Raw genomic sequence first — 576,716 nt, forward strand, 5'->3', positions numbered from 1 at the left:
TGCGTCAGCTGTTATCAAAACTAAACTTGTTTACTTCCTAATGGCTTTCAACAATAGTGTTTTCACAAACAATAAATATAAAACAAAAACCTCTTGTGACGTTAGTCTACTCGAAAAACACAGTCAGAGTGCAGTCTGTGGCAAGCATGATCGTTTCTCATAACTCTCGTATAATAATTGTTGGTTTTATTCTAAGTTTAATTATGTTGATTGGTGATTCAAAACCTATTTCGAAAGATAAAAGGCAATTATTACACATCACACCGAAATGGTTTTCTGACAATGCTTCGGACATTTTGTATGTAAATAAAAGTGTTGTAGACATGGTACCTAGGGAATTAGATGAAGTTATTTACAATATGTCAACGAGACCAGGTGCGTATTTCACTTCATTTCTGACTAGCGCTATTGGAATAAGTTACCTAAATCACTTAAAGTACACGTAAAGTTGAAAGGGATTGTTGAGCTCATTCACGTTTTTATCGAACTGCCAAAGTTTTTAGTTTTTATGCGTATCTTTAACTTCTATATCGTTTCTCTTTTTACGTTTATAAGTATCATACTCATGGTGATGTTTACATAATATTTTCAACCAGTGATTGCTGGTGAAATCCGTGGACTTCCAGATTGAAGTTATAAATTAAAAATAATTGTTTTCTACCATGTTATGTCTTTAATGAATATAGCCCATGTCTAAGTAACTGTCTGTCGGTCAAAAGGTTAAGCACAGGAACAATTCACAGGAAATTATTTAGAATATGTAAAATCTCACTGGTTCATTGAAAAAAAAAATATCTTTTAGCCATAAAACAGCACAGCAGCAAAGCTTATCTATTGTATCAAATACACGCAATGCACGGTCTATCCCCGCCAGTAAATATAATTTTCCGAAGGTTCATAATTGTTTTGGCGATAAAACTTTAAAAAAATGTGTACCATAATGTGCTCAATACTTTACCGGCAGACATCAGACAAGAAAGGAAAATACGACTCTTTAAGTTTATAAAAAAAAATCCTACTTTCCTTCTTATATTATAAATGTGAAAGTTTGTGAAAATGTATGGATGTATGTTTGTTATTCAATGACGCAAAAACGGCTGGACCGATTTGATTGAAATTTGGTATGTAGATAGGTGATACCCTGGATTAACACATAGGCTACTTTTTATCAACACACGACGCGGGCGAAGCCGCTGGCGGAAGCTAGTACCTCTATAAAATGAGCGAATAGTTATAGGTACTGTTAGCATATAAAATGTATGTTTGTAAACAAATGCGGCTCAACACTCACAGTCTAACCGCTATACCGGTTTTGTGGGAAAATGATTATTGCTATATTGAAATTGTGTACACTGTAAATAAATAAGCAACACTTGGCGCGGCCGGTCCGTGGCCATGATGAGTTCACGATAAATTGGTGGGTTTCGGCTGTCATTTGAACAGCTTAGACAGCCGTTACGCGTAGTCAGAAGCCCGAAAGTTTGACTACCATTATAGCTAGTCTTACTAAGGGTAGGATCGCCCGGATAACTGGGTTGAGGAGGTCGGAGAAGAAGTCATCCATGTAAAATGTTCACTGGCACTCAGTTGCGTCTGGTGAGACTGGAAGCCGACGTAGCATAGTTGAAAAAATAACAATGAATTTATATCAATTTAAACGAATAAAGCTATAGAGATAAAACGTTGTATATTCTAGAACGATTTCACTGCTTTAAATGTGATAAGATGTTACAAATAACATTATTTGATTTCAGCCCGATCGCCGGGTCGCGTTCCACCCGCCAACTACCTGAAAGTAGTTGAAAAAATAACTCAAGACAACAGCTACAAAGTTTCAAGAGTGGACATCAACTTTGTAAATGAAGACAACGTTACCGTACATACAATTCAACTGCAACCCAATCGTAAAGTGAAAATGCCCAGGTTACCTGCTTATGTGAAAAAGTTAAATCAATATTTTTAAATTAATAAATAGATTTCGTTATTTTTTTTTATTATTTCGTAGTTTTATTATGTTTGCCATTCTGACGCTATGTGAATTCTTATAACTGTTCATACCTAGATTTTTTGTAACGTAAGCAGAGCTACACAACATGTATTTACATAAAGTTACAACAACACACCACAAACAACTCCCTTGTGTTTAAAACCACACATGACCCGACCCGCGTCCGTATTTTTTCCTCTCCCGAGCCAACATCAAAGCGACTCTCAAACCTTTAATTAAGGAAATCTCGAAGCCATTTTTATTTTAGACCTTCAAAGGGATTATGTTTCTGAAGACGGAATTTTGAAGAATAATGGTGTATCGGAAGCCAGGGCCCCCTTTAAGGAACTAATAAATTTCCGTGTCCCCAATAGCCTGAGGGTAGTTAGAGGCGTCGACTTTGATCTTGAATAGCTACTTGATGTGCACACACTCAAACCTCGTGATTAGATGCCAGTTAGGGAGGGGTGCACACTCCGGAAGGCTTCAGCGAATGAATTTTAAATCACGTTAGATTCTGCTGTGATTTTCCTCTGCTATAACAATGTTTGACGCTTCTGAAGTGTCCCTTTAAACTTTAAGTGGTTTTCGTCCTTATTGTGAAGCCCTGTGAGACAGGAAATTAATTGTTAGAAAATGTATTTCATGTACCTGTATCTTATCTACTGACGCAGTTTTGTGGTATTTTGGAATTAAAAAACTTGATTAGCATCTAGTTGGACCAGTTTGACTAGCACATTTTTTTGTAAGCACCAGATTTTAAAATGATCTTAGATCATTACCGTTAGGTATATCTTAGTAGCTTATGATGTTGTTATCTTATCAAAGAACCGTTACACATAAAGCCATCTTATACATATATCATACTATCGCACAGTTTTAACAAAAATACGTAACTGTCCACTTCAATATTCATTCTTGAAAGAGCTATGCAAATATTCGAGCGGTTGCCGTCGAAAATATTCTGGTCACATGTTATTCACTCAATAACATCCTACACGGGACCACAAATTCCGTTGGCTTGTAAACTGAAAAGCATTCCTGTGTTCACAGAAATAACGGCAGAATATTCTTAACAAGATCTATGAGGGTATATTTTATATTTTTAACTACAATATAGAATGAAGTGTCCCTACTTCAATTGTTCATGCAATTTACCTGTAATTTAAGAGTTACAGTCTACCTCATTGTCGTTAAACGAATGGCCTTAATCATATTTACACATAGTGTCAACGATTTCATATTTCAATTACAAACTAAGAGATCACCATCAAACTCGTCTCATTAAAATAAAAGAAATACATAATTTAAAACAAAAAACATAAACCTGTCAAACTGCATAATAAATTAAAATATAGAACTGTTTTCTTAAATGAGTTCGTATCTGGTATCATTCAGTGCTAGGTAGCCCATTTATCGAGACAGGCTATAAACTTTTTTATAAAGGTGCATGAAGTAGTTCCGGATAAAGTTGCTGGTAGAATTACTAGTAATTAATAAACTCACTCTTCAAATTCCGGCTGCCTCATTAAAGTCTAGATTTGAACCCGGATTTTATTTCCCTGTAAGCATATTATCAGCTAGGTGCCTTTGCTAAGTACTAATTACAGCTCTCGTTTGTAAGTAGGCTTTATTCGAACACATCTCTCTAGTGGGACGTCGGTACAAATAGGGTGCATGGCAGAGTGACAGCCAAGTTCAAAGTGTAAGTTTATTTTTTGTGAGCAGTAAGCAGAATTTTATTTTATAAAAGAGACAAAATGGCTATTCATGTGCGGGTTATTTTTAATGAATTTACTGTCCACGATGTAGGTGCAATAGTTAAACAATCGGTGTGTATTGTATATGACTCATGGGACAGGGAAGTTATTAAATTGTTTATATCATCGCCCAATTGCGATTTTTCTCAATAGATGGTGCTGGCAGTCTAAATGATGTCAAATTACTTTATTCAGGTAAGCAAAATAGTTTTAAAGCAAATGATAAAATATACTATAATTCAAGCTATTTTTGGTTTATTCAATTAACAGTAAATAGGTACAATCAATATTAAGCGAACCAACAGTGACTTTCAACGAGGCTGACATTTTTCAAATTGAAATGTATCCTGTGGACTTGGCCCGATTTTCACATTCAAGTTTATGGGATGGGATGGGATTTTTCGTGCAAAAAGAGTGTCCTTAATGAGCTCACTTGAAAACAAAACTTCAGGTATAGCGAGCATTTTGGTTGACAGACATTGTCTTTGATATTTGAAGCGAAAATACGGACGTTGAATGTTATGGCTTTTCAATTGTCAGTTTTTATTTTATTTTTGTGGCAGGAAATATTCAGTTTTGTAGTTTTTATACAATGATTTTTATTTTGGGAAAGTTTCAAAAAAAGAATCACATGGGTTTACCGATTTAGTAACACTAAGCGTCAGTACAGTATGTACTATAACTCTGAATTATGTTTGTTATGGTTTGGTTAATTATCATTGTAGTTACATGGGTGGAACATATCCTTGCCTACCGCAGTGGATTTATGGATCAATTGCTACAAATTATGGGGGGAATTGCAAGAAAAATTTATGCAAGTCGTGGTGGCCTAGTGGGCAAAGAACCAACCTCTCAAGTATGATGGCGCGGGTTCGATTTCAGGTCAGGCAAGTACCAATGCAACTTTTCTAAGTTTGTATGTACTTTCTAAGTATATCTTAGACACCAATGACTGTTTTTCGGATGGCACGTTAAACTGTAGGTCCCGGCTGTCATTGAACATCCTTGGCAGTCGTTACGGGTAGTCAGAAGCCAGTAAGTCTGACACTAGTCTGACCAAGGGGTATCGGGTTGCCCGGGTAACAGGGTTGAGGAGGTCAGATAGGCAGCACTTCTTGTAAAGCACTGGTACTCAGCTAAATCCGGTTAGACTGGAAGTCGACCCCAACATAGTTGGGAAAAAGGCTCGGAGGATGAATGCAAGAAAAATTTATAAAGGTATGAAGTACTAGTACTAGTAGTACGTTTATCCCAACACAAATTCATGTTAAACGCTATCTCACTCAAGTCAATGACATTAAATGAAAATACAAATATTATAACGACCAAGAACTATTTTTCCAACATACAAATATATCAGCATAGAAAGGATACAGTAACTATTCAGTGCAAACATTTTCCAAGACATTACATTGAAAACCGAGAACGACATCGACAAAATTGCGAATACAATAAAAATACCTCAAAGTGTACAATAATTTTGTACTTTCTGCGCAATAATGGACTTTATGTCTATGGCTTTAAGGGAATCAGTGTCAGTTCAGGGGAATGCAATAGGTTCCTTTTATTTTAGTGTTATTGCGGTATCATTTGAGCTTGAACCACCTGCGCTTGATATAACTTGTAACATACGGTGTAAGGTAGTTGCAAGCTTTTTTGTAACAATGTTTTGGTATAACTTAAAAAAGTATACATACATATGTATATGCAACTTTTTGGTGTTAATTTACTGAAACACCTCAAATGCTATCTGTAAGTAATTTAATGCATTTCTACTATTTTTATAAAACTGAGGACTTTATTAGAGCGTCAAAGGAAAAATTATCACATCAGTGTTACATAGCCCATACAATGACTAAAAGTGATGGTCTAGGCTACTTTTGGTCTTCTGAATTCTGAATTGAATTTTGCTGAAAAGGAATCAGTAAAACTAATGATGTACGAAATCTATCATAGGAACACCATTTATTAGAAATGAGGCTATAGAATAGGTATTATTAATGAATATAATAATACCTTTTGTATTAGTTGTTTGTCAACTTCTTTTATTAGTCATCGATGTACAAATTACAGGCCTTTGTCTTTTCAGAACAAAAGCCGATTCAGATCTTTCTACAGCCTCTATATCACAAACTGGATGTAAACCTTAGGATTCTTGCATCATCTAGTGTAGCTTTGTACTGCTGCACATCAGATAAACTATGTGTTTTTTATCTGTGAGAAGATAATTATAGGCAAGAGGTGTTTTAATTTGGGTTTTCAAATAACAAACTCTTTATCTATCTATTTATTTGGATACATCACACAACAGCATTACATATAAACATTATTTGGTGGTACATTTATACCATTACCATGTGCTCGTAAAAATGTTAAAGAAGTGTGTTGACAATATAATTTACTAGCTGGTGCCCGCGACTTCGTCTGCGCAGGTTTAGTATTTCGAACAATATGTTTACAAATTGTAGCCTATGTGTTATTCTGATGTATAAGCTATATTATTGTAAAGTTTCATTAAAATCCATTCAGTAGTTTTTGCGTGAAAGAGTAACAAACATCCATACATCCATACATACAAACTTTCGCGTTTATAATATTAGTAGGATTATATGCTTGTCCATTACAAGTGCATACTAGAAACAAACACATTAAATAACTAAGTAAAAAAAAAGATTTCTTCGAACATATGCAATTACTTAAACGTAATAACCAAAAGGTCCTTTACGCGTTTGAAACTACTATAAAAATTCTATGACATGCAAATCATAAATGTGACCTTCTAATCCAAAACAAGATGAAAATCCTATAAGGACTTTATGGTTGTGTGCTTAGGACTTTGAAATAAAGCTATTACCATAAAAGAATATTATACCAACTTATAAGTTTGACTAGTACGTAAATATTGAACTCCCGTAGGTAATATTCTGTATTGGAAATTAAAAATCCATTCGGTGTTTTTTTTTTACATTTAATTTTAATACGTGCTTACATTGATTCACACAAAATTCAACCGTGTTACAAAAAGTAGTGCTAAATACAATGAAATTACAAATAATATCATTTTCTATTATATAATCTAAGATTATCCGCATTGAGCGCATGTGGTGATTAACACTCAATCCTTCTCTGTGTGAGAGGAGGCCTGTGCCTTGCAATGGGACAATTGAATGGCTGATGATGATGATCTAAGCGTAGAAGTTCTTTATTTGCAGTACGGCAATTATATTAATGGTGAAGAAAGACAGGCTACTCAGCACACAACGAAGATTGATAAGATTTAATCGTAAAATGGTGTAACGTAGTGGACGGTGTTCAAGTAACTTTAGTAATCTTTCCATTCCAAAACGATCACGTTCATCTACAAAAAATAATAATTCTGAAGCAGTTTTTGATAAGACTCAGTCTCATATGTGATTGTAGCAATCATTTGTTTGATTGTACGCAAAGGCTCCGAAACTACAGGATCGATTTGAAAAAATCATTCACTGTATAAATGCTATGCTATCCTCCGGTGGTAATAGCTAATTCTATTCAGGTACATAAGTAGTGTCCATGGGACGCAAGTGATACACTATAAAATAAGTCATACACAGCTCGAAGAGAAAGATGTCCAGGATAGAGCGAAGTGGAAGAAGAAGATACGGAGAGCAGACCCCGTCACAAGACGGGATAAACGCTAAGAAGAAGAAAAAGATACACAGCGCAACGATCCTATTAAAATTAAAAAATAGTCTTAATAAAAATGAAAATTGTATCAATAGAAGAACTTTCAAACAAAGCAATTTTCAACTCCATTTATGTACAAAGATTAATATTATTATATCACTTAATACTTACTATTACACATCATAATTTTCTGAGCACAAATAACCTGGATATCGGTAATATGGTCAACGGTTAAGTCCATGACCAGTGCCAGAGTTATAAAAAACAATGTTGGTTGTCCAGATATCAACATCCAATTCACATTTATATTGCTTTCATTCTAGAAAAAAAATCCAATACAAATCTAATTATTCATCTTTAGGTATAGACAGGCGATAGAAGATCGTGATTTTATCTCCAAAGAAGCAAGAGAAAAAAACAACTTACATATTGCTTAATACGTAATAACTTTGCAGTCAATTCGTAAATTGTTTTTAATAACGAACAAATCAAACAAGATGTAACCTGAAAACAATAAAATGTCTACAATAACTGTTTTTTTAGTAGGTATATTTACAGACTCAAAATAAATACATACCGCAACTTTGAATGGGTATCCAATATATTTTAAAGTATCAACAAGCGCCTCATACATTTGAATAACTCTATTAACAGCAAATCTGTCTCGAATTGAATCATTAAAATCAATAGGGTTTAATGCAATTTTCATAACTCTTGTTCGACAATAAAGTAATACAAAGCAAAAAAGGGTCATTATTCTTCTCATATCATTAGCAATATTCAAAAATACCAAAACAGCTATATCCAATGTTTCAAAACTGAAGGCAGATACGGGCGGAGCATTTTGATAAAACACAGAAAATGTATAAATTCTAAAAAATACTGAGTAAACGACACATAATCTTGCAAAGAGTTCCATTTTTCTCATGAGTTTCTTGACATTATTTGTAGAAGTATATATACATGTCCAGTATTTATTTAGATATTCGTCTGCCGTAAACAATGATACCAAGAAGTTAACTAAGTATTCGAAGCCCGTTAAATAATTGTTTACTATTGCTAGTTTTTCTGATCGAAAAAATATACGCGGTAATATAAAACCAGCTACAATAATCGGGTATACTTTGGATAGAATACGAGTGCCGGCTGAATACGGGAGGTTTTGACGAAAACCGAAGATGAAACGCAAATATGCAAAAGGTTTTATATTGCATACTGTCTGGCGTTCAAACATTGTTCACTTTTTTAAACTGAAAATATTCCGAATTCAAAAATCTTTTGAGGACGTGGACGTTACTTGCAGTAAAGCAAAGAACCACAAAATGGACACTTTTTCATTCGTGAGTCAATACTATGATACTATTTTTAAGTTTTAAATTATGGCTTTCTCTTTAAATATGGAACACAATGTTAGTCATGCATTTGTTTTAGGTGACCTAATACCTAAGTACTCGTATCTATTCTTTATTTTATTACTAGAGAAACTTCGAAGGATATAATGATTAATTGGCATAAAAAGTCCCTGATATGCGAGTTTTCTATACCATCTAGGTAATAACTAGTTTCTTGATAGTAAAACAGGAACTGATTCCTAAAAAACACTAAAAAGCAAAAAAAAAAAATTTTAGGTGCATTGGCCTAGAAGTCGGTGTCTAATGGATGTCCATGAGTTAATTTTGCCACCGACTTCTAGGCCGATGCACCTAAAATTTTTTTTTTGCTTTTTAGTGTTTTGGGAAGTCGGTTATATTTTTTTTGTAAAAAAGTTTTTTATTTCGAGCTTTTCAGTGAAACGAATAGTCACTATCCACATAACTGGAAAGTTCTCATTGATACGAAGAATATAAGCCCAAACATGAGGTAGTTTTCATTTTCAGTTATCGAGCTCTCTCGACCTTCTCTGGTCTCCATCATCAGGTCAGCTCCAAACCTTCACTTTTGCAAAGGTCTCGTCAATACGAATCATATAAGCCCAAACACGCGGTAGTTTACAGACTCAGTTGTCGAGTTCCCTCGACCTTCTCTGGTCTCCATCATCAGGTCAGCTCCAAACCTTCACTGTTGAATAGTGCTATCAGGCATACATATGAGTGTCAAAGTTGAATCCTATGTATGCTTACAACTTTCGAAAGTTGCCCTCGATTTCTCAGGGTTTCCATCATCAGATCCTGACCTGATGACTATGGGACCAACTGGCAGCTATTCCGCGTCGAACAAAAAAAGAATCACGTAAATCGGTCTATAAACCTCGGAGTAATCGATGTACATACATAGAAAAAAAAAAAAAAACATACCGGCCGAATTGAGAACCTCCTCCTTTTTGGGAAGTCGGTTAAAAATAAGCCCTTACATATAGCTTTAAATCTAATCCAAAATTAATTGGAAAAAAACAAACCTGAAAAAATCGAGTAATAATTATTTACGAAAATTAGGTACTATTTATATGATTGACACGGATACATAAATAGATACATACCGCTACTTTGATTAAAAGTTAGTCCCCACACAAAAAAATATATAGGTACCTATATTTTTATCTTCTAAACGTAAAAGCTTTTGATCTGCATTAAAGCGATTGCATTAATGGCGACAAAAGTCAAGCAGCTCAATACCAGTCGAATACTAATTGGTTTTATTCTCAAAATTGTGAAACGTAGGGGACGATGAGCGAGTAACAGTAGTAATTTTTCCAATCCACATCGGTCCCGTTCATCTAAACGACAAATACATACAAAATGTTAGAAAAAATCAAAGCTTCGATAACATCGTGTCTGAAAGATTGAACTAGAATTTAAAACAATTGAACTTTTGACGCTCGATATCTCGGTCTAATTGTAGTATTGAGATTTTGAGTACTGTGAATTCCATAGAGAATGAAGTCTTACAGAATGACACCACTGGCCATTCTGATGTCAGCATCGCCGGTCACTTTATTCAGAAGTTTAATTTCAATACTTATGATTGTAATATCTGGCAACCACTCTTAAAATATGTCAATATTAAACATGGGTGGCCAGCCTGACAGGCACAAGTATGATTAAAAAAAAACTCGAATCTTTAACCCAAGATGACCGACGACTCTGTTGCGTTTATTAATATACCAGTTAATAAATTGCTAACATTGAAACTATAATTTTTGCCAGGTACTTACTTGTGCATTGCATGGATTTCTCAAAACAAATTATTTGAATGTCCTTTAAGTTATCAGTCATGATATCCAATATGAATGCAATAGCTAGATAAAAGGTTATGGGGTGTCCAGAAATTAACACCATAAATACCGCGTGCTAGAATAATTTAAAAAATTGTTTTAAAAAAACATGCTAGTCATGTATTGTCATCAGAACTCAGAGCGTGTTCAGAATTTCATCCTAATCGAAGACCGACAACTGGGTTAAATTAAGATTCCAAGATTTTCCTACATACATAGTTACAAATGTAGCTAATAAATAAGCGTGTTAATTAAAATAAAACATTTTTAAGATTATGGATCGGCTTACAAGACCGACTGATGATTAAAAAGGTTAGAAAACTCTTTTATCACACAAAGTACAATTTTTGAGGGTACACACATTATGCAATGTGCATCTTACCTGTTCGCTTAAGTTTCTTAATCTCTTACTCAATTCGTAGAACGTTTTGCAGTACGTAAAAAATAAACTCGTCGTCAACTGAAAAAAAGTTACTTTTTCGATGAACTTATTTTTATATATACCATGTCATATCCATTTACCATTATATATATTTCATATCTCATAGGCCAATAGGACTGAGAGTGAAGGAATATAGTGAACGCAATTGTGTCTGCGCAAATGATTGTGCACTATAATATGTCCTGCGCAGCTGGCTGATCTCCATCTATGAGAACAGCCGTCGTGGCCGAAGTCGGACTTAGACCCCATTATTATTATTACACTAATATAGGTAATTCCTACTGATTAATTATTGGTCTTACCGTAAATTTCAACGGCTGAGCAACTATTTCAAATGTGTCAATGATTGTTTCGGACATTTGAATAAGCCTATTTACAGCAAATCTATCTCGAAGGGCATCATTCAATTCAGTAGCCTCTAGTGCCATTTTCATCACTTTTGTTCGAAAATAAAGTAGAGTAAAGCAGAGAAGCGTCGTTATTTTTGACAAATCATTAACGTAATACATAACAGCGAGTTCAATAATATTGGATCTATCAAAACCTTTGAAAAATGCTTCATTATAACGAGAAATCACAATAAAAGCCCAGGATCTGAACGAAGATGCATAAAACACGCTAGCTAATGCAATCTTTTCCAAATTTTTATAGATTTTCTTTGCTCCAGAAATGCTATCGATTGTATGGTAATAGCTAAAGTACATGTTTATGTATTTGTCAGTTGTTACTGGAGACACCACGATATTAAAACTATATTCCAGGCCGATAAAATATTTGTTGTACAACGTTGCAGTATCGTTGAAGATAAACGTATTCACTATAAGAGCAACTACTAAAACAATTGGATATATTTTTGATAAAATACGTGTCCAACGAGAATTTTGAAAGTTTTGACAGAAACCAAGAATGAAACGATAATACATGAGAGGTTTTATATTACACACTGTTTGGGGCTCAAACATTGTTCACGGTGTAAAATTAAGTATTTTTGTCTAGAACACGTTATAAGTAATGAGATTTTGGTACTGTGTAGAAACTTCTAAGGTATTCAAGTCAATATTGTGATGCTATTTAAAATTGTACAATAATAGCTATCTGAAGGTTGATTACAATTATGAGTTAGTGTTCTATTCTATCCAGAATTATTGTTCAGTACGTTTTAATTTGGTGACATAAAGGGCAAAATATAATAAATAACTAGGTACGTAAGATCAATGCAACAGACACAGCAACAGACATATTTTTTGCCTTTTAAACATCTGTTACCAACTTTGTAAACATACGAGGGCTGCCTTTCGTATACCTATCTATACAAAGGCGATGTCACATTTTTAGGGTTCCGTAGCCAAAATGGCAAAAACGGAACCCTTATAGTTTCGTCATGTCCGTCTGTCCGTCTGTCCGTCTGTCCGTCTGTCACAGCCGATTTACTCGGAAACTATAAGTACTACAGTGATGAAATTTGATGGGAATATGTGTTGTATGAACCGCTACAAAAATATGACACTAAATAGTAAAAAAAAGAATTGGGGGTGGGGCCCCCCATACATGTAACTGAGGGATGAAATTTTTTTTTTCGATGTACATACCCGTGTGGGGTATCAATGGAAAGGTCTTTTAAAATGATATAAAGTTTTCTAAAAAACATTTTTCTTAAAGTGAACGGTTTTTGAGATATCAGCTCTCAAAGTCGTAAAAAGTATGTCCCCCCCCCTCTATTTTTATAACTACGGGGTATAAAATTCTAAAAAAAATAGAGGTGATGCATGCTAATTAACTCTTTCAACGATTTTTGGTTTGATCAAAGTATCTCTTATAGTTTTTGAGATAGGTTGATTTAACTGTAATTTACGGAACCCTTCGTGCACGAGTCCGACTCGCACTTGGCCGGTTTTCATTGCAAGGTTTGTTGTAATTTAGAACTGGAATAAACTGTAAGACAATATTTTCTTTTTGGCGAAGAAAGCGTTCTCATGATGGTAATTTAGATACAATACTATCCTCGAATTTACTATTATTCAGTAGCTCAGGACGCCCTCAAGTTACTCCGAAAATCCAACATCGTCTATGGTATTGGTATCTACTATGGTAGGTATTTGGAAACATTTATTACAAAAAAGTGGAGTCCACTCGTGACCACAAGTATGGCAAAAGGCTGGCCAAAGAATATGCATAGCCATCCAGCGTTACAATGTAGCCAGCCTTTTGGGCACGATCCCCGCTGACAGCGATGCGGTTGAATTTTTTGATACATTTTTAATTTTCCCATTCTTTATTTTTGTAAATATGTAAATTTAATTTGTAATGTATTGAATACTTGCATAGTTGTCTGTATAAAAATAGATGAAGATGAATAATAGGCAAAATATTAGGTGATTTAAATTATTTTATTGTTCACTTCAGAAATACATTACAAGGTTTTAACACATAGATTATTCACACGAAAATCATTATCGAGATGTGGTCTAAATGTAAAAAGATTTTATCTGCAACATAGCGATAACATTGGTGCAACAAAACGATGCAAAGCTTAGCAATTGATATACTCCCAAAATATTAATTCCACAAACAGTAAAAGTCATCGGTCGGAATTTCATGAGATCTTGTAGCTTCTGTATTTCATTGCGGCAGCGTTCATCTGTGAAATTATTGTTATTCTTATTAAAAATATACACAGTCCAGTATTAAATCGAAAATTCTGATAAATAAATAAAGTCTGGACACCATTTCACACACGATCGGTTAGCCCCATGGTAAGTTATTAATTAACTTGTGTTATGGGTAACTGCAACTGATAATCTACATATAGCTACAAATATACATATTTATAAATACATATTGTAACACCCAGACCACATCTAACACGCATGCTAAACACACAAATGTCGACTGAACCGGGAATCGAACCCGGGACCTCAGGTTCGGCAGTCCGGCATGTTGACCATTGCGCCATCGAGGTCGCCTGATGTATTCATACTACAGAATATATCAATATGATATGAACAGGACGGATACTACCTAGAAAAATTCAAAACAGTTCATTCACACAAACATGCATGCAACATGAGATTAGTTGATGAGAAACACGATAAGTGGATTTTCCATTCAATTTTCTATATGTATTTATAGCAATCCATTGACAACAGCATTTTCATACTGGCGGATTTTCCGAGCGACATCGCCCTTTTCGTATAGGCAGTAAAAAAAAACGAGCGAAAAATCCACTCTTGTAGAAGCGCTGTAACAGTTCATTTCTAATATTAGATATTATATCTTAATTATTTCTGCTACTCACTAGTGCAAAGTATTTTCTTCTCCACACATATTATTTGGACATCGTTCATAGTTTCGGCGGTTAAATCAATAACAATGGATGCGACAACGAAGAAGAAAGTCGACGGTATGATGATCATACACGATTGGCCCAAATAATCAAGTCGGATCCCCTGAAAACATTACCAAAAATAAAACTATTCTGTGAGCTTAAATTACCGAAAATAGAGTATCTTGCCCATACGAATTCTACACAAAAACTATTGCACTTACATTTTCTTTTATAAATGTCAATTTTTCGCTCAAATCGTAAATGAATCTGATTAAACAAAACAGCTCACCCGTAACAGCCTGAAAAGAGAAATGTGGTTAGTGCCTAAATAAGTTTAGAAATGTATATAATTTGGAAAATTAGTCTGGGAAAATTAGTTGGTGACTCTCCCAAGGTTCACGGGTAACGGGATACGTAGGCAGCGATGATGATTACACGTCAGCGCGGACGGGGTCATCTGTAGTCTGTCAGAGTGTTTGGAGTAACCCTTTCTGCCGTTGCACATAAGTAACTTCCCTCGTACACCCTCGTGAACCATGGTAGTCTCACTAAACAATTTGCCAAGCTATACTTACCAGCAATTTTAATGGCTTTTGAATCTTCCTATACTTATCAGCCAGCAACTCATATATTTGAATAAACTTATAAATAACAGATATATTCCTTGTTGAATTGAAATCAGTTGAGCGCAACATCGTTTTAAAGATTTTTAAACGAAAATACAAAATAATAAAGTAGACAAATGTAGAGGCCCTACCCAAGTCGATAGCAACGGTAATAACTATAAAGAAAAATATTTCCATTCCAGCAAATGTGATGAGTGATATATTGTATAAATACAATAGGATTACTGTAACTGTTATTCTCCAAGCTATAGAGAATGATAGAACAAAAATTATTGAGTTCATCATTTTTCGATACTCTCGATTTGCACCAGGAAAACTATCAAGCGATGGCAAATATTGGTAGAACGACCTCACATCTTCACCTTTAGCTGCCAAAGATATTAAGGAGTATGCAACGTATTCTACCAAGACAACTACTCTATGAAAGTTATCTGTACTTATACTATATTGTATGTAGATGGCCCCGACCACTGTTATAATAATAGCAACGACAATCGAGTATAGCTTCAAAATGAAGTTTTGGAAAGGCGAAAACATAAAGTTTTGATATAATCCGAAAAAAATACGAAAGTATATGAGAAATCTTAACCTATAAAATTGATGGTATCCGATCATTATTCCGTTTTATCGACACCCCTAACGCACGAATAGGACTGCAGTACAACAATGGCATATAAGGCGGTCGGCGATACTACATTTTTTGATGAAGTACTTCTAGAACTGACTCGTTATATAAATAGATTATTCCAAGGTTTTTTCATTTTATATTTTCTGTTCATGGCTAAGTACCAGCCTCATGGATCGATCGCTCACAAGGTTGAGCAACTCTTGGCATGGCCGATCTGTGGTTTGTTAACCAAAATCGAGTATCATCAGGCTGGAAATCGACACTTTTTGAAAAACAAAAAAAAAACAAATACAGACAACAAAACGCCCACCCTTCACCACATCCTATGTGTTATTGCTGTTAAGGAGTGGCGCAACAAAGATCCCAGAACTACATATTTGTATGCTTTGGTTTCATAATTATTATTGTGGGTTCCTTCTATAATTTAAAAATCTTTGGCAGTCGTTACTACCTACGTCTTTTCGAACTCCACTCTTTTTGATGCAAGCAATTGCATTCTATAGGAGCAGACCTCAATGCGACTCAATAATTACTCTTTTATAGTTCCGTAATTTTGCTAATTATGTCCTTAATCACCCAGTTCAAATAACATACTAAAATAGGAATAAATATAGTGATAAAATGCTATCAATATTCAGAACCAACTAAATGATATAAAATCAACATGATTATTTTGCAAATGATTTACTCTTTAACATTCAATCAGCAATAGGCTTAGTATACACAAAGCTATTAATTACTGACTTGTTTGTATTGCCCGATTAGTGTTTATTTCATTTTGTTTTCAATTATTAGGAACTGATTTAAACCGTGTATGTTTGAAAGTCATTTAATAGGCAGTAGTATTTATATTATTTAAATTAATTATTTGGTTTTGGTTTATTTTGATTCCGTTATGTATAAATAGGTACTTTTAACCAAACAAGTAAATACTTATTTTTTCTCGACGTATCGTATTCTTCCCTTACATAATTAAACTTAGATTATATTTCAGCACTATATTTATTTTCACTAACAATAAGTATAATAACTGAAAAAACCTTGGAAAAATCTATTTATATAAATAACGAGTTGGTTCTAGAAGCAATTAATCAAAAATATAGTATCATCGACCACCTCATATGCTATTGTTGTTCTGAAGTCCTATTCGAGCGGTAGTGGTGTCGGTAAACCGAAATAATGACCGGATACCATCAATTTGATAGGTTGAGATTTCTCATGTACTATCGTGTTTGTTTCGGACTATATGAAAACTTTCTGTTTTCGCCTTTCCAAAACCTTATTTTGAAGATATATGCGATTGTCGTTGCTATTTGTGTACTAGCGGTTGCATCCATCTTTGTACGATACTATGGTACATATACCTTTCATAAAGTAGTAGGCTTGTTAGAATACTTCGCATACTCCGTTATATCTTTGGCAGCTAAAGGTGAAGATGTGAGGTCGTTCTACGTATATTTGCCATCACTTGACAGCTTTCCTGGTGCAAATCGAGAGTATCGAAATACAATAAACTCAATAATTCTAGTTCTATCGTTCTCTCTAGCTTGGAGACTAAGTAATATGGTAATCATATATTATTTATACGATATATCACTGACCAGTTTGGATGGGATCGAATTATTTATCATTATATTTATATGTTGCTATTGCTCTTGACTTGGGTAGAGCTTCTACATATACCTTCTTCGGTGTTTTGTATCTTCGTTTAAAAATCTTTAAAACGATGTTGCGCTCAACTGATTTCAATTCAACAAGGAATATATCTGTTGTTTACAAGTTTATTCAAATATATGAGTCCCTGGCTGATCGGTATAGGAACATTCAAAAGCTATTAAAATTGCTGGTAAGTATAGCTTGGCAAATTGTTAAGTGAGACTACCATGGTTCACGAGGGTGTACGAGGGAAGTTACTGTTAACAGCAACGACAGAAAGGGTTGTTCCCGATAATTACAATCACTCTGACAGTCCAGTCGGATGACCCTCTGCCGCGCTGACGTGGTATCATCATCGCTACTTGCGTCCCCCGTTACCCGTGAACCTTGGGGGAGTCACTAACAATTTCTTCAAACTACATACTTTTCTAAAGTTATTTAGGAACTAATCACATTTCCCTTTTTCAGGCTGTTTCTGGTGAGCTGTTATGTTTAACCAGATTAATTTACGATGTAAGCGGAAAATTATCATTTATCAAAGAAAACGTAAGTGCAATAGTTTTGGCGTAGAATTTATAGGTATATAACAGTGTAAGATAAATAAATAATTACATGTTATTTTCAGGGGGTGCAACTTTATAATTTGGGAGAAGCGTGCATGATTATTATACCGTCGACTTTCTTTTTCTTTGTCGCATCTATTGTTATTGATTTAACCGCCGAAACTATGAACGAAATACAAATAATATGTGTGGAGAAGAAAATACTTTGCACAAGTGAGTTGGATAAATGCTTATTTGGAGTGAAGTTTTGAGCTTTTTCCCTCCATAAATGATTGGGAAAATCCACAATAATATTATGCTGTCTTATTTTCCCATCAACTAGTTTTGAACGCATTGGTCTGTCTGTTTTGAATATTTGTAGCTAGGTGCTGTGTAAATTTTTAATTCATACAAAAATAATTTCACAGATGAACGCTGCCGCAATGAAATACAGAAGTTACAAGACCTCATGAAACTCCGACCGATGACTTTTACAGTTTGTGGAATCAATATTTTGGGAGTATATCAAATGCTAAGCTTTGCATCGTTTTGTTGCACCAATATTATCGCTATGTTGCAAATAAAATCTTATTACACCTAGGATGTCATCTCAATAGTAACTTTGAATAATCTGCGTGTAAAATCTTTATTATTTATCTTTAAAATGAGTAATTAAATAATTAATAGTAGGGGAGGAGATGATGGATTTTGAGAGTAACCTGACCGCGTGCTGAGCTGTTAAACTTACCGAATCGTTTTGAATTATCTCCAAAATCGAATAGATCTCCACAACGCTCGATATCCTATCGATCTACCATCATTGCTTCCCTCACTACAAGTGTGTCTTACGTAAATGGATTATTAAGACTATTTTAACTCAAGTTAGTGTTTTTGTTGCCACCTTGCAAGATGAAACATTTATTTTGTAGATAAGTACATACTACTAACAAAGTTTTGAAAACAGACCAAAAGTATATATCTGTTGCATGGGTAGCATAGTAGTTACTTTTAAAGTGAATAATATAGTCGAGTCACGAGCTTGATGACCGGTGCACAGACCCAAAGACGGACAGATGGACCTTAAAAAGTGTCCTTGATGTCACCAAAATTAAACTGTATAGAACTGTAACGTACGCTAGTTATTTTGGTCTCCATGGTTTCACATTAAAAGATTTTTTAAAATTGTTATACTCAAATTCTCGTATTATAGATCTTTGTTCTAGGAACGTGTAGAAACCACTCAAAAACTCATACATGTGTAACACCAGAGTGATAGCTTTAATCAAACCGTTTACAGAACTGTAACAAAAGGTATAGTGTTCTCATACAGAATGCTAAAATAACCTCGATAAAATATTCACATACACACTTGCAAAAGGGACTTGTCGGCCGAATTCCTCGTAGGGGAATGTGGAATTTATTGGGCACCTTCCGTTTCAATTTGCGAACGCGGAGTGGAGATGGTGTCATTTCGGCCCGGTCTCCCCTCGCTTTGGACACTGACGGCTTGCATGCGAGTTATTTCAAATAGTTCACTGTAGATTTTCATAAATATCTCTTCTGTCACATAAGCTCATTGCTTTATTTGCTTTAAAGAAATCAAACTACGAGGAGTAAAAAAAATGAGAGAATAGTGTACAGGAGTTCTCCGTAGGCAGTAGGTTTTAAGGTGACCTTTCCATCACACATTTATAATTCACCAGATATTGTCTTCAAACTTCAGAAAAGCAACTTCAACAAATTACACGGAAAATCGTTTTATAAGTTAATTGAACCCTAAACTTCGATGCATAATTAATTAAATTCTGAATTATATAAAACTAAAAACTGGCTTTAGGAGGTAAATTAGGAAGTTTGTTAACCCTCCAAGCTGCTAAAGTGTTGGCCTCGATTCAGTTATTTAAAATTAATGGATCGCCATCTAACACCAATTAGTTCGGAAAAGGGTGAATACAGAATAAATTAAAGCTATTTGTTTCACAGGAATATAACGATTTACATAGTTATTTAGTAGACAACAAATTACCTACATTTATTAACCAATGAATAGTATCAAGAAGACAATTAACTTTCCAAAATATTGAAAAATTTAATAAAAAAGTTGAACTTTATACTTAAAACTCTTATCACTTTACCCGGTTAGTCTAGTAAATGAGCTCGTAAGAGAGAATAGCGACCGATACGTCAGCTGGATCAACGCGAGTGGACTGAGGCGATACCGACGTAAATAATGACCGTTTTCCACATTGGCCGGCTATAGTGTAACAAAGAATGACGTCATTAGCTCCCGCGCTGAGGAATGGGACGGTTAATCATAGCTGGTGTATAAATGTTGCGATTATGCCCGTGAAGGATTGTGTGTCTCGTTTGTACTTTGTCAGACTTTACGTGAGATGGCCGTTTTGAAAGTGGTGAAAGGGTAATTGTTTTTATTATATTTCTGAATACTTTGTCCTTGTTTCAAAGTCAAAAGTTTTTATTTCAAGTCTTTGCATCTACCTTTGCAGGTTCTAATAGAAAAATCAGACACTGTCTAATGGAAAGTCACAGCGGTTGCATGTTTCAAAAAGGGGATCCAATGTAGTAGAAATAACATATTGTTTATTATTTTTTACATTTCATTTTAATATTGATACCTTACAGTTTTATTTGGTAAATAGAGTACATGGTAGTTTCGGCTACTTCATTTCACGACACAAATATATTTTTTATTACATGACACCTGGTACCTAATACACATTTTATCCTAACAAAACCACATCATCATCTTATAAAAACTACAATAACCAACTTCGCACAATAAAAAATCCACAAAAAAGTGAGTCAAAACGCGTAAACAAACAAAATTCTCATGCCCCGACTAATCATTCGCTTTGCCAGGACACAGAGGAAATGAAACCGCGCGTTCCAGTGCCAAACCTGAGTGTACTTGGAAACTGTTCAAGTGTTGATGTATCGAATGTTAGGGGAGGGTGGGTGTGTTTTGTCATAGATATGACTTTTTGGTAAACATTTTTAGAATTATATGTTAAAGGAAAAATTATAAAGACGATAAGCATTAGGTACATACAGGCTGAACAGAGGCCTCCCCCAAAGTTTGCGACTTTGCTCGATTTTGAGCAACCTGCATCCACTACTTCCTAGCAATCTTGACCAAATCATCCGTATGTAGGTACATATGGTAACCATCAGTATATAGTATGTAGCTACATACCTCTATTTTTTTTTAATAGTTGCGTTAGGGAATTATAATAAGAAAATATGTCGCCTCTTATACAAAAAAAAAATTGACATCAGTTTATCCGTTCGGAAGCTATGATATCATAGATAGACAAATGTCAAACTTGTAACACCGCTGGAAATACATATATAAACTAGAGTAGATTCATTTTATTTTTCACTCTTATTCGGTTATAAGTCTTCACTTCAGTTCGAGTTCTGCCGGAAATAGGTCGTTTGTGACTCAAGTCTATATACAAGTTCAAAGTTTTCAGTATAGGAAAAATATTATTTTCTGAGTTTTTTTGGACTGTTTTCAAGTGTTGGAAGTCAGTATTATTAGGCATAAATTACTTTATTTTCCGCATACAAGCCGGAAAATTACAAAAGAACTCTAATCTAATTAATTTAACGTTTCATAAGATGCATGCCTGCAAAGGCCTATTTGAAATTAAAACAATTTGATTTTGATGATTTTTAAACGGTTTTATTTAGCTTACCCCGTTTGTTTTATTTATTCATTCTTGGGTCAAATTTAGTAATTCAAATTTCACCCTCTTCCTGTCAACCGATTAATCTGAAATTTTGTATACACCTTTAATTCCGATGACAATACAATATAGTAATATCAATAACATTGTAAATCCAATATGGCCGCCGGCACAAAATGGCGGATAACGTAGATTTTATCAATCCCATCAATATGGGTATCAAATGAAAGGGCTCAACAAGCAGAATACAATATACTATAAAAAATTGAAATCCAAGATGGCGGCCGCTACAAAATGGCGGATAACGTAGGTTTTATCAATCCCATCAATATGGTATCAAATGAAAGTTCTCAACCAGTAGAATACAATGTACTATATAAAATTAAAATCCAAGATGGCGGCCTCTACAAAATGGCGGATAACTTAGGTTTTATAAATCCCATCAACATGGGTATCAAATGAAAGGACTCAACAAGTAGAATACAATTTACTATAAAAAATGAAATCCAAGATGGCGGCCGCTACAAAATGGCGGATAACGTAGGTTTTATCAATCCCATCAATATGGGTATCAAATGAAAGTTCTCAACCAGTAGAATACAATGTACTATATAAAATTAAAATCCAAGATGGCGGCCTCTACAAAATGGCGGATAACTTAAGTTTTATAAATCCCATCAACATGGGTATCAAATGAAAGGTCTCAACAAGTAGAATACAATTTACTATGCAAAATTGAAATCTAAGATGGCGGATAACGTAGGTTTTATCAATCCCATCAATATGGGTATCAAATGAAAGGGCTCAACAAACAGAATACAATATACTATAAAAAATTAAATCCAAGATGGCGGCCGCTATAAAATGGCGGATAACGTAGGTTTTATCAATCTCATCAACATGGGTATCAAATGAAAGGTCTCAACAAGTAGAATACAATTTACTATGCAAAATTGAAATCTAAGATGGCCGCCGCTACCAAATGGCTGATAACAATTTTTTATCAATCCCACCAATACGGGTATCAAATGAAAGGGCTTCACAAGTAGAAAACTGTCAGTAACTCCAGTGGGGCCCAACAGGGCCAAGGCCTGCCTGGGCTGCGAGATTGTTCGAAAGAGTTACCGCGGCCCTGGTACATAAAAGGCCTACGACGGAACAAAACGGTTTCTAGTCAAGAGTCTGACACTCCCTCACCGCTGCTGACCCACAGCAGGAGAGGTCATGTGATGATTTTTGGGGTTGTTAAAAAAAAAGTATCTGGAAGGGCTATGTATTGAGGAGAAAATAAAAAAATAGTTACTTACCTGTCAACCTACGTAGGTGGTCCCGGTCATATTAAACTAAAATAAAAACGTGGGGCCCCTGTGAAATCCTACCTATGGCAAAGCATATCTTTATACTTTGGTAGATCATGAGCTCGGCGTTCGCTGGTGAAGCCGCTACGGCTGATTATTGATTGTCAAAATCTCCAGTTACGATTATAGTAAGTCGATGCAATCCACACCTATTATACCTCTAGAAGAAAGTACTACAGCAATAGTTAATGGGCCCCACGTTTTTATTTTAGTTTAATATGACCGGGACCACCTACGTAGGTTGACAGGTAAGTAACTATTTTTTTATTTTCTAGTTTTCAGTGCACATAAGATAAAACCGTTTAACTTAAAGTTGATTATAATTTTAATGAACCTTGAGCTTGATAAATACAAGACCCTGTCTTACTAATATTTATTGTTAAACTAGTTTCTGCCAGCGACTTCGTCCGCGTTAAATTCGGACATTGTGCAAAGAGAGGAAGAAATAATAAACACCAGCTTATCCAATTATTTAAATCTATGCGTACCTACTACTACTTTACCTAAATAGTTCACGCGCGATGGCTTATTACCGTATTTCATAAATAACTTTGGTGTTTCTTTAACGATTTATATTATTCTTTCTTTATTGAATACATAATAATGTTAACTTTTTTACTTAGTGTGAGTGAGAGTATTACAAACGTAAAAGTAGTACCTAGACAAATATAGTCAGAAAGCTCTGAACTGCTAAGCTATCTAGAGTTAAACGTGTTATTGTGAGCTTAACATAAAAGATAGACATATACTGTTACGGTATATATTTTACATAATTTTAAAGAGAACATTTTCGTCATACATGGTTTCTATGTAGCTTTAACCATTAAGACTGCACACGCGACGGAAGCATTAAAACTAGAGTAACTTCTCCCGTTTTCCCAACATTTACCTTCACTGCTCTGCTCTTATTGATTATAGCGTAATGAAAAGTATCCTATAACCTACCCAGGAATATGAAGAATCATTGTTCCAAGTTGCGTTGAAATCCGTCAAGTAGTTTTTGTTTCCATAACGAACATACAGACAGACAGACAGACAGAAAAAAAAATACTTTTTTGTCATCAGTATCGATCATTAATTACCCCCTAATAGTTATTTTGGAAATATATTCAATGTACAGAATTGACCTTTCTACAGATTTATTATAAGTATAGACTCTTACATAAGAGGAGTACATAAGAGAGTACATAAGAGAGCACATAAGAAGACTACATAAGAGGAGTACATGAGAGAGTACATAAGAGAGTATGTACATAAGAGAATATATAAGAGAGCACATAAGAGAGTATATAAGAGAATACATAAGAGAGTACATAAGAGAGCACATAAGAAGACTACATAAGAGGAGTACATAAGAGAGTAAGTACATAAGAGAATATATAAGAAAGCACATAAGAGAGTAAATAAGAGAGCACATAAGAGAGTACATAAGAGGAATACATATGAGAGTACATAAGAGCATACATAAGAGAGTACATAAGAGGAGTACATAAGAGAGTTCATAAGAAAGTACATAAGAGAATACATAAGAGAGCACATAAGAGAGCACATAAGAGAGCACATAAGAGAGTACATTAAGGGAGTACATAAGAGAGTACATAAGAGGAGTACATAAGAGGAGTACATAAGAGAGTACATAAGAGAGCACATAAGAGAGTATATAAGAAGACTACATAAGAGAGTATATAAGAAGACTACATAAGAGAGTACATAAGAAGACTACATAAGAGGAGTACATAAGAAAGTACACGAGAGAGTACATAAGAAGACTACATAAGAGGAGTACATAAGAGAGTTCATCAGAGAGTACATAAGAGAATACATAAGAGAGTACATAAGAGAGACTACATAAGAGGAGTATATAAGAGGAATACATAAGAGAATAGATAAGAGAGCACATAAGAGAGTACATAAGAGAGCAGATAAGAGAGTACATAAGAGAATACATAAGAGAGCACATAAGAGAGCACATAAGAGGGGTACATAAGAGGAGTACATAAGAAAGTACATAAGAGAGTCCATAAGAGATTACATAAGAGAGTTCATAAGAGAGTACATAAGAGAGTACATTAAGGGAGTACATAAGAGAGTACATAAGAGGAGTACATAAGAGAGTATATAAGAGAGTACATAAGTATATACTTTATAAGTTTATGTATAAAATCATATTACAATTGGTTTAAGTTTACGCAATTATTATAACTTCTTTTCTGAACAGTGTTTGAGATCACTGCCATCTATGAGGAAAGTTAAGCACAAGAGGCGGTTTAGGGGTTGCTGCAAGAGCGCTGTCTAAAATTATAGCAACCCAACATGCAATAGTTACACTTGTTTCTGCAAGATGGGGCTAATACTCGAAAGTAAAGCGAGAAAAGTACACAAAAAAATCCATAATTTAATAATGATATTAAAATATAGAAAAATTGGCATTATATTGGTATTTCTGGAAATCTAATATTTTTACACAAGAGTGACATCTGACGTTTAGCACATAAACTATTCTTCATCTGGTTCATCAAAGCCTCCTTTTTCCTGTTTCTGTTTAGTTGTAGTCAGGTTCGCTAGATGTCGCAATTCACATTTATATACAAATAGAAAGTGAACCTTACCGAAAGAAAATGATGGCTTAGGTGATCTTCACACTGCCCCGCATCACGCTGCATCTTGCGTGTCGACGCACCTACGCGCGTTCCTGCGGGAGTGCAGATCTGCATCATCGTGCGGGTTTTTCACGCACTCACGCGCGTAGGTGCGTTTTGTAAATTCACGCACAGCGAGTTCCATTTTCAAATATACACGTCACGCCCATTCAAAATCACGCGCGGCATTGCGGGATTCAGTGTGCCATACCTTGCGTCTCGCCCCGCACCTACGCGCGGGGGTGCGTGTTTCTCCGCATGTATGTGCGTGATCCGCATGAACGCGCGTGGATGCATTTTCAGTGTGTTGGACTATGCGTGTTTTCCATACAAACGGAGATATTTCCATACAACGGAAAAAAACGCATCCACGCACTACGCTGCATCATGCGGGGCAGTGTGATAATCGCCTTATAATATAGATTTTTTTAAAAGTGGGCGAAACAATTTAAGCATTAATATTACAATTTAATTAAGTTAGCATTTTGAAAATACGTATACGCAACAAAAGCTGTAGCTACTGTAGGCACAGTGTTTTGGTAAATCGAATCCAACGTATCAATCATCCAACATTTTTTTCCACTGGCTAATTGGAGTAATTAAAACCACAACTCCTATAACAGGAATCTAGACACACTGCAGTGTGTCCGCCAAGTTCGAGCAATAAAAAGCGACACACCGGCCGTGGGTTATATTACACGAACCATTTCGGGCCAAATTCGACCCATAACTCAAAATCTCTTTTATTTACGCATATCAAATTTCGAGTATCTGTTGAGACCCCCTAACTTATCTAAAATACAAAATTTCATTAATATACCTATTGTAGGTCTTGAGATATTGACGTCAGAAAATCGCTATTTTTACTATACACTCACTGACTGACTGACTGACTCACTCATCAAAAACCTAGACCACTTCCAATGGTAGTATCGACTTGAAATTTGGCATAGAGATAGGTCTTTATGTCAAGGTAAAGGGAAAAATCTGAAAATGGCCAAGTGTGAGTCAGTTTCAAAATAATGAAGGTGTGTACCCGGTGTAAATTTATACCCCTAAGGAACTAAAACGAACTAAATTTATGTATATTTATATAATATATCTTCGAATGGTCGTACCGATCTGAAATTCGTTACAAAGGTTTGTATTTAGTCAAAGTAAAGTAAAAATCTGAAAACGGCCAAGTGAGAGTCACTTTCGAAAATAACGAATGTGTAACTTTGATCCACGAACATAATATATGATAACATGTCATGTCAGTCAGTTGGTAAATCAAGTCCATTTAGTTAATCTAGTTCCATTTCTTTGTAAGAAGCATAGTGCATATTAAAAAATCTGAAAGATAGTATAAATGAGACATTTCCTTAACCAACTTAATCATAAGAAAAAATAAAATAAACAACCTTACAAAAATAAATGAAATCCCACCCAAAACAAAAATGTGAAAGGCTGCCAAGTTCGATAATATGGGAATGCTTCGCCTATAAAAGAAGTGAGATCTGAATAAGTACCAAGTTCCATACACATACCTTTTTTTTTTTTTCCGACGTCAAAAATCATCAAATGACCCCTCCCGCTGTGGGTTAGCAGCGGTGAGGGAGTGTCAGACTCTTACTGACTAAAAACCGTCGTGTTCCGTCATAGGCCTTTTATGTACCAGGGCCGCGGTATCTCTTTCGAACAACCCGCAGCCCCGGTAGGCCTTGGCCCTGCTGGGCCCCGCTGGGGTTGCTGACATCTCTTTGAGGAGCGCGTGGAACAACGCGCGCCGTCGACACGGGTCTGTCATCTAAGTAGACAGAGGGATGATGAGCCACCCGAACTCACCGCCCACAGACCCACGCCTACGGTGGCCGACACCCGGCGCCCATGGTGTCTACCTGGTCCAGCGCGGCGGCCGGGATGAGAGGTGCGAACTCTCTGGCGTTCCGCCTCCTCCTTCTCGAGCATGACCGCTTCGCAGAAGGAGGCGACGGCATCCCATTCCCTCTCGCCCCGGACCATGGCCTGAACCAGGGCCGGACGCGAGAGGTCGCCGCCGCCCAAAGCCTCGACGAGGACCCGGCGGTGCCCTTCCCATGCGGGGCACACCTGGACTGTGTGGTCCACCGTGTCCTCGGGGCTGTCCGCACAATGGTGACACCCGGGCGCCTCCTCACGACCGATGCGGTGCAGGTACCTCCCGAAACAACCGTGTCCGGTGAGAACCTGCGTCATGCGGTACGTGAGGGCGCCGTGACTCCTCCCGAGCCACTCCTCAAAGAGGGGACTTACCGCCACGATGGTGGCGTGCCCTTCCATACACATACCTCAGTTAAAAATAGTTACTTTTTAATGATGTTACTTGGCAAGTTTTAATAGAAAATTATATACTTGATTCATTGCGTTTAGTAGGTTTATAACAAGGTGTGTGAAAACTTGCCAAGTAACATCATTAAAAAGTAACTATTTTTAACTGATGTATGTGTATGGAACTTGGTACTTATTCAGATCTCACTTCTTTTATAGGCGAAGCATTCGAGTATTATCGAACTTGGCAGCCTTTCACATTTTTGTTTTGGGTGGGTTCTATGTACAGCGGAATATTTGCAGAGTTCAAATTTAGTATCAAATATTTTGTACCCAAAGCTCGACCACACATTTCATCCGAAGTTTTCAGTTGAAAGCCGTAAAAAATAAAACATTTTGTTTCCACAATTTAGCGGCACGTCCAACCACCTTGTTGGCAACAATCTCAATTATTCGAAAACCTCTAATTTAATGCTGGTAACTTCTAATTTATTCACCGAAGGGAACTCTGATTGCAAATTGTTTCCGTTTCGGTATTCAACTGTGGTGCCGAATTCACTTTTTTGGTGTGACATCGGACGAAAAACAATTCATTTCCCTTTACTTTATGAAATTTCCTCGCCACCGCTGAAATATCTCAAATAATTGGGAGTTCATTGTTTTTTTTAAATTCTTATTTCTTGAGAATTTTCCTGGAGCTTTGCAAGAGTGTCGGAAGGAACTCAGTCATTGGCTTATAGTCTTTTCACACGCAATGTGCTAGTACTTTTTAAAAGCTATGAATTTATTTTGTGGTTCTACTGATTTTAGACTTTTAAGGTGTAATTAGTCAGGAAGTAGTAGTTCACCGGATCATAGCACTATATTATGCAAAAATATTGCTTCCTAAAACATATTATGGAATTTTGGAATAACTAAATGAAATATGCAAAATCGTTGGTTTGGAAGAATTAACGTAGAAATTATTATTCATAGTTTACTAATTATAATTAAGAGTTATGAGTTACGTACACTATTTCATAGTAATACTACACGTTAATTTTGGAAGTATTATACGATAAATCAATACCATGTAGTATCATTGTTCATTGAAATAACCGTGACAGTAATCAGTTTTCGAAACTTGACAAGTTACCAGTTTACCACGAGTCATGAACTAACCACTTCAATTTATATCTATAGGCAAAACAATTTCTCTGTTTCATTATAAACCCAGTATCGTTAAAATGCCAGTTAAATTAACATTTGTTTCCTGTGATGTTTGGATTCATTTGGTTAATTATGCGTATTGCAACACTACTTTCCGGTTCTGATTTGAATATTATAGATTTAATTGCCAATTTCACATTATTTTGATGTGACATAATAGTCATTTATTGTTTTGATAACGAAATATTAATTCATTTTATGCTTGCATCAGCTTTGTGAATGGAACTCTTTGAAATGTACTTTTATCAGCAACTACATACATATAATAGGTACATAGTTGTTTTATTTTTGTATTCATGTTACCTTGCCATTGTACTTAAAAATAATACTATGAACACTTAAGTCTTCCTTCTCTTAACAAATAACGTTGAAGCATAAAGTACCAGGCAATTATAATATCAAGGCATTAAAAACAGGAAACTTTTATAGCTCCGTCCAAATTATTCCAACGTCCGGAGGAACTTTACAAGAACTTTGTTCGGACCTGCAAAGCGATCGATACTAATATTCAATTCGATATTTCGATACCATTGTAGCCAGCCCTGATTTTATCGATAATCTTCATAACCAATACTGATTTTGGGGTACCTCCTGACCGTATCTTTAGGGTCAGCAAGGGTCAATATGAATAGATGAGACTCAATATAAAAGGCTGGTAGCAGAGATTGAAAAAGGTCCAAAGATTGTCACATAAATTTTGTTCTCAAGTACACTCTGGATAAGTAGAGTTTATTTCCGAAGATTTGGGCAGAAGTTCCGTACGTACTAAACGGGTGAGATACATAGGTGCCATTAGTAGTGTGAGACAATTGTCGACATTTTTTCATACTGTATCGATATCCAACGTGGCTGTTAAGCAATATCGATAATATTTCAAGTTAAATTTTCTTTGCGCAGAAACATATCATAGCAACGCTGTCTATATTCTTTTTTTCTTAGTTACTCTTGACTGCTTCGGACTGTCCCATTGGTCTTATAGGCGTAAAGGAGATGCTATGTACGATTCTTAAGAACGATTTCTTGTTTGTTTTGAAAATTTCATACAGGAGTCGTCTGGTAGCAGTCGCTTCAAAAATATAAGTAAGAGGAGCTTCGATGAAACTATGACACTGGGGTTTTTTTATATAATTTAAACCTACAGCCTACACGATAAGACTCTTCTTCATGACCTACAGTATCGAAATCACATCTAATCTAATTATATTCAGTTCCGACAATACGCTTAAGATAATACCAGCCTCAATAAAATCCACGAACACTTAATCCTACAGTGTCGATATCGAGTAAAACATTATCCCAGCACTAAGTCTTCACAAGATAAGTTCGACAAGTTACCGTCTTCCACTAAAATATGTAGCGAAACGGTATTGAAAAGTTCTACTTTGCAGAACGGCTTCTCTTTTATTTAGCGAATTATCTATACTAAATAATTATCTATATATATTAATATTATAAAGCTGAAGAGTTTGTTTGTCTGTTTGTTTGAACGCGCTAATCTCAGGAACTACTGGTCCGATTTTAACAATTCTTTCGGTGTTAGATAGCCCATTTATCGAGGAAGGCTATAGGCTACTTTTTATCCGGGTTCGTGCAGAGGTTCCCACGGGATGCGGGTGAAACCGCTGGCAGAAGCTAGTCATATAGTTCAGTAAGTGCTTGTCTAGTAAGTGGTACGGTAGTTTGTTTTGACACTAGATAAAGTAGTGGGTTTATTTATCGATGTTGGTAGTAAAATTGAGAATTTGTTGTGCTCTTCGATGGAAAAGAACACAATTTGCTCTTTTGTTAAAGTTTTAAAAGACTGGAGAAATTATTTTTTAATTTTATATGCATGAATGAAAGAAAAATAACTAAATATCACTCAAGCGTAACCTCGAAGGAAACTTGGTATTCAGAAAATGAAAAATAATACATATATCAAAAAATTGCACAGCGAGCGGCCTTTAATAAAAATGATTCTTTCTCTAACTGCTCGCTTCAAACTGCTAGATAGTGGAAAAAGCGAAAAATTGCAACCGAGAACCGGATCTAACCAGTTTCATGCAGATATTACGGACGCCATCTTGTTTCAACCAGACAAAACACGTATAAATCAAGTCCATTTCAGTTTTATTAAAAAGAACTGCAACTGCATGACGCTGTGGTCTGAAATATATCTGATATTCTACTGTTATTTTAAAATAATGTTCATATTGTGAAATGTTTTATAATTTCAGACTTTTCAGTAATTACTTGGGTTATACACATGTATACTTACGCTTTTGTTAAGAAGTGTTTCATTTTATCTTAATGATGTTTGCAGAATATCTGAAATATATTCCGGAACATTTCTTTTGATAACTGTTTCCTCGCTTGTTTATTTTACTTTAAACTTACTGCATTTATACACAATTACAACAAAACATCTCATGCAGTACCTATCACTTCGACCCGCTAGAAAGATCCGCCGATCATATAAAATGTACTCAGTACAGGAATTCAATCCTACACAGTTGAGTATCAAATCGTTCAACCACAGTCGTGCTAAATGTCTAATACATTACGTATCATACTGAAATGCTAGTCCAATAATTATAGCTATTGTGTGCATGAACAATCGGAACTGTTCTCTATTGATAAAGTCTGACATATTATAATCCTTGTTACGGCTTTAGCGACATTCATATCTCTAATATTATAAGGGTTAATTTATTGACTGTTATGGGGTTGATTAATTTAGTTACTTGAAGATCTTAAGTCCCTTGATTATCGGGATTTGTGTGTCCATTATCATTCACGTCTTGTTTTAAAACGTGTATGTTCGAAGATAGTTTTTCTACTAGCCTCTGAACGCGGTTTCACCCGCGTCAACGATTGGTGACAAATACTATTCTATGTCCTTCTCCGGGGTCTAAGCTATCACCCCTCTAATTTTCAATTTAAACGGTTTAGCCATTCTTGAGTTATAAAATGTGTAACTAACACGACTTTCTTTCATACCTCAGATACCATCCAGAATTAATTATAAGTTCAGATTTCTTTCTTCTTTTCGGAGTAGATTTTCGTTGTTATAAGTTCCAGATTTACAAAATGCGTTTCAGGGATTTTTTATTAGGTTAGTTTGTTATAAGTACACTATTTAAATCGTTAGATTTTTTTCACTGTGTTAAACTTCAAGTAGGTACCAAATAAAGGTTACTTAACTATTGTCAGTAAAGATGAATCAAGTAAATTGAGCGATTGAGAGATTATGGTGTACAGCAACCAACAGTTTAGTACCAGTAATGTTTATACAGCAATCATACTAAAGGATGTGCAGATTAGCATAAATGTGGACAAGTTTGTGGTTCCTGTTTACGAACGTTATATTGACTTATGTTCCCAGATGTCTCCTGCACTGCTTCTGTAGATAAGCAGCTTGAGTATATATTTAGGTCTCGTATTCACAAGACTTTGCTATAATATTTTAAGTAATAATTAGGGAGGTATTTCAACTTTTTCATATATTTTTTTCATCAAAAATTGTTTCCAAATTGATAAAAGAAACAGTTTCTTGTTAGCGCTCCTGATAAAATTTGACGAATAAAGATTTTCCTAAAGTTTCCGTCTCTCAAATGAGTGGGAGACCAAAACCAATCAGGTCGACACATTCTAGGAAAGGAACGAACGAGCAAATCGGGAGCCCGCATTCGATACCCCTTGAAATATTGATGACGGATCTGCCCAAGGGAACGATTATTCGAATCGAATCGTGTCTCCGTGTATCGAGAACATTTGTTTCTGACGATATCCAGACTGACAATTTTACAAGTTTTTATTGCTTGTTCCAAATGACGCGTCATCCGTATTGGTAGCTCTAGTCGCGATTATTTTATGTCATTGCAATAGAGTTGAGTTTCGTATCACGTTTCGATTTTAAATATGCGGAAGGTGAGCACGTATTGTACGATTTTCGACTATGTAAACGAGTATTCTCAGCGTTTTTATGAGCCGTGACAGATTGGAATAAATGTGTCGAAGCGAAAGGTAGCATTTTTACAACGGCTATAAAGAAGAGCCAGAATTTGTTAGGAAAATAGAAAATCATGTTATTGGTTTCATCTACCTGGTCACTTCAAAATTAGTGATAACTTCTAAAAAATACTCTCAATTAAAACTAAAAGGTTTTAATAATACTTTGCTATGTCGGAAGTAAAGTGCCACTGCCACTTTTTGGCTTTACCGGTCTAAGCTTCAAGCAATTGGGTTGGCTAAATAAGTCGAGGTATTTTCTCGAGACAGTTTTCCGGCCAAATAATTCCCTAAATTGGGAGCGTGCTGGAAGGAACTTCTCATCGATTCGGTTTCTACTTTTGACGGGCTTACTAGGAGTGCAACGAAATACTTGGGCTAATTGGCGCCGGCCCAGATTTCAGACGCGGGAATAATTTATAGTGCCATTGCTTCTTGCCGCGAATTCGCGAGGATACGATGTAATTATAAATAAGAAAGTTATGCCGCTTTATCTTAGGTAATTTTCAAGGGTATAATTTCAAGATTCTGTTTAATAGGCTAACTTTTTGAAGGTTAAGGATTAGGGTGTTGAAATTAACGTAGAATAACGTTAATGATTTTGGAGAAAAACCCCTCTGTTTGTTAATGATTTTCTGTTATACATAATTTATTGAATATTATATTTTAAATGTTTTTATAAAGTAATAAATATAACTATAAATATATATAAAATCATACCTATAGCAACAATAAGTACATTAATTGTAAGAGATAAACGGCATGTCTTTAAATCATTTACCATAATGAAATAGTCCCTTCTCAGTAACACCTAACTTGGCAAATAGTTTTGTTTAATACGACGGAAATAGTTTCCTATTTGCGTAGGCTACTAATTTAATATGTTCATGAGTTAGACGGATCCTACAAGTTTCAAGTTTCATATAACTAATCATCTTCGTTAAATAACTAACCAAGTGATAATTTATAGTTAGAAAGTTATTTAACTTAGTTCAGGGCTTCAGTTTAGTCAGCGTTTAAATTCTTTAAAGCATGATTATTAATTACGTTTTATTTATTTCTGTAGTATTAAACTGAATCCGTTCAGCCGTTCCTTATAAATAACTATGATCAAATTCGGACAATATTTCCGATATCTTCTAAGTCAGAAATAAAAAAATCTTAATGTAGGAATCGATTAAGACCCATAACCAGAACAAAACCAGGTTTCAAAGCCAAGTCGACAGTAGATAATCCCTTACATTCATCTAACAGACTTACTCTAATATTTATCACAGGATTCAACAAAGGAAAAATCCTCCGTTTCACACACTACCGTAGCTTTCATAATGAAGAGTAATTATTATATGGAGGAAGTCGTACCGTAGATGATAATGCGGGGAAAAATTCCACCTAGATTTATTTTAGCTTCGGATAATAACATTTCGTGGCTGGTTGGACGGCCGAACAATTTTGTTGCGTCTTATTTCAATTTCGCGGTGTTTTTGACTTTCATTTTAAGAGATTGTTTTCTTGTTTTTTTTTTTTTTGCGAAATACTCGGAAATTTTGTTGGTGTTGAAAATTGTGAAGCGTGTTTTGCGAAGCTTTTATAATGAAAAAAATATACAATTCGTGATACATTTTTAAATATCGACGGGTAAAAGGCAAAAGGGGTCAAGCACCACAGATCATATTGTTCAGGAGAGTAAAAAGAAAGTTTTAAAAAATAATATCTCTTTATTGCTTTACTGAATCACATCACAATCTTCAGAAAAGTTTACTAAAATACAATGTTCTTTAATAATTTTACATCAAAATAAGACTGAGATCAATAGTTTCAAAGATAGATGTCGCTTGACCCCAGGTTTTAACCATGTTTATCGCTTTCGCGAGGGGTCAAGCACCAATATTTAATGTTGGAATATTTAGATTTTGGCCTAAGCTCCAGGCGCTGGCGCGCGCTGAGTGGATCAAATGCAACGTAATGAAAATAAAATTATTTAAGAAAGGGGCCAAGCGCCAATTATGTTTAGTTGACAATTTTTACTATTGGTGTAAGCGACGTTATAGTTATTAACCAAATAAAAGAAAAATGGATACAAACGACATATTTACTTCTAATATTGTTTTTAAAATTATGCCAAATGACAAGGCGATACAAAAACGTAATACACAAAATGGTCCTTCAACCAAGCAAGGTAAAGTTGGTGTCGCTTGAGCACTTTTGGCAAGTATCGATTTGGCACTTCAGTACAAATAATTCTTTGGTGCAAGTGACTTTTTTTCATGCTAGGAAAACGATATTACGACCATTCGAAAGAGAAAAAATAGTGGAGTTGGGGTCAATAAAAAAGTTAAAATCGCAAAATGTGGCGCTTGACCCCTTTTGCCTTTTTATCGTCGATATTCAATACCCTCCTACATTGAGGAAGGCTACAGGCTGCTTTTTATCCGGGTACGCGGAGTAATTCTAACAGGACGCGGGTGAAATCGCTGGGGGAAGCTAGTATTTGATAAAATCAATCAGCATGTATTTATTCCCAAGAGATATATCGTGTCTCTCCCCGTAAGTAATTTAAATTTTATTATTTTTTGCAAATATATCTAACACAGAATAAGAAACATATTTTCGAGTTTGACCAGCAGTTTTTAAAACGGGCAAACTTTCCAGCTAAATAATATTGATATAGATTTTATTTGTTATTTTTAAAAGGAAGAGAAACAACATTTACACCCAAAGCATTTTATAATACACATGCATATTACACAAAGTGGGTGGAAAACTAGGCTAGTGTTACGTTACAGTTTGGAGTTTCCTCTAAACTGCTGGAGTTTGTAATCGATACAGGCTAACTATGAGATTCAATTTTAGCCTCTCCCTAAATATGAGGGGAAACTAATAATATAAGGAAGATAGCATAACCAGTTCTTCGTGAGGAAAAATATTTACCTATCATGTTTTTTGTGATAGTCATAGTCTGTACTTAACACAAAAGTTGTGTTCCATACGTGACATAAATACTTTGTGAGACAACCTACTTACTAACAGCCAGTTTCTTCATCAAAAGCAAAAGTAACGGTCAAATTCGTTTTTTCAAGGCTAAAGTAACAGCAAAACTAATAAATAAAATCGTGAAAATACGAATTTGACCGTTACTTTTACTTTATGACATTACTTTGGCTTTTACTTTTGATAAAGAAACTGGATGTTAGATAGCTATTCAAAAAGTTACCTAAATCAATACAGTTCACGAGTTTATCGCGAATAAAGAGACAGTTGCGACTTCGTTTTATAATACATAGTGATTGCTTGCACAATTTGCAGTACAAAAATAAACACAAAAAGAAAAAACAATCAAAATTCACAACACAGCCCAACTGACCTACCTTTATTTACACGATTACTCTTTCGCAAGTCTTCCATCACTTGCCTTTCAATATATTTTCGCCGGAAAAATTCGACATTGAAATTAAACCCGCCCGGGCGTTCATTGAAGCGTAAAATTCTTCATATTGGAAAAAGAGGCGTATAATAATAGATGTGCCGTGGGCTTTTACAATAAATTGCGTCCAAACTGGTTGGGATAATTGGCAGGTGACCGGCACGATTATTCAATCTGGGCATTGATAAATGAAACGGGAACGCGTGCGTTTACGTAATGTCTCCCTATTGTGGCACGGTGTAAAATTACTGTAACTATTTTGTGTGTGAGATTGATGTTGAGACTTGCGTGGTTTGTTATGGTCAGTTTCTGAGATGCTGTTTTGTACTTCTTCACAGGTTTTTTTTTTAATGTTTTGTTAGAAAATAGTTACTATTGCTTATAAAATGTACAATCAACCAGCGAAAATAATCTTATTTACTGTTTCAGATCATTAGATACGTTTAGAACTACATTTTTATAATTTTTCATGAATTTGGCTTTCTAATGTTGTCAGCCATTCTTTAATATGGTCAAGACTGGCTTTTGATTTCATATAACAGAATTTCCAAAATTCAATTTATTCATGCAAATCATTTTCGAAAAACTACAAAGAATATTTTTTCATACCTATATTATTTTTCCAGAATCAAATTTATTTTAATAGAAATGAGGCTCCATCGCTTTTGATAAGTTCCATTTGAAACTTTTTCTTCTGAGATTGAATAATATCATTTCTTAGACGCCCAAGATCTGATATTGGAAAACTGGATGATAGGATCTCTGGTACTTAACTTATTCAATATTTAAGTTTAATCTGCGAGCGTTCAGTCTTTTTTTAGAAATCTCATCTAGTTTAGAGGCAATCGTTGAATTGTTATTCTCGATGAGAAAATTGTGCATAACTGTAATATCATCTTTCGTATAGACGAATAAATGTTTGAAATGGTTACCTATTGATTTGTTTGTGAGAATGGCTATAGCGTCAAACTTTAATAGAAGATCTGTCATAAAAAGGTTATGCCAGTATGCAGATGAGCATACCACATACCATAATAGAACAATGATAGAATAAAAAAGGTTTTTTTGCAATGATGATGATTTCACGAAAAGTTTGATTAATAGTATTTTTTTTTCAATTTTTCAAGTAAGCTCACTAAAAACACCCTTTAAAAACCAGTGAAAAATAAATCCAAGATTCATTAGCGTTTAAAACATCAGTCCACCGCAGCAAGACGTGTAATCCTAAAAGGGTAATATTTTATGTGAGAATAGCCTCCCTGCTAGAGTGCACTCAAGTGTTTACCTCAGCCATTAACCCCATTAACTCGCTAGTGTTTTGACCACAAAGCTAAATAAAATCTTTACTCTGACAGCTGTTTTTAGTATTGTTTTTAAAAGTTTTTATATAGGTATAATAAAGTTAAAAAATCTTTGGAACTCGCTCCGACTAGTCACAAAGAAGCAAGAAACACTGATAAATTAGCCTTACCAAGGGATATCTATCCTATCAAGTCAATTATTTCATTTATTTATGGACGAAAAGTATAGTAAGTAAGTATAAAACATTCTGAATCAAAAAACGATAAGCCACAATATTATAGTTACTGTATTTAACACTTAATAATACTAATTACCTTAATTTCCTTACAAAAGAAAGCATTCATCACAGCACTATCAATAAAACGCATGCTAACTCGATACCACGTTGCGACGATACGATTATTAATACTTTATGTCTGTGTGCGTGGAGGCCCGGGCATGCGCGAAAACCGGCCCCGCTCTACCGTGCAGAATATGCCTCAGACGGCTCCAGACTAAGGCCGCTACGGACGTGCCTTGGTTTGGAATCGCCTAAGATAAATACCTTGTGTTAAATTTTTTTTTTGAAAATGATTGTGTCGTTTTAATTAAATATTTATTAGTTTTATTGTTGTGTAATATAATTATGATCGGAAAATTGAAATTTTAAAAATTGTTAAGTGAAATTTATTGAGCGTAGACATGGTGTAAAATCAGATATCGCTTTGTGTCTTTATGGCAGACTCCCTAATCAAGATGGCGATGAATAGTGTGATTATTACCAAATAACAACTACGTATAATTGTTCAATAAAAATGACAACTGTTCATAGAAAAAGTGTCTGGATTGTCGTTACAATCGAAATTTATTCACTACAAGAAGAAAACCTTAATTTTTGAACAAAATAACCATTTATCACTGCACTACCAATAAAACATATTATACTAACTCGATCTCACATTGCGACGATACGATTATTAATACTTTACGTCTGTGTGCGTGAAGACCCGTGCATGCGCGAAACACGGCCTCGCTGTAGCGTACAGAATATGCCTCAGACGGCTCCAGACTAAGGCCGCTACGGACGTGCCTTGGTTTGGAATCGCCTATGGTAAATACCTTGTGTTAAATATTTTTTTTGAAATTTGAGTGTGTCGTTTTAATGAAATATTTATTTGTTTTATTGTTGTGTAATATAATTATGATTGGAAAATTTAAATTAAAAAAATTGTTAAGTGAAATTTATTGAGTGTAGACATGGTGTAAAATAAGATATCGCTTTGTGACTTTATGGCAGACTCCCTAATTAAGATGGCGGTGAATAGTTGTGATTATTACCAAATAAAAACTACGTATAGTTGTTCAATAAAATTAACAACTGTTCATAGAAAAAGTGTCTGGACTGCCGTTGCCGTATAAATTTATTCGCTACAAGAATCCTTAATTTTTGTACAAAAGAAACCATTCATCACTGAAACGAACACCAATAAAACGAATGCTAACTCGATACCACATTGCGACGATACGATTATTAATACTCTACGTCTGTGTGCGTGGAGACCACCGCGCATGCGCGAAACACGGCCTCACTGTACCGTGCAGAATATGCCTCAGACGGCTCCAGACTAAGGCCGCTACGGACGTGCCTTGGTTTGGAATCGCCTATGATAAATACCTTGTGTTGAATAAATGTTAAAAATAAGGGAGTGTGTTTTTATTGAAATACCTGTTTGGTTTATTGTTGTGTAATATAATTATGATTGGAATTTATGATTTATTTTATTTAGTGTTGAAATAGTGTTAAATAGTATATCGCGTTGTGTCGTGTTGGCAGACGCCCTAATATAAGATGGGGATGAATGGTGTAATTTTTAGTGATTTATAAAAAAGTGTCTGGACTGCCGTTACAGTCTGAATTTATCCACCCCAAGAATAAAACCTTAATTTTTAAACAAAAAAAAACATTTATCACTCAACTGCACTACCAATAAAACATACGCTAACTCGATCCCTCACATTGCGACGATACGATTATTTACTCTATGTCTGTGTGCGTGAAGACCCGCGCATGCGCGAAACGCGGCCTGGCTGTACCGTGTAGAATATACGTCGGACGGCTCCAGACTAAGGCCGCTACAGACGTGCCTTGGTCTGCAGTCGTCCACGAACCAAATACCTTGTGTTTAAATATAATATTAACATGCTTATAATATACATATGTATAAGCTTCACTTGTAACTATATGTGTAAGAAAATCTTGGAATCTTAATATGACCCACTTTTCGGTCTTGGATTAAGATGAAATTTTGCACACACTCTAAGTTCTGATGCCAGTACATGACTGGCTAAGAAACTGTTTCAATTTCATTAATCTTTTGGGATTCAGGTAAGCGAGTGATTAGCCCACTGGTATGAGCGCGAAGCTCAAGACCGAACGCGATGGCGGAGCACTGTGGATGCCCTCTGCCCCATCTGGGGGACATAGGACTCTAAGTAAGAAACGTCATAATAAATCCAATATGGCGGCCTCCCCAAGATGACGGATAGGCTATTTGAAATGTACCCCATGATATGAGTATTAAATGAAAGGGTTTGCTGAATGGGATTCGAAAAATATAATCAGGATGACCTTTTGCTGTGTGAAATGGCGGATTGGCTATTTGAAATGCCTATGATTTAGGTACAACAAAAAATGCAATTTTTAGTGCATTTTAGTGATGAGGACATTTTTCCTAATATGCTTCCACTTTTATGCATTTGTCATAGTCCGTGTCACATTTCCCAATTATGTTGAAGTTGGCTTAAAGTCTAACCCGATGCAGCTGAGTACCAGTGTTTTACATGGATGCGACTACTTATCTGACCTCCTCAACACGGTTATCCGGGAAACCCTTGGTAAGACTTCCATTATAGTCAAATCAAACCTTTCAAAAACCGTAAATACTTCACAAGCTAAAATTATATGTCAAGCAGGATTATAGCAAAGATATACGACCAGCACGCAACTAGATGATATCGTCAACAAAGTTGCAAGTTGCTAAGCAATAGGCCATCCAACTTGGTGTTTGCGAACATAATTACGGCCTCAGCCATTGGACAAACTCCGTGTGAAATTGGTACACGCTACTTGAGAAGTTTGAGTAAGATATCTTTGGACATAAGCCAATTATCTTCATAGAGTTTGAGATATAAATCTTAATGATGAGCATTCTTTGGTGAAATTGTAACTAAAATTATGTATGGGAAAGTATGTTTGTTTGTCTCCAAGATTACCTAATTGGTTTAACCGATTAAGCTGAAATTAGATATGGAGGCAGTTATAGGCTCTTTAACAGACTGCAAAATCACTCTCAATTACTGAATTATGATATTCAATAGTAATGATTATTGACTTATGGATTAAACAAAATATATAGATACCTAAGGGTAGTTAACAGTGTGAGAACTTAAAGGATACCTGAGTTTCAAAGGAAATATTCTAAATAAATATCAACTTATATTTCACCTTTAGCCATAGTTTACCTTTGCGTGTGATCATCTACTGATAACTTTTCCTACATACTAAGATATATTATCATCATATCTTTTTGATTTAGCCGAAAATTCAAGCCTTATTTCATCTAAAAATCTTGGCAAAATTCATGAACTGACTATCCTGTTTTTTTTTTCATTTTATATAGCCTTCAAAATACGTATATAAAACTTCAGGAAACCGCTAACAGACCGATATATTATCAATCCGGTCGCCATAAAGGCCTCTTCACATACATGGGCACATTGAGAACTTAATCTAGATGATTTATAACGGGCCCAGTGACCTGTCTTTCATTCACAGCAGTGGGCAAAGAGAATGAAGCGAGATCGAAGCACTGAGATGTGTGAAAATAACAAATGGCGGTATGGCCTGGGGTGTAGACATAATGCGGCCAGTTACACCTTTTTTGTCGTCGAAAATATTTTTTGAATTTGTACTTACTGTTCTATTCTAGAACGAGATTCAAACATAAAATTTAAATTAATTAAGTTGACGAGCTTTATACGATATGATCCTACGAAAATAAAACTTATTGTAGTGCATCATGTAATTTTTATCGAACCAAATTGAGGTTACGAAAATATCTTCTTCTAAATAAAATAAAACACTGTCATATAGGCACAAATAACTTTATTGCACAATAAAAGTCACACAGAGCAATTTTTATCATTCGTTAAACGTAGTGAACAAAATAATTATAACAATTAATCAAACCACAAACAATCTCTAATTGGCATTTATATACTAAATGATCCGTAAAGTTAATGAGCGTCAATCTATTTAAATGTAAATAAATAGACTTTGGAAAATGGATTACAGAAATAAATAACATTGACAAAAGTTGCAAGCTGGAGTTGAATGCGTCAAGCTATGGACCGAGAATATAATAGGTATCCTCAAAAAAGGTTGATTATGATTATGATATAAGCGATGTTACAAAGAAATAATTGACAAAGACGTTTTAAAGCCACACTTAACACTTTTAAGACACTATTTAGCTAAACACACGTTACCGCATAAATATTTTATATGACGATACTATTTTTTTTATATTAGAGAATACATTTTAAGTCTACCCTAATTATGTTTAAGTATTAAGATATCGTAAAACTCTGTGATCAAAACCACACGAATAAAGTTAAGTAACGCTACACGCATTTTTAGGTAGGTACATTAAGTGGGTAATGCAGATCTCCTTTTGGTCTTTGTGATGTTAATAAGCGAATTGTAGTAAAGCAATCATGTAACAAGTGATCATGCTCATGAAACCTAGAACTAAGTTTATATTCAATGGGAACTGGTTCCATAAATTCAGTTCCATTGTTTGTACGTCGATATATTCCAATGCTTCTTCTACGGCTGTTTTCAAGTTATAATCTGAAAATAAATACACAAGTATGTATCATGAATCATCATCATCTTTCGAGCTTTTTTAGCAGTTATGTTGGGGTCGGCTTCCAGTCTAACTGGATGCAGCTGAGTACCAGTGTTTTACAAGGAGCGAATGCCTATCTGACCTCCTCAGCCAAGTTACTCAGGCAACCCAATATCCATTAGTAAGGCTGGTTACCAGATTTACTTAGGTTGGCTTCTGACTACCCGTACAATGCCAATGATATTCAATGACAGCTAAACTTTTAGTTCGATTTTGAAAAAAAAAAGGTACTAAATAGATCGTTTATCGAGGCTTTAAGCTTTTTATCCGTGAAGTAATTCCCACGGGACGCAGGTGAAATCGCTTATCAAATCGGCCTATTACTTTCTGTGATTAGCGCGTTCAAACAAATAAACAAACTCTTCAACTTTTTTAGGTTAGTAAGTGAAGACATCTGTTATATAGGAGAATCAAAAATACCTTCATAAGTTAGCAATTCTCCTGCTAAAGTTATTTTGATCTCATCCAAATCATTTGCTGCCCATTCTAAAATCAATAGTGGTGCACACAAATATATTATGTGGCTGATGATTTCTGCAGCCCATATTGACAAAAATATATTCTGAAACGGTGAATGTCGCAATTTTAAACTGATTGTTCCTATTAATATAAAATTTTTCATAAACTATTTTAACATTAATTTGTAAAAAGATACTTGCGACTTCAAAGTAAGTGCAATGATGGATAGCATTGAGGACTTTCAAAAAGTCCAATATGAACCAGAAAATCATCTGAAAGAAAAATCGTGAAAGTAGTAACTTGCTTTTTCAGCAGTGAATACAACATTACTTTCATGCTTTTTAAGGGATTTCGATTTTATAGTTATCAACGTACATTATGCAGGCAAAAACAATGATGACGGATTTTTGTGTAAAAATATATACCTTATATATATAGGTAATTATTTTTTACTCACCATTGGTTTTATAATCTTAAGGGCCGAATCAAGATATTCGGACAATTTCATAAATGAATGTGTAAATTCTTTTATAAAAGAAATTTTTTGATTGTCCCTCAAATTATTGGAACCGAATATTTTGTTTATTTCTTTTCGCATAATACCCACTATATTTCGATACCCTTCCGTTATGTAAATTACAGATAGGCGACTAAAGAAACATGAGAACTGTTTATTGTTATAAACAAAACACGTTAGAATATCTGCTTGCGAAACGAATATTATATTATTAATCACTTGTAAAGTTAATATAATCAAAGTTAGATAAAACGTAACGTAGTATTTATGAGAATTTTGAAGAAACTGAAAATCGAGGTCCAGTTTTTTGAAAAAGTCAACGGTGTGTCTTTCTCCTTCCACTAAAGAGAATAGGGTGTTAGCAGTCAATTCTAACATCGAAATAAAGTGACTTGCATAAAAAGAGAATGCATAAGGCAAGAATGAAAATGCTCTAGTGGCCGCAACAAAAATTAATACGCAATGGCCAATACAGAACAAGTGTAAAATGATGTACTCAATTTACAATACTGGCCAAATATTATCTTTAACCACATAAGAACTTTCAGGGACACTTGGTGATTTAATTTCATTTTGTTTTTTTTTTTATGTACTCTTTAGTGTATCACGTCAGTATGGAAACAGAAAGCAATTCTAAGTAAGAAATGTGGACAGTGTTACCTGTTCGCGCTATGGTATATTGATTATTCTTTTAATAAAATGGCTTTTACTTTGAGTAATTGAAAGTATTTTTGGTACGGTTATTAAATATTAATACTAAAAACTACAAAAAATATTTTTATATATCATGACGAGTAAGATAACCAATGAAACTACATAGTTTTCCCTGCAGTTTTACCCAAGCCGCGAGGGCATTTTTTTCGCATCTGCTATGATAATGACCTACGTTTTTTTAGAAACTACGTTACTGTAGTTTAATCTAAGTCATTCAATAGTTTTTGCGTTTAAAAATCGCCATCTCATCCATACAAAGTATCATATTTACAATACTAGGTTTTGTCTCAGACTTCGACCCCATTGTCTTAGGATATTGCACTTCCCTGTAACTTTTCCATAGTTTTTATAATACTTATACCATTTTTATGGGAAACAGAGACAGCTCATATATCATCATCCTCCGAGCCTTTTTCCCAATCATGTTGGGGTCGGCTTCCAGTCTAACCGGATTCAGCTGAGTACCAGTGCTTTACAAGAAGCGACTGCCTATCTGACCTCCTCAACCCAGTTACCCGGGCAACCCGATACCCCTTGGTTAGACTGGTGTCAGACTTACTGGCTTCTGACTACCCGTAACGACTGCCAAGGATGTTCAATGACAGCCGGGACCTACAGTTTAACGTGCCATCCGAAACACAGCCAATGGTGTCTAAGATATACTTAGAAAGTACATACAGACTTAGAAAAGTTGCATTGGTACTTGCCTGACCTGGGATCGAACCCGCGCCCTCATACTTGAGAGATTGGTCCTTTACCCACTAGGCCACCACGACTTTTTTTTTTTTTTTTTTTTTTTTTTAGACAGCTCATATATCAAAAACATAAAAATTGGTCCAACTGTTCTCAAGAAAACAAGGAAAAAAATCAAGGGAATAAATCAAAGAACATATATTTATAAACTTATTTATATACTAGCTGTTGCCCGCAACTTCGTCTGCGTGGGCAATATAGAATCGCCAAAATACTACTTATCCCGTAGGTGCATTCTTTCACGTGACAATATAATTAGGATTAGCACTTAGCAGTCGCATAGATTCATTGATCAAGGTCGTGTTGTGGATGTGACCATTTATCTAAACAAAAGAAGTAAAGTTTGTGACGTTGTTCAGCCAATTTGGAAAATTATTACGTATGGTGCGTAAGTAATTTTCACAGGAAACAGCTATAATCTATGTCTACATGCTTTGAGTCTGACAAAGCTGTCATTTGTACATTTTCTGCAGCTGCTGCGACTAATCAGAATCCAGAAAGTCTGTCAGACTTACCATGGATATCGTCTTGTGTAGTTGACTGGATTGTAGATAGGTAGTCGCTCCAAGCAAAATATTGGTACTCAAACAGATTCGGTGACTGGAAGCCAACACCAACATAGTTGGGGAATAGCTGGATGGATGATACAATGAGTCATCATCATCAGTAGGCGCATAGGGTAGGATAGTTTCACTTACTCACTATGGTAAGGCTGACCCCACATTAGGCGTGCGCGATCCTCGGGCGTGTGAGTAGCGCGGGCGTCGCGAGCGCGCTGCGTGAACGTCGCGTTTTGCTGCCCTGCGGCATGTGTGAAGAGTGCAAGCGACGCGCTCGCGGCGAGCACGCGGCGCTCGAGTTGCGTTCTTACCCCTTCGCCCGCTATCCCCGCCGCCCGCTAAACGCCTTAGCAGTTAAACGTCAAGGAGAGCGGCGCGTGCGCGCCGCCACTCCACCGAAATGTTTGCATTAGTTCACGAATAGGCAAAATGTACGTATCTGTGAGAGTCCACTTCATGTGTTCGTACTTGAAACCTGCAGTTTTGCCAAGATTTTCAGAATGTACGCTCGCAATTTGTCATTTCTTGGTGGAGCCAGCAAATCAAAAGAAACATAAGTGTTGTATACTGTGCGTCACTACCGCACACCGGGAAAATTTCGCTCTTGCGGACGACGTTTATATACCATATTTTGTGTCAAACGTAAACAGGACGACAGTAAGTATCCACCGAAACACTTTCAAAGATCTGATGAACGAACAAATCAGACCTGACTTGGTCACCTGGGGCCAATCAGAGCTCTATGAAGCGATCATACGCTTTGGCTCCTACTGTTATTGTGGTTTCTGAAAATGTATTCACCTCATTCAACAATGAATGTAATTCTGATGGTACTATTAAGAACACTTGCTTAGCGCAGAAGCTGACGTTGGCAGGTCAACTCTTTTGACTTCTCGAATAGGATACCATTGGTTTTTGTGCAATGCACACCTGCAATGCATTCTGGATTAGGATAGGATATAGGTGGATAGGATTTGCAACAGAGAACAATTCTGTCTTTGTGATTAAATGACATCAAACGTAGTTTTATATAAAAGGTGTTTTTTTAGACTTGGCTCGGGTCTTACTGAGACTGTTCGTAATCGTGAACAGTGTATTTGCGATCAGAAGTTGAAAGTAAGCATGTCTCTGGTATGCGGCGCGTAACTTGTACGTTTTCAGACGCATAAAGCATTTTACGTGTGTATGGTATTAAATAGAGAGAGCTCCCATTTCTTATCTGCACTTTGTATCTGGGCTTGTTTTTAAAGCTACAGAATCCTACATTACCTACCTCACGCTTAGCAGCGCTTGCGAGAGATAGATCCTCATTTCTTGTAGGATTAAGTTTACATATTTTGCATCAGAAAAAATAATTAAGGTCTACTTAATACTACTCACTCGAAGTAATTTGTTTTAAGGCCACCACATTAGTGGAAGATAAGCTAAACTATGTTTATGAAAAAATCCTGATATGAACTCCATCTGTAACTTTATAATGATAATTAATTGTTCCACTAAAGTCATCATTTTTGACATAATGTTCAAAAAATAATTTAGATGGCACCGTTTTAAATTTGGCTGAGAACTATTAATTTTCTTTTCATCAAGGTAATAATTATAGTTGGATTTTGATGTGGCACGGCAAACTGACAAACACTATTGAAATGTCTATCGAAAAATTACACTACGTGTTAAAATATGGTGAATTACGGAAAATACACAACTCCATCTGTTGAAATAATAATCCTCTATAAAGAATGTATGGTAATATTGTCATTTACCACCTCGCTCCTTTGACTTTGATGTATTTTATTTACCACAGATACTTTTACAGTTACTTTAACCTTGGCTAAACAAAAGTTTCATTTTTTTTTTTTTCCGAAGTTACTTATAAAGGTGTGATTTTCTGTGTAAAGATAATAGGCCGATCAACTAATATAAGTACAACATTCAAATGTACAGTTTTGACAAATAGATTGCGTGTCGTAATATTTTACATCTTGAATTCACAAAATTAATCATATCTTTTGATAGAGTGAATCGATTTCGATGAAACAAAAATTAAGTAATACCCCAAGTTACGTAGAATGTTTGTATATAAGCATTGTCTGCATTTAATTTGTAGATTTTACGTGAATCGCGAACAAACAAACAGATAAACAGACAAACAGACAAAAATGATGGAAATGGGTTCTGTTAATTATCCTTTAACATGCTGGCTATTTTTTTTTGTCAATTTCTTCAATGTACAAAAATTACTTTTCTACAAATTTATTATATGTATAGATGACGCATGGCCTATGTTAAACAAAAATGCCTATGTTTTGTGTTAAAATTAATTTCCTAAGCTGTGTAAATATAGCCTTTCATATGACAAAAAAAAGAAACATTTTAACAACAGCTATCTGCTTATTAAAAAAAAAGATAGACAGATGGATTTAAACAAGTTTTATTCAGAAAAAAAATGTACATAACACGAAAGATAAGAAAAAAGTGCGTACAAACATTTTTTTGTGGCTTAGGTTATAATGACAATATTAAATTATAACTTTATATGACATCTTACTAGTCTACAATATTTAAACAAATCAGTTTTCTTTTCCGTCGTTGTGATCAATATGAGAATTGTAGCAGAGCGATCACATATGAAGTGATCAAGCCAATGAACGCCAAAACCATGTCCTTATTCATTGGGTATTGATTCCATACATTCAGTCCCATTATGTAATCATCGATAAATTCCATGGATTCGTATATAGCAGATCTCAAGTTATAATCTGTTGAAAAAAAGGAAACGTCGAACATCACTTAGAAAGTTTTTTTAAGTTTAAATAACTCCACATGTAATGCAAAATTTTTGATTCGTTTCATTCATCATTAATTATTCAATTAAGGTGAGTTGTACATTTTTAACTATAAAGATAACCAAACCATTTCAGTTGTTAAATCACCGATCTGACTAATGGGTGGCAAGTACACTCCTGCTTATTGTTTGTTTTCTTTATAATTAAATAGTGCAACACTTAAATATGCGTATCGATGCGATCTGCTATCAAAAATGTAAATGAAACAACATAATACCTAGATGGCTGACATTGACTAAAAAAATATATTACTTTTACCTTCATATGTTAATAGTTCCTTTGCAATAATCTTCTTGATCTCATCTAAATCGTTTGCTGCCCATTCTAATATAAGCATTGGGCAACATAAAGATAACATTTCGATGATAACTTCGAAGCACCATGATAGTATGAACCTACTCTGGAATTGAATTTTTATTTGAAAATCAACAATCTATTGTGTACCTAGTAGTACGTAATAAATATACATAAAAATCGAGCTGCCTCGAATGAATGCGATCATTTTGCCCGCTAAAGAAGAAGCGTGTAATGTGTAAAGTCAAAGTCGAAGTCAAAGCCGATGGCGAAGTCGAAACCGAAGACAAAGTCAAAAGTCATGTGACCGACACGTGGGCTCACATTGAGCTATTAGTTCTAATCTAGAAAACTTTAAACATGTTAGGAAATAAATTATGACTATACAATTACATGGGTACTTACAAGATCAAAGAAACAAACATGGTAGATTATATTGAGAATTTTGCAAAAGTCGATAATGAATCTAAATATTGTCTGAAATAAAAAAAAATGTGAGTATTACAAAATTGATAAAAGACAAAAAATCTAATTTACTTACATACCTATACAATAGATTATAATTAACATAATCAAAACATTTTTATAGCTTCAACTTTTGAATATATGAAAGGGGATTAAAGCTTGATATTATTAGGTAACATTAAAATTAGGAAGTTAATTATCTTGATATTATGAACACCATACTGTTACTACCTAATTTTAGCTTCGTAATATAGACACAGGTATTGTAGTACTTAACACTTACCAATGGTTTAATAATTTTCATAGCCGAATCTAAATCCTCTGTTAACTTCATAAATGAACGAGTGAACTCTTTAATGAAAACCGTTTTTTGGGCTTCAGTAACGTTCCTCGTATCTAATTGAGTCTTGAGCTGTTTTCTTAATATAGATACAGTGTTACAATATCCTTCCATGACGTAAATTACGGATATACGGCAAAAGTAACACGCTACATGTTTATTGAAAAACATGCAAGCTTGTAAAATGTTTCCTTCTCCAATATCAATTATGAAGAATATTGAAATTTCGATTAACATTATCAACGACAGATAAATCGTAACATAATGTTTGTAGGATTTTTGTAATGCAGGAAAATCTTTTTCCAATATTTTCATAAATCTACGAACATATTCTTCGCCATGTATTAACGAGAATATGGTGTCTACATTCAGTTCTATATTGGCTGTAACATAATTAATACATGATGAAGCTGAATATTGACCGTAATAAAACGTTAACATTGAGCCATAAATCAGGATAAATAAATAATTGCTTATACAATACAGCTTTGCGAAGAAAGAAACGTAGACTGAAGAACTCCAATTACAGAACTGAAAACATATAATTTTGAGCCACATAAATTGTTTGAGCGACACATTGTGATCGAATTTCATTTTGTTATGTTTTTGAATTCCTTTTTAAGTGCGTCCACACTGCTAGATAGATCGAGTACGACTGTTTTAAAAAAATCATCAGTAGGTACATTGTTTTATAAGTTTATTGATTAGGTATGTAATTCCAAAACTAAAATTATAACTGTACTATGGCGCGCAGTGATGTTAAAACCACTTTAATAATACTCTTTAAATGTGAATGTTTCTACTTCATAATCTTAGCAAGAATTATTATAAGTACTGGTTAAGGTCTCTGCACACAGCGGGCGCGGCGCGGCGGGACGGGACGGCGACGCGACACAATGTGCTAGATCGTCGCTTCGCGTCGCGTCGAGCGGGACGGCTCAGTGTGACGTCGTCCATATTATCTAGAGACCTTAAGGTCTCTGCACACAGCGGGCGCGGCGCGGCGGGACGGGACGGCGGCGCGAGACTGATCAGTTATAATGTACTAGATATTACGGAGGCCACCACACAGAGCCGTCCCGCTTGACGCGACGCGGCGCGACGATTTATTGTGTCACTGGATGTGTGGATATTGTGGATATTTATGTGTGGATATTTCCAGCGGTCAAAAACAAATTCCCTTGATAAAAATACTGTAAAAAAATAAATCTATGTAGGATGAGTTACAAATTACCAATTTCAAATTATGACTAATTACAAATTAGATAGTAGCAACAGTTTTGGCACGTGAATCAGCTTTATTCTCTCAAAAATAGTTGAAGGTAAATCTACAAGGCAACATTGTTGAAATATTCATATTCCGATGTATTGCATTCGATCGAATGTCACAGCATATTGATGCTATGATCAAACGGGAAATTGGACGACACAAACCAGACAAGTATTTCGCGGTATTCTGAATGTTTGTTTGTGTACGTTTGTTCTGAGTAGCATTGAGCTTCTGTTACATAGTAAATACTAGCTAGTTACTGCAGTTTCACCTGTGGAAACTATCTGTAGATAGATAAAAGGTAGTTCTTAGGCTTTCGGATGGCACGTCAAACTATATGTCTTGGCTGTCATTGAACATCCTTGGCAGTCGTTACGGGTAGTCAGAAGCAAGTAAGTCTGAGACTTGTCTAACCATAGGGTATTGGGATGCCCGGGTAACTGGGTTAAGGAGGTCAGATGGGCAGACGCTCCTTGTAAAGCACTGGTCCTGTTCGACTGGAAACCGACCCCGACACAGTTGAGAAAAGGCTCGGGAGATGATGATGTCCTTTCTTAGGCTTTAAATTAGTTTATATACAAAAATAGGTTAAAAAAACAAAAATAGAAATATTCGAACGACCACTAAAACACCACTGAACCGGACAATTTCGTAAATCATAAGCCCGTAACGGCCTTGTTCTCGGCCTATCTATTCAAAGCTGGCGAATAAATATTTGTATCCAAAGTAATATGTAGCTGGTACAGCTGTTACGATAGTTGTGAACTCGCAATATCGCAAGTACCACGGGTAATTCTGAGACGAAGTTCGACTGGGCCTTTATTGCTATCCACAATATTACGTGGAGAACAAAATAACTAGCGGAGGGGCCATAACGGAAAATCTCCTTAGAAAATAGCGCGCCAAAATTCGAGTGTGGGACGAATAACGCCACTGTTGGGTTGAAACTGACAGCTGTCAACTGGTCAATATTCGATAGGTACTCCTCAACGTACAACTTTATATCTGCTTTACACATGATGTTATAAATTAATTATGAAAACGAAAAATTACTACTGTGGTCAAACCACTGAATGGATTAGGTTATTTTTAGGGTTCCGTACCCAAAGGGTAAAACGGGACCCTATTGTTTTCGCTCCTCTATCCGTCCGTGTGTCCGTCCGTCCGTCCGTCTGTCACTAGGCTGTATCTCATGAACCGTGATAGTTAGAGAGTTGAAATTTTCACAGATGATGTATTTCTGTTGCCGCTTTAACAACAAATACTGAAAACTGAAGTGGCAGTGGGCTGGCCATATAAGCCGAAGAACCGATAACCGTTGGAGTGAACGAGTTCTAGAGTGGAGACCACGCCTCGGCAAACGTAGTGTAGGACGTCCTCAGGCACGGTGGAGTGATGACTTGCGCAAGAAAATCGATCTCAGTGGCGTGCACTTGGAGAGGCTTATGTCCAGCAGTGGACTGCGATAGGCTGATGATGATGATGATGACTGAAAACTAGAATAAAATAAATCTTTCGGGGGGCTCCCATACAAAAAACGTGATTTTTTGCTCAATTTTGCTCGATATCTATAAATATGTATATATAGAATATTAGTTTGGATGGTACGGAACCCTACGTGCGCGAGTCCGACTCGCACTTGGCCGGTTTTTTTACAATTCGCGCTAGAATATCATAAAGTATTTGTGATAGGATTTACTGTGATTCACTCCCGATTTACGCCTTCTTTAGACCCAATCATTTTTTTATACCAAAAACGGTAAACAGATGTTTCAAAGCACTTGAAAGCCTCGTTAGTTCACTCGCAACTGATCGTTGTAGTCATGCCCACCGCAGGTACCTATTTGACGCCTGCGGATTGTTCGAAAGAGATACCGCGGCCCTGGTACATAAAAGGCCTACGACGGAACACGACGGTTTTTAGTCAGTAAGAGTCGGACACTCCCTCACCGGTGCTAACCCACAGCGGGAGGGGTCATTTGATGATTTTTGGCGTCGTTAAAAAAAAAGGTACCTATTTGACGCAGAAGAAGGCGTCAGACCTACCTGCATTACGGCTTCTCCGCTCATCTTTCCTTACTCCATGAATAACGCCTTCTATCTCGTTGCTATTGTCTGGTACTGTTGGGAAAATATTTGGCTGTGGTGTTCTGCTGATTTTGTGTTAAGTGATTATGTTGGATGGGTGTCCTTTCTTTGCGGATAATTTCTTTTGTTGGGTATATTTTGGTATACTTTTATTAATATTTACGATAATTTGTTTTGGCATAATTTTAGTTCGCACACTATATGCATGACTCTTCGCCTAAATATGGATGTAATTTGTTATAATTAATAGAACTTATGTACCAGTATACATTCTCGATCACGTGCTTTGTGGGACAATTTGAGTGAACCTTAAAATTTTATATTACTTCATATCTTTATCATAACGCTTTCTATCGAGATTTCTCACAAAATATGTGAAGCATTCAGCCTAGATACTAGGTTATCAAATTTAAACAATAGCTGTCAAAAGCTTGGTTTCCTGAAAGTCTGTCTACCTGTCTTACCTGCCTGATGTTATAAGCCTTGTAGGGCAGTCGGAAATTCTAAGCTTGTCTGAGTTTTCAAACGTATGGTAGTTTGGTCAGATTTTTATCTGTAAAGGAATTGATATCAGTCTATGTATTCAATTCTCCTGGGGCGTTATGGCAAATATTTATTTTAAAAAACATTTAACGTGCTGTCTTAGCTTTGTAACTATAATATACATAGATTAAAATCCACTTTCTTGTTTAGTTCATGTGTATATTTTAATGTTAAGTAATGTATATTATCTCCTTCTTACCTATAAACGTACGAGTTATTTATAAAACATTTCCCTGAAGTTCTTAACAGCCAAACCATTTAATTTGAACACACGAAAAATGTTTCCAAATACCCCAAAAATTCTTCAGAAAACACAATTGTTTTCCCCTTTTAATAATAAATTGTTTCGTTCATAATTAACTATATTTGCATACAAATAAGCGTTTCCCAAATTGAGTCGCTGAAATTACACTGCATTCGTTTTCATAATTATAATAAACACCGTTTGCACCATACTCGAGTTCTCGAGAAAAGCTCTTCAACTCATTAAAAGTAACAAAATTACAAAACATTTCTTAGTCCCCAATTATTGATATTTTTTTTTATTTTTAAAACGACTGTACGAAATATATTTTACCAAATTATGACAAAATAATATGATATTTTAAAATACGATTGTATATTGGTCAAAGTTTTCATCCAAGTAGTACATATGTTTTTCATTTTGAAAATGTCTGTATTTATATGCATTTATCAAATTATGCACATTGTGGTTCTTCAGTATGTCTTGGTGTCCTAGTGGGCAAAGAACCAACCTCTCGAGTATGAGGGCGCGGGTTCGATTCCAGGTCAGGCAAATACCAATGCAACTTTTCTAAGTTTGTATGTACTTTCTAAGTATATCTTAGACACCAATGATTGTGTTTCGGATGGCACGTAAAACTGTAGGTCCCGGCTGTCATTGAACATCCTTGGCAGTCGTTACGGGTAGTCAGAAGCCAGTAAGTCTGGCACCAGTCTAACCAAGGGGTATCGGGTTGCCCAGGTAACTGGGTTGAGGAGGTCAAATAGGCAGTCGCTTCTTAAAAAGCACTGGTACTCAGCTGAATCCGGTTAGACTGGAAGCTGACCCCAACATAGTTTGGGAAAGGGCTCGGATGATGATGATGTTGTTCTTCAGTATATATTTATTTTGCGATAAAAACCCAAACTTAAAAATTAATTTCTAAATTTTTTGTGTAATTGGACTCGAGTCTTATTATTTAAGATCAAGTTTTATTAGAAAGGCAGTGTTTTTAGGACAGCCAAGGATTAAATTCGATACAAAAACAATTTTCAAGTTATTCAAACTCAGAGATTTTAATTATATTGCTTTGACATGACCACGGTAAACCGCAACATTACTGAAATGCCTGTAACAAAGCTTACATCAACTTAACATGTACTGACTGACCAAATCACTGACATCGTCATGAATTTCAGCATGTTATTTAGTCATGACATCATTTCAATTTCAATATTCAAATTTGTACATGCACGTAGGGCTACGTCTGTAACGGATTGCTACGATTGCGAAGCCGTAGTAAATTCTCTACGATTGCTACGACTGACAACACGATTACGCGGTAACTGAGGTTTGCGTGTTACCGATTACGGTCAGAAAAAAAAATCATTAGATTTAGCAACATTCATTACTATGCATATTGCATAGTAAAAAAATGTTCAATAAACAAATCACCTTGCAAATTGTGGTTATGTAACCAGCAATTTGTACTAGAATGCTATTTATGTTTCTTTTTTTTTTCATTTATAAACTTTTTATTTATTATTATTTATATTTACCTGCAGCAGTATATGTAGATGGTGGTTTACTTACAGTCAAAAATGTAAACTTTTGAAGGTATATTGATGATATTTTTAATGTTGTTATGTAGGCAATATTCTTTGTTCCTAGCATCTAATTTTACATTTACATACGTATGGGTATAATAAAACACTTCTTTTTTTTACTTTTACAAGGTCCTTCGAAGTCCCATTTAAGATAGTTCAAAAATATCCTATTCACGATTATAACAAAACCCATCCCATCCTGACACTAAGATTAAACACCGTTTTAACGTTTGATTAATCGACGATAGAAACGCTTAGAATTGATCGACGACTCGCCCAGTCAATGGTTGCAAGATAAATAGCCAGGCACGGCGCGCATTGAATGCGTAACAAATGGTTATATCGGCTCGGCTGATGCGGGACAACCGTTTTGTGCCACAGACCTGCATCACGGACACAAAGCCTTAGATAGACCTTTCTTTACGCGTATAATACTCTATTTTATTGATGAGTTTCTTTAGATTATAATTTTAGAATATTGTTATCGGAGCTTTTTTGCAAGTTGTGCTTATACAATGCCTTCTTTTGTCCTACATTTGCGTGAATGTTGCCTGGAAAAATGTTTGTAACGGCAGATTTTTTGTTGTGTTCTCGCTTTATTCGATTTTAGGGTACAGTACCTATTAGAAACATTCCAACAAGATCCGTATACTTAGTGATCCTCGGTGAATAAACATTGGCACGAAAAAACCAATATTGTCCTTTATGTCCACACGTTATTTTATTCTTAAATCCCTTATTAGCTATGTTAGAAAAGAATACTGTATACTAACTTATACGATCATCATTCTCCGAGCCTTTTTCCCAATCATTTTATAAATTACTAGCTTTCCGCCCGCGGCTTCGCCCGCGTGGAATTCGGTTATATTGCGGTATAAATCACAACTATAAGAAAACTTCTCATTCCCACGGAAAAATCTAAGAAGCGCGATGTAACGCTGGATACGATGAGCTACAGGTTAAAGCGCGAGATATCATTGCACTTCTTACGTATCTTAAAAAAAACAACGTCACCACGTTTTAAAAAGCTATCATTCCACTTACGTATTTAAAAACACATCGTTACCACGTTTTAAAAACACCCAGCGCCATCTATCGCATACCTCAAGAACTAAATAACTTAACTAATACTTATACCAATTAGTAATTCGTTGAATTATAGTTATTTCAGGATAAGTAGATGTAAAAAAAACAGTTAAGACGATAAAACAAATTGTACGTCATCCCTCGGGAATTCCTCATTTTCGAGGATTCATTATCGTATCATTTAGCTTCTAAATTTATATGTTCATATTCGTTTGCAATATATAAGTAGATGTAAAAAAAAACAGTTTAGACGATTAAACAAATTGTACATCATCCCTCGGGAATTCCTCATTTTCGGGGATTCATTATCGTATCATTTAGCTTCTAAATTTACATGTTTATATTCGTTTGCAATATATTACCTTGTTTTAAACGACACACAGCGCCATCTACAATCCATCCATCAAGCAAACAATATTTTTGTTTTCCCTCGGGAATATCTATTTTTTTCGGGATAAAAAGTACCCTATTATTTAATCCGGACTTCTAACTTTACGTCTGCAAAATTTCAAAGCAATCGGTTCAGTAGTTACGGCATGAAAGTGGAACAAACAAACAAACAAACAAACTCACTTTCCGATTTATAATATTAGTAAGGATTCACACTTCATTAGCATCAGTTTTATTTACCTAATCTCAAACTAGATGGCGTTGTTCCAATCACTTTACAGTCACATCGAAACCGTTCAGTTGTTTCACAAAGTCATTCATGTTTACAATTATTTCACTCAATTAAACACCAGATGGCATTGTGTGAAGCGGTCTGATCACAGGGCCGAGTCCCATACGAAATACGCATTAATCAATTACCTGTAATGAGGGCGGAATTTATAAAAGGTATGTAAATCTTGGTCAATTTGGTGTACATTTTAATGTGGTGTTTTTTGGTTGGTTGACATGCAATCATAGTGGTAAGCCACTTTTATGTTTACCTCGATTGATTGATAAATTTATAATTAAAAAAACACAATATAAATTTTCGTCATTTTATTGAGTCACATGTATTAAAAAACTGCTCTTCCCACACTGATTTGTTTTAGATATTCGACAACTTAACATACATATTTCGTGCTGTTACATTAAATTCATTATATTCCTTAGAATGAGCAAATTTTTATTGTTGGTTTTTTTACATAATTTATGTACAACCAGTCCATAAAATAAATTAAAAGTTGATATCATTTTGACATGTTATATTCCATAAAATATACAAGGTGTAAAATTATTGACAAGACTTTCTTTTCATGATTTCCATTCCGAATTAAACTTATATACTATTCCTATTTATATTTTTACACCTATTTACAAAACTAGGAAATATACATATGCAATTTCGATATGATTTGCTGCACAATGAACCACAGGGTTTATCTTCACTTTTAACTTTACTGAATTTAACTGGATGGTTGTAAAACTGATCAGTAAAGTTCAGTTCAATACAGCCTTTTTTTGGCATTTTTCTGATACCAATTATATTTATTGCATATGATATTTTTAATGTCACTAAAAACAATAATTTTTCACCTTGTATTACAAAACAGAGAATAGATTTCAATTTTTTTGCCAAATGTAGCATACCAATGTACAATAAAAAATTTCCCATCAGCGGGGAATATGTTGAAAAAGTTATGTATCTGAATTTTTTCCCATACCGTCAAACTGCAGTTAAAATTATAGTAGCATTTATTGCTATAATCAACATATACATATTATGTCATATACGATTGATTATTATTACAAAATATTAATTGACAAACAATTTACTCAATTTGCAACAAAATAAATAAAAATAAAATTCTTTTGTTATGAATAAAATTAAATTGAACTGGTTTAATTAATGTAGGTTTAACATTTAATGAATTATTTGATTGACACTTACGACGATAACTTTTTACATTTAACTGTAATAATTACATTTAAATCGTCTATTAGTGCATTGCGAAATGAAATTCCGTATGTGAATCTTGAAACACAATTTCAATAGTTATTTTTATATTTACAGTTCCTCCTTAATTTTCTAAAATTTATATTAGAATAGCTTAGAGCCTTCCGTCATTTCTCTTAAAGAGTATCTAACTAACATTATAATTAGAACAAGTTATTTCAATTTTCTAATAATTGTTCATCAGTCATTGCCTTAATTTTATAACTGCTAGAACTCATTACTGTTCGCGATAAAAACATTAATAAAAAAATGAAATTTTATTTTTTAACAATGAACATTTTTAAAAGTCGATAACGAATTACTTATTTTCACTTTTTTAAAGTAGAATGGTATAAAATAATATGGGTAAGATTCATACGCAGCTTTCTTGATGGGCTGCGAGCAATGGCGTCCTAGTGGTGACTATCTCTCGATGTGATCTCATAGCTCCGTTGATCATACTCCGCCCGGTATCATTCTGTGAAAGAATTGCGTGGATAAGCATTATGAATAATTTCATCAACGTACAAATACAAATATTAACTTTGGCATACACTTTATTTAGTAGTGGGCCGATTTTTATTCCAAATTATGTGGAATGGTCGACAAAAAATAATTTTAAATAAATAAATATTTCATTACTAATGTAGGAATGAGCCTGTGTTTAATTACTTATTAACCTTAATTAACCTACATACAATAAAAAACACTAGATATAAAATAAACTCCGAAAATATTGCTATGTTTTGAAAGAGAATGAAATAAACAAAAAATAAAATAAAGCTCGGTTTCGGTATAAAATATTTCAACCGCTAACTATGCCAAATATTCCAATACTGACAATAGTTTATTCGTACACTCCTATTAAACAACTTTTCAAATAAAGACTTAATCGTAATGATGAAGACCCTTCACAAAATTATAAATTACATACAAAGAGATGACAAAAATCAGAAATAGAATAAAATCGCTATTATTTCGCCCAAATTCAATCATTTTAAATCTTTATAGTTTGGTAAATTCATATTCATTTTAAATATAGTTTGGCAATACCACTGACAGTCCTGTCAGATGACCCCGTCCCACGCAAACATGGAATCATTCTCGCTGCCTACGTGCCCCGCACATCAGCGTAGGCCATGCTAGTGTCACTAACGGATTTGCCAAGCTATAAGTAAGTTTAAATTTCAAATTTCTTGGTAGGTAGGTACCTACCTACCAAGAACCCCAAGATGATTCCTAAAAATCTACCTTAAGCCATGCAATATAAAGTTCAAAACAGTTAGTACGCAAACCTGCATATCAGTATAGTGAGCGTGCGACGATATGGGCGTCACTGGCGTTTGTGTGCGTTGCAAACTGTGAGCGCTGTTTGAGTTCTTTGGTTGGGCTATGGCGGAGTACAGCGGTGGGTCTGGTGGGCCTTCTGTCACTCCTGTGTAAGAAATATGCTGTTAGTTACATGCTTTCGTAGGGTTAGAACAAGTGGGGTTAGATTGCAAAATTGTAAAGACGAATTGTCACGACAAAGTTGGTGAATAGTTGTAAAGAATTAAAACATATAAATATTGTCCCTGTATCAATAGGTTTTTGGAACATTGGAACTTTAGGAATCACTCTTAACTGTGGCCATAATACAAATTAAAATGTTATTTCACACCCGTAGATATTATTGATTTCCTAAAATTGGGTGGATATTTCATCATCATCATCAAATGCAATTGACATGAAATTGCAGTTACAAAGTAATTCATAAAATAAAATGTTTAATAAATATATTTTGGTTATTGTGAGTGATATTATGATTTCTACGATTTCACACACTATTTGTGTCTGATTTTCATTTTAAAAGCTATTTTGTGTCTGATTTTCCTAGAAAATATCTCGGTAAATATCCTTACGAATAGTCATATTCACGCATACGTGGAAATTTGTTTTGGTCGGATTATAGGTATACCTACTGAATACAGCATGTATGAAGTAAATACTTTGCATTATAAAACTCTTTACTGTTACAAAGTTAACAGTACAGCCAATATTTACTTATTTATTAAAAATGATGAAGATTTTAAAGTAAAAGTATGTATTTGTGAAAAGAAATACAATAAAATTCACTGTCATAGCAGTTTGCCGGAGCTTGGGATTTTCCTTGGCTTTAATAATTTCTTGTATTTCCGTATCATCAATCATTATATTTGACTATGAAAAAACTACTTAAAAATAAAGACAATAACATATGGCTTAATTTGTGCCTCCTCGACGCCGCAAGGCTCGCCCCCAAAACATAACTTTCAAAATTAAAGGCGTGACCACACTGTTAACCCCACGGGAAAAACAAGCGTGATATTATGTCACTACCAAATTAGGTCATCCACAATTAAATTTGAACACGTAAAATAACTTAGTAATACATTTACGTGTGTGCCACTATCAATAAAACACATCAGATTAAACCTAAAATTATGGTTACGTGCAATTTGAATTCAATTCCGACCGGAACGTTATCGTTGACATTATCTTAATCATTGGTCATAAATGATGATGATACGGTTAAAAGCTTACCTACGATTATTTTTCGAAATTCGCATGCGGTTAATTTTGAGGTTTTATTCAAGTTATGTGTAATTCCAAAGCCGCGGGATAATGTGGCCGGATATACGCAACGTACACAGGAGATGATATGAACATAATGGTTATATTTTCCTTAGTAATTTTATCTGTAAATGTGAGAGTAATTCTGCCTGTGTTTGCTGTTTTTATAGTAGAAAAACAATTTGGGAGAATTTTTATCAGCTTTAACCGAGTCTTAAGTGGTCATGCTTCTGAAGACAGCGACGAGAAATGTGGGTTCTTATTAGTTTAGGTAATTCACGGTTCTAGGTTCTGTATTCGTACCGACTAACTTAGCTGACAAAATACATAGAAACCCTTATAACTTTAAGATCAGGTAACAATACATCATCAAAAGTACGTCGATATTCAAAATCGAGAACAAAACAAATCGATTACTATCGATATATTTTAGTACAAATTCCGTATTTGTTTAGAACAATTTGCAAGATAAATAAACCGCAGAGCGATTGCGGTGACAATACGGGGAACGAGTGACAAGTTATTAACTCAAACTGACGTACAGTAATGTGTATTGTTTTAGTTTTAGTTTGTTTTGGAAATACCAGTAGATACACAGAGATAATATTACTATAATAACTTGAGGACGATGTATTAAAATTGTATCTGTAATGTAATGATACGTACAAGGTACAGCTACATCAAGCAAATTAAAGAGAAGGTGAATGTTGTGACATATAAGTTCAGGAGTTGGCGCTAGACAGGCGTAAATGGAAGGAGCTGCACCGACAAGAGCTGGGCTCTTACATTGAAGGAGAGAATATAATGAATTGTTATCATAAGTTTAAAAATATTTTCTAGACTTAACCACTTCACTGTTCACGATGTAGACACAATAGTTAAACAATCGGTGTGTATCACATATGACTAATGGGATAGGGAAGTTATTAAAGTACTGTTTTATTAAAATTAGTATTATGTACTTTTTCAGTGAAATCATACTGCACGAGTTCCAATATTTAACAGAATATAGGTACAACATTGAGTTTCAATTTCAATTTAGTCTGCATTTGGTCATGCAAAATTTTAATATAGATACAAGTTAAAAATAAAATATCCCATATCTCGTAAAATTATTTTCAGAGTTAAATGTTTTATAAATAAGAATAATTAATAACCATTCTGAGTATTGACATATTCGTAAATATAATGAAAGAAAATTCCAGGTACAAGGCCTTACCAATAAATGTGATATGACCATATTTTCAACCGACTTCCCAAAAAGGAGGAGGTTCTAAATTCAGATGATTTTTTGTAACCAATATCTGCATGGTCTGACCGTTTCTTCTTCTTCCGAGCCTTTTTATCAACTAAGTTGGGGACAGCTTCCAGTTTGACCGGGTGCAGCTGAGTACCAGTGTTCTACGAGGAGCGACTGCCTATCTGACCTCCTCAACCCAGTTACCCGGGTAACCCAATAACCCTTGGTCTGCCTGGTGACTTACTGGCTTCTGACTACCCGAAACACCAAGGATGTTCAAGTTCAATGGTCTGACCGTTTATTGGTGCAATTTTGGTGCAAAGACTTAACAACTGTCAGACAGCAAAAAAAATGGAATTTTCTCTTAAAAATTGTATGTAAAATGAAAGAATGAATACAGTAATATTTAAATGGATGTCATCCGTTAATACGGTTAGTGTCACATTAAATTATTAAGCGTATTAAGTATTGTGGTAATTAACAATTATTTACACGACAGAACGTGGTCATGGTCGAGTTGAATCGCTTGTTCGGTTATGTAGTCAGTTTTAATTATAATTGGATTAATGTAGGTTAGATCTCGTGTTAATTTTGTTATTAAAAAGATGATTATTTTCGCTTTGTGCTTTACATGCGTAAAACCGCCTTGAAGATGACGTCCTCCTAGCCGATTATCGGCTACGGTGGCTGTTCTCATGCAAGAAGATCTATTTTAAAGCCAACTGCGCAGGACATATTATAGTGCACAAGCATTTGCGCAGACACAGGAGCACTCACTATTCCTTCACTCTCATAGCCCGATGGGACGCCAATCCGACACGATCGGAGAGAGATCGAGAGAGCCACAGAACCGACATTTACGTGCTCTCCGATGCACGGGGAACCGCCTTAGTAATACTCAAAATAAAGTAAATGGAATAATCGTTTAAGGAAATTATTTTTCCGCTGATTCATTTCAAAAATAACTAATTGTCTAGGTTTTTTTTGTAATGGTAATCGTAAGCATAATTAAAAATCTTATTGCTTGGCTTCATGTCTTTTGTGAATATATGAAATCCGTCTTTAAATATTTTCAAGTCACATTTTGACGAACAAAATTACTGACGTACTGGAAAACCCTTTCACAAATTGAACCAAACCACGACTTCTACAAAGATAAGATAAGATAGAACAAACCAAAAACAAATAACAAAAGAAAATGAAATCGTGTTTCTCCAGATTTGTCAGGACATACTTGCATAATACATTTTGCAAGATGCATTGGCGGGAAGATAGTGTCATTAAATTATCTTGTAACAACGAATTTGCACTGTGGACACATTTGTAGCAACAACATTGCAGATTCTTGGCAAAAATAGATGCTGTTTTTGTGTAATAGGTACTTTTGGGAGATTTGTTTTTTAATTCCATTTTTAACACGCTTATATTACCTTCACTTGTAACTAACTATGTATGTAAGAAAACCTTGGAATCTTAATTTGACCCACTTCCCGGTCTTCGATTAGTAAGTATTAAATGCACACGCTCTGAGTTCTAATGACAACAATGACTAACGTGTTTTTTAGTTTTTAAAACTATTAATTTTAATGCACATTACAGATAGGCGTGGGTATAAATTATTGTGATGCTTACAGTATTACATCTATATCTTTATGATAGATTTTTACAATGTAACGACTTATTTATGATTCAAGTTTGTGAAAATATGATCGTTTTGTATAGATACCTATATGCCGTTCAAGTCTTATTTAGTAAACAAAAAAAAAAGGGAACTCCATCCTGTACTATAATCAAAAAAACAACACACTTTCACTTTACGGTACGGTAGCATGAGAAAGAACAAGCATAAATATATTTTCACATTTATAACGCATTTCAAAGAATAACGTACGTGAATTCAAATTTAAAAACTACCAGAACATAATTGTACAGAAGCATGGCAACAAAAACTAAAAAAAAAACGCACACAAATCGTAAAGGCACTCTTCAACAAAATCCAACTCTGTCGAAGTAACGTTTTTTTAAAAAATAAATAGAAAAAAAAAAACATGTTATGCTTGGAACTCCGCTAATACTCTTAGCTCGGAAATGAAAAAACGGATAGTTTGTTCGGCTAATAAGTGAAGTTAGGAGTGGAATGCGGATAGTAACGAAACTGTACGCCGTGTTTCAGTTTTAAGTTTCCCCTGAATTTTGTTACACGCTTGCATTTCGCTACAAAGTCTATGATGACCTTTGCAGTCTATAAAATAAAATTTAAAGAAAAACCTATAGAGGTACACTAAGTTTATTTTTAACGCTATTGTTATAAAATATGTGATCATATTCTGATGAAACAAAGGAATTTAGTTACTATGGAGACAATTACGGACTGGCTAATCTTTATCCAGCTTTAGAAAGTACATAGTATGAATCTCCGCTGATTGCCTTTGTTACTCAAAATTAATTAAGCACACATCTTTATGCAATGTGTAGAATAGTGCATTCACATAATACTTATTTATTTATGAAGTCAAAACCTAACAAACACTATGAAACATTAACGACTTTGCTTAACATTATTCTTACATACTAATATTTCCTCACAACAGAACAGTAAATAATGGGCACGTACGGAAACGTACTGATATATAACGTGTTAACTATTACGTGCGAGCCTGATGATAAATATTCTAGGAATTAATTGGTAACACAACGGAAAGAATAAATTAGCTACATTACTGCGCATAAGTCCATAGTTCTAGATTTACTAGTCAGCTAGAATATATGAGTGCACTTTATGTTCTTTGCTAGAGTTTTTAGTTAAAATTTTAATATTTCTTTTTTAGATTTTTAACTTGAAAGTGCTTTTATAGTCATGTTTCGGTCGTTGATGGAGAAAGTGAAACGCCTTTGAATGTCAAACAATATTTTTGAGAAACATATTTTACCATTTATTTTTTCTGCTATAGAAATGGCTAGAACATTAATATTTTTCAAAATAATGACAATTCAGTACAAAAATGCAAATAATAAAATATTTCTCACTCGTTAAAAAAGTAGTCGTATAATAATAATTTGTCCAACGAAGCCAATATAAATCTTTGTCACAATATCACCACGGTTTCAAAGTAGAACCAGGTTACATGGAAAATTTAATTCTGGCATATATTTTTTGTGACAAACCTCCGTAATGAAATACCATTCATTCTGATTTTACAACGCGCATATTTACCGGAATATTATATTTCCTTTATACTGGTAATTAAATAATGTGTGGTTTGTAAAACTGCATGTCAGAGTATCAAAAATAAATAAAAAAAAGTTTTATTTTGATTTGATTTTTAATTTTAAATGACTAAAAATACAAGCGTGCGACTATTCGAACTTCTTAATCCAAACATGTCATTGACCTCATGCTGAACATTAACGTTTGATATTTCCTAAGAAGGCTCTTAAAGGCGTCACTGGTTTGGGTAGTCTTAGCTAATGCTGCCTTTGGCATCACATCAGCGTGTGGGTAAACACTAATACTTGAGACTTTTACCCACTAGGCCACCACGACTTCATACTCATAGTTTACCTTTCACCTTTACCTACATTCAATTAAAAGAACGAGGTAGGTTCCTAAGAAAGTAGTTACTTATAAAAAAATACTTTCCTTGAAAAACACGTTCTGCTACTTCTAACAACTAGATCAGAAGTGGTCATTATTTTAATTCGAACACCATTTCCGAATATCGATTATCGATATAAAAACGCGAACCGATCTACAACATAGAGCTAACGTGTTCGACTCACTTTAATTATATAGTGTTCAATTTTAAGAGTCAGTAACATCAAACTTTTAGTCGGCCGATAGTTTGTTTGGGCTCCTAAATCAATGAATGAAGGTACGCACATTCGTATAAATGGCGTCCACGGCCGATTTCGGCCACGGCGGCTGTTCTCATTTAAGGAGATCAGCCAGCTGCGCAGGACATATTATAGTGCACGAGCATTTGCGCAGACACAGGTGCACTCCCTATTCCTTCACTCTCATAACCCGATGGGACGGCAATCCGACACGACCGGAAAGACATCAGGCGCAGGACCGACATTTACGTGCTCTCCGATGCACGGGTGAATCAATCACCAACTTCCAGACTTCGGGCTGCTTTGTGAAAGTTTAAGAAAACCCACAAAGCGATTTCGGCCCAACCCGGGAATCGAACCCGAGACCTCGAGCACAGCAGCCGCGCTTGCAACCACTAGACCAACGAGGCAGTCATTCGTACATTAAGCCGACATCAAACCGATTGAATACCTTTGATTGGAATCAAGATTTTTAAAATCTTTTGGCTTTCATGGGGCCAACTGTCGGGCGACTGTTTAGTCTCCAGTCTGAGGGTATTTTAAGTGTTTTGCAACATTTCATCGAAAAGGTGTTTCGTGTTCGCCTTTCCAATTAGTTCAAGTAACGTGTATGTTGTGTGAACATCTGGCTTTGCAGTTAATGTGAAATTGCTTTATTGCTGAAGCCTGCTTGTAGCTTTTGGTTATATTTATACACTTTGAGGGTTGGTTTATCTGTTTCCTTGGGATAGAGGTTGCAAATAATTTTAAATTGTTGTAGAACGACAATATACCTTTTAAAGGTTTGCCTAGTGTTGTAATGTTTGTTTTATGATTTACATACACAGAATATAGTACATACACAGAAAAAATCATGACGAAAAATTAAATCTGGTATTGCAAAGTCGCTTCAAGCTGTCATGAATTCCAATGCTTATTTGTGAAGACAGAAAGTTCTAATACGTAATAATTTAATATTTTACCTAGCTATAAAACCAAGTTAGATGCTGTGTTGAACTATTAGTTGGTAAATGCTACTATTATTGATCAGGAGAACCAAATTCCTGATTCGGCAATGTGTATACAGTTTAAGTTCTACGAACTGCTTTCTAGTAGTTTCGATCAGCATCCGTTCGTGGTAAATAATAGGTGCATCGTTAATACCTATAATATGTATGTAGAATTTTGGTTTATTTAACTTACCTTTGCTTAATGGTATGAGGTCAGGGTTTTTGTCATCAGCTTGTGGTGAATTCCTCTTTTGCACGATGACTTTTTGGTTTTTTATCGATGGCAGCGTAACTGCAAACAAAAACTAAGTAAACGAGATATTCTTTGTAAAGCATTCAGCATTCAGCATTTATACGCGATGGATATCACAATTTACAACAAAATTTGCTATTGCTATTAGAGACAGAAAAGTCATCGAAGACTTTCAAGTAAGTTAGGAGCAGAACGCCAGAACGAATCAACAAATGTCATTTTAGAACAAAAACTGAGGAAAAAAACCTTTGAAATCGAGAAAATCAATCTAAATTGAAGACTTGTTACAAAAAAATAAGTATGACATTGCCTACACAGAGATATTACAACAAACTCTATATATTTTCTCGATAGCACAATCCATTTAAAAATGTTATTAAACCCTTTTCACGCTTTGATGAACGGTTTTACCATCTGTAAAAGCAATCTTTTGAAATTTCCCGTGCAAGTTAACACAAAACCTATTTACTTTTTTAAACAAATTAAAGCTCGTCTTATTATATTATATTTTCATTCTAGAACCATGGTATTTGAGTTATTCTGGGTGTCCCATAAGTCCTTTGAAATCTAAATTTCGAATAAAATTTAAATGGCGCGCGGGAATGGCATGCGGGGTGCGGGGATGGCATCAACGGTCTTTCGGAATTCATTCGCCATTGAAAGTTTTACCGGAGTGGACCGTGGTTTTTGTGTGCTTGATTTTTATCACATCAATGATTCGGCCACCATTGATACCGGTCCGCTCCGGTAAAACTTTCAATGGCGAATGAATTCCCAAAGACCGTTGATGCTATCCCCGCACCCCGCATGCCATTCCCGCGGGCCATTTAAATTTTATTCGAAATTTAGACTTCAAAGGACTTATGGGACACCCAGTATTTCTAAATAATGAAGTTTCCTTTAGCAATTAGTAAGGACAACTTGTGAAAATATCATAGAAGGCATGTAAAATATTTAGTATTGATTCACGAATTCCACCGATATTCTATTTCGAATCTTCATTAGGCTGTTTATAGAGCAATTACATAAATCATGAATACACATTTATGTACTGTGACACGTTATTGAAATCATTAAGCGCCTAATGGCTACCATGACTCTATAATATTTATATGCGGCTACTCACCTACAATTTCGTATGATTAATGATTTAATTATTCATGTAGGTATAAATATATTTTTATGACCACCCTTTTAAATCACATGTGAATATGTCACGAATAATCGGGGTTTCAATGTAAAGTTCAGACAATTGTGATTTCAAATAGTAGATAACATATTTTTAAGTAATCACACAATACCTATGTTATCTGTGAGGAGTATTTAATATATCTAGTATTTTTAGGAGAGAGGAGAACGAACGAGTATTTTAGATTCAATGTAAAATTCTACTAACAAAACCTGCCCCCGACACCATGTGGGGCAGGAAAGAGAGAGAGAAAATTCTATGAACACATTACAATAGTTTTTATTTATAAAATAATTTGTCAGCACACTTACCTTCATAATCTCTAGACCTGTGTCGTATCCTCGAAGCAATGAGGGCGAGACACAAAACAAATGCTATCGTCAGCGCTGCGCCCAGGAACACCCCCAAAGCCCAGTTCACTTCCCAGGCTTCTTGTGGTTCTACAACAAATAATAACAAGAATAAGTACATTATTTGGGTGTAATAGTATTTCACACTAGAGGATTTTGTTACGCGTATAGGTACGCTCGGTATTTACGAGTATAAGCGTGTAACATTTCGCGCGGTAAAAAGCCTATCGCGTTGTTTGAGTTGTCATCGTTCAAAGGTTGTTAATGGTTTATTGTTGCTAGTATGCTACCCGTATAAATCGAGATTTGTTTTAAAAAAAAATAATAAATCTTAATACCTTCTCGTCTAATCATGTCAATCAAGTAAATATATCATAAACCTACAGTGAATTCTACTACATAACTTAATATTAAGATAGCATTTTTTGCATGCAACGAAAAATTCTGCTTTCGTAAGGTTCTTAGCTTGCCAAAAAGTTCCTACGTTTGATAATAATGTACTCGACTTTGAACATCCCCTTTCCTTCGTCGTTTAAAATATAAAGATTATGCGAATTTTAAACATCAAAGTATGCATCAAACGAACCGTAATCGTAAAACTTGCTTGAATTTTAATGTAACCGACGATAAGCCTTTTAATTAATATTCATAATCTGCATAATCTTTATACGTTAAGAGGAAAAAGGAGTGACAAAGTAACTTATACTCGTTCACTTGATCTCATTATACGCTTAACATCACATCACAGAATATTATTTATGTATGTATTTATACGAGTGAATGAGCAAAGGTTGTGAAACATAATAAGTAATGGTCACACTAGGGGATTTTCCACGCAGATCATACGGCCGTTGTTACATAACAATTGACAACTACCCATCTACTACAACTGACAATTGACACGTAAGACCAAGACAGATTTTTTGCCACGCAGAATGTGTCGCGCGTATATAATAAAACCGAGCGGGTTATCCGCTAGTGTAAATGTGCTGTCACAGACCATGAATATTGATAAGTAAAAAAGTAAGTCTTTCACAAGCTTCAAGTGAATTAATCCGATCTTGTATTAATTAATCGCAGTACTATAGATTCGATTAAAAACTAACCTGTTCTAGGCGCCAATCTCACAGCAGTTTCAACAGTAAACGTAACATGTTCTGATCTTCCTCTCGCGTTCGCTGCGTACACTATTAGCCTCAGCTGTCTATTTGACCCCAGTCTTCTCAAGTTCCACAACGCCCCACCGTTACTGGCATTCACTACCAGACCCTCAGCTGCCCAAACTTCCACTACGTACACACATTGGAGACCACCTTCGTAACCTGGAAAGAAAACTGCTATTAATGTTTGTCCTTGACTTACAATCTGCTGCAATTTTTCAATAAAATTGGGCCATAACAGAACGCTGAACGCTCGCTCATAAAATGTGAAGTATCGAATGTGAAATGTCCTCCGATAATATGTATACACATTCAAACGATGAAGTTACAAAATACACACATAAATGAAGAAAGATGGGGAAAAGTGCATGGCGTTTTCCAAAAAACCTAGTCTTGTCATTTGCCATCACGGAACGGCTCGATAAATTGGTCTTACCGGGACAGTACACTAATTGATTAATAGTATACATACCTGCTTATGTATACATGTAGCAAAAAGTAGTTACAAAATCTCACCTCTACAATTTAACTTGCACCCAAAAAACAATCATGGCATAAAAACTAAAACTAAACGAAGTACCAGGAACACAGAACATGGCAAGCGCTGACTAGACTACAATATGTAGCAATAACATGTGCGGTTCAAAGTTCACAGCAGTAACTGGTGTCAGCTTGCCAGTCCAGCAACGCGCATCCAATTTCTGTTAGCCATAGAGAACAAAATGACAGTGGAGGTGCCATAACAGGGCTGCAGGATTGTTCGAAAGAGTTACCGCAGCCCTGGTACGTAAAAAGCCTACGAAGGAATGCGATGGAATTTAGTCAGTAAAAGTCTGACACTCTCTCACCACTGCTAACCCACAGCGGGAGGGGTTTTGATGATTTAATGATTTTACCACCCAAAAATAGGTGCCTTAATAAAAATCTCCTAAGAAGGAAGCGCGCAAAAATGCGAGTGTGTGGGCGACGAGAAACGTTATTTTCTTCGGCCTTATACGCCTTCTTTGGACCCGATTTTGGAATACCAGAAATCGTTAACAGGATGTCTCAAAGAACCTTCGTTAGTTCACTCGTCACTGATCTTTTTGTTCATGTCCACTGTACCTATGTATTTGACCTAAAGAAGGCCTGACCTACCTGCATTATACTATCTCCGCTCATCTTTCCTTACTCCATGCTGTTAGCCAACTTTTACGACAAGGCAAAATATGCAACGGAATTTGTTTCAACGTTGAGTAGCTCCATTTTGAGCTTATGTTACTTTAATGGTGGCGTCGCTTTTATTAAATAGTGTTTCATGATGAGACAAGACTTTTCGCTTACAAGTTGGGTCTTATTTCGTGGTTTGCATTGTAATTTTGAATGGATTAAAAATAATATTGCACTGGCATTTGAATTTTATTATTGCATAGGGTTAGGATCATAAGTTTCGTATTAGTCAGGATAGTTGGCGTTCCTTGCGGGAGATCTACGTTCAGCAGTGAACGGAAATAGGCTGATATGATGTTGATAATAATGATGATGATGGGATAGATATGATAGTTTTGCTTGCAATATGTAGTTTGAGTAAACGATGTACAAAGAAAGATGTTTCTTTTTGTTATTTTAACATTATCAGTTTAAATACATTTAATAATTTATTGTGTAAGAATCATTATTTGAATTACCTACCAAAAAATATTTATAGGTAGCAAAAGCTTCCAAAGAATAACAAATTCTTCCATCGACCTACTTTCAGAACAAGTCTAAGATTATATCTTATAAAATACAAAAATACAATGTTTTGCAACAGCGTGTTATTTAATACTACTACGTTTATTTAGCTCGTGGGAAGACTAGCAAGATTTATATTCTAGACATGTCCTCTGCCGCGAGATATTGTTAAGTATAATTATTATGAAGCAACTTTCTTTAAATTAATTATGTCTTGAAAAATATCGAGTTAAAAGCTGTATCTTGATTTTCCACGGAGTTTAACAAAAAATATCACCATTTTCAATTTTGCATTTATTTCAAACTGAAGATGAAATTGAACCTATTTTAGGCAAAATATTATTGAATCATAATCAACACTTTTTATAATCACGTAATATATTCAATTTTAATTCTCAAAAAACCTTTAAACATAAACAATAAATCAATCCCAAAAACCGAATAGAATTCAAAAGCATTTCTGAAAGCTAAACTCGTATTGCCGTAATCCATTGGAGCTGAACCTTAAATTAATGAATCAACTGTTAATACCGTAGCTATAGAATATTGATATACTAAGGCAATCACAATTAGTTAGTTCCCGGCTCGTTAGGTTAATGGTTTAACTGCCTAACTAGAGTCGGTCAAGTGAGCACAGCATTTTAGAAGATTACCTGTAATTATATAATAGTTTTAACTGTAATTGTTATTAATTTTACTAACATGCTTGAATGAGTGGTTTTTCAGTTATTAAAAGGAATCGATTTCGAATGTCTATCTCTACATTCAGTTGCAGCTGGAAGTAATTGGACCTTAGAAATATTCTTTCAAATTGGACGAGTCGTTTCTGAGACAAGTGCGTTTAACCCAACAATCTCGTCAGATTTATCATATTCGTTTGATATAAATGTGAAACTTAAACAGACTTACGAGGCAGATAAAAGGATGTTGCATAATGACAATAATGTCGGTAATTAATTGACTTGCCTTTTAGAACCGCCAAAAGTCATAAAGTTACATAGAATCCTCATTATTTTGAACAGTTGCTAGTTATTTTATCAATTCAGCAAGTTCGAGATTCTTATAATCGTACAATCATCGTAAGATAGTCTATTCAGGACCAATTTTGTCAAAATATTTTCGTCTAAAACATGTAATTTCAAATATTTTTCTAAGTATCGTATCTCGGATTGTTATCATAATAATTTGAAATCTTATTACTTACACAGCCATCTTTGAAGATAACTAATTAAAATTAATAACAACCAATTTATTTTATCAATAGAGATAGGTTCGTCAATTTCTATGAAATTATTATTACTATTTAAATTGCGGGTAAAATGCTAGTTTACAATTCAGTATGACTTAATTTGTTTAAGAAGATATTCAATTACAAGTAAGGACAAACCCAGATTAGAGCGAAATTAAATTTCGTCGTCATTTATTTGAATTTTGATGAATTTCTAAGAAATGTTCAGAAGTAAATCCATGCCTTTATAGAAACATAATCCTTTTACGGTTAGTTGTTTTTGTTATTAGTTATTATACTTACTGAATGATCTATACTAATACATACTATAGAGCTGAAGAGTTTGTTGTACCGATTTGAGGAGTTCTACTACTTCTGCCGGGGCTGCGGGTTGTTCGAAAGAGATACCGCGGCCCTGGCACATAAAAGGCCTATGACGGAACACAACGGTTTTTAGTCAGTAAGAGTCTGACACTCCCTCACCGCTGCTAACCCACAGCGGGAGGGGTCATTTGATGAATTTTGACGTCGTTAAAAAAAAAAAAGGAGTTCTACTACTTTTTATATGGGAGCGTGTAGTAGTTCCCTTGGGACGTGGCTGAAGCCCAAGGTTAAACCTAGTTTTAAATAATCCACTCTTATACCATAAAAGGTACGTGCAATCAAAACCTTATTACAAAATCGTTTAACAAAGATTACCTTCAAATCACATAACTTAGCAGTTTAATTGCTGTGGCCATATTACGAATTAATCACATGAAATTACTTAAAGGATTACGTTTATTGAAGAGACACATACATCAGAGCTTATGTATGTACCAGTGAAGCATCCCCATTGTTCCAATTTCAACCATTTACCTCCAGTAATACGGTTGAGATTAATTAACTCTAGCAAGAAGATTCGATTGATGAAGGTACGAAACATTATTGAGAGAAATGTATCCGTAATCGGTTATAATCGTTCATATTACAATCTGTAATCGATTCCTCTCGGGATCACAGTGAAGTGAATTAGAAAGCTCTACTTCTAAGCAAACTAAACCAAAGTGAAGCTGAATTACTGATTTATAGGGACACTTGAAAAAAAGCATGCCTAACCATCATTAACCAAATAAATGCTGAACTTATAATTTTCAATATAACCGACATAATACCAGCCAAAGTACGAAGGACGATGAACGTTGAAATTCTCTTTTTTACTATTACATCTACCTTCATAAGATCGATGTCATGGCCAGTTCTAGATTTGTAAAATATGCAGCCAGTTCAGTTCTACATTTAGGTCCAAATAATATCCCCGGAGATTAAGGTTAAATGAGACAGGTGTCTGACATTCATAACGAAACAAAACCAGTAGATTTGGTATTCGCTTTTCTGTAAGTACACTACATGACAAGCAACAGCAACCAATTTCGGTCAAGAAAGGCTTCTTGCTAATAATTTTACGAATAAATGCACAAGAAGTCAAATAGGTAACTTCAGACTTATTTAGCGTAAACTACAGATCTATATCGATTTGTTTCTGGAACTAAGAAACACTTAATAAATAAATAAATGCAAGTACAAAGTGATCATATTGTAAAGCTTCTCATGGTATTCCACCAAGACGTCTTTGCGAAGCTTAAGGCTGGAGTAATCTTCATCATGTCAAATATGCTTCTACTCGCTTAAGTAGACGACATTATGCTTAGCCTAAGTGCTTAGTATGTCGCCAGTAATACATGCAGTTTACAGTACAGTATAGAATCCTACTATTCTACTAAATATTATGAAAGTTTGTGAGAATATATAGATGTATGTTTGTGATTCTTTCACGCAAAAAGCGGGACGTCCCCAAGATGTAGGCAGCGCCTAGTCTGGAGACCAAAGAATCTATGAAAATGTCTCTCTTAGAGTAGTTTCAGCGTTGTACTTATTTTCCTTAAAAAGAGATTTATTGATGTAACTGTGGATTAGTAAACTTTTTTTTATTTCTTTATCTTGGGCACAAAATGTGAAAATCTTAATAGTAAAAAAAAGACCAGAGACATATCCAATTGGAAATACTTTTTTAGGCACAAAGTGTATGTTAAATCTTGTCATAAAATGATAGTGAATTTAACCCGAAGACTAAATAGAGTTCCACAAATATTTTAATAGAAAATGCAAATATTCAATTTGAACAGTCAGAATGGAGTTACAATAGTCCGGTTGTCATTTGTCAGTGGCAACCCCGCCTTATTTGTGTTTGAAGATCGTGAGGTAATCGAAAATGTTGCCACAGTGTTCGCTATTGAAATTAAAATTGCTTTTATATGACTTTTTTTGCATATTTTTTTTGCATAATTTTTTGCACAATCTTATCTTTGGCATAGTAACAAAAATTAAGATTTATAAGTACTACGTTTCTATCAGTCCAGTAATTTGAGGTAGATGAATAATTTCAATATTCATAAATAGACATTTCAAGTATGTTAAAAAGTTCAATTAATTTCGCAAAGAGCAGAAACGTAATACGTACCTGTCTATTTTATAAGAAGTATAAATACACCACATAATATTTTCAATCAATGTATTCATGTCGACTTCAAGTGATCTTAGATAAAGTTGCGATCAGACTTGAAAAAACTTAATAAGAATTAGAATTATCTTCAGATAAAAAAAGGAAGGAAAGAATTTAAGAGACGAGTTTCTGAAAAAAAACGGCTATTAAAATCTTGTTACCGCAAATGCGATATGAATCGTTTTTTTATAAAAAATCCGTCTAATGGCTCAGCAAAGAAAGTTTTATTTGGAAAAGTCGCTTCCAGATCCTCAATGAAGGTGGAAGTTATGTAAACAAACCCCTTTTGTTTAAGGACTTTTTAGCAGATCTGTTGGATCTCAAGTAAAACATCTTAAGGTTTTTTCCTGCTTGTTAGAAAATGTGAAATTAATTTCTTTTATTTATAAAAGTGAGCATCTTGAGTGGTAAAGAACCGGGCTTATTTACTCAGAGTCTTTGTTAATTATGACGTAGAAATTAATCTTAGTATTTTACTGGATGCTTGTAAAATTTTATGAGAGCTAGTCATTCCTCGTTTAAGGGTTTCCTAGTATTATGTTATAACAAAGTAATTTAGAGAGCCTGGCGTAGAAATGCAATTAAAACATTGCAATTTTTTTTGAAGACTGATAATATAAATTAAATTAAATATATCTCTCAATAAATTCATCTTTCTTATTTTGTAATACCCTTTCTTACCGTAAACCCCAATCGGCAATAGAATGGAAGAACATGCAATATTAATAAAATACATATTCATAAAGGAAGATACTGTAAAAATCCGATCGGCACATCGTATCCGATATCGTTTGATTTTTCTATTTCTCCCGAGGGGGTGAGAGGAAGATAAAGGGTGCCTACATTATGATGCTGTATATTATATGTACCTCTACCTATGTGTAATATGATATAACTGAAAAAATCTCAGTTACCCCCAGATATAGGTAGATACTTGTAACTTAAGTATAAAAAGTTTTAGGTATGTTTCTCTTAGATATTTCTAGATTTTATGGTTTTGGTTCTAGGCGTAGAGAATGAATTTATATTGTCAACTTCACATTTAAAACACAGAAAAATATCAGTGACAAAATTAAACTGTTTTTAATAAATTAATTCAAATGAGAGCCATTTTAAGATTTTCATCGCGTCTGTAGAAAAATAAAAGCTTTTCTAGTCATTATCTCGAATTATTGCAAATCACACTTTTACAATAACATATACACTTAATCAAATGTCAGCCTTCGTCATGCATGATTTATGCCTCGTGTACTGTATTAATATGTAGTCGCCAAGTTGTAAAGCAGATCTAGCAATCTCAAGTTAGCGTTAAGTTACCTATTCGCTTAACATTGTAGTAATATTAATACACTGGGTATGACATTCTCTATTAAATTAGATTAGCTGGCTGCAGAGAAATTGTTAAATCTGCAGAGCTGGTTTTTATAAAGGCTTATTTACTAAGTTGATTAGAAGACCCGCATTTTGCGTTAGGTACACTTTTTATGACGAAAACAGTCCGTTACACAGTATTTTGTCGCGTCCAAATTAAACTAAGCTTTACAACAAAATACTGAATCTATTCTTGAATGCAGCTGTAAGTAAACAGGCCTGATAAAACATAATATTCGAGAAAAATTATCATATTATTTACGACATTGCAAAACAATTGCAAACCTATAGTAACTCGGAGATAAGCCCAAAATAAACGAAATAACACTAAACATGAATTTACAATACCTGGCAAACAAATCAGGTCCAGCGAGTCATCAGTGAGATTGTACACGGTACAATTGGTTGGCGGATCCGGCCTCGTTGCCGGCAACAGAGTGTAGACACACGGGGCAACTTGCTGCCCCGCTAGGTTGGTTGCGCGGCACGATAGTGTACCGTAGTCCACGTCTGATACTGGGGTGTATGTGAGCAATGATTTGCCTTCCTTCGCTTCTATTGTGAAACGATCCTGTGGACGAATGTAATATTGCTTATTTATTTTAAAACAAAAATAGAACAATCAAGTTCAAAAGCACTGCTTATTGCCGAAAAAATCTCTTCCACCAGGCCCTTTATGGGAGTTAGAATAAAAAAGAGACGCAGATAGACCGTGTAAAATGAAAGATGATATAAACAATATCATCAGTATCACCACTATCATCAATCAGTATCAATATTACTATTTAATGTCATGAATAGTCAAGGCTGACATGACAGTCTATGCGAATTCAATGCCGAATACCTTTTAATGTTTATTCTAAATAGGTTATAACTTAGGACTGATTTATCCGTATGAAATATTTTTGTTTGATCACATCTGAAGACTGTGAGACTGATCAATTACCTCAATATTGGATTTACTCTATTCCTGTGAGAACTCAAATAATATCAGTCATAGACATAATAACCAAAGGACATGAGAAGACAAAAAAATGATCTCCAAATCGTGGAATTTTTGTGGGTCGTCTCCTAGGGGAACGGTTTATGTATCTCTCTGATCTCGTTAGAAAGAATACTTTATGAGATCAGAAATATACGAGGATAGCATGGAGCTTTCAGTGTTATTGAGTATATTGTTGTCGTGAGAGTATCAGCTTTCTTTGATCAAGGATTTCTATTCTAGGATTTATATCTGCGATTAATAGTACTAAATTGTTGGAAACTTGACTAGTACACTATTGTGCTATATATAACTCCATGGGGAAAAAGCTGAGATGATGATAACTTAATTTTCAATTTGAATGTTGCATTGAGAGCAATTTCGAATCCTATTTACAAGATTTCAAAGATATTTTTCAAAAGAAACAACCTAAAAAATAAAAATTGAAAACAAATTATATTTTTTTGGAAAAAGAAACCTAAAATGTTTCTCTTAAAAAATCGATGAAATAAATGTAGCTCTCTTCGTGCCGGGGATCGATGACTTTGAAATAAAATCCCGTTTTAAACACTTATTACAACTTTTATTTCAACAACTTTGGCTCGTTCGTTACACTCAGTACCGCGTGGTTGCCTCTAACACCGTTCATTCAGTCCCTCTCTCTCACTCCTTCGCTCACTCGCTCACGCCTCCCTCATATTCTGTCACGTTCCATTCCACTCGACATTCATTCCCACATTCGGCCGTCCTGCACTCATGTCTGTCCTCAGACATACACCAAATCTTATGTACTAACTAGACTAAAACATCATAATAACCACTACATAATTGAGTTAAATAAAATAAACTGGAACCATACTCTACAACAACCTAATACACATAACTACTTCCTACAAGACAATCTTGTTTCTGAATTTAAAACATACAACTCTACATTGGCAAAAACATTTAAATGTTACTTCGAACTTAATACAATTTATAGGTTTAGAAAACAAAATGTTTAGTTTTACATAGAAAAATAACATAGTAAATACTCTGGTACAGATAGCCCTACGCCATGGCACTGTGATAATGAACGAAAGTTAACCCCTCCTGAAATAAGAACTGCAATAATAACCTGCGGAGTAAGGTGACTGCTACTCCTCCAGCATCTCGGCGTCACCGTGTTGAGGCCATCTCTTCATTTGGTCAGCTGAACTGGATGAACGCTGGGGACCCTCTACAGAACTATCAAGTTTCTCTACGTCATAGCGATCCTTACGCTTGCATTTCACCACTCTATAAGGGCCTAGGTATTTAGGTTTCAGCTTCAACCCTGGACCGAACTGTGTTCTTTTAATCGCCACTAAATCACCTTCCTTATACTTTGAACTTTCCTTTCTCTTTCTATCATATTGTTTTTTATTTTCCTCTTGTATCTTTAGAATCTGTTCTTTGGCTTGCTGCCTTATCTTCTCTCTATTTTCATCATATTGTAGTGTATTTTCTTCCTGTAATAGTTGTAGAATTTCCAAATCTTCCTTACCCTTCATTTTTACTCCCATCAGTAGTTCAAATGGTGTTGTGTTTATGCTTCTCTGGAAAGTAGAGTTGAGTGCCCTCTGCACTTTGCTTACATGCTTGTACCATACTGCAGGATTCTCCAAACATAGTTTTGTTAAAACTGGAATAAGTATTCGATGTACTCTCTCCACTTGGCCATTACCACGTGGCACACCAGTAGTAATCTTTACATGAGATATCTTTTCTTCTTCACAATAACTCTTAAACTCATTACTTGTAAATGCCGTTCCCCGGTCTGTTATGAACCGCCGGGGGTTCCCAAATATTTGCTGATGAATCTGAATTTTCCTTAATGTCTCTGATGATGAAGTAGTTTTCGTGGGAAACAGCCATACGAACTTCGTAAACCCATCTATCACCGTGAGTATGTAGTTGTATTGCTTTCTTGTCTCTGTAAGTGGACCAATATGGTCTAAATGCAGGGTATCAAATGGAACACCTTCTTTCTCTATCGGATTCAAGAATCCTTCCTGTTTTCCTTCCTTCCTTGTTGCTAGTAGGCAAGGAATGCAACTCAATAAAAAATCCTGCATCTTCTTGTCCACATCTCTAATGTAATATTCCTTATTCAGTAACTCTTTCATCTTAGACTTTCCAAAGTGACCTTTGCTGTGTACTCTGTTAATAATTTCTTTCTCCAAACTTCTTGGCACTACAAACAGCTTCTGCTCAGTCTTATACAACACACCATTTTCTAACCAATAATCGTCGTATGGACTTCCTCCTCTCAAAATTTCCTTTATGGCTTTTATGCCATCATCTTGATCTTGTGCTTGGCGTAAACTCTCCTGCAGAGTAGTAACCACTGCCACTGTTGGTATGCGGCTCAAAGCATCTGCATGCTGCATCCTGGAGCCCGCTCTGTGCTCCACTTCGAAATCATATTCACTGAGCATGAGGACCCACCTGGCTACCTTGGCTGACAAGTCTTTCTTCTTAAGTGTTAATTCAAAAGCCTTACAGTCTGTGACTATTTTAAATGGAATACCATAAAGGTAGTGCCTGAACTTCCTGATACCTTCTATGATGGCTAGTGCTTCCAATTCGTAGCTTGAGTACCGGCTCTGAATGTCAGTTGTCTTCTTACTCATGTAATGTACTGGGTGTAAGCCTGACCCTGGATGGTGTTGCATGAGTATTGCAGCCAATGCTACACCTGAGGCATCGGTGTGCAATTCAGTCTTCAACTTCGGATTGAAAATCTTCAGAACAGGTCCGCTAGCTAATTTATTCTTCAGTGTCTCAAAAGCTTTTCTTTCCTTATCCTCAAATATGAACTCTGTATTCTTCTTTAATAAATCAGTCAATGGCTTCGCCACAGAAGCATAATTTTCAATGTACTTCCTGAAATAGCTTGTCAATCCAACAAAACTGTGCAAGTGCTTGAGGGTTCTTGGCTCAGGGTACCTTATGACTGCATCCACCTTATCTGTACTCGGCCGTACTTCTCCATCCTTCACCCTGTGGCCCAAGTACTCAACTTCACGCTGCAGTAGGTTCGCCTTTTTCCAATTAATCTCCAAGCCATAATGTGCTGCGACTTCTAGCACTTGCTTCAACCTCGATACAGCCTGAACTTCATCCAAGGCTGGAATTATAATGTCATCGATAAATATGATTAACACTCCTTGGGAAATCAAATTTCTAAAGATTATACTCACAAATCTCATAAAAGTTTTGGGACAGGTGGACAAACCAAACGGGGCACGGAGAAATTCAAACTGCCCGTGGTGAGTGACAAATGATGTGTACTTAATAGACTCCTCGCTGACCTTCAAATGAAAGAACCCACTTTTCAAATCAAGTACACTGAATACCTTAGCTTCCTGCAATTTGTCAATCAGATCATGGATTACGGGAAGTGGAAATTCATCCTTAACTATTTTCTTGTTGACCTGCCTATAGTCCACACAGACCCTAGTCGAACCATCTTTCTTCTTTACTAGCACTAAAGGACTGGAGTAATCTGAGAAACTCACCCTCACGATGCCTTTATCAAGCCATTCCTCGATTTGATCTTCCACTACCTGTTGCTCCATAAGTGACAGTCGTCTGGGTCGCTGTCGCACTGGGATGTCATCCTTCAATACAATTTGAAGTTGGATCGGGGCCTCTTCCTTATACAATGGCTTATACTCCTCAACACATTGCATAACCTCACTCCTTACTGCTGGATCTTGAATGTGATCAACATTGACTGCTACACATCCTGGAAAACAATCAATTTGACCAACCCATTCACAACAACCAATGGGGAAAAACCTAATACCCCCTTCATTCATTACCACAGTAACACGACCCAGGAACTCTTGACCTATTATTACGTCGTAGGGCATCACCTCTGGTGGAACTAAATGAAAAACTACACCATTAAAACACTGATTATCAATCTCAAGTCCAACAGAGACGCTGCCCCTTGATTGTATTTCACTACGGCCTAATCCAGACATCGTTAACGTTTCACTCGCCACTTCGGCGTTCAACATAGGTAAATACAACAAAGATAATAGGTTCACATCACTACCTGAATCTACGAGAGCATTTAAAACTGTATTATTAATTTTAATGTCTTTTACCGGCTTCCGAACACATTTGTTTACATGCGTGATGTTAACGTTTCGATCTTCGTAACTCGTAGCTGTCACATTTACAGTGTTGACATCTGTCAATGTCAGTGACGTTTCATTGTCTATGACCGCGCGGACAGCCTCGTTTCCGCTTACTTCGTTCACCGTTCCGAACATAGCCGCGGGTCGCTTGGGTCCCAACTTTCCGGCCTCCCCGGAACCGGAAGCCCCGCCTCCTCGGCCGCCGTGAGCGCCGCTGCCGCCTGCGCCCGCCATCTTGGCGCCTGAATGACCCGATGCCGATGCTGTAGCCGTAGATCTCATCGGATTTACGGGACACTGGTTACGAATGTGACCGAACTGATTACACCCAAAACACTTCAATCCGTTTTTACACACACCCGCTTCATGTCCCATGTCACCACAGCTATAGCACCGCCTCGCCGATCCCGATGCTGCCGAGGACGCCTCCGCCGACCTCGCATGACCTTTTAACCTCTCGGTTCTCTTTTCTCGCTCCCTGGTTTTGGACTTCATTTTCTCATAGAAAGCCAGCTTTTCCTTCAATGCTGGAAACGTGGTCACGCCGTACAGAATCACCTTATTGCTCTCGTAATCGTCGATGCCATCCACGATGTACTGTATCGCGATGTAGTCGGGAAATTTCGCACGCCGCGCTAGCTCTTTCATATGCAACATGTACTGATAATACGTCTCGCCTTTTAATTTCTTGCGTGCCGCCATTAGCTCGTGCATTTCCTTGACGTTCGCGGTGTCTGGAAATTCCTTCACAAGCGCAGCCTTGAGATCGCCGTAGGTTTTGAATGCCTTCTCGGATTTTAACCATAGCTCAGCCGTCCCGGTGAGTGACCGGCGAGCTACGATCAAAGTTTGTTGCGGCGTCCACTGAAATATCTCAGCGTTATCCTCGATGTCTTGAGCCCACTTACTCGACGAGTAAGATTTGTCGTCTCCGCTGAACTTCTCGATGAGCCCCTCTGTGAGCCCGAACGCCACCGGCGCCGCTGCAGTCGTAATCGTCGTTGATTTCGATTCCATCGTGCTCCGTAACTTCGTAATTCAAATTTAATGGCCGCCGCGTCGCGCCGGCCGGTGCGTCGTAGAAAACTTCGTGGAAATTCGTCGTTGATCGATCCCGGACGAGCCCCCAAAATCTGTAGCTCTCTTCGTGCCGGGGATCGATGACTTTGAAATAAAATCCCGTTTTAAACACTTATTACAACTTTTATTTCAACAACTTTGGCTCGTTCGTTACACTCAGTACCGCGTGGTTGCCTCTAACACCGTTCATTCAGTCCCTCTCTCTCACTCCTTCGCTCACTCGCTCACGCCTCCCTCATATTCTGTCACGTTCCATTCCACTCGACATTCATTCCCACATAAATGAGCCCATAAAATGTTGAATAATACAAAACTCGCAGGTATGCCAAGAAAACCTTTTTATATATCGCTAACGACACTACGTTTACAGTAATTTCTCGGGAGACCCCTGAATTCCCCAGGCTCTTATGTCGTACAAAATTTTCTGGCGGACTTGCACGTTTTATTTTTTTACTTCGTTCTACGTGCCTAGATCTAGCAATGCTTCTGGCCGAGAGACATTTTTTTCTTTTGGAAAAAGTCTCCAAATCAATAGAAAAAGAACAACATTTTGACATGTTCAGAAACTGGAGAAATTGCCTGAGAGTCATCTGCCTAGCCTTTTGCCAACTAATTAGGGATCGACTTCAAGTCTAACCGGATACAGCTAAGTACCATTGTTTTAGAAGGAGTGACTGCCTAACTGACCTCTGCAATCTAGTTACCCGGACAACAACCTCTTGGTAAAGCTAGTTTTCAGAAAGTCAGTAAAGATAAGAAATTCCAACAGACCATTGTTCATATTCAAATGCGGAAAATAAGGAATATATTATGTTATGGCACCACTATCCATGTATTTAGTTTCAACGATCTGCACATTCCATCACCAACTAGAATTTCAATCGACCACTATATGTTCCTAGTAACTAAGCTCCCTTATAATGCTTGAGTTAGGACCTACACGCCAATAGTGCAATGGTTTGAGATCGATCCACTTGCTGGCTTTAGGCGGCCACTGCCGGCCATTGGTAATTGGTCACTAATGGAATACTGCTACCACCAATTAATCAATTGCTGAGATCTCGGTTGCTGGAGCGATGCTCTTGAACTTGTGGATCAATTGGTTACATTATTTTGTCTTGGTAGTGCATTAGACACTATGTAGAATGAGTTGTAAATCGGGAACATGGCAAGTTACAAAAAAAAAGAATTATTTTTTATCGATTTTAGGCTATTTCAACTGTACTGTGTTTCGGATGGCACGTTAAACTGTAGGTCCCGGCTGTCATTGAACATCCTTGGCAGTCGTTACGGGTAGTCAGAATCCAGTAAGTCTGACACCAGTCTAACCAAGGGGTATCGGGTTCTCAAAGAGATGTCAGCAACCCCAGCGGGGCCCAGCAGGGCCAAGGCCTGCCGGGGCTGCGGGTTGTTCGAAAGAGATACCGCGGCCCTGGTACATAAAAGGCCTATGACGGAACACGACGGTTTTTAGTCAGTAAGAGTCTGACACTCCCTCACCGCTGCTAACCCACAGCGGGAGGGGTCATTTGATGATTTTTGAGGTCGGAAAAAAAAAAAAAAAAGGGGTATCGGGTTGCCCGGGTAACTGGGTTGAGGAGGTCAGATAGGCAGTCGCTTCTTGCAAAGCACTGGTAGTCAGCTGCATCCGGTTAGACTGGAAGCCGACCCCAACATGATTGGGAAAAGGCTCGGAGGATGATGATGAGGCTATTTCAACTGTGATTGTTGACATTGATCAGCCAGTCAGTCAGATAGACAGTTTCTTTTTACAAAATTTTATTTTAAGTTCCATATTATAAAATAAATAAAATAAAATAAAATAAAATAAAATTTGTATAATTATCCTCCCCACTCAGAGACATTTAATGGTTACTTAAGCCATTCCTTAGTGAAGGATTTGTATGACATTCCGTCACTAAAGAGTGCCTTAAGTAATCATTAAATGTCTCTGAGTGGGGAGGTATGTCTTTAAAAAATGCTATGTAAGTGGTAGTCAGTTCATTAAACATTACATGAAAAAATTAGGGTCAATTGTTGCAGTGTTAAATATCTGATCTTTAAAGGAAAATTGCGACCATTCCTACATACTAGTACGTACAAAATGAAACAAAATTTGAGACGAAACAAATTCGTGCAACTAGTCCAATCGACTCGACCAAACACACTCGAAGTGACAACCTACTTGCTGCGATTAAGTTTCATGCGCAACAACTTGTAAATAAGTTTCGTGCAGACCAGATTAGAACGAGTTCTCGCTGTTTGACCGAGAGTTTAAAGTTTTATTTGGTTTGAAAAGTAAGTTTAAGGGGATTACACCACTGTTTATTTAAAAATGAAATTGTTAATCATGGAATACTTAGGTACAAAAAATGAAAAATCATATCTTAGTATATATTTTTTTTCTTCCTGACCTGTCTCCAATTAATTTTTTATAAAAGAAATTTAAAAAATTATAAAAGCATGTATTGAAACTGTCAATATAAATTTTACTATTTTTCCCTACGAAAATATATATTTTAAGCAATCAAATCTAGAGATTAATTTCTGCATTCAAATATTACTCCTCACTCCCACAATCACTCAAACTAAAGCCTAAATTCCTCTATCAATATGAATTTCTAACCTCTGATAAACCGTGATCAAAGGGCCTACACAATAGCCCCCGAGTTACCCCGTCACCTGTCATTTGACCCCTATCTTACGTCAAGTATTCACATTCAGAACTACCGAATTTAATTACAAGCCAAGTACTGGACTATTAATTAGTGGTGGACTCAAAAGAGCTTAAGTACGTGCGTAATGATAGTTCCTTATTTAATTGGAATTGTTAGAATTTTGGTTCTGTTAAATGTTTTGTAGTGGTAGTTGGTGTTGTTAAATGATAATGCCCGGTTCCTATTAAAAAAGATAATTCATTTGGCCACGGTCGGTGACTTTTTGTCAATTATTCATTGAGGTTTACAATGTCACAGCGCGCTATCTATAAGCAAAATTAATCTTTTTTATAGGGATCTGCTTTTAAATTATTAATTTGATGTTGAGCTTATTTGCTAATTCGGTAGTGATGTTTTTAATGTAAAAGAATTAATCTTGTATTACTTTCTGTCTTGTTTTTCTTGACCAGTATTCCTAACTCACCTTTATTCCAAAAGTTTCAGGATTCTTATAACTACACTGAGTTATAAGAATCCTGAAACTTTTGGCTACTAACATTGCTCCCAGAAGTAACACAAAAGAAAAGCAATATGACACCAATAATAGGAAACAGTCACGGAAAATAACACTAGAACACATTCAATTTTAATGTCGTCCGGTTACACCCCTAACCCCTACTTAATGGAGGTTAACCCCTAGAAACTCTTGTGTGGCCAAATGTATGGGGACATAAATCATAGTACAAGAGCTATCATTATGTTTTATTATAACGTATTAAATGCTTCCCATGTCATGGAGGGCAAAATGAATAGCGGAGGTGCCATAACGGAAAATCTCCTTAGAAAATAGCGCGCCAAAATGCGGGTGTGCAGAGGACGACGAACGTTACTGTCTTCGCTCTTATACGCCTCCTTTGGACCTAACCATTTTTGTAATATCCAAAATCGTTGACAGATGTCTCAAAGAACCCGAATGCCTCGTTAGTACACTAGTAAATGATCGTTTTAGTCATTCCCACCGTATAGTTATCGGCACGAATCTTGAGCTCTGACTTTCACCTGCGCAGAAGTAATTTATTAGGTCCCTTTTTTGGTATGAAGCGAGGCGTGGGGCGGGCTAAAGTGGTGATTGGCCCGCAGTGCATCGCGTCATAGCCGTCACTCGGGATTGGTTCTTTGCTAATAAATCACTTCTGCGCAGATGTAGGTCAGAGCTCAAGATTCGTGCCGATAACTATACGTATTGGACCTAGGAGGAGGCGCGAGACCTACCTGTATTATGGCATCTCCGCTAGTTATTTTTTCGTCCGTGTTCCCATGTCATGGCTATGGTTGTAAATACACCATGGAAGGACTTCCGTGTGAGGACAAGAGGCAGTTGAGGGGTGAGCAAGTGAGATAGGCTGTATCGTGCAGATAAGCACTTTAGTTTGCTAAGATATGGGGAAATATTTTTGCTTGGGTTTTTGAAGGAAGATAGAAATATAACAAACTGGCGTAGAATAATAAGCATATTGTATCTAGCCACGGAAATGTGAAAATAAGTAAATAATTACACCGTACTACATCAATTTACTGGAACATTATGTTAGTACTGTATGTTTGAGATTATATCTAAAATGATTATCCGTGTCTAAAATTAAGAGCTCTTTTTAATATCACCCAAATTATAAGCCAATGCTCGCTACTAGTTTATGAAAATCAATGAATAAATAATTGTGTTTTACTTACAGGATCAACCTTGATGGAGCCTGCTGAGTTGTTCAGGGTCCACTCGAAGGTATCCGGAGGTGGAAAGGCGTCTACTTCACATGTCACCGTCGTCGGCTCCTGTAGAGCTGCTCCGATGATCTTCATCTCTTTCCTTTGGCAGAGTGGTCTATCTGTAGGAAATAATGGGCTGTTAATTAATATTAAATACACAACAATAATGTATTGTTTTTTTCTTTTCTGTCGAGGAATACCGGGTAGATCTGACATTATTTTAAGGATACTTAGACTACGTCCTAAGTTTCAATTCATCAAACAATTGTTTCAAAATTTTAATAAAACCTTTTTGATAGACATCGTACTGAGCAAATATGATCTAATGAAACACTGACAATGACGGCTAAAAGACAAAAATCGATGAGAAAAAATATACTGAAACCGGATTGACTTTACCTAAATAGTCACGAAGATTTGATTTTTGCTAAGTCCTGAGTGCACCTTTCCAAAATAATACCTCCATATCATATAGAATTTCAAACTGTTCTGCGACTTTCCGACTGAGTGACTGGCATAAACAAAAACAAAAGATAACAATGACCTCAATCTGTCCGATTCAAAAGTCAAAGAAAAATAAAATAATATATGGGACGTAAATATACCTGTTGATAATTTAATAGCAGTTCATTGTATTGTGATAAGAACGAAAAATTTCCTTTATCCAAATTGACAAGGCCTTTGTTTTCACATTCTACTGAATTATTTCACTGATACGAAAATGTAACATTTTAAGTTCGTATTTAAATATTTTGATGTCAATGCGTATTAAGGCGCAATGATAAATTGTTTTTAAATACTGTGACAGTTTTATAAGCTTCGTGTTATGACATAAAAAGCCGTTATTTAAATTGTTTATTCGTTGTTTAAATATCTTTCAGTTTACATGAAATAAGGAAGCAGTGTATTGTATTCAATAACCCTCAGATTTTATTAACGGTAACAAAATTAATGTTATCTTTAAACAAACCTTTTTGCAACAGACATGTGCAAAACACCTTAAGGGAAAACTAACACAAGCACACAAATTCCTCTCACGTTCGCATTTTATTAATAAAACCAACACTTTCACGGCGCATTCTTTCCATAGAACTTACCAACACAATGACAGAACTATCCACACAGCTATAACAGGTATACCTACTTTAAACAATAGAGGATCGAATGATGCGAGTCGTAACGATAAAAGGTTTTACGTTTTCCCCAGTGAGAAACAGAAATAAAAGAAATGAAAATAAAGTAAACAAGCTTCTGAAATGGCTGGAAAGAGACTCGGAAGGACTATTGCGTGCGATGGGAATGACTGCGTAGAACGAAACGTAAAGTTGACGGGTTACGGGTAGAAATGATGATGCTATAGTGGAAGAATGTGTTATTGTTTTTTACGAGTTGAATGACTATAGTTAGCTTTAACATGTGTTCACAAAAATTGTATTCCCGTTTATTATGAACGACAGCAATAAGTACCTATGTTATATTTTTCACCATTAGGAATTCAACACCTACACTGATTTTATTTTTATTACAGAATAAGTTTGCCAGCTTGTCTAAAAATAAGGCCTTAATATAAAAAATCACTAATACCAAAGTTACTTTAATGATTGTAGTAAAATGAGTTTTTAATTTACAAAGGGTTCTCTGATTGGTCAAAAACTCCCACACATAGTAGTCACTGCGGGGGCGTTAATAAATGCTAGTTTCTGATTGTTAAGGATATAAATAGAATTTAATTCACTAAAATATAAAGCGTATAATCTATTACTAAAAATAAATACCTACTATTACGAGTATTTCTGGAAAAAAAAATGTGAACGAAGGATAATATTTTTAAAGGAATATTAACAAGCTTCTAAAAATACCTACCAATTATAAATTACCTACGATAAAAGACCACGCTTTTATCAAAGCAATGCTGAATTAACCACCGATGTCTACAAGCACAGGCTAAATGGTATAACGATTACAAATTAAAAACCACAGTGCAGTGTTGCCCATCGCTTTGAAATACCGCCCACCCATTTTACCCGGGTTTTTATATCTTTGTATTCCCTAACGAGGTTGTAATAAAATATACTTCACCTAGTTTCTTCGACGCCCCTTCAAGACTAATATTTACAGTATAAATAGTAGCACTTGGCGAGACTAATCTAAATCTAGTTAGGAACAAATTATCCTGAAATAGTATTGTTTTTATTATACCTGGGTATAATAAAAACAAGGAGGATAGTCAGTTATCAAAAAAAGATATTATAGAATGCGTTAGTCTTGTTCTACATTTAAGTGAAATAAATAAATGTAAATTCATAATAGGTGCCTTACCTTACTCTTACAGTTTGACTGAGGAACAAAATAGGCACATTTTCGACCTAAATATGTTAATGTACAATAGGATTAATCGTCTTGAATCTATTTCAGTTTTTGATGTTAATCAATTCGACAATAGATTTAAACTAACTGAACATTCTATGTATTTGCCACCTAGCTGTAAACGACATATTGCTAATCTTTTAGCATATAATATACACACTGACACAGGTACTTGTCATGTATCTTCGGATATTGTTAGTAATACTACTAACATTACTATTGATACGCCTACTAGTTTAAACTATTAGGCACGACAACAGGTGAGTCAAATGTTTTGAATGTTGTACATCAAAACATGCAGGGCTTATCTGGCAAGGAGTTAGAGTTAAGTTTATTTATGGAGACCCATAATGTTCATGTTTTGTGTTTAACCGAACATTGGTTAAAAGAGCATGAATTACTGTTTATTAATGATAACTATTACACAATACAAAGTGCGTTTGTAAGAAGTAAGGCTATTCGAGGCGGTTCCTTGATTCTAGTTTCAAATAATTTAAAATGTAAACAACGCCCGGATATAGTTAAACTTTCTATCGAGCGCACTATAGAGTTGTCCTGTGTGGAACTTGAGCGTTATATTATAATCTGCGTTTACCGCCCCCCTCAGGGAGATTTCAGTATATTTGAATCGGTAATTGAAGATTCACTTAATAAATTAAAATCAAGTCAGAAATGTAAAATTATATGTGGTGATTTCAATGTTAATATCTTGGAGGCTTCTCCATTAACTACTAGAATTTTGAACTTATTTAAGTCTTTCAATTTAGTGAATTTATTTTATGAACCAACGAGAATAACGGAGTCTTCTTCTACTTGCCTCGATAATGTATTTACCGATTCTGTTGAATCAAATAATACTTTAGTCTTTAACGACCTCACGTCCGACCACTGTGGCCAAAAAGTGAGTTTTCCTATGGTAATTCATACGAGTCCACTTAAAATTGAATGCAGGCCCCATTCAGCTAGTCGTTGTAACAGATTTAAATGTAATATAGTTAAAAAAATTAAACCCAACATTATTAACAACGAGGATCCTAATGCCATCTATGGATCACTTTTCGGTATTGTTCAGAAAGAATTTGATTCCACATTTAAAACCAAAACTTTGGAAATTAAAAGTACCTCGGCCAACTTTAATCAATGGGCCACCACAGGTATTTATAAAAGTAGAGCGAGGCTGTATGAGCTGTATGAAATAAAAACGTATCAATTTGATGATGCATTTGTTAGTTATGTTAAACAATATTCTAAATTATTTAAAAAGGTTTGTAATATCGCAAAATCTAAATTCTTAAGCAATACAATTAAAAAGTCAAATAACAAAATTAAAACTACATGGAAAATAATAAATAACGAAACTGGTAAATCGGTCAGGCATGAAAAGAAGTTGGAGATCTTAATCGATAACAAACTTGTTAGTCATGCGGACGACGTAGCAAAAGCCTTTAACGAGTTCTTTGCCGATATACCCATAGCTACAACTCGCTCCTTAAATTCTTCTTCGACTGATGCTGAGAAGCTTTTGCGTAGTTGTGTACCCAAGTGTGACTTCTTATTCAAGTTTGAGCATGTAACGCCGCAAGACGTCATCAATGTCTTCAAAACTCTCAAGGCAAAAAACACCGGTGATTACTGGGGTATTTCCATTAAACTTTTAAGTCATATAATTGACATTGTTGCCCCTTATCTAGCTGTCACATTCAATAAATGCGTTGATGCTGGTGTATTTCCCGACCTCATGAAACAAAGTAAAGTCGTTCCCTTGTTTAAATCAGGAACCAAGTCGGATATTGGTAATTTTAGACCAATTTCAATTCTACCTGCGTTTAGTAAAATATTTGAAAAGTTAATACTCAAGCAGTTGCTCAGTTATTTTAATGTAAATTGCCTCCTCCATAGTGAACAATATGGCTTTACTCGAGGTCGTTCGACCACTGATGCTGGTGTTGCTCTTTTAAAACATATTTTTAATGCATGGGAAAACTCTCAAAACGCAATAGGAGTCTTTTGCGACCTCTCCAAAGCTTTTGATTGCGTTCAACATGACACACTTTTACGCAAGTTACGTTATTACGGCGTTCAAAACGGAGCTTTGAACGTCATAGAATCATATTTAAATAATAGATTGCAATGCGTAGACATCAACGGTGTCAAATCTTCAGGCCTACCAGTTCAATTAGGCGTGCCGCAGGGTTCTATTTTAGGTCCTTTCTTATTCTTAGTATATATAAATGATTTACCGTTCCATTTGAAAAATATATGTGATATAGTATTATTTGCAGACGATACATCTCTCATTTTCAAAGTTGATAGGAATAGAGAGCAATTTGATGAAGTGAATAGTGCACTCTCCTTAGTTACGCACTGGTTCACAACAAATAATTTAGTTCTTAATGCTAAAAAAACTAAATGTGTTAAGTTCACCTTGCCTAATGTGAAACACTTAGGACCTAATATTATCCTAAATAATGAAGTTCTTGAAACTGTGAAGTCAACAGTGTTTCTGGGAATAACAGTTGATGCAAAGCTACAGTGGGGCTCGCATATATCTAGCCTCGCGGGAAGGCTTAGTTCTGCTGCCTACGCCGTCAGAAAAGTAAGACAATTCACTGACGTAGACACAGCTCGACTAGTCTATTTTAGTTACTTTCATTGCGTTATGTCCTATGGTATTCTACTGTGGGGCAAAGCTGCAGATATCGAAAACATTTTCGTACTACAGAAACGAGCCGTTCGTGCAATATATCAGTTAGGTAGCAAGCATTCCTTAAGGGAGCTTTTCAAAGAAATAGGTATCCTTACTGTGGCATCTCAATTCATCCTTGCTAACATACTATATATTAGGCAGAATATTCATCTCTACACTAAGAAAAGTAATGTCCACAGTATCAACACTAGGAACAAGCATAAACTGTGCGTACCCATTCACAGGCTTCACAAGGTGCATGGAACATTTAAGGGGCTAGGTATACGATTTTATAATAAACTTCCTCAGTCGTTACTAGAATTGCCATTTGATAAATTTAAAGTCCAAGTCAAATCTATTCTGTCGAAGAAAGCCTACTATACTGTAAATGATTACCTAAACGATAAGAGTAGTTGGTCCTCATGTTAAACACCGGACAGCTTCAAGAGTTATCATTGATAGTTGATGTGATTTACTTTTATTTTATACGTGACATTTTCCATTTTGTATGTATACAGACAGATTATCACCATCGTACTGTTTTCACGATGAGTTGTTTCGCAATTTTGTAAATGGTTTACTAGCGACTGTAAAACTATTAGTATTAACTGTTTTCTTGTTATGTGGTTGCAAGTCGTCATGCTCCCTTAGACGGTATTGCTTGCGGTAGCGTCGGTGGTCGGGTTGCCTCCCTCCCTCAAAAATGTGCGAGGGGGGCGATGGCTGATCCTCGCGTTATGCTCGTGAACGGGTGCTGCTTGTGGTACCAGGTCGTCTTGCTGACTACATATTTTCTTGACTCGTAATATAATGTGTATGACTTTTGATTTGAACAGTAGTCCTAGTTCACCGTTTTCACTGTTTATGTTGTAAATTTGTTTTTTTTTTTTTTATATATTATATATATAAAAACACGTCGTGTTTCGCATGTCGCTGAGTACGCCCTAAAACTATACCTATTTTCACTGAATGGAGGCATTATGTTCTTTTTTTTTTTTTCCGACATTTTTTTTTTTTTGTAGCTGCTTGAGTAATAGGTATGGGAAAGGTGTGTACTAGCTAACATGATTACATGTTTACTTGTTTTTTTTTTTTTTATACAAATTTATGTGTATAATTTTGAGTGATATTTTTATTTATTTTTTTGTATACGGTTCTTCAAACCATACAGACAGAATTGTGTTGCTGGGGAGTTTGTTCCACCACTTCTTCTTCCCAGCAAAAACACATAGGAAGTGGTGAAGGGCGGGCGTTTTGGGGGCTGTCTTTTGTAGATTTGACGTTCAAAAAGTGCTGATTTTCAGCCTACTTTGAATAAATGACTTTTGATTTTGATTTTGATTTTGATAGGAGGTATACAATATGAGGTCAGTTTTTTTAAGCTAGGCTAGAAAGTTTCAATAAGCTAGCAAACTAGTTCTAGCTTAACTAGCGTTGTGTATCTCGGACATTAAGGAATTTTGGAATAGATTATGTATATAACAGGAATATATTTAGATGAAAAAAAAAACCGGCCAAGTGCGAGTCGGACTCGTGCACGAAGGGTTCCGTAAATTACAGTTAAATCAACCTATCTCAAAAACTATAAGAGATACTTTGATCAAACCAAAAATCGTTGAAAGAGTTAATTAGCATGCATCACCTCTATTTTTTTTAGAATTTTATACCCGTAGTTATAAAAATAGAGGGGGGGGGACATACTTTTTACGACTTTGAGAGCTGATATCTCAAAAACCGTTCACTTTAAGAAAAATGTTTTTTAGAAAACTTTATATCATTTTAAAAGACCTTTCCATTGATACCCCACACGGGTATGTACATCGAAAAAAAAAATTTCATCCCTCAGTTACATGTATGGGGGGCCCCACCCCCAATTCTTTTTTTTACTATTTAGTGTCATATTTTTGTAGCGGTTCATACAACACATATTCCCATCAAATTTCATCACTGTAGTACTTATAGTTTCCGAGTAAATCGGCTGTGACAGACGGACAGACGGACAGACGGACAGACGGACATGACGAAACTATAAGGGTTCCGTTTTTGCCATTTTGGCTACGGAACCCTAAAAAACAACACTCGTATCTCCAGTTCGTATTGTACAAAAGGATGTATGAAATTGTTTTTATATCTTACAATTTTCTGATTGTGAAAGGTATATTGGGTTTTTATATCTGACAGAAAATATAATTCCTCTAAAGAAGAAAATTCATTGAGAGAAGGAATTTTAACCTATTTATTAACAGTGATCTAAAACATCGGAAATTAAAAATAACATGCCAAATACACCTCACATATTCAAGTTACCAATCTCATATAGAGATCTCAATTTAGAAACAATATCCTGATAAACACATTGTTCTGTAATACTGAGAATTCAAATTGGCTACTCAAAGCAGAGTACCAAGCTACTGAGAAGCATCTAACAAGCTAGATTCAGACCAAACATACTGAAAATCTCGTGTACCAATCAATTGTGATGATGGAAACTGAAGTGGGTCAGTGGTATTCTAATCTTGCTGTACCAAGTTGCTGTGTTTTGGAATTAAAGTTGGTTGTGTTTAAAACAAACGACCAAATATGAAACATGTCCCATCTTCGCTTGACTCTAACATTATCAAATCGTTGTCATATTTATGTAAATTGGTGTGTGAGAAAGGCTTTTAAATGGGACTTAAAATGTTAAGCAACATTTCAGTATTATGGGGTGAGACTTCAAAAAATCACACGACATCCGGTAAACAATACAGTTTTTTTTTTCAGTTTCGACATCAAATAACCTCAGCATGCAACCTACTTTTCAATTTATCAACTCGTTCTTCAAAAATTATAAGACCTACTTAAGACACTAAACAGTTTAAAAACAACCTTTGTCCACGTAAAACATAAATCTACATACCTCCAAATATAAACAAAACACATTACTCCAAAAAGCGGACTTATCTAACTAATTATACGATATACAGGCGGTTTATACAAGATTTTACTTACAGACAACTTGCATATGTAAATGCGGCGACTTGCCATCCCCCTCGACGTTCGAAGCCGTGCACGTGTAGAGGCCAGCTTGTAGTCTGGACACGTTTCTTAATGCTAGGTTAGTGTTCCCAGTCACTATAACACCGTTCGCTGGATTGTGTTGTAGGAGGACGCCCTGTGGATAAATTATGAGGTTTGACAAGGTTTCTGTTAGGGATGATATATATTTTTTTTGGGTGATATTGATATTGAGGCCTGCTATATTGGTGTTGTGTTCCATCACAGGTGACTTAGTTTACTGGTAGGTACGTAACGGTTCCATTTATTTCGGATTACTTTAGATGACAAGTTAGACCCTTCCAAGGTGTCGTCTGATGGAACATAGATTACATCCATGTGGCGCACACGCTTCATATCAAGATTTTTACCTATTTATATGTTTATAAATAAACAAAAATTTTGACCATATTTTAGGAACAGAAAAAAGAAAATTCTAGAAAAATAGCATAGTGTTAAATTCATAGAAGCTTTTGTTCAACACAAAAATCAAATATAGCAAACAACTTCTAACAAAAGATCATTATAACAGACAGCTTTTGTTATTAGCACCAAAAACTGAAAAATATGCAGCCATTGCCGCGGGATAGAGTAATACACCAGATTTCCAATCAGTATAAAACATGGATATTACATAAGTTCGAAACACGTTTTTTGGCCGTCGTTTCACGGTTCAATGCATTATTTTCTGTCTAGTAATTGATGCAGTCATCAAATAAATTCGTATTGCAATATTTACTAGTGGTAACTGTTTGGGGAGACCGTTTTTGCCGAATTGATACTTGATTTAATTGAACTGTCAAATATATTGCAACTATCTTTTTAAATTAACTGGATTAACTCAGTTTCAGTTTTGAGGCAATTTGAAACTTTTTCTGTTAATAACGAGCCTTTTAAGTTGTGTCGTTTGAAATAAGTATAGATAATCCAATAGGTTATTACCGTTTATTATTTTTTTAAGAATACTTAGCGATATTTAATGCACTTTTGCATGCATTCAAATCAGTTTTTAAATATTTATTCCATTCCAAAGTGGGGGTAGTCAAAACGGCCGATTTGTATACGTCAACAGCTTCTTCAGGTGTGCTGAAAGGTAGTCCACGAAGAATTTTCTTAATTTTGGTTAATGTATTAAAATCATTAGTGCTTAAGTTACAGCTGTAAGGTGGATGATCCAATATTACAACATTTTGGGAACTCAAAAACATCGGTGTTTGGCGGGCGGTGCGCGAACTTGCATTGTCATGGTGCAGTATCATTCGAAGTCTTGGATAGTTTTTTCTAAATTCGGTGATGACTTTTGGCAAACAAACAATGGTATACGAGTCAGCGGTAACCATGTCGCGATATTTTAGTACAATAGTGGCGACACGATCACCCTTTGCCAAAAACGAGACAACCATTTTTTTTTTAAGTGCTTTGCGAGCGTACGACTTTGGTCGGTTTTGGCTCGTCTTGGAAGACCTAGACAGCTGACTGCTGCTTAGAATCCGGATCATAAGCGTATATCCAGGACTTGTTATCACTAACTATATCATAGACCTGCTTTGACTCTCCTCGGTCGAATCGCTGCAGAGTTTGACGTCACCAACTTACTAGGGCTGTTTCTTGGTCGTCGCTAAGAAAATGTGGTATCCATGGAGAGATCATCTATCTTACGCCAAGTTCTTCGTGTAGGATATTTTTGACTGTGGTCCCTGAAATGCCCACGGATGCCTCTATTTCACCATATGCTACATGTCCGTCTGCGAGGATTAGCTGCCGCACAGCCTCGATATAAACTTGCATCATGGCGGTTTTTGGACGACCTTCACGAGGCTTGTCACTGAAGCTAGAGTGCCCAGGTTGAAATTCTAAATATCAGCGTTCTGCGGTCCTAAGGAATGGTGCTACATCACTAAATACAGAATTAATCTCTTTCTAGTACTGAAGTCGCGACAATCCCCTTTTAAAGTTGTAGAAAATTATCGCACTCAAATTTTCCTTACACATTTCCATTTTTGCAACCGACCTGTCACCTTTGAATGGACGATACAATAAAACTATTCGACCTATTTAAAAACATTCTTTTGTTTTCGAATTCTAAATTCAAAAAGATTCAAATAGCATATATATATATTTTTAAAAATCGCGGGAGGTTACCAAACGACAGAACTTAAAAGGCAGCCTTACGTATAGCAATTAATTTTCATTTTAATTTTGTTTTAAAACTGTGTGTGTGAAAAATAACTGGGGTTAGGAAATATAAAATAAAACAAATGAAAAACGTTTTTCATACGTTGTGGTTTACATAAATCATTTACATTTTGTTCGCATTGTAGCGCTAGTAAAAATAGCGTGTTATGAATAATTCTAAAATACCGAAAAAGCCGATTAAAACATTTTCTTATTGAGCGATCAATGTTTAAAAATAATTAAAAAAATATAACCGTGTTAAACTATTATACGAAACAGTATAAAATAACAAAAAAAATATATAGTTCTTGCATTGTTGGTGTTTTCATTTTTGAACTGAAATCGATTAATATAGCGATTTTTAAGCTATTGCATAGCTTCTATCGCAGGCCTTGAGCGCGGGGACCAAATCCAGAAATTCCATAACGAAAAAACTTCACGCTCCGGAGGTGTGGCTTGAAGGCCGTGCATCGTCTAACGTCGTGTCAGTTCGGCAGTCTTCGACACGGAGCTGTGTGTCGTGCGATTAGGTGATCTTCACACTGCCCCGCATCACGCTGCATCTTGCGTGTCGACGCACCTACGCGCGTTCCTGCGGGAGTGCAGATCTGCATCATCGTGCGGGTTTTTCACGCACTCACGCGCGTAGGTGCGTTTTGTAAATTCACGCACAGCGAGTTCCGTTTTCAAATATACACGTCACGCCCATTCAAAATCACGCGCGGCATTGCGGGATTCAGTGTGCCATACCTTGCGTCTCGCCCCGCACCTACGCGCGGGGGTGCGTGTGTCTCCGCATGTATGTGCGTGATCCGCATGAACGCGCGTGGATGCATTTTCAGTGTGTTGGACTATGCGTGTTTTCCATACAAACGGAGATATTTCCATACAACGGAAAAAAACGCATCCACGCACTACGCTGCATCATGCGGGGCAGTGTGATAATCGCCTTAGACGTATTGTACTTGACTTGACGTGACTTTACGGAACTCGCCCGAATCGAGACGAGCTGCTCCGAAATCGGACGAATACATAATCAGCTGTTTGTGAGAAAGATAATAAAACCCACATGTATTGTAAAATAATAAAAAATATTTTAAACAATATTAACTTTTTATTTATTTAATAAAAAAAAGAAAAATTTGTTTTCCACGCTCAAAAAGTGTAACTTGAATTAATATCAAAGAAAAAGAAATACTGTATGAATAAAATAAAAAATAAAAATAAATAATTATAATTGCATAAGTTGATACAGAATGCTATGCAATAGCTTTATAGCGGCAGTCCCCGAGTGCCACACGTATTTTTTTTTTTTTAATCGTACCAATATTCAAGCACTTTCTTGTACCTAGTAATTGATTATTTTATCATTTTCATGAAAGATTATAAAAAAAAAACAAATCCTGAATGATAATCAAATTATAATCTGTTCTTTTCGAAAACTTTTTCTAAAGAGACCTAAAATTTTGTTTTTTTTGATGACGTAAATTCACCAACTCATATCTTTGATACCAGCTTTTTTATGATTAACCTATGTATGGGCGTAATATTTACTCAATGGAATCATGGTATCATCAAAAAGCAATTCCAAACCCAAATGCATAACGTTCCATATTCAGAATTCCTATTCACAAGCCATATGGCCCACACAAATCATTCGTGTCGTAAATAAACAAATGATTCGATTACCTTTATCGATTCGACCGAATATTACACCGACACGATCATTAAGCACGTTAGATATGTATGACATTATCATGACGTTAATCCTGGTTGCTATGCGGGATGTAAATTGATACGATTTGTGAACGTATTCAATTATTTGGTGCCTTTTGATGATTTTGTTTGTCTGTCCTCCCCACTCAGAGACATTTAATGATTACTTAAGTCACTCCTTAGTGACGGAATGTCATACAAATCCTTCACTAATTAATGGCTTAAGTAATCATTAAAAGTCTCCAAAAAAAAAGGTATTTTTGTTTTCAAAAAAGAAAAAGAAAGTATTTTTGAAGTCGAAAAAAGGTATTTTTTTTAAGCTTTTTGTAGACTTTAAGTAGTTAAGTAAGCTGTGTAGCCTATGCTGACTGCATACTAAATTCTTAGCCAACTGTCTTCGTATCAATGGGCGTTCGTTTCTTCGTATCGTGAATTCTATCGAACTTTTTGGTTGGCTAATACCTAAACATTGTAACGCACGTACTAGAATACAATCTCTGTATTGGTAAAAACCCGACTAAACCTTAGGGAAAATAAAAGTTTGCACTTTGATTAGGGGCTTTGCAACTTTTGATTATGAATATTATCCGTGTTAAAATGTATTTTACCTAACCTAAAATGAAGTTGACATATTTCTTGCGCAAACATTGGCCTGTTTTAGTTTTTAGACTGTTTAATTGAATTTCCGAGTAATTGAATTATTTGCTGAAACGTATTTGCGTAGCTACATTAGTGCAATTCAAAACGCTTTTGAAAATTGGGGCTGTTTAATTTGCTTTCAAACATGCTACGTTCGGTAGCAGTCCCTTATTTTCTGGTGTATTTCTGTATCAAATCAAATGTAAATTGAAAACCTTTGCTTAAACATTCTTTAGTGTTATTATTTGGGACTCTAAAGCAAAGCTATTCTACTCCATTATACCGTGACATAGTTATTTTCATATAGTGCTCATCTTACTTTGTGCCAACACGAAATAAGTTTTCATATCAAATATACTCGAAAATGTAATTTACAACATCAATAAAATAAACTCGAGCATATTCATACATAAATTGAAAACGAAAATAAATATCAAAGATTGATTACTTACATTATGTTCCCAAACAACTTTGTAGGCTGGCGGATTGGCATCAACTTTACAGCCAAAATATACGTCATCACCCTCTTCAATGTCATTCGGATTCATCTTGGCTCCAAGGTGGATTGTTGCTTCTGGCATATCTACACAAAAAAAAATTACAACATATCAACACCACATTAAGATTCATTTTCGTATACACGTCATCCTAATATGGATGCTTTGATGAACAAAACAAAAGTAAACATGGAATAAACTTGTGGAAATGGCCACGAAATTTAGGTTCGACTGTTTCAATGGGTAAAGAGTTGTTCATTTTGTATTGGTTGTTTAATAAGTTAATCCTGTTGTAATCTTGGTTTTTCGAGATGTTGGGATCGAGTAAAAAGTTATTAAGTGTTATTTAGATCAACACGGGAATTATGTACTTTTGTTCTGTTTTTTGACATTTCGTGCTCAACAGAATTTTTAACGAACCGATTTTTAAGCCATAGGCATTCTTTCCACTGCCAATTTCATGTCACTTTTTTTTAAATTTATATGTTACAGTTTTAATATTCAATACCGAATATAAAAAGAATATTGGCATTTAAACGATCAATAGCAGCCTGATGTTTTTTTATCTCAAATAACGATCATATTGGAATTATGACTAGAATAATTTGAGCCTGCCTTACTAAAATATTTCATAATTTTCATCTTCTGATCCAATTAGTCTGACAATAAAGGCAGAACACCACTGTACGCGAGCGATATAAGCCTGTGAATTCTATAGCTCTTTTAAAAGATATTTAGAATTCTGGCTGATCTTCGTATATTGATATAGGTACTATTAATGTTAAAATATTTGTATTATTTCTGGAACCAAACGTTTTCTATGTAGGTGTTTTAGTATTGCAATAAGCCATTTCGTTCACCGACTGTCAACACTTAACTAATTCAAGCTACATCAACCATCCACATAGTGAAATATTTTCTGCAGCAAAACTCGTGTCGATTCATCAATAATAAATCGTAATCTATCTCTACGCTTTTAGTGTACAACAACTTTAATTTTCAGTAGCTTTTACACTCGCTTCATCAAAATATCAAATTGAAAACAAAGGCCCGAAGGATAGAATAATTTCAAGTATTACATTTCTAAGAGTATCTGTATTATTTTTAAATATTGAAACATTTTGGTAATTTACAACTAAATTGGCTACGAAGTTTGTTAAAAGGAAAAATAATTAAATTATAAAAGTAATTGCTAGTTGAAGTCGAAAAACATTATTAAAACTGAAAATTGAAATACACATACATTAAAATGGCATCCAGAGACAAAGTTTTTAGATGTAATGACGTGTTAACAATTTATTTATTTTTTTATTTTGTGTACCATTTCAACATTCCTATATTGTACTTTTAATAACCCAGAACAAACCGAAACAAGTCTTAAAATATACATAATAACCTTTACGTACATACAAAAAGCTACAGTAACTACCTACAACATACATTTTAATTTGCAAAGTAAAAAAACTACCTACGGTCGATCATAAAAGCTTATATGATGAAAAATGGCGACTACTCGCACGCTATGTGCGCAAATTTTCACTTTAGTTCAGAAAAAATATTTACAACGCGGCCATGTAGGCAATAAAATACGTTAATGTATTAAATGAACTGTTGACATCGACGGAGGATCGTAAAACTAATATGAGCTGTTTCTTGGTGAACAAAATAAGTCGGTTAAAATCTGATTTCTTTTGTATGAGTAATTCTACATAACATTCCTATTTATATTATAATGTTCAGTAATAGTCCTGACTAGCGGATCATACGCAATTATTATTATGACAACTAAATGGTTCAAACGATGACACGTGAAGCCGCATGACAGATTTTTATCGCGCGGAAAAAAGTCGAGTGGAAAATCCGTTGGTGTAAAAATTTTGCTTAGATGTTACTTACGTCCCTAGAAACCTTTAGTGAAAGTTTTTATTTCAGACAGTTACATAATAGATTTCTTTTTATATAAGTACCAATCAAACAACAGTAAATGTAATAAATACCGAGTTCTAAGTAATCTTGAAGTTATAACTTGAAACTCTTTTTAATTGCCAACAGTAATGTTATGGCAATTAGAGTTATAGTATTGCATGGCGTATTATGCAAAATATCACTAGCATAATTGGTTTTGTGTGGAGTGTCTCGCGAAATGGACGATATTGCGTGCTAATATTGTGGCCATATTTTTATACTTATGCTGTTTAAAGTACCTACTTTAATTTATCAAGAGCAAATGATTTTGTGTCTTTTTTATGGAGTTCGTTCCAATATTTCTTCTTCCCAGCAAGAACACATAGGATGTGGTGAAGGGCGGGCGTTTTTGAATACTGTCTTTTGTAAACTTGACCTTTAAAATGTGGTGATTTTCAGCATACTTAGAATTAATACTTTTTATATTTATCTGAGGACGTAATAGTCTTTTGGGCATAACATAACACCTACTTATGTTCAAGCACTAATTACTAACCAAAATCACCAACTATTAAAACCAACCCTCACCTAAAATAAGCTAGTATTTTTGTACGTTACATTATTTGTAAAACGTTAATTGAAACTAAACAGAACGATAGGCAGTTTGGTGTTTACACTAGAACTGCAATGCAGCTATTTACGGCAAACAACTCGGTGCTTCGACGAAAAACTTCGCTAAAACTAAATGTTGATTCTGTTAGACTTTATTAAATCACTGTTGGTACAAATAGTTGTTTGGTTTCTTGATGTTTGTGCTCATGCAATATTATTAATGGCCCATCTACCTTTAGAGCTAAATATTTGAGTTGATGTTGTACAAATCGTGTCTTATTTTTTTTTCAATATTTTTAGCCGACTAAGAAAAAGAGGAGAAGCAAAACGGATCCCAGAGACAGTCAGTCGGGACTATTATATTTTGATTTGTATCTCCATCGGTTTCTTCACTGTTTATTGATTAGAATGTTATTATTATTTTCAACTGTGCAGAACGTAATTACCTGCCTGGATAGTCAATATTACCGTTTCCAAGGAAAAAAGGGAGATTATCCTACGAGAAAAAATATAACTTAAAACTGGACTCTATCAAACTATTTTTTTTTTTCTACTTTTTCAAAGTCTACATAGTAGCTCGGTTACGAGCAACAATTGGCAAAAACTGGCCTCGATCAAACTGAAAAAATAGTACTACTTTTTTCAAAGTCTACATAGTGCCTGCTTTACCTTTTGAAATTTCCAAATCGATAACCATACGCATAAATCTAATTATATAGGTACAAGATTAACCAGTTCCCCAATACAAAATTCTCTCTACAACTATTTCCAAACAAATTTTCTCTAAAGAAAGCTCTCACATTCAAAATAAGTTCGTACTTACAATACACATTGAGGGGCAGTTTGCTTTCTATACTGGAATGGTTGAAGTTGGTATGTTCCGCTCTGCAGGTTAAGACCTGGCCGTTATGTTCTTTTGATGGCATCCATTGCAGTAGAGATTCTGTCTCGTTCGCGTCTTGTATACCCTGGTAAATAAAGATTATTGGCATTTAGTTTTTAGAGTATAATGTTGTTGGAGGTCTTGCGAATGTTAAGATTTTGTGACTTTGATTATGATAAAGCTGAAATTAAGAAAATAAGTAGGTAAATAAAACCTTATTTTCTGGCTCTGTTCCCTAAAAACAATACTTGAAACCTTCATCAGAAGTCGAGATTTTGATATGAGCACCTTTTTAAAAGCATGACTCAGTATTACAGTAAAACTATGCTTTAGGTTCCATTATTCTTTCATTCATCTTCTAAGAAGATCTATCTTTAGTTGCTAAAAATAACTAATTGGATCACATACTACCACGCACGGAATCACGTGCTTAACACAACATATGTCATGTAAACACAAAACTAATCTAGACACACGGCAGTGTGTCCGCCAAGTTCGAGCAAAAAAAGCGACACACCGGCCGTGGGTTATATTACACGAACCATTTCGGGCCAAATTCGACCCCCCTGTAACTCAAAATCTATTTTATTTACGCATATCAAATTTCTAGTATCTATTGAGACCCCCTCACTTATCTAAAATACAAAATTTCATTAAGAGGACGAATTGGTATTTTTGGCGCCAAGGATCTCAATTTTTCTCAGTAAATACAAAACGGATCAAAATACAACTTGGTTACCTGAAAGTTCATGACATAAACCTTATTTTGTTAGACGTAGAAACATGATTAGGTAACTTTTATAACAGAGAAAAATATATCAAACATACCTCTTTTTAAAAAGAGATTCACATATTATGGGCAAACGGGACCGATTTAAGCCTCTTAACTTTTTTAGTAGTTGAGTATATACATACTCTTTAAAATTGTAGAAGGATTTTTTATTAAATTATCATTTCTAAATAATAAAATTACAAAACCATTTTGTCGCTTACGACTTTTAGTTATAAGCTAGCGCGCGTATTGTTATCCTCGCCCCGCTCAGACGCTCCGACCCCTTTTGGCGCCTTAGATGCGCGTGCCGGTTATGGAATTATTGTTGACCAATTCGTCGCCTTAATATACCTATTGTAGGTCTTGAGATATTGACGTCAGAAAATCGCTATTTTTACTATACACTCACTGACTGACTGATTCACTGACTCACTCATCAAAAACCTAGACCACTTCCAATGGTCGTATTGACTTGAAATTTGGCATGGAGGTAGGTCTTTATCTCAAGGTAAAGGGAAAAATCTGAAAATGGCCAAGTGTGAGTCGGTTTCAAAATAATGAAGGTGTTTTATACCCGGTGTAAATTTATACCCCTAAGGAACTAAAACGAACTAAATTTATCTATATTTATATAATATATCTTCGAATGGTTTGTATTTAGTTTAGTTAGAAGTAAAATAGTGTAGTTAGAAGTAAAATAAAAATCTGAAAACGGCCAAGTGTGAATCACTTTCGAAAATAACGAATGTGTAACTTTGATCCACGAACTTAATATATGATAACATGTCATGTCAGTCAGTTGGTAAATCTAGTCCATTTAGTTAATCTAGTTCATTTCTTTGTAAGAAACATAGTGCATATTAAAAAATCTAAAAGATAGTATAAATGAGACATTCCTTTAACTAACTTCATCATAAGAAAAAAATAAAATAAACAACCTTACAAAAATAAATGAAATCCCACCCAAAACAAAAATGTGAAAGACTGCCAAGTTCGATAATATGGGAATGCTTCGCCTATAAAAGAAGTGAGATCTGAATAAGTACCAAGTTCCATACACATACCTCAGTTAAAAATAGTTACTTTTTAATGATGTTACTTGGCAAGTTTTAATAGAAAATTAAATACTTGATTCATTGCGTTTAGTAGGTTTATAACAAGGTGTATGAAAACTTTCCAAGTAACATCATTAAAAAGTAACTATTTTTAACTGAGGTATGTGTATGGAACTTGGTACTTATTCAGATCTCACTTCTTTTATAGGCGAAGCATTCCCATATTATCGAACTTGGCAGTCTTTCACATTTTTGTTTTGGGTGGGATTACTCTTACGGACACAAAAAAGTACCCACTACAAAGTTCATTTAAAATAAGCATTTTTTATATAATATTAAAGTTTTCCTTTACCGATTCTTTAGTAATGGCGTCTATCTTCTTGCCTCCAAGCCACCAAGTAATGGTAGCCGGAGGCCGCGCCCCCGTCGTTTTGCACCACAATTCTGATTTTCTACCGACTGACAGCGGTTGTTCTCTTGAAATTATTTCTACAGCTAGCGGTTTTACTGGAACAAATTTTTTTTTATGTTAATTCTTGAACTTTTATCGGTTGAATTAAATTTCAAAATAGGCTTCATTCATTTCAATTTGGCTTTTGAAAGACTAAAGGAAAATCGTGGTCTGATTCTTCAAGCCTCCCATTATTATTAAATGATTTATTATTATTATCAAAGAAAGCAATAGAGAGAGAATCTTTTTAAAGCTTAGGCAAATGCTGATGTGGTTAACAAGTGTATTAGCCTTGTGCTGTCCACATTCCTATAAAATTGATATTTCCAACGATGTTTACCTCAACAGAGCTAAACGAAACAAACGAGCCCACATTCACCCCATTAAAAATGTTTACCATCTTTCTAGAAAACAAGATTTAAGTCCAAATACAGCCTACATAAATTCACAACAAAGTGACAGCAGTGAAAAACCAGCTACCCACCATTAAAACCTTAAAGAACAAAGGTTAATGTGCTCAGGTAATAAACATTTAAATAGCTCGAAAGAAAAAAAACAAGGCATTTGTATTTCACAAATGAGTTCGTGTCGTTATAATTTCGATAACATCTTTCACGACAAGGTAACTTTAACTACTAATCAAAAGTTTACCAGTAACTGAGGTTTATTTGGAGCTTTTTACTTAGTACCTAGTTACCGTCGCTGTACGTTTGATTTATAAATACTCAGTAATTTTATGACTGAAAAATAACTCTGTCTTGTTATGCCGTCGCGGTGAGACAGTAAAAAGAAAATACAATTTATTTTTAGTCTGTTTTATTTCACGTCAAATAATTGTGCCCTTCTGAAATTAGCTACTGCACACGCGCAAGGTATGAAAGGGCATATTTAGGAAGGTCAGTACTAAGGAGGTCAAAATTGTTTGACTTGGAGTGTACATAGAACTCATTTATGGGCTAAAATTAAATATTTGATGAAAGCACAATAATTACCACTTACTGACCAAATTACATTTTGAATCATGGCATGACTGAAACCCCATTACACAGTTATAGGTATAAAATCTCATTATCCATTAATTTCATTTCCATATTTGACGTTTATTAACTATGCCATTTGTATCAATAACCGACGATATACGATTACTATTGAAATCTAATGTCAAATTGAAGTTGATTAATGATTTATAAATGACAATTTATATTCATTGCATATTATTATAACGAACATTCATTAGTAACCCTATTAGTAGGTAAATGATATAGACTACAGAAAACACACATTAGGAAGTCTTTTGTATAGTGCCTTATTTTCTTAAGTCATTGTGCTGGTAAATAATCTCTTAGGTAATGAAAAAATGTGGTTTTAGAATTAGAAGCTTCTTAAAATGATTTATTGAACAGCGAAATCAATCCCCCATTAATGTTATGTCCAAGTTTTTAAACCATGTAGTGCGTATAGTGCAGTTCACTGAACTTCGAGTTGCCACAAAATATTTTCTATCGCCGCATTCAAGTCACATAAAATTGCGCCCAGAAAATAACTAAAACATTTTGACTTAAACTATTAACAATTGAATCACAAATCCATTACTTAACTAACATCTCTGAAACACCTTGTTCCCATTATTCCGACCGCTTTCCCGATCGGACGCCGGACACAAACGCTGCGTCCGACTACGTCCAAACTTCCGACAGAATTTCCTACAACTCCTATAGAATTGTTTACATTTAGACGAGCCAGGTTTTTCTTCCGGCTACGTCTAAATGTAGACATTTGTGTCCGGACACTAACCAAACAACGGTCCGAAGAAATAAGAACTAGGCAAAAATTCAAGTGGAAGTTTCCAGTCTTTGAAACTGCAAAATTTTCTTCGAAGAAGTCGAATTTTTCTCGACTATGCTCAGCTATAAACGGGTGAGCGTAAATTATTCGCATTCAACTGTTTTATTGACTAGCTACAATAAAAATGTAGGTACCGTATGTAACAGAACTACATACGTAGAACTATAAAAAGAAGCCTCAAATATTTACACAAGAAAATATAGTCATAAACGAGTATGTAAATAGACAAAATATACAATGAAGCTCACAGCGAGAAGTGGGGAAGAAACAATATGAATAATGCGTTGTTTTTATTCTAAATAAGGCCGTTTCCCTATATTGTTACCGAAATAAGCAATACATAGTCCTTGCTTCGAGGTATAATGCAAGAATGATGTAGTCACACTTTAGTGAGAACTTTTACGTCAGGAAGATACATCGAAAAGCTATTGGTGAGAATAGATAGCTAACTTGACAAGTAAACCAATAAACGTAATTTGACACCTGCTCTTAGAAGGTATTTGCAAGTGTAATGAAATAAGGAAGTTGTATATTTTTCTCGCCTACCGTACATTCAGAAACAAAAGTAGAATAAAAAGGATATTGGTTTAGGCTCAGTCCGTTGTTCGCCCAAATATTGGTGTTAATGACCGTTAATAACTGTCCGTTATTGAGGGAAAGAATATTGCGAACCCTGTTTGTTTGGATTCCTCGATATTTTTCGATATTCGAGGCAATCTGAAAAGCGAGAATCGTGTTTTGCTTAAAGGAGTTCGGATTTTTGCAAAAATGATTGTATCTGGGGACTTTTTTAATCTACGACAGCATGTGGTGACCTTTTTAAAATTTTATATTAAAAAACAAGAGCATGTAGCACAAATCCCTAGGGAATTAAATGTATAATTTTGTGAACGTAAAATTTAAAATTAAATGTAATAAAATTTATGTGGTTGGGAATTGATAAGGCTCATCTTTCCTCTCGTAAAACATTTGGGCTTTTCATTTTAACATTTATATTTTACAGAGCAAAGTTTTGCGTACCGGATAGTTGGGTACATATCCTAATTAAAATAGTAACTAATGTGATTACAACTTAGTTTATGCTACCTAATAATAATTAAAATACTCTATATTAACACGTAAAACAGTATACAAAAAACTAAAAAATACTTACAAAACAAATCAACTTTGACTGTTGTTTTCTGAGGCGATGCCAACAGCGTGTTATCTGCCGTGCAAGTGTATAACGCGCCTAAATGCGCTCTCGTTGCATTTCTGATCACTAGAGTTAATGACCGCGTTGGTGCACTATGCTCCCCTGCGCTTAGTGTGGCCAACACGCTGTCTCCTTGAAGCCATTGGATTCTTGGAGTAGGGTATCCTGAAACAAGACGATGAGCATTAAACAAACATATTTTTTTTTTGTTGGTTCTTCCCAGTTCACTACGGTTGTTGTCAAAAAACTTTGCTCGCATTGGATATCTGTCATATTTTGTTAATACATTTTTGAATATTGCGTAGGTAAGTCACTAGTAGCGAACTGTGGAGCGGTAATAGGCCGTTGGATAGTTCTCATTAAGTGTGGTGTAAACCAATGGGTGAAAATAGTTCAATTCAAAGACACATACTATACTTGCGTTTTTTTTGTGCCACAAAAACAAATGAAGAAGAGAATGAGTGCATTAGGTTTGTCCTTTTAATAAACGTTGAAGTATATAGAGTGTTCATGTTTAGACCAGTGTGAATATTGAAAACGATTTTGAATTACAAACACTATAACAAACAATGGTTCGTTTCTCAAATAACATTAAATTCCCCAGTTAGATTGTTATGTACTATTTGCTACACAATTGTTCCATTTTATGAATACAAAAATGTTTACAAAGAATATAGAGCAATTTGAATACTGGTGTATCAGATTTTTTTTTTTTAAAGAAGCAAAAGGTTGACTTCAAAGAATTTAGCTCGAAGATAGAATGTCCAGGAGGGTGAAAATAAACGATACATTCAATCAATTTCGTTTGAGTGGATGCGATTCTGGTGACTGTTGAAGTGATCGTTTGTTTCTCGTTCCTTCATTTTCTTTGTTTACATTACATTTGTGCTTTTTACTATTCAGAAAGGGAAGATTTATTTGTATTTTTATTTATACGACATGACCGGTTTTTGTTTTTTTTTTTTTTATAAGTATTTTACTGTTTAGATTCAGATTTAGAAATTGACCTGAGTGGTTGAGAATAGTGTGATGCGACTTCGAAAAATATCAAAATTTGCAAACATAATATAAATGGCTATATATTTTCTATTACTTCAACAAAAATACCCAAAATATCTCACTTATATTCCGTAGTTTAAGAACCATTTGGAGTTCCCATCGCTTTTGAACTTTTGAATTCATTTCCCAGGTGAGTCGAAATGTAGATCGAGTTTTCTGCTACAAAATTAACATTTATAGCCCCAGAGTACAAATTATTCCCGATAAAATGGAGATGGAATCGTTTCTAACAAATTAATACGGTCATTAGTGACTTGCATTTGCATAAAAAACACATATTTTTCAAGACGCCAATAAATTCACCAATTAAAGGCATATTTTAACGATTTAGCGATAAGACACTTAAATAAAATATAAGACAACTTTGATACAAAACTGATTCCGACACATAGCAAAGTCATTTGACTTATGAATAGCTCAATATTATAAAGTACTAACCGCCTTTCACGGAACATATTAATTTGAACTCTCCCCCTTCGTGATAAGGGCCAGCTGTGTTTGATAACTCCTTCCCATACTCGTCGAAGATAACTGGCTTGCTTGGAAGTTCTGTAACAAGGAAAATTCGATTATAGGATTACTCATACATAACTTATGTACCTGTAATTTTGTTATTTATTTAAGACTTAAAGTCCCAGTTATATTTAGAGTCCTGTTGTTGTAATTTTAGTCGAAACTTTTAAAGTCGATTTTTTTATTTTATCTGATTGGAGTTCTCGTCTTGAATCAACGCGCATTGAAATCAGTCCATCAGTTTAGAAGCTGCGACTCTACATACAAACATACGTTATTGGAGTCCCTAAACGTTAGTGAAGAAACCTTCTATTTTTATAAGAGGGTTTAAAATGAGACTGCAGTATCGCAAGTGTGACTAAAATCAATAGTAGCTATTTCGTTAGGTTAAGAACCAGAGCTAACTTTGCCGCAGAAACTTTTACTGGCCGGCCGGATTTTTTTTATACCTAGCTTCTGTTGTAAAGGGTTATTACGTACTTATATTGTGAGATTGCACCTACAACAGTAAGTGGTTTTTAGTAGTACAAATTATTTTATACACGGCATATTACTTAGTTTATTTTCTTGAACCTTTTCAGCAGTTCTTACTGAAAATGAATATGACAGCTGATTTTTCTATTATACTATTCTTCTTACATTTAATTTACAGAACATATTGTTTTATAACGTTTTTTTCCATCATTATTCTATTATTCATATATTAAAAGTAATAGCACACCCTATATCGAAATGCAATTATGCCATTACGCCATTAGCCGTGATTTTCATTAGAAATCAAACAACTACAGTGTGTATCTAACAATTATATCGATCGGCATCAACTTAGTTGCTTCACTAAAATAGACTATATATCACAATCAATTGAATGCAGTCAATTCAAATTACTGCGTGAAAACAATAGAACTTGCCTATGTTCCCGCTGAAAATTTATTCACAAAATGAAATCAGTACGCGGCGAATCGCAAAAGGCACTCAACGACCTCGGAATATCCTCAAATTGCGGATAAACAAACTACGAGCGCTCGAACGTGGCCGAGGAAATGAAAATATTTTTGTTGAGTCAAAACAAAAGCGATACCCGTATTCAGAGGAGGTTGCCGGCAATCATGCGAGGCTTTCATATCCATACCGTTGCACGGTATCGCTTACTAAAATGAACATCTGCCACCCCCTTCATTGTTTTGTACGTAACACATAAGTGCGGACTGAAATGAGAATTTGCCCAGCATTCGGGCACAAGAATGGCGGTATCTGCCGATGATGGCATATCCGCATATTTTTCGTTCTTCCGAATCGATGCTGACAGAATCGAGTGATTCGGTAGAGCATTGGGAAATTCTTCTGTGTCATGAAGAGCGTGGCGTATTGAAGTTCAATACTTTAATATAAGTAGCAGTTACTGGAACCCACTTATATTTGGAACAGTCTGAAAGATCAATTTGTTAATGTATGTAATTAAATTAGCAAGCAAGTAAATTGTGTCAAAATGTATGTAGGTAATGTAAATATTCGTAAAATGTAACGACTGTTTTGATCTTAATTTTGTTTTCGCCATACTCAATAAAGTAAAATAAAACCTTAGTAATGAAAAATTCAGGTTATGGATTCCAGGAATTACTCCGTGGTTTGATATTACATAGAGACATAAAATTTAGTTCTAGAAAACATTGGCTTCTTTTTAATATAAGCTTTGGTTATTTCACAACATTTATTTTATTTATTTACTTACTTTCACGATATTTATTTTTCCGAACCAAAACCAAATTACATCAATGTTCGACTGAATGATTCAGAATGTTTTCCAAGAACTATAAATACTGATGGAAGTGGAAAAATATTTTTCAATTCATCTCTCGTACTAACAATCGGTTACTAAATTCTTAGTACTTAATAGTTCTTTGGTATTTTTTTAAGTTATGTGGCTTCATAGAATTCATGTAAATAAATCATATAGGTAACATTGTTTTGGCCCAGCCAATGCAAAATATTATTCCTTAAAACCAAACTTTCTTCGTCTCCCCTCACAGAAAACCCGAATAAAAATGCAAATCATACATTCCGACACTCACAAAGATCGCATCAAGCTCATAAAAATCCACCGACAACCGAAGCAAAAGGCAGCGAAAGGTGTTTCTTTATTCCGACCAATAAAAAAGTTTTTTTTCGACCAAAAACTCCGCGCGTCTAAACTTTTTCGTGTCGATCCAGACGTAGATAGACGAAAACGGGTCAGAACGAGTTCCATCTGATATCAAGAAGCCCCATTATAGCAAACGTACTTACGTATAATACGCAGAGATTTCCCTTAATGGAATCTATTAGCTGAACAAAGAAACGTAATCTTACGTAATTAATTAAACATTTTCATGTTCGTGTATTTAGTGTGATCGTATTAATGATGTTTGTTTTGAAATAGGTACCTACATGAATGTATGGAGAAAGGAAAGATGATCGCTATTGAACATTGTTTTCCTGTTCTTTTGTTAGCTACCTGGGAACATAATTAAACTAATAACAACATGTAACGGTTTGTCATCAGCACACGTTGGTTGTGTTTTGTTTTACTTTGCTAATATGAGTCACTTTGATCTTTAAGTAAATGTATTGTATCAATATGATGACGCAATTATTTTTTTCACGTAGGTATAGTAATTAAACTGTAGTGTTGACACATACCTGTAGATTTCAATTTCATTTAAATAGAATACATGGAAATGATTGGACTACTTCCAAATTAATAAAAATTACTCTTCGAAATAACATCGACACCAAATTGTCGATTAAGTAATTGAATGAAAAGTTGAAAACCAATAACCTTCTTCAGAAACGGATATGAAGTGAATGACATACAATTCGTTTTATTGCCTTTGTAAACAATAATGAGTCGGCAGAAAGTTTCAATGGAAATGCTAATTTCAGTATTTATTTTTGGACGTCGTGTTGTTTAGTAAATTCAATGAAAGGGTTGTTTATTCTGTAGCAATGGCATAGAAATTGGTGGTTACTAGGTGTTCATTACCAGTATTTTTTGGAACTACCTAGGTATATTTTTAGGTATGAACTTAAGTTTTGTACAATCTTGAAGCCAATTTTGTAAGGGTCTATACTCCATTTAAAATAACATTAGAAATTTAAGTAAACCTTTTTTACTGTTTGTTCAACCGATTTTGACTTCTATTGCGTTAGTAGTATGATTAATGGCGGCTGCAGTAAATACTTGGTATTGTAACCACTATTTTGCTTTCAATTCCGTTCTTTTGTCTACGGAATAGAAGTCAAAATCGGTTGGTTTACTTAAATTTCTAATGTTATTTTAAATGGAGTATAGAAAACCTTCAAATTAAAATCTTAATTTAAAATGATTCTGAAATTTTCTTTGAAAAATTGTCTACCATTATCTAGATGTGGCCTAAAGTATTTTACTCGTCGTTTCATCTTTACGATACAGAAGGCATAATTAAACGCTTAAGGAAAATTCTCCCTCTTAGCGGCCTAGCCCCCTAATTAACAGGCACTTATCTGCTGTAAAGACCTCATTAATTTTGTTATTTTATTAAAACTCGTATTTTTTCGTGGTTTGTAAGTGACAAGCATCCGTCTGTATTAAAGAGAAATAAAAATAATAGGTGTAATTTGTATTCGTAAATGATTATCATCTTCCTCACCATGTCTAATTTTGGACGTTTAAAATCAATATCCTTATTCACATCCAATAGGTTTTAAGTTGATGCTACAAAAGTCCAAATCGTACTATAAAATTACAAAAGCTTTTCAGTGAAATTTCGGCTATCTTGTAAAATTACCCATACTTTGCACGCAAACTTCAGACTAAAATCTAGGTACAGTACTTACCAGCTTTACGTAATATCAAATTCTCTTATAAAGACAGGTATCCTTAAACTCAATGTAAGTTTTATGCAAAGACGCCAAGACTTGCCGGCTTTGAGTCACAACCTTTACAAGATTTTATCTTCATTCCTAATACTACGGCATTCAACCTTCAATACTGATATTTCAGTATTACCCTAATTCCGAATAGACATGAAAATGAAGATTTCAGCCCTCAAAGAAAAGCATATCTAAATAGCAAAGGTTGAAAGTAGTAACAATAATTTGACTTCCACCAAAAGGCCTTTAGTTTGTCCTTTGAGAGATAAAACGTTGAGATAAATGCAATATAAAACAGGTACAGCTTTAGATGTACAATAAAAGATAATGGAAAGCCGTGGATCTTGTTTTATAACGTGATAAATGTTTATGTGGAAAGTGGCCTGAGTTTTCATCACCTCTTCAATCCTGAAGTGCTGTGATAGCACATTCCTATCAACATCTGTCCCTAAAAACAGCATTGAGAAATAGACAAAATATTCCTAAATGAAACCATAAATATACATTTTAATTTCGAGGATATTATCAAGCTTGTCAAAACTTAATAAAAATACCGCATGAAATTGAGCATCTGTTTTATTATTTAATCCCCACTTCAGCCCTTAATCCGTCATTCATAAAACAAAATGTTGCCTTAAAAAATATCGTAAAAATGTAAGGAGCTCGCAACATAAGCAGGTAATCTATTTTACCGCCGTCTCCCCATCTCGATACACGTTCCGAATCTGGTAAGTCCTCATAAAATTTTAATTTCTACTGACCCGCATTTTTACTGTCAGCGAAGGAACGTAAATCATCCCAGGGCGTGTTTGGACTTCCCTTAAACTTTTCGTGTTGATTCGACCAGGATAACGTAGGGTCAAGTTTACGATCGTACTAGTTTTTATCGAGATTGCCCCACGGTACGGCTCATAGCTTTTGTTGGGCCGTTTCAAGGTGAATTATTTTATTAAAACACAAAAAGGGGAGAGCAGATACGGACGCGAGATTATGTGAGAATTTAAGAGTTTCGCCCATCTGTGAGCCGATCTCATTGAGATAGGCTAGATAGTTTTGGAGTACAGGTTTAATTTATATCGTGAATTATGCTTTGGATTATCGCGGAGATACTCTTCTTTATTTATCGCTTAATGGACGCGGAGTGTTTTAATTTGGTCGAGTCCTTATGTAATGAGTTTGGACTATTCGTTGCGAGCTTTTAGTAACATTTGCCAACTTTTACTGCTAACTTTTGCACTAGTGCAATAAATCTATTCAGACTAAGTGAATTGTTTAATAAATAATTATTAATCTTAAGCAATTTACATGTTTTTCGATAATTTTACGTTGGATGAAAAGTGTATTAACCCCAAACAAACGTAATTGAGACCACCATCACCAAAGTAAAGCCATCAAAATAGCTACTGTCGGAAATTACCACACAATGTTCTAGCAACTAAACTTCAATAAATTATTAAAGTGATCAGCGAACTGAATAATTTTAGATGTCACCCCTCTCCCATATTAATTTGGAATTGAAATTAACTGGAAGGAACTTAATTCCCCGCAAGTTATAAGATGGGGGGGTACTGAAAGGGGGGGGGGGAGATTACTAAGGTCGTAACCCCCTGCAACCTGTTAGACTATTGTTAGAATTAATATGTTACTCATGTTTGTGGTAGGTATGTCTTTGTTTCCAATACATCTGAAATAGCGTTCTAATTTCAATAATTTATTCAGGCTAATTCTGTTCGGTTACAATTACTACGAGTATAATTGTACCAAACTAAAACAAATGAAATGTCAAACGTTTTTGCTGATAAGGAAAATTTTATTCTATTTCTTTTCTGGCAATTTGAATTATCTACCGTTCCATTCTAAGTTGGTCTTAAAATACCACCAAACGTACATTTTACCTAAAATAACCAAACCTTAGTAATACCTATTCATTCACAGAGCATTGAAGCTTTATCTCGGAGGAAGTAAAATCTAATTAAGTAAGACATGTCCGAAAGCTTTCAACTTATGTAAACATGAGCTTTTCTTAGAAATTACTCAGTATTTTCTAGTATTCTGAGAGAATTACGTACATATTTTCGTAAGGAATTACTTTCATATTTTTGAAGGAAATTGTGGTGTAATGAAATAAACCTTGGTTCTCGATTTTTTGTTTCTTTTTGGGACAGAAATTAGGGAGATTTGTTTGCCTTTTGGTAAGTCTACTTAGGTATAGGTATATCTTTAAAATCATTGAATTTGTTTTTTCGGTTTTGAAACTAGGTACCTTTTAATACGCGAAAATAAAAAAATAATCTATAAATATCCGGATTGAAAATCCTTTTGGTAAGTCTGTTGAAAATCAAAATAAATATTTTTTATTTATTTTCTCTAGGCAATTGTCAACTCATTAATACAAAATGTACCTAAAGATACAAATTCATGGTATCTATTTCTCAATTGTTTCTCGGTTTGACTAACCTAAATTACAAAATACCAACTGTGCTAAATTGTTCAACAAAACCGCTCATTAATATAGGCGTCGTTTCCATCAACTGTAGGCCAAAAATAGACCAAGATAGAGTAATAAGATAATATACACGTTCGTTTAGACATTTGAGATATACCCACTAATTGTAATTAAAACTAACAGTGCGTGATAACTAAGTGTTAATTCGCGAATTAAGTGTTCAAAGTCAGACGTGTGACCTCCGGGTCGCAATGTCAGAACCATGACTCACTTTGTAATTTTTGAAGATATTTACAACAAACATTGTTTTTTACCCGGTTGCAAAGAAGGATTATGTTAAGAGTACATCCGATATTTAATGCTGTCTAACAATAAAGGAAAAGTGAATCCTGGGTGAATAATCCATTTAAGTCATTTCTTTGGGTATGTCAGAAGTCAGAAAGAGAACACTGAGTAATATAAAATGAATACGGCTTCCCATACACAGATTATATTAGCAAAATATGATATTCTTTTCATAATAATAAGACGCTAGACTTGTGTGTGTTGACTTGTAAATATTCTGACTGACCGCCGATAAGATACAATACAGAAATTAATATTTGTTCTATCGGTCATACTGCGTCGCACTATTTCTTATTGTGTTTGTCAATTCTAACCTATTTAGAAGCTTTTTTTTTGTGGCAACATTTCTGGATGAGACTTCGTTTTGAATCCCAGATGGATTAACTAAGAAACACTCATTACCTACATACCTACCACCTACTACACACCTATCATAAGTAAAATATATTAAGGGAATTAGATACTGTCACAAAGCTTCTCATTTCAGGCTTAAAGATTACACAACCTTTTGCCATTTGGAAACCCACGCAAAAAATATCAAGTTACTTATCGGACCATATAAAAGCATCTTAGGGCACAAAGGGTAATATTGTATGTAAAGGTCAAGAAATAAGTACAACTATAATCGATGAGAAGGACCCAGTAACTGTGAAAGAAGTGGACACAATAACCATGATAATATGAATTTCTAAATATCTTCTCATTTATTGCTTATTAAAAATACTGGGAGAAATAAATAAGTAAAATGTGCTTATCATTTTGTAATCATTATAAAATATGTCACGAAAAATACTAGTAGGTAAAAGGTTTTTGATTGCTGTTGATAAGCCACAATATAAAATCTCACGCTTGCTCATTTAAAATTTCGTACGCAATTTATTTTATACCACATTATTATAGTGGATTCTGATCGAGCAGAAATTTCATCGATTTTGTATTACTTATTTCATTTAATTGACCTATTATTTACTTGATAGCGGTTGTACACTCATATTTGCAGTCACTGATAATTTAAATTGATTGAGTGATTATAACCGATAAAGTATTATTAAGTTCAAATAAATTATTTATGTTCAATCTGCTGGCAAAGTGAAGTACATTAACCTTTTAAAATTAATTTTAGGTACAGTTTATACACCTACTTACCACCAAATAAATTAATAATACAAAATTAAATAAAATATGTATGTACGGTTTAATACTCACCGATGACATCGAGTGCTATTTTATAATTCCTAGTAGGCGACACATGGAAGTCGACGCGACATCTGTATATCGCGCGATCTCTTGATTTGATCTCGTGCATGCGTAGCCCAGCAGTGGGCGTGCTGTGCCAGTGCGCACGCCCATTGTAGGCCTCGTCGACCCAGTGCGCTGAAGGCCCTGGTACTCTTGTGTCGTAACTGTTGAAGAGAATTTTTGAATAAATAAATAAATACCTGATATGTTTAAGTCTATTCTTACAGCTGAAGTATTTTTGTATGTTAACATGAACAAAATTGTTTTATCTACTTATCAATAAGATTTATTGTAAAGCTACTTTCAATGCCGGCAAAGTTTATACCATGAAATATAGCAGTATTACACTTAAAAACCTTTTTGAATAACTAATTCATCCAATACATAACTAAATCCTGTTCCTTAAAAATCAAAACTAAAAGAAAACGGTTTTTCAAACTAAGGAAAAATATAATTAATATTATACCCTGAGATTAAAAATACAGAAATAAAATAGTCAAGTGTATAATAGGCCTTTTAAAAAACATAAATTATGCCATAAACATTTAGCCGTAAATAACTTACCTAACGTTACTAAAAAAACCAAATGGTTAATAAAATCTTACCCATTAGCATTTTATAAGCATTAAAAGGTTTTTTACCATTATTTTTAATTAAGTAATATTTCATAATTTACAAGTAAAATACAGGAGGTTTAGAGGAGATTTAAATACTGTTTCCTTTTTACGGTAAAAGTTTATAAGAGTTTTTGAATATGTATGTGAAAATGCGCTGTGAATATTTAAATAGCTTTTCAAATGTAATCGCGATATCTCAGGCATATACCTCTAATATCCTTTAGCCGTAGTTGGTCTACAATTAACATATTCTGTTACAGCCTTTTTATCTTCCCACTGCTGGGCACAGACCTCCTCTCACACGGAGAAGGATTGAGCATTAATCACCACGCTTGCTCATTGCCGGTTGGTGATTTCAGACTTAATAGTCCAGGATTCCTCAAGATGTTTTCCTTCACCTTTATATTAGCCATTGGTGTCTAAGATATACTTAGAAAGTACATACAAACTTAGAAAAGTTGCATTGGTACTTGCCTGACCTGGAATCGAACCCACGCCCTCGTACTCGAGAGGTTGGTTCTTTACCCACTAGGCCACCACGACTTTAATTACCACAATTAACATATTGCACAAATAAAAAACCATACCTACTATGAATAGTTTCCAAGAATTTTTGGAGAAACTTTATCAAGAAATCTGTCAGGTAGTCAATACACAGGTTAACGTTTATCACTGTCCTAAAAAAAAACTATAAAGTTTTCATCTATGTATTTACTTACTATTTCAGTTGTTTCATAGTAAAAACAAAGGTTATTATACCAAAAACTAACTTGTTTCCCGTGAATAACTGTAAACGGAGTTATTGATGATTACCCACTGGCTTCATTGTTTTATAGAACTAATTATAATATTTGATAGTAGAGCTATTATAAATGAGTAGCCAAATAATAAGCTGCAGTATTTGTGTTAATTTCATTGAAACTATTTTAGCTGGAATGTTAATATTGCTGTCTATTATTATAAAACTCGAAATGGCAATTATATCATAATGGCAGTCATTCTAACAACGCAATCAGTCCACTTAATCTTCTTCTAAATAAATACTAAATATTTAAGTGAACACGCTTCAGATACTAGCATATTTTACTTAGTTGAAGAAGTTCAAACGTCAAGAAAACTTCAAAAATAATAAGAATATAAATACCTACTATAAAAAGCTTCCAAGAAAAAACAATGTACGTAGAAAAAAAGGATGTTTAAATGTAAAGTTCGTCGTACAATCAATCGAAAATCAAGCAACAAATTACAGAATCGAGACGAAAACAGTAATTAAATCACATCTAAATATTCTGTTGAACTCGACAAAATGAATTGCTGCACCAGTATTTAACGATGCGATAGTAATCTCTATTTGTGCTGCAGTAAGCAGAATTGTTATCATTTGCAGAATTCTATGCACTACTGTGTGCTGTGTACAAATGTGCTTTTGATAGTACACTTATGAAATTAAACTTCTGTGTGTTAGTGTGACTGATGGTTTCAGTCATTTACGTTTGACTAAACCAGAAATTAGTTTCAATTCTAGCTATTCCAAATTGTCTTTGAGCCAAGTTGTCGTTAATGGTATGAAAATACTTCATTAAATGTCATCATCATCATTAATTTAAGAGCCCAGCTCTTGTCGGTGCAGCTCCTTCCATTTACACCTATCTAGCGCCAACTCCTGAACTTCCTTATACGTCACGACCTTCACCTTTTCTTTAATTTGCTTGATGTAGCTATATCTTGGACGACCCCTTCCTCTCTTTCCTTCGACCTTCCCTTCATTAAATGTACGTAGGAGTAAATAAAAATAAAATTATTTAAAACATAGATAGATAGATAGATAGATAGAATATTTTCCTAAATAATATACCTAGCTGATGAATACTTCAAAATAATAATTCACTACTATAAATAATATTAGATAGAATAGAATAAAACAAACCACTACCCTACATAGTCATTCCACAAATAAAACGCATACTAACCAACCGATTCATTCACAAACTCAATCAATACTTGTTCACTCAAATTCGCAATCACACGCTTTATTTGATCACGACTCGTGCATTGTACCAAGTCTATTGGAGTCCACTGATATAAACTGTCTAGTACTTGAATCAATACGGGTAGCTAAACTGCTGTGCGATTTAGCTTCGGTTAGCTTCGGAACGGACCACAAAGCGGCAACATTCAGTCTCGGTAGGTCCTATTAATTTGAAGTGATTTACATTTGAAGCTGCAGTTCAATAGTTAGAGGGTGACGAACATCTTCGTCGTCTATTCCGATATCTAGGAAGGCTGCACTTATCCTTTATAGCTAGTAAATTCCATATCACGTTCCGTACTATCTCCACTTAATAAATCCAGCACAGTATTAACTAAGGTAGTTAAAAACATTCTCCTGTTTATTATAGCAACAATACCTAATTACAAGGCTATATTTTAATTTAAAACAACCCAAAGGTCAACCATGAAAAGTTACACGCTCCAAGCTCGCATAATAAATCGTTGATATAATTACACGAATGAGTTTCCCAGGAATACCAATCCACGAGCATATTCCAACTTTACACGAGTATTATAATTAATTACTACGCATATAAAGCACTAACACGAGCCATGTTTCGTATTCCAACAAACGACTTCAGCATGTCGATTCTATAAAATATCACAACTCACTTCGACATCACTCTCACTTCGACTTCGATCTAAAGGTAGAATTCCGTGGACGCGACAATAGTCAACCTTTGAAAATGTATGGCACCGTTGTCGAGGCCCGTGACAGTCGCGCGCGGCCGACGAATTTCGTAAGCTGCTCGCGGCATTGTCAAAAATTTAATTCTGGTTTTACTAAAATTCTATAGATGTTATTAAGCGCTAGACCATGTTGAGAAGCGTACGGCCGCGAGCGGCTCACGAAATTCGTCGTCCGCGCGCGACTGTCGCAGCCCTCGGCAGCGGTGCCATACATTTTCATAGGTTGACTTTTGTCGCGCGCGGCTGCGACAATCGCGACCCACGGAATTCTACCTTAAAGTTTCGTGATTGACATTGTCAAACTACACTAGCGCTTCACTATCGAGCGTGTTGACAAGTTGAACTAAATCAAAGTCGAGATTTTGACAGATTTGTCAAAATCTGTCTATCTATAGGGGAGGTAGGGGAGAGATGGGCAGTTGGGAGACATGATCAAATCAGAATAAAAGGGGGGTCCTTTTATTCTGATTTCTGATCATAGTTTTGTTTTTTTTTTAATTGGGTAGTTTACGTTACCGACTGGTAACGGTGTTCATCCATAGACTATCTGTCATTTCTGTGAGTTGTCAAGAACAAACACTCGTAAAAGTACTTAAATATTTTGTTGCGGTTTCGGATCGTTATAAAGAGAAAACTAATGAAAGGTATGTGTATTTTCTATTATTAATTATTGATTGTCAAAATCTCCAGTTACAATTATAGTAAGTCGATGCAATCCACACCTATTATACCTTTAGAAGAGATTAATAAAATAAACACTTCTTTAATTAATATTATTTTTAACTTTATAACAAGAAATATAAAATTACTTCATGATTTTATCACAATTACGGCGAAAACCGGCGAAAACAAACAAGCTTAAACACAATATGAAGACAGAAGATACCCGATATATTACTTTCCTCTATGACAGAAGAGAAGAAAATATTGTCCACAGATTAATAATGGTATTGGCGCTGTCAGTATTTTTTTTCGTAGGGTAAGCATAGATTATATTCACAGCACGAATTTAGAGATTTCTGTTTATTTTATACTTAAAAGCTGCCTCAAATTCCTTACAATAACAAATTATAACTAAAACATCATATTTAGCTAAAATTCTGTGTCAAAACTGATAAAATTAAAAACTGATTAATCTCGGTTGACATTTTGTCGAGTGGGGAAGTCACTAGCACAGCATTGGTCGATGTCGAGCTCACTTCACTTCGCAAGTGATTAGGTGATGTTTACAGAATGCAAAATCAAGGTCGTTCTGAATCGAATGCGAAGTGAGAGTGAATAGCGAAGTGAAATGCGAGTTGTTGTTCGAATTTTATAGAATCGACGTGCAGGCAGGCCTTGGCCCTGTTGCGCCCCGCTGGGGTTGCTGACAGTATTCTACTTGTGTAGCCCTTTCATTTGATACCCATATTGAGGGGGCTGTGCCATTTTGTGCCGGCGGCCATATTGGATTTAATTAAAGGTGTATACAAAATTTCAGACCAATCGGTTGACAGGAAGAGGGTGAAATTTGAATTACTAAATTTGATCCAAGAATAAATAATAAAACAAACGGGGTGAGCTAAATAAAACCGTTTAAATATCTCGTAATGTTGAAACTGATTGTAATTTTTAGGAAAGCTCTTTCATTATATCTAGCCGAATATAAGAAATGGCAATAAAAGTTGATAATGATCTGTAAAATCTGATTTTTTATGCAATAAATTGTGAAAAAGTGCCCATCCCTCCCCTACCTCCCCTAAAGTATGAAATGACATTACGAATCGAAGTGAAATGCGAGTTGTTGATCGAGTTTTATAGAATCCCAGTACAGGTGACACAGTGCGTAATAAGTTCATAACTTGATAATAAAATTTACGCCACTTCTCGACGCTCCGGAACACAGACTTGGGGTGCCAATTATGCAAAGTTCCACTCAAGAACTTCTAGCTTTGTGACTAACTGTCACGATTTGCGCAATCGCTAAGCACGAAATTAATGCCGTTCCTATTCAATTACAATTGTATTTAATTAAATGAAAATTGAAAGTAAATAACGATGAACTATTCAATTAAGTTGAGGCGCATCTTCAAATAGATTGGTACACATAAAATTACCATAAGTGTTTTGACGTAAGCTCTCCGGGTTATAGGGGGAGACGAATTTCTGTTTCGTGATAGTGCGAAAACGTGTCACAATATACGGGGGTAGATAAGTAAAACAACACTCAGAGACGTGACCTTAAAGCGGGGAAAAGATAATATAACGCTGAAACAGTTCACCTTATATAGCAAAGTACTGAACAAGCAGCGAGCTTAGTATCGGTTTATTATGCTGAGATCGAAAAATAACGGTATCAATCTCGACTAGGCGTAAAAATTGAGTCTTCTCAGCTATATTTGGTAGCATATATTGTAACAAAGCATAAATCAGACAAATGTTACAAACTACACTATTATTAGACACTTATTTAGTACTGTCGTAATTTTAGATAATCCAAAAATAGAAGGAAATCGTTTCTCAGTTTTGTCTTTGAAACCTAGACAGGCAAAGGTAAGTGGACATGTTATATTAAAAAGTTGATGATGATGATGATTAAACTGAACGGTCAAGTTTCTAAGCGGTTCAAATCCCGGTGTAAACGCTAAACTAATTAGCTGACAATCAATTAACTAGACATGAGATCGATGCTTGCATTAGCCATGTTCCATGTCGTTTGCTAGTCATGCCCAAGATATAAGGTATTACATTACACTAATCTCTATTGTTTCCATTAAATGATGATTAGGGGAACATTTAGCTGGTAGCATCAAACTGTCTTTATTATAAGTTCTTAGAAGATCAATTGAATATATAATGTTAGTTAGTGATTTTTTTATGTTTGTAATTGTCTATAGATTCTGTATTTGTTTGTGTGTGTTTCTGTTTATATTTAATTAGTCCTAGAAGCCTAATCTATTTCGAACGTACACAAAGCCTTAACATACGTCTCAGAGGCGTACACATATAAAAGCCCCGATTTTAGGTACATTATTTAATTATTATTTTTATTATTGAGCAGAAATTTTAATTTAGAATATAAACTAAAAATAAAACAACACTGTTATTAATTATAACTATAATTACAGTTATTTATTACAACAAAAAAACAATATGCATAAATTGGAACAAAAAAAATTAACTTCTTCAAAATCAGCTAAAACATATATATTTTTTTGAATACCAAATATTTTTTTTTTATGCTAATATCTATTCTTAGAGCAAACATTACAACTAATCAGATTTGAGCTTTAACAGTTGACCAAATATGTCCATTCTGAGTACGATTACGAACACGATAAATCCGCTCCGAGTTGGTAGGTGGTAAAACACGGTCTGCAACAGATGATGGACCAGCTTCTGCAACAAGGGTAGGGTCGGTTTCTTCAGAGGCTCCAGATTCTTGTAAAGACGAAACGTACTCAGACACTTCATTATTTTCGTCCTCGCTTTGAACGTTGTCGATAATCTGGTTATCCTCAACTTGGGAATCGGAATCTTCCTGAGAAGGATTGTCTTCCTCGTTCAAAATTGCAAAAATATCGTCTTCGTCTAATACATTAGACCGTGACATATTTATACCTGAAACAACGCCGAAAAAAGATATAAAATATACGAAAAATAAGCAATAGTAAAATCACTCAATCTCAGTTAAAAGTTACACAAAGCCTAAACATACGTCTCGCAGGCGTGCAACACTTCGATAAATCAAAAATGGCGGGACTTACCTCAACGATACGGGCACCGTCCTCTAGCTCCCGTCGGCCACGGAGGTAACAGAAGAGCACCACGCGCTAGCTTCAACCGTTAGAAAAAAACAAACGATATTCGAATGCGTGTACGTCTCGCAGGCGTAGATTAGGCTTCTAGGGTTAGTTTCTTTTTCTGTTAAATTGTAATTTGGATATGTTTATTGTGTAAATATGGAGTGTAAATTCCGAAATAAAGATTTATTTATTTATTTATTTATAATATTAAATCAAACACGAGAATCTCGTGAAAGCTAAGATACAAAAACAAATGAAGTCTCCTGACTAAGCGCACGAGCTGGTCGACATGGGGAATGTCGTCGAATATTGTTGTGTCGATTATCGTGACGGCTAATGGTCCAATGGAGAAGAAGAGAGTAGCCTCCAGTCTCGATCAACATCTTGGGAGGCTCTCGCTGGGCTATTGGATCAGGGATATCCACCTGTCACTTAAAATATCACTGCTAACCACCAGTAACGTATATTCATACTTGCTACATTTTGTATTATAATAAATAATGAAACCTACTATAAGACCTAATAAGGCCTAATAAGCTCTATATTACAACATCTGTTCCTATACATTCAGTCCTACATTTATCCGCTAAATTAAGAAAACAGTGAGTCATCGCTCTCCAGTGACGTAACCACGCCCATTAACCGATGAGATCAACCTTAATTATAAAGCTTAGATCACATTGATTAGATCGCGCGAGTTTTCATTACAAGATAAAAGCAGCTTTGAACGAAATAATTAAGGCGTCTTTATAGATGACCAGTCAACTGACAGAACAGTTTTGACTTGATTAAAACAAATAAAAAGAAAGTTGACTTCACTGTTATTTTCTGTCAACTATTCCTGGCGAATTTTACTCAAAATAAGTTGAGAACCTCCAAAATTGTACGAAGGCAAAATCCGCAAAAACGTTATATTTTACTATACCAATATCACTACAAAGGTCTGCATGCTTTGCCCTATCTAGAACATTCTAGGATACAAGACAACTTTCCAAAAGCTAGCTCCAAATCGGATCCCATAAACGAAAGTGGAATCAGCCTACCGATATCACTAAACCTTCCCCGGACCGGGTTTTCTCGTACGTTTTTTCTACTATCAGATTCTATCAAGTGTTCGGGGGAAAATCTCACGAGCATGTAAAGCCGGAATACTGTTTCGGATCATCCGGTATTTTTTGGGCACTTTACGAATTGATATCGCGTACCTGCTTACTTGGTTCATACCATGGCGAATAAAATGACTAGCGGAGGTGCCGTAACGGAAATTCTCCTAGGAGGAACGTTACTATCTTTGCCCTCATACGCCTTCTTTGGACCCGACCATATTTTGTAATACTAAAAATCGTCGAATCGTCTAGTCAGTTAACTCGTAACTGGGTCGTTTTGGTTATGCCCACCGTACGTGCTTGACCTAGAAGAAGGCGCCTGACCTACCTGCACTATGGTATCTCCGTTCATTTTCCTTATTCCGTGGTAGATACCATATCGGGAAGTCCTCTTACGGATTGCCGAATAGCAATAGCTGATTTCCTATTCCCTGTACAGAAAATAGGTTGTTTTTTCCATCCAGTGTAGATTAGTATCTTGTTTTCTTTTTTCTGTTACCGTTTTTTTTTTGTGGTTGCTTATTCTGTGGTATGGTTTCGTGTCAAGGTTACAACGCTGAATTATGGTCACGACATTGTAGTCAAAACCGCGGAAGTAATTTTAAATTAGGGGTTTATAATTGTACAATGTAAAAATATCATTTTAATGTTATCTAGATAATATATTTTGTAAATTACTTACCTTGACCTGTTTCAACAATTTATAAATTATTACCCAGGAAATTCTTTCTTCACAAAATATTGAATTCCATATAATATTTATACCGCGAGGGTTCAAGTGAAGACGGATCGGGTTAGCACCTCATTTGTCAAAACCGAATGAAGGGTTGCTGCGAAAATGAGGAACTTCTAAATGTCCCAATGTCTTTCTATTTCATTTGATAAATTGCCTGAACTCGATTCATTGGTATCATCGAAGTTCAAATAATGTTTTGTTCTAAAATAAAATAAACAATTCGCGCTTCGTTATTTTCGATGTCGATATTAAATGCATGAAAACATTTGTATCTATGAAAATATTTTGATACGCAAACTTTTTACGTTTCAATGATCTCTATACTTTTTTTTACGTAGGGGTCCTATGTAGTGTTGCAATATCGTGTATCTTCGTAATAACTAGTGACGTCCTCTCGATGTTCGTATATGTATATTTAGTATTATTTTCTCCACCCCGATTGAATATGTATATTTAGTATTATTTTCTTCACCCTGATTTAAGATGTGCTATAAATACATACAATTTAACTCAATAGAAATTAACTGTAATTTAATTTATTCCAGATATACCTATATCAAAGAAAAAAAATATGGCATATTCTTCGGGATATCTTGTTTAGGCTCCGTGCCAAATTCTATCATAATCGAATCAACGATTTAACCATTAAAGAGAAGGTATAACAGATAATGAAACAGTTATTAATATTAATGAAATAATTTGTGTTAACATTTCATTAGATATAACAATAGCACCTATTAACAGTTCATTCACTCGATTTTGATTTCTAGTGCATTGTGACATGCAGCCGTAGTCAATATTTAGTACGGTAAACTTATTGCTTTCATTGTAACCCTTAACGTCTTTGAAATAAGAGTCAAAATTGACTAAAATAACTGCAAAACGGTCTGTTTCTAATGTTATTTTAACGTAAATCAAATGAGCGAATGTTTATAATTAGGATTGTATATTAGCTCTGATGCTAACTGATCCATACTAAAATCTTGAGTGTTATTATTAACCTATTTCCATTTATTTTCCTCCTTTTCATTACCGCTAAAAATCGGAAATACTGTTCACATAATTAACCATAATAATTAAATAAGAAACTTAGATATATTTTCATTGATGTTAGAGAAATACAAATTAGTAGTCCCAAATATTTAAAAGGAGTGTATCAAGGACATAGGATACCTACCGTTGTCTTCAAAAATTGCTCCGAACCAAGTTTGGGTCGGTGATAAAAAATTATATTCAAAGTTTCCCCCTCTTCTCAATTATAGGAACTTTTATTGGAGTTTGTGAAGATGTCAACACCTTGTGGGAGTTAGGTTTATCCTTTAAATATTAGTATTAGCCTTATTCTTTTACCTATGTTTGAAGGTAAGCTGAATAATGGGATTTTAATGCGCCGTATTGGAGCTAGGTTTTATATTGGTACAGAGATTTTCACATAGTTTAGACCGTACAGCATACTATAAGGCCTGAATTGGATCACACCTTAGACTTCTGTTAATATAAAGAACACCAGAATTCAACCATGATATATTAACAGTTGGTTGGTTACTAAAATAAACGCATGAAAGCTGTCTTACAGCGCCTACCAGTTACCTTTGAAAACCACGTCTTACACATTATGTATTCTGAAGAATATATTACCAAGAAAACGGCTTATAATTTTAGTAGACGTAACAATTTTAATAGCAAGACATTCCCATTCATGTAGCCAAATAATTTCACCACCATTTCCTACCAATTAACTACCATGTATCTTCTTTAAACGTAAATGTGCAGGCACCACTTAAATTCCGCCAAGCAAAGGATCTTATAAAGAATAATTGAAGACAGCAACTTTGCATGAGAATTGGCGTTGAGCCAAAAGCTTGGCACAGTAACCGGTTTATGCAATAAACAATTTTCGTGAAATAAAGTGATGTAGCCATACTTGCAAACGTCACGAGCTTGCATTCAATCTAAAGGGTTTATGGAGGTATTTTGAATTCATCGCTATTTATTTACTTACTGTGGATTTTGTTCTGTATTATTTATAGCAGATTTAACTGTGGAGTAGCTGTATACTAAACAGTTTGGCTCGATTGTTGGTTGTTAGTTCATTCTGAAGATGAAGAGATCGTGAATCTAATCAATTTTTTTTGTCAGACTGATACTGGCTGGATATCTGATCTTTGTAACATTCATCGCCATACTGATGTATAAGCCCAAAAAAGCTATCAGCCGACTAAAATTAGGCCTTGTCTTATATTGGTTTACGGTAATGCAAATAAGAAGATTGTCACTGTGTAGCAAGCCTATTTAACTAATCTGTTTACATAACAGTACACTCTTTTCATTCTTATTGAAAATATATTATGATCGTATTTAAAGTCTTGGAAACACAATTGTTTTTTCTTGACGTGAAGTGATTAATATAAAACTTAACGTCATGACTACGCTTGCGTGAATAAATAATTATGTTGTGTCATTTGACACGGGATTTTTACTGGGCCAGAAATAAATTATAAGACTATGGAAATTTATTTCTCGTTAAAATTAAATTAGTTGGGTACCTAAATATAACCGAATTCGGTTGAGAAAATCATATAGAAAAACCAGCCAAGTGCGAGTCGGACTCGCGCATGGAGGGTTCCGTACCAGAGCAAAATGAGCAAAAAAATCACGTTTGTTGTATGGGAGCCCCCCAAAATATTTATTTTATTCTAGTTTCCAGCATTTGTTGTTATAGCGGCAACAGAAATACATCAACTGTGAAAATTTCAACTCTCTAACTATCACGGTTCATGAGATACAGCCTGGCGACAGACGGACGGACGGACGGACGGACAGAGGAGCGAAAACAATAGGGTCCCGTTTTACCCTTTGGGTACGGAACCCTAAAATCTGGTCCAGGTACATTGGTCACCCATCCACGGACCGACCACGCAACCACGACCGAACATCGCTTAACCTTATGATCAATCGCCCCTACGATTGTTACTAACTACAAGCTGTTAACTAATGACAATGGAACTCCATTTTAGTTCCAAGAATTCAACTGCACAATAAACCACTCTAAGTTCGTCACGTAATCAATCAACGTATTTACAAAATTTCGAAAATTCATTAGCGTAGCCAAACCAAATTACTGAGCTAAACTGACGTATCCGTTGTATCGTTGCAGGCTAAATATCGGAAGCTCACCCTATTATTTGCCGGGATACCCCACAACGTTAAATATGAGCCGAAACTTCCGCCACGGTTAATTTTACTAACTGGAGTAGTAACCGCACTGTTAAACATGGTATGTTGGTAAATAACAATGACTGTTGATTCTGGCCATCATTGTTTAGGCTTGAACGGCGCTGATGGAATCGTGTTATTGACATCATGAGGTTATATGCAATTGATATTCTGTTTAATGCACTTTTGAAAACTGTATTACGTAGATTTATTGTGTTTTAAGAAAATAAATTGCAAATTATAAAAGTATATTGCGGTATAAAAAGAAAAAAAAAAGCTACTGCTCTTACATTGTATGGTGCATTTGATATGATTATTACTTTCTTGATTATGCTTCCAATTTCTCCAGTTCACAGTGCACATATTACTCTTCTTACCATACATTTTAGAGTTACTACATAATGCTATGTTATACACCTAAGCAGAAACTCAATGCCTTCAGAATTCAAACAGAAGCAGGTACAATACTGCACAAAAGTCATAATTCTCCAAATTTAATCATAATTATGATGATCAATATAATAAACGAACAAACGGGCACACTGCCAAACTAACTTAGTAGAACCAAGTCACCCAATTTCAGTTCACTTTTATATAGTCAATCAAGCCTTCTAACCGACGTCGGAGGCACTGAAGCCTGAATAAACACTAATAATGAAATGGAATTAAATTTAGTGGACTGTTTGTTTGTTTCTGTGCCCGCCGTTTGCAAAATTAGGACCTCTGCATATTAAGTTTGGTTTCATGATTCGAAATCCTGAAAAGCCAATTAGGGTTGGGTCGGTATTATGCTGGATTGAAAGGCGATTTCAAAAATTGGAAGTGACAAGGCAAATGTTTGTTGACGGAATTGGTTGATAAAGCGGGTGGGCAATACTTGTGTGTGTAAATGTATGCCTATTGTCTTTGTATGTATGTGTGAGTTCGAAAGCGTTCTGTAGTAGCCAAGTCGTTTTGTCTTGCAAAGATATTGTGCTTGTACATTTGCACAAACAACTAAAGATCACCCGCTTTCGTGAAATAAAACATCTACAGCTGGTTTTTTTTATTGTTAAAAAATAAATCGTAAAATTTATTTTTTCTTAGCATTCTACCACTCCTCTAAAGTAGTAAGTAAAGACTATTTTTAAGTCCACACGTTTATACATTTAATTATTGCGTTTTATTTCAAGGCAACTTTATAAGACGGTTGCATAAAAGATGCTGAAATTTTTGTAATAATATTTTGAGACTGTCATACTCATAGTAATTTCATCTTTATATCCAACTGCGAAGAAAAGTGATATTTAACTATTTGAAATTATTATTCTAAATGCTCAAGTACATTGTATTAAATTTTTCGATGAATTGTTTCTAAAATCTTTTTGATAATCCAGAGATTATCGCCCAAATACAAAATTTTATCCCACGTTATAAAATATTCTAGCAGAACCGTACCTAGTTAGTCTGAAAGCCGACCTTAACCTACTTTGAAATAAGCAAACCGAGAGGATACATAACATGTTTTATAGCTGAAAAGCACTTCTATTTGTTGATGAAACTACAGGGACTTTTCAACTCTCTAACGACTTTAATTCAATAACAGGGCACGCATATGACCTAAAAAGTTTTGCCATTGTAGAGGGCAGATGTTACTTTATATCACAGGTAAGGTTTGTAGTAAAACAGAAACACTGATAATTAAATGTAGAATTGGGAGAAAATTTTGGAGTGTGTGATTCCAATTTTAAATGAGGAATAGTTCTATTTTTAAAATAGCATTCGTTTGGGACACCGCCGTTTACACATTAAAATAGTTTGTCTAAGAACTTCGAAATTCAATAATGTTGAATGAGATTTCTCCATGCATCCGAACTCATTTTTTTTTATTAAAAATTATTAGCCAAAATAATCCAGTAACACAGATTCCTTGTACATACCCAAAAATATTTTAGACATCTCTCAACAGTGACGCCTTCAAACTTTAATTAACAAAAGCGAGTCCTTCATAGAAAACCTTCGCTTAAATACGTAGTCCAAACTTTTGTACACTTAGCGAATAAGTAAGTGATGCAAGGAAATTGCGAACATAACTCTTTTTACAGTAGATTGAGCCAGTTTACGAGTCCTGGCTCCTAGATGGGGAGTCTACCTTATACAACGTTATAGTATAAAGGTCTTAAACACAGAGTGTAAAGTTTGGTTCCAAGAGTTATTGCGGGTCACCCACAGACTCCCTCCTTAGTTGCTGAATTATCTATGAAGTCCGACGTATATTGTTTCAGCGAGATCATGAAGCTCTTAGTTAAAAGGTAAATGTTTTTGTTGGATATAAAAAGGTACTTGTTTTAATAGTTATGAGAGGGGGTGATAAGAAGCTGGGGAAGTAGATATATAAACTTTTCAATTAGGTGTAATAAGTGTAAAGTCTGCAGTACTCAAATCAAGAATGAGACTAACTAATGGGGCACTATTTTTTTTATTTGCAGTGCATTTGATGTTAGAAAATTATACGCAAGATTTTCTAGCTTTGTACTAACGATTCCATTAACCTTCTAAGTTTATAATGAGATGAGATGAATTGCACTTTAAGAGCTCAGGAAAGTGCCTCGACTAATACCACGATGTACGATTATTAAAGGGGTCAATAGCCTTGAGCTAGTTTTAAAAACATTTTTGCATAGATTCTTTACATGCAAACCATACATTCTAATGGAAAGGAAAAGAAAAAAAAATAGTGATAGAAAATACACGAAAAGTGTGGTAGTGCACATCGCTATAAATTATCAAAGCCTTCCCATTCGCGGCAATCTGTCTGCGGACAGAAAAATGTACGTTAGCCTATAAACTGACCGGGAAAAGGTCCATTTCCTGACATTTCCACATGAAAATATAACCCTTGATACCTATTCAAAAACATAAATCGTTATTTCCTTTAATATTTTAGTAGGAACCATTACTTACTCATACTTTATGTAACATTTTGTTCTTAAAATAGTCTGACAGCTTCAATTTCGCAGACGATACCAAGTGAAATATGTAGCAAAATGACTCGAAAATCTCCAAGTTTATTTAGGAATTTCCATGTAGTAGATAAGTTCGAAATTGTTCAAGTTTGCACTTTCGTGCGATGGAAACTTGTGTGTGCGCTCAATTTCGAATGCTCGACGGTGCGGTGTTGTCACAATATTTGCCGGTTGTACCGCTGTGCCGCACTGCGCCGCGTCACACGGAAATTTTTCGAGGTTTTATGTAAAATTTAGATATGCCGCGCATGTGCAAAGTAGGTCAAAGGCGAATGTGAAACATTTTTCGAAAGCGGATTGTGGAAACTGGTACATTGTTGTACAAAAGTTGACTCCAGTTTGTTTGCGATGATGAATGGTAGAAACCCTTTCGCGTTATTCGCATAACTTTGCAGGATGCTTTGCCAGGTTTCAACGTGTGTTTATTATTTGACGCAGTCGTAATCGGGTGGGACACCGTCCCCAAAAAGTTTGCGAAATATGTTTGTTATCCGACGACCTCGATGGCGCAATGGTCATCATGCCGGACCGCCGAACCTGAGGTCCCGGGTTCGATTCCCGGTTCGGTCGACATTTGTGTGATGAGCATGCTTGTTGGCCGTGGTCTGGGTGTTATGATATGTATTTATAAATATGTATATATGTAGCTATATGTAGTTTATCAGTTGTGTTAGCACCCATAACACAAGTTAATAAATAACTTACCATGGGGCTAACCGACCGTGTGTGAAAAAGGTGTCCCGACATTATTATCTATTTACTTTACAACATACTGTTGATGTTTTGCATGCTTTACTGTATTTATATATTTAACTAGAATTTTAATTCTAAGAATTCATTGTAAAAAAAATAAATGAATATCTGCATCATAGTCACTTGACTTCACAGAAATAAAAACGCTACGATTTCAGTGAAATAAAATCTATTTTATGCACTGTACATAAAACACATTTCAAGAGATAAACAATTCTGCAAAAGAGTGCTTTAAAAAAAGTCCTCCCTTTGATTTGTTTTTGTTTAGCAAACTAGGTTCTACATTCAAAAACTTCAAAGCATTCAGCCAGTCTAAATGACCTAACGTGACCAATTCATGCACGCGCAGGGTTAAATGAAACGGCGAACACAAAAGGTATGCCTAACTTTTATTTTTAAAGTCTGAATTCTTTAAAACATTTGAATGATTGAAATTGATATTTTGAATTTGAATGTGGAATGGGCAAACAATGTTCGTTCTTTGTAATTTTGAATGGGAGGACGAATAAATTATTTCAGCGTTTAGACAAAAGAAAGGATTGTTGAATGTAGTATATCATGACAGATATTATATAGGGTGCATACTATTAGAATAATAGAGTTTGATATTAAATTCGTGTTGAATAAAATACCTTCACATCAAGTGACCAAATAAAATAAAAAATAGTAATTTAGTCCCAATATGTTTCTATATAAAAACATCAGCTAACCTAAAGAAAAGAATATACTTGTTATCGACTACAAAGCATTAGCACGCCAGTCGCGTAGCTTCCTAAACTTGCACTATACAAACTTTAACAATTTCCGAAGTCTGAACTTAAACACCCTCGTTTCTGACCATTTGTTGGCAAGAAGGGATGAAAAAGCGGTCTTCGGTCTTTAGCTAAACGCTAGCTCATGATCATTATCTGTTTAGCTTTTTCTACAGTATCTAGGCTTCAAAACAGCAGCTTTTTTATGGTATTTCATCAAATGACCCCTCCTGTGGGTGCAGAGTTAGGGAGAGTCAGACTCTTACTGACTAAAATCCATCATGTTCCCTCTTATGCACCAGGGCCGCGGTAACTCTTTCGAAAAATCCCGCAGCCCTTCTGAACACAGCTAAGTTTTATTACTGAGCCAGTGTTTTACATGAAACAACTGCCTATCTGACGTCTTCTGAATACCCAAAACGGTGTCATAGATTAAATGACAGCCGGAACCCACAGGTTGACGTGGTTTCCGAGATGAGGTGGAACTTGCTATGACTATAGTGGTCATCCCTACATTACTTAAATGAGCTTAAGCAATAGGTTGAATAGGATGGTTGTTATTTAGCCCCAAATTGTAGGTATTCGTATTTCTTAAATTCCATCATTTGCGACGCTGAAATAAAAAATCATCTAGAAGGGTAGTATAGACCACCCAAAACAAAAATGTGAAAGACTGCCAAGTTCGATAATATGGGAATGCTTCGCCTATAAAAGAAGTGAGATCTGAATAAGTACCAAGTTCCATACACATACCTCAGTTAAAAATAGTTACTTTTTTAATGATGTTACTTGGCAAGTTTTCATACACCTTGTTATAAACCTACTAAACGCAATGAATCAAGTATTATTTAATTTTCTATTAAAACTTGCCAAGTAATCATCATTAAAAAGTAACTATTTTTAACTGAGGTATGTGTATGGAACTTGGTACTTATTCAGATCTCACTTCTTTTATAGGCGAAGCATTCCCATATTATCGAACTTGGCAGTCTTTCACATTTTTGTTTTGGGTGGGATTTCATTTATTTTTGTAAGGTTGTTTATTTTATTTTTTTCTTATGATGAAGTTAGTTAAAGAAATGTCTCATTTATACTATTTTTTAGATTTTTTAATATGCACTATGTTTCTTACAAAGAAATGAACTAGATTAACTAAATGGACTAGATTTACCAACTGACTGACATGACATGTTATCATATATTATGTTCGTGGATCAAAGTTACACATTCGTTATTTTCGAAAGTAATTCACACTTGGCCGTTTTCAGATTTTTACTTTACTTTGACTAAATACAAACCTTTGTACCATTCGAAGATATATTATATAAATATAGATAAATTTAGTTCGTTTTAGTTCCTTAGGGGAATAAATTTACACCGGGTATAAAACACCTTCATTATTTTGAAACCGACTCACACTTGGCCATTTTCAGATTTTTCCCTTTAACTTGACATAAAGACCTACCTCCATGCCAAATTTCAAGTCAATACGACCATTGGAAGTGGTCTAGGTTTTTGATGAGTGAGTCAGTGAATAAGTGAATAAGTGTATAGTAAAAATAGCGATTTTCTGACGTCAATATCTCAAGACCTACAATAGGTATATTAATAAAATTTTGTATTTTAGATAAGTGAGGGGGTCTCAACAGATACTAGAAATTTGATATGCGTAAATAAAATAGATTTTGAGTTACAGGGGGGTCGAATTTGGCCCGAAATGGTTCGTGTAATATAACCCACGGCCGGTGTGTCGCTTTTTTGCTCGAACTTGGCGGACACACTGCCGTGTGTCTAGATTGAGTAATTTTAAAATTAGAATTGATTATGCACAAAAATTGAACATTAATTAAGCAATATTCTAAATATCTACTCGTCTCAAAGTTTCAGTTTTCAATTCTAATATCCCTGCTCTCAGTCCGCCTAATTTGAATATAAATGAATTTGTAACCAGTTAAGCATAGCCTTGAAGTAATGTTTAGAATAAAAAGCAGTTGTCGGCCGTTTTACGAGCGTTTTACGCGCGTTTTGATTGATGAAACTCGTGTAATTGGTTGCTATAATATCGATATTGTCGACTTTTATAGTTTTCAATTTTACACTTAATATTGTTAATGGCTCTGGAATTTGAAAGGCAGTGTACTGTTTATGTTCGATATTCAATTTTATTTTTTACGTAAGTTGTTAGGTCTTTTCAATTTTACTAGTTTCATATTATTAATGATACGTTCTCAAATATTGACGTCTTGTCAATGGAAAGTTTCTTGTATATTTTTTTAGTTATAATAAAATATTAAGGCTGAATAATATCGATACTAAAAAGCAAAAATAACTATATAGAATATACATTTTCTAAGTCCACATTGTAGGAAGACACTACAGAAAAAAAAAAATCTTTGATTAAATAAAACATCAATATCGCCTATCCACCTTGAAAAACTTCGTAAATCAATACTCGTGCCTACTGAAGAGGCCTTATCCTTAAAACGCTACAGAAATATCTTGTTATCAATAAGCTGTGTTATAATAGTAAGGAAATTTGCAAAATATGATATCTTAGCCTTATAATAGTAGCTTATTAATTGGTTAATGAAACACAGTTGCAGGGTGCCGATAATAACGTATATATTAAAATATAGCACAAACACAATGTCACAGACATTTGACATCAAAAACAGTAATTCGAACAAGCCAATACATGTGGCAGATTATTATTGTATGTGGCCAGTAAGGGCCACAAGGAGTATCCTTCAACATGTAACGTTGTACGTTAATGTCAACGTTTTAAAATACTTGCCTTTTGTTTTTAATCAAAATATTAATATAAGGTGGGTAGAAAAATAAATAAATAAATGTAATGTCTACCTACGGTTGCGTTTAGAAACGCGTACAATTATTTGTTTCGTTAATTAAGTATTATTTATTTCTTTTACTAAACTGATTAACGTATTTTTAAATTCATATTTATTATAACAACTTGGGTCTAGAAATAAAAAATTGTAACTTAATCAAAACTTAAAAACAAACAGTACGTAGTCATTATCTGTATCGGTGCAACGGCAAGTTAAACCAAATTGGACTTCACGTCATTGTGATATGGTTTCGATTCTTTTACCTGGACTGCTGTACCAATGCAAATCGGATTCGTTCGCTACTCATTCACGGGCGTGTACCGTGAGGTTGGTTAGCTGCTTTAGCGACTCGACCATTTTTTAAATATCATCACGGAAGACACACGTTCACGCGCTCCTTACAAGCACTCACTTTTGCCAGTCCTTAGTGCGTGACGTTAATCGTGGTCTTAACGGTTTTATTTTATAATTTTGAAAACATATTTTTCAAATTTCGTTTAACTTATTCTCTATATTGTAGAATCAGTGCATCTCCCCGTATTGGGTAAGTGTTGAACAATTCGTGTAATTGCTACCACCCACCTATTGGGTGACCGTTGGCAAATGACTTGCAGATTTCATCTTTTCTTGCTTTGCACATTGACGCATCATTTGTAGCCTTTTTCATCATCATAAGCAGTCAGGGTTATTCTTTTCATTTGCTTATCCCTGCATCTTATTTTTTATATGTTTTATACATTTTATATAAAAATTACATTTCAGCTGTTCTCTGTAAACTCCGATTCTGACTGTGAATTTGCACACATTCGCCTTAAGCGCACTGAGCTTCTGCTTCCTGCTTCCGCGGCAAACACGGTCAGAGGAGGACAATCAGAAATGGACATTTATTTGAATGGATGTAAATTCCAGGGTCCAAAGTTCGGGTTCAAAGTTCGGCTTAAACTCCGGGCCACGGCTGATCCGTTGGCCGAACGTCGACAGGCACCGAGAGGCACCGTGCACCGATTACCCTCTACCATACTGCATCACCATCTGCGGGTCGTCCACCCTGAAGCGCCTCCTCGGCTGAGCGTCATCACCGGACATCTCTCCACGTGAAGCCAGGACAGTGCTAGCGCGCTTTACCTCCATATAACAAAATTAATTTTGCTGACGGGCATTCGAATCGCGACCTTGGAAATAAATTTTTATGTTCACAATGTGGGGTTTAATTTAAAATCTAAACCGTCCACACGCTAAACGTGACATTGGCGCCCTTTTCGTGGTTTATATTTATATGGTCAGTAATTTTTTTTTTTGTTCTATGGAGGTAGTAGTGCTTTTTGGTGTTTTGTGTGCGTTCTTTATGTTTTTTAGTTTTGTGAAACGTTTTTTTTTCTTTTGGTTGCATAGTAACTAAGGTGTACGTCACATTTGTTTTGTAATATTTAACATTTTAAATATTAATCAGTGATTGATATTATCAAAGTGCAGTCACAGTCCTAAACTTGACACACACTAGTATAATTTGCCGTTAATTTTGTTTTTTCAAATTTTTTTTTAGCCGTCATTATAGTTATTGTAAATTACCCACTGTTTCTTAAATAAAATTTTGCTTCGTAGAATGTCTTGCATAAGGTACTATCAACGGCATAATTTGGTGGACACTTAATTTTTAATTTTTTTTTTTTTGGTACTACAGTTAATTTTATTACATCTGCAGTACAGTCGACAGTGAAAATTAATACTTCGTTATTGTTTTTTTTTATATAGTTTTTTTTACACATTTTTTTTTTTAAATATAAACGGTACAATCATAAATGTATGTATTGCAAATTACAATTACAGTCGGCAACATTATTTGTCGTTTTTATTAAAAATAAATTTGTTTGTGTATTTAATGTGCGTACACATTAGTTACGAAATTTGCTTTGTTTTTTTATTTTTTGTTGCAATTTTTTTTTTTTGGTTGCAATTTTTTTTTGTTTTGTCACACGCTTATTTTAGTTAACATTCTTCTCCGTGGAAAAACAACCAAGACGTTACTTAGTTAAATTTAAAAATTGTAACAGACGGAGTATTTTTTTTAATTTCTAATTGTTTTTTCACGTTATTGAGTTGTTCAACATTCACCCAATCACTTTTCGCATAATTTTTTTTTTTATTCAATCTTTCTTCGCTATGGCTTATCCAGTTAAGTTTATGTCGCTTCAAAAGGCTGAGCTTGAGTACGAAGTCTCTATTAGGGGTGAATCTCCAGCTACTACAGTGCAGGAGTTGCGCAAACAAATTTCAAAGTGTGGACCATTGTTTCCTTCGGAAGACATCCTCACTAGTCCGTTCGATTCAGCAGTCGACCTTAAAGGAGTTTTGGATGTTCTTGAAAGGGTTAACAATAATTTAGAATCTACTTCAATAGATAAAAACACATTGTTACGGAGTCAAAATTTACTTAACCATGTTTATCACCGTCTTAATCGTATTGCATTTGATGACAAATTAGAGGAGACTTATGACCAATGTGTTGGCCTTTTCAAGAGCACTTCTGCAAAGCTTACTTCGCTTAATGATTCTGCTGTGGACCCTCTAGCTACCACTAGTACGGACTGCTCATCCGTTCTTACTGCGACACCTGTTAATGTTTCCGTCACTTGTGAAGGCAACATTAACAAATTTTCGAAGATAAGATATGATGGCAAGTCTTGCGTACGTGCATTTATTCAACGTTGTGAAGAATTGTGTCAGGCTAAAAATATTTCTTATAATAAAATATTATCTAACGCTACAGAGATATTTATCGGCGAAGCATTGCATTGGTACAGAAGTGTCAGGGATACGATTTCGAGTTGGAACGATCTTACACTGGCGTTGAGACGTGATTTCGATGAGTCTGATTATGACTACAGACTGCTTACAGAGATACGGACTCGTACACAGGGTGAGACTGAAAATATCGTCATTTACTTATCTATTATGTCTGGACTCTTTTCGCGACTTTCAAAGAAGGTGTCAGAGGAAGATAAATTGGAGATAATCCTTCACAATATTCGTCCAATCTACGCGAATATCCTTGCTTCTGTTTCGGAAATAAATTCTATTGACGAATTGCGAACCTTGTGTCGAAATTATGAAAATATCCAATCACGATTTTCTCAATTTAAGGAACCCCCTAAACCGTCCTCGAATACCTTAGCTCCTGAGTTAGCATATTCAGGACAATCTAATAGTAAGCATTATTCTAAATTTAATAATAATAACACATATGGTAAAAATTTTCAAAATAACAATAGGCAAAATAATAATCAAAATATTTATAATAATAACAAAGGTAATAATAATTCTACAGCTAAATATGTTCATGCAGTCGGTACTCCTAATCCTAATTCTAACCCTAATCCTAAACATAATACTAGTTCTAAAATGCGCTACTGCCCACGTTGTCGTAATAACACACATAATCTAAGGCAGTGTACAAGCAAGGATGTGGTAGTATGTTTTTCTTGTGGTCGTGAGGGCGTGAAAGCTCCTGATTGTCCAAACTGCAGCAAGGATGTTAATAAGGAAAAAAACTAATTACAGAGAACCGTGCAAATAATAAATTTGATAACCAAGAGTGGCAGGATTGGTTACAAACAATTAGGTTATTTTTTAAATCGTATAACATCTACACGGTTCTCGAGGATAAAGGAGACTGTGATGATAGGCCTTATGTATCTGTTCTGATTAACGATCTTACCGTCTCGGGTCTTCTAGATTCCGGTTCCGCGGTAACCATTATAGGCAACAGTGCTCATAACATACTTAAAGATTATGGCTTGCCACTTATTGAAAACGATTGCATTACAGTAACGGCAGCAGGAGGTCAAAATTTAAATAGTTTAGGTTATATTAATTTACCAATAAAATTCGAGAATCAATTTCACATTTTGAAGGCACATGTCATTCCCGATATTAAAAGGAACCTGATTTTAGGCATAGATTTTTGGCGTAAATTTAAGATATGTCCAAAATATACTGGTAGCGTTACAATGTTTAATGACATTAATTGCTCATTAGATACTCCTCAACATTCCTTCATACAAGGCTATACTAATCTTGATGAGGCACAAAAGAAACTGGCGGATAGTGTCATCAAACAGTTCGAAGACATTTCTTTTCATCGCAAAGGTTTGGGCGTAACGAGTCTTATCCAGCACCGCATTGAGACGGGTAACGCAGCACCGATTCGTCAACGGTACTACCGACTGTCACCGGAGAAGCAGCGTATTTTGATTGAACAGGTGGATAAAATGCTTTCACTCGACGTAATCGAGCCTTGCGAGAGCGCATGGTCATCTCCTGTTCTGATCGTAAATAAAAAGAACGGCCAGCCTCGGTTTTGCCTTGATAGTCGCAAACTTAATTCGGTGACTAAGCGCGATGCCTATAATCTCCCTTACATATCGGAGATTTTAGACAACTTACGAGACGCGCGCTATTTATCAAGTTTAGACCTATCCAAGGCTTTCTGGCAAATACCTATCGCTGCTGAAGACCGTGAGAAGACAGCGTTTTACGTTCCTGGCAGGGGCACCTTTTGTTTCAAGCGTACTGCTTTTGGCTTGACAAATGCACCGGCTACTCAGCAGAGACTCGTTGACCTTTTGTTTTCCGAGTTTGGCCTAAAAGTCTTCGCTTATTTGGATGACGTCATCATCATTTCTGAAGACTTCAATAGTCACATGACACTACTTTTGCGCGTTTTAGACAAGTTGAAACAGGCTAACTTAACTGTTAACCTCGAAAAGTGCAATTTCTTCAGGTCACAGCTCAAATACCTCGGTTACGTGGTCGATAGCACTGGGCTACGTACAGATCCAGCCAAGGTTGAGGCTATACTCAATTATCCGACGCCTAAAAGTCGGAAGGACCTCAAACGTTTTCTTGGTACTGCCACATGGTACAGACGTTTCGTTCCGAACTTCAGCACTATAGCGGGGCCCTTAAATAAGTTGACTTCCTCCAAAAAGGGCACTCCTCCCTTCAAATGGACTCCAGAAGCTGACTCTGCATTCCAAAAACTTAAGGAGTGTTTAGTTTCTGCCCCCGTACTTTCATGTCCAGATTACTCTAAGCCGTTTGAAGTACATACGGATGCTAGTAGTTACGGTGTCGGCGCAATGCTTACTCAGTCAATAGATGGCAAGGAACATCCAATTGCCTACATGAGTAAGTCATTGACTGCTGCCGAGAAGAACTACAGCATAACCGAGCGCGAAACGTTAGCTGTCATTACCGCTCTTGAGCATTGGCGTTGCTATATTGAAAACGGACAACAGTTTACTGTCTATACCGACCACTGTGCGCTCAAATGGTTCTTGTCATTAAGTAACCCTACTGGTCGACTGGCACGATGGGGCGTACGTTTATCAGCCTTTAACTTTGTTATTAAGCACCGACGTGGTGTAGACAACGTCATTCCCGACGCTTTGTCTAGGAGCGTACCAGTTAGTGCCATTGGTTCTTCCACTTATGTGGACACTAAAGACCCTTGGTACAAAAGTATTTACCACGGTTGCCTAAATGACCCTTCAAAATTTGCAAACTTTATTATTAAAAATAATAAACTGTTCCGGCTTTCTAAAAATAAGCATGAAATGACTTCTGAATTCTCGTGGAAGCAGGTCGTTCCTACTGAATTTCGCGAGCCCATAATTCACGAAAATCATTCCGAGCCTAAAGCAGGACATATGGGCATTTTTAAAACTTACCGCCGTCTTGCGTTACGTTATTACTGGCCAGGGATGTATAAGGACGTTGTTAAATTTGTTAGTACTTGTGATAAGTGCTTAGCCTACAAAGCCCAGAATCATCAGCATTTAGGAGAAATGGGTCGTCCTAAACAATGTTCACGACCATTTCAAATGATCTCTATAGATCTAATGGGACCTCTTCCTACTACAAGAAAGCAGAATAGCTACATATTAGTTATAACTTGTTGTTTTTCAAAATTTTGTTCGATTTTCCCAATTAAAAGAGCAACTGCTGAAATAGTTACAAAAATTTTAGAAGAGTCAGTATTTTTAGTGCACGGCATACCTCAAACTGTATTAATGGATAATGGTACACAGTTTACTGGGAAGGTGACAGATGCCTTATTTAAAAAATATAGAATACCGAACATTTACTTTACACCTAAATACACCCCTCAGGTAAATTTAGTAGGAAGGTATAATAGAACTATTATAACTTGTTTATCCACATACGTAAATGATGACCACAGATCATGGGACTTATTTATTCCCGAAGTACAGTTTGCCATCAACAACTCTGTAAACGAAGCCACAGGTTTTACGCCATCATTTTTAGTTTTCGGCCGTGAACTTGTTTCTTGCGGGTCTCACTATATTGATAATGACCTCGGCAATGAAATACTCTTTTTGCCACGTGATATATACGCAGAAAACCTTGGTTGTTTGGCCAGTACCTTTGATACTGTGCAGTCTAGATTATGGCAAGCCCATGTAAAGAACACTTCACATTATAATTTGAGACGCAAGTTTGCCGAATTTAACGTTGGAGACATAGTCATGAAGCGCGCTTACTTTTTAAGTGATAAGGCAAATCGGTTTTCGAAAAAGTTAGCACCGAAATTTATTAAAGCTAAAATAATTGAAAAGAAGTCTCCCTTAGTTTATGTGCTGCAGGACATGTCAGGTAAAAACTTAGGATCTTGGCACATAAAAGACTTAAAATTATTTGTCGGCAATAGATAATATTTTTTGTTCATCAATTTTAACTATTCAGTATTTTTTTCTTCAAGTTATCTTTTATCTTAATTTATTTATTATTTTAGTTCCCTCTCGCTTACTTTTCCACCTTCACTTGGAACTTCTATTTGTAAAGTGTCAAGTAAATAAGAATACTGGCACTTATAACAGTATGCAATTGTGCGTCAGTTATTTTAATAGATACTAAGAGTAACTTTTAACTGTTTAACTGGTTAACTGCTGCTGGAGTGTGTTTGAGAGATGTATGAATGAGTGTATTTTGGAAGAATAAACAAATAGTTTAGCAACATAGTTCGAGAACATGCGGATTTTGTCATTTTTTTTAGAGAAATAACAAAATCCTTGACTGTGCGCGGGGGTATTGTAACGTTGTACGTTAATGTCAACGTTTTAAAATACTTGCCTTTTGTTTTTAATCAAAATATTAATATAAGGTGGGTAGAAAAATAAATAAATAAATGTAATGTCTACCTACGGTTGCGTTTAGAAACGCGTACAATTATTTGTTTCGTTAATTAAGTATTATTTATTTCTTTTACTAAACTGATTAACGTATTTTTAAATTCATATTTATTATAACAACTTGGGTCTAGAAATAAAAAATTGTAACTTAATCAAAACTTAAAAACAAACAGTACGTAGTCATTATCTGTATCGGTGCAACGGCAAGTTAAACCAAATTGGACTTCACGTCATTGTGATATGGTTTCGATTCTTTTACCTGGACTGCTGTACCAATGCAAATCGGATTCGTTCGCTACTCATTCACGGGCGTGTACCGTGAGGTTGGTTAGCTGCTTTAGCGACTCGACCATTTTTTAAATATCATCACGGAAGACACACGTTCACGCGCTCCTTACAAGCACTCACTTTTGCCAGTCCTTAGTGCGTGACGTTAATCGTGGTCTTAACGGTTTTATTTTATAATTTTGAAAACATATTTTTCAAATTTCGTTTAACTTATTCTCTATATTGTAGAATCAGTGCATCTCCCCGTATTGGGTAAGTGTTGAACAATTCGTGTAATTGCTACCACCCACCTATTGGGTGACCGTTGGCAAATGACTTGCAGATTTCATCTTTTCTTGCTTTGCACATTGACGCATCATTTGTAGCCTTTTTCATCATCATAAGCAGTCAGGGTTATTCTTTTCATTTGCTTATCCCTGCATCTTATTTTTTATATGTTTTATACATTTTATATAAAAATTACATTTCAGCTGTTCTCTGTAAACTCCGATTCTGACTGTGAATTTGCACACATTCGCCTTAAGCGCACTGAGCTTCTGCTTCCTGCTTCCGCGGCAAACACGGTCAGAGGAGGACAATCAGAAATGGACATTTATTTGAATGGATGTAAATTCCAGGGTCCAAAGTTCGGGTTCAAAGTTCGGCTTAAACTCCGGGCCACGGCTGATCCGTTGGCCGAACGTCGACAGGCACCGAGAGGCACCGTGCACCGATTACCCTCTACCATACTGCATCACCATCTGCGGGTCGTCCACCCTGAAGCGCCTCCTCGGCTGAGCGTCATCACCGGACATCTCTCCACGTGAAGCCAGGACAGTGCTAGCGCGCTTTACCTCCATATAACAAAATTAATTTTGCTGACGGGCATTCGAATCGCGACCTTGGAAATAAATTTTTATGTTCACAATGTGGGGTTTAATTTAAAATCTAAACCGTCCACACGCTAAACGTGACAAACATTATTAAACCCACATGAAGTTATTAGATCTAAAAAGTAAGCACTATTAATACTTTCCACGAGTTAGGGTTGTAGCTCACTTGACATCTTAGAAACAGATCGCACACATATCGGCCATAGGTATATCGTCTCAAGGCGAGGCGATTACGTTACGATTCCGGTATTAGTAAGCTTTGCATTTGCAGTAGCAAGTTTTATACAAGGTGTTGATTTGCATTTGTGCCATAGTTCAGGAGGAGGACATACAATACGTAAATAATCGATTGGAATTACAGTAGATGGGAAATAACTAATATGCACAGCTTTTTTTGTCATTGTAATGTCGTAGTATTTCAGAAGTATTCCAATTTTATGAATGAAATTTATGAGTGATCGTAGCGTATGCTTTGTGTTTGCGTTTCTGTAAGGGCGCAACACGGTTTTAAGGCCAGTAACACACGCGCCAAGTTTTAATAAGGCTAGATGACATTTACAGAATTCCGAAAAAAAATTACGTACCAATTTTTTTGTTGATTTGGGTCGAGAATCATTAGCATAATAACCTCCTTGAATATGGCACGGATGCAAATCAACAGCTTGTATACTAAAGACAAGTATATAAAACGGCTTGAATTGAAACGTTGACGATCGCTTTATAATGAATGCTATGAGACCACTGCAAAAGGCCTCCCCTAAGGTTCGCCACTTTGCTCAATCTTTAGGAATCCACATCCACTGCTTCCCGACCTTGGCCCGATAGTGGGGAACACAATCCTTAACTGTGCTTCGGAGAGCACGTTAATGTCGGTCCTGTGCCTGATCTATCTGCAGTCGTGTCGGATATTCCGTCCCATCGGGCTCATCGGCATCACTCTCAGTGAAGGAATAGGGAGTGCACCTGTGTCTGCGCAAATGCTTGTGCCCTATGCGGAGCTGGCTGATCTCCTTCTAAAAGAACAGACTCCGTTGAAATCGGCCGTAAACGCCATTTAAGCCTTTTCCCAAACTATGTTACGGACGGCTAAGCCTCAACTATTAAAACCCAAATACAAGACTTTCCATTTGATCGTATCGGTAACTGAACAAGCTTTACGATCGCGTTTTTCTGCGTGTTTGTTTGTGTGTAAACCTCGTGTAAATAGAAAACAACGGCGCACATTGACACGCAGTTTTATTGACGTTCAGAGGAAGCGTGTGAACTGTGATGGTTTTTATTGAATCGTGATATGAGGTGTGAAGTTACATGTTATAGGTACGTTGATTATCTGATATCACAATCTTTACAAGGTAAAGAGTTAAATAGTTTGTATGTTTGTTGGCTGGAATGTGCTTATCTCAGGAATTACTGTTCTAATATTATATTTCAGTGTTAGATAGCTCATTCATTGAGGGAAGCAAAAGGCTACTGGCAAAGTTTACCATAAAACAAATATTTTAGGGTTTTTACATAATTTTATCCTTTTTACAGAAAATTGTGGTTAACACACCAATTTGAGGCTCTGAAAACTACACTGTAAATGCTATTAAATAAACAAAATGCCTGTATTAAACGAGATAAAAAATATTTTAACGTAACATATAATCCAATCAAAATAATGGCTTCTCACGTCAAAAAGTTTATGAAGGATTTTATGATAAAACTGAGGCAAAAATTACTTTAAAAATCCATTATTTTTTCACAGTTGAAGTGTCAATCAACAGAAAACGTGGCTTGTCAAAAGCCTGAAAGTCTAGTAAACTGGGTAGGAAATGTTAGCCAACACATTATGTGGGAGATAATTAATATTTAATTTTAGTAGCGAAGTTAATTTATTCATAATACATAATTATCATGGGTATTGGACATTTAATTTCAGATTTATGGATCCTCTGATATACATAATATGTTTTTGGTAAAAGAAATAAGATGCGTTACTCATACAGTACATGAAATCAGCAATCGTTAAATGAAATCAGATATTTAATGATTAATTATGATATTACGCATGTTGATGTACATGGGTTATTGACTCGCTCAGCGAAAGTTAATTCTTGTTCACTATTTTTGGTTCAACTCTCTTTGGTGCCTACTCTTTTGGCCTTGGCTTTTGGTAGGTTATTGCCAATTTTTACATAAATGCGTATAAAATAACCGACCATCATATTAGATTAGGTAAATAAATATGTAGCCTACTTATCACAAGCGACAATTTGATACAGCCCACTAAAGAAGACGGAGAAGTGTCTCAACAACCGTCTCACACAAATGAAGCAATGCTTTTACCAAATTGAAACTGTTTGTTACATTGAGTGTGTTACGTAATTAGTCTCCAGAAAATTCTCTCACAACTAAGTTTACGCCGACTTTTAGGCTAAAGTGACTTCTTTGTGTTAAAATATTATTATTTTCGTGCAAAGTGGTAATACAGCGAATTTATGACATCGCACCTTTGGCCTCCTTTTTCAGAATTAAAGGAGCTCAGCCATATTTTCTTCAAGGGCAAGTTTAAAGTAGCTGCGCAGTGGCGTGTATCTAAAAAGTCATTTTGTATTTTTTATGTGTCTCGCTAGAATTTGGCTAAATCCTCACTTATCCGCCACTTAAGACCTAAAAATCTTTAGTTGAAGATTCCAAGTGTTCAAGGTCAAACGTGAGGTACAATGTTCTTGTTCGGTGTCTGCTTGATTTGTATTCATAGTTTTTTGTCTCGAAGCTTAACAAATGTTTGATATTTGGAACTATATTGCTTTGATATTGTACAAACATTTGTTAACACTATTGATATACATCTTGAGCAAGTTTTTAAAATATCACCAAAAACAAATTACCTACGTGTTTTCTTTAACATATGTACCTAGCTACTGGAAAAGTACCTGTTTGAACAGGCCCCAATCACATGAAGTTGTTACGAAGGCCTTTGCTCTCCAGGAAAGCTTGGTAATTTAATGAGCATACATAATACTCGGCCACTTAAGTCGGCAGCAAGCTTTCATGTGTAATTTAAAATTTTCCCAGACTACAGTTTGACACAGCCATTAGGTCATATTTCAATTCACGTTTCCACGAAACGTTTTAACTAAGAAGAGTACTAACTTCGTTTCTTTACAGTTTAAAACTAGTTCCAGCAGTTTGAAAATTTCCTGCATTCTCAGATGTATTTGCATTTAATTGTACTAGACGATTATACCGAAATACCTTCGCCACCTGCAGTTTAATCGTTCATCCGAAAACCTTGGAGTTGGATTAATTAGAATTTTTAATTACGAAATCGCTAGCTTCTGAACGGTGTTGGAACTTTTGTACTGTCGGTGACTTACAGAATTCGTTCCCTGAAATTGGCCGTAACTGTAAAGTTGGTCGGTCGTCCTGCAGTGGCTAATTGTACTTCACTTTTGTTCCACTGTTCTGTTCTATTGCAGGTATTGATTTTGAAACTGTGGGGCGTTGAGAGCAATATATCGTATGGCTTTAATACCAATTATTTTCATCCACACCTACTCCAGACATTTCTTACGGTAAGCCAAATGTTTTCCTAACGATGCCAATATTGTGATTTTACAAATTCCTCTGAAAGAGGTGAGGTACCTCAGATTAATACTTTTAGTGAAGAAGAATAAAAAAGATCATAGAATTTAAAACCCACTCCTGCTTTGAAGTTGGAAGAAATAGAATTGAATATTATTAAATGAAACAACCCTTAATGACATTCAAGACTTGCGTGGGATGATAAAGTATTTATTCATAATGCTATTAGGATGAAATATCAGGATCAATGATTTGGTACTCGGTTTCGGAGACCGATAGAGATAGAATACTGAGAAATTATGAGTATACACAATCTTTGTATTTACTAATATTATAAAGCTGAGGAGTGTGAATGCGCTAATGACTGGGGATCGATTTTAAAATATATTTTAATGTTAGATATCCGAATTGTCGAGAAACGCCAGGCTATATTTTTTCTAACATAAAAGATATAAAAGAAACGATAAATAAATAACTTAATTAATTTCTTCAGATATTACGAATGTGATAAATAACAAAATATTTTATTAATTTGAGTCATCATTTGCGAAGATTTTATCATTGTTGGATGATGCGTGTGTACTAATTAATTAATTGTCACCCTTCAATTTAATTTACAGGTAGATATTAAAAGACAGAACCTATTAGGTATGTTTTAGCTTATAAGCAGTTTAAAAGCTTATTTCTATTTGCTGGTTTGTTAAATTACAGTAATTACATACATATGTACGGTTGATATTTATTGCACACAACCATTCTGCAATTTTCCATAAAAGAGTAACGATATACTCACCACAAACTGTGGCACACAAATACACGATTGAACACAATATAATAACCATTTACACAAACGTAAAAAACATATTTTTTTAAACCAAGAAATGGCACAATAAAAAACAATGTACATAAACACTGGTTTTACGCCCAATATAAATGATTTACGCATAATTACATTCATGGTACGTTATTAAAACGCCAACCACATAACTCCTGTGGTATTTGACAGTATAAATCTTCGACTAAATGAGGATTTGTTGCATTCACAGCATGTAAAGTTGACTGGTGCAGTAAATCAGTGTCATTTAGCTTTGGAAAAATGCTCTGGATTTATCGAGATCGTAATGTGTTTCGTTTTTATGTAGGTCGCGTAAACAGGATCGTTAAAACATAATGTACACGCATTTAACATGATAATGGGATGAGATGAATTTTTATTAGCTGTTGATATAATTATGTATGTGTTTCTTCTGATAAGGTCCTGGTCATTAACCGTTTTAAACAATTACTGAAAATGATCACTGCAGTCGAGCCAGTCGTGTCATAAAATCGTGATTATTTAAGATTTTATTGGTGACTTACTTGTCCAGTTTAAAATTCAGAAGATCAGAATAGAGCTTCTAAAATTTTTATTGGCAGTGTTTGTTAAATTTGGCTCTCGTCATATTCATGATCTTTGCTCAAACGTCATCTCTTAAGAAACATTATTTTCAGCCATATCGTCTTATAGTATTTTGGTAGTCCTCTTCCTCTTTGAAAATTCTCCTCCATTTTTTGGTATTAGATTTGCATAGCCGAATAGGTCAAAATCAAAGTCAACTGACTCAGCTCTCATATATTCTGATTTTAAAATTGTATAGCCTTCGTCCATCTGCATTAAACCCTAACAGATTCAACAGCATGTTAGCCATGAAAGATAATGCTCACGTAGGCACTTCATTTTCTTTGTAAACGCATAAAACCTTTCACGTCATAATGCTGGTTAAGTGCGTTCGCTTTTACGACTGCTTCTCGTGTAAAAGGGCTTAACTCTTGACTGTGCTGAAGTGGTTAGGACTTAAACCGACAGATAATGGAAAATTAAAAGATGTTAATCAAGACGAATTCAATTTGGTGATGTCGCAGATATGAAGCCAGAAGAAGGAGTATTGTTTTTATGTGTTTCGTAGTCAGAAGCCAGTAAGTCTGACAATCACTCTTGCCAAGGTGTATCGGGTCGTCCGGATAACTGGGTTGAGGGGGTCAGATAGGCAGTCGCTCACTGTCAAACACTGGTACTCAGCTGTATCCGGTTTCACTGGAAGCTGACTCCAACGTAGTTGGGAAAAGGATATGCAGATGATGACGTGTTTCGTCATCACTACTGAGACAAAGTCGTGTCCTACAATTGTCCTACACCTTGCTTGATAATTTGTAATCTACACTAGAGATCTTTTCAACCATACAGACCATCGGTTCTATGTCTTTCCTTAAACTAAATAATTGAAAACTACCATTAAAGTTCACCAGACGCAACAAACCATGTCTTCTTAGTGTCACTTTCCAAAACTTCCGAAACTTCACTGCGAAGAGAAACTTCGTTTTATGTTCACATATAGATGTTTTAATTACACCCTCGGTAGCTTCCTTATATCATTATTAGCCTCTATGGAATGGCACTGTAATGTGTTTAGTGTAAATGTTTAAATAACTTTTAGCATTTGTCTCTTAAACGACTCAGGAGGTGTTGTGGGTTATGGTGATAAAATGTTTGTATTTGGATATATGTACTTGTATTTGGGTTGTATTTATGTACTACAGCAATGCCATCAACCCTTATAAGAAGTTCGAAGTTAAGAATCGGTTCAGTGTGTCATGCTTTCGACAGTAAGTTGGGTCGTTATTATCATTCTACGTCAGAGGCCGTCAGTCGGATTTAAGTAAACTCTGACACTAGGGCTTGCTAAGTAATCAAACGTGTAGCTGACTTGATAAGAATAATAGATAAGAAGAAGGCTGTAAGTTGTACTAAAATGTTGGTATGCAACAAAATTTGCCTAAACACTCGTTGCAGCCTTTTTATTGTTCCACTACTGGGCACAGGAGGACTCCTGTGTTCTCACATCGAGAAGGATAACACAATTTGCCTAAACCCATACATTCCATTTATGAATCTATTTGTAAGAATACAGACATAGAAGCACTTATACATCCTAATAACTCAATCACGGTATTAACAAAGACAGTTACTGTATCGTTCAACACATTATTGGTGCTTACAGACATTTCTTAAAGAGTCAATTTATTAGCTACGAGCTTTCTTCGAAGAATTTCAAGCGATTTAGCATGTAATTGATACGTATTAGAGTGAGGCCGGTTCTATTGCGGTGAACGTATAATAGTGTATTTGATGTGGTTATATGCATAGTCAATACAAACGTAGATGGAACAGTATACCTATTTACTTCCTTGTGAAGCTACACATACCTACGTGTTTTCTAATACTTGAAGTAGTTTCTAATAACTTTGAATTAAAGTCAGAAGTCTGTAGGAAGGAATCAAAATGGGAATTGAACTTTTGTTTGGCCTTGATTCAAAAATATTGCATCTAAAAGCATTGGTTTTGCAAATTTACTCTTCGAATGATTCAGTAGTATCTACCTCTACTTACAGTTAGTGGCCAAATAAGTCGTATTTGTGAAGTAAGCTATTTGTTAGTGTCACGACCGCCGTCACAACTCTCTGATCCTCTCGAAATACATATAGAGAGTTGCTACCTAATTGCTACCAGCTACCATTAGTTGCTACCAATTGCTATCCTCGTGGTTTTGAAGATATTCAGCATCCAAAGGTGACAGCCATTCTGATATCAGGATGGCTGTCACTTTTCCCAGTGTGAAGAAACGGCGCAAAAGTATTGAGTTTTTTCTTCACCCAGAGTTGCTACCTAAATGCTACCCTCCAGAATTAAATTGTGGGCCACAACGATTCTCTGGATAGAAAGATATAAAAAAATGAGTTTTTGCGCCTTGCAAAATCATACACATGTTTGATCATCATTGTGAGGTCCATATTGACCAACTCTTAAGTACGCATGAGATGCCAAAGTAAATGGCCAACTTCAGAAACATAATTATTTTGGGTGGACTGTAAGTATACATGACTATAGAAACCAGCTAAATAATTCCAAAACTAACCTGTACACAGGATTATCATCGCGATACCACACGACGAGCAGTAAACTGTCGTTGTGTATCGGCGGCCTGATATCGCAAGGCATGTCTGCTTCACCTCCGACGATGGCCGGCACGCGAGTCACTGTGGCTGCTACTGGCGATGTTACTACTCCTGGAACAAGGAGACGAACATTAGAATTAATTAAGTAGGTGTAAAAAGTATTGGCTTTGCACCTTTAACACTAGCTTATTAAAAAAAAGTGTTATCTGTATGGCTCCTGTTATCTTTAATAAAATTCCTCACCAAATGAAAAACCTGCCATTGATGAAATTTAAAAATGTTTCACAAAGTTTCTTGTAGGTAAATGTTATTATTCTGTTCAAAATTTCCTAGATGATACAATTCAATAACCTATTTGCCTTAAACAATTTTGTACAATAATTATTGCATTTGCATGCCAACAAGACAGAATGTACACGGATCCCATTATGTTATTTACCATCTTATTTGTATGTACCTACATTCTAAGCAAATAAAGACCTATTCTATTCTATTCACCAAAGTCAGGTAAAAACCCTATTGATTGATGAGGCTCTAGATGCTATGCTTAGTGGAAGAGCATGATTACTGCGTGCACCTTATGGTGTTAATCTGCGAAGTTATAGAAGAGTATCTAATGAATGAACAAAATAATTAAAAGCACAAACCGACAGTGTTTCAAATTAAATTCAATTTTATTAGCAATCTTTTTTATCAAAAGTGTAATTACATTATGTCATAATGTGAATGTGTGGCCCGTAGACTGTGTAAACTAATAAAATATTTGCTTAAATATCCACAGGAGCTGTCCTCCTTTTCTATTCATGGTAAAAAATATTTTTTTCAGTTAACCCTCTCCCTAATTTCCTAATAGGAAAACACCGAAACAAAGCTTCAAAAAATTCAAAATAAAAAATGGTTTTATAAACCTGTTGTACCGAGATTTGCGGTTGATGAGAGTATTATCACTAGTCGGAGGGTACCGTAAAAAACGTTTTAGTCAAAAAAAATATCATTTTCGGCGGAACCCCTGCGAATCCCTGTGTTTATCAGCTTAAAGCCATGTATGAAACAGTGTTACGTTGTAAGCGCGCAAAATCCCTTAACATGAGAACCAGGATATGAGGCCTATAGTACAAGCTTCAAGCGGGTGTAAGCCTGAATAAATAACCATGCGTTACATTTACCTAGATTTCCATTTAAACTTTTTTAGGGAAATATCAACGAAAACTGTTATTTTTTTAAAGTACCAGTAAATAAGTTATATTTACACATTATTATTTTTAGGCATCTACTTCCATATATAATTCAAATCCTAACCATTGTGATTAAGATCATCATCATTGAAACTCTCACAACAATTAACAAGATGTCCCTTAACGCATAGCTGTACCTCCCACAACTTGGGCCATTCTACACAAGGTTGAAAAACAAGAAAATGACATTCAACGTCGGGTAGCCGAGCTCAACCGGACAATACGGACACACGCACACCTGCCAACTAAAAACCTTTTTGGTATTCGGCACGGCGTAAAGACGAGGGTGGCTTATAGCCTAACAAAAAACTGGATACTGCCCACACGTTTTCATATTATGTAATAAGATTGTAATGGAGCGCTGTAATATCAGGTGTTACGGAGAATATTTCTTTATCTCTGAAGCAATATATTTTAGGTCAGAAGTGTGAGGTATGAGGTTTTTTAGAAGTACCTTATGCTTATTCCCTAATACGATATGCATTTATGCGCTTGACTCTACATTGTGTCCGGATATTATAAAACTTGCAAAAGGTTTTCAAAAACAACAGACAGTTTCAAATTGGCTGGAAAATAGTCACATCTAGACGTAGTATAATTAATATCCGTACCAGGAATTTCTTAACAGTTTGTACAATTTGTTCAACACTATATACAAGGAATATTCCGGATAAACCAATCGAGTTACGCTTGTATTTGCCGGTTCAAGTCAATACAGGGTGGGTTAGAATTTATGCCTTCGACCTACACCCAGAAACTATTACTGCTTTGTATGCTTTGCTTTCCTTGACGCAGCTAATAGATTTAGTTGCTACTTCTTGTGGCTAGTTTAAGTGGGGTTAAAGCGCTTTTTCTTGCTTCTTCAAGCGCTTTTTTGTAAAGAGATTTTTTTGTGAAGAGCGGGTGTGGTCTTGAGGAAGAAGTTATAAATTGTACGTCGGACAATCTTATATGGTTTTCTAGTAACGTCGTTTTAAGAAGCGGCTACCAAATAAGCTAAAGATTGTTTTGATATCAATTAATTCAAATAGGTCAGTATTTACATCGTAAATTTCACTGTTTAAACAATGCTAATTAATCAACAAATTAATTATTGTTTATCAGCACCTACTCCAATATTGTGTACTCAAGTTTGTATACGTAAAACATTAAGTCAATTAGACTTACTTTTTTGTTTTATATGACGTTTTGAATTCCCTAAATAGCTGTGAAAGTCAATGTACCCATCTACTTCTTCCTTAAGTAACAAATTAAATTGAAGCAAAGAAGTGTTTTTTAACAAAAGAAAGATGATTTCTATACTGTGTTTTTCTAACAATTACAGCTACTGCCTTTTATCGTCCCACTGCTGGGCACAGGACTCCTATCACACGGAGAAAGATTGAGCTTTAATCACCACGCTTGCTCAATGCGACACTGAATAAAACTGACATAATTTAATTGGAATTTAATTTTTAATGTTTTCAAGACTACACGGTTCAACTACCTTCCACTGCATTTCATCATTCAATCCTCAAAGAACAATACCAAGTTCCAATTCACTTCCAAAGAGTTGAGAAACAACAGATCCGACAGTTTTACTGCACGAAACCTCATCAGTTTGGAAAATAACAGTCAAGCGTCCTATTTTTCTGAATATTTGTTTGCCAAAAGAGGTTTTAAATCTGCATTGTCATAACCTTTGTGGTAGTTTAGTGAGTTTCATAAAGTGTATGTACGTGACTGGCTGGATAGTCTTTGGTGGAGCCATAGATATAATATTACTAAACAAGATTGCGCACGCTCAAAATATATATTTACGAAAATGAACTCTATTCTAACGCAATAAGGTACTAAATTGGTTGCATAATACACAGAGGCAAATCCGAGCCGAGAGGGATAGTTCGAACGGAGGCTGTTTGTCTCTTTCTAACACCTTGCCAGCATAAAAAAATGTTGTGATCAAAAGTTTTGTCTTCCCAAAAAACAATTGAATCACTTATATTTTTATCTTATTTTAACAATTGTAAGTCAACAAATTAATAACAATCGCATTAATTTATTCGTATTTATTATTAAAACATAAACAACATAAATTTTTATTTTGCTTTTTTTTATTTTCTAGCGGTAACCCTGAACATTCTTGGCGCGTAATCAGCGTTTAAAATTTTGTTTATATTTTTTTGTATTAAATCAATTTAAACTATTGAAATGGTGAAAAAGTGTTGCTTTTACACTTGTGAAAGTGAATCCTATGGTGGTTGCAATATATCGTTCCACAGGTTAGCTAATAATAACATTTTCGTAAATCAAACAACTAGGGTGCCCATGAATTTTTGTAACGAGTCAAAATATGGGTGATGGATTTTAAAACTGTTGTACCATTGTTATAGCTTCCCAAAAAATGAAGAAAGGCGACATAAACGGCTCATCAGTCAGGCAGTCTATATGTGAAGCAAAAATAAAAAAAAAACAGTCTTCACTTCGAATCTCCCTGCTTTTATACTGCTGTATCCCGCTAATTATTAAAAGCCTATATTAGTATTTTAAGGTCACAAACTGCGTAAGTTAATATTTCAATACCAATCTGTGTTTAATAATCTTAGCAAATTCGGATTTGTCTCACATAGTTTAATCTCATAGTCACCCTATTAGAAAGGGACAGACGGCCTCGGTACTAACTGTTTCACTCGGCTCGTTTTTTGGGTAAAGGTGCGCAGTCCTGTTTACTAATATTATGTCTATGGGTGGAGCAATCTCGTTATGTGAACGAAAATAAGATAAAACATAGAATAAAAATTGCGTGTTTTAAAAGAAGAAATGAAATTGGTTTTGTCAAAATTTTGGTAGTTATTTGTTTGGCCTGGAATCATGGGAAAAAATAAGATGTATCGTTAATTATAAGGACTTAATCTAGGTCAACAGAAATTCATATTCAGCTATTTCAAAAATAGGTTGAATGCTCTCATATTTTATTAAAAACCTCATTTCTTGATACAAAACAATGGAATATACCATTCTCTCCTACACAAGACTCAAAGAGACAATTAAAGCAAAATCTGAACATAAACGAAGTTAATGCCATTGTTAACATACCACAATTACAAAATTATAATATCATTCCCTTATAATTATTATAATTTTGGTGATATTCCGCGATTTTCTCGCACAAAACCCCAAAGTACGTAAGTAGGGACCTACTTAGGCAAACCAGACTGTTCTGGATTAATCCAGATAATATTTATGAGTTCCCAAGAGCTTTTGATTATTATATGAAGGTATATGGAGTTAAAAGTTTTTTGAAGTAAAGTGCCCATTTAGGTTTCACTGTTTTAGGATTTAAATAATTTGTCGCAGTTTCCCACAGTTTAATAGTCAAAGTATACATTTATTCGTTGTTTATCTAAACGCAGCTTTATTGGATGAAATGCTTACATTACACCCATGGGTAAAATAATGTTAAGACAATATGGGACCAAATCTAAACTGGCCTTTCGATAAAATGCCAGGACAGGTTTCAAATGACCCATCGTGACATATTACTCAACCTTCTTGTATAGAAAACGCGTCAAATAAGGCGTGAAAAAAACGCGATTCGGTAGGAACTCAGTTTCTTATTCACACACATGGATAAGTATGTATGAGTAAGAGACACGCACATAGAAAAAGATAATGTCGCTCTGTGGAGCACTGGCCTAGCTATTTTGTAATTAAAACTTTAACAATGATATTAGCACCTCACTTTTGCCTGTTTTTGGAGTAGACCACGATATAATTATTTTACAAACATTGAGTATACAATCATTAATTGTATAAAGGGAACACGTAGCTCTATAATCAACAAATTAAAACCGTCCACATTTTACCTAAAACTGATGATTATACCAAAATCTCATTGAAAATTCTTTGAAGTCTCTATATTAAGGCTTACATTTATCTTTGAAAGCTTCAGGCGTTTACGTACGGAGAAATGGAAAACGTATCTCTAAATTAAACACGGAGTATGGAAAGATTAGTGGAGATGCCATAATGCAGTTAGGTCAGGCACCTTCTTCTACGTCCCAAATACCAGGCATGACCAAAACGATCCATTACGAGTGAATTAACGAGGCGTTTGGGTTCCTTGAGACATCTGACAACGATTTTTGATCTGACGAAAGAAGGCGTATAAGGGTTAGACTAGCGTTCTTCATGTGTTGCTGGGGAGTTTGTTGCGCCACTTCTTCTTCCCAGCAAAAACACATAGGAAGTGGTGAAGGGTGGGTGTTTTGGGGGCTGTCTTTTGTAAATTTCTGACGTTCGAAAAGTGCAGTTTTGCAGCCAAGTTAACAAATTTTGATTTTGATTGATTTCTTTGTCCCCCGAACACTCTTATTTTGGCCTTCTACTTTCTTAGGAGATTTTAAATTACGTCACCTCTGCTAGCTATTTTGTTCTCCATGTGGAAAACGTATCTCTGAATTAAGCGATGCCGCCTATGTTTGTAATTCAAATAACAACTGTCTGTATAAGATGTACGTACTTGTGATTATAGAAACATGCGAGGTTAGTAATTACGTATGCGAAGGATACTAATATTGACATGAGTGTGTATGTCAATCATTAGCTATGAAATATGAGGTTGGTTACTTGTAATAGGTATTCCATTTTTGGGCAATCTCCTTTCAAGCGGTTTGGTTGGTAACTAACAAGACCTAGAGCAGTTAGTTCTCCTATTAAATCATAATGAGGCCATGACAATTAATGCTAAAGCAATTGTCATACAAAAATCCCATTGGCCGTTAGGATCGGAAAATACCATGAAATATTGAAAAAAAAAGACTTCTTATTTCAAGCGACTGCAAAAAGTTAACTTTTTACACAAACAGCAGCATCCATATATTTACAATCTATCTTCAAAGGAAAACTTTCAATGTCAGCTCATATTATCATACCTACCTATGCAAATTTGCCGCCAAAACACAATATCAACTGCGGTAATTTGAGCGTCACCCACGCATTCCGTTCTCGCAATATTACACAATGGGGGAACACAATAAACTTTGTACGTAATATTGTAATAATTGATGGGACCCTAATGTTATGGGTTAAGTAATTAATTAGAACAGTTTTCATAATGGCTCAAGGATTAATCGATCCGCAGCTATTTTTGAAACTTAAGTAGAAGTTCGGTTTGTATCTATCTTTTTTTTTTTGTTGATGGTTTTTAGATTAATAATAAATTAAAGAAGTTTTGTTTGTATTTTTTGTAAAATCGATGGTTTAAATATGCTATTGATTTCCTGTTTTCTTTTCACGGGCGACTGAAAGTGTACTCAAATACATTGCCACTTTGACACAACTCAATCTATCACCGAGTATGTTAATTTAATACAAGTAAAATACCCTATATTTATATTTACCTATGTAAGTACCTATTGGTTTAGGCGACCATATAGACATACTCTTTGTAAATCACTAGCTCTCAGCTACATTTGGTTGGCCTGGAACCCGATCTTAACCGTCTAGATTAATATTTGTTCTATAAATGAATTATATTTTTTTTTTTTTATTTTTTTTTTTAATGTGGATGTTTATTTATTAATTACAATACTAATATTTACAATACATATTTACAATAAAAATCAAAAACTATCCTAGTAAAACAAACAACTAAAAAGCGTCAAAAAATTCGTCCCCATCGCTGTCAACTGGGAGCGTGCCCAAGAGGCTGGCAGCATTACCTCGTTGGATCGCCATGCTGATTCTTTGTCCGAGGTAATAGCCAGCCTTCTGGTCACGAGAAGCGTCAACCAGTCGCCTAGAAAGATCTTTAAATAGAATGTGGGCATTCGGACCCCACGACCCGAGGGTTTCAACCCCAAACGGTTCGAAAATATAGTTTCCGACAAGGCCACTATATTTCCGCCGCTTGAGGTTCTCCGCAGCCGCAGCGGCAGCAGCAGCACAGCACGCAACTGCTTATAATAATTATAATTATTATAAGCAGTTCTTAACCAAGCGTTTAGTCTTGCTTGTAGCACAGATTACATGAACACTACATTAGCACATTCGTGGTGAAGATTAGCCAGTACCAGTTAGTTTAGCCAGCAGTGACAAGCGTGTGTTTACTGAATCCGACATGAACTCATGTCGGATTCAGTAAACACACGCTTGTCAGCAATATATCATTGCTGTCTCGTTAGAAATACATGAGGAGCCTTAATAAGGTATAATCGTATTATATGCCTAAGATAACACCAGGATGTTCTGGTATTAGTAGCCATTTTTTGTATGAAAACTGTGTCAGGAAATATGATCACTACCTAGATAGGTACCTAGACTTCAGTTTTCAGTTCATCCTTGAAGGTTTAACTATGTATGAAAAATATTGTGCTAAGACTTTAATGGGTGATAAAATATTGTGTAATAGTTTTAAAATAAGTACTCACTGAATTTAAATTGTTATGAAAATCTATAGGTAAGTACAGTAAGTACCTATTAAAATTTATATTCAACGCTTAGACTATTTATTTCATAAAAATGAATTGCCCATTTTCAGAACCGGGTATTACGTATAAAAATAAGTAACAGCAATTTTATTATATTTTAATAGTTTTTAAATTATAAGTCTGTAGGTTAATAGTTAAGTCTGTAATTATATAGCCATGTTAATTACAGACAAATAATAATTATTTGATGACTAGCCGTTTTCCCGCGGTATTACCCGCGTCCCGTGGTAACTACTGCCCGTACCGGGATAAAACATAGCCTATGTTACTCGTGGATAATGTAGCTTTCGAATGGTGAAAGAATTTTTAAAAACGGTCCAGTAGTTTTTGAGCCTATTCATTACAACCAAACAAAGTTTTCCTCTTTATAATATTAGTATAGAAGTATATAGGTATACCAAAATTATATTAAACTCCATATGCAACCCACTTATGTACAAGTAGGTATGTGATAATTATAACATTTTGAGAAAATTTTGGAGGCTAGAATCCTAAACAAAAAAAAACCGAAACCATAACTTCTCATACAAATCCTAACAAATATACCACTAAGGGAATATTCCAACATTTCAATATTTCCCACCAGAATCTTATATCGCATGCTACATAGAAATTAATGAGTATTACTTTATACGTAGTCAAAACACACCCCATAGTCCATTTACAAGTATTATTGATGATATTAGGCGGGGCTAAAGCAAATTTCGTTCCTAATATACAAAGAAAATTGTACTATGAAGGCACGTTTATGTTTAGAAGAACTATGTTAGGTTGGGTTATGAAAAAACTGATTGAATCATATATTTAAAGCGTATAGTTCAGTAATGGCAATTTTTTTTTGGTGGTAAATATTAGGATTTTATTTAATCCTGTGTATGAACCTGTTTAAAAATTATGTCTGTTTTAGATTCAACAAAAAAAATTACTTTTGTTTATGAAGAAAGGTTAACACTATACTCGACATTGCATGATACATAACTTATGTAGTACGAGACCTTGACATATACAAGAATAAATGACATGATTATTTCGTGTGACATAATTATATCATGTACACTACCTCTATATATTCATGAAAAGTAGTAGCCACAATGTAGGTAACTCTGAAAGATTTTGATTACTAACTGTGCTGTAGGCTTTTCAAAGCTCTATTGAGCGATTCATGAAAATCTTTACTAATAACCTTACTATCCTAAGATTCAAATTCTAAGAACTAAAAGTGTCAGTTTGTAGTTTATTGGAGCAAATCTATACTCTTTGAGAAATAGAATAGAGAATATCAAAAACTTAAAGGAATAATCTTAGTCATGGTGAAAGACATCTCTTTTTTATTTACGTCTACTATTATATTTACTGGTATAAAATATAAGAACATTATAATAAATAATAAGTTTGGGAAAAAAAAAATATTTCCATCTTCAGAATTTGTACTTTTAACTCAGGGACCAACAGTTTCCTTCACGTCAACCTTATTCGAGGAAATATTCAATATCCTCTGCAAGGGTCTACATACTATTGGTCTCCACAAGGGTCATTCTGTGAAAACTGACCTCAAGCTATTTGCCAGCTGTTATGTGGAAATTCAGACATACAGGGGATCGGTTCTATGAAGTATCAAATGTACTATGGAACGTCTTAGAGCTTTCTAGAAATACTATTAATTGCTGGTTTCCAATGTCCAAGTAATGGTTCAGACATGAACTGAGATAAATAGATTCTGAAGGCAACGAAGGTGAAATTCTTAAATCTAGGCCTAGTCTTGGCCTAATTCTAAGAAATGTGAATGTTTGAACAGCTGAGCTGTTTGAGAATAAATTCAATAGGGAGATTAGGCAAAATCTGGAGACCAAATTTTCATCAGGATGAACCAAAAACTACGAATCGGCTGCGACTATGGCAGATATTGACTAGCTTTTGCCGGTTGTTTCACCTACTTCCCATGAGAACTATTCCATATACCTGGATAAAAACCTATTGCCTGTACACAGATCAAGACGAGGCTATCGAACACAGAAAAACTTATTAAGTCGCTGGACAGATTCGTAAAATTCTTAAACTGGAGTAGTTTCCAAGACTAAAGCGTTGAAACTAAATGACTAAATGTAATAAATAATAAATAATAATAAATAATCTTTATTTCAGAAAGCCAACTACAATTTGTCCGTCTCAAACTAATATAAAAGTACACTGTTGTATATTATTAAGTAGGTACAAAGCATTTTTTTTGAGACAGAGTGAACGACTGTGTCTGTGCTAGTATAAACTGTGTTACAGACACAGGCGCCTTCCTCTTACAAAATAATATATTTCAAGTATTGGGAAGTATAAAAAATAAAATTACAAAATAAAACATTTTACCATAATATTAGTATTAGCAAGGAATGTGTGTGTGTGTGTGTGAGAGTGTGAGTGTGTGTGAGTGTGTGAGGGTGTCTGTGTGTGTGTATGTGTGTGTGATCGGATGAGCGGGTATTGGAGTTTTATAGTTGTACGTTTCGCAAATAGTATGTAACAGCACAGTATCACTAGATGTTAAAGGGCTTTAAGTCTGTTTTTAAATGCGTTCGTGATTTTATTTGCAATGAATTGTTCAGTCACATCGTACGTCAACTTTTTGAGAAAGCTACTTACTACAGTTTTACACTTAGATTTAGTTAGGGCATATACATTGCAGATATCGTTAATTGCATTATAAAGGTGGCTGCTAAGATATGGGTAGCTTCTTCTTGCTAGAGCAGTTTTGGTGGCGACAGATGGACAAATGTGAACACCATGTAGCATTTTAATTGTCATTTTATACTCATTTTGTCTTTGCGATTCTACATACGATCTTCGCATACTGTTACTGTATGTATCAATACATACAAACTGTAATACCATATTATTTTTAAAAAGAGTAACCATTGAGTTTCTTGCCCGTTCTTCTCCAAAGGAAGCTACTTTGGAATGAGCAACTAGAATCAAACTTAGTTATGTTTTTGACTTTCATAAGTGCTTGTAAAGGCCTAAATGAAATAAATGATTTGACTTTGACACAAACACACAAAATCTTCAGCTCTATAATATTAGAAGAGAAATAGTAGCTACACCTACATAAGCATGAAATGAGAATACCTCTTGATCATATAGGTTAATGGTAATACTACCATGTGACCGCATTGAATTTAATTGCCTTACTGATGAGCATTATAATTTGCATTGTTAGTAGCAAAACAATTCCTGTTAAATATTGCGGTCAAAAGCATTTTGAGTGGTGCATTATTATAAAAACAATGGTTTCTAAATAGTGTGAATGCATTAATGTATTCATTTGTTTACTTTAGTATAACAAACACTACATACTGGCCAGTTTCAAAGTATTTGTTGTTCTTTTTTTATTTAAAATTGATTGAATCATATTAATTATAATAACTTTTTTTTTTCAATAAACTGTGCATGACCAACTTCTTTTCCTCTTCTAATATTGCTACTAGTTAGGTACCTATATTGTAACCAACAAATTCGTCGAATATTATCAAGATTTGAAACGGTTGACGGTTCTATACAAAAATAAAATAAACCCTCAGTTGATAAAATATAACAAAGATATTTATTTTAATTCAATGACTAAGAACCAACAATAGGACTGCAATGAAAAGCACTTTTCTCAAGTATTAGCTATAGAACATTTTTATTATTAAACGGTTTTATTTAGCTCACCCCGTTTGTTTTATTTATTCTTGGGTCAAATTTAGTAATTCAAATTTAAGTACCTTCCTGTTGTCAAATTGATCTGAAATTTGGTACACACCTTTAATTCCGATGACAATACAATATAGTAATATCAATAACATTGTAAATCCAATATGGCCGCCGATACAAAATGGCGGATTACATATTTTTCTACAACCCCCTCAATATGGGTATCAAATGAAAGGGCTACTCAAGTAGAATACTGTCAGCAACCCCAGCGGGGCCCAACAGGGCCAAGGCCTGCCTGGGCTGCGGGATTGTCCGAAAGAGTGACCGTGGTCGTGGTACATAAAAGGCCTATGACGAAACACAACGGTTTTTAGTCAGTAAGAGTCTGGCACTCCCTCACCGCTGCTGAACCATATATAGAATGAAGAATATTCGGTAGGCATTATCATTATATACTAAAAACTAGAAAATAAAAAATTGGTAAAAAAACTTTTAAGTTAAACGGTTTTATCTTATGTGCACTGAAAACTAAAAAATAAAAAAAGAGTTACTTACCTGTCAACCTACGTAGGTGGTCCCGGTCATATTAGACTAAAATAAAAACGTGGGACCCTCTGAAATCCTACCTATGACAAAGCATATCTTTATACTTTGGTAGATCATGAGCTCGGCGTTCGCTGGTGAAGCCGCTACGGCTGATTATTGATTGTCAAAATCTCCAGTTACGATTATAGTAAGTCGATGCAATCCACACCTATTATACCTCTAGAAGAAAGTACTACAGCTATAGTTAATGGGCCCCACGTTTTTATTTTAGTCTAATATGACCGGGACCACCTACGTAGGTTGACAGGTAAGTAACTCTTTTTTTATTTTTTAGTTTTCAGTGCACATAAGATAAAACCGTTTATATAACTTAAAAGTTTTTTTACCAATTTTTTTTAATGAACTATTGTTACCTTATTCCTTACTTTATTGTTATTCCTACAATAAACTTAGTAGCGAGATTGTATCTTGGAAATAGTTTTAATACGCCATTCTATTATTCTCCTTCATCCTGTAAAAGCTTAGATGAGAAATAAATAAAATCCTAAGAAAAATCTTGTTCCACTTTAGCTAGATTAACGGCGTGTCCTATGTGAGAGATCTCAAAGCAGCGCAAAGCAAAGCGACGCGATGCGAAGGCAACAAACAGTATATTTCCTTTACGCAAGTCTACGCTACGTGACGCGGTGCGACTTAGTGCAGCGTGCATAGGTATATTTGAACTCTCTTCGGATCGCTTAGCATCGCTTCCGCAGTGTTTTGCTTACGTAGGACACACCCTAACGCGACAAAGTTCTAACAAGAAATAGAAAACTGACCGGGAAGTCCTTGACCCCTTGTCCCACATTGTTCTCGGCCTTCTGGCTATAAACAGAAGTTTTACATAATTTTCAAGAACTTCTTAGAATTTTGTATTCGGCTCGGGTCGTGCGAAGTTACTTCTATTTCCTGGCAAGTGATGTCTGTATTGAGTGCCTTTTCAAAGTTATGGAGCGGTTAATTTATACCATCGTGGCTAGAAAAATATCTAAAAACAAACACCTGCTTCTAAAAATATGTAGGTATAAATACTTGAAACTTGAACCTATTGTACTGTATAGTATAAGCAATTTGTTAATAAACACATAAAAAGTTTTTGAAATAATATTATTTTCAGTAAAAACGAGATCTGCGTTTGAGTACCTATCGATCTACAATATTATTTCTTTTGCAGTATAACATTAACTACAGATTTCAAAAATAAAACTTTTATTTTCGCACAGCTCAACAAACCGCTGAACTTTCATCCAAAAAAGATTATAAATAGCACAATAAAAAACAAAAGAGTCACGAAAAATCTGAGACACAGTCTGGCTGTCACAAAATTAATGAAAACAGTAAAAACTACCCTTTAGTCGAGACCCGAAACTGTTGAAGCGAAAACTTGTCTTTGAACACCTGAGCACACTGAAATTGCACGAGTAAGCAGAAAAAAACTCGAAAAAAAAACGACCACGATTTTATCCCCGTTCAAAGGAGTCGAGAAAACCCGTATTTTTTAACAATAAAAGATCAAAATTGCTGGTGCATTTCTAACCTGAAAAATATATCGAGTAAATCAGTCTCTGTAACTTTTAGTGATTGATGTTTTTTAGGGTTCCGTACCTCGAAAGGAAAAAACGGAACCCTTATAGGATCACTTTGTTGTCCGTCTGTCTGTCTGTCTGTCTGTCTGTCTGTCTGTCAAGACCCTTTATCTTAAGAACGCGTGGACGTATCAAGCTGAAATTCACATGAAATACTCGGGTCTATTGTCCCTTTAGGCTGTGAAAATATCAAGCTTCTAAGCCAAGCCAATCAAAAGATACAACCGATTATGTCGATATTTTCAACAAATTCTCGACACTCGCAAAGGAATCAAAACCTACAGGGTACTTCCCGTAAACTCAGAATCTTGAAATTTGGCATGAAGCATTGTTATACAATGCAAATATAGGAAAAATTGCGAAAATCTCATTTTTTTTTGTTATATAATATAATAAAAATATTTTAATAAAATGAAACTTACTACCTTATTTCTCACGAACGATTAAAGGTACCAAATTGAAATTTATACCAAATACCTATAAGTTCGGCCATTCAGAGAATGCGTTCCTGACACGTCGCGATTGAACTGACGACGTAACTTTGCAATGGCGTTGCAGTTACGATAAAAATATTTTTGCTGGTTGTTTACCGTTTTAACAATTGAGGAGCATTAAAACAACATTATTATATCAATAATCAATGAATGTAGTTACGTCGTCAGTTCAATCGCGACGTGTCAGGAACGCATTCTCTGAATGGCCGAACTATAGGTCTATTGTCCCTTTAAGCAATGAAAAAATCAAACTTCTCAGTTAACGCGATCAAAAGATACAGCAGTTTTACCGACACCTTAGACGAATTTCCGTCACACGCTAGGGAATCAAAACCTACAAGGTACTTCCCGTGAACTCAGAATCTTAAAATTCGGCACGAAGCAACGTTATATAGTACAGATAAAGGAAAAATTGCGAAAATGATAAATTTGAAGTTACATAAAATATTAAAATATTATTTTTGCTTACATGACATAAAATATTTTTTAATAATTATAAACTTACTACCTACCCTTTTTCACATGAACGCGTAGAGATATTAAAGTTTTGAATAAAAAGTGAAATTCATATCAAACACTTCTTAAATATAATGGCCTCTAAACTGTGAAAAATTTTAAATCATTCAAAGGTCGTTGGGCACCTTAGTATGAAAACCATACCCACGGCGGATACGAACGAAATAGTATAATGATAAAGGCTCTGATTTACTATGGCATTAGTCGCATCAATGTGAACCATGGGAATCTAGAGAAAATCAGGTGTAAACATTAGCCGTCTTACCACAAAAACTTTTAAACGTCAGTTTATGCCTTGTCTAAAAAAATGTCAAATTATGACGTTGACATATGGTTCATTTTGCAGCCAAAATTTTATTAGACAAGTGTAAAACAGGGTTTAAAGTTTTTGTAGTAAGGCCCCAAATATTTTCCTCATTTCAATGGGGAATTTAAACGACCAAGTTTGACGGATTTGAGAAATCATTTCTTTGTAGTGAAAGAGTATACTCGCCGTTTACTTCCATTGTCATCAGGTCAGGATCTGATGATGGAAATCCTGAGAAATCGAGGGCAACTATCAGAAATTGTAGGCATGCATAGGATTAAAACTTGATTCTCAGATGTATGTCTGGTGATACTATCAAACAGTGAAGGTTTAGAGCTTATCTGATGATGGAGACGTGAGAAGTCGAGAGAACTTTTAGTTACGTCGTGTTTGGGCTTATATTATTCGTATTGACGAGAACTTTTCACAAAAGTTAAAAATAAAAACTTTTTACAAAAAAAAAAACAACTTCTGAAACAACAAGAAAACTGTTTATATGCATCGGTCTAGATCTCGGTGGTTAAATAAATATAGATGCATCCTCTAGACACCGACTTCTAGACCGATGCACCTAACATCTTTTTAATTTCTTTCTTGCTTTTGTTTTCTTGTTGCTTTTTTATATGTTTGAAGTTGGATTTGTTTGTAAAATGCTACAAAATAAAATAATGCCGACTTTATAAAACAAAGAAAGGGACAGAATTACACTTTTGTCAAGGCTCTAGAAACGTAAAGCCAGCAGCCCCGAATCCTACTCTCTAGAAGTCGTTGTTACAATTCGACAGCTACAAGTCGTCAGGCGGTTTCGAAAAAAACCTGAAACTGGGGCTCTTTAGGTGATTAATCCCTCAAAAATAAAAGATCCCATTCCTGCAATGGCTGCTTTAACCCAAGTTAGTAGTGAATTCTCATCACCTAAAATAAAATAAGCTCCAACACAAGGTTACGTTATAAATTGTAAAGGAGTTCCCATAACTATATCTGATCTTAGCTGTCGATCCCACAATGGCAGTCAAACCTATCTTTGTGGAAAGGCTTCGCCAATACGAATAAAATAAGCCCAAACACGTGGTAGTTGCAACATACCGTTCGGGAGTTCCCTTGACTCTCTGTAGTCTCCATAATCAAATCAGCTCCAAACCTTCACTGTTTACCAGTACCCTCAAAAATACACTCACATGTCTGGTTATGACTCGATGCGTGCCTACAATATTCAAGAGTTGCCCTCGATTTCTCAGGGTTTCCAGATCCTCATCAGATCCTGGTCATCCGGATTGGCACCTTCCTTCTTTATGCAATGTCTTTAACAAAAAAACTAGCATTGCAACCTGTACAATCCTCTGAAACTGCTTGTCTTTTATATTTTTCAAACGATCCTGGACATTCGTCTCCATGGAATTTTAATAAAATATTTATATTCAAAGAAACGTCATACCATTCTCCACGATTTAAAACTACTTTGATTCATGTCCGCCACTTTTTACAAAGCGGGTCAGATATGCCCCATGACCTTTAAGACATAATCTGAGGGCACGGCAGTGCCCCAGCCAAGACTCGAGCAAAGCGGGCACGGCCGTACCATCTTTTCTCGAAGCGTTTCGCGGCTATTTCAGCCCCCTGTATCTTCCATGTGAACAAAGCTAGGAGTTTAGGTTTTCGATGACCAAGAGTAAGTATTAGAACAAGCTCAGTCTCAAGATTACAAGACATTTGAATAAATAGTTTACGAGTTATGAGCGATCAAAGTTACACCATTTTGTCACTGACTCACTGACCGATCATCAAAAGTCTAAGGTACTTCTAGCAAACTTAGAACCTTCAAATTTGGCGCCAAGAGAGGTTATTAGCTACATATAAAGGGAAAATTATAAAAACCTTAAAACTTAATAAAAAAATAGGAAACAAATTTATATTTGCGGTTTTTCAAGAACATTGTGTATGAATTTTGACTGCATTGATAACTTTGTTATTTATTTATGTACAAAATGTTACTATTTGTTTTATTGTTACGTAGTGGTATATTGTTATTATGTATTAAATATACAACATATGAATAAAAAAGCTAGGTTTAAATGAAATGAATAATGATAAAATCTTTCATATTAATGCAGTGCGATAAACACTGCATGCTCGCTCGATAAATGGCGTTGTCCTGGTCTAAATCGCGCTATGGTTTCGTTACATAGCTTAGTATAAGTAGTACTTAAAAAAATCAAATAATTTCATGTGATAGCGTCATCTACCTCTGAAATAAATCTCTTTTATTCTAAAAGATATTCGATTAAAAAATTCGACAATTTCGAATTTTTTTAGGTAAAAAAAAATATTGTTTACGTGCTACTTTAGGTGTACATATTTAGTTTGTTATAGCTACTCACATTACAATAATACTGTCTTGGCCATGAGCACAAGTTAAAAGTCGCTCCTTGTAAGAATGTGTAAATACCATTGAATTGATAAATTCTATATGGACATGATTTTACGATTGGACTGATTATGGACTTGTTGGAATTTGAGATCACCATGCACTAAACATGCGCCATAGTACATGTGCAGTTCATTGATGTTGGATGATACTGACTGTCGGTAATTTAGTAACAATTGAATAAACTAAAAGTATTTAATTCTGTGATATTAAACTTCATGTTTGACTTTCACCTCTCCAAGATATGCTGTATTATATTTGTAGTTTATTGTGCTCATGGCCAAGTCAATATTATTGTAAAGTGAACGAAACTATTGATATAGTCACAAAATATTGATTTATTATTACAAATAAAGTAGAACAGGACTTGGCTTCTATGCGATCTCAAAACTTTTTACGGTGGAGGAATTGCGTAGAGGATTGGCTTTTTTTTACATTTAATGTTTTTGGTGGGATTAGTTATTTTCAATCAGATTTCTGAATGATGACTATAAAATGTTGTATATAAATAACTTCAATAAAATAACTTTTACAAGGTACTGGCCTACTATTTTAGTTATATTATAAAATAAAAAATATTAACTATTTTGACTCTCACGAAATTACCATAACTATGATTGTTCTAAACTGAACGGTTGGCGCGAAACTCACTTTTTATCTATACAGCATTTGTACGGAACCCTCGGTGCGCGAGTCCGACTCGCACTTGGCCGGTTTATTTTTATCAAATCTCAATCTAGGTTCTCCGTTTTAGATTTTTTTTTATCTAGGTTAGTCGGTACCTAATGGATTAACAAGTAAAGAGTTTCCAAGAAATACTGTTCCTTTGAGTTTTAATAAAACACTTTTATTCCTAGATGTCGTTTCTAGATCTATCTTTATCAGATAAAACTTACTAAAGATACACTTTTATGTCGGCAAGTAATTTGAAAAAAAATTGATTTAAGTTTGTAAAGAAAAGATCGTTTTTGAAAAACAGGCTTTAATCTGCACAAATATTTTTTATTTAAAGATCACGCTATTTATTTCACCTTAGCTTTATCTTATTACGAACATTTTTAAATGCCGTTGGTAACAATAAGTAGGTTAGAAGTATAATATTCCCCTTGTATGATGAAGTAACGATATACGCAAGACACAATTGATTTTCTATTGTTTTATAATTAGCGTCATACAAGAGGATAAAAAAGAAATCAAAATTGCATCCCCTACTTATTACGCTAAAAACACACTACCTTCTACCCAATAGGCTTGGTTCAAAAATAGCACCAATAAACCCCTTCTCGCATCGGATTCCATCGACTAGAACTAGGTCGCTGGAATTTCACGTGGAAGGTTCACCAACGCTTGGCAATGCAGCAAAGGTTAGGTCATCCATCAATTCACTTGGTTAAAGACGTACATGTAGGCTGCAAGAAACATGTTACGTAGATACGTGTAAGTAACATGTAATACGTATTGGTAACATGATTTGTTTTGGTAATATTATAGTATTGTGGCGTAAATGAATCGTCAGATGACTTCAGTATGGAGGAGGAAGATATGCTGCACTCCCATATAGAGATTAAAATAGCTTTCTGACGTAATAACGTTGTCTCAGAAGGAACCATTGCTTAATGGCCGGCTAGCAGAGGAAAAAATAGTCTCGTCTAAGTCTAACTGCGAATTTCGACAACCGATGACCGCGTTGTTTTGCGATAAGAGATTGGAATTTGTCGTTAGCTTAATTAAAATTACGTCAAATTTCGATTTCTAAGTCTCTAAATCAGTAGTATCTTCTATAGACCTATATCCAGACTATGTTACATGAATCTTCAGCATGTCTCCACATCAACACATACCACGTATTACAACACCATTAATTAGGCGTATCCATTGACCACTACCAACACAGGGAACGTTGAATTCCGTAACAAAGCTGATGAAACTTTGTAGTGGGCCTTAGCTCGTTAGCGGCCGCACAACAGCCAAGTTTACCTACGAATGTCGTTGTGAATTCTGCGGCCACCACGACACATAGGACGGCCTGTCTATAATACAAATAAGGTTTTGTTGGGTAAGGTAAGAGGTAATCTTTGTGTATGACGTGTTGTTTGTGTTGAAATAGAATGTAGTAATAATAGAGTGTAGATTTTGTTTTGTTTGTAATGTTACTGTAAAGATTGAAGATGTATTGTTTCAAGGCAAAAATGTTTCTAAGTGCACACATTTTCTAGAAGTACAAAAGACACAGATGTTGTATAAGTATGTATGTACCTATATCATGTAGGTTTGTCTATATAATAAGCTCAAGTGTAGGTGTAACTAATTCTGTGAAATTAAAAAGATACGTTGGTGTTAAGTGGGTAATGTTTGAAGGTTGAAATCGATTAGCTATACAACCCAAAGGCGATAGTGTAACAGTAATTAACTTTCTAAAAATCTTTGAAGCAAATCCCCAACTAGCGACCAAAAAGAAAGACTTCTTAGTAGAAATATTAAAGCATAAACTAAATTATAGCTTTAAAACTACGAAGGTTTAATGCAGAAGTGTAGTAAGATCATAAAAATGTAACATCATCATCGCTCGAGCTTACCGCTGGGTCTCTCGGAGTAATTTCGTGACATAAACGGACAACTCGTAAAGAAGTTGTTACGAAATACGCTAAGCGTAATAAAGATGCTGGTCAAAATGTTACACTGCAAGTCGTGGAGAGTTTTTAAAGGAAAAAGAAGGGAGACAAAGTGTTCGGTTTTTATTAGCACAATTTTGCAGCCAATGATAACATAGCATTTGAATTTTCATCATATTATGACGTTGTGCAAGACATATGCAATAATATGCATACACAGAAGATGAAGCAAGAATGAATTCAACAAATATGATCTTGATGTTAAGGTAAAACCTTTCAATATAAAGAAGTCAAAGACTCCATTTTAAAACACACTTCTTTTAAGATTTCTACACATTCACATCATGTTGGAAAGAACCTAGAAAGAACACACAGCAACTGGTCTAGGTTCCCTACAAAAATGGTACCCTAGAATGACTAAGTAATTCACTAAGCTTCATTATTCACGCTGAGCGAGAAATACGTAATTAAACCTAATAGTTTTTTAATTATCAAAGGGATAATAGTCGCTTTCGTCGTTAATTATTTAAAATACAACAGTTGCCACTCTAAAACAACAGTAACTTGATTATAGGAAATTACTTAAGTATTGATTGTAAGCTGTGGCCCTTCCGCGAACAATAATTAATTTACAGTTCGCGACAGTAAATGAACCAATCTTCGCAGTTTCTAACCCTTATCTAAAACGTTTATTTAATAGGAAACTTGTCTAATCAAAATGTGTAACATTTTCATTAAATTGATTAAAACGAAATCGTAAGTCATAATGTCGTCGTTGGTAATTATGTAATCGTAAGTAATATTATAATCGTGAATAAGATCGGCGGTTGGTTTTTTACCTCACTTAATTGCACAAAGGGGCATTTTATAGCTATGCTGTTCGTTAATATTGTTCACAAGCAACAGTATGCCTGCTAAAATATATTGTTGTTGTTACGATAATCGTGCGTAATAAATGTAATGCATATGAAAGTCGTAAACTAAAGTATGAACTTACTAAAGTACTAAAAGTATTGTGTGAGTAACTGTAAATGGGGCATAAGCTATGTGGGGTAATATACCCCCGTGCTGTATAATTTTAGATTCCGACTTTACGGCTCAGTTTTAGAACTTTCTAGACTGTTCTGGTTTATTTAGCAATTTGCTCTGTATATTATTTGAAGCTGGTCTTCTGAGAAACTCATTCAGGGATGTATATTATTCAGCCAGTTATGTTATTATAAGTAGCTATATTTTTCTCTGAAATATGCACATATGTGGAATACATATTACATTAGGTTTCGCATTTGGCATTGAATTTGTTAAATTTTAATTATTTGGAAACAGAAGAGACTCTTCAGTAGAAAAATATTTTAATTAACGACTAGAATATTTTCCAAGCGCATAATTTATTCCGCTTGTCAAATATAGCGTAAGAACAATTGAAACATATAATATTAAGCTAAATCTCGACGTTTAACAGGGTAAATACCTAATTTTCGGTTTTAAAACTATGTTCTAAGCTGGGTAGGTACACAAATCTGTTCTTGATGTTCATAGAATTAATAATAAATATTATCAACATTACATAATAGCTGATACACGATACTGAATTTCTCAGAAACTATATTTTTCGGTACTTAAAAAATTTCATTTTCAACACTACTCTGTTTTGGTAGAACTAGCCTCTATTTAGACCCTATCACCCCTCGCGAGTGTATCGCAAAGTTTCCGTTTCTATCATCGCGCAATTTCCACTGTATGACGGCTATTCCGCTAACATATTGATGTGACACGCGACTTGTCATTGCGAAATTCGTTCAAACTAGGTATAACTATGTACATATATAATTCAGACTCCTACCAGTATCCACACCAGTCCACTAGTCCCACTAGTAGTTGTAAAACTACTGGTAACTACTGGTAGTCCTACTAGTAGTTGTAAAACTACTGATATAACTACTACTTACTGTTAGAGGAGGCCTATGCCCAGCTGAGGGACGATAAAAAAGGCTGTAACGTATTTGTTATCTACCTACACTCTGAAACAGCTGAACTTATTGAGAGGATTGTGATAGATGTAGGCTAACCCATTTATGTAGGTAAGTAAGTATATTAATTATAGGCTTTTATAAGGGAGCGCGATAGTATCCTCAAAAAGCGGAAAAGATAGTATCCTCAAAAAACTAGAAGGTAAATATTTTAAATGCGATACGAGTTTTATAGAATAGTCAAATAAAAAGCTGAAGACGATTATTATAATGTATATTAGGCTTTTTGTCCTAGTAGGCAGTGTCGTTCATTTCCCGGAACGTCAGCAAAACCACAGGAAATACCCTGTACACTAAAGACTACATTTTCGCAACCGGTACACACAGTTTCTATCTAAAATGTTGCGAAATATTTTACAAGCTTTCAGCAAGATTACTCAGCTATTATTTTAACACTTCTGATCCAACATTTTTGCAGGATACTTCGATAAAGAACCTTAGTCTTATTAAATGAAGGTTTAATTTCAATAGTTTTATTTCTATGCAGCATAAATAGGAGTAGACAGAACATTTCAATACATTGGAAATGCTAATCCCGTGATTTCCATTTCTGATTAAGTACGTTTGAATAATTATGAATATTTTCCGTATTTCACAATCCTTCTATGACGACAATTCTTAGTATGAAATGTTTGTAGGATTATGTTTTCCAAGAACTAAGCCTTTTGAAACAAAAAGTATGAGATAACTATGAATAAAACGTGAAACAGAAAAACTGTCAGAGATAAGCCGTGCATATTGGAAATCAAAACATAAAAATGGTTATTGTTTTAAGATCTTCAACTTATAATTTATTCGTGAATCATCAATTTAATTTAAAAGTCAGAAGTTTCCTACATCTTAATGGTCCTAAACTATTCTTAGTTTTAATTGATGACATAGTAACAAGAGTATTTTTAGTAACAATAGCTTAGAAACTGAGGCTCTTAATTGAAATTATAGTCGAAAGCATAATTGACTTTCGCACTTAGACGAGTGTTACTTTCTCATCCCACTTAATTTGCTCAGAATAATAAGACGTAGCTCACTCCATGTTTTTCTTCATTTCTTGATTAACATAAGCCCGGGCGATGAGCTAATATATTGGCAAAATTCTATTTGTCATACTCTCAAACGTCCGGAGCTGCCTCAAACATAGCCAGACCATTTTGAACTATGAGAGAGGTAGCTTAGAGTCGGTTTTTGCTTGGGCTTTCAGCTCCATATGTGAGCTTGGCCGTGCAAACACCTCTTGGTTTTCACGGTAGCGTCAAAATTCATTACCTGTTAAGTGTGGTGAATGACTTTATTACATTTGGTCTATAGCACCTTGGAAGAGGAAATTTAGTTACGTTGTCGTGGAAGATAATGTAAAGCATTTGTTTTGAGGACACTGACTAAACGTGTTACTGGCGCACTTACCACGGTCTTGGTTAATGAAGGTGTTTGTATACTATTTTGATATTAATGGGAGATAAAATAGAGCTGAATATTGCTTAACTTACTAATATTAAATCTTTTAAAGAATAGAGTATTACAATCGTTTTCCATCTATAGCGGATTTTTTTTCGGCACATCTCTCTATATTTGGAATAATAATTCCAGCCAGTTCTTTTCATAAATGTTTTCATTTATTTAATTAGTTTCAACTAAAAATTAATAATTTCAATTTTACAGACAACGTGGGACGTCATTGTCATACCAACATCTCAATATTTTCCACTAGACACTGTTTTGGTGGCAAAAATATTAACAGCCCTCGTAACGTCGAAGATAAAAAGAAATATGAAACTATTCAAATCTCGTCTATTCAGGCGTTTTATTTCTTTCACATACTTGTATAGTTTCTATTTATGTTTACATGGGTATGTACGTACATTATTCGGACCCTCTATGTTTTATGGCGAGGAAAGTTATATTCTGCCTCTATGAAGGCACTTATGTGCGCAGAGAAGGGATGAATAAAAATAGGAGCCTACTTCTAGTCGTAAAAGTATGTAAGTCGGTAGGTATGTTGTTGCTTTTATTTTGAATACAGCGGTTTAGTATGGTTTTGAGATGTTGTAAATTTTGCGGGATTTATGATGTAAATCAGACGGAATTATTAACAGTGTTTTATGAAATAGATAATTTCTAAAAAAATAAAGAAAATATCCTATTAAAAGAAATGTCATAAACACTAACCTCCCCACTCAGAGACATTTAATGATTACTTAAGTCACTCCTTAGTGACGGAATGTCATACAAATCCTTCACTAAGGAATGGCTTAAGTAACCATTAAATGTCTCTGAGTGGGGAGGTAAGTATAACACAAAAAACAAAACAGTCTCTTGAAACAAACAAATTTACAATCAATTTCATCCAACAAAAATATGAAGCCAATTTATTTTTAACCAAAGAAAGGCAGTTAAAATACAAAGATTGTACAACAAGCAGTTACTTTCAAAACTTTTCCGTAATTGAGTATACTGTGTAAATCAAAGCTTCGCAAGTAAAGAAACTCTGAAGTTTTGGGTTGCCTTTTCGCGGTACATTAAGCAATAGATACCTATGTATGTTACTCTTATGGAATAAATCAGTAGGTACCCACATTTTGGGGGCAGGTAATGAGTATTGTGTACCGTTTTGTACTAAAACCTTTTCAGAGTTAACATTACGACCGTCTATATCAGAAATGTAAATTAAATAGCTTTGAATGACACAGTGGTCACGTGACAAACTAAGTAAATAGAAACAAAAATTCACAAAAAGTAATTCTAAATCCCGAACCGAACCCAATTACATGAATTAATTTCTGTCATACTATGTATGCAACTGACCTAAGAACGTATATCTACCTATAGTTGCATGCTATATGTTGAAAGATACTAAGCAAGCAATTCTGCAAAATTAAACACACAAAAGGCTATTTTGCTTTGTAGTCAAAAGATAATTAGGTTAACATATGATAATTGCAAACGTAGATAATTTGAGGATCTACGGTAATTACCCACTTGTACCCTTTTTTAAATACCGTAATAAAGAGGAAAATAATCCGAGATACGTATGTTTATGAATGGTCCTCGCTCAAACATCTGCTAAGACCATAAAAATCACAGTCATATCTCTTTAATTACTCCATAAAACATTATAAAGTTCACCTACTAAGCCACAGTGGACCGAAAATATTTTACGTGGCCAAAATCTTAAGAAGAAACATTACACATAATGAAACAGCGATACAAAACTTTCTTATGGCCGCTTAAGGGTGTTCTAGGCCAATATACATCGTTACACCAGCTAATGGAGATTACAAGCCGAGTTATCGCGAACGTACATGTAACTTGTTTTTCCCAGTTTTTATGGTCGTAGTAATCCTATCGGCTTTTGGCCACGCATTGTCGAATTTAACCACTGTGCGTTTTGTAATTCTATTTTTTGAATATAGAACATGGTGCCATTCGATCCTATTAAATCTTATCTGTGGTTTTATTCGGCTTAGCTTGTGCTATCTGTTCAATTTTGTTTAATTTTAAATAAATATTTGATAGTGATTGTTTTGTCGAAATGGATTTCATAGTGTTTCATTTATATTCTACTTTATAAGTGGCATTAAAACGACTTATTTTCGTTGTTATCTTTTCAAATTGTATGCATGAAATAAAAGGACGACCTTTTTATACAGTACACTCCTTAATAAGCAAAACACTGTTGTAACAAGGCACAATACTCACCATCAACATGATAGAAAAAGATCCTAAAAAAAGTAAACACAAAAAGTAACTGCAACCATCAAGTAAGAACATTCCCGTTTTTATGTTGTTTAAGCGTGTAAACGACAATGTCATTTACGTAACGTTGCCTTACGACCAAGTTTTTGCCATGTCAATTAACCCTTAAACGAAGTAGTATGGAGACTGCGACCGCCCGCGGGACTTTCGCTAATATTGAATTATTTATTTATGAGAAACTAAGGGAAGAATTCCGAGTTAAATTCAAACACATAATTGAATTGCTACAAAGTTTAACCGTTTCAGTTTACTGTGTAGAAAGGCTAAATGGCTGTATCCGATGATAATGCTAGCTGTTTCTAGCGAGTTCTTTCAAAAATATGGTGGCGATAAATTCTTTTGTGAACATTTATATCAATTTACACTGTCCCTGTAATATCAAAATAGTGTTGTGTCCAGTTTTAAAGTGAAAATAGCTCTGTTATTTTGTGACTGTAGCTTTATATTAGGCTTTGTGGCATTACTTTTTTCGCTGAAATAAAAGCAAACGAAAATACTAGGTTCAACGAAAAAAGAGATACAATGAAAATGGTGCAAATGTTTCGATTTTAAAATGCAAAACAGAACATTAATGCGAGTGCAATGGTCCATAATGATATGGACTATCTAGATAGTACTAATAATTTTAAAAATAACCTAGCGATATAAGGATCTACAATCCGAAAATGAAAGTGGAACTTATTGCAGACATTGAGCAGTTGTCAGCCGATGCTGATGGATTGTTTGAAAGATGATATGACCGAGAAGGAAGTGAATGTGGGTTAGACAGCTAACATCGAGGAACAGAGCGAATTGAGATACGCTTCTCTACACTTCTCTCCTTCCAAACAGCAAGATTGGAGAGAGAAGTCTAAGTTCAATAGTGAAGTGTTACTACTCACTATATAGTTCTAGTCAAATAACTTTACTTCTTCAAAATTTGCTTTTTGACACCGCACGCATGGAAGGGCTGTACTCAATTTCGGACAGGATAATCTACTCTAGATCAACTATACACAGGCTGTTGATGATAATTTTAACTCTAAAGAAAGACAAACGCTTGAAAGCAGACAAGCTCAGTATCCGAAAATTAGGTCAACTAATCAAGGTTAAGCTGCGCTTACTGCGATTGGTCCGTGGTTTTATCCATTTCATATTTAAGACCCGTGCCCCTTACAGTAACATTAAGCCGTTGACCGTAGTCTTAAAATGTATCGTGTTACCTCATTCCACAAAGTAGGTTGAGGAGGTCAGATAGAGTGCTCCATTTGAAGCCATAGTATAGAAACACAGATAAATTTGAGACAAGATCAGATAGGACTGCCTTATTGATCAAGTAGAAGATGCAATTCCTGTGAATTGCATCATGTGGGTTTGATTCCTTTTGGGGAAATGCTTGATAAATATTTTCAAACAGTCCAGAATCTTGTAGTGCGTCTAGTCTAGTGCGTGTAGAACTAGCATGTCCGGCTTATCTTGATGACATTCAAAGTTATTACCCGATAGAGATGTCAAGTAGTTAGTAGAAAATCTGCAACGTCTTGCTAAGAAACCAGCCTACATGATACAAAATTGGCAAGCCCATTAAACTAAATACCATCTTAAAGAATATAAAGATAAACACATTTGATCAGCTTATCAAACCCCTTGAGTTATAAGAACGGAAGGAATTGGGTCATTACAGGGGTCGTGTGGATTTAGGCCATTCTTGTTCACTAATGTTATGTGGGATCTCAATACGTTATTGTTGAGGCGTTTCGAACGGTTGGAGGACTTTCGAACACCTCTTGACGGAACCAGCCGAGGAGATACTTGTGTCTATAAGTATAATGTATGAAGGATTTCAGCGTGGGCTCCAAGTTTGAATGGTGGGTTGTGTTGTTTTTGTTGCAGGTTTTTACTGATGGTTTGTGTGCCATGTTGTTATTATTTCACAGTAGATAATAATAATAATGTATTTATGATTAGGTAGGAAAGGGTTTGTTTATTCCGTTCCTTTCTGCAACTATGTGAACATGTTATGAATTCAATTTTATTGAAAACTCAACCAATTTTAAACCTTCCCTTATTCTTAGCCCAGTGTAAAATTAAACCTGACGTAAAGTCATCCACATAAAAATAATACATCTATACATTTTTATGAATGAAACTTTATGATGATAGTAAGTAGACATTATATTTCCATTTAAACCGCATATATATAATCGTATAGATAGTACTCAAACAGGAACCAATCGAGTTTGTTAACGCGGGTACTTTACAATTAGTCTCTTTTACATAGTTGGAAGAGCGCCAAATCGTATAAGTGCATCCGTGTCACGATAAGTTATTTGCTGCAATCGGCAAAATTTTTAGAGCTAGCTTTATTTGAATTTAAAAATATTCGTATAAAATATTTTCACAAAACATTTGAAAGTATAATGTAGAGATATAACTGAAAATGGCAACATTTCTTGAAACTAACCGTGTTTGACAATACTTCAAATAGGTATTTGAATTTACAACAGCATGAATTCTCTTCAGTTTATTTGTGTGCCTCCAAAAGTTTCAACTAAAATATTTCGTTGCAAGCAAGTATATGACTGAGCATACGTGACACGTCAAGAGCAGAAAATAGGTCATAACCGTTTTACGACAAAACCGACTTAACCCATAACCAAGTTACGACAAAACCAGACTCAATCAACGTTCACGAAATAAAACACTTTTAGCAGTAACTCTAACTTCGATTGCTTAATTCGGCGTAATTGCCAGTTTCATATTGAAATTAAAACGTCAAATTGTACATAATAAAATCACAAGCACGCAATATAAATCGTCAATCAAGCAGCCGAATTTGAATTCCTAATTAGATTTTAAAATATAGATAAACCGGCAGCTATAAATTTAATACAGGCTATATTAAAGAAATAAATCAGAGGAGGTTTCGAGTCGCCGCCCGGCCATTGTTTTCACTCTACAACAGATTTATCTGGCCAGTTGAACCAGAAATTATTGGTTAGAAGTCCGTAAATAGGCCACCTAATGTGTTTCTTTTCAGAGATTTTTTTCATGGCGGTTATTGATTTTCGCCGACGAGCGAACGTCCGGCAAACTTTTTTGATTCGTTTTAATTTTATGCTAATGTATTCTGTCCAAACTCATTTCCAGGTGTACAAATATTTCTTTAGACGGGTAATTAATTCATAGGATTCTACAAAACATTTTAAATAAAGAATATTAGGTAGGTATCTTTTGTTTTTCTTCCAACAATTTCCATTCCCAATACCATAAGTACATGAATTACAACAGGTAGACCTCACCTCTAAACTAAAACATACTAAAAAAAGTTAAGGGTCTCCGTTACCCCATAACGATGAAACCACTAACAAGCTTATTTATCACAAATGGACGTCTATGCCACGCACTCCCATAATATCCCAAATATAATCACGTGCACAATGTGCCGAATTCGAAAAAAATCGGGACAAAATTCGTCCGTCACTTAATTCTGCACGGTTCGACGCTGAGGCGGGTTTTCTGCAAGATAGCAGGTCCCGTAGATAGAGATATAAAGTCCCTGCTAAGATTAAGATAAACGTGGTAACGCCTCTGTTATAAATCTTTCACTAGATAGATAAAGGGCCGGTCACGTGGATGGTGTGCCACTGATTATTTAACGGGATATCGGATCCCGACATTTTACCCTTATTTACTCTAGATACACAATGAATTTAAATGGATGTAAATAATCCATTTTATATCAGTAAATATTACAGCATTTTTTTTTGTTTACTGCTGCACTCAATATTTGATAACGGTGGTTTTAAAATTTAAATTGCAGAATAGTAGAAAATACAATTCATATTTTTAATGAATTACTTGAATAGCAACCTCGAGGCAGTAGCTCGTTAAAACTCATAAAGTTAATAGTCTTCGTAATAATGACGCTATGAAACGACATTCAATAGGAGACTTACCGTTGAATAGTGTACCTATTGCGCTCTAAAGAAGTAAAATGATTATTGTACCTAATTGAAATAAAGTTGATATTATGTTCGATAGTGAAATAAAAACTTAATCCACCTAAAGCAAAAAACATTAAGCGAAATAGAGGTATATTTCCAAACGAATACAGTATACCAAAACATTATACAATTTCTGACAACGAAATCTATCAAACGTACAAGATTACTCAATAAAAATATGAGCACACTTCGCTTTCCGAATCACAAAGAAAACCGTAACGTTCACAATCTCATTCGTATTATTCAAAATCCAAATCTGGTTGTTGCCAAAAGATTTTATCCGGGCTCGAGTATTTTTCAAATAAGTAGTTTTTTTTCCATCGGCAACCCGGTACAGCCCACTGTCTGCCGTATCTGACGTGGGCCAAAGATTTATATTCCCATAATGTCTGCTAGACAATACGTTCGGTATATTTTTCTTAGCGCTCTCGCTCGACGCTTTTATAAAAACACAAATTTACTGGCTACGGAAAATAACGTGTTTTTCTTTTCTTTGGTTCTCTCAAAAAATAGTTCGAGGACAGCGTAGTGTATTCTAAATTATCTTTGCTTTGATGAAATTATAATATTTTGCTCCGTCCAATCGAGTTGGTTGTTTATGTTACATTATGGACTTTTTGGGTTTATTTGTTGTTAGAATTTGTACGTTATTCTCTATTGTTTTGTTATAAATTACTTTATGTTTACGTAAAATAGATTGTAAATAAGTGTTGTTATATTTAATAGGTACCTAACATTTTTTTTTTTTTTTTTTTTTTTTTTTAATGTCTGGACACCTTTTCACACACGGTCGGTTAGCCCCATGGTAAGTTATTTATTAACTTGTGTTATGGGTGCTAACACAACTGATAAACTACATATAGCTACATATATACATATTTATGAATACATATTGTAACACCCAGACCACGGCCAACAAGCATGCTCATCACACAAATGTCGACCGAACCGGGAATCGAACCCGGGACCTCAGGTTTGGCAGTCCGGCATGGTGACCATTGCGTCATCGAGGTCGTCAAAAACATATTTCAGCACTCTTAATATAATAACAAACTATAATTATTTTTGTGTCTGCTCAAGTTGAATAAGTATCTTGAAAGTCATTTTATCTTTTTATCTTACACGTTAAATGTATTAAGCACTCGGTTGCTCATCGTAATCATTTTACTGTCATACCGTAACCGAAACAAAACATTTTCGTACACTAGACACAAAAAAATACTGAGGTCACGATCCGATTTATACAATTACCCCAAATTCACATTTTATTTTCCTTGAGCTTTTACATTTCATCCATTGTCCTCAATTATTTGAATCACAAAAGAGAAAAAAAATCACGAATAGGTAATTTACATCAGTATAAAGAATAAAGCTGGGTTCTCACGGAGCGTTCGTCAACGGCGCCGCGCACGCTTCAATTTGCATGAAATACGTCTACACGAGAAGAGATGAATAAAACAGGGATGCATATGAGACGTCTATCGATTCACGCACGTATTCAAACACTTTGAGTTCGTATATTCATTAAACTCAGCATACTATATTATATAGAACGTGAAGCTTGAGTGAATAAATTATGTGTAAGTATGTTTCTGAAATACATGCTGTCTGGCAGTCATAAAACTGGTAGCAGTTGTTTTGTGTGTTCTAAATGATCACTTGCAACCTATTTCTGGTAAATAATTGCACTAGCCAAACGTTACAGTAATTAAATACTAATTTTATTATCAAGATAACGCTGAAGCACAGTCAAAGCAGACAACCTGCTATTACGTAGCGTGCTATTATTTAGCCAGGCACTTGCAAAAGGCTGAAGCAGAAAACGCTGCAATTATCCAGGAAACTAATTAAACGCTAGCCGAGACGCTTTAACGATACAATATCACACCAAACGGTCGAGATTTTAACTTTGTAATACATAACACCCTTCAAAAGATGACAGGTACTTTAATCAAGACTGCAAATATTCGCAACAAAATAGTCTTACATAAGATTAAGTTAATTAAAGCCAACGGAGCATAATATGCATATCCCGAGTACTTCGAGAAGAGTTTCATTAGGAGTACGTAGCGTTGGCATATAAGCAGAAATGGAACGTCAACCGGTAATTGAATATTAATAACGCTACTAAAACGTTATGGCTGAACTCCGCCTTATAAAAAGTTAAAACATGAATCAAGGAAGCAGATTACAAGTGTAGTGGTAAATTCAACTGCAGTCATAGTTAAAGTCTTCGCGGGAGAAGTTTCACAGTTTATTACTGAACCCGCTGTTTGTTATAAAAAACTTAAACTAACTTCTACCATTACGTTATGCGCTGAATTGGCGAAAAATCTTGTGGGAATTCAGAAATTATCGTACCTAGGTTATCCTTGCTTTAGAGCATTCTTTTCTTATTCGCTTCTTTGGGAACAGATACAGATAACTCCAAAAATAGAAGCTTTTAGTGTGTGCTCCTGGTAGTTGAGGAGAACACTACTTCCCGAAACCGTGTAAAAAATCATCTAGGTGTGTTCTTTCAGGCTCTAGATAAACTGTATTCCATTTAAATCCGCTCAATATTTTTGCGCTGAAAGCGACCGACAGACACAGAGTTACTTTCAACTTATAAAATTAGTTAAGACTTTACAATAAAGAATAAAAAAATGCTACACACCTAATACAAATTCTTTATCAAACAACGCCAATCATCCAAAAAGTCGAAAGATCGCTCCGTCCGAGCGAATCTCGTCTCACCAGAGAGAAACCTGCGTAAACACTGTCTAATACACCCGTCGTTTATAAGTATAATGGCTTTATAATAAAAATATCTATAACAACGTTGCTATATATTGTTTGCGAAAGTCTTTTGAATTCTCGATGGAAGTCCGTCCATTGAAAGTCTCGTAAAGATCTTAAGACGTCTTTGGAAGACTTTATTCAGGGGTATTTTGTATTTGCGGCGAATTTAATGAACTCAGTAAAGTTTGTTACATAAACATGTTATAGAAGGATTTAATCATATAAATTATGTTTATTATTGGGTGCGTATGAGAAGGATTTTATTTAATTTTGTATGTGAAAGGAGAAAAGGTATTGAGAGAAGGTTTTCGGAGAAATATTTTTAAGCAAAGAGACCTACCTTTCTTAAGAATTATAGCACATTGTGGAGTTTGTGGCAAAATGGCTAATATGTTGATTGTCGTGACGATTAGTTAGAAGCAATAAAGTTCGACAACTGGTTCTACTTTCCATTGATTATTGTCTAGAAACTGTTTTAGTTTAGACCAGTGAAATAAAATATTTGTAGGCTTTTAACATTAAAGTGAAATGGCAAACTTGTGAAAATGGAGATTTAAAACATTAATAGTGGATGATATGATTAATGAGCAAAGTGAGTCCAAAGGTGAAATAAAACATATGAAAACATAGATCTTAATAAAAATTTCTTTAATCATGTTTGAAAAACTCTCATAAGACATAAAGATAGTGAAATGCAAATGAAATAAGTTGCGATTATGAATATGGAAATAATTTCAAAATGTACGTACATAGTTGTATGAAAAGTGAAAAAGAAAAAACTTGGTAGCTACTCTTTATTTACCAAGCCTTTAATGACTTTTCATGCTCATACATTTCTACTGTGAATAGCAGTATGGTTTAGTTTCTTTTATAGCGAACTATGAATGTTAAATAGAAATTATATAGTGGAAAACTCGCTGGCTTATTATGCCTTCTGGTGCAGTATTAGTTCGATGCTTGAGTCAGACAAAATTGTAAGAGATCTTTTATTCTTCTTATGTGATAATGATTAAAGTCTTAAATTTCATATGCGTTAAATTACTTTATTACCTAAAAATTTTCTACAACATTAGGTATGTATAATATCTATGACAAAAAATGAAATGATTAATGAATATTTTTTCGTCAGTTTCAGATATTTTCTCTCAAAAGGGTGGGTGGGTAACTTAATTTTCCTTTAAGTTTAGCTAAGGGCTTCAATATGCCCGTCATCCCGAATCTACCAAAGGATAGTGTCGAGCCCAACGCGCAAAGAATTCACGAGAAAAAGTAACAAAGTTAAGAACACTTTCAAAAATTATAAAACTTGCGAGATTTTTCTTAGAAGGTAGATATTGTATCTGGCTCGAGGGAAATCTTCAACTACCATTTAAAAAAACTTTCTCCTATAACTGAAAACGTAATGACGAAGTTCAAAACAAAATAATAATTAGTGTTTGCAAAAAAATTCTTTGCATTTTTATCTTTTTATTGGAAATTCTTTAATTCTGTCTTGTTTTAATTAAGTCGGTATCATGTAACATGGAGGTTTTTATAATCATTTTCAGTGAGTGTGGTTCTCTCATTATTTTAATTAATGCCACGTTTGTTTTATGTAGTCACAGTATCATATAGTTCGATCATTATCGTGTTGGGGAACGAATGTTTTGAAGACTCAGCTTGGTAGATTGTCATTACAATAATAATGTTATGAGTGTTGTTAGCAATTGTTCAAGTACATTGTTGATTGTTGTTTATGGAAGTCCTATCGTACCTAATTGTATATATCACAGACATAATTTCGACATTAAGCTAGTATTTGTTTTCTGACTAAAAACGAGGTGTGACGGTCACTCAACGGGTCAGTCAACCTCACCGACCTTTCTCTATCACGAATGTTATATAGTACACTTATACACTTCAGTATCACAACTTTTTTTATAAAACTCGTCACTCAAAAATATCAAGATCTAACAGCATTTTCTACTTTGAACGTCTTCGACCAATCACCGTCCTCTGAGCTTTCCAATTAGTTCGCGTCAAGCCGAACGAATGACACTTTACAAAGTCATGACAACTTCAAATAACTTTACGAATTGTTCACGTAAAATCTGAAATAGTCTGCTATTTCTTATCTGATTCCCAAACGATATTATAGGAGAAAACTTCGAACATTCGATTAAAAATATTAGCTTAACTCTTTCTCAAAATAATAAGGAAATATTTAGGTTCGCCTCCAAAGAATTGCGAATATCAGCAACATGAAAAAAAAACAATTAACTGAGCCAATGCGTTGAAGAGTTTAAACCTTCTGTTTTAATTAAAACTGTGGTATTTTTTCGTTACATTAATTTAAATTTAGGTAACACCATAACTCTTTTGGTGGTAACGTTTTAAGTGAAGAAAACGCAATAACGTGGAAGTGTTAATATGAAACGCTTTGCTTACGAAGGGATTAATGATTATCCTCATTATCAGTATTTTAGAAAAACATATTGACATGACTGCTTCGCTCAAATTCGGTCCGAAATGCTATATTTGATAGGGACAAACATCTTAGAATTATTCTGAGAATATTATTTCTATATCAATATTTTTTTTAATACTCAAATAAAGTATATTAAATTAAATACACAAATAAAACACAATACTTTAATTTTAATAAAATAAGGTCGTGAAGTATAAAGTAATTTTATTAAAAAAATGCTTTTAAGGGGGTGATTTTTAGTCAATAAAATTGTGTTGGAATCTGACAATAAGACTGAAAATCATTCATCATTTATTTTCCCGTAATATTAGTATTAATACTGAGTTACTAACGTAATTTCCTATATCGGACAGAGCTTGCGGTAGTCAGCTAATATGCGGACTAATACCGATATTCTAATAGGATGTATCATGGTGTTATGCGGGCGTTTACAATAATAATAGTCTTTAAGCTCAGCTTACTAGCCATTTGGTAAACTATGTATGTCTGTGTGTGGACACGTGCCGACAGTTTATGACTATCTAGGAGCAAAATTCTAGTGGGATGTGAATATGAAGTTGTTTTGATACACGCTGAGGAAAAAAAATGCAAACATCGGAATTGTACCTCTTACTTTATTGGGAAGTTGGTTAAAAATAGATTGATCAATAATAAATGAGACGAGGAAATATCATTAAAACTGGAGAAGAATTAAGTTAAGGAAACTTGTCACTGATAAGGCATATCAATTAATTCTCTCCAATTATTAGGAGTCAAACAGGAGGTTCCTTTTGCATTAACAGCTGTGAAAATATTATTAAGACATACATACTGAAAGTTTATTAGATCCAATCAATAATGAAACAAATATATATTGAACTATTTTCACGGAATCGCGAGTTTCACAAAATCGCAGTTTCTTCATGAACGCAAAAACACAATGAAAGGTTCATAAAAATAAACATTCTTTAGATTCATACATTTTCTAATTGCAACTGGTGTTTCTAACATTTTGCAAGGCTGAACGTTTTCCTGGTAACTTCAATGGAAATATTCAATACTGAGAATTTTATAATGGAGACTAATTGAAGTATTTATGGGCACAATCGCATACCTTTACTGCTGAGAATTCAACAATTTGTGAAGCCATAAAACTTACCCTTTAACAAATCATTGAAGGAATCACCAAACTGTTGTAAAACCGACTTTAACCCTCACCGTTAAGATTCATTTTACCTTGGTACTCAATCAAATGTTTGATTCATAGTAAATTCAGGTCCATGCGGGTAGGTCAACTAACCTAATGAGTTGAACGGTTGCTATAAAGCATTTTAGTAGACTATAATAAATTCATGTTAGTTGTGACGGGGAGAAATATATCACTCATATACAGTAATCGATATTATCCATGGTGTATGCTGGTAATTATAATGACATCAATATACATTATAAAATAGACTAGTAGTAGGTACTTATAGTGATTATTTGGTCTGTAAAACGATTTGACATTAATTTTCTCGTGACGATTAAGTAATTTAAAAATCGATGCTTGTTATATTTGCATTTTATTAACGACCGTTGACATGTTCAGATGTCATAAATGTGGAAGCTTGTAATTAGCAATTAGTACTATTTACATATTAGTATTATTTCATTGTGTTATTAGTCTGTAAGCTTTCTGTAAAATTAAATAAAACCAAATTTAGACACTAGTGTCCTTACTACAAAAACTGTAACCACTGTTTTACACTTGTCTAAAAAAAATGTGGCTCCAAAGTGAACCATATGTCAACGTCATAATTTGAAATTTTTTTAGACAAGTCTTAAACTGACGTTAAAAAGTTTTTGTGGTAAGACGGTTTCTGTCTGCTTCAATGCTGAATCGGACCTATTTGCTATATGCATTTCCATTTTTCTTTACTTTGTGTCATTTTGAAATAATTAATTCTTTCTCCCTTTTTCAGTGTAAAAGAGTTTGAACACGTAATTAATAAGATTCCGATCGTTATTGTAACTTGAGGTCATAGTTAAGATTGACCTTGATGGTTCATGTGACGTTTCACATGAACTTGTATTACGAAGATATTACATTGTTCATAGTTTTTGTATCGACTTTTTATTTGTTTTGATATTTGAACTTAAATAATATCCATTACACTTATGTAATAAAAAGTCGTGGTGGCCTAGTGGGTAAAGGACCAACCTCTCAAGTATGAGGGCGCGGGTTCGATCCCAGGTCAGGCAAGTACCAATGCAACTTTTCTAAGTTTGTATGTACTTTCTAAGTATATCTTAGACACCACTGACTGTGTTTCGGATGGCACGTTAAACTGTAGGTCCCGGCTGTCATTGAACATCCTTGGCAATCGTTACGGGTAGTCAGAAGCCAGTAAATTTGACACCAGTCTAATCAAGGGGTATCGGGTTGCCCGGGTAACTGGGTTGCGGAGGTCAGATAAGCAGTCGCTTCTTGTAAAGCACTGGTACTCAGCTGAATCCGGTTAGACTGGAAGCCGACCCCAACATGATTGGGAAAAAGGCTCGGAGGATGACACTTATGAAATTATCGGCATACAAAATACGGTACATTTCCACGAAGAAAACTATTTAACAAATATTAAAATAACTCAATAACATAACGAACATGGCTGTTAAAATCAGTAAACTACACAAAATGATTCGAATATTAAACAGTTTTCCTAGAAGCAATCGATTTCAATTTCAATTATGCTGCTACGTAAATTAATAAAGAGCTACAAAATTGGAAAAACGGTTACTTACAAAATAGAGTAACAAACAAAATCCAGCTTTAAAAATATACAAGCAATACTTCGATCAAAATATTTGATTCAGAAAGTTCGCGAACAACAGTGGATATTTTCAAGCCACAACAAAGGATTTCAGTAAAAAGAAATATAGCATCTCGAATAGCCGTGGGCAAGCTCCATTGTAAATCTGTAGAGACACCGAAGATATTTATTTCGTAGTATTTTCGAGTACTCTAGCAAGAAACTGATGTGCTTATGTCCGCCTCGGTTGATAATTTCAAGTTTTTTGTGCCTTTTTGGCACTGCGGAGCCTTTAAAACTGGGGTTTCTTTTGTCGCGGGAGTTAAGAGGGATTGTTTTACAAGTAAGTCCTTTGTGAAGTATGTCACAGTAAGTATAGTATTACAATGACATTGTATAGACTACATTTTAAAATTAACACTTTAGGATAATCTTTTACACGATTGATTTGATAATTCTCATTAGTGGATTTTGTCGCGTGTGATAGATGCTTGCTTTTTCTGCACTCAGCAAAGCACCTGCTTGCGAGTTCAGGTTTCATCGCTTTAACCGGTAGCTGTCAATCGTGATATAACGCTCAATTATATTCGCGCGATATATCCCTTAATCCGGAAAAAAGGAGCAGAAAATCCGCTTAACGCTGTAAGTAAGCACCTAATCGTTTGCGTTCTTTATCTTGACAATTTGAATAATTGAGTACAGAAAAAATCTAGGCCATTCATTCCTTCAGTTACTAGTATGTGTACGAAATTACGATCAAAATCTAGTGGGCATATCATATAATAATTGTACATTCCTTGCCACGCAATGTTAACACGCCATCTACTGTCACGATATAGTTAATGAAACAAAAGAATTGCTACTCGAAAAAGTTTTAAACCTTCCTCCAATTTATTTTTGCCAGTAATGGTATAATGTTTGAACAACCTCTTTGGTATTGTGCACTTTTAGGCTTGGAATTCTGAATTCAAATTGTTTTGTGGCATTGATTCTATTGCTTGAAAATTTTGTGAACTTCTAATCCACTAATCACGTCGTAAACTTTGAATAGCAATATATCTTTGACCTTTTAAAAAATAAATAAAATCATTGCTTTATTCATATTTTGCTAATATGAATAATTGCTCAATGAATTCGATGTCCAAATTAACAAAATTATTGAAATATTTCAAGTAGACAAATAAGAAAACAATAGTAAGTAGCAGAATTAATCAGTCATTAAAAGTAGGTACGTATCTAATGAAATTGGGTTAATGGATTGTTACATGCATACATACATAAAATTACCACTCTAAACCGGGTTGCGATCAACTATGAATTAATGCTGAATTACTGGGTAGGTATTAAAACTTTTTCTGTTTTATAATTTTTATTGTATTTTTACATAATGTTGCCATCGTGTTTTACCTTGGTATAGTTCGGCCATTCAGAGAATGCGTTCCTGACACGTCGCGATTGAACTGACGACGTAACTTTGCAATGGCGTTGCAGTTACGATAAAAATATTTTTGCTGGTTGTTTACCGTTTTAACAATTGAGGAGCATTAAAACAACATTATTATATCAATAATCAATGAATGTAGTTACGTCGTCAGTTCAATCGCGACGTGTCAGGAACGCATTCTCTGAATGGCCGAACTATAGCTACAGAAGCCATCAAGTGTCAGTAATGAGTAAGTCATCATTAATTCCAAAATGAGTTTTGATTCTCATTTCATTCTGTTTCGAAAATGTTCAGTCGGAGTTTTTCCTCACATTTTTAATCAAAGTTTATAGAAGCATGTAGAAACGCAAATACCGGAGCGCTTAACAACATGCTGGTTACGAAGTATGTTTTACAAGCTAGCTACATGCCCCGTTTATACCGAATGAAACTCGTAGACAAACTCCGTTCGCAATGTCTTGTTATTTCGTTCTGAACTATAATAATAGATGCTGCGGACCGAAGAACGTGAGCGTTCGGTTCAATGACCTTTACGATGTTGGCGGATGAAGTGAAATTGTTGATTGTTTAATCACATTTCATAAAAAAATATTACGTACAATCTATATTTATAATAGGTATAAAAATATAATGAAGTGGAAACATTTTTTTTTTGTTTATTTGTGTCCTAAAAACTTTGAAACTGCTGAACCAATTTAAACACTTTCATAGTTGGATACCTACATTCTTTCTAAGAAACATAGGCTTGATTTTATCCCGTTACGGTCAGTAGTTTCGACGTGACGTAGGTGAAGCCGCGGAGAAACGGAAAGTCAATTATAATTATCGGCATGAATCTTGAGCGCTGACCTTCACCTGCGCAGAAGTAATTTATTGGGTCCCTTTTGTGATATGAAGGAAGGCGCGGGGGCGTTGTAAAGCGGTGATTGGCCCGCAGCGCATCGCGTCATAGCCATCACTCGGGATTGGTTCTTTGCTAATAAATCACTTCTGCGCAGATGAAGGTCAGCGCTCAAGATTCGTGCCGATAACTATAATATTTTTTTAAATTAATGTTATTCATGTAAAACTTGATGTATTGTACAATAATGTTAACAATACTTAAAATAATACATACTTAAATATCACTTACCTACGTTTAAATACAGTCAAATAGTCAATCAGAAAATCCAGTTTAATATAAGTATAATGTGAAAATAAACTGTTTGCTTAACGATACTTCATGACCTGATAGATTATCTTTAGTTGCCTAGCGTTTACAGTAATATTTCGATATACAATAGTATCAAGAACAAACTGGAAAATTTTCGGTCACTATTATCTTTCACTTATTTAACAATTGAGGAATAATTTTCGTAAAAATAGAGTAAACAGACATTATAGGACAGACTACAAAAATACCTAAATAAAAAGGGTATATTTGTCAAGAAAAATGGAATAGAAAAGTATATAGAGTCGCCATTAAAGAGTAATATTTCATAGTGTTGAAATAGTATGGTATTCAGTAAGTATTGACATTCGACTTCATTTTTCATTGCTACTTTTATTTCTAGTATAAACTTAAGACTTTTTTTTATAATAATAATAATACAAGCCCCGCAGGGCATCTGAGGCGGATGACGGGGAGTAGCGACCCCGCGGGGCCATATATCCGAGCGCTCCAGGGAGAGTATACTGTCCCCCATCTCCGGCCTACCGGAGTGAAGCTTAACGGGGGATAGGTCTCCCGCCTCTTGGCTTGCCTTCATCGGCCGGTCAGAGTGGAGTCGCTAGAGTAAAGTTAGCAGCCCGCTCGGAGGGTAGGGGCCTCGTGGTAAGTGGCGAGTGGGCCGGTGATGCTGGACCCACAGGGAGCGCGTGATCTGCGTTTAAAGTTCGCCGAGGTATCCTCACCCTTCAGCCGCTCATGTACCTGTTGCCCTCTTGTTGCGATTTAGCGACTGATTCCCGGGGGCCCAGTAAGTGAGTTGGCGAGTCTCCACCTGCCATTTTTACGTGTATTTATTACATTGTTATCGGCAGGTGCCATAGTTCCCGTAGTTTCCCCATTCCTAGTCCATTAGCATCCCATCACAATAGCCCAAGTAGTTTTCATCCATAGTTAGCAATAGTTAGCACAGAACCGGGGATTGTCCTTGGGTACATTTCTATAGTGTATACAGGGATAATCGTCGGTTTTGTGTTACCATTTCATTAAAGTTGTCTCAAAAGGGCTTCAGCGTGTTGGCTTCGGCCCCACGTTCGCCTCCCAAAAATCTGAGACTCTGTAGTCCCGAGGTCTAGAAGAGATAATACAATTAACTAAAGCTAAAATATACCTGTCTACGATTTGACAAAAAGAACAAGTGTTGATAGTAGCGCATTATTAGTGAGAAGATTTTAAATACTATTAAATAGATAATTTTTCCCTTCAAGAACTAAGCAAAAATTCCAAAACTTAAAATACTCTTTGCAATGAACCTTGGCTTCGCGGCTCCAACGCCATAAGCAAGGCTAAAAAGAAATCTAAATTACCCTCGTTTTTTATTGTTCTTTGTAAATATGTAAATGATGTCTAGGGGTCGCTGCTATCTGCTTAAAGATTTATTATTAAAGAATACAGTGAGAGGGTCATGGCTGTCAACGGTAGGATTTTTCGACGAATTAATTCCCAGTCATTAGGGCTCTGTTGACTGATAAAGAAAGGGTAGGTCAATATTATTCTTTTGGGAGTTTTATTTCTGGACATCTTCTGCAGTTTAAGAGTTAAATATACTGTTCCTTTTCAAATAATCGTTTCATATTTTTTCCTATTCACATTCTACTAAAATACACTTTTCACAATTTGCACAAGACTTACGAAAAAAATTCTCCATTCGATACTAATACAAAGATGCAGTGACATACGTTCTGAAATTATATTAAAACTTCAGCAGCATACTAAAATAGTCCAGACAGATATTTTTCAATAAATGTAGGAACGTGAAACTTTGCAATAACTAATGGTCCCGCTATCAAGTTTGACTATTAACTTAGTCGTTTTAGCAAAAGGCTATTTATATAAGGCTACTTTGGATATGCAGTACCTACTTCCAAACTTAAACTACGAACCTACGTTAAACTACGAACTAGTGACGCAAAAAATGCTATCGGGTTTAAAATTATTGGTGTATGTTCGTGACTTCTGTGTTTTAGAGTTTGCGTACCGTTTTCCGAAAATAAGTTTTAGTGCCTTCGTTTTAAAGTTTTGATTCAAACGATTGTGAGTCTAATTAGCGTACGGGCTAATTAGCTCTACTGAATTGATTTTCTGTGAATGGTATTTAGTACACTGATTTTTTAAATGATTGTACATTCATTTACATGTCATTAGCAATGAAATTACGATGAGTTTTATCCTCGATAGTTTCATCGAATTGGTTCAATAGGGAATTTGTTTATTTTTTACACGAGGTGCGTTATATAATAAATTTAAAATTTTGCATTAAGCTTCAGTGTAGTTTAAAAATAAAAGTTTTTGCACCATTCCTTATTATCAGAAACCTGTATGAAATTAGCCTTCTTTTAACGTATGCCTTGTCCTACAGACTCTACTTACTGCAAAAAATACTTCACTATCCTTATATTATTATGCTTTGATAGCAGTCAGTATTCATGAGTGAATCGACTTTTGAAATCTGTTTTATCATTCCTGTAGGTGAAGCATCAAATCATTAAAACGAAGACATTCCATTTTTGAAAAAGCATGTGTGAGTATATCATGTGACCAAAGAGAACGCATGACTAGCGGAGATGTCATAACGCAAAACCTTGTAAGAAAGTCGCGAGCCAAGATGAGAGTATTCAAAGACGAGGAATGTTACTAGCTCCAGCCTATTTTCAAAATAAAATCCATAGGTTGTTGTAAGGCCTGACCTACCTTCTTTATAGCATCTCCGCTATCTCTCCCTTCTCCGTACATGTGACACCAATACACCTTTAGGTATATTATTATCCACGTGAAGCATAAAACTCTCAACAAAGTCCCAAACAGCGACCTTAACGCCCCCTTTACCTAATTACTGAGAGCTGTAAACAGCAAACACATAAAATCGGAAAGTCGATAATGAAAACGACTTTGTTCTTTTTATTTCTATCTCCTTCTTTTTATTGGACATTAAGGGTCGTACATCGAGTTTGGCCCTTATCTGTCTCTCAGAGATTTATTTAGGAACCACCCCCTCCAATTTTACAGGCTTTTTGCCCGAAAAAAGAAAATTACTGTTGAGAGCGGGATTTTTAAAAGTTAATCTTAGCTGTCTTCTGTCCAAAATAATTTGTTTCAAGGCTAAAGGGATTTCGTGGGACATATTTATTTCTGTTTATTTTTACACTGATTTAAAAATATATTGCGCAATCTTATTTGTCTTTAGTGTAGACTTTTTACATGCAACGCCCAACCAGCTGCCATAAAATACAGCAAGTTTATTTCTCAGTTATTTAACCTTCCTTATTCGACACAGAATCATACACTTTATTCTCACTTAAGATAAGAAAGTATCCTGAGAAGAAAAGGCAAACGTATGGTCACTACACTCACTTTTCTTAAACCACCCTCACGGCTAACAAAGCCTGCATTAGAGGTAACACAAGAACCATTTTATGAATAGAAGTAGGGGAATCAAACGTATGGTAACATTAGTCCCTATTGTTCTCCGAGCTAGGCCGACACATCATATTGGACGTTGAGGCCTATGGTTTCCTAAGGACGGCCTTAGGCTTTGCTATAAACCGATTGTGCAAGTTTGCTGTCGAAGTGATATGGAATAGCGCATAAAAGCTGTTTATTCGTGCGAAATTTCAAACCCCATTAGCAGCTGGAATTCGCTTTTGAATTTCGAACTCTATATTAGGGGGTCACCACACAAAATGTCCGAAACCGCAGCTATTACGCCATCTCCTTCGATTTTCATTTACGTTTACAAAAAAGCGACAAAAATGAACGCAGTACCGCAGTGACGCATTACCCTGCGGCTGGTGTGGGCATCCTCTTAGAATTTTTAATCGGGCAGCGAACCGAATTTCGTTTACTTAATGATCTCAGGTTAGCTGACCTAATTTGGGTTTAATATTTCGGAAATACGAGACAGTTTATTTTTAGAACTGTTTGATATCAAAAGGAATTTGTGGTTTTTGATATCTAGAATTCTCTATCTATCTTAAATCGCGTCAATCAAAAGGTTCTTGACACCCTTTAGTTCAAAATACAACGCTACAAAAAACAAATTAGGTATTCTCACTTGTCAAATCCTTCTCCAAAGCAAAGAAAAAATAAAATAAAATATTCTACGTTTTGAAGGACATATTTTTCGCCTCTAATTCCCTATTCCATCATTTCGTGATAGCTATCGGTTCGAATAAAATTCTGTGTTGAATATTTTCGGCGTCCATTTCATCCAAACTTGATCGATTTTGAAGGGCTCTTGGGAAGTCGACAACTCTTTTTATATCATTAAAGAGTTTCAGGTCTGTCTTGGGATACAAGACAGATGTTACGTCCCGGGAAACATTATTTTTTTTGTTTGACCTACATAAATTATTCGTACTAGGTAAAATTGATCGGTGAATAAAACAGTATTTAAGTAAAAGAGTATGATTGCTATAGGAAGTGGTGGGTGATTGTCGAATCCCGTATAAGGAAATACTGCCGGCGTAAGGAAACAGTGAGTTACACAGTTGATGTTGGTAAGAGTAGCTTATGTTCGTTACGAATAAAATAAACAACAAATCATAAATATTAAAATATTTTGAGCCTAAAATCACCAAGATATGTTCTTAGATTCTTGATTTTAGACAGCTGATCTATTTAGTACCACCAGTAAAATGATATTTTCTTGTATCACTAAGAAGGATTTCTTTTTATACTAACACTATTCAACTTATCCAAACATTTGACGAAACCACACCACAAAAACCAGACCTGTACCAGCCACATCTGACCAATACTCCAAAAAATGCCACTGCAGCTTCAACCCGTCATTCCATGTAAACCTAGCCCCATATTAAGGATTAACGAACCACCGGCAGCGTGCTAATGAGCGGGCAACCATTTTCTATTAAGCGGAGCGGACACTGGCAATTAAGATGGAAAAGCGTTTAGATGAGGAAGTCCAAAGTATCAGTTTACCTATCAAGGCAGCTAAGTTTTGTTTTTGGGTTGTAATTAGTGTAGTGTTATTTGTTTTTGTTGTTATTGTTGTTTTGTAAGAGGTAAGTATGTTGGTCGGATTTTTGTTGGAATAAACCGCTAGCTTTGAGTGAGCTCAAAGTAGTACCTATTGATTTAGGAAAACATTCTCAGTCAGTTTCTCATAATCAGTATAACAATTCTGTAAGAAAAATTACATACTGGAATAGGGGCCCAGAATCAAATACCATAAAAATACACAATACACCAGCAAATATTTTTTATCTAATGTTTTAGCTATAAAGTCGAAGAAAAACGTGAGCGAGTACACATACATGCAATAAAAATGGGTCAGCGAATAAATCTGACATAAAAATATTGATAAGGCCTCCCAAAAGTTTCTCGAGTCTTCGCTTTTCTACAATACATAAGAAAAAAGACAGAAAACCCAGTGTATTATATAAACTCAAAATTATTATTTTGTCTCAAAATGATGTAATGTCAGAAAAAACATGCTTTAAAAAGCCATTAAATTATTGGAGAATTGTTTTAGTAGACTTTAAAGAAAACATGTTTTAATGTTGAAATTTTTATGGACGGTTTAACTACGATTTTCTACGTGTTCAGGATTTCAAAAGGAAACAACAAACGATCGTTTAATTGTCGTGAACCGGGTTAATGGTTTCTTAAGTAATAATATTTTTACGAAGAACTAGTAAATTATAACGATTTTATTTCGGTTTTGCAACTCTTATCTGAAACTAATGTCTGAAAAAAAAACTGAAACCTAAACTATCCTGCCTTTACAAAAAAAATCACATTAGTTAATACTTAAATAAAAATTCGAAAGATCTTGATTTATCCTACCGGTCTGATTGTTCGAAAGAGTCACCGTGGCCCTGGTACATAAAGGGCTTAAGAAGGAACATGATGGGGTTAAGTCAGTACGAGTCTGGCACTCCCTCACGCTGCACCCCAGCGGGAGATTTGATGACTTAACATAAAAAAGATCAACATTTACGCTTAGATACTACTTGCTCAAAAAAAGTGCAGTTTACTTCGGTAGTAAAAAACTTAACCTTTTAAAAATAACCTAAAACTAAACCTTCTAGATCTTTCCTTCCCAGTAAAACTGCGTACACAATGTCGTATAAACTTCATTACGATTCCGTCCATGTTCCGCCATGTTCTTTCGGACCGTCACAATGAACCAAATCTTTACTTATTAAGATACTCTGTAATAATTTTTGCGTGCCACGATTTTGGCTTCGTTATGAGCTTATTTAAAATGTATGTAGTACAGGAGTGTCGGAAAATTGTGGTGATTTTTTTGCAGTGTTTTGTAGTGGATATATCAGTGGTATGTTCACTGTATATTTAACTTGTATTAAGTAAGTGTACATAAATTAGGCAATGAGGTAAAAATGGCGTTTATCTTATTGTAGGTACTTACACACATAATCAAAACATAAATAAGTTCTTTACTATCAATTACTATTTTTACCCGTTTTTTGGCATCGGGGGCTTTAAAAGAAAGACCTCCAAATGTGTTGTTCCTCCCTTACGCGGTGTCCTGCGTGAGCGACGAACGCGACGCGACGCGACGCAACACGACGCGACGTAATGCGACGCGATGCTATACGCGACAGATGTCCTACGTGATTTTGGTCATTACTTCTCAAATCATGGAGAAGTTGTGTTACAATTTTGCTTGAAAGTTCATATTTAAAGTACAGACAGCAACAATCTTCCAACTTGTTTGTACTATAGTTCGGCCATTCAGAGAATGCGTTCCTGACACGTCGCGATTGAACTGACGACGTAACTTTGCAATGGCGTTGCAGTTACGATAAAAATATTTTTGCTGGTTGTTTACCGTTTTAACAATTGAGGAGCATTAAAACAACATTATTATATCAATAATCAATGAATGTTATAATTTTGTGCCAAACTGAGTGTCAAATAACTTGGTAAACAATATTTTTCTAAATCTATACTGCGCTATTACAAGGTTATGTCAGCGGTTTATATTTTGTAGTGCTGTGCTAAAAATAACTGGCAAGTATCGTAATCTGTTCTTATACAGTTATAATATAAAATAATACGTTTTGATTTTCTTTTTAAGAATTGGAAAATAATGGACTATAAGACTTAATTATAACTTTTATGAAAAATAAAAATAAAACTATGACCAAACCGCATTTTTATACTTAGATTAAAAATGGTAACCCCAAATGGCGTTATGGGCCGCCATTTTGTGACGCTAAAACAGTCGTCCGTTGTCGTTTCGTGCGCATAGACCACGTTTTTCAAGTGTTTTCGATCTGTTTTTATTTGATTACCCGGCTTTTGTTAGACCGAGATATCAGGATTGATTCTGTTATTGATAATAATATAATTATACATGTAGGCGAAGATGATGATGAAGACACCACCTCCTCAAGCAAATCGGAGTCTGATTAATATTCTGTTCGCACATTCAATTCAATGTACTTGTAACAAAGAATAAATAAAACAATTTTATTATATGAATATTACCTTTTTTTGGTTTCCACTTAAATAACTAAAATATAAAACAAATGATTCCGCCAATTTAAAACGAAAATAATCTTAAAATAATGCGGCGGTTCATTTTGAAGGAACGGTAACGAACTCAGTGTTATGTTGTGCCCATCACTAGTCGTGACTAACTGATAGGTGTCAGGAACGCATTCTCTGAACGGCCGAAGTATAATAAACGATTTCTTTAATATTTATGTTTTTTTTGTCCCACAACAATCAACGCTTCTGAATAGTTCGCGGTGTCGCGTCTGGTCGCCCTCAAAACAAGTACGCGTTACGTCGCGTCTCGCCGCAGACTGTCACATAGGCCGCATGTAGGGAATTCCTTTGAGTTGATCGCGTTCGTCGCGTTCGCAGCGTCGCGTCGCGTCGCGTTCGTCGCTCACGCAGGACACCGCGTTATTAACTTCGTAAGATATCTACGAGAAATCACTACAAACACACCTGAAAACCCATTCAGATTTAGCTCAACAAAATCTGTCGGCAACAGTTGACTTCCAGATTATAGTTATTCAACTCCTATAGACCGTTTATACGGGTTATCATCCTTAATAAGTCTCATTGTCTATTGTACAAATCCAAGGAACTGACGTAATTCATTCTAATCTTCAAAGCTTCCTTTTGTTTGAGCGAAATCTTTTGTTTGACTTTTTCTTGGGCCAAGGATTAAATGACAAAACCTAATGTATGAAGTGACACGGTAAATTGTTTTTGTTCAAGTGTGATACGAGTTTATTTATTACTTCATTCTGGGATAAAGATTCTTAGAATTTGGTGGAATTTGGCTAGATAGGTAGTGTCAATTTTGTATCCTATCGGATCGTTTACAGACTAACTTTTGTTTTTTATTTAGGTGCGATGAAGTTAGTTGCTGTGTCATACATTTATAGAATTCTAAGTGAATGTGTCATTGATCTTGAAATGTTATTTTTTTTTTAATATTACATTATTAAAGATGAAAACGTGTAGTCAACTAAGGCAAGTTATTAGATCCATATCAGTAATAATATTTGTCAAGGTCGTTTCACAAAGACCTTTAGAAATGAGGACCCCATCTTTGTATCAAAATTCCCGTTGTGTATCACAGATTTTGTAGGCTCGAGGAACTTATTGCGCAAAAGTGCCTCTATAAAATAAATGGGTCCGTCTTGGGTGTTCGTGGTATATACCTCTATAATTGTAAACTAACATATCTTGAACCACTGTCCACTAGTGAAAACCGCATGAAAATTCGGTTTTGAGTTTGTGAGTTAATCACTAATAAACAGGCTAACGGATGCGTTAGGTCTTTGCTTTATAATATTAAGTATTTTTTTACGATTCAGGATTACAGTTATCAGTACACAACAGCAAAAAAATCTCAGTTAATGCACATGGAAACAAATAAAAAGTAAACATAACAAGCACAAAAATAAAGTAATTACGACCACCACAAAACATAAAGTAAAGTATAATAAGTATTAGTATAGTAATTACCTGAAATAACAGTGTTCTGCGACGCCGACGGGGCGCTGGTCACGGCAAGCACTAAGAAACAAATCAATGTTCTATATATGCACACTTCTCTGTACATTTTGTTATATTTTCTAGCTAATAATAACACTAACATTAATAATAATTTACATTAGGACTATTGTAAGTTAATTTTACTAATAGACTATCAATTCGTTTAGTTGATTTCGGCGGCGCCGTGATCTGTAACAAGAGAAAAAGTATACGGTTATTATTAAAAGAAAATAACTTAAACTTATGTTTGTACTTATACATAAGAGTTACCATTTTACTTAGAAAAAAAAAATGGTCAATATTATGATTCCCAATGCACTGAGCAGATAATGTTTAATATCAATTTTTTAAACATTGTTAATAGGTATATTCATTCAAACTTTTTTGAAATAAGGAAGCATTACACAAGGTAACTGAATCTATTAAAAAGGTCAAAATGTTATTACTGTCATGTTATTTTTGACATAGGTCCTATCATCGATATCTAACCCGCATCGTTCATAAAACGACAAAAAACGCGTGTCTAAAAATCCCAAAGCACCCAAAGATCCGCAAATAAAAACATTAACGGTTAATGTGAAGAAAATTCCGCTAGATGGCGTGACGTGTCACTTAGTACGTGGCTCCGTGCCCGACTGACACCCCAACTGACACTCGATTAATTATTTCTACGTGTGTTTTTGGTGCGTACATTTTGTATGAGCCGTGAAATTTGATATTCAGCTGTGTGTCTCGTATTAAGACATTGAAGGAAATATAAACGGAAAATGACATATAACCTTGACATGATTATTGTTTTGTGTGTATCGGGTCGATTTTTGACTGTTGTTTATGTAGTCGGAAAGGAGGATATGCACGGAATATTTGTGGTTACTCACTCCTGAATAACGACAGTCCTTGGAGAGATTGACATACCTACAAACTAGACATATTGGATCGAGTGGTACCTTTTGTACCGTAAGATATTCTAACAGAAACCTTGATTGAAATCACCCAAGAGCCGTACAGTATTGTTTTAGAAATACGGGCATACCTATTAAAAGACAAGATCTTAGATACACACGTTTATTTATCAAAATGTACAGTAGGTACAGTGGTTTAGAAAATCAATTGGCTATCAATATATCAACTCCTCAACAATTTAATTCAATACCTTTAAAACAGCATCATAATCGAGAACGACACAGATTTACGAACCTCAATCGTACCAAAGGAACTCGGTGCCACGATCATAAGTTCTGAGCTCTCTCTAATTTATCCGGCAGACGTATTACTGAAATCCGTTCTCGCGTGATTCCCAAACGTTAGGTACACCAATAAAACTAGTTCGAGAACTCACCGAAGCTTTTAGGACCGCATCAGAAACATTAGGGATAAATGGAAATGGGTATTTCAAACGGAGGTTCATATTTTGTTAGAAACATGGAGAACAAAATGACTAGCGGAGGTGCCATAATGAAACTTAAGAAATAAGCGCGCTAAAATGCGGGTGTGCGGGAGACGATGAACTTAAGTGTCATCGCTCTTATACGCTTTTTTTGGAACCGATCATTTTTATTATTAAACGGTTTTATTTAGCTTACCCCGTTTGTTTTATTTATTATTTATTCATTCTTGGGTCAAATTTAGTAATTCAAATTTCACCCTCTTCCTGTCAACCGATTAATCTGAAATTTTGTATACACCTTTAATTCCGATGACAATACAATATAGTAATATCAATAACATTGTAAATCCAATATGGCCGCCGGCACAAAATGGCGGATAACGTAGATTTTATCAATCCCATCAATATGGGTATCAAATGAAAGGGCTCAACAAGCAGAATACAATATACTATAAAAAATTGAAATCCAAGATGGCGGCCGCTACAAAATGGCGGATAACGTAGGTTTCATCAATCCCATCAATATGGGTATCAAATGAAAGTTCCGCGGCCCTGGTACATAAAAGGCCTACGACGGAACAAAACGGTTTCTAGTCAAGAGTCTGACACTCCCTCACCGCTGCTGACCCACAGCAGGAGAGGTCATGTGATGATTTTTGGGGTTGTTAAAAAAAAAAGTATCTGGAAGGGCTATGTATTGAGGAATTAGATTGTAATAAATTGTCAGTTAAGAGACCGTGTAATAATGATACACTAAATGAATTAGATAGAATGAGGAATATTCGGTACGCATTTTCATTAAATACTAAAAACTAGAAAATAAAAAATCGGTAAAAAAACTTTTAAGAAAATAAAAAAATAGTTACTTACCTGTCAACCTACGTAGGTGGTCCCGGTCATATTAAACTAAAATAAAAACGTGGGGCCCCTGTGAAATCCTACCTATGGCAAAGCATATCTTTATACTTTGGTAGATCATGAGCTCGGCGTTCGCTGGTGAAGCCGCTACGGCTGATTATTGATTGTCAAAATCTCCAGTTACGATTATAGTAAGTCGATGCAATCCACACCTATTATACCTCTAGAAGAAAGTACTACAGCAATAGTTAATGGGCCCCACGTTTTTATTTTAGTTTAATATGACCGGGACCACCTACGTAGGTTGACAGGTAAGTAACTTTTTTTTTATTTTCTAGTTTTCAGTGCACATAAGATAAAACCGTTTAACTTAAAAGTTTTTTTACCGATTTTTTTTTTAAATACCAATGTTAAAGAACCCGGAAGCCTCGTTAGTCCACTCGTACATAAGTGATCGTTTTGGTCGTGCTCGCCCTATGTATTTGACCTAGAAGAAGGCTTGACCTACCTGCAACATAGCAACTCCACTCTCTTTCCTTACTCCGTGGCTACAACCGACTCAGGGGTTGATAGTTTCCTAATTGATTCGAAACGTACTATATTTTAAATTTAAATCTGCGGTTTGTTGACCTTGACTTTAAAAGGTTGGGTAAAGGTTGGTTTGTAATTAAATAAATGATAAACCCTTGATGAAGGTCAGTTTATGGTTTTGTGTGTTTTTCTTCTTAATGAATATTATGAAGTTAGATTTATTTTAAAATACGGGGAATAATCATATCGTATTTTGAACGAAAATTATTCTCATCCCATGAAGCCGTTAGTAAAATACTGAAATATTTACTCTTGCGGTTAAAAGAGTTAACTACAGTTAAATTTGGTTTTAAAGAAGTATTTTATTTTATTTTGCTGAGTGAAGTAGTTTATTTGTAAAGAGCTCTAAACTAATAAAAATATAAAAAACTGCGTGTTTGATAAATATGTAAGTATAATAAACTGTTTGCTCTTTAAACACAAAAAGAGTTTAGTTAATTAGAAAGCTATGTTAACAAAATACAAATGTAATATTTTCAAGAACATTTATTTACAGTTTCGTATTATAACTTCGAAATGTTACAGTAATTTAATTTAGCGGCTAACAAGTTATTTTAAGTTCGGCTAAATTATTCAGTATTGTGTGCCAGTTAATGGCATAACATGTGCTAATTTATTAACATATCTCGGATATAATTATTGGGTATATTTTATGCAAATGTGCCAGTGTGATCTCCTTTCAGTTGTTTTGCTTTTGTTGAATATAAAGACCAATTATAATTATATGATTTATTGGTAACAATACATGACTGTGAAATATATCATTATGTGCGAATGATGCAATTATAACAATGTGTTTCTATGTAAAACGGTGGGATTAATTATATTATTATGTATTTTTGTAAATACCTGTATAATAATAATTCGTATAAAAATTATTAAAATATAGTCATTTATTTATTTAGAACATATAATTTACATTTTTAAATATTAAATACTAGCTTCTGCCCGCGACTTCGTACGCGGATCCTGTCCCTTATGCCAGCGACTATGGGGTCAGCAAAATCAAACATCTGAATAGTCGCAATAGACGTGACCATAGGGATAAAAGTAGTGATTCTAATTAGACCGCATTTAAGTTGTGTGTGGCAAAAATATTACACGTAGGTATTATTTCGTAAAAAAACATTAAATAGATGACAAAGTCGTGGTGACTTAGTGGAATTCGTGGTGGTTTAGTGGGTAGAGAACCAATCTCTCAAGTATGAGCGTGCGTCTTTGATTCCAGGTCTGGCAAGTGCCTGCCAATGCAACTTTTCTAAGTTCGTATGTACTTTCTACGTATATTTTGGATACCAATGACCGTTATTTGGAGGGGATGTTAAACTGTAGGTTCCGACTGTCATTGAACATTCTTGGCAGTCGTTATGGGTAGTCAGAAGCCAGTAAGTCTTACCAAGGGGTAACCGGGTTGTGGAGGTCAGATAGGCAGTCGCTCCTTGTAAAACACTGGTACTCAGTTGCATCGTGACTGGAAGTCGACCCTAACATAATTGGGACAAAGGCTCTTGAGATAATAACGACAATAATAATGAGATATATGCACCGCAAGACATCTGAGGCTGATGACGGGGAGTAGCGACCCCGCGGGGCTATATATACTGAGTTCTCCAGGGAGAGTATACTGTCCCCCATCTCCGGCCGGTCGGAGTGAACCATGACGGGGGTAGGTCTCACGCCTCTGGCTTGGCTTGGCCGTCCAGAGTGGAGTCGCTAGAGCAGGATTAGTGGCCCTGCTCGGAGGGTAGGTGCCTCATGGTAAGCACAGGGAGCGCGTAATCCGCGTTTAAAGTCCGCCGAGGTATCCTCACCCTTCAGCCGCTCATGTCCCTATTGCCCTCTTGTTGCTATTCAGTGACTGGTTACAGTAAGTGAGGTGGCGAGTCTCCACCTGCCGTTTTTACATGTACCTAATACATTGTCATCCACTAACATCCCATCAAAATAGCCCAAGTAGTTTTCCTCCATAGTTAGCAATAGTTTAGCACAGAACCGGGGATTGTCTTTTTTTTAACGACGTCCACCGGGGATTGTCCTTGGGTTCATTTCTATAGTGTATAAAGGGATAATCGTCGGTTTTGTGTCACCATTTCATTAAAGTTGTCTCAAAAGGGCTTCAGCGTGTTGGTTTCGACCCCACGTTTGCCTCCCAAAAATTTGGAACTCTGTAGTCCCGAGGTCTGGAAGAGATATACAAAATAATAATGAAGATAAAACGCAACAAAGTTAGAGAGTGGAGGCTCGTGACGCCACGTCTAGGTATGTAAAATTTGTACTAAGCAGTGACTTAACACGAAATTCAAGCGTTGTTGTATCTTCGTTATTATTTGTTTGTGAGAGAGAGAAAAGAAAAATGCGTGTCCATTATTTTAGGGTTATCTAAAAGACGGACTAATTACTTATTTTGATTCACTATACCTATTTCATAACATTCATTTCTATACATTTCAAGTGTAGTATTGCTCTTGAAGTTCCACATCAGGTGTTCCAGATCTTCGATGTTTACACGTCAATAGAGAGTGCTTATCAGATTGAACAACTTTTGCTAAAACGTCATACCTCTATATGCTATAGTCTAGCTGGGCCCCTGGAGTTCCACATCAGGTGTTTTAGATCTTCAATTTGTATAAGTCAATAGAAAGTGCTTATCAAATTAAACAACTTTTGCTAAAACGGCATACCTGTATATGGTACAGAGAAGCTGGGCTCTTGGGGTTCCACATCAGGTGTTCCAGATCTTAAAATTTATAATCTCAGCTGAAAATGCTCATCAAATGAAACAATTTTTGCCACGGCACCATATTTGTATCTCTTATAGTTTTATTGGTCTGTTGGAGTTCTGCATCAGGTCTTCAAGTTTCGAAGATAAATTATAGCCTATATGTTGACCAGGCCTAATACTGATACAACAAAGAAAAAATCATTGAAATCCGTTCAGTAGTTCGGAAGATTAGCGTGTACAAACAAACAGACATACAGACATACAGACATACAGACATACAGACAAACAGACAGAATTTTTTTTTTGGATTTGTGCTCCATTACTGTTTCTAAACCCCACCCAATTATTATTTTTTTAATATATTCAATGTACAGACACAGTTTTTTTACAGATTTATTATATGTATATAGATAAAAATAAAAAACATTTAAAAATATAAAAAATAGGTTGCCACCGATATCGGGCACAGGGTCCAAGGTACCGGTGGTTAGGGTCCCAGAGACAGAAACCTCCTCACAATACGTGCCGTATCAAGGAGTACTGCCTTCTGAATCAGTCCCTTGATCCAGCCGCCCAACGAGAGCCTCCTGAGGTGTTCGTCGAGGCTCTTGGCTATTAAACCATTGGCCGTAACGACAATCGGCACAACAACAGCCGTGTCGACACTCCACATGGCGACAACCTCGTGCGCTAAGTCGAGATATTTTATTTGTTTCTCTTTCTCAGCTTTCACAAGGTTCTCGTCATGCGGAACGGCGACATCGACTATCATCGCGCGGCGCGCTAATCGATCTATCACCACAATATCAGGCTTATTGGCTACAATAGTCCTGTCAGTGATGATAGATCGATCCCAGTACAACGTGATATGGTCCTTTTCGAGAACTGGGTCGGGTGCATACTTGTAGTACGGTACCTCAAGGTCTACAAGGTTGTATTGCAGAGCAAGCTGCTGGTGGATGATCTTGGCCACTTGATTATGTCTGTGCAAATATTCACCATTAGCCAAACGAGAACAACCAGATATAATATGTCTGATAGACTCACCCGGATGGTGACATGCCCGACATATGTCAACCGTCCCGTCTTTCACGATATATCTCCGGTAGTTATTCGTAAGGATAACTTCGTCCATAATTGCACATACAAACCCTTCGGTTTCTCCAAACAAGTCACCGAAGCGTAGCCAAGATACGGACGCTTTGAAGTCTACATCGGGGCCATGAAGAGCCCCGAAGAAGCGTCCGTGTAGCTGTTTGCTCTGCCATACCTCCCTGCGATCGTGGGTAGTTAGTACGACAGGTTTGCGCCAGTTCTCATTTGCCAACGACAGCGGGGTGAGTCCTCTGTCCACTGCCACCATATCACGGTGCATACCCACGTCGCTTTTGAGAAAATATTCTCTGAGACTGCACACCTCGCGGTTGTGGAGCGTCTTTGCATTTAAAAAGCCTCGGCCTCCACATTTCCGTGGGATGTACAGTCTCATCACTGACGATCGTGGGTGATGCATTCGTTCTGCGGTCAGCAGTGTGCGGACTTTCCTATCCAGGGCGTCCAATTCAGTTTGAGTCCATTTGAGTATGCCGAAAGAGTACATCAGGACTGGCATGACCCAACCATTAAAGGCGCGAACCTTGTTGCCTCCCGATAAGGAACTTTTCAGGACCTTATTCAGGCGGCCAAAGAAACGCTCCCGTAATGACTGTTTCATGACAGCCACATTGATGCCTAACCCCTCCGCCATACCCAAGTATTTATATGTATCGTTTGCGGAGAGTGATCTCAGGTTTATAGAATCTGAGAGTTGTACTCCCTCAGATTCCACAATTCCCCCTCGCTTTACATGCATGACTGCACATTTGTCCACACCAAATTCCATCCTGATGCAACTACTGAAAGTTTCAGTGACCTTCAGTAGCTTCATCAGCTGCAATTCTGTGGTGGCAAACAGTTTCAGATCGTCCATGTAAAGCAAATGGGATATATATTAAAATTATTATTAAGTATTCGTCGTATAAAAAAGTCGTGGTGGCCTAGTGGGCAAAAGAACCAACCTCTCGAATATGAGGGCGCGGGTTCGATTCCAGGTCAGGCAAGTACCAATGCAACTTTTCTAAGTTTGTATGTACTTTCTAAGTATATCTTAGACACCAATGACTGTGTTTCGGATGGCACGTTAAACTGTAGGTCCCGGCTCTCATTGAAAATCCTTGGCAGTCGTTACGGGTAGTCAGAAGCCAGTAAGTCTGACACCAGTCTAACCAAGGGGTATCGGGTTGCCCGGGTAACTGGGTTGAGGAGGTCAGATAGGCAGTCGCTTCTTGTAAAGCACTGGTACTCAGCTGAATCCGGTTAGACTGGAAGCCGACCCCAACATAGTTTGGGAAAAGGCTCGGAGGATGGACCTGTATAATAATAATTAATTTAATATCATAATATGGATTTCAAAATAAATAGGTATTTGAAACTACATTTTCATTATCACGTGAATAACATTAAATTCTTTATATAAAACTAAAAAAAAAAAAAACAAATTCGATTGATGCTGAGAATCACTCCTTAAGGTCCCAAATTTTACTAGTTTGTAATATTAGTAGATACAATACATAGTATACAAAAAGTATACACAACAACAAATATCAGACCAAAATAGTTATGGCACTATTCCTCTAATACTCTCACTAGGGAATTATACATACATTGTAACCGACCAACGTCAGACCAAATACATAGTTCAGAACATAAATTATTTTACTACCAATATGGTATCGAAATCACTGCCTAAGGTACTACAAAGTTACACAATATAGCTAATGTTGTAAAGTTTTCAGTTGAATATTGACTCATTAAATTGTTGAGACTGCCCTTAGGGTAACGGACGGGAGTAGTGTTCCAATGTTTAGGGTATGTTCACACGTGTGTGGTTATTGGCGCGCGTTTTTTTCTATTTAATTAGAATAGTTTTGAGATTGTGTGTCTTTGAAGACGCATCGGAAGTGAATAGCTTAGTTATACATAATTGCCAGTCTATGAAAAGAAAAATAAGAACGCCAAGGTGCCGCAGATTATGTGTAAAAAGTTATTAACCTATCAATACACATGTCCATCCACGAATTGTGGTATTTTTTTCAAAGCTACAAAGTACACCAGGTATGTTTAATGAATACAAGGTACAACCGTAGCTGTGGAAATAAATATGTTTACCAGTTAATTCATGTAGTACTTATGAACTGAAAAGGCTTTCCTAATCCGATTAACGCACGATAAACGCATGACGTATGAAAGAGCCTTTACAAAACATGTTTGATAGCCAAAATGTCAATTTTAGTCTCGTAACTTGATAGGTTTGAGAGACGCTTTTCGGCTTTCTCGAAGTTTCTGGTATGTTATTTACTTTGAACTGGCTTTTATATTGGTTCGATAAACTCTTAAGTAAATAAGATGATCGATAACTTTTGTTACGGCTGAGAGTCTTGTTGGTCAAGTGGTATTAAGCGGCTCTGCTTGGTAGAAGGTTTTTAGTTCGATTACTTGGTCGGTGAAGGTTTTGGAATTTTCCATGTGGAAATTTGTAGTCTGAATTATCTTGACAGACCAGCTTTTCTATATTATGAGAGTACTATCTGTTTTTCCGAGGTTTCACCCGCGTCCCTTATGAATTACTGCCCATGGCCTAATAAAATATATATTCTATGTCTCTCTGCAATAGCGAAAATAATTCTGCAAATCAGTTCAGTAGTTTCGGAGCCTAAAGAGGATTTTTTTGTTTGTTTGTACCCACAAAAATACAAAATAATCCTCTTTATTTTATTTGTACAGATTAATATAAAAATCTCTTTACTAATCACTCTTCTACGTACAACACTGAAACGAGCATGATGTTTGTACAATACCGGCAACCGCTACGCCACAGCGCGTAGGCGGCGTAGCGGTTTCGTAATAATTACGTAGCTATTCGTAGCACTACATACTCAATTTGTCGAGATCATTGGATTTAAACGTTTATTTTCTTTATGTACTTAACTATTATTAACTCTGTTGAATTATTGTCTTAGCCAAAACAACCGAAAATAAATATGGGTGAAAATTAACAGCTTATACCACCAAAATAAATGAATGAAATAAAATAAAAGACAGTCGAAGAATATGAAATTCATCAGGTCACTTGGAGTAACAAAATTAAGGCCATCAGTCATCACTGCGGCACTCGATACAAATGACAAGACACATAATAATGCGTACGTAAAGACTTTTGTGGTCCTACTTCGCAATAGTATATACATTGTTATTTTTTGAGTTATATATAGAGAATACATAATAGGTACGAGTGTGCCAAATCAGCTAGTAGTTTAATTCACGGGTCTTTCGTATTGTTGTGGGTCAAAACTCCACCTTAAAATGATCCGTGAGGACCATTTACTAACTCTGAGGATCTAAAAATATGATAAAAACCTGTGCACAAAATTAAATTCAAAGCTGACACTGCTACTAATTAACGCATCCCATGTGAGCAAAATAACATTATTACAAGGAAATCAAAGCTCTCTTTACCCATTACTAAGCCAGCTAACCATTCTTCTTTTATTGGCATCTTAATATAACAAAGACTCTGATAATGTTATCAGAATACTCAAGAGAATATTATCAAGTTCTATAAAGCACATTAACAGGTATTGTTTTGTCGTTCTTTCAGTATTCAGGATACTCACATTAAATCTGAAGCGACTATTTTCAGTATCAGACTGCGTTATCTGAAATTCTTAAAGGCTCCAAATGGTTTTGATAACGAAAGTCAATGTTTGGGTAAGTTGGCTTCGGTGAGATTGAAAATACTGAAATAGGCGTTTTGTATAGTTGAGGCCGAAGATTTTGCATGGGATGAAGTTCCCGTGTTTGAAATACACGCTAAATATTGAAACTATTTGAGCATCTATAAGAGCGCCTTGTAGCTGTTTCATAAGGCATTTATAGTAAAAGGTAAATTAAGGTGTAGACCGTTTCTAAGCATAATTTTTAGGATCGTAATCTGCTCAATATATTGACATCAGACTTTAATAAAGACCTTCTACACCTTTTACATTATTAAGAGAATATAGACCTTATATAGTGTAAAATGGCCAAAGCAAACGAGCTTGATGTTCAATGCTATTCGCAGCAGCACTAAAATAAATATGCTCGAACCTTAATGTAGGTTAAAAACAGTAAAAATTATATTCAAAACACACCGTAATTTTTCAGTCTTACCCTTAAAATTCCGGATGTTCTAATCTTTTTTGAAGCATAGCCGAGGACGTCAACCTGCCGTGGTTATGCAAATTTATCACGGCCAGACTCCTTGACTTGTTTATTTTGATTTCAAAAATATTCATGACAAAAAACGTCGGAGCACGAAACGTTTTTGTTACGCAATTTTCGTCATACGTTTGACGAATGACGTATAGAGAAGGAAAATGTCTTTGGCGAAACGAGGGTTTAAACTGACAGACCGATGAATTATTTATGTAATATTTGAAGGAATGAGTTGCGGTCATAGCAACTGTAACCTTAGTGTCCGTATGTATGATATAATACCTATATCGACAAGTATTGGACAGCTGTAGTACTTTTGTAGGTGCACCAGGTACAAGTTAGAAGTTGTAAATGTGTACCTTTTTACATTTCTTACAAAAACATTTAACAGGTAAGATTGAGTTTTGTGTTTCCAAATTTTTTTTGGTAAGTCTAGGCAAGGTTCAACGATGGCAAAAAGTTTTAAAAGCAATGATTATTATAGAATAATAGGTACTTTTTATAATTCATTCTTTATTTATTTATCACAAAAGTATGTACAGAGCTTTTTACAAAAAATAATATTATAAAAGAAGTGTTTACACTAAAACTAAAAAGCGGCATAATACTCCTCACCCTTTCAGTTTATTTTTAGAATCTTTATTTTTCAAGCCTGTGTTTAAGTTATTTTTATACTAAGACTGTCTAGATTCTACTTCATGTTTATATGAAAATATTCATAGTTATGTTAAGCCACTAATCAAGGTAAGGAAGTAGTTAGTCAGACCACGGAAGCACTCCTTCTTGATGATAAGTTGAGAAACCCTCTGTGTATATAATTATGTTTATTTTTGTCTAACCTTCACTTCTTCAGGGAAAAATATATTTAGTGCTTTAGAATAAAGTGTGTGTGTTATTATTAATATTCCATTTATATCAAAATATATAAATATGACGACTGTGACCGTACGGAATCGGTTTTTAAATAAACATCTTTCGCTATCAATAACTATTCTTTTTTTAATAACTATAAAACTCAACAAAATAAAAATATACGTATCTATAAAACTTATTTAACTATAACTTGACAAAGTTTTTGCACTGAATAAAATTTATTCCTGTATATTGCAACTGGACAAAGTTTTTTTTTTTCGTTTTAAAGTACTTATTTAAGTTGTTCCCTTAATTAAGATACCTCGGTAAACAACTGTTTCGTATTTAGGTCATGTGCCTTTTACCTGTTTTAAATGATAAACTCACGTATAATAATATTGGAAATTAATCACAACATTTAATATGTAATTTATAATCCCGTGCAGAGGTTTATAAGTGCACTTCTGACAGATTGTGAAAATGTATAATTTTAACAAATATTTTAGGCACTGCAATATTTTATTTTGTCAAACGAGGGCATTTACATTTGATTGAAAATATGAATAATGATTGTGTATTGTATAATCTTAGCTATACAAGTGCATATAGTAATAGAATATTTTTAAATCCATAATCAATATTATTGTTAATGGCATTCCTGTTGTAACAAAATAATGTATTATTGGCTGTTTAATATTCAAAAGTGTATACATTAATTATTTAACCATTCTACTCAATATATGGAACATGTTTTTTTTTTAAGTTAAAAAAAAATAACAATACATTCGAAACAAAATCGATTAAAAACCGTTTTATATCGAGAAGCCAACTTTCACGATCGTTAGGAAGTTACAGGAAGAATATTTATCAGGTGAGATCGATGCACTTTTGACATAATGTCTTTGTTGCATCAAACGAAGCGAGAACGTTAACTTAAGGCCCCGACTAAGAATACGGCACTCTCGAGCGTTGTAAAGGAATTCTGCGTGACTATAGATACGTCACGGAGTAAGGAAATACGTGCGGAGATGCCATTATGCAGGTAGGTCAGGGGCCTTCTTGTAGGTCAAATTCGTGCAGTGTGCATGAGCAAAAGGATCAGTTACGACTGAACTGTCGAGCTATTCGGGTGCTTTGAGACATCTGTCAAAAATTTTTGGTATTACAAAAAATGGTCGGGTCCAAAGAAGGCGTATACGAGCGGAGACATTAACGTTCTTCATGCAACGAACACCCGCATCCTGGCGCGATACTTTCTTAGAAGATTTTGCGTTATGACATCTCCGCTAGTCACTTTATTCTCCATGATACGTACCTACACTTGCATGAGCCAGTCGCGTGACTCATAAAATTGTAAGAATATTTCGAGTTTATAAACGAGCTGACAATGTGGTGTTTTTACTATTATAGGTATAATGTATGTGGTGTGTAAGCCGCTTCAAGTGGTGCTGATTTGATGTATGTACTGTTTAAGTTACGTGAGAAATGCTCGTATTGAAATGCAGTCTTTTGAATGTTAGGTACTTAGTGTGGTGTTTATGTGAGGTTTGCATACTACTAGAACTTTATTTTTATTTTCTTTTGATATTGTCACTTTTCAAATAAAAACAACAAAGCTTAATGGAAACTTTATTAAGATTTATTTTTGATTATAAGTCAAATGAGCAGTTTTTTCTACAAATTGTCTTATTTACAATTTTAGCTGTTTGTAACTACTATCTCCGTAAAAACAGCAAAATCGCTACAATCACTTTTGAGGGGAAAAAATAGAGAACAAAACAAATTAAAGATTCTTTTGTCTTCCTTCCCAATTTGTACATAACATAAATCATTCTTATCTAAACGCTACACCGAATGATACATTTAATACCAATAGCAAGCCAAAAGATTACGCCAAAACGACTTGCGACATGCCAAGACTACCCTCTCTTCATAGATTTGGGTTAACGACAAAATGATTTTAAGTTACATTTCCGAGCGTTGCGGCCGATCGCAGCCACGCACGAAAGCCGCATGCGGCCGACGATTGATTATGCGACAAAAGTTACGAGAATGAGAATGTATGGCGCCTTTTCAGAGGTATGCGACACACAGGAGTAGCTGACGTCACTCGACATGCCACACATTCTCTGACTGCTGTCAGCTGCGATCGGAAGCCTGTCACGGAAGTAAACCTTTGCGAATCCCAACCTTCTACAATAATCGAATATTTCAACGGAATAGGCAATTATATCGTCATCTCCAATTCCATTGCGGGATTATGTTGTATGAAATTTGAATAATTTTGCATTGTGATTTGACATTTTGATGAAATAAACAGTTCTCTACGCAGGGAATATGCTGTGAATTTGATTTTCTGACTATTTTCGTACGTTTGATACGGGGTTTGACGTCACTGCAGTGAACCTAGTTCTGTTGTTCTATTTAAGGTATCCTTATATTTTTAGATTTTTCTCATCATTTTAGAAACGATTAGATATAGAGCTGTCAACGTATACAGGGTTACTGGTAAGTAGACCGCATCCTTTCAGGAGGTGATAGTATAGGTCAATACGGACAAATTTGACCCTGGGATACACTGGGCAAAAGTTAACCCGTTTCAAGATAATCGAATTTTAAGATCTTTTCTTTACAAGTCGTCTAGGTACACGTATACATTTTTATTACTAGTTAAAAGTCTCGTTTTTGCGGATTTTTGTGTGTTTTGTGGCTTTTTGGATAGCTAGATAAATGTAGATGTTTTTTAAGTATTCTGCACAAAAAAATGAAGAGTAATATTTTTGAGAAAATATCTACTAAAAAAGTAATTGCTGTTCGCTATAATTTCCTCTGTGATTTGTACAGTTTTATTGTTTGTTATTATGAAATGATTCATCTTCTATCCAAAAACACACAAAAATCCACAAAAACAAGACTTTTGACTAATAATGAAAATTTATACGTGTACCTAGACGACTGATCTTGAAATTCGATTATCTTGAAACGGGTTAACTTTTGCCCAGTGTATCCCAGGGTCAAATTTGTCCGTATTGACCTATACTATCACCTCCTGAAAGGATGCGGTCTACTTACCAGTAACCCTGTATATCTGTGACCTTTTACCCTCGTCAAATCTACGGATACAACTAATTATATTTTTCCTTTTGAAGCTAACCTACGTCGATTTTTCATAGATTCTATTTGAGAAGTATGTTAATTGCTACAGACATTTCAAGTACGAAGAGATTTGTATCAGACATTTCTCAGGACTATGCAGCTATTTGAAACAAGGAATATAATATGTAAGTGTTGTAGTTTAACCGAGCTCAAAGCTCAGACATCGGAGATGTAATATTTGGTGCAATCCAAGTGACTTAACACCCAACTTACTTGCAATTCTGGTTGTATTAAATCTGAAATTCTAAGAGGTGTAAGTTGTATTTAAAGAGGAATATACAATGCAAGAAAGTCATCATCATAGTCATCGTGGCAATCATAGTGGCAAATTTTAATAATATGGTATGGTTTTTATGGCCTTAATTAATCATAGCTTACTTGACCCGATAGATTTTTTGACCGTAATGCGTTACGTCTTTTACAATATTGTGGGAATAATATCAAAAGTCATGCAAAAAGAAATACCAAAACAAGGCTTTAACCGCTTTACAAGACCAGAAGATAGTCCTAACACGCCGTATTACTGTAGCATAACTTCGTACACATAAATCGCAGGTCGTTGGACAATAATGCCTTTAAATGCCAACATCATACGAAATGTTAAGCAATAATAATTATTCATATCTAAAACTAAAATACAACTCCAACATTTTGGTTACATCGCGGTCGGCTAAAGTGTAATATTGCCTAAGTTTTTCATCCCCGAGCGGTCACCGGGACGGCCTATTAAATTTTCCACGCTTTCAGTGAATTTTTAATATTTTGTAATAATTCAGTCCACTAGAAGATTATTATTAGTTCGGCCTTCAAACGGCTGAGGGACTTTCGAGAAATAATTAAAACGTGGCTTAATCTGTAAATCATTGTTTGTTGTTAACTTATATTGGGTATAAATTTTCTGAGTTTTTGATAGGTACCTAATAATATATTCCCGTACAAAATATTTAACATTTTCACCTTTGATATTTTGCTCAAGAATTTTAATATTATAATAATTTGTTTTTCATAATCTAGATGTTAAAATCTAGCCCTATACTGAAAAGCCATACAGATGATCCATATATTTGCAATCATAACAGACATTTTACAAGTTCCCATTCCAACAGAAGCTTTGTCTCTCAACAACATTATCATGAAGCTATAAAAAATTTGAGCACAAAAAAGCACAGAAACACAACCTTTCAACAAACTCTTTACTCCAACATTTAACATAAAATTACATAATTTTACATAGAAACTCGACTATGTCTTAGAATATCGAATAAATCAAAAGCATTTAAATTCAATTCGATGTTTCAGCACTCGATTCATCCACATTGTACTCGATTCTGAAGTTCTCGTTTCGTATCGATGCTGGCATGTGTTTAGAATATATAATTAATCTACAGATTGGCTTTATGTTCATATGCTGCGATAGTTCGGAAATGTTTAAGTTGAACGTGTGAATTATGCTTAAGTTTAAGTTTCGAAATGGTTTAACAGAGCTAGGTTAGGAATTAATTTGTGAAAGAGTTGAAAATAATAAGACGGTCTTTTTTATTATCATCGTTTCCTACTGCCCTAATTTTAATTTCTTATTTCTTATATCCTAATACCATTTCATGTAATGTGTACAACCAAAAATCACAATATTATTTTAATGTAACATTAACCTGGGTATATTATTTATCCGCGTTTTTTGATAACTTAGTCGTCAAGTATATTTGGAAAAAAAAAATGTAATGACTTAGTTTCAATGTGATTCTCAACTTATTTCACAGAACGTGGTAAAACCGATAGATATATAACCAATACCTATCTAAACAACTAAAATTCTAAACTCCAATGTTATCGTGCCCAAAAACATGAAACGCACTATAGTTCGGCCATTCAGAGAATGCGTTCCTGACACGTCGCGATTGAACTGACGACGTAACTTTGCAATGGCGTTGCAGTTACGATAAAAATATTTTTGCTGGTTGTTTACCGTTTTAACAATTGAGGAGCATTAAAACAACATTATTATATCAATAATCAATGAATGTTATAATTTTGTGCCAAACTGAGTGTCAAATAACTTGGTAAACAATATTTTTCTAAATCTATACTGCGCTATTACAAGGTTATGTCAGCGGTTTATATTTTGTAGTGCTGTGCTAAAAATAACAGGCAAGTATCGTAATCTGTTCTTATACAGTTATAATATAAAATAATACGTTTTGATTTTCTTTTTAAGAATTGGAAAATAATGGACTATAAGACTTAATTATAACTTTTATGAAATATAAAAATAAAACTATGACCAAACCGCATTTTTATACTTAGATTAAAAATGGTAACCCCAAATGGCGTTATGGGCCGCCATTTTGTGACGCTAAAACAGTCGTCCGTTGTCGTTTCGTGCGCATAGACCACGTTTTTCAAGTGTTTTCGATCTGTTTTTATTTGATTACCCGGCTTTTGTTAGACCGAGATATCAGGATTGATTCTGTTATTGATAATAATATAATTATACATGTAGGCGAAGATGATGATGAAGACACCACCTCCTCAAGCAAATCGGAGTCTGATTAATATTCTGTTCGCACATTCAATTCAATGTACTTGTAACAAAGAATAAATAAAACAATTTTATTATATGAATATTACCTTTTTTTGGTTTCCACTTAAATAACTAAAATATAAAACAAATGATTCCGCCAATTTAAAACGAAAATAATCTTAAAATAATGCGGCGGTTCATTTTGAAGGAACGGTAACGAACTCAGTGTTATGTTGTGCCCATCACTAGTCGTGACTAACTGATAGGTGTCAGGAACGCATTCTCTGAACGGCCGAAGTATAAATAAAATTATTATAGTTCACGGAATTTTGTAGAAACTTTAGCTCGATACGCACGATATTTGTGAATAAAGTTTTAGTATTTGGGCCACAAAACCCTTTTTTGAATCTTATCTACGAGACTTTAAACTGCTATGACAAGTTCTATCTGATGGTACTAAGGTGTTTTTCTTTAATTAGTTTTAGTTAGTAATAATTATTATACCGTAGTGTATGTAGAAAATCATCGAAGTTTACTATCCACACTAATTCTATAAGCCTTTTATGTCTGAAAAGTATTTTTTTTGGGATGCAGACGAAGCCACCAAATACAGCTAATTTTCGTACCTATTGATTTTGAGTCACCAAAAAACACCAGTAGGTATGTATATACAAAGGACCAGTATGTGTTATGTATACCTAAGTATTTCCTACAGGTTTTATATAGGACATTTAAAGCTTGTGGTACATTATAGCAGCACCGCAACAGCACGGCAGCAGCACGGCGTCGCCTCGAATTAAGACTACGGCTAGCTGCCAGCGCGCCAACCACGCGCTGCCCGCTCGCCGTCAGCGCGCCGTCCGCTCGCCGTCGGCGCGCCAGCCGCGAGGTGTAAGCTTGCTGTCACCGCAAACTCAATATTATTTTAAGACGATTATGATTGATGTTATGATTGAACACGACGTAATGACGTTGTTTCGCTGCCGGCTCGGAGTCGGCGCGCAATTAGCACGCCGTCGGCGCACTGTACGCATGAGGACCGCTCGCTTGCAGCACGCGGGCGGCGAGTCGAGTTGTGTGGAAGCGGCAAGCATGCTGACTGCTCGCCGTTGGCTTTTTCATATTGACATTACGAAATATATTATAATATACACGATTTAATGCTCTAAATTGAATGACAACTTAAATGCTGGTGTGGAGCCGTGCTGTTGCGGTGCTGCTATAATGTGCCACAAGCTTAAATCTAATAGGCCTAGATAAACATCTTAATAAAATATAAAAAAAAATAACATCAAAAATCTAGACGGAATAACTTCAAACAAACAATTTTGAAGAAATCCAAACTGTAACGTTAAAGGGTATTTTTTGCCTTACCCTAGTAACTTGTAAATTACTTTTTAAAACGTGAATAATTCCAACGGTTTTAACAAATTAGGCTTTGTTCGGTTCTGTTAGACACGCAAGCTACAAAGTTAGAACTTGAAATGAAGTCTTCTGACTTGTCAGACAAGCTGTCTTACTCTTGAAGGGTTAGAAACATGATTATGGAGGGTTGATAGACCGGTCAATTTGTAGAAAGTATTAATTTATGAAGTAGGTTAGTATTATAGCTGATTCTAAATGTTAAAGAAATGGCTAAGCGGATACAATCTCTTAGGTGTTTATCTACTTTTTGTATTTTATGCCTACAAAGATTTAGCCTACAAAAAATTTCAGTACCCACACATGCAGGTATAGGAACACCGAAAACGTTTATAAATGAGTACGACCTTAATTAAAATTTAGCGGTGCTTAAAAGGCCGTTGACCTCCGAAAATAATGATGTAGAATTTTCAGACCCTTTTTAGGTTTTTCAATATGTATGAAGTAATATGAATAAATTAATACTTGATCGCTAGGTGCAGTAATGTAGTGAGGATTTTAGAAATATCTACGATATTGAGAAATTGGTAACTTTATATTCAAAAGAATATTGTGTATTCATGTAGTTTTACATAAAACATTCGTTTCTTCAATTCATAGTTGCAGATTTTAAAGTAAAAATATTAGCAAAGAAGGATTAACAATTAAAATGGTATTACACGAGGATCAAACCCTGCAAAACCCACTGAAAAATGTGGAAGCAAGATTTTTCCGATAATTCTTAGTCATACTCGGATTGCCATAGATAACGCAAACTTTGATGAATGCTGCCGATAAATAGGTTTCGTATCGACATTTTGAAAGTAAAAAAACTTTAACATGATGACATACGACGGCTTGGTTTTTAATCAGACTACAGAAAAAACGGTATGTGTTTTCATAGGCGTATAAATAAAAACTCTGTTTACCAGATAAAAACTTTTGATTGAATCAGCGACCTCACATAATCAACTCATCAATTTAATAAAACAAAAGTATGTTTTGTTTTTCAACCCTCGCGTAATTGAGAACACAACACAACCCCATACTCGTAAATAAAGTAATTCTAATAAAAACAAATTGAATAAGCGAACCGGCCAGTCCAAGACTTGTCCATGACACGTTATTTTCTCGAATTCTGTCCTCAAAGTTTGGAGGGTCCAAGGGACCCACATCCTTGTATGACTCTCAACAATTGTGCCCTTCTCAAATAGAAACAGCGGGGAAATGCGGTTGACGTCAAGTTTTTCGGTCGTGTTTTATTTTTCTTGTACATTCGCTGATTTGAATATGAATGGCGAAATTGGACAGATTGTTTTTTATTTTGATTTGCAGATTACATTGCAAATACTTTAGAAGGAGCTTATTTTAATCTGTCTATGAATGATTCCGGTTATGCTTTCTGATTTAGACATAGTAAATAATTTTAGAAAGTAAGAATTACCAAATGTTAAACCCCGGTGGACTATATAGAATTTGTTACTGGTTTCAGGTTTTATTATTGTGAAAGTGTGAATAAAACCAAAAGGTTATTGACAAATCGATATTATCTAAATCAAATGTACCAAAAGGCGAGATAATAGCATAACATTGTATAAACTCTAAAGAAAACAACGTATAGATGTTTTAATCAAATCGTTGACTTTTACAGCATCGTACCGATATCTTACTTTGATTAAGTTGATTGGTACAAATTACTTGCAGTAAAAATAAGACTTCCTTATTGTTTCGAGCGCGAACTTGGTTCTGTTCTCGACTCGTATTCCTTTGTAAGACTTCAGTCTATTTTCAATTATCGGTTTCTTTGACTATCAAGAACAATAGTAATAGAATACTGCTTGGTATTGGTATATTTATTAAATTAACTGTGTGTTATTTTACTGCAGGGTAGAGATATTTTAAAATGCAAGTACTTAATAATAAAAAAGTGGAGCTATGTCTTCCAGATTTTTTAACTGTTTATAGTGTTTTCAGTAAAGATTTGATATAAATTAAGATTTTGATTTTCTTACAAATTTTAAAGTAAATAATTATGAATATTGATTATTCGTTACATTTTGACGTTTAAATTTCTAAGCCACATGAAGAGCCAAGCATGTTTTTTGGCTGAATAGGTTTATTTTTCTAGGTATGCTAAAAAGTTCGTAAAGCACACTGCAGTCTATTAACATTAATGTTGAATATTCTTTGACAAATATTAAGTAGTGATATCAATAAATAACGTTTCATATGAAATATTGATACTTCTACACACATAAGTAGAGAAAAAGCCAGGCGAGTGATAAATTGGATTTTAATTAAACATTTATTTTGTCATCATGCGTCATTATCAATGGTATGGACGTTATAGCGGAAATTCATTTTGGATTACTTCGAAAATTACATTAGATATTTTTTGTAATGTTATTGATTATTTAATTGCTATTATTAATTACTTATATGATATTTAATATTTAACACAATGTGCAGGGTTAACTATATTATGTACTTAAGTTTTAAAGTTCTCAATGTCTGTAAATAGCCTAGCTTCAAACTTTTATTCCATCTAGGTTTATTTTTTCAATCATTTGGTAACGTTTGAGCACCTTTGTGCCAAGTCAGTCTCGTCAGGTCAAATACAATACGACCAAAACATAACCTTATTAAGTTTGAACATACCTCAAATGGCTAAATTATTAATATTGGTAAGTAAATATGAATAATTCGTACCTGTAAGCATAGGAGAGAGAACTAACACATGTGGTCGCTGGTCTAGACAGCGAACAACCTTGAATACTTGGTTTATTTGACAACATACATAATTAGTGTCCATTACTACTTAGTTTGAAGCTAATACCACTATTCTACAAAACATCACTACATATAATAAAACAGTCGCTTTTTCTGTCCCTATGTAGCTTTGTACCCTTAAATCTTCAAAACTACGCAACCGATTTTCATGCGGTTTTTTTTAAGTAAATAAGTTATTCAGTAGAGAACATAGTACTTTCACACTAGCGGATTTGCCGTTCAACTTTATCAAGCCACGGGTATACTCGCATCACTGCCTTCACGATCCAAAGTAAACAATTAACAACTACCGGGTTCAAACGATGACAGGGGAAACCAGTTTTTGCCGCTCCAACTATGTCATTGCGAAAATCCCGCTGGTGTGAAAGCAATGTACCTAACTTACTATAAATACTGTAACTTTGCAATGAACTCAGCCATTTGACTCCTTGAGCACTATTTCATACCTATAGATATTGTTGAGAAGCTTTGCTTGTCCGACTCTGGCTTCACAATAGTAAAAATAAATAACAAAACACACACGGCACAAATAGCTAACTTCAGATTCACAGCTATTTGGTGTGAACTGTAACTAAATATCTACAGCTTAATAAACTGTTTATGCGTATTCATACAGGCCATAAAACGATAGTTTACAAATCGACTTAAAGCAGAACCGGACCGCTACAAATACCACAAAATTCCAGCTCATGAATGCAGAAATAGCGTATTGATGAGTTTAATTACTCCATATATGAGAATATGAGAATTATGATGGACGCACTGCACACTGCACTAATACCCCTATATCATGGAGAACAAAATGAATAGCGGAGGTGACATAACGCAGAATCTCCTAAAATGCGGGAATGTCACGAGGAACGTTATTGTCTTCGCCCTTCATTTTTGTAATACATTGACAGATGTCCCTAAGAACCCGAATTAGTTCTATCATAAATGATAGTCTTGGCGATGCCCACCGTACATATTTGACCTAGAAGAAGGCACCTAACCTACCTGCATTATGGCATCTCCGCTCATGTTTCCTTGCTCCGTGCCTAGTATACACAGGGATACCTGTTTCTGTATACACAGGTATCATTTACGGTACCTGAGAGATGTATTTTGAGTAAGAGGGTATTTGGAAGATGTAATTTTGGGAACTGGAAATTATGTCGTCATATGTACCCAGGTTAAACAGTTTATTTGCACGTATGTAGGTAGATGTATACCCAGTCTACATAGCTAGAATACACGATCCGATGTAAGGTATAAATACCTGTAAGATACATGTTCAGTGGTGTTGTAATTCTCAGATATCCAGGTTATTTTGGTGATGTTTTATCCCAAAAAAAAATGTAGATCACCCCAATTCCTACCACTCAATTCTTTCAATAATTTTCACTCAAGTTTAACTTACCTAAAATTCAGGCTCACTAATCAAAGACCTAACAAAGTGAATATCATTTACATTCAACTTTAAATTACAGCACTAGAAAAAACAACTTCACTCAAATACTCAGACACAGTGACAAAATAAAAACTGTAGACACAGCATGACAGTCAAATCCAAACAAGAAATTCGCATTCAACAAAAAAGGGACCATCCATACATACCACTTGTTATATACATACATACATGGGTATATTTTTACGCGGTCACCGTGACAGATCGCTTGAAACCGGGACTACAGTCACCGTGACAAGCGGTCACACTAAAGGTACCAACAGACTGCAAACTTTTAGTCGGCCGACAGTTTGTTTGGGCTCATAATCAGTATGAAGATGACTGGTAGAACGTACATTACACCATCATTGCTATAGAGTTTGTTACACCTTTTTCTTCTTCCTCCCAGCAAAAACTCATAGAAATTGGTGAAGGGTGGGTGTTTTGAGGGCTGTCTTTTGTAAATTTGACCTTCATAAAGTGCCGATTTTCAGCGTACTTTGAATAAATGACTTTCCATCTTTTTATCTTATCTTTACGATCATACAAATATACTTTGATTGGATTCAAGATTTGCTTTATTTATTTTTTACCAACATTCGGGTCGACTGTCGGCAACTTTTTAGTCTGCCGTCTGCGGATTTGCTAAGCAGGCGAAGGCACGTGATGTGTTTATATCAAGACAGGATTATCCGTAGCCAACTCACTCGGACTTAACTCAATCATACGTAATTGGATGAAGAAAGTAAGCGTTCATTTGTTTATTTGTGGCATTATGAATCTGTGATAGCGTTGGTGTTTTCTCAGTATTTGGAATATTTGGAAATCTGTCGATAATAATGGTAAAAGTATGGTGTTCCCTTAAATATAAAGCCCACAAACACGTTCATCTATTCAGAAGTATTTTAAGTCATTGTCGGTAGCGCAAAAGTAGAGAGAGAAAACAATATTAGATTGTTACATTTATTTTTCCTTTTTAGAATTCCCAGAAAAAAACTCTCCCTAATTCATGTAACCCATGTTTTATGAATTTCACAAGCTGTGGTTTTTTTTTCCTTTAAATATTTACATTAAAGTACTTCCCCACTATTCTCAAATTTACAAACCATCACATTTACACACAATCACTATCAATAAATAAGTCTATATCAAATAATCTCTCATTTTTTACTGTCTACGTATCTAAGAGAAAAACGTGACATATTTATATGAAGCGGAGATAATCCCCTCAAATTGTATGGACTCAACGATGGCCGATCCGTCTAATTACGTCAGACCGAATGGACTCGTATTTACTTTTTTAATTGCAATACAGATATAAAGGGGATTAGAAGGATATGTGCGGTTTTATCGCATGAATGATACGTTTCGTTTGCGGAGCTTTTATTTCGTACCATCAGTTTATTTACCTACCTACCCTATATTTAGACATATATATGGCCGTGTTTAAATAGATAATTACTGAACGACTAGTAGGAAAAACGATAAATTCTGTAAAATTCTGTGTTCACTGAAATGCATTGTGGGATATCTAATCTGTAGCTGCAAACTACATCAAAAACGAACAAATTCGTTTATGTTATGCTAACCCTATAATTAGAACGGCTAGTAACTGCAAAACATCCTAGCAATTTAATTACTAAAATTCCTGTAGAATTTTTCATGTCAAAAATAGTCTGAGTTTTATTTTGGTTTTTAGTTTATATTGAAAACTTCTATAGAATGTCGAAGCTCGGTTGTTCAAATATGTGTTGCGTGTAAACTACGCAAAAATGCTTTGACGCTTCGCCCAATAGAGAGAACGCTGATTCTAGTTTAGACTGCGAAATGCTGGTTCCAAAAGTCATGTATGCGTAAAAAGTAATTGCTTTGAATCATATGCAGTTACAAAAACATATTGAGAGAAAAAAAGAAAGTCAATCATTTGTACTTTACTTTTTCTTTGAGTTGTATTTTACTTGACTGCACTAAAAGGAGAGTTTTTTTTATTGGAAAAATTTGCAAACTATTATAGTAAAAAATACTTTTTATAAATTAAAGATCTGCTGCAAGTTAGACGCATTTCTAACTTTGCAATGATAAATTAAATTATACATTCATGTAACATAACTTCATAATTTGATTTCAAGAGAAATATCTATGTACAAACTAAAACTAATAAACTAAATAAATGTTCGTAAACAATGAGCGACGGCCAGAACCAATATGGTTTTGTCATCACGACCACAAAATCAAATCTCAAACATCCCATAATCACGCATCAGATTCAATGTAAATTTCAACCATAATAAACCATTTTAATTAACCACGTTTCCAATCTAATTTCAGTTGAAAATTTCCAAATTTCCAAATAGGTTTTTCGAAAATTTTCAATTTATCCACAGCAAGGAAACTTGGTGTGTAAACGAGGCTTTTGCCAACATCATTAATTAGATTGTGGAGTTCGAACGCAGCTCCTTAGTCAAAATTTACTTGGTATCAAATAATGTACTACAGTCATTTCACTATGGGTACAGTATTTAATGGTTATAGCTAGAATTTGTATTGATACCGTTTAAATTGAACTAAAACTGAAGTGGTAATAAAACTATTCTGTCTTCGAAGTGTTCAGTCTATTTATTGGATAAATATCTATTGATAAAATACGCAAATTTTATGTAGCTACTTAGTTTTTCCTCACAGTTTATTTTTATAATGTTACTCTGATGTTGATATCGGCTGTAATACTGCCAAGTTTCAGCAGTCAACAGTAATTCAGTAATTGAGCGTGAAAGAGTAGCATTCAAACATCTATACATTCATTCATACCACCATTCACGTTTATAATATTGTGGAATAACTTGCCACTGAAAGTTAACCCCACAATTTATCTTACAATATACCATAACTGCTTCAATAATCTTAATACTCTGCCCTGTAATCAACGCTTACTAATTCATAATACTCAAAGAGCACATTATTAATTAATAATATAATTTTCAGGCTTCCCCGAGCATCAAATTACATAGTTCCCAATTGGTTTTGATTTCATTTGTGTTATTAACTGTCGAATACTCGAGTATTTCGAACAAAGACGGATAGATTAAAGTTTTACTTTACGCTTATTATTTAGTTGTAAGATTTCATGATAATGAAAAATAGGTAAGTAATACTTACTTACTAATTTAAGTCGTAATTTAATGTAAGTCGTGGTGGCATAGTGGGCAAAGAACCAACCTCTCGTGTGTGAGGGCGCGGGTTCGATTCTAGGTCAGGCAAGTACCAATGCAACTTTGCTAAGTTTGTATATACTTTCTAAGTATATCTTAGACACCATTGTCTGTGTTTCGGATGGCACGTTAAACTGTAGGTCCCGGCTGTCATTGAACATCCCTGGCAGTCGTTACGGGTAGTCAGAAGCCAGTAAGTCTGACACCAGTCTAACCAAGGGGTATCGGGTTGCCCGGGTAACTGGGTTGAGGAGGTCAGATAGGCAGTCGATTCTTGTAAATCACTGGTACTCAGCTGAATCCGGTTAGACTGGAAGCCGACCCCAACATAGTTGGGAAAAAGGCTCGGAGGACGATGATGACTAATTTATTTACCTAGTGAAGAGTTTTTGGCTAAGTAATAGGTTTACGGGACGATTGAAAGGTTAAGCAAAGCTTGTTGCGGTCTGTTCGTGGATGGGTGACTAACATGACGTGTTAAGGAATAATAATATGTAATCTTGGATGATTAAAAATAGTCCTTCAAGATTGGAATAAGCCGTAATTATGACACGAAGATATAGGTAGTACCAAGTACCTAGTACTTATAATCGAGTAGTTAATTACTGTCTTTCATTTATTTTATGTTGGCAATATATAATTATGTGTAGATATTTAATTCTAGCGTATTAGGTATCTGTCTTTTTCCATTCAGTTTATTTTTTTCATGATTTACTGTAATTTGTTTTACATCGAAGCTTGCTTCCCCATAGTAATACCTATTCTATTCACCAAACTGCAAACTTTACGTCACCTCAAAACTTACCGCAGTTAAAATGCAAAAATATTACAACTGAAAATAAAATTCCTCTCCACAGTTTATTTTCCCGACGGACTACAACCGACCTTGCTCAGAAAGCGGTCACTACCGTCGTATCATTTGTCAAATATTTTGATAGAATGTCACAAAGAATTTTATGTAACAAGTAAGCGACAATTCTTAGAAAAAATCACGTGAAGTTTTATGTAAATCTAACGTTTTTGAAGTGGTTTTCGAAGTATTGATAGGTATATTTTATGTATTTGTTTTCTTTCATCTCAAAATGCTATAGCTATGTCTTCAGGGTGGCAAAGATGTTTGAACTTAAAGACATATTCTGCAGACTAAACTGTCGACCATGGTCTGATGACGCGATGGTTAGCTGTAATATTATTTTGAATTAGATATCTAATCATACTTTCGAATCGGTCTGATACTGGTCTGATACCTGATCGTCATAATGTGGGCACTACCAATCATGTCCATACCTTAGAGCCCGTTCAAACTATCGGCTGACAAAAAGTTGTCAGTAAGCTTACTATAGATTTAGTACAGACCTACAGTATGAAATGATAAGATAATTTAAACAAAGTCCGAAGTCACGACTTGATTAAGATTAACGGGCTAAGCCCCGAAGACTTCCTAAGACCTGAGTCTGACAGTGTAAGGGATTATTATTAATGGTCTGACTAAACGGCTATCTGACAGGCCTAGTGTTTCTGACACTTGCTATAACTCGTTTGTAGCCGTTTTAAACGGAGCTAAGTCTGACCTTTTTGCTATAAATAATTAAGAGATGAAATGCTGGACTCTGGACGACTACTCGTATTTAACATCTGCAGAATATGTAACTGCGGATTTCTATAACCTATCGCTAAACTGTTTTGCGATTAGAGATTGTACATTTTTAAAGACATAATTCATAAAAAGCTAAGGCCAGAATTCAATCTCTAAACGCAAATTGAATACATATACTTAATTAGGATATATAAGATATAGAAATCCACCGTAAAAGGTTCCGTATCAATCTGTAGTTTGAATGATTTTCTGCGTATTCTAATTAAACACATCATTGATTTTGATTGGCACGTTCATTAGTAGTGCGTGAGTTAACAAGGGCTGGCTCGGGTTTGATATGGGGTAAATGCAGTGAAAATCTACAGCCGTAGTGCTTCACTACATAGTATTAAACAAAGTCGTTTTTTTTGTCCCTATGTCCCTTTGTACGCTTAAATCTTCAAAACTACGCAACCGATTGTCATGCGGTTTTTTTTTAATAGATAGAGTGATTTTTATGTATAATAACATATATTAAATAGTGGGGAAATACTGTTATCCCGTGCGAAGCCGGAGCAGGTCGCTAGTTGGCTAAAAAAATACTTTTTTTCATTTTGACAAAAAAAATACACGCCTTTAAAACTTTTTCCACAATACTTCGGACTAAATTTTTTTTCCTCAATATTTTCGAAGAATTCAAATACATTTCCTAACCCAATTCTAATAGGAACATCCAATGAAATATGAGGCAAAGATAATGAACGCAAACAGACTCGACCCATTTATATGGAAGGGTAACGCTGAATCTTTGATAATGGCGAGATGAGATCTCGATAAATCTCACTTCGTACGTCAGGAGTACGGTTAGAATAGCAAATACTGTATCAAGGCTCTTGATCTTGTATGAAATGCTTGAACACTTGGGTAGTAGCTGACTTGAAAAAATGTGGGTAACAACTTTGATATCTTGGTATATATCTTGTTAGTATTTTTGGTCTTCTAAGCATGTAGGTTTGTAATATTGTTTATTTTTGAAGTACCTAGTTATGTTTTTCAAAAACACTGTGACGTTCTAAAAACGGTTGATAAAACCGAAGTTAGTGTAGTTTAATCGAAAGTTAGTTAACTAGTTCTTCTACAAAGGGTTAACTCCAAAAATTATTATCCAACTTTTCTATGTAGCTCTGTTATTTTGTATTCCATAATGTAATAAAAATATCATAATGCGTCTGAAATATTTCTGAAGCGGCGAAAACTTTCGCTTTTATTAAAAGTACGCATCGTTGGCAAGAGCTTAACTTTGCTGAAAAAGTTTACATTATACCCAATTTACATGATTTCGAGTCATAATGTGAATCCTACCGTCATTATATACTTTGCTTATTCACATAAATTATTTATTCACGATGGTGTTCGTTCGCATTATTTTAGATTATATTACGGGGTGTTGAATACCCGTATTTGATTAACATAATATTGAAGATTGATAACCATTGTCAGTCCATGGCAGTCGGGTAAAAATTGGTCATCACCATCATTATTTCCATTTATCTACGACCGCTTCTAATACGGAATAAGAGTGAGTGTGAATCAACGCGCTCTTTCAGCGGATTGGCGATTTCAAACTTCAAAGTCTAGGTTTCTTCTGGATTTTTTACCTTCCTTATCAGTCACAGGTGCCATAGATAAACGTACTTAGTAAGTATATAATACTCGTATAAGTTACATAGAAAAATACAATGGTACTTGCTCAACCTGGAATTGAATCTACGCACTCGTACTTAATTAAGTAAGAGGCACGAACTACAAGTACTGGGCCATAAAAAACAGACCATAATCATATAAATAAAAATACATAGACCAATAACTAATTCGGTGTATCATCAATAACCATAAGATCATAAAAGCCAGAGCTACTGTTCACACTAAAGGGTCAGATCTATTTCAGAAGGGCTAAAACTATATGTATAAAATTCAGGTCCGATCTATTTCTAATCAAATAAAATGACAGAGTTAGATTCTCTTAATAAAATAATCGATAAAGTCACACGACAGAGATAGTTAGATAAGCACTGAAAACTGAAATTACCACAAATTCTTTTAATATTATTTGTGAGATGACGTCAGAAAGAAAAGTATAGAAGAAGAACATATGCTGCGTCAACTAATGTCAATCGATGACATTAGGAAAAGAGCCGGAGGATGATATACCCATGCCAGACTTAAAGGTGTCCCAATAATCCTAATAATGTTATGAATGCGAAAGTTACCTTCCTGTACAGACGTTTGATTCCCTTTCACACAAAAACTACTGAATACGTTTTCATAAGGCTAGTTTTTATCCGGATGCGGAAAAATATACCCCTCAAAAGCTAGTATAATATGTATTTATGGTCTTCCCTTTCCTCCATATTAAGACTTTCTCACATGTTCCTCAATGCGTAACCTTATACCTACCATACCAGGACATCAGCTTTCCACATAGATTTTCTTTAATGAACCTGTTAATTAGCCTCATACAAACGTAATGTAAGATAAAAAAAATAAAAACCCCTATTGTAAAGGCAGAAAATGTAGCAAAATGTTTCTATAGACATTGTAACCGTTAGTGGTTTTACACCCTGTTTTCACCGCAGCGAATTCGACGGGTAAATGAGGAAGGAAAAAACTTTGCCAGCTACATTTCCCATTTATTGAGTTTTTCTTGCAACAATTTGCAAAATTAAGACGCATTTTCTTTTTTCGAAGTTTATTATCTTGAGGTTTATTTTGTTTGAAAATTTTGTAGCCAAAAAGGCCAGGAATAAAATCGCCAATAATATTTGCTTTTCGGTTTTTGTTCGACAGTAAATCAAATAATTTTCGATACTGTTACAAAAGTGGCCATATAGTCTCCACAACTATATACTTACCAACGGTACACTATTATGTAATAAAGTACGTCACTCCTTTGTAAAAACAAAAGAGAAACAATCGAATGTTTTCAATTAAACAACGAGATAGTTTGTCAATAAACGTTTAAACGCTACAGTAGAAGACATCGGAACGTAATTTTATTCCTACGAATCGTTTGTTTATATTTCAAAAGAATCTCTGTCCTTCAAACGTAACAGAAATCAATTAGAAGGTATCAAATTTCACACAAAAGCTCAGGAATTTCTTTCACAGATTTTCATTAAAATCGCCTCCTTTTGTCTTAAATTTAATCAGGAAATTGGAAAAATTGTTACGCGTAAGTGATAAAGAAAAATGGTTTCAGTCCGTTCTCGTATAAATCCATGTCTTTTTTAATAAAATAAAGGTAGCTTGTGATTTGCTACAGACATTATTTTACCTACAACGTTTTTCTCTGTAATTTTCAGATGGGCAATATATTTACCGTGTACCTACATTAGTGAGTAAATTCAATTAATGTACTTGTTTTTCCATCTTGTACATTTGAGTAAACTACTTTTTAATTATAGCCAAATAAGTGTTAATAACGTTTATAATTTAACACCTTCAAATGGTAGTTAAATACCGGTACGCTACCTTTTACCTATGATCTATATCAAGTTATGAATAAACAATCCTTTGCCACACGTGTAACGCTTTACTTCATTAATATTGTATAACGCATATACTTTTTGTTATAACAAATATCATTACCTTTATCATTATTTTTCGTAGATCAATTAATCTGAACTCATTTCAATTCGTAAAAAAAACGAGTGTTCATCCTTCATTGAAGGTAGTCAATTTCTTACTATAAACAAATACTAGGTAATGGACACGGGCACAATTTTATACAGAATTTCATCTATGACTCTTTTCAAATATAAAAAAAAAACAGCTGTCATATAAAAAAAACCGTGAAATACCGTAAAATACCGTGGATTAATAACGGTTTTTAATCTATAGCTAATTATTGGTAATTTTATCAATAAATATTATAGAGTCAAAATAAAATCAAATGTGACATAATAACAGAATTAGGTCAAAACGTAATAAGCCTGCATTTAGTAAAATTCCGATTGAGTGACGGAAATCTCCAATTTTCCCATAATAGCGTTTATGAATATAGACAACACTTTCAGTATTTAATTAAACTAATAATTCACTATTCAACTGCGTAGTCTGTTGTGCAAAACAGTAATGAATACTAAGCTTCTGTAATATCTTGATTATTCATATTTGGTATATTTTAAATATTATTTGAAATCAAATTACTAGTGGTTCATGTTCATAATGGTATTTACGCAATATTACGCAATATGGCCATACAATATTACTTATACATAAAACCACTTGATTATTAAATACCATACATAACAACAAACCACGTAAAATATTCCAAAACGACATCATAACCCCATAACACTCAATAGTAAACGAAAAAGTTCCCTAACAAAACGATACCATTTACACTATCGAATAAAACTCTAAATGAAGTAATCACGAGTCACTTAAGTTAGTTTTACTCACCGTGATGCGGAAGAAACATCCCACTTTGACAATCAGACACATTGCTCACTACCACAACTATAAACACAACCGCTAAAAGAAAAAACTCTTCGAATTTCCCAACAGTCACCGGGACACTCACAAAGTTACTACGGACCGGGCGACAGCCGCTCATCATTAATTCAAGTTCACAAAAACTTTTGACTCATCAACATTTACGACAGTGGCTACATTTTATTTCGTTTGTAGGTTAATGAAACATCGCGTATCGGAGGCTAGGCTTATGAAAGTCGTGTGCACTCCACGAATGCCGCGCTCACACTACGTAAGGGCGTAACTTGACGTATCTCAGTGCGCTTGCGTAAAACGGAGTGACTCTTCTCCCTGACGGACTTATTCACGAGTTAATTAATATATCAACTTTTCTCCGTCCCCCCTATATTAACTGTCACCTTTAATAAAATATTTTGGCTTAGTGTCTTTTCCCTCTGCTGGGAGGAAGTTTGGCCGTTGAAATTTTGAAATAAAATTAGCACTGCCACTGCAAAGTAACCAATTAAAGGGCTAATAAATTAATCAACAGTGTCCGTTGTCTTGACAGGACACTTCAGACTTCAACGCTAATTACAGTTTCTTAGGTATTTTGTTAATCTGTTCGTTTATTTAAATAAAGTTTTCGCTGGGCGATCCATTACAGTAGCATGATCGATTACATTGATGAAGATAAACAAATTAAAGTCTAGAGCTGTCGGCTGTGCCTATCCGACGAGGGACGTGACTTGAAATTGTAATACAAGTACTCAGCTCTAGGTACTATTTGTAGAATTCGTTTAGCGACTAGATTCTTCTGTCAGCCGTCCTTTACGACATTGAATGTAGAAGTAATATTTCGGTTACACAACTTTATTATTCCTCTAACATCTCTAAATAAATAGCAATGATATGTAACATACTTCGTTGGCATATAAAGTGGATGAAATTCTTACCCATAGGTACAACTTAATTACTTCATAAGTAAAACCGCTAAAAACTAACGAAACCCTTTACTTTAACATCTCAATCGAACCCCAAACATTTTTTCCCCAACATTTTCATATAAAACGTCCAATCAGACACAATGGCTACACTTCTAATTGCATTGATTGCTGTTCAGAAGGCATTGTACAATCCATTAGGCGCTATTAGAAACTTTTTACTGAACTGTGAATGAAAATTCTACACAACACTGGTTATTGTACAGCAATTGTCGTTAAACTAAATTGACCGGCTATTTTTATAGATAGCTAGTAGCCATTTTGTGCTCCAATGCATTCGGTGAAGGCGTATGTCGGTATTCCTATCTGCAAGTGCGATATAATGTTATGGGTGAGCCTTTGTTGTGAAAAAATTGCTCAGATAAAAGTTGAATTTTTCAAACGCTATTGAAATGTTTCTTAGAGTTAACAGTTTACTTAGTTATTATTTCTGGCGTTTGGTTTCTATATTATTACATAAAATTTGCAGAAAACACTTCGTTGAACAACCGAAAATGTTTTTTATAAACAAGTATCATTAATTTGTCAAAAATAATGAATATTACAGAACTACTGTTTTACTCAATCTATCCTAGTGTTTTTCTATTACGTAGTTTGTTTTTGTTTTCCTATCTATAAAGCCGGCTGACTAATTTTCCTCATGGGAAGCGAAGGGCACATGGCTTACTTGGGCCTGGAATGTGATAATAGAAAATAGAGAAAACCTCTTTTCAGGGACAAAGGAATAACTTTGGCGAATCAAAAATTATTTTGTGCAATTTTCTTGGGTTTTTACCTGAAAATATTTGGTAAACTGTTCCCTTTTTTCAAGCTGTCTGTTCGTTTTTCAACCGCCTACAGTGTAGTCAACACCTACATTAGGATCTTTCTTTTTATTTTTAGGGTTCCGTAGCTAAAAAGAAAAACGGGACCGACCCTACTAAGACTTCGCTGTTCGTCTGCCTGTCCGTTAGTCTGTCCGTCAGTCCGTCAGTCTGTCACCAGGTTATATCTCATGAAACATGATAGTTAATTATTTTTTTCACAGATGATGTAGATATTTTTGTAGCCGATATAACAACAGATACTTACTGTAAAATTAGTATTTAACATTAATATTTTTCGAGGCTCCAGTAAAACAATTGTGTTTTTTTTTCTTGCTACTTTTATACACGTTTTATACAAGGTACGGAACGTCGAGTCCGACTCGCACTTGGCTGTTTTTTTCGTTTGTAAGCCGACAGACACTTGTTCCTTTCTTTTACGACATTCCCAGTCTTTGATGCATCAAAATGTGACGCCTTATTCTCAGTTTCTTTACGACATTAAAAGAGTTTTTTGTAGAAAATAATAATGCTTTGTTCCTTTGATTGCTGAATGTATATAGTTTGTGATATTATAGTGGGTAGAATGACAGTTGGGGTCAGTTGAATCATTGTACTTGCTCATCTTAAATTGTGAGACATGACCGCTTTGTGACGTCATCACCGTCTCATTAATTGTTAAATACTGATATTGATTTGATTATATAGTTAAATTCCTGCAACGTTTTTTCTCACAGTTTTAAATGCATGTAGTTTTGAAAAAGTGTAGGATTTATTATGATGATGAATAATGTAATGTAATAAAGGGTTTTTGTTTGTCTACTGACAGGCTCTGAAACAACTCAGAAGCCATACTATCCTCAGATGACACTGGTTAATTTTATCAGGGAAGGGGATGTAGTTCCCACGGGACACGAGTGAAACCATGAGAAACAGCTAGTTTGTAATATATATGCCATTAGATTACGAACCTCAAATGCCAGAAGTTACCTATATATCTAGTTACCGTGACCCTGGTACGTAAGAGGCCTACGACGGAACATGATAGATTTTTTGTCAGTAAAAGTCTAGCACTCCCTCACCGCTGCTAACGCACAGTGGGTCCTTTGATGATTTTTGCCATCAATAAAAAAAGGAGTTACTATATTTCGTCGTCGTCGTTATGTCGTATTTTGACGACCTCGATGGCGCAATGGTCATCATGCCGGACTGCCGTATCTGAGGTTCCGGGTTCGATTCCCGGTTCGGTCGACATTTGTGTGATGAGCATGCTTGTTGGCCGTGGTCTGGGTGTTACAATATGTATTTATAAATATGTATACATGTAGCTATATGTAGTTTATCGGTTGTGTTAGTACCCATAACACGAGTTTAATAACTTACCATGGGGCTAACCGACCGTGTGTGGAAAAGTGTCCCACATTATTATATATATGCACTATAATAGCATGTACACATAGTATGTACACAACTAACATACAAATACACAACATAATTTTAATTCCACAACAATGTTAGCGCATTCGTTTAAAACGATGGATAACAGATAGGTTCTTTATTTTTCCTTCCGCCCAGATAAACGTTCGTCCAGTTTCAGACAATACACATGAACAGTTTATTGTTTTGCCTAGCCTGCATATATTTGCATCACAATCCTCTATGACGGCATCGCGTACTATATTTTTAAGCCTTGCAAAGAGGAATAATTTCAGTTCTGTTAAAGCATTTGCGGATGGATTCAAGGCTAAAATGATGCAAACTGTAAACTTATAGTCGGCCGACGTTTGTTAGCTCATTAATCAGTATGGTAATTAATGGTGCAACCACATAACAACGATCAGGTATTTGACCTTTATAAAGACTCACTGAAAACTTTGATTGAATTCACGATATTCTTAAAAAAAAAAACAACCATTCGGTCAACTGTAGGCCGACTGTTCGATAATTTTTAACTATTGTTACTTGTTTAGTAGGTACTTAAGCTATCGTTTTAAATCAGAATATTTTGATGATACCTAATAATACTCAAGGTCAGTTTGGACGTTTACACGGAATTTAGCATTCTTGAAGGGAGAGGGGATTTCGGTAACTCCCAGGAGACCTACCCACTATTAGTTACAACCTGTTTCCTATAGATATGAGGAATATGTTTATCCTTATTATTATCAAAACTTGCTTTGTATATTATATGTATTAAAACTGATAAAAATGTAAATTTAAATTTTACTAAGAAAGTTTTTAATTACAATACACAAAATGCAGTGCATTTCTTAAAAGCTGACTAAAAACTAACTACACTACAAAATAGCAATTAAAACTCTGAAAGTTAATTATTTAAGAGATCTAGACAGTTAATATGTTCTGAGTCAATTATACTGGCTGCAATAAACTCGTGTAAGAGAAGCATTATCACTTAGCTTAACTAAGTAGATTAATTAAAATTAACACTTAAAAGCCAAGGATAAGCGCTTCTTTAGTCATAATGCAAGCTATTTAATTTAATATCTGCAACTATTAAGTTAAGAGGGGCTCGTGGCTTAGTTTGAGTTACACTAATCGATACAATTAGTACTACAGTTGGACTAAATGGCCATTAAAATATTGCCGAAAAGCTATATTTTTAAGCTGAAGAGTTTGTTTGCTTAAACGCGCTTAGCTCAAGAAGTACTGGACTGAATAAAAAAATATTTGTATGTTAAATAGCCCATTTTTATTGAGGAAGATTAAAACACCAAAAAAAATATCCGCGTAAGCTAGTATAAGTATTAACATTCAATGCCGTATGCGTAGCGAAATATTGGGCCTCCAAAATTTAAGTTGCCATCGACTCGCCAAGAAGAAGAATATTAACATTTAAGTTTTGAAATTCATTTTATTTCAATTTAATTGGCATGCCAAAAACAAATTCAAAACGTTTATTCAATTCTGAAAACAGGACACGGTAATAATTTAAGTATCGAATTCCATTCACCTAACTAATTGACTGGCTCAACAAAATGATATTATTAACAAATATTTGATACATCTAACGTTAGCTCTGCCGAATGAATATTAAATGCTAATTTCATTACTGCCTGATACGGCCACCGGAGTCAGGGTTTAGAGTAGCCGTATACTGCAAACTTTTAGTCGACTGACTGTTTGTTCAAGCTCACGATGTCCTTCTAGCCGATTATCGGCTACGGCGGCTGTTCTCATGTAAGGATCAGCCACCTACGCAGCACATAGTGCACAAGCATTTGCGCAGACACAGGTGCACTCACTATTCCTTCACTCTCATAGCGCGATGAGACGGCCAACTGCCAGGCTCCGGGCTGCTTTATGAAAGTTTTTAATTTCTACAACCTAAAAAGAATTCTACCATACCCCGGAATCGAACCCGAGACTACGACTACGACCTCTAGAGCTAGACCGACGAGGCAGAATGTTAGTGTTAGGCAGAATGTTAGTACATAACAACGATCAGGTATTTGGCCGATATTAGGTGAATAAAAACTTTGTCAACCAAAATTCAGGATTTTTTTTTAATATTGTTTGCCAGCCGTTGGGCCAACTGTCTGCCAACTGCTTAGTTTTCAGTGTACGGGTACTCTTAATTAAATTAATAATGTTTCCCTTAGATAATAGATATTATGGATTACTATAGCTTGGACATGTCATTCAGAAGCCAGTTGGGTTATTATTGTTTCTGATATAATAATTTGTTAATTTGTTGGTAGAATTTATGCGTTTAATGGAACGTTGGAATCATGGATGTCTGCGTTAAAGTTTGTTTGTATACAAAATTGTTGAATGTAGGAAAAAATATAATTTTGAATATACAAAGGTAAAAAGTTATTTTTCTGACAAATTAAAAGTGGTCAAGGGTTTTTTTAATTTTTTGTTCACAATAAAATATAATCACTCATTTAAAACATAAAAAAAAATAAAAATATATGAATAACATAAAAAATAAAACTTTTAATAATAAGGACTGAATTTCTCAAAAAACCAAAACCAAAAACTGAATTTCTCCGTACGTAAATACAAAAAAGAACGTTACAAAATCATAACAATATCTTACGTCTACAATATGAAAGTAAAGAACAGATTTTGATACAAAGCTAACTATAATATTCATGAAATAAGTCTCGAGAGTTAAATAAAACGTATTTATGATGTTATCGAGGCAAAAATGCAAACGGAATCATGCTATAAAGTATACATATAGCAGCCGTTTCGTGACTTTGCTTGCTGAAAAAGGATTCATCATCATCATCATCATGTCAGCCACAGGACGTCCACTACTGAACATAGGCCTCCCCCTTTGATCTCCACAGATACCTGTTGGAAGCGACCTGCATCCAGCGTCTTCCGGCGACCTTTATAAGGTCGTCTGTCCACCTCGTTGGTTGGATTAAAAATATTAATTAAAAAGTTTCTTAGGTATGTTTCTTTTCAGAGTCCACATCTTTTATTACAATGGCAATCGTTTATTACTTTTTCCTATAATTCTATACATGGGTAAATTACTCAATCCTTCTCCGTGTGAAAGGAGGCCTGTGCCCAGCAGTGGGACGATAAAAAGGCTGTAACAGTAACGGGGTAATTTACTCTGCATGTCTGTATCACAATAAAATCGTTTTAAATTAAGAGAATTTGATAAGAAAAAAAACTTTTTTATTTGTGATCAAGTGAAATTACAAAAAACAAAAGATCTATCTAACATAACGAAACAGTCAAACAAAATAACTTCTGCTTTTATAATATTAGACAGTAAGGATATTAACAAAGAAGTCACCGGCCTCAAGGGAGACGGTTGACGGAACACACCCGCATGACTAATAAATTATTAGTAGATACGTTAATTTAACTCGTGTTTGCTCATAAATGGCCACGGACAGTGTTTTTATGAGTAATTTTCGAAATTGGTGATATCCTGTTTAATAGCTCACAATATTTTTGTGTAATCTTTTACTTCATTTAAGCGCAATTTGTTAATGGCTTAAACTGAGTTACGAAACTGTAAGTATTCGCAAAATAATCTTGACTTAAGTAAACAAAAATGCATTATCTCAAAAACGATTAAGCAGTACTTCGCCCTGTGCTCCAGCGTGTGAAAACAATGTTTTTTTAAGTTGCAGATACGGTGATGATATTAACTTTTCGGAGTTCGTTGACTGTGCTAACTTAAATTATACTGAATTCGGACGCCTTAGAAATTATTTAAAATCTTCTATTTCCGCTTGATGCTTCTGATCACAAACACAGTGGTGAATGGTGTCTACAATTCGATAAGTGGAAACTCAAGAAGTTTTTTCTTCTCGTGGATGCTATTTCACTAAGGTCTAGACACTAGCCTAATGAGAATTATTTGAAAAAAATGTGTAAATAATAACTAGTCATTATACTTACCCATTGGAAAAATATGCGTGTAATATTGAATTACCTATATTATTAATTCTGAAAATCAACAATATTAATTAAATAAGTATTTGAATAAATTCCGTGTCAGTAATTAAAATCCATTAGGTATTTCATTTTGTTTTCACTTGTACTCACTGGACTATTGTGAATTCATTGGAAAAACCTTTCTAGGTAATGACTCATTCTGTCGATGTTTTTATGGTCAGTTTTATTAATAGACTACTTTGAAATATGGCCATAACATAGCTCTAATGTGTTTACGTAAAATATGGCGCATAATTTTGAGTGTATTTTCGTTTTATTAATTAATTGCGATAATTTTGTACATGCTTTTGGCTTTATTACAAGTTTCGGCTAAATTATCGGCTGGTTGATTTTTATAAAAGATAAAGATAAAAGATAATGTCGGGACACCTTTTTCACACACTGTCGGTTAGCCCCATGGTAAGTTATTTATTAACTTGTGTTATGGGTGCTAACACAACTGATAAACTACATATAGCTACATATATACATATTTATAAATACATATCATAACACCCAGACCACGGCCAACAAGCATGCTCATCACACAAATGTCGACCGAACCGGGAATCGAACCCGGGACCTCAGGTTCGGCGGTCCGGCATGATGACCATTGCGCCATCGAGGTCGTATTTTATAAATATGAATAAAAGTAATATAAAGTGTTACGTTATTTTTTGCGTAGTATTTTTTTTCTATTATTTATTCTTGTCTGTATTGATGTGTACATAAACTGTTAAATAAATAAATACCGAACTATTTTCACCCCAACTTTTTCCAATACTATTTTTTAATTTATTTACTGGTTTAACTATCCAAAACAATGGTTTCTACCATTAGTTCTATGTAAGGTAACTACGAATATCTATCGGACATTGAAAATCAATATCAGCTACCTAAATTTTTAAGCAACTGGTTATCCATAGCGACTGCCAAATAATAGCTAGGATCGTAACGTATTCCGAGAAATAATTTGCGCAGTTCGAAATCTACACATAACCCGAAATTGCTTGAAAAACAGATTTAAGTGCATCAAGTAAAACAAAAATTCCTTTTTGCGTCAGTTTAACTCTATTATAAAACTGTCTTCTACAACTTAACAAAGTTCCTTTTGTGGAGTCAAAATTTTAAATCATAAACCTAATTTTGTTAAAAGTATCTGCATTTTCTTTGAACACTTAAACCAATGAAAAGTTGGTTCGGTCGGTACTTATCAAATGGTCAGACTCCTTCTAATAGCTCTAAGGGAATAAAGTTACACTCATTTGCATACATTACCTTCTATCTGTAAGAAAGTTAGGACAAGATGTATTCCACTTGGTACCAACTCGAATCGCTCCTGAAATAATAATGCGAATTGTCTAATTGCTGAGCTGAAGAAACTTTATAAGAAAATTATGATGTTAGTGTCGAATAGTGGAGTTGTAAATAGTTTTAGTTTGGTTTCTATATTAGTACAGATGATTTATAACAAAACTCGGTGAAGTCATTATTCTCGTTTATTAAATGTGGGTTTTGCTGTTAATTTCGTTGTTTCTTAGGTAAAATACTCGTATGTTAAATAACTATTAACAACATTTTTTTTCAGTATTTTTCAACCTTTCGCTCAAGCTTTATTTTGGAAAAGCGAACAAATTCTAAATTGTACTTTAACGTCACATTTTTCTCAGTAGATACACTTTTTCTTGCCTCTTTCGAACACGGCACACGTTTCCAAATGGTTGTTTCAAAACTTTCAATTCTCAAGTTCCATTTCACGGGCCACACGAGTTCGTAGTAGTCCTCTAACCACCAAGAACCGAAGAAAGGTGAACGAACATTTTTCATCCCGTGATTGAAAAGTCCTAAAGCATACATCGAACTTTACTTATTTAAAGCTACCCTTTGGGGATAGAACTCAGAACATTCACGCGCCGCCAATGCGACATTTTGTCGCAGTATGGATAATGAATATGTGTGAACTGCCTTGATGGTCTAGTTGTCACATAGTGCGACTGCTGTACACGAGATCTCTGGTTCGATTCCCGGGACGGGCCGAAATTGCATTGTGAGTTTTAGAAGGCAGTTTTCACAAGGCAGCCCGAAGCCTGGAAGAGCCCTCTTATCGGACTATGAGAGTGACCTGTGTCTGCGCAAACGCGTGTACGCTATCTCTTTACGCCACTATGTGTGAAAATGTTACCGAGGTGCGCGACAAACCCACGGCTTTGATGAAAGACGTCAGGCCAAACAATGTCATACTATGTATAACAAATGACGCACGCGGTTGTCGCGAGGCGTGCGTTGCCCGTTTTGGAATCGTACCTTAAGGGAATTTAATTTTGCAATTACTTACATTGATTGATGCGACAGTACTTTGTAATCCCTTTGTGGATTTCTTTGCCTACTCGTTGAACGGAACGAAGACGAACTTTCTCGAAATTTAATTTGAGGACCCTCCCATGATCTTTATGTTTAAGAGATTTTTTTTAATGTACCGTTCTAAAGGGCATCAGCATCATGATTTAATATTTCTTTTGGGAGTTCTATTTATGAGATTTTGGAAATAGGCTTGTCAAGATGACATTAATTTAAATGGATTGCGAATTCATCGAATTGTTTGAACGTGTGTGATCAGCTGATGGCTATTATTTACAAGTCTTTTTGGTTTAGTCGATTATGAATCTATTATGCAGGGTGAATACCATATTGTTAGAGCAGCCAGCACAGCATATGAAATACCTATAAGTATTTTACACACACAGCTAAGTTTAGCAATATTATGAGATTTCACTCAGTGAAGCAACATTAGGTACCTATTAGACAGTAAAAGATGAAAATAATTTCTAATAATATAACAGAAATTATCGGAAGTTAACAAAATTTTTTTCCGTCGACAGAATCTAAAAAAAGATACTAAAAAATCTAAAACTACAACTTACCATTCACAAAACGACAGAGCGACAAAAAAATCCCAAAAATTCACGTTCACTTTTTAAACACACACGACCAGCTATCATTAATGATGACACATGACGACTAAGAATGAGCTTAATATTGCCTACCCTCCCTTTCCACCAATTACATCTAATTGTATTGACCTAAGCTAACCCCGGTGATCTAATTCGGTCGCATGATGCATAGCCCGCCTTATGCCTAATGTATAGGATTAAACTAAACTATGAATTGATTATTTCTTGATTAATCTTGTGTTAAGCGAGAGTGTTTTAATCAATTTGATTGATGTTAACCAGTAGTTAGGTGGGGTTACAGGTTTATTATATTAAACTAATGCTATGCTAATTATACAGGAATGAATTTTATCCAGTGCGCAAACTTTGTCAACTTATAGTTAAATAAGTTTTAAAGATACGTGTATTTTTATTTTGTCGTGTTTTAGTACAAAAAAGAAAAGTTATTGATATCGAAAGATGTTTATTTTGTAACCGATTGTACGGTCACAGTCGTCATAGTAGGCACGACGGCAACGCGAAACCGGTTTACTGACGCGAGCGCTACTCCAAGCGCGTAAGAATTGTTGGTATCCATATTTTGCTGATTTTGAGGCGGACAAAACAATGAAAAAAAAATTTTAACTGATGATGCAGATATGTTCTGTTAATGATTCTGGACCACCAGTTTTTTTTTGTGCACTGCTTAAACTTCATTCCTGTATACACAACTACATTTAAGTTGTTAATACAGTGAAAGATTATGTTTATTACTTTAGCTTAAGCGAACTAATTTTGAGTCTTATATTGCAAAAAAATATATATATTCCAACATTGAAATAACATAGGTAAAATCAGGCACAAGTAGGCACAAGTGTGCTATTTTATGCTAGACATAGTTATGTTGCTTGATTTATATTAAAAAATTACCACCTTTCTCCAACTATATAAGAATACGAGAACATGTGTAACTGGTATCAATCAGTAATGTGTCTTAAAAACAATATAAAACAGTATTTCATTATTTCTACAAAGCGAAGAAAGCGCACAGAAGTAAAAAAAGATAAACAGAAGTCTCATAACACTAAAGGTTACAATTGTCATCTTAGGTTTATCGCGACATCTAAAGGAAAGCTTGCATCTCGCAGTTATTTATGCGAAGTCGGCGTCTTTCATTACGCTCGGCGTTAGCCTTTGAGCGGCGCCGACAAACTAGCGTTGATACTCACTAGAAATGGGACAAGAAAATTGAGCAATGTTTAATTGTTTGTGTTAAGTCGTGTTAGGGATGAACTTAGTTATGTTTAATGTATTTATCTATATTCCTTCCTCATTTTTAGTTTGTCTTAGAATGCCAATTTTTAAGACAGTTCACACATTTTTCTCTGTTACACTAACGTCAATTGCCGCGGCAGAAATAATTTTAAATTCTTGACGACGGTTAATGAAAGCCTTAGAATGGTACCAATAAAAGCGAAAAATATTTCCTCCAAAAGCACAATTTACTAAAGGACTTCAAAGTATCCTTGAAGTAAGGCAGTTGCAAGTCTATTGTATTTTTGGGGCCCCAAACAACTTAAGTTGCCTCAGTCTTCAAGATGATTGGTTTATTTCAAAATTATGAGATACTTGCTTCTGTAAACGAGCTCTGAGGACCTCCCAGCAAACTCAGTTACACTAACTAAAACTTTGTTCAAAAGAACAAAGTTGTAAGTGTATTCCATTTTGTGAATACATCTCTTTCTTTGGAGTTTTAAAAATCGAGAACGACTTCAAACTGTCGAGTGATACCGCAAGTTTGTTTAAACAAGAAGGTTTTATGACTGGTAAAAAAAGGATGTTCTTACTGCCATTTAAAATAATAAAAATTATCATTAGTTTGATTCTCTCGTGCCTCCTCTTCACTGTTCCTTAGTTTAAGAAAAAGCAGCAATGACGCAATAAAAAGAAACAACAGATAAACAACGGTAGTAGGTATCTGTAACACGCATTCAGTTTTATAAATATCTATCAGGATCAACAAGACAATTTCTATGTAGAGTCTGAAATTATGTAATGATTTTACGCCAAACCTAAAATATTACACCAATTTTACATATCCCACGATGGACATTTTATTATTCAAGTTACCAGCCCCAACTCTGACACGCAGACTAAGTCGCTATAAGCTAGTATTCCAATAAATGGCGACAAAAGCAGTCAGTTTGTGTCGCAAACAATGCTCGTCTAACAAGGAAGCCTTGGCTATGTGGGCTTCGCGTACCTGCTATACAAATGTTCTAACATTGTGCAGAATCCCTTTCAATTCTACAGCAAAACTTGAAACATAATCATATAAAATGTTGTTGCTACGAGTGATGTTGTTTTGTAAAGGAAATGTTGTGATAAAGCTCGCCGAGAATTAAACAATCTGCTTTAGAGCAAATCTATGTTATTAGTGATCTTTGGTCTCGTGATTTGAAAAGGAAATGTTTACAAATTAAACTGGCCAAGACTGGTATGGAGGAATTAGTTATATTAGTGGAGGAGAGTTGAGCAGCTATTCCTACCGGCCATTTACAGAATGAAGAACAAAAAACTGAAGCTAACCTTCAAGAATGAAGAGACACCAAAAGAAGAATTGCATCTCTATCTGAACTTAAAAGCAATCAAATGATGGGAAAATACAATGCCACTTCAATTTTCCTGTGCAGCACAATAAAAAAGGAAATCGAAAGTGTTGAAAATCGAAACAACACCTCAACAACACGATCTAAAAGAGCGTGGAATTTAAGTTTCTTCTAATTCGCAACACTATGGGAGGCAAGGGGTATAAATCCCCCGCAATTGGAGTATACGTCACAGTTTGCTACTTTAACGCCGTCTGGGAATTCTCAGTATGTACAGAATGTTTTGTTTGACTATGATGTTTGCAAAGCTTTCTACACATGAGAGGACCGCCTTTTACGTAAAAAAACACACTTTTATTCAGAAGCGTGAACGGTTGATCTTTTTGACGACTTTTTTCGTTTAATTGCTGTTTTTTGATGGGAAATAAATCGATTGCGAAATCAGGGTGCCATGATGATTGGACTGGAGTGACGCATGAAATGGGTTTTTGGAAATGTTTTAATTTTGGAGTATGTTTTTCTGCGATTGGGGAATATTTTACCTGTATCCACTGATTGATCTACTGACTCTAATATATTAAATCAGATTTACTTATGGGTTAACATACTGAAGAGGCAGGCTTGACTTGACGGCAAATTATACAATGGTCTTATTGTCCTTTATGCCTTTCCCCTTCCTAGCTTTTATGTGTTATATTAGTCGCACAGTGTGTGTATATATTTGTAAGTACTGGCTATGCCATACGCCATACGATACTTAGGATTTAGGATATAATATTTCTGTTAGTCGTCCTCTCACGACCTGACCTCATATTCATACTGTAAAAGTCTCCAAAATTGTCCTCCAACCAATTAAAAATTGATTAATCTAGACTAAGAAATTCTCTCAACGAATTTTCTACTCATTTACAATAAATTACCCTTAATAGGTACACATTATATAAAATTACTTTCATTAAAAGGTACAATCTGGGAGTAAATCCTAATCTTCTTGACATTGAGTCGTTATCGGTTCAGATCTGGGCACTATTCTCATTAAGGGAAAATTAGGTAACATATTTACTGTCCAAAGACAATTGCTTTTGTGCCTTTTGATGCATTAGGGCGAGTCTATTTACCCTTATCTTAATATAATAATGATCGTATCTTCTTTGTTAACGGTCTATCAATGAATAGAAAATCACGCTTGGGGTATTAGGTATTTTTTTTTTTCTTTAAACGGAGTAGAAATTTCTTACTGGTCATTAGAATACTGGAGAGTGTTTATGAAATGCTGTATCAAATATGTCAAAGGTTTAGGTCTGACAAGATTCACCAGGTAGATGTGGTATTTTGCCTAGGAAGATGGAGAACTATGAAATCATAATGCGGCATAATTTTAATAGACCTTACCTATTAAAATCGGGACCGTAAAGCATACTGTCAGAATAGGGAACAGACTCAAATAGAAAATTTTCAGTACAAGAGTCATTACCAGCTTAACTTATTTATTTTGTTAAATTTTGTATCCAATTTCCTATCACGAATATACAGCCGAAGTAAAATTTACCAATCCAGTTTCCGCAACATTGGGTAATTTATCATCTGGTGAAATAATTTCCTTTTGAGCTCGAACTTTTATTGAAGAGTTATTTCTGGTTTTTAAAATAAACAAGGAGTAAATAAATGAACCGTTGCCTGCGGTAAGTTGGCCACGTAAGTTAATTGATAGGTTAAACGAGTAAATCGATGAAAGGGTAGAATGTAGCAGATAATGCTGTAGGAAACTATAAAAGCTATTCTAGAGCTGCTTTAAATCTGGCTTCCTTGGTAAAGGTCCTGTTTTATTGCTATAAATATGGTAAACTACTTCACACACACCACATACAATTTTAAACCTTAATACCATTGCCTTAGGGCTTATTCTAGCTTGTTCTTCCTATGGTCGTTTCAGCTTCACCTTGACGAGGTACGTTTAAATAAAGCACGGATGAATTCAGTGGACCGGACAGTCCCGCGGGATCGTGCAGAAGTTGCCTAACTAATTTGCATACATCGCCCGGGATTTTGAGATCATTCCAGCACTGTAATGTTATATTTTTTTTAAGGAAAACATTGTTGTTCGTGTGACGTGACTGGCTTTTGATTCGTTATGATTCTGGGCTTTTTTTGAGACACAATTGTATATTATATTATCATATTTATCCGTATTTGTTTATATTTTGTTTATTCCCTACATTTTTCTGCTTTAATCCATTTGAAATAATTCAGGGTGTTGAAAATATTTGAACTGAATATCGAGTAAAAATGTTCATTGGTCTGGAATAAAAAGAGAGTATTTTTATTGTTTATCAGTTATATACAGATTTCATTCATGAAGCATTCTTTAATTTAAATGATGAGGTGCAGGTACTACATAATGAGCTGGTAAATATTTTGAGTAATTAATAACCCTATAGGGAAATTTTAACATCTTTCCTTATAGACTCATATAGAATTAATTTCCCGGTAATAAGTTCCCGAATTAAGAAAATTTTCCTACACTAAATATCTTAAGTACTATTATTACAAGAAGACAAGTCTCAATCAAAAGTTATTTAAGGATAAATCTGTCTTAAGTAATTAGAGTTTCGTTATAAATAATTTTGTGTGCTAAGTTTCCGTACATAGAGCAAAAATAGAAGTGGGTTAAGAGAAAGGAAGAATGTCTTCTGTAAATAATTAAGCTCTGATTAATTTCCATAAGAAATGTGTGCCTATTATTGACAAACCTAATCAATCGAAACTGATGTTATTATGAATGGCTTTGCCGAAAATAAATACATACCTACATGACAGTACGCCCACTCTTTGCTCGTGAGAAACGGCCTACTCTAATCATGTTCCTAAATGTAGTAAAATATTTGATGTTAATAATATGTTACTTGTAAATAAACGCTTCATATCATGAACATTATCAAAATTAGTTCTATCGTTTATGTTCAGAGGTTTATCTAAATCCTAATAAAAATGCAAAGGTAAGTCTCTGTCTGTCGCGCTTTCACTGAATCGAACACACCAGGGGTGAACAGTGAAAATAAATTATTTAGCTAACTGCATTTTGTCATTCTGTAACTTAGAAGCTACTTGCTTGACTTAATAATTACTTAGGTACCGCAAAGCACCTACTATAGTTTCTCAATGCACTATACGAGATCAATCTGTACATTACTTGTGGTTTTATCTGCTTGAAACAGATATTTAAACCTAACGTACTTATAGCTGACTTAGAAGTAAAGCCCAAAATACATTGCTTGAAAAAAAATATTTTGCTAAGTACTAGGAGTTGCGAACAATTGAATGAAATTTCGTATTTTTGTGGTAATTTTATGGTACTTTATACGGTTCTACGGGTTGTTTGATTTATTTTAAAGCTAACCATAAATTGGCTTAGTCATGTAGGTCATTGTTGGTACCTATAAAAAGCACATATCATTTTTTAAACTCAATGTAGGTATTTCCATTTAAAAATATGTATATGCAGCCCTAAAGACGAGCACGGTGCATGGTAGTTTGTGATCTCACGTAACTTCTATTTCTAGCAAGTGCTTTTACCTAGTTTCAACAATACTTAGGTAGTTCTACATTTGTCGGATATTTCTGCAGTATGTTTACTTCATTTACTTGCTTTGCAAAACAAGTGAATGTTGCTGTTACGTTATAAACTATTGCATTGTCTTTTCTGAATATAAATTTAATTCGACATGGTACATAATACACAGTAATAACACACAGTAATGTAATAACTTAAACATAAGTAGTTGTACCTATGTATTTTTTGGTTTGATGCAATGGTTGATACAATCAAAAGGTTCAAGTACATCATCATCCTCCGAGCCTTTTCCCAACTATATTGGGGTCGGCTTCCAGTCTAACCGGATTCAGCTAAGTACCAGTGCTTTACAAGAAGCGACTGCCTATCTGACCTCCTCACCACCCAGTTACCCAGGCAACCCGATACCCCTTGGTTAGACTGGTGTCAGACTTACTGGCTTCTGACTAACCGTAACGACTGTCAAGGATGTTCAATGACAACCGGGACATTGGTTGAGTCATTGGTGTCTAAAATAAACCGGCCAAGTGCGAGTCGGACTCGCGCACCGAGGGTTCCGTACAAATGCTGTATAGATAAAAAGTGAGTTTCGCGCCAACCGTTCAGTTTAGAACAATCATAGTTATGGTAATTTCGTGAGAGTCAAAATAGTTAATATTTTTTATTTTATAATATAACTAAAATAGTAGGCCAGTACCTTGTAAAAGTTATTTTATTGAAGTTATTTATATACAACATTTTATAGTCATCATTCAGAAATCTGATTGAAAATAACTAATTATGTCTTAAAGGTCATGGGGCATATCTGACCCGCTTTGTAAAAAGTGGCGGACATGAATCAAAGTAGTTTTAAATCGTGGAGAATGGTATGACGTTTCTTTGAATATAAATATTTTATTAAAATTCCATGGAGACGAATGTCCAGGATCGTTTGAAAAATATAAAAGACAAGCAGTTTCAGAGGATTGTACAGGTTGCAATGCTAGTTTTTATTGTTAAAGACATTTCATAAAGAAGGAAGGTGCCAATCCGGATGACCAGGATCTGATGAGGATCTGGAAACCCTGAGAAATCGAGGGCAACTCTTGAATATTGTAGGCACGCATCGAGTCATAACCAGACATGTGAGTGTATTTTTGAGGGTACTGGTAAACAGTGAAGGTTTGGAGCTGATTTGATTATGGAGACTACAGAGAGTCAAGGGAACTCCCGAACGGTATGTTGCAACTACCACGTGTTTGGGCTTATTTTATTCGTATTGGCGAAGACTTTCCACAAAGATAGGTTTGACTGCCATTGTGGGATCGACAGCTAAGATCAGATATAGTTATGGGAACTCCTTTACAAATTATAACGTAACCTTGTGTTGGAGCTTATTTTATTTTAGGTGATGAGAATTCACTACAACTTGGGTTAAAGCAGCCATTGCAGGAATGGGATCTTTTATTTTTGAGGGATTAATCACCTTAAGAGCCCCAGTTTCAGGTTTTTTTCGAAACCGCCTGACGACTTGTAGCTGTCGAATTGTAACAACGACTTCTAGAGAGTAGGATTCGGGGCTGCTGGCTTTACGTTTCTAGAGCCTTGACAAAAGTGTAATTCTGTCCCTTTCTTTGTTTTATAAAGTCGGCATTATTTTATTTTGTAGCATTTTACAAACAAATCCAACTTCAAACATATAAAAAAGCAACAAGAAAACAAAAGCAAGAAAGAAATTAAAAAGATGTTAGGTGCATCGGTCTAGAAGTCGGTGTCTAGAGGATGCATCTATATTTATTTAACCACCGAGATCTAGACCGATGCATATAAACAGTTTTCTTGTTGTTTTAGAAGTTGTTTTTTTTTTTTTGTAAAAAGTTTTTATTTTTAACTTTTGTGAAAAGTTCTCGTCAATACGAATAATGTAAGCCCAAACACGACGTAACTAAAACATACCGAGTTCTCTCGACTTTCTCACGTCTCCATCATCACATAAGCTCTAAACCTTCACTGTTTGATAGTATCACCAGACATACATCTGAGAATCAAGTTTTAATCCTATGCATGCCTACAATTCCTGATAGTTGCCCTCGATTTCTCAGGATTTCCATCATCAGATCCTGACCTGATGACAATGGAAATAAACGGCGAGTATACTCTTTCACTACAAAAAAAATGATTTCTCAAATCCGTCAAACTTGGTCGTTTAAATTCCTCATTGAAATGAGGAAAATATTTGATGTTTACACCTGATTTTCTCTAGATTCCCATGGTTCACATTGATGCGACTAATGCCATAGTAAATCAGAGCCTTTATCATTATACTGTGCTATATTTCGTTCGTATCCGCCGTGGGTATGGTTTTCATACTAAGGTGCCCAATGACCTTTGAATGATTTAAAATTTTTCACAGTTTAGAGGCCATTATATTTAAGAAAGATTATATTTAGTGTTTGATATGTATTTCACTTTTTATTCAAAACTTTAATATCTCTACGCGTTCATGTGAAAAAGGGTAGGTAGTAAGTTTATAATTATTAAAAAAATATTTTATGTCATGTAAGCAAAAATAATATTTTAATATTTTATGTAACTTCAAATTTATCATTTTCGCAATTTTTCCTTTATCTGTACTATATAACGTTGCTTCGTGCCGAATTTTAAGATTCTGAGTTCACGGGAAGTACCTTGTAGGTTTTGATTCCCTAGCGTGTGACGGAAATTCGTCTAAGGTGTTGGTAAAACTGCTGCATCTTTTGATCGCGTTAACTTAGAAGTTTGATTTTTTCATTGCTTAAAGGGACAATAGACCTAGGTATTTGGTATAAATTTCAATTTGGTACCTTTATTCGTTCGTGAGAAATAAGGTAGTAAGTTTCATTTTATTAAAATATTTTTATTATATTATATAACAAAAAAAATGAGATTTTCGTAATTTTTCCTATATTTGCATTATATAACAATGCTTCATGCCAAATTTCAAGATTCTGAGTTTACGGGAAGTACCCTGTAGGTTTTGATTCCTTTGCGAGTGTCGAGAATTTGTTGAAAATATCGACATAATCGGTTGTATCTTTTGATTGGCTTGGCTTAGAAGCTTGATATTTTCACAGCCTAAAGGGACAATAGACCCGAGTATTTCATGTGAATTTCAGCTTGATACATCCACGCGTTCTTAAGATAAAGGGTCTTGACAGACAGACAGACAGACAGACAGACAGACAGACAGACAGACAGACAGACAGACGGACAACAAAGTGATCCTATAAGGGTTCCGTTTTTTCCTTTCGAGGTACGGAACCCTAAAAAGGTTCAAGTACATAATATAATAAAAAAAGAAAAAACATAAATAGATGACAAGTAAAGGTTTTAGAAGTCAAAACAACTGACTTATTAAAACGTCTACCTAAACTAATAGAGCACGGATAAAGATTATCAAAATAAAATTAGTCAGCAAAGCAAAACCTCTCAACGAAATATAATTTTAAAGAAGATGCAAGAGTAAATAAAATTCGTACCTACTTGCAAAAAATTAAAACTAAAATATGCTGTTACGAACAATTTTAAGTGCATCGCCCGCACTATGGTAAGCGCTCTTTGTTCAACTTAAAATTTAAATTAATTACATTCATTCGCATGAAACACTTTTGTTAGTACTAGTCTTATTTTGTCAGACACACTACACAAAACGGCCGCGCACGACGCGAAATATTCATGCATATTGTTATCAAGACAATCTCACAGATTCATTATACGCATTCCCTAAATTTGTCGGAATTTACTTTCACAGTCGACCACGCAGCGTGTTAAACCTATCTGATTAATTCACGGGATTATGGTCTCTATGAGTGAAGATATAATGTCTATACTCGTGTGAAGGTTTTGTGGGTTAAGTCGCAACTCCATTCAGCAGTTGTTTAGCGTAATCCACAATGAAATAGAGCTGTGTGGCTACGTGTAACGGAAATTGAATTTATTAAAGCAGAGTGCTGTAGCCTAGGTTCTGTAAGCCTATGTAATAAGCCTCAAGTGCGTTCTGCTGTTAACTAGATAATCTTGAGCACTTAGTTACGGTAGAAGCAGGTGAGATTATTAGATTTAAATCTTGAACTTTATTGGTTTCGAGGAATTTAAATTTTGTGGTGGTGATAAAGTTCTGATTAAGTTACTAGTTTTGAAGGAGTAGGCTTCCGTATAGATGTCGATTGCTGCCGAAATTTTAATTTCTGTGTTTCTTGCAACTTTCTGATACAGTAAAAAAAATTGTAGCATGTATGTATGTCCGCAGTAGTTTTCAGAGTTTATTAAAAACATGAAAATATAACCTTAGAAATGAAACAAAAAAGTTGGAGGAGCTTGTATTACATACTCAGTACTTACAGTTTCCATTAAAATTTATAAAACACTAGCTTCCACCCGCGGCTTCGCCCGCGTAGATTTCGGTTATATCGCGTTTCCAAGAGAATTCTTCAATAGTCCGGGATAAAAACTCATATATTTATTTATTTATTTATTTATTTATTTATTCTTCAACCTTATCACTAACATTACAGATATACAATCCAATGCGTTAGTGAGGCACTTATATTATTTTTTACAAAATTGAACACATTTGGGTAGTAATAACACAATATACATATTTACACAAAATAAAATTGAAAATTATAACAATAAAAAATAAAATTAAACAATAAAAACAAAAGTACTACAAGCCTAGTCTACATAACATAATATAAATAAAATCATCTTTGCGAGTTCACTGAACTGGCAAGAAAAAATGTCACTACTTTTCTGGATTTCGTTAATAGTACGGATCGCTCGCGTGAGAGGCGTTTTGGCCAGAAGGTTGGTCCTGGTAGTCGGCACTGACAGCAGTGGCGGGCGCCGTCGTCTCTCCACATAGCGGTCCGGCACACAGAGACACAAGCACCGTAGTACGCCGGGATTGTGCTCCTTTCCACGGAGTAATTTTATTAAATAATTTATAAGAGCAAACTCTCGCCTCACCTTCAGCTGGTTGTACCCGACCATACCCAGCACGAACAATGTGGGGTACATAAGCGGGTACAACGGATACACCCCGTACAGCCTCCAGTACAAGTGGCGCGTGAACTTGTTCTGCACGCGCTCCAGCATGACAGAGTACTTGGCCTCGTGTGGAGCCCATATGACACCACCATACTCCAAGTGACTCCTAACTAGTGCGTCGTATAATACCCTTATTGTTGTTATATTCGTAAAGCCCTCCGACTGCCTAAGTACAAAGCCTAGGTTTCTAAACGCCTTCTTACATATGTTAATAATATGCTCGCGAAACGTGAGTTCTGGAGTGAGGTGAACCCCCAGATCAATCATATCAAAAATATCCTATATTCTTTCTCAAGGTTAACTCTATCTCTGTACCAAATTTTATTAAAATCAGTTCAGACGTTAAAGCATAACAGACAGACAGAGTTACTTTCACATTTATAGTAGGAATAGTAGGAATTAAACAAATCGGTATTTTATAACCTCAATGCAATTATGCACCTAAGTATTACACGTATTATCGTGTATTCACGAGCAAGGTTAAACCACAGCTACCGACACTTGTCCTTGTCGGCTCATATGACCGTTACTGAGTTACATGCTCATTCTACCACATAACCTGCCACAGTAAACATTATAGTTACTTGTTTTATGTAAGCACTTATGTGATTGTGTTATTCACTACTAATATAATAAATGCGAAGGGTACTCTGTCTGTCGCTTTCACGTCTAAACCACTGAACTGATTTTAATAAAATTTGGCACAGAAATAGAGACGACCTTGAGAAAGAACATAGTATTAGGATAGTTTTTATCCCGGACTTTTGAAGAATTCTCTTGGAAACGTGATATAACCGAACTCTACGCGGGCGAAGCCGCGGACGTAAGCTAGTGATGAATATTTTCTATACGTCCTAAGGCCGAATACTGAAAGTTCTGCAAACATCATTGTATATCTAGACTAGAGATACATCTCTCTAGATCTCCAAATACTTATGGAGAGTTTCACCATTTAACTATAACGATAACAGAAACATTTTCAGTACCTAAGATTTGACCAATGGGCAGCGAATTTCCCGATTGGCTATGGTTTGGTTATTGCTACAGTTGTATGTATATTGCTATAAATGGTGCAACTCAACCTTAAAGTTAAGTAAAGTTTGAGTATTTTAGAGTTACACTCTTTCCACCCACAGCTTGATATTTCGAATCCTTACAGTAGTATTATGAAATATATCCTGTTTTTGTTGATGTCAAATAAAACACTATATTATAGTACCTTCGTCTATAAGTGAATTCTGTTGATGCATATATTTATAGCTTGGATTAGGTAAATAAGCCTACCTCTACGCGACGCCCAGCCCAGCCCAGCCCAGCGTGTCGTAATATTATGCAATACCATTTTAAGGTTAAAGCTTTACAGGTGAAGTAAAGTTCAATGATAATAACAAAATAAATAAACATTCGAATTGAAAACCTCCTCTTTCTTTAGAAGTCAGTTAATGCTAAGAAAATTATATTTTACAACATTGAATATCCTGACAATTTAAAACCGTGGGCCATTCTTACTTTTCAATTTATCGGAAGAGACTTAAGGCTGCGAACGCACAGGCAGGTGGCTTGCTTAGCGCCTAGTGTCTAGCGCGTCACCTAGCGAGTAGCCCAGTAAAACGAACGTTCTAAAATGAACGCGACCGGCTGCACTGCGCGCTTAGCGCCTAGCTAGTCGAATAGACAGGATGAAAGCCGCTAGGCACTAGGCGCTAAGCAAGCCACCTGCATGTGCGTTCGCGGCCTAAGCCCTTTAACGGATCGATACTTAATCCATTGAAGTTCACATTACAAAACATTACGCAACAATTAATACATTCATCACTCAAGAATTCCTGCAGTACTTTATCCTTATCAAACTCTATTTAAAAAGGCATACCTACACTTTGTATTATTAATACGATCGGTATTTTCAGCCGACCGATCTTGTCTGCGCCTGTCTTCGCGGCAATTCCACAAATTAGTCGGTTAAAAGCATTTGACACTGTAATTGGTGTTAATTCGTAAAGACATAGGTCGAAGCAATAAAAGGCTAACTGTTAGATTATCTTAGTTAATTAAAGCCACCTTGCGTTGGAAAGATCTCTATAATTATAAAAGCTAACGAATCAGTGTTTATTTTTTAATGTCTTTATCAGATAATTCAACAGATATTGTAAGAGAGCGAAAACTTTTCATATTGTAATATTGAATTATTTCACTAAAATTTTTCGTCAAAAATGCGTTATGACATCATATTTTTTTTTAATTAAAAAAAATACATATATTACATCAGTCGTCATTTAGTTTCAGATGATTTTTGTAATTCAATCAATTTTGCTTCTCAAGAACACTCTCAATACGTAACAAAAATTAAAACTAAACCTAATGAAATCGCCAACACAACATCATTCATTGACGCACCAACTTCACACAAAAGGATAACTCAGTACCACCTAAGTAATAGACACTAATGTCCTTAGTTACGACGCCATAAAACCAAGCAACAGCTTGAACACGTCCTAACATGTCAACACACTGTTTCTATTATCTTCAGCTAAATTAATGATTACGTATGCAGTGAACGTACAGTCACCCTGTGGGTATTGATTTTGAAAATTTCAAGATGTTTGGTTATGAAGATGTGGTAACTTGAAAGTTATCTGGTAAGAATGATAAAGTATAATCTTGGTTTAGTCAAAATGTCACTTTGAAGCTCGGAGTTTCATCATCTGCCTAGCCTTTTACTAGGTATGTATTTTTTTGGTATGGCATCTCGCAGTTCAGCCTAGGAGGTCACGCACTGCTTAACCAGACTTTCCCTGTGGATGCCTAGAATTTAAGGCCTCCAGCCAGTTATGTCTATCTGACCTTGTCAAACCAGTTTTACATAAACAACTCTTTGGTAACTGGTTGACAGACTTTCTGGCTTCAGCCTACATCCAAAAGATCAGGAGTTACATTTTGACACGATATCTTTTTATCGTCTTAGACCTGTTATTGCCCGCGGCAGATTTTGAATAATTTCGAGCAACCCTTGTTTTTCTGGACTTCAAAAGACACTAAGTGAAATATTGAAATTCTTCTTTACTTTTTCAATTTTAGGGTAATGCAAAGTTCATATTGTATTCGTCAACACAATATTCAGTACCTACAATATTATTCAACTAACCTCAAATTAATCGGATGCACCGCTCTGCTAGTTAACGCTCCGTGCAAAATAATAGTGTCTACCTTTTCAATAATTAATAACCTACAGAGTTTCCCGTGATACCGCTCATAATGACATATAAAAAATTCAAACCATTTTCGGTAACATTTCCATACAACTAGTTTAGTTAAAAAAGTTTCTCGGGAAATTTCCTAACTGGTTTATGGAACTGTACAAAATATTCTGAAACAAAAATAAATAAAATATCAGATTGGATTCGTTTGACATAAAAATTTGCTGGTATAAAAAAGGTTTGTTGGCTTATCAATTGGGTTATCGCGTCTATAGTGCCTACAGTAATACTAAGCGGCCTGTATGTGTGGGTAGGCATATAAATTCGTGATTCGATGTGATACGGGACGATTTGTGTAACGGGGTTAGCTAAGCATATGTGAGGTTAAGTTTATGGTCGTTTGAAACATGATTAATGATGCATATTGCCGAAAATATTCAAGTGCAGTTGTGTATTTCTATTTCAGAAAGCTTCAAAAGAGAAAAAAGGAGGCTCCTTTTGCAAAATAAGAATTCGCTCAAAACAAATGAAAGGCGCTTAAATTCCATTCTTCATTCAATTTGCGAGAAATTGAAAGAAGAATTTCAATAAAGCAAAAAATAAACCATAGTTTCCCCTGCACACTTTATTACTGCAAGGCAGGCGAACATAATGATCATATCATTGCTTACCTGTTATTTAGAACTCCTGAACTTCCATTAATAAACGGTGCTGTAAAACTTCCGTAATAGTTTACCAACTTTGTTTAAAACACATATAGTTTTCCCTAGCGGATAATGGAATTGTGTTACACCGTTTATATTTATGTCGCACCTACGTTAATTCTAATAACTGCTTAGTTCGCTTTTATGGGAGAATCCGGGCGTAAACCTTGGCTAGCTAGGTATAAATGGAACACCCTACTTTTCCCCATGAGTGTCATAATTAGGGTACAATGTTGATGGTGAGCGTTGGGTTACCTTAAAATCCTGGCTGATGTCGTTTATGATTCTTAGGGGGTTTTATCAGAACAACACAGTATTCTCACAGTTTCAGTTTTAATGAAAACGTCCCAACTAAAAGTCGCAGACTTAATGTGAACGCAAGAGTCATTATGCTAGCCAGATGAATGACGCAGGGTGTTGAATTCCAATTTATCTGAAACCTATTACATGGTAGGTGCGAACGTCGCTCCCTGTTCATTAACAACAGCCATTCAATACTATTGAAAATAATATTCTCATTTCAGTAAAACGCGAGCGTAACTGAAAGACTCAGCGCAATAAGCTAACAGGTTTCAAATTGCTTTAAATACCTATGCAGAATTTCGAACGCTCAAAGATATCCAGCTTCAAAGTTTATTTTAATTAGAAAAGTTGTACAATTAGCTGTTTTGCTACCTCACCCGACCAGCTAGTATCCGAGCCAGATAAATTGGAATTGTTTAATTCCTCTGCATTGTACAGTCGCGTCGTTAATCTTTGTCGTTTGAACGTGCTAATGAATTAGGAGAAAAAACTGCTGCCATTCAAAGCGCTCAAGACGTACAATTAGCAACAAAATTGTTAATGGTCGGGATTTGATGATAGTTGCTGAATGCAAATTTAGTAGGACCTCGTGTAATCGCGTTATCGAAGTAATTTGGACTGCGAACTAACTTTGAGATTGTGCTTGAATTGTGCTCTGTAGACAACTCGGCAAAACATACCAACTGCTTTTCATTATAAATGTTTCGCAATTTCAGATTGTATAGGATATGTATGCAAACGAGATAATTTGCGGCAACTTCACGCGTACCTAGATGGCAAATGCTTTTCATTTCTATTTGTCTTTATCTATATATTTGTTTGTTACTTATAGTGAACAAGTAAATGACACTAGCTCTTATATTATTATCACATTAAAAAGATAGAGATGGTTTTCAACGTTTGACAATCATATAAGTTCTTATAATAACTTAGCAGATATCACAAGAAAAATCCACAGATACACCCATAAAAAACTGACAGATACGAAAAAACGCGAGCGTCGATAAAACAAACTCTATGATTCCTGAAACGTATCAATGACGGTTAAGTTTGCGGTTAATTGGCGTGGGAGGGTAAGCCAGTTGTTTTTACACCCACGATTGGATGGTTACCTACAGTTTTATCCATCTACCCACGTGTTTGCGATCGGAGGCAAATTATAGTGACAGGCTTTATTTAAGAATTTTGGTGGATGTTTTTCTACTTTTTATTCAGATAAGATAAGAGCTCGTAGTTAAGTCAAAGCTTTGCGTATTCATTGATAGTGAGTTTAGGCAATACTAGGTTCGGTTGGTCTGTAGGATGGGTGACTATGACCATCTTGTCATGACGAGTTCTTCCGTGTTTCGGAAGGTACGATAAATCCAAAAAAAACTTTTTGTCTTCTGTCTTCAGAAGCCGAAAAGTTTGACAACCAGTCTTATCTAGGTATATTGGGTTGCCTGGGTAACTGGATTAAGAAGGTCAGATAGGCAGTCGCTCCTTGTAAAATACTGGTACTCAACTGTATGTATTTGTATATTTCGAGACAAAAAACCAGGAACTGATGAAATGGACTCCAAATCATTTCTAACCATGCATGCGATTGTTAGCAACACTCAAATCATTAACTCTGATAACTCTATCAACACCATCAACTAAATTATTAATTGAATTCTCAACTTGTTGCTAACAACAACTGGTTATCGTTGAGTGGAAATTAAAACGGGTTTTGTAGACCTGGAGACCGGAATCGCTAGTCCTTCGTCATAGTGTAAGGGCAGAAAGCGATACTTTCATACAGAAAAAAAGTTAAAGTCTGCATATAGGTTAGTTAATAATTTTTCAACCGTTAATTGAAAGAAGATTTATTATAAGTACCTATGTATGTGTACGAAGGCCCCAAAACTACTAAAAAATGATACACTAACTCGAGAGTGATTTAGGCTATATTTTATCCGGGTACGGTTATTATTTTTATGGGAGGCAGGTGAATTTACTGGCGGAAGCTAGTTAAACATAAAGGATGCATTTGCCAATGCCCCTTGACTGACAAGAGAAATTGTGTAATGTATTTTTGTTTACATCTTCCAAAGCTATCAACGTCAATTAATTACATTTTTTTTTATTACCCTGTGTTGTCCCACTGCTGGGCAAAGGCCTCCCCCATAGCCTTCCATCTGTCCCTATCGGTCGCCATTTGTGACCAGTCCTTGTGGAAGTTGTCTAGGTCCTCTCTCCAGCATGTTTTTGGTCTTCCTCTTGATCGCCTGCCATCATCAATTAATTACATTATAAGATTTATATTATTTCAAAAAAGTCAACAAAATAAATGACATAATTCATATGAACTCGGGCTCTCGTTACGGTAAAGGGTTACCACAATTCACAAGCTTGCGTGATCTCGACAAATGTAGAGGAGTATCTATTAAAGTTGGTTGAGGTCATTAAGTGTTCTAGTTGTTTCCTACCTTCTCTTTTGTTACGCATTGTAAGGTTTATGTGTGTTTGACACGATGTTAGTAATGCGGTTTTGTAACTGAAAGTTTTTTGATTTTACTTGACGTGTAAGCAAATTGGTTGTTAAAGCACAAAGAAATCATGAGTGTTCGACGGTGTAAAATATTGGCTTAAACATTTTAGTTCTCGTCAAATAACTTTTCGTGGTAATGAGCGACTTGACTTCCATATATAAGGTGCTTTAATATTACCTGCCAGGACTTGAATGGGGGGTAGTATTGCGTTTATAGATTACAATTGTGAAGAAATTTCGTTCCCCGGAATTAACATTGGCTCTACTCTGCATAACGTGGTTCACAAATTACGCGCGTAGTGTCGCTTCGTCAATGAAAACAACTGCTGTGGCAACGCGCAACTTTACTGGATGGTTTTAAACTAATAAATAAAGTGAAATTTATACGTATTTTTTTTTTTGTATGAAAAAAAATGTCAAATAATCAATTATTTATCTTTATTATTGTAATCTATAAACGCAATACTACCCCCCATTCAAGTCCTGGCAGGTAATATTAAAGCACCTTATATATACTGTTTTATGTACCTACTCCTTCATATATTCTTCACCTCACCTGTATAGTTAACTGCCTCGTTGGTCTAGCTGTCGCAAGTGCGGCTGCTGAGCACGAGGTCTCGGGTTTGATTCCCGAGTCGGGCCGAAATCGCTTTGTGGGTTTTAGAAGACTTTCACAAAGCAGCCCGGAGCCTGGAAGCTGGTGATTGATACACCCGTGCATCGGAGAGCACGTAAATGTCGGTCCTGCGCCTGATCTCTCTCGGGTCATGTCGGATTACCGTCCCATCGGGCTATGAGAGTTAAGGAATAGTGAGTGCACCTGTGTCTGCGCAAATGCTCGTGCACTATAATATGTCCTGCGCAGCTGGCTGATCTCCTTAAGTGAGAACAGCCGCCGTGGCCGAAATCGGCCGTGGACGCCATTATAGTACTCTCTCATTTAAATGAATTTAATGTATGTGAAAGTGTGTGATTTTATATCGAATACATGTGCCCACAACATTTATATTTTAATTAAATAACAATATCTTTTTTATATGCAACATAAACAATAAAATAACTACCACTATTACACAAGGGTCATCCACCCAATTTGTTCACAAGAGCCTTATAGAAACTGACATTTTAAATGTTAGTGCTAGTTTTCAGTCGACGGGTCGCATTCTGCGGTGTGTCAAGTACGCACGGTTTTACATACGTCGCCATATTGTTGACTGTAGTTTAAATAGCTTGAAAAGTTCAGCCATTTAGAGCATTTAGAGCGCACGAGATAATTGATGAGCGTGTTCAAAGAATTTTATCGTGGTTTTGTTTAGATGCAGTGTAGTTAGTGCGAATTAATAAAAGTAAACAGTAGGTATCACTTTTGTTAAATTTGTATTATATTACTTACTTCAGGTTGAGTTTCGGTTACGACACACAGGGCCTGAAAAAAAATATTGACACCGGGCGGAAAATCGATGCAAGTAATGAAAAAAATAGGTACCTAAGCATAATTATGTCGGCTAATATACTAATAAGCATACGTCGACTAATATACTCTTAATATTTCTAAATCGCTTGGAAACAACACATCTACGGAAATATACAATTAACAAGACAAAACGCTAAGTACGTACATTTTCCACACATAAACATATCTAACACATATACAAACATACTTATTCCCATATTTACATATATGTATAACGTCCGTGTCGTATCATTCTCAGTGACGTCCGATTTCCGATCGGAACGACGTGGCGGTGCGACGCAATCGATTCTGACATTGCTACATGACGTCAGTTTTCATACAGTTAGTTAGTTGTTCAACATTTGTTATAGGAAAAATGTGAAATTGCTGACTGATTTATTTACTAAGAATAGTTGTAGATATGTGCTTTAGGTTTGAGGATGTCTTCGGATTATGTATCATCATCAACTGCCTAGTCTTTTTCCAATTGCTTGGGCTTGGCGCACAGTCTAACCAGATGCAACTAAATACCTGTGCTGTACATAGAGTGACTACCTATTCGACCTTCTCATTTCAGTATCTCGGGAAACCCGATACAATTAGTAAGACACGTAGTCAGATTTCCCAGCTTTTGACTGACTGTAAGAATTTTCAAAGATGCTTAAATCATAGCCGGGACCTAAATATAATGGTGCTTTCGAATAAACAATAGTGATAAAAATCAGTGATCATCGATTTCATGCATAATAACTAACTAAATATTACGTGTATCGTTAAATTTTAGTAAAATTCTCCTAAATTACATACAATTTTGTTAACAAAGTTACTCATAAATACAAAGGTTAACTAAAACGCTAAACTACAATAGTTTAGCTGCTAATTAAACAAGCTAACTTAGTTGTAACAAAGCTTCTAACTTGATCAGCCATTGTAATTATAAGTCATACTTGAATAAGTTATTAGTAATTTTAGCAATTTGAATAGAATATTTTATGTGCATGTGAGTTGAACTTGTTTGGTGTAATGGCGTCCACAGCCGTTTTCGGCCACGGCGGCTGCTCTCACTTAAGGAGATCAGTCAGCTGCGCAGGACATATTATAGTGCACGAGCATTTGCGCAGACACAGACGCACTCACTATTCCTTCACTCTCATAACCCGATGGGACGGTAATCCGACACGACCGGAAAGAGATCAGGCGCAGAACCGACATTTACGTGCTCTCCGATGCACGGGTGAATTAATCACCAACTTCCAGACCACGGGCTGCTTTGTGAAAGTTTAAGAAAACCCACAAAGCGATTTCGGCCCGACCCGGGAATCGAACCCGACACCACGCGCACAGCAGCCGCGCTTGCGACCACTAGACCAACGAGGCAGTCAAAGTTGTTTGGTGTAATAGCGTTGAACTCTGGATTAATTATATTATATCATATATTCTACAATATTTAAGAACAGATGTAAAAGTGCTCTGATGGCTTGTTGTTGGCTCGTATTTCAAAATAATAAAGACAATCCAAAGCAAGAGCTCAATTTTTTTTTATTAAACCCAGGTTTTCTGAAAAAAAAAAAAAAACAAATCATAAAGATTTGTAGATTAAATAAGTGGTGTTTAATATCTACATAGCCTCTAGCCGATCCTCACTAGGTATCTTTTAAAGCCAAAAGTAACTTTGTCTTGTTCATAACGCCTTCGATGTAAAACTACTGAAAAGAACATATAAACTTTTTATTCGGGTGCAAGAAACAGATCCCTAGAAACGTGGGCCACGGCAAACAGTTAAAAAACATAATAAATATCTACTTTTTTCACGTAATGTTATATGTTATGTCAATCACAGCTTCTTACAATCGCTAAACCGACTCCTAATTAACATAAAAACAGAATATTTACCCAACACTTACAATACTTGGGTCAACCAATCGACAGCCTTAAGGTACCGATCAACTTTGAGTTTAAACCCTACCTGTTGAACTGTGATAGTATTGTGAACTTCAACTAACGTAAACATTGTCAGCAACAAAGGGTTTAAAACTTCAAGTTTAGTAGGTTTGATAGAGAAACTGCTAAGTGTGTATTGTGTAAGGCCTTCATTGATATTGGCGAAAATTGTTGTGAAGAAAGGCACGTGCTTTTGTTAGTTTGTTTTACGAAGACAGGTATAGTTTGGTGATATATATATGTATATGTTTACCCGATCTTAATTTAACCTGATCTCTCTAAGTATTTTCCTGTCATGAGCGCATGTTAATGCATATTGAGATTGCTGATCTTTCTGTAATCTGAAATATATCTGGTAGTAAACGTACCTACCTATGATGTTATAGCGAAAAAAGCAATTTTGTACCTACAGTAATTTAACCATTTTTGTCAGCAGCGCCGACAGATCCCCATTCTTCAAACACAGACTTTAATTCTGAATATCAAAGTTTCACTATACACAAAACCAAACTTGTTTTTACTAAAAACAATAAAGAAACAAACAAACAGTATTATTATTTCCCCACAAACTAACCCCGAACTTTTTTCAATGAACCGTCAAAGTTTTTACGATTTTCGTATACCTACCGATTTAGAGTTTTCTTGGTTAATCTTTTAAATCTCACCAAACTACTGCTTTCAACACTCAATTCTTATCATTGAGGTCATCGGCGATAATGTTACGTTTTAACTATAGGTTTGGGTCAAGGACTTTGGTAGAAATAACCGCGATTTTTAACTGTTACACATTTTTCAGTTTGGTCTAGTCATTGTTTTGGATTTGTTTGAGTTACAGTTATTTGAATGAAGCTACTTTAAGAATGAGTACTAATTTGCGTGTCACATTTTAATATTAACAATGACTTAGTTTTTATTTACTCTTTTAGTATTTCAGTTAATGTACTGTATTCATTCAGAATATTGAAGAATGCCTTTTTTGGAAAGGGTGAAGCAAAAACTGTTTTTATTGGCATCTCAGTTGTTTATGTACTGAAATCTAACCACGTCCCTTTTTTTCCTTTGTATTGTAGGGCTGCGATAAGATTTTCGTATTATTCCGCAGCCTCAATCCGGAGTCAAAACATTCGTTTATATTAGAGCTTCAGATTTTACCTACAATATTGTCTTTTGAGAGCCACTTACGAGAACTTACTTACCTACACTCTGAACAAAACATTCAAAATTTTCCAGCCATAATATCATCAATTTCTCAAAACTAGCGTAATATTTCTGTGATTCACGAACATAAATCATACGTTTTACTTTTCCTTCGCTACAATTTTTACGAAATCTACTTTTAAATGGCGTCAATAATCGGCCTTTAATGGCACACGACTTGGTAAATACTCACACGCTTCTTTAGAATTTTAACTCCCCGAACGCGACAATTTGTGGTAAGTAACCACTTTTGAAGGAAAGTTGGTAATCATTTGAATTCGTTTATGGTAACAACTCTTCCCCGGATTTGCCATTTAACGAATTTTGAACCAATTAATTGAAGTTAATCGCTGAGGTGCAAACTTTGGGAACCAGTCAGTTGACAGTTTCCTTGGATTAACTTGATTTGATAAAGAAATAAGTCGATTGGCTTTTACATCTGTCTTCGTTGGTTATTCAGATGCTCAATTTTAATTCAACGATTTTGAAAAAGTTTTTTGGTCTTTTATGATATTTTCCGATATAAAAATTAATTAGAAATCAATAAATATCAGTAAGTATGCGCATACGTTCTTAAACTTCACATAGTTACTTATACAAATATTCTCACTTTTTCCTCCTTTCTGTCTTGCCCGTATTTCTAAGGCCGTCTTCCTTCATTCATCTCTTAACTAACCAGATATAGATACCTACATATACAATATTGAACCATGTTTCAAATTCCTCTATACCAAGTAAGTCTTATTAACTGTCATCCTACAAGCGCCTAAAGAAACATTCAATAGTCCCGGGGACAATTATCTGAAGGGCAAGCAAATATTTACTTAGCCAAGAATAGAAACCAACTGAAAATTACAAATACGCTATGTACTACCGCTTTGACAAACTTTGCTCTAAATTCACATCTTGGAATTCTAATTTTGATAGACTTAGTACTGGTACAATGTTAACAAGTTCGATTACTGACCAAATGTCGCTTTCATTCGAAGGATTTTACTTTCAATTTCATGTGTAGTTTTGAAACAGAGCACAGTATTTTGTTGCTATTTAAATATGCATGCGATTGATAATTAGCCCTCTCTCAAGTATTTCGGGGTCGGCTTCCAGTCTACCGTTTAAAGTGTAGCAGAGTACCAGTGTTTTACAAGGAGCGGCTGCCTATCTGACCTCCTCAACCCAGTTACACGGGCAACCCGATACCCCTAGGTAAGACTGGTTGTCAGACATACTGGTTTATGACTAACCGTAACGACTGCCCAAGATAGTAAATGACAGCCGGGACATACTTACTGTTTATCGCGCCCTCCGAAATACAGTCATTGGTGTCCAAGATATACTCAGAAAGTACATACAAACTTAGAAAAGTTCCAGTGGTACTTGCCTGACCTGGAATCGCAACTTTACCCACTTTTTTACCATGACTTGATAAATATCAGATAAGAGCAATAAGTATTTCATCACTTTTAACCACAATCAAGTATCACACAAACACATTCCCTTACATAAATAGAGACATGTTCTGGAATGATCTACGGAGTCCTCCCTTACTTGATGCCGTTATGTAAATAAAGGCTGACGCTAAATGAATTTATCTTCATTCCGTTGTACGCGGCACGTTGTTTAGTTTTGTCTTTGAAGCTATTTTAGGGGGTGAAGCCAACCCCCGTATAATTCATTATCATTATATTCTCGTTCCATTTCGTGCTGCTTGAAGACAGATCTTGGATGTTTTTGGTCAAATTTTTTGGAGATGTTTTTGGCGTTTAATGGCTTAAGAATTTTGATTAAGAACTCAGGAATGGTAGTTTTTCTATTGTCCTGATTTGAACTCTGGTTAGAGTCAGTTGTATAATTAAATTAGGTAAATGAGTTTGCCCATTAATAATACAGTAACTTTTAGGTATCGTAAATGTCATGGAATATTATGCATATTCAGTAAGTCTAGCGCTAACGACTGTACAAACAGAGATCCTCTTTACCAGTCCATATCATTTCTGTGAACGTAGTTTCGAAATAAATCGTAACCCCGATTATAAAGGTAACTGTGACATTTATCTAACTATGAAAATCATATGCCAATATCTCACAAAAACCCAAAAAAATCAACTGAACCTATGATTCTTGCAGGAAATTCTCGCACGAGCTTTTAAAATCTTAGCGTTCTGCACGAACACCGTTCTTCCTTTGAGCGAAGGTAGTAAGTATATTCATCGTCACGTAAATTTCTCGTCGGTACACTATTCTGAAGACATGTGCCCTCTAATATAGGAACGAAAACACCACCTAATGTTTACCGCACTGCAAAATAAACCGAGCTTATAAATACATTGAGCAACTATGAGATACTATTTGATGTACAAGTGATAGGCAGAAGGTTAATTTCTATACTTACTTTCTTTCTGGTTATTTTCGGATGCAATGTGATAGATATGGAGCTATGTGGTGGAGTCAGAGCCGTTCATTTCTTTCTAGATGTGGATACCTTTTCTACATGTATAACTTGTTTAGCTATTCTCTAGCTATTGCTAGAGTATGTATCTAAATTAAATCCTTACAGATATTGTCGTATACTCTAACTTTGTTTTAGTGCCCTGTGATTGCAAAACAGTTGATATTATTTGTCACTTGTTTTGAAGGTATGTATGTCATAAGGATATGGAAGACTTATTGTTGGGCCTTTGCAATTTTAAATAAAACCGGCCAAGTGCGAGTCGGACTCGCGCAGCGAGGGTTCCGTACAAATCCTGTATAGATAAAAAGTGAGTTTCGCGCCAACCGTTAAGTTTAGAACAATCTTAGTTATGGTAATTTCGTGAGAGTCAAAATAGTTAATATTTTTTATTTTATAATATAACTAAAATAGTAGGCCAGTACCTTGTAAAAGTTATTTTATTAAAGTTATTTATATACAACATTTTATAGTCATCATTCAGAAATTTGATTGAAAATAACTAATTATGTCTTAAAGGTCATTGGGCATATCTGACCCGCTTTGTAAAAAGTGGCGGACATGAATCAAAGTAGTTTTAAATCGTGGAGAATGGTATGACGTTTCTTTGAATATAATATTTTATTAAAATTCCATGGAGACGAATGTCCAGGATCGTTTGAAAAATATAAAAGACAAGCAGTTTCAGAGGATTGTACAGGTTGCAATGCTAGTTTTTATTGTTAAAGAATGTTCATAAAGAAGGAAGATGCCAATTCGGATGACCAGGATCTGATGAGGATCTGGAAACCCTGAGAAATCGAGGGCAACTCTTGAATATTGTAGGCACGCATCGAGTCATAACCAGACATGTGAGTGTATTTTTGAGGGTACTGGTAAACAGTGAAGGTTTGGAGCTGATTTGATTATGGAGACTACAGAGAGTCGAGGGAACTCCTGAACGGTATGTTGCAACTACCACGTGTTTGGGTTTATTTTATTCGTATTGGCGAAGACTTTCCACATAGATAGGTTTGACTGCCATTGTGGGATCGATAGCAAAGATCAGATATAGTTATGGGAACTCCTTTACAATTTATAACGTAACCTTGTGTTGGAGCTTATTTTATTTTAGGTGACGAGAATTCACTACTAACTTGGGTTAAAGCAGCCATTGCAGGAATGGGATCTTTTATTTTTGAGGGATTAATCACCTAACGAGCCCCAGTTTCAGGTTTTTTTCGAAACCGCCTGACGACTTGTAGCTGTCGAATTGTAACAACGACCTCTAGAGAGTTAGATTCGGGGCTGCTGGCTTTACGTTTCTAGAGCCTTGACAAAAGTATTCTGTCCCTTTCTTTGTTTTATAAAGTCGGCTTTATTTTGTAGCATTTTACACAACAACAAATTCAACTTCAAACATATAAAAAAGCAACAAGAAAACAAAAGCAAGAAAGTAATTAAAAAGATGTTAGATGCATCGGTCTAGAAGTCGGTGTCTAGAGGATGCATCTATATTTATTTAACCACCGAGATCTAGACCGATGCATATAAACAGTTTTCTTGTTGTTTTTAGAAGTTGTTTTTTTTTTTTTGTAAAAAGTTTTTATTTTTAACTTTTGTGAAAAGTTCTCGTCAATACGAATAATATAAACACGACGTAACTAAAAACATACCGTTAACGAGTTCTCTCGACTTTCTCACGTCTCCATCATCAGGTAAGCTCTAAACCTTCACTGTTTGATAGTATCACCAGACATACATCTGAGAATCAAGTTTAAATCCTATGCATGCCTACAATTTCTGATAGTTGCCCTCGATTTCTCAGGATTTCCATCATCAGATCCTGACCTGATGACAATGGAAATAAACGGCGAGTATACTCTTTCACTACAAAGAAATGATTTCTCAAATCCGTCAAACGTGGTCGTTTAAATTCCCCATTGAAATGAGGAAAATATTTGATGTTTACACCTGATTTTCTCTAGATTCCCATGGTTCACATTGATGCGACTAATGCCATAGTAAATCAGAGCCTTTATCATTATACTGTGCTATCTTTCGTTCGTATCTGCCGTGGGTATGGTTTCCATACTAAGGTGCCCAATGACCTTCGAATGATTTAAAATTGTTCACAGTTTAGAGGCCATTATATTTAAGAAGTGTTTGATATGAATTTCACTTTTTATCAAAACTTTAATATCTCTACGCGTTCATGTGAAAAAGGGTAAGTAGTAAGTTTATAATTATTAAAAAAATATTTTATGTCATGTAAGCAAAAATAATATTATTTTAATATTCTATGTAACTTCAAATTTATCATTTTCGTAATTTTTCCTTTATCTGTACTATATAACGTTGCTTCGTGCCGAATTTCAAGATTCTGAGTTCACGGGCAGTACCTTGTAGGTTTTGATTCCCTAGCGTGTGACGGAAATTCGTCTAAGGTGTCGGTAAAACTGCTGTATCTTTTGATTGCGTTAACTTAGAAGTTTGATTTTTTCATTGCTTAAAGGGACAATAGACCTAGGTATTTGGTATAAATTTCAATTTGGTACCTTTATTCGTTCGTGAGAAATAAGGTAGTAAGTTTCATTTTATTAAAATATTTTTATTATATTATATAACTAAAAAAATGTGATTTTCGCAATTTTTCCTATATTTGCATTATATGACAATGCTTCATGCCAAATTTCAAGATTCTGAGTTTACGGGAAGTACCCTGTAGGTTTTGATTCCTTTGCGAGTGTCGAAAATTTGTTGAAAATATCGACATAATCGGTTGTATCTTTTGATTGGCTTGGCTTAGAAGTTTGATATTTTCACAGCTTAAAGGGACAATAGACCAGAGTATTTCATGTGAATTTCAGCTTGATACGTTCACGCGTTCTTAAGATAAAGGGTCTTGACAGACAGACAGACAGACAGACAGACAGACAGACGGACAACAAAGTGATCCTATAAGGGTTCCGTTTTTTCCTTTCGAGGTACGGAACCCTAAAAATGGTTTAAATTACTTGTAAATGAATGTCAAATTCGATAAAGAAAGCGACGTAGGTAATGTGTAAGTAGTCCTTCTGTCGTTCACCTTCCAGATGGTTCTATTGAGGGAATTAGAAACGTTTGTCTAGTTTTGTTATAAAATACGGTATGTTTGCTTCCACAGTTTAGTTAACGTGTAGTTACTGTGTCTGTTTTGTATATATGTACTGTACTGAGTTAAACAGGCTATCCTGAATATTTATTAGATTCGATTTTTGGATAAAAATATTTCGCACCAATAGTTTTATTTGCAATTTTATGTGGAATTTGAAAGCGATGTAAACATCAAATAAATGGTGCAAGGCTAAAAATAATAAAGAAAAAAAAATACAAAAAATCGCAACCCAAACACGTATTATAACCATCCAACACCCAATTTCCATAGCTTATGTTCCCCATAACTTGCCTGCCAAAGTACAAACCAATATCCCCTAATGCACATTGCAATGAAAACTTTCACTGTTTAATAAAAAGAGGAGGAAACGGCTTATTATATTCAAACTATACATAAATGGGATGCACGCCATATGCTTAAAGATCCCTTCGAAAAAGAAAAAAGGAAAAACTACCCTCGACGCCATTAGAGCGCAACGAAAGCGCTTTTAACATCGAGAAATATAGGAATATTAGAACTACGCTCCTTTATCTATACTGTAGTAGAGGAATAATATTGTAAAGCTGAAGAGTCAGTTTATTTTAGGAACTACTAGTCTGATCTAAAAATTCTTCAGTATTAGATATCTGCTTTCAGTGCTAGGAAGGCTATTATTAGTCCTTTTCATATATTTTCCCATGGTTGCGCGTGAAACCGCTGGCAGCAATTACATGGATAAAAAAAATCACATCGATACACATGCCTAATTTTGATGTTTGCCTCAGTTTACATGTAATTGTTTGCCTTGCCCATTCTTGTACTTAAAACCGCCACATTGTACCAATACCAACGAAACGTCAAGCTATTCAATACTAAACTCCACACTACTTTATAAACCATACTACAAACGTCCATACAGCTTCATATAAAACGTTTCAACAATTTCGTACACTCTGTATGTAATTGTAATATTCTCCCGCAGTGTCACGCAGTTGCTTGCCTCGCGTATTTGCTCAGCGCAAAATGAATTCATGTTGCAAACATTCGACGCCGCGGCCTTTTATTAGTTCCAGTTGTAAGAATAATATTGTTGCTTTTGTTTTGTAGTTTTAGCTGGGTTATTGGAAATTGGCTGTTTTATATTTTTTTTGAAGGATACTGCATCTATACTGACTCATTTAAAGTGTTTAATCTACATGTGGATTGAAAAATTGCACCGTAGAACGCTTCCACCCACGGTTTCAATCGTGAAAGCTATTTCACACATCCGGATAAATATTAGCCTTTCTCGATAAATTAGCTATCTTAGGTCAGCATGTCAACCAAACAAACTGTTGGGCTTTTTATATGACCTTAATGAAATATTTATCTAAATATCTTATACACTTAATTATTTGAGTATATGCTACCAAACAGAACTGTGCAACTTTTCATCTCGTATCATAAAAATAAAATATTTTTCTAGCTTGCCTCTTACGTATTACAAACGGGTAAACTTTAGTCTAACCCTTGAGAGATAAAATGTATGATATCTTACATTACATGTAAAAGCAGAAAAAAATACTACTAGGCAATTTCTTCAGTATGACTTTGTAACAATATTTTCTTTCATGACAGATTTTAATCTACAAGCCAGTTAAAGCAATTACGGTACTGAATCAAAACAAAAGATTGCTTCTTTAAAACTTAGATGAATAATGTCATGAAGCCTGTTTGTTCTGACTTTGAGAGAATCCGCAGACTGCAAACTTTTAGTCGGCTGATAGTTGGTTTGGGTCCATAAATCAGTTTGAAGATGAACGTAAGTATACATGAAACAGCGATCAAATATTTGTCCGGTATCTTTGTACTGAACACTTGGATTGGACTCAAGGATTTTCTTTAAAAAAAAATTACAACCATCAGGTCAACAGTCGGCCGACAATAGTCTTTTTTTTTTTTGTAAGAAATTCTTGATTCCAATTAAAGTTTTCAGTCGATCTGATGTCGGCTAATTACCCGATAATTGCAAAGTGCGTACTACCATTTATCTTCGTACTGATGTGATGACTCAAAAAAACCATCGGCCCACTAAAAGTTTGTTGTCTGCACTTACTCTAAGTCTGATTAGCTAAGGGTTGAACTGAAAATATTTGAACGATTTTACTCAGAAACTTTTGATGGCGCAGTGGTTTTGGTTTTGTAATTGGGAGCTGCGTTTTTGGTCGAGCGATTGTTGGTTCAAAAACTTGTGAAGAATTAAGTTAAATGCTTTGGTCGAGGTGTTTGTGTTTGTGATATTTTAATGCTGCAAAAATAACAATTCACAATATCAGCTAGAGTATAAACCAAGTGTTAAAACAGAAAGGGTGAGGTTTTTTAATGAAGAGAAACTGAAAACGTTTTTTCAAGATATTTTTTTCACAAACATGACGAAAATTTCCTTCCAAAACAAGATTTTGTCACCAATTAATTAACAATATTAACCTATTAACTTTATCTGTTACAAAGATAAATGAGATAGATTACTTAAACAGATAAAACGGGGTAAAAAAGATTAAGAAAACCAAAAAGATATTCCCCGGAAAACAGTAGGCGAACGACCGTAATTACGGTAAAAAGCCTCCTTAAAAATAATTGTAAGGGGATCTTTTATCATCCCTCAGAAATTAAGACGACTGTAAAATTCATCCAAATTGAATTCTGTAGACGCATTTAATTCTACTATAATAAGTGTAATATGGAAAATTTTCTGCAATACGAATTTGGGATTAAGTCATAATGAATGGTCATAAAATTTATTGGCAAAGTATCTTCTTCGAATTCCGAATGAAATTTTGATGGCGTTGATGGACGATCTAAACGTTTTAATACAAGCCTTACTGAAGCTATGAATAGAGAATGAATAAATTATGCCAGATAATTATGATTGACATGCCATGAGAAAAGTTTTGAGTAGAACCATTAGCCTATAAATATCGAGGAAGATAAAAAGAGTCAGTTTTTATAACTTTCGTGTAATGCATCCATTTTCCGTTTTAAATTATTCTGAATAGGTACGGAGGTGGCTAATCTACTGCTATTTATAAACTGGTATGATGATAGACTAGACCTTAAAATAGATCAGTAGTTACTTAATTTTTTGGCTGTCTATCACGTTTTCACGCCTAAACTTACCTATTTAACTTGGCAGCCTGAGAAAGGACATTATACCTAATACTTTTTACCGGGTTGCTGGGAGTAATTCTCACGGGACGTGAGTGCAATCACGGGGAACTTCACCTAACAAATAAAGGGAGTCAGAGTGAGAAAGGCATGACAACACCTTATCGCATGTCCACTGTGCCCTGAAACTTGCTCGCGGGAGGACTAATGAGCGCATCCGGCCGTGCTCTCGCTGTGGCATATTGGGCATATTGGCATATTGTGACATGGGCATATTGTGGCATATTGGGCTGACAAAGTGTAGTCTCACTATAAGACATGTCATCGACACGAAAGAAGAATGACAAGATGATGTCACTTTTCTTATACATGCGAGTATTTCAACAGCATCAACTAGCTAGCTAATATAACCAAAGAATCTTTTCCAACTAGGTACATATATAAACTAACTTAACTATAATTTTCCTGACTAGAATGTCCACAAGAACGCGAGTGTAAAAGTTCTCGAGAACTGCATTATATGGGAAATGTTAAGAGCGTGCACTATTTATGCGCTTTACGCTTTAAAGCGAGGTTTACACAAACCATTTTGTGCTGCAGCGCTGAATGGGATGTGTGCACGTTTGACTTCTGTTGTTTGTTTGTATGTAATTATTTTACCGTGAATGTTTCACGATGATTTTTGAGCAACTATGGACTGTATTCAAACTGTGTAGCAAATTATATAAAAATCAGTTCAGTGGTTCAGTTGCCTTGGTGTAAAAGGTTGACAGACATAGTACAGACTTTCCAATTTATTTATTATACATAGTAAGGATATAAGATTTTTTATATGATCTTTCAAAGCCTCGAATGACGTAGCCCAAAGACTCAATTTCTATATCAAATACCGTCACTGGACTCCCACATCAAAACCGTTATGCGCCTATGTATGTGTTATGATTTCTCGTTGTTAATAATAGCCAAAACAGTATTAAAACATTACAAACTCGAACGTTTATAAACGGATTTGTTTTTAATGCCCATTAAAAACATTTGTTTTGCCTACATACATAAAATATTCATTTAAACTAAGACAAATAAAAACGGCTGACGGTTTAACATTTTTCTCGGAATTCGTGAACGTACCTAACGTTCGTTTTATATTTTTAGTCTCTTCAATGTACCTAATTTTTGATTTCTGATAATAGGTTTTAGTCTGAACATTTTTATTTTAGTTTCATAATTAACGTTTCTAGGTAAAAATCTATTAACACTAAATAACCACTTATTTATGCAAATAAATACAAAAACAATTTGCAGCTGTTAAAAACATAAAAAAGTTTTTTTATTAAATAATTATAAATATGAAAAAAGTAATTAAATTCTGTTGTTTAAATTTTAATTTATGAAGCAGGCTAGATACTACATTAAAACAATTGTTAGTAAACTAGAACTATTAATTTAAAGTTAATTTAAGCTAAAAACAATTAACGGTTAATTCGCAGCTAGGCTTACAAGACCGACTAGTGCAAAAGTTAAGTAGATTAACCTGAAATAGAAGCTTTATTACGAAACAAAATTAATATCAATTTTCTGAATGAACATAATTTATTAAGTTTAAATCTAATTTCTGTGGCATGTTATTAATAACAAGTAGGTTCAAACTCTAGAGTAGAGTAACTCTAGTAGTTCTAGAGTGGAGACCACGCCTCGGCAAACGTAGTGTAGGACGTCCTCAGGTACGGTGGAGTGATGACTTGCGCAAGACGGCTGGCAGGAGCTGGATGCGAGCAGCCGAAAATCGATCTCAGTGGCGTGCACTTGGAGAGGCCTATGTCCAGCAGTGGACTGCGATAGGCTGATGATGATGATGATGATGAGGTTCAAACTATAATTATTATTTAGTCATAATTCTCGTCTGGGACTGTCAATGATCTTCAGCCTAAATGTCAATCGTGACGTTACATACCTATTAATTTTCATGCAGTTATATTTATTCCCAATCATATTGATAAGCAGTTAATCGAACCTAAGTTCATTCCAGAAGGTGTAATCATCATCATCATCCTCCGAGCCTTTTCTCAACTATGTTGGGGTCGGCTTCCAGTCTAACCGGATTCAGCTGAGTACCAGTGCTTTACAAGAAACGACTGCCTATCTGACCACCTCAACCCAGTTACCCGGGCGACCCAATACAAGGGGTTAGACTGGTGTCAGACTTACTGGCTTCTGACTACCCGTAACGACTGTCAATGGTTTTCAATGATAGCCGGGACCTACTTACAGTTTAACGTGTCATCCGAAACACAGTCATTGGTGTCTAAGATATACTTAGAAAGTACATACAAATTTAGAAAAGTTGCATTACCCACTAGGCCACCACGTCGGTCACCATGTAAATGATCCTTTAAAATTAGCATTTAAATACACAAAAGTGAAGGTGTTTACTTAAGGCCGCCATTTTTATCACACTAATCCGTCACCGCATTAAGTAAACAATCGCTAACTTAACCTATACTCCGCCATTTAAATAAAATCGCAGTTTGACTGTGTATTTTTAAAGCCAGATTATCCGGTGACTCACGACAAACAGCCGACTCGAAAGAAAAAGATAAAGCAAGAAAAAGTTTTTAGTTTACTCTATGGCAAAGCGGCGAACGAAAAGAACTACTGAAGAAGAAACCTGAACAAACAAAAAAGAAGAAAATGCATTTTCAAATGCAGAAGGAAAAAATGTTGCCAGCCTTTTAAAGGCATATTAAAAAGATCTGTGTTATAGTCGTGCAGATGACGTAATCCGAATGTTTTAAGCCCCTGGTTTTTCAGTTTTCATGCGCTCAGCAGATTTGATAAAAGAATACTTTGAGCGTGTTTTGTTCTTATGGTCTTTCTACTGTTTTTAATTTTATAAACGTCAGTTTGGAAGGAAGATATAAATGTTAATAATAAAAAATTATGGTTTGTTTTGAGTTTGACAGAAGTTATTGGCCAGCACAACAACACTCAACAATTAACTTTGCAATGACACGAATTCAAAATGTTCTAAATTCTTATGTGCTAAGATAAAATAATTAAGCACTTATAATAAGACTTTTACTGATAACCCCTAATGTCAGTTTTGTTTTTAAAACGCGAAAGATAAAATACAGATTAGAATAAGTTATTATTCTCCATTAAAGATTCAATAAAATTAAATATTTCGCAGAACTAGTACAATACTTTTTCATCTTAGGTAATACAGTTAGTATTAAATGAGAAGTTTGAATGTAAAGGAACTACTTTCTAGGAATATCAGTCCAGGTTTCGATGTTATTCACCTCGTCATATATTTATTACAGAAAAGGATTTTCGTAGAAAGCAGTTTAATAAGCACAGTTTGCATTATTGTTCGGCTTTTCTTTTACTAGGTATGTATATGTGTGTAGGTCCACAATGCTGAACAATATTTGTGCACTATTGTAGACAATATTTGTATCGGACGTTAGTAAAATTTTAACACGCATTCTAACTTTACAAAATATTATGGCTGTCAGTTTTTATTCAAAAACATAAAATAAACGAGCAATATGTGTTTCAAATAAAAAATGGTGGTTTGTAATTAAAATAACAGTTTTTGATCGGATAGATATTGAACTATTGAACAAATATTTATGAAAGTTACTAACCTCAATGACTGTGAATTAATCCAATCTGACTTAGATAGACTTAGTAACTACTACACGCTAAACAATATTAAAGTAAACACTAAAAAATGTCAAATAATAACCTTTTCTAGGAAAAACAAAAATATAAGTTACAATTATAGAATCAGTAACGACATTATTCCGCGGGCGACACAGGTCAGGGATTTAGGTGTAATTCTAGACTCCAAAATTACCTTCGAGGCACATATTGACCATATCATCAGCAAGGCATACAAATCCCTAGGATTTGTTATGCGTAACAGCCAGCAATTTAATAGCCCACTTTGCTTGAAAACCTTATATTACTGCTATGTAAGAAGCATACTTGAATCAGCAAGTGTGATTTGGAGACCTTTTTATAATAAATATATTAACCTTATTGAATCTATCCAACGTAAATTTGTAAAATATTTAAATTATAAGTCTAAAGCAGATAATCAAAATTACCCGGACTCCTGTCGTTACCACAAAATTAACACTTTGGAAGAGAGACGGCAGATTAATGACATGTTGTTATTATATGACCTACTCAATAATAAATTTGACTGCCCTCAATTACTTCGCAAAATTATATTCAACGTCCCACTCAAACGTACTAGACACACCACTCTGTTAGCGGTTCCTTCGGCCTCCACTAATTACATGAAGATGTCGCCCTTTCTGCGCCTTCCTGCATTATACAACGAAAAGTTCTTAACACTTGACCCCTTTAATTCCACACGAAACCGTTTTAAAAAAAATATCATCACAATACTGACTCAGTCGCACCATTAGAGCCAGACAGCTAGATGAACATCAACATTCACACATCACAACACCTACCTTCATAACACAAATACACACACTCATTCACACAACAAATAATAATAGTGCATTGCCTGTTATCCACCACTCTTTCGACAAATTATCATTATTGTTGTATTAGTGTACTTCATAATTGGCGTAATGTTTTGTATGATGATTTAATGTAATGTACTGTAAGCTGTGAAGTTACCTATCATAAATAAAATAAATAAATAAATAAATAAATAATATTATTGAAGCTTTAGTTTCGGGATTTATTGTTGATCCTATACATTGCGGATTTAGATACAATGTTTTGGGAATTTTCACGCACCAACAAACACATTTTCTAATGCAAATACTCACAGCCTAGGAGTTTTGTATAAACTTACCTCTAGAAAAATTAGAAGCAATCCTTATAGTTTGGCATTTCTACTTTACGTCAACTGTTATACATAGAATGCTCAACACACACCCAGTTACACAGAGCATTATTAAAAATGGCAATCACACATATAGGAGCGAAGCGAGCGAAAAAAGCATGACGGCTTAGCTGTGTATCGGTGACATGGCAGTCTAATCGACAGAACGTTTCCTAATAATATTAATACAAATTGCTACACAATTAAAAGCAGCCTAAGAAACTGTCTGTCCATTGTAAAACGTACATAAATAATATTGTCGTGCAAACGAAGCGTTCCAGGAGTTATTCATTCAAAAATTGTTACTTGGAGAAAGCAGGCGGGCCTTTGTAAAACATTTGTCATTATAATCACCCAAAGCTGCCGTCTGTGGTAATAAAATTATTTCACAGTAAACATTTTGAAAATTAAATTTTAAAGACTTCTCACTTGGAGTAATGGCCCGTTTTAAGTACGGCCGTGATGTAATAAGTTAATGAGCTAAAACTTTGTATAGGTACGGAACCATTTTTATGGGAAGTCGTAAGGTTTTTAACTATGTTTCTGAAGCGGTTATTTTAATTATGTACTTTATCTCATTTTGAAAAAGTGTTCGGAGTAACCGAACACCTTTACGCAAACACGTGAGCCTCGGCCCACAATTTTTAGCTTTTAGTGCATTTTCGGTCGTCATCGTACACGGGCGTGCATTCAACTAACATTTTTGTAACGATTTTCGTAAATAAACAAAGTTAACGATAATCGCGAGTTTCTCATCTCATTCAACATCAACAAACAACGCACATCCCCGAACATTGGTCCTTCGAGTGTTGCTGTGTTTTGGTGTCTACCAGTGTTTTGTGCTATCAAATCGACTGGCCTCCCAGAAGCGGGTCTCACCAGTCGGTTTGAGAGGTGCTTGTATCACAACAGCGAGTACCAGGGCACAGAGGGAATCAGCAATAACAGTATAGGGTGTGTGCGCTAACATTTTAACATTAACAACAACTTAATAACAAACAATAACAATGGAAGATCTTCTAACAAGACAAGCTGAGCTTACAACATTAATCGAGAGGATTTTCACTAACTTCAAGAAGGAGAACATGGAACGCAGGAAGCTAGTGGCTAAGAAGAAAGCAACAGAATTAAAACTTATGTTTCAAGAGTATAAGGAGAATGATGATGTTTTGAAGGAGTGTAAAGATCGTTCTAGTGACTACTTCACAGGAGGTTACTTTATCGAAACAAGAAACTACTATCTGGAAGCATTAAACTTCATAGAACAGTACATAAAACAGGATGCTGGAGAAAACGTAACAACATCTAACAAAACTATAGAGAGTGTTGATCTAACAAAAATTATAAAGCAACAGGAAGAACATGCGGAGACTGTAACCAAGAGTACAGAAGAGAAGTCCGAAACCAACAACACTAACAATAAGCTAACCGAAAAACTGCGAAAACAAACAGCTAATTACAGAGCCTTCCAGCGTACCATATCGAACATCGACGTAGGTATTTTATTAGAACATTGGGAACTTGAAGATGCGATCAAAACATTGGAATCACGCTGGAAAATCATAGACTGTCTTCACTGGGAGATTGAAAGTGAATTGGAAGCCGAAGGTAAAGAAGAGTTGGAACTACTGTACGATAAATACGAAAAGCAATACCTCCGTTTGAAGAAGTCTATTAACTCTAAAATGTGGTCGGAAAAACATAGAGACAAAACAACACCTAACTTAGAAGTACCAACATTCAACGGCAGTTACAACCAATGGGTGTCCTTTAAGGATTTATTTTCGGAAGCTATCCACAACAATCCTTCACTATCTAAGGCGCAAAAAATGCAGTTTCTGAAGAGTAAGATTCGAGGAGAAGCTGAGCGTCTCATCCAACACTTGCCGATTAGTTCGGACAACTACACAGTTTGCTGGGATATCCTTAACCGCCGTTACAACAACAAAAAGCTTATATTTACATCTCACATCAACATGTTACTAGATTTACCAGTTTTAAAACATCAAGCATTAGCGCCAATCAAGAAGATGCATGACGTCACTCAAGAGTGCCTTAATGCAATAACAAACCTGGGTGTGGACATATCCACCTGGGACCCTTTACTTGTACATCTTTTGGATCAAAAGTTAGATGTTGACTCCCATTCCGAGTACATAGACTCGTTGAAAGATCGCCGTGAGTTACCGGTTCTCAAAGATTTTTTAGACTTTTTGGAAAAAAAGTTTACTGCACTAGAGTCATCTCGTCGCAAGAGCGAAACCTTGCCACAGAAATTTGGCAATCAATATTCTCAACAAAATCCATCAACATCATATGGAAAATTACCTTACCATCGAACAAACAATTATTTTAATTACAACAAGGGAAGCGCAGACAAACAAGTTATTACGAAATCAACATGCAACATAACTACAATAAAATGCCCATTATGCAACAACGGCCACGGACTTTATAACTGCAAAAGATTCTTGGAAATGTCCAGTGAACAGAAATTAAAAACAGTGAAGGAATTAAAAGTCTGCATGAATTGTTTATTTAGTCATAATGGCAATCCATGTAAATCACCTCAAACATGTAGAAAATGCTCGAAGAAACATAATACCATTATTCACGATGCCTGCAATATTGGGTACAACACATCGACTACAAATGTAGCAAAACAAAATGAAATTCAAAACCCTCACGTGCGTCAAAGTAATGAAAATGACTTATCAGCCGAGGTTTTGTTGTCAACCGCTATGCTGAAGGTTAAGGGTACTGATGGAACTTATCATGATATGAGAGCGTTAATAGACCAAGGATCGCAAGTTTCCTTAATAACAGAAAGGGCGGCGCAACAGTTAAATCTGAAAAGACAACATTGCAAAGGAACGGTTATTGGCGTTGGAGAAAAGGAAAATAGTGGAAAAGGGTTACTAAACATTCATTGCCGCTCGATCTACAGTGACTACGAGTTTCGAACTGACGTCATTATTATGAACAGCTTGATTGGAAACTTACCCAACAAAACATTCAAAAAGCCAAACTGGAACATTATTGAAAACATATCCCTTGCGGATCCCGATTTCTACATTAGTCGACCCATTGACATTTTGCTTGGAGCAGATGTTTATTCTTTAATTCTTTTAAGTGGCATGATAAAAGGGGACGAATCAACTCAGCCCGTCGTACAACAAACAAAACTTGGTTGGTTGCTATGTGGAACCGCCAAAACATACCAGTGCAACATAGTGCATAACATTGAACAGATACAAAAATTTTGGGAAATAGAAGAGATCAGTGAGCAGTCTCCTTTATCAGTACAAGATCAACAATGCATAACATTTTACAACGAAACTACAACACGAAAAGAAGATGGACGCTATGTCGTCAGGTTACCGTTAAAGGAAGACATAACAAGTAAACTTGGGTCTTCTAAACAAACTGCACTGGCACAATTTCGAACCTTGGAAAACAAATTTAAAAGGCAACCAAAATTGGCTCAGGACTATAAGAACTTCATGAATGAATATAAAACAATGGAACATATGATACCGACAACAATTAGTAACCAGACACCTGAGTATTATTTGCCGCATCATGGAGTTGAGCGTGTCGATTCTTTAACAACACAATACAGGGTGGTATTTAATGGTTCTCATAAAACAAAAACAGGGTACGGTTTGAATGATCTCATGCATACCGGCCCTAATTTACAAATTGATCTACAAACACTTCTTTTAAAATGGAGACAGTATAAATATGCTTTTACGAGTGATATTGAGAAGATGTTTCGTTTTATAGCAGTAGATGAAAGAGATCAAAAGTATCAGAAAATATTTTGGAGAGAGTCTCTAGAACATCCTATTCAAACATTTTGCTTAACAACTGTCACATATGGAACCCGCGCCGCTCCATTTCTGGCAATAATGACTTTAAGAAAACTAGCAGCCGATGAACGTGAAACATACCCAGAAGCCTCAAAAGTTGTCGAATCAGCATTTTATATGGATGACCTTGTACATGGGACAAACACAATTGAAGATGGCAAACAGTTAATCTCGGATTTGAACGCACTAATGAAACTAGGTGGTTTTAACTTAAGGAAGTGGTCGTCGAATGAGAAAAAGCTACTGGATAACATTAAGAAGGACGGAAACAAATCAAACAATGAAGTATTTACATTTAAAACAGAAAACATTTCGAAAACATTGGGCTTATGTTGGAACTCAACAGAAGATAAATTAACATTTCAGTACAACACAAACAAACCTAAAGACAACACCAGAATAACAAAACGAACACTGTTATCGGAGATCTCAAAGGTCTTCGATCCGCTAGGTTGGATGGCACCTTTATCAACCAAACTTAAACTGTTGTTTCAAAGGGTTTGGAAGAAAAACATGAAATGGGACGATGAAGTGCCAATTGAAATTCAGAAGGAGTGGATCAAGATTAAAAGCGAGCTCGGCGCAATTAATCAATATGAGGTACCAAGATGGATACGCAGTCGCAAGGAAGATATCATAGAACTACATGGCTTCTGCGATGCGTCTCTTGTAGCCTTTGCTTGTGTCTTATACGCACGAGTCAACGACGAAACAGAGCCAGTGCTATTGGCCGCAAAAACAAAACTGGTACCTCACAAAAAAGCAGTAACATTACCCAGATTAGAGTTGAGTGGAGCACATTTATTAGCAAAACTTATGAAGAAAACACAGGATGCACTTTCGGAACATAAAACACAAATATATGGTTGGACGGACTCAATGGTCGTGCTTGGATGGATACAGGGCGAACCAACTCGATGGAAAACATTCGTCGCCAACCGAGTGCAACAAATAGTTGAAACAATACCGAGCACATGCTGGCGTTATGTAAAGTCGGGCGAAAACCCAGCCGATGTAGCGAGTCGGGGTTTATACGCACAACAATTAAGAGACAACATTTTATGGTGGCACGGGCCCTCATGGCTCACAACATTCGAAAATCAAGAACAAGAGACCCCAACCTACACAACAGAAGAAGAAGTAAGGTTAAATAAATCATGTACTGTTAAAGAACAAGAAGAAAACATTATTGAAACATTATTGCATAAACACAGCTCATTCAATAAAGTAAACAGAATAATTGCATGGTTGTTACGTGCATTTGCACCTAAGCGAACAGACATGCCATCATATCTCACATTACATGAACTTACTGCAGCAAAATTACTTATAATTAAAAACGTGCAACAAATGGAATTTAGATCGGAAATTGAATGTTTACGCAATAAGCAAAGACTAAGTACAAAAAGTAAAATATTAAATTTAAATCCATTCATTGACTCATCTGGTGTCTTACGCATTGGAGGCAGACTTGAAAACTCAACATTGAACATGGAGATGAAGCATCCAAAGATCATACCACGTGATAGTCGTCTGGCTGAGCTTTTAGTGGACGAAGCTCACAAACTTACCTTTCATGGAGGTCCTCGCCTTACTCTGGCCAATCTGAGGCAGCAGTATTGGATACCTGGAGGGAACAACGCTGTGAAAAAACGTCTGAGAAACTGCGTGATTTGTCGCAAAAACAACCCACAGCAACATCAACAGATAATGGGTGATTTACCCACTGCACGTACGGAGCCAGCCCCGCCCTTTTACCACACCGGAGTGGACTACACCGGTTTCGTTGAAATCAAGAGCAACAAAACAAGGAACGCAAGGTCGATGAAAGGTTACATTGCACTTTTTATTTGTATGGTCACAAAGGCCATACACCTGGAACTTGTAACAGATCTAACAAGTACAGCTTTTTTGGCGGCCCTAAGAAGAATGACGGCCCGACGCGGAGCCCCACGCTATATGTATAGCGACTGTGGAACCAACTTTGTGGGCGCTGATCGTATTTTACAACAAGAACACGAACAAGTGCAACAAACATTTGATAACAACTTCATGGGTATACTTGCTGATATGAACATTGAATGGCATTTTAATGCCCCGTCGTGGCCCAGTGCCGGAGGTTTATGGGAACGCGCGGTTCGCAGCTTAAAACACCACCTGAGAAGAGTGATTGGGTCACAAAAATTAACATTTGAAGAATACTACACAATACTAACACAAATTGAAGCCTGTTTAAATTCAAGACCCTTGTGCGCCCTAACAGAAAACATTGATGATCTTGATTACCTGTCACCAGCCCACTTTCTCACAGGCAGGGCAGGAGTAACAATCATAGAAACACCTGAAGATGGAAGAACAAGATGGTATTTGACTAATCAACTATTTCAACAAATATGGAAGAGGTGGAAGTCGGAATATTTGTCACAACTTAACGCACGAAACAAATGGTTAAAACCTCAGGATAACATTCAAGTAGGGAATTTGGTCATTATTCAAGATGAAAACTTACCAGCCGGGAAGTGGGCGATGGCTCGAGTAGTCGAACTGCACCCTGGGCGCGACGGATATGTACGTGTTGTTTCACTGAAAACTCAACATGGGATCATCAAGCGGCCAATAGTCAAATTGTGTTTATTACCTATTCGACCCGCGCAAGATGAACCTGAAACGAAAACTGATAACAAACAAACTAAACAAACAGGAAAGAAAGGAAACAAGAGGCACTGCATTTCCGCTACATTGTACTCCGTTGTGATGGCACTAACATTCTTTATGACTCTTATTTCAAATGCCTACGGAACAAGTAACATCACCCAACTGAACGAAAATCAAGCAATCTACTTTGATCCCATTGCCAAAATGCAACTCATACGACACCAGTGGACGTTGGTAGCCTACTACGATATGTCACCGTACTGGGAAGGAATAACTGCCTTCAAAAAATATTCAAGCTATCTGGAACAATCCTGCAATCGCATGAACAATACCAACAAATGTAACATGATTGTACCACAACAAAGTCACGAGTACACGGAGTTGCAGTATTATAACCAGCTGTTGCTGACACAACATTTCATAGAGCACTCCAGACGGCGTCGCGGGCTTATCAACGGCATTGGATATCTCGCCAATGGACTGTTCGGCGTATTAGATGAACGCTTCGCAGAACAGTACGCCCAAGACATTGAACTTATAAAACGAAACGAAGCACATTTGAAGAATTTGTGGAGTAATCAAACATCGGTAGTAGAATCTGAATACAACTTAATTAAAAGGATGGAGAAAATGGTTGCCATGCAACATAAAGTCATAAACAAACACCTGAACAGCCTTGATAAAGCTTTGAACACTATCCAAGCGGAAGTAAACGAAATAACAAAACAGCAAGAGTTTATTCTAACAGCAATTGCAGCGAACAGTATGCTTCAAAATCTGAAAAACATTCAAAACATGATGTTGGACACTATTTCTGATGTTTACCAGGGAAGAGTAAATCTGCATTTATTAACACCAAAACAACTACAACATCAATTGAATGTTATTTCTGGCTTATTAACAGGCGACGTTACTCTACCGATTGAAAACATTCACACAGATTTGAAACAAATATACGAACTTATGAAGATAAGAGCCAGAGTTACAGACAAGTATTTTATATTCGAGATAAAAATACCATTAATCAACAGAGAAACTTATGATCTCTATCACCTCATTGCAGTACCGAAGTTGTACAGAAAAAACATGACTCTCGCAATCACTCCAGTTTCAGATTACGTTGCCATTAACTTACAGAAAGACAATTATTCACCTATAACTACAGAAATATTACAGAAATGTATAACCAGAGGAAGCTCAACATACATGTGTGACTCAAACACACCGATATACAAGATGAAGTCAGATGAAGATCTTTGCATACTGGAGAGAAATAATGTATGCAAAACAAGCAGTGACGCGTGCAAAGGCCAGTTCATTTCATTAACAAAAATAAACACATATTTATATGTATGTTGCGAGCAGTGTCAAGTGCGAATCATATGCGGAGATCGGATTACGCCGCACATACTTATGCGCGCTAATGTCATTACTCTTGATAGCGATTGCGTAATGACAACAAACTCTTTTACAATACATGGACACAAACACTATGAGAGTCAATTTAAGGTCAAATATGATACTCAAACAGCAGTCCTGGCACCGATTAACCACATAATCAATCTGACTATTGATCAAGGATACGAGGACAATTTGGACAACCAATCAAATGAAACAGAAACAGTGCACAACAACTTGCTTAGAGAGATAGACTTGAAGTTAAAACAGTTGAAAGAAGAACAGAAATATGAAAGTATCACTTCAATGTCTAACCACGACATACATCACTATGCGGTTATCTACATCGTATTGGGGATAGTGGTTATCTTATGCGCTGTTTTCCTATATCGAAAATTATGTAGAAGCTGGAATACAACCCCGGAAGAGACGATCAACGAAGCTCAACCAATGCCCAGGACTTCTAGGATCAACAAACACCAATCGCAAGCTCAAGAAGAACACGAGATGAAAGAGTTTAGCAAACCCAGACCCGTGTTCCGTAAATTAGTTTTTAATAACGATTCGGAATAATATTTTTCTATTTTTGTTTAACATTGTATAATAATATTTTTTGTATTTTTGTTTATACTTTATACTTTTTTTGTAATGGATGCACACCCCAGCCTCCCTCATCTTTGCTGGTCGGGAATATGTTCGGAGTAACCGAACACCTTTACGCAAACACGTGAGCCTCGGCCCACAATTTTTAGCTTTTAGTGCATTTTCGGTCGTCATCGTACACGGGCGTGCATTCAACTAACATTTTTGTAACGATTTTCGTAAATAAACAAAGTTAACGATAATCGCGAGTTTCTCATCTCATTCAACATCAACAAACAACGCACATCCCCGAACAAAAAGTTTTGCGACAGTTAAAACTTCTTTGGATGAAGTAGTTTTTTTTAATTAGCCTGGTGACTTACCACACCATTAAGTCGCTCATAAATGAAGTTGAATTTTAGGTAAATACTTTTGGCATAAAGTGTTATGCAACAGCCTTTAAAATATTATGACACTTACAATAATTCTAACATCCAAAATACAAAACTTTGTTCAGATATCATAAAACAAATTAAGACCTTAATATAAAACGACTTAGTTTACCACACCCACACAAAAGATAAAATTAAATAAAAAGAAACGCTCCAATATTTTCCAAGAACATTCATTTAATAAACTTATTAAATTAAATGTGTTTACAGCTGGTATTAAGGCAAACTTGTTCAGTAATTCTTAGGAATTAAAATACGCCGTAATTTTCTTAGAATTTTGTTCAAGAATAGTTTACATTACATAAATTAGTTTACAGTACAACAAGTCTTTTGTGATCTTATTTACTAAGAAACACTAATTCCTGCAGCCTTACGACAATGTCTAGTTTTTTTATTTATTTTTCGTATCCGTGGTTACCAAATTGGTAAGTTTCAAACAACAGGAGTTAGGTAATCATGTCATAACTACCTATAAAGATATACATTCACAATGCTCTAATATTTATATGGAATACTGATACTAAGAAGTTTAGTACTTATACCAAAATGTTTATTTTAAGTACAAAAAAAAACATTTATAACAATAAAACCAAAAAAATAATTCAACTTAAATGAAACGCACAAACCAAAATAACACTAAACTAAAAACCGTTAGTAAAAACTAAAACAAAAATAGTTCCTCTAGTTTCCTACTAAAAAACTAAATTAAAATGAAGTACCGAGGCGATTCGTTCCCATCTCTAAACTCGAGTAATAAAATGTTAGGAACACAAAACCTCACTTCATTTTGCTACCCAATCCGTTTTACCTGCTAACGTGAAAATATATTTATGTGTAGGGTTGCCACTGTTTTCTTTCATTAACAATTATGTTATTTTTAGAAGTGAAAGAACATTAAATGATAATTTATGTAATCAAAAAGTTGTGAGGTCTAGTACAAATCTACTATAGTATTTTTTTTTATTTCATCGACATATTTTAACATGTCTCTTACAATTTCCTAAATTATAGTGTTAGCAACAAATGTAGCAAGATGACTATCTATAACAGAAAAATGCAAAAATATTAAGATTGGATTTTACTGTAGGTGCTATGAATAAAATACTTAAATATCGTTAAATAGAATTACATAATCGAATATAATTTTCTCCGAAGTGGCAACCATATGAAGGTAAAGTCAAAGTTCACCTAATACGTTCTTATTTATTACCTGTTTCTATCTATACAGCCAAACCACGTCGAAAATGTAATGATTCAAAGGGGCTTACAAATTGCAATGTAGCAACATTACTTAATACTAGCTTGCTACCCGGTTACGTCTGTGAAAATACAACCCTTACTTGGCATACCTATAGACATAATGATGGATTGTTTTTGTCACGGTTATTATAGAAATTATGTTATTTTGAATCAAAGAACATACTTTAATGTTTTTAATGTACTTAAAAAAAAAAAAAATTCAAACGCCTGTCTATTCATCATCTTCTTTCTGAATCAACATCAGAGAAAGAAAACTCTGAACATCATAGCGTATTTAAAGACTTCCTAACTCTGTATATTCTTTTGTGAAAAACATTTGTGATGTTTTACGAAAATAACAAAAATCTTGAGCAACAGCTGAAATCAAACTTGGTAGTTTTGACACCCCCTAGCTTCTTTTCATAAATTATGAACCCGTGTATAAAGTTATACCTACCTAATTGCTTTATTTATGTTTTGGGTTAGTCATGAAACTACCTATTTCATAATGACCTGTCTATTGAATATTTTTCGTATTCAATGCTTAATGACGCAGTTTTTTTATATGACAATGAAAATTTCGGCTTACATTATGTAAAACATGATAAGTAGGTAATTTTTATGTAAGTAGTTACCTATTATTAATCATCAAACCTTATGAATACATTCTATCCAATACATGTGGGGAAGAACAATTAGCTGAAATATTAACCACGGTAATTTAGCATTTATTGAGCAAGTAATAAGTTGTATTTTGGATTGCACATCTCAGTGTTGTTATCAGTGGTGTGGCAACAAATTATTATGGGGGAAATTATTCGCTGGATGGTCTTCAATTTGTACTGTGATAATTATATTATCCGTAATGTATAGTACCTTTGGTATAATAAGTATCTAATAATGAGATAAGAGTCACACTTTTCTATCTAGATAAAAAGCAGCTCCAGCCGGTTTCGGCCCTACGGGGCCCCAAACAATAAAAGCTTGCTCAAGATTTAGGTATGAACTTATTTTTTCGTAAGCTATCTCATAGTAAAGTTGTATCTCCTTGTTAAATAATAATTTCATAAAATCTCCTAGACAGAAATTAATATAATTTACAACAGTAGGTAATTTGTTTCATAATTTTTGTACATAAACCTTACCGTAATTTAAAGTTGAAATATGATTTCAGTCTAACCAGAATTAGGAAAATATGAGACTGGATCTAAAAAGATTATATTTTGCTGGAAGTGTCCGCCACGTGACCTATGAAATCAATCTAGTTGAGATAGCGTTAACCGTTTATAGGAATTCTGGAATATTCCAGGATGGAAACGAAACATTTTTCTTCGTGTTCCAATATAGAAATATCTTTGTTAACGTAAAGTGACGGAAAGTGTTGGAATGGTTGAAATTGACAAAGGATGAAAAATATGAAATATGTTTTACTAGCCGTTCTCACCCGCTTCCCGAAGGAACATCCCACACTTGGATAAAAAGTACTGTTACTGTTATGGCCTTTTTATCGTCCCACTGCTGGGCTGCGGCCTCCTCTCACACGGAGAAGGATTGAGCATTAATCACCACGCTTGCTCAATGCGGGTTGGTGATTTCAGATTATATAGTCCAGGTTTCCTCAAGAGGATTTTTTCAGCCATTGGTGTCCAAGATATACTTAGAAAGCGTTGCATTGCCTGAACTGAAATTGAAACCACACCCTCATACTCGAGAGATTTGTTCTTTACCCACTAGGCCACAACGACTTCTTTTAACCACGACTTTTTGTCCTGTGACGTTATGTCCTTTTTCAGGCTGTTAACTAGGTACGTATCTCTACCTTAATTTAAATCAGTTCGGCACATATAGTCATTATTGCATTTTTTTTTCATTTCTGGAGGATATAAATCACGTATCCGAATGCAAAGTAAATATTTTCATTTTCACGAAGAACTGTATCATTTGGAGACGCAAAAATCAGTAATCATATTTTAAAGAAAATGTAATTGTATTACTTATACTTTGCAGTTTTCATATATATAAATCTACCCATTAAAATATTCAATGAATCACAAAAATATTTTCGTCTACTATGTGAATAAGTACTTTAAAAATTTTAAGCTCCATTTTGCGTGGAGAGTTCGAATTAATCATTCATAATTAACGTTCCGCAAACACAATTTACTATATAAAATGCAATTTCAATATTAGTCTATAGGTTCATAATGTAGTTAAGTGGTGGTTAACATTTATTTTACTGGTAACAGATAACTACACAGCAGTTGATTAGCTTTTTACCAATTATATGTAGAAGTAAGTCGTGTTAGTTACACTATTTCTAACTCAAGAACGGCTGATCTGATTTGGTTAAAAACCTTGACGCTTAAGCAAGACGGGGTTATTATAATGGTTAGAGAAATTAAGTAGTTCGATCAGGAGCGCGATTATGTGAGTGAATATTCTTAGATATATATAAGCAGGATCACTCATTTTTTAAACCCTGTATTGCCATTGAGAATGAAGTGATTTTCATCCAAAAAATACTCAACATAATTGCTTACAAAACACGAAATCAAGAACCCATTTGAACTCAACAATCCATCAATTTTACCCTGTCATATAAACAAAGCAATCATCAGTGTAAAACGCAATAAAAATACGCTCTGAAAACACGTACCGTTATTAATTCCGTTGTACTAAACGCCATACATTTGTTCACAAAGATATATGATCAAGGAACAAAGGTGGGTTCTGCCATATTAATTCTAAGCCATATTTCATAACAATATGTTTTAGCCAACGTTGACTTTCGAGTGGAGCCATTATTGTCTGGTATTTGAATTTAGAACAAGGGTCAGCTGTCATGTTGGGAAAAATGGTGGCATCACTTTTTTTATGGTGTGGTGATGGCGATCGATTTTTTAAAAACCTTTTTTAGATAGACAAAAAAAAAAATTCGAATGCGATTGGCATAAATTCGATGCGTGGTTCTATGGTTATGTTAAAACCCTGAATTTAGACTCCATATAAATATACTCGCACTTATAACAAAGCCAAAAAAATGTTTTGTGGTTTGAACGCAAAACTCAGGAGCTACGGATTTACTTCTACTTATTTTTTATTCCATATTAAATAGCGTCAGAAACTAGTCATACATAAACATATTTTTAAATCTCAAAATTAACCTTTCTTTGAGACTCACCATAATGGAGCAAAAATCTAGTTACATCAGCAACCTAGACTATTACCCGCCCCGGTTTTTATGTCATTTCATTTATACTTGAACCACATTGTCACTATAATACTCCCTTGGAATTAAGTATAACTATTCACACTAATGAACTGTAATACTAAACATCGTTTTAATGTTACCAACGAATAAAACCACTCAACTTGATAGGACCCTTTATGATTCCAAAACAATACACCTAGACTGTAATAAAAAACATTTTTGAAGCTATAACTTTCATGCGTATTTAATGCTAAGCTTCAGTCACATACATTCTAAAAGTTAGCCAGACTTATAAAGGCGGTTTTAGTCCGCGATTTTATTAAAAATTCCACTGAGTAGTGTAACGGACTCTTTATTTATTCAGAACGAAAATGGATCCTAATGCTTCAAAGTGAAATAAAAATGTCAGCGGCAGCTTCTGTATTTGTACGCTTCGTGATAACCGCAAACTGTTGGTAACTAGTCATAAAAAAATATTAAAAGTTAGTCCTTTGCCTAGGGAATAACAAAAAACTGATGGACACAATGAGCGTCTCCTGGTATCAATGACCTTGAAGAGAAACTATTTATTAGCAGCCAATTTTGAGCAGCTAACTTTGAGCAGCAAACTTTGAGCGACTCATTTTGAGTATCACCGACCTTGAAGAGAAATTATTAGTAGCCGACATTGAGCAGCTAACTTCGAGCAGCAAACTTTGAGCTAGTCATTTTGAGCCGCGCAAATAACGCGTAATCCCTCTTTGAGACTACACACAGCCCGCAGGCGATACCTCATATAATCGCAGTTGATAGGTCACTCAGTTCATTACTCCGAAAGTATAGTAATTAATTGATGATTAAACGAACTTACCTGAAGTGAAGTTCAATCCCAATTACACGAAGGCTCTGTCCGAAGAGATCAAGAACAACTACGTAGTAACGCGCAGGTACTACACTATCCATCCACTGAATTTGAAATAAAAAAATAAAGATTGAAAACCAACAACTGTCAGCGCCCTCTCTTGGTAGGTAGGTCATTTAGTTAAAAGTAGAGAACGGAATTACTTACGATTACATACTTACAACGCATTTGGGTATCAATTGAACACACCTGGTTGTTCAAGTACGGGATCGGGCGGGTGTTGATCTCTTCGGACAGAGCCTTCGTGTAATTGGGATTGAACTTCACTTCAGGTAAGTTCGTTTAATCATCAATTACACTCTGCTCTGTCCTCGAGATCAAGAACAACTACGTAGAACTTGAAAGCATTCAGTTGCGTTGTATGTATGTATGGTTTTGTTATTTTATGACTGAATAAAAGAAAATAAAGAGCATGTAATAGATTATTCATTAATTATATATTTATTTGTTTTACAATACTTAATGATTACTTATGGGAATTACACAAGTAGGTATGCTACATACTTACTAATTTAAATTAGATACTATTGAGAAAAAGGCATTCTTTACATTTACTGTAAAAATAAATTTCTTCTATCGGAATAAAAAGGGGTAATTAAGATTCTAAAACTGATACAGCAAAATCATTGGCATTATCCGTTAGGACTGGTCTTTGATAAAACCTTGCAAATACTGATGAGGATCCACTCCAGCCTGCTGTTTTTCTAATTAAATCTATGGATACGCCTAATCTTAGAGCAGCTGAAGTAGATGCATGTCTAGTTGAATGGGCTTTGAATTTACTGGTATCAACACCACTGTCACATAAAACATTTTTAATCCAGCGGCTCAAAGTCTGTGAATTTACCGAATTATAGGGGCTTTTATAACTTATGAAAAGGTTTTCTTGTGCGCCTCTAATTGTCTGAGTCTTCGAAATATATGCTCTGAGAGCTTCTGCCGGGCATATTTCTGGCTGCTGGCTAAAAAATGGTAAATGAAGACAGGGTTGTGTTGAGCCAATACGCGAAGTTTTAATCAAATCTGGGATCTTAATAGATATGTGGTCTGAATTAACACTGATATTCTTAATATTAATTTTTGAGATGGTCTGAACCCTGTGAGCAGTCACTAATGCGATCAGTGCAACAGTCTTTTTGGTAAGACATTCTAAATCTAACTTATCGTTGGGATAAAATTGAGACAAATGATTTAGTACAATAGACGGATTCCAGGTTTCATTATATCTAGGCAGTGGTGGTCTAAGTTTATAGAAACCTTTAAATAAACGTATGATTCTATCATCAGTTCCGATTCTTGAACCAATAATCAAAGATAAGGCTGACCGATAACTATTCAAAGTTCCGTATTGGGCCCCGTTATTAAATTGCTTCGTAAGAAAATATATGATATTAGGGACAGAAGCTTCATATAAATCAACACTGTGAGATTGGCAAAAAAGGAACCATCTTTTCAAACCTGTATCATACTGCTTCATGGTATTATTGGAAAGTGAAGCGTACATTATATCAATAGAAGCAGTCGGGATGCCTCTTCTTAGAAGTGCCGTCCTGACAATCTGCCTGCAGCCAGGGTAAGCCGTGGAGGTGGAGGTCTGTGGGAACATGACAACAGAACTTGGTCACATGATTCAAACAGAATAATATCTGATACTAATAAACTTTCGAACAGCGGAAACCAGGGTTGAGTAGGCCAGTATGGAACAACGACAATGCCTTCAGCCTCATCCGTGATTATCTTTCTCAAAGATTTTAAAATCACAGAAAAAGGTGGAAAAGCATAATAATTTAGATTGCGCCAATTTAGTGTGAAAGCATTAACGGTGTAAGCGTCAGGGTCTTTCTTCCATGACACATATAAGTCACACTTTCTATTTATTCTAGATGCAAAAAGATCAATAGATGGTGAACCAAACTTGTGAATGATTTTACTGAAGGCACGATTAGTTAGCTCCCATTCTACGTCAGGATGCGTGGCCCTAGATTCAGCATCTGCGATTTCATTATTTTCTGAGCTTATATAAGAAGCAAAAACATAAATATTTCTCTGCTCGCACCATTGCCAGAGCTCCCTAGCAATTTTATTTAAATTAGGAAACCTAATACCACCCATTCGATTAATATACGATATTGCGGTAGTATTATCGATGCGCAAAAGGATCTGACAATTTTTTAGGTGTTTTGCAAATATCTTGAGGCCAAAAAAGGCTGCCATGAGTTCTAGCAAGTTGATATGCAGATCCTTTTCTACATCACTCCACTGTCCGTTAGACGTCTCATCTCTACATGCCACCCCCCACCCTGTTTTGCTTGCATCTGAAAATATTTCAAGCAAATATTTTTCGTCACGAATAGGGTTGACACTATTTTTGACAGCGTTTAACCACCACAGTAAATCCTGACGAATGTGTGAAGGTATATCCATAAAACTTTCATAATCGTTAGACCTAAGCAGAACTAAGTATTTACACCTTTCCAATTCCTTTGTATAAAGCCAACCGTATTGGATAGCTGGACAAGCAGAAACCAGAAGACCCACTAGGCGAGCAAGAATTCTAATTTTGCAGCGGTTAAGGTTCATAAAATTATTCACCTCTTCTATGATGTGCGACTTTTTCTTATCAGTTAACTGTATATGAAATAACTCTGTGTTAATAATGAAACCTAGATATTTACATGAAGTCTGTGGCGTCAATGAACTTTTTTCGATGTTAACAACAAATCCCAAAGATTCTAAAATTAATTTTGTCGTCTGAACATTTTTTAAGCATTCTTCATAAGTCTTTCCAATACAACATATGTCATCTAAATAAATAGTTGAAAAATATCCTAAGCTTCTCAGTAATGCCATCACGGGCTTTAGCAATTTGGTGAAGACATATGGAGCTGTACACAAACCAAATGGAAGGACGTTGAATTCGTAAAGATTATTATCCAAACCCTTAATATATGGTATTTGAAAACGCAAAAATTTACGAAATTCTTTATCAATTGGGATCAAGAAATATGCGTCCTTTAAATCTAACGTGGCTAAATAACAATTTCTAGAAATTAATTTTATTGTTGTTCGTAAATCTTCTAACTTGAAGTGATTTGTATTTATAAATGTATTTATTTTTTTAAGATTTAATATAAAACGCTGTCTTCCATCTGGTTTGGGTACAAGAAAAGTGCTTGAGACATATTGTCCCGGACATGGTACACATGGTGATACGGCACCCATCTTAATTAGATCAGTGACAATCTCTCTATAAGCTTTTAATTCATTTTTATTTAAGATTGGTGCCGATGGGGTATTATTTTGCTGTACGTAAGTATGGAAAGGTATTTTATAACCCCTTATCCAAGATAAAAGTAGCCCATCGCTGGTGATAAGACGCCACCTATCGATGAAGTGTGACAAACGTCCTGTATGACTCACCGGCTCTATCGGCGGTGCGGTGCGTGGGTCTGTGAGCGCCTGTAGGGTGCGCTCGGCTGCGGCCGCGGCGGCGGTGGGGCGCGACGCTGTTGGCGCGGGTACTCCGGTCGGGTCGGAGCAGGCGCTGTCGAACGTCTCGCCGCAACTCCCGTCTGCCTGCTCATGGGTGGAAGTGGGCGCCGCGAGTTTAAATTCTGCGTCTGATTGGTTAATCTTCTTGACGGTCCAGGTATAGGTGCTACAGTCTTCATTTCTGCACCTGTTTTATTAATCGCTTTTGCCGCCTTTAACAAGTCACCCAGTTGGCTACCAAAAAGATGGCTATCAATTTTTGCTTCGTACAAGTGATCTTTTATTTCTTTTTTGATTGAAGAACAGACAAAACTCCTACGAATCATGGATTCTGTATGTTGCAAGTCACAGGCTAGTTTACCGGCGTCAGTTAATGATTTAATAAGCGATATGTTTGTACTATCGGTGGATAAAATCTGTGAAAGGGCATCTCCTACACAAGCGATTATCAATGCGATTTGCTTCTGTTTATTTTCGATAGCTTTATCTTTCTTGCTGAGAACCTCAGACAAAGCTGCTTTTACCTCCTGATTGAGAGCAGGAGCATCGATATTCTTGCAGTTTTGTGGGATAGAATGTTTATCAAGAATCTGTTTTCTAGCTTCCTTAGAGAGACCATTCGTCGCTGTATGCTCCCACCTGATAGCTAGATTTGAATTCAAGGGTGGGCCAAATTTTTTATCGTTTATGGGGGCTTCCCCTAATATTTCTAAAATGTCATCAGGAAGAGAATCCTCAACTGTATCGTTGTCCGCTACTTGCGCGGTCGCCGCTGCAGTATCAGGGACAATAGAGGCTGATAAATCTGGAGGTTGCTCCGATATATTGACCACGTCATTAAGTGGGGCGTCATCCACGACATGGTGGTCTATATTTTGTGCGGCCTCGTTAGGTTGATGAGTTAGCGCGAGAGATGACGAGCGTTCTTCACCAGGGTGGGTTCTGTGAGGTTCGTCTGAAATGGGCATTATTGCCTTTAATTGTAATTGCTCGCATTATTTGTTATTTGACATTTATGCGGAGAACTATGACGGAAGCATTCCATTGTAATGCTCACAATCATCTTATTACAGCATTGGTAACAATCCCTGTGGACTGAACACAGCTTGTTGTTATCAGATGGCGGAAACATTCCATTAAAATGTTCACAACCAACAAAGTATATTTATGTTAGTAGTTTATGAAATAATGTGGGTAGTAATCGTTAGAACTCGACTTAGCTTGTAGGAACATTCCGTTATAATATACTACCACGAAAATAAAATTTCTAAAATTAGGAGGGTAGATTCAACATACCGAAACAAATAAATCTTTCTTATGGAAAAAAACCGTAGTATTCATGAAATCAGCTAATTAATAGGCACTTACCTAAGATTTTTAACGAATCCTGTGAAGATGAGCGAAGACGGTGTGCTCGCCTCTTCCGTAACTTTCTTTCGATCTTCCTTATTTTCCGACCTACGTAGGACTCAATATCTTCATCACTATATCGCTTTTTCGGCATAATTGTAACTTTAAGCTTGATTAACACAGTAATAAACACTTACGAGTACCTATAAGATGGATTTTTTAATGAAAATAATAATTATTTGAGAGGAACGAAAAAACGTGGCGGATAGTGTGAGCACTAAAACGCGAATGACCTACCTACCAAGAGAGGGCGCTGACAGTTGTTGGTTTTCAATCTTTATTTTTTTATTTCAAATTCAGTGGATGGATAGTGTAGTACCTGCGCGTTACTACGTAGTTGTTCTTGATCTCGAGGACAGAGCAGAGTGTAATTTTATATGAGCTCAATATATGTAGTTGGCATATTGTTCTCGCAAGTTTATTCCATTTAATAACTGCTCGTTCGTGAAATTGTGGCGTGTAAAATTTGATGAGCCTTTCATATTTTATGCAATATAGGTAAATGTTTTAATAGTTTCAACTTATGTCGGTAGCTACAAGTTTTGGTGTTAAGTGAATCGTAGTGACCTTTATAGTATTTTGACCTTACTTCAAACGTGTTGAAATATGAAGCCTATTTCATATTAGCTTTTAATGGTTTAATATAGTAAAGTGTTTTTTATGTGCTGTCGGAATGTTGGATTAGTTTTTTATGTGCTTGTAACTAATAAATAAAGTTGAGCTTACTGTTTGATCATAAATTGATGTGTATTAATTTAGATTCGATTTTATATTTTTTATACCTATGTGCGCTCGAGTAAATTGAAACAAACAAACTTTAACATTAATAAAATTAGTAAAATTACTCAGTCCTTCAAAGTTCTTGATGATTTATCTCTTGCGGCCCAAAAGGCTGTATGAAACATAAGTAACTACTCTAAACTTGGAACAAAAATTTTCTAATCTCATTGCACTTACCTCGGTTTATATTTCTGAAGAGTTTACGGCCGTGTCCGTACATTACCGTAAATTCTAATTTATTGAGTCCCACGTGACGGCTATGCCAGGCTATTAGCTCTAGTAAAAGTGAATGTTTGTTTCGAGAAAATGAGTGTGGTCTTAGAATTATTAAAGTTTTTGATGTAGGTAGCCTAATGGTTTTTAATGTGCTTTCGTATTTTTATTTAGGTTGTAATTTGTGGTTGCTTTCATGATAAGCGCATAAAGTCACTGATTATTTTGTAAATCATCTTGCTTGCTGTTAAAGAAGGCGATATTTCATACTCATTCGACTTAACTTCATATTGCATTGTATCCATATGTGGTTATTTAAATCTTTGGCAGATAGATCCTTCTTACCACTTACAAGAAAAATGGATAGTAGGTACTTATTCTTATTCAGTAATGCTAGATTCAAACGAAGATAGCGAAGAAGTAAAGTTCGACGACAGAGCAAATGATTACAAGATTGTAACAAAACTTACCAAAGTAAAGGCAAAGAATTTTGAACAGCGAAGTCAAAGACTTTGAATTTCTTGAACTTTCAAATGACCTTCACAAAGTATAAACAGCAAAACTCCACCACAATATTGCAATAGATACGAAAGAAAATCCAGCGCTTTGCTTCATCAGATACCTAGAGGTGAAGTTTGGATCGAGTTTCCTCCACCAAGGGGTCAAATTTAGAGCATTTAAATGGCCGGACTCGCCATGACCACAAAATCACAATGAGAAAAAGTCTGAAAAAACAAGACGGTGTCAAATTTAAGTTCACTCACGCATTTTTGGAAACATTCTTACGCATGTACATGACAGAATTGACAAACACAAGTATGCACTTAACGCTCTCGTAAGCATGCTAGTATGACCAGTACTCTCGTATATATTTTTGTATAGAGGGGAGGGCAGGGTTATGGCGTGTCCAGTTGGTCAATTGCTCTAAGAGGTCAAAGGAATACTTTCCTTGTAAAATGCAACTGTTACCGCTCGTAAGGTTGCGACTGTTCGTTTTGTACCGATATCGCATTTATTGCGTTTTATTTTATGTGAATTTCTTGTTAGTTTCTTTTTATGGACACGCGTGGTGTGACTTCTTTCGTATCTTATTTTGTGTTTGTGTTTTTACAATTTCAAAACAACACTAACTCAAAACAACGATATATAATAGCTAAACAAAATAAATTAAATTTTTATGATATAAAAAGAATGACGTCAACAATGCTATCCAAAGGGCTCAGGCTTATGATAAAAAACCTAGCTCTCAATTACCGTAATGTGAGTCAGCCGAAAGACGTCCACTGCTGGACTGCTACCTCCCCCAAGGTTCGCCACTTTGCTCGATCTTCAGCAACTCGCATAAACTCTATCTAATCCACTTAATGTGATCGAGACATCCGAATTAATAACCTATGAGGCTACCAACATTTTTGGGCGGTTGACGGCTGCCAGCTTTCAAGGGAAAATATCGTTGTTTGTACCGGACTCACAGCTACACTCAACTGCACCAAAAACCAGTTAGACTACCTTTGATGAAGTCAGTTAAAAAAGAGATAGCCATCTATCATTTAAAGTTACACCTGAAAAGTCTCAAGGTCTATAAAAAGGTGCTAAAGAAAGAATAAGAATTTAATTAGGACTCTGCAACTGTGCAACGATATAATGTAACACAGACATAGAATTTTCTCAAATGTTTCCACCTTCGAGTAAAAAGCTGCTGAAATGTTAGCTCATAAACAATTGCAGAAATGTTACTTGGAAAGCTGAATGTCTTTTTTGCAGGAATATGAAGATGTTTTAGTATATTTGCCTGCTTGATCATATTATGTCAATTTTCAAGTGAGTTTGTCTGTTTGTTACTGTCTTGTGGAAGAATAGGTGAATATATCTGGATGGAATTTGGTGTAGAAAATGGAAAAATAACGTGTGATGGTTTTACAAAAATCGTGATTTTTATGCCAAAACATTTTATTTTTTGGGAGAACATTATTATCTGGCGGTACTAAAAATAATAATAGGTAATTCATTAGTATTCTTTTGAATACTAGGTGACTTGCATATTTCTGTCTACGTTGAGTTTTTAGTTCAACACGTTAAATAAAAATAATTAAATTAAACACACACTCACACATCCCCAGTCACACACACTCACTCACACAAGCACCCGAAAAATTAATAAAAAAGATAGCGAAAGCCAAATTGGTTGTCCGTAAACAGACGTATATGATCGTCACGTGAACACTCTAGTCCCCTGAGGGTGGTAGCTGGAACTGCCAGTTTGTCACTTGTGCAGTACAAGGAAATTGTAGAAGATTAAGTTGTTTAAGTCACTGAAATAGTATTACTTATACATATACTGAAAAGCTCTACTAAAAGGCTAGTTAAGGAAGTTGGTTCCAAAGATGACAAATCGCTGAAATCCACAAAATGCGGACCTAAGATTATTTTATTTATAAGATGTGTTAGTACAGTCAACTTCAGGTCAGTGGTAACAGTTTTATAGGAAAATCGTACTTATTATTATTGAGTTAAGGTGCATGACAGTTATTACTGATGTGTAGTCTACGTACTACGTCGTACGATTTAATCGTCGAAACCATGACTTAATCGCAAGGTACGATACTTTTTATTTACCCGACGTTTCTTTATTCTTCTTAAGAATACGAAACTGCCCGTCCACGACCGTTAATTAATCGGCGACTGTTTTTTTTGTAAGGAATAAAAATAACACACTGATCGCAAATAGTGCAACGCATATCCTACAGAAACTTGGGCAGAAAATCGTAGTCCTACAAAAATCTGTCCAATTATATCTGTCCTACAAAAATTTGAACGTGAGCGGACAGCCAAAAGTAGGTGAACCTTCTGAATACTATTTGCGAGTAACACAGGTAGACTTATGTCATGACCCAAAAACAATTACGTGACGTAACTGTACGGATAGTTTGGTGACACGCGGCGTGTCCTGTGTGTATTGGCGCTAAAAAATTACGTGTTATATTGTGTGTTCAATTTATTTGTAGATAAACTGTTATGAGGGGCTTGGTTGGGGTATAATTAATTTTTGGGGATGCTTTTTTTTTGTTTTGGATTTTAATTTGTTTTTTTGGGATTAAAGTTTCTTAACCCGGCTAACTAGCAGAGTCTTTATACATGGAAAAATTGGTAGGTACATAACATTTTCTCATTGTATGATTGCTAGCAAAGTTGACGAGAAGGCGTGTGCACCACATTGAAAAACCGAAGGAACAAATTCGTATGCAATTTCATCGATATCTATCGATACATTTGAGATCATGTGAAAGCAATCATTTATTCTTCAACCTTTTCTGAAACAATAAATACCAAACAGACCTACACAGCTTTTAAAACGTGCAAACACGATATTACACTACACTACTAAATAACTTTTCCGTTAAATAATTCCGTGAGAGTACATTCCCGTCGTGGCCTCTTCGCCAAATATGCACACGAGTGCAGCTTAAGGCGAAGCGACATAAAGAAAACATAAATTTCGAGCTTAAAGATTGCAACACTGCTGGCACGAAGGAAATGGACCTTTATGGAAATTTACAATAGTAACCCATTTACTTTAGTTGCTTCGAACAACTTGTGGAAAGCTGAGGTGATATTTTTATGGTAGATTTTTAAGATGGAATTTTCGTACGTGCAATTTTTGCGTCGTATTGCTTGGTTGGTTTTGGTAGTTTTATGGTACTGGTTAAGTATGCTATTAACGTATATATACTTTTAAACATTGTGGATTTTAACCTGCTGAGACTGATTCAACAAGCGTTGCAATTAATGCTCAATCCTTCTCCGTGTGAGAGGAGGCCTGTACCCAGCAGTGGGACGATAAAAAGGCTGTAACGGAGAGACCGATAGACAGAAAAACGGATGAAAGGTTACGAGAAGCTATTTTTTTACTTCTTTCAATCGTCAATTGTTTTTCTTTATAATGCTGTATTTTGATAGGTTATATTTCATTGAAGTTAAAAAAAAAACAATATTCATCTTCAGATATTCACAGTGTAATAAATTGTAAGAGGACTTAAAAAATATAATTAAATGAAAAACTTTCATAGTTTAAAGTTTCCCGCTACACTACAGGCACGAAATAAATTAAATTAACAGCAAATATTGACAAAACATTTCGCTAGAACTTTCGCAATAAAAGTCCATTTGTGTCAATTGGAACTGCAGTTCTAACTTTTTAAATGAAAGTGCTAGAACAAGTTAAGGACAATAATTTATTTTATATTAAACTATTTTAGAGACATGTTGTCTCCTTGAAATGTCTAGAATAGCACTATAGATTTTAACTATAATAATACTTTATTTAAAGTTTGTAAAACAATATAAAATATACCATGAAAAACTTAACTTACTTTTAAAGACATCTTGATATACTTACTTGCTGTATACTATACACTCACAAATACCTACAAGTTTTAAAAAGTAAACATGACATAAGAAAGCATAGTATCGTTTCTGTAAAAATCTATATCAGGTGTGTCGTTCACAATCACATTAAATTCTATCGCATATACTTTGGCGAATTGTAAATAAATAACCTAATCCATTCAGTGGTTTAGCCACAGGAGCCATTTTTCGTTTTTATAATTTACAACATCATGTGTAAAGCAGAGATAAAGTTAGGAGTATCGAATGTTTTGATCAGTTGACAGCTGTCAGTTTTCAAGGGAGAATTATAGTTGTTTGTAATGACTGACTTTTATATGGTGTTCTAATTTTCGCACATTTTTATTCTATTTACTTTGTTTGAAAAATTCATTTTTTTATTTTTACGTATTTTTCTTTTTTCTTTGTGTTAATGGACATATATTAACCATTATATTAACGCATTTCATTTAATGTGATTATGAACGACACACCCGATATACCCATACTGCCGTGTGTGACTCTCCTAAGAGTACAGTTACAACCTTCAAAACAAAATGATTAACCCACAAAAAAATGCAGCAATTCGTAATTGATAACCAGTATTTCCAAATATATTCCAATAAACGGAATTTAAAACACTACGAATGTGGGCAGTTTCGGTATCAGCCGAATCCACCTCTTGCAATAAGATACCGTTTAATGGCATCCAGTGAGTTATTGCAAGCCATTGGCAACGAATAACACATACGTTTCTCAGTTTATGTTGGTACTTTTACTTGCACGATACTGTAAATGTTTATTTGAGTTTGCATTATGAGGGTGGTTTATGCAGAGTTCAGTGAAAATGATAAATGTAAACTAAAGTAAAAGGTAAAAATGTAACACACAAGTTCGAGAAAAAACAAATACAGTATTTAGAAATCGTTCTGATGAAGCTTAAACTTGTGCCTACATAAGATCTGATAAAGTAACTAGTATAATTACGTCATTTACAACAATTAACCTAACCAAAGACATAAATCAACTCTTATCGATCTGGGCACTATTCTCTTTCTTCCATAAAAAAACCGTTTAAAAAATGTTCTGCAAGTATATTCTTTCGCCACATTAGCCAATATTATCAAGATTACGCCTTCGTCGATATTAAAACTAAAAAAAACCTATCCAACCCTACATGTAGAATGATACTCTTGACCTCTCAAGCACCCAACTCGAGACAAAACCTCAACTTTATTTTACACTTTAATTGTTCCCCCACACGTTATCAGTCAAATTTCTCCACTAGGATGTTCCCAGTTCTCAGTATCCCAGAATACGCATTAAGTATGGTCTCCGTCGCGTTCTTAGCACGTACTCGCGACACCCTTACGTGACAAAGAGCCCCCTAGCGGATAGCTGTCTGAAATAAAACCCCTTTTTGCGACGGAAATCTCGTATTGCATATATGAAGACATTTCTAATATTGTTTGAAAAGGGTTATTTTAACGCGTTGAGTTTTTTTTTGGGTCGTTTTGTTTTTTTTTTGGGTACATAATGTGGTATTTGCGGGGAATGTGTCTAATAATAGTGATGATTGTGAATGTAAGAACTGATGCGATCTCTGTTTGAAAGTAGTTTTATTTATGCTACTTACTTATTTGTAGTCGTCTTGTGAACTTTTGTATACATGTATACCCGACATGGATCAAACATGAAGGGTTATGATTTTAGTAGCCTTTGTATGCACGTATGTTTGTTTGTTTGTAGATCCACTACTAATCCCTACCGGTTTTACCCTACTTAAAATTCCGTTCCCCAAAACCATATGATCAGAATATACGTGTACAAAATTTTAATTTTCCGTTAAAGCCTCCTTGAATCTTCATGAAAGCCCCACTATAAATTCACGCCTAACCATAGATAACATTTGTAAAGTTTTAAAATAAGACAATTTAAAATTGTTTTCCGTCCACATCCGCGCGTTGGAACGAAACAAAAGGGATTTCTGTTGTACCGTGTTACAGAAATAGAGGTATTTTTCTTTGTTATGTTAAAGAAAACAGTGTTTTGCTACGGAGGTGAGAAATGTGATTACATTGGTACACGATACATGTTTTAGATCTTTAAATGTGGGAACTGACGTTAATTTATATGACACTTGCTTTTACGTTGTATAAAAATGGGGCGCTCGGGGAGTCTTGTTAAGAACGAAGTTAAATGAAGGTTTAAAGTACAAAGGGAGAAAACTGTTTTTTTTTTTAAACATCTCGGTTTTTCTGTTGGGCAAATTCGCCAATGTGAAATGGTGTTAAGAAAAACTTGTCACTAAACAAATGAAAGACGAAGTAACATCATGTTTTCTACTCAACTTTAGGGTAACTAATTGTTTACCAGTAAGATAAAAGCTTATATCGTGCTTTTATCTAGTTGTAATATTTTTTTATACCACAATATAAGGGCAAGCAAAGGATTATTGCTTAAGATATTTTACACCAGTAGAGTTGATTTGCGTAGATCAATATAAAATGTAAGTTTTTTTGTTGTCTAGGAAGACGGATATTACAAAGTCTTACAAAAGTGACTTACAATCTAGAATCTCTTCAGAATCAGTCATAGCTCGTAACGCGTAACTAACGGGCATGTCACTTGCAACTCATTTTGCATTGCTCTGTCACAGTCGTGATATGTACTTACAGTGATATAAGTTATTACTAGATGAGACAACAGCAAGGTAAGATGACCTTGAATAAAAATGTTGGACTTATAAATTAATTATATAAAAAGTTCTGTTGAGGCTAAGATATTTCCTGGCTTAAAAATAAGTCCAAAAATGGTCAGTAAAGTAACAAAGGTATGTTTATCTCCATCCACTAACAACTACTGAATCATAAACTTACAATTCTACTTGCAGGTGAGTTGATCATTATCTGTAAAGAAATGTACTTTTACTCAGCCACATGAAATACATTTTGATAAAGAGACCGCGAGAAACAGCAAGCATGGTATACAAGTAAAACTCAAAACAGAACTAGGTCACAACCACGATATCTCCCTAAGCCTCTACACTACATACCTCGAATCTATCTCACATGACAGTATTAATCCTTCTAATACCGAATCCACTATTTCGCCCGATGATCGATTGTATTGACACCAAACTGTGGACATAATCTATCACCGTCAATATATCTATAAAGAAAAAAAACATCCTGTATACGAAATACGGTTTATTGAAAGAAAACGAATTCTGGAGAAAATTCGAGAATTTTCTACGAACGTACCTTATACTGGTACGATTTGTCAAAACAATGACGGAAGTAAAGGCTGCAAGATATATTATGAGGCAAAATTGGAAGAAAAAGGTTAAGGGAACTAAGTTGCTGTGAAGGTCGAATTTTTTTGTTTCAATGTTTTTATTTCTGAGCTGGAGAGTGGAGAAACATGATTTGATAACTGATAACGGTACTAATTAAAATTTTTGTGAACATTATTTTAATCATAAAATGCTTAGAAGCGTAGGTACTCTGTATCTAATACATTACTCTAACTGAATTTTATTGATTTTTATTATAATGGAGTCCTAAATAGTAAAATTAAGAGTGACAAAAAATTAAAAGTAAGGAGGTAAGCGTGACTGATTGTGAACTCTTGAATCCTTCTTATTCCTATGGCAGTAAATATAACCCAAACAAAAACAAAAGAACCCCAGTCCAATCAACGGCACACTAACACCATTTTCCACAGCAACAAACAAACGGATATCCACTCACTTCCAAGCCCATCTATTAATACCACATCTAGGTAACACGGACGTAAGCACATCCCGTTTCTAACTCTTTTCGAATGCAACACACTACAGCGCACTGAATGTGACGTTTGAGCGGTACGCTCAAAAGGCGATTAAAAGCGCGCTTAGGTATATACACATGACGTTTTCAGTTGGACTTTATGTCGACGGAAATTGAATCGGTTTGTAAAACACACAGGGACCCGTTAATTGCCGTGCGACGTGTTTCGTGTATTTTTTTTGCCAGTCTTTTGATCTGTTCGGGTTTTAGCTTTGAGATTGCGCTTTATCTCGTGTCTTGTGTTTGTTTTGATATTTTGTTTACTGGTGATACGATTTTTCTGATTAGTGGTTACATGCATCTTTTGACTTTAGAAAGTTAAGATTTTTATCAGCGAAAAAACGGTGAAGTTTCTTATTTATGAACGTGATCACTTTGTGTGTGTAAGGTTCTGTCCTTCTGTTGTACTTTTTAATGTTGGTAATATGTAACAAAAACTTTGTGAAGGGCCGTGTAATTATCAAAAGAAACATAATTATCACTATCTATACAAACAAAATTCCAATTCATAAAGGTTAGCGCCGTCCGTTTGTTAATGGAAAATAAAATGGGAAGAAGTTAATTGACGTGAAATTAAAACAGACGGAGTTTAATCTAAAAGCCGTGTTTAACGCCGAGAAAATCTCGTCTCTTCAACAAATTAGTTGAATTTACTTCTTAACTAACGAAAGTTGAATCTCATAAAATGCTCCGAGTATAATAAAATAATGTCTTGAAATAATGCTTTTTCCTGTAATTAGGTTTTAGTTTTATTTTTATTTGCAGTCGGCGAATCTATTAGCGTAGCTTATTCTTGTGCTAATTTAATGAGAAGTACTGTTATTCCGCAAAAATATTTTTGTGTAGTTTGTTTTAATATAATTTTGTTAAGTTTAGTGAATGGCCGCTTTTAGGGGTCAATTCGACTTTTCCGTGTGCATTTGTTCGTACTGAACTTTTCGAGTTTTTATTTTCCCAGAAATGGATTATTGTTTACAAAAAACATTGTCTAAAACTACTTGTATGATTTATGTGTCAAATAGTTTCAGGAACGCAAAGTTATTTGGCCCGCAGGTACCGTACAATTATTAGTAACATTGTGAAATCTTATTTATGAAGCTTTTTAATATCAAAAATAACTATACTTTCACGTTCAAATTGCAGTTATATAATAATATAGAACCCGTATCACTTTCCTAGTCATTCGATTTTCTTTTATTCTTTCAGTGCGCGAATCACAACGCGCGATAGTTCTCCAATCTCGAATTCTCGCTACCACTAGTGTTTTTCTATTTATTTTTTAACAAACAAAATCGCAGCGTGTAAGATTTGTTCAAAATAAACATGGTAAAAGTTAACAAGATTCTTTTTCCCGACGCAAAAAGAAGAAAGTTGTAAGTTTGACCACACAGATATGTATGTTTGCTTTTGCCACCATAGCACCGAAACAGATGAGCTGATAAGAATGCCTTGTTTTATTATGAAAGCAAGTTTTTCATCGGTCGACATATGCTTCATCGAAGCTCAGTTGTACTGAAAAGCTCCTTTAAAACAGAGATTGGGCTAACAAATAAAACACCTTCATAAGTTATTATTGCAATTACGGACGTATAAGACTTCATAAAAAGTGAGACTGAAAGTTATATAAGAAATAACATATGAGCACAAAAATAAACAAGACGTCGTGAAAAATCTGTAAAAGCCACACACAGTAGACGAAATAGCACCACGAAAATCCACTCCGAGCAATCTTAGATCTGACGTCCAAATATTGTGCCTCAGGGAAATGCGAATAAAGCAACAACAGAATTTAAATACAAACATTTACATGCCCTCGACATATTTTGCCCGAAAAGATGGCATAAAATGATACGTAAGAAATAGCAAGGGTTCCGTATCGGTTGATTTCCATAAGCGGTGTTTACAACAACGTAACTTAGGATCAAGGAGTTGAAATCTCTGCCGGGATACCATATCTTAAAGGTCTCGACGTGATCCGATTTCCATAATAGGGGACCAGTCGGCTTTCTTCGATGTAAATGTTGAGTTTTTTTGTAGGAGCCGTATTAAGTGTAAAGGCTGTTGGATGATTGATACGAAACGGATGTTCCCAGATGATTTATGTATGTTTCAGACATGTGCAGAGCTGCGACAATTCCTCGCTGAATGGAGATAGTAGCCCTCTCTGTGTGTTGTTTACGAAACGACCTCTGTAGGCATAAGTTGGAGTTTCAAGTTAAAGCATGTGGTTTGGTTATGTATGGTGTGTCTTATTCAACTGGATTGCGCGATTAGTTTGGTCTGCTGTGAGGAGTTCTTGGAATACAGGTGTAATTTTGGCTAAACTAAGTTACTATACAACTTTTATTTTGAGATCAAAATGTTTAATACAAATAGTCTATAGTTAACTGAATGGGTCAGAAATGAAGTTAACTAAAGCTTGAAAAAAAGTAGACAAAGCCTAAATCTAAAGAAGATGATTTTACTTTCCCAAATCAAGCAAACAAAAAAAAAAAAAGAAAACGAGAATTTAACTAAGTATTAAGTTAAGTATTTATAAATAAATTGTTAAATCAGTTTTTAAACCTAAAATAAAAAATCTATAAAACCTCCACATAAAATATCACTAGATATTCAAAATTTTCAGTTTCCTCAAACTTCACAGATACTAGCGAAAGGAAACCTATGTTCGCAAGCGGGGAAGCAGTCTGATGAATACATAAACCCGAGCCTGATGTATGTGGAGTAAGTAAACTGGTTTTATGTAACCTTAAAATGCAGTGAGCAGTTACTTGGATTTGGGAAAGGCAGTTTTATATTTTGTTGTTCTTTAACTGTTCTGAACAATATTAGTGAAAGACGTAGGTATTATTTTAGATCAAGTCTGATTAAAAGTAAAAATAAATGTTAATCGAGTTATGTAGAAGAGCAGCAATGTAAACATGCCTACAGCTGCTTAGATTTCTTAGAATAATTAATAAAGAAATTTTCAAATTTTAAAGAAGCCTAGAGCAGGAATTGTAATTGAGTAGCCCCTATACGCGTGCGTTACATTGTTACAAGATACCTATATAAGAATTTAATCTACTACCATGAATACTTCAAATGCTCACCCATTTATTACAATGACATCACCCCACAAAAAAAAACAACATCAATGAAAGTAGACATCAATTACTTCCATTTCATTTCTGAGAAGAATATTTTATAATTTGTTTAATAGTTCACCATAAAATAACAACGAAACACGATCGCATCTCGTAATTATGATGAATTAGACCCCAGGAGACTCCCCCCCATCCCCTACCCAGCTAGACCGATAACGTCAAGTAATTAATCAACTTCATTAAACTTCCATTTTCTGTCGGAGTTAAGTTACATTCTGTCTGTGGTATAAAAATGTTGATGTTTTTTTTTCTGCCATCAATATGGCGGAAACGGATAGATGTAGCTGCCGTATAATATCTACCATAGTAGTACCAGTTAGACTGGAAGTCGACCTCAACATAGTTGGGAAAAAGGCTTGGAGGATGATGGGTAGTATCAATTTATTTTTTGGGATAAGTGTAATTAATCCACTTTGTTTTAATAATAATAATAATGCGTTTATTTCATGACTACAATGGTCCAATTGTTAGTAACTTATCAACTATAACTTATCGACTAAGGGTTAGTAATACCTAAAAGCTAAACGTTTGCCTAACAAGCAACTCCATCCAATGTCTAAGCACCGGAGCATCATGCTTGTCGGCCAAGACTTATAGGATGCTATTAGCGCTGGATCTAGATCTGCTTAGCAACGAGGCAGCCTTCTTCCTCATGAGCGCATAAAAATCATCCACCCGTGCTTCAGCGAACATGCCCGACGCACTGCAGTATCTAGGCAGCCCCAACAGGTTTTATCCACCTCTATTTCAAAACATAGAAATCCAAAAAGCTGTCAAACAGTTTTGTGTTACACTATTTACAACCACAAGTAGCACAACTAGCCGTCAAATTACCGCCCATTGGTCAATTCGGCGATTTGACGGCTGTTTATGGTTTGGTTGGCCAAACGTAATAGGTACACAGTATTGAATCAAAATGGCTGTATCAGACAAATCGTAGGAACTTAGGCTTACTTACGATTTTTGATCTTTGGAATCAACCTAATAGTGTAATATTACAATATTTTTGGCTCTTGTTTATCACTGAAAGAGGAAAACTGAAGAACTGCTTAATAATACTACATATCTAAGTAAGTATCTAGTACTTGGAGCCATATCTCCAAAATGTACCTCGAAACTAGCAAGAATGGTATACCTACGGAAATTGAGTGACGCTGTGCAATAAATATTTCTCAGTACGAGTCTGCTATTTAGAAGCTCTGTAGGTACATTGCCACACACACTGGCCACCATCATCGTGGTAAAATGATGAAAGGGTCAAATGATTTTAAAAAATCGTCTTAAGTTGCCAAGAAGGTAAATAACACACCCCAAGGTCCTTCACCGTCAATATTTGAAGTACTAGCTTTCTGTAGAGTATTCTGGCAAATATCTCGTATTGATACAAATAAGGACAAGTGCACTGGCACTTGTATTAAGAATATTGTAGATTTGATGGATGTTAGTATTTGGGTATGGTTCTGAAAAAAACCTGAAAAATCATTTTACTTGTAAATAGGTATGTACGTGTACAGTAACAATAATCAGTATGCGAATAACTACCGGAGATATATCGTGAAAGACGGGACGGTTGACATATGTCGGGCATGTCACCATCCGGGTGAGTCTATCAGACATATTATATCTGGTTGTTCTCGTTTGGCTAATGGTGAATATTTGCACAGACATAACCAAGTGGCCAAGATCATCCACCAGCAGCTTGCTCTGCAATACAACCTTGTAGACCTTGAGGTACCGTACTACAGTATGCGCCCGACCCAGTTCTCGAAAAGGACCATATCACGTTGTACTGGGATCGATCTATCATCACTGACAGGACTATTGTAGCCAATAAGCCTGATATTGTGGTGATAGATCGATTAGCGCGCCGCGCAATGATAGTCGATGTCGCCGTTCCGCATGACGAGAACCTTGTGAAAGCTGAGAAAGAGAAACAAATAAAGTATCTCGACTTAGCGCACGAGGTTGTCGCCATGTGGAGTGTCGACACGGCTGTTGTTGTGCCGATTGTCGTTACGGCCAATGGTTTAATAGCCAAGAGCCTCGACGAACACCTCAGGAGGCTCTCGTTGGGCGGCTGGATCAAGGGACTGATTCAGAAGGCAGTACTCCTTGATACGGCACGTATTGTGAGGAGGTTTCTGTCTCTGGGACCCTAACCACCGGTACCTTGGACCCTGTGCCCGATATCGGTGGCAACCTATTTTTTATATTTTTAAATGTTTTTTATTTTTATATTTAATATTTAAAAATGTAAATTATATGTTCTAAATAAATAAATGAGATATAAGCATCAGTATGCATATGAACTGAAACCTAAGCAATTTAGAAACTACGCCAAGTTAAATATGCAAATGACTAAAAACGCCAACATTATCCACCAGCCACACTACAGCATTTTTCTTCAACCCCAAACAATTTAGGAGCATAATTTTTATAATTTCAAACGTGTGACACGTCTGAACAACAATATTCCGCTTAGTCCGCGGATTTTATACTCAGCTAAATTTATGCCACGTCACAGTATATACTCGTGAATATTCATATTATTCATATCACACTGTTGTACCCGCTGCGTACGCGAGAATTATATATACCTACCTACGTAGGTATTTGTTTATGAAGTCGGATGGAAAGTTTGCTGAAGACTTAACTAGGGGTAATGCATGTACGATACACGCGGTATGTTTAAAGCGAGCGAATTATGTAAGATGCTTCACTGATCTAATAGCGACAAGAATAAGTGTTGGTTAAAGATCTGCTTCTTAAGTAAGAGGATGCGGTATCAGTTTCAGATCTTACCTACCTGTGGAACTTGTCTATGGTGATAAAGTTTGAACCTAGAAAGGCAGAATTCGCAATTCCAAAATAAGCAATCATGGCGATTAATATCGTTCCTTCTCAGCATGGAAAAAGGCTACCCTGCAGTGGAACAATAGAAAGGACGAATGAGAAAAAAGACAGGACTTTTTTTCTATAAACAATAACCAAATAAACACAACCGTTTCAGCTTAGTATAGAAATGTTATTTTGAATTTGTAATCAGTACCACATGTTTAATATTCATGTTATTGATACAATTATGTTCTAGTACAATGGATAAAGAATATTTTATCTCATTTTTTGGATTCCCCTTTTGTAATGTTTACGTTATTGTTTGTTTACTTCAATAGAGTTGATAACAGTTTTGATAAGAGCTGTTCAAATTTCAATTGGGGACGATAGCTACATACCTGTAATTATTAAAATATGTATATGTGTTTGTTGTATCCCTCGCTATTTTACATTGTCAGGTTTCAACTGAACCAAAATAACATAATTTTCAGGGTTTAAGATCATATTTCTAGCCACATCCAGCATTCAACCGATCTTATCGGAAATAAATGGTGGAGGCCTATGCTCAACAGTGGAAGTTCTGACGCTAAGAAGATTTTGATAATCTTAATCATCACATAATTTAGGTACTTATTACCCTCACAAAATGACGGTAATTCTCTAGTCTGCAGAGAAAGCTTTCCATTGCGAGTATATCACAGCCGAAATAGCTCAGTTGGGAGAGCGTTAGACTGAAGATCTAAAGGTCCCCGGTTCAATCCCGGGTTTCGGCAGATCCTTCCATGTTCTTAATCCCTGTCCTACCTAATTCCTTGTTTTTAACCGACTTCCCAAAAAGGAGGAGGTTATCAATTCGGCCGGTATATTATTTTTTTTTTTTTTTTTTCTATGTATGTACATCGATTACTCCGAGGTTTATGGACCGATTTACGTGATTCTTTTTTTGTTCGACTCGGAATAGCTGCCAGTTGGTCCCATAGTCATCAGGTCAGGATCTGATGATGGAAACCCTGAGAAATCGAGGGCAACCTTCGAAAGTTGTAGGCATACATAGGGTAAAAACTTGATACTCAGGTGTACGCTTAAAAGCACTATTCAACAGTGAAGATTTGGAGCTGATCTGATGATGGAAACCAGAGAGGGTCGAGGGAACTCGACAACTGAATATGTAAACTACCTCGTGTTTGGGCTTAAATTATTTGTATTGACAAGACCTTTGCAACAGTGAAGGTTTGAAGCTGACCTGATGATGGAGACCAGAGAAAGTCGAGGGAACTCGACAACTGAATATGTAAAATACCTCGTATTTGGACTTATATTCTTTGTATTGATGAGAACTTCCCACTTGTATGGATAGTGACAACTATACGTATCACTGAAAAGCTTTAAATAAAAAACTTTTTTACAAAAAAATTAAACCGACTTCCCAAAACACTAAAAAGCAAAAAAAAACTATTTTTAGGTGCATCGGCCTAGAAGTCGGTGGCAAAATTAACTTAGTAACATCCATTAGACACCGAATTCTAGGCCGATGCACCTAAAAATAGTTTTTTTTTGCTTTTTAGTGTTTTGGGAAGTCGGTTTAATTTTTTTGTAAAAAAGTTTTTTATTTTTTTATATAGACAGATGTTTTTTTTTTATACACGATTCACTGTATCAATCAGTTTGTTGTCCTAAATACCGTCCTAGCGGGTAATTTTTATCCAGGTAATGGCAGTAATCACTCGGAACATGAGTTTTATGATGACAAATATTAGGTGCAGTAAGTACCTACTTAGTAAAGGTACTGAGATCAGTAAGTTAAAAAAAAAAACAAACTTCTCAGCTTTAAAATATTAGATGATAAAAAGTCTTTGTCAATGTCAGAAAATATCTTGACATATTTTGGCTATAAATCATAGTATGGACCTTGTAATTTAATTAGCGTTGCAATGTAGCAAGCGTAATTAAATATTTATTGGAAACAATATCGAAAGCATCACCACTTGAAGCTGCTAGCATAAAATGAGATACAGCAAAAACGTATCGAATTTTATATTAATTTATTACGTCATTTAAACTCATTATTTTGTCAGACAAGGCAGGTCAACATGAACGATACCAAGTTGAAAATTAATTCGTAAAACCGTAGTGTGCTCAATTTTTATTATGGTGGTGACAAGTTGATCTTTGAAATCGGTGGGTCCCGGTTATCAGTTATCCCGGTCATCTTTGGTAGGCAGAAGCCAGAAATACTGACTAGGTAACATTCTTACCAAAGAGTATCGGGTTGTTTGGGTAACTGCTTTGAGGGTACTGGAAGCCTTTCCAGTCGAGACATGCATCCGATTAGACTGGAAGACCACTCCAATATAATTGTGAAAAGACTAAACTACCAGCTGTGCCATATATCTTAGGGGAATAAGTCATAATAATATTCACAGAAATGCTAACGCAAAGAAATACTATCATTAACTAGTACATAAAAGAATCTTCGGAATCAATATCCGGCGAGCTGAGACGTCTAAAACAAGAAAAATGGACTGCACAGTGGTTTTAATCAAAACTTAAACAATACAAAAAGAGCTCAGTCCGGTTCTAGCTGACACTTTTCGTAAGTAGGCCGTGTATTGCACATGCTGCCAAATTAATATGCACAGCGTTTCTTGTTAGTTTCAGATTAATTTTGGATAGTTATAATGTGGGGTAAGTTTGACAAGATTTCGGAATAACAAGTAGATTAGATTAGATTACTCGGGCTGGTTTCCGCAACTCCACGACAAAGCGCGTATTTTGCGTGTGAAGAATAACAAGTAATGTTTTGACTTTTTTTTGGAGAGAGAATATCTAAATTCCTATACTTTTTCGCATCATAAACCGAGTCGGATATATTCGGGGCCGCTCGGAATCCCATTACACTCGTATTTTAATTGCCACATAAAAACATCAAACACGTTAAAATTAGAAACACATAAAAGTTTTACCTATAGGTAGCGAGATTAAAAGTGTAGGCATGAAACCTTTTTTTTGGCAAATGGGCCATAGCTTTAGCCTTTATACCGAGACATATTTCAACCATACGTAATATCCAACCGTATGTGATAAAAGGGTGCCAAAAATAACTGCCGCGCCTCAGCAATTGTTAAAGTCCTGAACAAACACTGTCCGTTTTGAGCGTACGAACGTGTTCTGACAAAACCGAAGTACATTCACGTCCAGTTATAGAAATGGTCGCATAAATATCGTGTTCACAGAAGCTTTTAATGTGCAATCAAGTGATGCACTGAAACACGTGTGCTGGTTCTAAGAATTTTCCATAGGACAATATTGACTGGTGTAACATTTCTGACAGCGAGTGTACAAAGCCGGGTCCGTTGCATTGGACGCATTATGTACAATACAGAATAGCACGTCTGCTCTGAATGAAAAACAAAAGAAAATCCACTCGGCTTCGCTTTCACTATAGTGTGCAATACAATGCGATTAATATTGCTTTGAGTCCTACTTATCCCAGTGGGGATGTTAGAAGAACGAAATAGCGATCATTGGCTTGGAAAACGTGCTCTAATTCACAGTTTATGTTATGGGTAAATAATGAGCTTCTATGAGTAGTCTAGCTTTACTTATAAACTGAAGATACTGTACTTAAGTATTCTATAAAGCTTAAGAGTTTGTTAGTTGGCTGGAATTACTAACCTAATTTTTAAAAACTGCTAAGTTACATAGTCTATTTATGGAGGCAGGCTATTGACTACTTTTTGTCTGGCTGCACGAAGTAGTTCCTTACTGGCGGAATCTAGTTTTAAAATGACTGAAAAATATATTATTGTTAAGAAATGCAATTAAATTAACAAGGTAAGTAATAATCAAACATCTTACTTTATTAACGAAGAGGAATTTAATATTCTATGTATACAATTAGAAGCTTAGGTGTGAACATATTCATATTAATAATAATTATGTGATATGCCGTATTCGAGTCGTGACCCAATTTAATTCCCCCTTAAATTGGGAGGAAAATTAATGTGTCGTTATGAGTACCTTCTGCGATATGTCATTCTTTCTTTCTCCTGCCCTGTTCCCAAATATTACTTGGGGTCGGCGCAATATGTCATTTTCTTCCATTTTCCCCTGTCACTCGTCATACTGACACTCACTCCCTTCCTATTCATATCATCTTTCAGGCAATCCATCCATCTTTTCTTAGGTCTTCCTCTTCCTCTCCATCCATCTACATTCATACTTAGCACACACTTTGTTGCATGCGTATCATCCCTCCTCATTACATGTCCATACCACGACAATCTTCTACTTCTCATCTTTTCTGTAACTGGCGCTACTTTCAGACTTCCTCTAATGTAATCATTCCTCACTTTATCCATTCTTGTAACACCACACATCCATCTCAGCATTCTCATTTCTGTTACATGCACTCTCTTCTCGTCCCTCTTTTTCAATGCCCAACACTCCGATCCATACAGGACGACAGGTCTAATGACGGATTTGTAAATTTTGCCCTTCAGTTTGAGGGGCATCCGCGGGTCACAAATAGCGCTAGTTACCTGTCGCCACTTCATCCATCCAGTATTGATCCGATGCGTAACGTCCCTGTTCACCTCACCGTCACTTTGGACGAGTGAACCAAGGTACCGGAAGTCGGAGCAAACTGGTAGGGGCATGCCGGCTAGGGTTATGGTCATGGGTCCCGAAATACCGCCAAAAATTCTGCGATATGTCATTAAGAAACATAATTGTTCTTAGGGTAAAATTTGTAGCTGTTATGATTATGTGTTTTGAATCTTACCTAGAATTCCTGACAAGATTAAAAAAAGCTTTAAAAAGAGTTTTTTACAATTGCAGTGTTAAATAAGATGGTTTTATATAAAATGCTATATAGGTAGTTAGTTTCTTTGCTCATAATGTACACAGATAGAACATGATTTTTCTTTTTCACCAAACTTTTTACCTAACCACACCCATACTTACTCCATATATTCCACCATACGTGCATAAGTTATTAAGTAAAATTGTAAACGGATATTCCCACATTACTGGCAGCTATTTTCTCAAGTGACTATTAAAGTAAAGTAACACGGTATGAACGCTATACGTCAAAAATACTTATGAAATTGCCCTTTTGCGCTTAAGCGGTCGGGCTAAAATTAGATAGCAGAAGGGTGAAATATTTTAATGTTAAAAACGGGACTTTATTGAAATTACGTTAAGTTACACATACGTGGGGAATAGTAGAAAAATGTTGAATATTTGATTTGATTGTTGATGGAACTTAAAAAAAATCAAGAAATAAAAAAAAAACGATACGGTTAATATAATCTTTAAGACCAACTTAAAATTATACTGATTTTAATTGAAATGTTAAATGTTTGGAATACTTAGGCCCGGTTGTTCGGAGCTCGGTTACGTCAAGGTTAGGGTTAAATTCTAGTTAAAGTAAAATTAACAGGGCTCAAATTCAAAAAAGCATTTTTGAAGTATCACTTCATTTTACGAACGTTCAAATTTCATAATAAAAACGTCGCCGTGGTCGAAATTGACATCGGTCAAATTTTAACTTTAACTTTACCGTAACGTACGAACAACCGGGCCTTACACAATAACCGTCTTATCAAGTAAGTACACAAAAACATGTAAAAAAAATATCATAAAAATACATTTCATCTAAAGCAAAAAGTACGTCTAATCAATAGTACGAATTGAACATAATAAGGGAAATAAATAAGTCGTTCGGTGGACATCTGGCGAAATACGAGATTATATTGCTTTTTGTCCGGATAAGAGGCCACAAAACCACTGGGGTCCTTTTATTGCTGTTCTCCATAACACTGTATCACGTTTTCAGTTTTGCTGGATTATATTTATTAAGTTACGCCTACAGTTCTTACTTACATGTGGTAAGTTAATGTGGGATACCAGGTTTGAGTGGTGACCAATGTAATTAGGTAAAGGTGATTGTTGTGATGTGATGGGTAATAAAATAATAATTTGTTTTAGTTAATTACCTATACAAAGATTTTTTATTTAATTATTTAGCCTATTGTTTTATAATTTTACATGTTCAGCAGCTGTAAACGTGATTTTAATAATTAAATAGATGTAGAAATCAAACAAATAAAAGGATTTTCACACAAAAAAATACATGAATATTTAACACCAGCGCAACAAAAAATATCAAAACCGATGAATTTGCAAAACAACTGTTTTGTTAATATAATAATGTCCATATTTTTACATAAACATGATGTTTCATTTTTTATTTACAATATCCGAATTCAAAACAACGAACAAAACAAAACAACTGAATAAATCATGTCTATTAAAAAAAGTGTGACACAAAATGTACCTATGTTTTTAGGCCAAATACTATTTATAAAAGAGCGCAGGTTTAACAAGACCTGACATTTAAAAACCAGACGGACAAATAGGCATAATAAAACTAATAAATAGAATGGGTATAAACGTACCTTTAATTTCCATTTTGTAAATGCAAAAGACAAATGTGAACAATAACAAAGGAAATTAGATTACGCAACAGAAGTGGAGTATATTAATGACGCGACATACCAGACATGTTAGCATCATAATTACGTCAGACGCATGATTGATGACAATTAGAACGTATAAACTCCACTATACGTCAGATTGTGACTACAATACCAGTTTCAATGCATCAGTTTAACCATGTCCCCGAACAACGACATTATTCGATTTTTCATTTGGGAACTGTAACCAGGCAAGTCAAAATGTGTGCTGGCTTAAGTCCCGAAAGCCCTGTGCAATTACGTTCACAGACGTTCCACAAAACGTGGGACATCCAATGCTGCCTATCCCAATTTGGGCTCCTCAAACACTACCTTTCAATAACCTTACACACACAGTTCAACTTTGATCCCAATAGTATTCACGAAATATTCCAAAATTCAGACACCAAGTTCGAGATCACAACAGAAAATGTTTATAGGAAAACTTTTGATTACGGTTCCGGCAGTTATGAAAACGAACTGGACCGATATTTTGTCATCTAACACGCCGAGGCGAACCCTAATAATATATAGCGAACCCCTTTTTATTGGAAATCAAAACTTTGCGCTTCGACGCATTTTGATGAGAAAAATTTCGACGATTTTATAAAAATTGTAAACGATATATTTGGTTTGGTTTATTTTCGTTTTACGGGGTTGTTGCTGTTTAAAATTTATGGTATTTTTTTAACACGTTATTTGAATTCGGATTTTTTTAATTTCATAGCATCGTTTTATTCATAGGAAACACTCTGATACTTTTATACACGAGTATTACGCCGTAGTTGCTGGACTGCACTTTCATCAAACATTTTCGATAAAAAAATATCTTCATTTATCTTTATCACAACAAACAACAGCCCTAAAACTCCAATGACTTGGAACAACATACATAATTATAAGAACAATGATTAAAGCCAGCGATTTAGCTTCCGTAACACAACATAGTTGTACGCAACCGAGTTTGTGTTTAATGGATGGAAAATGGATATCGCAAGTAGCTCCGGCTTCATCACGCGACCTCAAAAGTATCGCTAAGCCTTCTCTTACAGTATTAAGAAAATATAGCGCCGATCAAGCTCAGAATACGAAATTGATACTTAAATCTCTGAAGAATTTTAGGGTCCACAAAAACAGGGCTTTTATTATACCTACAGATTTTTAACAGCTTCACTAAAATCTAGAATCCTCATTCGTCTTAATACCTACATGATTTTGTTACAGTTAAACCCGACTGCCAAAAAGGGTTATGTTTTTATTTGCTTGCGTAAATATGAAGCACAGGCAAATGCTTCAATTAGGTATTGTTTAATACAATGTTTGAAACAAAATCGAATTAGAAATACATAATGTACTTAGGTATCTATGAAATGGCAGATGATACCTAAGAACTTTTGAGATATTAACGATTTCCTTGTAAAACTAACTTGATACGGCTTGCAAAAAGCGCTCTAGCTTCCTCAATACTTCGCCTCCCAAGTTGTGAGCGAGGAACGTTCGTTTACACCACATTCGTGATTCAAACACTCAAGGTAGGCACAAGTAGGCTGTAACCCATTTAAATTAAAATTACTAACTTCGTACCTTACGAAGACTCGTGTTTATCCAGGAAACTTTCACAGCGAATTTCGTTTAGCGCTATTTAAGGCGAGAAATTTTAAATTTAATTCAGTTGATGGTTGACTATATTAGAGTCAAAATTGTTATGTTGGTGTGATGGTGAATGAATCAGGTGGTTTTGGTAACCTTAATGTGTGCTTCAAGGGACTTGTGAAATATAAAGTAAGAAGCTATCGGATAGCTACGCACTGACTGAAAGATATGATAATAAGTGAAGATTTTCCTCTTAAAATTACACAAAAAAAAAAAACACTTTTACTGCGAAGATTTTTTCATTGTTGCTACAAAAACAATCTTTGTTTACAAAATCATTTAATGGAGCAGAAAACTTCGTTGATCAAGACGCTATTTAGTTAATTATAATTATATTTACCGACGCCGACGAGAAGGAAATTCCGACGCGAAAACTGTTAACGTTGACTTAAGCAATAATAAATATGGCTTTTATCGGGTAAAGGTTAAATTATGGGCATATTATTCTGATCTCATTACAAAGCATCGCCATATGCCAATATTAGTCAGACAATATGTGAGAATGAAATCCCGCATATTATATTGTAAGGGATCCAATAACGGGCCACAGGAACATCTGCGAAAAAGAAATTTATTATATACAATGAAACGCCCGCGGCATCGCCCACGTGCGCCGTTTAAGAAATATCAGTTTATTTGTGAGCGATTTACATATTGAACATTTGTCAATTATAAAGTGTGGGATGACTGTATTGGAATAGATGAGCAATTTTGTTGGGTTTGGTTAAATATTACTACGTAGAAGCCAGTTTTATCGACCGAATTGTTAGCGAGTTACATTGACCTGATACTTTTATTTCAAGTTCATGGTTCAATTAAAACTTTACTGTAATTTTACTATTGATTCAATTTCTGGAAACTTAAGGGTCAATAACCGGTAATAACTCCTAAACACAATTTATCCTGTCAATTTCGTCTCCTTCGAAATATATTTAACAGGACGAACAAACGTACGTTCGTTCTCGTTTTATTATTAGATACGTACTCAAGACAATGTTTGAAGCAAGCATCTAAGAGCGATTTTAACATTTTTACATAAAAAGTCACTTACGTTAAGTCGAGTTCTAGTGAAATCTTCGCGCGTAAGATTCTGATGGGTACAGCAAAAATTGACGCTGTAGTATCTTTCTTTTAAAGAGTTTTTTTTGTGATTTTACCTACTGAACGTCTTGGCGTCTTTAATAGCTTTTCATTCATGATATAGGTGATCTAATAGTTGAGCAGACCACCTTTCATGATGAGTTCTTGGATGATATCATGAATGAAACCTGATAAGAAAATAAATAAGTCGGAATAACACTAAACTCCTTGTAGCAGCCGTGGTTACTTTTTTCTTCGTCATTTTTATAAAAAGATGGTAATTGTTCAATACCAAGTATAAAGCCAAGTATGGTGATGTCAAAGATACATCAACACCACAACCAATCAAACATCAGTTTGCTAGAACAACGATAAACAGTAATTTGTCATCAACAAACCCACCAAACTCTTCTCAAACGAAATAGAATGAGCAACTCTTACTATGACCGAATTTCCTTGAAATTGAAATAAAATGAGACGTAACATTATTAGAATAAACACAAGCGACAAATTACTAAGACTGATTACACATAGCGGATCAACATAAATTGGATTTCTGTATTGCCCTTTCTAAGAATTTCTTAGGTCTATATTTTTTCTTTCACTCAAAAAGATATAGGTAGATAATGTTAAAACAAATGTGCGTATTAACTTTTTTTAGGAAAAATATGGAGGTGTCACGTGCGGATGAGATCTGTCTAAAAATAGGTTTGTGAATAAGTATGTTGTTTCTAGTTTCGGTATAAAAAGGCAAGTTAGTTTTGTTGTTATGCCTAAGCTTCTGAAATAATGACGCAAAGATAAAGGCGTTCTATATTTATTTTTGGAAGATAAGAGATAACTATGTAACAAGGTGGACAGATGACCTTATAAAGGTCGTCGGGAGACGCTGGATGCAGGTCGCCTTCAACAGGTATCTGTAGAGATCTAAGGGGGAGCCCTATGGCTGAGATGATGATGATGATGAATATCCACTTTTGTTGATGTGCTTACTGATTTTACATGGCTTACCTTATCTTTTGTATTTATCATTTAACTGCAAATACATACTTAATTTGAATTATTTTACTTATAGGTGCATAGTTTTGTGGTGGTTCGTGGTATTTTGCTTTGAGAAAATGATCCGTTGCCCAAAAAAAGTTTTTTTTTAATCCTCCATGGTCAACACTTTTAATTTCTATTTGTTAAAATTAAGACAATGCAACAATATAATAATATGTTAATCCCAACACGGATGTCGCAAAATGCCTTAAAAAGTTAATTTATTACATCCTTCTTATTGTGAAATGTATGGCGAAATTAATTTAGGGATTTTGTTTGAATTCGTTTTCTTTTCGCAAATTTGTACGCTCCAAAAAATACGCTCGGTTCTTATTCATAAATTAATGTAAATGCAATAAAAATACAATTATCTTCAGTACGAATTTTGGTGAGAAATATTTCGTCATAATATATCTATATTGTTTACCTGGTCATTGTAGGAATGCTATTTAAATTAAAATACTTGCAGGAATTTAATATTAGATGGTATTGCATTAAGTATGTGGGTAACTATAGTTATAGGTAATTCCGATTGAATTCCAGCCCAAAACCGCAAGACGATTAAGTTTCTCACTTTTCTTATAATATATCTATTATTTATTAATAGTAGATGGTTTACATAGTCATCTAGGTACACAAATATAACATTGGAGTATCTGTTTGTAGTGTTAAAATAAGCTATTTAGACTAACTCCGTATATATGTATTTATACTATAAGTGAGTATACACCGTACCTAGAAGTACTTAATATCGAAATTACATTTAAAAAATCTCTCTGAACATTTATTCCGTATAATCTCTGAAATAACTGCACCAACTTTTTGCCCTCGTATAATTTAGGTACATGGACTTAAATATTGTAGGTACCTACACCATAACAGTGATCCTACCTATAGAAAGTTGTGTGAGTATGAAATATCCTTTTACCAGAACTTTAAGACACAAGCAACTCAGTACAAAATTACAAGACCTTACACTTCGAGCCACCAAAAACGGGACGATTTTAATTAGCACCAAGCAGCACACATTCCCGGCGCAATCTCTTAAAAGGCTGTTAAAAAGATTAATAGAAGGGTCTATGAGATCATTGGTTCGTATTTAGTGCCCTCAAGGGTTGCATATAGCAAGCCCTTTTGTCTGGCCCCTCGAAGTTAACAGTTTCGCACGATTAGGTACTATATTGCTAATGGGAATCGGTGGAGTCCTTTTAAGATTACAATAAATTAAGGATGGGAGTACTTTTAGAGTTCTTTTTTGTTGTTTAGAGTTAAAAGGCCGCTGTTTCATTGAGGTTATATTTCCAGATTTAATAGCACAAGAAAAAAATTGTAATAGTGCAAATAGGAATGGCTGAACTAATTCTAATGAAAATTATGAAGTTAGAATGACACCGGGGCGTAGATAACAATGCACATGCAGCATGTAATCATTAGGTAAAAACATCAGTTTTTTTGCAATAAATGGACCAGCCTTAAGCTACAAATAGCATTAATCAAAAAACTTACAATTCTGTCACCGCTAAATATCCTTTGACCACCAGTAATTTAACACCAATGATGACTCACAGCACTTCACAACAAGCTAAATTGGCACCAATCACAATTGCATAAGATCGCAAATCATTTGCACACTATAAATTGAACGGAACGCATCAGTTTGTTACTGAATCGCACAGCAGAACTTTTATACACAATTTCTTGATAAAATACACTGTAATATTTAAAGATTATTACACAATATTGTTGGTTATTAAATTAGAAACTTATTTATATGAGGTTTAATATGAAAATCTTCTTCAAAACTGACACAGAACACGTTTTGCGCGGGCCATGCTCGTTAGTACAATTAATTGTTTGAATTGAAGATCCAAAGACGAGACATGGTATATAAACAGATATACATACGGTATGTAATACATGAAAGAATGAAGACTGTATGTTCTAGAAAATTTTGGTAAACCAAACTATGTATGTGTGTAGGTAAAATTTTAAAACCATGTTACAGACACATCTGATTAATTTAAAAAAGACTGCTAATATTTTTCTTTTGTTTTTCAGCTTAAATAAACACGCAGATTAACATTAAATTACTTAGATCAAGAAAAAATGGATAAGCCATTCAATCATGACAGTAACACTCAAGAAAAAGAACTTGGATATTTCTGAAAAACGGTATGATAATTACGTTAAAAAGTAGGCGTATTTAATTTTAAATGAGAATCGCTACGTTAACAGTTCACTCGATTTATTGTAATTAAACACTGCAAATACTTAACGAACTTTTTAACCTTGCCCCAAGTTAACTTACCGACCTCTGTAAGCAGATAAATTATTATCCGTAGACCCATTTTGTTAAATCGTTTTGATAAATCTTATCTAATAAAGCCAACTATGTATTTGAGTTCTAAATGTTTGTTTTGTAGTCTATGTGATGTCAGAGCACAGAATAGTGGTAATTTTCCTACACCACTTGTATTTCTTTGGAATCAAATTAACTAGATTGAGGACATTTTGGTTGTCTAGTCTAAAGTTAAAACTCTGTCTTTGAAACGTCTTTGTGGTAAAATCACTTGGTTAATTTGGATAAAATTTTGAAACGAGGTGAAGACTTGTAGCTTAGGACTGTTTATTGTACGTTAGGATGGTCTTACACAAACCATTTTAAATTAGGTATATTCTGACCTTTTCCCGTATAGGTATTGTGAACATTCAATTATAGATCTTTCTGCTTCTGACTACCCGTAGCAACTGCCACATTAACGTGCCTTTCGAAACGTGGAAGATTATAATAGATAGGTCTATTGAACATTTGAAAAATAAGGATTCCTTTATAAAAATGTAAATGGTTTCCATTACAACCTAAACCTACGTATATTTTGCCTATAGAACCGATCTTTTAAGGTACCCAATCCCATAATAGAGAAACCCAAAAAAGCTTAAAGTAATGACTTTAACGGAGATCTTCCTAAAATACGGTTTTTCCCTTTTACAACTTTTGTCGTATTAACCGTGCTAAGCTACGGATCGTTGAAAGGAACTTTTTAAATGAATTCGTCTGTTTTTTGAATAGTATTAAAATGAGATTTAGTTTGTTTGCCTATTCATATTATCAAAATGGGAATTTCAGATCTTATATCTACTACTCAATTTATTAGGTTTATTATTTCTGTTCCTTTTGTTCCCTAACATGTCACTTTTAGAAACAGTTTAACTTTAAATGGCACATTCATATTTCCCACTACGCCTTACGCGCTTCAACGCGAGACATAGAAAAACCTTATATTTTCCTTATCACGAAAAAAACAGAGGCAATCTACATCACATTGACGCCAATAAACAAAATAAACCTTCCAATATAACGATTACCATCATACAACTTCATCCTTGCCATATCCCGGAATTTCGGCATTAAAAGCTTATACCTTTTACTTCATACGGGAATTAATGGAACCAATCTCGTTCAAAGTCGTCGGAGATTATAACTTGAACCAGAAATGAAAGTTCTTTGCGGATTCCATCTTTTTGTATCGATGGAAATGTAATTTGACTTTTCATGTGAAGTATTGCGAGTTTATTTGAATTTTCTCGTAATATATTGCGTTATATTTAGATTGGGGTTGGCTTAGTTTGTCGGTTGACCAGAGAGGTTGAAAGATTTGCCCATTTATTGGGTCTCTTGATAAGTAAATAGATTGAATGGTTTCGACCTTATAATCTTCTTTCTAGGATGGTACTTCGAATTGTAAGCTTGCTATATGACTGAAAATTATACATTGCGAGAAAATTCAATAAATTCTTACTTCATTATATCGGCAAAATCGTTACCAATCGGACACTCCTGTAAACATAAGCTGTATATCGATATTCTTGGAACACTCTAAGCCACCACATAACCTAAGCAAGTTATTACTCCAAGGAGCTTGTAACTAATAGATGGCAAACGAGTAAAGTTCTATCTGGCAAGGTTTTGACACCAATAGCGGATAATAGCTCTAGCTATACTGTGCTATCTAACTTTTGAGATTAACTAAGCTAAGAGCTTTCTGGCATGGTATTCGGGTAGTGCTAACTAAGACCTGCGAACTTGTGTATTGAGGGATTGTGTTTGTGGGTTGTATCGTTTATCTTAACTAGCTGTTCCCTGTGGTTCCACTCGCGACCCAAAAAAAAACTAAATTTTGCACCATAATATAAACTGGAATAAAAAGTAGTCAATGGCCCTGACCATAACACTCTAGCTAGGCTATTCTATCATATACCTACATGTACACGGATGGATCTTATGTGCAACAATGAATGTTCTTTTCATTCAAACAAAAACAGGAAACTCAATCATTCCTCAAACAAGACATAAAAAATCTTCGAGACACCAAATATGATTACGAGTACAAAATTCTTGCGCGCCACACTTTCCAAGTTGACTCAGTTTCTGACCTCTGCAAATATAGGAGTTTCTCTTTTTTCTCCCGATGTGTATTGACGTGGAAATGGGACAAAAGACCTTCGGTTCAATTCAAAGGATAATCAAATAGTTTACGGTTGGAAAACATTTGCGTTTCGTACTTTTAGGGGAGCAGGTTTATTTATGTTCACAATAGGTTTCGTGGCCGCCTTTCTTTGACAGATCATTTTGTGGTTAATGAAATGGACCGGTTACAAAGAAAGATAAGCATCGCAATTGACTCCTTCAGAAAGTTTCCTAATGAAATTCGCTCCTCGGACGTATGTTTTATTTGTGTTACTTTACCAAGACTTTGTTGGGAGTTAATGATTTCGTTCAGTGATTTTGGAGTTGATGTTACTTAATGATATTATCTGGTTCGTCCCTAAAAGTTTTTATCAGTTTGAATGTTAGTTAATTAGAAATTAGTTGAGTGTTTGCTTGGTTTTTGATCTTTATTTCCGATTTGTATATTTCCTTATTTTGGTTTGAGACCGTAAGATACTTTCGAGTGTCCTTTGCCGAATGGAGTCCGTTAAATGGTTGGGCTTACCCTTCTTTGTTTTTACAGGGAAAATACGCAGCTCTATCATTCAGCCCATTTATAACTACTGCCTTTTTATGCTTTTCTACGAATGTAGATAATTTGCGTTCACAAATATACAATTTAAACTCTCAACGATGACTAAGGAATACTACCATCTTAGGAAGAATAAATCAATACCTCACCACAGTCCATTTACAGTCTCCAAGCATCCATCTAAAGAATAACGCGAACATACCAACACACGCTCATGATTCAATCGCAACAAACGAGTCCATCGGAAACTTGGAGCATCAATTCCAGCCACGGAACTCGAACAAATTCTTTAGATTTTAAACGAAAACATTCCTTTAAAGTCAGAATTTAATCTGAAACAGTAATTACTCGTGTAACGTTGTATGTGCAATCCGGGATAGCATCTGTTGGAGCAATTATCTGTCTAATTACTGAGTCCACGGGTATTGCGGAGTAATTGTACCAGTCCCGGATTTGTTGAGGATCCTAGTGTCTGAATGAGATTGGATGTGGAAAAATCTGGTTTGAACTGGTTTTAACGTGTTGTTTGTTGATAGGTACGTACATGGGTTTATGATGTCATATGTGTTATTAAGGTTAATGAAGATGAAAATCTGTAGCGCATGAATATTAAGGACAAGTTTGTTTGGTCTTAATCGGGTACAGACTTACTCGTAAAGCAAACCTTTAGTAGACTAAGCCAGACTAGAATCAAAACAAAGAACTCTGAATTACGCCGTACACTGGTCTTTCTTTACATAGATATTATAACTACTTATTCAAAAAAACAGGTCAAGTATCCATTCCCGTAATACACGAACTAGTCTTTTCGTAAAATACGTCATGTTTTCACTGCGGTATTTTTATTCAGACTTGCGTATTTTTAGTTTTGCATCGGATGTGTCGTCGCGTGAGAAATTCTGTAGTGCATTGAAGAGCACAAATTCAATCGGATTGTACAATTTTATGGAGCAAAGATCTGGTTCTTGCTCTTTGAGATATTTTGTATTCAGGATCTTATGCATGCTTTTATTGGTATTTAGACTGTATTTGTATGCGACGTCTGTTTTCTGTGGTACCAATAACTAAGTAGTTATTTTACCTGGGTAGGTTGCTGTTTAAAGACAAGCGTAATCGAATAGTGTTGACATCTATTTATATTTAAGTTTGTATTATTGTGTCTTCATCATCTGCCTAGCCGAACCGAAAAGGCTGACATTGTCTTTTTTACACGTGTTATGAAACTTTGTTTACCTGCTTATTTGATGTGAATCACGATGCATATCAGATTTACTAAATCCAGAAGGCAGAGAAGGTTCCATGCGTTCTTATTTCAACATTAGTGAGTGCAATCCAAGACAAACATATAAAGCCCTTCCAACTCTAAATTATTCTATTTCCTATACTAATAAATAATAAAAAACTTTTTTACAAAAAAATATAACCGACTTCCCAAAACACTAAAAAGCAAAAAAAAAATTTTGGTGCATCGGCCTAGTAGTCGGTGTCTAATGGATGTCCCTCAGTTAATTTTGCCACCGACTTCTAGGCCGATGCACCAAAAATTTTATTTTTGCTTTTTAGTGTTTTGGGAAGTCGGTTATATTTTTTTGTAAAAAAGTTTTTTATTTTGAGCTTTTCAGTGAAACGAATAGGTCACTATCCACATAACTGGAAAGTTCTCATTGATACGAAGAATATAAGCCCAAACACGAGGTAGTTTTCATTTTCAGTTATCGAGCTCCCTCGACCTTCTTTGGTCTCCATCATCAGGTCAGCTCCAAACCTTCACTGTTGCAAAGGTCTCGTCAATACGAATAATATAAGCCCAAACACGCGGTAGTTTACAGACTCAGATGTCGAGTTCCCTCGACCTTCTCTGGTCTCCATCATCAGGTCAGCTCCAAACCTTCATTGTTGAATAGTGCTATCAGGCATACATATGAGTGTCAAGGTTGAACCGTATATATGCTTACAAGTTTCGAAAGTTGGCCTTCGATTTCTCAAGGTTTCCATCATCAGATCCTGACCTGATGACTATGGGACCTACTGGCAGCTATTCCGCGTCGAACAAAAAAAGAATCACGTAAATCGGTCCATAAACCTCGGAATAATCGATGTACATACATAGAAAAAAAAAAAAAAAAACCATACCTGCCGAATTGAGAACCTCCTCCTTTTTGGGAAGTTGGTTACAAAAAACACAAACATCTATCGAAAAAAAAACCAACTGGAACCGAACTGAAATGGCAGGTGTGCGATTATTTGCACCGGTGCACATGTGAAGCGGCCTTCACGCGTCGATGCGCGGTTATGTCACTCCATCGTTGTCATTGACTGACCTTGTGTATGCAGGAGTTTGTACATAATGTGTTGGTAGACTAGGCTACGTACATACTGTTTTGGTGTGATGAAAACACATTTATCTAACGAGAGTACTTACATCTTCTTCTCCTGTCTGTCCTGTTTTCGATTTTATTTGGCGTCGTTTCAATATGTTTTAACTGAATAATTTTCCAAGTCTTTTTCAAATACCAAGAAGAATTATATTTTAAAGTAACGAAGTTTATACAAACGGTAATCACAAATCTACTTATTGGGTCTTTTACTTTAGTACCACAAAACTATTACTCGTTTCTCGGCAGATTTCTGGTTTCTGACTGCCAAAGGCCTGATAAAAAACGAGCTGCTTGAGATGAAATTCTCGTAGATGATCAGTTAATATCTACTGATCGATTGAGCTAAACACAGTTAATCTTTTGCCGCACCAATATACACTTATTACATACACAACATTACAACACAACCTACTATATTCCACAACAGCCTCATGTAAGGTTTCCTCCAAGTAACCGAAATGTTTACCCGTTAATACCTGTTCGTGGCTACAGGGACACGTCTAGTGGTCATTCTGACCCGTTCATGCAAATACCTAGTTGTCACTGGCACACCTAAGCCGGGAAATTATGAGCTGAGCATGAACTAGAGTTTGGACTGTATTTGTAGTAATTGTCATATGTTTTGTAGGTACTACTTTTATTTTCAATTCCTAATTATACGAAAAGGAAAAATTAAAATTATGTATCAAAAGTCATCCGCATCGCTGTCAGCGGGGATAGTGCCCAAAATGCTGGCATATTCTTTAGTCACTCCACCCACATTGGGATTTCATTTGATGATTTCCCACAAAAAGAGGAGGCCAGTGCCCAGCCGTGGGACGATAAAATGGCTGATGAAGATACCTTCTTTAGTTTTAAGTCTGATATGTAGCAATTTTATTATTATTTTGCAGGTTGGGAAGCACACAAGATGCTGCAGAAATAAAATTAACCTACATTACATCTATTGTTATTTTCTAGATGAACTTTTAAATATATCTTTTTTAATGTGAATGTGTGTTTGATCGTTATTTTTTCAGTAAAATATTTACCTACCTTCAACTGGTTTGTCGCTAACATCAAGGAATCGGTTCTTCGGATCAAAAAATCCCCATATATTTAAATCTTTTGGTGACGTCAAAAGATCAAGTGCGTCGTGGAGGATGTGTGCTCATCCATGCGTTTCTGAGGATGAAGCGAAGCAAACGAACGGAATGACATGAAGAAGAAGGATTACTTTTTACATATAAATAAAGGCACCTATATGTATTTAGTGGCCAAAATATACCTAAGTAAATAAGAAATAATAACAGCCTTACTTATAAAAATCAACTAATCATCTTCTAATCATTGTTTTAACTAATTACTACTTAAAGCCTTAAGTAGTGATTAAATTATTTTGACCTATAAACGTTGCTTAAGCATGTCTTAAGTAATGAACAGATAATGACATAAAAACATACTAATTTCTCAACACTACCGGAATGTTGGTAGCTTAAAAAAATATTTGTCATGAAAACGTTGTGTAATGGCAACAATGGCATCCGTAAAATATAAAATTTAAAAGTTGAGCTGTCAATAAACCGGAAATGAAAAATCAGCTGGTAAGAATCCAGCCATTTTGCTAATTAGCGGGTTAAACAAGGGTGTGAGGCTACTTGCTGACAGCTCATTTAAGACATTGCTAAGAAAATTATTTAGTTAAGCCACGTCTATAAGTAAGAGTTTTTCTTAAACACCCCTTAAGTATAACTTATTATTTAATTCACGTTTATAAGTAAGACTGGTTGACTTTAAAACTATATAAGCGATGATTTATGATAGCTTTTGGTTGGCTACGAAACCAACGCTACGTAACCAGTTTCGTAAGTAAAAGTTATTATTTTTCTTGCTACGAAACTATGTAGTTTCCTACAAAGATTTCTTTTTTTCATTCTCGGGGAACCAGTAACGCACACCTACGTAGAATTTTGGTTTTTGGTTAATTTTCAGCCGTCAGGTGACCCGTGATAAAATAGGTTATTTCCATCTCGAAAACTTCAACTAAAAAGCATGACAAATGTTTCAATAACTAACTAGAAAACACAAAATATAAAGAATTTAAAAGGGCGTGCCGATACACCCAGAGAAAAGCTTCGAAACTGAATTTTCTTCTAGTTTTATAAGTAACTTACGGATTAACCCAACGGGTTGATTACAAAACTATATGCTTAATAATATATAAAATACCGATAGAAAATTCCCACTCTTTTCTACAAACAAACAAGATTGGACTGTATATAGTATGTACTTATTCCGTTCCCTAGAAAATTGTACACAATTCGTTTACTGAATACAATGTCGCTAGTAAGAAAATACTTTCAACAGTCACGTGGGTTTCTTAGTTTTCCAAGTAACACCGTAATGCATAGTTCAGAAATAACTAGGCAAAAAGGAAAATGTGGGTGTAGACGTAAGAAAGAGGGGTTGATATAATGACTCATTTTCTTTTAATTGGTAGTAGGTAATGCGTCATTTGATCTAAACCTTCCCACAACGCAAGATACTGCAAAGGATGTACGTAGGTTCTTTGTAATTTTTTCTTGTCTAGTATGAGCAGCCAGATGTATTTGGAAATAGAATAAAAAACAAATGACGTTTTTATTTAGTTTTTAAGTTTTAATTCCACCTTTTTTGAATAACGGAATATAGGTCTAGTTGACATTTCTTCTTGTCAAGTGTGAGCCGCCACATATATTTGAAAATGGAATAAAACCAATGATGTTTATCTTTTTGTTTTAAACCTTTTTAAAGCTATCTTTTTGCAGTCTACTCTAGGAGTAGTAACAAAACGCATGCATAGCGCAACAATGGGCCGTAGCTACAAATTGTTTGGGCCAGCATTACCATCTTTATTAGTAGAGACTGTGTAATTTGTCGGGAAGCCGGTGCTCATATTTCCCACACGGGTTTATTTAGGCAGTCGCCATTAGCATAATGCTGCATTACGCTCTCCAGCGGACATTGTACCAGTCCTGTACATTGTACCATGTGCAATTATCCAGATTTTATACGTACGGTAAAAATATCGTAGTTAATATTCTGTAATTAACGCCAGTTGCATGTTGAAGCGATATTGACTAACGAGAATTATTCAAAATGTTAATTTGCTAATGAACTGCAACTTCGTTTCGGAATTGCTTTTCGCTGCATTGTTTCTACTTATAATTACTATTATTGATTGCGAACCGGTAGGTATATCATTATTGTATTGTTTTTAGTTGTAAAATGGGCACTATAAAGTTCATAGATAAAAACACGATTCATGGTTTCATTCAGATTTACAATATTTCTAAGAAGGATTAACAAAATACCTACGTACGATCTAAAACAACATTTACATAGCTCCGAGCCTAAATCAATACAAAGTTAAGCCTCCCAAATTCATTTCTATATAATAATTTCCCAAATCCTTTCAGATTGGAGCTAAACTTTTATGAGATAAGAAAACTAAAAGTTGGGTATGATAAGAACCTTTCATCAGTCCAAATGTCCTTAATCTTTATGTAGACAGATTTATTTACGAAACTTGCGTTTTTACCTGGCTTTACTTGAGTTACTTTGGAACTGATCAGTATTTAAGTAGGTATGTAACTATTCTGAGTGTATTTTGAACACCAATGACTGAGTACAGGTGAAGGCAAAACATATGGACATATGAGTCTGAAATCGCCAATCTCCCTGGAGAAAGTGTGGTTTTTAACGCTTATCTCCCTCTCTCTAAGAAGAGGCCCTACAGCCGGACAGTAAAATCTACGAAGTCTTGTTTCTTAAGAGTGTTACTACACCATAATATAACACAAACCTTCTTAGCAGTTGGAGGAAAAATCTTCCATGGGATCAAAATCATCAACAACAATCACCATTCCATGTTAATCGATTCAAAAAACCTCACCTTCGTATTTTATCATATAATCATAATGATAATATAATCAGAGCTAATGATAATAGGAATTAACTGCCGATCTACCATTCACATTAAATGCAACTTGTTGATCTTGCGGCGGATCTAACCCCAATGTTAACATATATTCTATTCAACAAGTATCTACCTACCTAAATGTCAGTAAAATCACTAAATGTAATCCTAAAATTAGTTTACAATGAACCCGCAAATGGATTGAATAGCGTTGGCAAAAAATTTAAAACGTTATTTTCGCGAAAAGTAAAGTTTTTTTATTGCCATACTGATTTCATATCCCAAACTTGGTTGGCAGGTGATTTTAGAATTAGTCCTAGTGAAGAATTAAGTAGCGTCAAAGTGCAAAAAATACCCCAAGAATCTTCAAAAATGGAAACTAAACCGGATCTGCAAACGACACAGCCTCGTATTAAACAGCCAAAAACAGATTCCCAATTCATAACCCCTTCAATTAAAAACTCGTTAAAAATCCTCACAAACTCTAACAACAAACAATCAACCAGAAACCAGCATCCCACATTACACAAGAACAAGATAAACTCATATAAGCGAAGCCGTATGAAAAACCAATAGCGGTGGGGGTAAATAATCCCCCTAACTTTAGCAATATCGGCTCTTACGGGATTAATTCATATCCTGATACCATAAGTTACATGCTCGCATGAAAGTTTTATCCGTTCTGACGTTAACGAGTCTAGTTCGACCTGATTTGACCTTGGGTAACACGTGTTTTTGATGTTAATTTCATGCGGATAACTTGGTGCTTGAGTCTGAATTTATTGGTTGTTTTTCAGTGTTTGGGAGGTGTTAAGTTTGGCTGTGGAGACTGAAAGTGTTGATCAATCGATTGGTTATACAGTGCTTACAAGAATCTGGCCACCTGGCATGAATGGTAACTAGTATTTTATGTTTTTTTTTGAGCTTTAGAACGTATCTGCCATACATAATTGGTTGATGATCATTCAGATTGTTAATGGTTATTTAAAGTATCAAAGAAGTATCTACCTACACGTACAGTCCATAGACGCAAAGATGTCTCTCAGTATCTCCCAACGACCATGAATTCTTTTCCTACATTGATTGAAAAAAAAAACAACCGAACTGATAAAAAGCAACATCCACACAACACCAATTTCACTTCAAAAGTATCAAAAGTCACCTAAAAATCAAGGCCTATCTAAAATCAAGTACGCACAAACAGCTGTTAGGCAAAAATCCAGCAAATTTCGGGCTTCAATGCTCACGCCTAACGTTTCACATCTCTATTTAGCCGGCGGGCGTAATTACCATAATGCAACATAGCGACGCGACGATTTTGATTACATTGCCGCCTCTCGCCGTGAATGCTAATACACTGCGCATACATGAGCAGCAAGCTATAACGTAACGTCTATGATTGTGCAGTAATGTAAACGTAGTTCTTTTAATGTCTGGATGGAGTCTTTGTCAGTGTTTTAATTGGAGTTGAGATTAGATTGGAGATTTTTAATTTAGTTTGAGTTTTTGCTGATATGGAAGAATAGCTAGTTTTGCTTTTGCTGTTCTTTTGGTCTTTGTACGTGTGTGATATTTCAGCAAATATAAAGACTACAGAAGCGTCTTAGAATCTAAAAATTATATGCTCCTAGCCCTTAGAAATACCTCCATTTCTTTTTTAAAGATTTTTAACACACAAGTGGGTACTTATTAAGAGTTTAACGTAACATAAACGTCTTTAGAAAGAAGAATAGACATGAATCTTGGAAAATTGTCATCATCGCCGACATTTTTCTACGTCATAATTTAGTCATATTCTAAAACCCTAAATTCTAGGAACGCTAACCATGAAAACGTACCTAAGAAACGTAACTCTAAAAAAAAAAACAGAAAACTGAAATGAAAAACCAAGCCAAGTCTTTGTTTATCCAACGTTTACAACTAACTTTGCAGCTCAAATGGAATTGGGAAAGCTTTATTACATTCATCTGAGCAGGTGCTACATTTTGCTATGAAAACGAGTGTGCAAATGAGTGTGCAAATGAGGTCGAAAGTTGTTGGTGACACTGCGTCCACAATGAAGTGAAGCCCTTAACTGTTGCGCCAACAGAAATAAAGAGACTGGAAGTGTTTTGTTTTTTGAATTAAGGAAAAAGAAAATACGTTTATTTTTCTTTTTCTTCGAAGTTTTGGTAGCTTTTTGTATTGGTGTGAATTATTTTGTGTTCTGCTTTAGAAGGAAAAATGTGCTGTTTTCATTGGTGAAAATGAAAATGTGTTCTTAGTCCAGTATGTGTTTGCGGAAGTGTGATTTCTCTGTAAACTATATATAGTTTTTATCATCAGTTAAACAAAATATCCGTCCATAATCAAAATAAAAATACTGTGTCGTGAGGGAATATACTGCCATGTTCAAAGTTCACTGTAATTTGTTGGAAAATAAAAACTTACAATTTAAAATCCTTCGTCAGTTATTATTAAAATTACATACCACACAATACAATTAAACTTTTTTAAATTATTTTGATTCTTAGAATGGAGGTTTTAAGTGTGTTTACATATGTAATATTTAGTTTATTCTTTATTGCACACATAAACACATTTTGACACACATATAACAGAAAGATTATGCACAACGGCGAGCTTAACCCAGTGTTGGTGGCTACAGCCAACCTTAGAGTGAAAAAGTGATTTGATGGGGTTGGGGTTTTAATTGATAAGTTAAATACAATTTTATTAAACAACCATTAATACTAAATTCTTCACATATACATATTTTCAAAAACCGCTTCCATTCATCTAACATCATTGCCACGTCGCCTGTATGTCACAGTACGTAATTAAATGACTCGTGCGGACAACTCGCAGCGCAAGTTTCTACAACATGTAGTGTAAACTGTCACTGTGTACAGTCGGCAAAATAGGTTAGCTAGTGACGGTAGAACTAGTGGGTAAGGTATGTTGAAGAAGCTGTTGTGCCGTGTGTTTTTGTGTACAAAGTTGTGAGATGGAATGATTGTAAAAAGTAACTCATGCCTGTATATTGTATAATACCCATTAATTAAAGTAAGAAATACTCTTCTATTCGAATCTGGTTGATATCGAACAGTAAAAAAATACAGCAAGGTAAATACAGAAAATGTCTGTTGGAGAAATGTCTTACAGATTATTTTTAGGGTTCCGTACCTCAAAAGGAAAAAACGGAACCCTTATAGGATCACTTTGTTGTCCGTCTGTCTGTCTGTCTGTCTGTCTGTCTGTCTGTCTGTCAAGACCCTTTATCTCAAGAACGCGTGGACGTATCAAGCTGAAATTCATATGAAATACTCAGGTCTATTGTCCCTTTAAGCTGTGAAAATATCAAACTTCTAAGCCAAGCCAATCAAAAGATACAGCCGATTATGTCGATATTTTCAACCAATTTTCGACACTCGCAAAGGAATCAAAACCTACAGGATACTTCCCGTAAACTCAGAGTCTTGAAATTTGGCATGAAGCATAGTCATATAATGCAAATATAGGAAAAATTGCGAAAATCTCATTTTTTTAGTTCTATTCTATTCTATTTTTGTATATGGCAATCCGTGTCGATGTCAATTTCGACGATTCTGCCAATGACAAGTGGGATGAGAAGCAAGAAGTGCTTTTAATTAAAATAAATTTAAAAATATATATATATTGATTTAAGATGGTGCTGTGGCCGATCTTGTGTAACTTAATGTGTTAGTAGGACGGCACTGAAACAAACAGAAATATATTTACATATATAAAAACAACAACAAAATGTTAGTAACACATAACATATAATATATACCACAACCATACAAACTGTGGCCTAAATATAGGCCACAATTTATAATTTAATATTGTTTTGATTAATGAACATCAACAGCATCTGGAGCAGTTCTGGACAGGAGTGGGATAGGAGGGAACGGAAGTTAGTCGGGAGAGGAATTTTAAGTTTTTGGAGACGACCATATAAATCAAAGGATGAGTTGATAGGACAGTCAAAAAATATATGGTCCAGGGTACCTTCATCCAGTCCACACTCGCAGAGGGATGAATCCTGCACCCGAATTTTGCGCAGAAAGACCGGTGTACAGCAGTGACCTAACCGAATTCTGCACATAACTGAAATTACCCGTTTAGGGTATCTTTTGAAATTTGAAAACCACGGTTTTGGTTTTACAACCGGTTGAATGGCGAAATAAGAGCTACCCTTCCTTTTGCCTGAGATGTTCCACCATTCCTGCCACGAGGTCTCAAGACTCAATTTAGGGAGGTTTAGCAGGTCATGCCCTTGAAGGGAGAAGTGTGCAAGATCAGCGGACTCAGATGAACACGCATCTTTGGCCAATGCATCGGCACATTCATTGCCCGCTATACCGCAGTGGCTAGGGATCCAGACTAAGTGTACTTCTTTCTCTTGCCTAGTGCAGGAGAAAAGGGACTTTTTAATATCCAGGACAATAGGACAATGGAGTTTAGTTCTAAAGGGATTCTGGGATATGGCTTGGAGACAGCTAAGGGAGTCAGTAAAGATAACTCCACAGCTAATCTCATGGGACTCTATAAAACGACAAGCTTCCAATAGTGCCACACACTCGCCTGTAAATACTGAAGACTCCTTCGGACATCTGAATTTCAAAATTATTTTAGAGTTCTGATAGTAAACCGCGGCTCCAGTACAGCCACCATTTGATTTGGAAGCATCCGTGAAGAACTTTTGAAACCCAATCCATCGTTCACCCAAAACCGCATTAAAGGCCGAATTTGCAGATGGGGAGTTTTTGGATATGCCAATGTTATAGAATATTTTAGGGGTGAAGCAAAGTACTTCATAAGGGTAATTAAATAAAGGAAGTCTGGGATGTGGAGCAATGGGGGATTCTAAATTTTGAAAAAACCGATATGCTTTTAGGAATAGGGGGATTTCTTTGTGTTCCCAATATTTGGAGCTGTGACAAAGAGTGTCAAGCTCTCTGAGTTTTGGGATGAGGGGGTGAGATGACTTGGGAATAACCCTGGATAGGAAACGGGAAGCGAGGTACTGACGTCTCAGGGCTAAAGGAGGTTCAGCGCATTCGACCTGCAAGGCGTTAATAGGCGACGACTTCATGCAACCTGAGATGATTCGAAGGCATTGAGACTGAATCCTATCTAAACCGGCCAAGGCACCTTTGTTGCTTGGAATCACCAAGTGTGACCCATAGTCCAGGATACTGCGGACTAAGGCATTGTAGACCAGTTTCATAGTGAAGGGATGGGCCCCCCACCAGACACCAGCGAGAGCTTTTAGGATGGAGATTGCTCTTTCGCATCTTTTGATCAAATAATTAAAGTGGTGAATCCCGGATAATTTTGAGTCTAAGAAAACGCCTAAAAATTTTGATTTGTTACCTATGGGAATATCTTGTCCTTGAATGTTAACTGAGACCTGAGGGATCAGTCGTTTTCGGGAAAAAATCACTACCGAGCTTTTTGGGGCGGATAACGAGAGACCATGGTCCAAAAGCCATGTGTGCAGAGAGTCCAGGGAGAGACAGAGAGATGAGGCAGCGTCCGTAATAGATGGATTAACTACATACAACACTAGATCGTCAGCGTATTGTAAAAGGTGGCAGTCAGCATTAAGGCAGGAGCCAATGTCTGCTGTATACAGGTTGTATAGTAGGGGGCTTAGAACTGAGCCTTGGGGAAGGCCCTTCCACGTCTGTCTCACCTCAAATACCTCCCCCTGCACTCTGAGCATCAAAGAGCGAGACATGAGGAGTGCGCATATACATTGTACCATCTTACCCGGAATCCTCAGCTGTTGCAATTTTTGCCTGAGAACTGGAAGAAGGACGCTGTCGTATGCGGAAGAGATGTCAAGGAAAGTGGCTACAGCGGATTCATTTTTGGAAAAGGCTGTACGGATATCAGTAACCAAAATTGCCACACTGTCCATGGTGCTAAGCCCCTTTCTAAAGCCAAACTGACTACTCGGCAGTAGATCCCTAGACTCCACCAACCACTCAAGTCTATTTTTAATTAAATGTTCCAATATCTTGGCCAACACTGAGGACAAAGCAATTGGTCTAAGGCCATTCGGATCATCAGCAGTCTTGCCGGGCTTCAAAAGGGGAATTACTATCTGAGCTTTCCACTGTTCAGGAACCCAACCAAATTGATAGCAATAATTTATTATTCCTAAAAAATATTTTTTTGCTTCAAAACCAAAATGAACTGCAAATGAGTACGGTATGCCGTCTATGCCTGGGGCGGAATCCCTAACATGACGTAATACCGTATCAAGTTCCTCTAACGAAAATGGTTCATTCATAGGATCATCCACAATATTTACAGGCGGGAGCAGAAGTTCTGAGGAAGAAGGAACATAGGCTGGAGCTATTTTGTCAAAAAAGGATTCAGCAGTTTCTCTCGAGATAGGGGAAGAGATAGATGGGGAGCAGCCTCGCCTGAAACGATTAATGCTCTTCCAAACTGCTGAAATGGGAGTGGAAGGGGATAGAGAAGTGCAAAACTTAACCCAACCGCGGCGTTTCTTCTTGCGAAGAAGCCGCCGAGATTGAGCTAACACTCGTCTGTACCGTATAAGATTGTCGCTATTCATCGCATCATTGTACTGTTTTTCGGCCTCTTTTCTTTCTTTAATAACCGATGTGCATTCTTGATCCCACCACGGGGGTGACGGGATTTTATTTCTGGCACAGTTGCGCAACGGAAAGGTAGAGTCTGCGCTTGAGGTAATGGCCGAGATAAAGCCATCGTAGCAGCTCTTAGCATGGCAGTGACCAGAAGAATCTTGAAAACTTGAAGTTAAATTTGGAAGCATACTAATTTTCTCCTCCAGTAAAGATGCAAACCTCGACCAATCAGGTTTGGACAAGTTGTACTTCAATAGTGGAGGAGACGTTTTCTCTAAAAAGGTTTTATTAATTAAAGTTACAACAATGGGGTAATGGTCGCTACCATGCGTCAGAGTAGTACATTCCCAATGAATTGATGCCGCCAACTCTACTGAACAGAATGTGAGGTCTACACAACTCTTTTGCTGTCCTGGAAGGGATCTACGAGTAGGGCTACCATCATTTAAGATGCAAAGGTCAAAATCATCCAAGATTTCTACTAAACCTTCCCCAAACGAATCACAACGATTGGAACCCCATCTAAAGTGGTGACAGTTGAAGTCACCCATGACGAGCACAGGTCCCACTATGTTATTCAAAATGTCCCTAATGGTGGTTAAAAACCTACGCTGAGGATGGGAAATATACACGGATAAAACAGTGATACCCTCAATTCTACACGCAACTATATTCATATCACCATCCAGAACCGGAAGAGTCAAGGTGGAGAGGGGGACACGATTATTAACAAGGAGAGCCGACCCTCCATAGCCATCAGATCTGTCACATCTGAGAATATTAAATAGTGGTATATTAAAACTGAGACTCGGGGTGAGCCAAGTCTCAGCTACAGAGCAAGCCAGAGGCTTGAATTTATTGAGGAGGAATATGAGGTCGTGCTTTTTATGCCACACGCTCCTCACATTCCATTGAAGGAATACTTGGCGAGGCGCCATTTCTAATATTTGATAAAAGGTTAGTTAGTTGGTAGGCAACGTTGGACGGTAATTGGGTATTATTGGTGGATAGAATTGTAGAAAGAAGTTTAATAAGTATATCTATTATTGAGGAAACATTACTATCAATGAATGGGTTATTCAGAGCGCAGCCATCAGGCTGTGAAGGTGCAGGGGAGTTAATAATCTGCTGATGGGCAGCTTTATCATAAGAGGGAGATAGAGGGGCATGGGTCTTTGGCTTAAGGAAAACAGTTTTGCGGTATGACTGAGTGGGGACGGGAATAGCTTTTGCAGCATTAGCATAATTGCGAGAAGTAAGTGGGACAGATTTGCTAGCTTCAGCATATGAAAGGGACTTCTCAGCCATAACCGTCTTAATGGCCTTCTGTCTACCCAACTCGGGGCATGATTTGCTATTTGCAAAATGATTCCCCGAGCAGAGCACACAGAATGCCTCCGCCTCAGAAGTGCTGCAACCATCACCAGGGTGATCATGGCCGCACTTACTGCAGCGAGGCTTGGACCGACACACTAGTTCCACATGACCAAACCTGCAGCACTTACGGCACTGGATGGTGGGATAAACATATTGCTGAACCGGAAGGGAGGTGTAACAACAAAATACTCTTTGAGGTAATACTTGGCCATCAAAGGTAAGTACACATGTCTCTGTTGCCTTGAATACAGTCACTCCATCAATAACTACTTTCCTGCTTATGCGACGAACTTTCAGGATTTCACCACAACCTGAAGGGACCTGCAAGTATTTTTGGGCTTCCTCTTCATTTAAATCTGTGGGAACACCAGTCACAACACCCATCCTAGTTATATTAAAAGTGGGGATAGAGGCAACATAGCAGTTCTTATGTAAAATGCTGTTGATAATAAATGAGTTTGCATCCTGAGGGGATTTAAACTCTACAGACACACGGTTCCTACCAACTTTTTTAACACCATCACGGACAACATTGGTAATGTTATGTTTTTGTAGGAATATTCCGAAAGTAACAGGGTGTAGAGAGGTACCGGCGTTAGGCTGGGGCTCCAATCGAGAGACATGAACGATAAAAGGTGCCTTATCAGTAGCAGAGTACCTGCTGCGGCCAACTAGGTTTCTTTGTTGTTTTGATGGCGGGGTTGACACGCCAATGTTGGCATCATCTCCGGAGCGTTTCCTGGTATTCGAGGTTGATAGGGTCTGGGAGTCCGCGATGCTGCAAGCAACATCAGCGAGTTGGGAAAGCGGATAGTTGGGGGAAAGTGGAGCATATGCAGAGATGTCGGGAGGATCGGGATCGGGGGGTTTATTTTGATCCATTATGCTTGTAAAAAACTGGTTAGTTACCGAAATAACAACACACCACTGGTAACAAACAAAAAGACAACACACAAACACAAAACTAAGTCACAAAAGTTCACCAAAACACTTAAAACAGCTGAAAATTCTAGGCACACGTGCTAACCAAAGACACTCTGTGGCGAGAATCCCTTTTTTTAGTTATATAATATAAAAAAAAATATTTTAATAAAATGAAACTTACTACCTTATTTCTTACGAACGAATAAAGGTATCAAATTGAAATTTATACCAAATACCTAGGTCTATTGTCCCTTTAGGCAGTGAAAAAAATCAAACTTCTAAGTTAACGCGATCAAAAGATACAGCAGTTATACCGCCACCTTAGACGAATTTCCGCCACACGCTAGGGAATCAAAACCTACAAGGTACTTCCCGTGAACTCAGAATCTTGAAATTCGGCACGAAGCAACGTTATATAGTACAGATAAAGGAAAAATTACGAAAATGATAAATTTGAAGTTACATAAAATATTAAAATAATATTATTTTTGCTTACATGACATAAAATATTTTTTTAATAATTATAAACTTACTACTTACCCTTTTTCACATGAACGCGTAGAGATATTAAAGTTTTGATAAAAAGTAAGCATTGCCATCCAACGTGGCAATGCTGCCATCCTCTTGGGTACACTCCCGGTGGGCAGCGATGAGGAGGAGTTTTTTGATGCAATTTTTTAAATATTTTTATTTATAGTAAGTGTATAATATTAGGTAATAAGTTAGTTGTATGTTGTATATATATTTATTATTAAGTTATTGTAAAAAGTTATTTGTAAATAAAAATTTGTTGACATTAAAAAAAAAAGAAAAAAAAAAAAAAAAACACTTCTTAAATTATGATTGCCTCTAAACTGTGAAACATTTTAAATCATTCAAAGGTCATTGGGCACCTTAGTATGGAAATCATACCCACGGCGGATACGAACGAAATATAGCACGACCTCGATGGCGCAATGGTCATCATGCCGGACCGCCGAACCTGAGGTCCCGGGTTCGATTCCCGGTTCGGTCGACATTTGTGTGATGAGCATGCTTGTTGGCCGTGGTCTGGGTGTTATGATATGTATTTATAAATATGTATATATGTAGCTATATGTAGTTTATCAGTTGTGTTAGCACCCATAACACAAGTTAATAAATAACTTACCATGGGGCTAACCGACCGTGTGTGAAAAAGGTGTCCCGACATTATTATTATTAATGTGAACCATGGGAATCTAGAGAAAATCAGGTGTAAACATCAAATATTTTCCTCATTTCAATGGGAATTTAAACGACCAAGTTTGACGGATTTGAGAAATCATTTCTTTGTAGTGAAAGAGTATACTCGCCGTTTATTTCCATTGTCATCAGGTCAGGATCTGATGATGGAAATCCTGAGAAATCGAGGGCAACTATCAGAAATTGTAGGCATGCATAGGATTAAAACTTGATTCTCAGATGTGTGTCTGGTGATACTATCAAACAGTGAAGGTTTAGAGCTTACCTGATGATGAAGACGTGAGAAAGTCGAGAGAACTCTATGTATGTTCAAAAAAATAAAAGATCCCATTAGTAGTGAATTCTCATCACCTAAAATAAAATAAGCTCCAACACAAGGTTACGTTATAAATTGTAAACGAGTTCCCATAACTATATCTGATCTTTGCTATCGATCCCACAAAGGCAGTTAAACCTATCTATGTGGAAAGACTTCGCCAATACGAATAAAATAAGCCTAAACACGTGGTAGTTGCAACATACCGTGGAGGAGGAGTTCCCTCGACTCTCTGTAGTCTCCATAATCAAATCAGCTCCAATCCTTCACTGTTTACCAGTACCCTCAAAAATATACTCACATGTCTGGTTTTGACTCGATGCGTGCCTACAATATTCAAGAGTTGCCCTCGATTTCTCAGGGTTTCCAGATCCTCATCAGGTCCTGGTCATCCGAATTGGCATCTTCCTTCTTTATGAAAAGTCTTTAACAATAAAAACTAGCATTGCAACCTGTACAATCCTCTGAAACTGCTTGTCTTTTATTTTATTTTTTTTTTATTTTTTTTTTATTTTTATTCCATGGAATTTTAATAAAATATTTATATTCAAAGAAACGTCATACCATTCTCCACGATTTAAAACTACTTTGATTCATGTCCACCAATTTTACAAAGTGGGTCAGATATGCCCAATGACCTTTAAGACATAATTAGTTATTTTCAATCAGATTTCTGAATGATGATTATAAAATGTTGTATATAAATAACTTTAATAAAATAACTTTTACAAGGTACTGGCCTACTATTTTAGTTATATTATAAAATAAAAAATATTAACTATTTTGACTCTCACGAAATTACCATAACTATGATTGTTCTAAACTGAACGGTCGGCACGAGACTCACTTTTTATCTATACAGGATTTGTACGGAACCCTCGGTGCGCGAGTCCGACTCGCACTTGGCCGGTTTTTTTTTTCATTGCTCCCACCTCTTCAACTCGAATATACAGAATCAATGTCTTAAAGGTTCACGTCACAAAAAATAAATTGATTATTTTTATTCAAGCATTTACACAATATTTTTTTTGTAATATTCACATCATTAAAAAGTGGTAGGCATACAGAGATCAAGTATAACAACCCCAGTCATTACAACCAGAAACCAAAATTACATAATACCTATAGTACGGTACATAAAGCCTATAAATTGAACTACAAAATACGAATTATTTATTCAACACCTGCATAGCAAACTGTTTTGCAGTTAGTACACACACTGTACGAAGTTATACAAATATCTGATTTGCTAATGGATTTCTATGAATGGTTTTATTTGTTGGCTCGTGTTAATGTCTCTAGAGTATGAAACATGGAGAACAAAATCACTAGCAGAGATCGCAAAATCTCCTAAGGGTAACTAGTTAAATGGTGCACCATTTAACTATAACGATAACCAAACTATAAACAGCCGTGTACTAGCCACCCATTGGTCAAATCGGCGATTTGACAACTGAAAATGGTTCGTTTATCGTTATAGTTAAATGGTGTAACTCACTGTAAGAAAGTAGCGCGACAAAATGCTGGTGCTCGGGGGACGAGGAACGTTACCGGCTAAACCTTCTTTGGAACCCCATTTTTTCTTACCAAATCACTCATCAATCTATGTCAATTTTTACAGATGTCTCAACGAAGCCGAACTCCTTCTTTTGTCACTAATACCTGATTACTGTATGTAGTCGACCTACAACAAGGCGCCTGACCTACCTGCCTTATAGCATCTCTGCTCATCATTCCTTCCTCCGTGGTATAAAATGAGCGGTATATTTGTATTGGCCATCAAGGGTATTAGAATAAATATCCGCGGCCTAGTTTATTTCTCACTTCTATATTATTGATAATAATATGTTTCCTGTAATTGAGGATTAATTTATTAATAGTGTTTACCTTTTTTCGTGTGGTAGTAATTTTATGGTGAAATTTTATGTTCTGGAAGTAAATTGATGTGGTGGAGTGGGACTAATGATGGTATTTAAGAAGCTCATATGTCTATAGACCAGTAGGTATATTCAATATAAAAAAATCATTTATAACACTCTAATTTATACACTTTAATCTACCTACATAAAAAACTTTTATGGCCTTACTACAAAAACTTTAACCCCTGTTTTACACTTGTCTAATAAAATTTTGGCTGCAAAATGAACCGTATGTCAACGTCATAATTTGACATTTTTTTAGACAAGGCATAAACTGACGTTTAAAAGTTTTTGTGGTAAGACGGCATGAGTCTAACTCAAGCTTATCATGATTAAAATCGATATAAACTTTTAATGAACGAAAAACCACTAAACCCGAAGATTAACCACACCAGCAAAATTGCGAAAATATAACATAATAATCATATAATATTTCACAACTTATAAATTTCAGATACACAACCATTTATTAACACGCCAACGTGTTTCTTGAAAATTTTCAACTTTCCGTCGTCCTGGGAACGATTTATCGTTTAATATAGCTTGAATATAGCTCGGTATAGCCTCGGTGAGCCACCGTGAGCCACCTAAGAGATACGACTCCACCTGACATTACGTTGAAAACTATATAGAAGTTAATTTCGCTCATATGGCGGAGCGTGATTTAGAAAAGTTCTACCAAGTTTGCGGGTAAAAGAGATTTCATCAGTTTGCTTGTTAGCTCTGAAAGTATTACGTACGGTGGATTAGTGAGGTTTTTGAGTAGATTAATAATAACTTTGTATGTTATTCACAATTTACGGGTTAATTTGTAAAAGTAATAATTTCCAGAGGTATGAATATTAGAGCCACCTAAACCGACTCATTTAATTGGCTATTCGAATTTCCCTTTGGAGAACAATATGACGCAATAATCTTATGCAGCTTAACAAATGCGATCTTCTATCCACCTACCCAAAAGTTCCTAACTATGAATTTTATAACCATATAGATACTTTCCTTTCCGATATTACATAATTTATATGGAGCCAATATCAAAATGCAATCTTTTATCGTATATCTAAGTATAGATAGGTTAATGAAAACCACTATTAACAAATCCAATAGACCAAGACCAATACAGATCTCACTCTCAAACAATCGATGCACACATTAGGTACTTGACCCCTATCAATACAGTCGGCATTCAAAACACAGAAACCTATTCACGGCTCATTAACAGCGAGTTTAAGCCGTTATGCTCCGACTGTACCAATGTGGTACAACGATTAATGAAAACGCTCTATTCTACTAAATTTATAAAGAACCATTTCGGTTTTCTCTACTCGAAGTTATGTTAAAGTGTGTGCATTTATTTTGGTGTTATTTTATTTCGTTTAGAAGTAGATACAACATTCATTTCTCCAAGTAAGCGTTGATACCATACTAAACTTTTGTCGGATGGACTCACATTTTATTGCATGCCTATGTCTAGATAGTGTAATTGGTGAAAACATTACTGACCCATATATTAATGTCAGTGGTCTTTCAAATAACAACCTTTATCACATGATAATGTACTGGAAAAGAAAATTAGGTACATGTTGAATGCTTAAATTAATGTGGAGGACGAGAGTGCAAAATAAATACAAATACCTATTAGCCTATAGCACCATATTTTTTCAAATAGATTGATTATAAATATCTCAGCAGATCTATTTATGTTTTAAAGAGGCGGATGAATGATAGGTACTTTAGCATTTTAATATAACTTTCTTTTACACGCATACACACAACGCCCGGGGAGATGGTGAGGTTATGTGGGGCTTGCACCCGCTAAAACCTCAGCTTTAGTGCCGTCTTCTGAATTTTACAGAGGGCCCACGAGAACCAAAGACGACTTTCGTGACCTCTCGGCAGTGGCTGGTCGCCTCCATCTACTGGCGATTAATATATGTACCTATCCAGCGTCTTCTATGTAGCAGCTAGATACTAAAACTGAAACTATAGTATATATCTACTATGTTCAGCTGCCCCATATATCTCTGTAGACTATTATTCTATTATATAGACGAGACAACGTCGATATTGTACGTTACTTGTCTAGTTAATCTCCTAAATTGATGTCTCGTGCTCAACCTAGCGTCACTGTAAATGGATAGTTACTAAATAAAATGTTGCTAATAGATGGCTAATATTATAATAGTTTAGAAACAAAACGATAAGGTCGAAAACATTACTATTTGTGATGGATATTCAGGGAACTTTGGATGATGAAGACATGCTGCGCTGACCAAAATAAAAATTGCAATACTTAACTTAAAAAAGATGTCAATAATGACAAAGAGTTTTCTCGAAAAATCCTGAGGGCTCTATAATATATATTTGACTATACATACTATATAATATTCAACATTGACCCCAGTTCCGTTTCCCAGTTCCGTCCAATATCCATACTTCCAATCCTCTCCAAAGTCCTTGAGAGTGTTGTCAATAATCAACTGTCTCACTTTCTTTCCTCTAACAGCCTGCTGATTCCATACCAGTCTGGTTTTCGTCCAGGCCATAGCACAGTCTCCGCTCTGGTGAAAATTACGGATGACATCAGACTGGCAATGGAGCACCGGCGCTTAACTGTGTTGGTATTACTGGATTTCAGTAGTGCTTTTAACTCAGTTGATTTTGACATCCTCCTAGGTATCCTCTCCTCTCTTAATATATCTCCGTCTGTAATTGCGTGGTCTAGTTCCTATCTTCGAGGTCGCTCGCAGTCGGTTCGCTCTGACGAGGGTTCCTCTGAGTGGTGTGATCTTGCTGCGGGTGTTCCTCAAGGCGGCGTTCTCTCTCCTCTACTTTTCTCCGTTTTTATTAACGCCATCACAAAGTCACTTACTTCACATTACCATCTCTATGCAGACGATTTGCAGCTTTATCAACATTGTAACCTTGAGGAGCTTCCTAGGACGATTGATGCCATCAATAATGATCTTGACAACATAAGTCAGTGGGCTAAGAGCTTTGGACTTTTAGTCAACCCTTCTAAATCTCAAGCTATCATTGTTGGTGGCAGATATTTTCTAAATAGGTTACAATCTCCTCCGCCGCTCTTGTACGATAATGTTACTATAATTTACTCTTCGCACGTCGAAAACCTGGGTGTGCTAATGGACAGTCACTTGTCTTGGGGTAAACACATTGCGGAAGTAAGCAGGGGAGTATTTTGCACGTTTCAGTCTCTCAAACGGCTCCAAAAGTTCCTGCCTTTTTCAACAAAAATTACTCTCGCTCAGTCGCTTCTTCTCCCACTTTTAGATTATGCTGATGTCTGTTTCCTTGATGCGACTGAGGAACTTCTAGATAAGCTCGAACGTCTGCAGAATCTGTGCATCCGCTTCATTTTCGGGCTCAGGAAGTACGACCACGTGTCGGAATTTCGAGGTCGGTTGAAGTGGTTGCCTATTCGGCGGCGTCGAGATGCTCACATTCTTTCTTTTCTTTTCTCTCTTCTCTACAATCCTCGCTCACCAAGATATCTTCGGGAACGTTTTGAGTTTCTTGTTCCGAGAGGCAAACCTTGTCGCACTTCCTCATCTCTCCTTCTTCGTGTCCCTTCCCACACTACGAGCCGCTATGATGGATCGTTCACTGTTCGTGCTGTGAGACTGTGGAATTCCCTTCCACATTCGATACGCGAAAGCCCATCGTTGGGTGCATTCAAGCGACGAGTAAAGGAATACTATTTATCGACATGAATGATATTTATATTCGTATGTATATATATATATATTATATGTATTATGTTTATGTATTGTGTAGTTTTACTACATATATATGTTTAGTATATTGTTATTTGATATTTTTGTTTAGTTTTCAATGTTTGTTGTGCACTTTTTAATCTACCCTACCACTATCAAATCTCTCCATGGCTTTAAGGTTGGCTGTAAGAGAACCCAATTCTGGGTTAAGCTCGCCATTGTACATAAACTGTCTTTTTTTTTTATTATGTATTGTTAAGTGTGCAATAAAGAATAGTAACTAAATTGACATAAATACGATAATAATATAATACAATTTCATTATAAATATTTTGTACGCCATAGTATGGCAGGATATGTTGGAACCAGAAATTTGTACCATCTATTGTACCATATTCTGACAAATAAATATTTTTGATTTAATTAGATTTTTTAGTAATATGCCTACATCATGGTACATGGTGACACGAAGGTTTACTAAGATCCTGGGATCAATCGCTCTGTGCAGTTACTTAACTACCAGCCCCTCTCAGACACACACTATTCTTCATTATTAAAAGCAAAAACACTAATCTAACCTATATAACTAAATGAATTCCGACCATAAAATTTCTCACAACCTCACGAGGCAGTAATACCGTACATAAACATATAAAATGCATTAACACTGAAATGAAAACAATTAGCAATCAAAAGAGTGATTATGTTCGTGAATAGCATTCAATAATAGAGCCGTGAATGGCTCGCTTTCGTTTATGAGCGTCGTTAGTTAAATCTAGGGCATACTGTTTACCTGGATTATAAAATGCTGGATACGAAAGTCTTGAAACTTGCATGCTTAGATGCTTAAGCATCTTTCAGCAAATCAGGTCAATCGATCATAACATTAAGCAACGGTCGGTCCGTGGAAGGGTGACCATCTTGTCTCGACATGTTCTGCCGTGTTTCGGAAACACCGCTAAATGGTTGGGTCCCGACTGTCATTCGAACATCTTTGATAGCCAGAAGTCTTGCTATGGGTTTTAAGGTAGCAAAAGTAACTGGATTTACTCAGGTAGACAGTCGCTCCATGTAAGACACTGGCATTCAGCTGCTTCCATTTAGACTGGAAGCTGACCCCTACATAGTAAAAGGTAAGCAAATGATGTTACTACTACTTCCTATCCAGTATTTTACTCATTCTAAAGTTGAAAGTACTATTTTAATGAAATTTCGAAGCTGGCAATAGTACTTTAGATGCGCTAGATAGTTGCAATACAAAGGCAACTCCTCATGCAGTAGCTTCAGTATGTATTAATTCACTATTGAGAATTTCACTGGTTCCACGTAAAATCTAGACCAGAATATCATACCAGGTACCTGATTTTGTAATTTGGTATGCATCGAACTTACTTTGTTTATTCTTCTTTATCGTTATTGAAAGTTAGTAGTTGAATTGATAGAGGATATACTTAGGTACTATAATTATACCGACCGCCTTCTATTTTTCGACTCTATTACGAAATTTAATTCATTTAGTAAGATATTATAAAAGTTCAGCTTATTGATCAATAAATTCATAAATCAAGTTAAAAAATTACGCCCGATATAACCCTACCGTGCCAGAAAAAGTGTTTATTTTGCCTTCGTTCCACCACCACATTCAAGACCATTTATTTCACATACAAATTAAACAGAGCTAACTATCGACAAAGAACTGTATCATTTGTTTTGCCGTCATTCCCTTTTTTTTAATTAAGACTGTACTGCTGATGAGTACAGTCTTAATTCAATCATCATCATCTGCCTAGCCTTTTCCCAACTATGTTGGGATCGGCTTCCAGTCTAACCGGGTGCGGCTGAGTACCAGTGTTTTACAAGGAGCGATTGCCTATATTTTGAGGACCTCGATGGCGCAATGGTCACCATGCCGGACTGCCAAACCTGGGGTCCCGGGTTCGATTCCCGGTTCGGTCGACATTTGTGTGATGAGCATGCTTGTTGGCCGTAGTCTGGGTGTTACAATATGTATTTATAAATATGTAGCTATATGTAGTTTATCAGTTGTGTTAGCACCCATAACACAAGTCAATTAATAACTTACCATAGGGCTAACCGACCGTGTGTGAAAAAGTGTCCCGACATTATTGTCCCGACATTGTCCCGACATTATCTGACTTCCTCAACCCAGTTACCCGGGCACAATCTTAATTCTACCATACTCTATAATATACGTAATCCAAGAAGCACAGATTCAGCTCAGGGACTCACAAGGATATTGACTTGCTAAGGGTATATATAATTAATTAGCTTTTAGCGTAATTTCAGTACAGCGGTTGAAGCTGAAATTCAGTCTATGCTTCGACAAATCCAGTTGCATTGACAGCATTTGGTATGATGTGAAGATTATGAGGAATTTCATGAATTATTGTGTTTAATGCAATACCTCATGAAATTCCTCATACCTAATGAATATTAATATCATGTCAAATAGAGACCTATATGGAATTTGGTCTGTATTCAGTTAAAACGATAAAATGTAAAGTAAGCTTTTTCTTATTGTATTTTAAAGGGGCTATCTGTAACTCAGCTTCTAACACTAAACTATATTTCCAAGTTGATAGAACCCAACGACAGCTAAAGGAAAGTACACAACTATCACCCTAAACGTTGCATCGAAACCACGATACATGGCATCCATTCAAGCCATCAGAAACCAGAGCGCAGAGTCAATAAACTATTTCGGGATCAAACGGGTTGGTACACCTTTTCAATCGGGGAAAAAAAAAGAAACAAAAAAAAAAGTCTAGCTACAACTTGTGACCCAGACTATCCAGAACAGTTTTTGACACAGCACATGGCGGTTAAAATATAAAAAAGACAAATCAAAAATGGAATCTCGAAAACCAGTGGAGCGCTCCATTCGCGATATTTGTGCAGTTGAAAGTCTGAAAAACTGGAAGTTTTCGATATCGGAAAAAATGGTCGAAAATAACTTTCTAATGCAAAGTTAGTGGAGTGCAAAAATGTTGTTTTAGGACCTGGAGTTTCGGTCTAGAGGTAGCGTTAAGTGTGGGTTATTTAAAAAGTTTGCACGGATAAGTTGAGAGTTTATTTTGAGTAGGTGGTGAAATGGCAAATTCACCGATCAATAGAGGATGACTACTTATAAACTATGGATAGGTAAAAATCTATGTAAAGTAACGTCCTTGTAATTTATTTCTTTCTTAAAACATATCATATTTTTAAGTGTCATGTTTTGAAACCTATTAAATAAAATGAATTTGCTATAGAACGTAATTACAGAAAGTTTGATGGACGGCTACCTACCAATCAAACCAATTTCAAGGATACTTAAATAAATTTTATTCATGTTTACACTTTTTACGGCTAAGTGGATTAAAGTATTTAATTAATTTTGGGTATTGAACCTTTCTGGCATGGCAACTCAGTGACCATAAATATTGATTACATTCTTTGAAGACGACGCTAAACATTTTATTCGCTTGAAATATTTTGATGTTTTGATTTTTGTTGGCATTTTGTTAATATTTGAACACATTTCGATAGAATAGAATAATATATATTTTGCATCAAACATGGTATATACAAGATAAAGCTTTAAAAAAAATGGGAACATACATACATACGTGTTTTGCTTAATACGTAAGCTGTTATCGTATCTTATGCTCTAGGAATTCCTCGATACTGTAAAAACTATCTACTAAGATCTTAAGAGCGACAAAATTTTAATATTGAACTTTAAAAGCAATTATAATGCATTGGTAATTCTTAGAGGAATTCCTATCCACTTACTTCGGTAAATTTTTTAACAATTTTAATTAATATACACAAAATGCAAGCAACGACACACGATAAACCAGTTTTTAACACAGCAAAAAAAAACGAAAAGCTTCTGCAAACATACCGATCATCTATTGACGATTTGTCGAGTTTCAACTCGATCCTTGTAACAATCATTCGATTGATATCGAATGATTGATTCGACGACCTTAATGGCGTACGCGGCACTCGTACACTCGCTTTTTTGATTGTTTATTCGATACTTGTTTTGCAGCTTATAATACATTAAAATTTTATTTTTGTTTGTTAATGTATCGATTGAGGGAAGAAAAATACATTTTTCCAAAGAAAATAGAGGAGATCATTATCACACTTTATTGAACTTTTTACCATAACATTTTACACCTCTAGTTTGTCCACTTACTTTAACGTTGTACTTTGCACTATTTTTTTAATAATTAATTAGAAATCGTTGTCTATTTCACACCTAACTTAATAATAATTGGTCAACATACAACAAAAAAATTCGTCCACCCTAAACCCTCTATAAACCCCTGTTTAAGAACCTCCGTATACCTGGATCTACCCTGACAAGTACATATGTAGTCAAATTAATCAGGTTGCGCTCCAAACACGAGCTGCAACACAACATGATAAATTTGATAAACCCGAGAACAACCACAAGCGGTTTTACTTAAATTGAAGGGACCGGTTATCCCGAAAATGGCGGCGAACATTTTTCAAGCTGACTTTAGTTTGGACGGTAACTAAGGGTATGTGTTGTAACTACAGACGTTTTTTTGAGGATTAAGGCTTTTTTACACGCTTTTTATTAGCTTCACCTGTATGTTTGTATGTTTGTAACCGACTTCTTTGGGCGCGATTTTGACCCACTTTAAACGGCCAGATTTCGTTCAAACTTTGTAGATTTATTGAGGACCGATGACAATACACTAATTTGATAAAATTATTCAATTTTTAACCGACTTCCCAAAAAGGAGGAGGTTACACATACACATAGATTACTCCGAGGTTTATAGACCGATTTACGTGATCCTTTTTTTGTTCGACTCGGAATAGCTGCCAGTTGGTCCCATAGTCATCAGCTCAGGATCTGATGATGGAAACCCTGAGAAATCGAGGGCAACCTTCGAAAGTTGTAGGCATACATAGGGTAAAAACTTGACACTCAGGTGTACGCCTAAAAGCACTATTCAACTGTGAAGATTTGGAGCTGACCTGATGATGGAGACCAGAGAGGGTCCAGGGAACTCGACAACTGAATATGTAAACTACCTCGTGTTTGGGCTTAAATTATTTGTATTGACAAGACCTATGCAACAGTGAAGGTTTGGAGCTGACCTGATGATGGAGACCAGAGAAAGTCGAGGGAACTCGACAACTGAATATGTAAAATACCTCGTTTGGACTTATATTCTTTGTATTGATGAGAACTTCCCACTTGTATGGATAGTGACAACTATTCGTAATATCACCCGTGTCGTCACGTTACGCACCAAATCCTCAACCATCAAGAGACCAACATCCAAAATATGTATTTTACCCGTAGTTGAATAAGTTTTATGTTTTACGCATGTTATTTCCGTTTCTATTGCACTAAATTAATTTTTAGCAAGTATAGAATTAATCTCCGTTAAATTATCTCGACAATAGTATGCAAAATATCTTGATTCCTTTAACTAACAAGGCTAGGTTAGGCAGGTTTAAAATTAAAAAGCTATTATAAATAATCCAAACTAAAAAGTAGAAAATAAATAATAGTTTTAAAAAAACTAAAAAACACGCTTTTCATAGAAAACCAAACTAAAAAAAATAGAAAATAAATTTTAATGAATTTAAATTAAGAAAATAGTGTTAAAAATTTCAATGAATATAAATTAATAATAGTGTGAATAAAAAAAAATATTTAAAAAAAGCGTGGGGTGCTTTTTAAGATATTCTCGAAATGATAACACTCTACTCATATCCGTCAATAAAATATTTATAACTATTGACACGATGCAATGCACCCCGTGCTTTTTTAAATATTTTTTTTTATTCACACTATTTAACTGTATGTCTCTTCCAGACCTCGGGACTACAGAGTCCCGGATTTTTGGGAGGCGAACGTGGGGCCGAAGCCAACACGCTGAAGCCCTTTTGAGACAACTTTAATGAAATGGTGACACAAAACCGACGATTATCCCTGTATACACTATAGAAATGTACCCAAGGACAATCCCCGGTTCTGTGCTAAACTATTGCTAACTATGGATGAAAACTACTTGGGCTATTGTGATGGGATGCTAATGGACTAGGAATGGGGAAACTACGGGAACTATGGCACCTGCCGATGACAATGTATTAAATACATGTTAAAATGGCAGGTGGAGACTCGCCAACTCACTTACTGGGCCCCCGGGAATCAGTCACTGAAAAGCAACAAGAGGGCAACAGGTACATGAGCGGCTGAGAAGGGTGAGGATACCTCGGCGGACTTTAAACGCAGATCACGCGCTCCCTGTGGGTCCAGCATCACCGGCCCACTCGCCACTTACCACGAGGCACCTACCCTCCGAGCAGGACTAACCTTGCTCTAGCGACTCCACTCTGACCGGCCGATGAAGGCAAGCCAAGAGGCGGGAGACCTATCCCCCGTCATGCTTCACTCCGGCAAGCCGGAGATGGGGGACAGTATACTCTCCCTGGAGCACTCGGATATATAGCCCCGCGGAGTCGCTACTCCCCGTCATCCGCCTCAGATGCCCTGCGGGGCATTATTCACACTATTATTAATTTATATCATTCATTGAAATTTTTAACACTATTTTCTTAATTTAAATTCATTAAAATTTATTTTCTATTTTTTTTAGTTTGGTTTTCTATAAAAAGCGTGTTTTTTAGTTTTTTTTTTACAGATCATAAATAGACGTGGCGTGGTGATTAATGCTCAATCCTTCTCCGTGTGAGAGGAGGCCTGTGCCCAGCAGTGGGACGGTAAAAAGGCTGTAACAGAACAGATCATAAATAGACGTAGGTAATGCAACTGTGAGTGGGTTTGCTAATTATGATTCTATTGTTAAATGATTAGTCTTAAATTGAGATGAAAATGTTTGGTGAATATACCTAATTATGTTAACTGCCACCAGGAAGTAGTCTTCTTTTGACAAGGAAAATATAGGCTTGTCTGCAAAGATCTTTAGGAGGAAAATACCTACTTTTTATATCAATTTCCTGTTAATCGGAAACACCATCAATGGTTTTATTTTCCTTTTGCGCGAAACATCGCGAATACAGCATAATAAATCAGACTTTAATCCTGATTAATCATTTAATCCTCTGATTAAGGTTCTCAATTAAAACCGAGGGTACCAAATGAGCTGAAGAACTTAATTAGCTGAGTGAGCGTGAGATTCATGCGAGAATACTATGTGCTGTGATGCCGACCTTTTCATATCAACTGACTTTACTTTTGATGACTTTAAGCATATTATATTAAGTATACTTAAGTACTTAAATTATGTTATGTAATTCTGTATTAGTTATGATATAAAGAAGTTGTAGATAAACTTCTCTACCTATATTATACCAATAGTAAATAGCATACACCTAACAAAGTTAATCATATCGTCCAGATGCCTGACTGTGCCTGATGAATTCCGGCTACTAGAAGTTTTCATGCGTTTTCTACAAAAGAAATAACAGGATCATAACAATGAAAATAATCGTGACCTTGATAACAAGATACCTATAACCTTGCGAACTCCCAAGACAATAAAACAAACTTGAACAAAATAAAAAATTAATCCCATCAACTCAACAGCAGAAGTATGACGTCATAGAAACAGGGGCTGAGCCCAAAATAAGTAATTAATAACCCCGGGATCAATTAGCGAAAGTTTGGCTAATTGCCCCTTAACTTGCCGTAGATCGAGTTCAATTTGTTACTCGTACCATTTGATTCTTAATTCCGTTCGATCAAGGAAGTCTTAATTAATTGATTTTTAATCAAGTTCGTTATTTCTTTGTTGGGCTGAGATTGTTGGGGGGTGTCCGATTTGGAAGGTTTAGCGGAATTAGAAGGCGGTAAGGTAGTAGTGAGTTGATGAAATAAAGGCAGAAATGGTTAATGATGGATATTAGTTATCTGTTACCTGTCAATTGAATTTTGTCAATTTTAATTATTCAAGCAAACATTTTAAATTTTTAACAAGATATTAACCTATAAGAATTACGATCTACACATATTTGGTTGCAAAACAACACCGTGCTTTCTGCTTTCCGTTCTCAAAATTTAAATGATTATAAAAATACTTTTTTTTTTTTTTCTCCCCATGATAGGTATATTTAAAAACATCCGATAATAGCTTAGTAACCAGCAAACAGGTATTCAAAAAATTACGGTGATATAATAACCATTTTTTGCGGAAAAAGGGCAAAAGATTTTCAATAATATTGTGAAGGCGTTATCATCTATTATAAAAAAAAACTTATTGTCACCTTATAATTTTAGGTTGCCTATTGAATTCTGAAGGTTTCATATGATATTGGCTAAGTATAAATACATGACAAAGCTATTGTCAAGCTACCTTGATGACAAATCAAATTATATACTTACCTAATATCAGTTCAAAAGGAATTTAATAAAACAGCTTTTGTGATATAACTTGGTTTGAATTGATTTTTAAACCTACATAACGAATGTCAATATAAGTAAGTGGGCAACAACCGATGTAATAAATCTCTAGGTAGGTACGATATTTTATAATATCGCATACACACAGCACGCTATGCCTAGTCCTAAAATAAAAATGTAACAGTTTTGTGTATGACATAATAAGCAATGCGTACAATTCTCGCTGGAGAAGTTACAGCAATGACCGTTGAAGAACCCCGTAACTCTCAAAACAGGTGAAAAAAGACAAACTTGGTTTTGGATGATATTTTTCATATCGCGCGAATCCGTCGCGGGCGACACGACACTTGACATGCGAATGAATGTAAAACCATTGATTATACATATACTTATACAAACTGTCGTCGTGGCATGAAGTTTCAATTTTGTCAGAATTAAATTCAACTAATATTTTAGTCGACATTCGCCATTAAACACCGTAAAAATTATTAAAAAACCTCGTTCTTAAAAAAAACCGCTTCACGTTCCGTTGATCTTAAACAAAACGTATGTAGAAACAATTGTACCTTCCCTTGCTACCTTAAAATGTTCCGTCCCGTTCGCGTATCTATGATTGTTATTGTATCTCCGTTTCGTGTTCATATTCTATTTTCCTTTACATCTAAACTGTGACGGTTTTTCGTCATGATCCCATAGTTGGATGGGTTTAGGTGCTGGTTTTTCATGGTAAGTTCTCTTTGACTTTAGCGTTAGTGTTAGACGTATCTTTCATTCATTAACACTGAGATTACAGAATTAAGACTAATTTAAAAACCAAGATACCACAGATTTTAATGTTATTATACTTCGGCCGTTCAGAGAATGCGTTCCTGACACCTATCAGTTAGTCACGACTAGTGATGGGCACAACATAACACTGAGTTCGTTACCGTTCCTTCAAAATGAACCGCCGCATTATTTTAAGATTATTTTCGTTTTAAATTGGCGGAATCATTTGTTTTATATTTTAGTTATTTAAGTGGAAACCAAAAAAAGGTAATATTCATATAATAAAATTGTTTTATTTATTCTTTGTTACAAGTACATTGAATTGAATGTGCGAACAGAATATTAATCAGACTCCGATTTGCTTGAGGAGGTGGTGTCTTCATCATCATCTTCGCCTACATGTATAATTATATTATTATCAATAACAGAATCAATCCTGATATCTCGGTCTAACAAAAGCCGGGTAATCAAATAAAAACAGATCGAAAACACTTGAAAAACGTGGTCTATGCGCACGAAACGACAACGGACGACTGTTTTAGCGTCACAAAATGGCGGCCCATAACGCCATTTGGGGTTACCATTTTTAATCTAAGTATAAAAATGCGGTTTGGTCATAGTTTTATTTTTATATTTCATAAAAGTTATAATTAAGTCTTATAGTCCATTATTTTCCAATTCTTAAAAAGAAAATCAAAACGTATTATTTTATATTATAACTGTATAAGAACAGATTACGATACTTGCCTGTTATTTTTAGCACAGCACTACAAAATATAAACCGCTGACATAACCTTGTAATAGCGCAGTATAGATTTAGAAAAATATTGTTTACCAAGTTATTTGACACTCAGTTTGGCACAAAATTATAACATTCATTGATTATTGATATAATAATGTTGTTTTAATGCTCCTCAATTGTTAAAACGGTAAACAACCAGCAAAAATATTTTTATCGTAACTGCAACGCCATTGCAAAGTTACGTCGTCAGTTCAATCGCGACGTGTCAGGAACGCATTCTCTGAATGGCCGAACTATAAAATAAATAGCCTTCAGTTCCTGTCAGATAAATTTTAATATTACAGTTTTTTTTAGTTATCATACTCAAAAGCAACGACATTTTTTTCAGAAAGTAATACATATAATACCAAAGAGGCAGTTTACACAGTCTGAATATTTGAACGATCCTCCTCACGAGCTTTAAGAAATACACACCAAAACCGTCACCATCCAAAAAACTCCCTATGAATAAATTAACCGAATGAATGAAGGTGCACCAGTCACAATTCGTCGGACATTTGCTATCAATAATTCAGTCGGGCGGTCGCGATCTCGTCCAATCTCTGATTTATACGCGAACACATTCAATGTACGCGCTCCTGATGGAATACTGAATTAGTCCCCGTAAATAAAGTTTTGAATTTTGCCCGATCGTATTTTAGATCTGTTTTAGAATTGATTTTTGGGGGCGAAGTATGGGGGATTGATTTGGAACTGGATTCTGGGTTGGAGAATTTGTAAAGGCAGAGATTTCAACCGGTGCGCGGCATGATGCACACAAATGCTTCTTCTGGTGTTCTCGCACTAGCAAACAAAACAACAAAATGCTGTGCGTACATTTCCTAAAATTTCCGCGAAATTGCAATTTTTGTTTGCTAATACCATGCTAGTATGTACTCGCGCCAATTGGCTCATTACATAATGGTAAGTAAATGCCGAAAAAGTCATATGTTTTTGAGGCAATTATGTACTTATAGTAAGTACCTATATCACTGGCTGTCTTCATAAAAACAAATACCAAAACCAAACATAAGAACACTACTTACGGACAGTCGTGTAAAATCCCAAAATCCCAAAAACCTTTATTTCAATCCTTTAAAACTCATTACAAAACCAAAATTGCATCAATCATCCAGGGTTAGAATTTAATGAAATAACCTGTGTTTGTACGTAAAAATTCCGAAGTCATTACTATATCAGGGGTGGGCAGCATTTGTTCATCAATAATTCAGAGGGTCTCACTCAATCCGGACCCGCTAACGAGATTACTGGACAATGTTGCTACACGCTTTTACACGTCGGATTTATATCAATTTTGTAGGTATTTTTGTTGGGTGATTATTTTTATTGGGTAGGTGTGATTGTTGGTGTATTATCTATGTTAAATGTTATATTATATGTTAGGTTCTAAAGTTTTTTTTTTATTATTTTTTATTAGATTTTTTTGTTTCAAGTTTTTTTTATTACAATTCAACTTATTTATTTATAGTAATAAACGAAAGGTAACGTAGGTAATTACTTAAATTTTTGATTACCGGAAAAAAATCATTACCGAAAAAAGTTTAATATTATTTTAAATAAGTAGTCAGACTTTTGTACGATAACCTTTTTTTATTTAAAATTAATTAACCTTACTTAATTGCAAAATAAGCCAATAATACAATACCTACAAACCCATTTTATATTATTTAATTACTGTATTCGTCCCTACGTAGGCCAAGGTTCAATTTATTGACTTTTTTTTAGTATTGTTAACATTCATTTTACCCCAGTAAATAAACTAGCAGCGATTTAAACTACAAAACCTAGTGCTGAATAAAATAAAGTGTTAGGTACCGTTTAAACAAAAACCGTAAACCGTGTTTATTGAAATAGGATCAACTTTTATCGTTTATTTATTGTGACTATGCATCTGTTCTCTGGTACCAATAAAACGTTTATTAGATAATACTATTTTATTCCCACTGATAAATCAATAAACCAGTTTTTATTTCACAGATCTCGAAGATTTTATGAGCTAATAAATCTATTATTTCGATATCATTGAATCCGAATAGAATATTAGGTAGCTCTTAATGAAAATTTATTGTGACATGATACAGTTTCGTAGAAAAATAAAGCAATACTTTTTCTGAAATTTTGCCACTAGAATAAGAATTCCATGTAATACCTAGATAAGCGAAAGCTAAGAATCTAACCATATTAGATTAAGATTAGAACATTCTTTTACAGTGCGAAGATACAATATAAATATATTTTTTTTATAACTACGCCTCAGAGTTGTCTCGACGTTTTACCTCCTCTACTCTGAAATATTTTTTCACTCATCGTTCTTTTAGTGCCTATTACAAACCTTTGATAACAATCTGTTCCGATTGTTAATTGAAAAGTCTAGAACCAGAAAATGAGGACCAGTATCTATATGCTGCTTATCCGATTGCAGCAAATGATTCACGATAAAACATGGAGAACAGCTAGTGTTGAATATCTAAAAGAACAATTGAATGACCATCCAAAGGGCACATAAAAGCTAAGCTTCTTTTATTTACGTTCTCAAAGTATTTCCAGCAAAATATTGCAGGATAGTAATGCGGCTTCCAAGAAGATGTCTTAGCAGTATTTGTTGTGACGTCTCTCGCTTTGGGATATAAGAAAATCTAGATCCATTCGCCTTACTTATTCAGACTTTTGTGGGTAAGTATTAAATGGGTTACCTAATTTTATTTTGTCCTGTAAACCTATCGCATTCGAAGTAAAAGTAGGCTATTATGTCTTTATGATCATTAGCCAAGTTCCCACAAACGTACATAAATTCATCATCAGCCTTTTTATCGTCCCACTGCTGGACACGTATCTTATCTCGCATAGAGTAGAATCGAAGAAAATGATTGGATAAATCCACACAAGCTTACCATCTTTCATGTTTATAATTTTAGTAACATTTCATCATATCTACCATCAACTGTAGTATAGATATAGATCGGTAGGTTAGATATAGTATCTAGGTGTACCTTTGTATAATCGGAATCGCTTTAATTATTTCAAAGACTCCCACATTACATGCAAACGGACAAAAACCTTTTGTTTTAAATACAGAAGAACCAGTTAATATAAAATCGAGTGAATACAACTAGTTGCTATTAGTTGATTGTATAGCAATCTGGTAGAGTGCAAGACAATTGCTAATACGGACTTTGAAGTTAACGCAATTTAATACAACGATACCTACTTGCTACCTGGAGATTAAACCCATTCTTAGTATGTACCTAGAGAAAATGTTAACTTTCTAATGCAGTAAGCTTCAAGTTCAAGTAGCAAACTCTTAGTATTCTTACCAGCGTTCTAAATGTCAAAGTAGGTACCTATCTATATTTTTTCAAAATTCGTAATATCATCATCATCATCCACCTGCCCTTATCACAATTTTATTTGGGGTCGACACAGCATTTTTTCTCCTTCTATACTTTTTTATCTGCCGTCATCTCCTAGGTAACATTATTTTAGTCAATATATACCTACTTCCCTAACTAAATGTTTTGGGAAGATTTCCAATGATAAAATTTAAATCAAACAAAGGGATTTTTTCCATAAAACAAAAAATCCGTGCATTTACCTCACTTAACCACTCTATCGCCACAAGGAACATGCTAACTCTTTTCCAAAGTTAGAAAAGAAATATTTCCCGTAACGCCGTAAATCCCATAAGATTACCCTTCATCGGTTAAGTCCATACCCCTGAATGGGCTCGCTAATCTCTTTCTGTGAATATTGTACGAACAAAAATCACATGATATTAGATCGATTCTAAGGTGGTATTCCCACTATAGGAAATATAGGAAGTGGTGAAGAGTGGGCGTTTTGGGAGCTGTCTTTTGTTTTGACGTTCGGAAAATGCTGATTTATCCAACTAGTTTGAATAAAAGTTTTTGAGTTTGAGTACTTATGCTAGCAAGCACTAGCTGTTCTTACTGTATGTTATCGCCCCTACTGTCTTTATAAACTTTGATCATAGTGTAAAAGTGGGTAAGACGTCGTAAAATCTTGATATTATTTAAGTGAAATTCGTATTATCAACTACCTAGCCTTTTCCTAACTATGTTGGAGTTTTTTTCCAGTACAACTGGATGTATCTGGGTACTAATATTTTACACTACTTACCGGCCCTCTTCAACCTAATTTCCCACCAACCTAATTTCTTCAAAAATTAAATAACGAAGTTTTCGTTGTGATGGTGGAAACGCAGCCTAAGGAATGCCGTTCAATAATTCAGCTCAACAGTGTGACTCGGGGTTTATCGGGGCTATTATATGATGAGGGTAGTTCTGGGTGGAAATATTGGGGTGAGTTCTGATGAATTGATTTCTATTATATATTGATGAGTTAAAATACTCAGTATGGCAATTGCTTTATGAATTATGAACTCACGGACACTGAGACATTAGAAATGATGAAATTTAATTAAAAAATCCTCTTATTCCGGGAATATTTTTTAATGTCACTTGGCCATAAAAAAACACGAAAAATTCATTTTAATGTCAAGTGCTAGTACAAAAATAATTCTACCTAATTCCGTTTCCTGAATTTAGATACAAATTATGAAATTAAACTCTATAAATACACAAGTGTGTACTAAAATAGACCATTGAGTACATAAACTGAATAACATTAATTTTATCTCGTTTTTGTGAACTAGGAATATGATATTAGCTATCCGGTAAAGTTATAATTTAATTAGTCCTGACTTCGTGAAGTTGAGATACTGAAATGTTAATGTACGTCCAGTTTATTTATAATTTGTGTTTAGTGTTAGGCTTTGCTAGTAATGTAGGCAGATATCAATTGTGTGAAACATATATTATTGTACGTATTTGGTAGGTAGATATTTATTTTACAGAAAAAAAAAAACATTTTGGAATTTTGATTTGAATGTAAAATGTGAAATAGAAAACAGATTTTTGACGACAACGCGTTTATTTCTTGATCAAATTCATTTTTATTTTACAAGCTTTTATTTTTACTTTCACCTGTCCCGTTGTCTGTAATCAAATCTTGCAACTTAAATTTGATCCACTTCCCGGTTTCCGATTGAGCTGAAATTTAGAATACATGTATAAATCGGATGACAATGCAATGTCATTGTGACATAGAGCTGATCTGATGATGGAGCTGGAAGGTGGCCATAGGAACTCCGTAATTAAATGATGCAACCCTATCGAGTTTGAGCTCATTAGATTCGTCTTGACATGATATTACATATCATGTGAACGAACTACGGACTTCATAACGGAATAACGCTGCTACGCGCTGCGGACTACGTCGTAGTAAATCTCGAATTAAAAATAGAGGTACAGTAGACTGCACATCAGTGGTAACTGTCATGCACCTTAACTCAATAGTAATAAGTACGATTTTCCTATGAAACTGTTACCACTGACGTGAAGTTGACTGTACTAAAAAGTTAAAATTACAAGCTTTTTATTTACTTTCACCTGTCCCGTTGTCTGTAATCAAATCTTGCAACTTAAATTTGATCCACTTCCCGGTTTCCGATTGAGCTGAAATTTAGAATACATGTATAAATCGGATGACAATGCAATGTCATTGTGACATAGAGCTGATCTGATGATGGAGCTGGAAGGTGGCCATAGGAACTCCGTAATTAAATGATGCAACCCTATCGAGTTTGAGCTCATTAGATTCGTCTTGACATGATATTACATATCATGTGAACGAACTACGGACTTCATAACGGAATAACGCTGCTACGCGCTGCGGACTACGTCGTAGTAAATCTCGAATTAAAAATAGAGGTACAGTAGACTGCACATCAGTGGTAACTGTCATGCACCTTAACTCAATAGTAATAAGTACGATTTTCCTATGAAACTGTTACCACTGACGTGAAGTTGACTGTACTAAAAAGTTAAAAATAAAATTAAAGAAAAAAGAACCTTTTTAAAAACAAGCTTTTATTTAAATGCTCTAAAAAGAAAAAAAAAACATTTTACACTAAAACTTTTACTGTTAACTTATAACGTAATTTAAAATTTTACACATTTGACACAATTTATATATTTTAAAAGCTTGTCGCGAGATCTATTATTATAGAGAATATATTATTATATGAGTATTCGTATTACTAAGTATTCGTATTATCTTAGTTTTATAATTTTAATAGGCAGCAGGTACGAATACTTAGATCTCGCGACAAGCTTTTAAAATATATAAATTGTGTCAAATGTGTAAAATTTTAAATTACGTTATAAGTTAACAGTAAAAGTTTTAGTGTAAAATGTTTTTTTTTTCTTTTTAGAGCATTTAAATAAAAGCTTGTTTTTAAAAAGGTTCTTTTTTCTTTAATTTTATTTTAAATAAGTACCTCTTTGACTTCAAAGTACAAAATTTTAACTGAATTGAACCCCAATTCTTGTAAGATGAAAAAACGAATGAAAACACTTACAACTATCTAATTGCAATAATAATATTGCCTTGGAATATTTAAAAGTGAAGCAAGTATAACTACCTCCAAAAACTACTTCCCTTATGAAGGATACCTAAGTATTGAATTTAGTCATTGCAAATGGACATTTCAATATACCGTCATCCAGAGTATTTTGGTTCGGAAACCCGAGCATTCCTCGAAGGGATACTTCGAAACAATAATAATGCAATGTTTACTTTATATATTTTGTCAAACTAGTTCACAAAGTCCCATTTTATTTGGGGTTTTTCCTCGTATGTGTGTTAGGGTAAGTAAGTTCAAAATGGTGTCGAAACTTTTTTATTTTAATATTTTATATTTCTATGAATAGAAGACTATAGGTGCTATTTTTATGCTAAATATTTTTTTTTGATTTGGGATATTTATTCATAAAAATATTCCAAGATTATATTAAAACTAGCCGTTTTCCCGCGGTTTCACCCGCGTCCCGTGGGAGCTACTGCCCGCACCGGGATAAAATATAGCCTATGTTACTCGCAGATAATATAGTTTTCTAATGGTGAAAGAATATTTAAAATCGGTCCAGTAGTTTTTGAGTTTATCCATTACAACCAAAAAAACAAACAAACAAAGTTTTCCTCACAAAACAATTTTAGTATGATAATAAAGAGGTAAAAAATCTTTATTTATGGACTGATTAAAAAAATAAGGCATTAAGTTTAGTATAAATTATTCAACCAAGTTCTACCCCAATACGACGATTGAATTACCACAAGAAAAAGCTTTAAAAACATCAATAATTTGAAGGTGGCTACTAAAAACGTCACCGAGGCTTTGCTTTCAAAATGTACAGCGTTTGTGTGTTGTGAGTCTCGTGCATAAGTCATGGAGTACGTGATATTGGCCACGAAGGTTGGGCGCACACGATGCGTTTTTATCTCGCGGTTATAATACGCTACGAAAAAATGCTTACTGCAGTAAGAAAAAAAGGTATGCTAAAGCTTAAAAAATCTGAAGATCTAAAGATGAAAATCTAAAGATTAAAAAATATGTCGCAATTCATTTAAGAATTTGCAAAAAAAAATCGGCTATTGTTTGACATTTAAAATGTAATTTATGATTTGAACTTCTACGAAAATTACTTTACATACTAGATCCTGGTTTGGTTATCGGACTTCACAAACCTACAATAAATACATACTTCGAAAAGTATTTTTATACAATTTATAAAAAAAAAAAAAAAACAATATAATCGGCCGTTAATGTTGAAAATACATATTATTGTTTAGTAACGTACATAGATGTAGATAAGGTTTTTACTAACCGATTATAGAACTGCTCTGAAATAAACAGTAGGTATTTCATTTTGTTAGTATCGAGTGTCATTTAAATTGTTTCTTCTTTCAATATTTCGCAGTGTAATTTAAATTGTTTCCTCTTTCAACAGTTTTCAACCGCACTCAAAAAAACTCTCAGTGTGCGCCTAACCAAACTGCAGTAGTATCTCCTAGTGCGGCCATATTTAAATAGACCTACGGAGTTTGTTTGTATTGCTAGCACTGGACTTTGGTTTTAGTAAAGATCAATATAGGACGGTGCATTCGAAGATGTGTCGTGCGATTTGTGATCTGTATTTGTTGGTACTGTTAACTGTAGTTTGTTTTGTCTTTTCAATTGTTTTTGTTTATGTCACGTAATTGTGAACGATGTCAAATGTTATTTATTTATATTTATTGCTTTATCGTCGTTACGGGTAGTCAGAAACCAGTAAGTCTGACACCAGTCTAGCCAAGGGGTATCGGATTGCCCGGGTAACTTGGTTGAGGAGGTCAGATAGGCAGTCGCTTCTTGTAATGCACTGATACTCAGCTGAATCCAGTTAGACTGGAAGCCGACCCCAACATGGTTGGGAAAAAGGCTCGGAGGATGGATGAATTATGAATAAGAAAAGCTCCTTAAAATAACTGTCTAAAATCCCTAGAAGAAAGGAGAAAAGATACCTAATATTTTAGAAGTACCTAGAAGTAGATAGTAATAAATATTAAATCAGTCCATAAATTAATTCCACTAACAAACTATTCCAAGAAAAACTCCTGCACCCAAAAACTACCAGATAAGCCAAACCATTCGAATGAATTATTTCACTTTATCTATTTTCCAATAGTTACCGTACTGACTGAATATTCGCCGTAATTCTTAAAGGCAGATCAGCCGTTTTAATTACTGATGTTAATCTGCTTTTAGGCGATGGATACAGAACTTGGGTTCCGCACACTGTTTCGCTACGTCAAAGGGTTTCGCATCAAAGGCTTTTTGAAGTTCCAAGAGACGTTTTTACGTTTTTCGTTCGTTGTTTAAAGGCAATTAATGTGTCAGAAAGCTAAAGGATCCTTTCGCTATGGGTTTAAGGGATGGATCGTAGCTTTCTAGTTTGATGGCGTGTATTTTCTTGGATGTACTTTGATGGTGTATTTTGATTGAATGGAAAAAAAAAAGAAAAAAATGTTGATGGCGCAGTTTGTGAAATAAATGCAAAATAATAATTTACAAACTTGTGTTTTTTTTATTGTTAACGTTTACATCATTACTTAGACGATGTAACGTCATTCATATTTCAGCTAGGCAAATAAAAAATGTGGCAAAAAAACAGAAAACATGAGACGGTTTAATCAAAACTAAAACGTTACAAATCACTGCAAAACCCCCTCATTACAATTCAATCCCACAACAAACATAATTTTAAACCAAACTCCCTTACCAAAACCGAATTACAAAAACCTAAACCAAAAACAAGTTAGCCACGCTTACAATATGTGCACCAAGTTTCCCAATTTCACCCGGACACCCAGGGGTTAACGAACCATGCGCCCTGTACAAAAACACAATGCACTTTGTCAAAACTGTATGATATATTGGCCAGTGCACAGATTCGTAGAAACTCAACCGTACTATTCGTTTGGGGGAATTTTAAAACACAATTTTACGGTGAACGATTTTGTTTGAGTCTCCCCTACAATAGTGTATGAGTAGTATTTTTGTGGACCAGATTGGATGTCTGGGAGATATCGTTTGGTTTGACGTGTATTAACCCGTTGTATGAGCACAGATATACAGAAGACACGATTGATTTTCTATTGTTTTTTAATTAGCCACATAGAAGAGGTTATAAAGATTTGTATTAGACCTATATTAGATAAGCGATCCTCTAGGGTTTCAGGTAAAGAAATCCAGTATGTCATTAAAATCTGCTTATGTTCCGTTTCGAATTTCTGTATATATTTAATGTATAGTTTTATTACCTCGTGCATATGGTATCTACATTGTAGTTCTAGCATGAAAAAACAAATTCCTGGATAAGAGCTTAAGTAAGCGTATTAATAATTTCCATTCAGATTATCACAAAAAAATATTTGTTGTCAAAAAGTATTGTAAATATAAAAAAGTGCATTTCACAATGTATGCTTTTATCTTTCAAAAAAAAGAATGATTAATAATTTATCCTTAAAACTTTATTCCTGAAAGCGCACGAATGAACATAAAAGTCATGACATTTTTGCTTTTTCAATTTTGTACAAAAGATTTTAATTTTAATTTTTGGGAGCAAACCTTTGCTTTTTGCTCTTATCGGTTTTTGATACAAAGCCTTATGCATAGTTCTGTGATAAATGTTGCAAGTTTAATTATTCAAAAGATATTTTATTTTCATTTTAACCTTCGAAAAGGGGAATATTTTGTACCTCCATTTTGGTTGGTTTATCCTTCTTTGTATTTTAAATGCATTTGAGAGGGCGAATGTAGGTACCTATGTATGTATGTGTGTCACTCTTTTTCTCCTATCCTAATTACTGAACGCATTATAGCAGGCGAGAGGAGGAAGTCATTCTCTCCGGACGAGGGTGAAATCTCTCGTGGAGCTATTGTTTACAAAAAAACTTGCTATTTTTATCAATAACTATTATTCAGGTACATGTATTTTTTAAAGCAATATACAAAAATACGACCTTAACCTAAAGTGACGTTTCACGGTTTCACCGACTGTCACAATCAATCACCTAAAAACCCGAACATGTTAACACAACGAGCTAGAACGCGATCTTTTTGGCAAGCCCAAATCACGGCCGCGTCCAGGGAACCGCCATTTTAAGATTTACGACCGACACAGCGGCATCCATTTTGTTAAAACCTACTCACCTGCAACATGCAAAAGCACTCGAGCCGAAAACTCTTCACTGTACCGAAACTACTGTACGCGACGGAACGAGCCCGCTTGGGGCCTCAGTAATTAAACAATTTTCATTATACCGCCACACGTTACCCACCCCTGTATAGCCAGTGTTATAGAAATTCCGCGAAATATATTTTAATGGAACCCCAGATAATCCCTCGATTAATTAAGCTCATTTGTTTTTAAAGGAAGGACAACGGCTGAATTTCATAATGACGTTTTTATTTGAATTGTGGTCCATCTCGGGGGTTCGATTCGGCGTTATGATGGAATAAAGAGAAATAATTTTGATGCAATTGCTTTTTAATAAATGTGGATGTGAAAATGTGGATGACTGTGAATAAAATGATATTGCAATATTTTTATTCAACTGCGTCCATAAGTCCTATGAAATCTGGGTCAAAACTATCTACTATAAAAAAAATACCAGGAACTACAGGAGACTATAGACCAAAACAATACGTACAATATATTTCAAAGATCCTTCACACAATCCATACCAATTGGGCCCTTCAAAAGCTGGAGTACTTTGAAATCCCGCGAGAGTAGCCCAGTATCAACACTTGGAGTGCCATTTCGGCGTTTGTACCTAATGTTGATCTTCTACGGGTGAATATTTGAGAGGGAACGGCTCATCGCTTAATATGCTGATTGTTTGCAGGTTAAGCTGCAGTTGAGAAGGTTGTTTTTGGATGGGTGACCGTGTTTTGAGTTTTTAACTGCCGATGTAAAAGCAAGTTGTAAGTTTGACCACTATGTGTATGTCTATGGCACTATAGCTCTTAAAGGTATGAACCTATTTGGGGGAAATAATGTTATTTGAAGTCTGGTTATACAGGGTGTGTCGTTCATATTCACATTAAATCTTATCACATATTCTATGGCGAATTGTAAAAAAATAACCTAATCAATTCAATGGCTTAACCACAGGAGTCATTTATCATTTTTGTAATTTACAACATCATGTGTAGGTAAAGCAGAGATAAAGTTAAGGTAGAATTCCGTGGGTCGCGGCTGACGCAGCCGCGCGCGGCCTACGACAGTCGTCGGCCGCGCGCGACAATAGTCAACCTATGAAAATGTATGGCGCCGCTGCCGAGGCTAGCGACAGTCGCGCGCGGCCGACGAATTTCGTAAGCCGCGCGCGGCATTGTGTTGAAATTAGTAGATTTTGTTCGTCCGTTCCTTCTAGTCGAAGTGCTAATTGACATCCTTGAAGAAGAAGAGGATGACGTGTTGCTGTGGCTGTATTATGAAAATATATTACCAATCGACCCTATCTTTAAAAAGTAGAAATGATGAAGGATACTATAAAATACTGATTCAAAAGCATTTGTATTGTAATGAAAACAAAAGGAAGTTTTGCCGACTAAATAAAAAACAATTCAATTCTGGTTTTACTAAGATTCTATAGATGTTAATAAGCGCTAGACCATGTTGAGATGCTTACGGCCGCGCGCGGCTTACGAAATTCGTCGGCCGCGCGCGACTGTCGCGGACCTCGGCAGCGGTGCCATACATTTTCATAGGTTGACTATTGTCGCGCGCGACCGACGACTGTCGTAGGCCGCGCGCGGCTGCGACAGCCGCGATCCTCGGAATTCTACCTTTAGGAGTATCGAATGTTTTGATCAGTTGACAGATGTCAGTTTTCAAGGGAGAATTTCAGTTGTTTGTAATGACTGACTTTTATATGGTGTTCTAGTTATCGCACATTTTTATTCTATTTACTTTGTTAGAAATATTCATTTTTTTTATTTTTACTTTTTTTGTGTTAATCGACATACATAATATATTAACCAGTATATTAACGCATTTCATTTAATGCGATTGTGAACGACACACCCGATATAATTTATTTATTTATTTAATAGTTCATGTACACAGATACACACACAGAATACAGAAAAGAAGAAAGATAGAACACATAATATTGCCAATTTGCATCAAAAATCCGTAAAACCTTTCAGTTTCGCAAAATATTGACTTATTTTTATTTTGTACAAAAATACAAAATCTAAAACAAAACTTAAACTAGTCTTCTTCCAAAAAAAATAACTGGTGTCACCAAAAAAAGTTCAATCACCAATCATTCATTCGGTGTCAATATCAATCATTCGTCAATATGGATACATTGACACATGTGCGCATATCAATTTCGGGCCAGCCGGGACATGGCAATTTGTCCCCATGTATTGGCTTAGATTTTTATTGGGAAACCATTTAAAAATGCCACACTATTAGACTGAGGTTAATAAAAATTTACTTTGGGTGTTTTTTTTTGTGGTTTATAATATTAAAAAATACAAATCCTTCTAAAAAAAAAACTATTTTTACAGAGTTGATATTCTTAAGCGATTTTCAAGATCGGTTGTATCTCCGATGAAAATAACTATTCCAACTCGCAATTTACCAAAACATACAAAATTCGCGATTGTAGGTCCAAGTGTACAATTTTTAGATTTGTTTACTTTTTCAATGTTTGATAGTAAAATAACCCTTAAGAATATAAGAAGCAATACTTTGTGTAGCATAAAATGAATTAGGCTAACGGGGTACTTAAAAATTCAGATGATGTGATGTTACTGAATGAATCCAGTCATGTAAGAATAAATTTGTACCTACAGTTAAAAATAGAAAAGACATACAAATTAAAGTTGTAAAATGTGGTTCAATATGCAAAGTAACATATCTTGTCTATTATACATAGGCTTCTTGAAAGAAGAAAATAATATTCTTTAAGTTCCCAAGTCTATTTTTACTCTATAAGTTTCAAAGTCAGTGAAACTTTCAGTTGTAAATAAATATTCCGAAGGCGTTGCGACACACGTAGGTGGTATTTTTATCCAACTTTGCTACGTCATACTTTCTTTAAATTATGATGTATGAAACGATGTAGAAAAGGAAATAATTAGTTTACTTTTGAGTTGGATGAAATCCATTATTTGGTTATTAATTAGAAAAGTTTTCCTCCAAAAATAACATTTCCTTCGTCCTTCACATTTCAATATTCAATATTATACGCGGTTTTGTTGTGATATTTTTCAAAACATACCTATGTATTGAATTTCAATAAAAATAAACACAGAAACAAAAACCCGAATTCAGATATCTGCAATATCTGTTACACAAAACGGCTATCGATAGATTTCCAAAGATTTTTATTGCCATTACATCGGATCCGATTAAAACAAGAGCGAGTAAAATTTTCCAACTCGCTAGTTGCCCGGGGCGTAAGATTTCACTTTGCCTCAACAGTATAATTACGCCATGTCTCCGAGCGAGCAAGTAATAATTAATGGTGAGAATAAATCTTATAACTTTTGTCGAGTTTTGTTACTTCCCGTATTTATTATTTTAATACGGCCAGAAGTTTTTTTTTATCTCCGCCAAACGTCCGCGGATTTTCGCCTAAGTCGACGGCGAAGTTGGTAAAATGTTTCGGGTATTTATGTACTAAATATGTTTATAAATATGTATGGTGTTGCAATTCGAGGTTGGGAATTAGAGCCAAGATTTAGGCTGATCGCAGCCTGATTGCATCGGCAAAGAGACAATCGATTTGTGTTTAATTTCTTTTGTTTATATTATTTGCTCAGTGGACATCGTAACACCATGCTTTGTGAATATAGAATCTGATGCGCTAAATAATACCTACCTACCTTATTTATGATGATGTCCTTACACTATAACTACATTATCCCACAATATAATTTTCATAATATTTCTGATATTTATTTTTTACACGTATGGAAAAGCTGTCTGTATAAAGAGTACCTACTTAGTATTTTCAACAATAGTAAATAATAGGTTAATGTATTAGTAAAAGACTTGGCCATAATCTTATAACATTAAACACCCAAACAGTCCGTTAAACGTCCAAAAAAATTATGAAAACTTTATAGTATAAAACGGGGGGTTGGTGAAACTTAAAGTCGAGATCAAGTAGTAAAGTCTGTCTTAAAGGTACTTAAGGCGGCACCTCAACGGAATCGGTAATGGAGTCGTGACTAAACTCACGATATTCTCAATAACAACGAAAGCATCGCTTTTACGTATACTTTGGTATATTTTTTACTTAGGTATATAGGTATTTTGAGAAGTCTGGTGTGGCCAGGGGAATAAACGCTAAAGTTTTTGAGTGACCTTTGAGCTTAAATCAATTCCTAGAATTAGTTGAAGAGTACCTATACTAAAATCTCTAGACATTTTTACTACCTCTTTTTCAACATGCTTTTAATAAATAATCTAAAAAAATAAGTTTTGCGTTATTAAAACAGGTCTCCTTGCTTAGTTTGTACACATAACAATTTCTGAGAAATTTGCTGGCATTTACCAAGCACAATAATACATACAACGCTTATAATTATTTCCTAAACAAAAAGACCATCAAAGGGCGCACACGGCTTTCAGTACATAATTCTCGTTCTGCCATTGCAAATGAAAGTATTCGTGGAAAGGCACAAAAGTCTCTCGGTTCGTATTAGTAAATACCCAGTAGTTGAAAGCGGGATTAAGGCCTGACCTTATTTAATAACTCGGCCAGTCAATAAGCCGGGGAAATGAAATCGTAAATCCCTCCCGAAGGGCATGATATATTGAGGGGAGGGTATTTAATTTGAATCCCAGAATATGACTATTGTCCAACTATCTTTGGGTATTTTGTCATTACTGTTTGGGGTACCTGACAGAAAAAAAATAGAAAAATTGTGACGGATATATTTTATCCAACAATCCTTTTACAATTTTGCTAAATATTTGTATTACAATTTTTTTCTGTATTTTATTTATTTATTTATTCCTTTATTTCAGGCAACTAGGGCCCATAAAAATACAAATACATATATATCATTCATAACAATACTTATAAAATAATACATAAAATTATCCATATCAATATACACAATACTATAAATATATAACAAATATTCTTAAACATACTATAAATATATAACAAATATTCTTAAAACTAATGCACACGATGTGTCGTTTTTGTGTTTTAATTGCTCAGTCTTCGATTTAGGTATGTAAACCAATCTAAAACTATAATATTATAAGTAGCTAAACAGAATATATAAAACTAAATAAAAAAACTTAACTACATAAGAAAAGTTAAAATAATATGTTTTTGTTATTTAAAGCAAGAGTTAACTATAATTATCTCATTAAAAAAAATCACTTTTCATTCCACCTTATTTCAATAACCTACTTGTTGATACGGACATTGTAGCGTTATCAAGAATAGTATCACAATGGCGATGGTAAGGAAAATGTCGTAGAAATAGAATTTCCAAGATTCTGTGAAGTGTAGGTAGAAGATAGGAAGACAGGATATTATTAACTACTGTATTACCACCTTGACTTAATAAAAGTTTATTTTTTTATTCAACTGAATTTTATTGTAACTTGTTTACCCAACATGTATTTATTATTTCTGAGCCTCAATTGAATTATCGATATAATCTTGAATGGTTTACAAATATTGCATAGATTAGGAACAAATAGACATTATATGCTGTACTTCTTCATCATCATCATCATCATCTCAGCCATAGGACGTCCACTGCTGAACACAGGCCTCCCTCTTAGATCTCCACAGATACCCGTTGGAGGCGACCTGCATGTAGCGTCTTCCTGCGACGTTTATAAGGTCGTCTGTCCACCTTGTTGGTGGACGTCCTACGCTACGCTTACTATACTTAGTTTTATTTATATAAAATTTTATTTATATATTTCTTTTTTTTTTTTTAATTTATCTATACATGAAAAGCTCTTTAACATAATTATCATCTAACAAGTCGACAAAAACATCACTCCTCACAAGATTGAAGGCACTTAGAACATTTCCTTGAATGCGATATAAAACATAAAGCCGATAGATCCACATGCGAAACGTAAGTCAATAAGGTTCCGTACGTTTCGTAAAATTGCCTTGAATATCCACAGAAAATTCACATTCAAAATTATATATAGAAAGGAGCCAGTCATTGGGAGGCAATATGAGCTCGCTAGAGCACTCAGTCAGATTGGAGGCATTCTCAAGCTTTCGTGTAGCGATCGGAAGCTTTCAAGATTTCCGACATTTTTCGCTCGAATAATATCGTCTGTGAAAAGATCTAGGCTGGCGTCTACTTTTATTCTAATGTTGGTGTTTGAAAACAATAAAATTCTAGACGTTTTTATCGGTAATTGCCGTTTTATTGGGTGACGTTAGTCGGTAATGGATCCGTTTTGTCAGATGGCGTTTGTGAGTTACTGAATAAGCTTTTTGGTAGGTACTAAATGGTTTATTTTGGTTACCCAGCTGATGGATTTTGATGAAGTTGTGCGGGAGATGTAAACGCGTTATCTTAACTATTTTGTTTAATATATTATCTGGAACAAACAGACATGTTTTTGTGATCCAATAATTGGAAGTTATTATCACAAAACTATCTCCGTGCATTCCCAAGATAACAATACACATATGCAGTACTAGAATGATTTACAGAGGCTTGTAAAAAATTAGACTATCACAAAAACTATGACACCACGCGATACCTACGCCTTATCGGTCAATAAACTACGTCACGCCATTCATGAACTTTCGTCTATTTTTGGTTAAATAAAGACATATACGGCTGTCTGTATATGTTTTTAATGTTTCATTAAACTTCCTACCGATACAGTACATATTTAGGTACCAGGGTTTGATATTAGTAGTAAGTAGTACCTACATAGAATTCATTTCATCTTATATTATAAAAATCATAGGCACATTTAAATTATAAAGTACCCGACTCCATTTACGCCATTTCCATTCCCACGTCAGCTAGGATTTTCACTGAATTAAATAACCTCTCTATTAGCACATATAAATGTAAACTGGCTCTAATTAAAACTCGATAATTATGCAAATTGATTCCCACTGCGGATTCCCATTGGGAACGACCTAAAATAATTCAAATGGAAAAAAACGTCATGTTTCCTCTTCAATCAAACAAAAAGAAGACGGATCACAATCCATACAAAATTGCCCCACGTCCTATAACAATGTGACGTATCTCAAAAAAAAGATAAAAATGTTAAAAAAAATATGGCATACTCTCTAATTCATTTTTTTTACACCTTCATACGAAAAAAATGCTTTAAAAATTATTCAGGCGCTGTTATGAAAACATCGTCCATAGAACTATGAATGGACTATTTTATTAAATTATTTTTTTGTTTGATAGGGTATACCTCACAGGTGGTCCCATAATCATCAGGTCAGGATCTGATGATGGAAACCCTGAGAAATTCAGGGCAACTTTTGAAAGTTGTAGGCATGCGCAGGATAAAAACTTGACTATAAGATGTATGTCATATAACACTATGCAACAGTGAAAATTCGGAGCTGACCTGATGATGGAGACGAAAGAAGGTCGAGGGAACTCGACAACTGAATATGTAAACTACCTCGTGTTTGGGCTTGTATTATTTGTATTGAATAGACCTTTGCAACAGTGAAGGTTTGGATCTGATCTGATGATGAAGACCAGAGAAGGTCGGGGGGACTCGACAACAAAATATGTAAACTACCTCAGAAGTCGGTGTCTAATGGATGTACCTAAGTTTATATTCCCACCGACTTCCTATTTTTGCCTTTTCAGTGACAAGCACAGTTGTCAATATCCGCATAAGTGGAAAGTTCTCATCAATACGAATAATATAAGCCCAAACACGAGGTAGTTCACATATTCAGTTGTCGAGTTCCCTCGCTCTTCTCTGGTCTCCATCATCAGATCAGATCCAAACCTTCACTGTTGCAAAGGTCTATTCAATACAAATAATACAAGCCCAAACACGAGGTAGTTCACATATTCAGTTGTCGAGTTCCCTCGACCTTCTTTCGTTTCCATCATCAGGTCAGCTCCAAATCTTCACTGTTGCATATTGTTATAAGACATACACCTTATAGTCAAGTTTTTATTCTTCGCATGCCTACAACTTTCAAAAGTTGCCCTGAATTTCTCAGGGTTTCCATCATCAGATCCTGACCTGATGATTATGGGACCACCTGTGAGGTATACTCTATCAAACAAAAAAACAATTTAATAAAATAGTCCATTAATAGTTCTATGAACGACGTTTTCATAACAGCGCCTGAACAAGTTTTAAAGCATTTTTTTCGTATGAAGGTGTAAAAAAAATGAATTAGAGAGTATGCCATATTTTTTTAAACATTTTTATCTTTTTTTTGAGATACGTCACATTGTTATAGGACGTGGGGCAATTTTGATCCATCTTCTTTGACGCGTCGCCAATAAAAAGGTCTATTTTATTATTCACTTAGAAACTTTTAACGAGAAAAGTTCATGTTTAAGTTTTGGACTTTTTATTAGGCTTTGCTTTGTTGAATAAAAAAATACATAAAGTCAGACTTTGGAAGTCGTCGCGTTGAGTTTCAATGAAGTTACGATCATAATGATGATTTTCAGTCTTTTGACATTTTAGGTGACATAATTGAATTTGTTGTGCTGGAAGTGGTTATTATAACGCGTCAAGTAGCAGTTTTTTGGTACTTTATGTATCTGTTTTAAAACATTCGTTGCATTATATGCTGAATAAATTAAGTCAAAATATTGTTGAAACAATGTGACCATAAAACTTACTACTAAAACAATCACCGTGGCGTGCTTTCAAAAACTAAAATTAAAAATTAATTTACCATTGAATTTACATTAGTAATAAAATGTATACGCTCATAAATGTAATTTATTTACATTTTAATTCAACAAAAACAAAACCGAACAATAAATCCGTATTTCAAAATGAAAATAATTATAAATTTTATATTCAGTCATAAAATATTCAGTTTGAATTTGAACTCAAGATATACTGAAGTATTTTACAGGCTTACAATAAAATTTGACGATTGAAATTACGAGGTCGTATAAGAAATTTTACGTCTTATTCAGGTGGTAATAAAGTTTAAATTAGCTAATAGTTTTTGGGTTAGTATAATATCAATTTGTGCTACTTTTATTGGGTCACGTTAGGTTAGGGTCATTATAGGTTAGGCTACACGGAATGGGCGTTACTGGAGTTATATTGCAAGTAATGTTACTGATATAAGTGGATTTAAATTACGTTAAGGAAGATTTATTGAACTGGTTTCAAGTGAATTTTTAGTACTTACCTAAACCTAAAAGTTTTGGCTGATATTTTTTCTACGAGGATAGGTAGAGTACCTTGCTATCATAAATATGGCGAGACTTACAAATGAAGTTTATTCACTGATACACTTTTTCGAAATTATGAAAACATCGCTTATAGGTAAATCAGCCTTAACAGGAAAAGCGAAACCAAAACGATTTGAAAAATCATGTCTAATACATTTCTCAATTTATTATCTACCAATCTTGATTCTTCAACCTCAAGAACAAAGGTACGAATCTAACCAGCTTACAATCGGTCATCTTTTCAATCTTATTACAGTCCAATCATCTTAATTTCACTCGTAACAAATGGTATATTATTCCCTTTTCCCTGTTCAAGCCCACGAACGATAACCCGTGAAATTCCATCGAGTTTGACATCATAATGCAGAGTTATCCCAATTTCTTATTTGGGGTCGTTCTTCTTTCACACTTTTCTTAATTTTTACTTTTCTTTTCTTTTAGCCGCCTTGTTGTTCTAGCTAACGCATCGGGATCGACTCAGGGGTCGGGCCGAAATAGCTTTGTGGGTTTTAATTTTTTTTTACAAAGCAGCCCGTAGACTGGAAGATGGTGATTGATACACCCGTGCGTAGGAGAGCACGTTAATGACGGGCTTTCGTCTGATCGCTCCACGGTCTTGTCGGATTGCCGTCCCATCGGGCTATGAGAGTGAAAGAATAGTGAGTGCACTTGTGTCTGCGCAAATGCTTGTGCACTACAGTACGTCCTACGCAAGTGGCTAATCTCCTTATAAAAGAACAGCTGGTATGGTTAGGAGGGCGTCATATCACTTTTCTTTTATTCCTTTTCTTCCTTACTGTCTGTCTGACGTCACAAGTAAAATTATTTCCAGTCATATCGTGTTTCACACAATTTAACGTTTCTTTGTACCCTTGCCCATTCCCCTGAGTTTAACATTATGATAAAACCATTTTTAACAATTTGTACGAGAAGGCACGCCTTACTCATGATTGATTGCGTAGAACATTCAACAACAATAATAAACGTACATAATTAAAAGCAGATACTGATTAAAAATGTCACGCGAACTACACATTTTTGTGTGTTTGCTTTCATGCGTATAATGTACTAATATTTTGTGAAAGTTATTTTGTTTGTGCCTTGCTGGTGAATGGATTAATTGGCATCTTGTTACATGATTAATTTGTGTTACAATTAAATCCTTTTTATTTGTTTTTGTGAAGGTTTCATGCCGCAGAATTAGTTGGTTGTAATTGTCACACAGCCAATAATCGTATTTTTTCTTTGGCAGCTCTTTTCCTAAATTCTTGCCAATATTATAAACGCGAAAGTCAATCTGTCTTTTTGTCTGTCTGTCGCACTTTTACGTCAAAACTCCGGAACTGTTTAAATGAGGTACCTGTCACAATCCGGTTGAGAGAAGTGATTCTCCCGGGACATGGGTGAAATATCTAGTATAAAAATATTAATTCAGCATTTTTGTCACCATATTTCTATACAAAACAAAACTTTAAAATTCAATGAATTAGCGCTTATCCTTACACAAAATACCACCTCGGAAAATACCTCAACACAATATGGAAGGAACTTTTGTAATTGTCCCCCACTTTTGCATCCAAAATGCGGGGAGGTGTTGATTTTGGCTTATCATCCCTTAACACGCGGATTTTAGATGATATTATAATACGTTTATTTGAATAAGATTAGACGTTAGAAATTAAGGCGATGAGTCGTTTGAAGCTGAGAGATTCGGCTTATCGTGAAAGGTTTAATTATTATTATTAGATTTTAGTACCTTGCGTTGTTGTTTTGTTTTGTTTTTTCGTAATTATTATTTGCAAAACTTTGTAGATACATTTTGTCCTTGTTTTCTTGTGAAAGTTTTGTTTAGCATTATTTGACCTTCTAAGTAGGTATCTATTTTTGTATTATGAAGTAATTACGAGTGTCTACTATGTAACTTCCTGCTCCCGAATAAAAAACTACAAAATCCAGTCTGTATATTAATGTCACAAAATAAAATCAAAATTCATGTAGACGACAGGTACCTACACAAGTCCAGCTCATTTACTCAAGAAAAGTGAACTAAAAAAATACCTTGAAAAACACTTCCGTTTAAAAAGCAAAGCTATTTAAATGTAATTAAACCTGAACCCTATTAGAGAGAAATGTAATAAAAATGCTACATCACTGATCGGTACTTCATTAATTAAACGGCTTTTATAAGAAGTTATTTTTAAAAGACTTTAAGCTCGACTTCTAAGTAATTAACTTAGTATAAATTGACTAAGGATATGACGGATCGGATATCTACCTTATTTTGATGTGGGAAAATCTGTCTGTGGAGATTTTTAGGTAATGAAAGGTAACTTAGGATATTTTGGACATGTTTAAAGTAGCTTTTTATCATGTAAAATATCTTAACCTGAAATGAAACTAATTAGGTAGATACTAACCTTGTTAGGTATAGTAAGTTCAACTCAGTCTTGCGCGCGGCCTTATGTGTGGGTAACCCTTGTACATACACAGTGACTTTGTGTGCGTGACAAGAGGTACAGTCGGGTACAAATACAGTTATTTAGGGGTTACGGCTGTTTAAAGAAAAACAGTTATTACGTAATTTAATGTTCATTTATTTATAATGATTCTGAATCGCTACTTGAAAAATCAAATGATGAATTTTCGGATTCGCTACTCTCACCGAGGTAAATTATAAATTTTGACTCCATGTCAAAATGTCTATAGTATTTTTCTTTTTTCTTTTGTACATGTCGACAAGTATTACCCAACATCCCTTCATCAATATGACTTAAACGTTCATTTATGAGTTTCATTATTTCCGTCTTATTTTGGTCGACATTATGCGAAGCAATATTATTTTTTAAAATTCCCCACACATTTTGTTTACATTATTATACTAGATTATACGTCTTTTTACATTCTTAGTCCACACTTTTATTTATTGTCCGCGTACCCCGAGATCTAGAAAATATGTAAGGAGTATTTAATTCATCTTAGATATTTCACCTCATTTATTTCTTAGATACTGTCAACGTCAATTTGAAAAAACTTATGAGAAAATAATGAAAAACTGTAAAATGTAATAATAATAAAAAACTTTTTTACAAACAAATTAAACCGACTTCCAAAAACACTAAAAAGCAAAAAAAAAAAAAACTAATTTTAGGTGCATGGGCCTAGAAGTCGGTGTCTAATGGATGTTACTAAGTTAATTTTGCCACCGACTTCTAGGCCGATGCACCTAAAATTAGTTTTTTTTTTTTGCTTTTTAGTGTTTTTGGAAGTCGGTTTAATTTTTTTGTAAAAAAGTTTTTTATTTACAGCTTTTCAGTGATACAAATACTTGTCACTATCCATATAAGTGGAAAGTTCTCATCAATACAAAGAATATAAGCCCAAATACGAGGTATTTTACATATTCAGTTGTCGAGTTCCCTCGACCTTCTCTGGTCTCCATCATCATGTCAGCTCCAAACCTTCACTGTTGCAAAGGTCTAGTCAATACAAATAATATAAGCCCAAACACGAGGTAGTTTACATATTCTGTTATGGAGTTCCCTCGACCCTCTCTGGTCTCCATCATCAGGTCAGCTCCGAACCATCATTGTTGCAAAGGTCTAGTCAATTCAAATAATATAAGCCCAAATACGAGGTAGTTTACATATTCAGTTGTCGAGTTCCCTCGACCCTCTCTGGTCTCCATCATCAGGTCAGCTCCAAACCTTCACTGTTGAATAGTGCTTTCAGGCATACGCCTGAGTGTAAAGTTTTTACCTTATGTATGCCTACAACTTTCGAAGGTTGCCCTCGATTTCTCAGGGTTTCCATCATCAGATCCTGACTTGATGAATATGGGACCAACTGGCAGCTATTCCGCGTCGAACAAAAAAAGAATCACGTAAATCGGTCCATAAACCTCGGAGTAATCGATGTACATACATATAAAAAAAAAAAAAAAAAAAAAACATACCGGCCGAATTGAGAACCTCCTCCTTTTTGGGAAGTCGGTTAAAAAGCTTTGAATGTTGTTTCATTTTTTGAAACGCTACCTGACTCCTTAAACATTTTCTCCGTGAAGAACTAGACATTTTCGTAAACGACTGTACCCATAACAAAAAGCGATAAGAACACGTCATGCTCGGACGACGTCACTGTCACACGAATGAAAGTTGTATATTTACAAGCCGACGCACACATAGGGCCGCGCGCAAATCTGAGTTGAACTATCTATACTTATACCAGGTATCTTGACGACCTCTGAGACGCAAAGGTCACCAAGCCGTCCTGCCGAATCTGAGGTCCCGGGTTCGATTCCCGGTTCGGTCGACATTTGTGTGATGAGCATGCTTGTTGGCCGTGGTCTGGGTGTTACAATATGTATTTATAAATATGTATATATGTAGCTATTTGTAGTTGATCAGTTGTGTTAGCACCCATAACACAAGTTAATTAATAACTTACCATGGGGCTAACCGACCGTGTGTGAAAAGGTGTCCCGACATTATTTTTTTTATTTTTTATCTTTTTAATCTATACCTACTTACTATTTTTGTTTGTTTGTACTCTAAAGGATACGAAACTACTGAAACAATTTTAAAAATTCTTGCATTTTTGGAAAGCTACATTCTTCCCGAGTAACATAGGCTAAAGGTATTTTATCCCAGTAAGGACAGTAGGTAGTCTCCACAAGACGCGGGTGAAACCGCAGCAAAACGGTAAGTTATTAACTAAAATTCTCAATTTATTACTTCACCATTTGTCAAAGGCTTTGTAAACCAAAAAGCAACATATTCCAAAACAAAAAAAACTTCCGAAAAAATTAACAACTCCATCGAGTTTCAACGAAAAAGTGTCAACCCTACCAAACCTTTTTATAAAACAGAAAACTATATGAATCCGTTTCTTTTATAAATTGAAAGCAACACTATAGGATAGAGGATTTTATCCATATTCCCACAGGAAGATTGAAAATGGGTCACTGAAATTTTGATGCAAATGGAAGGAGCTTAGCTTTTAGCCGCTCGCTGTTATTTTTGTACTAAACTAGGTTTTCTTAGGAATAGAACAATGAAAGGGGATACAATTTTATGTGGTTTCAGGATAAAATAAATATATGTACATGTATTGAAAGAATTGGTTTTATATTTTTATCAGATTTTTTTTCGATACATTATTTTTATTGACTTTATTGATCTAAACTAATATACGAGGACACATTTTTTGTTTGTTTATTTTTACCTTAAAGTCTCGGAAACTACTGAACCTATTTAAAATATTATTTCACAGTCGAAAAACTGCATTCTTCCCTAGCAACATAGGCTATATATTTTATCCCGATAGTTTCCATGGGACGGGAGTGAATCTGCGGGAAGTCTATTATAAATAAACCGGCCAAGTGCGAGTCGGACTCGCGCACCGAGGGTTCCGTACAAATGCTGTATAGATAAAAAGTGAGTTTCGCGCCAACCGTTCAGTTTAGAACAATCATAGTTATGGTAATTTCGTGAGAGTCAAAATAGTTAATATTTTTTATTTTATAATATAACTAAAATAATAGGCCAGTACCTTGTAAAAGTTATTTTATTGAAGTTATTTATATACAACATTTTATAGTCATCATTCAGAAATCTGATTGAAAATAACTAATTATGTCTTAAAGGTCATGGGGCATATCTGACCCGCTTTGTAAAAAGTGGCGGACATGAATCAAAGTAGTTTTAAATCGTGGAGAATGGTATGACGTTTCTTTGAATATAAATATTTTATTAAAATTCCATGGAGACGAATGTCCAGGATCGTTTGAAAAATATAAAAGACAAGCAGTTTCAGAGGATTGTACAGGTTGCAATGCTAGTTTTTATTGTTAAAGACATTTCATAAAGAAGGAAGGTGCCAATCCGGATGACCAGGATCTGATGAGGATCTGGAAACCCTGAGAAATCGAGGGCAACTCTTGAATATTGTAGGCACGCATCGAGTCATAACCAGACATGTGAGTGTATTTTTGAGGGTACTGGTAAACAGTGAAGGTTTGGAGCTGATTTGATTATGGAGACTACAGAGAGTCAAGGGAACTCCCGAACGGTATGTTGCAACTACCATGTGTTTGGGCTTATTTTATTCGTATTGGCGAAGACTTTCCACAAAGATAGGTTTGACTGCCATTGTGGGATCGACAGCTAAGATCAGATATAGTTATGGGAACAACTCCTTTACAATTTATAACGTAACCTTGTGTTGGAGCTTATTTTATTTTAGGTGATGAGAATTCACGACTAACTTGGGTTAAAGCAGCCATTGCAGGAATGGGATCTTTTATTTTTGAGGGATTAATCACCTAAAGAGCCCCAGTTTCAGGTTTTTTTCGAAACCGCCTGACGACTTGTAGCTGTCGAATTGTAACAACGACTTCTAGAGAGTAGGATTCGGGGCTGCTGGCTTTACGTTTCTAGAGCCTTGACAAAAGTGTAATTCTGTCCCTTTCTTTGTTTTATAAAGTCGGCATTATTTTATTTTGTAGCATTTTACAAAAAAATCCAACTTCAATCATATAAAAAAGCAACAAGAAAACAAAAGCAAGAAAGAAATTAAAAAGATGTTAGGTGCATCGGTCTAGAAGTCGGTGTCTAGAGGATGCATCTATATTTATTTAACCACCGAGATCTAGACCGATGCATATAAACAGTTTTCTTGTTGTTTTAGAAGTTGTTTTCTTTTTGTAAAAAGTTTTTATTTTTAACTTTTGTGAAAAGTTCTCGTCAATACGAATAATATAAGCCCAAACACGACGTAACTAAAACATACCGAGTTCTCTCGACTTTCTCACGTCTCCATCATCAGATAAGCTCTAAACCTTCACTGTTTGATAGTATCACCAGACATACATCTGAGAATCAAGTTTTAATCCTATGCATGCCTACAATTTCTGATAGTTGCCCTCGATTTCTCAGGATTTCCATCATCAGATCCTGACTTGATGACAATGGAAGTAAACGGCGAGTATACTCTTTCACTACAAAGAAATGATTTCTCAAATCCGTCAAACTTGGTCGTTTAAATTCCCCATTGAAATGAGGAAAATATTTGATGTTTACACCTGATTTTCTCTAGATTCCCATGGTTCACATTGATGCGACTAATGCCATAGTAAATCAGAGCCTTTATCATTATACTGTGCTATATTTCGTTCGTATCCGCCGTGGGTATGGTTTTCATACTAAGGTGCCCAATGACCTTTGAATGATTTAAAATTTTTCACAGTTTAGAGGCCATTATATTTAAGAAGTGTTTGATATGAATTTCACTTTTTATTCAACACTTTAATATCTCTACGCGTTCATGTGAAAAAGGGTAGGTAGTAAGTTTATAATTATTAAAAAAATATTTTATGTCATGTAAGCAAAAATAATATTTTAATATTTTATGTAACTTCAAATTTATCATTTTCGCAATTTTTCCTTTATCTGTACTATATAACGTTGCTTCGTGCCGAATTTTAAGATTCTGAGTTCACGGGAAGTACCTTGTAGGTTTTGATTCCCTAGCGTGTGACGGAAACTCGTCTAAGGTGTCGGTAAAACTACTGTATCTTTTGATCGCGTTAACTTAGAAGTTTGATTTTTTCATTGCTTAAAGGGACAATAGACCTAGGTATTTGGTATAAATTTCAATTTGGTACCTTTATTCGTTCGTGAGAAATAAGGTAGTAAGTTTCATTTTATTAAAATATTTTTATTATATTATATAACAAAAAAAATGAGATTTTCGCAATTTTTCCTATATTTGCATTATATAACAATGCTTCATGCCAAATTTCAAGATTCTGAGTTTACGGGAAGTACCCTGTAGGTTTTGATTCCTTTGCGAGTGTCGAGAATTTGTTGAAAATATCGACATAATCGGTTGTATCTTTTGATTGGCTTGGCTTAGAAGCTTGATATTTTCACAGCCTAAAGGGACAATAGACCCGAGTATTTCATGTGAATTTCAGCTTGATACGTCCACGCGTTCTTAAGATAAAGGGTCTTGACAGACAGACAGACAGACAGACAGACAGACAGACAGACAGACGGACAACAAAGTGATCCTATAAGGGTTCCGTTTTTTCCTTTCGAGGTACGGAACCCTAAAAAGGCTATTTTACACCATATTATATGACAAAAGATGTCTCTTCTTTGACCATATATTCTATAGCCCAAAACATAAACACCATTACGGCTCCCCTAAAGGCACCTTGGCCCAATTTGGTCACCTTTGTTACGTAGAAAAAGGCCATAATCTCTTAAGTGAAAGACTTGCTTTGCATCCATTAACTACTTAATGACTTTTGTAATTTTTTTCTTCATAGCGAGTTTTTTAATGGCGTCGAAAATTTCATGGTTTTCGTTCTAATTTAATTTTTACTTGACTAAAATTGATTGATGACGCTGTTTCTGCCTGTTTTGATTATTTATCTATGGTGTAAAGTTTTCAATTTTCGAAATGACTCTAGTTTATGTCTGTTACATTTATACCTTGGATTGAAGATTTAAAATTGACCAAACGAAAGTGCCTAAGAAACAAACAATTGAATAATGGTAGAACTTCAAATATATCGGGTGTGTCGTTCACAATCACATTAAATGAAATGCGTTAATATACTGGTTAATATATGTCGATTAACACAAAGATAAAAGAAAAATACGTAAAAATAAAAAAAAATATATTTTTTTCAAACAAAGTAAATGGAATAAAAATGTGCAAAAATTAGAACACCATATAAAAGTCAACAACTGAAATTCTCCCTTGAAAACTGACAGCTGTCAACTGATCAAAACATACGATACTCCTAACTTTATCTCTGCTTTACACATGATGTTGTAATTTATAAAAACGAAAAATGACTCCTGTGGTTAAACCATTGAATGGATTAGGTTATTTTTTTTACAATTCGCCATAGAATATCATAAAGTATATACGATATGATTTAATGTGATTGTGAACGACACACCCGATATAAAATGGGTCAAAATAGATAAAACCGGACTTAAAACTAACACAAAACAAGAAACTAAAGCCAGCCAGACACAATAAGAACAAAACAGCATCAGTATTAAAAAACACACTTTTCCTATTTGTATTTCCAATCGGCCATTGAGTCTACAGTGCCTGGAATCTTCTAGAATCTTTCAGAATCTTCGGAAACTCGTATTTACGTTCCATCGATTGGCTGGGCTTTATTACTTTGTTCCGAAGCTATTTTTCTATTGCTTTGCATAAACACAACCCTCTCCAAAAATGTGTGTTGTGAATAAGCTTACGTTGGGCTGTTCTGTTTGCACAACATTTTTGAAGTACTGTACTCTCTTTTAAGCATTTTTAGTAGTCTTCCTAACTTATACAGACAGAGTATAGCTGATTGAAATTGGTTTGGTGGTTTGGGTGGTTTCCTCATATAACGAGATCAGCCAGCTTTTTTTTCTTTTTTTTTTTAACGACGTCAAAAATCATCAAATGACCCCTCCCGCTGTGGGTTAGCAGCGGTGAGGGAGTGTCAGACTCTTACTGACTAAAAACCGTCGTGTTCCGTCATAGGCCTTTTATGTACCAGGGGCGCTGGACATATTATAGTGCACCGGCATTTGCGCAGACACAGTTGCACTCACCATTCCTTTACTCTCATAGCCCGATGGGTCGGCAACAACTCAGGAACAAAAGAAGAGCAGTGTCAATTGATCATTTATCAAGAAAACCTATAGGCTACTTTTATTCGGATGCATGATTAATAACTTCCCTGTCTCATGAGTCATATGATACACACTAATTGTTTAACTATTGTGTCTACACCGTGGACATTGAAGAAGTTAAGCTTCCACGAGAAACTAAACTACCTAGACATAGGTACAATACTTGAATGAACAAAACTTTGAAGTTTAAGGCGTAGAAGCGAAAACTTTACAATTGTCTACACCCAAATAATATAGTTACAGATGAGTCCATAATGTTCCTGAAAATCACAAGAGAACTCGAATATTCGGTAGAAATATCCATCTTTCAGAAGTTCGCAGTCCGTGAGGGAAAGTTCGGCTTACTTTTACTTATATTTCAGGATATTGAAGAACTTGTAAAACGACAACTGACGGGCCCTATCTTCTTGTGTATTATTTTGTGTACTTACCTTAGTTGTTATTTTCAGGTCATCTGAAAAAAAAAATCTTGTTGTCTTCAGATTCAAAACGTGGTAAGTAGGTAAAAAAATAGCTTTATTTTTTTTCTTTACTCATGTAACAATTTTAATATAATAATTTTATGTTTATGTGTCTAGCTTTTTTTCTCTAAAATCACTGTTTAATTACAAAGTAATTGTGACCATTTAATACCAAAATGGTAAACAATTGTCTAAACCTATGATATCTACAAAACTTCGAGTTTATTAAATACCCAAGAAAACAAAGTGCAGCCGTCAAGAAGTTTGAAAGTTTCCCCTTATTTCTCTTTATACTGGAAATTTATAGTAGAAAATAATCAATCAGCTTTGCAGTGAGTGCATTTGACCGTTCCGATATCGGCGCAATGATGGATGGTATGCGCTATGTATTGCGAATATTAAAACTTTTGGAAAACACCTGAGTTTTGTTAATGTGAAATATGATGTTTTTGTGAAAAATAGGTTATTTTTTATAGATATACAATCTTTGTACAGAAAAATTGGGACATATGCTTAAAGTTATGTGTAATTATTTTTGAAGTTAAAACTGGTATAGTAAGTTCAACTCAGTCTTGCGCGCGGCCTTATGTGTGGGTAACCCTTGTACATACACAGTGACTTTGTGTGCGTGACAAGAGGTACAGTCGGGTACAAATACAGTTATTTAGGGGTTACGGCTGTTTAAAGAAAAACAGTTATTACGTAATTTAATGTTCATTTATTTATAATGATTCTGAATCGCTACTTGAAAAATCAAATGATGAATTTTCGGATTCGCTACTCTCACCGAGGTAAATTATAAATTTTGACTCCATGTCAAAATGTCTATAGTATTTTTCTTTTTTCTTTTGTACATGTCGACAAGTATTACCCAACATCCCTTCATCAATATGACTTAAACGTTCATTTATGAGTTTCATTATTTCCGTCTTATTTTGGTCGACATTATGCGAAGCAATATTATTTTTTAAAATTCCCCACACATTTTGTTTACATTATTATACTAGATTATACGTCTTTTTACATTCTTAGTCCACACTTTTATTTATTGTCCGCGTACCCCGAGATCTAGAAAATATGTAAGGAGTATTTAATTCATCTTAGATATTTCACCTCATTTATTTCTTAGATACTGTCAACGTCAATTTGAAAAAACTTATGAGAAAATAATGAAAAACTGTAAAATGTAATAATAATAAAAAACTTTTTTACAAACAAATTAAACCGACTTCCAAAAACACTAAAAAGCAAAAAAAAAAAAACTAATTTTAGGTGCATGGGCCTAGAAGTCGGTGTCTAATGGATGTTACTAAGTTAATTTTGCCACCGACTTCTAGGCCGATGCACCTAAAATTAGTTTTTTTTTTTTGCTTTTTAGTGTTTTTGGAAGTCGGTTTAATTTTTTTGTAAAAAAGTTTTTTATTTACAGCTTTTCAGTGATACAAATACTTGTCACTATCCATATAAGTGGAAAGTTCTCATCAATACAAAGAATATAAGCCCAAATACGAGGTATTTTACATATTCAGTTGTCGAGTTCCCTCGACCTTCTCTGGTCTCCATCATCATGTCAGCTCCAAACCTTCACTGTTGCAAAGGTCTAGTCAATACAAATAATATAAGCCCAAACACGAGGTAGTTTACATATTCTGTTATGGAGTTCCCTCGACCCTCTCTGGTCTCCATCATCAGGTCAGCTCCGAACCATCATTGTTGCAAAGGTCTAGTCAATTCAAATAATATAAGCCCAAATACGAGGTAGTTTACATATTCAGTTGTCGAGTTCCCTCGACCCTCTCTGGTCTCCATCATCAGGTCAGCTCCAAACCTTCACTGTTGAATAGTGCTTTCAGGCATACGCCTGAGTGTAAAGTTTTTACCTTATGTATGCCTACAACTTTCGAAGGTTGCCCTCGATTTCTCAGGGTTTCCATCATCAGATCCTGACTTGATGAATATGGGACCAACTGGCAGCTATTCCGCGTCGAACAAAAAAAGAATCACGTAAATCGGTCCATAAACCTCGGAGTAATCGATGTACATACATAGAAAAAAAAAAAAAAAAAAAAAACATACCGGCCGAATTGAGAACCTCCTCCTTTTTGGGAAGTCGGTTAAAAAGCTTTGAATGTTGTTTCATTTTTTGAAACGCTACCTGACTCCTTAAACATTTTCTCCGTGAAGAACTAGACATTTTCGTAAACGACTGTACCCATAACAAAAAGCGATAAGAACACGTCATGCTCGGACGACGTCACTGTCACACGAATGAAAGTTGTATATTTACAAGCCGACGCACACATAGGGCCGCGCGCAAATCTGAGTTGAACTATCTATACAACTTCTAAAATTCTATTTTTACTATTGAACTGTAAAAATGTTTACCTACAAACCTCTTTAAATACCAATCACAGAAAAAGAAAAAAAAAAAAACAATCACCAACATAAACTAATTTTAAAACCAGTAAGATGAAATCGGTGTAGAATTAAAGCATTTCAATTGAATACCTGCACACAAAATTCTCTGCTCACAGCTAAAACATGGTAAGTGGCTTAAAGTTCAGATCCATCATTACAGAATTTTAGAACTGACTTTGATAGACGACGCTTTCTATTTCAGGAACATTTAAAATACAAACACTTACCTATGTTAGCTTTTCATAGAAATATTTTGACAAGAAAATCGCTTTAATTTTGTATTCAGATAATCTAGGTTGGGTTTAGTATTCTGGCTTAGCAACTTAATCTGAATCTGACTGAAATTTAAGAGAAGTATGGCTACATTATAATATACTTAGAAGTAAAAACAAAAAGTTACTTAAATACTTGAAAAAAAAATAAAAGAGTAGTTAATCAACGCTTGTCGGCCTGTTTTTAGGTGAGTAAAAATTTTCAAGATTTAAGCAAAAGGACTAGGTTACTGTAAGCAAGGTATAATTTTTGAAATTTCACTATTGTTTAATCGGACTTCAAAATATTATACTAGAGCTTTTCAGAAGACTGGTGCTTTTCGGTCTAAGATTTAATTTTCATAGGCAACCGTTAGTAAAAAACAGCTTACACAGATCACAGTTTCTCACAGATAAGAAAAGGCGAGTTATATAATGCTAGTTAGCGATATTTTTCAGGATCTAATAAACAAACAAACAAACAACTAGCAACTAGAAACGAGTCGTCAATACAACGCTCCAGTTGACAAGCTCCACTTTATTTCAAATCAATACAGAACTTAATTAAAACTTCAGCAAACACTAGCAAATGAAACCTTAGCAAATATTAATATCGTTCGCTGAAATATTATGTTCTTTTCATAATATTATAGTCAGGAGCATGTCTGAATGTCGGCCATTGAATGGTTTCATGCATTCACTTTGAATAGTAATAGCACGGTTGGGTACTTTTCATGCATTTCTTTATTAGGCTATTTCACTCAAATTTTATTGTATGATGCATTTATTTTGAAAGGCTGTGCAGTATATTATGCTATTTAATGTTTTACTTGAGTTTTATTAAGAACATTAACTGATTTCTTCCTCATACACGTTTACCTTTCCTTACCATCACGTAGGAACCTTCACATTATCATATCAGCCTATTACCAACCACTGCTGAAAATAGGCTCCATAATGAGCAAAAACCATCCTTTTCTTAGGCAGCCCTCTTCCAATCACTAACTTTAATTGTCGATCCACTAAGCAGTAAGATATTCACACTCTTTTTTTTCCCATAATATATTTAGTTCTTTTTCCTTTAATATATATTTTAAGATTTTTTATACCTAAATGTTTTTTCTTAATAATATGCATTAAGTGTCTTCTCATCACTTATATAATAACTACAAGACAGCAATAGGTAACACTTTCAGAATTATTTGAGCAATTCCATCATACACTTGAGGACAAAAAAGGATGTTGTCATCAAATCTTAGGTAATACGTTATTCAGCTTTTCTAGAGTAGGTACCCTGAAACACTAGGACCTTTATAATTTCGTTAAGGCAGTGGCCTGATTTCTGCACGTGACATACAAACAATTCCACAGCTTACCAGTTTGGTGAATAAAACTTATTTGTTCTAGAAAGTCTCCAAAAATAGCTACATGTGAAATTACAACATAAAATACACACAAACAACAACAACATGAAATAATAATAATAATAGAATAAAGAATGGGCAATTATTTTAAGCCCTATATGTAATCTTAAAGTCTATAACTTATGTTTGTTGCTTGCCGTCATGCTCCCCTCTTGGCGTATTTTCGATCCCTGTAAGAATATATGGTAGAAATATTAAGTACTTATCCACCATCTATACAATATTGATGACCAATCTCATGGCAGAACTTTCTAGAAACTCATAATGACTCCAGTTTGACTGATATTTTCCCCCTACTTGAAATGTAGATTTGCCAATTGGCTCCTACACTATTCCTAAAGGATATTTTGCATTCAGCTTGCACTCAATGCAGTCTGTTTCTACCCTCTAAAGTTGCATTAAAAATGCAAATGATGCCTCCAAAATGTAGGATCACTAACAAGAACAAGATTGGCCAAGTATTTTGCACTCGACCCAAAGCAAGTTTGTCTTTGCAAGAAGAAACCAGCTTTTGTGTTACTTATTCGTTCCAAATTAAACAGATAAATTGATTTAAGTTGGTGGTGTTTAAGTTCTTTTATTAGAATTTTGTTGCTAACCATAATTGCATGACAGGGGAAAATTCGGACTTAAAATTATTAAACGAAGAGTAGGAATTATGAAAGTGTTAAATACTGAAATTCATGTGACAGGTACACTTGCTTCAAAATACGAACATAGTAAAGAGATTTCTCACAAATTAAGCAAAATTAAAATTTTCCAAGCCAACCAATTGTTATTAACATCTGACAGTGCGGTATGTTCGCGTCTCGTTGAGAGTCAGCGCTGTAACGCTTTAATAAAGCGTAATGATGACGCGACGCGCGCAAACCGACTCGACGGATTGAAAATATCCAGCGCTTTGCGACACAATGACAGAATGACTGATGCTATACGTCACCCATTATGCGTAGCTTTAATATACCTTTATTGCTTTCCTGTTACCCTGGTACCTCGTCACGTAAAAAATAAAAATGTTATGTAAAACGGAAATATTTTATTTACCTGCGCATTTTGGAGGCATTTATTTTGATTGATGTGACATTTCAAGAATATTTTTTTCGATTCTAATTCGGGTGGGTGTTGAAAAATTATGAAAAATAAGTGCATGTTTTGGGCCACAACGTAGTTAACTTAGTTCTTAAGAATCGTCCCACGCATGCAGTAAAGCTGCTCTGATCTCATTAGAACGATTTATTTTTCTTTGAAGTCTGATAAAAACATAAAGCGTAAGAATAGATCATTATAACATTTCCAAAAGGATTCGAAAATAACGATGCCGTTTCATATAAAATTATAACGTAGGACAGTCGAAACGAAATTAAATTTTAATACCGATATCAGAATAAAATGTACCTCAGGCCGTGCTGGCCACTTTTTATTTGAGCTACCACAGAAATATATTAAAAGAAAAATTATCCTCTAATTTAATTTCGTTTCTCATTTCAACCGTAGTGATGGATTTGCAGGAGAAAAAAAAGAAAAAAATAAAATCTTACATCTTTTTTCTTGGAAAGTCATTTATGATGAGTTTTGAGGCAGTAAAATTAATTCACTAAGAGCCCTCTTTGATTCTCAACTTTCATACTAAAAAAAATATATTTTCGCGAGCGGACCTGGACAGGACTTCGTTTGCTTTAAATAAAGAATATTATTGTTGCCTTATTTAAAAGAGATTAACTTTCTTTGATATATAAAACTGGCCATATTAAATATCTCGAGTTTGTGGAGAATATTACGATTTTTATTAAATCAAAAAATGTAAAGTGCCTTAATGTTGTTTTGGTACCTATGATTGCAATTTTGCTTTATAAATTAACTTTATCTGCCACTTGAGAAAACAAATATTCTCCAGTTTCAAGAAATGTCATTTTGAAGAGACCTTTTAATAATGGGGGAAACATTTTTAAATAATTGTTTATTCTTTAGTTACTTTTATATGTAAACAAAATATAACTGAGTGTATAATAATTCACAAAAGGGTTGAAAAAAAAACAATAACATGATTTCAAAAACATAGTTTCCATTCATTATTAAAAACAAATTGTCCTCAATTTGCCTTTGTACATAAGAACATTTTATATTCATGATGTATTTTTTTCTCAAAATTTATTATTCACATTCATAATGTATTTTACAAGAATATTGTTATCTGTCATTCAGCCGTCACAACCAAAAATAATAATAAAGAAACGTGTCTCAACAAATTTTCATAAATTCTGCGTACAAAATAAAAATGGTAGCTATAAACGAAAAGACAAAAAAAAGACGGCCAAGTGCGAGTCGGACTCGCGTACTAAGGGTTCCGTACCATTATTAAAAAATGGACTTATGAATGGAAAAAAATCAAGTTTGTTGTATGGGAGCCCTCCAAAATATTTATTGAATTCTAGTTTTCAGTATTTGTCGTTATAGCGGCAACAAAAATAAATCATCTGTGAAAAGGACAATGCTCAAAAAAAACCCAAGCCCGGCGCAAACGAAAAGTAACTCAAATTATAGGTAATAATAATAAGTAATGAAACACTGCATAGGAGGCATCATCGAAATCAATGGCTATATGTGTGAAATTGCTATTTGATTTTTAAAGGGGTAACATGAGCAGCTGGGGCTTATAGTTTAATTAAAGTGCTATCTGAAACAACAAACAAGTAATATGGCAAGTAATAAGCCTCTCCAAAAAGATAAATCAATACCGAAGTACAGCTCGGGACTTTGGGATGCGACGCAAGCCTTGTCCAAACCGGGTTAACTTCACTTTAGCAGTGTTCTTTTACATCTAAATTCTTTATACGAGGGAAAATGGCAGGAATGGCATATCAGGATATCACCGCTCCTGTATTCATGGGTGGAGAACATTGGGCTGCAGCGCCCACGTCATCGCGTCATGAGCGTTTTACATTACTTAGGGTGGGCTAGACATGAGGAACAGTTCGCACATCCCGCAACATTTTTGGATCATGTCGTGTTAGAAATAAAGAATCGATGACTTTTAAGCATTATTATTAAAATGAAAAGTACATTCATATCGTGTTTTAGTTCATGATCCTGTGTTTTAGTAAAAGTAGGTAGAATAGTGGAGAAGTTGCCATAAACATGACATTATGTACACTCTGTATCTGTTTGCTGTTCCTTTTACTAATACATTATGTTACCTCTAAAATCTCGAGTAGCAATGTACCGCAAATGTTAACATTCGAATAGCAATTTCACACATATAGCCACTGATTTCGATGATGCCCCCTATGTAATATTTAATTACTTATTTTTACCTATATTTTGAGTTACATTTCTTTTGCGCCGGACCTGGGTTTTTTTCTCATACTTCATGAGCATTGTCCTTTGAGCTCTCTAACCATCACGGTTCATGAGATAAAGCCTGGTGGCAAACGGACGGACGGACGGACAGAGGAGCGAAAACAATAGGGTCCCGTTTTACCCTTTGGATACGGAACCCTAAAAATGGGAGCTATAAACGAAAAGACAAAAAAAAGACAAAGAAATACCGAATAAACAAGAGGAGGTTTTCATAAAAAAATCAGTAACAAAGTGCACCCCTTTTCACATGGTCGGACAAACATGTTGAATATGTTCATTATTCCGTCTCCGTACCATGGTCACTGGCACGCCAGTTTTAATATTTAAGGATTTACGGTCCCACAGGCGACATTCATTTCACCATCTCTTTACACTCGAGGCCACATAAAATAACGTTATGGTCGCCGAGAACTGTTTTTAATGTGTTGAATTTTCTGTTTGCTGAATGAGTTTAGAACGATTTATTGTTTTTTGTTTAGTTTGTGCGATTTTTTTTGTCTCTCTTTGAATTTGTTCTGAGTTAACAGTGTGGTGATGAAATTGGATTTTTATGTTTGCTTTGTAAATAATTGAATACTCAATACACAAGTGCGTATTATTATTATCTACACTAAAATTCATTAAAAGCTAAAAAATTTGCTTGAACGCGTTAATCTCAAAAACTACAGGACGGATTGCAAAATTCTCTCATTGTTAGATACCCCATTTATCAAGGCAAGCCACTTATATCCGGATGCACGAAGTACTATCACAGGATTCGGGTGAAACAGTTTGTAGAAGCTTGTAATCTAACAAACCAAAATTCAATACACACAGGATTCTGCCGGCCAATATTTTGCAGAATTTCACAGGTTTAAATCAAACGCTTAGCATGGATATTCGTATCGTGAGAACAGATTATTATGTATGCACACACCGCTAATTAGAATTCCAAGCGGAAACCGACACAAGGGCTTAATGCAACAGCACAGTTCGTTACTCCATCACTCGCGATACAATAATACGGACCGGTCATGAATAATAATTAGCTTTATCAGTATCTGAAAATTTGCAAAATGTGTCGACGTTTTGCCACTTTAAAACTTCATCGTGTAGAGAAAGAAAATGCTTGTTTATCTTACTTTTAACCATCATTTTCTGCATCTGAATTAGATTCATTACATAATTATTTTGAATATAAAAAAAATATAAAAATTGTGTGTTCCCTTTTTGCTGGCTTCCACTGCACGAAGTGTATAGTAGTTACCTGCGATGCTGCCCAAGTAGCATCCCTTGGAGGGTAATACAACATTTTGGGGAGTATATTAAATGTGACCCTAACTGACCTTGGGCATTGTATGTGAAGATTCATCCCCTTAGAAACGTCCCCTTATTTGGTCGTCTATTTACTTTTTGTCTCTATAATACGCTTATAGGGGCAAGGGGTCACTTTGGTAAAAGCCTTTGATTTTTCACATTTGAATAAAATATTATATTGTCAAAGAATTTAAGCCTTTTTCGATAGGTATATTTGATGGACCTAATGGTACTCAAAAAAAATGCTAATGTCCACTTTATGGTAAGCATAAAAACGTATTTAAAATTCATTGTACAATTCAATGCAAATTGAAATAATTATAATCAAATTACTCACAAAAGACAGCACCAAAATGAAAATTACGCAAAAACGTCAGCCAAATGGACTCCCAAAAAACCGAACCTAACCGAACAAATTGATAAACAAATGTTACCAAAACCACCAAAACTTACCGTAGATAACAAAATTGAGGTTCTGTCCATTTAAACTGATTGAAAGACACCACAGGGGATCTGGGACGTTTAGAAAAGTCTTCCCAAGAATACAGAAACAAAGAAATAGATCTAAAACGGTATGTGAGGACATGAAACAGACGTTGATTGACAAGGGTAGTATAGTGTTGAGGGATGTTTCGTTAATTGAACACGTTCTGATGATGAATAAAGAATGAGACGGATACTGGATTCAGGATTGGGATCCTCTGATTTCTATGGAAGAGGTATATAGTTTAAATAAAAGGAGTTATAGTTCGGCCATTCAGAGAATGCGTTCCTGACACGTCGCGATTGAACTGACGACGTAATAACATTCATTGATTATTGATATAATAATGTTGTTTTAATGCTCCTCAATTGTTAAAACGGTAAACAACCAGCAAAAATATTTTTATCGTAACTGCAACGCCATTGCAAAGTTACGTCGTCAGTTCAATCGCGACGTGTCAGGAACGCATTCTCTGAATGGCCGAACTTTATAGTGTTAAAAATTTCCAAAACAATGTTTATAACGCAAAAAGTGGCCACATCATAGTAGTAGGATCCCATCTTCATTTCTTGGGCCGAAAATGGCTTTCTGGGTTTGAACTTTTCCCCCCGCAGATTGGAAGTTGACGGTGTTACCCCCGACGTTAAAAATCATCAAATGACCCCTCTCGCTGTGGGTTAGCAGCGGTGAGGGAGTGTCAGACTCTTACTGACTAAAATTGTCGTGTTCCGTCATAGGCCTTTTATGTACCAGGGCCGCGGTATCTCTTTCGAACAACCCGCAGCCCGTTACCCCCGTGCCTCAAAGGAACACGTAAAGCCGTCTTCAAATGCTACTCAGTAGCAGTCGTTGTAACATTTCTACGTCAGAGGCCATCAGGAGCATTTGAAAAGCTAACACTAGACCTTTTTGAGTGATTAAGCCTGCACTCCTTACTCCTCACTCCTTAAGAAGAAGAAGGTAAGATTCAATTTAGAGGGATAAGAGTCCAGGTCACACTTACCTACCACTATCAATAGGTATTATAGGTAGCTATATGTACAACGATTAATACGGGGCTTGCAATTGAACACAATTAATTCCTAGGTAGATGTATAGTTGGTACCGAATGTAATAGGCGATGTTACCCGACTGCTAAAGCAATATTGCGATGTATAGGCACGGTGGGGTGAACAGCATTCCAAGCGTTTCTGAAGCTGCGACAACCGCAGTAGGTATGGTATTTATAGCTACTATTATAATAAGGATTCTAAGGGTTTTACTAAAGGCACATGGAAATTATTTCCTGGTTACCCGGATAAAAAATACCTTATGTGTTTCTCTCGCCTATAGGCAGGTAAATCTATAGGTTGTTGCAAAGCTTTATCATAATCAGGTTAGTTATTTTTGCGCATCGAAACTACCATAATTATTTCTGTAGGTTTCATAAGAAAAAAAAGCAAGTCACTAACATTTTTAATACCTTTTCTTATTTTTATCACAATTACGGAAGATTTCCGAAAAATAATCATAGTAACTGAATTCCTATTACCTATTTCTCTATTGACTCTAAAGAGATCACACACACAGATCAAGTAAAATTAAAAAAAAACATACACACACAGAGCAGCCTTTTAAAAATGGAACACTAGAAGGTGCACCGGCTGCAACCAGCCAGTATTCTATATTCGAACGATTTTTCCATTCGTCGCTTCCCGCCATGTATTTTAACCGCGCGGCCCGATTCTGTCGAAAGTGTTCCCCAGTAAATCTAACGGCACGGAATGTTCTAGAATTTTTCGACGAAATCGAACGTTATTGAACGACGGTGGTGGTCTATTCGATCTTTGTAGTTCTGATAGGATTGGTGACTGATTTTAGGTATGATTCGTTTATGGATTCCTTATTTAGTGGAATAGATATGTCAAAGGCACACGCCTAAATTAAATATACCTAACAATGTAAAGCTGAGATGTTGTGATAGCTGCGACGAACGCGAATTGCAGGCGAACAATAAAACGTCCGTGAAATTACACACGTTGTTTTCGAACAAAGGAGCACTAAGTAATAAATTTTAGTGCAATATTTTTTTCAATAATTTGGGCCACTGTAACACTTGTTATGAAAAATTATTAAACAATTAACAAAGTATCTTTCTCCCAAAAATTCCACGCCAAAAGAAAATAATGAACCACCCCCCAAAAAACACCCACACAACTTTTCTTCCATATTTACCTCTCACCATCATTCATATTCCATACTTCAACACGAGCATACAAACATGTAAACACTCTAATATTCATTTCCTTAGCCTAACAGCCGCCATTCTTGTCTTAAGGGGCACGAGAGCGTAAACAATTTGAGATTGTGCCTTCTACCTAAACGGAAGCTTTACTCAGTGGACTTTTCAATTTTGCCGAGTGCTAAGAATTTATGCCGGGTGGCATCGTAGTGTTTTCTTTTCATTTTGAAAAGAGCATTCGTAGACTGAGTCGCTATTGAAGTCTTTTGATATCGTTTGACTGTGTGTCTGTTAAATGATTGGGAGGCTGATGATTATTATAAGGTGATTTTATGAATGTACTTACTACTTACAATGTTAATGTTCTTACTTATGCGGTAGGTACGGTAGACCGCACATCAGTGGTAACTGTCATGCACCTTAACTCAATATTAATACGTACGATTTTCCTATAAAACTGTTACCACTGACCTGAAGTTGACTGTACCTTTGTAACTTCTCATTAGATTTTTTTATCTTTGCCAATTATACTTCTACAAGTTTTTTTTTAAGATTTACCTACTCACAAAAATAACTGAACCGATTTGGATGAAACTTGACACAGATATACCTAGGAGATAGAAAAGAGTACCTAGCATGAGTTTTAGGTAGAATCTAGTTCTCTAGAAGGTAATCTATAGTTCTCTCGGGACGTGGATAAACGCGATTCCAAAAAGTGAAACTCTAGTAAGTTTTCTTTATTTTTTTCAAAACGTTTTCTATTTATAAGATGAATATCAAAAAAGCACATCAAAATAGTGCATTATTATAGTAACTTCATTGCGGTAACAGAACCGCATCATTTACTACAAAATGGCTAGCCTAGCCTCTCACCCGGCTCTGTTTACATTCAACAACAGTTTCTGATTTCATAAAAGCTTTCCTAGGTTTTGCTACGAGAAATTAATTTTAGTTTTAATTATGAGACTCAATTCGTATTTGTGTTAGTTTTGTTACGAAAGCTTGCGTCTATGTTTTGTGTGTGAAAATATCATTTTGTTTGTTACCTACACTGTTCCTGAAATAGTTATTGTGTTAGTAACATTAGTGTTATAAATAAAGGGAACTGTTGACCTGTGATTTTCTGAGAATAGAACCCAAGCTAAGCTATAATTATCAAGGATTCAATTAACTAACTCCATAAAACGCAATAAGTACCTAATAATTTCACGTATATATTTGACCCATAAATCTGACAAATAATTCCAAAAATAACTACTCAAAATCTATAAAAAATACTTACAGGCATCGCACTAAAAGTTTACAAAAATCACTACTTACAACGGTGCGTTTTTCCCGTTAAACTCAAGCAGGCAGAGATTGCCTCCGATTACGCGGACGATTCAAGCACGACGTCTGAGCTCAGTGTACCATTTGAATGAGTGCGTCTTAGAATGTTTGAACACCAACGCAATGCACTATGCACACTCCATTTCGACTTGATATGAAACGCTTCGTAGCTCGTGAAAAGATCTTTTTTTACTTGAAAGCAACAGGATTGAATAACAAAGAAAGCCTTTGATTGGCCTTACAGAGTTTCTTTTAGATTTGTAGGTTTTTTTTTGCTGAAATGTAAGTACTGTATGTTTATTTGTAGCAAATAATGTTGCTTGGAGAACGGACGTTCGTTTTAATTGATTGCAAATAGAGGGTGCTTTATGAATGGCGTTCGTGAAAAGCGAACAGTTAAAATGGAAAAAAAAAACATGAATAAAATTACATATACATAAAAATATAGGTAGGTACAAAAAGTAAAATAATTTTACAATCTTTTTGACATCAGAACGAAACAATAGATTTAACTGCTTTTGAATGTTATATATATATTTTTTTTTTATTTTACACCAAGGCAGACATGTCGTTTCATACACAAACATCAGTATAAGTAACGTTCTAAACAAACCTTATTTTGAAAACCAAAACCAAACCCCGTGGTACAACCTATAATAGATATCAGCATGTCGATTCTATAAAATATCACAACTCACTTCGACATCACTCTCACTTCGACTTCGATCTAAAGGTAGAATTCCGTGGACGCGACAATAGTCAACCTTTGAAAATGTATGGCACCGTTGTCGAGGCCCGTGACAGTCGCGCGCGGCCGACGAATTTCGTAAGCTGCTCGCGGCATTGTCAAAAATTTAATTCTGGTTTTACTAAAATTCTATAGATGTTATTAAGCGCTAGACCATGTTGAGAAACGTACGGCCGCGAGCGGCTCACGAAATTCGTCGTCCGCGCGCGACTGTCGCAGCCCTCGGCAGCGGTGCCATACATTTTCATAGGTTGACTTTTGTCGCGCGCGGCTGCGACAATCGCGACCCACGGAATTCTACCTTAAAGTTTCGTGATTGACATTGTCAAACTACACTAGCGCTTCACTATCGAGCGTGTTGACAAGTTGAACTAAATCAAAGTCGAGATTTTGACAGATTTGTCAAAATCTGTCTATCTATAGGGGAGGTAGGGGAGAGATGGGCAGTTGGGAGACATGATCAAATCAGAATAAAAGGGGGGTCCTTTTATTCTGATTTCTGATCATAGTTTTGTTTTTTTTTAATTGGGTAGTTTACGTTACCGACTGGTAACGGTGTTCATCCATAGACTATCTGTCATTTCTGTGAGTTGTCAAGAACAAACACTCGTAAAAGTACTTAAATATTTTGTTGCGGTTTCGGATCGTTATAAAGAGAAAACTAATGAAAGGTATGTGTATTTTCTATTATTAATTATTGATTGTCAAAATCTCCAGTTACAATTATAGTAAGTCGATGCAATCCACACCTATTATACCTTTAGAAGAGAGTACTACAGCAATAGTTAATGGGCCCCACGTTTTTATTTTAGTCTAATATGACCGGGACCACCTACGTAGGTTGACAGGTAAGTAACTATTTTTTATTTTCTAGTTTTCAGTGCACATAAGATAAAACCGTTTAACTTAAAAGTTTTTTTACCGATTTTTTTTTCATAAACTAAGTCAAAAAAATGGGTGCTGTAAAAACGACAGCAAACCTTGCAGAGTGTTTCTAGTATTACTTACCAATTGCATTTCTGAATTTCTTACCGGAAACGGCTGAATGCCTAAATGTGCATCTCCTGTGGAAAAGCTTTCACCACCACACAAAGCAACAATCCTTTCCTCAACCTCAGTTAGCATCATTTCGTCCTCCACCCCACCACCAGTCCTACGCCTAGCAGCAGAGCGTGCTGCAACTTTTTTTTTAATGGCGCTTTTTTTGTCAGTCCAATACTACAATCAAACATTTATTTAAAATTAAAAAGAAAATTAGTTGTCTCCATTTCCACAATATTCTTGGTCAAAAATTGAAAAAGATTACATAAAATCAAAATAAAATATTTATGAATTCAAGGAACACACTTGAAACCAAGACTATCGGCTATCGCATAAGTGGTTTGCTTTAAGGAATGTGAAGTGGTTCTAACATACTGCTGCAAAAAAAAATACTGCTAACCTTGGTCCACTGTTTGTGGGTTTTGATGGTGCCACCTATACTGTTTAAGCGCACGGCTAATTCCTCCCACTGGCTTCGACTTCGCTCTCTGGCATTTTGCGTTCTCACGAAACCCTTCGCCAGGCCAGGGTTTTGCTCCATAAACTCAACCAGAGTTTCAACCTGAGCCGACGAAGGGTGAGACGACCTGTCATTTGGACTGAAATTATTGTTGGATTAATAAAATAAACACTTCTTTAATTAATATTATTTTTAACTTTATAACAAGAAATATAAAATTACTTCATGATTTTATCACAATTACGGCGAAAACCGGCGAAAACAAACAAGCTTAAACACAATATGAAGACAGAAGATACCCGATATATTACTTTCCTCTATGACAGAAGAGAAGAAAATATTGTCCACAGATTAATAATGGTATTGGCGCTGTCAGTATTTTTTTTCGTAGGGTAAGCATAGATTATATTCACAGCACGAATTTAGAGATTTCTGTTTATTTTATACTTAAAAGCTGCCTCAAATTCCTTACAATAACAAATTATAACTAAAACATCATATTTAGCTAAAATTCTGTGTCAAAACTGATAAAATTAAAAACTGATTAATCTCGGTTGACATTTTGTCGAGTGGGGAAGTCACTAGCACAGCATTGGTCGATGTCGAGCTCACTTCACTTCGCAAGTGATTAGGTGATGTTTACAGAATGCAAAATCAAGGTCGTTCTGAATCGAATGCGAAGTGAGAGTGAATAGCGAAGTGAAATGCGAGTTGTTGTTCGAATTTTATAGAATCGACGTGCAGGCAGGCCTTGGCCCTGTTGCGCCCCGCTGGGGTTGCTGACAGTATTCTACTTGTGTAGCCCTTTCATTTGATACCCATATTGAGGGGGCTGTGCCATTTTGTGCCGGCGGCCATATTGGATTTAATTAAAGGTGTATACAAAATTTCAGACCAATCGGTTGACAGGAAGAGGGTGAAATTTGAATTACTAAATTTGATCCAAGAATAAATAATAAAACAAACGGGGTGAGCTAAATAAAACCGTTTAAATATCTCGTAATGTTGAAACTGATTGTAATTTTTAGGAAAGCTCTTTCATTATATCTAGCCGAATATAAGAAATGGCAATAAAAGTTGATAATGATCTGTAAAATCTGATTTTTTATGCAATAAATTGTGAAAAAGTGCCCATCCCTCCCCTACCTCCCCTAAAGTATGAAATGACATTACAGATCAAACAATTAACCCGACCATCACCTAAAAAAAATCATTCAATGCAGCGCAAACATTATTTTTATCCGCCCCATTTTCAATCCCCATTTCCAATCTGCCGATATCCGAACGTGTGAGTATAATAAAATACAATTGAATCTGTTAACGAGACGCGACACTACATATCCGCATATATCCGCAAAGTACACATTGCACGGATTAAGAAAAAAGCAGAGATGGCATAATGCAGGTAGGTCAGGCGCCTTCTTCTAGGTCAAGTACGTACGGCATGGCAGCATGACAAAAACGATCAGTTATAAGTGAACAAATAAGGCATTCGTGTTCTTTAAGACATCTATCGATTTTTGGTGTTACAAAAAATGGGCGGGTTGCAATGAAGGCGTGTAAGGGTAGAGCTAGTAACGTTCCTCGTCCCCCGAACACCCGCATTTTGGGCGCTATGTATGTGAGATTTTCCGTTATGCCATCTCCGCTAGTCATTTTGTTCTCCATGACACATTCACTCATTCTGCAGAATCGGATTGTTGACATTGGGATCCAACGCTTGTACGCCTCGAAAATGACCATCGAATCTCAAAATATGGATAAAGCAATTCAGTAAAGAATGTCGTTTAAGATGGTTGGAGTTTTTTGGATAGGCTTTTGTATTATTTTTGTGTTAAATTATTGGTGGTCTAGTAGTTAAAACCTAAAGTAGCAGAGTGTGGTTTTCAGTACTAATGTAACTTTTCCAAGTTGCGTATTTACTTACTAATTTTTAAGTATATCTGGGACAGCAAGTTAATTTAAAACACGATTTCAGTTGGAAATCACAGAATATTTGCAATAATATTTCAGATTCATGGATTATTTTAAGCATAAAATCGGTGGCACTCTCACATATTGCTGACTGAAACGAGCTGAAAAAGCGCGGTAATATTTAATTGGTGCCAATTTGCGAACTAATTGAAAAATTGAATATCTGTTGCGGTTTTATACAGGTGCCGTGTTTTGTTTTAAAGCGAATAGGTACTGTAAGTTTATGATATAGTTTAATTTTTTTGCAAAAGGGTATCAAATATTTTTTTGTAAAAAAAGTTAAGTAATGGGATCTAGTGAATTGTTTTTAAGTTAAATCTAAAAAAGTCTTATTTTGAACAGCTGGCCGAAATCTGATTGGTATTATTATTAATAGTATTTTTATGTTGACAATTCAACATTGAAACGTGCAAAATTATAACACGTGTCCCACATACAACATGCTGAAACAGCTTTCACCAACTTAACCTACACAAATAATTTCCCACGGAACCCGTAGATAACTCCTTAAGATTCCTCCCTTACACATCATATAATAATATTCAGCTGACAAGGAACAATTCACACGTTATATCACGGTGGGTAATACAAAATTTACTGAACACATCTACACACGCGAGCAAAGACGTTATAATAAATATTTCATACTTTATTGCTACGCTTATTTGACGACGGGGGCCTAATGACCAATTTAACTCTTATGAAGTGCAAATTCTCTGTCATACTGTGAAACGAGACATTATAATACCCAATTTCAGCTTCAGAAAGAATATAAATGGGTAACGCACCTGTGAGACGGTTTTCGTTATCATTTTTTTCTTTTCTACTTTTTTTAGGCCGATATTTTTTAATTTTATCTCCCACCGATGTACTGGAGTTCGTGTTTGTGGGCCTTATTAGATTTCATAAAAAGTTGAAAATGAGTTCGGTTTTCAATTTTATTTTTTTGAATTGTCATTTTTTTGGAATCTAGTGGTGAGATTATTGGCTGAATTGCGAGGGCTCGTCAACGAATTACCATAGTATAAGTACCTATCTACAACGGTTTAATTAAATGTTATTATTGGATATTTATAATTTTCAGTGCAGTAGCTATTTTTAAGTGTTATGCTTATCTCTTTCTTTCCTGCTTTTTTCTCCGAGTACTTTTAATAAGAACGTGGCTGGTTTTGCTCTTACTGAACGTCTAAACGACTATTTTTTCCTGTAAATGTTATCGAACCAAAGCACTTCGGTTGCTTACGTCGAAGATTATGAGAAATGACCCTCAAATAGGTATGTCAACTACCTCCAGAGGTCACACTAGTTTGTATCACAAGGCAAAGCAATTATTCTTTTGATCGTTATCTATCGTAAACCGAGAGAAAACCCTTTGTTAGTTTAGGCTTCGTTATTTCAGATTTGTGATTTTTGCTTTCAAATCTCATTGTTTGCAAAAGGTTGGGTTCTTTTCAGCAAGGTAATAGATATGTTGTTTTACTTTTGTTGCGCAAAATTATCAGAGATTTCGTGAAAACTTCGTTAAAATTAAACGTTTCGTTTTTATTCATGTTTGAGGTTTCATTGTGAATTTTTGTTTTATTTTTAGAGTTGAGTGACTTTTGAAGTAAGTGAATAGATTATAAATTCTCTCAGTTGTGCACCGATGTTTTATTGTTTTTACTTCTTTTCTAAACTGCAAAAAAAAAAAACCTTATGGTTTCTTTGTTATAACACTCTCAATGTCTAGAACTCATTTTTTTTTTTCAACTAATTACCACAAGCAAAAAAAAACCCTAATTATTTCCCCTAGTAACAGCGTTTATAAATTCAAGAGAAATAAACTGGTAACGTAACGTCATTTCCTCGGCGGGTCGGACAGTGCTGCCGACGGAAATGAGATCCCTCCACCCTTTATCAGGGCTAATCGCGATCAACATGCTCGTGTAGGAATAACATGTCTTATAACAATATTTGTGAGGTTATTTTTTATTATTCTGAAACGTTTTTTTATTTTTTTTTATGTTTTTTTTTTCATCAGAAAAATAACACTCTTCTAGTAGTTGACTAATATGGATCGTTGGTCCTGCACGCTCATCTATAAGATACCTATTCTTACTTATTAGCTTTTTTTCACAAGACAGACTTTTTTTTTGTTTTTTGTTAGAATTAGAAAAATTCTTTACCTGTAAGCTACAGTATATACTACTAATATCTCACATTAAACGCTTTCCTCTCTTCTAACTATTTTACTATCATTTTATATTTTCCACCTAATGTACATTATAGAATGTTATAAACGATATGATTTGATACACTATTTCCAAGTAATATTTGCTATCACTGTATAGTGTATATAGGTAGGTATCTGGGCCGTACCCAGAACAAGTCCTTCCCAGAGGGTAAACGCAGGATAGGCTAGGTAACATATTTGGATTCCTCAGTTTTTAATACCAATTTATTTTGGAACTATTATTGAAAAAAATCCTACATTCCTGGCAGACCTCCATTGAAACCCCAGCCACTCTAGCTTACCAGATTTCTCTATTGAAACCCAACCTTACCAAGAAAAATACTAAAAACAAATTGAAAATCGAACACAAACTATTTCATTTTATGTAGCTACCTATCCGAAAAGTTAACAAAACTTCACCAATACCAGAGCAAGCAATTTCTAAATATGATTACCGTTTCCCAATACCGCGGTCTTGTAATACGGTAGTATTTTTAGGCATTAAAGCCAGCGGGGCTCGTAAAACTCGGTGTTTGGCCCCTAAGCCGATTACCGCGTGTAATCTGGCTTAGGACTGACACATGACCCCTCTGACTTCAATTAGCTATTCTGTGTCACTACACTTGTGTTATATTAGTGTAAGGAGGTTTTATGTTTAGATAGCTTATTTATCTATCCCGGTATATCTTTTAACAGTTTTTTTCTAGTTAGGTAGTACTAAATCCCAATCTCCATTCTTAAATTTAATTTCGATCCCTTCGACCGTTTTAGCGTGAAAGCGATCGTTAGCGATTTTTTTTGCGTTCATAAGGATATTTGAAGTGGACAGCAAAAGGTGAATATATACTACCTATTTGGCTTTTTTTCTTTAAACCTTACCTCCTAGGTAAATATCTATGTGAAAAGTGTACACCTAGAGAAGGGTACCTAAAGGATATTACGAAACAGCGCTCAAAATAGATTCAAAAGTTTTCAGAACCTTTGTCAACAAAAGACATCACATCCCAACATGTAAATCAATAGAGAATAACTTACTGCGTGGGTATTGTCATCAATTTATTGATACAAGTAAATATCTATTTATATTGGTTTTATTTAGAAACTTGTGGGTAGTCAAATTCCAGCGGTTTCGAATCAACCCCCGATTTTAACCCTTCAAGTGCCCTCAAGTTTTTCAATATGACTATATTAGTTTTATTTCTAAGTATATGAAATAGAAAATCTAATATGTATTTTTTTTTTATAAATTCTTCTGGACCACAATCCGACACGAGATTTACGTAGGTACTCTCTGATGCACTGGTGTATGACCAACAACTTCTAGTAAAAGAGTACAAATTAATTTCGGCCCAACCCGGTAATCGAACCCGAGATTTCGCGAACAGTGGTCGCACTTGTCAAACTGTAGACCAATGAGACAGCATTATAGGAGTACCCACTAGATGTTCAAGTTTTCAAAGCTTGGCTACATCACTCGGCTTAAAACTTCTCGTCTTTGAGAAAGATATTCCATACGAGCTGTTTAATCTGAGGGCACGGCAGTGCCCCAGCCAAGACTCGAGCAAAGCGGGCACGGCCGTACCATCTTTTCTCGAAGCGTTTCGCGGCTATTTCAGCCCCCTGTATCTTCCATGTGAACAAAGCTAGGAGTTTAGGTTTTCGATGACCAAGAGTAACTATTAGAACAAGCTCAGTCTCAAAATTACAAGACATTTGAATAAATAGTTTACGAGTTATGAGCGATCGAAGTTACACGATTTTGTCACTGACTCACTGACCGATCATCAAAAGTCTAAGGTACTTCTAGCAAACTGAGAACCTTCAAATTTGGCACCAACACAGGTTATCAGCTACATATAAAGGGAAAATTATAAAAACCTTAAAACTTAATAAAAAAATCGGAAACAAATTTATATTTGCGGTTTTTCAAGAACATTGTGTATGAATTTTGACTGCATTGATAACTTTGTTATTTATTTATGTACAAAATGTATTTGTTTTATTGTTACGTAGTGTGGTATATTGTTATTATGTATTAAATATACATACATATGAATAAAAAAGCTAGGTTAAAATGAAATGAATAATGATAAAATCTTTCATATTAATGCAGTGCGATAAATACTGCATGCTCGCTCGATAGATGGCGTTGTCCTGGTCTAAATCGCGCTATGGTTTCGTTACATAGCATAGTATAAGTAGTACTTAAAAAAAAAAAATTCATGTGATAGCGCCATCTACCTCTGAAATAAATCTCTTTTATTCTAAAAGATATTCGATTAAAAAATTCGACAATTTCGAAATTTTTTAGTTTATTTTAAAAAAATGTTGTTTACGTGCTACTTTCGGTGTACATATTTAGTTAGTTGCATGTAAGTTAATTTAATTTGTTAAATACTTAGAGAAGAAAGAGACCTACAAAAAATAAATTAGATCCCACCAAAAACATTAAATGTAAAAAAAGCCAATCCTTTACGCAATCCCTCCACCGTAAAAAGTTTTGAGATCGCATAGAAGCCAAGTCCTGTTCAACTTTATTTGTAATAATAAATCAATATTTTGTGACTATATCAATAGTTTTGTTCACATTACAATAATATTGTCTTGGCCATGAGCACAAGTTAAAAGCCGCTCCTTGAAATAATGTGTAAATACCATTGAATTGATAAATTCTATATGGACATGATTTTACGATTGGACTGATTGGAATTTGAGATCACCATGGACTAAACATGCGCCATAGTACATGTGCAGTTCATTGATGTTGGATGATTACTGACTGTCGGTCATTTAGTAACAATTGAATAAACTAAAAGTATTTAATTCTGTGATATTAAACTTCATGTTTGACTTTCACCTCTCCAAGATATGCTGTATTATATTTGTAGTTTATTGTGCTCATGGCCAAATCAATATTATTGTAAAGTGAACGAAACTATAGATATAGTTACAAAATATTGATTTATTATTACAAATAAAGTTGAACAGGACTTGGCTTCTATGCGATCTCAAAACTTTTTACGGTGGAGGGATTGCGTAGAGGATTGGCTTTTTTTACATTTAATGTTTTTGGTGGGATTAACTATGTTTGAGTTTGCTGGTGACTTACTATACTATACAGTAGGGCCATTAATCTTTAATAGGAAGTTACCTACCAAATACTGTAGATCTTCTGTGGCTACTAATTAATCTGATAAACATTTTACAGAGCGATTTCGGGCTATCGAATTTGTCGGGTCATGATATTCTGTTAAATGCGAAGGCGTGAAAATGCGATAAACAGAAAGTCAGTCTGTCTGTATGTATATTGTGCCAAACTCTACAGCCTAAGAGAGAATGCGACAAATTGTAACTCTGTACACCTGTAGAACCACGGCGAACAGCCACAATCCTAAAAAAATAACTTACCAACCTATTTAATATTACACCAAAACATCAATTCACACATAAACACACTAACCCTAAAAAGCTGCCAGGGATCACGGGGAACGTGCCGAATGTTAAATAAATAAAATAAATATATATATAGGTACGTATAACAATCGGATTGTTTGCTTGTAATCCAAATCCGCAGGTGTATCGCACATTTGAATAAAACAACGTTTTTCTAGCCCCCATTTTAGGGTTAGCGAAACGTAAAAACTGAGTCGGAATCCGTCAATGTTTGTTTTGTAGGTCTTTGTTTCTTGTTTCGTGTTTTTCATTGAAATAAAAGGTTGTAGTTTCTGTTATTTTATCATATTATTATGCTTGAAAAAATACCGATAAATATTTTATTGCTCAGGTCGAACCTACTGAAAAATAAGAATTAAGATACTCAGTTACAATCGCAGTTGCGAGTCCCGCTAGCTAAATAAGATAAGATTATTTAAAATCTAATGTCTAAAATATTTAGGTAAGTAATTGAGACAAATTAGATTTAGCCGTTTCGATGTTACGAAAATATGAGGTAAGGAACAAAGAAAAACCTACATGCATACAAAAAGCGTGAAAAACATAATTCTCCTTGGTCAGGTAAATACGGACGAATTATAAACAGGTAATCCTTTATAAATAATTCAGCTAAATATTATTTCAACCAATACCTATCAAAGATTTTCCGATCGCGGTGTACAAATATTTCCTAGACTAATTCCAAAAGCAGGTCGTGCCTACAAATCCCGAGTTTTGTAAAATATTGCTTTGTATTTATTCTAAGCGAGCGCCTTCGCAATTCTATCAATTTCTGAATTCATGAGTCATTTACGGAAATAGCCTGCTGAGGAGTGACTACGATGAGCTTTATTAGGCTCTGTAGTTTACGTATGAATGACTATTTGGTAAATTGCGCACCTTAACCCGCTGCGAAAAATAATTCCATACACGCATATCATACGATAGCTTTAAATTACTCTAACTTTCTCTAAGAAAACTGTTAAGTAGCTAAACTTTCCACATTTAAGGAACACATAAATCTAAACTCTAACAGAACGCCATAATTCTACCTATATCACGGTTAACGGTATAAAGTCACCAAAGGCAGTTTAATTACATTGGCAAACTATCAGTAACAATCAGTGACATGTAATTAATATTATACGTTATTGCCACATATCGGCGATTATCTAGAAGATAGCTACACTGTGTTGCATGGAAATGTAGCCAATGCTGGCTTCTGAAGTGAACAGAAATATGAAGTGAGGGGTATGTTTGCGCGAAATTACACTGATGTTGTTAAGGGTGAAATAATTATGGGGTTGAGTCAATTTTGGATTGGTCTTATTGATAAATTAGTAGTAACTTATGTCTGTCTAAAGTTATTTGTCTATTTGTCAACCATTGCATTGGTTTGTATTTAATTTTAGCTTCTGCAAGTGGGTTCACTCGCGTTCCGGGTGAACTATAATCCACACAGAGGTAAAAAGTAGCATATAGCATTCCTTTATAAATGGGCTATTTAACAGTTAAATCGTTTTTCAAATCCAAGGTATTTCTTGGGAACAGCGTATTCAAACAAACAAGCTCTCCAGCCTTATTAAGTAAACACAAATATTCAACAAAACCCCTATATTTGGAGCATTTTATTAAAAAAGAAACTTCCCTAATACTTAGATGTGACGTGACAAGCAAGGAAGGATACGTAGAATCGCAATCTTTTCCTTTACACTCAATAAAATCAAAGAGTCTTCTCATGTCGCTCTCAGCATATCCTAAACGATTGCAAAAGAACCTTTGTGGCCTCTACCATGGGTTCTTTTTAATTATTGTGAGAATTTGAAGACAAATCTTTATTTTTCTTTTGAATGTATTGTAAGCCAAATCTATACATCCCGGCCGCCGCTCTGGACCAGGTAGACACCATGGGCGCCGGGTGTCGCGAGATGACTCCCGGCCACCGTAGGCGTGGGTCTGTGGACAGTGAGTTCGGGTGGCTCATCGTCCCTCTGTCTACTTAGACGACAGACCCGTGTCGACGGCGCGCGTTGTTCCACGCGCTCCTCAAAGAGATGTCAGCAACCCCAGCGGGGCCCAGCAGGGCCAAGGCCTGCCGGGGCTGCGGGTTGTTCGAAAGAGATACCGCGGCCCTGGTACATAAAAGGCCTACGACGGAACACGACGGTTTTTAGTCAGTAAGATTCTGACACTCCCACACCGCTGCTAACCCACAGCAGGAGGGGTCATTCAATTTGATGATTTTTAACGTCGCTAAAAAAAAGCCAAATCTATACCTAGGTAGATAGTGGTCATTAAAAGTTGCTTTAAAATCAGTGTCGGTTAACATAAATGTAAAACACGAAAATATTGTGACTATAGACTTCAAGAAAAAACCACTGACTGTGAAAATGTGACTCTTTTTCTACTTTTTTATTACCAGATATTGTCCCAAAGCTAGATAAAATCCTTCCCGTCTCGCTCCCAATCCTTCAAATGATTCCACCAGTGTCACTGTCGTTTCGTTTTTCGAGTTACAAGTGAGAACAAATAGTATCACCGATATTTTTAATGCGATTGTGTTGTCTTGATATTGTAAGGGATTTAACCATTTTTGTGCCTATTAGAAGTTCTTTAGGCTCAGTGAATCTGAAATGTTCAGGGTTATTCTGGTTATTTCTTGTGTATATTATTGCTTACTGTTATGGTTGGGTGGTATCGTCAGTAATGGAATATTTTGGCGCCTTTTTCTGTTCAAGTGTTTTTTTTTTATTTCTTAGTTAGTATCTCTTGGCTATGAGGACGATGGAAATTCTTGATGTTAGTGGTAAAAAAGTTTATATGCTACGTATATAGTGACCTTTATTCGCAACCAAATATCGCGTCATCAACGAATATGAATATTATTTTTTTGTTCGCGAACAATTTTGGTGGAATCCTGTCATAGCATTTTCTGCTAATTTCCACTGAAACTGAAGATAAATTAATTAATAACGCAAAAACGACATCAACCGAATACCAAAGATCAATGCCCTATGTAATATAAACCCATTTATAAAAACCTAAATAATTAAAAAAGACAATGTAACATCCCATTATTACCAAAATCTATCAAAAATATCCATCCATCATTAATACAATAATTGATAACAACAATTAACCAGTCATAGTGCAATTTAATGAACATTAATAAATCAATCAGTTAAACATAAACATTATTATCATTGTTCAAGTAGATTTATGTTATCATACAGGTACTTACTGAATTGCGTTTATCAATCATGAAAATTGAAAATTAATTCAAGTTTCGTAACTGGTAATGTTTTGGTAATAAATTATTATTTAGTACCTGATCTCTTTCCGATCGTGTCGAATTGCCGTCCCATCGGGTTATGAGAGTGAAGGAATAGGGAGTGCACCTGTGTCTGCGCAAATGCTCGTGCACTATAATATGTCCTGCGCTGCTGGCTGATCTCCTTAAGTGAGAACAGCCGCCGTGGCCGAAATCGGCCGTGGACGCCATTATTATTTAGTTCCCATTACATACCCATTAGTGGATTGCGAAAGTAAAAGTACCTATTTAGGTACGTACTATTCGTAAGTAATTTATTATTTCATACTTCTTCAAAAGGAAATCATACCAAACCAAAATCAAACCAAACCAAAGGAAATCATATTAATATAACCTGTAAAGGTGAAATTTTATATGAGTATGTTTGTTCGTTACTTCGTCACGCGCTAACGGCTGCACAGATTTTCATTAAACATAGAAGTAATACGGGGTAAACGTCTGAGTAGCATTTTGTGTTCAGCTGCGGGAAGTACCAGACAGTAAATAGGTACCTAGCTTATATTTCAAAACTTAAATAAAGACAACAATTTATCACATCAGATTTTCAAAATGCAGACTTAACTCGCGAAGTCAGATACCATCGATCTTACCATAAGTTTCATGATACGCATGATAAATGATAGGATAGCCGTTGACTGTAACTTATTTTAGTTTCCTCAACTTCGGGAATAATCTCTTACAGTTCATTTTTTGTGCAAAACTTGTGAATCACGTCGTCTGGTGTCTGGTATCCAAATAATCTCTTCGAAAGTTTTAAACCTGAATTTTTAAGATTTTGTTGATATTTAGGTACTTACAATGCTTGAGCTTGAAGTCTAAAATCTATATAGATCTTCAGTAAGCAAAGCAGTGGATATATTAGTTATTAAAATCGACTGATCGACGTACCAAGTTATAGGTACCGAAGTTTTAAAACCAGCCCCGACTGAGCAAAATTCAGTTGAACCTTTAATCATTCAGCTTGTGAGTCTGTTATTTAGCCATGTGCCCCACAAATACTACAAAGCCTCATATTCATTACACAGAAAGTCTCATATCAAAATATGTATGTATATAACTAGTTACTTAGGCACCGTATTCAATCATTTTCTCATACGACCGACGAAACTTAGTTGATATTAAAACAAAACACGTAATGTATGAGAAACAACCATACATGATATTGTGTTTATTAAACAAACAAGAATATGAATGAAAATAAAACAAATATTTACGAAGAAATATTTTTACAGTATAATGACAAGTTATGTTTACACGAACAGATTCATATTTACTAAAGATAATTAGATTTATCGTGGAAACCTAAAAAATGTGCCTTTCAGTATTTTTTTTGTGTATTCAGCAGAATTGTGTACCTACTAGGCGACTTTGTGTTAACTACGGAGGAAGGAAAGATGAGCCGAGATACCATAAGGCAGGTAGGTCAGGCGCCTTCTTGTCGGTCATCTACGTACGGGCGTTGTCAAAGCGATCAGCTAGAGAACTAACGAGGAGTTTTGGTTCCTTGAGACATCTGTCAAAGATTGGTCTTGATTAAATGATGATTTGGTTAAAGAAAATCCTAAGCGCGGAGCTAGTAACATTCCTCGTCCCCCGAACGCCCGCATGTTGTCGCGCTACTTTCTTAGGAGAATTTCGTTATGACATCTCCGCTAGTCATTTTGTTCTCCATGGCTACGTGGCTTAAGTTTCGGTCAAATATTTTATGCCTTGTGTATGGTTTATGAGCGTTACCAAGCTGACTAAGACTTCTGGCTACTTAGTAGGAACTACGATAAATGCTTATGTAAATATTGTTAGCACCTTTGATGAACAAACTCAACATAATCCTCAATAATTAGAGCTGCGAATTTTGGCCAGAGATAGGATATTTGTCCAAGTGACGTAAGTTTTTTCCCCGGAATGCAGATGAGCGAAATCTATAATTAAATGAGAATCATTTCATTGGAATAGATAACCTAACATTTAGATAATTTTAGGATAAACATATAGGTACCTTTTTTTTTATTAGCCTGTGTTGTCCCACTGCTGGGCAAAGGCCTCCCCCATAGCCTTCCATCTTTCCCTATCGGTCGCCATTTGTGACCAGTCCTTGTGGAAGTTGTCTCGGTCCTCTCTCCAGCGTTTTCTTGGTCTTCCTCTTGGTCGCCTACCATCATCAGGGATCCATTTTGTGGTGATGTTGGCCCACTTATCCGGGTGCATTCTGTAGATGTGACCCGCCCAGTCCCACTTCAACTTTGTAGACTTATTGCCCACATCGGCTATGCCCGTCTTGGACCGGAATGGTGTTGCGTATCCGGTCGCTAAGCCGTATGTTGAGCAGGCTACGCTTCATGCTTCTTTGGCATACTTTTAGCCTGGACTTCTGAGATTCGGTCAAAGACCAAGTCTGAGCGCCGTAGGTTAGGATGGGCAGAATACACATGTCGACTAGTTTCTGCTTCAGCGACAAAGGGACCTCAAGGACAAAGGTACCTATGCAGTTATAAAACTTTCTAATATATAACTATTTTTCAGTTTATTTCTGATTTTAACAACATAATGGAAACACCATTTTGTGGGAAGCTGTCTCAAATAACACCAACAACCCATATGAAACATAGATAGACAAGAACATTCACACATTACCATAATGATTTCCCTACAATAATCCTCTATCGCTATTTTCACTGCAGATTGAGCTTATTATACCTAAAACTAGGTTTTCATTTAAATTAGGTTTAGGTAGCAGGTTATTTACACATTATACTAAACCTAGACTGAATCTAGGCTAAGAGCTAAAACTTTGTTAATTAAGCGACAGCTTAATTGCTCAACTATAGCTATTTATATGAAAATATTATACAATTAGGTATTTCGGGTATAACATTTCGGTGGGTCATTAAAACGTTTAGTTTGTAGAACATTATAAACCAACGATTTTATCGTTTGATAAGTACCTACACCAAAAAATAAATCATGAAAGGTAAGTCATTATTTTTATATTGAAATAGAAAATGAAATATTTTTGACCTTTGCATTAGGCAAATAAATATCAAGGTACACATCAAAGATGACTTCAAAACGTGTCCAAACTACACATAATTTGACAGTTTATGACAGACATCTATCACATTATTTTCATGTAAATGCAAGATCATAAAAATATTTGATGCACTAACTTGCAAAAAAATGTACCTCAAACAAAAATATACATTTTACTGACACAAACGTCACTCTAACATTTAATATTACGAAAATAAAACATTTCATTCGTTCGTTCATTTGTTTTCAGCTTTACTTGAATTTCAATATCTTCGTGTTAAGAAACAACGTTGTTCTGATTCACGGAGGAAGGAAAGATAACGGAGATGCCATAAGGAAGGTAGGCGGAAGTCAAGCGCCTTCTTGTAGTTCAAGCAAGCAACGTACGGTAGGCGTGATCAGTTACTAAAACAAACGGTTCGGTTTCATTCATGTCAAAAATTGTCTTGATTGATTGGTGATTTTATTTTCAAAAATGGGCGGTTTCTGTAGAAGGCGTATAAGGGCGGAGCTATTTACGTTCCTCGTCGCATGTTGGCGCGCTACTTTCTTAAGAGATTTTGCGTTATGTCATCTCCGCTATTAATTTTGTTCTCCATGTCCTGATCCTACTCATGATGTTAAGCATTTGATTCATTTTGTAGCAGATATCATTACAAGGCGAGGTAAAGCCACTTTATCTTCTTACTTTATAGTCGAACCTGCTTTGATAACGTGAACAGAAATTCAAAGGTTTTTTTGCCTGTTAAGGATTGGTTCGATGGCGTGGTAATTATGTTTAAAGTGTAATCGTACCTAAGTACTTATGGTACAAATTAACCTCGTCAAAAATACGTTCGATACTTGTTATGTAGGAGAGAAATTTGGTAGCAAATTGGATGGGTGCTTTGAGATAATTTCATCAAATTTAAAACAGGTATAGACCCACAATTTGCCCATAATCTTTTAATGTTGTTGCCTAGTTTTGTGATTTTACAACTGAACTGAATGAACTGAATGATAGAATGAGTAAAGAGAGAGTAGAGAGGAACTTCTTCCCGTACACCAATAAAACTTAGCTCACCTCAGGATATAGTGTAGTTTAGGACAGAAAAGTTTAGTAGTTTGGAAGCCTTTAGGACAAACAAAAAATAAGCTCTTATCTTACAATATTACTTTTAAAGTTTAGGTAATAATTTGTATATTAATAAACGAGCATACCGTTACATAACATTAGGTACACCCTGTTACACTTACCGAAACCCACCTCTAAAGGTTCGCTCTAAGCGGAGCCTATTTTTCCCTTTGTGTTAAATATTCATCAGCTGCAACTGTCCAACTTAATTTCGAGGACATCGTAATCTGGCGTTCAGAAAGCTTTAAATACCTTTTTAACTTACCTTTGTTTTATTTTTTTCCAGCAGTTTATTTTAGACTAATGGCTTGCTTTGAAATTAACTGTAATGTTAAGGAAAGTTAATGTTGGAGTCTTTTGTCAATCTGTGCGAATTGTTTTGTGTCTGTTTTTTGAGTTCTTGTTATAAATTCTATGATTCTCCCTTTTTCTTGGGTAAGTAGAACTTGAGAATTTGTCTACGATATTGTTGGAAAGCCAGTAAAAAAAAAGTTATATATCTGATGATAATACGAAAATTATCATAGCTAGAGGTGTCTTCTCATTAGGGCACTCCTTAACGCCTAAGAGCACAGTTACCAAAACTTTTCATACATATCCAAATCGCAGTCTACAACCATTTCATCATTATCCTCCGAGCCTTTTTCCCAATCATGTTGGGGTCGGCTTCCAGTCTAACCGGATTCAGCTGAGTACCAGTGCTTTACAAGAAGCGACTGCCTATCTGACCTCCTCAACCCAGTTACCCGGGCAACCCGATACCCCTTGGTTAGACTGGTGTCAGACTTACTGGCTTCTGACTACCCGTAACGACTGCCAAGGATGTTCAATGACAGCCGGGACCTACAGTTTAACGTGCCATCCGAAACACAGCCAATGGTGTCTAAGATATACTTAGAAAGTACAAACAGACTTAGAAAAGTTGCATTGGTACTTGCCTGACCTGGGATCGAACCCGCGCCCTCATACTTGAGAGATTGGTCCTTTACCCACTAGGCCACCACGACTTTTTACAGTCTACAACCATTTACCACTCAGTTATTAAGGTTACTTCCTTTAATTCAATTGCCTTTGTAAATAATTAGGTGGATCCGTCATTGCGTGTGTACCATTCGTGCTGGTCTTAATGTAATCTGAGCATTACCAGTCACGGTAGTTAAGCTTTTATTTTCATTGTAAACGTTACTAAGTAGATTGATTTATTATGACATGGCACTGGTATTTTTATTAGTATTACAGCCCTTTTTTATTTAATTTTTTAACCAACTCCATAAAAGGAGGTTTCCAGTGTAACTTGTAACTACATAATCAAAATCACAAGCATAGAACTATTCAGAGATAGGTAGGTATATGCTTGTGATTTTGATGCGGTTTTTTGCCTAAATGTCGTTTCCTGTGTTCGAAGAAAATCCAGAAAATGTTCCTAGATGCTCTTTTGACATTTTGAAATGACATTACACCTCCAATAATATTCAATTCATCGGTCTACCATCCAAACCTTACATTCGCAAAAATGTCACCAGAAACCAAACTTTTCAAATGCAGTTTAACAAGTTTAAACCCACTTATGAATAGTGAATAGTGGTGTAAATTTTCACAAATCCACTGCGTCGCTAGAAACTTAAACCGTATTTGAACAGGTTCCGATTCTATCGAGATGCGAGCTGCGGATGCTGAGTTTCAATCTCTTGAATCAAGACTGCGACAATTGTGTTCTTGGATTGTGCTGAGATAGGTGTAATGGGTTTTAGCTTGTGAAGGTAATACAAATTAATTATTTGAGTATTTGTAATAATAGACGAGGGAGTTAATAATAATGATGACATGAACGGTTCATTTAAAGGCCCTGAAATATAAAATACACCATTTAACTATAACTATAGCCGGCCGTTGGATTGTTAATTTGGTAAATGGCAGCAAACTTTATTGAAAAAATTATCTCTACCTACTTAGATTTTTGCATACTTTAAAAACTGTTATAGTGACATTTTTCGCCATGTGAGTCAGAATCAAATCCTAAAGTATCAACCAAGCATCTGCTAATTCCCCTTCACATGTACCTAATACACAAACAGGAAAAAAACAAAAAAAAAATCTGCCCCAAACCCAAATTAAATACGTAAGCCAGTACAGCCAAGCATAACGGGGAAAATATCTAGCAGAAAAATGTAGCTGCAATACCTAGGCCAAAATAGTTGGACAACAGTAGTTTTTCCATTAGACCTGTTACGGTAGACTTTCGCCAAAGTATTTTGGGCTGTAACACGGAGAATAAAATTACTAGTGGAGATGTCATAACGCAAAATCTCCTCAGAAGTAGCGCGATAACATGCGGGTGTTCGCGCGACGATAAACGTTACTAGCTCCACCCTAACACGCCTTCTTTAGAAATCGCCCATTTTTGTAACCAATCAAACAAAAGCAATCGTTGAAAGATGTCTCAAGGAACCCAAACGCCTCGTTAATTTTAGTAACCGATGACACCTACCATCCGTTGCTTGACCTACAAGAAGGCGCTTGACCTATGTACTTAATTATGGCATCTCTGCTACCTTTCCTTCCCCAGTTAAGATATACATAGCTTCCCTTATAAGTAACTTTTATTACTTGGTGACGTTTGTTCAGTACCTATGTTATCGTGTGATGATTAAAATTTTATTTCTTTGGCCTCCCTATATTTTTTTTAAATGTTTGATTGATTGGACTACAGTAATATGAACGTTTTGATTTCTGACACTTACGCGAATATTAGACATTTAAACAAAACTACTTTTACGGATTTTCCCGACGATCCCGACGTCTTAGATCCTTTACAACATCCATGGTCACGGGCAGACTGATGACTGATAATATGAACGTTCCTTGACCCATAAGAAGGTGCGTGACCTACCTTGCTTTTGGCATCTCTGCTGTTTCTTTCCTCCGTGTATCTGTGGAAGCTAGATTTACTCAGTAAGCTTTGTTATGATCCTTTCTGTTACGTGGGTGGACTTGTTTTTTGTGGCTTGGATTGTAAGTTGTGTAATGGCGTTTGAGTTTCTTTTTTTTGGGTTTTGGGTGGTTTTTGGAGGAAATTTTCGTGTTTGAATGAATAAATGTCAGCAATTGATAGGTACCTATTTATTAGGTAACTAAGCATAAATTCACGGCATGTATCTGCCTACCAAGCCTCTTACCTACAAGTTTTACTTAGGTTCGTTAGATAATTCAACGAATAATTTAAAGAAGTCAACGAGGCAAAGCCGAATTTGTACTTCTTTACGTGAATTAGATTTTTACTTCCGCATTAAAAACCTGCGTAATAAGGAGCCAAAATTACATTACAATGGCTTCCTTTTATATGAAATCAATGATTTATAGCCACAGATATTGTAAATCGAAGTCAATGTTCATGGTACACAGGGAACACGAAATGCTCAGATGTTGAATTTCCCATGAAGTCAACTGAATAACAATTATTCAGATATACCTAACTAGACAGTTATTGCTTGAATACCCAAATGTCAGTTCAGTTTAAACTTGACTTAACAGTGTGACTGTATGGTTGTGAAATTCATGTAGAAAGTAGTTACTTACCTAGTTGTTTTTAGGGTTCCGTACCCAAAGGATAAAACGGGACCCTATTATTTTCGCTCCTCTGTCCGTCCGTCCGTCCGTCCGTCTGTCACCAGGCTGTATCTCATGAACCGTGATAGTTAGAGAGTTGAAATTTTCACAGATGATGTATTTTTGTTGCCGCTACAACAACAAATATCGAAAACTAAAATAAATATTTTGGGGTGCTCCCATACAACAACGTCATTTTTTTGCTCATTTTTGGTCTGATACGGAAACCTTCGTGCGCGAGTCCGTTTTTCAGTTGTCCAGTTTTTTTATCAGATAGGTATGTATAACATTACCTACAATATTCAAAATATTTTATACTCATCTCAAAAACGTACACTCGCATGCATAAAAACAGACCCGCGCCAAAACATAAAATCAACATGTAAACGTAAAGGGACATACAAAAAATCTATATAAATAGGTACCTACAAATATTCCGTATATACAAGGATGTTTACAAATGATGAGCTTTGCTTCATCAGAGATATTGACAAGTTTCCTATTGAATATCCGCGAGGACATAAAAAAGGGGTCAGTGGGACTAACGGTCATCCGTTAGTTTACACCTTCATTTATTGTGTCGGATGTGAAGTGGGATTGTTTATGTTTTGGATTTTTTAGGTACATAACATACATAAGTAGGTAGGTACCTACCTATCTCAGAAAATGGGCATATATACTGTTACTGTTACAGCCTTTTTATCGTCCCACTGCTGGGCTGCGGCCTCCTCTCACACGGAGAAGGATTGAACATTAATCACCACGCTTGCTCAATGCGGGTTGGTGATTTCAGACTATATAGTCCAGGTTTCCTCAAGATGTTTTCCTTCACCTTTTTTATCAGCCATTGGTGTCCAAGATATACTTAGAAAGTACATACAAACTTAGAAAAGTTGCATTGGTACTTGCCTGACCTGGAATCGAAACCACACCCTCATACTCGAGAGGTTGGTTCTTTACCCACTAGGCCACCACGACTACATAATACCTACCATTTATAAAAATAAGTAAGTGTAGGTAAGCACTTATAATACCTTTGTGTCTAGTTATTATAGGGTAGGTATTTTTGGTAATATGAAATACTAGCCAATTAAAAATAATATTTTTTATTTTCATAACAATTCTACAGTTACCTGTAAGAGCACTTTAATACCCAGCGAATTTTACAAAAAAAAAAAAAAATAATCTCGCTAAAAATCTTGTTGGAAAAACCGAGCAGAAAATCTTCCAGTCTGAAAGCACTATCAAACTCAAACTCTATTTTATTTCAAACTAGCTTTTGCCCGCGGCTTCGCCCCCGTCAACTGACTTCTCTACTTTAATCTATTTTTTTTTCATAAGAACCTTCTCCTGACAATAACAAACACAACAAAAAAAGAATTAGCCAAATTGGTCCAGGCGTTGTTGAGTTATGCGCTTACCAACACATTTTGCGATTCATTTTTATATTATAGATAGGTCTATGAAAGCTCCTTCGAAACGTCAAAGTTAGGTGCATTGTTCCAAAGAGTTGGTCTCATGGAGAAGAACCGTCAAGAAACTCCATGGACACTCTTTTTAAAAGAAAATAAAATTTACATATTTCATACGGTTTTCTATCTAGACCTGAGAATGTTATACAATCCAAATTGAGCTAAAAATTTATTAATAAATTATACAAAATAATTTTAGTGCAATTGTTACTAGATAAATGATTTATACAGTTTAAAGAAAAAATATATTGGGTAACCAAGTTCTTATATAATGCAACTTGGGGTCCGCTTGGCTGGTCTGGAGTCTGGGCCTAATATAGAATATTAATTTCCTTAAAGAATTCTCTAAGATATTCGCGAGAGCCCATGCCATGGATCGCTCGGATCGCCCTTTTTTGCAAAACAAAAATTGATTGGACATCAGCCGCTGCCCCCCATAGCAAAATGCCATATGACATCACGCAATGGAAATAGGCGAAGTAGCCTGGCCGTAGCTATATCGGTCAGTTGTCTGATTTAATAAATAATTCGATTTAATATTAGATAATATAAAAGTTTTTGTTTAAGTCATACCTAGATAATCATTATCCCCCTTACTTATAAAATCTCCAATCACCTTCTAAGCAACATTTTAACTAATCACTACTTAAAGTCTTAAGTAGTGATTAAATGTTAGTTAAGACATGGTTAAGCAACGTTTATAAGTAAGAATTTTCTTAAACAGCCCTTAAGTATTACTTATGTTTAATTCACGTTTATAAGTAAGCTTTCCCCTGATCTTTAATCTTCATCTATAGGTACCTAACTGCATTGAATCAAAACTGCAATACTAGAAAGTTAAAACAGCGATTATACCGAATTATTCACATCACGTATCAGCCATTTATACGAGTCGTACGAAACTGCAAAATGTAACTATCTAGAATAGTTTGAAGATATTTAAAAGAGTGCAACATGGAATGTACCTATTGATATTTTAAAAAAGGTTGCGAATAGATTTATTTGGGTACTTATATGAAAGAACTTTCTCGAATTCTATTCATCAAAGACAGTCTACACAAGTTACAGTTCTGTCTAGTGTACAAAAAATAAAGTTACAAACAATGACGAAACGTTTCTAAAAAATATCTCGTCGAGAAATAGAAAAAGGATATAATAATAAGCCTCTTATCCTGAACTGCTTCCTTCCTTGTTATGTGATTGTCTCTCAAGTTATAAAAATCTCTGAGTTCAGTGTGCCTCATGGCAAAGGCCTCTTCTAACAATTTCCATTGTACTCTGTCTCTAGCAACCCTTCTCCATTTTGAGCCTGCCGTCATTTTTAGTTCATCATCCCATCTCTTGCTTTGTCTTCCTCTGTTCCTTTTCCCATCTCTAGGGTACCAGTTTGTTATGGTGTTGCTCCACTTCTCTTGTTTACCGCGCAGCATGTGTCCAATCCATCTTCAGACCATCTATTCTAGTAAGTACGTCCGTGACTTTTGTCTTACTTTTTATCACGGTGTTTCGTATCTTGTCTTGTATCTTAATACCCATCACGCTTCTTTCCATAGCCTTTGGCAGTGTTCCAGCATATTTCTGTGGTGTTTCATGAGAGCCCAGGTTTCACAGCCAATGTAATGCATGGGAGAACGCAGGTATAGAAGACCTTCCTTTTGATACCATTACTAAGATCTGTTGATTTCATAATCTCTTTCAGTGACCAATATTGTTTCCATCCGTTGGCTATTCGTCTTTTGATTTCTTTTGTAGTTGTATCTGTATGTGAGATGATTTGTCCCAAATAGATATATTCATCTACATATTCAACAGGTTGGTTGTTAATTTTTATTTCATACTTGTTTGAATTTGTTAATAGCTTCGTTTTGTTTATATTCATAGATAAGTCCACTTTCTCGCTCTCTCTATCTAAATCTTGTATCATTTTCTCTAGGATCCCTGGTTGTTCTTCAAACAAAACAATATCGTCAGCGAACCATCAATATTTAATCCATGTTGGTCCCACATTAGCTTTCGAAATATGTTTTCCAACACCGCCGAGAACAGCTTCAGGGACATCGGGTCGCCCTGTCTGACAGAGAAAAAGGAGATAAGTAATTCGAAAGTCAGACAAAGCGATTCACAGCACGGCTAAAGTATTAACAAAGCGTATTTACTATCTACGTAACACAGACTCCCAACAAATATACTTTATCCTTACTAATATTACACATTTAATGAGAAATTAAGTTGTTTGTCGTCATACCACGTCTCAACTACTGAACCGATAAAAATGAAATTACGGCGGATAGGAGACAGTCTAGAGCCTGAGAACGTTCAGGCTAGTTTTTACCCCGGTGTGGGAAGTAGTTCCCTTGGATTTTCACAATGTTTGGTACAAGCCTCTATAATACTAATGACGCAGGAAATAAAATTATTTGCCTAACCATTACACAATGCGGTTAAGGTTATTCAATACTCACCCCGGGGTGTTCTTCATCCAAAACTTCATAAAATAAAGCTACATAAATGTACCTAAAATAAAAACATTTTATTAGTTTAGCAATAAATCAAATATCCAAATTCACATTCATATTACACAGGAAGGAAATAATTTAAAAAATATAAATTCAAATTTTATTTATGAAATATACAATAAAAAAGAAATGGAATTAAAATATTGATTTGAAAAAATGCAACAATGTAACACACAATTAAAATATGACACTTCATAAAAATAAATTGTCCTTCTTACAATATTATAAAAACATTTTTATAGACAACTTTTAAATTAAGAAGCATTTTATTTCCAAAATCTAATTCTTTTCATAAATATTGCCATCCAAATAAAATTAGAAATAAGAAATGATTTTCCAAAATATATTTTTTTATTCCCAAATTATTAAATAGTTTTGCATTTCTATTATGTTGGTGTGCACTTTGTTCGATATTCATTTTAATTTTGAAAAATAATTTTAATAAATATCTCTAATTCCTTCGTTAAACGTGTTTGTTTTTTAGTAAACACTTAAACATTTGAACGAATTAAACGAGTAAGCAAAAAAAATATGGTGCGGTCGGTCTGTAGATGTGTGACCGTCTTGCTATGACGACTTCCTCCGTGTTTCGAAACACACGTTAAACTAGGTATAGTCGTGGTCTATAGGTTTAACTATAGGACTGCCTCGTTGGTCTAGTGGTCGCAAGCGCGGCTGCTGCGCTCGAGGTCTTGGGTTCGATTCCCAGGTCGGGCCGAAATGGCTTTGTGGTTTTCTTAAGCTTTCACAAAGCAGCCCGTAGTCTGGAAGTTGGTGATTGATTCACCCGTGCATCGGAGAGCACGTAAATGTCGGTCCTGCGCCTGATCTCTCTCCGGTCGTGTCGGATTGCCGTCCCATCGGGTTATGAGAGTGAAGGAATAGTGAGTGCACCTGTGTCCAAGCAAATGCTCGTGCACTATAATATGTCCTGCGCAGCTGGCTGATCGTGGCGGTCGTGGACGCCATTATTATTATTATTTGTATGTCTCTACCAGACCTCGGGACTATAGAGTCCCGGATTTTTGGGAGGCGAACGTGGGGCCGAAGCCAACACGCTGAAGCCCTTTTGAGACAACTTTAATGAAATGGTGCCACAAAACCGACGATTATCCCTGTATACACTATAGAAATGTACCCAAGGACAATCCCCGGTTCTGTGCTAAACTATTGCTAACTATGGATGAAAACTACTTGGGCTATTGTGATGGGATGCTAATGGACTAGGAATGGGAAACTACGGGAACTATGTCACCTGCCGATGACAATGTATTAAATACATGTAAAAATGGCAGGTGGAGACTCGCCAACTCACTTACTGGGCCCCCGGGAATCAGTCACTGAATAGCAACAAGAGGGCAACAGGTACATGAGCGGCTGAAGGGTGAGGATACCTCGGCGGACTTTAAACGCAGATCACGCGCTCCCTGTGGGTCCAGCATCACCGGCCCACTCGCCACTTACCACGAGGCACCTACCCTCCGAGTGGGCTGCTAACCCTGCTCTAGCGACTCCACTCTGACCGGCCGATGAAGGCAAGCCAAGAGGCGGGAGACCTATCCCCCGTCATGCTTCACTCCGGCAAGCCGGAGGTGGGGGACAGTATACTCTCCCTGGAGCACTCGGATATATAGCCCCGCGGGGTCGCTACTCCCCGTCATCCGCCTCAGATGCCCTGCGGGGCTTATTATTATTATCATTAAACTGTAGGTCCCGGCTGTCATTTGAACATATTTGGCAGTCGTTACGGGTAGTCAGGATCCAGTAAGTCTGACACCAGTCTAACCAATTGTTATCGGGTTGCCCGGGTAACTGGGTTGAGGAGGTCAGATAGGCAGTCGCTTCTTATAAAGCACTGGTACTGAGCTGAATCCGGTTAGACTGGAAGCCGACCCCAACATAGTCGGGAAAAGGCTAGGCAGATGATATCACTAAAACTGGTACCTAAGAAACTAACTACACATAAAACACGCTAAAAGCACGGAAAACCTTTACGTTTAACGTAGGTATATTCAATTACTGGAGTGTCAAAGAGCTTTCAGTGTCGTGTCGTTTTAAGCTAAGCTTTAAACTGTTCACACTGAAATTTTCAAAATCCTTACACTTAATACACTCTGCATATTTAACGATTGTAAGGGAATTTAAAATTTTGAGCTAAAACTTTTCTAGGGAAAATTGCATTAACCTTTAACATAGACGTGTGGGGTCCATTAGACCCCAAGAAGTCTTTTAATTTAAGTAGGTAGGTATGTTTATTTTTTTTTTTTTTAATTTAACCATTTATGTACACAGTGAGAATACAAAAGAAGTAGAGATAGAGAGATAGCATAAAATAATACAAAGGTATGTTTCGTTTCTAAAGAATTTTTATTGACCAGGAGCGTATATTTTTTGAATAAAATCATTCAATACTTACTTTCAAATAGGAATTTGAATTTGTGTTTTCTACTTCACTTTTTAGAGTTCCTACCTATCAAACAAAAATACAAAAGCTGTAAAATTAAACCGAACTCCCAACAGTTAAAGTAAACTTGTTGATTCGGTTTAACCGACCTACTAGGTGAAGGCAACAAGGGTCGGAGACTCGGAGGACAGCAGACGTTACCGCGAAGGTAAGCTTCACTTGCGACTTTTAATATTGAAATATTGGGTTACAGGTGAAAAAGGACGTTTATTTTTCAATATGAATAAGATAGGTTGGTGTGTTTGTTTGTTAGTGTCTACTATGTCTCGAAACTGTAGTCTCGGCAATATCTGTTATCCATGTCAAACTTAATGGCGGCTCGAAAGTTAGGTGCAAACTGTTTGGAAACTAACATTATAGGTACGTTAATGAATCAAATCATTATAATTTACCTATGTTTAATCAAAAACCAAATCCATAAATTTTTACCGTTCTTGTCGTTTCAACCGATACACGAACCAACCTAGGTTGAAAGTAGTTCCTGCCAACTCTCTGATTTTTACCATTTATCTATATGTAAAAGTCTGTCTTTCTAAAAGTCGTTAACACATTACAAAACAACATAAGCAACATCGCATGACATTACCTAGTCTACAAACAAAATATCCCACACAGATAGGTACCCAACCTTCTTATACCGATGATGATGATGATGTCCTCCTAGCCGATTATCGGCTACGGCGGCTGTTCTCATGTAAGGAGATTAGCCAACTACGCAGGACATATTATAGTGCACGAGCATTTGCGCAGACACAGGTGCACTCACTATTCCTTAACTCTCATAGCCCGATGGGACGGTAATCCGACACGACCGGAGAGAGATCAGGCGCAGGACCGACATTTACGTGCTCTCCGATGCACGGGTGTATCAATCACCAGCTTCCAGGCTCCGGGCTGCTTTGTGAAAGTCTTCTAAAACCCACAAAGCGATTTCGGCCCGACTCGGGAATCGAACCCGAGACCTCGTGCTCAGCAGCCGCACTAGCGACAGCTAGACCAACGAGGCAGTCAATCTTATACCACACAAGTGTCAAGGACCATAATTTGACAGGGATTCACTTATAAACGTCATATTATATTGACGGGTTACGAGGTACAAAAATGATTTTATAGAGACCCCACACCGTATGGAAACCGGTTGTCATGGTAGAAGGTAGGTACCTTAAGACATGTAAGGCAAAGGAAATAAGGTAACTATGATATCAGATAGATAATAAATATGGAAGAAGACATGCTGTGAAGACTCTGAAAAAGAGCAATTTGAAATTAGCCACGAAAAGCCACATTGCAATCGCAATAATCGAAATTTGTAACTAGGTATGCCTAAGGCACCTTCAAATTACCTGGTATCGTGTTGTTTTATTTATATTCTGACTAATTTGTAAGCGCCAAATTGGGATAGGTAATGACAGGAGGATGATGATGTAGTTTCAGAAACTATTTTTGATCAACATTTTCTAAACAAACTGGACCTCAATATCCCTCACGACCTTACCGTCTCAAAATATCTAGACACAAATCTAGGTCAGTTTATGATCTAAGTTTCGTTACTAACACCTTGTGTTACACATGAAACGGGTCAGAAATACCCCCGGAAACGCACGTTGAATATTTTGGGTATTTTCGACCCAACACCCAAGAAATTTCATTACGATCCATCGCTTTTGGGGTGTTTGGGTAACAAACATATAAACAGACTTCGATTTTATATTAGGTAGGATTTGTTGGGTCTCGTCTATCTAGATATTTTTTTGAATAAATGATATTTTGGATATGATTCTACGAATAATATATCCCATCATCATCCTCCGAGCCTTTTTCCCAACTATGTTGGGGCTTCCAGTCTAACCGGATTCAGTTGAGTACCAGTGCTAATATATCCCATCATAAATAGAAAATCTCTTACAATTTTTTTATCATTTTTGTGTACGAAGGTAAACACAAACATCCGAATTGAGAACCTTCTCCTTTTAGAGTAGTCGGTTAAAAATATAAATTTCCCTCGTTAGCTCATTACTGTAACAACCCTATATAAAACGATTTTTCTCACACACGAACTTAAAAAAATATTCATTTATTTTATTAAAAGATTTTCAACCATATCTGCATACAACTTTATCGAACACGATCATTAAAGCAAAAACAAGTAGCACACCACACCATCCCATTAACTTACAATATCATCTGAAATATAATGAACAAAAATATCGAAAATTCTCCAATATTCTCCAAACTTTTGATGTTTCATAAAAACATGGAGAACAAAATGACTAGCGGAGATGTCATAACGCAGAATCTCCTAAGAAAGTAGCGCCAACATGCGGGTGTTCGGGGGACGAGGAACGTAACTAACTCCACCCTTACTTACCCTTACTGCCTTTTATAGAAACCCATTAGGTATAGAATCAGTTTTACTAGGATAGTTTTTTATATGTATTGTAAATATGTAAATTTTATATCTATGTAAATAAATAATTAACCCGCCTATTATTTTCAAAATAAAATCACGAATCAATCAAGACCAATTTTTGACCAATTTTTTGACAAATAACCTCGTTCATTCTAATAACTAATCACGCTTACTGTACGTTACATTGACTTACAAGACGACGCCTGACCTACCTTCCTTATGACATCTCCACTATCTCTCCTTCCTCCGTGGATAAAAATTATAAACCAACTCGGTTTATTTTTATTTTTGTATTATATCTGTGCGTTTGCGGAAATCTCTTCATGCGCGATGTTAAAACGTTGCGTCAAACGGAACTCGGAATTATGACATCATTAATTTGGTTCGATCTTTATGTTGGTTTTTAATTTTTTCCGCTACCTAAAGGAGGAAGAATTTTGTGTCTTTATTTAGGCTTTATCATGGCTAATGAGGTGAAGATTTGGCTATAGGTAGTGGCCGCGGTATTTTTTTCAGTGGACAATATTGTTTTTTGTATTTTTTTTAATAGAATATATAGGATAATTTGTGTTTTTTTTTTTTTTTGTAATAGGTAGGTATGTATTTAATCGAAACAGCAAAGTTATTTTCATATTTTTTTACAATAATGAAAAAATATTCACAGAGCAACCCTAATTGCAACATTCTCAAAACCTAATTTACCTTCAATCAACAAAAAACAAATGTCACCTTTCAAAGACAAATCGCGGCTTTTCTTCTAGAGTTATCCTTTCACAATTTATCCTATCTCTATGGATAGAAGGCAAGACAACACACTAAGTGGCTTGACAAAGACTAGTGTGTCCACAAAGTACTATCTTTCCAGGACATGCTGAAGCAAACCCTGTTTTATAATCTGCAAAATAATGCATTTTATTTCATTTATTTTTAATTAGAATTAAACTACCTAGACTTATCAAGTAAATGTTCCTGTACCAACTTTAATTACACAATCCTTAAAACACCTCTTTTGCCTACAATAAAAAAATGTGTAACTTTTAAAAAGTTTTTTCTCATTTACCCTATGCTGAGATAATAATCTAAGACCATACAAGTCTGTATTGAAGGCGGGACAACACACAAAGTGGCTTGACAAAGACTAGTGTGTCCACAAAGTAGCATCTTTCGCGAACACGCTGGAGTGGACCGTGTTGTGTGACAGTAGAGTGGCTATTTTTCCCGCTAATAAATAGGACAACACTGTTTTTGTATGTGCGTTGTGTCGTGTGACTTTGTGTGTAGGTTGGAACATTTTGCGGTGTGAAATGTGATGTTTTATTTCACAGTGAATTACTACTTAAAAACTAACGCAAAAAATGCCATTTCAGATTTATAGATAGTTGTTTGTAAACTCTCATGACCTCTTTTTACGTGAGGTTTCCACGAAAATCTTCCATACACATATAAATTAAATTAAATGAGAAGAAAATGCCGTTAATTGTCCAGAGGTAGCTTATATTGACGTCAGTCACTAAAAGTTTCTCTAAAAGCACAGGTCCTTATCAAATACTAAAATAATGCAAATTAAAGATAACAATCAAGACAGATTCAAACAGCACATTTTTAGTAAATAAATAATAAACTAGCGAGCGCACGCGTTCTCGCTTCGTTACCGACATGCGAGTCACGTTCATCTCATACAAATGTAGCGAGTCCTTCTGAATATTTACCTTTTTTATTCACCATAAATGCTGTCATAAATCGTGTTTATATTTCAGCTGGTTTGTTGCTAACTGGTAAAAAAATTGTTATTGAAATTATGCTAGAGTAATTTCATGTCGATTAGAAACTATTAGATAGGTGGCTCTCGATATTAACTCGACACCCTTGTCTAGACACACGGCAGTGTGTCCGCCAAGTTCGAGCAAAAAAGCGACACACCGGCCGTGGGTTATATTACACGAACCATTTCGGGCCAAATTCGACCCCCCTGTAACTCAAAATCTATTTTATTTACGCATATCAAATTTCTAGTATCTGTTGAGACCCCCTCACTTATCTAAAATACAAAATTTCATTAATATACCTATTGTAGGTCTTGAGATATTGACGTCAGAAAATCGCTATTTTTACTATACACTTATTCACTTATTCACTGACTCACTCATCAAAAACCTAGACCACTTCCAATGGTCGTATTGACTTGAAATTTGGCATGGAGGTAGGTCTTTATGTCAAGTTAAAGGGAAAAATCTGAAAATGGCCAAGTGTGAGTCGGTTTCAAAATAATGAAGGTGTTTTATACCCGGTGTAAATTTATTCCCCTAAGGAACTAAAACGAACTAAATTTATCTATATTTATATAATATATCTTCGAATGGTACAAAGGTTTGTATTTAGTCAAAGTAAAGTAAAAATCTGAAAACGGCCAAGTGTGAATTACTTTCGAAAATAACGAATGTGTAACTTTGATCCACGAACATAATATATGATAACATGTCATGTCAGTCAGTTGGTAAATCTAGTCCATTTAGTTAATCTAGTTCATTTCTTTGTAAGAAACATAGTGCATATTAAAAAATCTAAAAAATAGTATAAATGAGACATTTCTTTAACTAACTTCATCATAAGAAAAAAATAAAATAAACAACCTTACAAAAATAAATGAAATCCCACCCAAAACAAAAATGTGAAAGACTGCCAAGTTCGATAATATGGGAATGCTTCGCCTATAAAAGAAGTGAGATCTGAATAAGTACCAAGTTCCATACACATACCTCAGTTAAAAATAGTTACTTTTTAATGATGATTACTTGGCAAGTTTTAATAGAAAATTAAATACTTGATTCATTGCGTTTAGTAGGTTTATAACAAGGTGTATGAAAACTTGCCAAGTAACATCATTAAAAAAGTAACTATTTTTAACTGAGGTATGTGTATGGAACTTGGTACTTATTCAGATCTCACTTCTTTTATAGGCGAAGCATTCCCATATTATCGAACTTGGCAGTCTTTCACATTTTTGTTTTGGGTGGGTTTAATTTATCTCTATGCATTATTTATTATTATCTTGTATGTCTCTACCAGACCTCGGGACTATAGAGTCCCGGATTTTTGGGAGGCGAACGTGGGGCCGAAGCCAACACGCTGAAGCCCTTTTGAGACAACTTTAATGAAATGGTGACACAAAACCGACGATTATCCCTGTATATGTCGCCGGGATATGATAAAAACGGAATTCCCTAAGGGATTTGATCAAATCACGGAGGGTGTTAGAATAACAACACGATTTCATCTTTTCCCTAAACAAATCTAGTGAATTGAACAAATCCCTAAACTGGTTCAGTGAAATGACAAAAATAATTTGCTTTGATATTTTAAAGGTTTATTTGGTAGGATATACCTTCATAATTATGATAATCAGGTGTGTGCAATACAAGGAAATATTGGTATAAAAAATCACCATTACTCAGAACAATATTTTTTTTTTGAAAGAATGAACAAAAATTTCTTTAAAAAATATTTTAGTTGCGTATGATATGCCTATTTGTAATAATCACTCATTAAAACATGTAGCTGATTTGTGGCATCGTGAATTACATAAAACATTATTTTTCTTACAGGCACGTCTATTCGTTTTGCATCGTGCGTGACAGACACCTACGGTTTGCCTAGCGTTTGCAAGCGCGACACAAACAAGAACTGACATATTTTTTTGTCATTTCACTGAACCAATTTAGGGATTTGTTCAATTCACTAGATTTGTTTAGGGAAAAGATAAAATCGTGTTGTTATTTTACCATCCTCCGTGATTTGATCAAATCCCTTAGGGAATTGATCAAATCCCCGTTTTTATCATATCCCTGCGACATATACACTATAGAAATGTACCCAAGGACAATCCCCGGTTCTGTGCTAAACTATTGCTAACTATGGATGAAAACTACTTGGGCTATTGTGATGGGATACTAGTGGACTAGGAATGGGGAAACTACGGGAACTATGGCACCTGCCGATAACAATTTAATAAATACACGTAAAAATGGCAATTATTATTGTACCTTAGGCTGAAAAGTTTGTTTTAATCTCAGAAAAAAATATCTGTGCCAAATAGCTCATTTATCGAAGTAAACTGTAAATTACATTTTTATCAGGGTGCACTAAGCAGTTCCCTCAGAACACATGTTAAACGTAAACTAGTGAAAAATGACAAAAAAAGCCATTCTACAGCGTAACACCTAGAAGCAACAATATTTAGCCAACTAACAGTACTTACCGCAGTCAGTTATTCTCAGCAGTCCACGAAATATAGGCTGTACATAACCCGATGATGTTAGTCTTGGATATTACTCGTCACAGGTTTAGCTCACTCTGTTTGGGTAACGTGATTTCGGGTTGGGCTGTAAAGTTTGCAATTTGGTCGTGTGTATTGTGAAAAATGGGATGAGGAAGGAATTAAGTAAAATTATTGAAAATTAATAGAAGTCTGTATTAGCCTATTAGCTACGTTGCCTAGGTAACTGGGTGGAGGAATTCAGACAGTCAGTCGTTCCGTATAAAATTCTGTTATGCTGCTGCATTCGGTGAGATAGAAGCCAACCCCTAGATAGACGGGAAAAGGCTAGGCAAATTATGGTAGACGATAAAAGTCTCCAAATCTAGTTAGGAATATTGTAACTTATGTCATACGATTGCCTCCTTAATGGATAAATCATTTACAAATACGCTTAGCAATCGAAGGAGACACATTTTTTCTCTCCCAAAAACGTATAAAATAACTAACTTACAATATTCTACGCTTATTTCATAGCCCCACTGTACCGCCAACTTATTTCTTATGTCCCTCGCTAACATATGACCGCTGTCTCCTCTCGTGTGCTCAAAGAATTTGTTCCCCTAAGCTGACTTGCGGGTTAGATTAACTTAAAATGTTCGTAACTTCATTGTACTTAGGTAAGTTCATATGTTATTTTTGTTGGTAAGAATACCTACACCTACCTAGGTTAATATTTTATTTTTTTGTTTCACTTTGAAGATAGTCCTATTATTATTTATATGTGCTATAGGAATTGACTTTATTTTAAAGAAAATAGATTTTTCGATAACTCGTCCGTAAAATAGAGAATATTTTATTTCTCGGAACACCTTGTGCCAAAAAGTCTGGAATAAAAATAATTTAATAAAATATCCTTTCTGTTTGTAGTGCAGATGTATATTTTATTTGTAAAAAAAAACGAATTATTTTTATTTTTATATCTGCGTACAATCAGAAATAATTTATTTGTAGCATTATTTTTTTCCAGCAACATCAAAAAAAATCCTATAATCTTACCAATAACTGGAATCCAATAAAAATCCCAAAAAAACTCGCGACCCAATTCATAAATAACTCAACATAATTTCCGTCGTCAAAAAATAACATATTCATATTACTGCAGTCCAATCAATCAAACATTCAAAGAAATATAGGAAGGCCGAAGAAATCAAATTTCCGCCATCACACGATAACATACTGGTCAAACGTCACCAAGTTATAAGAAAAGCTATTTCTCCGAAACATAGAGAACAGAATAACTATCGGAGATGTCATAACGCAAAATCTCTGAAGAAAGTAGCGCGACAATATACGAGTGATCGGGGAACGAGGAACGTTACTAGCTTCGCTTGCACACGCCTTCTATAGTGTTGAAGGATACTCCTTGTGGCCCTTACTGGCCACATACAATAATAATCTGCCACATGTAGAGGCTTGTTCAAATTACTGTCTTTGATGTCAAATGTCTGTGACATTGTGTTTGTGCTATATTTTAATATACGGTATTATCGGCACCCTGCAACTCTGTTTCTTTTTCCAATTTATAGAACCCGTTCACAATTTTCAAAATAAAAGCACCAATTAATAGACTAATCTTTGACAAGGAACCCGAACACCTTGTCTGTTCAGTAGTAACTGATCACGGTTGCCGTACATTACCTACTTGACCTACAAGAAGGCGCCCGACCTACGTGTCTTATGGCATCTCCACTCATTTTTTTCTTCCCTACTCCGAACATATAAAACGATATTTTTGCCCAGCAATATGATTCAGACGAATGGAAAAACGGAATATATAGTCGATATTTTAAAGTAATCGAGATTGCGTGACGTTCAACAACTTTATTGCATTCTGCATTCTGTGGTGCTTTCGATATTTTTCGATTAATGATCGACTGTTTGACTTTACGATTTGTAAAATGATGAATTTATTTATGTAGTTGTTGTCACGTACGCAAAAATAATGATTTCGGCTTTTAGCTAGTACCTAGCATTACCTATCTATTTCGGTTTGATTGGGTTAATGTCGAATTTTAATTTGTCGATAAGCGTGAATGCGTCCTTTCTTAGTACTTATGTCATCATTATCATCATCATCATCATCAGCCTATCGCAGTCCACTGCTGGACATAGGCCTCTCCAAGTGCACGCCACTGAGATCGATTTTCAGCTTTAGTTCAGGAAAAATGTATTTTAGTTCAATTACTTATAAGAAGAAGTTTTAATATGTAGAACCTAATTAATACCTTATACGTAGAGAGTATTCAAGAGTCGTGAGACGATTAGGTAATTGCGTATTAAATAACATAATAGAGTAGGTACCGAGGTATTTACGAGTGCATTCAATTATCCAGCTCTCTTCACAATAACACCAAGAGCTTATAAAAAACTCCAAAAAAAAACAGAAAACGTCAAACACCTTAAAACAAACCGTGTCCTCAACGTTAACAGAAGAGATATCACGTCGTTCCTTTTTACGAACAAGAGATCGTCGCGCGTAATGTTTCGGATAATCGTGATAAACACGCGTGGGTTGGAACGTCGCGTCGTGACGTCACTGCCGTGGCGGAACGTAAGTATACTCAATGGGCTAAATGTCTAGTCGAGTGTTAATAAACAACTCGGGTTAAGCAAGTAGGTACTGTTTTAAAGATCGAGGTAATTTTGATATGAGTAAGTGGTTAAATAACAGTCGCCTGATCGATCATACGTCCTTAACTATCTTGAACCATCATTTACTGATGAATTCCCCCCTGTTAAGATAGGCACATTAGATTGGTAGGACCCGGCTATCATTTCAACATCTTTGTCAGTCAATATGGGTAGTCATAGCTTAAAAACCACAAGGTTTGTGTGTATCTGGGAAGCTACCGAAAAAAACACTCAAGAAAAAGTCATTTATAAAAAAGTATGTACGCCCAACTTAAAGGATGATAAAAAATCATGTCTTTTGACCCCTGTAGTGTATCGTCGATTCACGTGATCCTATTGAACCCAATATCCAGTAGGGAATGCGCATAGAATGTCAACTCTATTTGAAAGTGTGGTGACAGGAAAATGTTATTTAAGAAGCTGTCCTGTCCTTTTTTTGAGTATTTAGAAATAGAAATAGTGGACATTTTATTTTAGATTTTTTCCTCGAGTCTATTCTTAAAAAAAATAATTAAACAGACTTTTTCTTGTTTTTTTTTTTGTTGCACGTTATGTCACTTTTTTTTTCTTGTATTTATTCCTGCACTACTTTTGTGTGTATAGACATTTTTTACCTATAAACTTAACTAAAATAAAAGGAGGTTAGGTACATTTTACATAAATTTTATTAACACAACCACTAGCTGAAGTCCACTTAAAAAGCTAACATAAACTCCATCATAGATTCTTCAACTTTACGAAGTCCACTTTAGAAAGTATAATGCAAGAAACTATATATATACCAATTCCTAGGTACCTTTGGCATCAGAGTACCAGTTTATGGCACGGATCATAAAAATAAATAAAATTGGAATGTCTGTTTGTCATACTAAAACAACCGCATTCTATTAAATGTGTATGGATGTTCACCAGGTCTATAACATCATATATTTTTTCAATTTTTGTCTGTCTGTTCCGGTTAATTTCTCAAATATCTGGACCGATTTTGATGGGATGAAGATGACTGATCTACCTTAAAAAGGAACCAATGTGCCTCTTTTTTCGGGTGTGAAAATAAGCAGTTTTAAATAGGCACGGGTGAAACTGCAAGAAAACAGCTAGTTTTTAAATCTAAAAGCTAGGTAAGTAAGTATATAAAACCGTCACTGACACGATACTTTTAGCGCTATGCGGTAAGAAAGCTACCCAGATAAAACTGAAAATAGCTCTAGTGGCTAGAAGCTGAGAATAGATAGACATGTAGAGAGAGAATGGTCTTTCTTGTAAGCGAAAAGTGACGAAAATAAGGTTTGTATAAATTATATTTATCTGCATTCTGTGTCACATATGATAACTACAAGATAACTGAGTAAAAGCACAGATTACTATAATAGGATTATAATGATAAAACAGTCTGAAAAATAAACAGTCTCCCAAAGTTTGATGATTAGGTATGTCTAGAAAGAATAATTTGGACTGGCTTATGTATATGAAAACAATGCTCATTATTGTCGGTATGTATGATAGATATGTGGCTAATAAATGTCGTATTTTGTGCGCTTATGTATGCCTATGTCATTAATTATTTGTTTCTTTTTAGCGTCAGCCTGTGCGATTTGATACGTTTGTCGCAGTAATTTAGAATGATGTTTGATTGGTTACATAAAATGGCTTAGACTGGCGTCTGTTCTTCTTATAGCCTATCTGACTCAAAATCAAAATCAAAAATCATTTATTCAAACTTGGCTGCAAGACAGCACTTTTTGAACGTCAGGAATTTACAATAGACAGCCCCCAAAACGCCCACCCTTCACCACTTCCTATGTGTTTTTTGTTTTTGTGTGACTGAAGTAAATAGCTACAGTAAGATGTGTACTTACTACTCGTTCGGGATAAACTTACGACATGCTATTATCAAAATGAGACAGTGTACTCAGTCTCAAATTATCTACTTACGGACCTTGATAATGCAGGCATAAAAACCGATGTCTAAAAGCCAACATTGCTTATCACAGGTTCTATTCACGTGCGAGACAAAATATTTGTAAGTCTTGTACCTAAGTATATAAACTGGAGATAGCTGTCCGTAGCTTCGACAAGTGTTTGTGCATGCAAGATGTATGTCTGCAAACAGCTTTGCAGGAACGTTTTCTTGTATAGAAAATAGCTTAACAATGTGGCTGGTGGGTTCTTAGCAGGAGGGAAGAAGAATATGATGTAGACAAATATGGATAATTTAGTTACTTACTCTTAAATTGCTACTTTTATAGCCAAGTCTTCTGATGATTTCCCATCTCTAAAATGAAAGGTCCATGTTAGTATGGCCGACTGGTAAGTGATTTTCCAAGTCAACGGATTTTCCATGTAGTGAAGTATTTAAGACAAGCAGTCATAGATAAGTACCTATCTATATAATAAATGTAATAGAGCACATGTCATAGGTAAGTAGACTGTGTACAATTATTGCACACTTCGACACATGACAGCGTATTTACCTATAATTTAAGGACATTTAAGAAAAAAATACAATTTCACAGTGATGTTTACCGTAATTCAGCCTGAAAACTTACAAGTACCTCTATTCCACACTTATTTTACACGTTTTCGGTGTATTTTAAAGAAGATGGCGAAAAATAGCCGTAGTACGGCGTGAGAACTAAAATACTAGGAACAATGCTTTCATCTTATAACATTTCATGGTCTCTCTGGGAGATCTCTCGAGTACTTTGTACTGTTATATTAAAACTTTTATAACTTCTCCTTTGTTTTCTACAACGAATTGTAGATTTAGTGCACCTATTTATTTTAGAAAATGATGTGGGAACAGGCTTTCATGTTACCTATTTGTGTATGTTATGTATCTCATCATCATCCGTCTAACTTAATCCATACGTTGGGGTCGGCTTCCAGTCAAGCAAAGAGTACCAGTGTTTTACATGGAGCGACTGCCTATCTGAGCTCCTCAACCCAGTTATCAACCACCCAAATACCTCAAGGTAAAACTGGTGTCAGACCGACTTACGTACTGGTTTCTGGCTACCAGTAACGACTGCCAAAGATGATCAAATGACAGTAGAGACAGTTCATCCTACTCTCCAAAAGATGTGTGTCATAAGCGTAAAAATCCTACTTAGGCAGTTACTCCGATATCTTCGAACCAAAACAAAATAACAGTCATAAGATGTAGTACCATGACCAGTACATAGTTGTAAAACATTAAATTAGTAAACTTGCTTGATAACCTATTGCTTTCTCCATTAAAGTGAAAGTTTTCGCATTACGCCGCGAGAGCTATTTTGTGTACTAAATAATTATTTACTACGGTAGGTACCTATCTACTGTGAGTTTGGGGTTCTTAAATTATAATTTACTAGCTTTCCCTGCGAATCGAGTCACGTCCTAGGGAACACTTTCCGCAATCGGTTAAAAACTTAGAAAGCTTATTGCCGTTCTGAGGCTCTATAGCAAGGGCAGCCATATTTACCTATAGGAAGGATTTTTCAGTAACGCAAACACAATAAAAAATAAATGAAAATTAAATTAAATTAATTAATCACTTTTGATTCCACACACTGAGGAAGATACATTATAGGTATACTCAACCGTTTCTTCACGTCAGTCTCCTAACACATTCAAAGAAAAAAAATCCTCACGCAGACACTAGTACAGGAAAACAGTAGGTAGTTATTATCGGCCATAATCGTTACATTTGATCCGCAAATCAGCAGTACGTAATTGCATTAATTACGTACTTCTAACACAATTAGCTCGCACTCAAGTTATTAAGCAGCCAATAATCCGAAATACATCCCGATAATAACGATTATTATCCAAATATATAGGATAGGGTAGGATAGGAAAATAACTGGGGGTTACGCTGTCAAGTATGAAACGAACAAGCTGTATTTTCCTCATTCTATGCAGGGAAAAAACTGGCAAAGTGCGACTCCGACTGGTATAAGGAAAGGTTCCGTATAGAGTCCCTTAGTATCAGAATTACAGCCTGGTGACAAATGGAGAGCGAAGTCTTAGTTATGGGTCCCACTTTTTCTGCCAAAACGTTTATTTTGCTCAGCCGATAAAGAACACTTTGATATCTAGATTTAATAACAATGTAAGCGATATAGATATACTAGCGACCCGCCCCGGCTTCGCACGGGATATCAGTGTTTCCCACTATTTAATGTATGTTACTATACATAAAAATCTTCCTCTTTAATTACTCTATCTACTAAAAAAAACTGCATGTAAATCGGTTGCGTAGTTTTGAAGATTTAAGCGTACAAAGGGACTTAAGGACAGAAAAAGCGACTTTGTTTTATACTATGTAGTGATTATGTCGAACACATTGTACCTATTTCGTTACAATACCTTAATTATTTCGAGCAGCTTCCACGCTCACCAAAAAACACCGTACATTCACACAACGCAAACAATACAGACAAGCCCATACATTTCATCTCAATTACATAAAACATCAAGTACCTACATAACATTTTATTTTAACCCGAAACCCGTTCCGAACCCTCCCGCGGTTAAATTTTAACCAAAAAAAGGGGAAAATAGTTAGCGCAGTGTTTCGCGGCAACTGTTTGGTAATTAAATGTAAACAGAGGCCACAGTTTCGTTACCGCATCAGTACTTTTTACAGTTTGTTTACACGTTAACGTGTTCTCTTTGTTAATTTTGGAAAACTAGATAGATAACTGGTGTGAATGTTGTATATTTAAATTAGTGCATCGTGATAACTGCTTCCCGTGTTTAATTTAATTTATTTGAAACTAGAGTCCCGAGATTACTGTTTTTCGTAGCTGGTGAGAAAAACTATCCTATGTATCCTTCTCTCAGGTCTAAACTCCTATGTAATTTTCAGCTGAAACGGGTCAGGCATTCTTGAGGTATTAGTGTAACTAACACGACATTCTTTCACATATAAATACCTACTAAACGTGTCCCGCGTGCGTTAGTGCGCTAAACTATTTTGCTGATCACCATGTCAGGAAAAATATGAATGAGAGGAATGTGTCAGAAAAAACATGTTCAAGTGACGCGATGGTACAATCAAATCACAAATTCAGCTAAGCAGTTGCTAAACAGCCTAAATAAAGTATATCCTTATACTTAGATACCAGAAAGCAATTAGGTAAACCTCTATTTATTTTTAAAAGACCTTGAAAACAACAAAAACACCATAAACATGAAACATTACTATAATTTCCAGTTCAAAAATAGATGATGGATAACATTTCCCATTGGGATGTTGATATCCGAAACTTTTACCATCAAAACGCTGTCACGCAACATTACATCAACCTTCAACGAATTCCAATACCAATACTTACTACTAATATTATTTGTGTAAACTCGAAATAAGTCTGTATATTTGTTTGTCAGCTTGCACGTTAAATTGCTGAACTAGTTGGCTTAATTGTGGCAACAATATAGATTTTAGTATTTTTTTATAGTATACCTAGTCACATAGAAAGGCGGGTGAAACTGAAGAAAACAGCTGTCATATGTCAAATCATCCTCATCCTCATAGCCTTTTTCCAAACTATGTTGGGATCGGCTTCCAGTTTAACCTTGTATATAGGATGATTTTAAAATAAATCTTATAAGGGGTTAAGGTGCAGGTCATTTTCATTTTTGTGTAGACAGAAATATCCATTGTTAAAATATTTTTTTGTATTACTGTGTCATTAATTTATTAAAGTGAGAGTAGGATGATGTTGTATGCATACAATCTAAATATATAAAACTCAAAGGTGACTGACTGACTGACTGACTGACATAGTGATCTATCAACGCACAGCTGAAACCACTGGACGGATCGGGCTGAAATTTGGCATGCAGGTAGATGTTATGACGTAGGCATCCGCTAAGAAAGGATTTTGATCAATTCTACCCCCAAGGGGATAAAATAGGGGATGAAAGTTTGTATGAAACTTTGTCAGTTTTAAACCGATCGGACTGAGACTTTGCATGCATAAAGCTACTATGGCGTAGGCAACCCTTAAGAAAGGATTTTGATAAATTCCATCCCTAAGGGGATAAAATAGGGGATGAAATTTTGTATACATCTTCTTAGATTTTATGAAGAAGTCCTGATGACGAATCAGAATTTTATGATGACGTTCGCTTAAATACGATTTTGATTAATTCAACCCCCATTCAACCCCCACGGGTGATAAAATAAGGGATGATGAACGCTGTGCATTTTCGTCTCATTTCTGAATCGCGGTGTTAAGATTCTCCGCCAGTTAATTACCTTCGAACTGAACTGTAGGTAATCTGTTTGTTTGGGTGCTAAACTATTGCTAACTATGGAGGAAAACTACTTGGGCTATTGTGATGGGATGTTAGTGGATGACAATGTATTTGGTACATGTAAAAACGGCAGGTGGAGACTCGCCACCTCACTTACTGGGCCCCCGGGAACCAGTCACTGAATAGCAACAAGAGGGCAACAGGGACATGAGCGGCTGAAGGGTGAGGATCCCTCGGCGGACTTTAAACGCAGATTACGCGCTCCCTGTACTTACCCTCCGAGCAGGGCTACTAATCCTGCTCTAGCACTCCACTCCACTCTGGACGGCCAAGCCAAGCCAGAGGCGTGAGACCTACCCCCGTCATGGTTCACTCTGACCGGGCGGAGATGGGGGACAGTATACTCTCCCTGGAGAACTCAGTATATATAGCCCCGCGGGGTCGCTACTCCCCGTCATCAGCCTTAGATGTCCTGCGGTGCCTATATCTCATTATTATTGTCGTTATTATCTCAAGAGCCTTTGTCCCAATTATGTTAGGGTCGACTTCCAGTCACGATGCAACTGAGTACCAGTGTTTTACAAGGAGCGACTGCTTATCTGACCTCCACAACCCGGTTACCCGCTCAACCCAACACCCCTTGGTAAGACTTACTGGCTTCTGACTACCCATAACGACTGCCAAGAATGTTCAATGACAGCCGGAACCTACAGTTTAACATCCCCTCCAAATAACGGTCATTGGTATCCAAAAAATACGTAGAAAGTACATACGAACTTAAAAAAGTTGCATTGGCAGGTACTTGCCAGACCTGGAATCAAAGACCCACGCTCATACTTGAGAGATTCGTTCTCTACCCACTAAACCACCACGACTTCCACTAAGTCACCACGACTTTGTCATCTATTTAATGGTTTTTTACGTAATAATACGTGTAATATTTTTGCCACACACAACTTAAATGCCGACTAATTAGAATTACTACTTTTATCCCTATGGTCACGTCTATTGCGGTTCAGTTCTCAGCATTTTGTTTAGTCTGCTGTGCTTTTGCCGTTAAAGTACAAAAATTAAATATATGGAACGTTTCTAATGGTTATGCGTATTCCGGTGTTTTCAAGTCAACGGGCCCTTAAAATTCAATATCAGAGATCTTTGATTTTGTTGACCCCGTAGTCGCTGGCATAAGGGACAGGATCCGCGTACGAAGTCGCGGGCAGAAGCTAGTTGCATTATATAATAACTTGGTTACCCAATATATTTTTACTTTGAATTGTATAAATTATTTTTCGAGTAACGATTGCACTAAAATTATTTTGTATAATTTATTAATACATTTTTAGCTCAATTTGGATTGTATAACATTCTCAGGACTAGATAGAAAACTGTATGTTTGTAATTATTTTTATGTTCTTTTAAAAAGAGTGTCCATGGAGTTTCTTGCCGGTTCTTCTCCATGAGACCAACTCTTTGGAACCGTGCACCTAACTTTGACGTTTCGAAAGAGCTTTCATAGGCCTATTTGAAATAAAAAAATTTGAGTTTGAGTTTGAGTTTATGACTTAAATTACCTTGAAAACAACAAAAACACCATAAACATGAAACATTACTACCTATAATTTCCAGTTCAAAAATAGATGATGGATAACATTTCCCATTGGGATGTTGATATCCGAAAGTTTTACCATCAAAACGCTGTCACGCAACATTACATCAACCTTCAACGAATTCCAATACCAATACTTACTACTAATATCATTTGTGTAAACTCGAAATAAGTCTGTATATTTGTTTGTCAGCTTGCACGTTAAATTGCTGAACTAGTTGGCTTAATTGTGGCAACAATATAGATTTTAGTATTTTTTTATAGTATACCTAGTCACATAGAAAGGCGGGTGAAACTGAAGAAAACAGCTGTCATATGTCAGATCATCCTCATCCTCATAGCCTTTTTCCAAACTATGTTGGGATCGGCTTCCAGTTTAACCTTGTATATAGGATGATTTTAAAATAAATCTTATAAGGGGTTAAGGTGCAGGTCATTTTCATTTTTGTGTAGACAGAAATATCCATTGTTAAAATATTTTTTTGTATTACTGTGTCATTAATTTATTAAAGTGAGAGTAGGATGATGTTGTATGCATACAATTGCATTATATAATAACTTGGTTACCCAATATATTTTTACTTTGAATTGTATAAATTATTTTTCGAGTAACGATTGCACTAAAATTATTTTGTATAATTTATTAATACATTTTTAGCTCAATTTGGATTGTATAACATTCTCAGGACTAGATAGAAAACTGTATGTTTGTAATTATTTTTATGTTCTTTTAAAAAGAGTGTCCATGGAGTTTCTTGCCGGTTCTTCTCCATGAGACCAACTCTTTGGAACCGTGCACCTAACTTTGACGTTTCGAAAGAGCTTTCATAGGCCTATTTGAAATAAAAAATTTTGAGTTTGAGTTTGAGTTTGAGTTTATGACTTAAATTACCTGGCCTAAAAAAAATATTTAAAAAACTCAAAATATATATTTTTCGTGATTGTCTCGCGGTCGAAGAAACAGGCAAACACTAGTACACAAGTAAACGAAATACGATAAAAGCGAAATGCTCAAAGCTTACTATGTAAAGAGCAGCCGCACAGTGATCTATCATTTTTATGAGCTCGCCATAAAAGCCTTAAGCTGAAGCCGAGTGTATGTAACTGCCTATATAAAACCATTGTAGGGTCCTAACGTTTACGAAGTAATATCTAGTGTATTTGTGATGTATTTGCTGTTTTGTTTGTGTGGATTACTGTTTGATTAGTTGTCATTTGTTTTTAGGTGGGTTTTTAAAGCAACTCGTTTTTTACTTTATTTGCTGTATATCATCTCCATGTTGAAAAATTCGCAGCTAGTTAAGAACCTAAACATTTTCAATATACTTATCAAACGTATTTGAAAAAAATATAGTAAATGACTGCTAATAGTGAGCCTGCTGTTCCTAATAGGTATCAGTCATAGCTAATACAAAAAATAAAGAAAATCTAAAAATGGTAATAAACTAAAATTCATAATTGCAAGGGCTCCTCCCCAACTTAAAAAACTTAGACGTTAACTCATAACCACCTAAAAAACAAGCACACACAAAACACTTCATTATAAAAAACGTTCCATTACACTTAAACAAACAAAATAAATAAACAAACATACTTGGGAACATGTCAGTTACGCGCCAACAGCGCACGCGACTAACGGAACGTATTCACTGAACATTGTGAACATTTAGCTCACTTGACCGAGTTTTTTCATGTAGGTACCATTTTACCCCTTCATCCCTTAGAAGTTCCCTCTATCCTCTAACATGTGAAATGGGGGTTTTTTTACTTTGCCTACCCCACATAAAGTTGACCTTCGAACTTTATGTGGGGTAAAATTATTGCTTATGTATTAAAATGCTATTTTACAAGATTTCTCAAGCAACCAACGCGTACCCAAATAAAAAAAATACTTAAATAAAAATATAAGTACGTAGGTTCCGACATACTTCATAATATTTTTAATCAGCCTGTACCTAGTTAAACAGGGTCATTAAATTTTTTTAGTTCTATCATTAGGTACCAAGAATTCATTCTAATTTATATTTTCAAGAAAAGATTTTTCACGATTTTTAACTTTGAAGTTAATATAAAAGATTAAACAAAAAAATAAATAATCAACAAAACAGCGTGCAAGCACACCAAAGCTATAGTACGCGAACAAACTGCAGGATAATCCATTTTTCTCAGCTTACTAATTGGACGGCAACCGCAAACTTTCTGCATAACGACATTTATTCCGCACTACCATTGATCATTATTACAGCTGATACCTATCTTCTAGTAAGTACTTATAATAGAAAATGCTTCTCTGTCTTTTGGTCTTGAGAAAATAGATAAATAGATCATCTTGGCCCTATGTGCGCTGCACACTCAATTCGCACAGAAGCAAGAAAATAACTTACGCGGTGTCCTGCGTGAGCGACGAACGTGACGCGATGCGACGCAACACGACGCGACGTAAGGCGACGCGATGCTATACGCGTAAATGTCCTACGTGATTTTGGTCATTACTTCTCAAATCATGGAGAAGTACAGTACAATTTTGCTTAAAAGTTCATATTTAAAGTATAGACAGCAACATTCTTTCAAGTTCTTTGTACTAATAAACGATTTCTATCATGTTTATGTTTTTTGTCCCACAACAATCTTTATTCACGCACTGCGGCGATCAACGCTTTAGAATAGTTCGTGGTGTCGCATCTGGTCGCCCTCAAATCAAGTGCGCGTTACGTTGCGTCTCGCCGCAGACTCTCACATAGGCCACATGTAGGGCATGCCGTTGAGTTGATAGCGTTCGTCGCGTTCGCAGCGTCGCGTCGCGTCGCGTTCATCGCTCACGCAGGACACCGCGTTAGGTGATATCGCGAAACGTTAAAACCTAGTTTTTTAGAGATCTTATTGATCTCAGCTCCACCCCGTTTAAAAAAGTACTAGCGGTGGGATTAAGTGCAAACTTCGCGTAAACCATCTAAACAGTCCGAGGAAAGCCTAAGTATTTGGTTTGGATAGGAGAGCCCGTTCTTGACTTTTAAAACAACAAAAAGTAGCATTATTTTTTAATAACATAAATATATAACAGATTGATTTATATTATCTTTATTTACAATTATGCAGCATTTTACTGCAAGTTATGTAGAAATAATACCTTTTCGAATATTTTCCAATTAAGTTCAACAATAATTTACAGTACAGTTATTCGTTCACAAGTAATAATATTGTTTCTAGAATTTATATATTAAACTAGCTTCTGCCCGCGACTTCGTACGCGGATCCTGTCCCTTATGCCAGCGACTACGGGGTCAACAAAATCAAAGATCTCTGATATTGAATTTTAAGGGCCCGTTGACTTGAAAACACCGGAATACGCATAACCATTAGAAACGTTCCATATATTTAATTTTTGTACTTTAACGGCAAAAGCACAGCAGACTAAACAAAATGCTGAGAACTGAACCGCAATAGACGTGACCATAGGGATAAAAGTAGTAATTCTAATTAGTCGGCATTTAAGTTGTGTGTGGCAAAAATATTACACGTATTATTACGTAAAAAACCATTAAATAGATGACAAAGTCGTGGTGACTTAGTGGAAGTCGTGGTGGTTTAGTGGGTAGAGAACGAATCTCTCAAGTATGAGCGTGGGTCTTTGATTCCAGGTCTGGCAAGTACCTGCCAATGCAACTTTTTTAAGTTCGTATGTACTTTCTACGTATTTTTTGGATACCAATGACCGTTATTTGGAGGGGATGTTAAACTGTAGGTTCCGGCTGTCATTGAACATTCTTGGCAGTCGTTATGGGTAGTCAGAAGCCAGTAAGTCTTACCAAGGGGTGTTGGGTTGAGCGGGTAACCGGGTTGTGGAGGTCAGATAAGCAGTCGCTCCTTGTAAAACACTGGTACTCAGTTGCATCGTGACTGGAAGTCGACCCTAACATAATTGGGACAAAGGCTCTTGAGATAATAACGACAATAATAATGAGATATAGGCACCGCAGGACATCTAAGGCTGATGACGGGGAGTAGCGACCCCGCGGGGCTATATATACTGAGTTCTCCAGGGAGAGTATACTGTCCCCCATCTCCGCCCGGTCAGAGTGAACCATGACGGGGGTAGGTCTCACGCCTCTGGCTTGGCTTGGCCGTCCAGAGTGGAGTGGAGTGCTAGAGCAGGATTAGTAGCCCTGCTCGGAGGGTAAGTACAGGGAGCGCGTAATCTGCGTTTAAAGTCCGCCGAGGGATCCTCACCCTTCAGCCGCTCATGTCCCTGTTGCCCTCTTGTTGCTATTCAGTGACTGGTTCCCGGGGGCCCAGTAAGTGAGGTGGCGAGTCTCCACCTGCCGTTTTTACATGTACCAAATACATTGTCATCCACTAACATCCCATCACAATAGCCCAAGTAGTTTTCCTCCATAGTTAGCAATAGTTTAGCACCCAAACAAACAGATTACCTACAGTTCAGTTCGAAGGTAATTAACTGGCGGAGAATCTTAACACCGCGATTCAGAAATGAGACGAAAATGCACAGCGTTCATCATCCCTTATTTTATCACCCGTGGGGGTTGAATGGGGGTTGAATTAATCAAAATCGTATTTAAGCGAACGTCATCATAAAATTCTGATTCGTCATCAGGACTTCTTCATAAAATCTAAGAAGATGTATACAAAATTTCATCCCCTATTTTATCCCCTTAGGGATGGAATTTATCAAAATCCTTTCTTAAGGGTTGCCTACGCCATAGTAGCTTTATGCATGCAAAGTCTCAGTCCGATCGGTTTAAAACTGACAAAGTTTCATACAAACTTTCATCCCCTATTTTATCCCCTTGGGGGTAGAATTGATCAAAATCCTTTCTTAGCGGATGCCTACGTCATAACATCTACCTGCATGCCAAATTTCAGCCCGATCCGTCCAGTGGTTTCAGCTGTGCGTTGATAGATCACTATGTCAGTCAGTCAGTCAGTCAGTCACCTTTGAGTTTTATATATTTAGATAATTGGATTATCTGTCTGAAAATCAGTCAACCATAAATTTTATTTTAACAATGTGAATCGAACAATACCCTATAGTTCGGCCATTCAGAGAATGCGTTCCTGACACGTCGCGATTGAACTGACGACGTAACTACATTCATTGATTATTGATATAATAATGTTGTTTTAATGCTCCTCAATTGTTAAAACGGTAAACAACCAGCAAAAATATTTTTATCGTAACTGCAACGCCATTGCAAAGTTACGTCGTCAGTTCAATCGCGACGTGTCAGGAACGCATTCTCTGAATGGCCGAACTATAATAGTTCGGTTCGAAGCATCGCTTGTTTTAAACTTTTAATAAATTTCAAACGAAAAGTTATGAAAAATATTCATCGGGTACAGTTTTTGCTCGGGTGTACGCTAGTTTTAACAAGTAGCGACGATGCCTCGGTGTCCGGCTCAATTGCTTTTATATTGTATAATGTTGAGAACTTTTATTACCGAGGCTACATTTTTATAGGGGTATTTTTAAGTGACTGTAGAATATCAAGCTATTGGTTTTGGTAAAGACGAAGAAGGTGAATCAATTGAGCCATTTAGTTAATACTTTATGTTCCCAGAACTGTTGTCGTTGACGAATAAGCCAAAAGTTACTCTGTCTCTCTGTTTGTGGCTCACCAAAACCACTGAACCGATATGAATGAGAACCTAAGAAAGAAAGCTATGAAATTTAGAGGCAGAAGCGGTAGTTACAATTCAATAGCAAAGATCGGCTGGCAGATTAAGACACCTTTTTCCCAAACGATAAAAAAGCCGTTGGCTATAATACTTCTATTATTGGGTATTGGATCAAAAAGGCTGTGTATATGTTTTAATACGAAATTACTCATTTTTGTTGTTTTAAAATTAGTGTATTTTTTTAAACTACGGTGTCTGTGTTAGTGTGTGATCCACCCCACTATGAATGGTTCGTCAGCATCTATTCAGTAAATATATCTGCTTAAGAGCTTCAACCTTTTATGTAAAATATTGTAGAACGGCGCATTAATAGTCATTCAGTATACCCTGGACATGGCAGGTCAAGTAACACTTACCCAGGTTATAGCACGGTTATTGTTATAGCCGGGTATCGATTGATTTTATGGGTATCTGTAGAGTGTTATGAAATTCAATTCAGAGAGATTTTGAAGTGTTTTGGAGATTACAGGTATCTATGTACTTATAGTTCGGCCATTCAGAGAATGCGTTCCTGACACGTCGCGATTGAACTGACGACGTAACTTTGCAATGGCGTTGCAGTTACGATAAAAATATTTTTGCTGGTTGTTTACCGTTTTAACAATTGAGGAGCATTAAAACAACATTATTATATCAATAATCAATGAATGTTATAATTTTGTGCCAAACTGAGTGTCAAATAACTTGGTAAACAATATTTTTCTAAATCTATACTGCGCTATTACAAGGTTATGTCAGCGGTTTATATTTTGTAGTGCTGTGCTAAAAATAACAGGCAAGTATCGTAATCTGTTCTTATACAGTTATAATATAAAATAATACGTTTTGATTTTCTTTTTAAGAATTGGAAAATAATGGACTATAAGACTTAATTATAACGTTTATGAAATATAAAAATAAAACTATGACCAAACCGCATTTTTATACTTAGATTAAAAATGGTAACCCCAAATGGCGTTATGGGCCGCCATTTTGTGACGCTAAAACAGTCGTCCGTTGTCGTTTCGTGCGCATAGACCACGTTTTTCAAGTGTTTTCGATCTGTTTTTATTTGATTACCCGGCTTTTGTTAGACCGAGATATCAGGATTGATTCTGTTATTGATAATAATATAATTATACATGTAAGCGAAGATGATGATGAAGACACCACCTCCTCAAGCAAATCGGAGTCTGATTAATATTCTGTTCGCACATTCAATTCAATGTACTTGTAACAAAGAATAAATAAAACAATTTTATTATATGAATATTACCTTTTTTTGGTTTCCACTTAAATAACTAAAATATAAAACAAATGATTCCGCCAATTTAAAACGAAAATAATCTTAAAATAATGCGGCGGTTCATTTTGAAGGAACGGTAACGAACTCAGTGTTATGTTGTGCCCATCACTAGTCGTGACTAACTGATAGGTGTCAGGAACGCATTCTCTGAACGGCCGAAGTATAGTAAGCCCTCGGGTCCCGAGTGGAACCTTGTGCAACAGCTACTAAATATACTTATAAATCATACTAAATATCCAACAATCATTAAGCATCAGTGTTCCCGTAAAACGAACCCTCACCGCCATACAGCTGACATCAGCGTATCTGATATAAAATAAAGCAAATTCTGCGGACCAAACATTACCTAAGTACAACTGTTTTATCTTTCTGTTTACGAGCCCTGAACGTTATATGTGGCACTTTCACAAAATTTAACTCTCGTTTATGCTTACTTTACATTTTGTCGGCAAACTTGCCAAGATGGGAACATCGGGTCTTAAAACTTAGAATTACACCGTGAAAATTGTGTTTCGTATCTCATACGGTTTATGTTAGAATTTTGTGTTACGCATATCGCTTTTGGCGATTTTATATACCATGGTTTATCACCCATGGTGTGCAAACAATAGCCTCTGTTGCTACGTTTAAAAACCCTTTCATTGAATATTGTTTTGATGGACAAAGTTTTTAAGGCTGGATATTGAGTAATACGGTTTTTTACGGGGCATTTAGTGCGTGAAACATGAGAAGTCTTAACCAATATGACTTATAGTAAGTACGTAAAAAGTAGTAAGTGCAAAAATCGTATCGAAATTCCATTACCAACTCAAAATATACAAGCAGATCCGAACAAAAAACTAGTGCCAACACAATAAATAATAAAGTAGCACTTTATTTACTCCCATGAATGTATTATAGAATTATAATATCGCGACTTAACCTGCCATATTTTATTCATGGCTCTCAAATGACAGCAGATATCGAAAAATTTGCAAGTATATTGTACTTGTGATGTGGCGAATAAATAAAGTCTTGGTAACGTTTTCAATATATGTAGAGTTTCTCTTCAGTTTGTTTATATAAGTATGATACTTTAAGAAATAATGCTGGATAGTTCTGAAAGTGTTTCGTTCATATATTATCTTAAAATCGGGTGGTAATGCTTATTACTGGCATTAGAAGACAGATAATTTAACGACCAGTCTTACCGTGGCGTAATGGTATAAGATAGAATAATTCTTATAGCTACAGATAGGTCTTAAAAAAGAAATCTAGAAGATTTTGGTAAACGAGCACAGATGTCCGAGATTTTTCAACAGCCAACAAAATAAGAAAGAGTATAAAACTTGAGATAGCGGACTTTTATTTTATTCTAGAAAAAGGAATTACGGGCGAGAATATCGCATGTTTATTGTCAAAGAATTATTTTCTTTCTAAGTGTTTGTGGTCACGATTTCGCTACAATTTCTCCGAGAGCCAGCTGTAAAATTTATATATATCTACGCTTTTGCTATTTCTTGTTCTAAAGGTTTTTTTTTTATTGAGTCATTTTTAATTTATTTAAAATTATAACTACCCCTACATGCTTTCAAGTCATCATCCTCCGAGCCTTTTTCCCAACTATGTTGGGACCTACAGTTTAACGTGCCATCCGAAACACAGTCAATGGTGTCTAAGATATACTTAGAAAGTATATGCTTTCAAGTGTCGTCAATATTAAAACGATATTCCTATCGTAGTGTTCAGATAGGGGTTCAAATCCAAGGTAGAATAAAGTATTGGACTTTTATATTCAGAATTTTTAGTAATATTTTTGGTTTAAGTTTACATTTCATCTCAAGGAAAATATTTGCATACAATTACCAGGTTTGAGGAAAAGATATGGCAAAATATAGCTACCTATTATTAATTCTTCCTATCTAATTTCAAGTTCAAATATGGAAAGAATGAAGACAGGATAACATTCAAACCGTTTCATTCAAGGAAAACCAAGAATGGCCGAAATTATATTTCTGAAATTCTGATTAAATTATAATGTTTTCAAAACCACAAGTGTTTTCATTTCCTGGTTGCCAGAAGCATTTTATATACGTAGGTAACAATAAAAAAATATCCCGACGAATTGAGAACATCCTTCTTGGGAAATCGGTTAAAATGGCGGGTTTTGCAAAAACAGTTGCAGCTATAAAATGCTTTATCAATGCACTCAAGGCAGTAAGAGGATGCACGACATGGTCCATACATCATATTGCACTTACGAATCGGAAAGCAATTTTATTTGATACTCGATACGATCGATTCTATTTATGTAGGTATCGATTTATGCACTTTGATCTCGTTATGGTGATGTTGCGTTAGGTAATTTAAGTTTATCGAGTTTTTTTTACTATAATTTAGATAGTTTTTCATTAAAAGCGATTAAAAATATATTTTTTTAAATTTCACACATGTCCTGTTATCGGATGAGCAAAGGTGAGGTGGTTGAGAGTAGAATTGTGATTTAACACGAAGGTGCCTAAACAATAATGTATACCTAAGCCTATGTTTTAAATCCCCATGTCTCGCAATCTTGACTTAAGTATACAAGGTGTTGATTTGCATTTGTGCCATAGTTCAGGAGGAGGACATACAATACGTAAATAATCGATTGGAATTACAGTAGATGGGAAATAACTAATATGCACGGCTTTTTTGTCATTGTAATGTCGTGGTATTTCCGAAGTAATCCAATTTTACGAATGAAATTTATGAGTGATCGTTGCGTATGCTTTGTGTTTGCGTATGTGTGAGGGTGCAGCACGGTTTTAATGCCAGTAACATACGCGCCAAGTTTAAATAAGCCTAGATGACATTTACGGAATTCCGAAAAAAAATTAAAGAAAAAAAATTACGTACCAATTTTTTTATTGATTTGGGTCGAGAATCATTAGCGTAATTACCTCCTTGAATATGGCACGGATGCAAATCAACAGCTTGTATAAAACAACCAAAATAATGTTCCTACAGAGCAAACACGTGTAAAGTTATTTATAAATCTTTAATAACAAACAAGATCTTCCACAATCTTCTTTACTTGTCTGAGCTGGATGATAACAGTCCATATTTTCGTCTTAATTTGCCGAGTGCTTCGAAAATTAGATCTATCATGATATAATCGCTAAAAGAGACAATGACATGAGCCGCGGGCTATCTGAGGGAAGTTTTCATTTAGACTACCCGCAGACCACATACTAAATAGTCGGCCGACAGTTGCCACGATGGTTGAAAAAAAATAAAAATAGATCGTGAATTCAATCAGTTTTTTTAGTGGGTCTCTGCCGATTATGATGGCCGGATTATTCGAAAGAATTACCGCGGCCCTGGTACACAAAAGGCTTAAGAAGGTTTTAGCCAGTAAGCCTGACACTCCCTCACGCTGCACCCACAGCGAGACATCATTAAATGACCCGTCATTTGATGATTTCATATAAAAAAAAAAAATGATTTTATTAGGTCTGATACCGGCCAATTACCTTATCGTTGTTACGTGCGTACGGCGATTATCACACTGCCCCGCATGATGCAGCGTAGTGCGTGGATGCGTTTTTTTCCGTTGTATGGAAATATCTCCGTTTGTATGGAAAACACGCATAGTCCAACACACTGAAAATGCATCCACGCGCGTTCATGCGGATCACGCACATACATGCGGAGAAACACGCACCCCCGCGCGTAGGTGCGGGGCGAGACGCAAGGTATGGCACACTGAATCCCGCAATGCCGCGCGTGATTTTGAATGGGCGTGACGTGTATATTTGAAAATGGAACTCGCTGTGCGTGAATTTACAAAATGCACCTACGCGCGTGAGTGCGTGAAAAACCCGCACGATGATGCAGATCTGCACTCCCGCAGGAACGCGCGTAGGTGCGTCGACACGCAAGATGCAGCGTGATGCGGGGCAGTGTGAAGATCACCTACCACTTTCATACTGATTTATGAGCCTGAACAAACAGTCGGGCGACTAAAAGTTTGCGGTATGTACTCTTAAATTTGAAGCTAAAGTCAGAGTGAAGTTCATAATGACAACGCCAGACTTGCTCGCGTGTATTTCCTTATTGTTGTGTGAAAATGCTGCGGTTAAAAGTAGTTGAAGGTTTATGTTAAAGTAAACAGGGGATTGTGACAAAAATTATGAAGGAGTTTTATTTACTAAGAAAATTGAAAATCAATTGGATTGTACAGTCCTTAACAGTGTTTTGGATCTATTCAATAAATGACATGGTGGAGTGATGAACTAAGTATAAAATGCTGCTTACAAATGCGAGGGCCGTTTAAAATACCTAGTGTATCTAGATGGAAATTGGGTAATTAGGTACCTGTAGCATCGTTTGGTATCATCATCGGCTCCGTAAGTCATGACAGGTAGGACGCACTGATTGAAGACTTTTGTCTTTAGGCACTGTGGGATCGACGATGTTAGGACTCGACGTAGCTTCCTAAATGCAGCCCAACCCAACTGAATTCTCCTATTCACCTAGTCCTCAAATCGTTTGGTATAATATATTGTAAATATATATTTTCTCTTCATTACATTTAAGTAGGTACAAAGTCCTTGTTATCACAAAAGGCAAAGACCGCCATTAAAATCCCAGACTACGGTTGGACCGTTTCATACAATATTTTACTATGATAGCATTACTTTTATTTTTTATGAAACCTTCGGTATTTTACTACGTGGACAGAATTTAATAAAGGGGGGAAACGTCACAAAGGTCCCGTCAACTACGTGACGTCGTGTTAGCTTTTATATTAGCCATCAAATGTTTACACTTATTTTTTATTATTAGAGAAAACATGAGAAAAAAAGAAAAAAATATTGTTCTAGGAAAAAAAAAACAGAAAAATAAGGAGCTTATTTTTTTGTTGTAAATGGATATAAGTTTTTTTTAGAAAGCTGTAGGTATATTGTGTGGAAAAAGTTACACGGACAACCCAATGCCCACCCTAGGTAAGACTGGTTGTCAGATTTGCTGGCTTCTGACTACAAATAACGACTGTGAAAGATGTTCAAATCACACATAATTTCGAAATTGTGAGATTACATGATAGTAAAAAAGAGATAAGAATATAGGCACATTATGTAGATAGTTTTATTTATAACCTACTCCTTCGAACACACTTCTTACAAGAATATCTACAGAATACCTGCTATCAAAAAAATTGCGTATCGACTTGAAATTGTCATAAAAAAATTGCCGACAAGTTATCTTGAGATAGGTAAGCTTTCAGAAAATCTATATCAAATCAGTCTTGTCTATTGAATTAGAAACAATCTGTCATAGCTATCTTTGAATATATCAAAGTCTGAGAGTTTAGGGCTGTATCTATCATAAGCTTCAATAAAGAGGATTTCTTATAAACCGCTGAAATTAAAAAAAAAGGGTTACGGTAAAGGGATCAGGATTTTTATATTACCTTGTATATCATGTAGCATACCTTTTACATAATTTACCTATACATATAGAAAAGTTATCTGTATTGCCTTTCCCAACTACATTTGTGTCGGTTTTCACTTTAACTGGATGCAACTGAATAGGGACCAGTGTTTTACATGGAGCAACTGCCTATTGGACCTCTTGAACTCAGTTACCTGGACAACGCGATAACCAGCTAGTGAGACTGGTTGACAGACTTTCTGGTTTCTGACACTCCTTAAAGGCTGCAAACGATGTTCAAACAAGTAACAGCTAGGACACACCAATTTGACGAGCCTTCCGAAACATATAGATAATGAAAAGTACCTAGCCTCGAATTTATCGTGTGTCCCACCTATCTCAATCAGTTAAACCAACTAACAGACCGATATTCACATCAAAAGGTCAGCATTAGTTAAGATTTCTCTCCTTCAACGCTTCAACCATAATCCCTAAGTGTAGTTACCCCCTAACAATACACCTAAACCGAAGTTTCTTTCACAAATCGGTTCAGTGAATCCGCATATTACTTTTAGTCTCTCCATTTTCTTATACTGTCACTCGCGAAGTTACGCAAGTGTAATCTTTCCGAATGAGTAATCGATTGAGTTGCCAATCGATATTCACGACTCGATATTCACGATTGAGTGTATTATAGTATGTTTCACACTATTGAATCCTTTGGTGTCCCAGTTGGGCGCCAATACGGATTTTTAAGAAATACTTTTCTGAATATTTTTTTTTTGGTAATTGTTATAATGTTGGAATTATATTTTACTTTTCAACCGATTCCAAAAACAGTAGGCTCTTTGTATTGCACATGTGGATTAACCGATTTTGATGCGCATTTCAACATTATTTGTCACACTTAGGAGAAGCTATTAGGTACATTACTTATTGAAGTCGATTTTTTTTATATATTCACCTAGCACTTGAGTTTTTTATACAACTTACTTTTTTATACAAAAAATATACCTTACAATGAAACACAAAGTATTCCTTTGCAGGTCAATTGCTAGAACCGTAGTATGTATTGGTCATAAAACTAGTGATGTCATAACTCGCAGGACGAGTTTCCAATAAATATATATTTTATGACGTCATTCGGTGTCAGTTTTCTATGTTTGATTGCTAGAAACAGGAGGTTATTTTTCTAAGAAGCAATGGAAAAGATTGCTTCTTTGAAAACACCTACGGGTAATGTAATGAGGAAAGGGAAACAAAATTACTTGGGGAAGAATCATAATTCACGTGTTTTGTTCCGTGGGCAAATATCTTCTTAATACGAAATTGTGTTTTTTATTACATAAAGTCTTAGTACCTATTGTTTTGTTTAAATCTGAAATAATTACAAAAGAAAATCGAGAATAGTTGACCGATTTTTACAGATTCTGATTTGATTAATTTATTTCTTTAGATTAGGTAAATATTAAATACAAAAAAAGATACGTAGGTATAATATCCACAGTCCAATCAAAAGAAGTCGTGGGTCGTGGTCGTAAATAATAAACCCAGCTGAAAATTCACAACAAATAATGTTATATTTTCGATAACTTGACGATATGATCGCGGACATTTTAATTTTATCCCCGCTTTGCTGAAATCCATTGAATCCGCTTAACTCGACAGAAACGGTATCGCCTTAGGCTCTCGATAAGGTAAACCTATTGACTCGAAAACTTCTAGAAAACTTATCTGTTTATATGACAAAAATATACCTACCAATTTATTTTTATAGTTGGTTAGAGATTTGGTTGGTATGGGATTTTTTTTCTGTATGTAATGTAAAATTATGTATTTTTTTATTTCTATTTTCGATAAATACAACATTGTGCTAAAAGTTGGTGATAATTTACCGTGTTTTGTAGTGTATAAAACTGAACTGATGTACATCTGATGCACTTCAGGTATTAATTTGTTTTTAATTTATAAAATTCTGACATTAGGTAGGTACAGAAAACAGCTTGAAAGTCATAACGTTATTTATATCTAAATTTTACCACCCTGTAAAGTCCCATTTGATATCGTAAATAGTAGAGTTACAAAATTGCTTGTCGCGAAGTAACTATAAAATTCAATGCTCTATGACTGTGACAAACTTGCAAAGTATGTATTTAAATGATAACATGACGTTTTATGAACCTGTACTGTACATATTACATCTATATAATAATCTATCTAGATGAAGGATAGAATGGTTTTTTCGCGATATTTTGTATGTACTTTATGTTTTCTGTTCTGAAGTAATGTTTTTTTTAATGTTTGCCTTCAAACAACTGTCAATTTATCATGGACAACCAGTATCAACTACTTGCTACTTAACCCAAATAGATACATACCAATTTAGCGGAATTAGTATAAAAAATCCTGTGGCTCAATTTCAGACATCAACGTCTGTTACCGTTTGGCAGTTGTCAATTGTTTGATTGTAGTGTATATTAATATCTAGATCAAATGACCGTTTCATTGTTGCTTGACAAATATACTTCTCAATACTGTATTTAGATCTAATCGAGGTCTCTCGATTAGATCTAAATACAGTATTAACTACAATATACAATTAAGTACAGTATTAAATAAGTAAATTAACGTCCAAAAAAAAAGGTCTCTGGACGTTAATTTGTAGACGAGACCCGATGAGACAGCTGACTGACACTAACTGGCACTCTTGTCTATTCCTAGACGTTGCAATGTATGGACAGTTCTATTAAGGTTTCCCACTAAGAAAATAGTTATAGTTAGATGATAATTGAGATGGGAATCATTAAACATTCTTTGTGAGAGGAATAAATTTTAATCATCATTATTAGCTTTATTCACAGCATATGCATGGTACCTACACGTATGCCACTTCTTCAGTGAAGGAATGAGCGTTAATCACCACGCTTGGTCAAAGTGGCTTTATTCGGATCAATCAAAATGTGCTGGTGTTAGTTAGCTCTACGAGCTCTACGATACTATAAATATCTCTAACATATTAGTTAAGATCACAATCCTTTCCTAAATGAATTAAAGTAACTTTTACCATTACTTACATGACCAACGGGTATCAATTCAAAACAATTCATGTGTATACCGAACTATTTCTCACACATCGGCTTTAAATAAATTTACACGTGACCACTCGGTAATTAAAACTTGTATAGTGAAGGGGATTAGCAAAAACTACAGTTCATACCACGGAGTGAGGAAAGATAAGCGGATATGCCATAATGCAGGTAGGTCAGGCACTTTCTTGTAGGTCAAATACATTTTGTTAACTGAAAACGATGGACTTTCTGTTCTTTGAGACTTTGTTTTTTTTATGAACCTTGTTTAAATCATCGAATGACTCCTCCCGCTGTGGCTTAGCAGCGGTGAGGGAGTGGGAGACTCTTACTGACGAACACCCATCAAGTTCCTTCGAAGACCTTTTATGTACCAGGACCGCGGTACCCTTTCGAACATTCCCGCAGCCCCTTCAGGCCTTGGCTCTGCACCCCACTGGGGTTGCTGACATCTCTTTGAGAAGCGCGTGGAACAACGCGCGTTGCCGACACGGGTCTGTTGTCTATACAGACGGAGGATCGATGAGCCACCCGAACTCATCGCCCACAGACCCACGCGCCCTTTAAGGCACCTCCGCTCGCTGGTGATTTTGTTCTCCATGGCAGATACGCATGACGTCGACACTAGATAAATGGGAGGAACTTTTAATTGCTTGCCAACGTCTCCGTGATGCGGCGGATGTTTGTGGGTTACTAGTTTTTACTCATTATAAGAACTGGGTAATTTATTTGTGTATTGAGGAAATTGTGTGTGTGGGGTTCTGATCGGTTAGTGATACGATAAAATGGAGGGTGTTATGTTCATGTGTTATATTTGTGCGTTCTACCTAGAAAGCGCTCAATAAAATTCTGCCTTAGCTACTGATTATGAGATCATGTTTTTTGTGAATGCCAAAATACGTTGTAATTGTAATTTTTTGTAATCAATACAGTAAAAAATAAATAATAGTTTAAAAAAACTAAAAAACACGCTTTTTATAGAAAAACGAACTAAAAAATAGAAAATAAATTTTAACGAATTTAAATTAAGAAAACAGTGTTAAAAATTTCAATGAATATAAATTAATAATAGTGTGAATACAAAAAAAAGATTTAAAAAAAAGCGTGGGGTGCATGGTGTCAATAGTTATAAATATTTTATTGACAGATATGAGTACAGTGATTTTCATTTCGATAATATCTTAAAAAGCACCCCACGCTTTTTTTAAATCTTTTTTTTTTGTATTCACACTATTATTAATTTACATTCATTGAAATTTTTAACACTGTTTTCTTAATTTAAATTCGTTAAAATTTATTTTCTATTTTTTAGTTCGTTTTTCTATAAAAAGCGTGTTTTTTAGTTTTTTTAAACTATTATTTATTTTCTACTTTTTAGTTTGTTTTAAAACTATTATTTGTTTTGTAGAATTAAAATTCTCTTTAGTATACAAAAAAATGTCAATATTAGAGAAAACGGCTAAAGATAATGATTGGAAATAAAAATTAACACCGAGTCCTGCCTTATCGACTGCAGAGAAAAATTCTAGAAAATTTTAATTAATTTTCTTACCTTATCGACTATAGATGAAAACTATATAAATTAACAAAAATCATATTTTGCAAATTGAAAAGCCTAGAAGCCGGTGTCTAATGGATGTTACTAAGTTAATTTTGCCACCGACTTCTAGGCCGATGCACCTAAAATTAGTTTTTTTTTTGCTTTTTAGTGTTTTGGGAAGTCGGTTGAATTTTTTTGTAAAAAGGTTATTTATTTAAAGCTTTTCAGTGATACGAATAGTTGTCACTATCCATACAAGTGGGAAGTTCTCATCAATACAAAGAATATAAGTCGTAACGAGGTATTTTACATATTCAGTTGTCGAGTTCCCTCGACTTTCTCTGGTCTCCATCATCAGGACAGCTCCAAACCTTCACTGTTGCATAGGTCTTGTCAATACAAATAATTTAAGTCCAAACACGAGGTAGTTTACATATTCAGTTGTCGAGTTCCCTCGACCCTCTCTGGTCTCCATCATCAGGTCATCTCCAAACCTTCACTGTTGCAAAGGTCTTGTCAATACAAATAATTTAAGCCCAAACACGAGGTAGTTTACATATTCAGTTGTCGAGTTCCCTCGACCCTCTCTGGTCTCCATCATCAGGTCAGCTCCAAATCTTCACAGTTAAATAGTGCTTTTAGGCGTACACCTGAGTGTCAAGTTTTTACCCTATGTATGCCTACAACTTTTGAAGGTTGCCCTCTATTTCTCAGGGTTTCCATCATCAGATCCTGACCTGATGACTATGGGACCAACTGGCAGCTATTCCGAGTCGAACAAAAAAAGAATCGCGTAAATCGGTCTATAAACCTCGGAGTAATCGATGTGTATGTGTAACCTCCTCCTTTTTGGGAAGTCGGTTAAAAATGGAATAATTTTATCAAATTGGTGTATTGTCATCGGTCCTCAATAAATCTACAAAGTTTGAACGAAATCTGGCCGTTTAAAGTGGGTCAAAATCGCGCCCAAAGAAGTCGGTTACAAACATACAAACATACAGGTGAAGCTAATAAAAAGCGTGTAAAAATATTAGATTCTTTCTAGACTAAGGTTCTTATGTGTAGGCTAGATAGGTATAGGTTAGATAGGTATTCTGTATTTTAGCAAGCATCCCACCTAAATTCTTTTATTCCCACATTTTCTTCCATAAAATCCTCAAACTTACAATTCTCCTATAACGAAGCAAGCTAACAACTTACCCCGGCTTCGCTCATTGTAGACAAAAGCAAATAAATCTTGGGCTTGTCGAATAAAAGCATTCATTGGTCTTGTGGTAACGTTGGCAAATTGTGAATAATTCCTACAGCCATTTGCTTCCCGGGGCTGATTCAGCTAGCATTTGTTCTATTTTATATTTACCCAGTATAATTGAGTTTTGTTATGTTTTCTTTACGACAAAATTGTTCATTTTGTTATTGTTATAAAGAAAATATGTTTTTTTATTAATTATTTATAAATGTACGGATTGATGTTGGTTTATTTTCTCTTTGGCGTTTTTGCTCCTTGTTTCTTTTTTTTTTTTTTTAGTAAATCCAAAAATATCTGCGATTCTCAATTTTTTTTTTATCATCCTCCGAGCCTTTTTTGGGTCGGCTTCCAGTCATTTAATATAAAGTAATTTTTATTTTTAATCATCTTCTATAAATGAGCTATCTTTCATCAAATAGTTTTTATTTAATCTATCCAGGAGTTCCAGAGATTAGCTCGTTCAACCAAAAAATTAAGGAGTTCAGCTTTATGTACTAGATTTTTGCTTTGATTACTTGGATAGAACTAGTACTTAGTACTATCCAAGCAATCCTTTTCAAAATCACGACCACTAACAAGCACAGCATCGCTCCCCATTTGTGCTAGTTTATCTTGCAACTGAAAGTCTAAGAAACAAAGACAATACCGATCTTTCAGTGCTAATGGATAGCTAGTTCCGTTCAATCCTTTTTAGTTTTTACTTGAATTACTTCGTGCTTCTGATTCCTATTTAGAAAGAGGGTTATATGTTTCATTGTGTTTTTTGTTTGTGATTGTGATAAGGTTTTTTTTTTCAGATGAAAAAGGTCTTGGTAGTGTACCGTTTTAGGTACCTTCTACTTCCGCCGAGGCTGCGGGGTTGTTCGAAAGAGTTACCGCGGCCCTGGTACATAAAAGGCCTACGACGGAACACGATGGATTTTGGTCACATCGGGAGGGGTCATTTGATGATTTTTGCCGTGATAGAAAAAATAATCTTACAATACTAATATACCACCATTATCATTAAATCAAGTTTTAGAATATGTATAACCCACATTATTATTTTCTCAGAAACCATTATCAAACCTGAACAAGTGAACATAATACAACACAGAATAAACCGCCATAACACAAACATAAGAGCATCGTACTTACTCAAAGATTGCTTATTTAAAATTCTCCAAGTTTCCATGTACGGGGCTTGGGAACGCCAAAGTTAAACAAGTACATTTAAGATTTTAAAGTACAACTCATACTACAAGTTATCTATCGAGGTTCAAAGCGGGAGTTAGGTAATTAACTACACTGTTCGCGGAAGCCAACAGGTCTAAAAGTGAGGCTGTTAAAACAGCTGGCAATCTGAATACATTAAGAATATTACAGGTTTCCATCACCATAAAAGGCCATGAGATCATTAAAATAGAAATCGCCAACTTAGTACGTAAATAACATTTATATTCCTATTCTACCAATTGAAAAAAAAAAATACCGGCCGAATTGAGAACCTCCTCCTTTTTGGGAAGTCGGTTAAAAATGCGAATGTTTTTGCATTTTTTTGTACTTCATCATCATCAGCTTTTTTATCGTCCCACTGCTGGGCACAGGCCTCCTCTCACACAAAGAAGGATTGAGCGTTACCGATATTACCACCATTAATAGTAAAAGGTTTTCTATTGAACATCTACCATCACACCTTCCCCTACCTAAAAAGAACTTACCTTATCATATCACCCCATCTTCCCACAAAAGTACCAAATATTACATTACCACCGCCATTCGCTAATTTAGCAGCCCCACTCAACGAGTTGGTAGCAAAAGTTTAAAATTCAATCAATTTTGCGCTCCACAGCCTCTATTCACGGTTGGGCTGTTTTGTTCCTGTAATTTTCCTTCACTATATGATGTTTTCCACCTAACTCCTGTTCTTTGTGGTCATCCTGGAAATGGGTTAGTGGAAACCTCTGTAATCAGCTGATTGGCTTTTGTTTTAGCGGATTAATCGAATTGAATTTGGGGATTGTGCTTTTTTGGGTTTTGGATTCTTAGGGTGTGATTACAAGGAGGAATTGTTAAATCTATTTGGTGTTGTTCTCTGCAACTAAACCGTCAAGTGTAGATATATTTTGATACATGTAGCCCAAGTCATAAGCTCAAAAAGTGCTGGGTGTTATAAACCTGGTTAGGTATCTCATCGTTCACATTAAATTTTAACCGACTTCCCAAAAAGAAGGAGGTTTTCAATTTGGATGTTTATGTATTTCTTTTCAACTCATTCTGTTTTAGCCATCCTTCAATCAAAAAACACATCTCAGAAACTGCAGCTATTCATACAAAAACACCCATAAAACCTGCAGCCTAAATAAACGAATAAACAAAAAAGCTTCAAAAATAATGGCCGTCTAAACAGCATTTAGGGGTGAATTGGAAACATTTTGTAACATCGTGATAATCGAGTTAACGTGACAATGTTTAGAGTCACGTAGAATATGGACGCTGTTTCAAACGCCGCTAATGGCGAACTCCTGATCTATCCTGCGTTAATGCGTAGCTGCGTAAAGATACTAATTTGAAAAGATAAAGAGAAATTAAGTTGAGACTTTTGAAAGAAAGTTATTTTAAAAAACGGCTGGAATAAGGTGTGTCAAAATGGCGTCGTTTGTTTCGTCGTGTTCGTTGGCATATTTGGCACGCTGTGATAAGATGTGCGGTTTATTAACGTATTACGATATATAAAAGTGAGAAACGATGGGTTTTGGAATGATGGGGACAGTTTTAGAAAACGAAACTCCCTTAATAAATAACGTCTTAAATAGTAGGAATCACTGCAAATTAAGCCACTTATACTATTGATTTACTTAAACCAATCACTAGCTCGCTACAATATTCCCTTTTGTATTGAACTTTTAACATTTTGCGTTCCCGAACAAAGTTCAAAATGTTGACACGTTTTTTCCTTAAACCAACCGCAAAATTTGAAACAAGCAACTTCAAAAACCATTTAACCGTATCGTTGGCAAAGATTCAAACTTTTTCCAACAATTTCACCTTTCGCCACGACTTAACTTATCGAGTTGTTGACCTTGCAAAGTAATATTGTAAGGCAAATAAACTTAGCAATGTTTACCCAAAAAGTCTGCGTTATCAAATAATTTTGGGTCACGTACAAGATTCACGCGCCTATAAAAGTTACATAAAAAAGAATACCAGTAAAAAATCTAACAGAATTCTAGCAATGAACAGTTTAGTACGAGCTATCTGGCAGTGGTCATAAAACGTATCTGATGGGTTTTCAGAAAAACAGAATGCAGTAACAGAGGGTAGCTTGTATAGTTGCAAACATAAAAAATATATATAAAAGGTTATTTTTGGTGTGGCAAGTTTATTTGGTGCAGCGTGATTCAGAACGTGGCCGCTAACGAACCGAGAGTTGGGAAACGACAGTATTTGAACAACATTGTCTGTGGTTGCCGCTGTTCAAAACTAAACAGCACTTCTCACTGTTTTTTGTGTTTCTCTAAAGTTGCAGAAACTGTTTCTTTTATATGCTGATTTCGTGTTTATACTTTTTGGAATTGGAAAAAATACCCTTTTGCTTGTAGGACACCATAGATATTTATGACGTAAACGAGATTAGGAAAGGGGTAAGCATAGAAAGAAAAAGTGAAAAAAATTGCAAAGTAGGTAGACGGTTTCCGATCTGTAGGTATCGGATTCACCCTTTTAGGTATGTTATGCCTCGAATACTTATTTAAGTTTTCCTTTAATATTACAGCTAAGACTAGTACAAGTACTGTTTACTTTTCCTTGAGACTTCGTACATAATCGTATCTGTTTTCTAACAAGTTTCAAAACACTGCTGTCTAGTGGTGTAACCGCTGAGAAAGTTTTATACAAAGGAGTATGTAACACATTCTAGACTTCGTATTAGGTCGCCAATACAAGAAACTAATATAATAAACGAAGTCAAAACTACGAAGTTTTATTAAGCACTAGCCGTTTTCCCGCGGTTTCACCCGCGTCTTGTGTAAATTACTTCTCGCGCCTGGGTAAAATATAGTCTATGTCACTTGGGATAGTGTAGCTTCCCACCAGTGCAATATAAATATCTGTTCGGTATTTTTGGAGAGTTAAAGGCACACACAAACAAACAAAAAAAAAAAACTTTATAATATTAGTCTAAGTACAAAAAGTTTAGTTTAGACCAGATTGGTGCTGCCAAAAAATGCTCAAATAACTCGTTCTAGCTAAATCTGATTGCAGCTTGGCTGAATTTTGTGAAACGCAATTTTAACCGTTGTATAAAATTTGAGTCTGCAATTTGTTTTGTTGTGTCCAAGGAATAAAATGAAAAATATGACACTCGTACATACGGATAAATGTGTTTTGTTCTAAGCTATATTTTTGTGCCTTTTTGGTCGCACTAACGCATTCTGCTGTGATGTAGATGTTATGGAAAAGCTAGTTCCGAGTATAACGGGAACCTTATTTTTTTATCTTTATTTTAATCCATTTACAACCTCTGACTCGTCTGTGCCCCCAAACTTGGTTCAACATATTAATGGAAAATTTGAGATTGCAGTGACTACGAGTTTTACTTTTTTCCACCTCTACGGGTCTATTTATTGTGTCGTAACAAACTTAGACATTGATGAAAGAATTTGATCAAGAGATAAAATTACACAACAGTGTTGTTTGGTGGTTGCTATGTAGCTGTCATGTGGTAGGTGTGTAACTAGCTTAACATTTTCTGAAATATATTATTTTTGAGTTAGAGTTAAAGTTTCCTTCATATGGCTGGGTTGAAAGACAAATTGTGGTCAGCGTGAGCATAACTAAGTATGCATTTTCAAACAAATGTGACTAATGTACATAAGTCCCATAATACTGATAATATTTCATGTCCCAACCAAAATGTTCCAAAAACAAAGCCTTTGTGCTAAGTCCGATTTTTTATTCGCATTTTTGCAACTGGCAGCACAAACAAAAAGCTAGTTAACTCGATTTCTCCCCTATTGCCTCTAAACTGCATTTCTCAAAGAAAACTTTGCGAACTCGCGCAATAATGAGCAGCTTTGTTTTTGTTTTATCTCTTACTTTAAAGAAAGAAATACGCTAAATACTTTTTTTATGTAAGTTATAACTTATGGTATCTTGTCTTGCTGACCTCCGTAGAAGATAAGTATGTCGGAGCGAACATCAGGATGACACTATTGTCCGATATCAGCTAGGGTAATCGTACAAAGAGATAACTCAAAAAGAACTCAAAACTCAAAAACGTTTATTCAAATTACTTAGTCAGAACAAAAGACACAACAAACTGCGTATTGAAACAGAACAGATAAATAAATAAAAAAATATTTATACTAGCTTACTTGAGATTCCGTTTATGACGATATTTGGAAGCATTGAAACAAAATATAAACTAAACATTTTTAAACGGTTTGTACACATATTCTTAAATAATTTGTACTTTATTATAGGTACCTATAAAGGTATGATAACTTTTAATTTCCTCGACGTTCGGCTGAATTGTACCGAATGTGGTCACGGGTGGACTGATGACAACTAGCGACGTCTCCGTAAGACACAGAGTTTTTGAGGTACCCTCATTTGGTCGTCACAATTTTTACAATTTGAAAATAAATAAAAACTAATAAAATGTTCTTCTGTTCAATATATTTCTCAAACCTTACCAATTTTGTTCAACACGTGATGAAAAAATAATAACAACTACCAACAAAAACAATCAGTACTAAACAGACCTAAGCCACAATATAACAAAAGCCAATTAAAAACTTGCTACTACAAGAAATCCAGGCGGAGTTGAGTTGTTCAAGTTAGTATGTTGTTCTAACATATTTGTTCAGTCGGTTGTCAACTCACATGGTCTTGGATGGGAAGGAAAACATGTGGAGAACTTGCAAGTCTTATGAGGAAGTGGCTAGGAAAATTTTATTGTGAGTTGGCGTAATTTGGTGAAAGGGTGTGATTTTTATTGTGCTTCGGTGTTAATGCTGCAGATAAAAAAAAAGGTTAAGTGGATCCCTTAATTGTATTAAAAATATATTTTGAAGCTGTCTGTTTATGTAAGCGAAAGCCTTTTGAATAGAGTAGCTAGTCCGGTGTCATTTTTTTTGTTACAGCGTCCCACTGCTGGGCACAGGCCTCCTCTCAGACGGAGAAGCATTGAGTGAGGATTACCCGTGCAGTAAATCATATTGAATAAAGGACAATGCTCAAAAAAAACCCAAGCCCGGCGCAAACGAAAAGTAACTCAAATTACAGGTAATAATAAGTAATGAAATACTGCTTAGGAGGCATCATCGAAATCAATGGCTAAATGTATGAAATTGCTATTTGATTTTTTAAAGGGGTAACATGAGCAGCTGGGGCTTATAGTTTAATTAAAGTGCTATCTGAAACAACAAACAAGTAATATGGCAAGTAATAAGCTTCTCCAAAAAGATAAATCAATACCGAAGTACAGGCTGCAGCGCCCACGTCATCGCGTCATGAGCGTTTTACATTACTTAGTGTGGGCTAGACATGACGAACAGTTCGCGCATCCCGCAACATTTTTGGATCTCGTCGTGTTAGAAATAAAGAATCGACGACTTTTAAGCGTTATTATTAAAATGAAAAGTACATTCATATCCTGTTTTAGTTCTATCATCCTATTATCTTGTAAAAGTGGGTAGAATAGTGGAGAAGTTGCTATAAACATTTCATTATGTACTCTCTTAAATCACAACTGTATCTGTTTGCTGTTTCTTTTACTAATACATTATGTTACCTCTAAAATCTTGAGTAGCAATGTACCGCAGATGTTAAAATTCGAATAGCAATTTCACACATATAGCCACTGATTTCGATAATGCCCCCTATGTAATATTTAATTACTTATTTTTACCTATATTTTGAGTTACATTTCTTTTGCGCCGGGCCTGGGTTTTTTTCTCATACTTCATGAGCATTGTCCTTTTCTTTTGTTACGTATGAGATCTGTAATTACTGATATTTCCTCAGAAAAAATTGAAAATTGAATACCATAACAATTTTTCCTACTATAGCAGAACAAAGAATAACATTTTATCACCAACACCAGTCAATGCAACTAAAAACCTCTACCCTATAAAATATGACGTGCCTGATGCGTTTGGAAGGCATCCAGCGCATTGTTGCGCTAGCCGGCGATAACCAGCTAAGCAATGGACAAGAGTCATTATTTATTGCCTAAGATTAATTGGCCTGGAGATAAAGCTGGGATGCTGGGCAGAAATTTGTTGAAACCAAGGATTAAATTGACGTTGATTTGTAATTGGCGTAAATAAGTGAAGAGGAGGATAGATTGATTTGAGCTCAAAATATCTTTAGTAGGAAACTAGCATCAAAAGCTACTTTACTATTTTAATTTCACTGCTGTGACTTGGTTTTTAGGTTCAGAAATAAATAGGCATTTTGCTTGAGCGTGAAACCTTTACTTACCATCATCCTCCGAGCCTTTTTCCCAACTATTAGCCTTTACTTACCAAAATGGTTTAAAAATACACTTTTAAATAAGAGCTTGTAACTACTCCATATTTTCGACTATATTCTAGGAATATAAGCCGACCCTTACGTAGTTGGGAAAAGGCTTGGAAGATGAAGATGATGATTCGAGGAAGAGAAGCCAGGTGAAATAATTGAATAGTAGAAACAATTATTCAACAACAGTGGAAGCTAGAATACTGCAAACTATCGAATATTTAACGTCTAAAGGTGCTTAAGTCCCGGAGTAACCAGTAACCAGTAACCGGAGTTACTGGTTGCAAACTATGTCTTTATTTAACTGGATTTTAATAAATAAAAAGTATTATCTTGTTCCATTTCTTTTAAATGACGCTACGTCCTAAAATACCTAACCTAATGTCTATGTCTACCGTCTAGGTACCTAATTTAATGAATAACAATTCCTAACTTCTATTTTTCTTGTTTTACAGGATAGCCCCGCAATCTGCGAGTTTAATGGGAAGAAACAATGTAAATTATTCCACCAAACAACTGATTATTTCAAACAAACCTTTAAAAAAGTGCATAGACCCTTTGTAAGAAGCCAGTAACGCACTTGTGATTTCTATGGTATCGTGGTTACCCATAGGCGGCGACAGATGCTTTTCATACATACGATCACAAAAAAAAAACACAAATAACAACAACTAAAAAAAAAAAAACAAAATCGTTATTGAATCCCCTCCACACCTTCATTGAGACAGAGACCGTCGTGATCCGAGTATCAAGTCCTAAAACATACATGATTCTGTAGCCAGTGAAAAGATAAAATATTCCATGAATAATGCATACGTCATACTTCGACAGGCTGAGTGAGATCGTCTATACGTCGAGAGGAAAAACCTTGGGACCACTTTGAGGTGTTCAAATGCGTTTTTTTTTGTGATATTTTGCTTGTGTTTGGTGAGTATGGTAAAGTGTTTCAGGTGTTTTAGAATAATATATTATATACATACCTTTACTATTCTGTGTTTTGTTAAATAATTTCTAAACCAATGTACCTAATCTAGAGAAAAAATGTTTCATTGTAAAGCCTCCTTCATTGTAAAGTACTGAAACTATGTATTTCAAAAATGATTTCACTGTTGGGAAGTCATTTGAGTCAGTTAAATCGGTTTTTTATGTCTTACTTACTAATTTATTTATTTATTGCAAAATGTATACAGATGCATCTTATGCTAGGTACACATTACCCTGTTAGGGCGCAGCAAATTAACTTAAAACTAAAGTATTATAATAATGACTTAAACTATAAATATATATATATATTACATTAATTTATAAGAAGTTAACAATATCTAGAATTAATTATTAGTTAAGCTTACATCTACTTAGGTATATGACAGTAGTTTTAGTTTATTATCTTAATTATTATATCTACTATTATTGCACAATGTTTTAGGAACGACATAATACTGTTTTGTTTTTATTTATAATACATTTAAAACAACAAATTAAATTATATCTAGAGGTGGTTATTTATTATTTTAAGCTTCTATCTTCTAAGTATTCCTGTACACTATAGTAGCATTTTTTTAACAGTAGTAACTTAAGTCTAGCTTTGAATATGCCTAGGGTTTCGGTGGAACGGATGCTTTCAGGTAACTTATTGTAGATTTGAATGCTTCGGTATTCTGGGCTATTTTTAAACATTTGTATCCTAGGTGTTGGTAAAATCAGTTTAGTTTTGCGGCGCTCGTTCTTTTCAAAGTTGAACATTTTTAGATTTTTCTTAACAAAAATGGCAATTTCTAATATGTATATTGATGGTAAAGTTAATATTTTATTATTTATAAAGTGGGGTTTACAGGAGTCTGTTGGCTTTATGTGGAATATTATTCGTATAAGTTTCTTCTGGGCTATAAATATATCTTTGGCATCTACGCTGTGCCCCCACATGATCACACCATAGCGTAGCCATGCGTAGGCATACGCGTAGTAGGCAGTGAGAGCACACTCAGCTTTTGTGTTCGTTTTGAGAACACCAAGTCCATATGAAAATTGTGATAGTTTTGTTTTTATCTGCTCGACATGTTTTTTCCAGTTTAGATGTGAGTCCAGTGTGATTCCTAGTAATTTAAATTCTTCGACTTCTTCAATTTGGATATTGCTAGTTATGGTTTTGAGGTTGATTTTTTGTTTTTGGTATGGTTTGAATTGTATTATTTTAGTTTTTTATTGTTTACTTCAAGGTTGTGATGTAAGAGCCAAGATTTTATTAGGTTAAATGTTTCGGTTATTTTATGGTTGTATTCTTGATTGTTTGTTGGGGTTTTAAAGAGGATGGAGATGTCATCAGCAAATAATACACAAAGGTGGTCACATATTTTGGGCAGGTCGTTAATATATACTAGGAATAGTATACACCCTATCACACTTCCCTGTGGAATAGACCAGTTCGTGGTCAGGATGTCCGAGCGCACGTTTTGTAGCTCACATGTGTCGTGATCGAGGTGTTCCACCTGCACATACTGCAATAATTATGGCAACGTTATGAAAATTACGCTATTTTAATTACATAATCAAAAGCGTCATAAAAAATACGCAACAAAAATTCCACTTACACTTAAAAACCGGCCAAGTGCGAGTCGGACTCGTGCACGAAGGGTTCCGTAAATTACAGTTAAATCAACCTATCTCAAAAACTATAAGAGATACTTTGATCAAACCAAAAATCGTTGAAAGAGTTAATTAGCATGCATCACCTCTATTTTTTTTAGAATTTTATACCCCGTAGTTATAAAAATAGAGGGGGGGGGACATACTTTTTACGACTTTGAGAGCTGATATCTCAAAAACCGTTCACTTTAAGAAAAATGTTTTTTAGAAAACTTTATATCATTTTAAAAGACCTTTCCATTGATATCCCACACGGGTATGTACATCGAAAAAAAAATTTCATCCCTCAGTTACATGTATGGGGGGCCCCACCCCCAATTCTTTTTTTTACTATTTAGTGTCATATTTTTGTAGCGGTTCATACAACACATATTCCCATCAAATTTCATCACTGTAGTACTTATAGTTTCCGAGTAAATCGGCTGTGACAGACGGACAGACGGACAGACGGACAGACGGACATGACGAAACTATAAGGGTTCCGTTTTTGCCATTTTGGCTACGGAACCCTAATAAAAAATTACTTAATTATTTTTAAACATTTTATTTGATGATTACAATAAAAAAAGCTGTAACGCAGTACCGGAGCAAGCATTTGATGAAAACACAGCATCCGAAATGCCGGTCACGATTCTGTTAAATTTCCCTAAAGATAATAAACATTCCCAGGTAAATTAAACAGTTGTTTCATTCCCCTGTATTTTTTCATTGGACGCCACAAAAGTTAACTTGTTATTTTTAAAACACCCTTGGTCTTAAAGTATGGAAATTAATGTAATTATGCTGTACCAAAGTTAATTACAATGATAATTAGGAGTAGGTCAAAGGTTGTATTGAGTGATATATATATGTCGGAGACTGTCAATAGTACGGACACTAAACGTCACGCAAGCGCGCCCTCTGGCGGCGTTACCGGTGAAACAACATTTTGGCGCGCTTGGCGGAGTCGTGGTGGTCAGCGTGGCGTCCGCGGAGCTCAGTCTTGATCGAGTCTTGGTCGAGGCTTCGTCGAGTCTTCGTGGAGTTGTCGCGTTACTGCCTTTCGTTACGTATAGTGTACCTAGTGTTATTGCCTAGCGTTGTAGTACCGTTGTAGATCCATATTGTAAAGGTTATTGTAATGGTTCTTCTAACCTAACAGACAGACATGTGTTGCTGGGGAGTTTGTTCCGCCACTTCTTCTCCCCAGCCAAAACACATAGGAAGTGGCGAAGGGCGGGCGTTTTGGGGGTTGTCTTTTGTTCTGACTAATTTGAATAAACGTTTGAGTTTTTGAGTTTGTTTGAGTTTTGAGTTTCTTTGAGTTATCTCTTTGCTTGATTACCCTAACTGATGTCGGACGATAGTGCCATCCTGATGACGCCTCCGACATCAGAAGTGGGATGCAATCCGAATGCCCACAGTGTCACGTGTTCAAAGATTGTAGTGGTGAAAATTGCCAGACACGATACTGCTATTACATTGAATCGATCTAGGTAAGCACTAGGAAGAATCCTAGGTGGTTAATCGGTGGAATGGTTATTTGGGTGTGCTTATCAGACGCCGGATAGAGGTTGTCTTGAACGGCAAGTCGACTATCAGACTCCGGATAGAGGATGTCTTGAGTCGTTGTTGTCAGACGCCGTGTAAAGGTTGTCTTGAAACGGTGACTATCAGACTCCGGATAGAGGATGTCTTGAGTCGCAGTTATCAGACACCGGAGGGAGGTTTATTGAGAATTGAGCTTAGTTTTTGACTTTTGTTAGTAAGGTTTGCTATGTGAATTTTGCTAGTGTGTATTTAACGATGTAAGTGGACTTTGAAACATTTGGTTAAAAAAAAATGGAACGTCGATAATTTGAAATGGAGTTTGTAGTAGAAGATTTATTAAGAATTTCAGCGAAGGTACAAGTATGGTAACCACGGTTATGGTAATGGTATCGTTTTCCATTGTTACATGTCAAGCTAGTTATTGAGGGTATGCTAGAAAATTAACTGAATCTGTCTTTTTTCATGTTTCAATAATGACGGTGGTTATTGTGCAATCTGGCGACAAAATTACTGCGGAGCATCCCAGTTGCCTGCCAGGAGCCCAACGTGTCATCGTGAGGTCCGAGTGTTGGTGCTCGTGCATCTACGTGGCTTCACGTCCGCAAAAGCCTCGCTGTACTGCGCGCTATAGCGATGTGCGCATCGTCACGCACGTTGAGTGGAAACCCGGTGAGACCGATCAATTTTTGGTTTATTTTTGTGTTTATTTGTCATATGACATTTATAAACATGAGAGGTAGTTTGTCTCGCTGATTATTGTCGGTTATGAACCGCCTGGGTTCGAATGTGATAATGTTCTGACATACTGTTCACGTGACCTTCATGAATTGCATTGTTGGGAAAATCGTCAATCAGTGAAATTAGATTTATGCCATGACAGCAATATTGTCATCGTTGTTATGAAAATGTTGTGATAAAATTAACCGATTTCCGATTTCTTTTGCATGTGATAATCCCGTGAGCCTCTCCTGCTTCGAGTGAAAGGAGTCTAGTCTGCTAGTTCGTCGCTGTGGCGTCCGCGAGCGCGACGCCTGGATTCTACTGCGCGCCGGATTTCAGCATGAACATACACGAGACGCTATGCACAGAGATGTTACGACGCCTGAATGATAAACATGGTGAGATCAATCCAATTTTATTGTGGCTTGTCATTGTACATTGTACTGTTTGACTGACTCGTTGGCCTAGTGGTCGCAAGCGTGACTGCTATACACGAGGTCTTGGGTTCGATTCCCGGGTCGAGACGAAATCGTTTTTTGAGTTTTAGAAACTTTCACAAAACAGTCTGGATGTTGATGAGGATGTTAGACCTTAAATTGAGAGATTAAAGATGCAAACGTAGTATGCGAGTGGCTCAGATCGCTGCTGTTCGTGGTTATTGGCCTGAGTTTTACCTAGCCAACGTCCAGCATGGTAATGTAGGTGATCGCCAAAGGAAGAAGGTAGATTGGGTACCGGATGGAGGTCCCATAGTTGCCGGACAGAGGCAATGTGATATGTTGTGTGTTGAATTCGGGTACCGGATGGAGGTCCCGCTGGTTTTGCCGGATTGAGGCAATGAGTTGTTAGACGAGGTGGAGTTACGAACAGAGTACTGCATACTAAATTTGATCAAACGATTATTTTCTTTCTTTTCATTGATCATTTCCCAATTAAATGTAGAGTTTGATTTGTTGCTTGTGAGAGTTTAGTACTCGGTTGCTCCGGGTATAGCTTTTGAGAACTAGTTGTCACCTAGATTGTTTGTTAAAGACCTAATTGAGGCCATTTGAAGTTTGTTTCATTTCCTTGAGAGAAGTAGGAGCGTAAAACTAAAGATCGAGAGTTACTGTTGTGGTCAGGAGTGGCCGAGGCTGTACTGTGCATACTGTGCTGTGTTTGTGTTGTTGCAGATTAAACGACCACGAGGACGTGGTCCACGCAGGATGGCCGTGTCGGAGACTGTCAATAGTACGGACACTAAACGTCACGCAAGCGCGCCCTCTGGCGGCGTTACCGGTGAAACAACATTTTGGCGCGCTTGGCGGAGTCGTGGTGGTCAGCGTGGCGTCCGCGGAGCTCAGTCTTGATCGAGTCTTGGTCGAGGCTTCGTCGAGTCTTCGTGGAGTTGTCGCGTTACTGCCTTTCGTTACGTATAGTGTACCTAGTGTTATTGCCTAGCGTTGTAGTACCGTTGTAGATCCATATTGTAAAGGTTATTGTAATGGTTCTTCTAACCTAACAGACAGACATGTGTTGCTGGGGAGTTTGTTCCGCCACTTCTTCTCCCCAGCCAAAACACATAGGAAGTGGCGAAGGGCGGGCGTTTTGGGGGTTGTCTTTTGTTCTGACTAATTTGAATAAACGTTTGAGTTTTTGAGTTTGTTTGAGTTTTGAGTTTCTTTGAGTTATCTCTTTGCTTGATTACCCTAACTGATGTCGGACGATAGTGCCATCCTGATGACGCCTCCGACATATAGATAATTGGAAGGTAGGACGTTTGTAATGAAATGTACACGTTTGGGCAATAAAAGGGGATCTTTGAAGGCTTGCAATAATAACAGTAGCTAATTATGTTGATGAGGAAAATGTGGGTTATTTCGATACTGTTGTTTTAGTGACTTTAGAATCATTAATGAATTACAACGTGACTTTCCTGTTTATCAACGTACAGCTAGCTGGTTCTACGAATTTTTACCTGCGTATCGAGCAAACAACTTTCCGCATCCGATTAAAAAAATTACCAAAATCTTTCATAAACTCTAGATTATGTGTGTACTAAATTTCATTTGAATCGGTTCAGTAATTTCGGCTTTATCACAACCCATCGATTACTCAGCCACTTAAACATAATTTACCGTAATATAATATCTTAGTATACTTACTTAGCTTTGCTCTTAGTTCCATAATATTTGCGATTTAGTTGTTTGTATGTTATCAACTCGTGTGTTAGATAGTTAAATATTTAGGTTCTGGGAATACCTTGTTCAGGTACTTAAGTTAGGCTCCCTCGGGGTGTTTAAGATGATACGATGATATCATAGTTGTTTTGATAGTGGTATATATCTACATATGTACTTCCCAAATATTGTGGTAGGAAACTTGAATGTGCTTTATGGTTTTGCTGAAAAATGCTTATCCGATTAAGATGGAAGGTAAGAAGTAGTTTCCTCAAGATATAGGTAAAAAGAATAAGAATCTTAATAGAGCTTGGAATTAATTAAAAAGTACTTAGGTACAGCTTTATGACTGTTTCAAGTGGACACGTAGATATGGACTGCAATAATTTTTGAATATAAACATTTATTAATATTTAATATCAAATTGGTGAAGGGCGGGCGTTTTGATTTTGATTGATGCAACAGCACGAGAAAGCACGCTTTACTAACATTCCTATCTTCCAATGAAATTTAATTTCTATTAGGTACAATTAAGTTCTTAATAAGTTCACTTTAAAAGTGACTTGTAAGATAAAACTTATACGTATTGTGAGTTTATTTATCAGTAATACTTGAGTTGCAACGCCATAACTGAACTGAGCTGAGTAAAATACGGCCTCCCGCTACAAGCCTGTTTGCACGGATATAGAGATGCTAGATAGGGTATGAATTAAGGGTCATAATAAGGTAGTAAGTAGGTACAGGTACCTATACTTAGTTGTAAGAAGTGTGTTGTTAAGACATTATCAAGTGATTGGGACTTAAGACAAAAATATACGTATGGAAAGTGTGTAGGTAAATCTTGATGTTCTTAAGCAATGTATCCAGGACTAAAATTATCAAGAGTCGATAATCGATAAATCAACTTGGTAGTAATCTCGAAAAATATCTTGCCTAAGTGAACACTCAATCATCAGGGTTAGATAATTTTTTGTTTCTTACCTAGGTACTGTAGACTCACTTTAAAAAGATTGTATTGTGGATGAATGAATTAATTAATTATTACTAAATATTATACTATGTAGTATATGGTGTTGGTTCAAATCAATAATTGCTAAAAATCAATTTAACTATCCTCCAATTGCTCGGCATAATTCTTAGCCATTGAGTCAATTTATCTTTTGCAAATTGTAAATTTTACAATTAATATTAATTACCTAACTACCTTGCCACTTCCATTAACCAAATATCTCAGCACCAATGCATTTTGTATACAATCCACGTAGATGCACTAGCAACGGTTGAAGGCAAATAAATTCCACGATTTGTGGTTGGAAAGGTTCCAGGCTGTTGTTGCTGGTCGACTTGGGATGCTGGGCGCCCGAACACGGCTGCTAAGCTCTTGCGCAGATACAAGGAGATATTTTGTTGCTAATTTATTGGGTGATGCTGCTTTTTGAGTCGATTGAGGGTGTTTTTAACAGGCTTTTATATAAGCTTACATATTAGTTTTGTGAGTGCACTTGAATGCTTGGGCACTGTTATATGTCCTGCGCAGTTGGCTAATCTCCTTACATGAGAACAGCCGCCGTAGCCGATAATTGGCTAGGAGGATATCATCATCATTAACATCATATTAGCTTCTTTCTACTTGTAACTATTAAGATATGTAAGAAAATCTTGGAATCTTAATGTGACCCACTTTCCGGTCTTCGATTAGAATGTAATTTTGTACACGCTCTGAGTTCTGATGACAATACATGACTGGCGTGTTTTTTGGTTGGATTTCGTCTTAATTTAATTTGGATATTGCCCTACAGGTATTGTAAAGGTAAAGAGTTAGTTAATTTGTTGAGCTACTGGTCCAAATAAAACATTATAATATAGCTCATTTGAGAAGGCAAATTTTCACGATTTGTGGTTGGAAAGGTTCCAGGCTGTTGTTGCTGGTCGACTTGGGATGCTGGGCGCCCGAACACGGCTGCTAAGCTCTCGCGCAGATACAAGGAGATATTTTGTTGCTAATTTATTGGGTGATGCTGCTTTTTGAGGCGATTGAGGGTGTTTTTAAGTGGAGTTTGATTTTGTCGTGAAAGTAATTCTAGAAGATTAAAGGGAAGATAGTTCATTTATCAAGGGACTTAAGTTGCTTTTTATACTAACACGATATGTACTTAGTTAATTCCCATATAATCTTGAAACCACTTAAATTTGTTTCCTGATTTGGCTTAACTGCCCTGCCTGAGCCTGACTTCCTCAACCCAGTTACCCGGACAACCCAATACCCTTTAGTTAGACTGGTGTCAAACTTACTGGCTTCTGACTACCCGTAACGACTGCCAAGGATGTTCAATGACAGCCGGGACCTACAGTTTAACGTGCCATCCGAAACACAGTCATTGGTGTCTAAGATATGCTTAGAAAGTACATACAAACTTAGAAAAGTTGCATTGGTACTCGCCTGACCTGGAATCGAACCTGCGCCCTCATACTTGAGAGGTTGGTTCTAGGCCCACTAGGCCACCACGACTTTTTACAATCCCATTTAAAAATGTACAATATATGATTCTGCACGATACAATAAATATCTAGTAGAAAATGAAGAAGGCTAGAGACTAATTTTAACTCCCCAATGCAATCAAGTAATTAGCTCTGCAGAACTCACTTGTATTCAAGATTCAATCCTACTCTTTGCAGTAATTTTATAACCTTATATTTTAGTTAACAAAACAGGAACTATTTATAGCCTGTAAACACTCCACTTATTTAATTCATTAAAATATAGGTACTCAATTTATTAGAAAAAATGCCCATTTACCGAATTCTTCATAGAGTTGACATTGGCCGGGAGACCCCCTCGGTCTCCAAAGAATTTGGTTTATTGATTGAAGACCTGATTTATTGATGAAAACTCTTTTTAGAGACATGTTTTTAGCTTACCTTCCTACTTGGAGAAATTAAATAATATAACAAGAACCAGCCTCATTTACAAGCCACCGTTTGTGAAATACCGTAGATACTAGACCGTTTATGAAAGATCACGACCGTCCACTTAGTCGGGAGACCAGCATTTCTCTAGGTGTTCAATTCCACTTGATTGTGTCTACGTGCCTGGCTTTTATTGCTAAAAGCTATGCTTAATAACCGTATCATTTCGCCGCATATAACCGCATTTTCTATTTTTTGTAGATGTAACATAACAGGGTTGTTTTGTGTGTTGAGTATAATTTTGGCTGTAACTTTTTTGTATTGACCAATTTTATTTCAAAAGTATTTTAGTTTTAATCATTTTCTGTTTCAACAGTCAAAATAGCATTGCGGCAACAAACCCTCTTATATTCAAATTATTTTGATAGATCGAAAGAAAAAAAAACTCCCACCATTCATTAAAAAAGAAAACGCGCACCATTCACTACTTATCTAAATTGTTTATACTGGGAAGAAGAAGTGGTACAACTCCCCAACACATTTACCTTTGCCTCTTAAGTTTGAAGAACCAGAAGAAATGCCATTCCATCCAAGAGATAAATGAAGTCACCATCACCATGAACTGGACGCACCAGTCTTTGCACGTACCGAAAAAGTCATGTCAATTTTAACTCAACAGACGGCTTAAAAAATCACTCAAAAATTACACACCATAAAACAAATTTTTATCGAAAATTTTAAACGACAAAACACTATGATATTTATTCGTTGAGCTGTGGGACACATAAAATTACGACTTCCCATACAAATGTTGTACTTCCGCGCAGTTAGCTTGCCACCGTATATCATGGCCTGAATGCCATGTTGGCGACCGAACGCCATGCCCTATAAACTAGTGACTTTCTTAAAAATATTGCCCGTTTTATTTATTTGTTTGTTTCTGTAAGGTTCTGTGGTTTAAGCTGTTGAAAGGTGATTTAACAAGAGTAAAGGTATCAAAAGTTACCAATTTTAGGATTGCTAAGTTTTTGATAAGCGATACACTGAAAGAAGTCTATTTTCACCGACAATATGAACGTCCGTTTTTTCGTAAAACCACTGCTTACTTTGAAAATTAATAGTAATTAGCTTTATTAATAAAACTGATGTCTATAATATCGGAGAGCTTGGCCCTCTAATGTGTGTAAAAAAATATAAAAATATATTATATACCTAGTTAAAAAATAAACGTGCTTTTAATGTTTAAAATATTTTTCCTTGAATGTTAAAAAATAATTACAAATAGCAAAATCTAGAAAACTCACACACCATGTAAGCGATCAAAGAATCTAAAACAAAACACAAACAGTAAAAAACAAACTATTAAAAATTCATATCTCGATATGTTCCCTGCAATGTTTTACACGTTTCTTTTAATACAAAACCACTGAGAAAATAATTTAATTGTGTTGTAAAATGTTGCAGAATTACTGTAGCATTGAAAATAAAGCGCTTTAATTTTATTAAGCGCTCCACTGACGATGTTTCAGACAAGTTAAGCTCGCTTTATTGTGTACAAGTTAATACATTTTTAATCTGACAAAGCGAAATCAATACTATAATTTTATTGTAGGTACTATGTACTAGCTTTTGCACACCGTATTCGTATTATATTTTTACATACCTAACAAAATTCATCAACTGCCATAGTTGTTCTAAAGGAATAGATGATATAATAAACAAAACAATTTTTTTGTTTGTTTGTATCCTAAAGCCTTTGCCTTTGCCTTGAAAGATTCTATCCCTGCTGGAAAGCTAAACTCTTCCCAAGTAACATAGGCTATATTTGATCCCAGTAAGGGCAGTAGTTCCCACGGAACGCGGTTGAAACCGCGGGAGGACAGCTGGTTTGTAATATCAGAGGTTTGTTGTTATCATTGACGAAAAGTCTAAATAAACAATACATAACCAAAACACACATTAATATTTCTGTTTTAATTCCAAAAGAAATTATACAACAAAAACGTTGATATCCGAGTACTCTTAGTGTAGCTGCAGGCTATAAATTTCCACGAGACTGTGAAGTTGTGACCTACCACTTAGTACCACTGTGGTACTATTACTTGTGTTCTGTTGTATCTTTACACCTCGTTTTTAGTACGAATGTTACATTAAAAACTAAAAAACATAGGTCTAAAATGCGGTTTCGATATTGCATCCTACTTTGAATGGAACTTTGCTTTCAGAAACCAGTGAATGTAGTATTTTTTTTTATTACGAGTACTTTAATTGAACGAATAGCTACCACCTTGGATCGTTTTTTGTTTATTTTCTGTTGCTTTCATGTTTTAGCACTTACTGTTATTCACTAATGCTTGGTATGCATAAAAGGAAATAAATAGTTTTTAGTTAAAAGTCCCATAAAATGAAACGACAAAGATCCGAAAGCAAAATAAATCGTGTCTTATCTATACTGTTGATTCCAAGATATAATTATATGTGACCAACACCCTACTTTAAACATTTTAGAACGAAAACACCCCGTACTTAACAAGATGAATAGTTAAATCAAAACTAACACCTCCGAGAGTGTCCCTTAAAATGTATTCAGAACAAAATCTAGGTGTAACACGCTGGGGGCACTAAATTCACAGCTATTGTACTGCAAAGTGACCTGCCCACTTATGTTGCCACGTGTAAAATGTAAAATATGAGTGAGGCGGATCACACACTAGTTAGCGTCACGCTTGAACGAGGGAACTCTACAAGGGTTGATCTTTTTTTTTTTTAACGACGTCAAAAATCATCAAGTGACCCCTCCCGCTGTGGGTTAGCAGCGGAGAGGGAGTGTCAGACTCTTACTGACTAAAAACCGTCGTGTTCCGTCATAGGCCTTTTGTGTACCAGGGCCGCGGTATCTCTTTCGAACAACCCGCAGCCCCGGCAGGCCTTGGCCCTGCTGGGCCCCGCTGGGGTTGCTGACATCTCTTTGAGGAGCGCGTGGAACAACGCGCGTCGTCGACACGGGTCTGTCGTCTAAGTAGACAGAGGGGCGATGAGCCACCCGAACTCACCGCCCACAGACCCACGCCTACGGTGGCCGGGAGTCATCTCGCGACACCCGGCGCCCATGGTGTCTACCTGGTCCAGCGCGGCGGCCGGGATGAGAGGTGCATGGATGTAGGTACTTACAGTGACGGTTTGGACAAAGCTGCTGTCAGAAGTTGGATGCATCTACTTGAATATGACAAACCGAAACAGATAAATATGTATACATTCTAAATTAAAAGAAAGTGACATCCCCGTCCCTGAAATCTATGAAATTTAGAGGCAGAAGCGGTAGTTACAATTCAATAGCAAAAGAATAAATAAAACAATTTTATTATATGAATATTACCTTTTTTTGGTTTCCACTTAAATAACTAAAATATAAAACAAATGATTCCGCCAATTTAAAACGAAAATAATCTTAAAATAATGCGGCGGTTCATTTTGAAGGAACGGTAACGAACTCAGTGTTATGTTGTGCCCATCACTATACTTCGGCCGTTCAGAGAATGCGTTCCTGACACCTATCAGTTAGTCACGACTAGTGATGGGCACAACATAACACTGAGTTCGTTACCGTTCCTTCAAAATGAACCGCCGCATTATTTTAAGATTATTTTCGTTTTAAATTGGCGGAATCATTTGTTTTATATTTTAGTTATTTAAGTGGAAACCAAAAAAAGGTAATATTCATATAATAAAATTGTTTTATTTATTCTTTGTTACAAGTACATTGAATTGAATGTGCGAACAGAATATTAATCAGACTCCGATTTGCTTGAGGAGGTGGTGTCTTCATCATCATCTTCGCCTACATGTATAATTATATTATTATCAATAACAGAATCAATCCTGATATCTCGGTCTAACAAAAGCCGGGTAATCAAATAAAAACAGATCGAAAACACTTGAAAAACGTGGTCTATGCGCACGAAACGACAACGGACGACTGTTTTAGCATCACAAAATGGCGGCCCATAACGCCATTTGGGGTTACCATTTTTAATCTAAGTATAAAAATGCGGTTTGGTCATAGTTTTATTTTTATATTTCATAAACGTTATAATTAAGTCTTATAGTCCATTATTTTCCAATTCTTAAAAAGAAAATCAAAACGTATTATTTTATATTATAACTGTATAAGAACAGATTACGATACTTGCCTGTTATTTTTAGCACAGCACTACAAAATATAAACCGCTGACATAACCTTGTAATAGCGCAGTATAGATTTAGAAAAATATTGTTTACCAAGTTATTTGACACTCAGTTTGGCACAAAATTATAACATTCATTGATTATTGATATAATAATGTTGTTTTAATGCTCCTCAATTGTTAAAACGGTAAACAACCAGCAAAAATATTTTTATCGTAACTGCAACGCCATTGCAAAGTTACGTCGTCAGTTCAATCGCGACGTGTCAGGAACGCATTCTCTGAATGGCCGAACTATAGTCGTGACTAACTGATAGGTGTCAGGAACGCATTCTCTGAACGGCCGAAGTATAACAACTGGATGTTTTGTCTCTTACCTCTCATAAGAAGAATCTCATCATCTGCCTTTTTCCAAACTATGATGGAAAAGGCAAACACTGTAGACTGTAGTCTACAGTGATTAAAAGGAGCGACTGCCTAACTGACCTTCTTAACCCGGGAAAAATCAGTCAATAGTATTTGACGGTAGATAAATTGGTGGTCAAATTGGCAGTTACTTATCATTTATTTATTTTGCTATTCCCGTCGTTTAAAACGCCCAATTTACACAAAATTTCAAATTCTCATTTTCTCACATAAAACAGGCCACTTATTTAGCACGTGAAAACCACTATTTCTCGTACATTAGTGAAGCTAGGCGTTCTTTTGTTAGCCGGGGGTTATAAATTGCCGGCTGTGTGGAGTGACCGACTACCTTCCTATGTCACTCGACACACTAGTTGGTGTGAACTTGGGGAGACGCCATTTTGACACTGTTAAATTTTAAATTATGAACGCATATGTTCTTTGTAGTGGATTATGTTTAGCGGAATTTTAAGGGTGCGTCCACATCTGGCGAATGCGCCGCGAATGCGCAGCACGCGAGCCGATCGCGAGCTGTCCGCGAGCTGCGCGCGTGCATTTTTGTTCGTGCGCCGCTTCTGCGCCGCCCGCGCGCAGCTCGCGCGCGACCTAAGCGCCGCACGCGAGCGGCGCGCAGGCGGCGCGCGACGTCTGCCATCTTCGATAGTACTGAGCCAATATACGGAACTGTAAGGGCGAGAACTGATTGCGCGCAGATCGCGCGCCGCTCGCGCGCTCTATACGAGCCTTGCGTGAGTTGCGCTAAAGAGGCGCACCGAACTATTGCAGTGACTGCACGCGCGCAGCTCGCGGACAGCTCGCGATCGGCTCGCGTGCTGCGCATTCGCGGCGCATTCGCCAGATGTGGACGCACCCTAAGGTGTAACTGGGATATGGACGAGCAAAATCTTTTTTATATAGATGAGGGTAAAGTATAGGTACTAATGCTTGAGTATCTTCCAAAAACACTTAAATATAACAAATCACTATAGTTGACTTCAGATGTACAACTGGCATAAAATTCAACCCTTCTTCTAAGCTACCTCTTACTTAGAAACTGACTTCGACTGGTCAACGCGGCAAAAAAGGCAAAATAAGACAAACTTTCAGAAAAAACTCAAAAAGCGCCGACGAAAGCGACAAAAAATATCTATAAGCAAATAGGTACCAAACAAAGGCATTTAAGTTCACTTTTTGTTCCCATCAACGTACTAAATTACTTGTTAAAGAAAAGAAAAAAAAACAGTGAAAAACCAGAACACAGGACAGTTTCCTTATTTTTCAAGTTGTATGCATTAGCGGTTCGTTCAGAAACGTACACAAAATGTTTAGCGAAGCAATTAAATAACAATTTATAACGTCTGGTGGGACCAAACTGTCCTAGCCTGTTTTTGGACGAATATTTTTGGTTAAAAAGTTAATAGCGTACCATGGGAGCTGCTGCCCGCACCAGGATAAAATATAGCCTATGTAACTCGCAGATAATATAGCTTTCTAATGGTGAAAGAATGTTTAAAATCGGTCTAGTTGTTATTGAGTTTATCCATTACAACCAAACAAACAAACAAAGTTTTCCTCTTTATAATGTTAGTATAGATTAAGAAGATGTTGATGACATGTCTTGGTGTTTTCTCTTCTGTAGAGTAGTTCCCACAGGACGTGGGCGAAATCCCTTGCGGAAGCTAGTGTAAAATATATTTGAATTCGTCACCAACTGAACAATACAAACTACAGAAGGTGCTCTTACCAAAACCAATATTTCCTCCAAACACAACAAATAAGTAAAACATACAAATTAACAAATGACGCAAACGGAACAATCAATCCACAAACAAGCAATTCTATTTCATCAGTATGTCCGACCATAGCCAAAATAGTTAGGCACACAAATGTTCAAAGAGGTTGTTCATGCAAGACAGGCTGTCAAGAAAATTAACTTTGTATTCAACACAATGACGGGCCCACTAAATTAATTTTACTAAAGTTAGTTCCTCGGAAATTCTGTAAAGGGCTAATTTACCCCAAAATTTGCATCAGAATGTCTCCAAATGAAATCATGACGTTTTTGGGCTTAATTTAAAAGTGCTTTGATGATTTACTGGTTTCGCACGATGTCTTCCAAGAAACCACTTAGAAAGTTTGAATATTTAAAGCTCACTTTGTTGAAATAGCTTCTGGAGAGTAGCCGTTGGACTTAGTTCACTTGGGACTATGAGCTGCATTTTGTTGAAAAATATATTCATCTGTTTTCTTATCTTGGTGAGTTTGCTGTCTTGTGGAAAATGTGGCCGCTGTGAATAGGATATCACGTTCGATGGAAAGTTAACAGCGTTTTCACACTTTCTCATTCAAAAGCCTTTCTATCTCTACCAATATTATAACATGCGAAAGTAATTCTTGCTATCTGTCGTTTTACAGGTCCTACTGAACAGTCTTATCCTCTCTCTTTACGAACAGAATACCTACTTTATTTTAAAGAGCTTATTACTACGTTAATAGTATTAATATTACACACGTGTATACTATGTAGCATTGAATATAAACCTGTTCAAGTCAATCAAATATGTATAGGGCATACACGTGTCATTTACACAAAGCAAGTTATTATAACCGTGTTTACTTTAGCCGAAACTTGCCGAAGCCTTAAAACTACTCAAAGCCAGCCTCTCGGGACGAGATATTAACTTAAGTTCTAATATTACTGAAGTTAACACCTTCCCAAACACTGCCTTTTGGGTACACGTATCATGTAGCTGTTAATCACCGAATTGGGCCCAAGAGGTTCCAATTTTGTTATCAGAACCTTAGCTGGGACATAATCTCTAGACCAAGAACCCATATAATGAATTACGGCCAGAGTAGCTTGAGCTTCCTCCCCCTCTTATATTCAAATCTCGACGTGAAGTGTAAGCCCACATGTGTTATCGAAGCGTAATATTGGGGGTCCAATTAAAATTGGCAGGTTCGCTAACAAACTTAATAATTCAATTTAAATTAATGATAGGATGGTTATTGCTAGAACTATCGGCATGACCTGTCGTAGTGGCGGCATAAATAATGTGTACAAGTGCGCATTATTCTGTGAAACAATAGAGCTCGCTACATTTACATCTGTTTGTCTTTTTGTACGAGATAATTTCGTGTGAACATGCTGCGACTTTTATTCTCGATGTTCATTTTGTCAGTTTACTGCAGTGAGCGCGAATATTTCACTTATCTGACTTTGCATTAAATTTTTTGTTGCTTTGTAAGTATAAATTGTTTGTGAGTCTGTTAAAAATGTATTGTTCTGACTTTGAGTTTTTATGTTGAGTTTGTAATTTAAAAAATCATCTAGTAGATATAAAAGTAAGATGGGACAAAAAGGGTCTTAACTATCAATTCTAATCGTTCATAATCGTAGCTACTTTTAATGAAGGGTTTTTGGCCATATTTAATATACAACGTATTTAAATCGCGATTAAAATATAATATAATACACATGATGCAAATGTGGATAATACTGCACTACATTACTTTTATACAGCAGGAAACGCTTCAAAAAAATTCTCGAAACAGTTCAAAGCGCGCGTAAACAAATTATCCAACCAATTTCGTTGGTAACTTCACTTGAAATTAGCAGTAAGTAAAGCTCTTTGTGACAAGCTAGGTTATTACTAACACTATACCTATTTCTACTATTTGTACTACATTGCTTAGCTTTCGTTTGGCTGTTGGAAAATTACAGGCTGAAAAAAGGGACGTTTAGCTTTTATTTATAGGTTTGTTGGACGGGCTAAATTTGTTAATCTAATTTCCTGATATTATTGCTCATATTTTTAGTGCACACAACACACCTTTACGTTTAATTTAGATGAAGCTGAAAATAGCAGTTGCCTCGAGTAGGAATAGTTAACATTTTACAGTTGCATATCATCACCAGCCCATGTCATATATAAACTTATGGCTTACTTACGTTAATGATGTTACTTGGCAAGTTTTAATAGAAAATTATATACTTGATTCATTGCGTTTAATAGGTAGATTTATAAAAAGGTGTGTGAAAACTTGCCAAGTAATATCACTAAAAAGTAACGTTTATGGAACTTGGTACTTATTCAGATCTCACTTCTTTTATAGGCGAAGCATTCCCATATTATCGAACTTGGCAGTCGTTCACATTTTTCTTTTTCTATAACACACCTCGAATATTGGAAGCTTAAAAAAAGTTTTTTCCAAACTGTGCTCACTAACACGCACGCCCCAGCGCGATAAGTATGGAAAAATTCCTTCGACTTTGGGGAGCCCTTTGTTTAGTGGTGGACGTTCTACGGCTGAGATGATGGCCACTACCACGTAGCCTGGACATCAACTCTTGCCTCAAATCTTTATTATATAATATAAAAATATCAACTAAATAGCAGTTCCCTACTGCTTCCATATATCTACAAAATACCTACCCTCATCTTCCATGATATGAAACGCAATTAATGTTAGCAGCATGTCAGCAGCCGTTGCTAATTGTTAATACGAAACTATGGCTGTAACCTAATGCTATATAGCAATTCGGTATTAATGTTACAATAACTGGGACTTGGGAAACAAATGACTGTATGTCAATACAAAGCTTGTCTGTTCTCTGATTTGTTGTTACATCATATAGTAAACTAATTAATTTCTGACATTGTTTTGTTTGAAAATGATTTGACGAGAACTATAGAATTGCTTTGTTCTAATTACAGGGTCCTAGAACCCGTTTGTATCTGTTAGATAGGAAATTTATATTCCCCGCGGTTCCACCCGCGTCTCTAAGCAACTTTTTCCCGCATTTGAATAAAAAACTTAATAAAATATCTTTCTCAGGCTCTATTTCCTCAACTACATAACATAGATTGTACAGACTGTATATTCAAAAATACAACAGTCTGACATTCACATAACATTTTGCAATACATCGATCAATTTTGCACTGTAACAATTATTCGGCATGCAAATTATGCCCACCGACTTACACTACCGACCATTATAATAAATTAAAATATACCTTCATAACTTACATCGTACAGAACGTAGATAATTATCTGATTAATTAAATCAAAAAGCATACATCAGTGGCATATGCAAAATACGTCAATTGATAGCGTAAAAGGCGCCCTATCTATTAATTGAACTTATTAAAATGGACAAATTCAATGGAATTGAATTTTCATGAAACCGTGAATTATGTTGATTCACATCTGATATCGTTACTTCGGTCAGTTTATATCGGCTGCCTTTCAGTTTTAATACTAGTTGTTTCTCACGGTTTCGTCTGCTTCACGAGATATGCATATTTAGCCTATTACTGTCTTTAGAGTCCAATCTATCTCATAAGTTCATGATCACAAATGTGATTGAGTTTCATTTTTCGTCGGAGACGCGTCTCTAAGCTGTCTTACAAGAAACAAGCTAAGAGATTGACACGACGTAGATTTTTTTACACTCATGCGTCCACTTACAGAATAAACAACATGTCTTCTTTATCTTCAAAATTCACAGTAAGTATATCACCAATATCAGTTCTCAACAACATCGAATAACAACCACTCAAACCCGCCCAAAAAAATTGAGCATAAATTTCCCAACAATGAAAACGGCAAAGCTATCGAAAGCCTGAATGGCTTCGCGGGATTTTTAATATCTACCTCCAATCTCTGAAACGATTACCAGCCAATAGAATTATTCTTTCTCTTGCAAAATAAAAGTGACTACCTTCATTTCCATGGAAAGCGATCTTCGAGCGTTTATTGAATTCAAATCACATCGGATGGGACAAAGACCTCAAAACATTCTAGAGATTGATAAGAATAGTTTATTCTTTGTAATAGAGAGTGTGTCTGAAGTTTTTAAGTTTAAGTTTTGTTATAGACATAATCGGATTATGAAGAAGCTTCTTATTTTCAGAATTTATTCAAATAAACTTGTGTTGTAAGTTTAAAATAATATTATTAACAGAATTAAAATTAGACTCCCTATAATGCTTTAGGTTCATTACAGGGAGGGAACATTGAATACCTACATCATTTTTAAATAATGCTTGATGCCTTGTCATAAGGTAGGGACATCATCATTCAAGATATTCGCGAATCTTCTTTCACCTACTTTCCCTACTACAATCAACTTATAAGTATTAATGACAAACTTTAGGAATATAACATAAAATTATCAATGCCTACAAAAAAGCAATACTTAGTCAAATAGCTCAGAATTTTCAGCCTGCTAAATTGCAGGTCGTGATATCAAACACAACTCCCAGTTGTTAAAACTAATAAAAACAATAACAGCTACCCTACTACTACCTATAAGAGAAAGCGTCCAAACTGGCTACAATCCACTTATGTTCTTCGTACACGAGACGACTCAAACGTTATCGAATAAAGCTGTTGACCCATCCAATTACTGCGCTGGGTAAAGTATCTTAACTCCGATAGACATGTAACACACGAAACTTTGAGTGCAGGCTGTCCTGCAGTTTGTTTTAGGATTAATGTTGGTCTGTATTGATGTCATTTGGATCTTAGTTCTTAATTAAACTCGGAACTCTTCTAATTGGATCTTATTTTACGAACCTACAAGTTTTCTGAAATAGGTATCTATGTATGATCGATATATATTATGCTTGACTTCTTAGTTTCATTTTCCTACTTTGTAATAAATAAAGAAAAAAATATAATTAGCTTGCGCATCTATAAGATTCTTTTTATAGAAATACATAGGTCTACTTTCACCTATTTTAGGTGTATCTGGTTAGACTGGAAGCCGACCCCAACATAGACCCCAAGCCGACACAGTTGGGAAAAAAAAAGCTCGGAGGGTGAGGATGATGATAGGTGTACTTTCAAAAGAGATGCAATAACTCTAAGCATTGTCACAGTCAGATTAATATTTCCGAATAACTTTATTCCAAAGAAATATTGTGATTTGTAATGTAATGGTAACCTCTACTTAGTACCGCTAGAATAATTTAATAATTTACAAACTAATAAACACGGAGCTTTTCTCAACAATACAACCCAATCTCACTCCAGCGTTACCCAAACATAAGCTAATCAACAAATCTTAGCCTAAAGAAATTATATACCAAGACAAACGTAAGAAAGGGCCTATTCAACTATAACGGAGGTCACAATAACAAATCTTGCTACTATTGACACAGAGGGGAACACGATATTTGCATAGAACAACAAACAAGGCTATCCACTTGTAATTACATGTCAAACTGTGAAGGGAACTAAAACAATTAGGTAGGTTGTGCTTGTAAAGCTCGAATTATGAGGGATGTTGGTACAATCGTTTGTAGGTTTTGTGTGAATCTATGGCAAATTTTGATATAAGTTTATACAGTTTTAATTAGCTTGTATCGGCTTTCATATACGGTTCTGGATTCTAATTGTATGTCACGCCAGGAATTGTTGGGTTTTTTCACGAAAAAATAATGGCAGTCTGTCTTTCGGTCATAATATGGGACTAAAAAATACATTCGGCAGAATCAGCCTCAAGAAAATCTGTTGATGTAATATAAATAAACTATTTACTCATGGATATTTTGTAGCCCACAGTTTCAGCTATAATATTCAAATTATTATACCCCTTAAATACTTACATTACACATCTTCGAAATACTGACACAAATACTTCATCAGGTAAGTCCCCACTCAAAAAACAGTTGAAGCAAACTTAAAATTCGAATCCAAAACGACATTCACAGCATTCTAATCCGTCAAGTAGCCGCGAAACCTTAGCAGCTAATTCTCTGGCGACTGTTAAACCTAGTTTCGTTGAAACAATTACTGTGGGACGTCGGAACAAGTTAGAGGTCTGATTAAACGGAGACCGGCTCGCACCTTGTCAGTACTTTGTAACTGACAGCCCAGAACATTGCTTCGCACGCTGTTATGAAAAATTGTTTGTATAAAATTCTTGTGTGCGGTTTGATTAAGTTGCTTTTTTTTGTTGGTGGAAGTTTGGTTCGGGTTTTATGTATTTGCATGTCTTTCTTCATCAAGTGATATGCAAAGAATTGTAATGACAGTGGTGTTGTCAATAGCTCTAGTTAACGATCACGTGATTACCAACTACGTCTTAGCGATACGGCTGTATGATGTTTTCTCAAATCAGGCAATCTGTATGTATTCGAAACTTACCTACTGACACTTCTGCTATTTGTGACCATTCTTAAAAAATGAAAATGGAACCTCTCTAGTTGCAAGATATTATTGAAGAATACATTTCAGAAAACATAATTACTATGTACATGATTGAAAAGACCTAGTCCAAAACTCACGGTTATTGTATCTACTATAAAAGCCGTTGATTCTTTAATTTCTTATATCCTTAATATTTAGAACCACAACAACCCCCTACCCACCAAAACACTTCACCTTGATAGAAACCCTTACACAGCATTTACAACCCAACTAAATAAGCTGTGAATTTCGACAGCCACTATAAATTCGTATCCAAGGTACTATCAGATTCAAGGTCAGTTAAATTAAGGTCCAACCCTCTCAGTTGAGCTTTAATCTTCATACTGTTAATAAACGCGAATAGTTTGGTACAAGGAAAGCTTCAGTAGAATTGCAGGCTGACCCTTTGGTAATGGCCGATAAAAATTCTATTGCTAACGGAGTCTAATGAATTGTTAGAGTTTGTAAGTTCTTGGGTTTGGTAAGTGCCTTTTAGATTGTGTTTTAGTCGCTGTTTTATTAGGTACAGATGATGAAATTATGACTCTTTTGGAGCTCAATTTGTGACCTAAATCAAAACGCAGAGATGACTCTAATAAAATGTGAACTGGTCTTTTAATAGACGCATTGAAGAAATACGGTTTCGGTAATTCTGTAAATGTGCTATGAAGATGAATTATATGCAATTCATTTTGTTCACAATGCAGTATGACACAGTTCATATTTCAGCACATAATAAAATGTAGGGTCTCATAAAGTACTCAATCCTTTTTATCTAAAAAATCAACCATTCTCGAATAAATTGTAAATTAAGTATGTAACAAACGGCACAATTTATTTTTGTCAATCCTTGCGCAAGACGGCTGGCAGGAGCTGGATGCGAGAAGCCGAAAATAGATCTCAGTGGCGTGCACTTGGAGAGGCCTATGTCCAGCAGTGGACTGCGATAGGCTGATGATGATGATGATGACGATGATGCACTTATGGTACCGGTGACGTCACAAGCCTTAGAAATATTTCTCAATATACGTGTGTGCCTGACGCGACTCAAGTGTAGCTGAGTTATAACTTATTACATGTTTTGCTAAAACTGCTGCCTGTATTAATAGGTGAAAATATACCCAATATTTTTTGATAATTTATTACATAGGCTTAAATTGTAGGTAATGTAACGCATATAGCTATTAGCCGGAGACTTTTAAATTTAGGGAAAGCAGTTCAATTCACTCTTTTGCATCCTTTTAAAGAGCGAAAACTGCAGCCGAAAAGCTATTCAATTCACACCCTAAAAGTGAATAGATTCAGCCGTTGCAGATTACCTCTAACTTGTTTTGAATTTAGGTACAGATTTAAACCAGACTACTTACCGAGTAAGTACATTTTTCAGACTACTTATCAAGTAGGTAGGTACCTAAGTACATTTTTAGCCAGACTTCTACATTCAGACAAACTGTCACATTCAACCACAAAAGTTTCACCGTCAAACATTACGACAAGCGCACTTGTCTTCCATTCCGATGTTTAGTTTTCTTTAGCTGCCTTTCTTAGCAAACTCGTTTCACAAGTTTCCTTAGAATCCTACTGTTGGCAATTTTACACATTTCACGGAGGCCCAATACGGTCCAATAAAGGCGGGAAGGGAACAACCGCATTCAGGTGAGGTTTTAGTGCTAGCAACACTATTCTATTTTTGAATGATGTTCTTTTTTTGAATTGTGTGATAGATTTTGAATGGTGTTCTGTTTTTTTTATAGATATAACAAATGAATTTCGGAATGATAAATAAACAAAAATTGTTTTAATATAAAACAATAGACAATCAAAACTGTTTTTTTAAAGAAAAAAAATTTTGTGTATAGATAGTTCAACTCAGATTTGCGCGCGGCCCTATGTGTGCGTCGGCTTGTAAATATACAACTTTCATTCGTGTGACAGTGACGTCGTCCGAGCATGACGTGTTCTTATCGCTTTTTGTTTTGGGTACAGTCGTTTACAAAAACAGGTAACGTTTCAAAAAATGAAACAACATTCAAAGCTTTTTATTATTACATTTTACAGTTTTTCATTATTTTCTCATACGTTTTTTCAAATTGACATTGACAGTATCTAAGAAATAAATGAGGTGAAATATCTAAGATGAATTAAATACTCCTTACATATTTTCTAGCTCGGGGTACGAAGACAATAAATAAAAGGGTGGACTAAAAATGCAAAATACATCATAGGTATGATTTTTCAAGTAGCGATTCAGAATCATTATAGTTCGGCCATTCAGAGAATGCGTTCCTGACACGTCGCGATTGAACTGACTGAATTATAACATTCATTGATTATTGATATAATAATGTTGTTTTAATGCTCCTCAATTGTTAAAACGGTAAACAACCAGCAAAAATATTTTTATCGTAACTGCAACGCCATTGCAAAGTTACGTCGTCAGTTCAATCGCGACGTGTCAGGAACGCATTCTCTGAATGGCCGAACTATAGGTATAAATAAATAAACATTAAATTACGTAATAACTGTTTTTCTTTAAACCGCCGTAACGTACCCCTAAATAACTGTATTTGTATCCGACTGTACCTCTTCTCACGCACACAAAGTCACTGTATATGTACAAGGGTTACCCACACATAAGGCCGCGCGCAAGACTGAGTTGAACTTACTATACCTATTTTATTCATAAGGAAACAAATAAAGTATTATACCTACCAATTTAATAAAGTCTACAATTTCTGTAAATGATGAACTATATGGTACCTATATATTGCTTAGAGTTCTTTGAAATGTGTATACAAGGTACCATTTGAATATCGGAACATAATATTCCACTACCTCTCAGGCATTTCTCGGTTCCCTAAGATATTCCTTCATAGAACAGGGGTACAAGATCTGTGGTTAATACCATACGTTCGACACGGTTACCCATAGTTAAGCTTTATTATCCGATTTAGGAGCAAAGGGAGTGGTTATGAATTAACTACGCATGGTAACCGGAATAGTATTAGTTTAACCTCAAACGTATTGAGGGTACTCAACCTTTATGGCGTGTCAAGTGGCTGAATTAATTTATTTTGCATAACTACCTACATGTTTATTGTGGAATGTTAGATATGAGTTAATCAAAAATATTACTTTTTATGTAGATGTTCAGACGGTGTTCGATATTTTTAATCGGTTTCAACAAAAAGGTTCTCGAGCCAGTTTGTTTTATTTTTATGTCATAATACGAATATTGCTGAGGCAGAAAAAAAATCAATCAATTTAAGGTCCCTAAATATTTGTTTTCCTGTTAAATCAAATCAACAATCATTTTGTTCTTGGAACCTCACTATAAAGAAAAATCCATTTAGATTCCCTATGTCAATTATTATGTTTTAAGACTTTTACTCACAAAATGGGTCATCATTCCCGCTATACTTTATGTAACAGCGACCTTACTTAAAGGGTGGGAGAATCGGGCCGGTTTACCCATCGGAACGCCTAAACTTTGCGCTGTCGGTGAGATATGCACCTTAACGGACCTAGAAATTGTTGTGACCAAACGCTAATCTCATATTAATTTAATAAAAAAAGTTTGCTTAAAACAAATATGTAGTTAATCACTACCGCTTCCATATACTTATATAACAGCTTCCTTACACTTGAGAGTGGGAGAATCGGCCCGGTTTACCCATTGAAACGCCTAAACTTTGCACTAAAGGTGACATATGCACCTTAGCGGCTCTAGAACTTATTGTGTCTCCATTTACTTATTCAAAACGCTAATCCGATATCAATTAAATGTTATAACATTTTTGCTAAATAGATAATCCCACCCAAAACAAAAATGTGAAAGACTGCCAAGTTCGATATTATAGGAATGCTTCGCCTATAAAAGAAGTGAGATCTGAATAAGTACCAAGTTCCATACACATACCTCAGTTAAAAATAGTTACTTTTTAATGATGTTACTTGGCAAGTTTTCACACACCTTGTTATAAACCTACTAAACGCAACAAACAAACTAAACAACAAACTAAAATGAATCAAGTATTTAATTTTCTATTAAAACTTGCCAAGTAACATCATTAAAAAGTAACTATTTTTAACTGAGGTATGTGTATGGAACTTGGTACTTATTCAGATCTCACTTCTTTTATAGGCGAAGCATTCCTATATTATCGAACTTGGCAGTCTTTCACATTTTTGTTTTGGGTGGGATTTCATTTATTTTTGTAAGGTTGTTTATTTTATTTTTTTCTTATGATGAAGTTAGTTAAAGAAATGTCTCATTTATACTATCTTTCAGATTTCTTAATATGCACTATGTTTCTTACAAAGAAATGAACTAGATTAACTAAATGGACTAGATTTACCAACTGACTGACATGACATGTTATCATATATTATGTTCGTGGATCAAAGTTACACATTCGTTATTTTCAAAAGTGATTCACACTTGGCCGTTTTCAGATTTTTACTTTACTTTGACTAAATAAAAACCAAAGATATATTATATAAATATAGATAAATTTAGTTCGTTTTAGTTCCTAAGGGGTATAAATTTACACCGGGTATAAAACACCTTCATTATTTTGAAACCGACTCACACTTGGCCATTTTCAGATTTTTCCCTTTACCTTGACATAAAGACCTACCTCCATGCCAAATTTCAAGTCAATACGACCATTGGAAGTGGTCTAGGTTTTTGATGAGTGAGTCAGTCAGTGAGTGTATAGTAAAAATAGCGATTTTCTGACGTCAATATCTCAAGACCTACAATAGGTATATTAATGAAATTTTGTATTTTAGATAAGTGAGGGGGTCTCAATAGATACTAGAAATTTGATAGGCGTAAATAAAATTGATTTTGAGTTACAGGGGGGTCGAATTTGGCCCGAAATGGTTCGTGTAATATAACCCACGGCCGGTGTGTCGCTTTTTTTGCTCGAACTTGGCGGACACACTGCCGTGTGTCTAGATCACTCCCCCTTTACTTATGTAGCAGCTACCTTACATTTAAGGGTGGGTGAATCGGGCCGGTTCACCCATCGGAACGCCTAAACTTTGCGCTAAAGGTGACACATGCACCTTAACGGTACTAGACTTTATTGTGCCTCCATTTACTGATTGAAAACGCTTGTTCTTGCTTTGATATGAATTTTCGGAGTATTGTGATACTTGGTTGTTATGAATAAAATATTTGTGGTTTTGTTGATGGACTATTGTTTTATGTACTTTTAATCATTCCTTTTTGAAGATGTAATAATATTATAAAGCCGAAAAGTTAGTTTTTTTGAACACTCTGATCGTGGAAGGCGTGCGTTCAGTATGTAGAGGTAGATGCGGGTGAAACCACAGGCTGAAGCTGGTGCTACTTATTAAAGTGCGATAACAATAATATTTCTTCTGGTTCTTCCAAAATAAGATAACTAAAATAGAATTTCAAGGCACCACTTTAACTCTCAAGATCACTTTAGTTTTTCTCAGAAGTAAACCCGACTTTCAAATGTCATTTGATGACAATCTTAGCCTCAATGAGGGTTTTCTAAAATGGCGTCCACGAGGTGGCAGCACCGAGTCGTCAGGTCCAGGTAACTGTCAAAGTGCTTATCTTTACTATGAATAGTGAACGATTTTAGTGTTTTTTTTTTATTTTATAATTAAAGCACTGCATTATTGTTTTACTATTGAGGTTGAGTAAATAAAAAAAACTAAATCATATTGTGTTAACAAATTTTTCAACAAGCTTTTCCTTAGTACCAGTGACTTTTGCACCCTCTCTCTTAGCTCAATTTTTAGTTCGGAAACCTTATTCTGACCGTAGTCCATAATAAAATCAATAACACTTCCAATATAACAGAATTTCAATAAACAATAAGTTCGGACCCTACAATTCCATACTATTTGACAGCTGTTTGGACCTGACGCATACGAAGCGCCGCCTGGCGGCAGAAAAAGTATCGAAAACCCTCATTGAAAAGAGGCCAAACAACCTGAAAATAGATAAAAAGGAATTCGTAAAACACACAATTGAATTTGTACAGATGTTATTACAAATCTAAAAAACTTTAATCGTTTTTATCTCAAGAACTACTGGTTCGATTTGACAAAAGTACTTGCGTTTATGGGCTTAATAGGAAGGCGACAAGCTACTTCTTATCCGTGTGTGCTAAGTAGTTCCCATGAAGAACACGTGAGACCACGGGTAACATTAATAATTTAAGCTGACAAGAGGTCAACCCACATAAAAATAAATGAAAAAAAATTACAAAGAAAATAAATTTCATTGCGCGACAATAGACGCATACACACTTAAAATAAGGCACATTATACAGAAATAATAATAGAAGGGGAAAATATGCGTCTGAAAGCGCGCAATATAGCCCTCGCTCAGCATAATTCTGCGACCCGGAACAAGACGGAACCCAGCGCTGGTTTCAGCGACAGCCGGTGCTACCGCGATGACGTCTATCGGTGATGCTGATTGTATTAATTAAAATTAATAAATAATATAATGTAAATATAATTATACAGTCTAAATTCTTCAACTATCTTCATCATTTTCTTTCACAATCATCGGCTAGAAGTTCTAACAATGTCCTTCAGTTATTTCCGTTGGTTCTACAGTAGTACAATCGTACAGTTTGTTCGTTTGTTCTAGATCTTAGGTTTACTGAGTTCTATTGTTTTTTTTTGCTTGGTTTCTATTCGTATTGGCTAAGATTTTGTAGAGTTGATAAAGTTGGGAGACAGTAAGAGTTAAAATATAAGTTTGGACATGTGGGATTTACAAAAAAAAGTCAACGCGTTATCACTATATAAGTACTTCTTATAACTACAGTTAAAACGCTGAGAAGAGATTAGTCAACTTACTGCAACGATTTTGTCAGAAGTCTAATTTTCCGAATTCAGAAATTAAATAAAGTTAAAATTAATATCAAAAACAATTTGCAACGTTGCAGAGGAAAACGTAAATTGTTGAACACCAGAAATATTGCTAAATTTATGTTTTAAGACGCTCATAACAATAAACATGAACACAGTTTAAACTACGTATATCCGCCATCTTTGTCTTACCTTGCAAAATTACTAAAACAAAATACAAACGGACAAAAGCCCTTAATTTATTAGTAACATTAATTTATCCTAGTTGTAGGAGGAAATTATTTTATTACAACATTTCTACGAGGTACTAACATCACTTGTATTCTGGGGAATAAAGGTTTTCAGAAGCTAAACGGGGCGTTAACTCCTGTTTTTGCTACCCTGAAGTGAGGAACAAGAATTTTGCAGATGTATTTTTGAATGTTTTTAGTAAAACTATGAAAGTCATTTACTTAAATACTAGTTTAAGGGCGATAAAAAGTTCAAATGAAACCAAAATTAAGGGGACTTATACAAAAATAACATTCATAATATAGGTGTCAAAGTGTACCTTTCTTGACATTCGAAACATCGACAAGTTGCCTGCGACATGTATATTTTAAAATTAAATTCTAACACTTCATTTCAGCACAGCGTAAAATTGTCTTGAAAAAATATAACATTTTGCGTTTTAATTGGCTAATCCACACATGATTTTGCCCGTTGAAGTCATAGTCTACAAAGCTGCACTAAGCAAGAGTCTTATTTCACTGGGTGAAATAAACCAGAAACGGAGAACTAGGATTTTATGGAAAACGCAGTTCAAAATGTACAATGTTATACAGTAGGATATAATCATGGTAGAGGGAAAAATATTGGTGGAATAAGTACTTACTGCTGTTTCAACTAAGTTATTGTTGTTATTGTTTGAGGATATTCGAAAAATATTGTGACACAAATATTAAACTAAGAAATAAAACACAGTGATTTACCGCAATATACAATAAAACTATTCTGCAGAAACTAGATTCTCATTTCAAAAATCCATGAAACTAGCGGGCTAAAACTAGTCCTAAAAACTTTACGTCTCAATAAAAAACGAGTAACTTAAACATGTTACAAATAGGCAGAAAATTGCTCCACTTGACGGTACATATTATAGGAAGGCAATCACCTCCCATGGCTATCCATCTTCGTGATAAGTGTGCGGCCAAAACGATCTCACGTCTCGCCTCCATTTGCGGAAAGCTTTTAAAAGCTTGATCGCAACTGCTATTCATGAGGCGAACAGTTTATGTGGGAAACAGATTACTAATGTTCCTAATTATGCTGTTACTGCGATATTTTTATGTGGATGACATTTTGTAGAGGAGATTAATGGGATTGGGATTGCATGGAGTTGGGATTACCAAGCTAATACTCAAAGTGCATTTGACAGAACTACATTAGTTTTTCTTAAGATGTTTTGAAATTTTGAAAGTTTTTACTGAAACTAGAAGCAACAATGGTATATTTCCGAATTTTGTTACTTGTTTGGAGTTTGAAAGAAAGGCAATATTTATTTAGCGCAGGCCAAAAATACTCGAGAAAAAATATGGTAGGTAGCCAAACAAAGATCGTGAATAGATACTAGTGAAATATCGTCTGCGTTCGTTATTGTTTGTAGACAGACCCACGATACAACCCAGAATATTTTTGAACCAAGACCTAAAAATAATCTTGAATTTTTTCGTTCTATTTGGTTAGACTTATGAAACAAATATAATGGCTTAAAACTTTGTATGTAAGTTCCTGGTTTGAAAGACCTCATCAATCTTTTTTCCAAGAAGGTACCCGTCGTCACTGTGGTGTTACAATGTGCAGATTCTCAAAAACTATCCGACGAACAAGTTTCACGGAGTTTCAAACTCATCATCGGAGGTCCCCAAGTTTTACCAGCTTAAGTAAACCGACATAAAAGGGAATATTGAGATTATATTTTTAGAGATTTTATCTTCAGAATTTCACCTATAGAAAAAAATACATTTTGAAATTCGCATCAGGACCAGGTAATCGGATTTCACAGCACTTTGGAAGCGCTATTTAATCAGTGACAAATAATCTAATCCAGAGATTTCATCTATGTGCAAAACAAATTTTACATGGCAAAATCGAAAATGATTTCGTTTTTAATCTTCTCTCGTTCATATCACAAAAACTGAAGGTTTAGACGTTAGACAAAAGGAGGTAGGAGGTGTTTAGTAATGTCTGGCTCACGAAAATGTAGATACGGATCAGTCATTAACACTTCAGCCTGTCATTTCGCTTGGTCCTTTGACGCGCCGACAGATTCTGCACTGGGTGTAGCAATTTTGATGAAAGAACATGGTTATTTTGGTAATATCCCCCGGGAATTGAACTATTCAGACGTTAGGCGATTTTGAGGCCTACCGTTTTGCCTTCCTGTGAATTTTGGGTAAGCATCTCCTGTATGTGACCTGGATACTTTGAAGTGGGATATTTAGACGAAAGTTTTGAGGTTTTATTTTGGTCTGCTTTTGCTGTCAAATGGGAACTTTAATGTCTACCTGAAAGGTGGTAGGTATATTTTGCATAGAATTTTAAAATATCTATGGTAAATAAAATAGGATGTGTTATGCACATTGTCCTGATAAGACCATTTTACTGTAACTTTTTTGCTCCGTTTATGGGAGTAATAAAGGACATTCAGAATCAAAACTATTTCGATTCTAAAGTTAAGTTTCTTTGTATGGAATTTCAAATTAGGTACAGTTAACAAAAAATGTTGCGTGGTGCACATTGTCTGATGAGACCAATTTTATTTACTCTTACTTTTTTGCTCCGTTTATTTTGAAAAAAAATCGATTTTTAAATTAAACTTTTAGTTACCTAAATACTTCAACAATTACACACTACCCTAATACGTCACAGTCTCCGAACCATTTCCCAACACATTATGATTCCCCGACATCACGGCGGAGGTATGCGATTCGTAATTAGCCGTAGTTCTATGCATTATGTCTGGAATGTTCCATTCGGAGGCCATAATCACATTTGAAGTTATTTATGTTTTAACACTATCTATTAAGCAGCTTATATTAGTTTACGGAGAAGAGTAATGTAAATGTGTGGTGTTGGGGGTTTTGATTTAAAATTTTATTTCAAATCCATTAGCTGTATTGCATCAAAATAGACTGATGTATTTACATTATGTATTTGGGGCTTATCGTCAGGATTAACAGATTTAGACTGATTTTTGGCTGGATTTGATTCATATTCAAATTGATGAGCATATTCATAAAAATAGTAATTTGAAATTGCCTCACGTGCCAACGGAATAAAATAGAAGTCCATAGGCAAATTAACCCCTAAATAAAAATAACAATAAATCTCATGACTGACTAAACTTTGTACGGATCAATAGCTCTTTTCACGTGCTAAACCAACATTTTCTAGATAAAGCCGGTTCGATCTAGTTCAAATAGTATCTTTACACATGAATGGAACAGAGTCCTGGTTAGTTTGGTGAATGAAGCAATTTTTGGACCCCAGCCAACGGGTAGCTTCCTTTATATTGTCATGCAATAGAATTTGAATTTTATTTAAATTAGTTTGCCAGTTTTGATGGATAGTTTGACGGTGGTATATCCCGGATACCCGGGTACTTGATAGTGTAATTATTTTAAAGGAATCGTGACACTGGAGGGGTTTTAGCTGGTATGACTCCGGCAAGCCCCTTAGTGAAGATCGTTTAATAAAAAAATAAAACAGAATGTAAATTATGCTTTGGAAAATCCACATCAAAGCTGTTGTAACAGTAAGCCTTGTCCTTGGTCCTTCTGGTAGATTTAAAATAGCCTGAGATAAAAAAGTTAGGTGACGAAATTGGGACTTTTACTTACTTTATTTTACTCTTTACTGTATTCAAAAACTAGTTTCCGGTGGCGGGCGGTAACTGCTTTGCACACTGGAAATGGTAATGAATACACTGTATAGGCAATTGGATAATTATAAAAATACATAGGAAGGAAGGACATGACAACTAAGTATGACAAGGTCTAAAGTAATCTCTTTGAGCTGCTTTGGTTCTAAAAATAATCTAAGACAAGTGAACTCCCTTGACTTGTTATACCCTCTGTCAATGCCCTTAAGTTCTTAGAAAAACTGACGGTAACGAAACAATCCTTTTGAAGGTTTGATCTTAATATCAAACGACAAGCTGGAGAATCTTTGTATGAAAGGAATATGTATGAAAATATATTATGAAGCCATTTTTCCTCGTCTCACATAATGGGACCACACTTGTGACTGAAGCATTATTTGCCGCTTTTATTATATTAACTTGCTAGTTTTTTACTGTGATTACACTCGTATTTCTAGGTAGCCTGGTTTTTGTACTTCTATTGTCTTTTCTATTAAGTACTTCCTTATGTACACTTTTATGTAATTCCTTATGTACAGTCTTATTTACTTCCTTATGAACACTCTTATGTACTTCCTTATGTATGTCACCGGAAAATAACAAGATCCGTAAGTTTATCAATTTACTAGGAAGTTTATAAACTTTCGTAAGATTCTAAACGGGAGATACATTGTAATATATTACGTCCACATTTTCGTAAATTGGTAAACTTACTGAATGATTACGGAATGATTACATTAGAGGAAGTCTGAAAGTAGCGCCAGTTACAGAAAAGATGAGAAGTAGAAGATTGTCGTGGTATGGGCATGTAATGAGGAGGGATGATACGCATGCAACAAAGTGTGTGCTAAGTATGAATGTAGATGGATGGAGAGGAAGACCTAAGAAAAGATGGATGGATTGCCTGAAAGATGATATGAATAGGAAGGGAGTGAGAGTCAGTATGACGAGTGACAGGGGAAAATGGAAGAAAATGACATATTGCGCCGACCCCAAGTAAAATTTGTGAACAGGGCAGGAGAAAGAAAGAAGAAAGAAGTCGGAAATTGATAAATTTACGAAAATGTGAACGTAAAATATTACAATTTATCTCCCGTTTAGAATTTTACGATAGTTTATACATAAACTTCCTAGTAAATTGATAAACTTACGGATCTTGTTATTTTCCGGTGACATGTTCACCCTTATGTACACTCGTATGTACTTCCTTATGAACACCCTTATGTACTTTCTTATGTACATCCTTATCTACTTCCTTATATACACCCTTATGTACACTCTTATGTACTCTCCGATGAACACTTTTATGTACTTCTTTATGTACATCCTTATGTACACCCTTATGTACTTCCTTATATACACCCTTATGTACTTATATACACTCTTATGTACTTCCTTATGAACACTTTTATGTACTTCCTTATATACACCCTTATGTACTTCCTTATGTACACTCTTATGTACTTCCTTATGTACACCCTTATGTACTTCCTTATGTACACCCTTATGTACTTACTTATGTACACCCTTATGTACTTCCTTATGTACACCCTTATGTACTTCCTTATGTACTTCGTTATGTACAATCTTATGTACTTCCTTATGTACACCCTTATGTACTTACTTATGTACACCCTTATGTACTTCCTTATGTACACCCTTATGTACTTCCTTATGTACATTCTTATGTACTTAATATGCGTATATGTATGCGTTTCGTACGGGAGAAAAAAATGGCAGTGTAGTTCACCGGAACCCCTCCCGCACACGTCGCCCCGCGTAGCCGTTCCGTTTCACGGGTTGCGTTCCGGCGTAGACAAAGGGTGTATATAAGGCAGTACATAAGGGTGTACATAAGGAAGTACATAAGGAAGTACATAAGGGTGTATATAAGGAAGTACATAAGGGTGTACATAAGGAAGTACATAAGGGTGTACATAAGGAAGTACATAAGGGTGTACATAAGGAAGTGCATAAGAGTGTACATGAGGATGTACATAAGGATGTACATAAGAGTGTACATAAGGAAGTACATAAGGGTGTATATAAGGAAGTACATAAGAGTGTACATAAGGAAGTACATAAGGGTGTATATAAGGAAGTACATAAGGGTGTACATAAGGAAGTACATAAGGGTGTACATAAGGAAGTACATAAGAGTGTACATGAGGATGTACATAAGGATGTACATAAGAGTGTACATAAGGAAGTACATAAGGAAGTACATAAGGGTGTACATAAGGAAGTACATAAGAGTGTACATAAGGAAGTACATAAGGGTGTATATAAGGAAGTACATAAGGGTGTACATAAGGAAGTACATAAGGGTGTACATAAGGAAGTACATAAGAGTGTACATGAGGATGTACATAAGGATGTACATAAGAGTGTACATAAGGAAGTACATAAGGAAGTACATAAGGGTGTACATAAGGAAGTACATAAGGGTGTATATAAGGAAGTACATAAGGGTGTACATAAGGAAGTACATAAGGGTGTACATAAGGAAGTACATAAGAGTGTACATGAGGATGTTAATAAGGATGTACATAAGAGTGTACATAAGGAAGTACATAAGGAAGTACATAAAAGTGTTCATAAGGAAGTACATAAGAGTGTACATAAGGAAGTACATAAAAGTGTTCATAAGGAAGTACATAAGAGTGTATATAAGGAAGTATATAAGGGTGTATATAAAGAAGTATATAAGGGTGTATATAAGGAAGTACATAAGGGTGTACATAAGGGAGTACATAAGAGTGTACATAAGGAAGTTCATAAGAGTGTTCATAAGGAAGTACATAAGAGTGTACATAAGGAAGTACATAAGGAAGTACATAAGGAAGTACATAAGGAAGTACATAAGAGTGTACATAAGGAAGTACATAAGAGTGTACATGAGGATGTACATAAGGATGTACAAAAGGTTGTACATAAGGAAGTACATAAGGAAGTACATAAGGAAGTTCATAAAAGTGTACATAAGGAAGTACATAAGGGTGTATATAAGGAAGTACATAAGGGTGTACATAAGGATGTACGTAAGGAAGTACATAAAAGTGTTCATAAGGAAGTACATAAGAGTGTACATAAGGAAGTACATAAGGAAGTACATAAAAGTGTTCATAAGGAAGTACATAAGGGTGTACATAAGGATGTACATAAGGAAGTACATTTGTGTACATAAGGAAGTACATAAGGAAGTACATTTGTGCACATAAGGAAGTACATAAGGAAGTACATAAAAGTGTTCATAAGGAAGTACATAAGAGTGTACATAAGGAAGTACATAAGGGTGTACATAAGGAAGTACACTACACTGCCATTTTTTTCTCCCGTACGAAACGCATCGTAACATCGTTTATTTTCCGAAATATTGTTCTTTTGTAACTATTGTCAAAATATAAACGTTGAATCACAAAAGGTCGGTTTCATTTACCGCCCAAACACCCTTATGTACTTCCTTATGTACACCCTTATGCACTTCCTTATGTACACCCTTATGTTCACCCTTATGTACTTCCTTATATACACTCTTATGTACTTCCTTATGTACATCCTTATGTACACCCTTATGTACTTCCTTATGTACACCCTTATGTACATCCTTATGTACTTCCCTATGTACACCCTTATGTACTTCCTTATGAACACTCTTATGTATTCTATTGTTCTTCTTGTAGTTATTTCAAACAAACAGTTATACAAGGATAGGCATTTTATAATGTATCTACCTATGTAGTGATAGTAATACAGGGAAAAATATTCTAAATTGTTAATAAAAGCTGTATCCCCAAAAAACGTAATAAAATATTACCTATACAATATATGGGTACTTTCATATTTAAACATTGCAAAGTTGATAACCAGTCAGGTCATACTTACAGCTGAGAACGTAATCTCTTTAGCATTTCATTCTAAACTAAAAATGTAACTTAAGTTGAATAAATGGGTGCTTATAACGGAGCCGGGAAAAGAATTTACTTGTTCTACAACTACAAAGGACTCGTCACCATTTACACCGTTATAATCTTAATCAATAGTAAGTATTTTCTCGTCTGTCGGATCAACTGTTATACCTATATCCTAACAGAAAAATGGGTAAATAACAGCTAGTATGTGTAACAGCTAGTGTGTGTATAAAATCATAATTTAATGTCATAATTTTTGCTTTAAAATTGATTCTAAATTAATAACACAGTTTTTTTCTATCCCTTTGGTTTGAGTTTCCCAATAAAATACCACCCAGAAAGCAAGTTCAACAACAGCTTCGAAATAGCGCATTAATTCAGCACAAATTAATTCTCTACAATTTTCACGATGACTTAATAAATGTTCCTCACACGTTGTTACACAGAACGTCAACACATTACGCTCCGGTGTGACAGGCAGCCCCACTAACACCGGCATAGCTTGTACCCTGTCAGAACCACACTGTGCTGACAAAATAGCTTGTGCTTGGCTTTAAACCCACAAATGGAGACCCGGCTTAACCCTTCTGACGTAGATTGAATAAAACAGTCTTGATAATACAGGGTGCTTTGTTCAATGTATTTGATGACATCATTTTTGTATGCAGCTGGGTTGTTTTTGTTTGGGTGACGTTAATTGTGTAGAAACGGTTTTGTTATTAAGTGTTTTTTTTTTTAAGTATTTCTCACTTTTATGCATGTTGAACTAACTCTGACGATCGTTCGCTCTGTCTGTTGGGCTTTGATTCCAAAATTATTTAACCAACTTAATGGAATGTGCAATATACCTAAGAATGAGAAAGGACACAAGCTACTTTTTATTTGAGTGCAAAAGTAGTTCCCTCGGGACGCGGGTGAACTTGCAAGTAAAAGTGACGAAAGATATTCTAAAACATACCTGATTAAAATACTTTAAAATTCCTAGACAAAAGTATAGCTTATTTAACAGTGTCAGTCGATTACTCTCACTAATATTTTATTTTCCTTTAGGTTTCGATTTAGATGCAACATTCGAGTTCTCGCTACAGAATCGAGAGCCCGTAAGTATAGATTTCAAAAGTTCGAACTGACACTAATTCAATTTGAATTCTATTCGATTCTCAACTGGTCTGAAAACTGCCAGAATTTTCGTTTTATTTCGTTCTTATTTGAACCTCTATGGCGTAATTCAAAAAGTTTATGTCATTAGTTATAAAACTAAAATTAACTAGTCCACCGCACGGTTACCGGCAGGCAGTTAATATAAGTTGTTCTTGTTAAAAATGTATGTTCAGGCGTAGTTATTTATGAATGTTTACTGTCGCGAGTTTTGTGATTAAAGTTCATACGTTTGATGGTACTTATATTCGGGGAACTTGAAGTTTTCAAACTCGTTTTGCGGCTGTAATTAGATATTATTGTGTGCTTAAGGGTAGATTAATAATGAAGAAATTTGGTAAATAAATTATATTTGGCATCATTTACTATGTTAACTAAAATAATTGATTTATTTATTTGTATTTGCAATTTGGTTAGTAAGTTATGTAAGTTAAGTTGAGGAAATTAGTGTAAAATGAGGAGTTGTGAAACAGCTACATAATTTCTACTTTTTATTTTTTACACCGTTGAAAAAAAAAGGAAATTCAGCGAAATTCTTAAATTAAGCAAAACACGTCTGCAGCCCATTACAAAGGTGAGTAAAGTAAGGTAAGGTAAAATTATCACGCAGTAACTTAATTCTACCTCATACTTGAGTATTCCTGATATTAAGGCGCTTTCATACTTACATCTATAGGGCTGGCAGTTAACGTAGCTTGTAACACGAAAGGGGCGGGCCCTAGTGGGTGTATTCACTGGCAACCCCCGGCTACTGTGTAGCTAGTATACCACCACCTTTATTGTAGCCAGTGTATACACTGCCTTAGTACGGCTAGTGGATTGTAATCATGGAGAACAAAATGACTAGCGGAGATGTCATCTTCTAAATCAAAATGTAGGTGTTTGAGGGATGAAGAACGTTACTAGCTCCGCCCTAACACGCCTTCTTTATAAGCCGTTTCTTAAAAACCAAATCACCAATCAATCTAGACCAATCTCTGAAAAATGTTCAAGTAACTGACTAACAAGTTTCGATCATGGCTCTCGTATGTTACTAGACCAACAAGAAGGCGCCTGACGTACATATGGCATCTCCGCTATCTTTCCTTCCTCAGTGACGGTAATAGAATTATAGTGAGAGCTTAAGGCTGTATTTATGAAAATTTTCAGTTGGTTCGTTAATTTAATAAGTATGGAGGCGCAGAAATTAATTGTGGGACATAGTAATTGGTTAACGTTATTACCTGTACTTAGAGAGTCATATGACTACGTTTTTGCTTAATCAAATTACGAGTGACTCATTATTTATTTTTTCAAGTGCAATTTTAAAGTCACCCAACCAACCCAAAAAATATTCTAAACCATTGAAAAAATCTTACGAAAATACAAATAAAAACTTCCTTTTTGGGAAGTCGGTTAAAAAAAACTTGCAAATTCCCACCCAAAAAACTGGGCCATATCATATCGGACAGGCCGTATCACACAAACATAGCTGACCTTACAGAATGATCTGGCTTCGTCCCTCCCTTGATCTCGGCAACTAATCTGTTCCCTCTATTGAGATTACCGTTACATCTGTCCTTTCCTTATGAAATCATAATATTATGCGAGATAGGAAATTATCTATTTTTTTTGGATGGTGAAATGATCTATTTTTTGGGAGGTACTGAATTTTGTACCTACTAAGTATTTATTTGAAAGAGACCATCCAAGCAAAGCACTGGATACATTTATCAGAGGTCGTTGTATCTCAAAATTATTCTATGTTAAAAGGGATTAATTTTGAACAAACCCAGTTGCTTTATATTATTTTACTCTTTAAATGGTAGCACATAAAATAAACAGTTATGACAACAGGAAAACAATTAAATTAAATTCAGTAATCCAACCTAATCTCTTGCCATAATAATTATCTGCTCCCATAAATCAACGACATCATTAAAATGGGTCAACATTAACAATCAAAAACAGTTTACATTAACCCTATGTTAACCGATATTTTATTTTATTTTATTTTTTTATTTTATTTTATTTTATTTATTAGGTACAGAAACAGATAACAGGTTATAGGTACAAGAAATAGAAAATAATAAGAAAACACAATAGATAAACCTGAGACCCAATTATAACTGTACACAGCTTACACTATAAGCAATGCTACGTTCTACTTACATAAGTTATTAAAGATAAAGAAAGAAAATGAATTTTAATGAGACATCTAACATGGAAATTTTTGCTATTATTACTATGATTTAAGATTACACTTTGTTCAAATTCAGTAGAAAATATTTGAATGATTTAAATTTGCAATGGAATATATCAGTCTTTGAGCATATGGTGTTGTAATTTCTACACATTCTATGCAGTGGGCGATATTGTCGTTTCAATTATGCGCGGATTGCGGATCAGAATTAATATGTATTTGTTACAATGCCGGCGACGGTGGCACCCGCCTGAATCCGGTTAAAACTGGTATAATCCGCCCAGTACCGGCCGAAAGCGGATTTGTCCGATCATGTTTTGGCGGAATTTTAGCGTCGTGTTGCAAATTGAAGATGGATAATATTGGATTGGTGGAAAGATGTAATGACAAAGATTTATTAGAAGATTTACCAGACCATATCTATAGGTATAGGTATAGGTATATTTCCTGAACATTGAAATTTACTGATTGATTCAAATCATTCATGAATATTCATCGTCAACTATTGTACAAACCAAGCGGTCAATGAACTGAACCCACGAAACGGAAACATTCTACACTATTTTTCTTACACCCACAATATTGTCACCCTCCGCCACAAAATAAACATACATACACCCAAAAAGAGTTCTCGTATCAAATTCTGTCGGATCCTCGTCGGAGATTGAGCAGCAAATCGACATTAAGCGACCCAAAACATCACGCTATGAGAATTCCTGTCACGTACGAATCAAGTCCCATAAGGAATGAGTTGGCCAAGTTTCAATGTCGGTCGAGGGTTTTTTCAGTTGATAGTCAGAAGCCACCGCGACCTCTTTCGCTATTTAATTTCAAACGATCGCTTGGTTTTGCGTGATTGTAATACGGGATAGTTTGATAGATCTATGAATAGTTTTTTTTAGTACTTAACAAGTATTTTTTTTTGTTCTTCCGCATCATGTGTCAACTATCTCGCGGAACTGGATATAAAGTAGATTATATTCTTCAATAAATGGGATATTTAACACTGAAACGAATTTTCAAATCAGTCCAGTAATTCTTGAGAAAATAAGCCAACTTTTCAGTTATCCGGGTGTGTGAAGTAGGTATGTACCACTGGAATTAGTGACACATTCAATGTCATTAAGAATCCTGTTAAAATACAGACATGACAAATTGAAGGACCGTTATTTTATCACAATTTAAACGTAAAATAACCAGTTAAAACCAGAATTCACCAGTTGTAGGTAATTCGTTGAATTTTCAGGCAACCGCTTTAGAACACCTTTCATTACTGAAAGCGGGGTTACGGGTTGTTCTTGGTTGGCGTGTTGGCAGATTATCAACGCTGGTTACAGTGGTTGCGGTCACCTGACGTCATTCAGCCAGTGTGACGTCAGCAAACCGGTTCACACCGGATTATACGGTTGGTGATAAGTGAAGCTCGCTTGGTGGAAATATAATGTATATACGTAGTAGGTGAGGTGGTTATGGCAGAAATGTTTGTTTATTTTGTTTTTTCTTATGATTGTAACCTTTGATGACATTAAATACCTATAGTCCGCAAGTTTTTTAACGTGTAAAATTTTGTGTTTGGTTTATCATTCAATAAGCTTTAATTCTCTTATTTTTATTATTTCAAATGTAAACAACATAGTGTCGTACTCTTTACACGCAGAAACTACTGGATGAATTGGATAACTAAGTACCTATTGGATGGAACTTAGCAGTCATAAAATTTACCTATTTTTAACATAGTATAGGCTACTTTTTGTCTATGTACGTACTGGAAGTAGTTCCCTCAAGAAGCGGGTGAAACCGAGACCAATATCTATGTAAGTAGGTGTATTAATTAGCTATAACATAAAACACTTGTCCATTTTCACAAGTTCAGGTTAACTTGGGTGCTTGTAATCCTTACGTTGGCACATTGTCAACACGTCCCCTCTGCGGTCAGCGCGCCTGTTTGCGGTCACCGGTGTCCACTGTCCTGCTGTCCAGATACCCTTAGGAGTTAGGTGTTTCAAGTGCTGTATTATATGGTCTAAAAAAAACTAACGATCACAAAAAGACACGCTTTTAGCAAGCACAAAAAATTATGAAATCCAAAACAGTCAGTCCGCCATTTTGGGGACGCCGCCATATTGGATTTGCAATGACGTTTCTTAGCTGGCCATGAACAGTCATCAGAACTCAGAGCGTGTGCAAAATTTTATCCTAATCGAAGACCGGGAAGTGGGTCACATTAAGATTTCAAAATTTTCTTACATACATACCTAGTTAGTTACAAGTGAAGCTAATACAAACGTGTTAAAAGTGCTTAAATCCTTATACAGTTAAAGTTCGGTTAACTTGGGTGGCAGTAATCCTTACGTTGGCACATTGTCAACGCGTCCCCTCTGCGGTCAGCGCGCCTGTTTGCGGTCACCGGTGTCCACTGGCCGGCTGTCCAGATACCCTTAGGAATTGGGCATTTCAAATGCTGTATTATAATGGTAGGGACCCCTTTAAGGTACGTTATACTTATCTGTTATATAGACTAACATTTATCTTAAAATTATAGAAAAATAAATTTTGACAATCTGAATCTATTTTAATAATCCTTTTATCAATAGAAAGCCTCGTTATTTATGAAAGTTATAAGACTATGTTTTATCCTGGACCTAGAATTAGTTACTTCTAGTATTAGCTAATAATGCAATATAGAGATATTGTGTACGTAAGAAAAATTGCTTTGTCAGGAATCCTAGATTAAATATGTACAAGAAATCTGGAAATGGTAATAAGCGCAATATACCTAACTATTTCTGGTACGCAGTCAACCATTAAAGAATTCACAGCCTTTTAATAGCCCAAAAAAGGTTCCTAAAAAGGCTGGTTTTCACTACCATTCAAAATATCAAAGACTAGTCGTACAAGCTAACTCCTTAAGTTGCACCATCCAGACGTGAACGACCGTCACGTCTCAATATCTACGTGACTCGGAAATACCTCCGATATTTATCTTCTTATACGTATCTACCACAGTACAAATATATACTTTTGTAGACAGTTGTGAAGCTACCTACTAACGTTCGTAACAATGTCACTCAGACACGCATGTGCTCGATGCACGACACTCAGTACTGACAGCACCGATAGCACTGATAAAAACTCGTCGATCCACATGCGTGTATGAGTGACAATTTTACGAACGTTAGTAGATACCTTCACAACTGTACATGTTTATTCTGTGTATCAAGTATGTAGTATCAAATATCAGAAATATACACTAGCAAAGATATTGATGGGAAAATTCAATTTGCAACAAAGTGTATTGAAAGTGTGGGGTTCAGTTTTTTTCAGGAAATTGGTGGTGCTACTTCAGGAAATATAGGGCAATTGGTTTTATTTTTTGTGTAAGAACTTGTGTTTTTATTGCTCTTACTAATATGTGTAAATGCGAAAGTTGCTCTGTCTGTATGGCCCGCTTTTAAGCCAATAGTACAGAATCAATGTAAATAAAATTAGGTATACCTACATATAGTTTAGACCCTAAGAACGGTCCTGGGCTACATTCTATTTGGTTTTAGAATATACGTGGAACCGCAGGGAACATGCAGTATTATTTAATTATTTACCTAGTTCCTGAAAGATCTCAATCTTTACGAATTTCGTACAAGAGAATATTAATATTAATGCTGAATAATCAGCTTATTACAAAGAATCAAAGGCATTGAATGGCAGTTACATACCCATATACGTATTACGTAAGCCTAACTCATATATCAACAATACATTGTTAAAATTAAACATAATAAAAAGGATTAACTAATTTAAAATTCCCGCTATAACACGGGGCCGTTTCCATATCCGTACACCTTCGAATTACACCATTCATTTTCCTCTGTTAAATATGTATGAGAATGAGTCAAAACTTTTGTATGAGAACCGAAGTGGAAACTTAAAGTATCACATGGAAGCGAAGCAAACTCCTACAGTTTAAGAGCGTTGCTATTAAGATTTTGTGACATAGTACAGTCAAATACAATATTCAGGAAAAGCTATTGTGAGTGGAAATGTCTTTGTTCGCTGGGCTATTGTTGGCATTCGGTACTTGCTAATGGAGCCTGCATTGTCTCCGACTGTACTGAATCAGTGCTAGGCTTGATTCGGTTCTTGTAATTGTATTGCACTCGATTGTCGCGATAAGAACGATTACGTTTCGCTTTATCGATATTGTTTTGGTTTTCGGTGTACTAAGTGATTGGTTTTTCTGTTTTGACTTTTACATGGATGAATATGATTGAGATCTTTTATTGTGTGTTGTTTTTTCTATAGTTTTGTCTTGATAAAACTATTTACTTATCTACTTGTTGCTCATGTAACCGATACAGCTGTTAAGATGTCTGAAAACATCACAGAAACTTAAGGTTTTAATAGAAGTATCGGTTACTCAATATTCAATGCACCTGTTTAAAATTCTAATTCTACTCTAGACTTAAAAATCTTTGAATCATGCTAAAAACATTGCAATTATCATAACAAATAAACGCATAAAACTCCAATTATTCCCCGCTAACGAGAAACTATTGTAGTCAGAAGTTTATCTAAAAATATTCAGTCGTTTTCACGATCTTTGAGGTTTAACCACCAGAGTTACTTCACCGTTTGGGTCGATAAGCAGGCTGCATTTTATAGCCCTTTCGAGAACGCCCAAGATAATTTGTGTTGGTATTTTTTTCTGCATTTTATATGTTAATGGCTGTCTCTCAGATGGCGGATTATCATAAAAGTGCCGCTCAAGTGTATATACGTACCTACGTATTGTGGCGTTTGAGTTTTTTTTTTCTTGTTTTTCAATGTGACGCCATTTTGTACGTTTTTGTTTTTGCTGTGTGGAAATTAATGTGGGTATTATGGTGATTCAGTGTTTTGGGGTGTTTATTTCGATATTATTCACAGAATATTTCTGACTCATTTTATGCTTCAATGGTTTCACAATTCTGTCTCGTTTTGCGTTGTATTGAAGAAGTTAAATATTAAATTTGTACTTGTGTTGGTTCAATAAGGTCATTCACCTCATTCGGTTTGAACTGCAGGTCTGCAAGATGTGGGCTTGGCATCTAAACTGCTTGATCAATTTCTGTGACTTATTCCGTAAGTGCTCGATAAGTTACGAGTGATATTTTTCCTATTATTATAGAATTTGTTTGATACTGTGTATACCTTGGCTCAAAACAAGGGATTTTATGTAGCGCCAAATAAAAGTTCATGAGTAAGTTAAATAAGTGTATTTTAAGGTACTTCTAGTAAAACAATGGCAAGATCAAAAATTTCTTAACTAGTAATTTGTATTGTTTCCAATTTTAAGAAACATAGGTATATATGACACATGACAGGTAAATATAAAGTTAAATTACCTACGGCCTAATAAAGTGTAACCAATTACATAATAAAATTATCTTTAAGTCCCAATCAAGTCCTAACACTAAACAAAATATTATTAAAGTTAATTTGCAACCGAGTATCTAATTCTATATTTATCAAAGAGTGTTCAGTGCCAATATTTTCGTATTTATTTGAGGTCCTAAGTAAATAGCAGTTGGGTTTTGATCATCTTTATTAGTATAAAGTACGTATAATAATATCCGATCTATTTATAACAGTGAATGAGTAAAATGTTGGATACTAAAATAGATTCATGTGAATGTAATATATTAATACTAGCTTCTGCCCGCGTAGAGTTCGGTTATATCGCGTTTCCAAGAGAATTCTTCAAAAGTCCGGGATAAAATCTATCCTATGTTCTTTCTCAAGGTCAATTCTATCTCTGTACCAAATTTTAATAAAATCAGTTCAGTGGTTTAGACGTGAAAGCGTAACAGACAGACAGATAGACAGACAGAGTGACTTTCGCATTTATAATATTAGTAGGGATGGATATTATCACCAACTTTTTTATCGTCCCACTGCTGGGCACAGGCCTATTGTAATACGAAAATGATTGGGGGCTTGCTTAAGCTTGCTCAATGTGGGTTGGTGATTTCAGACTTTATAGTCCAGGTTTCCTAGAGATGTTTTCTTCACCTTTAATAATTCTAAGGCGATTATCACACTGCCCCGCATGATGTAGCGTAGCGCGTTTGCGTTTTTTTTCGTTGCTTGTAAATATCTCCGTTTGTATGGAAAACACGCATAGTCCAACACACTGAAAATGCATCCACGCGCGTTCATGCGGATCACGCGCATACACGTGGAGAAACATGCACCCCCGCGCGTAGGGCGAGACGCAAGGTATGGCACACTGAATCCCGCAGAGCCGCGCGTGATTTTGAATGGGCGTGACGTGTGTGTTTGAAAATGGAACTCGATGAGAGCCGCCGTGCGTGAATTTACAAAACGCACCTACGCGCGTGAGTGCGCAAAAAACCCGCACGATGATGCAGATCTGCACTCCCGCAGGAACGCGCGTAGGTGCGTCGACACGCAAGATGCAGCGTGATGCGGGGCAGTGTGAAGATCACCTAATAGATTATCTAGAGTAGCCTTTAGTTTTATGAATGCGTATAAAGTCTGGGTTTTATTTCCAGGTAAGGCAGTATTACTATTTCGAAAGAGTAATTTCTCAGTAGCAGAGCCGAGTCCATACTTGTGTCTTTTGGCTAGTTGAATGTTCATTTAGTTAAAACTAGCTGTTGCCCGCAACTTCGTCTGCGTGGGCAATATAGAATAGTCAAAATACTACTTATCCCGTAGGTGCATTCTTTCACGTGACAGTATAATTAGGATTAGCACTTAGCAGTCGCATAGATTCATTGATCAAGGTTGTGTTGTGGATGTGACCATTTATCTAAACAAAAGAAGTAAAGATTGTGACGTTGTTCAGCCAATTTGGAAAATTATTACGTATGGTGCGTAAGTAATTTTCACAGGAAACAGCTATAATCTATGTCTACATGCTTTGAGTCTGACAAAGCTGTCATTTGTACATTTTCTGCAGCTGCTGCGACTAATCAGAAGCCAGAAAGTCTGTCAGTTTCACCATGGATATCGTCTTGTGTAGTGAGACTGGATTGAAGATAGGTAGATAGGTAGTCGCTCCAAGCAAAATATTGGTACTCAAACAGATTCGGTGACTGGAAGGCAACACCAACATAGTTGGGGAATAGCTGGATGGATGATAAAATGAGTCATCATCATCAGCAGGCGCATAGGGTAGGATAGTTTCACTACTGGGGAGAAACACTTGTATGACGGGGATTTTCTGTGCACTTACTCACTATGGTAAGGCTGACCCCACATTAGGCGTGCGCGATCCTCGGGCGTGTGAGTAGCGCGGGCGTCGCGAGCGTGCTGCGTAAACGTCGCGTTTTGCTGCCCTGCGGCATGTGTGAAGAATGCAAGCGACGCGCTCGCGGCGAGCACGCGGCGCTCGAGTTGCGTTCTTACCCCTTCGCCCGCTATCCCCGCCGCCCGCTAAACGCCTTAGCAGTTAAACGTCAAGGAGAGCAGCGCGTGCGCGACGCGAGCGCGCTGCAAATGCCGCAGGGCAGCAAAACGCGACGCTCACGCAACGCGCTCGCGACGCACGCGCGGCGCCCGCGCTACTCACACGCCCGAGGATCGCGCACGCCTAATGTGGTGGCCTAAGCCGGGACTCCACCGAAATGTTTGCATTAGTTCACGAATAGGCAAAATGTACGTATCTGTGAGAGTCCACTTCATGTGTTCGTACTTGAAACCTGCAGTTTTGCCAAGATTTTCAAAATGTACGCTCGCAATTTGTCATTTCTTGGTGGAGCCAGCAAATCAAAAGAAACAGAAGTGTTGTATACTGTGCGTCACTACCGCACACCGGGAAAATTTCGCTCTTGCGGAGGACGTTTATATACCATATTTTGTGTCACACGTAAACAGGACGACAGTAAGTATCCACCGAAACACTTTCAAAGATCTGATGAACGAACAAATCAGACCTGACTTGGTCACCTGGGGCCAATCAGAGCTCTATGAAGCGATCATACGCTTTGGCTCCTACTGTTATTGTGGTTTCTGAAAATGTATTCACCTCATTCAACGATGAATGTAATTCTGATGGTACTATTAAGAACACTTACTTAGCGCAGAAGCTGACGTTGGCAGGTCGACTCTTTTGACTTCTCGAATAGGATACCATTGGTTTTTGTGCAATGCACACCTGCAATGCATGCTGGATTAGGATAGGATACAGGTGGATAGGATTTGTAACAGAAAACAATTCTGTATTTGTGATTGAATGACATCAAACGTAGTTTTATATAAAAGGTGTTTTTTAGACTTGGCTCGGGTCTTACTGAGACTGTTCGTAATCGTGACCAGTGTATTTGCGATCAGAAGTTGAAAGTAAGCATGTCTCTGGTATGCGACGCGCAATTTGTGCGTTTTCAGACGCATAAAGCATTTTACGTGTGTATGGTATTAAATCGAGAAAGCTCCCATTTCTTATCTGCACTTTGTATCTGGGCTTGTTCTTAAAGCTACAGAATCCTACATTACCTACCTACCTCACGCTTAGCACACGCTCACGCAGATCCTCCTTTCTTCTAGGATTAAGTTTACATATTTTGCATCAGAAAAAATAATTAAGGTCTACTTAATACTACTCACTCAAAGTAATTTGTTTTCACATTAGTGGACGATAAGCTAAACTATGTTTATGAAAAAATCCTGATATGAACTCCATCTGTAACTTTAAATGATAATTAATTGTTCCACTAAAGTCATCATTTTTGACATAATGTTCAAAAAATAATTTACATGGCACCGTTTTAAATTTGGCTGAGAACTATTCATTTTCCTTTCATCAAGGTAATAATTATAATTTTATTTTGATGTGGCACGGCAAACTGACAAACACTATTGAAATGTCTATCGAAAAATTACACTACGTGTTAAAATATGGTGAATTACGGAAAATACACAACTCCATCTGTTGAAATAATAATCCTCTATAAAGAATGTATGGTAATATTGTCATTTACCACCTCGCTCCTTTGACAAATTTGATGTATTTTATTTAACACAGATTACCACAGATGGAGCTACTTTAACCTTAGCTAAACAAAATTTTCATATTTTTTTTTCTTCCGAAGTTACTTATGAAGGTGTGATTTTCTGTGTAAAGGTTAATAATAGGCCGATCAACTAATATAAGTACAACATTCAAATGTACAGTTTTGACAAACAGATTGCGTGTCGTAATATTTTACATCTTGAATTCACAAAATTAATCATATCTTTTGATAGAGTCAATCGATTTCGATGAAACAAAAACTAAGTAATACCCCAAGTTACGTAGAATTTTTGTATATAAGCATTGTCTGCATTGAATTCGTAGATTTTACGTGAATCCCGAACAAACAAACAGATAAACAGACAAACAGACAAACAGACAAACAGACAAACAGACAAACAGACAAAAATGACAAAAATGATGGAAATGGGTTCTGTTAGTTATCCTTTAACATGCTGGCTATTTTTTTTGTCAATTTCTTCAATGTACAAAAATTACTTTTCTACAGATTTATTATATGTATAGATTCAAGATAACTTTCTAAATAGTATTGCAAAAATCTTTGTGAAGTTATGTTTATCTCGTTTACGAAAAGTTTACCTCATATTATAAAAGCTCTCCTATTAAATAAAAGAAGTAATTTGAAGTTTGAATCATGAAAAAACTGTAACTATTTGCGTCATGACAAGAGCATGTTAAGAGTTTAAGCAGACTCTTACATATTTAAAAACAAGATAATTAAAATGTCCCAGTTACTTTAAGGTTCTATCTAGAGCAAAGGTCCACAAGTTACAAAAGTTCTTCTTACAGAAATTCCGAATGTTTAGATAGACATAGAAGTTTATTCAGCCTTTATATTTACACTGAAGAAATAAACAGAAGTCATTTCGAAGTCACCGATTGTTTTAAGGGCTTTCTAAGAATAATGAAACTTTTGAATGGAACAAGAATTTTATCATCACGACAAAGGATTTTTGGGACAAAGGCAGTGGAGTGGGTGAATTTTTGAGGCCAAAGGTGAGAAAGTAAATTGTTTGGAATACTAAAACGTTTACAGTCCTTTTGCTTGTCTCTGTTTTATTTAAAAGTTTTTGCTTTATGAAAGCAATTAATTTTTATTTGCTGCGTATTGAAAGCTCTTACTATATACTAACAGGTAAACAGGTATAATTTTTATTGTAACATAGGTAGCCAACCAGCGTGGTGATTAACGCTCACTCCTTCTCCGAGTGAGAGGAGGAATGTGCACAGCAGTGGGACGATAAAAAGGCTGTAACAGGACAGGACAGGTAGCCAACCAAACAACTTTTAACAAACAAACAACGTTAAAAATATAGGTAAGTCAAAATGCTGTTATATCGACTCTTGATACACAACGAAACAATAAACACGGAAGAATAGAAGTTGATTTTGAACTAACCAATAAGCTTCACACACAAGCCTACAATGAGGAACCAACTATCAAAAGATCAAACTCCCAATAGAGGAAACCAAGTCGAAGTAAACAAGAAATACTTCAGTAAGGGTCTAACTTCGAAGATGATGCATATAATATTACATTTAAAGTTCGTTCCCCAGGGATAGTTCCTGCCCATGGAGAACAAATAACTACCAGAGATGTCATAATGCAAAATCTCCTAAGAAAGTAGCGCGTTCGGGGGACGAGGAACATATATATTGATTTTTTATGTATTATATAGTTTATAAGTATTGTAATGTACGATATATGTGTATTTGTATTTTTATGGGCCCTAGTTGCCTGAAATAAAGGAATAAATAAAAAAAAAAAAAAAATTACTAGCTCTTCCCTTTGGAACCCGCTCATTTTTTTCAAAACCAATTTACCAATCAAACAAGGCCAATCTTTGACAGATCATCATGTCCTATGGCTTTTTCCAACTTTTCTATCTGGATGTAGCTGAGTACCAGTATTTTATATGGAGCGATGTAAAATAAACAAACCTATACCAATCTCTGACAGGTGTCTCGAGGAATCCAAACGCTTCATTACTTTAACAGTAACTGATTAGTTTGATCACGTTACTTGACCTACAAGAAGGCGCCTGACCTACTTTCTTTATGGCATCTCTGTTCATATTCTTCCTCCATGTTTCTCCCTTACATGACGTGAGATCCTGGTAATCCACTACGTGCTGGAATAAAGTTATTTAGCTGTGATGTAACAAAAGCCTTGTCAGCTCCGCTTGCAGTTTTCCAAATGGAATGAAATATCAAACCTTCTGGCGTAATGCTTTTGGGAAATTATGTCGAGCTTCGTGTTAGTTTGTTAACAATATATCTAGTACATGTGTGGGTTAGGTCAAGTTAAGGGCGGTTTTTTTTATCATACAGGAATGAATTTTATCCAGTGCGCAAACTTTGTGAACTTATAGTTGAATAAGTTTTATAGATACGTATATTTTTATTTTGTAGTGTTTTAGTACAAAAAAGAAAAGTTATTGATATCGAAAGATGTTTATTTTGTAACCGATTGTACGGTCACAATCGTCATAGTATGCACGGCAGCAACGCGAAACCGGTTTACTGACGCGAGCTCCCCTCGGCGCGCGTAAGAATAGTTGGTATCCATATTTTGCTGATCTTAGGGCGGACAAAAGATTGAAAAAAAAAATTTTTACTGATGATGCAGATATGTTCTGTTAACGATTCTGGACCACCAGTTTTTTTTTGCGCACTACTTAAAATTCATTCCTGTATACTGCTGACGTGTTCGTTATATAAGTGTGTTTGATTTCGCCTCTTTTTGCCGTTTGTAACCGAAATATGCTCTATAAATCATCATCATCTTCCTGCCCTGCTCCCAAGTCAGTTGGGGTCGGCGCAACATGCCTTTTTCTTCCATTCCTCTGTCAAATATCATATTTACATCCACTTCCTTCTGCTTCATGTCCTCTTTCAGGCAATCAATCCAAATATGCTCTATAAATATACGTGTTTTGATTTCATTTTTTCACTTATGATTAAAGTAACATGTGAACTTTAGGTCCCAATCACCGATTGGTAATTGGTAAATTCCTCATAGAGAAGCTTAGATGTCAGTTAAATGTCAAACGGCTAAAAATATATTTAAATTGATGTTTGTCGTGAATTTGTTTGATAAGCTAAAATATTATGTTTTCCCGTTAAAATCATTATCTTGTCAAGCCTTTTGAATGCTTGACAACACAATGCGGAAAGATATTTTTTTTTATATCTTGAAGAAATAAATAAAAATTTAGGTACTGAGCAATAAATTGCTTTGTCAAAATAATCTCTGGAGATTGTCTCAAACAGGAGCTCATCACGTGATCTTCAAATTACTATTGTTCTCAACGAAGAGGGGATATTTAAGATTGGTGTGACCATGATTTCTTTGATTGACATACATTTTCTGAAAAAAATCTTATTTATAGTTTATTTTTAAGTAAATGTAAAAATAATAAAAGTATCGTTTAATTTTATTAGTGAGTTGTGTGACATATAAATAAGCAAATATGTAAAATAAAAAGGGTAATTAATAGAAACCCCATATTTTATTCCGCCAGCAATCACAGTAAAATATGATACAAGTTAAGATTTATGATTGTTAAAATCCTTGTTGTTACGGCAAACCATAACTCTAAGAATGTTTCCTCCCATGCTTGCTAACCCCTACCTGAGTAAATTAATTCTCACTCTATCCTCCTTTCTGCTAACTCATGGTGACACGAGTAACCCAGGTATAGGTGGCGCGTCTATTGTAGGCCAGAATCTTTTGTCTCAACACAAAAGGTCAGCTATAAAGTCTAAAAATCAGTTCAGTTTAATTATTACAAACCCTTCTGTGTGGCTTTGTTTAGCTATTTAATTATGTAAAATTTTTAGTGTTAAATCATTGAGTAGAATAATTGTTATAGAAAATCCACATCGCCAAAGAAATGAATTTTATATATTATGTTCCAAAACACACTCGTACATAATACCATACCACATATTTCATTATTATTCTTGCCATTAATTTGATGTTTATGTAATTATTATCTATCAAAACAGGAAGCTCAACTTATCAAAATAGAACCACTCAAATAATGGAATTTCGGTTAAGCAATAGTTTGATCTTTGGTTAAGTTAACTAAACTATCGGGCCACAAATGATAGTTCCGACATCGCTACAGTTAATAATTCAAGTAACCATTGACTTGAAACTCATTGGGAGGGTTATTAGTGGGAACTATATAATAACTATAGAATTGCCGCTATTATTGTGATTTGGGAACTTACATAATTATTACACATTTTTTTTCTGAATACGGAGACTATTAATGGCGTCCACGGCCGATTTCGGCCACGGCGGCTGTTCTCATTTAAGGAGATCAGCCAGCTGCGCAGGACATATTATAATGCACGAGCATTTGCGCAGACACAGGTGCACTTACTATTCCTTCAATCGCATAGCCCGATGGGACGGCAATCCGACACGACAGGAGAGAGATCAGGCGCAGGACCGACATAAACTTGCTCTCCGATTCACAGGTGAATCAATCATCCACTTCCAGACTACGGGCTCTATAATTTACCTATGACAAAAAATCATAACCTACCTTCTAATGCGACCATACAAAAACAAAGCTATTAACTCCCCTGCCAATATTTTTAACTATCGAATCGATCCACTCATAGCAATTCCCGAATTAATTCGGAAACGCCAAAGCCACTACAGCCGGCACAAGGAGCTCTCGACACAAGTACTAGGCCCTTGATCCATCCGTACTCCAACCTGTTTTATGTTCTAGTGCAAGTTAGTTGCAGAAATCTAAGTCTTGGCTTTGGCACTCAAAATATGCGTAGATTGTGTTTAGCTTTCAGTTTAATCGGATGCAGTATCTAGTGTTTTGCATGGAGCGATTGGTCATCTGACATCCCCAACCTAGCTATTTAGTTTGTATTTCGCTTTTGATTCTGAATACCTCTTGTAACAGACATCACAAACATGGTATCGACGGGGATTTTTAATAGTTTTATTACCTTAACATTCATAGCAAGGTTTAGCATTCTGGGGAATAAATGTAAGAGTCGATGTCTATTCCGACTGGTCTGTTAGGGACCCTGACGCCACGTTCAGAATATAGTTGGAAATAATGTCAGTTGTGACTTCAGTAAAGTGAAGAAAAAAATAGGGCAGGCTCTATTTCATTTGCTGTGGGGTTCAGTCTTCTATTCTAATTTACCAACCCAAACTAGTAGGTACGTTTTATGTGAAATTATACTACTGCATAATTTCCTGCCTTACCACCAATATCTAACATTATTCGCAGTGCCAAAGCGACTGGGTTTTACGGTATCGGTAATTTAAATGACGCATAATTAACACGACTTCCAACGCAGGCCGATAAAAGAAAATGTTCAGTTATATCGAAAATATCCTTTTTGGAAAATAAAATTTCAGAAAATTTTGGCTATCACGGAAATTATTTTGTAAAAGCAATTTTATATCGTACTGAAAATTACCTAAAATCAGTTTTCCATTTTTTAAGGAAAAATCTCTTCTGTTCACATATGCCTCAAAAAAATGAAGCGTGGCCTGAAAAATGACACAGGTCGTGGACTACATTAGTTACCTCATAATGTGGTTACAAACCTTGAGCAACAGGTTGCAAAAAAATTGGGTCACAGTGCTTTTTAAAGAACTTACCTATTTTTCTTAACCGGTAATGAACAGTGATGGGCCAGTCAAGGCTAATGAGTTTGCAGGTGATAGGTATTAAAAGTGAGCCATCTTAGCGGTTCTTTTGATAAAAAGTGCATCAAGAATATTTCTTCTCTCAACTTGTTTGCTACCACAAATAGCCGCGGTAAGCTGTGAAGTCTGTACATACATATGTTCGTTGGATGTCAATTGGTGGCATAAACTGTATCGAAATACAATATTATGTCACTGAAAATTACTAGATTATTTAAATAATTTCATCTCCATTCACCATAATACAAAACACCTCACACTTTACCAAAGTTCTTCTAACAGAAAGGAGTTCCAACAACGCAAACATTATACTTCTAACATGCAAATGATGTAATACTAGAAACTACTTTTCTCAAACTTTTCCAACAGAATTAAACACTCATCGTAACAAACTAGAAAGATCATCATTCACAAACTAACATCTACAAATGCCGAAGTGGTTGTAACTCCAAATGTTTTCATTCAATTAGGATGTTTCTAGAACTTTCCAAGTTACCGTTTACTGTTGATTCTACTGTAAACTAAGAAGTTGGGAGTCTTTTGTGGTATTTGATGTTACGGAAAATATGAGAGCTTGCATCCAGGAAAGTTTGATAATCTTTGCTCTTTCGTTTTTCTGGCATATTCAAGAGTTTGCGAGTTTCCCGGCGGATTTCTGAGGATGATACCATTTAATTCTGTTGCAGTTAGTTTATTGTATTTAACAATAGAAAAGGCTTAAAAAGAAATACGAAATAATGTTTTTGACAAACTTTTTTGTCCTTGAAACAAGGTACAAGTCCCTGCGTATAAACTATTTCAGGACATCAGCTGATAGCGAAGATACCGGAAGCCTTCAGGTTCAAAGAGAACTAAGTAAATATGCCAAATAATTACCGTATCCTTCCCTAAAAACTTCCCATCAGTATGTTATGAATCATAGTGATTTTTGGTATTAAAACTAGCTGATAACTTCGCACTACTGACCCCAATTAAACACAGATTTTCCAGTTAATCCATTGATAGCCATCCCATGAAAACCACGGAACATTGTAGTATTACCTATTCAATATTCATCGTACCAACACTGCATCAAAACAATTGTATTACGAAATAATACGGTATGTCACCGCGATAATACCCCTATTAACTAACAATGCGATCATCAGGCATTCATTCAGTTCGTGTATTAATTAGTTCCTGGTTAATAGATTATGAACGTTCAATGCATGAGCTGTTAAATATGTGCTGCGAAATGATACTGGTTTGTTTGTTTTGGCGGTTTTAGAAGGTGTGATTGTTTTGGTATTTGAGTGTATCTAGACAATTAAGTTTAAGTTTGTTAGGGCAACAAAATGCACGAATAAAAGAAATCGGTATCTTATTTTCCTACAGGAAGAGCTTTGCGAAAGTAATTATCCATGACTGAATTATGAAATATCCGATATGAAGCAATTCCTTGAATTTTTTGAACATAATATTAAAGATTTGTTATTTATCCCTATTAAATTAATTACTTATCTAACAAAACTCAAATGTGTACAAAAAGAACATCATATTTTCAATAAAAATGTTTTCTTTCATCAAATTCGTTCCGAAACCTAGTCTGGACCTACAGACGAAGACACATTTACAGTTTCAGTTTAGCGATATAATCCACCAAACGGTACAAGGCGATACCTCTATCTGTACCACTGTCTAACTACTAGCGAATTGTATAGCCGAGCGCGACTTATTTACTCAGCTTTCTGTGTTAACAGTTCGCGGCACTGTGGATAGATGGCGTTGTTCTCAAATTCACAACTGGTCCGTTTTTCGTGAAAATAAATGTATGAAGGTGAATTTGTTTATTATTGTGCAATTTTTAAATACAGTGAGTATGGATATAATTATTTAAAGAGATTATCTATTTAACCACAAGTACGATAACTGGTATTTTCGTAGACTTTCAGGATAAAATTCAGCAGCTGTAAGTTATGAATGTATGAATATCAATCATATCTCAATGGATTGACGGATATTGTTGAAATGTGAGACACCTGGGGTTTGACAGGATGCATTATTTTATGAGGAAGTTGTTCAAGAGTAGGAATAAAATACAATCGTGGTCGAGGAAGATAGACAGAAGAACAAACCACAGCAATTATCTTAATGAAACATTCTCTTATATATTTAGGAAAGTGGCATAAAACGACTATTTCAATGAACGTTCATGACATATTTGGGTCTATATGCATTTCATTTTTATGAATTGCTTATATATTATCTATGTAGCTAAAACTCACAAATGGCTGAACTGATCGATTTTTACCTATATTTTCATTGGTCTTTTCACTACCTATGTAATTAGGTACTTACCTATATTTAACACAGACAATTTCAGAAATGAATGACTATATTTAAAATATTTAATGACCATTTTATTTCATAATTCTGCCATTCATTGCAGCGTGCTAACATTCACGTGTGCAAAATAATGTGTTCACTGAAAATAATTTATTACATCCATTTTCCGATGTTCATTTAACAAAATGAGTAAAACAAAGCATTGTGCCATAGGTATGGTTAAAATTAATTCCCAATAGTTGGCTTTATTTCATTCCTGTTTAATTCACGGCTAATTATATAGAGATTAGCAGTGTTTCCTATGTGAATGCAGCTTAATATACTTAACTGTGATTTATTCGCTAATTTACAATGAAAATGTAAATTTAATTACGTGAGTAACAGTTTATGAATTGGCTGTGTCCCATTGGTGCGTCGTTTGTAGCTCGTTAGTTATTTTTGGGTTGTGGCTTTTTAAAATGAGCTTTAATTATTTTTTTCGATTTATTGGTTTACTTTGTGTGTTTAATCGCAAGGGTATAATGCTATTTAATGGATGTTACTATACATATAAACCTTCCACTTCAATCACTCTATCGATTAAAAACCGCATCAAGAACCGTTGCATAGTTTCAAAGATTTAAGCATACGTAGGGATATAGAGACAGAGAAAGCGACTTTGTTTTTGATTAGATATGTTTGTACGTAAAACGCACCTTCTTACGTACTACATACACTAATCTCTTATCTTACCATAATTCTCGATCTTCTGTTCATAAGTCCCTGCTATAAGATTTCAGTGTGATAATAATAAATTCTCAAACGTCTCTTTCAACTTCAAAAGCTCAAGAAATTATTCAAGTGAGTAGCTACTTATAAACTAGACAGGTAGTACCAGCCACAACCACTTGTTTGTGTCCATATATCAATCACTGAGTAAAGGCAGGTAGGTACGATAAATTTTAACGTAAGCACCTACTTTACTTGCTCGCTACGTTTTTCAGAGAAATCCATTAGTTTAAAAACTGTTTGGTTGCTTTGAAAATGTAGATAATATTTAGCAAAGAGTAGTTCCGTAAATGAAAATTTTTATGCAAATCTATATTCGTAAAATCTGATCTAGGTATTATAAAGAAGAATTTGTCGGTTCTGTGAATTAAACAAGGAGAATCTCAGGAACTACTGGACCTGCCTCGCAATGGTTATGGGTTTTACGCGGCTACAAATATGCGTTTCACGGCTACCAAGTCTGGAAATATATTTTCGCAATATATTGCCAGACTACCAGGTAGTTACCAGTACCCAGTACCTTACCATAAACCTTAAGATGAAAACGGAACTCTCTCGCAATTTTCTCGTAATTAAAAATAAACTACTTCTTAGAATAGCTTAACCTTTAAAAGAAAAGAGCCCAAGTACACACTTGCAACCGAATTAGGCTTATTTTTAGAAAACTAAGCTATCCCTTACTGGAATTTATTCTTTACCGTGGGCGTTAACAAAGGATATTCCAAAACTTCCCACACGTACCTATAAATAATGGTGATCCTACGGTTAAGAACATTTTGTTTGTGGATTAATGCTTCAATTATTTGTGAGTTTACTTCATATCCCAATTATTTGTGGAAAATTTCAGCTATCTTTATATCAATCGAAGGGAATTTGCTTATAATGTATATTTAGAAATGAACTCCTTTTTGGGGTTAAAAGGGATGGTATCAGACTTTCTCAGAATCTCAGGTACTTACTGCTTACTGGACTGATCTTATATCTATACTTACTGAGGAATCTATAAACTACGTTTGGCCCAAGTGCGCAGATTACTTCCCACGGACATGGTTGTGACCGCCTTTGTAAGCTATTGTAGTATCTACTCTTTATACTAGTTACATACCTACATACCTAGTTCCGTGTTTAAATATAAATTTAACTTTTTTGCCTGTATAACTACATACTTTAGTCTTAGTCAACAACAATAAGAAACATAGCCAATAAGAGCTTCCTCTCTCCTAAACCACTGTGCTGTGCTTGTGACCATGTGAACTATTTATAAGTACCACCACGTAAGGATACATGTGGAAAGCAATAAAAGTATTGAGTATTGGGTCAGAACGTTCAGGCGTCAAAAATAACAAAATATCAAAACAGTATTACACTTCGCATATTTACATTAATGAACTCCCAAACACAGGAGCAAAACATCAAAGAATTAAGACTAACAGAATCGAACATTTCAATCAAAGTGACTATGCATAATTCAGTGGGCCCGCCCAGAGGGGCCCGGAGGAACGGTAATTGAAATGCGGGGCCCGGGTAGCCACTTCGATGCTAATCGTTGACACCTCTAGTAAATCACTATCCCTTTTAAGAGTGTTTAGGTAGTAGTTGGGGTATTTTGTTGATAGATTGGTGTCTATTTTTTGCTGATAAAGACTTTTTTTGTAGATGGCGAATTATAATAATTATCCCGCTGACAGTGTAGTGTACCTGAGTGTCAGACTTTTACAGACGTTTAGTGTCTGCAGCCATAACTAATATATATTTATACGTCGGTTTTCTAAGCCCAGGTCTCTCTTAATTAGGTGCTAGGAACGGACGGGCTCATATTTTATTAAGTTGATTTGAAACTCAGAAATCTAGGGAGTTTTTTAGTGCCAGAAACATTATTAAGTCTCTTTTTTTAGTGCCTAAAGAAATCTTGAAACGTGAAACCTACTGAGATCAACTATAGAGGTAGTGAGGTAGCCCTATCGTAAAGAAAGAATACTGACATACATCATCTGCCTAGCTTTTTCACAACTACCTACATTGGATTCGGCTTTCAAACTGGATGCAGCTGAGTACCAGTATTTTTGTACACTACTGACATACTGACATCAATATCATAATTACTGTCCCAATTTTTCCAACAACTCCCAAATTACCTAATTACAAAATCAAGTATTTTTCTCATAATGCGTTTCTCGTATGAAGGAAACCTAACTCAATCCTAATTAATTGCGCCAATTAAAATGTTCCAGCTGCAGAAGTTTGGCAAGAACGAGCCGGTACAAAATCAAGTGGTTTACGTTCTACATCGCAGTTAGTGTTACGTGTTAGTTAATTTGGCATATTTTAACTGGTAAGTTTCCATTAGGCATTTTTTATAAAAGATATGTGGGAAGAATGTGAATAGGACTGGCAAAGAATAATATATGTCAAGTAAGTAATTAACGCTCCATTATGTCATGTATTGCACACAGGAAACAGCTCATTACTATCTATCATCCACAGCTCATTTTTAAAGGCTTGAAGTGCCTTTTAAAAAAATCCGTGGTGGCCTAGTGGGCAAAGGACCAACCTCTCGAGTATGAGGGCGCGGGTTCGATTCCAGGTCAGGCAAGTACCAATGCAACTTTTCTAAGTTTGTATGTACTTTCTAAGTATATCTTAGACACCGATGACTGTGTTTCGGATGGTGCGTAAAACTGTAGGTCTCGGCTGTCATTGAACATCCTTGACAGTCGTTACGGATAGTTAGAAGCCAGTAAGTCTGACACTAGTCTAACCACGGAGTATTGGGAATGCCTGGGTAACTGGGTTGAGGGGGTCAGAAAGGGCAGTCGCTCCTTGTAAAGCACTGGTACTCAGCTGAATCCGGTTAGACTGGAAGCCGACCCCAACATAGTTAGGAAAAAGGCTCGGAGGATGATGATGATGATGTAGTGCCTTTTATATCCCAAAGTAATAGGTATTTATTTTAGATCTATCTCTTCAATTACCTCCTATCTCTTCACGTCCTTTTATCAAACTAATCTAATAATTATCAAGAAAATCTTAACAAACCCCACAATATTGAATCGTCCACACAAAATAATGAGCAGCTCGTAAATCTCCATTAGGATTGGGATATCTGAATAACAAATGTTCCAACTAGGAAAGTTTTGGCCACAGATAGTCCAATTTCTGCGTAAGTCGGATAGATTAATGTTGAAAGGATTATTTTGTTGTCTACAACGTTATTTAGGCGACAAGTTGGAGTTATAATTTTGAGTGAATCTCTGAAGTTATGTCGCGACTAAAAATAAACGGAAAAAGTTGGTTTCATTTTTTTATATACTTACTAGCTTCCGCCAGCGGCTTCGCCCGCGTGGTGTGTTGATAAGAAGTAGCCTATGTGTTAATCCAGGGTCCTACCTATCTACATACCAAATTTCAATCAAATCGGTCCAGCCGTTTTTGCGTGATTGAATAACAAACATACATCCATACATTCTCACAAACTTTCACATTTATAATATAAGTAAGATTTTAGGCAATTAGACAGCAGCGTTTATAATAAAATAAGTACACCATACATACTTTTGAAGAGGTAAACAAATAAATAATCTTTTCATATTATTTGCAATTTGCAGACGCCTGAAAAAGGCGGTTAAGAAGTACATACCTTAACATTATTATCAACACCTGTAATTATCTTAACAAGTAAATAAATAGTCTGAGTGTAAGTTTATTTCACTGGGATAAATTAAGGTATTTGGTACCTACTATGATTGAGTATGAAAAGTGAAGTTAAATCAATTTCCACAATTATATTGCCTATAATCATTAAATTAACAATAAATAACCAACCACCATTACAATTTAACCAAAATAACACGACATGACAAATACTCCTTACGTCAACGCCATCTACCGGTGAACGAACGAACAATTTCTAATTAAAGGATTCCACACCGTTTCATAGAACATAAAGCAACGTTCGAATACCCCAGATGAGCGTAAATTGTAAAACGTGGCTCGCTCAAATATTTACCAGATCCTCACTGGACGCCGTTTCGCGAAAATAGTTCGATAAAGGAATATACGGGTTTTGTTTGCGAACGGACCTGTAGCCTTTTGTTTTCGATTTAAATAGGTACCTCAATTATGTAGGTACAAGTGCTAAAGGATTTCTGTTTAAATGTGTGTCAAAGAAATGTTTTATTATTTGGCAATTATTTTATTGCGTGAAAGCAAAATCAGTTTTAAAATTTTTTGTTTCAGATCCGATATGAGTGTTTGGAATCACGGTGGGATTAAGCTAGACTTCTACTACTTTTTACAGGGAATTTTTGCTGATGTTTTTCCACTGATTGAATAAAAAGTTTATTCAATCAGTGGAAAAACATCAGATGTTTTTCTTCATTTCAAAAATATTTTTTCTCTAGTTCAACAACATAACTTTTACTTCCAACTCACACTATAATTTCAAATTTAATTACGTACTAAAGTTAGTAGCAGTTCAAAATATAATACTCCCCCGTATTTCCCAAACGTTTAGGGTATGAACCGAATCCAAACTGTTGGAATTATTTACAACACTCGTTTCCGAGACGGCTGTTTGCTTTGGCTAGAATGTTTTGTCAGTTTTGCATCGAATAACTCTATGTGTGAACTGGGATATGCATTTATGTGCCAAATTATTAACACTGTAATTTGACACGTAAGTAATGGAGACACAAGTTCACATATGGACCAGCACATATAGTGGAGTTTGTGGGTAAGCAACAGTCACATGGGTTGATTGATCATCACGTTGCGCTTGGTGCGGTTAGCTCATGGATGGGTTATCGGCTTGTCATAACACAGGTAGTTAGGGGTCGTTAAGGCTAGTCAGAAGTCAGTAAGTCTGACATCCAGACTTGAAAAGGGGCATCAAGTTGCCCAGGTAACTAGCTGAGAGGTTACTGGTATTCAGACGCATCTAGTTAAACTGGAAACCGATTTCAACATAGTTGTAAAAAAGTAAGGTACCTACATAGATGAAGATAGATAGGGGAATAACATTATAGCAGCACATTTTGCAATATAAGTAGGTTTGCTTTGATACGTTCCTCCCATTCTATATTTAGGTATTCCTGAACGCACTGACCTGAAGTTATTTGAATGACACGCGTATAAACGCTCAAGTCCCTTACACTTCCTGACACAAAACGACCAGCAAACAAAATTATGACGCCCTCGAACACACCTGTACTTTACACAATGTCCTGTATTTCAATATCCCTGAGTCGGCGCTACGCAATTTTCACCCTTATCGCACCCATAAAACGTACAAATTGAATGACCATTTTCCCCTGCACACCAAGGGGATAAGGTCGTGAACATAAGTTTCAAGTAATATTTTTCTTACAATACCGATACATATTTTTATGAAGGATCAGCTATGTCATGATAAAGCCAATAAACTTGCTTCCCCAAATAAGTTTTCGCCATTTTATTTTACGATGTTTGTCCAGTAGCTGGTATCTTTCGTGTTGATTTTTTTTTTTAGTTTATTAGTATATTCTATACTGGAATTTTTCTGATTACTACTTCTACCTATTTCGTCACTTGCATGAAATTTTTGAAAAATTATATTGTACACCATGTATTTTCGGTGATATATTTTTCTAATCCTGTTTTGAATTATTACATAATACTTTATTCACATTTACTGTCAAAAATATAAAACCAAAACAACAAAACTTTCCACCCCACTGTCATCATCATAACAAAAAAAAAAAAACAATTCGAATATAAAAAAAAAATCTATAAATACAAAACGATTTCATTTTTCCCCGTTGGAGCTCTCGACTGGAGTATCATTGTATAGGAGTGAGGGCCCTCCTCACTCAATGGGTACAGCCTACCTACCACGATAGCCTGCTTGCTTAAGATTCCTCTCTCCAGTAAAAATGATTAAATTGTTTTCCAAGAACAATCGATAGTTCTAGAAAGTACGTTCGAACAAAGTGTATTGTTGTTAGGTTATAGTCAAATAGAGATTCTATTCTATTATAGAATTGTCCATTCAGTTGTCAATAATGTGATATCTACACTTTTGGTTGATAGAATTTAAAAATAGATAATTTTGTCGATAAGTACAAAATATTTTTTTTTATCAAATTATGACATCTGTTGATAGTTATTTTAAAAGATTGCATAAACTGTTTTGCGCTAATATAATAGGTTTGATTTAAAATATATTTTTCATTGGACTTATTCACTTTATTTACTCCTCAACATAATAATTATAGTTCGGCCATTCAGAGAATGCGTTCCTGACACGTCGCGATTGAACTGACGACGTAATAACATTCATTGATTATTGATATAATAATGTTGTTTTAATGCTCCTCAATTGTTAAAACGGTAAACAACCAGCAAAAATATTTTTATCGTAACTGCAACGCCATTGCAAAGTTACGTCGTCAGTTCAATCGCGACGTGTCAGGAACGCATTCTCTGAATGGCCGAACTATAAGTATTTTGACATAATATTAGATATCGCACGCCAGACATGTCTATTCAATAAATATAGCGATAAAGTCGAAAACATAATTAAATATAGGCTTAATAAATAAGAAATGAGACACAGTCATACACATCATATTCAATCTTATGTAATTCATTTTAATTTATAGTAATTATGCCCTAAGACATGAAAAGAAAGGACCTAGAAGAAAAGGGCCTAAGAGACCTAAGTGCTGAATGGATCTTAATAATTCAAGTGCCCAAAAAAGGATGCCAAAATAAACTGAACATATTCCAGCCTTGTACATTACAGGTAATCTTTTAACCTGCTAGAAAGGTCTAACAAACGATTTTCAAGCAAACATTATGAACAAGAGAGCTAGCAGGCGCGAATCTTCTTAAATTTTACAAAGACGTCTCAGTCGGTGTTTGCTCAAAGCGTCTTAGATGTTCCGTGTAACTTTCAGTCTCTCTATGTTACAAATGTTAGCGATTATTACGTGGGTTATTTTATTTTTATTTCAGGCTACATTATTTATGAGTCGCTTTGAGGATGATGTGTCGTTTTGAGGAACTAATTTGGTGTCAAAAAAGTTTAATTTTAAAACAATATAGGCAGTCACCTGTGCCTGATATCGGTGGCCACCCATTTTTTAATTTTTCTTGAATATTTTTATGATTGATATTTAAAAAGTAAAAAAAATGTTATAAAATAAATGAATGAAAATGATCAGTGATCTTAATCATGACGGCTGTAAAAAGAAAAAAAATCTTGATTTGCATAGATTTTATATCGGGCAACTTCATGCAATCACACGCATATTACATTACTCACACATACACAGTTTGTGTGACTACGGCGTAGCACGTAGCACGTAGACTGCAGCGTAGCATATCGTAGCAAAGTAACAAAGTTAGGATCAGCCTCGCGATGCAAATTCGTCCAACTATAGTTCGGCCATTCAGAGAATGCGTTCCTGACACGTCGCGATTGAACTGACGACGTAACTTTGCAATGGCGTTGCAGTTACGATAAAAAATATTTTTGCTGGTTGTTTACCGTTTTAACAATTGAGGAGCATTAAAACAACATTATTATATCAATAATCAATGAATGTTATTACGTCGTCAGTTCAATCGCGACGTGTCAGGAACGCATTCTCTGAATGGCCGAACTATAGTTTAGTTAATAGTTACACCGGTTTAGTCGTCAATATTTGGATACCTTTGATTTATTGCAGTTTGACGATTCTTGTTTATTGGTACCGAATTGTTTGCTAAAATTGAGAACTCTGGGGAGAAACGTGCAGGTACTTAGTCGTAAAAATACCATTTCAATCGATTAAACATTGTATGAAACTTATGTATAAGGTGCACTCACTAAGACAAATAACCACTATGAAAATGGTCGATGAATGAAATACATTGTGCAGTAACATAATAATTAAATGAATCGAGTTTTTACAAGCATTTTTTTGACATTTTCATATAGGAAAAGGCCTTGTTATATCCGGTAGTAAAAAATCCGTGATTATAATAAAGATATTTCAAACAAAAATTTATCAAAAATTACATTTTCAAAATTTTTACTGCACCCAAAACACACCAACAAAAACTAGCACCCACTTCGACTTTACAACAATGTACCTCTAGATAACCAAACACGCTTTAACAAAGAAGGCCAATTAAAAGTTTCAATACTTCCGACCCGAAATGAATCGCTGAAGTGCAGGTTACCACACGTGAAACTGAGGCGTTTTCGAAGGCGTTCACCGAAATTAAAACCTTCAGTTACAGTAAGGGTTTGTGTAAAAGAGATTTGAAATTTTCGTTTTGTGCATTGTAAGCTTATGAAGGTAAAATTATTGTGCAATTTTGGAAGTTACAGTTTTTTTTAATTAACTAGGTTTGTCCAAAATATAGAAATAAGTATATAGTTCGTCGTTAAGTCATAGTAGAGTATACCAAAGATTTTCAAGATAATATAATTATAAAGGAAAAATAAATATAGGTTGTAAATTGACTTTACGGAGTATTTTCATAACATGTAAAGAACTTAACACAAAAAATTGGCATAAATATATAATCAATCAGGGCTAACATTGTAAAAAAGCAGACTAGCTATATAAAACTTAAAAAAAATAAATTAAACCGACTCCCAAAAACACTGAAAAGCAAAAAAAAACTATTCATAGGTGTATCGGCCTAGAAGTCGGTGGCGAAATAAACTTAGGTACATCCATTAGACACTGACTTCTAGACCGATGCACCTATGAATAGTTTTTTTTTGCTTTTCAGTATTTTTGGGAGTCGTTTTAATTTTTTTTTAAAAAGTTTTTTATTTTTAGCTTTTCAGTGACAAACATACTTGTCACTATCCGCATAAGTGGAAAGTTCTCATCAATACAAATAATATAAGCCCAAACGCGAGGTAGTTTACATATTCAGTTGTCGAGTTCCCTCAACCTTCTCTGGTCTCCATCATCAGGTCAGCTCCAAACCTCCACTGTTGCAAAGGTCTCGTCAATACAAACAATAAAAGCCCAAACACGAGGTAGTTTACACATTCAGTTGCCAAGTTTCCTAAATCTTCTCTGGTCTCCATCATCAGGTCAGCTCCAAACCTTCACCATTGCATAGTGTTATCAGACAAACGCCTTAGTGTCAAGTTTTTACCCTGCGTATGCCTACAATTTTCGAAAGTTGCTCTCGATTTCTCAGGGTTTCCATCATCAGATCCTGACCTGGTGATTATGGGACTACCTGGGAGGTAAACCCTATCAAACAAAAAAAAATTTTGCAAATCGGTCCAGGTAATCGTCTCCGAGTAATCGGTGAACATACATTAAAAAAAAAAAAAGATCCCGACGAATTGAGAACCTCCTCCTTTTTGGGAAGTCGGTTAATAAATATAACTACACTAAACTTATTATTGTTTTTTCATTACCAATTTTAAAAACTATCAAAATTCATGACCTCATCTGACTTCCCTTTCAAACAGTAAAAAGACACCCTTTAAAACAGTACACAAATCATATTTCAACGTTCGTTAAACTGAGATAAACAAAATATTTCACAAAAGAATGATCTCGATATTGAAGTCAGGAAATGAAGGAGACTCCAGACTCCTCGGTGACCGTCAAGTGGCCACTAAAAACGGCCAAAGTAATTTCCTCTCAGATCATTCGAGAAAAAAATAATAATGTTTAAATGTTTGAAGACTTCTCTGGATGTCAGGGCGAAATAAACTGTCGCTTTAATAATCCTTGTGGAAGGTTTTGTTTATTTTTGTTTTTTTGGGGGTGGAAATTTTTGGTGTCAGTTAAATTCAACATACTTATATAAATTTTTTTGACTTTAGGAATTCGAAAACATGGTTACCCAATATACCTAGACGATATATCTAGAGTTACAACGTTATGAAGCCACAATAATATCCTTACAAATATTAATGAACTCTATCAGACTGTCTTTTTAGCTTTCATTCTAAAATTACTGAGCCGTTTTTCTAATAAGATCACAGATTAGCCTAGAACCTGAGAAGTTACGTGGGTTCTTGGTAAGTATGTGATTTTTTTTTTATCTGGGTAGTTCATTTGAAAGACGTGTGACTCCACGAGGAACAATGTTAAACACATATGGCCTTACTACAAAAACTTTAACCACTGTTTTACACTTGTCTAAAAAAAATGTGGCTCCAAAATGAACCATATGTCAACGTCATAATTTGAAATTTTTTTAGACAAGTCTTAAACTGACGTTAAAAAGTTTTTGTGGTAAGACGGATAATTTTTGCCAATCTCATCACGAAAAACATGGATTTACCTCGACTGATCCACACTTTACTATCCTCATATTTACTACCAATATTTCTGCTATCCAACAAACAGAAACAAAGGTTCACATCCATTGCATGTTGCAATCGCACCCGGTGTGAACCGCATCTATTAAAACTAATAAAATACATACATAGGCGTTCGTTCCGATTCAAAATTTAAACCAGCTGTTGTTTCGAAACAAAGTCAAAAATATTTCACCGTTCGACCATAAAAAGTAACCTGTCATGGTATTTGAAAACAATAGTTTTTTGTGAAATAGGAGGGTATAAACATTTTATATGTAGTCAATAAGGTTGCAAGTCAAAGGTAGGGAACACACGGGTGGGTGCGCTCGTACAATGCTTGGTAAAATTCACTCTACTATTGGTACTAGACAGAAAATGTGTTTTCGAACGTGCAAAATATGTACTCACGTAAATGATTTCATCCTCCGAGCCTTTTCCCAAACTATGTTGGGGTCGGCTTCCAGTCTAACCGAATTCAGCTGAGTACCAGTGCTTTACAAGAAGCGACTGCCTATCTGACCTCCTCAACCCAGTTACCCGGGCAACCCGATATCCCTTGGTTAGACTGGTGTCAGACTTACTGGCTTCTGACTACCCGTAACGACTGCCAAGGATGTTCAATGACAGCCGGGACCTAAAGTTTAACGTGCCATCCGAAACACAGTCATTGGTGTCTAAGATATACTTAGAAAGTACATACAAACTTAGAAAAGTTGCATTGGTACTTGCCTGACCTATAATCGAACCCGCGCCCTCATACTCGAGAGGTTGGTTCTTTGCCCACTAGGCCACCACGACTTTTTTTTTATTTTATTTTTCTCTCACGTAAATGATTTCATTGTAAGTTTTTGTTTTAGTATGTAGTTACACTTGTGTGTTAAGCTGGATAGGGTTTGTCAACAGATAGATAATAGGAACATTTGATAATAAGAAGTACGTTTCTTTACAAAATACTTTATTTTTGTCCATTTACTTACACATTTAATGTCTAGACACTCCAACAAACGTATTACAGACATTTAAATTACAGTGGAACGTCATTAAACGCTTCATTTGCGGAACTTGGTGAACTAATAGTACTAGCTCTGTGCATGCGGAGTTCACACACGATCCCCGTGTTCGTTTCTCAGCAAATCCGGAGAAATTAAGCGCTCAGTATTTGCCGTATGTGCATCTACGCTTAAAGGTGTGGGCTCATTGCGGCGCGCGGAGATATTACGCACGTTTGGATGAGAGAAAATGTATATGAATTTTCATTTAGGCAGTGATAGTGCAACTCCACGTCAGAGGTTGTTAGGTGGATTTGAGAAGACTGTAACTCCAGGGCTTGCATGCGATAATGATCGCACATGTTGATTCTGAATCAACATGTGCGATCATTATATTTACTACTATACATAGAAACGTAAACTTAGATATGTTGTACCATGAACCACGCTCTGGGAGTACAAACAGCTACACAAGATTTTAGTCAGCTCCAACAACTCTACTCAAGCATTTTATAATTTGTCATCTCCCAAAAACCAAAAAATATAATGTGTAGAAAAAATTTCCACACGCAGTAGTGGAATAGCATCTTAACCGTGTCGCTGCGATTTAATAAACCCTGATGGTACCGTCGCGTGTGTTCTATGAAGGCTGATGCGTTTGAGGTTTCCTTGCATTTTAGTGCAAGTGTACTGCATTGTGTAATCTAATGTAACGGAATGCAGTTGCAGATTGTGGACTCTCTGCGAAGAATTGTGGGATGCGATGGGTAGAATGTTTCTTTGTTTCAATTGCTGGAATCTGGATGTTAGTTCGCCAAATTAAATGCATTGTGATAGTATTATAACCTATAATATACCTTTTTGTTTTTGTCCGCGTCTCGGTTAAAATACGCACTCGTTACATCGTACTTAGTATATCTCTTTATTTTGTATACCTACCAATACCAGCTATTTCCATGACAAATCTAACTTCAATCGGTTTTGCTGTTTTAGCGTGAAGCAAGACAAAGTCTCTAAAGCATGTAGTACTAGCTGGTGCCCGCGACTTTGTCTGCGCAGGTTTAGTATTTCGAACAATATGTTTACAAATTGTAGCCTATGTGTTATTCTGATGTATAAGCTATATTATTGTAAAGTTTCATTAAAATCCATTCAGTAGTTTTTGCGTGAAAGAGTAACAAACATCCATACATCCATACATACAAACATTCGCGTTTATAATATTAGTAGGATAAGTAAGGTTAGTAGAAATTTGAGAAAAAAATCAGGGCGAGGATAGAAAACTATCCATTTATTAATTATTGAAGCAACAATATTTTCCTAAATTATTTCACGATCAAATATTCATCTTGTTTAATTTATTGTTTAGAAGCGACTTGTTGCGAAGTTCACTATCTGAGGCAGTTGTTCCAAGCCTGTAGGTGTTTCAACTTGTAAACTTCTGTTATCTTAACCTTTCAATGCGGCAGTGGGTAGAAAAGACCTTGCTTGCGTTTCTGGGAATATAATTTAATTGTAGGGATGACCTTTTGTTATATTTTCTGATGTTTTTGCATGCTTAGGAGTTGAGTCAATAGTTTAAACTAAAATATTAGAAAAAAATACTATACTACATATATACGAATTGAGAACCTATTCCTTTTTGATATTACTAGGTAAGTTAACAAGGCGGTTTTTTTTAAGATCTATTAACATAGAAAAAATAAAATTATCAGCTATAAGGTTGTCGATTCATTACTATTACATCCTTTTATAAACAAAGATGAATACCTACCTATTAACAGAGAAATCTAATTAAAATTGTATTTGATTTTGCAATTAAAACCTAGCCCTTTTTTATCTCAGGACGTCTGAATAAATATGTGTTAATATGTGTCTAACAATCTTTTCATCCCTTTTTGCAAAGCCTTGAAGTAGGAATTTTACTAATTAGCAAAATTTCTTTGTCTCATGTCAGAATAGAATGAGAATTATTCAATGAAGCGTATGTTTCCATCAAATTAATTGGGAAAATATTTAATTACGAATAGTGATTTGTCTATTCAGTGTTGCTATGTGTGTGATTTGGCACTGAAATGTAGGTACTTTCTGCTTTAATATGGCTGCTTTTGAATGATATTACGTTTCTAACTTCAATCATTAACTAGGCCTAAGGTACTCAATAATTTTCGAAACCATGCCATAAAAACTTAATTCTTCTGAGAAATAAAATAGCTACGTCTTTTTGTTTTATAATATGAGATATTTTCCCACAAGTTTTGATATTAAAAATTAAATACACTAACATGAAAAACAAAATGACTTATCCCCTATTTTTTGGTGGTGGAGTAATTACAGAAATAATTACTCCACCACCATTCGTGGGGTTGACCAATAAATTAAAATCGCAATATTAAATAATGTCAACTCGGCTTCGCGGTTAAGATACCTAGGAATGAGTACTTTCTGAATTAACCAACTAAGAACGAATACTGCACTATACTTGTGAGATGACGTCAGATAGAAAAAAGAAGAAAAAACATGCTGGGCCGACCACAAACTAGCCACAAGTATATTCAGCGGTCAGTAACCTATCTGAATACTTAGTTGTCTGTATAGATATGAGTATAGTAACATTTTTGAAAATATATGAGCACAGACTAATTGTCATCATTGTTACCTAACGTTTTTTTTATATTTGTACAGTTTTTCTAAGTTTTCATTCAATAAACATAACTAAAAAATAACTGTGTTTTTTGTTATTTCAATTGCATATAAAAGCTATTTCGAAACGTCAAACTAGTTGCACTGTGATGAAATCATCATCTAATTAACTTTATTATGCCTATCCCACAATTGCAGTTACTAGGAACTGTATTGTGTAGCACAAAATTAATTACTACAAACGCATTCTACATTGTTTCAAGCAAGTATTCCGCTAACAGAGAACGCATTATATTAAATCACTGTAACAGTAGCTTAATGTAGGTACTTATTGTTATATTCGTGTAATTGTAGATACTAAATATTAGAACTTTAATCATTAGTTTTTTTTTTACTTTACTAATACAATAAAGGTGCATTGTTTTGTTTGTATGGTGCATGGGTAAAAAGAAAAACGAAGCAATTGCCTATTTGAAATCCTTTGACATTTCGGTTTTTCTTTAAAAAAAATCTCATGACTATTACTCACATGAACTTGTTTGTGAACATGAATTATATTACCTATCTACAGAACATACTACGACAAACTTTTCCCATACATTAAATGTTCAGCACCTTTTCTGATCTCAATAAGCTTCATGAGGATATTATGAATATTTTATAATTTCTTTTTCACAATTAATGGAAAAGACGTCAAAGAAAAGATAACAGATTTCTATTTTAAATTATTTCTTGAAAATTCAAAGCTTTGTGCACCTCTCATCGCTAGTCTTTTAATATATGTAGTTAGGAATAACTAAGAACAATGAGGAACTTAATCAAAATAATAATATAGCAATATTCAATTCATGCATCTGCTAGATTTCACTACAAGAAAAATTACAGAAAATGAAGTGGTCAGTAATGAAATGAGCATTGCTGTAAATAATACCAATTTCCTTTAACCAATTTTATTTTTTATTTTCCTGACAAAGAAACTTAACTCCACATTTACACCTATATACTTAGATCCTATAACAACCTTCATAATTATTATTTAAAAGTACATTAAAAGTCACAAAATCACTACTCATTCTATCTGTCCAGTGACAGTTAAATTGTGCATACAATACAAATGCGTTGGCGTCGCCCGTGCCTTGTTTTTATTTAATGTGACCATTTAAACCATGGCCTATATTACCGACTCATTTTCATACACTGAAGGACAAATGGATTTATGTTTACTACTATAAGAGCAAGGTTGTTTTTGTTGTTTATTTGTTGCAACAAAATGGTAGCTATTATTTCATTTTTGTACATTGTATGTATAGATAATGTAACTTTACTTATTCCCTATAGCATTTACTCTAGCGCAATTTTCGAATGGCAACAAAAAAAATAAGGTGATATTTGTATAAGATGATGTCTGTCTAATTAGAGAAATGATATACGAGTGATCACTGAAATAATAGCATATGAAATACAGATAATATGCTTTACTGCATAAGATAAATAAACGCTTTTCATGCGTAACATACTAAGCTCACGATTCTAATTTCTATTCACTTGAAATCCTAAACCATTTATCAATCACGCCTCATTAGGCAGACTAAACAATTGACAATCATGTCCGAATCACCCTTCACACAAGAACAAGTCTAAATAGTCGGAGAGTTGGTAAACATTTTGGGGTAGAAGGCGAGCTGTCTAATCATACTTTCTTAAGATACTCCAGCACAATATTTACTGGCGAGTCGGTCTTTTTTTTAACAATAATGAATACAACGATCTTATTGGGGTCGACTTCCAATCTAGCCGGATTCGGTTGAGAGTGTTTATCTGAACTCCTCCGAGAAAGAGAATGAGGTAAGACTATTTGTCAGACTTTCGGGCTTCTGACTACCAAAGTGGTTCAAATTACAGCAGGGACTTACAATTTAACGCGCCCCCTGAAGTGCTTGCCTCAAACGGCTAAACAAAAGTATACACCAGCTCTCCACCTAACACTGCAAAATTACAAAGCCCATTCGACCAGTAATCTTAATATTATGTTTAACATAATCTCTCTCATTGGTCCGTATGGCGCAAACATCGCTGGATTATACCCCAGGCTTAGACAAACACTAGTGATAGCATTTCAATCGGCTAACATTAACTGTGTACAATTTCTATTGGAAAATTCCTTCCACAGTTTAATCCTGATGAAGTTTTTAATTGCTACAAGGAAGTTGGATGAGAGTCGGGCGATTATTTTGTTTGTTTTATTTGTGCGCTTAGAGATTTTATTGAAAGTCGTTTAAAGTCGGCGGTCAGTGTGGGATAATGTTTAGCTCTCGTGTTAGGTTTTGGTCACGTTTAATTTCTGATGTGAATGTTGTTGCGATGAGTTTGGTCATGAATATAGTGACTGGCGTGAATGAGGATAAATTGAATTTTATTTGTTTGAGCTACTTCTTTTAATTGTCTTAGTAATATTCTCTACATTATAGTACCAACAGTACATACAACTTAAATATACATTGATCATGCTTAAGATTGGTAGACCTATATCTAGAAGTGCTTTGATAAGTTAAGATGATTAGATTATAAAAATATATTTTTATTCAATTTACAAACTGACAGACAACTTAGAGAGTTGCAAGGCTAACTCAAAAATAACTTGCAAAATGCAATCACAACTCAAGATTAGTAATTCCATCCAGCATCTTAACATGAACTTGTTAATTATATACATCTGTCCGTCAGTTAACCTAAATTGGACGGCGTGAGTGGACACTGACGATGTAATCCCGTAGCGCTGATTATCGTCGACGTTGATGCGAATTAGTAACTCGATATGCACTGTTTGTCTGTCTGCATTGTATCAATTTATATTTAGATTGTACTTGGAGTATTTGGGGGTTGTGAATGAGTTACAGGGAGTTAAATTGTGATTAAAATTAGATATATTTTATATTAATGTACTTATCTGTTTCAATCACTCGCAGTTTTCCTTAGGAAAATACTCTCCGCATAGAAATAAATAGTAGCCTATATGTCAGGCTACATTATTTATGTATTTTATTATATAGGCTAATTATTTCCGTATGTTTTGTCAGGTTACATTACTGAGAAGTTTCAACTAAATCCATTAAGTATTTTTTGCGTGAAAGACAAAAAAACAAGGACACAAAGGATCATATATATATGCAAACTTTCGCCATTTAATATTAGTAAGATTTTGATCAGTATATTATTTCACCTATCATCTTAATGAATGTCTACAAACAAAAGCACAGACATTGCCAATCAAAATTCGTTACTACCAACAACATTTTGCTCTGGGCAGAGTTTCTACCTACAGGTGAAAGGGTAGGTCAATCCCAGATTCGTACGACTGTGGGTGCTGTATAAGCCACAAACATTCACGGTGGGAAGAGCTAAAGTTTCGCTGAAATCTCTCAGAATTCATCATGTTATGGGAATGCAGTATGGTTTTCAGTTTGGTGGTTGGACTTTTTATGTACCTATATGGTACGATTTTCTTGAGAATAATATCTGTTAAAATATATTATATTACGGCGAGCACATTTTAAAATTGTAAAGATTATTGATACCGAATTACAATATTTTTACCATGTCATTCATTCAGGCTCAGAAATGCAGCAATTTGCACGAGTACCACCAATCAATTTATTAATAACCTTGCCTCACATAAGTTCCGATCTTCATATGCAAAATAATAATCCTGCATCACTTTAATTCCGTTCCTTTGACACATCATAAGCAAAAATAAAATGTACGAGTTTTTGATTAAAAATCCCGGAACGTTGAATAAAAGGTGTTGAAGAAACAAAGGGGTGGAAACGCCCCGTTTCGCTGAGGTTTCATAATTTCCTTATTTCCAGATGTCGACTGATTTCTTTTCTATTATTTTTAATGTCACCACAAAGCGGCTTGCAGCCTCTATAGTCTTTATTTACATTACAATTGGATTTTTGTTGTGCCTTGAATATTCATTTGTTAAATAAAATTATTTGGGTTAGGCAGGTATTTGTTTTTGAGTTCCCATTATTTTCTATTTAAATTAAAGAGTTTTTGTTCCAGTAGTGGTAATTTTCATATAATGATTATTTATAAAGAACATTTAGAGGCGTATACAAAAAACGCAGGTATAACTATGCAACGCAAAACACTACAATTTTATTTCTTTAGTTGAACAGAAAAAAGTTTTTATTTCGAAATAAACATAGACGTTCCATCGCTCAGTTAAAGCAAAGCATTATTGTAAAACGTCCCGAGACAGCATTAAAAGTTGCCATTTAAAAACTACAATAGGTACTAACGCAAAATAAGTTCTACATTTGATTCCAGCATTGTTGTCCCTTGATAGACTCTTACTCTAAAGTGCTCATTCATGTATAGAAAAACTGCGTATAAGAAAAAGCGCAGCCTACATAGATTACCTAGAGTGCTCCCTAAGCATCTCTTGAAATAAGACAAGTTACTTAAAAACCGTTGCGAAAAATCTCTTTGTGTCGCAGAATAAATCTACTTCGGTACTATCAGTCTTGACTATCTGGCAATACCAAAATGGACTGGGCAAATACGACAACGAACAAAATTGAATTTGTTCTGTGGCGGTTGCAGTGCGACGGCGCCCGAAGCCCCTCGGGAATCTTCGGCGCTCTGAGGACCTGATTCGTGAATGGCTGACTGAATGACGTCGAGATTTATTCTTAATTCGAATATTTAAATGTTTTTTTCAAATAGTTACATATTTGAGAGTGGAACTTTTTTTTCTAACGGTGTGTTATTCTTTCACTATGAAACGGTTGAGCCAGAAAGGTGAACTGCTGTATTTTTAGGTTTTAGTTATATTTTTGTGTACGTTTTCTACTAGAGATTGCTATCATAGATCTCGCTATCCCTTCATTGCCTATTTAAAAAGTCAGGGTGGCTAGAAATGGGGCAGTTTGTCCCACAATTCCAAATCATAACATTACAGTGTGCCCATTATGTCAGCAGTAAGTGTACAGTCTGCACTTAAACACATACAGAGAGAAACAGCAATCCTACAATTTATAATATTTACTCGAGCTTGGAACAGTTCACCGCATTTCTCGTAAGTGGACTAGGAAGCCATTTCTTTTTAATGTTAGTAGTATTGCTTGGTATACAAACCAAGCTACCGTATTGCTATACCTACATAAGAAGCACAATGGGTATGTTAAGCTTTATTAAGTTCTGGGTTTATGATTTTAATTCTAGTTTACAGATTTATAACATAGCGCCAGTCCAGAAAAAAAGGGAATAAAAAATTATCTTGCTTGTTTTTAATTGGCGTGCAATTAAAAATATAAAATACATCAAAAAGACTCGTAGATAGACTTGTCCGATGCGAAATCGAAGTCATCGTGGTCAGCCATGACGCCAAAAGTGTCTGAAACAATGAAATTATCAATGTATTAGTTTGTTACTATTTCACGGTTATGAGATCAACTAAAATATTGACGACCTCGATGGCGCAATAGTCACCATGCCAGACTGCCCAACCTGAGGTCCCGGGTTCGATTCCCGGTTCGGTCGACATTTGTGTGATGAGCATGCTTATTGGCCGTGGTCTGGGTGTTACAGTATGCACTTGTATAAATGTAGCTTATCAGTTGTGTTAGCATCCATAACACAAGTTGATTAATAACTTACCATGGGGCTAACCGACCGTGTGTGAAAAGGTGTCCCGACATTATTTATTTATTACTTATTCTAACAAGTGATCCATGAAAAAGATTAGTATTACCCTTTTATCGTTCAGGTCAGGTTAAGACCGATATCAATAGCCTACAAGTTAAATAGATAACAATAAATTAGCCAATAATAGGCTCCATCCGAGGCGTGATTCCCGCGTCTTTTGTCAAAGCTATCGGAATTCCTCACACGCCCGAACGATATAACGACTGACGGTACACTCGCGTACATTCATCGTTGAGCCACTTGGTATTTTTCATATTTTGCATTATACAAACGATTAAAAAAATAGGTCAGTATTAAAAATATTAAATAATGACATTTATGGTAATGTATAGTTTGTAAATATTTATCATTGATACCTTCATATTAGATTAGACTTTTTTTTTATTGGCCTTACTACAAAAACTTAAACACCTGTTTTACACTTGTCTAAAAAAATTGTGGCTGCAAAATGAACCATATGTCAACGTCATAATTTGTCATTTTTTTAGACAAGGCTTAAACTGACGTTAAAAAGTTTTTGTGGTAAGACGGTTAGAAATTATGAGCATCCTAAGGATCCCTTGGAGTTGGTATTTAACTTGTGTTATGCCGGTGTGCTGATATACCATCTTTCAAGCCTTTTCCCCACAATGTTAGGGTCGGCTTCTAATCTAACCAGATGCAGCTGAGTACCAGGGTTATACAAGGAGCGACTGCTTATCTGACCTTCTCGACCCAGTTACCCTGAAAACCCAATACCCCTAGGTAAGACTGGTTGTCTGACTTATTGGCTTCTGAATACGCGTAACGACTGCCGATGATGTTCAACGATGTATATTAGTACATTCTCAAGAATCTATAAAACTACGAACATTTTAAAACATTGTCAAGCATAATGTCCACGAGTGTACATTTGTGTCATTAAAGAGACTTCTTGCCAAGTTGGTGGCGGGACATATTGGGCATTACGCGAGACATATAGGCCTGTGATACAAAGATTGAAGGTGAACAATCTTATTGCTGCCATTTATTTGACGCGTGCTTCCTATGTACTTAGTTTTGGTGATACTGTACTCATTTGAGTACGTAGAGTCATCATCTCCCGAACCTTTTCACAACTATGTTGGGGTCAGGTTCCAGTCTAAACAGATGCAGCTGAGTACCAGTGTTTATACAAGGAGCGACTGCCTATCTGACCTCCTCAATCCATTTTACGGGCTACCCCTTGGTAAAACTGGTTGTCAGATTTACTGGCTTCTGGCTACCCGTAACGAGTGCCAAAGAAATGCAGTGTATAATCTCGCGAATGTATAATACAAAAATTTAAAAAGCTTTCAAGCAATAATGACCACGAGTGTACATTTGTGTCATTAAAGAGACTTCTTGGCAAGTTGGTGGCGGGACATATTGGGCATTACGCGAGACATATAGGCCTGTGATACAAAGATTGGAGGTGAACAATCTTATTGCTGCCATTTATTTGACGCGTGCTTCCTATGTACTTAGTTTTTAGTTTTCGTGGTGCTGTCCTCGTTTGAGTACAGAGACTTTGTTCTCGTATGAGTACGTACTTACGTGAGTACTAAAAAAAAATAAAAAACTTACATAATTTTAGAAGAATTTTTGCCACGATAATTTTTATTGTCGAGTTTTAGACTATTACATGTATTTTTATTAAGTATCTCAACTAATGTGTACGGGATATGATAACGGGAAAAGGCGATGAATACAATTGATTACTAGTTAGTCTATAGTTTCTATTTCTCTGAAATTTCGAATGCTGGCTTTAGAGCAAAATCACTATTCATTGGAACTACGATATAATTACAAATAGAACCTAATATATTATTGCTATTTTCGTAGAATTCATAAGACCCGATTGAACTTTTATTTCGTGTGTTTATTTTTTATTTGCCAATTTTAATAACAATTTACTCGGTAGTAGATATCTATAATTTTATAACGATTTCAATTCGATACTTTTTGTAGTTTAACTAGAAGCAGCAGTTAAATAATAATATCCATATTTTTATTCTAACAACGAATAAGTCAGTTTTGATGCAAGATACTTAATTGTACCTCTATATTGTATTTCAACAGACAAAACCGGAACGGCGCGAAAATATTTGCCATTCCAACTAAATATTAGTACCGTCGCCAATATAATATTTGAAATATAACAGTTGCTGCATTTTACAATAAAGTCTAACTGGCCAGGATTGCGAACAAACAACACATACAGGACAGCGAAAATCCAGATTCTGGCCCGCACATGCAACAAAAAGTTTCGTAGCAAAATTTCGAAAATTTTAGAAACACCAGTGTGAAAACCATTTGGTAGCCCAACTGTTGGATGCACTGCTATTAAAACAACAAGCTTTAAACTTTTGATTATATGTACTCGTTTTGGTGCTCGGTGAAGCATTGTCACCTGTACTTTTGAATAATATAAATATAATAAATTATAACCCGTGACCTATCTTAGTCGTATATGTTATCAACCGTGGGAACTACTCGTACCAGGATAAAATATAGCCATGTTACTCGAGAAGAGTGTAGCTTTCTAACGGTGAAATAGCTTTACAAATCGGTTGAGTAGTTTCTTCTTTGATTTTTGTCATTTATTTATTATTGCACATATTTATTACATTTTTAAATATTAAATATAAAAATAAAAAACATTTAAAAATATAAAAAATAGGTTGCCACCGATATCGGGCACAGGGTCCAAGGTACCGGTGGTTAGGGTCCCAGAGACAGAAACCTCCTCACAATACGTGCCGTATCAAGGAGTAATGCCTTCTGAATCAGTCCCTTGATCCAGCCGCCCAACGAGAGCCTCCTGAGGTGTTCGTCGAGGCTCTTGGCTATTAAACCATTGGCCGTAACGACAATCGGCACAATAACAGCCGTGTCGACACTCCACATGGCGACAATCTCGTGCGCTAAGTCGAGATAGTAGTTTCTTCTTTATTATTATATTAGTACAGATAGTCCTTTGCTGGCTCCTATAAAACGTCCCCCTAGTCGAACTGACCCCATAACCAGTCCGTAATAACCAAAGTAAGATCAAAACTAACAAACCTCTTATACCTACTATTCACATATCTGACCAGTCGTTTATTTTGCGTAGACTCCTAGTATACTCAAACTAGCAATTGCATTGGCCAAACGTAATTTTGACCACAAGTTTCGTCCGGAAATTCTGAGAAGCCGTTTCGAAACTGAATTTGTGCTCGATTGATGTCTATAGGCTTTGGACTTTGACATGGATCTTATAATTGGTGAACATACTGAATTCTTGGCAAAAGGGGTGATGTTTTCCCAGAAATAATAAATAAATAATAAACTTGTTTATTGATGACAACTAGGACCATTTCAAAGTATGTAAGTAACAATAAAATTAAAATTATGTTAATAAAAGAAAAAAGCGACAATATATCAAATTACGGTCTTCTGACCAGCCTTTTCATTACATAAGACAGCCAAGGATCGCCATACTTCTCAGATAATGTTTTTTTGTAGCGTTAAAAGATTACATTATTTGTGTAATAACAGCTCAATATTAAACTAAATTTCCAAAAAAAGCACCGTAATATATTCTTCTTCACAGTCCACTGACAACGTAGGTATTCAAAAGAATAGCATTTTATCTTAAAAATCACCACCAGCGGCATACCGTCGAAATATTTACCTACAATGTTCTTATTTTGGCGCACCAAACTAGCTGCTTTTATAACGCATGGAAATTCCAATTTATTTTCAGAACTTTTATCCCCGAACATCGGACTATATTCGTAATTGTACCGACTTTTTTCGTGTACCGTAGTTTTGTTTTCTGTCGGTTTTGCTATGAAAATAGAGTAAAATGTAGTTGGTCAATCATTCAGCGCCTAACCAACAAATTGCTCGTCTGTGTTTTTTTTCTGAGAAACAGTGATTTATTTTGGCTTTGTCACCCTAAAAATGTTTCTAGGAAACGTCTCAAAATCCTTATTTGGTAACGACAAAAAGTTTAACGAGAACTAAGTATATACATGAATTTTATTTTTGATACATGCTGGCCGTGATTTTTAAACGAGCAATAGTACCTAAATTCTTTAATAAGAGTCCCATATTACAAAAAAATATACCTACACATAACATTCAGTTATGGAAGACCACGATTGATATCAAAGAATATTAATTGTTATAACAGAAAATATTAAGGCTAATTAAAACTCATCTAATTTTTAACCTCAACTGTCCATTTGGTACACCACAAAAAAAACGTATCCCTTTTATTTTTCCATCCACACTATGTCCATTTTTTTCAATGCCGTAGTACTAACGGTTTTCAGCTAGTCAGATTTACGGCAGCACGCCGCCTCTCTTTTATTCTGTGACATACGTTTTGTAAGCAAAGCCGACGTTCGGTTCGCTTACTGACGCCTCTGACAGGCTTACCTACTCGGTGGCTAAGTGCTAACATACAGCGTGTTTACGTCTCAATATGAACGTTGAAACTGTAGAAAACTTTGAATGTGTAATTGTCAAAAATGCTAGGATTCTGCGATTAATAACGGAAGAAGAATGATGAGCAAAGTTCTCATTATGAAATCAAAATGTTTCACGTGTTTTATTGAAAATGAGGCTTAATCACTTTTTGACATAAAGATTTTAGGTAATTCAATGGTGTCCTATGTTTTTCCATGTAAACTTACAAACATTGAAACAGGAACAAAAAATCTTAGCCACTAGCTCTATTACATAGCCACGTGTTCTGCTATTAGAACTCCTCAAACAAAAAAAAAAACAGAAATAAATTAAATCAAAACCCATTAGATATATAGTGTGAAGTCTTACAATAGCACATCTGACCGGCTTAACGGCTTCCATCAGATTTACCGAGATTATCCCAGAGACTGGTAACTAAACAACAACTGTATATTGGATTTAAACAAAATATATTCGTACATTTAGGTAGTTCTGTTTCGAGGTAAGTTGGACTGTTCAACTCGATATGCGATAGTTCCTACAGGTATATTGAAAGCAGAGTGCACTTTGGAATGATTCGCAATTGACTGGCGAGTTTGGAAGTCTGGATTGTTTTAAAACCTTTTAATTAATAATTATTTTTTTCCTTCTTAAGGCTTTGAAAATGGAAATCTGAATATGGTATTCTTTTTTATAAAAAGTAAACAATAATGTATCTCACGCTTGCCAACACGCATGCCCAGCTCGGTAAGTATAGTCAAATCTCGCCAGCTTGGACTAGGTCTTTAAAAGTGTAATAATATGATCGAAATACTTTGTAAACGATGTCAAACTGTTATTAAATAAAATCTATGGGTGTGTGAGCGATCTCGTTACTCTATGAAAACAGGTTCGTTCCCATCAAACATTATAATAATATAGATACAACCACCGCGGGCCGACACCAACTGTTTTCTTAGGGTACTGCAGAAAATTACTGTCGGCTATTGTTTCTATATAGTAATTTAACATAAGGAGATAGATAATATTGTCTTTTGTTTAGAATGTAATGTGTAATGTAGTTAAATGATTATCTTTAGAGTTCATTTGTAATCTTTCTCATGTGATTTCACAATGTCTGTCTGATTACGTTCAAAATATATATTGTTTTTTTTAGATGATTTTGTGATGTCATCATCAAAGAGAATTCTTATAGTATTGAAAAAGTTCAACTCTGCGTTACCTAGCTGATAAACTCGAAAAATACTGCATAGATTTTCATGCGGCTTCCATCAACAGATTGAATGAATAGTGGCCTAAGGCAAGCTAAGTAATATCTGAAAAGATCTAAGCGATAACAACAAAGAACGTTACAAAACCAAAATAAACTTTGACAAATAAATCAAAAACATTTCATGAGATTTAATATCACAGACCAAAGGCCAGAGTATCAGAAGCTTTCTAGGAATCAAATAAAGCTGATACCATTTTATTTGAACCCGTTTCGTCTGAATGAGAAAATCGAAGTGAACTCCAAACTCCGAACTTTGGTTCAGGCAACCTTTTCGCCGTAAGTTTGACTGGTGAAGCTCATTAAACGACTCTTGAAGAGAAAATTAATCATAGTTCTTCAAGAATGGCTGAAAAGATCTTAAGTAGTTGTGAGTATGGATAGTGCATTTTGTAGTTTTGAGAAGTTGTTTTACAGATTGTTTTGTGATTTGAATAGCCGAAAAGTGTGTTATGTAAACATTTGGTAACAATATTGACACTAGTTAAATACAGTATTTTTATGTTGTTCAATATCACGTTGTGACATCGAGAGAAGAACATATCTTTTTTTAAATACACAGTCGTTATGAAATAAAATTATTGGTGATGCATTAAGAAACAAAAATCTATCAATTTACTCGTATCTTCAAATCCTAGAATTTGTAACCAATAAAACGACTGACAATGCTTTAAAATTAATGTTCTCTAATTGTGCGAATTACTGATACCCCCGTCACAGTCCCAGATTGACAGCATAAAAAATGGTGGTGATCTTAATTAATAGGCAATTAACACGTAAGACTGGCTTAGTTGAACGTTGAAGGAACGATTAGTAAAGTCATAGACCGTTGAAGCAGTTTAAGGGGAAGGTTATTTTTTCGAGTATATTTTGTGTAACACTTTAAGATAATTTTAACCCATATTTTGGAAGTCTTCAGTGTTGAATCCTGCTGCTGCATCAAAACGATAATTTTCAGATGAGTGTCAGAATTTTACGGACTAAAACCTACCTTGGTTCCTTCTGGAGCCCTTTATGAACTAGGATCGTGATAACTTTTATGAACAATTCCGTAGCCAACGGTTTGACACCAAGCAGTTGCCAATAGTACTAGTATACTATACACGAGTAAATATGTAGGTATATACAGCAGTGCCAATTTCAAAATCAATTAAAACATTAATTGTACCGCGCATCCAGTGTAATGGCTATTTTGGGCCAGTAGTGGGCTTCATAGCTAATATTAAGCCCAATATGCCGTTATAAGGGAAATTTGCGGGCGCATGAATCATACAGATAACCGTATGTAGCTAATTAGCCAGCACCGTATTACAGCTGACATCGTGATTTATTATTTAGCTGTTTTATGTAGTTTTGTTTATAATGACTTTGGTATGTTAAAGCTTTAGATCTCTATGGTTCTGAACCCAAAGGGACTTTTTTCTAAGATTCGGCTGTCTAATACTGAGCTGTATTTCATGAACCGTGATAGTATGGGAATTACTTTTTACACATGATAGGCATTGCTGTCGCCAGATGTACCTAATAGAAAAACATGAATAAAAACTAGAATAGAGTAAATATTTTTGGGGGCTTTCCTCCATACAACAGACAAATTAGAGTAATTTTCTGGGCGTTTTCTTCTAAAATTTAGAATGCCAATCTCAGGCAATTGCATGTGAACCATAATATTATTATTAACCTCTATATGTACATATACCAGTGCAGGTAACATCCCCATCAGTCTACACAACATAGAAACGTGTCAATTAATTACTCGGAGCCACCCGAGCTTGGATATTGCGGTCTTGAAACATTACCGGATCAATTCGGTTAGCCCATTCGATGTCTCGAGTAACATGATCATTGTAAACATAATGAACACAATAACATACATGTGTTGATGTCTGTTTGTTTGTGCGGAAGAAATTATTGACGTTGTGCTATGTCACAGAGTCACAGTATTGACTTGGTGGTTATGAGGTAAAACGGGCTATGAGTTCCTGTTACTAAGACTTCGCTATCCATTTGCATGTCTTTGAGTATGTTTGCGTACCTCATGAACAGTTAACTTTGTCGCCGCCATGCACTACCAACATACTAAATAACCGTCAAAGTGCAAGTAATACTCGTGCACGAAAGGTTCCGCACCATTCTTCATGAAAAAGTAGGTACATGTGGGTGTAGGTACGTAAGGGAGTTTATAGGGGGAGTTCGTAATTGGAGTAACAGACATGGCATTGACCTTAGCCTTGTGATAAAATACTTAATTTTCGTAAACAACATCTATTTTCATAACAACATTACAAACAAAACACCTGTAGAACAAAATTGAACCAAGAAATGCTTAGTTTTTACCACAACAATAATGCAACAAAAATGTTGCATCTCTTAACAAAATCTACATAATCTCAGATGCTGGAACGAAAACAGAAAAATATTGTGAACATTTGACTTGAAATTCTTAACTTAATAATTTTAAAATTGTTACACTGCTCTTGTCCTCTGGTTAAGTAAGTCGGTTGTAATTAAATTTTTTAAAACACCCTTGCGTGTCTAACTGGGCTAACGAAATGAATTATTTTAATGAAGGGTCTGTAAGTCGCTTTTATTTTTGAACAAAAAAATATTCAAGGTTTTCCGGTGTGTAATGTATGTGCTGTTAAGGGCTCTGCGGTCGTAATTTTTTTATTAATTGCTATTGCCAGTTTGTGGTAAGATTAACGAAATTAGCAAAGCTGTGATTCATACTTCTGTAGAATAATATTGCGTGCTGTAAAAACAAAGAAGTTGTAAATTATATTTTAGTGTTTTAAACAATTACGGGAAATAATAAAGTACATAAATAGGCACTTAATATGTCTGTGCGATAGGCGAGCATCGTTTTATCGTCTTGTAGTTTGATATTAACTAATTCAGGACATATAACATTTACATACAAGAAAAAGATACGACATAGCATACCATTAAATTAATATGTAAACAGAGTTATTATCCTTTTAGTAAATTGACTCTACTTCTAGTGAATTGATTGTCAATAAACAAATTCATGGAAAAACGAAAGATCCTTCGAAATAAATCAATGCCTTTCAAGAAATTCTCATAAATGGAACATGATCATAACATGATCCTTAGAAATAAAAAACAAAAGATGACATTCGATCACTTTCTACGTTATTCCCCAGGTTTCATGAAACAAAATGAAATAAAATACAAACCCTAGGTTTCAGAGAAAGGTTTTATAAACACGTTTCGATAGCAATACATTTGTAACGATTGATGGAAATGAAAATGGTTTTGTAAGAATGCTGAAAGTTTAAGATGTATAGGGGACGTTATAAAATCTGATCTTTGTATTTTGGTAGATATTCAAATATTAGACCTGTGATTACTTATATGGAGCTAAATATTGTGTAAAAAATGTTTTTATGTCCCCATCGTTTTTATTACGAATTTTCTGAAAAGATTTTTTAGAGCATTTTCTGCCGTATTTTTTTCTATACTTTGAAAAATACTAGATTTTATAATGGGGCTTTGGTATTTAAATCATAGAGTTATCAAGTATTAGTAGCGTAATCTGGAATATTCTTTTATGATGATTAATTAAAACCTGTGAAAATGATGAAAGCAGAATATAGGTGTAATTATTCGGTTTACTGAAAATAATATGTATCTATCTACCCCAGAATGTGAGAGAAGCCGTGAGATAGATATAGTTAGTGTTGCTCGTATGTATACCAAAGATAAACATAGACAGACTTAGTCATACTATATAGACTAGTTATTTGTGCTTGGATACACATATCGATTGAATTAGATCATAAGATTACTACACTAACTATACTAAGAAGTCTGCACAGATATTAAATATAAGCTTTAACAATTCAGAAGCAGTATTCTATAACATATGATTTTAGTTGTGAAAATACATTTATCTGCCTATCAACATTTCTAAGGGAAAAAACGGCTCAACTAATTTAAATAAATTTTGGCGTGGACATATCTTAAACCTAAGGTTAACGCTCATTACATGGTCATAGGTCATTGACCTAGTATTATATCTAGCTATTATTTATGTCAATATTCAGAGTAATTTCCGATAAGAATGAAAAAACTTCTTATAATTAGTTCCATCGAATTTGGTCCCAATTTCTTTGTTATCAACTCGTTATCTCAACTACTAAAAGTTTTCTAGTATTCGGGACGATAAAAAGCAGTTTATTAGGACGTTTCAAGGTCGACGACTGATTCTTATCAGTTGAGGGCTTGAACACGCAGCCTGACTTCACTGTGTATATTGTATCCCACCCAAAACAAAAATGTGAAAGGCTGCCAAGTTCTATAATATGGAAATCCTTCGCCTATAAAAGAAGTGAGATCTGAATAAGTACCAAGTTCCATACACATACCTCAGTTAAAAATAGTTACTTTTTAATAATGTTACTTGGCAAGTTTTCACACACCTTCTTATAAACCTACTAAACGCAATGAATCAAGTATTTAATTTTCTATTAAAACTTGCCAAGTAACATTATTAAAAAGTAACTATTTTTAACTGAGGTATGTGTATGGAACTTGGTACTTATTCAGATCTCACTTCTTTTATAGGCGAAGGATTTCCATAACTTCGAACTTGGCAGCCTTTCACATTTTTGTTTTGGGTGGGATTTCATTTATTTTTGTAAGGTTGTTTATTTTTTTTTTTTCTTATGATTAAGTTAGTTAAGGAAATGTCTCATTTATACTATCTTTCAGATTTTTGAATATGCTTCTTACAAAGAAATGAACTAGATTAACTAAATGGACTAGATTTACCAACTGACTGACATGACATGTTATCATATATTATGTTCGTGGATCAAAGTTACACATTCGTTATTTTCGAAAGTGACTCACACTTGGCCGTTTTCAGATTTTTACTTCGACTAAATACAAACCTTTGTAACGAATTTCAGATCGGTACGACCATTCGAAGATATATTATATAAATATAGATAAATTTAGTTCGTTTTAGTTCCTTAGGGGTATAAATTTACACCGGGTATAAAACACCTTCATTATTTTGAAACCGACTCACACTTGGCCATTTTCAGATTTTTCCCTTTACCTTGACATAAAGACCTACCTCCATGCCAAATTTCAAGTCAATACGACCATTGGAAGTGGTCTAGGTTTTTGATGAGTGAGTCAGTCAGTCAGTCAGTGAGTGTATAGTAAAAATAGCGATTTTCTGACGTCAATATCTCAAGACCTACAATAGGTATATTAATGAAATTTTGTATTTAAATAAGTGAGGGGGTCTCAACAGATACTAGAAATTTGAAGTGTGTAAATAAAATAGATTTTGAGTTATAGGGGGGTCGAATTTGGCCCGAAATGGTTCGTGTAATATAACCCACGGCCGGTGTGTCGCTTTTTTTGCTCGAACTTGGCGGACACACTGCCGTGTGTCTAGATGTTGTAAACACGGAGTAAGAAAATATGTGCGGAGATGCCATAATGCAGGTAGTTCAGGCGCCTTCTTCTAGGTGAAATACGTACGGTGGACATGACTTAAACTAAGTTACGAGTGCCGTAGTCAAATCTGCCAACGATTTCTGGTATTACAACAAATGATCCGGTGTAAAGAAGGCGTATTAGGACGAAGACAGTAACGTTTCTCGTCCCCCGCGCACCCGTATTTTGGCGCGCTACTTTCTTAGGAGATTTTACATTATGGCACCTCTGCTAGTCATTTCGTTCTCCATGGTTGTATATTATATGTCGTATATTGTGTGTTGTATGTAACTACATAACCTTCTTATGTATGTTCGGGTAGAACTTTATCGCAATGAGAGGTGGACTTGTATGCTGGTAAAATTATCTGTCGTGTTTAGATTTTAATTTTTGATACGTGTGAAGTAAGACTGTGTTATTTGCTGTTTGTATATTCTAGAGTTTAGGAAATATTATTGTTGAAAATAATGTTTAGTAAATTGTATCAAGGAGGCGCTATAAATTATGGATATGATGACTTGTAATTCTATTGATAGCATAATTTATAATAAAGACATTGTAAGAAAGCATTTCTGTTCTATTTCTGTCATTCAAACTTCTATCTGAAATAAGCATCACATTATAATTTATCCGAAAAAAAGGTACAAGTATCAAGTAACCATTACCTAGAACTGTTCTTTTAACACGCTCAATAAAAAATAATGTGAGTAGACGATTATCTCGTCCAATTCCGAGCCGGGCACTCATTTAAAAAAAATTAAGGTTAACAATATTGGAAAAGGGTGGGGTCAGGGCCCACGGAGGGTACGGTTCACTCGACAGAAAATGTTAATGGGAATTCGACCATTGCTCTTGTGAAAACAAGGGGATATCGTTTTTGCCTTCCTAATCTGCTCCAGTTAATAAAAAGAGAAAACAAAGTAATCCATTATCATTATTTACAGTTGCTTTAGGTGGGGATAAGCGGTGACAGATCGATCGTTCAGTCTTCTGTGCAGTCCATAATGTGGGTGATTTAGGATTAATGTACGTCCTTCACTCGGTTGAACACTGAGCAATGACGAACGAGCAATATTTCTCCGTCGGTATTAAAGAAAATACAGATGTAGCGGTAATGAAGAAAATTGTCCGTTATGGATGTTTTTATGACTCAATAATGTAGAGGACCTGGGAGTGAATTGAAATGGAAGTCGTGAAAATTGAGATAGAATTTTTTGGTACTGAAAAGGAAAACTAATTATGATATCGCATTTTGAAACTTTAATTTACTAATTAAGAAACTACTCGAATTAATGAGACTTGAAAGATTAGAGAAAAATATACTTCAGACAATTTGTTACTGCGTTTTGAGCAATAAACGTTTTAACTGAGTTGAGTGGTTTTTATAGGTATTTCTACATAGTTTTACAATCTACAGCTATGTTTACTTAAAGCTCAAAATATTGTACTTTTGTTTTCGCACTAATTTCAGAAATTACTGGCCCGATTATTCCAATTATTTAAATGTAAGTAAGCCCTTTAATCAAGAAGAGTTTATTTATCAATATCATAGCGGAAGCTAGTTAGATATTTTTTGTGTAGGTAGGTATGTTACCGATTTCTTTTACAACTGAAACTTGACATGAAAAAGCTAGCCAAATAAATTGGTTTCCTCAGAGAACATGTTGTGGGCAGGTTATTAGTATTCCAATGTTTTTCTAGCTATGAAGGAAACATAATTTATTCCGCTAAAGTATACCTTGCTGATCATCTGAACGTAATGGCTTTTTGATAATAATATGATATTTTCTCAATATTATTTACGTTTGACTCTCGCAGAATCCTAGGTTGTAATATAATAAAGCTGATTAGTTATTTTCTCTTTAGTTCTATTTATCTTTAGTGAATAAGTTGATGAGAGGTCAAATAATAGTAAGTATAATACCATATTTTTTTGACTCTAAACCAACAAATAAATAGTAGATACATAAAACATTATCATCATCTGCCGAGCCTTTTCCCAACTATGTTGGGGTCGTCTTCCACTCTAACTGGATTCAGCTGAGTACCAGTGCTTTACAAGGAGCGACTGCCTATCTGACCTCCTCCACCCAGTTACCCGGGCAACCCAATACCCCTACATAAAACATTATATATAAAACCTCTACAGTACTTATGAAATATTACTTCGGTACTCATTTCGCATATTAGGTATACTTGTGTCACCTTTTGTAATTAATTAACACTTTTCATGCGAGCAAAACCACATTCCAGTACTTATACTCAAAATATAAAATACAATAGGTATTTCTCCTACCTAAAAACTTTTAATTAACATGTTGGGAAAGTTTTTGTAGATCATAATTACAATGTAGTCAAGTTTTCAGAGGTATAATGATGTCTCATATCATATTAAAGATAATTATAATATGTATAACTTCAGTAAATCCCTGTAACAATATGACCGATTGATATTTATATAGAAAAAAAAAAAACAAGCAACTGCGAGTCGATATCGTGGACGAAGGGTTCCGACACTTTATAATGCGCTCAATAAACACGTTTGTTGTGTGGGAGCACCCGAAAATATTAATTATATCTGAAATAAAATAAATGTTTTCAGTATAAGTTCTATCTACTTATATTACGCATATGTTCATGAAATACAGCGTGGTAACAGACTAACAAACGGCAATGATATTAATAACAAGGCCCTATTCTACCCTTGACACCATGACTCTTAAAACTTAGTAAATTTTTAAACATCTAACAAACAAACACATTCAATAAACTGCTCAAAATTTCACAAAAACACGTGTTACTAAAACGCAGCTATAACAACCACTGTTTACCGATAAACAAGCGTTTGTCAATCAATCAACCGGGAACACGGGGCAAAGAGTTGGTCCTATCGGGCTATTGGTCCTATCGGTCTATCGGTCCTATCAGGCTAACGAGTGATTAATGCCTGCCACGCCCTCAGGTACGTCTACAGCTAAAGTGGTTAATTAATGATTGTTTGCTACTAATAGGTATGTTACTCTCTTAGTGGGAAGTAGTTTTGTTCGGAAAAATACTTAATGCTTTTAAAGTCATGTAAGTTGAGAACATTTCAATTGCAGTGTGTATGTGACCTGCGGAGTGCATCAAAGTAATAAAGTAATTTTTTTTATTTATAAAATAATCATTAATAGTATTATGTTATTATACCAATTTTGTAATCAAGCTACAAGCGGCCAAAAAAGTTTTTATAAAAATATCCGACTTTGTACGCCTAATTAACCAACGTTCCTCTATTGATAGTAATAACATTAAAAATCGCTTTTTTATTCGAAAACACGGTCTAGCGAAACATTTTCCAATACAAAATGTTCCTACAACATTATTAAAATTCATATAATACCTATACAAAGTTGGCCCTCATTGTTATAACTAAATACTTGGAACTTCCCTCTTAAGACTTGAATTTCCTAACAATAAAGTTCGTTCAAAATGATTAAATATTAAGTTACGTGAATTTTCTATAACTTTAGTAAATTAAAGACTTGATTGTGAACTTGCCTAATAACTTTATTATGCCTGTTGCTTGTACTTTTTACCAATGGCTGTCCTTTTTTGGTATATTAGTTGCATAGCCCGACTACTTTTCACCTCGTCTCAGTTTGACTCCCAGGTAGGGTCGGATTTTTTACCTGACAGTTGATGATAAACATGATATGTATTTTAAAAACAAAAGTATTGTGCTACTTTGTGCACTTCTAGCATCTTTATGCATAGAAACTTTAAAAAAATTAGAAACCTATTTTTAATATCGGCAGCTTAAATAACACTGAAAACCAGTCTCAAAACTCTTCACTTTTCCCCCGTAGATATAAAATATGGTGTTCTCTACAACGTGCATTATTTCATAAAACAACATAAAACATAATATTCTATACTCCACTGCATACAGCACTGGCAGGGCAAACGCTCAGCTCCCACGAGACAAGAATCTGACTGAAGCTAAAGCAGTTAGCTCACAAACTGACGTCTCCCGTCAAAATTGCTAGCTTTTAAAACTGAATGTGGACGAATTAAATGTTGTTGTACAATATTTTTGATGTTTTGCTGCAAAATATATGAATAGGAAATGTTTTTTGGAAGTTTGGTAGAATATTTTTGGATTGATCAATGTTTGGACGTATTTTATTTGCTAGAGGTGATTTATCACTAACTAAAGTGGAACTTACTAGATATACAATATATGTAGAATTAAAAGTTGGCTTAGAGCATGTTCACTCCATTGGATTGGGATGACTAAGCGTCATCGCTAATTTTGTTCATGAAATCTTTTTTTTTCATGAAAATTTATGAGAGAAAGCATTCACAGACACCTGAGTATTTTCTCGCTTTCCTAACAAAACGATTGTGTACCCACACCGAATCAAAATCAAAAGCTGACCAGGTGCGGATGGTGATGGCGCAAAATGGATTCCGTACCGTTACCTATAAAAAGGCCAAAAAACGTTCATCAAGGATTCCTTAAAATATTTATTTTATTCTGGTTTTTATTGTTGTGGTTATAGCGGCAACACATTATCTGTGAAAATTTCATCTATTTAGCTACCACGTTTCATGAGTTACAGCCGAATGAAAGACAGACAGCGAATTCTCACTAATAAGGCTCCGTTTCACCCTTTAGGTAACCCTAAAAAATCTTACAGAATATGAACCCCAATAAATCGTGGCAAGAAAAAAAAAGGCGCGTCGCAGTAAAGGCGAGATATCTTACAAGACTACTTGTAAACATCTGGCGTGTCTACAATGTGGACAGAGGCAGTGGCAATTACAGAGCGCTGGGACATCTGCCGCGGTCGCCTTATATGCAATAAAGTAAGCTGCGAGCGAGCTAAGAAACGTAGAGGTGGTATTAGTAGCTGGTAAATATGACGGGTTTGGTTTTGGTGTTTAGAGGGTTTAAACTTCTTTAATATGTCATTGATACCTAGTATTTTGATGATAGATAAAAAAAATAAGATCTCCTAATAACTTTTTTTTTAAGTAGAGAAAGTAGTATCGGTCGTCTAATATCTCAATATCCGACATACCGTCAGTTGCACAAAGCTCCATACAAGTTAAAGCTTCATTAAATCTACATATTGCTCACACTTTTTATCTTGTTGACAAAGAAAGAGTTAGCAATAGATTTAAAGAAGCTTTAACTTTAATCGAGCATTGTGGAACTGACGGATACTTGGTGGATAGAAACGCAAAACTATTTCTACTTCTGAAATATTATCGTTGAGAAAAAAACTTTCGATACGGCACATTCGATTTTTAGTTAATTATTTTAAAAAGCAATTCCTGCGGAAAATACTCTTAAAGCTAGTATAAATCTCAACATTCATAAAAATCAATATAATAGCAAAACACAAGAGCGCTCAGTCTGTTCAGGTAACAATTTTAATGATACTTCACAGTTATGTACTGTTCATACCGGAAAATTAAAAAAAAAACTACTCGCAGATAAAACCGTAGGCACATCTAGTGATTTACGATTTTCTGCTCTCAGGACAATGAAATTAACTTCATTATTTACCGTTGTAAGTAAACCTTTGTATGCAGATAACGCATAACATGAAATAAATTCTTTAAAATTAAAATGGTTGTTAAAAGGTTGTATCAAGTGTTTGATGCAGAAAGCAGTGCCACTCGAAACGGCATGCATCGTCAGGAGGTTTCTCTCTATCTATCTTAAAAAAAAATATCGAGCATATTAACACTGAATAGGAATCATTTTCATTGCTCTATAGAACTATTAGGATGGGTACCCAACGGTAGCTGTAATGGCAATAATAACCATCCCTTTAACCGGGATTGAAATAGTGTGTTCCTGCTTTATTGGCTGATAAGTTAGACCTAGGGTCTACGCTGCGCTTTTAAATTTACGGAAGTTAATTTTTATTATTTGTTTGTAGTCCCTTTTTTGTGGATTCCAATTAATTAATTAATCGAGTATTGTACTTACTGTTAATAATCGAAATTGAAAACAAGAGCTACCCCAAAAAACAGCTAGTATTCTATAATGCCCATTATTTTATCTAGGCCAGGATCAGAAACTCTTTGGTCTAAATAAAGCTTTTTTCAGGGTAAATAAAATATATCAAAAACACGTGTAATAGGTAAACATTGTTTTCCAAGAACCAAAAAAAAGGAAATTCTTCGGAAATCATATTTAAAATAAACTACCTGTTTCCCTCGGATTTGCTTGCGACCTCAGAGATCAAAAATATCAAATGTAAATAGTAGCGAAATCAGCGCTTTCAACCAAACGCACATTTTTTCATATAAGTTAAAACAAATATATTGCTGTATTTGATAAATAAATCCGATTATTCCTAGACGAAATGATATGGCAACTGTTTCTAATACGCGGCAGCGATCACCCGGGGAATTCTAATGTTTTTTTTGTGAGAAAACAAGAAAAACGGATTTGGTATTGTCACTCAACGTTAATGCTTGTAAGTATGTCTGTGTATTGTGATGCATTTATTTTATAGTGTTTTCTTGTAGCCTTGTGTACTTTTTATTTTATTGTCAGAGCATAAAATAATAGCTTTGCGGATTGCAGAGTAATTGCAGAGTAAATAAGGATTCCCAAAGAGGGTTGACGTCAGGCAGGCGGCCGGTCGTAAAAACACAATGCCAAATCATATAGCAATATGTCGAAAATGACATATTGCGCCGACCCCAAGTAATATTTGGGAACAGGGCAGGAGAAAGAAAGGATTGCAGAGTAAACCTCTTATCTGAATAGAAAACAGACAGCCAACATCGACAGATTATCGATCGATCGATACCTAATCATTGTAATGTGCGCACTACCATATGTTTTCAAACTGATTAAGATCAAACTACATGCCGTCTTAAAGTTTACAATATATGTGGGTACGACTAGACTAATACTATAAAAAAGAGTATGAGAATACAATAATAAAGCGCACACTTCACAATAAAAACGAAGATACAGCCACTACAGTGAAATATTAAATTATGTGCGGCTAAATCATTTATCAAAGCTTATTGCATTAATGCCGCCTTTGAACAATACGAAATGCATTGAATAAATTATTAGCAGCGAGGGACTTAGTAACTGATCACTGCAAATAGACTGCTATTGTCGGTAATTAACTGTAATACTTTATAATAGGTACAATAATATGCCTCACATAATCATTACAGAATATCATTTAGTCCCAAATTAAGCATAGCTTGTACTACGAGTACTAGACAACTGATAATACCCACTTAAATGCTGTTTTGGAAATATATACGAGTACAAACTATTACATAGGAACACCCTTGTTCATGCAAACACATGAGTCGGTTAAGTTAGTAGTAAAGAGACAAGTTGTAACGAAACGAAAAGTTTAGCTTACGAATGAACAGATCAAAAATGTCATATTATTATTATTTACCTACTACTTACATAAGCTTGTTGATAATCTACATGGGCTACCTATATGCATGAATATTTGTCCAAGTATCGTTAAAATGTCTAGTCAGTTTCTAAAGCACAATCTTATTAGAAGCAAGCAATATTCTCATCGCAACAAAATAATTATAATTAACACGATTGCATCTCCAACAAGTTTCGATACAATACCAATATTTGTAAAAGATCAAATCTATGATTACTTGCAAATGTTATATTAAAACGTCAACAGAATTGTGTATCTGACCATCCATTTGGAATTCTGACCACAACCAGTGTTGCCGAACCAATTATCTTTGCAAATACAAATAACACTTGAAATTCTATCTAAATCGGTATTGGATATTGAACTTATACTCACTTTGTATGCAATTTTAATGTCTCATTGGATTTTTGGTTAACTATCTATAAAATCTCCGAGATCATTGTTAAACTATGTCATGATACTAGCACAGTTTCTGGTCCTTTCCAGTAATCCTCCCCTTCCAAGTAATCCGTAAAGAAAAGACCTATCATCGTTCTTTCATTCATAATAAAGAACGTAAAATATCGATTACCCAGATAACTGAAGCGTAATCGATTAGAAACCTGCATTGGTTCCATAATAACCCAATTATAAAACTCAACAAATACTTAGGTACTTCGTCGATTCTGCTATCGCATCCATTTCTTCTACATTCCACGGCGCCTTAATTAATAATTAAGAGCACGATGAAAAAAAAAGATTAAGCCGTCGGATCTCGGTTTCTTTATTAAAGTGAAACTATTAAAATTTCCTTTTTGTTGCTTTATTAAAAAGTTTAAAACATGTTGGCGTTTACGACGTTGCCTGAGGTTAGAAGTTGAAAGTTTTTAAGTACGGTACCCGGATAAAAGGTGTGGATGTTTGAGCACAAGCTTACTCGGAGACGTTCTTACAAGTTTTAAAAGGATACACACCACGTGGCTTTATCCTCTTGATATTGAAATAGTTTGAAATTTCCTTGTTGTGCGAACACTTGCAATTTATGGATAGTTTGCATCATCGATATTTTTAACGCTTGGGTTATTTAAGAAGTTTGTTATCGCTACTTCATTAGATGGTAATAATTTGAAGTTGGTGCCAGAAAAACATTCAAAATTGTTCTTATCCATTAGATAACATGACTTACTCGGATATCATATACAATTATTGTTTAAAAAACTTCTTCGCTCTGCTCACTTTTGGCATAATTAACCCTGGTTATGTGTCCCCATCAGTTTTCATTAAGGTGCTCTCAATGAGTTTGTAAAAGCCATCACACTTTGGCTCCATGGTTGTCTCCCAAAGGCCTCGTGACTTTAGTTCAAAGAGATATGCAAATAAAGTCTCTAGAAAATGTTTTTATAGTAACTAATTCTTACAATGTTTCAAGTCACAGCCGATAACAAATACGCTTAAGCCCCTACGTAACATAATACGAAGATAATTTTCTAAGTCGAATAAACTTTGTAACTTTTAACTTTTCACCAAGTCGCTGTTCTCGAATTCACAAAGGTACTCTATGTATCAAAGAATGTTACAGTTTCAAAGGAAAATGAACCTAGTATCCCTAGAGATAAGGTAGATTTTCGTTTGGTGGAATTTACTGTCTTATTGAGTGTAGGTAACTTCGGAACAGAAGTGTAACTAAAGAAAACGCTGAAAGTTAAAAAAAGGAACACCCGTTCTTGTATGTTCAGTGGAACTGCTAAAATTCCACATTGGAACTGTTACAAAATCACTGCGTTCCGTATTATTCGGTTCCGGTTATTTAGTTAGTAGCTCGAGGCTTTGGAACATCATTCATAATGTATTTTCATCAAACTTTTGCAACTGAATGCAAAGTCAGTACATACAAACTTCGCTTTGATATTAACATAGAATGAGTACATTGCGAGATTACATTAACAAATTATTGTAAGTTTGTTGCTACCCGTGGCTTTGCTTGCCTTAAATGCAAATAATACACAACTTACAAGACGACATATTTAATGCTGTTTTGTAAAACTTTTTCTTTTACTTAGAGAAAAAAAAAGTAAGCTTACACCGTTAATAGGTCACCGTAATTAGGTCGAATATTATTATTAAATACACATGTTCATTGGAGTAAATAGGCTAAAAATACATGAAAGTAAGTGACATTGAAAAGAAAAAAAAACTCTTTTAATATTTGTCCAAAGCGCTACAAAAGATACTGCTTATTAATACCTAATCAATATATATGTTTAATGTTTTAATTTGTAACTGAGGAAACTCACCCTTTTGCAATAAA

General features: G+C 35.4%; 2 protein-coding genes, 2 long non-coding RNA genes and 1 other non-coding gene across 8 annotated transcripts; 1 reads left to right on the plus strand and 4 right to left on the minus strand.

Annotated features, from left to right (window-relative positions):
* Positions 1-6,910: 6,910 nt before the first annotated feature.
* On the minus strand, positions 6,911-8,500 carry LOC124632833. Its single transcript, XR_006984679.1, has 4 exons — positions 7,991-8,500; positions 7,840-7,917; positions 7,585-7,732; positions 6,911-7,105 (listed from the first exon to the last, which is right to left on the minus strand). It is a non-coding gene; the product is annotated as an uncharacterized LOC124632833 (long non-coding RNA).
* A 1,411-nt stretch (positions 8,501-9,911) lies between these two features.
* Positions 9,912-11,068, minus strand: LOC124632199. Its single transcript, XR_006984596.1, has 3 exons — positions 11,007-11,068; positions 10,565-10,700; positions 9,912-10,126 (listed from the first exon to the last, which is right to left on the minus strand). It is a non-coding gene; the product is annotated as an uncharacterized LOC124632199 (long non-coding RNA).
* Positions 11,069-57,450: 46,382 nt separating this feature from the next.
* On the minus strand, positions 57,451-328,653 carry LOC124632450 (nephrin-like). Of its 4 annotated transcripts, none has more exons than XM_047167300.1 (17): positions 328,438-328,653; positions 203,661-203,879; positions 154,301-154,451; positions 118,813-119,009; positions 110,850-110,960; positions 109,311-109,517; positions 106,214-106,368; positions 103,975-104,119; positions 100,590-100,720; positions 95,563-95,725; positions 87,486-87,637; positions 77,212-77,434; positions 69,956-70,171; positions 68,811-68,939; positions 67,251-67,349; positions 59,698-59,837; positions 57,451-58,880 (listed from the first exon to the last, which is right to left on the minus strand). In XM_047167300.1, the coding sequence occupies exons 2-17, from the start codon at positions 203,791-203,793 to the stop codon at positions 58,776-58,778; spliced, it is 2,457 nt and encodes an 818-aa protein (XP_047023256.1). In that variant the 5' UTR covers positions 203,794-203,879; positions 328,438-328,653; the 3' UTR covers positions 57,451-58,775. The 4 variants fall into 4 exon arrangements, with proteins under 4 accessions (XP_047023256.1, XP_047023257.1, XP_047023255.1 ...); XM_047167301.1 differs by lacking the exon at positions 328,438-328,653 and adding an exon at positions 246,103-246,190; XM_047167299.1 differs by lacking the exon at positions 328,438-328,653 and adding an exon at positions 235,936-236,217.
* Positions 299,976-301,546, minus strand: LOC124632451. The gene is made up of 2 exons (XM_047167303.1): positions 301,411-301,546; positions 299,976-300,997 (listed from the first exon to the last, which is right to left on the minus strand). The coding sequence occupies exons 1-2, from the start codon at positions 301,544-301,546 to the stop codon at positions 299,976-299,978; spliced, it is 1,158 nt and encodes a 385-aa protein (XP_047023259.1).
* Positions 317,340-317,412, plus strand: Trnaf-gaa. Its single transcript has one exon. It is a non-coding gene; the product is annotated as a tRNA-Phe (tRNA).
* Positions 328,654-576,716: the final 248,063 nt, after the last annotated feature.

The sequence above is a fragment of the Helicoverpa zea genome, chromosome 8 (assembly GCF_022581195.2).
Source record: "Helicoverpa zea isolate HzStark_Cry1AcR chromosome 8, ilHelZeax1.1, whole genome shotgun sequence".
NCBI classification, from domain to species: Eukaryota; Metazoa; Arthropoda; class Insecta; order Lepidoptera; family Noctuidae; genus Helicoverpa; species Helicoverpa zea.

Coding starts and splice junctions, on each gene's coding strand:
- LOC124632450 (XM_047167300.1), bottom strand. CDS start 203,793: ATGTTAGTGTTATTATTAGCTAGAAAATATAACAAAATGTACAGAGAA. Junction 154,452..203,660: donor GCAGAACACTGTTATTTCAG/GTAATTACTATA, acceptor TCCTTGTTCCAG/GAGTAGTAACATCGCCAGTA. Junction 77,435..87,485: donor GCTCCATCAAGGTTGATCCT/GTAAGTAAAACA, acceptor ATTCGTCCACAG/GATCGTTTCACAATAGAAGC.
- LOC124632451 (XM_047167303.1), bottom strand. CDS start 301,546: ATGCCGAAAAAGCGATATAGTGATGAAGATATTGAGTCCTACGTAGGT. Junction 300,998..301,410: donor GGATTCGTTAAAAATCTTAG/GTAAGTGCCTAT, acceptor TGCCCATTTCAG/ACGAACCTCACAGAACCCAC.